The following is a 576,716-nucleotide window of genomic DNA, read 5'->3' as shown; positions in this document are numbered from 1 at the left end:
ATAAAAGAGGCCCCAGGGAGCTCTCTCATCCCTTCTGCCAAATGAGATTACAGTGAGAAGACTATGGTCTATGAGGAAGCAGCTTCTCACTAGACACTGAATTGGCCATCACCTTGATCTTGGACTTCCCAGCTTCCAGAACTGTGAGAAATAAATTTCTGTTGTTTATAAGTAAGCCACCCAGTCTATGACATTTTGTTATAGCAGCCTGAATAGACAAAAAAACCATTTTGCCTCCCTGGTTTTTTTTTTTTTTTTTTTTGGCCTCGGATTGAACCCAGGCCCTCAGCAGTCAAAGCACAGAGTCCTAACCACTGGATTACCAGGGAATTCCCACCTCGCTGGTTTTTAACAAAAAGCTCTGCCAGACCACAATGATATTGTGATTTAAAAAATATATATTTGGTCTTCCTCCACAGTTTTGGCACATAATTCCTAAAACTTTTGTAGTTTCCTAAGCAATAAGGGTTATAGGGATACCTTTCTTTCTCAGCTTCTGAAATAGCTCCAGAATGAAATGGGTATCCTTTCAACCACCTCTGAGTTTATGTTAATATGATAACTTTTGGAAAGCTCCTAAGGATAGGGACCTCTGGTGAGGGGAGAGGGACTGGAGGTTGAATCAGTGGCTAATGAAGCCTCCATAAAAACCCAAAACCAAATAAATAAATAAATAAATAAATAAAAATTTTAAAAAGGGCTTCCCTGGTGGCGCAGTGGTTGGGAGTCCGCCTGCCGATGCAGGGGACACAGGTTCGTGCCCCGGTCCAGAAAGATCCCACATGCCGCGGAGCGGCTGGGCCCGTGAGCCATGGCTGCTGAGCCTGCGCGTCCGGAGCCTGTGCTCCGCAACGGGAGAGGACACAACAATGAGAGGCCCGCGTACCACACACACACACAAAAAAGTAAAACCCAAAACCAACTGGTTTGAAGAGCTTCCATGTTGGTGAATACATGGAGGTGCTGAGAGGATAGCGAGCCTAGACAGGGCATGGAAGCTGAGCCCTTTCCCCATACTGAGCCCTATGCATCTCTTCCACCTGGCTGTTCGTGAGTTATATTCTTTTATAATAAACTGGCAATCCAGTAAGTAAACTGTTTTCTTGAGTTCTGTGAGCTGCTCTAGCAAATTAATCAAGCCCCAGGATGGGGTTATATAACCCCCAATTTACTGCTTATAGGTCAGAAGCACCGGTAACAACTTGAACTTGCAACTGGTGACTGATGTCGGGGTGTGGGGCTCAGTCCCACAAGATTTTAACCTGTTGGATCTGACACTATCTCCAGGTAGTGTCAGAACTCAGTTTAAATGTAGGTCACCCAGCTGGTGTGGCAGAATTGTTTGGTGTGGGAAAAAAAATCACACATTTGGTGATCCGAAGTGAGAGTAGCGCTGTAAGTCGACAGAAAACAAGAGTATTTTTTTCCTAAACAGGCTCTAAAGAGGTCTAAGTCTGAAATGCCTGAAGCAGTGGTTGTCAAACCTTAGAGTGTTTTAGAACCACTTGCAAGACTTAAAACCCCAATTGGTGGACTCCATCCACAGTTTGTGATTCAGTAGGTCTGGGATAGCATCTAAAGATTTGAATTTCTAACAAGTGCTCACTTGATGCTGCTTGTACTGGTTCCTGGAACATACTTTGAGAACTACTAGATCTGGCCTGCCATCCCATTTAAGGTGGTTTCAGCCTAAGGTAAGGATAGAGTTAAATAAGTATAATTAAGCATCACAGTAATAGATGATGATATGTCATGTAAATTTTCAAAGTACTGCAGATATAAAATAATGGTTATATGACTCTTACTCGAAAAATGTACCACATAATTAATGTTTCAAGGATAGAATTTACAGGTCAGTAATATCCAATTCCATTTTACTTTCTCAATAGATTGATGCAGTACTTTCCTGGGTCCCCTTTCTGCCTCCAGTTTTTCCCTTGAGTTTTCTCGAATACCATTGATGACATTCTTCTAAAAGACTAGCTCCATTGAGCCTGTAAAGTCTATTCTGAGTTCCTTGTTGTTAGGTTAAATCTCATATCCTCTGCCACTTGCCTAGCTCCTTGAAGGCTCAGGCCTGTCCCAGTTCTTGAGTCAATCTGCAAAGAGGCAGAGCATGTCTCCATTAACTGTTCTTCCTCGACTCCTGAATTCTTGCCTGTTTGCCAGGTTTTCCTCTATAGCTGCCTCCTCGGGGCCACACCCTCGCAGGTCCAGTCAGGAATGGGTTCTCTTGCCACATCTTGACTGGTCTCCTAGAACAGTCTCTGATACCAACAAACAAAACAGAAATGCAGAGTTAATTTTATTTTTAGTCACCCTGTTCAAGGGGATTCCTTCACAATCAAAACAATGAAAAAAGAAAAACTTGTTAATTCTTCATCCTTTCTCATTTCTCTTAAAGGTGCTACTCTACTTAGTTTCTTGAGCTGAAAATATTAAGTGTTATTGATTCTTCATCCTTTTCTCCTGCCATTCCATGTCCAATCAAGAACAGATGGTATTGAATTAATAGGATATCTTCATGGTGTCTCTCTCATTTGCCTCCTTTCCCATCTCCCTGTGACCATCTTCTGCCCTGTTCAAGACCTGTAAGAATTGTTTCATATTCATGATGTCTCAGAGTTGGAAAAGAGCACACGTGTTAACTAGTTCAACCACCTACTTTGTGCTTGAATTCTCACTACAACATTCTCATCAAGGGCAACACATTCATTAATGGGGAATTCAATATTTCTTAAATCATAACCCATTCAGTCTTCAGAGGATATCATTAGAAATTTCTTCATGTCAAACACATGTGTGTATATAATAGTTAAAAGAAAAAGTCATTGTAATATTTAAGATCAAAGCAGTTAAGTATCTATAGACAAAGGGCAGATGCATTAATGGAGCTCTTTTTTTTTTTTAATTTGTGAAAATGATAGATTCCCACCTTCAGTAATATCTTACACCTGGATTATGGGTCCTTTTTTGAAACTTGAGAATAGTAGTGCTAGTCAGATGGGTGAAAATTAATTCTCATGAATACGAGTGATTTTAATAACTTTAATGAAGACAGAACTGATGCCCTAAAACAATTAACTGCATTGGAGAATCACATATAAGTAGAACTCTGATGTATTTATTAGTTGTTTTTCCCTATTACTGAGCATAAATTAGATGTGACACATGGTACCATGTATACACATATAATTCTAGAAAATGAATTTTAAAATAGTACAAGATTGAACACATTCAAGACATAGAAATTAGCCTTGAAATACGTAACACCTCATAGGATTTATCAGCTTTCTATTTATAGTTCTGTCACTATTTTATACAAAACCCTGAAGTCTCTTGGAGAACTTCTCTAATAGTTTCAACTAATTTTCCAGATGCCTACAGAGTCAAAGGTCTGGAACTCCTGGTGTGTCAGTTAGACTTAGTTACCTTATGATGGACTTCAAAATAAAATCTTTAACAAATCTTTTAATGTTTTTCTCACCTCTTCCCCACTTGGTTGAACCCTGGAAATCCTTGTCCTTTCACCTACATGCTTATCCCAACACTCAGTCATTAGGCCCTATAAAAACTATTGAGAATCAGGGCCTGGTTAGTGTTAGATCATCATATTTAAAGCCTGATAGATATTAGAATGTCTTATCCTCTTGCCTTTTTGGCTACATCCCTAGGATCTGCCTGATCAAACCTTGACGTTCTACATGACAGAACATAAACTACCATGCTGATCCCAAATTAGACTTCCCAGGTTTTTAGTTCTACTTATAAAGAGAAGTATCAGAGGAGCATTTAGCTTGTAGACAGTCAACTAATGACTAGCAATACTATTATTTGGTTAATTCAAGTCTATCACAGAACCATTAGAGGGACTTCCCTGGTGGCACAGTGGTTAAGAATCTGCCTGCCAATGCAGGGGACGTGGGTTTGATCCCCAGTCTGGGAAGATCCCATATGCCATGGAGCAACTAAGCCCGTGCGCCACTACTGAGCCTGAGAGCCACAACTACTGAGACCGCCGCCACAACTACTGAAGCCTGCGTGCCTTAGGGCCTGCGCACCGCAACTACTGAGCCCATGTGATGCAACTACTGAAGCACGCGCACCTAGAGCCTGTGCTCCACAGCAAGAGAAGCCACCACAAGGAGAAGCCTGTGCACTGCAACAAAGAGTAGCCCCCGCTCGCTGCAACTAGAGAAAGCCTGTGCGCAGCAATGAATACCCAATGCAGCCAAAAATAAAAAGAACAATTAGAGCAGTAGAAAAATATTTATGGATACCCAGATGGCCTAGGAGAGCTATTTAATTTCTAGAGATAGGAAATTCGTGTTTATATTTTTTGTTCTTTTTTTTCTTCTACTTGCCACATGACAAGAAGAAAAAAATCACTCACCATTTATCTGTCCTGATAGCCATTAAAGTGGAACCTCTTTAAAAGTAATTCAAATTTGCCACAGACATTTCTCTTGAGAGATGCACATCTGTCTCTCCTCATTGAATCTGTGGCAGTCCTCTTGGAGGCACTCTTGTGGCATGCAAAGTGATCTAAAGGGTACACTGGCAAATTGTTAATCTTGGCACCCTTAACATGCTAGCTCCTTTTAGGAATAATTTAAACACACTCTGAATTGCCCTTATCACAAAGTATTGCCCTTATTATAATATCCAAAATAACAAAGAGGTGGATGGAGTGGATAGACAACATGTATATTTCCACCCACCCTTCCATTCACTACCACTTAGTGTAGTGTATATTTTAGCATATACTTTGTAGTGTAATGTATAGTATAGTGCAGTATATATCTAAGTGTATAGTACAGTGTATATGTAGGGCCAGCTTCATGGACATGTGACCTATATAGTCACATCGGGCTCTGCACATAGAAGGCCCCACATTTGCCTTAATGATCGCTGTCACTATCTTGAAATTCTTAATTTTTTTTATTGAGAGGCTCCCCATTTTCATTTTGCACTGGGACTTGCAAATTACATAGTCTGCCATGTATAATGCAATGTATACACTTCTAACTGTCTACCTACCATATGCTTTTTGGCATATGTTTCTTCACTCTTTAAAAATAAATGCCTAGGGCTTCCCTGGTGGCACAGTGGTTGAGAGTCCGCCTGCCGATGCAGGGGACACGGGTTCGTGTCCCAGTCCGGGAAGATCCCACATGCCGCGGAGCGGCTAGGCCCCTGAGCCATGGCCGCTGAGCCTACGTGTCTGGAGTCTGTGCTCCACAATGGGAGAGGCCACAGCAGTGAGAGGCCTGCGTACCAAAAAAAAAAAAAAAAGCCTATGTAATATCTCTACTTTAAATGTAAATAAGTAATGCAAATATACATAGGATCATATTATACATACTATTCTGCAACCTACTTTTTATTTAATATATTAGAGATATTGCTCCTTGTCAGTTATCTCATACTTTGTGATGGCTGAAGAATGTTTTCTTGTATGGATAAACCATTATTTATTTAATCTCCTACTGATGGACACATAATGTCTCCTGTTCTTTATTGTGAAAGAGTGAACATCCTTGAATATACATCTTTGTTCACTTACCCCGCTATTTCCTTAAGATAAATTTCTAGAAGTAAAATTGCTGAGTCAAAGGGTATGAACATATATAAAATGTGATACATACTACCTGATTGCTCCTTAAAAAAGATTATACCAGATTATACCAATCTAAATCCCACCAACAGACTACAAGCACCATCATTGCCCCACATGCTAGCTAAGCATAATAACTCAGCTTCATCTCTGCCAATCTGATAGTGCCTGCTATTTCTAATGACCTTAGCCTGAGTTATTAGCTCACTAGGGTATCACTGATTCAGCTAATATGGAATGGCAGTTTACTGACTCAAACGTCAGTGCACCTATCAAAGTGAATACTTCTGGGGAGTGACTTAGTTCTGGAATCCTAGGCAAGATATTTGAGGCATTCTAAGCCCCCAACTTTTCTATTAAAATAAGGTTTTTGTTTCCACATGCAACATTCAGGGATATTGTAAATGCTCAAAGTGTCCCTACCAACATTAATCTTACTATCTTTCTGCCCTTAACCCCCCAACTTTGAAAAATCCTTTTTATTTTGAAACAGTTTCAGACCTTCACTAAGTTGTAAGAGAACAGTACAAAAAATTCCCATATACCCTTCACCCAGAGTCCCCAAATGTTAACATTTTACCACATTTGCTTTCACATCCTCTCTTTTTTCTGAACTCTTCAAGACTAAGTTGCAGGCATGATGCCTCTTTCCCCAAATGTTTTGTGTTCATTCTTTTATACAATCACAGTGTGATTATCTAAATCAGGAAAATTGATACAGTATTGCTCTCTATAGACATTATTTAAACTTCATCAATTCCCAATAATTATAGAAAAAGAAGAAAACATTTTTTCTGGTCCAGGATTCAAACCAGGACCACACATTACATTTAGTTGTCATGAGTTCCTCCACACACACTTTTTTGGGGTCATATTTTTGTAGATAAATCCTAGGTTGATGTAGAAAAATGCTTTTTGGCACTTGAATTCCAAAAATCTGGTTGATTAGCCTTTTTTGTATTCATAAGTTTTAAAACAATATTGCTTAAAAGGGAAAACATACGATCCAACAGGTTAAAGAAATGGCACACTGTTACTATAGATCATACAAATTTTCAGCAGTAAATCATAAGCTATAAAAAATGAAAACTTCAGAAACCTTTAAAAAATGCTCTGGACTTTTAAGAAGATTTTTTCCAGGGCCATTCTAAAAAGACTGTTTGCCACTTTGCTCAAGTATCAGGTGTTGAGAAGTCCTATTTGATTATATACAAATAAAGTTACCTTCAAGTTTCTAGAGAGCCTAGGGAAGAAAAAAATGAAAAAAATGTAATAAGAAATGACTCAACACCAAAGTAAGGGCATTTGTGTCCTTAGTAGGATGACATTGAGCAGTTTTCCTTTCTCTTGAATCTTTTATTAATAACCAAAATGGTGTGAGGTATGTTGAGTGGGTAAATTAAAGCTTTAACTATGGCTAGCCCATGAATAGACTCCTTGAGGCACTGGGGATTTTGGATAGTTGTGATCGGATGACCTCAGAGCTTCTACAACTTAAAGATGAGTTCATAAAGAAGGAGCAAATGGCTATTTCACTTATTAACCAAACATTCAAAAAGTGATCCCTGGGTGTCAACGTGTTAACCACCTTGAACGAAAACTGATCATCCTATTACTTTTTTCATCTTATGAAAGGAGAAATGGAGGCATAGAAAGCTACAGCAATTTTTGTCCAAGGTCACACAGCTAGTAGGTGGCTAGGAAACTGAGGATCTCAAGGTAAGACCCAAAGGCCAGAGTGTTGTAATCCTATTAATTCTCAAAACTGACCCATTAGGGGCTTCCCTGGTGGCGCAGTGGTTAAGAATCCACCTGCCAATGCAGGGGACACAGGTTTGAGCCCTGGTCTGGGAAGATACCACATGCCGCAGGGCAACTAAGCCCGTGCACCACAACTACTGAGCCTCCACTCTAGAGCCCATGAGCCACAACTACTGAGCCTGCGTGCCACAACTACTGAAGCCCGCGTGCCTAGAGCCCATGCTCCGCAACAAGAGACGCCACCGTGATGAGAAGCCCGCGCACTGCAATGAAGAGTAGCCTCTGCTTGCCGCAACTAGAGAAAGCCCGCGCACAGCAACGAAGGCCAACGCAACCATAAATAAATAAACAAAAACAAAAAAAAAACTGACGCATTAGTTTTGCCTCAAGGCTGGGGCTTCACACTGAACAGAAATGATTGGAAGCATAATCAAAATCTAGCAGGGGCTTCCCTGGTGGCGCAGTGGTTGAGTGTCCGCCTGCCGATGCAGGGGACACGGGTTCGTGCCCCGGTCTGGGAAGATCCCACATGCCACGGAGCGGCTGGGCCCGTGAGCCATGGCCGCTGAGCCTGCACGTCTGGAGCCTGTGCTCCGCAACGGGAGAGGCCACAACAGTGAGAGGCCTGCGTACCGCAAAAAAAAAAAAAAAAAAATCTAGCAGGACAGGAACAGTCAAGAAAGAAAGAGAAAGTCTGCTAAATATAAGACATGACACCATAAAACTCCTAGTGGAGAACATAGGCAAAATATTCTCTGACATAAATTGTAGCAATATTTTCTTAGGTCAGTCTCCCAAGGCAAAAGAAATAAAAACAAAAATAAATGAATGGAACTGAATCAAACTTAAAAGCTTTTGCACAGCAAAGGAAACCATCAACAAAACAAAGACAACCTACTGAATGGGACAAAACATTTGCAAATGATGCAACCAACAAGGGGCTAATATCCAAAATATACAAACATCTCATACAACTCAATATCAAAAAAACAAACAACCCAATCAAAAAATGGGCAGAAGACCTAAATAGACATTCCTCCAAAGAAGACAAACAGATGGCCAACAGGCACATGAAAAGATGCTCCACATGGCTAACTATTAGAGAAATGCAAATCAAAACCACAATGAGGTGTCACTTCATAACGATCAGAATGGCCATCATCAAAAAGTCTACAAATAATAAATGCTGAAGAGTGTGTGGAGAAAAGGGAGCCCTCCTACACTGTTGGTGGGAAAGTAAATTGGTGCAGTCACTATGGAAAACAGTATGGAGTTTCCTTAAAAAACTGAAAATAGAGCTATCATATGATCCTGCAATTCCCCTCTTGGGTATACATCCAGAAAAAAATGAAAACTCTAATTTGAAAAGATACATGTATCCCAATGTTCATAGCAGCACTATTTACAGTAGCCAAGACATGGAAGCAACCCAAGTGCCCCTTAACGGATGATTGGCTTAAGAAGATGTAGTGTATATATACATACAATGGACTATCAGCCATAAAAAAGAATGAAATTTTGCCATTTGCAGCAATGTGGATGGACCTAGGGATTATTATACTTACTGAAGTAAGTCAGACAAAGACAAATACTCTATGATATCACTTATTTGTGGAATCTAGAAAATAATACAAATGAATCTATATGCAAAACAGAAACAGACCCACAGACATAGAAAACAAACATACGGTTACCAAAGGTGAAAGTGGGAGGAGGGATAAATTAGGAATTTGACATTAACAGATACAAACTACTATACATAAAATAGATAAGCAACAAGGATTTACTGTATAGCACAGGGAAATATATTCAATATCTTGTAATAAACTATAATGGAAAATAATCTGAAATATATATATATCTATAACTGAATCACTTTACTGTACATCTGAAACTAACACAGTATTATAAATCAACTGTACTTCAATTTAAAAAAAAAGGAAAGAAAGAAAAAAAAATCTAGACTAATGTGGGAAAGGGGAACAATCAGGAAACATCTGAAAGCAAGCTGCCCTATTTTGAACAAAGTTATAAAAGTTATCTGAACAAAGCTTTCTTCTTAAAATTCAGTAAAACTAAATTCATATAAAAATGAGCAACAAGAGAATATCAAGATCTGATGCTATACAAAGTTATTATAAGGAAAAAGAATAAGGAGTAAAATAACATTCATACAGACATTAAAAGCACGTCAGAAAGACATACTCAATAAGCAGATCTGAAGTACTATATTATTTCAAAATGAGGTAAAATACATTAAAAAATACATATATAAGAAATAAAAAAGCAAAATAAATTAGAATTCAAAATGGAAGTGATAAAACTCGAGAAAAAGTTAGAAATTAAAATAGCAGAAGTTAGGTTCCCACTCTGCAGCCTGGCTCCAGGGCTCGTGCATTGAGGACCACACCACAGACTTCCCGTGGCAGGTTTATTAATAAAGGTGTGGAATTTCTTTACAATTGACCCTTCAACAACATGCGTTTGAACTTCATGGGTCCATTTATACACGGATTTTTTTCAATAGTAAATAGTACAGTACTACCCCATCCATAGTTTGTTCAATTGGAGAATGCACAACTGTGGATACAGAGGAAGGACTTAAATGGAGGGCTGACTATACGCAGGTTTTCAACTTTGCAGAGAGTTGGCACTCTTTACCCCAGTGTGTTATTCAAGTGCCGACTTTTCAAAGTGGCTTTAAAATAATTTAAAATAATAAATGTTGAGTGATTTTAATAAAGATGATTACTTTAAATAAAATATGAAAATTTCACTTTATAATTTTGTGGCTGATTCAGTAGAGAATTATCATTTAAATCTCAGGCCCTATAGTTTCAATCCAAAGTCTGTGGTGCCTTACTACGTGGGATTTTCGTGAAAAGCGAATACAATTTTTTTGAAAGCCAAAACCATAAAAGTGAATTTAACAAGTGGCAGCAAATGTCACAATATATTATGGAGACATTATATTTATGTAGAAACTCACCCAAAATATATTAGAGCAATCTTTTGTAATGTCACATTGCATTATTATGAATTTGGAATTTTGCCATCATAAAGGTGTGAGGAATATACTTAAGGAAAGGGTGTGTTAGCAGAGGAATTGAATGGTAAACTAAGAATAATTATTCTCAAGATGGGAGAGCATGTGTAATTTAAAAAAGTGTATTGAATATGACTACTGTTTTCCTAATACAATCCAAGAAAATTAAGCTTGATAAAATCTGTTCAGTTGATGGATGAGTTGTTCTACTGTGAGAAGGCACTGGAATGCAATGGGATAAAATCTGAGATGTACTGACAGAGACCCTGGCTTTTGTGCTTGTGTGTGAATGTGTCCACTAGAGTTGGATAGGTACCGACTTGATATATTCAAATCACCGTGGTATATTTTCCGAACTATAGTACACAGGTCAAGCCTGTCCCACCCTCGCTGAAAACCACAAATATGAAATCTTAAGGTTAATTAGAGAGAAATTTGGACTATGTGCAAAGGCCGGGTATTTTAGTGTAGATCATCCTGGAAAACTTTCCTAACGCCTAAATTTTTTTTTTTTTTTTTTTTTTGCACAAAAACATCAGGCTAGATGAATGTTGAAAAGTCTTAAAGGAAAAAGGATGGCTTGGTCAGCAAAGTATTTTTCTCCATAACTGGTTCCATATTTTTGAACCAACATAGAGTTGAAGGAGAAAGAAAAAAAATTTTTTTTTAAACCTGATTTTGATGACCAGAGAAGCCCTAGGTTCTGATTTTGACTTCTCCAAAGCAACTGCGGACTTGAACTTCGGAGCCCTAAGTGGGCCTACCTCACCAAGAAAGGAAATGGAGGTGATCTAGGTCTCTTTGCCCACTATTCTTTAATAAGTTAACTTATTAGTACAACTGAGCCACAGATGAGCACAGATAACATTAGCTAATTTATCTGGGGCTCATTTCCAGGGTGAATTTGGACCCTGGACCCCAGGTGACTTCAACTTGCTTTGCTTCCTATCACCTTAACGTCAGTGCCTGACACAGCCAGCCAGTCCTTTCTTACCCAGTGACTGAATCCCGTCAATACTTGTCCAGATCCTCAGCCTTTTTTTTTTTTTTTAATGCATTTCCTGTGCTTACAGCATGTTGATTGGAGCTTGAGGTTAAGAAATAAAAGACAATCCAACTCAATTCATCTCAGCTCGTTTCATTTCCTATGAGCAGCTTCAACAAAAAGTTGTTGGGATTGGGATCAAAACATTTGCTAAAAAGAGCCTTGAATTTTGAAGAGTTCAGTTTATTTTTGGTATCATGATCCTGGGAATACAGAGAATTAACTTGTTCCAAGTGACTATGTAGAGGTTCAGCTTTGTTTTTTACATAATATAATAGAGAATTTTATAGTAAGAATATCAGTAAATTCTATGGAACTTTGGGGAAAGCAGAGATTGAACAACAACAACAACTATTACTTACGTAGTTTTTTAAAAGGTAGCTAACTTCAAAAAAATTGTGGCCTTGTGGTTATCGTAAGATAATATATGCATGTGGTAAAAATATGTAAAGAAAATCAAACGTTAGGAGTTTATCCAGTAATAAACCAAATCTTCCTCCCAGATCTGCTCCCCAATCTTCATTTCTCTCTGAAAAACACAACAGTTTCTGAAGCTAAAGTTGAAGAGCAGGTGTTGAATTAATCCTTTTGCAACTCAATCTTAGTCTTTAAGGACCAAAAAAAAACCATGTTGGGCTATAGCTTCAGCACTGTTGGAAAGAACCACATAGCACTGGTTTCCTAAGAGTCATCATTGGTGGTGTTTACATGTAAAGTGGCTACAATCCAAGGTTTATAAATGATTGCACAATAAAAATTAGAGTTCCCTGTTGTGGATCACTGAATAGGTACCAGGTAGGTTACAATTTAACCATGCTAAAGAAACCAAACTATGGAAACAAATGGTAATAAGTGAATCATTCATCAGAGATTTGAACCAATTCCTTTTAATTTATACTTTATGAAATATTCTCCCTCCCTCAATATCATATCGAATGACTGTTTAAAGTAATTATTATCTTTGATAGAAGTTTCCAAAGAGACAGATGTATTAAAAAATAAGTCCACTTTCTATTTTTATAAACCAGTTGTAAGTGTGTAACTTTGTATGCACTGCTGTCTGATTTTCTTTCACATAAAAAGTTGTCTCTTTGGGTTTCCCTGGTGGTACAGTGGTTGAGAGTCCGCCTGCCAATGCAGGGGACACGGGTTCGTGCCCCGGTCTGGGAAGATCCCACATGCCGCGGAGCGGCTGGGCCCGTGAGCCATGGCCGCTGAGCCTGCGCGTCCGGAGCCTGTGCTCCACAATGGGAGAGGCCACAACAGTGAGAGGCCCGCGTACTGAAAAAAAAAAAAAAAAAAGAAATTGTCTATGGTCAGTGCCTGATTGTTTTTGATATCCGAATACTACATTTCTAAAATCATGGTGAATGGAGTCTCTGTTTACAGTTCATTGCTTTAAGCTGCTGTCCTAGAGAAACACAGAATAGATATTTTCCATAAACCAGTTATTTATGTTGTAGATTTTTTTTTTTGGTCGTATTTTGATAGCTCAGAACCTCAGAACCTAGTATTTCATTAGTGCGATCTGAGCTATTTTCTTTCAATGCATTTATCTTAACACTTATCTATATTAAATTCACTTATCATATTTCTGCATTTTTTTTTTACATTCCACACAATAAACATTCATTTCTTTACCCAGCAAACATTCACTGAACATCCTCTATGGCTCAAAGTTGAATAAGACACAGTGCTGTTTCTAGCAGCCTCACAATGTTTGATTTGAGACGCCAACCAACATGGAAAAGCAAAACACACTTGAACAAATCAATTTTATGAAATGTTAACACAGAAAATACTTTCACAATATGGGTATCACTTGGCAGTGACACATTATAATAATGTTGGCAGAATAAACTTTATTCTCACTTAGAGAAACGGTCTCCTGCTATCCTCAGGTAGTTGGACGAGAGCTCAGAAATGTTCTCTTATATTCAGAAGAGAAATGTTTGGTCATTCATGATTTTACTTTGTGTTCTACAAACTCTGAAAGAGTTGTTTGGTCCTAGTTCCAAAGGTTTTACTTTCTGGGAGCTACTATATCAGCAAGGGTAAGATTGGTCAACTGGGGGGTGCTCAGTCTGCTTAGAACTGACTTGCTAGAGTTGATAGTGGGATATTGCCAACCTAAGATAATGTCATTAGCATTTCCATTCAGAAATAAGTTGTTCAAAATCCAAAGGTTGTTCTGTAACATCCTGGTCTGCTTCTGCAGCATATAAATATTCTACCTCCTAACTCTTAAGGCATATTTTATTTTGAAAAGGAAAAATCATGTGGCTCAGTTCTTACCTAATCATTACAATATTATTATTATTATTATTATTATTATTATTATTACCACCATTGGTGAAGGGAACATCTCACATCTTTTAACTGAAGCCTTTTCAACTTCTCCCCAAATCTATGCACACCTTGGCATTTCTTTTATCAGTAAATGGTAACGTTGTCCACCCAGCTGTTCATGCCTGAAACATGGTTGTCATGCTTGAAAACTCCATCTCCCTGTGAAGGGTACTTCACGTCCAATAAGTGATCTTTCTACCTTCAAAATATGTGTTGAATTTGTCCACATCTCTCCATTTGCATTGTCATTGCCCTGGTCCAAGCCACTGTTGTATCTCTCTGGACAACCGAAAAGCTTTCTCACTGGCCACTCTGTGTTCACACTTGCCCCTTCTCCAGTCCAATCCTCAACAGCTATGAGAGTGACAGTTTAAAGGGAGATCATGTTATGGCATTTGTCTTAGTCTGTTAGGGCTGCTATAACAAAATACCACAGACCGGTAGCTTATAAACAACAGAAATTTATTGCTCACAGTTCTAGGGGCTGGGAAGTCCAAGATCAAGGCACCAGCAGATTCAGTGTGGGTGGACTACTCCTTGTGGTGTCCCCACATTGTTGAAGGGCTAAAGATCTCTCTGGAGACTCTTTTATAAGAGCACTAATTCCATTCATGTTGGCTTAGCCCTCATGACCTAATCACCTCCTAAAAGTCTCTACCTCCTAATACCATGATCTTTGGGGGCTAGGATTCAACATATGAATTTGAGGAGGGACACAAACATTCAGACCATAGCAGTCATTTTTTTGGCTTGCAAAATCTTTCAGTGGCTTCTTGTTGCCCTTAAGATAAAATTTAAAAATGCTTACTGTCCAGGTGCTCCATGATGCTACTGTCATTTTGAGCTCTAGTCACCATGTCCCAGCCATACTGGCCTCCCTCGTCCTTTAGTACATCTCAACTCCTTCCCTCCCAGGGCCTTCATACATGTTTCCTCTGCTGCCCTGTTCTTTCTCCTCCTCTTGCAAGGGAAACCCATCCTTCAGGTCTTAGTTTGAATGTCACTTTTCCTTCAATCCTGATCCTACAAGCCAGATTGTATCTCCCTGTTATATTTTCTCAAAGCACTCTATTCTTGCCATTTATAGCAGTCAACAGTAACAGTTATATGGCTATTTGTGTAACTATTCATTCAATGCTCATCTTTCCCACTATTATAAGCCCCACGAGAGCAGAGACCTCACTTGTCTTTGTTCACATTGTATTCCAAGCATCTTGAGCACTTCCTAGCATAATAACTGCTCAATAAATATTTCTTGAACACAAATGAGGGCAAATACTCATAAAACACAATATAGTTTAGCTTTAGATTATGGGGTTTTTTTTGTTTTTGTTTTTGTTTTTTTTGTGGTACGCGGGCCTCCCACTGCTGTGGCCTCTCCCGTCGCGGAGCACAGGCTCCGGACGCGCAGGCCCAGCGGCCACGGCTCACGGGCCCAGCCGCTCCGCGGCATGTGGGATCCTCCCTTTCTGGGGCACGAACCCGCGCTCCCTGTATCGGCAGGCGGACCCTCAACCACTGCGCCACCAGGGAAGCCCAGATTATGGGATTTTTGATATTAAAGTGCATTTTTAATTAATTCAGTCTGTAAACAATTAATCACTTGGTTATCTTTTCTGAGCTTTGACAACCATATACTATGACCTACTTAGTTTTTGCCCATGACAAATACTCCTGAATTAAATGGAATACAAATTTTTTTTCTCTTTCTCTCTCTTTTAAAGCAATCAGAGTCTGTCACCCGTGCCCTTGATGGTGAAAGTGTGGAGTCCTAACCACTGGACTGCCAGGGAATTCCCTTCAATCTCTGAGAAAAGAATCTTCACCACACCCCCATTGCTGTCCTGCTGTGGCGTTGGCCAGCATGTTTTCCTCCGCCACTGCTGACCTCTTGGGGCAGCACTACCTGACACTCCTTAAGGCAGGCACCTTGTCTTGCTGATAGACTCCACTAGACTGTTTCCATTATTGCTTCTGTGTCACGGTTCTCAGATGTAAGTCCCCATGCTACTTGCCAATGATGCTGCTACCGTTGTTGCTTGTGATTTCCATTGACCAGTCTTTCCTTATTCCCAATGTCATGACATCTCACTCTCTAGAAAGTTATTTCCATTGGAAAACTGGCAAATTTTGTTATTTTTCCTCTCTTCCAGGTCATTTGAAAAATATTCACTAAAATGGTCCTAACAGATCCCTTGGGCACCCCTGTGACACCTCCCCCTAGTTTTTATCGTGAAGCCATGTTCTGTGGTATAGGACAGACTCTAAGGTGGCCCCATGATCTCTACCTCCTGCTATTCATGTCCTTGTGCAATCCCTTTCCTGTGAGTGTGGGTGGGACCTATGACTTACATCTAATCAATAGAACGCAGCAAAGGTGATGGGATGTACTTGGTTACATGGATGTGATTACTTACTAAGATTATAATATCCATCTTGCTGAGACTTTCTCTTGCTGGCTTTAAAGAAGCAAGATGCTGTGTTGTGAGTTTCCCTAAGGAGAGGACCACGTAGCAAGGAAATGAGGGCAGCCTCCAGCCAACAGCTAGCAAGCAATTGAGGATCTCAGTCTGACATCCGGAGTGGAACTGGATGCCGCCAACAACCATGTAAGTGTAGAAGCAGATCTTTTCCCAGTCAAGTCTCCGATGAAATCCAGCCCTCTAGAGAACTGTTCTTGTATCTGGTGAGGCTGGACATACTGAGGGACTATAGAGGTATTTTTATGAATTGGTATAAATTCAAAAGCTGCAAAGGGAGGGACTTCCTTGGTGGCCCAGTGGTTAAGACTCCATGCTCCCAATGCAGAGGGCCCAGGTTTGATCCCTGGTCAGGGAACTAGATCCCGCATGCCGCAACTAAAAAAGATCCCGCATCCCCCAACGAAGATCCAACACGCAGCAACTAAGACTGGGCACAGTTAAATAAATAAATAAATATTTTTAAAAAAGAATTTCTTTTTTTTTTTTGCAAAAACAGCCATCTTCCATTTTATTCCAAATGCAAATTAAATACAAAAATTATTTATCTGGGAATGTAAATTGGTACAGCCACTATGGGAAACAGCATGGAGGTTCCCCAAAAAACCAAAAGTAGAGCTACCATATGATCCAGTGATCACACCCCTGGGCACATATCTGAAGAAAACTCTAATTTGAAAAGATACATACAGCCCCATGTTCATAGCAGCACCATTCGCAACAGTCAAGACATAGAAGCAACCCAAATGTCCAACGAAAGATGAATGGACAAAAAAGATGTGGCACATACACACAATAGAATACAACTCAGCCACAGAAATGAACAAAATAATGCCATTTGCAGCAATGTGGATGGACATAGAGACTACCATACTAAGTGAAGCAAGTTAGACGAAGAAAGACAAACACCACATGATATCACCTATATGTGGAATCTAAAAATGGTACAAATGAACTTATTTATAAAACAGAAACAGACTCACAGACATAGAAAACAGCTTATGGTCACAGGAGGGGAAGGGGCGAGGGATATATTAGGAGTTTGGGATTATCAGACACAAACTACTATATACAAAATAGATAAACAACAAGGACCTACTGTATAGCACAGGGAACTATTTCAATATCTTGTAATAACCTATAATGGAAAAGAATCTGAAAAAGAATATATATATATTATACATATAAATGGAATATATATATATACATATATATATATAAACGGAATCACTTTGCTGTACACCTAAAACAAACACAACATTGTAAATCAACTATACTTCAATTAAAAAAATGTAAAAGTATTTCCTTTTTTGCTCTGGCCTCCAGGAAGCTCAGAGCTAGATTTTGGCAACCTCTAAGTTCATTGAAGTTTTTGCATTTTATATTTTTATTTTTTTAATTAATATTTATTTATTTATTTGTGGCTGCATTGGGCCTTTGTTGCTGTGCGCAGGCTTTCTCTGGTTGTGGCGAGCAGGGGCTACTCTCTGTTGCGGTGCATGGGCTCCTCACTGCAGTGGTTTCTCTTGTTGCGGAGCACAGGCTCTAGGCGCGTGGGCTTCAGTAGTTGTGGCTCGTGGGCTCAGTAGTTGTGGCACACGGACTTAGTTGCTCCGCGGCATGTGGGATCTTCCCGGACCAGGGCTAGAAACCGTGTCCCCTGCATTGGCAGGCGGATTCTTAACCACCGTGCCACCAGGGAAGCCCCTGCAGTTTTTATTTCTTTGCTCATCTATTGATTTTGATATTTTGAAATAGCCTAAATGAAGATTGTTCTTTGTAATTCTCAGCCTCAAGCCCTTCTCAGAAATCCTTGATTATACACATCTCCAGGTCCTTCTTACAGAGAAACAAGTAAATAACATGCAATTATTCAAATTCTTGTTGTTTATAGACAGGCAGGAATGAGCAAATGGCTGTTGTCCGGGTGAGATGAAGCCCCGGTGGACCGTGGAGGGTTATGGCCCAACGCACAGCACCGGCCCTGCCTTCGCTTTTATTCACCTCTAAATCAACATTAGAAGTCTCTGAACCACCAGGAGGAAAGAAAAGACTTAAAAAGACAAAGCAGGGCTTCCCTGGTGGCGCAGTGGTTGGGAGTCCGCCTGCCGATGCAGGGAACACGGGTTCGTGCCCCGGTCCGGGAGGATCCCACATGCCGCGGAGCGGCTAGGCCCGTGAGCCATGGCCGCCGAGCCTGCACGTCCGGAGACTGTGCTCCTCAACCGGAGAGGCCACAACGGTGAGAGGCCCGCGTATCGCAAAAAAAAAAAAAAAAAAAAAAGACAAAGTATTCCAGGAAAGCAATGATTTCTCAGGAATGTCTTGTTTTTTTTAAAAAAAAAGCTACAAAGGGATAAGTAAATCTCTTTTCCCTCTCATCTTTCAGCCACCTAATTCCCCTTCCCAGAGGCAACCGTTGTTATCAATTGATTTTACAGATTTTAAAAGATGATTATTCCAAATAATCCTTATTTGGAAAAATAATTTTTATACGTTATTCTTATGCCTTAATCGACAAAAGCTGCTATTAAAAAGCTAATATGTAAATAATAACCCTGGATTTAGTCAGAACTGGTAAACTGATTTTGTGAACTAGGAATTCTATTTATTTATTTTTAACTGTTACTTTTATTTTTGGGCTGAGCGGCTTGCGGTATCTTAGTTCCTCGACCAGGGATTGAACCCCTGCCCCCTGCAGTGGAAGTTCAGAGTCCTAACCACTGGACCGCCAGGGAAGTCCCAGGAATTCTATTTAAACACAGGTGAATGGATAGTCTTGAAGTTTCAGTAAACATGCTGTACCTGTCCACTGTGGTGGTTTTTGCTTCTCAGTGGCTTACAGTAGGGCTTCTGGAGAAAAATCACATAACTATGTAATTTGACACCTTCGAAACTGCTCCAAAATCATTTCTTTGTTTTCCAAATGGTTCTCTCCCTATTTTAAAACTTTTGAATTCCTCATATCTCTGATTCTGTCACTTTCTTCCTCACTTTTAGCAGATGACCTTGCCTCCCCTTCACAGGGAAAAAGAAAGCATCATCAAGGTTTTCTCACGTAACAAGCTTCTTTCTGCCAAGCAGATGCAGATGTGTGAGTTTTACAAGGAACATCTCGTGGTCCATTTTGTATGGAAGGAGATGTTCTGAGGTGTGGATGTATATTGACTCATGAGCTAAGTCAGGTCATGGAAAAAACAAGATTGAAAGTTGTGACAAGGAGATTTGAGGAAGGAAGTGCATGAATGGACACCTTTAGATTCTGCCCAGAGTATGAGAATAACTGTGTCCCATGTGGATTCTTGTCAAGGACTCCTACAGAGAAGGTTCTCAATAATTAGGTGGACAAAATGGCCTTTCTCCGGGCATCTGTTTGTTCAAAAGGCTCATTTTTAAAGGCTCTGTAGAGGCAGGGAAGGAGATTATGCATAGGTTCAACATCAGCTTCCTCCAATAGGGCTGACTGGGCTACTTCACCTTCTGAGTACCTAACGTACCTGCAGCAGCGATCAGTAACTGAGCCCTGAGCCAGCTCCAACACTGGGATATCAACCAGCCGTCTAGTGGCAGATTGATTACATAGGCTTTTTCCATCATGGAGAGGACAGCAATACTTCCTCGCTGTAAATATGTATTTACTATAGATATAGGTTTACTTTCCCTGAATGCCAAATTTTTATTTGCGTCATTATCTCTAGTCCTACTAAGTACCTAGTTCATTGTTGTGGTATCCCATTAGCCATTGCTTCTGACCAGGGAATTTGTTTATTGATGAATGAAGTAGAATATGGCTGAGATTCACTGATCTTATTATGTATCCCATCACTTAGAAGTGGATGGACTTTTAGAAAGGTAGATAGTCCTTTGGGAGATCTAGTTAAGGTATCAGCTGGGAAACAACATTTCGTGGAGGTATGAAGCTATCAGGATGCAGTAAATGCATTTCTTCCATGCCCACAATACACGGGTCCAGAAACCCATGTATGTGAAGTGGGAGTGACACCTCCCACCAATAAATCTAATGACCCACTCCCCAAATTTTTGCTTTCTGTCCCTGCTGCTCTGACAGTCTTCTTATCCAAGGGAGGAATGAGTCCATTAGGAGACACAAAAGTGGTTTCATTGAACTAGAGGTTGAGACTGGCACCTGGTCTTTTGGGATTCCTCATGCATCATGAACAAGGTGGGGAGATTACATGTATTGGCTGGGGTGCTTGATTTTGATTTTAAAGGAGGAGTATATCTAGGACCTAGAGCATCCTTGCCTCCTATTACTACCATGCCTAGTGGCAAAAGCCAATGGAAAACCTCAGGAATCTATATGTCAGAGTCATAAAAAGCTCAGACCTTTCAGGAAAGAAGGTTTGGGTCATCTCAACAGGTAAATGACTCCAACCACTTAAGCTTCTGGCTGAGAGCAAAGGGAGCATAGACTGAATAGTGGCGGAAGAAAGTTATAATTGCCCATTACAGCCTCGTGGCCTGTAGAAGCTATCCTTATTTTCTTCCTTGCTCTGTTCTTTTTACCCTTGACCTTTTAACTTTGTGGTTAGCTTCACAGTTTAGTCCGTAGATTTCGGGATATCAATACTGAGTTGTAACTTAACCAGAGGAGGAAAAACATTAACCAAAGATGAATGAAGTTATTGATGAGATTCTGTATCTTGAAGGGAGAGAATGAATGTAACTTCTTTTGTACAAGAAATCACTGCATTAGGAAAGGAAGGAGCATGTTTTTGCAATTTGTGGTTTGAAATTTTAAGTGTGGGGAGAACGATAAACTGTTTCTGAATAGCCAAAGGGATGGACAGTGAAAATATTACTGATTGAATCATTCCATACCTTTTCAATTCATTGTAGCATGCCTTCCTGGGCTTCAGCAGCTGAAAAGCTGAAGACTGTATTTCCAAGACTCTCATGAAGTGTAGCAAGGGTTACTCATGCTTCTGCCAGGCAGATGTACCCTTGACAGACTTGGCATGCAGAAGTGAGCATCACAAGGCAGAGGCCACACGGTTCTTCTGGCAAGCACAGATGTAGAGGCTTTTGTTTCTTCTGCTGCAGCTGTTGTAGAGGTTCTAGTGACCAGATCCTAGGTTCATGGGTAGCAGGCAGCAGGTGATGGCAGTGAGGACGTATCTGCTGGAAAGTTCCCATGATGTGGCCGGGCCTTTCCCCTGGCTGTGCTGTCAACGACTGTGCAAAAACCAAAGGTGGTTCCTTAGCCTTCCCAGACATCCTGTAAACTAACCAATACTCTTTAATAAATCCTTTTCTGCTTAAACTAGTGAGAGTGTACTCTGTCGTCTAAAATTAGTACTCTAATATGATGATACTAAACTAGTCAATGCAAGGGCAGTAGGATTCCCCAATTTCAGAGAAGGGGTGAGTGTTTGAGATTCAGACACAATAACCCCCTCACCTCCCATTCAGTCCTCAACCACTGAAATCTGGCATCTATCCTCCCTGCTACTGCATTTGTTAAGATCACCGAGACTTCGCTGATGTAACCTCTTGGAAGCATCTGACCCTGTTGCCCACCTAACAGTTCTAGAAAAATCTCCCTCCTTTTAGCTTCTGTGTATACAATCTGGTTTCCTTACTTTTTCTCCGTTTCTCCTCAATGTTTTCCGAGGGGCCTTCTTTCTCTGCTACTGATCATCTGGATGTGTATCCCTCAGTGTTCTACACCAAATCAGCTCCTCTTCTTACTCTACGTTTTATTCAGGGGTGATTTTAGATTTTCCCTACTCTCACAGCTTTAATTAATTCCTGTACAAGATGAACTGGTTTTCAGGGCAGAAATTGAGACACAGATGTAGAGAACAAACGTATGGACACCAAGGGGGGAATTCTGGGGGTGGTGGTGGTGGTGGTGGGATGAATTGGGAGAATGGGATTGACATGTATACACTGATGTGTATAAAGTTGGTGACTAATAAGAACCTGCTGTATAAAAAAAATAAATAAAATAAAATTAAATTTTTTTTAAATTTATAGAAATTTGTAAAAAAAATTCCTGTACAATGCTGACTTCTGACTTTATTTTTTTTAATAAATTTTATTTATTTATTTATTTATTTATTTATGGCTGTGTTGGGTCTTTTTTGCTGTCCGTGGCTTTCTCTAGTTGCAGCGAGTGGGGGCTACTCTTCGTTGCGGTGTGTGGACTTCTTGCAGTGGCTTCTCTTGTTGTGAAGCACGGGCTCTAGGTGCGTGGGTTTCAGTAGTTGTGGCACATGGGCTCAGTAGTTGTGGCTCACGGACTCTAGAGCACAGGCTCAGTAGTTGTGGCGCATGGGCTTAGCTGCTCCATGGCATGTGGGATCTTCCCAGACCAGGAATTGAACCTGTATCCCTGCATTGGCAGGCAAATTCTTAACCACTGCACCACCAGGGAATCCCCCCAAATTTATTTCTTCAGGACAGTTACCTCTCCTCAGCACCAGCTGCATTCTGAATATCTCTACCTCAGTGACTCAAAAGCACCTTAAACATAAGATAGACAAAACAGAACTCATTAGCTTCCTCTTCTCACCTCAACAAAATCCCTCAAAATAGCAAACTACTTCTTTATTATATTCCCTACCCTGGGCAATGGCACCACTGTCAACAGGAGCACTCAAGCCAGAAACTGAGTGTCAACCTTCACTCTTCACTCTTCTCTGCTTAGCCACCCATACTTCAAGTCCTACAACTTCTACTTCCGAAACTTCTCTCACCTCCACTGCCTTAGTTGTAGGCTCCATCACCTCCAGCCTAGTTTACTGCAACAGCCTCCTAACCAGTCTCTTCCTTCTTCTAGTTCATTCTTCACACTGAAGACAGACTGCTACATCCAGAACACATGCCATGTCATGTCTTCCCTGTCCATAGAATAAATAACATCTTAACCTCCTTCTCAGGGCTTGCAAGGTCTTCCATGGGTTGGCTTCTCCAGCATCATTTATTGCACCCCTTGCTTTCTTTCCAGCACACTTGGTGTTCACCCCTACTCAACTTCTCCCAGGTCCTAGGATATGCCATGTTCTCTTTGGCCTGGGGAATAGCATGCTACTCCTACTCTAAAGGCACTGAATTCAACTTAGATATTATTTTCTTCAGTAGATCTTTCCCTTCTGGGTTGTTGCCCCTGCTTTGTTCTCCAGTAGCAGGAGGTACCTTCTACATCCCCATAATACATTTGTGACAAGCAACTGTAATTCCTGATTTACTTTTCTGTTTTGCCCCAATACACCTCACCCTATGGAGGCAAGAACTATGTCTCTTTTGTTCATTGTTGGTGGCCTCATCACCTAGCAGAGTACTCAGCACTTAAGTATTTGTGAAATGAATGAACAGTTGACACAATTAATAAGGTAGTAAATGATAGGGGAGTAATAAATGATTAATTGTTCATTAATGACTGCCTAATGACCAAAATTGTCAAAGATTTAGCGAAAATGAAACAGAGTTGCATAAATCTAAATCATGACCAAGCCTCTTTTCCTATGTCGAGGATACCAGCAGTATGTTTTTCTATACCAACTTAAAAAAATGTTTTATTGAGGTACAACTTACAATAAAATGTACAAATCTTAAATCTAAAGCTTGATTGATTTTTATATATGTATATGCTAGTGAAACCACTACTCAGATCAATATGTAGGACATTTCCAGAAGACCAGAAGGCTCGCTCACTGCCTCTGCCAGTCAGCATCCTCTCAAAGGTAATTGCTTCCGACCTCTTATCACCACAGATTTGTTTCCAGATTTTGAACTCCACATAATGAAGTAGCTTCTTTTTCTCAACATCATCTTGGTGAGTTTTGTTCTTTTTCACTGCTATACTCATCCCATTGTATGACTGTATTGTACTTTATCCATTCTACTATTGAGGGCATTTTGGGTTTATTTCAAGTTTCAAGACTGTTATGAATAAAGCTATTATGAATAGTCTTGTATATGTCTGTTGGTGGACATAAGCACTAATTTTGTTGGGTGTATAGCCAGAAGATGATTTGCTGTGTCATAGGATATGCATAAGTTCCACTTAAGTGGTTATATTATCAAATACTTTGCCAAAGTCATACCAGTTTATACTCCCATCAATAAATGTATGGCAGTTCCAGTTGTTCCACATCCTTGATATTACTTTACATTATATTTTGCCAACTTATAAAAATTTATACTATCATCTGAGATGAAAACTGAACTCACTGTGATAGTATAAAGGCATTCAAAATAGGCTTCTTGAGGTTGGTTAGCTTTCAGGCATAAGATAATAAAAATGACTAATATTTATTGAGCATGCACTGCTTGCCAGGCATATTCCAGGCACCTTATGTAGGCTATCTCATTTAATCATCACTACAACTCGATGAAGTAAATACTGTTATCCCTTTTTAGGGATGAGGAATTTGTGGCATAGAGAGACATCATTAAATCATAAACTTTTAAAGAGCTGGATGGAAGTACCTGTATGGATTAGTTAATGCAACCCTCACTGTATTGACAAAAGGAAAAAAAAAAAGCCAGCTTAAAAAGCAGGCTGCATCTTATCAAAAGGAGGTCACCCAGTTTGTTAGAGGTAGAATCTGGATTGGAATCCAGATCTCCTAACTTCTCATCTAGCATTGATAATAAATCAGCAGTGCACAAACTAGGTAAAGTTAATAGTAATCAAAACAAACGCATTTTGAAAAATTACTTCATTTCCTTCAGAATTTAGTTATTATGACTTTGGTTTGTGGAATAGTTTCACCAAATTCTAAAATGATGTTTAAAGTTTCAAGCAAGGTCACATAAGAAAAGGATTCGTGGGCTTCCCTGGTGGCGCAGTGGTTGAGAGTCCGCCTGCCGATGCAGGGGACACGGGTTCGTGCCCCGATCCCGGAAGATCCCACATGCCGCGGAGGGCTGGGCCCGCGAGCCATGGCCGCGGAGCCTGTGTGTCCGGAGCCTGTGCTCCGCAACGGGAGAGGCCACAGCAGTGAGAGACCCGCGTACAGCAAAAAAAAAAAAAAAAAAAAAAAAAAAAGAAAAGGATTCGTGCTTCATGGGGCCAAAAACTTATATAATGGAGGTGGGGGTGGGGCTCATTAAAAGAAAGAATATAAAAATATCTTACTTTTGCAAATGTTACAAGAACATGTGAACACACTGCTGGGGGCCTAGTGGTAGCCAGCTTCCCATTATGAAGATTTCCCCCAGTCATTCCTATGTCCTGGTATCCATGCCCTTCTGTAATTCCTCTCCAATACCGTACTGAGATTGGTCTGTGAGACCAATATAATCTATAGAATATAGTAGAAGTGATGTCACTTTGGAGGCTAGGTTATAAAAGACATTATGACTTCTACCTCTCTCTTGGATCGTTCACTCTGGGGAACCCAGCTACCATGCTGTGAGAACCCTCAGGTAGTCCCATGGAGAAGCCCATGTGGTGAGAAACTAAGGCCTCCAGCCCACAGCCATGTGAGTGAGCCATCTTGGAAGGGGATCCTCCAGCCCTGGTCAAGCTTTTAAATAACTACAGACTTGGCTACAACTTCATGAGATATTCTGAGCCAGAATCACCCAGAAAACTGCTCCCTGATTCCAGACCCAGAATCTGTGTGGAATAATAAGGTTATTGTTTTAAGCTGATAAGTTTTGGAGTAATTTGTTATACAGAAATTGGTAACTAATGCAGGCCCCTCACAGGGCCTTGGAAGAGGCCTATGCAAGTGAGAAGCCTAGAAGTTTGAATCTCATAAGCTTTATGATAAATTGGTCTCTGCCAATGTTAATGGCTAAGTCTACTAGATTGTTGTGGCAAAGACAGCTAGTTTTCCACCAAAATTTGTTCTTTCTCCCAAAGAGGCTGTAACTATGGCACCACAATGTCCAGCCTCCCTTGCAGCCAAGTGTTTCATGTGGCTAAGCTCTTGTTAATGGAATGTAGCAGAAGTAGTATGTGCCTTTCTGGACTGTGCTTTCAAGAGAGTGGGTATTACGCTACTTTCCTCCTTCTCATGGGCCAATATGGTGACAAGTGGAGGGAACTTGGAAGCCACATGTTGAAGATGGCAGAACCACTGCCTCACTGAGTCCCTGAATGACTTCACAGAGCATTCTCTACCCCCTTTCACTTTTCTACCCCTCCAGGCTGCAACACTCCCCTGAACAACAATTTTGTTAGAGAGAAATAAACTTCTATTGTGTTTGAGTGATTATCTTTTTTTTGTGTGTGTGGCTGTGTTGGGTCTTTGTTGCTTTGTGCGGGCTTTCTCTAGTTGCGGCGAGTGGGGGCTACTCCTTGTTGCGGTGCTTGGGCTTCTCATTGTGGTGGCTTCTCTTGTTGCAGAGCATGGGCTCTAGGCATGTGGGCTTCAGTAGTTGTGGCACGTGGGCTCAGTAGTTGTGGCTCGCGGGCTCTAGAGCGCAGGTTCAGTAGTTGTGGTGCATGGGCTTAGTTGCTGAGTGATTATCTTTTAAAGTTTATGCATTAAAATAAGTGAACCGGACTTGCCTGGTGGTGTGGTGGTTAAGAATCCGCCCACCAATGCAGGGGACACGAATTCGAGCCCTAGTCCGGGAAGATCCCACATGCCGTGGAGCAACTAAGCCCATGCACCACAACTACTGAGCCTGCACTCTAGAGCCTGTGAGCCACAACTACTGAGCCCGTGCACCACAACTACTGAGACCACGCACATGGAGCCTGTGCTCCTAAACAAGAGAAGCCACCGCAGTGAGAAGCCGGTGCACCACAACGAAGAGTAGCCTTCGCTCGCCGCAACTAGAGAAAGCCTGTGCACAGCAACGAAGACCCAATGCAGCCAAAAATAAATAAATAAATAACTTTATAAATTAAGTGAACTTACCATAACGACTAATTAGCTATTTTCTTCAAAATTGAGATACCTATTTCCCCCCAGGGTCTAGTCTAATCAATTTATTTATTTAAATTATTTTCCCCCCAGGATCTAGTCTTGATGTTATTTATTTCTGTATCTTTGTTAATTTATTAACTTTTTACTTTGTAAAATTTCAAACATATGAAAGTAGAGGAAATGATATAATGAAGCCTTATGTACCCATCACTAAACTTCAATGTTTATGTTATAAGGCCATTACTATTTCTTATGTGTATGTGCCATTTCCTACATATTTATGGCCATTCCTATGTCATTGGTATCCTCTTTCCCCTCCGTCCCCTCCTGGATTATTTTAAAGTAAATGTCAGAATCTCAATCAACATATCATTTCATTGGAGACTTTTAAATGCCATGTAAGAAACCTCCACTGCCTTTCCTAGAACTCAGTGTGTTTTGTGAAGCTGTGCTGTGTAAAAAGCCAATTTCCCATTGCTTGAAAGCACATGATGAGGACATTGCGAGCTGCAAGGTTAAGCTCACCTGCCAGTGTAAGAGGCACAACCTATCCCCAAAGTGTACCAGAATCTACCTTCACCCCATTCAAGCTGGAAGTTTTGAGCCTATAAAGGGACCTGGCAGTGTCAGGCAGGCTGAGAGTATGGAGTGACCAGCATCAGGTCGAGAACTGAAGCCTGATGACTTGGGTTCTAAACCTGGATCAGCTACTTACTAGTTGTATGCTCTCCAACTATATACTTAATTATTTAGAGCCTCACATTTTCTCATTTATACAATGGAAATAATACCTGTTCTACCAGTGGGTTGATATAATAAAATCAGCTAAGATTTTTTAAATTATAAACTTTATATGATGATTCATTTATAACATGGAAGTAAATATAAGCTAAGTTTTAAATTCTTTTTTAATGTTTTCCTGTAGAGTAGAATTTATAGTCACTTAAGCTATAAGAATCAATTAAAATCAGTGTTATTGGTGGGAGTATTTTTTCTAAGTAGTTTATTGAATATGAATTAGCACCACCCTCCCATGAAAGGGAAAATGATGTTGCAGTTTGTCTATTTCTTTTTTTTTGAATTTTATTTCATTTATTTTTTATACAGCAGGTTCTTATTAGTTATCCATTTTATACATATTAGTGTATACATATCAATCCCAATCTCCCAATTCAGCCCACCATCATCACCCCGCCACTTTCCCCCCTTTGTGTCCATACATTTGTTCTCCACATCTGTGTCTCTATTTCTGCCCTGAAGCAGTTTATTTCTAAACATCTTGTGTCTGAGAAAACTGGACAGCACCATGGTGAGCTCCTGCAGGGCAAAGAGCAAACAGAATCGTAGCTGAATTTTTCCCTCAGTCGCTTAGCTTCTCCCCACCCTCACCAATATCCAGATTTTGACCCAGGCAGTTCTGGATAATCTGGGATATGGAGATTTCCAGATCTTAATGACTTCCCTCAGACACCAAAAAGTCTCTTTCTGCATTACTGAGCTCAATTCCAACAGGGTTAGAGTGTCGGGCAAGGTAGATGTTTCTGGGGAAGAGGCGAAGCAGGCTGTTTTGCTTAGCCCACCTGTGGGCTCCCCGAGCTTGCGGTGCCCGCTCAGCAGCCTCTGACCTCTCACTCTGGCTTCCTTAGCCTTCACCCCAATCTCTGACCTTGCCTCTTGCTCTCCTTTACTTCTCTGATTTCCCTCTTCATTTATAATATTCCAGTAACACCATCAGAGAACTATTTTAGAAAAGGAAGTGTATAATAATTCATGTGAAATACAAGCAATATCTTTTCTTCTCCTCACCTGCTGAACCTATATGCAATGTTTTTCCTTTCTGGTTTCTGTTTTTAAATTACATTATAAGAACCTGGTAAGTTAGAATGTTTTAGGGCTTTTTTTAACTTTAAATTTAGAATTGTTTTAGATTTACAAGAAAGTTGCCAAGATAGTACAGAGAGTTCCTGTCTGCCCCTCACCCAGTTTCTCCTATTGTTAACATCTTCATTAGCAAGCTACATTTGTCACAACTAAAAAACCAACACTGATACATTGCTATGAACTAAACTCCAGACTTTATTTGAATTTCACTAGTTTTTCCACTAATGGTCTTTTTCTGTTCTAGGATCCCATCCAGGACACCACATTACATTTAGTCATCATGTTTCCTTAGCCTCCTCTGATCTATGACAATTTTTTAGGCTTTCTCTATTTTTCATGACCTTGACAGTTTTGAGGATGAGGAGTACTGGCCAGGTACTTTGTACATCCCTCTCAATTTGATTTGTGTGTGTGTGTGTGTGTGTGTGTGTGTGTGTGGTTAGACTGGGGTCACAGGCTTTGGAGAGGATGATCACAGAAGTGAAGTACCATTCTCATCACATCATATCAGGGATATATGCTATCAATATGACTTATCACTGGTTATGTTAACCTTGCTCATTTAGTTTAGGTAGTGTTTGCCAGGTTTCTTCACCATAAAGAAACTTTCCCCCTTTCATCATACTCTATTCCTTGGAAGCAAATGACTAAACTCAGCCCACACTCAAGAGAGGAAGAGATAGTAAGCTCCACCTCCTTGAGAGGAAGTATCTACAACAATTGTTTGGAATTCTAATAGAAGGAAGACGTCTCTTTTCTCGTTCATTTTTTTCAGTCATTTATTTATACCAGTATGGACTCCTGAATATTTATTTATTTTGGGGGTTATAATTCAATGCTATGTTATTTTTGCTCTCAGATTCTTCCAGGTTTGCTTTTGGGAGCTCCTTCACATTGGCTCCCATATGTCCTTGACATGCCCCATCCTTTTGTTTTTTGAGCACAATAGAATGCTTCATCTTGTATGTTCCCTGTCCCAGCTTTAGAATCAGTCATTTCCCTAAGGAGCCTTGATTCTTTTTATTAAAGAATGTATTAGAATTCAAAATCTGGGCACACTGAAAATGCTTGTTGCTGTTGGTTACAAACTTTTAAAATGTATACATTTTTAAACTGTGTTTGTTTTAGTATGAGCCATTTGCCTGTGTTCTATAAACTTAATTGTGAAAAACTAATAGGTAAAAATCTAACCTTACAAAAAGTGAATGTGATAGTAGAATGTGAATATGAATATGAATTACAGAGAGGTTCTCATTCCATTAAAATAATCTTAAACAGAAAAATCCCCTTAAATTCATTTAAAATATAGTTCAATCTGACAAAATTTAATTTGAGCAGAACTTTTTGGCAACACACATTATCTTAGTCCAATTTTCCTAGAAAACAAAACCTGAAACAAACCTTACCTACTATGGGTTCACTGGTGGTGCAATCCCAGGGCAGCAAGAGCGAGGGAAAAAGAGAAATGAATAAGGCATGGAAAGAAAACCCCCTGAGACTCAGAACAGTCCATGGAGGGAGGAGAAGGAATTTATCTATTGGGCTCCTTGCTGAAGCCCAGCCCTCATCCTCAGGGGAAGCTGAGAAGTTGATGATGTTAGGAGATGGGGTGGTAGTAGTTGCAAGTAGCGGAAGTGGGGGGAGGGGCACAGGTGGAGGCCAAGTAAATTTGCTAAGGTGCATAACTGGGTCTGGTTACTCACATATGGAGCAAAGCAAGCTTTATGCCTAGATTTATTATGCATTAAAAATCTGGAAGCGGGCTTCCCTGGTGGCACAGTCCTTAAGAATCCGCCTGCCAGTGCAGGGGACATGGGTTCGAGCCCTGGTCTGGGAAGATCCCACATGCCGCGGAGCAACTAATCCCATGCACCACAACTACTGAGCCCACGTGCCACAACTACAGACGCCTGCATGCCTAGAGCCCGTGCTCTGCAACAAAAGAAGCCACCACAGTGAGAAGCCCACGCACTGCAACAAAGAGTAGCCTCTGCTAGCCACAACTAGAGAAAGCCTGTATGCAGCAACGAAGATTCAACACAGCCAAAAATTTAAAAAAAAAAAAAAAAAAAAAAAACCTGGGCTTCCCTGGTGGCACAGTGGTTGAGAGTCCGCCTGCCAATGCAGGAGACACGGGTTCGTGCCCTGGTCAGGGAAGATCCCACATGCCGTGGACTGGCTGGGCCCGTGAGCCATGGCCGCTGAGCCTGCGCGTCCGGAGCCTGTGCTCCGCAACAGGAGAGGCCGCAACAGTGAGAGGCCTGCGTATCGCAAAAAAAAAAAAAAAAAAAAAAAAAATCTGGAAGCAAAATATATTTGTTTTTTCAATAAATGCTGGAGAGGGTGTGGAGAAAGGGAACCCTCTTGCACTGTTGGTGGGAATGTAAATTGATAACAGCCACTATGGAGAACAGTATGGAGGTTCCTTAAAAAACTAAAAATAGAACTACCATATGACCCAGCAATCCCACTACTGGACATATACCCTGAGAAAAGCATAATTCAAAAAGAGTCACGTACCACAATGTTCATTGCAGCACTATTTACAATAGCCAGGACATGGAAGCAACCTAAGTGTCCACCGACAGATGAATGGATAAAGAAGATATGACACATATATACAGTGGAATATTACTCAGCCATAAAAAGAAACGAAATTGAGTTATTTGTAGTGAGGTGGATGGACCTAGAGTCTGTCATACAGAGTGAAGTAAGTCAGAAAGAGAAAAACAAATACCATATGCTAACACATATATATGGAATCTAAAAAAAAAAAATGGTCATGAAGAACCTAGGGGCAAGACGGGAATAAAGATGCAGACCTACTAGAGAATGGGCTTGAGGATACGGGGAGGGGGAAGGGTTAGCTGTGACAAAGTGAGAGAGTGGCATGGACATATATACACTACCAAATGTAAAATAGATAGCTAGTGGGAAGCAGCCGCATAGCACAGGGAGATCAGCTTGCTGCTTTGTGACCACCTAGGGGGTGGGATAGGGAGAGTGGGAGGGAGACGCAAGAGGGAGGAGATATGGGGATATATGTATACGTATAGCTGATTCACTTTGTTATACAGCAGAAACTAACACAACGTTGTAAAGCAATTATACTCCAATACAGATGTTAAATATATATATATATATGTTTTTTAATTTTTTTAATTAAAAAAATTTTTATTGAAGTACAGTCGATTTACAATGTTATGTTAACTTCTGCTGTACAGCAAAGTGATTCGTTTTACATAGATATATATTCTTTTTAAAAAATATTCTTTCCCATTGTGGTTTATCACAGGATATTGAATATAGTTCTCTGTGCTATACAGTAGGAGCTTGCTGTTCATCCATCCTATATATAAAAGCTTACATCTGCTAACCCCAACCTCCCACTCCAGCCCTCCCCCAATCTCCTCCCTCTTCGTAACCACCAGTCTGTTCTCCATGTCCATGATTCTGTTTCTGTTTCATAGATAGGTACATTTGTGTCATATTTTAGATTTCACATATAAGTGATATCATATGGTATTTGTCTTTCTCTTTCTGACTTACTGGAAGCAAAATATATTGACGTTATCTTCTAGGAGAACTTACATTTCCATATTAATGCCACCAAATGATAATGATACCTTACATTTGTATAATCATGTTCAGTTTCTTATGTGTATTACATTTGTATAATCATGTTCAGTTTCTTATGTGCTATGCTCTGCTCGACTGCTAGTCTCATCCTCAAATAATGAAACCATAATATAGGACAGCAGTTAAGGACATGGGCTTTAGAATCAGGTGTACTTTTTAAAAACTTTAATTTTGAAGTAATTTTTAGTTTTTTAAAGTTTGAAATTCACAGGAAGTTGGAAAGATAGTACAAAGAGGTCTCACCTTATTCCCACCATTGGTTACATTTTATGTAATTATAGTACAATGTCAATGTCAGGAAATTGACATTGGTATAATGTATGTGTATAAGTCTGTGTCATTTTATCACATGTGTAGATTCATGTAACCACCATCACAATCAAGGTACAGAATTATTCCATCATCACAAAGATCTCCCTTGTGCTACTCTTTCATAATCCATTATACCATCCTTAACACCTGGCAACCACTAATCTGCTCTCTACTCCTACAATTTTGTTATTTCAAGAATGTTATATAAATGAAATCATACAGCATACGACCTTCTGAAATTTTCCTTTTTCTTAGATGTACTTGGTTTTAAGTCCTGGCTCTGCCAGAGAGCTATGTGATTTGGACAGTTACTTAACTTCTGGCAGCTTCAGTTCTCCCATATGTAAAATGGAGTTTATAAAACTTTCTTCATAGCCTATTGTGAGAATATGTAAGATAATATTTGCAAAACATTGCCTGGCACATAGGAAAGACTCAATAAATAGTAGCAATTGTTATTATTAATACTTCCTGTGCAGCATTGTACCTTGGACAGAATAAGGTTTGGAGATTATAAAAACGTGGGTTCATTTCTACATGCAATGACCTTGGATAAATTAATTTATCCAGTCTGTCTCCATCTTAGACTCATCATCTACATGGTGAGAATTAGATAATACATATGGAAAAGCACAGAACACCCAGGTGCCTTAAATATCTTTAATTTTTTATTCCAAGCCCACTTAGGAGAGCTGTAAGCCAGACACACAGCAAGTTCAAATGAATGCTTTTGTATTCCTGGGACAAAGCATGGTATCACTGAATATGATGGCATCTTCATGACCAGATTAAACATGGCAGCATACCCCAGATGAGCAAAAGACCAGGATGGCAGGATGAGAAACCTGGAAAATGTTTCCAGTGATTTTTTTTTTTTTAAGTCATGAAGATCTATACCGCCCTGTAAGGGAACGTTCAAATAATTCTAAATTAAACTGCCTGGGAAATTATGGTAATTATCTCTTGTTTGGTGTGTTTAGCCTGTCCCTTCTATTGGGGAACTCCTACTTCACTTCCCATGGCCCTTGAGGGGTTGTCAGTTACAGGGCTCCATTTTACCCCACCTTCTTCTCCTCAGGAACAAAGGTGACCACATGACCAGAAATGTCCCTGTCACGTGGAAAGAGAACCTGTTGCAATAGGAGAGACTGAGAGCAGTGAAAGAGAGCACAATGAGATCGCTTGAGCTCCTGGATTCACCTGTGTCTGAAGCTAGACTACTTCCCAGTCTTCCAAGTCACATGAGCCAATCCAGTCCCTTTTATTGCTTATGCTTATTTGAGTTGGACTTTTGCAACTAAAAGTTCCTGGCTAATACAGGAACTTTTGCAAAATTCACAAGCTTGGGCTTCACAAGTGGAGTTTCTTTTTCTTTTTTTTTAATTAATTAATTTATTTTTGGCTGTGTTGGGTCCTCGTTTCTGCGCGAGGGCTCTCTCTAGTTGCGGCGAGTGGGGGCCACCCCTCACTGCGGTGCGCGGGCCCCTCACTGCCGTGGCCTCTCCTGTTGCGGAGCACAGGCTCCAGATGCGCAGGCTCAGTAGCTGTGGCACACGGGCCCAGTCGCTCTGTGGCATGTGGGATCTTCCCAGAACAGGGCTCGAACCCGTGTCCCCTGCATTGGCAGGCAGATTCTCAACCACCGCACCACCAGGGAAGCTACAAGTGGAGTTTCTGATGCAGTCGGTCAGAAATGCGGTTGAAGCATGTATGTTCTTTTTAAATTTCTCTGAACTCTACCTCCCTGCCCAGACTGAGAACCACTACTTTCTTTTCCTTTCTGAATTTCAAGTTCATAGGACAGATGTGATCATACTCAGCTCACGGCATGTTATCATTGTTGGTCTATGTAATGTCCCTCTCTTATTAATTCCATTTCATCATCATACTCCACCTCCATTTTCACTGCCCCCAAAGATCACCATTCTAACGTATTAAATGAGTATCTTCTTTCTGTATGTGTTTTTGTAAAATGTGTTTTGTTGTTTTCTGTGTATGTATTTCTCAATTATAAAAACAGCATTTGGGGGTTTCCCTGGTGGCGCAGTGGTTAAGAATCCACCTGCCAATGCAGGGCACACGGGTTTGAGCCCTGGTCCAGGAAGATCCCACACTCCACGGAGCAACTAAGCCCGTGCGCCACAACTACCGAGCCTGTGTGCCACAACTACTGAAGCTTGCGTGCCTAGAGCCTCTACTCCGCAACAGTCCACCGCAATGAGAAGCCCGCACACCGCGACGAAGGGTAGCCCCTGCTCACCGCAACTAGAGAAAGCCCACGCGCAGCAACGAAGACCCAACGCAGCCAAAAATAAATAAAATAAAATAAATAAATATATATTTTTTAAAAAAACAGCATTTTGTTACATAGCCCATTCTATTTTTTACCTTAAAAAATTAATATACTTTATTTTATTCTTTTTCTTTTAATAATATTTAATTTTCAGGTAGGAAAGTATTTGTAGTGAGTTAAAATTGAAATGGACAGTTTGTTGTATTTGGTTTTATCTTATCTCACAAATATTATAATAATGGAGCAGTAATAAAAATTGCTTTATGTAATTTACAATTAACAGATTTTATTTTTTAGAGCAGTTTTAGGTTTACAGAAAAATTGAGTGCAAAATACAGAAGGATCCTATATACTCCCCTCCTCTCTTCTGCCCAGTTTCCCTTATAATTAACATTCTGCATTAGTGATTAACTTTTGAACTTCAGCTGTATTAGAAATTAAGAATAGGACAGTACTGTGTGGTAAGGGAACCTTTTGACTCCCAATAAATAACAGTGCTTTTCTATGAACAGAAACAAAAGACAAGTCTTGGAATATGGAGGTAGATACCATGAGACCCCAAATTCTATTATACAAAAAGGGGCAGGATCGTTTAAAATTTTCTTTTCCTTCTTGACTCGCCTTCAAACAGAAAAAGAATAGAGGTCATTACAAATATCATAGCCAGCATTGTGATTTTATACTTGTGAGTAGTTTCAAAGTAAGTTCTCAGTTCAATTCTTTGAACTAAATTGAAAATGAAAATTGCATCCGAGAGGAAGGAGCAGCATCTGAAGAAAGATGATTAAGTTCTTATGGCGACTGTCATGGGAAGATGTCATAGGACACTAAGACATCCACAGGAAAAAGAAATTTCTGTCTCTGCCAGTGAGGCTGTAGGGAAACAGGCATCCCCTACATTTCTGGGGCACATTGGCAAACCCCTCTGAGATGCATTTTGGCAGCATCTGTCAAATTTTCATATGGGTCCAAGGAAATCCTCTTCAGTTTGGACTCAGTCTGGAAGTTATTCTTTCCCAAAAGGCACTGAACTGGTTATGAATCTCATTGTAAAGCTCGATATAGGCAGAGCACAGAGATGCTGGTCAGAGATAGATGCAAAGCTGTGAGTATGGAAAAGGGGCCACTTCCCAGTGGTACGACGCTGGTGGCAGGCTCATCACAATGCATTCAAGGAAAGATACACCCCCATAGCCATTGTCCGGGAAGGTATCTCAGTAAATCTGAACTTTGAGCAATTGCAGATGCAGATTTTGAGAATTCTTTTAAAGGACTTGTAAAGCAGCTGTCATTCCTGGGCAAACTGGTGTGTGGCAAGAACAGAGTGAGTCAGTTATTCAGAGGAGAATCAGTAAAGCCTGGATAATGTAAAATCTGAAATCCAGTTGAGAACAGAAACATTTCCTGAGAGTTGCCTAAGAATTTCCACCACTTCTTTAGTGGAGACATTGGAATATAACATCAGAATGCCACTGCGCAGTGTCTGTTCTGTAGCATTGTGTGGGTATAATTAGTGAACGGCATGCATTTTCTTTTATACTGTGGTTCACTCAGCTTCAATTAGCCTTTGTATTGTTTTTATCAAGTCCCAAGTGAAAGAATCCCTCTAGTATTTTTATAAGTAATGATCAGGGCTGAGTGGACCCAAACAGCAGTGCAGTCAGTTGCCTGAATGAGGTGACCAGGTGGACTGTTGCCCTGGCAGCATGGTGCCTGAGTGTTTAGTTTGGTGTGCTGCTTGTTGCAACGGCACTGGGCAAGAAGTCATTTTCATATGGCGACTCTGGTTCCGCAAGAAAGGACCACTTTATATTTTGTCTGTTCTATTCCAAAAGGCAAGTCGTTTTCAAGTTTTTATGCTCAAAAGCGGTGGTTCTCTAACGTTACCGTGCATCAGAATTACCTTCAGTATGATTAAAACACACAGTGCTGGGCCTTACCCTCAGAGATTCTGATTCAGTAGGTAGCGTGGAACCCAAGAATTTGCACGGTAAGCTTCCATTAGCTGGAACATCCAGATAAATTTCTCATTCCTCATGATGCTGAACTTAAAACTGAAGATGTTATTGCCAAGTGACAGGGAAAGCAAGAGGCTCATTAAAACTGGCCCTACTTCCTTTCTTGCACCAAAGCCTCTGGGATCACTCTGTTCTACTTCCTCCACCCTTTATTGACACCCACATCCAAATCCGAATCTAAAATGAGGAATTCACTCCCCTCTGTTATTAATTCCTCTCTTCTCTTTCCGCTAGCTCCTGATGCTACTACATGTACAAGAATAGTGAATAATGCACGGCAGTATGTAATTGAATAATTGTATTTGAGGAGTTCAAAGATAGGGGCAATCAAGAAAGACCCATGGTGGAACTGAAATGTAAGCTCCACCTTGACAGAAGGGTGGCATATGGCTAGGCAGACAGGAGACAGTGCACGCTTCAGACAAAGGCAGCCTCTTAGGCAAAGGCCCAGATGCAGGACAAGTGGAGAGGCAGGCCTTGAGAGGCATGTGTTCTGGAGAGAACTAAAAGCAAAGATTAAATAGGGTGGGGCTAGACATCCAGGTAGAATTCAGGGTAGAGTCTGTAAGACATGGATGGGAAGGCAGTGAAGGCTTTAGAGTGATTAAACTCTTACCTCAGGCAGATTAGTTGGGCGACAGAGTGTGCGGGATGGCTTGACAGCAGAGGCCATCCTGCAGGCTGCTCTGGAAATTCAGATCTGTGCAAGCCAGCAGTACGTTCCTTCTTATAACCTGACATGCATCCAATTCACGATGGAAGTCATCCCTAGGTACTACCTCAGTGTGTCTGGGCAAGCTGGGCCACATCATGTTCTGCTTCCTTTCTTATATTTAAACTTTCTAAAAATCACTTTCACTTACTTTCAATACTTTGCATGTAAATGTTCAAACTGATTTAAAATAAAGCCTTACGTTTTTCATTTAAAAAATGTTTTTAAGCCTTACCTTTTTAAGCTTAAAAATCTATTCTTCCCATTTCATAATATTGGTTATTGTTTCTAAACCAGCCTTTGATTTCTTAGTGCCACCTCACTTTCTCAACCCTCCAAGCTTTTTCTTTCCTACCTCAGTAAACTTTTCTCCTCATCTGATAACCTAAACCTAAATTATCTTTACATCCTTTTTCCACCTGGCTTAGTTTAGAGGCATTTCACCTCATGATCAAATTCACTAAAATATACAGTGGGAGATGGTCCTCTCCCTAATGTTGCCTCCACTTAATGATTCCATGTATATGATTCATAGATTACCTCAGAATAAAAAGAATATTTTCCTCATTTGGATAAGGGAATATGAGCACTGTTCCCTATGTTATATGTGTAACCATAGTTCCCTAGGTCATATTGATGAAACGTGAAACAGCAGCACGTGGTTCAGTTTTCATCAGCAAAATATAGAAATTCCAGGCCTCAGATCCTTCAAGAAGAGTAGGGTGTCTCTTTCAGCGGGTGTCTCCCTGGCTCCTGGCATCCTCATTTGCCCTCCGAGGGCAGCCCTGTGGTTCCCACTACCTTGACATCCGCCTCCCTCCCAGCACAGGCATATTCTTGGTTGCTCCTTAATTCCATTCTCTCTCTCTTTTTAAAAATATTTATACTTATTTATTTATTTGTTTGTTTATTTATTTATTTATTTGGCTGTGCCGGTCTTCGTTGTGGCCTTTGGGATCTTTAGTTGTGGCATGCGGGATCTAGTTCCCTGACCAGGGATCGAACCCGGCCCCCTGCATTGGGAGCATGGAGTCTTAACCACCGGACCACCAGGGAAGTCCCCTTAATTCCATTCTTAATGGTTGTTATGCCACCCGTCTCTCCCAGCTTACCCTCTTCCTGGGACCCAAAGCAGACGCACTTTGTGTTCTGTACTTTTCGGGGGCTCTGTTCTTTATTACTACACCTTCCCAGGAACAAAGCTCGAGCCCAGAGTCTGGGCTGAACTGCAATCCCAGAGATGCCCCACTGTGCTGCCTCATAGCCATCCTCCCTTTGATCTCCTCCAATGAGCCCAGATCAAGTGTGTGTGTGCCTCAACTCTCCTCTCAGAGAACAGACAGAATCATGAATTACGTGGCAAGATTTATATAGCTGATTTCGTAAACTTTGGGCAGTTTTATCATGGTTTCCATAGCTATAAAATTTTGCCTTTGGTAATTTGGAAATGATGGTGAGGTACATTTCCACACCCCTCCTGTTTCTTACCACTCTCCCTGGATGCTATATATGTAGTCTCAGTGTGTTCAGGAATGGGGTTTCTGAGGTTCTCATTCAAAATCAGTTGAAGGTCTCAGCACCCCAAGTACCTTCAAAATATCTAAATTTCCATTGTTCACAAATTAGGTCATTCAAGATGTATTTTTTGAGTCTCTACTCTGTGCCAGGCATTATTCTGAGCACTTGGTTGATAGCAGTGAACAAGGCAGACAAAATCTCTGCTCTCAGAAAATGTGTGTATAACAAACAATTTCAGACAGTGATACATGCTGTGAAGAAAATAATACATGGTAATATGATAGACAGTGACGGGGATGGAGAGGCCTCTCTGAAGAGGTGAAATTGATCTGAGAGCTCCATGACAAGGAAGAGGCAGCCATGAGCAGCCCTAGGCAAAGAATACTCTAAACAGGAGGAAGGTTAAGTGTAAAGTTGCGAGTGGGAGGGCCAGTGAGCCCAGAATGTAATGTAAATGTGAGACGGGGAGTGAGGGAGTGATGGGGTATGAGATAAGAGAGGCAGGTAGTGGGGCTTCCCTGGTGGTGCAGTGGTTGAGAGTCTGCCTGCCGATGCAGGGGACACGGGTTCGTGCCCTGGTCCGGGAAGATCCCACATGCCGCGGAGCGGCTGGGCCCGTGAGCCATGGCTGCTGAGCCTGCGCGTCCGGAGCCTGTGCTCCGCAACAGGAGAGGCCACAGCAGTGAGAGGCCCGCGTACCGCAAAAAAACAAAAAAAAAAAAAGAGAGAGGCAGGTAGGGATCACATCATATAGGACCCTGTAGGCCAAGGTGAGGAGACTGAATTTTATCTGAGTACTATAGGAAGCCATTGCAGAGTTTAACCAGTAGAAGGTCATGATCTACTACAACTTTTTTCTTTTCTCATTAGTGTTTTTGAAAATTGAGATATGATTTATATATAACATGTATTACCATTTTGAAGTGTACAGTTCATTGGTTTTTAGCAGTTTATAACGAGTGCAACCATTACCACTAATTCCAGAACATTGCCATCACCCCAAAAAGAAACCCTGTACCTGTTAGCAGTTACTCCCCTTGACCCTTTCCCCAGCCCTTGGAAAAATAGTCAGGTTTTGGTCTCTATGGATTTGCCTAATATAAATGGAATGATACAGCCTATTGTGTCTAGCTTCTTTTGCTTAGCATAATGTTTTCAAGGTCATCCACGTTGTAGCATGTAATAGTACTTCACTGCTTTTTATGGCAAAATGATGTTCCATTGTATGTATATACCACGTTTTGTGCATTCATCTATTCATGGACATTTGGATTGTTTCACTTTTTGTTTTCTATGAATAATGCTGCTATGAATATTTGTATACAAGTTTTTATATGACTATATGCTTTCATTTCTCTTGGGTATATACCTGTATGAATATGTGCTTTCTTTTCTCTTCTTTAGAATTGCTAGGTCATATGGGAACTTTGTTTAAATTTTGAGGAACTGCCAAATTATTTTCCAAAGTGGCTGCACCACTTTTTTTTTTTTTAAACTTTTATTTATTTATTTATTTTTAATTTTGGCTGCTTTGGGTCTTCGTTGCTGTGTGCGGGCTTTCTCTAGCTGTGGTGAACAGGGGCTACTCTTCGTTGCAGTGTGTGGGCTCTCATTGCGGTGGCTTCTCATGTTGTGGAGCATGGGCTCTAGGCATGCAGGCTTCAGTAGTTGTGGCACATGGGCTCAGTAGTTGTGGCTCATGGGCTCTAGAGCGCAGGCTCAGTAGTTATGGCACGTGGGCTTAGTTGTTCCAGAGCATGTGGGATCTTTACGGACCAGGGCTCGAACCCATGTCCCCTGCATTGGCAGGTGGATTCTTAACCACTTCGTTACCAGGGACGTCCTCTTAATGTGTTGTTTTTTTGTTTTTTGTTTTGCATTTCCCTAATAACTAATGATGTTGAGAGTCATTTCATGTGCTTATTGGCTATTTGTATATCTGCTTTGGAGAAATGTTTATCCATGTCCTTTGCCCATTTTAGAATTGGGTTATTGGTCTTTTTATTGTTGAGTTGTAAGAGTTCTTTATATATTCAGGATACATGGCCCTTATCAGACATATGATTTGCAAAAACTTTCTGCCTTTCTATGAGTTATCTGTTTTTTTGTTTTGTTTTGTTTTGTTTTAGCTGCACTGCATGGCTTGTGGGATCTTAGTTCCCCAAACAGGGATTGAACCTGGGCCCTCAGCAGTGAGAGCATGGAGTCCTAACCACTGGACCACCAGAGAACTCCCATCTATGAGTTATTTTTTCACTTTCTTGATTGTGTCCTTTGTTTGACCTTATATAAGTTTTTAAAAGATCATTCTGGCAGCTATGTGGAAGATGAACTATGGGGGGGGGGGCACTAGAATGGTGTAACTGCAGAACCAGCCCCAAACTGGCCCTATCCTGTTTCTAACAAGATACTGAGTTCTTTAGAGAAACAGAATAAAACTGTAAGTCATGTGGCCAAAGAAGGCGCAGAGGGGAAATTTTTTACCTCAAATAACACCGGGAACCAAAGTTTCTCCCTGCCACGGAAGAAAAGGACCAGGACATGAACAGAACCTGAATGCAGGAACACTTTCAGAAGTGAAGGGTCCATTGCTCAGGAAGATCTGGTGCTGAAGACTCTTTACCATCCTTACCATAAATGGCCAAGTTCCAAAGCCCTCCAATACAAACCATCCCCACCAGTGCTTCCACATTCCAACCCTCCTTCCCTAACTCATAATTATAAGTGTGACCAAACCCCATACTGGGGAGACAGACTTGAGAGCCCTGCCTCCTATCTCCTTGCTGGTCAACCTCACAATATAGCTTTTTCTTTTCTCAAAAGTCAGTGCTATAGTATGGGCTTCTATGCACGTTGGGCAGCAAGCCCTTGCTTGGTAACAATGGTGGCAGGGAAATGAATTAGGAACTATTGTAATGATCCAGTCAAGAGATGATATTGGCTTGGGTGTTAGACAAGGTTCTGGTTTTAAATTATTATTGCCATCTCTAGGTAGGCAGTGTTAGATCAGCTGTCTGAATTTTGTTCTGCTTTATAGTGGTTTGAGCTCAGAGAGAAAATTATGACACAACTAACATTCATGGAGCTTGTCCATAGACTCAAGAATCAGCCCTGCTATGTAGCCCCAAGTGTCTCTGGATTTGTTACACAAGTTCTATCATGGCTTTAGATTTTGGAGACCCAAACTGCAAATCTCACCCATAAAACAATGGTAAATTTTACTAATAAACCCATACATAGGAATGGATGCTCTTAAGGTAAAGAGAATATGCCACTTTCTTAGGTAGAAAAAAACCAAAAAGGCCTATGCCTGGAGTTTTCATTTCCAACAATGAAGTTTCTCAAGAAATCAAGGAGGGATTGGGTGAATTGAAAGTTATGCTTCGGGGTGGGATAGGGAGGGTGGGAGGGAGGGAGACACAAGAGGGAAGGGATATGGGAACAGATGTATATGTATGACTGATTCACTTTGTTATAAAGCAGAAACTAATTTAAAAAAATGCTAAGAAAGTTATGCTTCGTTCTGACTATAAGAACAAAGGGGGCTTCCCTGGTGGCGCAGTGGTTGAGAGTCCGCCTGCGATGCAGGAGACACGGGTTCCTGCCCCGGTCTGGGAAGATCCCACATGCTGCGGAGCGCCTGGGCCCGTGAGCCATGGCCGCTGAGCCTGCGCGTCCAGAGCCTGTGCTCCGCAACGGGAGAGGCCACAACAGTGAGAGGCCTGCGTATCGCAAAAAAAAAAAAAAAAAAAAAAAAAAAAAGAACAAAGGAAGTGAAAGAATGGAATCAAAATAATGGGAGACAAGATGATTAGCTAGAGAGAGAGTAAACTTTTCTTAGGAAACTCTCTTAGTCTGTTCAGGCTGCTATAACAAAATACCATAGACTGAGTGGCGTATAAACAATAGAAATTTATTTCTCATAGTTCTGGAAGCTGGGAGTCCAAGGTCAAGGCACTGGCACATTCAGTGTCTGTGAGAGTCTGCTTACTGGTTCATAGACATCCATCTTCTCACTGTAACCTCATGTGGTGAAAGGGGCAAGGGAGCTCTCTAGGGTCCCTTTTAGAAGGGCACTAATCCCACTCATGAGAGCTCCACCTTTTCTGACCTAATCACGTACTAAAGACCCTAACTCTAAATACCATCTCATTGGGTGTTAGTGTATAACATGAATTTGGGGAGGGCAAAAACATTCAGTCCATAGTAGAAACAGAATGAGGGCTTAGTGAAGAGACTAGACATATAGGAAGATCAGCATGAGCTCTTGGAGACAAGGATGGATATATACAAAAGGAAAAGGGAGTTTACTCAGTTCCAATTATTTATAAAGAGGGTATTAGAAAAGGTAAAGATGTTTTAATTATTACTAGTTCAGGAGTAGGGACTGGGCCTATTAAAAAACAAATGAAAAGAGGTAAGACCTCTGACTAAGTCAATGCCCCCTGCCTGCAAGAAGTCAGACCCAGGAGTAAACTGCATCTCCTCTAGAAGGAGCAGATGAAGAATCCACAGTAAGAGTAACTGAGGAAAAATCTTTTGAAGACTGGGGTTATTATACCAAGTGGTCACAAAGAATTTGAACCAATTTGAGAGGGGAAGACCAGGAAGATAAGCACAAAATATTCAAATTGTTATATGGGTTAGATTCAGGGACAGACAGTTATTACAGGTGGCAAACAGGTTTTGCATGTACCTAGAGGGCACATGTCAGAGAAATTTATGGAACTGGCATTCTAAGGGAAGGCACAGCAGAGATGAGAAATAAAAACGGAGAGCCAGTCAGAACAATAATCAGCTGAGTCTAGGCCCTTAGATATTTTCATCTCTATTTGTGTGATTTCTATGTTTACCTTTCAGTTGTTTCTTAAATGGGCCTGGGAACATAAGTGTTAATTGAACTCTCTTTAACTCTGTTAGGATTACTATAAATTATTGGAGGTAGAGCTGACAGGGCTTGCTGATCAATCAGGTGGGGGATATGAAGGAAAATGACAAGTCAAAGATGATTCCTTGGTTTCTGGCTTGAGTGACTAGGTAAACAGTAGTGTTATTTAATAATATAGAAGCCCAATTCTGAGATTAGAGGTCTCCATGTGGTGAGGTATACATGACTAGTACATGTTGAGGAAGGTTGTACATGTGGTGAGTAATTTAGTGGAGGGAGGGCACTTTACATATAGTGAGAATGACTTAGTTGGGGTAGGATGGCTTGGAGGCCAAGAAAGTAAGTAGGAGGCTATTGTACAGTGTGGGTGAGACATAAGGGCTTCGAGTACGGTACTGAGAATAGAGAAACGTACTGAGAATAGAGAAACGGGGGGGTTGATGTAGAAGACATTTATGAGGAGGAAGCAGTAGAACTTGGTGACCAGTTGGATATGGATAGAGGGATGAGAAGAGGGAGTCAAGAGCAACTCCAGGGCTTCCCTGGTGGCGCAGTGGTTGAGAGTCCGCCTGCCGATGCAGGAGACACGGGTTCGTGCCCCGGTCTGGGAAGATCCCACATGCCACGGAGCGCCTGGGCATGTGAGCCATGGCCGCTGAGCCTGCGCATCTGGAGCCTGTGCTCCTCAATGGGAGAGGCCACAACAGTGAGAGGCCCGAGTACCGCAAAAAAAAAAAAAAAAAAAAAAGAGCAACTCCAAGGTTTCACATTTATGAACTTGCCCATCTAAATTAAATTTTTGGTAGTGACAAAAATACGTTAATTTTATAGATTCTGCCATTTAAAAAATGACATTTCTTTTAGCCACAATGAAGGCATGCAGGGTATAGGGAAAGAAAAATGAAAGGATTAACTTCTCCAGAGCCTAAGTCTCCTATTCAAAAGAAAAAAGGAAAAAGCTACCCAAAACCCTTAAAAGCAGCAGCTAAGAGTAATCGTTTTGATTGAAGTGGTCCTCCTTTTAGGTGTGATACACTGTATCAGGGGTTGGCAAACCTTTTCTATAAAGAGCCAGATATTAAATATTTTAGGCTTTGTGGACCATAGGGTTGAAACCGAGCACAACCCTGAGGGACTCCCAGGTACAAATCCTTTCTGTGTCCCCCGCTTTCTTGTTTGTAGGAAATAGGCTTCATTCAGCCTCCCTGACCTTCCCTGAGTTCAAAAGGGCAGATTCAAACAGCTGTTAATCAGGGAAGGGAGAGGATGCAGAAACAAGGGAGGAGCAGTCAAGAAACAATAGTTGGGGGACCCGGAGGAAGATGGCGGAAGATTAAGACGCGGAGATCACCTTCCTCCCCACAGATACATCAGAAATTCATCTACACGTGGAACAACTCCTACAGAACACCTACTGAACTCTGACAGAAGACCTCAGACCCCCCAAAAGGCAAGTAACTCCCCACATACCTGGGTAGGGCAAAAGAAAAAAAGAATAAACAGAGACAATAGGATAGGGACGGGACCTGCACCAGTGGGAGGGAGCCGTGAAGGAGGGAAGGTTTCTACACACTACAAGCCCCTTCGCGGGCGGAGACTGCAGGTGGCGGAGGGGGAAAGCTTCGGAGTAGCGGAGGAGAGCACAGCAACAGGGGTGTGGAGGGCAAAGCGGAGAGATTCTGGCACAGAGGATCGGTGCCCTCAGGCACACACCAGCCCGAGAGGCTTGTCTGCTCGGCCGCCGGGGCGGGCAGGGCTGGGAGCTGAGGCTCGGGTATCGGCTTTCAGTCAGAGCGCAGGGAGAGGACTGGGGCTGGCGGCAGGAAGAGAGCCTGAAGGGGTTAGTGCACCACGGCTAGCCCGGAGGGAGTCCGGGGAAAGGGTCTGGAGCTGCCGAAGAGGCAAGAGACTTTTTTCCCTTTTGTTTCCTGGTGTGCGAGGAGAGGGCATTAAGAGGGCTGCTTGGGGAAGCGCCGGAGACAGGCGCGAGCCACGGGTAAGGCACGGACCTCGGAGATGGGCGTGGGACGCTGGGGCTACTGCCGCCGCCGCCGCCGCCGCCGCCGCGGGGCCTGTGTGCGAGCGCGGGTCACTGTCCGCCCCGCCTTCCGGGGGGCCTGTGCACCCCGCCACTGCCGGGGTCCCGGGACCCGGGGACGGCTTTCCCGGGAAAGCGCACGGAGCGCCACGGGCTGCTGCAACGTCACGCCGGCCTCTGCCGCAGGCCCGCCCCACACTGCGCGCCCCTCCCTCCCCTCTGCCTGAGTGAGCCAGAGCCCCCGAATCAGCGGCTCCTTTAAACCAGTCCTGTCTGAGTGAAGAACGGACGCCCTCCGGCGACCTACGCGCAGAGGCGGGGCCAGGTCCAAGGCTGAGACCCGGGAGCTGTGAGAGCAGAGAAGAGACAGGGAAATCTCTCTGGGCAGCCTTGGAGGCAGCGGATTAAATCTCCACGGCCCATTTGATGTGCCCTGCGTCTGTGGAGTGCATAAATGGACAGCGAATCATCCCAAATTGAGGAAGTGGACTTTGAGGACAAGATTTCAGACTTTCCCCCCTTTTCCTCTTTTTACAACGAATTATCCCAAATTAAGGAGGTGGACTTAGAGAGCAAGATTTCAGACTTCTCGCCCTTTTCCTCTTTTTACAACGAAGTATCCCAAATTGAGGAGGTGGACTTGGAGAGCAAGATTTTTGATTTTTCCCCCTGCTCTCTTTTTGTGAATGTGTATGCGTAATCTTCTGTGTAAGATTCTCTCTGTATAGCTTTGCTTCCACCATATGTCCCAGGGTTCTATCGGTCCGTTTTTTTTCAATAATTACTTTTTAATAACGCTACTATATTTCATACTTTATTCTATTTTACTTTACCTGCTCTTTCTTTTTTTCCTACCTTCCCTTCCTCCCTCCCTCCCTCCGCTCCTCCTTTCCTTCTTTTCTTTTTCTTTCCTCCCTCCCTCCCTCCTACCCTTCTTCTTTCCACTTTCTTTTTCTTTCCTTCCTCCCTCCCTCCCTCCTGTCTTTCTTTCTTTCCTTCCTCCCTCCCTCCCTCCCTTCCTCCATTCACTCATCCTTTTGCTTTCATTCCTCCCTCCCTCCCTCCTTTCTTTCCTTCTCTCTTTCCATCCTTCCTCCCTCCCTCCCTCCTTTCTTTCTTTCTTCTTTCCTTCCTTCCTTTCTTCCCTTCTTCCTTTCTTTCCCTCTCTCTTTCTTTCTTCTACTAATTCTTTCTTTCTGCTTTTTCTCCCTGTTATTCTGAGCCGGGTGGATGAAAGGCTCTTGGTGCTGCAGCCAGGAGTCAGTGCTGTGCCTCTGAAGTGGGAGAGCCAACTTCAGGACACGGGTCCACAAGAGACCTCCCAGCTCCACATAATATCAAGCAGCGAAAATCTCCCAGAGATCTCCATCTCAACACCAGCACCCAGCTTCAGTCAACGACCAGCAAGCTACAGTGCTGGTCACCCTATGCCAAGCAACTACCAAGGCAGGAACACAACCCCACCCATTAACAGAGAGGCTACCTAAAAACATAATAAGGCCATAGGCACCCCAAAACAAACCACCAGACGTGGAACTGTCCACCAGAAAGACAAGATCGAGCCTCAACCACCAGAACACAGGCATTAGTCCCCCCCACCAGGAAGCCTACACAACCTACTGAAACAACCTTAGCCACTGGGGACAGACACCAAAAACAACGGGAACTACGAATCTGCAGCCTGCAAAAAGGAGACCCCAAACACAGTAACATAAGCAAAATGAGAAGACAGAAAAACACACAGCAGGTGAAGGAGCAAGATAAAAACCTACCAGACCTAACAAATGAAGAGGTAATAGGCAGTCTACCTGAAAAAGAATTCAGAATAATGATAGTAAAGATGATCCAAGATTCTATTTCCAAGATCCATAATCTTGGAAATAGTATAGACAAAATGCAAGAAACAGTTAACAAGGACCTAGAAGAACTAAAGATGAATCAAGCATCGATTAAAAACACAATAAATGGGGCCTCCCTGGTGGCGCAGTGGTTGAGAGTCCGCCTGCCGATGCAGGGGATACGGGTTCGTGCCCCGGTCTGGGAGGATCCCATATACCGTGGAGCGGCTGGGCCCGTGAGCCATGGCCGCTGGGCCTGCGCGTCCGGAGCCTGTGCTCCGCAATGGGAGAGGCCACAACAGTGAGAGGCCCGCATACCGCAAAAAAAAAAAAAAAAAAAAAACACAATAAATGAAATGAAAAATACTCTAGATGGGATCAATAGCAGAATAACTGAGGCAGAAGAACGGATAAGTGAGGTGGAAGATAAAATAGTGGAAATAACTGCTGCAGAGCAAAATAAAGAAAAAAGAATGAAAAGAACAGAGGACAGTCTCAGAGACCTCTGGGACAACATTAAACGCACCAACATTCGAATTATAGGGGTTCCAGAAGAAGAAGAGAAAAAGAAAGGGACTGAGAAAATATTTGAAGAGATTATAGTTGAAAACTTCCCTAATATGGGAAAGGAAATAGTTAATCAAGTCCAGGAGGCACAGAGAGTCCCATACAGAATAAATCCAAGGAGAAATACGCCAAGACACATATTAATCAAACTGTCAAAAATTAAACACAAAGAAATCATATTAAAAGCAGCAAGGGAAAAACAACAAATAACACACAAGGGAATCCCCATCAGGATAACGGCTGATCTCTCAGCAGAAACTCTACAAGCCAGAAGGGAGTGGCAGGACATAATTAAAGTGATGAAGGAGAGAAACCTGCAACCAAGATTACTCTACCCAGCAAGGATCTCATTCAGATTTGATGGAGAAATTAAAACCTTTACAGACAAGCAAAAGCTGAGAGAGTTCAGCACCACCAAACCAGCTTTACAACAAATGCTAAAGGAACTTCTCTAGGCAAGAAACACAACAGAAGGAATATACCTACAATAATGAACCCAAAGCAATTAAGGAAATGGGAATAGGAACATACATATCAATAATTACCTTAAATGTAAATGGACTAAATGCTCCCACCAAAAGACACAGAGTGGCTGAATGGATACAAAAACAAGACCCATATATATGCTGTCTACAAGAGACCCACTTCAGACCTACAGACACATACAGACTGAAAGTAAGGGGATGGAAAAAGATATTCCATGCAAATGGAAATCAAAAGAAAGCTGGAGTAGCAATTCTCATATCAGACAAAATAGACTTTAAAATAAAGACTATTAGAAGAGACAAAGAAGGACACTACATAACAATAAAGGGATCGATCCAAGAAGAAGATATAACAATTATAAATATTTATGCACCCAACATAGGAGCACCTCAATACATAAGGCAAATACTAACAGCCATAAAAGGGGAAATCGATGGTAACACAATCATAGTAGAGGACTTTAACACCCCACTTTCACCAATGGACAGATCATCCAAAATGAAAATAAATAAGGAAACACAAGCTTTAAATGATACATTAAACAAGATGGACTTAGTTGATATTTATAGGACATTCCATCCAAAAACAACAGAATACACATTTTTCTCAAGTGCTCATGGAACATTCTCCAGGATAGATCATATCTTGGGTCACAAATCAAGCCTTGGTAAATTTAAGAAAATTGAAATTGTATCAAGTATCTTTTCCGACCACAATGCTATGAGACTAGACATCAATTACAGGAAAAGATCTGTAAAAAATACAAACACATGGAGGCTAAACAATACACTACTCAATAACGAAGTGATCACTGAAGAAATCAAAGAGGAAATTAAAAAATACCTAGAAACAAATGACAATGGAGACACGACGACCCAAAACCTATGGGACGCAGCAAAAGCAGTTCTATGGGGGAAGTTTATAGCAATACAATCCCACCTTAAGAAACAGGAAACATCTCGAGTAAACAACCTGACCCTGAACCTAAAGCAATTAGAGAAAGAAGAACAAAAACCCCCCAAAGTTAGCAGAAGGAAAGAAATCATAAAGATCAGATCAGAAATAAATGAAAAAGAAATGAAGGAAACGATAGCAAAGATCAACCAAACTAAAAGCTGGTTCTTTGAGAAGATAAACAAAATTGACAAACCATTAGCCAGACTCATCAAGAAAAGAAGGGAGAAGACTCAAATCAATAGAATTAGAAATGAAAAAGGAGAAGTAACAACTGACACTGCAGAAATACAAAAGATCATGAGAGATTACTATAAGCAACTCTATGCCAATAAAATGGACAACCTGGAAGAAATGGACAAATTCTTAGAAATGCACAACCGGCCAAGACTGACTCAGGAAGAAATAGAAAATATGAATAGACCAATCACAAGCACTGAAATTGAAACTGTGATTAAAAATCTTCCATCAGACAAAAGCCCAGGACCAGATGGCTTCACAGGCGAATTCTATCAAACATTTAGAGAAGAGCTAACACCCATCCTTCTCAAACTCTTCCAAACAATATCAGAGGAAGGAACACTCCCAAACTCATTCTACGAGGCCACCATCACCTTGATACCAAAACCGGTCAAGGATGTCACAAAGAAAGAAAACTACAGGCCAATATCACTGATGAACATAGATGCAAAAATCCTCAACAAAATACTAGCAAACAGAATCCAACAGCACATTAAAAGGATCATACACCATGATCAAGTGGGGTTTATTCCAGGAATGCAAGGATTCTTCAATATACGCAAATCAATCAATGTGATACACCATATTAACAAGTTGAAGGAGAAAAACCATATGATCATCTCAATAGATACAGAGAAAGCTTTCGACAAAATTCAACACCCATTTATGATAAAAACCCTGCAGAAAGTAGGCATAGAGGGAACTTTCCTCAACATAATAAAGGCCATATATGACAAACCCACAGCCAACATTGTCCTCAATGGTGAAAAACTGAAACCATTTCCACTAAGATCAGGAACAAGACAAGGCTGCCCACTCTCACCACTCTTATTAAACCTAGTTTTGGAAGTTTTAGCCACAGCAATCAGAGAAGAAAAGGAAATAAAAGGAATCCAAATTGGAAAAGAAGAAGTAAAGCTGTCACTGTTTGCAGATGACATGATACTATACATAGAGAATCCTAAAGATGCTACCGAAAAACTACTAGAGCTAATCAATGAATTTGGTAAAGTAGCAGGATACAAAATTAATGTACAGAAATCTCTGGCATTCCTGTACACTAATGATGAAAAATCTGAAAATGAAATCAAGAAAACACTCCCATTTACCATTGCAACAAAAAGAATAAAATATCTAGGAATAAACCTACCTAAGGAGACAAAAGACCTGTATGCAGAAAATTATAAGACACTGATGAAAGAAATTAAAGATGATACAAATAGATGGAGAGATATACCATGCTCCTGGATTGGAAGAATCAATATTGTGAAAATGACTCTACTACCCAAAGCAATCTACAGATTCAATGCAATCCCTATCAAACTACCACTGGCATTTTTCACAGAACTAGAACAAAAAATTTCAAAATTTGTTTGGAAAAACAAAAGACCCCGAATAGCCAAAGCAATCTTGAGAACGAAAAATGGAGCTGGAGGAATCAGGCTCCCTGACTTCAGACTATACTACAAAGCTACAGTAATTAAAACAGTGTGGTACTGGCATAGAAACAGAAAGATAGATCAGTGGATCAGGATAGAAAGCCCAGAGATAAACCCACGCACATATGGCCAACTTATCTTTGATAAAGGAGGCAGGAATGTACAGTGGAGAAAGGACAGCCTCTTCAATAAGTGGTGCTGGGAAAACTGGACAGGGACATGTAAAAGTTTGAGATTAGATCATTCCCTAACACCATACACAAAAATAAGCTCAAAATGGATTAAATACCTAAATGTAAGGCCAGAAACTATCAAATTCTTAGAGGAAAACATAGGTAGAACACTCTATGACATAAATCACAGCAAGATCCTTTTGGACCCACCTCCTAGAGAAAGGGAAATAAAAACAAAGATAAACAAATGGGACCTAATGAAACTTCAAAGCTTTTGCACAGCAAAGGAAACCATAAACAAGACCAAAAGACAACCCTCAGAATGGGAGAAAATATTTGCAAATGAAGCAACTGACAAAGGATTAATCTCCAAAATTTATAAACAGCTCATGCAGCTCAATAGCAAAAAAACAAACAACCCAATCCAAAAATGGGCAGAAGACTTAAATAGGCATTTCTCCAAAGAAGATATACAGACTGCCAACAAACACATGAAAGAATGCTCAACATCATTAATCATTAGAGAAATGCAAATCAAAACTACAAGGAGATATCATCTCACACCAGTCAGAATGGCCATCATCAATAAATCTAGAAACAATAAATGCTGGAGAGGGTGTGGAGAAAAGGGAACACTCTTGCACTGCTGGTGGGAATGTGAATTGGTACAGCCACTATGGAGAACAGTATGGAGGTTCCTTAAAAAACTAAAAATAGGGCCTCCCTGGTGGCGCAGTGGTTGAGAGTCCGCCTGCCGATGCAGGGGATACGGGTTCGTGCCCCAGTCTGGGAGGATCCCATATGCCGCGGAGCGGCTGGGCCCGTGAGCCATGGCCGCTGGGCCTGCGCATCCAGAGCCTGTGCTCCGCAACGGGGGAGGCCACAACAGTGAGAGGCCCGCATACCGCAAAAAAAAAAAAAAAAAAAAAAAAAAACTAAAAATAGAACTACCATCTGACCCAGCCATCCCACTACTGGGCATATACCCTGAGAAAACCATAATTCAAAAAGAGACATGTACCAAAATGTTCATTGCAGCTCTATTCACAATAGCCCGGAGCTGGAAACAACCTAAGTGTCCATCATCGGATGAATGGATAAAGAAGATGTGGCACATATATACAATGGAATATTACTCAGCCATAAAAAGAAACGAAACTGAGCTATTTGTAATGAGGTGGATAGATCTAGAGTCTGTCATACAGAGTGAAGTAAGTCAGAAAGAGAAAGACAAATACCGTATGCTAACACATATATATAGAATTTAAAAAAAAAATGTCATGAAGAACCTAGGGGTAAAACAGGAATAAAGACACAGACCTACTTGAGAATGGACTTGAGGATATGGGGAGGGGGAAGGGTAAGCTGTGACAAAGCGAAGGAGAGGCATGGACATATATACACTACCAAACGTAAGGTAGATAGATAGTGGGAAGCAGCCGCAGAGCACAGGGAGATCAGCTTGGTGCTTTGTGACCGCCTGGAGGGATGGGATGGGGAGGGTGGGAGGGAGGGAGATGCATGAGGGAAGGGATGTGGGAACAGATGTATATGTATGACTGATTCACTTTGTTATAAAGCAGAAACTAATAAAAAATATTAAAAAAAAAACAATAGTTGTGGGAAGGGATAGATTGGGAGTTTGGGACTGACATGTACACGCTACTATATTTAAAATAGATAACAAACAGGACCTACTGTATAGCACAGGGAACTCTGCCCAATATTCTGTAATGTTCTAAATGGGAAAAGAATTTGAAAAAGAATAGACACATGTATATGTATAACTGAATCACTTTGCTGAACCCCTGAAACTAACACAACATTGTTAATCAACTATGCTCCAATATAAAATAAAAAGTAAAAAAGAAAGAAACAATAGTTCAGCCATGGGGCAGGGTCCTGGTTCCTCCTCAAGGAATTTACATAACAATATCTTTGAGTTCTTCTGCGGAACTAAGGCCCCCGCCCAGGTGGAGGATGGTAACTTCAGGCTGAGCGCAAGATTCCTGGAGCACCACCCTGCTACCTCACCACCAACAAATCAGAAGAAAGTCACACACCATGCAGCCCTTACTCCAAATTTTGCTTGTAAAAACTTTTCGCCAAAAACTATCGAGGAATTCAGGGTTTTTGAGTATAACCCATCTGTTCTCCTTGCTTGGCCCTGCAATAAACCTTTCTCTGCTCCAAACTCTGACATTTCAGTTTATTTTGTCTCACTGTGCATCAGGCACATGAACTTGTGTTTGGTAACAAGGTCACTGTTGTAACTACTCAACTTTGCTGTTAGAGAGCAAAGGCAGTCATAGACAATAATGGGCATGGCTATCTCCAATAAAACTTTACTTATAAAACAGGCGGTAGGGTGCATTTGGCTCATAGACATAGCCACAGTTTGCTGACCTCTGCAACTTCATAAGACCTTACACGTATGGAGAGAGTGCCTTTCCTTCAACTCTTTTTTTTTTTTTTTGCAGTACGCGGGCCTCTCACTGTTGTGGCCTCTCCCATTGCGGAACACAGGCTCCGGACGTGCAGGCTCAGCGGCCATGGCTCACGGGCCCAGCCGCTCCGCGGCATGTGGGATCCTCCCGGACCGGGGCACGAACCCGTGTCCCCTGCATCGGCAGGCGGACTCTCAACCACTGCACCACCAGGGAAGCCCTCCTTCAACTCTTAGTAGAGGGCAATGGCTAGTAGCAAGGCTGGTTAATAAAAGAGGACCTGGCGGGCTTCCCTGGTGGCACAGTGGTTGAGAATCCGCCTGCCAATGCAGGGGACACAGGTTTGAGCCCTGGTCCGGGAAGATCCCACGTGCCACGGAGCAACTAAGCCCGTGTGCCACAACTTCTGAGCCTGTGCTCTAGAGCCCGTGAGCCACTACTATTGAAGCCTGTGCACCTAGAGCTTAGGCTCTGCAATAAGAGAAGCCACCGCAGTGAGAAGCCCGCGCACCACAAAGAAGAGTAGCCCCTGCTCACTGTAACTAGAGAAAGCCCGCAAGCAGCAACGAAGACTCAACACAGCCAAAAATAAATAAATAAATAATTTTTTAAAAAATAAATAAATAAATAAAAGAGGACCTTGCAATGTTACACAAGACTGGGAGGAAAGCAGTGCTCATTTGATTGATAAGGTCCTAAGTTAGAGTAGCAAGGAGAATATGACTCCCATATATGGACCTGTTGAGAGCTATTGGCAGGGGATTACCCATCTGATGCAAGATGTCTGCATTTTAAATAGGATGGCCAAAGCACAGAGAGGAAAGAAAAGAAATAGAAAACAAGTCTCTCCAGCCCATGTCCTTCTGACCCCATCTTCACCTCAGAATATAAACCTTCCCTCTTCTCCCGTCCAGCAGCAGGAACAGGTGGAAGAAAGAAACTGTGACTCATTATCCGAAGCAGGGACTCAGGGACTGAGAGAATTTCCAGGTCAAAGCAAGAGGCCAAAGACTTGTTAATGTTGGGGAAGGGCCACTCCTGGAGAGGGAAAGTGGGGAGAAAAGGGGGAGAAAAGAAATAAGTGAAAGCACAGTGAGGCTGGGGGAGAAGGGCATGGTGCCATGAGGAACAAGGGGTTCGATGAGGACACTTTCCAGTGCTAAGGACAACCATGGGGGTACACCCTCAAGGTCAGACCAGTGAGGTCTGTGCTCATGGACCATGCTAAGAGACAAATCAGATCAATAAGGAGGGCAATGGTGAACATCTTTCCTCTACTAGACTCACGCAGTTTGGAATCTGTCTGTGGAATACCTGAGTTAATTATTTGACCCTCCTCTGTGGTGTGTGTGTGTGTGTGTGTGTGTGTGTGTTCACTTGGCCAGAAAACAAGGACGGACTGTCCCCTAGCAATACCAGTCAAACAGAGACACTAAATGGTATAAATGAAAACAAGAGAAGGCAAGAGAATTCTTTCTTTTTTTTTTGGCCGCACCATGTGGCTTGCAGGATCTTACTTCTCCAACCAGGGATTGAACCTGGGCCCTTGGCAGTGAGAGTGTGGAGTCCTAACCACCGGACAACCAGGGAATTCCTGCCAAGAGAATTCTGCTGTGATATTAGTCTTAAACAAGCATAAAACCACAGAACTGGAAAAGACTATGAGAGAGTATCTGACCTAGCCTTCTGCCTATAGAAAGTTAGTCTTTTTTTTTTTAATTTTATTGAAGTATAGTTGATTTACAATATTCTGTTAATTTTTACTGTACAGCAAAGAGATTCAGTTATACATATATATACATTATTTTTCATATTCTTTTCCATTATGGTTTATCTTAGGATATTGAATATAATTCCCTGTGCTATACAGCAGGACCTTGTTGTTTATCCATTCTATATTTAATAGTTTGCATCTGCTAAGCCCAAACTCCCAGTCCATCCCTTCCCCCCCACCCCGCAACCCTTGGCAATCACAAATATGTTCTCTATGTCTGTGAGTCTGTTTCTGTTTCGTGGATAAGCTCATTTGTGTCATATTTTAGACTCCACATATAAGTGATATATTTGTCCTTCTCTTCCTGACTTACTTCACTTAGTATGATAATCTCTAGGTCCATCCATGTTGCTGTAAATGGCATTATTTCATTCTTTTTCATGGCTGAGTAGTATTCCATTGTATATATGTACCACATCTTCTTTATCCATTCACTAGTCAATGGACATTTAGGTTGCTTCCATGTCTTGGCTATTGTAAATAGTACTGCTATGAACATTGGGGTGCATGTATCTTTTTAAATTATAGTTTTCTCTGGAATATGCGCAGGAGTGGGATTGTAGGATCATATGGCAACTCTATTTTTAGATTTTTGAGGAACCACCCTACTGTTTTCCATAGTGGCTGCACCAATTTACATTCCCACCAACAGTGTAAGAGTGTTCCCTTTTCTCCATGCCCTCTATTATTTGTAGACTATTATTAAAAGTCTATTATTTGTAGACTTCGTAGTGATGGCCATTCTGACCGGTGTGAGATGGTATCTCATGGTAGTTTTGATTTGCATTTCTCTAATAATTAGCAATGTTGACCATCTTTTCATGTGCTGCTGGCCATCTGTATGTCTGCTTTGGAGAAATGTCTATTTAGGTCTTCTGCCCATTTTTCAAATGGGTTGTTATTTTTTTGTTATTGAGTTAGTTGTATGAGCTGTTTTTATATTTTAGAAATTAAGCCCTTGTCGGTCACATCATCTGCAAATATTTTCTCCCAGTCTGTAGGTTGTCTTTTCATTTTGTTTATGGTTTCCTTTGCTGTACAAAAGCTTGTAAGTTTGATTAGGTCCCATTTGTTTATTTTTCCTTTTATTAGAAAGTCAGTCTTTTTTTTTTGCTCAGTGGCCATGGCTCATGCGCCCAGCCGCTCCGCGGCATGTGGGATCTTCCCAGACCAGGGCATGAACCCATGTCCCCTGCATCGGCAGGTGGACTCTCAACCAATGCGCCACCAGGGAAGCCCAGAAAGTCAGTCTTTTTTAATCATGTGCCTGACAAAAGACCAGGCATTCTCCCTCAATACTCCATTCCAGTATCTTTTTATTCTGGTAATCTGGAAGTTCTTTATGTCCAAAAGAAATCTCTCTTACTTAAATCCTATTTTCTCTTATTTGATCTTTTGTACTATAGACAAAACAAAACAAAGCCAACTCTTTCAAAACCCCTTTAGTCTTTAAGAAGTAGTAAAGGATCATTTATTAGGGCCTTTGAACACTGGGAACATTCAAACAACAGAACTGTGATGATGACATCTTCTGCCAGTGTTGGCCCAGTGGCCCGGATCACTCAGTGCAGACAGGGTGGTGTTGATTATAATAGACAGATAGAAAACAATCTTGTCAGTGGCTATTTCACGTGAAAGGATAGCATACCTTTTATGAAATAAAGGTCATTTACTACTGAGCAGAAAAAACTACTGTTGTACAGGATGAAACAGACACTTGAAAAGGAAAAGGGCTGCAAAAGCAAGCAGACACTGATGAATCTGTTCCAATGAGTGTTGCGTTCGTGTCTAATTTTGCCAGAAGCAATTTCAATAAATCCTGTTAGCAATTTTCTCACACTTCTCTCCGCAGAACATCAAAAATTTCACAATAAGTAAATATGATTTGCTTTTTATTACTGCATATTGCTTTTGGGGGGGTTACTTTAATAAAATTAACATGCATCACAAATTCTATTTTTTTATAATATGAGAATTGAAATGCATAACCTATTTGTTGTTTTTAAGACCATTAAATATTTAGGGGGTTTTACAGTGTGTGACAGTTCTGTTGCTGTTGCTTTCAGGCAAACCCAGATATCTTTACTTGATGAAAAATGACAACAAATCCTTAATCCATGCTTTATTTGATTTACTTTATTAGATAAAATGTTCTATAATCATACAAGGCTTTTAAAATTATGTATTTATTTATTTTGATCATTAAACACATCCCATTTTTGATACCACTGTGTATTAATCAGGTTTGGTTAGGCTAGGCTAAGCCATAGTAGCAAATTAACTCTCAAATCTCCATGGCTTCACCTCACAGAGATTTCTTTCTTGCTCACATCAGCTGTGCTCTCTGGCCCAGTGGGGGAATGTCTTCCACACAGTCTCTCAGGTACCTGGGCTGATGGGAGATCTGATATCTTGTAGCTGCATCATCAGAACATGAGGCCCCATGGCTGTTGGCAGAAGAGAGAGCCACAGGGTCTCACGCCAGCTCTTAGATGCTCTGCCCGGAAATGACACTCATGACATTTACCTGCTAAAAAGGTCTTTTATTTGATCACAATGTTCTTTTGAAGTTCAGAATGATCTTGTCTTTAATTATGTCAACCCTCCTTCTTCTTTTCTTAGGGGAATTTTATTTTTGTTAGCCTCCTCTATCTGTTAGCATTCTTAGGTATAGACAAAGAATCAAGTCTAGGTCATTTAAATGAGAAGGGATTTATGAAGGGACATTAGAAATTCCAGGGAATCATGGGAAAAGCTGGAGGAACAGGTTCTAGGCCAAGCTACCACCAGTCCCCAAACCCACCAGTCTTTGTTGCAATGGGGAAGATACTGTTCCCACTGCTGACGCCAGAACCATGACATTGAAGCCAACTGTGCCAGCAGAATGGATGTCTGGGCCCTGTCTGCGCTACAGGTAGTTTCTGACAGGTACAACTGAGAGGCAGAAACTAAGTTATAGGACCTCATCTAAGACTCAGAGGCTAGGGAGATTATGAAATGTTAAATTTTAGAATTTACTTCAGGAGGATAGAATTCACATGGGGAACTGTAAGATGTGGGGTTTGAGCAGATTTGAGGCTGCCATGAATAACAAATGTTTACTATATTTTCTTTTATAGAACTCATTTTCTTTGCACTTGTCAATTCGTTTTCTGTTACAGAAGTAATATAACTAGAGATAAGAAAGAAGCACTCAGACTGCCATTACCCTAACATAGCCACTGTTATTATTTTGGTATGTTTCCTTTTTGCTCTTTTTCTATGCAGAATTCTTTTTTATAAAATTATTTGACAATGAATACTGATTTCTTAGTGAAATACTAGAACACAAACATTTTCCCCCATGTTGCCACATTATCTTCAAGATCATGAATTTTAGTGGCTGTGCAATATTGCAACAGTTGGAATGGCTTAACTATGTAAATTTACCAGGTAAATATAATATTGTGCAAGTCAATAGGTATAACTTCTCTGGTTACAACTGCATGCTATTCTTTCATTTATGCTGTGATTATGTCAACATCTTGATGGTTACCTTATTTTCCTATATTCATCAAGATGTGTGACCTCACAGAGACACCGTCCAAGACTCAATGCAGATAAGGAAAGAAATGTGATGAAATTTTCAGGCAATTGTTTCATTTAAGTACAAAAACACAATCTACATTCTTTAGAAAAAGGGACTTTTAGTATGCATCATCCATGCCGGTAGCCAGTCTTTATATAATGCCAGGTAATTTCTTAAAATTCCAGCAACTGTTTCATTATTCATTTGCTTATGTCATCATAAATTTAATGTAGTTTCCAACCATTACATACAGCAAAATCCAATTTTGTTGAACTATCCCTCCCTTTCAAAAAAGAAAATGTCACACACACTAATAGCCTTAAGAAAAATCCATTAATTTTTGTATTGAGCACTCACTATTCCCAAGAACTCTACTAAGCCCTGTGTGAACACAAAGATGTATAACACATACTGCCTGCCAAGGAGACACTTAAAATCTCTGATCAGGAACTTAAAAAAAAAAAGCAGCAGTGTATTGTATTGCCTTTTAAGTTTTATTTAAAGGCATTAAGAAAAAAGAAAAAAAATTTTTTTCTATTTCTTTAATTTTGTATCTATATGAGATGATGGATGTTTACTAAACTTATTGTGATAATCATTTCATTTTTAAAATATTTATTTATTTATTTGGTTGTGCCAGGTCTTAGTTGCAGCAGGTGAGCTCCTTAGTGTGGCTCGCCAGCTCCTTATTGCAGCACATGAGCTCCTCAGTTATGGCAAGTGGGCTCTTTAGTTGTAGCATGCAACTCTTATTTGCAGCATGCATGTGGAATCTAGTTCCCTGACCAGTTTTCGAACCCGGGCCCCCTGCATTGGGAGCTCAGATTCTTAACCACTGCACCACCAGGGAAGCCCCTAATCATTTCATGATGTATGTAAGTCAAATCATTATGTTGTACATCTTTAACTGACATAGTATGTATGCCAATTATAGCTCAATAAAACTGGGGAATAAAAAACAGCAAGTATTTATTTTGCCAACAGTTCTAGGTTTGGGGAATATAAAGAATAATAAAATACTTGCTGAAAAGATTATAGAAAGTAGAGTAATTTAGGAAGTAAAGAGACAAAAGAAAGAAAAAATCATTAAATATTATTTTATAATTAGGCACAGTGTGCTCCCTTTGGTATATAAAATTTAAACCAAACTGAGCTTTGTTTTAGACAAAGAAAGGTAGGAAAAAATTAGTTTCCAGGCTATGGGAGCTTAGAAAAGACATAAATGAGAGATTCAGTGTTACTCTTTAGGAAACAATATATATTTAGTGCTAATAGAGCAAAATAGGTATGTATCTATGTGTGTATATATATGTATGTATATGTGTATATATGATAGATGATATAATCAAGTTTTTAATCAAAATATGTATAATACAATATCATTTATCTTAAGAAGACATGGGAATTCCCTGGCGGTCCAGTGCTTAGGACTCCATGTTTTCACTGCCAAGGGCACGGGTTCAGTCCCTGGTCAGGGAACTAAGATCCCACAAGCCACGTGGTACAGCCAAAAAAAAAAAAAAAGGAAAAAAAAAGAAGATGTAAAGTATTTGTTTGAGGCTTTACAATAGTTTTTAAGAGCTAACTCTGGGAAACAGAACAGGGAGTGGAATAAGGTGTACTTTTATTTTACATACTCCTATTGATCTCGGGTGGCCTCGGCCTGCAGGGGCTTGAAGCAGGGTTTCAGTTCCTGCCAGTGACTGAGGTCGGGTCGCAGTGGTGAGAGCACCGAATCCTAGCCACTAGACCAGTGACAAGGCCCTGGCCCTACGGCTTTGCAGAAAAAGAATTCGCACAAAGGCAGAAAGTAGTGAAACAAGTAAAGTATTTATTAGGGAAAAAAGAAGTACAGTATGTGTGGATAGACACACAGGCGGGTTCAGTGAGAGAGTCACACCCTCGTGGCAGTTTGAATCACTTTTATGGGGCATTTCTTCCAGGTTTCTTTTGGCCAATCATTTGGATTTGCCTGGTTCAAAGTCCGTATTTGGCATAGCTCAGGATTTTCCCATGTGTGCGCACACATCTTAGTCAAGATGTAGTCTACTGAAGAGGTCTATGGGTAGTGAGCATCAGTTGACATCAGTTAGCATCCCTCCCCTTTTGACCTCCAAGGAGCCTTTCTGTGCATGTGTAGTCGGGAAGGTCTCCTGACTTCGAGAATGAGGAATATGTGGTTTCTTATCTTCTATCTGGGCAGGGCCCAGCCTCCTCTCTCAATTGTCCTGTTATTCCAGAGTATCTGTCCACAAGGAAGGAACTCAAACCATTTGCCCTGGGGGCCCATCTATCTCCTGCCTCAGTATAACTTTAAATTGTAAAAAAAAAAAAAAAGATGTAATAATTATAAATATGCATACTTTAATTGCAAAATATTGAGTAGATACGACAAATAGTTTAAGAAACAGTGAATGGTATGTTTATGGTTAATTTATTGTGGTAGACATGTAGACTGAATTCATTTGTCAAAAGTCATCAATTTATATACTTAAAATTTGTGAATGATATGTAAATCATACTTCAATAAGCATAAAAAATAAAGGCACTAAAAGAATTGGATTGATAATCAAGAGACGTGAGTTTTATTCATAATTCTAGCACTCTGCTATTTTTGACAAGTTATTCAAACTCTCTGGGCCTCAGTTTTCTCATCTGTAAAGAGTTAGACTGGGTGAGAGCTCAGATGTCTCATCCCCAACATCCTGAAAATACGGGAAATATCCCACAGGCTGTCAGTGGTTTTCTATCAAAAAAGAATAATAAACATACATATTTATTATATGTGTGTATATTTATATACACACACATACAGATACACATCCAAATGATATTTGCTTTGAGAAACTTATAAAATGGGTATCCTGTATAAAATTCATGAAGTACTAGTAGAACCTTAAAATCAATCATGAAACGAATAATTATCCCTTAAGAGTTTTCTACAGCACTTGTAGTTCTGGAAGTCTTGATATGCTTCCATTCTGTAAACGTGCTAATGAACTGAGATTTTCTCAAACAGGATCATTTAGGCTCACGTTTAAGTACGGGATTCAGTTAAAAGAGAATAGTTATTGTTTACAAGTGCCTAGTGGACAGCCAGGCTCTGAATAAGGTACTTTTCAAATGTAGTCTCATCTAAATCTTACAGCAGCCCTAAGAAGGAAATATTACTATTCATTTTACAGACAAGAAAACTGGGACTCAGGAGGTTAAGTGATTTGTCCAAAGCCAGTTTTCCAACTCAGGTCTGCCTGACTCCAAAGTCCATGCTCCTTCCTTCCCAACCTATTCGGTAGACCTTTCTCACTGACTTAATTAATATTGATATTCCTCTTATGATAATAATCCTAACTTATCTGAACTAATTTCTCATATCCCAATGTGGTCAAAACCAGCAAAATCACTTAGAGAATGAAGGTGATTTTCCAAAAAAGTTTAAAATACAGTCTTACTTAAAATTGTCTTATTTTTTTAAAATATTATATTTTATATAAAAATATATAAATATATATGCATATGCACTGGCATTAGTAGGAAGCATCATTATTTAGGGTATAAATAATTTCCTTTATATTCTGTTTTTCCCATGTATTTTTCTAAAAAGAGTTGAAAAAGAGCTTCCTCCCCTGAACACTAGCTGCTGAAGAACATTTGAGTCAAAGTTTCTTTCTGAGTCTCAGTCATTCTCAGAGGAACCCCAAAGTAGTTTCTTTTCTTTCTTAAGTTTCTTTTGAAGGATACTTCATTTGTAATCAGTATTACTTAGCATGCAACTAGTATATCAGGGTTGCAAAGCCTTTTACAATTATTGTCTAATACATTCTTCCAGCAGCTTCTGGGGAGACCAACATTTTACAGAAAAGCATAACGAGATGTAGATATGTTAATTTACTTGGCCAGAGTGACGCAGTGACTTTGCGCAGGTACAGCCAAGGGAGAGTCCTGGGTCACTAGGACAGAAACTCTGCTGTTCGAATAGTAACATTTCATAGTTACACTCATCCTATAATTGCAGAAAGCCCACTTTGCTTTACAAATGAATCAGTGATAGAGATGCCTTAAAAAAAAATCTAGAGTTCCCAATTTACTTCCCAGAACTGATTCACCTTTGTTCCAGTTACCTTTCAAGTGTTTGCCCTTGAATTAATTGATAAAAGGCTTTAGCTCTTCATTCTTATCTTTAACTTTTGCACTGATTTCAAAATGAGAGACACAATGCTATTTTATGTCCGACACACTTCTTTGCCACCGTTTTGGCTTGCTCTTATAAATTTTTGTATTAACATAAAGGTTGATGCTAAAAAGGTGTGAGAGAGAAGTGCAGCTCTCCCCATAAACAGAAGTCCTCCTGTATTTGACTTCTAGCCATATCCACCTGAACACTGGTCCCTGTTATTAAATCAATATTTTTTGATTCATTTTACTGTTCATTCTTGGCAAGAGGAGCTTCAGTCTTTTAACCTTTCTCATGACTAAGCTGAATGTTTCTTTGGTTTGGATGAAAAATTATACAATTAAGAGAAGGTAGTTAATCTTTGCTATATAGCTAATAAATAAGACCGTGGTTTTTTTTTTAAATAAATTTATTTATTTATTTTTGGCTGTGTTGGGTCTTCGTTTCTGTGCAACGGCTTTCTCCAGCTGCGGCGAGCGGGGGCCACTCTTCATTGTGGTGCGTGGGCCTCTCACTGTCGTGGCCTCTCTTGTTGCGGAGCACAGGCTCCAGAGGCACAGGCTCAGTAGTTGTGGCTCACGGGCCCAGTTGCTCCGTGGCATGTGGGATCTTCCCAGACCAGGGCTCGAACCCGTGTCCCCTGCATTGGCAGGCAGATCCTCAACCACTGCACCACCAGGGAAGCCCCTCATGGTATTTTATATTTGATTTCATGATGCTTTGAATTTGTAGTTAATAAGTAGACTCTCCAGCATCATATTATAAATGAAATGCCAACTTTATTTAAAATTTTATGTTAGGTCATATAATAACTTGACAATTATTTTGATAGCTACAAAGGAAATGAAACACCAGCAGAATTTATTTAAGAAGGTGTGTCATCGTGTACATTTAGAATCAGAAAAATAAAACTCCAGTTATGGAAGCACTAGTATGTTTTATTAGGTAAAATCTGAACAATAATCTTTAGATGGATTTATTAATAATTTTACAGATATTTATTAATTTCTCTGAAGTATTATTTAGAAATTTTGGAAGATAATTTCATTACTTGACAAATATTGGCAGCCCCTTTTGTAACTGATTTTTTTCTGAACCATCCTTTAAGAATGTTTTCTTAAAATTAATTATGATTATATTTTGTTTAACTAGCTTTATTTAATCTTTCAAATTAAATTACCTCTTTAAAGATATTTATGTAAGTTCAGGTTTCTTGAGAAATCCAGAATGAGTGGAAATAAATTTATGTAGCTGAGAAACTTAACGTATATATCTAAAATGTGCATAAACACAAATTCAAACATTTCTGTTGGACGAATCCAGTGTGATGTACTTTAGTCTTTAGAGAATTAATTGAGAAAAAATTGAATTAGTAAAATGATGTTTCTGCCATCAGATTAATTAACTGACTCATCTCTTGGCAGAGGAAGTGAGGCTGTCCACATGAAGTAGTCACTGGACTGGAGACCCAGAATGACTGGGTGCAAATCCTGGCTCTCTTGACGACGAGTCACTGATGTCTGTGTATTGGCTCCTCACCCATAAAATGTTATAATGATATTTTTAGACTTAGGTGAATGGTGAAGAATATTTCATCAAGTGCTTATAAAATGCTTTGAAGGTTAAAAGTCCTGAATGTCATTAGATCACAATATACAGAGTAGATATTAAAAAACTGCTCACTCATTACTGTTATGTTTGAATGGATTTCCTAGGATTGAGAAACTTACTTAGCTAAATATAGAGCCCAGTTGCTGGTGTTTGGAGGGAAATGCTACGTTAGACTCACTTAGCAATGACAGTATGTCAGTCTCTGACATAGTGTGGATATAGAATTACATACTCTAGTTGACTTATTCTAGTTTCTTTGAAACTATTCCTCTAGAGAATTCATAATTTTAGCTTAAAATTATTTATTTTAATATTGCCTTGGTCCCATCCAATCCTTAAGGGCATATTTGCTTGAACCCAATCATTCCACTACATATTGGTGTAGCTATGACTCTCTTATTACCAATGCTCTGATTATCGTGTCACTGATTGCTGGAAGCTCCAGGTTCTGAGCTGACCTGGATTTTACTGTCTTCTTAATAGGTGACAGTCCTGGGAATGACTTTTCCTCTCTAAGCTACTTGTTACAGAAATACCTTCATTAGAGGCTTCCCTGGTGGTGCAGTGGTTGAGAGTCCGCCTGCTGATGCAGGGGCCGTGGGTTCGTCCCCCGGTCCAGGAAGATCCTACATGCCGCAGAGCGGCTGGGCCCGTGAGCCATGGCCTCTGAGCCTGCGCGTCCGGAGCCTGTGCTCCGCAACGGGAGAGGCCACAGCAGTGAGAGGCCCGCGTACCACAAAAAAACCAAAACAAAACAAAACATAAAATCTTAAAATCCTGAACATTAGAAGGCTCATAAAACTACGTGATCATTAAAGTCTCTTCTAGGTCCAAAAGGCTGTAATTATAAACTTAGGAAAAAAAGAAGTCCTCCCACCCAGTGGGTGATACACAAGGTTGACCTGCTGCTGCTTTGCTGCTTCTTCACTGTTCATGAGGATGTGTGTGTGGAGGGGAGACCTGGGACACAGAGGAGCAAACAGCAGGGCTGCCCACAAAGGCAGACCACAGGAGGCGCTGGGGCAGGAAACAGTTTTACTTCCTGGTGGGAGAAAGCCACAGGGCCTAGGCTCGGGGGAGGCAGTGAGGCACCTGGGTGACAAGTTTAAGGAGACACCCGCTCTCTCAGGCAGCCTGAGAGTAAGGCTGAATTTGGTACCCCAGGAGTCCGGCCCTGGGAAAAGAGCTTAACAAGGTCTGTTCCAGGGAAAAAACAAGCAGCCACAAACCTGGGAATCTTGAAGCTGGCAGTGTGAGTTGGAGAAGCCAATCAAATCCATTGAAGAGCTAAACTGAGAAGTCCTTTGTTTTCTGTTGTGTACTGTCTCTGGCCTCAGGCACTAAATTCCGACAGTTTCACACCCTAATATCCTGCTCTCCCAGGAGCAGCCACAAAGAGGAAGGGACAGTTAATTCTGGGGAATTGATATGGGGACAGCAGGGAAGAAATAAGGTGTGAAAAAAAAAACAAAAATAAGAAAGGTCAGAATAAATTATGTACACAAAGTGTCCTGGGCTCCTCCTGGGTCCATGTTCCCTCTGCTGGGCTAGGTGTGGGGCCTTGAAGGAGGCCTCCCTGCCAGATGGCTTTAAAGCCCAGGCTGCACTTTGAGGGACCCTTTCACCCTCTTGGTAGTTACTGCTCCCTTTGCGCAGTCTGGAGTAGCCAGAGCTATGTTTTCATTTCACAAAACTGAACTTAAAAAGCTATCACTGGGGCTTCCCTGGTGGCGCAGAGGTTAAGAATCCGCCTGCCAATGCAGGGGACACGGGTCCCAGCCCTGGTCAGGGAAGATCCCACATGCTGCAGAGCAACTAGGCCTGTGCGCCACAACTACTGAGCTTGTGCTCTAGAGCCTGTGAGCCACAACTACTAAAGCCCGTGTGCCTAGAGCCCGTGCTCTGTGGCAAGAGAAGCCACCGCAATGAGAAGCCCGTGCACTGCAGTGAAGAGTAGCCCCTGTTCGCTGCAGCTAGAGAAAGCCTGCGTGCAAAGACCCAACGCAGCCAAAACTAAATTAATTAATTTTTTTAAAAAAACTAAAAAAAAAAACAACTCTCACTGAACTTAAGTTGTCATTTCAAGCTTCTTTTCTGCCTGATAGTGGAAATATAGTTCAGTAGATTGCAGATAAGCTTACATCTGAGTTTTTTTCATCATTTCTGGTAAATTCCATGAATTCAGAACTACCCTCCCCCACCCCACCCCATCTCCCCAGAGTGGCATCTAAGTTCTAGGGGACACAAGGTGAAGTGTCAGGTTCACCAGTGCCCCTTTCGGCTGACATTCACTGCTCATGTCCACATTCCCATGGTCCCCAGTCATCAGTCCTGCTATAGCAGCTCCTTATCTTGACTGCGGTGATCCTCCCTGAGCCATGTCTTCACCTCTCTTAGGGATTGGGAAACTTGGATGTCCTCCAGTGCCACTCTGGAGACTTGGGGGGCTGTCTTAGACACATCTGGTTGCTACTTCTACCTGCTCCTGTTTACCTTGGTCCCATCTGAGAAGTGAACACAGGTCCTTCTGCTCTCAGATCCCCAAACCTCTTGGAGGATTCTGTCAGTCATCGTGACTCCCCCCCCCCCCCGCCCCTGGGACCTCAGCCATATCTTGAGCCACTCTCCCTTGCTCTCTTATTTGACCCTTCTCTCTCTTCAGCTTGGAGATTATCTAACACTACAGTATCTACTAGTCATATGTGTTACTGAGCTCTTACAATGTAGCCAGTCCAAAATGAGATGTACCCAAAGTGAAAATGCACACCAATTTCAAAGACTTAGTTTGAAGGAAATATTGTAAAATATCTCATTAATATTTTTAGTATAGCTTACATACATGTTGAAATTATAATGTTTTGGATATGCTGAATTAAATATAAGATAGTGTTACAATTAATTTCACTTTTTCTTTTTACCTTAAAAAATGTAGCTACTAGAAAATTTAAATTGCATTGTATTTCTTTTGGACAAGGTAACTGTATTTGGAGATAAGACCTTTAAGGGGGTAATTAGTGTTTAATGAGGTCATAAGGGTGGGGCTCTAATCCAATAGGATTGGTGTCCATATAAGAAAGGAAGAAACATCAGGAAGGCACAGACAGAAGAAAGACCAGGTAAGGACATAGTGAGAAGGCATCAGTTTACAAGCCAGGAATAGAGGCCTCACCAGAAACTAACCCTGCTGGCACATTGATCTGGGACTTCCAGCCTCCAGAACTGTGGTAAAATCAGTTTCTGTCTATGGTATTCTGTTATATGGTACCTAGTCTATGGTATTCTGTTATGGCAGCCCTAGCAGACTAATACAGGAAGGACAACTCATTCTAATATCATGTCTTCTTTAAAAATCAAATGTTTATGGCATTGGTTTTATCTTTTGATCCTTAAAAACCCTTTCTCTTAATCTACTGTCTGTGCCAGGAATTTTTAAAATCTAGTTTGAAACTCAAGAGCTGAGTGAAAATGGACTTTTTAGTTCTCTGTTCTCTGTTGTGCCTTCCTTCCCCAAGGCCATAGAAGGAGCTACCCTCTGCAGACTGAAGTTGAGGAAGAGGTCACAGAACAAATGGGAAGTATGGAAAATGAAAAATATATGGTTTATACCATAATATCAATCTGCTATAGCAGTTATTCAGTACTTTTCCCCCTTTCCCCATTTTATCAAGTTTTGGAAGGATCTGATTTCGTTTATTTGGTCATTCATTAATTTGTTCCATATTTGTTGCCTACAAATTGATTATGTATATTTCAGTGTGAATAGCTTTCAGATAGCATTTGCATTAAAAATTTCAGATCTTTAATTTAATAATGAAATATATTACATACTGTTAAAGAAATTGAAAGTATCACAGAAAGGGCACGGTAATGGTGGAGAGAAATGGCTAAAGGTACTAAAACCCTGTTGTCCATGTCATTATAGCTCAGAAAGTTTTTTTAGTTATGGAGGAGACCTTGTTGTCCACCCTCAGCACAGATCCTACTTTGTTAGAATTCCTATAATTCCTGATGTAACGCACATGGCACACACAGGGTCAGTCTTGGCTTCCAACCATGGCAGTATACATAGTGGTCACTGGGGGACAGTGGAAGGTCAGAAAGTCAACTCTTGTACTTGGATGGACACAGGTGGCTTCTCCCATCCTTTGTATTTTTCTGATTCACCAGGCATAACTGGGTCTTACTGCTCATCTCACTGCATTATGAATATATGTTTACTTCTCTGTGAACCTCTGGAGAGCAGGACATTATAACTTTTATTTCTGAATATTCCTTTGCTCAATACCTTGTATATAATATAGTAGATGCACAATAGAAGTTTTTGGAATGAAACAAAATGAATGCATGACTCCAACAAGTTCTGCCCTCAAATCCTCACTTCAGACTTTCTCTTACCTCTTATCTCTGCTCTGCTGGCCTGGACACAGATCAAGCATCCCCCTCCAGCTCCTTTAATCTTAAACAACCTCTCCTCTTCTTCATAAAAACAAATTATTTAAAAAACTGTTGAATTACCTAAGTACTACATGAAAATATTATCAATATAACATGATAAAATAACACAAAGCGACTGTAAAAGCCCATTACCACTCCATGGTAATCTCCTCCATTGCATAGCAGTGTGGGAATAGCTTCCACACCCTTTCCCATGTATTTTTATATATGCATTATATATCTACTAAAAAATATATATATATATGTGTATACTAATATATATTAATGTACATATTTAAACTAAATAACTTTATGCTGTTGTGTACTGCTCGGCAACTTGCTTTTTTTTTTTTTCCACTGAATTGCTTGATATCCTTTTATGTCACTATGCATACATCTTCCTTGTTCTTCTAGCTGCTGCAAGCATTCTGTAGCATAGAGGAGCCGAACTACATTTAAAATATATTTAACTTCTCTATTGATGATCATATAGTCCATTTGCAATTTTTCACTGTTATAAACAATGAAACAATGAACATCCATTTATTTACACGCTTCTTTGGATACATGTGCAAGTGTTTTTTAATGATAGATCCTTAGAGATTGACTTGCTAGGTTAAAGGGTACATGTAGGTTCTGGGGAATATCCTGAGGAAGAGTCTTTCTTGGCCATTTGCCATACAATGTTTCCTTGCTTGTAAACCAAATAGACTTGCTAAAATGTACTAGGGCAGAATGACACAGCAAGACTCAGACTGTTCCTGTCCAAGGAGGTAATTTATGTAAGTTATATGACCATAGATAGAAACCATATGATGTCCTTCAACTTCCCTTTGACATCCTGTGGCTATCTTCTTCCACAGCATAGCAGTATGGAAAATATCCTTCTCAGCCCTTTCCCATGCATTTGCATTGTGTCTTGAAGATTTTTGCATCCCTGCTACTTTGTGATACCCCTGTCAATGAACAGGGGAAACTGCCTTCAGTACTTCCAATGAGAAAGGAAATGTTGTTATAAGTCATTACTGTCTATCATCTTGCTCAAGAAGGGGAAGGTGAGTCATATCAAGAGAATCAGTCATCGGGTCATAGCCAAGGTAATAGATCTCAAGACTTGTATCTGTTCCACGGACACAGTTCAACAGTTAATGTGGAAAACCTTACTATCTGAGTGGTGAGAAACAAGAGTGAGTACTATCTGAACACTTAGTATTATCTTGAGAAGGAAATAAAGTGATTTCTCTGAAAAACTTTTCTGATATCTGTCTCTTGGAGTTCAGAACTTTTTCACTCACTGACTTATATAAAGAAAATATTAATTACTGAGGATTTGTCAGGAGTGGGTATATCCTCTAACCATTAGTTCAAAATTCCCCAAAATAATATATTAAAAATTTTAATAGATATATTGCCAAACTACCCTCCAAAAGGCAGGTATCAATTTGTACTCCCCCAACAGTGATTCAGTCTAACATACTATCAATTGTCATCTGATGGGTGAAAAATGGTATCTTACTATTTTAGGATACTATTTTAAGGTCTCTGGTGACCTGTGACATCCAGCATAATTTTATGTAATATTTGACCATTTATATATCCTCTTATGAATTGTCTGTTCATGTCCTTTGCTCATTTTCTAATTCGTCTGTGTGTCTTTTTTATTGACTTGTATGAATTCATTATGTATTATGTATATGAAACTTTCATTATACATTGTTAATATTTTCTATAGCTCTTTTGGGCTTTTGATTTTGTTTAAGGTGTTTGCATACAAAAATGTTAAATGCTTATTCAGTTAAATATATTAACCAATATTAATTCTTTATAGGCTTTATAATTTTGGGAATTTTAGCTTAAGAAGGCCATATATCACCCATGTTATTAACATGTTCTTCAACATTTTCTTCTAATATTTTAATATATCTTAAATATGTCTTTAACTAAAATTCTAAAATATGAGTACATTCTCACTAAAAATTTAAAGAATTTCTAGAAATATGATGAACTAGGTCTTAAGTAAAATCCTTCCCAGTATAGCACATGTAAAAATGCCATATAAATTATCAAAACAAACAAAAACTTTTTATGTATGTTTGTCTGAGGCTGAGCTGGTGAGAAATTAAGGGAATTTTTCAGAGGTTGGGGAAAAAGAAAGCAAAATCTGTAGGGTTAGGCAAAGTCCTGAGTGTTTATGTGATATTTAGGGGTCAATGGCCCAAGTTTTAATGGGCTCAATGTACCAGGGCTGAAGAGAAAACTGGGGTCCAAAGCAAGGTGGGAGCTAGAATAGGGTACCGTCAAGGATGACCCTTTCAGTGGCTGAATTAGAAAAATCCCACCCAACAGAGTGTTAGTGGTGATATTTGCCAGTCTCATTTGGACTCTCGGCAGAGCTGAACAAGGAAGAAAAAGGCCTGAGAATTCTTAATCATAAGCCTACTTTCACATGTGTTTAGAACCGGAATTCATACTATCTGTATATTCCATAAAAGCCCCAAGCCAAAAATGTAGTTGGGAGTATCCCTAATATGTAGAGGAAGCAAATCCAAACCCTCCTCAAAAGAATACTTGTTAAATTCAAATCTACATATACATTTTCAAGGAATATGACTTTAGATGCATGAGGAAATAGCAGAAGCAACACACCGCAGAGTCAAGCATTAAAATCTTCAAATAATGGAATGGTCTGGTATAGAATAAAATATAAGTATTTTAATGTATTTAAAGAAAAAATTTTAAAGATTATTAGAAGAATGCCAAACTATAAGCTATCAGAATTGGCCAGATTTGAAAAAGAACCAAATAGAATTTCTACATATTAAAAATGTAATAATTGAAATTAGAAATTTAATGGAAAGCTTAAAGAGTAGATTAGGCACATTTGAAGAGACAATACATGACAGATTGGAGGAAATTACAACAAATTCAGAAGAAGACAAAGAATGAAACTACAAAAGAAATATTAAGAGACATAGAGGACACAGAGAGAGAAGTTCCAACACACTGCAGTTCCATGAGGAGATAACAAAGATGAAGGGAGAAATTATATTATTCAAAGAGATAATGGCTGAGAAATTCTGAATTTTGAGGAGAGAATTTCTTCTTTCCTAGTTATGAGAAATACCAATACACAGATTCAGAAAACAGAAAGAATTGCAAACAATAAATAAAACAAAATCCACACTTAGCCATATTATAGTGAAATTTTAAAATACCAAAAGCAAGGAGACTATATTAGAGGCATCTAGAGAAAAAGACAGTGTTGTCTATAAAGGAACTGTATTTAAACTGATAGATTTTCCCACTGCAACAAAGGAAGCCAGAAGACAGTGGAATGGTACATTTAATGTGCTGAGAGAAGATAAATGTCAAATTATACTATTATATACAGCAAATTATCTTTCAAACTGAGGTTAAAATAAAGTTAATTTCTGATGGAAAAAACTGAGAGCTTTTATTACAGCAAACCCTTATTCTAAGATCTTCTAGAGAACGTACTTCAGGATGAGGGATAATAAGCACAGGAGAAAGTCTGGGTGTAAGAAGAAATGGTGAACAAAGAATATGGTAAACATGTAGATAAATCTAAGCAAACATTTACTGAATAAACCAATGATAGTGTTTACTTTGATGGTTAAAAAAGTTAAGCTAGACACACCTAGACAACAATAGAATATATAATGAAAGAGTGGTAAAGGGAGTTAAAACATTCTAAGGTTCTTTTTTTTCCTAAATGTGGATAACCACATTGATTATTCTTCAGACATTATGTTAAATATAAATGTTAAAATTTCTAAGGTAACTATATTCATTCATATGAATTGCTATATAGCAAATTCCCACAAATTTAGCAGCTTAGAATAATATATATTTCTGTTTCTCAGCTTCTGTGGGTCAGGATATCAGGCATGGCATAGTGGAATTCTTTGCTCAGGGTCTCACAAGGCTGCAGTCAAAGTGTTGGCCAGGCTGGGATTCTCACCTGGAGCTCAGAGTCCTTTTCCAGCTCATTCAGGTTACTGACAGAATTCAGTTTCTTGTGGTTGTAGGCCAGAGGCCTCAGCTACCAGTGGCTGCCCACTAGACAAGTCACAATATGACTGCTTGTGTTCTTCCAGGCCAGCAAGGTAAATCTGCTGCTTCAAATTTCCCTTTTCTGGAAGGGCCCAGTCTCTCTTAAGGGTTCTCCTGATTAGGTCAAGCTCACCCAGAGTAAATTCCCTTTTGATCAAATCAAAATCAACTAAAGTGGAACCTTAACTATACTTTCAAAATTCCTTCACCTTTGCCATATGACTTAATCAAGACAGTAATATCCATTATATTCACAGTCCCATCCACACTCATGGAAAGGCAATTATAAATGACAGGATGGGAGTTTGGGGGACTATCTTAGAATTCTGCCTACCTCAGTAACCATTAAAAAGTACAATTAGATTCCATACCTTCCAAACCAATAAAGGTGAAAAAAGAATAAGGGAAAGAAAAAGTGTACTCAACTAAAACAAAGAAAAGAGTGAAAACATTGAAAAGTGGGGTAAACAGAAAATATAAAAATAAAATGATAAATAAATCACAATCAGTATCAAGAAACTACATTCTTCTAATGTAGTCAAAAAGTGTCAATTGAATTTTTAAAAGTTCAACTCTTTGCTATTAAGACGAGACACATCTCACCATAAGAACACAGAAAGGTTGAAAGGAAGGCAAGTAAACACTAACGAAAGGGAAATTGAGATGGCTATATTAGAAACAGACAAATTCAACTTCAAGAAAAAAAATATAACTAGAGATCAAATAGGTCACTACCTATTGAAAAAAAATTCATTCCAATCACGAGATATAAAAATTTTACTCCTGTCAGCACTAAAGATAGCTTCAACATATGGGATGCAAAAATCGTCAAAAGTTCAAGAAGAAATGATCATGTCACTGTTGAAGATTTTAACATTCTTCCTTCTTTGATCAATACTTCAAGCAGACAAGATCTGAATAAACAATTATAAGACTTGACCTAACAGATACAGAATATTGTACTCAATTATTAGAGAATACACATTCTTTCCAAATGTATGTGGAACTTTGACAAAAAATGACCATGTACTAGGACATAAAGTATCTCAATAATTGTCCGAGAACCAGTATTTTTGACGACAATAAAATTAAGTTAGAAATAAATAATAAAATAATAACTTTAAACTCTTATATATTTGTAAATTTAGAAAAATACTTCTAAATAACTGATGGATCAAAGAAAAAAATTATAATGGTAATTAGAAAAATGAGTAAAAAAATGTGTGGCATGCAATTAAAGTGATACTTTGGGGGAATTTACAGACTTAAATGCTTATATGGAAAAGAAAAAATGATAATAACTGAGACTGAGAATAAATGAGAATTCACCTTCATATATTATAAACAAACAAACAACAAAAACAACAGGAGACAAGGCAGAAAAAGCAGAATGTGGGAAATAATAAAGATAGAAGCAGAAATTGATAAAGTAAATAAAGTTAATGATGTATTACTTACTTTTTATATTCATAATATATTACTTAAGTCTTACTACTTAGTAAACAATATATTACTTAAGTAATAACATATTTATTACTTACAGTAATAAGTATTATTTTTATATATTACCTATATAATACTGTATTTTTTTTCCATAGAAAAAAACTTAAACCAAAAACAAGGAGTGAGTAACACTAGCCTCAGGTTAATGGTTATTTCTCTGGGGGAGGTGGAGGAAGCAATCATTTAGGGGTCCCCAGAGGTCTTCACTGGTATAGGTGATGTTCTATTTTCTCAGCTGGGTGGGAGAGACAATGATAACCATTTACACTTTTACTTCTCTTCTTTAAAATGTGCATATACAGTACATAATTTCTTTCATATTGTGAGGTTTCACATTTTTTAAAGTTAAAAAAATTTTAATAATAGATAAAGCAAAAATCTTCTTTTAACTAAGCCTCCCCCCAGAGGAGGATAAACTCTTATCAGTATCAGGTGTACTTTTCTAGATTTTTTTCTATGCATTAGCCTACATATATCTGAGAAATATATAGTTTGCTATTTTGTGGGGTGGGGTTGATATTATATCACGTAAGTGATGTTATACCAACTGTACTATTTTAGAATTTGTTTCTTTACCTTAATAATATCTCTTAGCAAACTTTCCCTGTAAGTACATGGATACCTGTCTCATTATTTTGTGTGCGTGCTTTCACAGTATATCAACAAGAATAAGCTAGGTTGCGCAAAAGTAACAAACTTAGAATCTTGGTAGCTTATAACAAGAACTGTTTATTTTTATGCTTACGCTACCTGTCCATTGTGAGTTGACTTACATTGTGTGTGTGTCTGTGTGCATATAAACTTGTTTCTGTACCTCCTTCTCTGTAGTTTTTTTAAAATTGCTTATTATTCATGATTATTTGTGGGGAGGGGTTGCCCATTTTCTCTTCCATGCCAAATTTCAATCAGCTTGCAAGTTTTATTAAAGAACTTACATTTTAACTATGGTTTTTCTTCTTAAAGCCCTTTTTTCCCTCTTCTCAGTAAATGCATCATTATCCTCCTAGTTTAGTCAGAAAACCTAGGAGTTATCTTGGGTGCTGTCTCTCACCCCTACCTAATCCATTAGTAAGTCCTGTGGCCACTGCCTTCAAAATATATCTTGAATCTGATCACACACACAAATATATTTACTGGTAATGGCAATATGTCCTTATTCTTAAAAAAAAAAAATCCCTATATATCCTACTCTCCTTTGTAGGTAGAAGTGGCCAGCAAAAGGCTGGGTGTCTGACGAAATTAGAGGCACCAACTCTAGACTGCTTCCCTCTAGATTCTTCATGTGTGAGCAAATAAAACCTCTAATTTGTTAACTCGCTAGGGTTTTTTTGGTGTCTATTGCTTGAAACCAAACACAATTATTAACAAATAAAGGTCTTTTAAATCAATAGTATTAAAAAGATTTACTGTATATTTGGAAACCAGATATACCGTTCATAAAGAAATTCCAGACATTAAAAATCTAAACCTAAAAAGCAGAATAATAAAAATATCAGACCAGGACTTCCGGGTAAGATGGCGGAAGAGTAAGACGCGGAGATCACCTTCCTCCCCATGGATACACCAGAAATACAGCTACACGTGGAACAACTCCTACAGAACACCTACTGAACGCTGGCAGAAGACCCCAGACCTCCCAAAAGGCAAGAAACTCCCCACATACCTGGGTAGGGCAAAGCGGAGAGATTCCCGCACAGAGGATCGGTGCCGAGCGGCACTCACCAGCACGAGAGGCTTGTCTGCTCGCCCGCCGGGGCGCGTAGCGCTGGAAGCTGAGGCTCGGGCTTCGGTCAGAGCGCAGAGAGAGGACTGGGGCTGGCGGCGAGAACTCAGCCTGAAGGGGACTAATGTGCCACAGCTAGCCGGGAGGGAGTCCGGGAAAACTCTAGAGCTGCCGAAGAGGCAAGAGACTTTTTCTTCCCTCTTGGTTTCCTGGTGCGCGAGGAGAGCGGATTAAGAGCGCTGCTTAAAGGGGCTCCACAGACGGGCGCGAGTCACGACTGAAAGCGCGGAGCCCAGTGACGGGTGTGGGACGCTGGGGCTGCTGCTGCTGCCGCCAAGAAGCCTGTGTGCGAGCGCAGGTCACTGCCCACACCGCCCTTCCGGGAGCCTGTGCAGCCCGCCACTGCCGGGGTCCCGGGATCCAGGGGCGGCTTCCCTGGGAGAACGCACGGCGCGCCTCGGGCTGGTGCAACGTCACGCCGACCTCTGCCGCTGCAGGCTCGCCCCGCACTCCGTGCCCCTCCCTCCCGCCCGGCCTGAGTCAGCCAGAGTCCCCGAAGAGGCTGCTCCTTTAACCCTGTCCTGTCTGAGCGAAGAACAGACGCCCTCCGGGGACCTACACGCAGAGGCGGGGCCAAATCCAAAGCTGAGACACAGGAGCTGTGAGAACAAAGAAGAGAAAGGGAAACCTCTCCCAGCAGCCTCAGAAGCAGCGGATTAAAGCTCCACAATCAACTTGATGTACCCTGCATCTGTGGAATACATGAATAGACAACACATCATCCCAAATTGAGGAGCCAGGAGTCAGTGCTGTGCCTCTGAGGTGGGAGAGCCAACTTCAGGACACTGGTCCACAAGAGACCTCCCAGCTCCACATAATATCAAACGGCAAAAATCTTCCAGAGATCTCCATCTCAACACCAGCACCCAGCTTCACTCAACGACCAGCAAGCTACAGTGCTGGACACCCTATGCCAAACAACTAGCAAGACAGGAACACAATGCCACCCATTAGCAGAGAGGTGGCTTAAAATCATAAAAAGTCCGCAGACACCCCAAAACACACCACCAGACGTGGACCTGCCCACCAGAAAGACAAGATCCAGCCTCATCCACCAGAACACAGGCACTAGTCCCCTCCACCAGGAAGCCTACACAGCCCACTAAACCAACCTTAGCCACTGGGGACAGACACCAAAAACAACGGGAACTACGAACCTGCAGCCTGCAAAAAGGAGACCCCAAACACAGTAACATAAGCAAAATGAGAAGGCAGAAAAACACACAGCAGGAGAAGGAGCAAGATAAAAACCCACCCGACCTAACAAATGAAGAGGTAATAGGCACTCTACCTGAAAAAGAATTCAGAATAATGATGGTAAAGATGATCCAAGATTCTATTTCCCAGATCCAAAATCTTGGAAATAGAATAGACAAAATGCAAGAAACAGTTAACAAGGACCTAGAAGAACTAAAGATGAATCAAGCATCGATTAAAAACACAATAAATGAAATGAAAAATACTCTAGATGGGATCAATAGCAGAATAACTGAGGCAGAAGAACGGATAAGTGAGGTGGAAGATAAAATAGTGGAAATAACTGCTGCAGAGCAAAATAAAGAAAAAAGAATGAAAAGAACAGAGGACAGTCTCAGAGACCTCTAGGACAACATTAAATGCACCAACATTCGAATTATAGGGGTTCCAGAAGAAGAAGAGAAAAAGAAAGGGACTGAGAAAATATTTGAAGAGATTATAGTTGAAAACTTCCCTAATATGGGAAAGGAAATAGTTAATCAAGTCCAGGAGGCACAGAGAGTCCCATACAGAATAAATCCAAGGAGAAATACGCCAAGGCACATATTAATCAAACTGTCAAAAATTAAACACAAAGAAATCATATTAAAAGCAGCAAGGCAAAAACAACAAATAACACACAAGGGAATCCCCATCAGGATAACAGCTGATCTCTCAGCAGAAACTCTACAAGCCAGAAGGGAGTGGCAGGACATAATTAAAGTGATGAAGGAGAAAAACCTGCAACCAAGATTACTCTACCCAGCAAGGATCTCATTCAGATTTGATGGAGAAATTAAAACGTTTACAGACAAGCAAAAGCTGAGAGAGTTCAGCACCACCAAACCAGCTTTACAACAAATGCTAAAGGAACTTCTCTAGGCAAGAAACACAACAGAAGGAATATACCTACAATAACGAACCCAAAGCAATTAAGGAAATGGGAATAGGAACATACATATCAATAATTACCTTAAATGTAAATGGACTAAATGCTCCCACCAAAAGACACAGAGTGGCTGAATGGATACAAAAACAAGACCCATATATATGCTGTCTACAAGAGACCCACTTCAGACCTAGAGACACATACAGATTGAAAGTAAGGGGATGGAAAAAGATATTCCATGCAAATGGAAATCAAAAGAAAGCTGGAGTAGCAATTCTCATATCAGACAAAATAGACTTTAAAATAAAGACTACTAGAAGAGACAAAGAAGGACACTATCTAATGATCAAGGGATCGATCCAAGAAGAAGATATAACAATTGTAAATATTTATGCACCCAACATAGGAGCACCTCAATACATAAGGCAAATACTAACAGCCATAAAAGGAGAAATCGACAGTAACACACTCATAGTAGGGGACTTTAACACCCCACTTTCACCAATGGACAGATCATCCAAAATGAAAATAAATAAGGAAACACAAGCTTTAAATGATACATTAAACAAGATGGACTTAATTGATATTTATAGGACATTCCATCCAGAAACAACAGAATACACATTTTTCTCAAGTGCTCATGGAACATTCTCCAGGATAGATCATATCTTGGGTCACAAATCAAGCCTTGGTAAATTTAAGAAAATTGAAATTGTATCAAGTATCTTTTCCGACCACAATGCTATGAGACTAGATATCAATTACAGGAAAAGAGCTGTAAAAAATACAAACACATGGAGGCTAAACAATACACTACTTAATAACGAAGTGATCACTGAAGAAATCAAAGAGGAAATTAAAAAATACCTAGAAACAAATGACAATGGAGACACGACGACCCAAAACCTATGGGATGCAGCAAAAGCAGTTCTAAGAGGGAAGTTTATAGCAATACAATCCCACCTTAAGAAACAGGAAACATCTCGAATAAACAACCTAACCTTGCACCTAAAGCAATTAGAGAAAGAAGAACAAAAACATCCCAAAGTTAGCAGAAGGAAAGAAATCATAAAAATCAGATCAGAAATAAATGAAAAAGAAATGAAGGAAACGATAGCAAAGATCAATAAAACTAAAACCTGGTTCTTTGAGAAGATAAACAAAATTGATAAACCATTATCCAGACTCATCAAGAAAAAAAGGGAGAAGACTCAAATCAATAGAATTAGAAATGAAAAAGGAGAAGTAACAACTGACACTGCAGAAATACAAAAGATCATGAGAGATTACTATAAGCAACTCTATGCCAATAAAATGGACAACCTGGAAGAAATGGACAAATTCTTAGAAATGCACAACCTGCTGAGACTGAACCAGGAAGAAATAGAAAATATGAACAGACCAATCACAAGCACTGAAATTGAAACTGTGATAAAAAATCTTCCAACAAACAAAAGCCCAGGACCAGATGGCTTCACAGGCGAATTCTATCAAGCATTTAGAGAAGAGCTAACACCTATCCTTCTCAAACTCTTCCAAAATATAGCAGAGGGAGGAATACTCCCAAACTCATTCTACGAGGCCACCATCACCTTGATACCAAAACCCGACAAGGATGTCACAAAGAAAGAAAACTACAGGCCAATATCACTGATGAACATAGATGCAAAAATCCTCAACAAAATACTAGCAAACAGAATCCAACAGCACATTAAAAGGATCATACACCATGATCAAGTGGGGTTTATTCCAGGAATGCAAGGATTCTTCAATATATGGAAATCAATCAACGTGATACACCATATTAACAAATTGAAGGAGAAAAACCATATGATCATCTCAATAGATGCAGAGTAAGCTTTCAACAAAATTCAACACCCATTTATGATAAAAACCCTGCAGAAAGTAGGCATAGAGGGAACTTTCCTCAACATAATAAAGGCCATATATGACAAACCCACAGCCAACATTGTCCTCAATGGTGAAAAACTGAAACCATTTCCACTAAGATCAGGAACAAGACAAGGTTGCCCACTCTCACCACTCTTATTCAACCTAGTTTTGGAAGTTTTAGCCACAGCAATCAGAGAAGAAAAGGAAATAAAAGGAATCCAAATTGGAAAAGAAGTAAAGCTGTCACTGTTTGCAGATGACATGATACTATACATAGAGAATCCTAAAGATGCTACCAGAAAACTACTAGAGCTAATCAATGAATTTGGTAAAGTTGCAGGATACAAAATTAATGCACAGAAATCTCTGGCATTCCTATATACTAATGATGAAAAATCTAAAAGTGAAATCAAGGAAACACTCCCATTTACCACTGCAACAAAAAGAATAAAATATCTAGGAATAAACCTACCTAAGGAGACAAAAGACCTGTATGCAGAAAATTATAAGACACTGATGAAAGAAATTAAAGATGATACAAATAGATGGAGAGATGTACCATGTTCTTGGATTGGAAGAATCAACATTGTGAAAATGACTCTACGACCCAAAGCAATCTACAGATTCAATGCAATCCCTATCAAACTACCACTGGCATTTTTCACAGAACTAGAACAAAAAATTTCACAATTTGTATGGAAACACAAAAGACCCTGAATAGCCAAAGGAATCTTGAGAACGAAAAATGGAGCTGGAGGAATCAGGCTCCCAGACTTCAGACTATACTACAAAGCTACAGTAATCAAGACAGTATGGTACTGACACAAAAACAGAAAGATAGATCAATGGAACAGGATAGAAAGCCCAGAGTTAAACCCACGCACATATGGTCACCTTATCTTTGATAAAGGAGGCAGGAAAGTACAGTGGAAAAAGGACAGTCTCTTCAATAAGTGGTGCTGGGAAAACTGGATAGGGACATGTAAAAGTATGAGATTAGATCACTCCCTAACACCATACACAAAAATAAGCTCAAAATGGATTAAAGACCTAAATGTAAGGCCAGAAACTATCAAACTCTTAGAGGAAAACATAGGCAGAACACTCTATGACATAAATCACAGCAAGATCCTTTTTGAACCACCTCCTAGAGAAATGGAAATAAAGACAAAAATAAACACATGGGACCTAATGAAACTTAGAAGCTTTTGCACAGCAAAGGAAACCATAAACAAGACCAAAAGACAACCCTCAGAATGGGAGAAAATATTTGCAAATGAAGCAACGGACAAAGGATTAATCTCCAAAATTTATAAGCAGCTCATGTAGCTCAATAACAAAAAAACAAACAACCCAATCCAAAAATGGGCAGAAGACCTAAATAGACATTTCTCCACAGAAGATATACAGACTGCCAACAAACACATGAAAGGATGCTCAACATCACTAATCATTAGAGAAATGCAGATCAAAACTACAATGAGATATTATCTCACACCAGTCAGAATGGCCATCATCAAAAAATCTAGAAACAATAAATGCTGGAGAGGGTGTGGAGAAAAGGGAACACTCTTGCACTGCTGGTGGGAATGTGAATTGGTACAGCCGCTATGGAGAACGGTATGGAGGTTCCTTAAAAAACTACAAATAGAACTACCATATGACCCAGCAGTCCCACTACTGGGCATATACCCTGAGAAAACCATAATTCAAAAAGAGACATGTACCAAAATGTTCATAGCAGCCCTATTTACAATAGCCCGGAGATGGAAACAACCTAAGTGTCCATCATCGGATGAATGGATAAAGAAGATGTGGCACATATATACAATGGAATATTACTCAGCCATAAAAAGAAATGAAATTGAGCTATTTGTAATGAGGTGGATAGATCTAGAGTCTGTCATACAGAGTGAAGTAAGTCAGAAAGAGAAAGACAAATACTGTATGCTAACACATATATATGGAATTTAAGAAAAAAAATGTCATGAAGAACATAGGGGTAAGACAGGAATAAAGACACAGACCTACTAGAGAATGGACTTGAGGATATGGGGAGGGGGAAGGGTAAGCTGTGACAAAGTGAAAGAGCGGCATGGACATATATACACTACCAAACGTAAGGTAGATAGCTAGTGGGAAGCAGCCGCATAGCACAGGGAGATCAGTTCGGTGCTTTGTGACCGCCTGGAGGGGTGGGATAGGGAGGGTGGGAGGGAGACGCAAAAGGGAGGCGATATGGAAACATATGTATATGTATAACTGATTAAATTTGTTATAAAGCAAAAATAAAAAAATAAAAAAAAAATATCAGACCATTGATAGGGTGAGGTAGTTATTCATACTATTTGCCAGATAGATCTGGTTTGCTCCCTTTCTGGGTGCACAGTGGGACAGCACTCCCTGCCTCCTTGTGGTCACATGGGGCCGTGAAACTCATTCTGGCCAATGAGTTGTGAGCAGAAGTTGTAGGTGCACCTCTGGCCCAGAACATTTAATTGACTATGTAAGATCCTTCAGAGCTCTTTCCCCTATACCACAGTGATCAGCAATGTTCATGGTAGTGGCTGCTCCATTAGCCTGAGTCCCAGAATGAGGAAAGAAACTCTGCCTCTTGTTTATTTGTTTATATATTTATCTCCCCCCTCCCACTTTGCATTGGAATGTAAACTTGAGGGCAGAGACTCTGTGGGTATCACTCATCACTGTACCTCCACTGCTTAAAATAGTAACTGACTCATAATTAAATGTTCTACAAATATTTGTTACTGATTTTGACTGGGGCTGAATTTAACTTACAGAGAGTGAACTGGCATTTTTACAATGTTATATCTCCCTCTTTATTTGGTATTTTTTTAAAAGACCAGCAGCAAAGATTTAATATTTTCTTCATACAGACCTTGTACATATATTAGAGTTTATTCCTAGATATTTTACAGTATTTATTGCTTCTGAGAATGGGATTTTTCTCAGTTATTGCTGGCTAAGAGGAATGTTACTTATTTTTGTATGTTGATCTTGCGTCTTGGCCAGTTTGTCATCCAGTTCTCTGAGTTTTCTAGGTACACAGTCATGTCGTCTACAGATTTCCTTGCCTTTCCCTCTGACTTGGGATTCTTGGATGACTGTCTTATATTTTTGGGCTCCCTGGATGTTATTTAAATTAATATTTTATGACATTTCTCTACTACAAATGTACTTATTTGGTATTCAGCTGAGAGGATAAGTCCCTCCTCTTTCCTTAGTGAAACTGATGTCTGTTATTTGTAGGCTATGTCAGACATTGGGTTATTGTGAGCCTGTAATGGTAGGATTCTAGAGACCACTTATATGTGGGTGGGAGGGAAAATCATCAGTAAACATTTGGGGAAAAGCAAGAAGCTAATAACCCAATCTGGGGATAAGCTTGGTCAGGTCATCAAACTGGCTGATGTTGGCCAGCTAGCTCCAAAATGTGATCCAAGGAATGGAGGCACACCTCCAACCTGAAATAGGAACTCTGGAGGGTAGCTGACATAGAGACGGTATCAAGATTCTGTTCAGGGCCCTCTTTGCCCAAATCCCCAGGGAAGCAGCACTCCATGGGAGGAATATTTTGATGGAAAAGAAAGCTGTGGCTTCCATGAAGGGAAGTCCCCCACGGTCTGAACTCTCCAAATCTTGGAGGATGATGGGTTACCTTTTGCCCCTAACCAGCATGACTCATTGGGCCTTAGACTCAGCACCACACAGCAGCCCTGGGAGTGCTCCCTTGACCTAAGACAGACACACAGATTCTTCCACTAGGCTTCTTAGTAGCCTCTGCGCCCACTCCCTCCCACTACCTGGCACACTGCTTGGCACATGGCAATTCAGAAATATTTGTCTAATTCCTGACATAAAAATATGTATTTTTTGAATGAATACATTTGATTTCTGTCAACCTGTGAAATTAAAAAAAAATCAAAAATGTCCATATTATTCAAAAGAAAGCCAAATATCCTATAATCTTTCTGTGAACTTTAGGTCTTACTTACTTCTGGGTATTTACATTTCATGCTGAGATTTCTATAAGTATTTTTATGCAAACGTATGTGTATATTTTTGACTTGACATGTACTTAGTAAAGGTTGGTAGAGCAAGATGTCCCAACACATAGTTAGATAGAAAATTGATGGAGAATACAGAAGTTTTCAATGGGTAAAAGGGGCTTAATCCTGAAAGTTAGATTTCAAGGGTTAGGGATGCTAATTTTGGAAAGAGTATGGCAAATGTGAGTCAGGATACCTGTTTTAGAAAGAGACTGGAGTGCAAGAAACTTAGTTACCAGACCTGGGTTTAACAGTCTGGACTGGGACTTATTTTGAAGGGCAAAAAATAAAAATAAAATGAGATAAAATTAAATTTAAAAAGACATTTGTCTAATTGAAATTAGGATCCCAGTTGAAATTATGACTAGGTTAGTGTTTAGGGTGACTCTGTGCTGGGTCTTAGAAAGGAAGATTGGAGCTATTTAAGTACTTGATGTCTCAGATCAGGATTGAGACTACAATTAGCTTCTAAAAGAGGATCAAGTGGCCTCAACCATGGTAGGGGGAGGGATTAAAGGCTTGGGAACCATGTTTTGTCTGATACCAGCAATTAAGAATGGCAAATATGGAAATATGCCCCTGCTATCCTCACAACAGACTGTAATTGTCAGGGTTTTCTAGAGAAATAGAACAGTTATAGATATAAATATATAGAAAGAGATTTATTATGAGGGGCTGACTCCTGCAATCACGGAGGCTGAGAAGTCCCATGATCTGCTGTCTGCAGGCAATTTCATTCCAAACCCAGAGGGCTGAGAACCAAGGGAGTCAATGGTGTAAGTCCTCGTCTGATGTCCGAGGTCAGGAGAAGATGGGCATCCCTGCTGAAGCAGAGGGCAAATGAACCCTTCTTCCGCCTTTCTGTTCTACCAGGCCCTCTACCAGACCCTCAATGATTGGACGATGCCCACCTGTATTGGCGAGGACAAACTTCTTTACTCAGTTTACTGATTGAAATGTTAATCTCTTCCAGGAAAACTCTCACAAACACACCCTGAAGTAATGTTTTGCCAGCTATCTGGGTGGGCATCCCTTAGCCCACTCAAGTTGACACATAAAATTAACCATCACACAGACATTGGTAACGGAGCATAGTACTCTTTCCCAAGGGGCCAAGATACAACTTTATATTCCCTCTCAAAAAAGTTGCTAACAATAAATCTCACTTGGCCAAGCAAATATAAACCTATTTGCTATCCCCATGACCAATAATAAAATAATAACTACTACACATTTGCTGAGAAAAGAAAGAAAAGAAGAAATGGGAAAGAAATAAATTGAAAGAGGAGAGGAAAAGCAGAGAAGCAAGGAAGTAGGAGGGTAGGAGGGTGAAAAGAGAGATGACCTTTACCCTAACCACCCCTCCCCATGGCTGCCCATTCTCCTGGGAGGCAGCACGAAGTCATAACAACTATATCAGGTAGATGTTATTATTCCATCCTGTCCTCTTACAACTTTGATTTCTTTTTTTTTTAATTGCAGTGAAATATAATGTGCACTGCCAAATTGTTCATGAAATAACTTTAATAATTTACATTTACCTCAAATAGCTTATGAGTGTGACATTAATATAATTTGATAAGCAAAATATTTTTGGAATTATGATATATTTTGATTTAGGAGAGAAAATTTCTTTTTCAAAATACTAGAAGAAGAAAGTTTGACAAAATTGGGTTTGGTTGGGGTAAGCAGAAGAAAGCAGTGATTTACAGTAGGTGTCATAAAGATCCCCCAGTGTAGGTATCTGTGAGTATTTATTTGTTTATCAATAAGAACCATGGGTTCTACAAGGGTAAGACCCATTTCTCTATACTTGCTTCCTGAGAAATCTCATCCATTAATCTGGCCTCAAATACACTTGGTTCAAATCTTTTTCCTTGGTTTCAGTGTCTTGGAATGACTTCCCATTGCTTATGCATTATATGGTAGAGTAAAAACCAAATTCTTAGCTCAGTATTCAAGAATCCTCCAACGAGGTGCTCTTCCCACATGACAAGACTCAATCTCCATCCCACACCCACATGTCATCTTTACTCAGCTGCACCAAACCTTGGCTATTCTCAGAACACACTGCACACTTTTTCTCCTCCGGTTTTGATCTCATTGTCCATCTGGGAATGTCTTTCCCTTTCTCCCTCTTTCATTATGCAAATGAAGTCTCAGTCGAACACCACTCATCCTGTAAAGGACCCCTGGTTAAAATGAACAGTCCTCCTTCTGCATTCCTGTGGCATTTCCAAGTGGACCTCCAGTGTGGTGCTTCTTTTATGACACCTCACATTCCATTTATCATTGCTATTTTTTCCCCATCTCAAAAGAAGCAGTCAAAATGTTTGAGCACCAAAATAGCAACCAAAATCACCAAAGGAGGCAACCAAAAGCATCTATAGAAAGATATTAACCAAGATGCATCTTCATATTTATAAGTATCTTAAGGTAAAATTCTACATCATTGATATAAGAGATTGCTGGTTATCTACTTACAGTTTGTTATCCCCAGACCCCTCATTCTATCCTCTGCTTGGTAATGCTGTGACTAGGGGCCCAAAATACAATATTTCCCAGACTTCTTTTGCTAACTGGCTTCCAGTTAGATTCTGCTAATAGGACACACCATTAGGAACTCAGATGGCAGGGAGATGGGAGAAGCCAGTGTTTGTTCTCTCTATACCTCTCTCCTTCCTTTGTAGAGAAGCATTCCTGGGGCTGTGTCCATTCCAAGTAAGGTTGCCAGATTTAGCAAATAAAAATAAAAGACACCCACCTAATTTGAATTTAAGATAAGCAGTGCGGAATTCCCTGGTGGTCCAGTGGTTAAGACTCTGCACTTTCACTGCCGAGTGCCCTGGTCAGGGAACTAAAATCCCACAAGTTGCGAGGCGCAACCAAAAATAATAATAATAATAATAATAATAAGAAGAAGAAGAAGAAGAAGAAGAAGAAGAAGAAGCAGAAGAAAGAAGAAGAAAAGCAATGAATGCTTTTTTATTATAGGTATATCCTGTACAATATTTGGAACATACTCATACTAAAAAGTTATTCATTGTTCACTTGAAATTCACACTTATCTAGGTGTCCTGTATTTTACCTGTCAACTCTAATGACAAGGTCTCAGGTTTTTAATTATCTTCCTTTACCCTAGTTTCTGGCTTGATACTGTCTACTTCTGAGTCTTTGAGGACTGATTCTGCTGCATGAAGTAGGTTTCCCATTTTGGTTTCCCTCATTGACAGCTTATGATTCAGCTTTCTCCAGTGTACAACTTTGATTTCTTAGTTTATTCTCTAGAAAAACTGGAAGGGAGAATGTCAGCCAGTGACAGTGGAAGTATCTGAGAAGTAGCTATGCGGACCTGGCACTCTGATCCTTCATCCTGAACCTGGCTCAAGTGTCCTCGCATGAAGCTGGGCAAGTCTCATGTGACCTATATTAGGGTGACCATATAGCCTAGTTATTCTAGGACTGTCCTGTTTACACGTGTTTTCTGGTATATTCATTACCGGCACCCCCTCCACTTTCAAAACGGTCCAGGATGATAAATGATGTGGGCACCCCAGGCATGAGCCATGCTTGCTGGACACTGACCTGCAGCCTCCCCTCCTCTTACTCCGCTGTCCTCACATTTCTCAACTCCACTTATGGAACTGCTTCCAGTTCCCTGGATACAATGTGCTATTTCACCATATCACCAGTGTCTTGCATTAAATCCAGATATAGTATGTCCTCAATACAAGCTTGATGAATAAAGCATATCAAAATTATATATGTACATAAACAAAGACAGAAAGAAAATAGACAAAAGTAAATTCCTAGTCACATTACATTTTTAAACGTTTCAGATGATTTAAAATTTTTTAATATTGTTTTTATAATAAAATACTTTTTTAAATAGTAAGATTGTAATGTAGAGTATTTTTTAAATTTATATTTTTTAAATGGTTCAACCTTCAGTTACTTCTTAAAGGGTGAATCTGTTATTCTGTTCACAGCAAATAGTGCTTGCCATTTCATGTGTACCCAATAAATATTGAATGAATAATCACAAGTTTATTGTGAGTTAGAAGAGAAATGAGAGGCTGTAAAGAATGGAGACCTTAAAATAATTTTTTTTAAATTTGCATACCTATGCAAACCTATGATTTGGATCACTGTCATGAAAAGGAGCCAGTTCGGTTCATGGTAGTCAGGTTGCATGGCCCAGTTCTTTGGGGTCCCCTTGCCACTGGCTGGGCAGACAGAGGATACTGAAAGCTTCACATGTAGCTGGGGCCAAAGATATCTGCGTCATCTGTCCTTATATAAATGCCTGACTTCACCAAGGCAAATGAGTGAATGCCTCTTCCAAGTTCCAGACATAGCCCTTAGATGGCCCCTCTGTTCATTTTAATTGTATTGTATTGTATCTGTGTTCATTTTAATCTTATTTGGGAGAAGGGGGATAACAACGTTGGGGTGCTGGAGAAGGGGTTCAGCACACAATGCTTTATTCTGCCAAGGGAATACAGTACTCTGATGGTAATCGCCAAATTGCTCCTTGTCTGGAAAAGGTTAAGAGTTGCAGGGGGTTTTTTTTTTCTTAACATCTTTATTGCAGTATAATTGCTTTACAATGGTGTGTTAGTTTCTGCTCTATAACAAAGTGAATCAGCTATACATATACATATATCCCCATATCTCCTCCCTCTTGCGTCTCCTTCCCTCCCACCCTCCCTATCCCACCCTTCTAGGTGGTCACAAAGCACCGAGCTGACCTCCCTGTGTTATGCGGCTGCTTCCCACTAGCTATCCGTTTTACATTTGGTAGTGTATATATGTCCAGGCCACTCTTCTCACTTCGTCCCAGCTTACACTTCCCCCTCCCCGTGTCCTCAAGTCCATTCTCCACGTCTGCGTCTTTATTCCTGTCCTGCCCCTAGGTTCTCCAGAACCAAGAGTTGCAGGTAATTTTTTTCTCCCAGTTTTATTGATACATAGCTGACATACAGTACTGTACAAGTTTAAGGTGTGCAGCATAATGGTTTGACTTACATATGTCATGAAATGATTATCATGATAAGTAAGAATTGCAGGTATTTTTAAATGTTAGCTAATATACAAAACTTGTGAGAGGAGAGGAAGAAAATTCACATCAATCATGTGCCAGGTTCTGTGATATGTGTTTTCACATTTATTATATGTAATATAATAAGCTATCAAAACATTCCTGGTTTTGTCACCACTCAGCACTTAGTAAGTGCCAGAGGCTAGATTTAAACTCAGATCCAGTGGTCTACCCATATGTTCCACATTTGGTGATGTGCATGAAAGTTCTGGTTCTGTCCTGGGAAAAAAACGGCACTTGGAAAAGCTTCGTGGATTGGAATATCATTTTTCACAGCACCAAAGAATCTCAACTAGGATAATGAGTACCTGTTGTTCTCATTACATGTTCGAGAACAGAATATATTTCTGACAACTGAGTGTAGAAATGCTTGAGGTCTAGAATTTTTACTTGCAACAAAAATGGAAAATTAAAAATTAAGCCTGGTTTCACTGGTATATACATGGATGTTTTCAATTTGTGACTCACTGAGCTGTACATTTATGATTTTTGCATTTTTCTCTATGTATGTTATACTTCCATTTTCCAAAAGTTCATTTTTAAAAAGACCAAACAAAAAGTTATTATAGGAAAAACAGGCATGTTCCAAGTCTGCATAAACTAAGCAAGTCACACAACAACCTCCCCATTCTTTCTTCTTTAGTTATAAAAAATAAAGTTAATTGAATAAGTTGCCACTTTCTTCTAAGAGATGAGTTTCTATATCTTTACTTCGTCAGTACATGGTTGAGTTTCTAAGTAAGGGCTTTTTGCCTCCCATCTCCAAGGTAAGAAGTTCAAAAAAAAAATGTTTCTTTCATTCTTGCATTTTAAAACAAATTTCCTATGATACCACAGAGCTTGCCAGTAACTCTCTCACAATCCTGCCTTTATTTGCATAATCTCGGAATGATTCACAGAAAACAAACACCTTGCCTTCCCTCAGGTTTGGCCAGGACAAATGAATACATAAATGTTGTAAGACAGTAGAAAAAGATGTTGAAACATTTGTAGAATTTTTCAGGAAAATTAACATTGAGAAAGAAATTACTCCCTTTTACAGAAGAGTCATATTTTCATTTGGATATAATATTCATCCAGAATTTAACCCCTCATCTGGTTGACTATCCTGAAAACAAGGTAAAATTGGTCAAATGGGAAACAGAGTGAAGGCATATATATGTATGATTATCCTCATTATAGACAAAACAAATTAAAGTATTACCCCAGTATGGACAGTGGATCTCATAAAGAGTTTAAAATGAAATAAGTGTTAAACATTTTCTTTTAAAATTCAATTTATTGAAAGTCCAGAGATGGATGGAGAAGAGCCCATGTGGTAGTGCACAGTCCCTAAATTCATCTTGGGAAATATGGTCTTACCACATGTGTAAGCTGAATTATTCTCTATATTACTGCAGACTGCAGCCTAGTTTGATTAGCTTATTTCAATTATAATCTTTTTTTCTATAGGTTATTTTGAACATTTTCAAACCTACAGGAGAGTTTAGTACAGTGAACACCCAAAACCCCTCACATAAACTACCAATCGCTGACCTTTGCTATATTTCTGATGTGTGTGTGTGTGTGTGTGTGTGTGTGCGCACTGAACCAACTGAAATTAACTTGCTGATATCACCCCTAAGTACTTTAACATATATCTCTTTAGAGCAAGGACATCCTCTTACATAACTACAAGATCATCATTGCACTCAAGAAATTTAGCACTGGACTTCCCTGGTGACACAGTGGTTAGGAATCCGCCTTCCAATGCAGGGGACATGGGTTCAATCCCTTGTCTGGGAAGATTCCACATGCCGTGGAGCAACTAAGCCTGTGTGCCACAACTACTGAGCCTGAGCGTCACAACTACTGAAGCCCGCGTGTTCTAGGGCTGGCATGCTGCAACTACTGAATCCATGTGCTGCAACTACTGAAGCCCGTGTGCCTAGAGCCTGTGCTCCACAACAAGAGAAGCCACTGCAATGAGAAGCCGACGTACAGCAAAGAAGAGTAGCCCCCACTCACCGCAGCTGGAGGAAGCCTGCAGGCAGCAACGAAGACCCAATGCAGCCAAAATAAATTTTTAAAAATTAAAAAAAAGAAATTTAGCATTGATAAATAACGTCATCTAATATATAGTTCATATATATAATAATATATGAATAATCATCATCAAATATCCCCAATTATAGTAATAATCAATTTTTTGAACAAAGGATCCAATCATGCATCTTAAGTATATCTTAATTTAGATCATTCTTCTTCTGTTCCTTTTTTTTCTTCTGCCTTTCATGGCATGGACATATTTTAGAGTTCAGGTCTGTTGTCTTGTAGCATGTCCTACAATCAAGATTTGTCTGATGGTTTTCTCATGATAGTTAAACGTGTTTATAGGAAAAAAAACCCACCACATGTGCATACTTGTATCCTGTTGTTTTTCCACATACATTCTATGTTTTCCCATTTCTGAGACTCTGCTCACACAAACCATCTCTTTAATAAATACCCTTCCCCTACCCTATCTCTAGAAGGCCTGGTTTGAGGTTGAACCTTCTCTAGGGTGATCTCCCTGATGCCCTCCATCTTGAAGTAATCTTTGAATTTCTAGAATATGTTAGCTTTTTCCTTCTTATAGCATTTACATTTTTTAAAACTTTGTATTATTATTTTTATTCACATATCTTTAAACTTCTCCACAATGAAAGCCATCTAAGGGAAGGTCTAATTTATCTTTGTGTCCTCCCTGGAATCTAGCACATGGTAGTTCACACAGTAGGCAATCAATAAATACATTTGCTGAATAAATGGATGGATGAATAAATGAATGAAAATGCTATCTCTGGTTTCTGAGATACAGGGAGTTGGTTAAGAATTTAATAGTTTTTTAAAGGTTTACATAATTTCTTCATAAGTGTACTTTCTATACCCAGAATAGTCTACTTAATTTAAAAAATAAAATTTTAGTTTTAATAAAAATAAAACATGTATATTTTATGCCTTAGTATATACAGCTCTTTTAAAAATCAACTTGCTGGGACTTCCCTGGTGGTCCAGTGGCTGAGAGTCTGTGCTCCCAATGCAGGGGGCCGGGGTTCAATCCCTGGTCAGGGAACTAGATCCCACATGCTGCAACTAAGAGTTTGCAAGCCACAACTAAAGATCCTGCATGCCCCAACGAGGATCCCGTGTGCCGCGGCTAAGACCCGGCACAGCCAAATAAATAAATAAATAAATAAATAAATAAATAAATAAATAAATAAATAAATATATATGTATTTTTTTTAATTAAAATCAACTTGCTAAGCATTGAGGGAAGCCTTTCAGTCTGGAGAGTTTATTCTTTAGCTTTGAAAAATAGTCTTATATTGTTTCTTTGATAATTTCCTTTTTGCATATTTTCTGTTCTTTCTGGAATAAAGTCCTATAAGTCAAACTTTGAAACTTCTGGATTTTCTTCTAACCTATTATTGATCTTTTTAAATTTTGGAAACCATGTTTTTAATTTTCAAGAGTTCTGTTTTTGTTTTTTGAGTGGCTTTTTAAATAGCATCCATTTCTCATTTTATGGATGCAATATCTTTGCAAATCTCTATGGAAATATTAATTAGAACTTATTGAACATTTTCTTCTGTTCCCTGTATTACCTCTGTTAAAGCTTTCTTAAAACCTTCTTATTTTTATCCTGGTCTTTCATTATGTTAGAGGCATGTTATGTATTAAGCATGAAAACCTCTGTGCACTGAAAGCTGACTGGGAACTCCATGTACATGAGTGAGGTTTGCCAACTGCCAAGTTGGCTATAGGTTAATTAAATGTTGAATTAGGCATTATGAGGTGGAAACTCCCAACTGTCAAAACATGAAGGTCTCTTCTCTGACATCATACAATTTCTTTAGAAAAGATTTTTTTTTTTTTGGACCAGGGTGTAACATCTCACTCTGAATTGTCACCCAGCAGAGGTGTGTGTGTGTGTGTGTGTGTGTGTGTGTGTGTTTTCTGTTCCTTATTCAGACTTTCAGTTAACCCTCTGTTTTTAGTTGCTCATTTTGCCCCTTCCCTCTGTATCCTGTGTATCAGTACTCCAAGCCTCAGCTTTATCTTGCTACATTAGTTACCATTCATCTTCTATCTATATTCCACGTTCCAGAATTTTATTGAAATCTCTCACCCTCTGATGGACTCTCCTGCTCTAGATATGAGTTTATATGTTCTTTTTATTCCTTTACCATCATTTTGGTGGAGTCTTGAGGAGAGGAGATAAATATATGTATTCATTTGCCACCTTTAATCAGACTGCTTAATTTTAAAAGTGTTTGTGTTACAAACTTCCCCCTCCTGTAAATGTGGTCTTGTAAATAGTGTAAATTTTCTATCTAGAAGACTAAAGAAGTGATTCTCTATATGATTATGGGAGTAAGGTTCAGATAACTTTGGATGGTTTAAAGTTTCTTACTGAGTAATCTGGAAAGTACTAAAGATACTGCTCAGGGCAGTGTGAGGTAAACTCTCTCTTCATGGCTTCAGAAGTCTGGTTACTTATTTACAACTGGGATAAGATAAATAGTCAAATAACTACAGAATTTCTACAAACCACTTGTAAAGTTAAGATTTTATCCTGCTACCAAACCATGTTCCCGTGCATATCTAAACCTTTGATTACCCTAGACTTCCAACATCTGGAAGAGAACAAGCTGCAGTATCACACAGGCAGGCCCCTCCTAAGTCCTACTCACTCACAAAGAATTTCCCCTTTGAGCTTCTATGACACTGGCTGGTTACTCACATCACAGATTCCTCAGGATTGGTTGGGACTGCAAATGAAACAGTTTGCCCATAATCAAGTTGATAAGCTACAACATAAATGCACGCAAGTTCCTATTCTTAGACTATAACATGAAGCATTTGCTCTCTTCTTTCCTCTTAACATTTTTATGCAAGACCTGGAGAGGAAACACTGGCTCCAGCCAAAAGAAAAGCTTAACATTTTCATGCAAGACCTGGAGAGGAAACACTGACTCCAGCCAAAAGAAAAGGTCTTCAAAGAAAAGGAAAAAAAAAGCCTAAAATGGGTCTATTGAATTCTAAAAACCCCAAAGCCAAGCAAGCCCAAATTCTTCTTCTGGGACTTGACGCTGCTGGGAAGTCTACTCTCCTTTACAAATTAAAGCTTGCTAAGGATATTGTGACCATCCCAACAGTAGGTTTCAATGTGGAGATGATTGAGTTGGAAAAGGGTGTTCCACTTACGGTCTGGGATGTTGGAGGACAGGAAAAAATGAGAACTGTGTGGGACCTCTACTGTGAGAACACCGATGGGCTGGTATATGTTGTGGACAGTACAGATACACAGCGACTGGAAGACTCCAGGCGAGAGTTTGAGCGGATTTTGAAGAATGAGCACATTAAAAATGTGCCTGTTATCCTGTTAGCCAACAAACAAGACGTGCCTGGTGCTCTGAGTGCCGAGGACATCACCAGAATGTTCAAAGTGAAGCAACTCTGCAGTGACCGGAACTGGTACGTGCAGCCCTGCTGTGCTGTCACCGGGGATGGGCTGATGGAGGGGTTCCGGAAGTTAACTGGATTTGTGAAAAGCCATATGAAATCAAGAGGACACATATTAGCATTCTTCAAGCAGAACTGAGGTCCAAGTGGGGAAAGAGATGCTGATGAAGTTGAAAGGGTAATTTTTTCTCCAGGCCAAGTGAGAAAAGCAAGTTGCCGAGTTGGTAAACGTTTCCTGAAATGTTATTTCACCTAAATTCCATTAAACAACTCAGAATAGTATCTAGAAAATATTATTTGGGGCCAGGTACTTTAGCAAACTATGTAGTAATGATAATTGAGAATGAAAATTTTACAATTTCGTGCATGTTGGATGATTCAGAATAATCATATTTGAGACCAAATAAATTCTTGCCTTATTATTTTTATATGACTACTGGAACAAAGTTTAAGTAACAGAGTCAGAATTCTTCTGCTAATAGAGTCAGAATTCTTTCAGACTGTTTCCAGCTGTTACAGGTATTGAATTTCCACCATGCTCCTGTGTAATAGCTGGGTGGTGTAAAAAAATGAACTTTAAATTATGAAGAGGAAAATGTTTGATGTTAATATTTTGTAAATCCCTATCACCTAAATAAAGGGTTTTTGTTTTTGTTTTTTTTCTGCATTCCTGCTAGCTTTTTGAAATCTATTGCTAGGAACTTCTTACAATGAGTCATAATGAACTCTAGGCTGTTAATTGCCCAGAGGCTGTGTTCTCCTATAGGGAGCAGAAGTTTGTATCTTAAAGCTCTGGGATCAGGGTAGCACCTTAGATTTTAGGGCAAGGTCTGGGCTTATCGCTCAGCTGGACGCTGCAATCCCAAGACCGGCTTCAGTAAAATTCAATGTAACAGTTATTACTTGGGAAAATATGTACAGCTCACTGTACTGATCAAACAGGAACCAGAGCCAGACTTTGCTCTCAGACACCTGGCAATTCACAGGGGAAACAACACAAAGCCAGTAGCTAGAACAGGGGAATAAGTACTAAGTGCTATAACAGGAGAAACTCTTTCTGACCTGGAGAAATAAGAAGTGCTTCGTGCAGGAGGTGGTGTTTAAGAGAGTCCCCAACTCCTGGGGACCCCACTGAAGATGCAGGTTAGTCAGTGGAAGTTCCCATCACCAGGAGACTCTCCAGAGACACTGTGGGGTGAGGCGAGGAGGGGAGAAGGAACTGGAGACTGAATTGCAATTCCCCTGAGAGGCTCAGAATGCCCAGGGAGGCCCTGGTACTAACAGAAGACACTCTTTCCTCCTAGCCCACCTCCAACAAGGCTCATCTGGGCTACAGCAGGCCCCAAAACCCCACTACACACCCTGGGACTCCAAATCTTAAGGTCACAGAGAAAAATAAAGGTATAGTAAAGCAAGGTTGCCAGCCCCTGGATTCCTCCGTGGTTTTCTTCTCTCACCTTAGCCATGATTTGTTGTTCAGCAACAAATCCTTCTGTGCTACATGGTAGAGATCCAAATAATAAAGTAGGCATATAGTTAATTATAGTTACCATTGGCTGAATAGTGTGTGTGCCAGGAATTCTGTTAAATGCTTTCATACATCTTTTCATTTATTGTTCACAACTGCCCTGAGAGACATAGGCATTATTATCTCAATTTTACAGATGAGAATACTGAGACTAAACAAAGTTAAACAACAGTAACAACCGCAGAAAACTATTTGGTATTTCAAGTGAGGAGTAGCAGAGCCAAGATTCAAACTCAGGTGTCTGACTTCAAGGCCTGTGCTGTTAATTGCCATGATATTGTTTTATAAATAAGGTATGGCCTCTGTCTTCAATGAGCTCAATTAAGAATAAATTCAAGCTAAATATTACTCAGCCGTAAAAAAGAATAAAATAATGCCATTTGCAGCAACATGGATGGACCTGGAGATGATCATACTAAGTGAAATAAGTCAGACAGAGTCAAATATCATATGATATCACTTATATGTGGAATCTAAAAGAAAAAAATGATACAAATGAACTTATATACAAAACAGAAATAGACCCACAGACATAGAAAACACACTTACGATTACCAAAAGGGAAAGGGGGCGGGGAGGGATAAATTAGGAGTTTGGGATTAACATACATACACTATTATATATAAAACAGATAACCAACAGGGACCTACTGTATAGCACAGGGAACTATACTCAATATTTTGTAATAACCTAAAAGGGAAAATAATCTTAAAAAAAAAGATATGGGGTGGTGGTGGTGGGATGAATTGGGAGATTGGGATTGACATATATACACTAATATGTATAAAACAGATAATTAATAAGAACCTGCTGTATTAAAAAAAAGTCAAAAAAACAAACAAAAAATATATATGTATGTATAACTGAATCACTTTTCTGTACACCTGAAACTAACACAACATTGTAAAACAGCTATACTTCAATAAAAATAAATTTTAAAAAATTAAAAAAAAATAAATCCAGGGCTTCCCTGGTGGCGCAGTGGTTGAGAGTCCACCTGCCGATGCAGGGGACACGGGTTCCTGCCCCAGTCCGGGAAGATTCCACATGCCGCGGAGCGGCTGGGCCCGTGAGCCATGGCCGCTGAGCCTGCACGTCCGGAGCCTGTGCTCCGCAACGGGAGAGGCCACAACAGTGAGAGGCCCGTGTATCTCAAATAAATAAATAAATAAATAAATAAATAAATAAATCCAAGCTAAATTAAAAATAGAACTACCATATGGTCCTGCAATCCCACTTCTGGGTATAGCTCCAAGGGAAATGAAATCACTACCTCAAAGAGTTATCTGCACTCCCATGTTCATTACAACATTATTCACAATAGCCAAGACATGGAAACAACATAAGTGTCCACTGATGAATGAATGGATAGAGAAAATGTGGTATATATATACAGTGGAATATTATTCAGCCATGAAAAGAAAGAAATCCTGACATTTGTGATAACATGGATGAAACTGGAGTTTGGTATTATGCTACATGAAACAAGTCAGACAGAGAAAGACAAGTACTGTATGATCTTACTTATATGTGGAATCTAAAAAAGCCAAACTCACAGAAACAGAAAGTAGATTGGTGGTTGCCAAGGGGGTGGTGGGGGGGTGGTGGTGTGATGGGGGAGGTTGATAAAAGGGTACAAACTTTCAGTTATAAGATGAATAAGTTCTGAGAATCTAATGTACATCATGGGGACTATAGTTAATAATACCATATTATATACTTGAAATTTGCCAAGAGAGTAAACCTTAAACATTCTATCACCACCAAAAAAAAAAAAAAGTAACTATGTGAGGTGATGGAGAATGTGTTAATTAACTTGATTGTGGGAATACTTTCACAGTGTATGTGATATCAAATCATCACGCTGTGTACTTTAATATATTATTATATACATAATAGAAAATATATTACAATTTTATTTGTCAATTATACTTCAGTAAAGCTGGGGGGAAAAAGAATAAATTTAGGCCAACATATACTGCTTTTATAGTAAGAAATTTCTTTGAAAAACAAGCTAGGCAGAATGAATTAAGTGCAGTAACAGTTATAAGAAACATGCTGAAAGACTGGCAAAAAGAGTTTCTGATTTCAGGAAGGTCTCAGGGGAGTGGCAATGTTAAATGCTTCATAGTAGAGTTTTTCCTAAATTTCACGAGATTATTAAAACTGCAAATATGCACCTTTTTAAAAAAATGCATCATTCCTTAACATTTTCCCTATTTGATTTTTTAAAAACCTTCCTAGGACCTTGAAGGCATTATGTTAAGTGAAGTAAATCAGACAGAGAAAGATAAATACTGTATGATCTCATATGTGAAACCTAGAAAAGCAAAAAACAAAAACTAAATGCATAAAAAAGAGACCAGACTTGTTTGTGGTTACCAAAGGCAGAGAATGAGGGGAGGGGGAATTGCAGAAAGGTAGTCAAGAGGTACAAACGTTAATCCTAAAAGTTTGCATCACAAGAATTTGTTTCTTTTTCCTTTTCTTCTTCCTTTTCTGACTATTGTATCTATATGAGATGATGTTAGCTGAGCCATTGTGGTAATCATTTCACACAATATATGTAAATCAAACTATCATGCTGTGTGCCTTAAATTTACACAGTGATGTATGCCAATTATTTCTCAGTAAAACTGGCAGGGGAGTAAAAAACAACCTTCTTAATAATCTCAAAATGAGGGGTCACTAACTTATGTCTATAGAAAATGTCAGAATAGAAAATGTATCCTGGTGTTCCTGACTATTTTGGTAGTCTGAATTAAGTCAAGCCCTTTGTGGCCCAGTCTTAGCATAATGTAAAATTCAGAGAAAACAGTCCCGAAAAATAATGAAAAGCAATTAAAATCTTTACTTCAGAAAACTGGGTGTGTGTGGTGGGTGTGGTGAGCAGATACATCCTTAATGTAGAGCAAAACTTATAAAGTAGCTTTTTCCTATCTGTCATTTCAACATCTCTCCCCCATAAGCAGCTGTTCCTTAAAATCTCTACTAATATTCTCCAAGAAACTTAAACACTCTCATGCTTTATCCCATTTCTTCCCTGGGATCCAATCTATCTTTCCTCAGTCATTTGCTTTCTTTTCAATGTAAATTTTACCAATCTTTCTTTCTTAGGCATTTCCTTTCTGCTCTCCCAACATGCTCGTCTACACGCTCCAACACACACACACACACACACACACACACACACACACACACACACACAGAGTACACTCTTCATTCTGCTCTACCTAATTAAGGCCAGACTTAAAGGAAGGGAAAAAGGTTAGATGGACAACACCAAAATATTCCTTAGCAGGTGAGAGGAAAGAGGTTGTGAATATGCATGCCTTGATATTTATTATTGTCATACATTTTATTCTCTGTTATCTATGTGTAGCATGGCAAAACATTTATCAGTATAGCATGCTGCCATGGATCTGTAGCAACCAAAATCACACTTCTGAAATGTTCCTTGGTTAAAGATTTAGAGACTGAAAGGTAAATATCAGTTAAATATTTCTATCTGATTTTCTAAGTATTCCCAGGTGAAAAAAAAATGCCTGCAGGGCCTAAGAATAAAGAATGGCAAATAAAGTGGCAGCAGTGACGGATACATGTTAAAATTAATTTGTCTTTTCTTTTTTTTTTTGCGGTACGCAGGCCTCTCACTCTTGTGGCCTCTCCCGTTGCGGAGCACAGGCTCCGGACGCGCAGGCTCAGCGGCCATGGCTCACGGGCCCAGCCGCTCCGCGGCATGTGGGATCTTCCCGGACCGGGGCACGAATCCGTGTCCCCTGCATCGGCAGGTGGACTCTCAACCACTGCGCCACCAGGGAAGCCCTAATTTGTCATTTTAAAAAGCTGAACATTGTTATGTTCTGATGATGAACAAATTGGGTTCTGCCAAACCAAGGAAGACTGGGAATTTCAGATGGAGTGTCCTGAAGTGCTTGTCCCTCGTAGGTGGCACCAAGGGACAATCTGCAGAGGCATCAGTGTGTTGAGTATGTGGAGGAACAACCCAGTAAACATCATCTGTGAGGCTTCTGTAAGCCCTACTTACAGGCTGGCCTGCTCTTGTTTGCAGGAGCTCTGTCTCCAGAGAGACAGACAGACAGACAGAGACTGAGAAGCAGAAAGACAGAAGCCAGAGAGACCTCTCCTTTGGCAGGACTAATAGTATTTTAACGTATTATGGGATATAGTGTCCACCAGATTTTTAGCGTAGTGTTAACTATCAGTAGATTAGATTAGCACATTTTACCTTGAAAATACCACACAAATATAAAAGTTGGTTATTGGATGATAACCATATGGGTAGTATTTTCACAAACATTATCTCATTTTGTTCTCATGAAATCTTATGGGGAAGCATAACAAATATTATCAACACTATTTTAAAGAAATGGGGAACTGATTAAGCACTAACTGAACCTAGTCCTCCAATTTCCAAGATCTTTTTTAAAAACCTCATGCATTGGGCTTCCCTGGTGGCGCAGTGGTTGAGAGTCCGCCTGCCAATGCAGGGGACACGGGTTCGTGTCCCGGTCCGGGAAGATCCCACATGCCGTGAAGCGGCTGGGCCCGTGAGACATAGCCACTGAGCCTGCACGTCCGGAGCCTGTGCTCTGGAACGGGAGAGGCCACAGCAGTGAGAGGCCCGTGTACCAAAAAAAAACAACAAAAAAACTCATGTATTATCATACAATGAATTAAACGATTTAAATTTAACAGTTTTTACCATTAAATTTCTCTGATCTATTGCATTTGGTCATCACTTTTAATTTAGTATATTTCCCCTGTCTTTTCCTATTTTTCCATGACCTGAAATTTTTGAAGAGTCCAGTCCAGATAGTTTAAAGACTGTCCCAGAGTCTGGATTTGTCTGATTGTTTCTTCATGATTAAATTCAAGTTAAACATTTTTGGCAAGAATATTCCTTAGGTGTTGTTACAGTTCCCACTAAATCCATTAGGAGGCACATAGGGTCACACTGTCCCATTTTTTATTTATTTATTTATTTATTTTCTCTTAATGGTTTTATCATACATTGATGATCCTTTTCTGACTCAGTTATTACACTGGGAACTGCAAAATGGTGATTTGCTAAACCTGTTTTTCCTTGTACATTTATGAGCTGGCATTCATTTGTAAAGAAGAGCTTACTTTTTTCTTAATCCCTCTTCTCCATAAGCAAGCAATCAATCTCTCCCTCCCCTTTCTCTCTTATTATAGACTCAGAGATACTTTTTAAACAGTAGATTGCATTTTAATCCACACAGATACTTTTTTCCTTATAAATTTATTTATTTTATTTATTTATTTGTGGCTGCATTGGGTCTTCATTACTGTGCGCGGGCTTTTCTCTAGTTGCCGCGAGCGGGCGCTACTCTTCGTTGTGGCGCGGTCTTATTGCGGTGGCTTCTCTTGTTGCGGAGCGCGGGCTCTAGGTGCGCGGGCTCTAGGCGCACGGGCTCTAGAGCGCAGGCTCAGTAGTTGTGGCGCACGGGCTTAGTTGCTCCACGGCATGTGGGATCTTCCCGGACCAGGGCTCAAACCCATGTCCCCTGCACTGGGAGGGAGATTCTTAACCACTGCGCCACCAGGGAAGCCCTAGACTCATAGATACTTTTTGAATTCAAACTTTTATAATCCAGTGCTACTCAAACCGAGGTCCATAGATCAGCAGCAGCAACATCACCTGCAAGCTGCTTAGAAATGTAAATTCTCAGAGATAAACCCACGCACATATGGTCACCTTATCTTTGATAAAGGAGGCAGGAATGTACAGTGGAGAAAGGACAACCTCTTCAATAAGTGGTGCTGGGAAAACTGGACAGCTACTTGTAAAAGTATGAGATTAGAACACTCCCTAACACCATACACAAAAATAAGCTCAAAATGGATTAAAGACCTAAATGTAAGGTCAGAAACTATCAAACTCTTAGAGGAAAACATAGGCAGAACACTCTATGACATAAATCACAGCAAGATCCTTTTTGACCCACCTCCTAGAGAAATGGAAATAAAAACAAAAATAAACACATGGGACCTAATGAAACTTCAAAGCTTCTGCAGAGCAAAGGAAACCATAAACAAGACCAAAAGACAACCCTCAAAATGGGAGAAAATATTTGCAAATGAAGCAACTGACAAAGGATTAATCTCCAAAATTTACAAGCAGCTCATGTAGCTCAATAACAAAAAAAACAAACAACCCAATCCAAAAATGGGCAGAAGACCTAAATAGACATTTCTCCACAGAAGATATACAGACTGCCAACAAACACATGAAAGAATGCTCAACATCATTAATCATTAGAGAAATACAAATCAAAACTACAATGAGATATCATCTCACACCAGTCAGAATGGCCATCATCAAAAAATCTAGAAACAATAAATGCTGGAGAGGGTGTGGAGAAAAGGGAACACTCTTGCACTGCTGGTGGGAATGTGAATTGGTACAGCCACTATGGGGAACAGTATGGAGGTTCCTTAAAAAACTACAAATAGAACTACCATATGACCCAGCAATCCCACTACTGGGCATATACCCTGAGAAAAGCATAATTCAAAAAGAGTCATGTACCAAAATGTTCATTGCAGCTCTATTTACAATAGCCAGGAGATGGAAACAACCTAAGTGTCCATCATCAGATGAACGGATAAAGTAGATGTGGCACATGTATACAATGGAATATTACTCAGCCATAAAAAGAAACGAAATTGAGTTATTTGTAGTGAGGTGGATGGACCTAGAGTTTGTCATACAGAGTGAAGTAAGTCAGAAAGAGAAAGACAAATACCGTATGCTAACACATATATATGGAATCTTAGAAAAAAAATGTCATGAAGAACCTAGGGGTAAGACAGGAATAAAGACACAGACCTACTAGAGAATGGACTTGAGGATATGGGGAGGGGGAAGGGTAAGCTGTGACAAAGTGAGAGAGTGGCATGGACATATATACACTACCAAACGTAAAATAGGTAGCTAGTGGGAAGCAGCCACATAGCACAGGGAGATCAGCTCGGTGCTTTGTGAGCACCTAGAGGGGTGGGATAAGGAGGGTGGGAGGGAGGGAGATGCAAGAGGGAAGAGATATGGGAACATATGTATATGTATAAATTATTCACTTTGTTATAAAGCAGAAACTAACACACCATTGTAAAGCAATTATACTCCAATAAAGATGTAAAAAAAAAAAAAAAAGAAATGTAAATTCTCAAACCCAACCCCAGACCTATTTGTCAGAATATTTGGGGTGGGTGGGGTGTTCCTGGAATTTGTGTTGTTACTGACACTGTTATGATCCATTTCTGTCCCAATTCTTTTTAATGCTCAAACTGTCCCAAATTTGCCCAGGAGAAGCTCTTTTAGGCCAGCTTCTGTATTCTGTTGACATGTCCCCATTTGTCTTTGAGTAATTCCTTGTTTGGGAGGACACTGAGTCATCTTGTGCTTTCCCTACACAGCTGCCTCAGACCTGGAATTAACCATTTCTCCCAGAAGTCCTGGTGCCTTTCACTGGGGAATGGTATTTAGAAACTGAATAATGGTGCTAGCTGTGCTCACTGTTACTGGGGTGTCACTGCTTATAGGCCCATTCAATAGAAAAAGCAAGGAAATATATATATATATATATATATATATATATACATACACACACAACATACTATATATATATATATCTTTAAAAGCAAGGAAATACCTATATATTTATATATATATATATTTAAAAATAATATTGATACCTCCAGATTGAATCAACACCATAGGATTTTTCCTTATCTTCCCCATTTTTATTTGTATCCCTCTTCTCCTACAAAGAACTCTGGTTCTAAAAAGCATCAGTACAGTTACTCATTTGTCTTATGCTACGACACAACAAAATACTTCCAGAATCACTATACCAAACTGCCATCCCTGATAATCCCACTCAGGAAAGTTCAAGACTTCTTTTTAGTTCTTTCTGTTTTTATTCAGCGCTGTGTTCAAAAATTACTTTAATTAATTTTTTCTGTGCCTGTGTTATAAATATGATATTGATTTTGGTTGATTTTTGCTATTTGTATTCAATTTTAAGGTTTTGACTCTTCTTTATCTTTTGAGTTAATATTAATTTTAATTTTCAAATTCATAGAATATTTACATGCCTCAGAAGTGAAGACTGTATGAAAAGGTATATTCAGAGAAGTCTGGCTCACATCCTAGCCTTTCCCACCTGTCCCTAACCTGTAACTATTTTCATTAGTTTCTGATTTATCCTTCTTTTGTTTTCTCATTGCGAAACTAATCAAATACATATAATTACATTCTTATTTTTTCCTATGTCTTATACAAATGCCACATTTTATATACAGAGAAGAAATAATTTTAAAATAGAGATTTGCTACCAACTCATTATTACATTAAAGAAGAGGAGGGACTTCCCTGGTAGTCCAGCGGTTAAGACTCCACAATTCCAATGCAGAGAATGCAGGTTTGATCCCTGGTCAGGGAACTAAGATCCCATATGCCGCGCAGGGCAGCTAAAAATAATAATAAATAAATAATAAATTTTTGAAAAGAGGAAGAGGAAAGCCTCCTTAGTACAACAAACTGATTCTCATAATTCCCTCCTCAAGTTATACCTAAGTGGCATTGTACTTCTAAATCAGGTTGGATTTTCTTTCACTTTAAAGCATTTTTTAAGGCATCTTTCCACTCTAGTTCAATGTACCTACTATTAATGGGAAACATGAGAGACTGGTGACAACAAGATGCAATCCTCTGTTTACCATGGGATAACCTCAATTATCTAAATAGTTACATTTCTGTTCTTGTCTTAAAGTAAAATATACATTTTACATTTATGCTAAAATTTATTCCTGTGTAAAAAAATACACTACCCTGAATTTGTAAAAATAAAGCATATATATATATATATACACACACACACATAAATATATATATATGTATATATATTTACATAGAAAATATAAAAACACACCAAAATGTTTGGGTGGTTACATTACAGATGGCTATAATTCCTTATAGTTCTTAGCACTTTCCAAATTTTATATAGTGAGCATGTGTTCCTTTTATATTCAGGGGATAAAACATTATTTTCAAAAGAGCTGTTTAATCTTCAGAGTCTATATAAAACATGAGTGGATAATGCATGGCCCTAGAACTGTCATTTCAAATGCATTGATCTAAAGTAATAAGAAATCCTTTTAATGACCAGAAATATTGCAATGTACAGACACATGGGGGCATTGTAACCAAGTTTTTATAATTTAAGAAAAAAACCCAGAAACCAAAAACCAAAAAGCTAACATTAGTGCACACTCACTGTCGGCCAGGTTCTGTTCTAAGCATTTATATGTATTATCTCATTTCATCCTTACATTAACTCTACTGGATAGTACCATTATTATCCTCACTTAAGAGATCTGAGACTCAAAGCCACACAGCCACCTAAAATTGTGAAAGCATTTACAGTGGTCTTTTGTATATAATCAAGCTCCTACTGCCAGTTGTTTGGAGAGAATTCTGTAGTGTACCTCTGTGTAATTCTCTTCTAAGGCCTACTTCACATTCTCAAATGATCTCTCCATTGCTGCACTCAGAGTCTAAGAACAGCTAGAGAGCAGACAATGAATATTTAAACATTTTTAGTTTTTCATCAGAAATAGAAAGTTCGGAAAATAGGAAAATACAACTCTGTTAGCATTTTGCTACATTTTCTTCCAGTCTATATTTTTCTTCAATGTGTGTATATATTCAATAGATCTTTTTTGATAATTTGGTAATTTGTTTTTTCATCATCACATCCATATATTATATAGCTTTACCATATTATTATATATCTTTCAGAACCACCATTTCAGTGTTACATCATTTTCAATGAAGTAGGTAAACCATAGCTTATTTAATAATTTCTCTACTATTGGTTTTTAGGTTCCAGCCAATTTTTCATGTAAATAATTCAGCAACAAACATCTTCATGTGTGTATTTCCCCTCCCTCATATTTATTCCCCTATTCTGCAACTATTGCCTGAATACTTAATAAATACCAGGCACTGTATTAGGTTCTGGGTTTAAGATTTTTTTCCCCTAGGATAGTATTTCAAGGTTGCAAAGTCTTATGCCTCAACACATACTGTCAAATTGCTTTCTAAAAGGTCAAAATCAGGTTATTCTAAATGGATTCTTTAAAAATAAGGAATAAAAGAGATGTAAAAACTTTTAGCTATTAGATGACTGATGACCACAGCCTTATGTGTTGAAGAATCAACATGAGTAGTTTGAGTAGTTAAATTTGTAAATTTCAAATCACTTATGACAGGAAAAAATTAATGCCAAAATTTGTAGTAGTTTTTGCTAACTATGACTCTAAATCCAGATATAATAAAAGAGAATATTGATAAATTCGACTACATAAAAATGAATGTTGTGGCAAACATCATAAACAAAGTCAAAGTACAATTATCAAACTGGGTGTTAATATTTGCAATATATATCATACATAAATATCTTATGTTCCTAAAAGAATACTTATCAAGAGAAAAAGAACCAAAACTCTGTACAAAAATGGACAAAAGACACACACAGTGTTAACAACAAATAATATTCAAATCATCCTTAAACAAATGAAAAAAAACTCCAGCTTCACTATTAGAGAAATGCAAATTAACAGTACATTTAGATACCACTTCTCACCTATCATGTTTGCAAAAATCTAAAAGTTTCATATCATATTCTGTAATTCTGTTGGTTGAAACTGTGGGAAAATGAATAATCTCTTCCAGTGCTGTTGGAAAAAGAAATATGACTTCTGTAGAGAATCCTGCATTATCCAACAAAGCTACATTTGCACTTACTTTCTTTTGAAACTTTTTATTAAACTTCTCCTTATGTTAAATCTTTCAAATTAGACATTTCCTTTTAAATATGGCAGACAATTGATCAAAACAGTTAATTCCATCCAGTTGGGTGCACTTACCGTTTACTCTAGCAATCTCACTTGTAGAAATCTTTCCCTGAAGACAATCACAGATCTAAAACAACATATATAGAAGGTTATTGATTGTGGTATTATTTGTAATAGCAAAATACTGGAAATAACCTGAACATTCTTCCATTGGAGACTGGTTAAAAAAGAAAAAGGTATACTCCCAGAGTGAAATACTACTCAGCCGAACAAAAGAATGCAAAAGGGGACATGCCAAAGGGAAACTAAAAGGGCTAAGAGGCAATGACACCCCAGTAGCAACTAGTGCACCTACAGCCCAGATCTTGGTTTCTAAATATGATACTTCACTGAAAGGAACCAGAGCTTCTCGGAGAAATGGCAGTTCAGATCTGGGGCATGTAAAGTACAAGTGAGCCTGAAATATCTTATGCCAGGAAGTAAGAAAGAACTCAAAGGCTGATGGAGATAGGTCAAAGGTGGTGGCTTAAAGGGACTCCCACTGGCCATATCTGAGACAATCTGGGCATCAAAAAAGAATACAGATGACAATGCATCGAATAAATAAAAATAAAAACTCTTAAGTCCATAGTGGTATATAATAAAAATATAAGAAGTTGAAAAGGAAAGAAAAGGTGTGGGGTCGGGGGGAGGCTCTCTTACAGAGAAAAATGTCAAGGACATGATAGAATTGGAAAGCCACACAACTGCAAAGTAATAACTAACCTTGAGTACAACGCTCAACTTATTTGTATAATAAGATCACAAGATGATTTCCTGAAATATCTTCTCGCTTTATCTGTGATCTAGGATTAAGAGACTTCGAAATGGAAAACCTTGATCAGATAAAGGTTTAGGAAAAGCTATGGGATCCCTACTTTAGCATGTTTTTTTCCTTTCCCCCCAAAGCTGAAAATCACCGTTTACAAGTACAATTCTCAGCTTCCTGACCTTGAATTCTTTTCATCTTTTGTCATGTGGCTACAAGGTGTATTGGAACTACCCATTAAAAGAGGCTTCATCAGTGACAAAATCGAAAGACAAATGTCAAATTGTGAGTTTGATATATACTTGCATATACATTTGATGTACATATATGCAATATACATCATAAAGTCTCATGTCCCTAATATAAATATTATGTTGTTTATATATTGTTATTTATGTATTGTTAAAACTGTAAAGGAAAAAGATTCTGTTTAGCCTGCTGAGCCAGATAAAGTGTCCCATCTCCAGTCTAAAGCATACATCTTCTGAGGAAAGTAAAACCTCCCAACATCTACTTGATTTTTAAGAGACCAGGTTGGAGGGCAGAAGTCTATAATTATGTTGCTGCAGTTCGGGGTAGGGCCTCTGCAGGTCACACAGCCATTTCATTCTGCCATATCTGGTCAGACCAGTGTACACCTGTTGACCTGTTTATGGTACTCCTTTTCATCTTAAAAGTGTCTAAGTTTGGCCCATATTTGGTTACCCTACTTTAAGGAGACTCCTGATGTTCCTTAGGGAAGAGTTCGTTTGGCTGATGTTGAAGGGTAAATGTCAAGTTAGAGAGAGAAGCAAGGAAAGACTCCGCAATGTGATAGGCAGAATAACGGCCCCCCCACAGATACCCTTGTGCTAGTCCTGGGAACTATGAATGTGTTACTTTACATGTCAAGAAGGAAAACATGATTAAATTAAGTATGCTGAGACGGGGAGATCATCCAGGATTATCCAGGTGAGCCTAATCTAATTACAAGGATCCTTACAATCAGAGGAAATTTCCCCGCTGAGTTCACAGTTAGAGGATGTGACTATGGAAAAATGTTCATAGATGCAACATTGCTGGGTTTGAAGATGAAATAAGGGGACTACAACGCAAGGAATGTGGGCAGCCTCTAGTGCCTAGAAGAAGCAAGGAAACAGATTCTCCTTTAGAGCGTCTGCAAAGGAATACAGACCTGCCTACAGAATTGTTAGGTCATAAATTTATGTTTTTTCAGCCATTAATTATGTGGTAATTTGTTACAGCAGAAATAGGAAACTAATACATGGAATTGACAGCATTACTAGTGAACCCTGAGGGATCCAACAAGCCATTCATTCATTTAACAAACGGGTAAGTCCTTATATATGCCTGACCCAACGCTGAATAAGATGGACTTCTCAAGGGGTTTACTGGAGGAAGACAATCACTGAAACATGTAATTAAGATTGTTAAGAGGGTTCTAAAAGGGTTAGTAGGGGGTGGCATGAGGTATTTAGTGAGCACAGGGGAGTAAACCAGGATATTCAAACATGGGCGGAGAGCATCCCAGTTTGAAGGTATGGCATGGGTGAAGGTTCAGGCAGGGGTTTGAAAGCATATGGATTAAGGTGGTAAACAGCCAGTAGTATAGTTTGGCTGGACCATAAAATAGATGGAAAAGTGTAATGGAAGTGCAATTTGGGGCCTAGTGGTAAAGGGCCTAGAATGCCAGGCTAAGAGTTTGGACTTTATCCTTCAAGCAATGGGAAGATATTTTTAAATGAAAGTTTTAAAGCAGGGAAGGGGGTCAGATTTATATTTTATAGAGATACCTCTGGTATAAGCTCCACTAGAACAGAGACCAAATTTGTTTTTGCTCACTCCCATAGGCACTTGTATCAGTCAGAACAGGCTAAGTTATGCTGTGGTGACCAATAGCGCCAAAAGTTTCAGTGCCTTAAAACAAAAGAAGTTTCTCTCTTTCCCATGCTACATGTTCCTCATGGGTCAACATGGGCCTCCGCTCATCTTAACCATTCAGGGATGCAGGCTGATGAAGTTACCACCATTTCAAACGTTGCCTGCTTCTGGGCAAGAGGGAAAAGAGTTCTGGAGCACCTCGAAACAGCAATTAAATGCTGTGTCTGAGAGTGACAGGGGTCAAATCCACTCACACCTCATGGATCAGGACCAGGAAGTATAATTCCACTATGAGCTGAGGAGGGGTAAAATAGGCAGTGTTTGGTGATGATTTTTTTTCATGATTAATATTTACTAATTGAACAAATGAATCAATTCGAGAGAGTAAGAGATCATCTGATGAAGTCTTATCTAGTAGAAATAGAGAGCAGGGAAGGAACAGGAGACGGGAGTCAGTTAGTAATCAGATGTGCAGGGTGTGAAAGAGCAGTATGACTAGAGACTTTCAGTCTGGATCAGTGTAGGAAGGGTAATGTCAATTAAAAAAGAGAGAGAGATGAGAAGGTGCACATTTGTATTTGTGCCTACGTGTATAATTGGTAGAGTGCAGCTGAGACGCCTACATTTTGACCTCACCCTTTGCTGGGTAAGATCGGCAATCTTGGCTTTAGGCCCTTCGCTCAGGATACTCTTGTCCTTTGTATCGAGGCGGTGGGGCGCCAGCTAGAAAGCAAAATCGGTCCCTGCTCTGGAGTGGATGGATAGACCCACCATAGGTAAAGAGCACGTAAGGAGCTTTACACGCATCCTCTCAAAACATTCCATGAGTAAGCTACGATTATGTTCCTTTTATAGTGAAGAGAATTATTAGACTATCTAGAATCCAAATCTGCTGTGTTATCCTGTGCAAGTTACTTCACCTCTCTGTGCCTTTGGTCCTTCCATTTTAAAATACTACTTACACCGAGAGTGGTGAGGACTCGAGGCTGGCGGAAGGACCAGAGCGTAGGAAGAAGGCCGAAGCAACCAAAAACACCGCGCGTACACAACGAACACAGCGCCCGGCCCGCCCCCCCTCACACCTGGAGGGAACCACGAATCAAACGTGGGGCGGGGGCTAAGCCCGGCCCTAAGGCCCGCGCAGTGAGATGGCGTCACGGCACTTTTCCGTCCCCCACCTGAAGCCGCCCGGGAGCCAAGGAAAAGTTAGACCCCGCCCCTGGCCCGCGCGACGCACTGACGTCACACTATTCTCCGCCTCCGCTGGCGGTTCCCCGCGGGGTTCTTGCCTCCGAAGATCTCCAAAGGCAGTTTGCAAGAGGAGCAGGCGGTGGTTTTCGTTTGGAGTCAGTGTGACAGCAGTTTGTAGTAATCGATGGCTTTGGCCTCCTGGAAGGGACATATCTGGACCAAGGGGCATCTTGTCTGACGATTGCACTGAGTCGGCACGCCGTAGTGATTGGGTAGTTCCTCAGAGCAACGCAGGTGCTGCCTCTCTGGAGAGGAGAACAAGACCTTCAATCCAAACTTCTTTAGGAGTTATATACAGGTGTTTCCTCTTCTCATTTCCCATTCACTCTTCAACTCATTTCATCTGTTAAAGACGTTATTTTTAAAAGGTGAAAGCCCACAAATATATTTGCATGCAAATATACAAATATAAAATGAAAACGTGTCAAAAGAGTTTAACTCCTTACTGGGGAACATGCAAGAGGTTACAAAGAATCCTAAGGAACATAAATAGTCTATATTCTGAAGTGAATGTGCAGCTCTCCTTCCTCTACTTCTTCTCCATCCAATGGATCAGCAAGTTCTTTTGACTCAATTTACAAAACTGCATTCACCTCTCCATTTTCACAAACACCATTTTACTCTGAGCCGAAATCATCTGTGGATTGCACTGCTGCCTTCCAGTGGGCCTCACCCCCTCTGCAATCCATTCTCCACACTTCTAAAGAGATCGTTTAAAAAAACAAACCAAAAAAACAATGACAAAAAGTATAATCTAGATTATATTGCTCCCCTTCTTACAATCTACCAATGGCTTCTCCTTTGCTTGGAGATTTAAATCCACACTCCGTATGCTTGCTTGCAAAGAACTGCATGATCTACACGTGCCTCTTCACCTACCTCATCTACCACTTTCTGTCTCCCTGCTGTGCTGCAGGGCCCTCTGGTTGGAATGCTCTTTCCCCTAAATTTTGCATTGTTGCCTTTTAAAAAATCTTCAGATCTCAGTTTGAGAACTGCCTGCACAGAGAAGCCTTCCCAGACCCTCCATTCTAAAGTGGCCACTCGGTCATCTGTTTAAGCACTTTGATACATGACATACTCATTTGTTTATTGTCCATCTCCCCACCCCCAATTAAAATGAAAGTATATAAATTCAGTGAGAAGAGCCCTTACCTATACTGTTTACTGCTGTATTCTCAGCTAGTAGAACACTTAATGAGTTGAGCATGTTATTCATCCCCTAGTTGGGGCTTTATCATTCAAGTAGTTAATTGTCATAACAAATCTCATTGTTTAAAACAAGTGTTTCATCAGATTGTTATAAAATATATCTGGTTATGTAGGGTGAAAAATACTTTGGATTAAAGAAAAATGGCATAAAAAATACTTTCTGTGCTTGATGTCCTAAGGATTATTACCAAAGATGTTTTTTTCAAGGATGCTAGCGGGTTTTTTTTTTTTAATGCCTAGATCAATTGCAATCTAGTAAAGGAACTCTGGTTTAATAATTCAACCTAAGATACTTGGAATGAAACTTTTAAAAAACTCACTTATTTATCAGACATTTTTTTGCACTTATCTTTGGGCAGGTTCTATGTAGGATGATGGAGGATTCCAAATAAAACCTGATAGAGGTGACATCTGAGTTTTGGCTTTCAATATGAGTGGACTGAGAATATGAATAGGTGAAAAGGAGAGAAACTGTCACTTTAGGCAGAGGTGTACATTTGTAACCGAGCAGGGCTCTATGGGGCCTCCCCAGGACAGACCCCTTCCCCATATCCTCTGCTTTGGCTCCTCTCTGAAGTACCTAGATAATAGTATCTCATGCACATTTCCTGAGCTGTTTTACAGATATGAAAATCCTCACCAAATGGAAGAAATTAACTACTTGATGATAATGAGCATGTGGCCCCCAGGCCTACCAGCGCCTAAGGATTGTTAACCCCTGTGACACCGCCCTGTTACCTCACTACCAATCAATCAGAGAATTGTGCACGAGCTGATCACATACACTGGGATGTCCCTCCCTCACCTGGCCTTTAAAAATGCTTTGCTGAGGGCTTCCCTGGTGGCGCAGTGGTTGAGAGTCAGCCTGCCGATGCAGGAGACACGAGTTCGTGCCCGGGTCCGGGAGGATCGCACGTACCGCGGAGCGGCTGGGCCTGTGAGCCATGGCCACTGAACCTGCGCGTCCGGAGCCTGTGCTCCGCAATGGGAGAGGCCACAACATTGAGAGGCCCGCATATTGCAAAAAAAAAAGAATGCTTTGCTGAAACCCATGGGGAGTTAGGACTTTTTGAGCACTAGCTGTCCTGGACTCCTTGTACAGCGCCCTACAATAAATGCTGCATTTTGCTTCATCACAACTGAGTGTCAGTAGATTGGCAGGTGGATCCAAGTTTGGTGTGGTAACAAATTCTGTTTGGAAACAGAATACAAATGAGATTAGCTGGAAGGATAGGCAGGAGTCATATCATCAAGGGACTTAAAGTTTGGATCTTGTCCCACGGGGGAAACCAACAGAGATTTTTAAATGGAGTTGTGAAGTGGTCCTGTGTTGTTAGCTTTGTTATAGATAAAAGTGTGATTAACTGGACAACATTAGCTATGTAAATAGACCAAAATAAACCTTACATACTTAATCAAAATCTACATATGCCAGCTACTGGTCGGAGATTATGAACTAAAGGAGTTTCCAGTAGACCTTAGAATTATACATTAGAGCCAAATGAGATATTAAAGAAGATATTTATTTTTCAGCAATTGTTTATAGGGTACCACTCACGATCAGGCATATGGTGGGGGAGGGGAAGGGAAGGGGGAACCTTGAAGCTATTTTCAGTATGTCAAAACACCTAACAGGAAACTGCATTTCCCCTCAACAAGTCTGAATAGGGTGATTAAAATTCCATGTTTATTTTCTTTGGGTTGGAATTTAAAAGAACTCATTATGAGAACACTGATCATCTCAGGCTGATCAGAAGCTCTGATTAGATGACAGAGGTATCCAGTTTTTTAAAAGAAAAAGAAAAAATGAACTGAAATTTATTGCAGTTTGCTAAGTAAAATTATTTAGAATGCGGAAAAGCTGTTGAATGGAAGGAAAATGTGCAAAACGGTGAAGTATGAAATTCAGATCCCACCTTTACAGTCTCTTTTACATAAAAGCCAAATCTGCTTCTCCCCAATTTTCCATTTCAGTGATGGCCTCGCCGTGTACTCAGCTACAAAACCCAGAAGGCTGGGCATCCCCTCCTGTCTCAATTTATTTCTCCTATTTAATCACACATCAAACTATTGACTCTACCTCTGAAACTTTTCTAGAATGTTACCTTCTTCTTTATTCACACTATTATGGCCTTGTTTGATGTTATGGGAAACACTCCTCCTTCACCACATTATGGCTTTTTCCTTTGTTTTGCTGAGTAGTAGAAATAACAAACTTGAGGAAACCAATGTGACCCTGTCCAAAAAGGTAAATTATGATAATACAATAGGGAAGAAAACATGTCATATTTGTCAAATTCCTGTGAGGTGTTCTTCTGCATCCAAGAGTTATGCTTGCTTAGCTATTTAGTTTTTATTAGAAAAGAGGGAGGAATATGTCCTTCAGTGTCTTGATTGAGCTAGAAAGTTGTGATTAGTTATCATAATGAAAACTGTCTCAAGTGGTATAAGCAAGGTGTGATGGGTTGTCACCACAGGCTCACCATTCCTGCCTCAGGAAAGGTGGTCAGAACACTCCCCTCCTGGGCAGTTGGGCCTGGTGATGCTCATGCAGAAATGCAAGTCATAACTATTTCTTAGTAGTGTGTTGGATGGGTTTCAGGATGTGCTACCTCCAAATACGACCTTGGCATAATGAATATTTTAAGCTGAAGAAGTTTGAGAAAACAGTAGAAGCAGGAAGGTCACTTTGGACCCTTCCCCCAACTTCTTCCTCGAAACAGGTCATCAGACCCTTCTGTGAGAGGTGCTCTCCCTCTACTGGGAAAGGAGCATCCTTCTCTGTAGACAAAAGGACAGAGAGAATCCAAACGAACAGGCCCTGCTAAGTTAAGTTTGCCCCAGTTTACTACACTTACCTCAGACTCTTTGACTTATTATATTTCTTTAGGACTGTCTACTCTTCACCAATTTAGCATAAAAATACTCCAGATAAACCCTTTCTTTGGGTCATCATTTCCTTATGAAGACTCCTGTGTCACGTAAAAATTTTATTAAATAAATTTTTATGCTTTTCTCTTGTTAATCTGTCTTTGTCAGTTTAATTTCCAGACCAGCCAGGGACCCTAAGAAGGTTGAGGAAAACTTTTTCTTCCCCTATAATAGGTAATAAAAGTAAAGTTTAAAAAAATTTTTGCAGCTTATTTTATGTCCTAATACTACCATCTTTTTTACAACTAGAAAAATCAAAGTAAAACCTAGCTTAGTGACGTAGAAGTAGTAGTTGTCTACCCAACAGCCATTTTTCCTCTTTTCCTTTTGATATTTCACACATACTTACACTAAAAAAATTAATCCTGTATTTTATTTGGCCACCCTAACACTGATATATCCAACAGTCATATTCCTCAGTAACATATACTTATATAAACACAGTCAGATTAGCAAAAAAAATGTTTTTACAGTGATAATTATTTTTTTGTGAAACATGAATTTCATAGATAATGAATTGCACACAATACAAAACTAGGACTCCTGTCCTCATAATTTCGAATAAGTAATAAAAACCATACCAGATTATTTTTTAACAAAAATAAACTATATACTATGGACAGAGAATTAAGTATCCTGACTTAACATTCAGTAAAATTTGTGCAAGAGTTTGAAATGGCAAAAAAAGATTACTAAGTGTTCTATCTCACGCATCCCTCTGGATTATCTCCTCCTTTGAGTTTCTTTGAGCTACTTATAACTCTGTAAATGGTAGATACTGAGAACAACGCAAATGACTCTTGTCCATAAATGTGCAATTGAATTCTGTCCAGTGGAGGGACAATTGATTTCTCTCCCCACCCTTGTGGGAAAAGCCAGTTTTGCATCTATTTGTCAATTCATGTCGGTATTCCTTATCTGTCTAGCTATCACTTTGAATTCTCCTTTGAACCAGTTATAATATCTCACTGGTTCCTTCATTAATTAATGAATTACATACTTAAGTAAAACCTTTGACACATATTCATTTTATATTTGTATGAGAATCATGATTTTTACATTTAGACAATATAGATCCTTTAGCGATACATTTTAAAAGATAAATCAGTTCACTGATATTTGGTCATTTAGGGCTAGGATATATTCTCAATCATATTAGGATGATTTTTCTTTTGTTTTAGCAATTCAAAAGCACACACACACACACACACACACACACACACATATATATATATATATATATATAATTTCTTGTTAAAGGGAAATAACTGTAATGACCAACAAGATAAAATTTGAGGCATTGTTTGTCATAGAGAAACTTAGCAAAGTAACTGGAAGAAAGGGTGAGGGACGAACAAGAGCAATAGAATGATAAAGACAATTTCTTCAGTAAAATAAATAAATAAATAACCCTCAGGCAAGTCTTTGGAGATAGATGCACAATGCCGCTAGCACAATGGAACTCATGAACAGATTTCATCGTAAGCAATTCTTACCCAGTAATGAAGACCAATCCTTAAGGAAGGAGGAAAGAAGGAAAGAAATGAGGAAGAAAAGCTTTCATCATCTTCACCTAGATACCAACACACCATTTCTATTCTGTTTTACCCCTTCCCAATATTTCCTCTTCAAAAATATGCCCCTCGGGCTTCCCTGGTGGCCCAGTGGTTGAAAGGCCGCCTGCCGATGCAGGGGACACGGGTTCGTGCCCCGGTCCGGGAAGATCCCACATGACGCGGAGCGGCTGGGCCCGTGAGCCATGGCCGCTGAGCCTGCGCGTCCGGAACCTGTGCTCCGCAGCGGGAGAGGCCACAACGGTGAGAGGCCCGCGGACCGCAAAAAAAAAAAAAAAAAAAAAAAAAAAGATTAGCCTGAAGCACATTCTTGAGCTGGTTTGCAGGATCCAACCCCCCTTGAACACTCAACCACCAGACTATCTGGAACCTAAGGAATGATGATGTCGACTTTACTGACTTCAGTCAACTAGAGCCTGGACTCTATCAACCTTTGCCCCAATGCTACGCTGAATTCTCCTCGGCTGAAGCCCCTTCATGAATATGCATATACTGCACAAGCCCCCTCCTTCATGAATATGCATACACCTCCCAGCCCCCTTCATGAATATACATGTATCCTTAGCTTAAAAGTTCCCCAATTTTGCTGGTAGACACTGCCTTGGGAAAGGTCCCAGTGTTCTCCTTACTTGCTGCAAAGTAATAAATCCTCCCTTCTCCCACTCTTTGCCTTGGTTGTATCTTTTGGCTCAACATGAACAAAGAGGTAAACCCAGTTTGTTGGGTGACACAACACCTAATGAGAGTTGTGGATGCCAGAAATGCCTCTCACCCTAAATGATTTTTTTAAATTTTGTATTAACTGTTGGGCACAGCATTGCCCTTCCACCACTCATGGCCGCTATTTCTTTTCCAGACAAAAATAACTGTAGTAACTTTTTCTTATTAATACTTTATTATATACTGTAAAGTATCTATATCTATAATCTCTAATTTTCCAAATAACTGCAGGATGGCTATTATTAAAAGCTGGGCTTCAACAGTATAAGCAGCTAATTAGGAGCTTAGCCAAAATTTGAGGGTGGCTGTGTCCTACAGAGCATAAGGAACCACAGTAGTGTGTGCTGCAAAGCCCTGGGTCTCCCAGTGTCCCCTGCCCCCTGTGTACCCTCTGAATGTGTCCTGTTCCAGGCTCCAGCAGAGGCTGCTACAGGAAGAGATACTGCCTTCACTCTCACATCTAAACATCCTTCCTGAGTCCTGGCCTGGGAGAAGGCAAAGTCCCAGACTTGTGCCAGGGAAATATTAAACCACAGCCCTGATGAATGTAGCCATAGCTGATGTGGTTTTAACCTGAGTCAGTCAGTCTTACATAGCCCAATCAAGGGGATCCTGAATACCAGAAGGCTTCTATGGCAGCTCATAAGTAGACTTACCTCTACTGACTGTCCTGAAATTCAGGCTCAGATCTGATTATAAGGGTGGCAGAGCTCCAAGAAGACTAGATGCACAGCTTCATCAGTCTCCTATGTCAAAGTCAGGGCCCTGTTAAGAAAGAAAGGGACCCTGAGACCTGGGATAGGGTGGATGAGTCTGAGACCCTTAAACCTCAGATTTCCCTGAGCCTTACCACCTGTCAGAAACAGCTCTGTCCCTGTCTTACTTGGAGGTGGGCAATGACCCTATGTGAAGCCCGTACCTTATAAGATGATGCTGGTTCTCCTCAAGACCTTCCCCTACGACCCCTTATTACCTCTAGGCTTATAAACAGAGTCAGGGACTTCCCTGGTGGCACAGTGGTTAAGAATCCGCCTGCCAATGCAGGGGACACAGGTTCGAACCCTGGTCCGGGAAGATCCCACATGCCGTAGAGCAACTAAGCCCGTCCACCACAACTACTGAAGCCTGCGCGCAGCAATGAAGACCAAATGCAGCCAAAAAATAAATAAATTAAAAATAAATAAATAGAGTCAGTGCTAAACCCAACCTTAGAAGTGAAACAGGAGCCCTATTCTAGGAACACATAAATTTCCTACCAAAGGAGTTGCAGAACTTTGCTAATACAATCAGAAAAGAATGAGGGAAAAGATATGTGAGTGGATCTGGAAGGTGTTATTACCATGGGAATAGGGAGAAAGGGAATTCATTGACATGGAGATACTTATGACTCAGGACTTAATATCCGACAGAGACACTGGAATTGGTTTAAGTGTTTTTGATGGCGCATTGAACCCTAGCCATAATGAAAGCTTACAGTAAATGAAGTGGAGTTTCCAGAACTTCCTTGGCATAGGAAATGTTAGAATAGATTTATTATGGAAGGCCTAAGAACTCTTAACCTCTGTTACCCAAGAGGGCCAGACATTCCCTTTACTAAGATAATAAGAAATGCTTTGGTGAGAAGCCCCTGACATTTACTCGAAAAGTTTGGTAATCACAGTTTTCTGCAAGTTGTGTAGTCACTGTCATGAAATGGAACTCGATATCAGTGGAGATGTGGGGATTCTATTAATAGAGTGGTAGAGGCTGGAAGATAGCACTTAAGTATCAGAGGCAAAATGGTGTAGCTACTGCAGCAAGGCCAGAGTGCTGCAGAGGGCCTTAGCCTACAGTATCTACGGCAATGGCTGAAAGATGACGGTGTTCCTACGTGTGAGATGGATGAGTGTCCAAGTGAGGTGTTGCTTAATTTTGTGACATTAGCTTTATCATTTTTGTTAAAATGATACTTATTAATTGTAAAAAAAATACTACTTGAGAGACCATTCCTCCAGATCTCTCTCTCTGCTTTTGTTTTTAATTCTTCATGCATAGGATCTGGCTGTATGTGCTGTTCTGTAACCAACATTTTTGGATCAATATTCTGTAGGCATCTTTCCTTATCAATGAACATAAACATGCATGAGAATTTTGATGATGTAAAGGCAGCATGACATGGTTTTAAACACCTAGATATTGGACCAGACTGCCTGAGTTCAAATGCAAGTTCCACAAATTTCTAGCTTTGTGAAGGTAAATTGAACTCTCTATACCTCGGTTTCCTCATCTCTAAAGTGGTATAATAACACTATCTAGTTCTTAAGATTATTGTGAAGATTAAATGAGCTAATATATACTTAGAGCAATGCTTGACAAGTTACCTATTATTAGCTATTGCTTTACAGTCTCCTACTAATGGACATTGACATTGTTTTTTCTTTAGCTTGTGTAATACTGCAGTAAACATCTTTCCCCCTATATTTTCTTATATCTGTGTGATTTTATTAAGAAAATTCCTAGAAATTGAATTTCTAGAGCAATTGTTATGACCCCTTTCCTGAATGATACTTTTTATATTTTCCAGAATTTACCTAAAGTTTCTAGCATGAGACTTGTGTCCTCCCTGGACTATACTTATAAATACAGATGTCTCCTATTAGCTCTTTTTAATTATTAAATAGGAATTTAAACTTGGGGGAGAGGAAATTAGAAAACATGGGCTCAGATAACCATTTGGTGCTTTGTGACTTAAATTGCTTCTAATTCCATCATCTGTATGTTTTAGCATGAATACAGCAACACTGGATCTCGACCAAGGGTCTCATTTTCAGAAAAACTGAGTTAGATCAGCGACCATGTACGAATGGCCATGATCCTTTGGAAAGAGGTTTTTGCAGCATGACCCAATAGTTTAATGGATGATATCTGAGTCTTAAGAAAAATATTTCATTGATCATCCCACCTTGGCGCCCAGATATGGCATTTAGATGCTTCCATTTTTCCCATTCATAGCTTAACTGATCCTCCTGGCAATAGTTGCTGGCCGGCTACCTATCCCATGGCTCCTTGTCTCTGAGTCTCTGAACTGTTGATTTCCCTCTAGAGCAAAGAAGCTTAATCCTTCCACTCTATTCCATCTCTGTTTTCTGCCCCTCTATGGAAATCTCTACCTTTACTTTCTGCCCTTTTAAAAGTTAACTTATTCTTTTCTTGAATCTTTTTTCCTAACCTAAGCTCTGAGTGCCTTTCCCTAAACCACGTTTCAATGTAATAGCCCTGTTTTAGGGAGAAGCTCATCATTCCTTCTCTTTGCATGTGTTCTAGCAGATGGGAGTATGGGGAGGTGATGAAGTCAAGCATTCAGATTTGTTCAAACTGGTCTCAATTCATGTTTTCATGAACTCATTCTTCATTTAGGTGTCCATTCATGTTTTCATGTGGGTATCATTCATTACTTAGTCATTATGCACTTATTCCTGCATGAAATATTAATATATTCTACATGTCTGTAATCAGTTCTCACACACTCATCCCAGCACTCATTCATTCATTCATTCATGCCTTTATTCATTCAATTTTGGAGTCAGTCATTCATTTACATAGAATTTATATATGCAAAAATTTATTTATTAATTTCTTTTATATCAGCCAGGGAAGCAGGAAACCAATGGCACATTCAAATCAGGATGATTTAAAGGGATTATTTGCCAAGGCGTGGGCAGAGCGTAGGAAAACCACAAGGATTAGTGCAGCCCTCTGGAGCTAACAACAGCTGGGCCCGGTTACCACTTCTGGGTCTGGAAGGCCAAGGGGGGAGAGAAACTGAGACTTTTTATTGTGGAATCCCCTCCTGGATGGGAGAGAATCTGGGCATAAATACCATGATCTAATTCTTCTTCCTTTGGCAGATCTCTTGCCAATGTCTCCTCTCTACCAATATTCTCTGAACGGAACTATAAGTGAGTGTGTGAGAGGGGGGATGGAGGCAGTCCACACTGGTCAGCCTTCTGGGGACAGAGCAGGATGGAGGTGGGTGGAGGATGTATCTGGAGAAGCAAAGGAAAGGTATTCCACATACTCTCTGAGGTTCTGAAGCTGGTCAGCATTGCATCTTCCCTCTTCTTTTTTAAAATTATTTATTTATTTAAATTTAAAAAATTCTTTTCCCATTTAGGTTATTACAGAATGTTGAGCAGAGTTCCCTGTGCTATATAGTAGGTCCTTGTTGGTTATCTATTTTAAATATAGCAGTTTGTACATGTCAATCCCAAACTCCCAATCTCTCTTCTCCTTTCTTATTACTGGGAAAGAACCAGTAGGAATGGGCAAAAAATTCCTGCCTAGGAAATTACTTTCATAACAGAAAGCTACATAGAATAGAGTCAGCCTGGTTATGCATGCTGGCTATCTTGGATTATGCTTCTTTGGGAAAGTCTTTTGGGTTCCTCCACTAACCCCACCCAAGAAGGGTGCCCTTTCCTGGGACAATATTTTAACAGTAAATTGTATCTGGATGACTGCATTCTGCATTCTACATACCTTGATTATCTTATTAGCCAGGGCCTGGCAAAGAGTAAGTGTCAAACGCAAGGGTGAACCAGCGCATGAGTGCTTGAATCAGAGGGTGCTGAAGCATTTAGGGAGGTAAAGATATCTTGAATTTCTTTCGCTCTCCCACAAGGTGGCGGCAATTACCACGGTCCCATTTTCTTATGCGTGGGACTCAGGCACACAACTTCATCCACTGACCTGTGAATAGAATAAATCTATTTTTAAAACCACTGTATCAAGGAGAGAATAATACACTGATGGTAAGGAAGAGAAAAAGTACAATTACATAACTACTTTCACTAATATTATTAGATATGGCACTGTAAATTTTGCTTTAAAAAGCATTTGGGGGCCTCCCTGGTGGCGCAGTGGTTGAGAGTCCGCCTGCCGATGCGGGGGATGCGGGTTCGTGCCCCGGTCTGGGAGGATCCCATATGCCGCGGAGCGGCTGGGCCCGTGAGCCATGGCCGCTGGGCCTGCGCGTCCGGAGCCTGTGCTCCGCAACGGGGGAGGCCACAACGGTGAGAGGCCCGCATACCGCAAAAACAAAACAAAACAAAACAAAACAAAACAAAACAAAACAAAAAAGCATTTGGAAAACATGTGTTTACTAAATTTCTGAAACAAATAAAATTTGCCCTCTATGCAAATGTTGGATAAACAAATGAATTTTTCCCTGCCCCATATGGTGCCTAGCTATGTAATTTGTTCACCCAAAGTCACTCCGCTGGGCTTTTCCAGTACACCTGGCCCTGTGTCTTGCCCTCAAAGTTAAAATGTCGCACAGGTTCTAGGTTCTCAGTGGCTTGCTTCTTTCCCCCCTTCTCTCCAGCCACAGTTATCTGTGCAGAAACTATACATTGTGCTTTTTATACTGGCCTGTGGATGCTGGAATTCATCACTGTTTCTGGTCATATTAACTGTTGAAGAAGGGCACCATTTTTAGAAAATTGTTACTAAGTGTTCAAGCTCAGGGATGAAGGTGTCCCAGTGAGGTTAAGGGTAACATACCTAGTTTTTTCGAAAGTACTTAGATTTCCTGAGTGTCTTAGAAACCAAGAGCACTGTCCCTGCATTTTTTCTTTTCTTTTTTGTTTAACTTACAGAAACCTTCCTTGGATTTCACTACTTTTGTGGCAAAGATTGCCAAGGCTTGTCTAAAATTTACCAACAATTCTAGATTTAGCATAAATTTTGCCCGTAGCTTTAAATAAACTATGTCCAAGAGATTAAGAAAAAGAACGCTAAATAAAAGCAGACTTTTTATAATCAAGGGGTCCCAACAGAAGACTAATAAGAAGCCATAGGGCTGGGTGGCTGGACCATGAGTTAATTCCTGAGGTGGGGAAATGGGGGCCAAGAGCAAGCGGGAGCTCAGAGCAGGAGGAAGGAGTAATATGTTGATAGATTTCAGCTTCTCAACAGAGAAGACTTAAGTTCAATCACAGTGGAATACAAATATTATAATGATTTGATATCCACTACCACGTCTTTACATATTCATGAACAGGTCCTTTTAAAATGGTTGGAAATTTGCACATTTCTTTTTTCGTCCTTGAACTCACATTTCCATTTTAATTCTCTCACAGAATTTAACCCTCAACTAATACATTTTTAAGCATGAAAGTCTTACCGTTTGTCCTACTTTTCTGCAAAAAAAAAATATACATATATATATATAATTTTAAATTGTCTCCTTGACAATAACTATAAGACTCTGAGTGTTAACAAATTTTTCTTTTGGCTTGAGTTATTATAACCATTATCATTATATAATCAAAACAATAGAAAGATAATAAATTTTGATAAATAATCAATAAATATAAAGTTTTGTTGGAAATCCAATTCTCAATGAAATAACTGGGTTTTTTCCTCCAGTTGGTTCATGAATCTATGAATGATTATTACTTATTGCTGGAATGAGACAGAGTTTGTATTAATTCTATTACTCTTTTCCATTTTTTCAGAAAAATGTCCTAAGAAATATTGTTCTTATAAATAATAGCAAAAATGGAAGAAGTTATAAGAATGCCACTCAATCCTTTGAGCTCCTTCTGAACTATGTGCCAAATAATAATAATAATAACTAATTATTTTACCTCATCTATTAACTGACAATTTAATTAGATCATCTTTCAAATTGGCAAAAGAAATGAATTGGAAACTACACAACTTACAAAATGATTGTTGCCCAGCCATCAGAGGCATTCGGTATCTCAACATTTTTGGGAATTATATTGAAAAGGATTTACCAAAACTTAACAAATGATTATTAATTATATTTATTACTCTTTTATTTTGAGATAACTGGAAAAATTGAAATATTGCTTATTTTCTATACCTTTGCCAATACAATATGTTTTATCTTATCACATCATTTAAACATACTTTCATCTAAATACTGGAGCTGAAAAATTTCTTTATTTGGATAGCAGAAGGGTTTAATTGGCAAACCAGTCATCTTTATTAGTCTCATCAGCCCCAATCAGATTGCTGTCAATCAGAAAAATTCTGATCTCATTTTTCAGTTTAATTTATATGTTATACATTTGAAAATATAGCATAAAAACCACTGGGAAAAGGTTATAGAACACATTTTATGAAATAGATTTCTAAGAGCAGTCAAGATTTAAATGATGTAGATCTAACATACTTAATTCATCAATGTTATAACAAGTTATAAAAGGTAGTAAATCAAAATGCTATTTCTCATTACTTAGTTTATAACGGTGCAGTGTAACTTGTAGCTTAAAATATTACTTATTTATGAGATAGAGAGTATGATAAAAAGTATGCTCAGATGCTCATGTTCAGCTTCTAGGATTAACTAAATAAGAATCATATATAAAATTAGAACTAACTCCACTAATTTTGTTAGACATCATGATCAAGCTTTCCTATATATTTAAAGAAAAAGAAATGTAAATAGTACTATTAAAAATAATCAGTCCGGGCTTCCATGGTGGCGCAGTGGTTGAGAGTCTGCCTGCCGATGCAGGGGACATGGGTTCGTGCCCCGGTCCGGGAAGATATCACATGCCGCGGAACGGCTGGGCCCATGAGCCATGGCCGCTGAGCCTGCGCGTCCGGAGCCTGTGCTCCGCAATGGGAGAGGCCACAACAGTGAGAGGCCCGCGTACAGAAAAAAAAAAAAAAAAAAATTCAGTCCATCAGCTAACTTTTATTTTTTTTCAAAAAGAAAATACTAAACATTTTAAGATAAAATGCAATTGAAGTAAATATTTCATTGGTTTGATAAAAATAGATTATAACTCCATATTGAAAATTTTCCAATTCTTTAAAAACTTTGTAAAGTTTTTTTTTAACATCTTTATTGGAATATAATTGCTTTACAATGGTGTGTTAGTTTCTGCTTTATAACAAAGTGAATCAGCTATACATATACATATATCCCCATATCCCCTCCCTCTTGCATCTCCCTCCCACCCTGCCTATCCCACCCCTCTAGGTGGTCACAAAACACCAAGCTCATCTCCCTGTGCTATGTGGCTGCTTCCCACTAGCTATCTATTTTACATTTGGTAGTGTATATATGTCCATGCCACTCTCTCACTTTGTCCCAGCTTACACTTCCCCCTCCCCGTGTCCTCAAGTCCATTCTCTAGTAGTAGGTCTGCATCTTTGTTCCCATCCTGCCCCTAGGTTCTTCTTGACCATTTTTTTCTGGATTCCATATATATGTGTTAGCATACGGTATTTATTTTTCTCTTTCTGACTCACTTCACTCTGTATGACAGACTCTAGGTCCATCCACCTCACTACAAATAACTCAATTTCATTTCTTTTTATGGCTGAGTAATATTCCATTGTATGTATGTGCCACATCTTCTTTATCCATTCATCTGTCGATGGACACTTAGGTTGCTTCCATATCCTGGCTATTGTAAATAGAGCTGCAATGAACATTGTGGTACATGACTCTTTTTGAATTATGCTTTTCTCAGGGTATATGCCCAGTAGTGGGATGGCTGGGTCATATGGTAGTTCTATTTGTAGTTTTTTAAGGAACCTCCATACTGTTCTCCATAGTGGCTGTATCAATTTACACTCCCACCAACAGTGCAAGAGGGTTCCCTTTTCTCTACACCCTCTCCAGCATTTATTGTTTGTAGATTTTTTGATGATAGCCATTCTGACTGGTGTGAGGTGATAACTTCATTGTAGAAAAACTTTGTAAAGTTTTATGTGTAATTTTTATCCACTGAGTCTTTAAAATCTTGGTTGTTCAAGAAAACATTTTAGTCACATGAAGAGTCAGTTACTAACTGTGGTAGATAGTGTCTAAGGTGACTCCCCAATGATCCTTGTCATCTGGAATTCATGTGTAATCCCTTCCCTTTGGTTCTAACCATAGAATATGGCAAAGGTGATGGGAAGTAGTTCTTTGACTATGTAAATTCATATATGAGTCTGTGTTGCTAGGAAACATTCTGAGACTTTCCTTGCTGGTTTGATGAAGGAATTGGTCATATTGAGGAAGATCATGTGGTGAGGAACTGTGGGTGGCTTCTAGCAGCTGACTGTGGCCTCAAGAAGTTGAGGACTGCTGCCAGCAGACAGCCAGCAAGAGGCTGAGGCCCTCAGTCCTACAACTGCAGGAGATGAATTCTGCCAAGAACCTGAGTGAAATTGGAAGTGGATCCTTCTCCAGTCAAATCTCCAGATGAGAATGCAGCCCAACTAACACGTTGATTGCAGCCCTGTGAGACCCCAGGCAGAAGACTCAGATGAACTTTTACCAGACCCCTGACCCACAGAAACTGTGAAATAATAAATGTGTATTATTTTAAGGTGCTAAATTTGTGGTAATTTGTTGTGTAGCAATAGATAACTAATACATTAATCTATTCAGCTTTGGATGTTTTAAGGTGCTCTTCTTTGTAAATAATTACAAATCCTAGAAGACAACATTAGGATATATGAAAAGAATGCTTTGTGTTTAAACATGGGAGCAGGGGAAACTTTCTCTTAAGCATTTACTATATCTCATTGTTTCTTTTTTTAATATTTTTTTGTATTTATTTATTTATTTGGCTGTGTCAGGTCTTAGTTGTGGCACATGGGATCATCACTGCAGCATGTGGGATCTTTTTGTTGCAGTGCACAGGCTCTTCGTTGAGGTGTGAGGGCTTCTCTAGTTGTGGCACACTTCTCTAGTTGTGGCACACTTCTCTAGTTGTGATGCATGGGCTTCTCTCTAGTTGTGGCGCATGGGCTCCAGAGGTCACGGGCTCAGTAGTTGCGGTGTGTGGGCTCTCTATTTGTGGCGTGCAGGCTCTAGAGCGCATGGGCTCAGTAGTTGCTGTATGTGAGCTTAGTTGCCCCGTGGTATGTGGGATCTTAGTTCCCCGACCAAGGATCGAACCTGTGTCCCTTGCATTGGAAGGCGGATTCTTAACCACTGGACCACCAGGGAAGTCCCTCATTGTTTCTTTCTTTGCTTTGTTTTCATGGACTGTTCCGAAATAATGCTTATTTATTTATTTGCAAGTAGACAGAAAATGGAAAAGGCAAAGTCCTTACGTGAGAATTTTTCATATTCCCACTACCCTACTACTACATAGCAGAACCTAAGGCCAAAACTCTGTTTGTAACACAATGCTTTACTCTTAACAAAAATATATATTTTGGGGGAAAGACAAGAAGCTCTAAGGTTTTATTATGTCCTGATTAAATGAGCCTACTCCTTTGTTTAGTCCCCTGGAGGTTTTTACTCCAAGAAATGCTCTACTGTAAGACTTGGGATGGGTGAGAGGTGTGCCTGTATTTAAAAAGTGCCTGAAGGACTGATGTGAAGAGAGGCACATTCTCTGGCACATCAGTTTTGGGAAAGAGTACCTCTGGAGGTTAAAGATCTGGAAATCAATATTCTTTACATTTTCCCTTCTTGCATATCCCTTGGAAAGGTTTAGGACCAGGCAATTAATCAAAGGCATCCCTAACAATTCAAAAATGCAGCCTCCTGATGCTGAGGCTTAGACCCAGGTTTCAGTTCTCATGGGAAGGATAAAACTGAAGGGAAAAATACCCACTCTCCACCCTCTTGAAGCTTACTTTCTGGTGGAGGGAGACATACATTAAACAAAATAAATTATATAGTATGTTAGGAGGTTAAGTGTTACAGAAGAAAATAAAATAAATGAGTGGGATAGAGATGATGCGAAGATTGCAATGTAAAGAGTTAGAGAATTCCTCACTGAGCAGGTTAAATTTAAACAAAAACTTGAAGGAGGAGAAGGCAGGTTCTATATTGATATCTGGGGGAGAGTTCCATGAAAGGTAAAGTGAATCGAATTGGTATTAGATTTCATATTGGGGAAGGAAGAGGCAACTTTAAGTATGCAAGAATTTAGATCTCCCTTAAGAAAAGTGTACTTGAGGAAGTTTCAGTCAAATTAGTGTGAGTCAGAGAAAATTATTCAAGAGGGGGAAAAAGGAAAGAAAGAACTGGGGTATACAAGAAATAGTGAGCAATAAAACCAGTAAGAACTGTAATTAAATTGAAGTAATTGAATTGTGGTTGTAGAGTTAATGTTGTAGTTAAAAGGATTTTTGAAATAGAAGAAGAATAATGTAAAAACTTAAAAATAAGAGTCTGTAATTTTAGATTTAGATTTTTAAAAAGAAAATCTGAGAAATGGCACATTGTAGAAGTGGAGAGAAGCGTAGTAGAAAAGGGGCAAGTAAAAGCATTATAAAATTTTTGTGTTCTTGGGAGAAAGACACAGAACTTTTAAGCTGGACTTTTTTTTTTCAACATTTAAAGGTTAATACAATCAGGATAAAAATGGAATATAAAGCTTTGTCTTTACAGTGAAGGGCAAAAATGAGTGGTACAGATAAGATTATGGCTTTATCTTGAAGCTATATTTCTCAATATCAGTAAGCAGTAGGAAGGAAAAAAAAAACTCTAAAAGGAAGAGAGGGAAAATGGAAGAGAATGTGAGTACATATTTAAAACAAGGGGCCAACAGTAATGATGAACTAGGTAATAAACTTTGGTATAACCTTGATATAAACTTCTTCCTGAGAACAGCTAGAAAATCTCAGTAGAATGTATATATATTCTCTCTCTCTCTCTCTTTCTTCCTCCCTGTTCTTTTGCAGAGGATAGATTAGATGCATAGAGAGAAATGTAAGCCCATTTGGGGCTGCTTTTTCCTGGTGACATCTATCAATTCTAGAAGGAGCAGTCAAAGGACAAGAAACTCAGTAGAGCTTCTGAGAGAGTCCTGAGGTTAGAAGCACAAAATTATAGTTCAAATCCCATCAAGCAAGGAAGACTTGGTAAACACCCCAGTCTTTGGGCTGTGACCTGGAAGGACTACACCCTATGAGTAAACCAGAAATAGAGTGATTCTCTAGGGACTGAAGCCTAGCTTTAAATCATCTCAATCAGAATTAAAGGAATCTGGAATGGCTAGTGTCTCCAGCTACCAACCAGAAATAAACATAAATTCTCCCTACAACTTTTCATATACACTATCTGGTGTTAGTAACAAGAACCTTTAGGATACAAGGTAACATGTTCAAAACCGAGAGAAAAAACACACAATACAAATGGATCCATGGAGGATCTAGATAATGGAGTTGTCACTTGTGGACTTTAGCTATGTTAGTATGTTCAAGAAAATAATAGAGGGCTTCCCTGGTGGCGCAGTGGTTGAGAGTCCGCCTGCTGATGCAGGGGACACGGGTTCGTGTCCCGGTCCGGGAAGATCCCACATACCGCGGAGTGGCTGGGCCTGTGAGCCAAGGCTGCTGAGCCTGCGCGTCCGTACCGCTAAAAAAAAAAAAGAAAAAAGAAAATAATAGAAGAATGAAAATTTAAGCAGAGGACTGTAAAGTGCACACATGCACACAAAGCAAATGGAAATTCTAGAATTAAAATATATGATAATTGAAATTAGGAACTCATTTTTTAAAAGCCAGGTCATATAATGCATAGATAATGGAATTGAAGTACATTGATCAGGTATTGTCTACTGGCCCAAGTAGACATTGTTGATGGGGAGGTAACAGAATATGTATCACTAGACGGGGTAGGGAGTCAGGGTCCTGGGTCAGCCAGGAGCCCAGGAGCAAAAGTGGGAATGTCCAAGGGAAAGGAAGAATGTTTCAATATTATAAAATCAATTATTACATGTCAACAAATTAAAGAAAAATATTAAATAATTATCACTATATGTGAAAAAATACATTTGATAAAATTAAATATTAAATTCTGACTCCTAAAATCAACTCTGGGAAATTCCCTGGCGGTCCAGTGGTTAGGACTCGGTACTTTCACTGCGGTGGCCTGAGCTCATTCCTCCGTCTCTGAGAACTAAGATCCCATAAGCAGCATGATACGGCCAAAAAAAAAAAAAAAAAAGACAATAAAAGAACCTTAAAATCAACTCTGTAAACTAGGAGAAAACAACTACATTAATAACATCAAAATTATGTTCCAGAAGTTAACAACACACATTGTACTTGAGTGAAATACTAGACTATATTTATTTCTATTAAGTTTAGAAATTAGACAAGGGTATCTATCATTTTTGTTATTTTTAACATTCTCCTGAATGTTCTAGTCAATGTTAGAAGAAAAATAAACAAAAAGCATGCTATCGGAAAGGAAAAGCAAAATTATTTTTTCCAGGGGATATAATCTGGGTATTTACCTAGGAATCAGGACAGTCAACTTAAAAACATATTAGACCTGAATTGCTAAAAGAACTTACAGTAAAAAAAAAAAAAAAAAAAGACCAATAGAAAGATCAGATATCTAGATATGAGATAAATATTTTTTAAAAACTCAGGATGTATAGCATGGCCATATGGACTAAACAAGCATTATAGGTAGGCGAACAGTGATATACATGTCTAGCACTAAAGGCTGCCGTAACATTAACAGAAAACTTGATAAAGTTTAGGGTAATACCACAAACACACATACACACACACACGCACGCATGCATGCACAAACCAATATTAGTTATGCAATAACATTTCATTAGCTATAATGCCTAAGAAACCATGGGAAAAAAAACTCTATTCCCAACAACAACCTATAAAATATGTAGGAATAAACATACCAAGGAATATCTAAGACACAAATATACTGAATTTAAAAGAAGACAAGGGAATTCCCTGGTGGTCCAGTGGTTAAGACTTTACCCTCTCACTTCTGAAGGCCGCGTAGCATGGCCAAAAAATAAAAAATAAGAAAAGATAAATAATTTGAGAAATATATCATATTCCCATATGAGGGGATTCAATATAATTATTCTCCCCAATAAATTCAGTGAAATCTTTGCCCAAACCTCAAAAAGAGTCTGGGGAGACATGGAGAAGAGGGATGAAATATGCATTCTAAAATTCCGATGGGAGAATAAATTAATTAATTTATTACACCATGAATATTTTGAAAATAAAGATTAATGATGAGGGACTTGCCCTACACAATATCAAAACCTATTGTTATATTTTAAATTACAGTTATTAAACAGTGTGGTACTAATCCAGGAATCAATAAAGTGAATCCAGAAATTATATTCTAAATATTGGTCATATATATATATAATATATACAAATAAATTAAGTATATGACAAAGATATTATATTTCCTATTTCTAGTCAATGGGAGAATACAGATTTTTCAATGTATAGTGCTGTGTAAATTGATTAGCCATTTGAAATATATATAATATCTATAGAAATATATATATTCCTATTTCATATCATATATTAAATAATTATGAAGTACAAGAAATTTTATATATAAAAGTAAAAACATTGAAGTAATAGGAGAAAATCTTAGAAAATACAATCTTTTTTTTTTCCCCCTCCCCATATCCTCAAGTCCATTCTCAAGTAAGTCTGTGTCTTTATTCCTGTTTTACCCCTAGGTTCTTCATGACATTTTTTCTTTTTTTTCTTAAATTCCATATATATGTGTTAGCATACGGTATTTGTCTTTCTCTTTCTGACTTACTTCACTCTGTATGACAGACACTAGGTCTATGACATTTTAGACAATCTGGTAAAACCTATGGACACTTTCTCAGAATAACATTTTTAAGAGCATAAAATTAAAATATATACTTTCAAAGAAAACTAATTATAATGAAATAATCTGTGGGCCCCAGATTAGGAATTTCTCTATGGAGTAGCTCTTGTTTAAGTCTTTCCTCCCTGCCTGAATGACCATATTTGGTCCCTTGTGTGTCAGGTGAATGTGCACATTGCTGGGGAAGGATACAGGGACCCTGGGAACTTTGTCAAGAGTGTGGATCTTCAAGGGCAGCACACCACCACTCTCACAGACATCCTGGGTGGCAGCAACTTGAGAAAATCAGCAAAAAAGTGGTCAGCTATTCACTGGTGACAGTGTCCTGTTTGGAAGCAGCCTGAATGAGCCCAGGGTTCTTGGACAAATGAGAAGAAGGAAAGGAAGCTTCAGTAAAGAGACACTGAGCTTCCTGCTTATAGGTGCATAGGGGGTGTGAGTGTTTATGGGAAAATGATAGAGATATTACTGTAGTTTGTACCGCAAACTGGTGAAGTGGGTCATATCTATGTCATTCACTTCTGTATTGTTTGATTAAAGAAAATTTTTTTTACAATAGTTGAGTGTAAATTTTGTGACAGAAAAAAGCAGCCTATGTAGAACTTTCATTTCATTAATGATATTGTGTCATTAATGCTGCCTGGATTCAAACATCTTAAGCCTTTAGGCAGATGTTGTAGAATCTGAGAAAGGATTAGCAGACCCTGAATCACCTAAACCTAGAGGACATCTCTGCCAAAAGAAAGGGGCAGAAGAGCTCCATAAATTCTTACCTTCTAGAATATTCCTATGACTCTGATAGTAGTAAATTGGTAATAAATGCTCAGGAGACTTTATTGTTATTGAGCCCTGAATTGAGGGATCAAGAAGAGAAATATATGCCCAGAGACTTTACACTTGTGATCTCAGAAGAGTGGGGAGTTGGTGGAGCCACCTTGGGAGCTGTAGGCAGTAGAGTGGTAGGTTTGGAGCAGGAATGGAGCTAGTTGCTTTATTTGGTTTTTACATGTTATCCTTTGAACAAAGGGATTGGGGCTAAAATAATTATGAAAACAACAGCACTGAAACCTATTATTTATTAGAGAATTAGATTCAAATTGGGAGAAGTAAAGTTCTGGGTGAATGGAAGAGATGTTACTGACACTCTAACAAGCACACACAGGTGAAATTTGTGGCTGCTCTAAGTCCAGTCAAGCAGAGGGCCAACAAGGAGCTTCCCAGGTGCCAGAGAACTCCCCAAGGTACTAGATTGTATATACATCTGTGAAAATGTAACACAATGATTTATGAAAACTTCTCTGGGGGAGAGAACTATAGGTAGTTGGAAAGCATTCATTCATTTATTCACTAAAATTCATTGCATGCTTTCTGTGTGCCTAGCATTGTCTTAGAGGCTGGGGATAAGAAGTGAACAAAAAGCCAGAGCCCCAGCTCTTGTGGAGACTACATTCTAGGTGGGGACATAGACAATATAAAATAGATACAGAAGAATTCAGGGAGTGACAAGAGCTATGAACAAGAGTGAAGCAGATTAAGGGGACAGAGTGAAGGGGAAGAGCATTTTACACAGGGTGGAGAGAGAAGAGTTTTCTGTTAGGGTGGCTTGGAGCAGAGTTCTCAAAAGAGCAATGGGGAAGAACATAATCAGAAAGGGGGAACAGAAACACAAAGGCTACAAGGCAGGAACATGCAGGATTGTTTGAGGAACAGAAAAGAGGCCAGTGCAGCTGAAGTGGAGGAAGATGGGGAAGGAGATGCATCAGAGCACTTTAAGAAAGTGATGGGTGTGGGATATGAGACCTCCAAGGAGGCTTGCTCAAGGAGCAACAAATCACTGCTAAATTTCTTCTACGATATGTAGGTCTGTATGGTTCATTTTGTGATGGGGCTTTTGTTTTGCTGAGTGAGTGGGGTGTGTGGATTTAGAGCCTGAGCTGAGCCTCTCGGAGCAGGGAACCTATGTCGAGCACTGCCACCAGGCACCACCCTTCTGGGACCTTCTTGCACACAAATTTCAGCCTCTCTAAATACATGGTGAGTCAATCCTAAAAGGACAGAAGATTGAAGGAGTTTGAAATTATTAGCTTGCCTTGTGGCTCTGACTCTTTTGTCCTCCTGTTCCCCATTTAAGGACTCTTGTGATTACACTGGGCTCACCTGGATAATCTAGGATAGCCTCCTTATTTTATTTTAAGGTCAGTTAATCTAATTAGTAAATCTCATTCCATCTGCAACCTTAATTTCCCACTGCCATGTAACATTACACATTCGCAGCCTCTAGGGATTAGGATGTGAACATCTTTGGGTGGCCATTATCCTACCTACTACCATCACACTCCAAAAATGCAATGCACTCTCCCGCTTATGGTCTTGATTTTCTATTTCAGTATTGGTGTTATTGTATTTATGCTCTTTAATATAAGTGACCTCAAGCCTGTTTTAAGAAAGAGACAATGAAAAATGGACTGTAATATTGGGTGGACCAAAATGTTCGTTCAGTTTTTTCCATAAGATGACTTTAGTAGCACTTAGTTGTCTTTAACTTCATTCGAAACAATTTCGTTAGATTGTGTGTGATAGCTGTCATATCAGCGTGCATTTAAAAAAGGACTTATCAAAACTGGTGAATTTTTGTGTAGCCATTTTAATATTGGATGGAAGATGGAAGAAAAAAAGCAACATTTTTGGCATATTATGCTTTATTATTTCAAGAAAGGTAAAAATGCAACTGAAACACACAAAAAGATTTGTGCAGTGTGTGGAGAAGGTGCTGTGACTGATCAAACGTGTCAAAAGTGGTTTACGAAGTTTCGTGCTGGAGATTTCTCGCTGGACAATGCTCCATGGTTGGGTAAACCAGTTGAAGTTGATAGCGATCAAATCGAGACATTGAGAACAATCAGTGTTACACCACGCGGGAGATAGCCGACATACTCAAAATATCTAAATCAAGCGTTGAAAATCATTTGCACCAGCCTGGTTCTGTTCATCACTTTAATGTTTGGGTTCCACATAAGTTAAGCAAAAAAAAAAAAACCTTCTTGACCATATTTCCACATGTGATTCTCTACTGAAATAATGAAAACTTTCTATTTTAAAACAAATTGTGACAAGTGATGAAAAGTGGATACTGTACTACAATATGGAATGGAAGAGATCGTGGGGCAAGCGAAATGAACCACCACCAATCACACCAAAGGCCGGTCTTCATCCAAAGAAGGTGATGTTATGTATATGGTGGGATTGGAAGGGAGTCCTCTATTATGAACTCCTTCCAGAAAAACAAACGATTAATTCCAACAAGTACTGCTCCCAATTAGACCAACTGAAAACAGCACTTGCCGAAAAGCGTCCAGAATTAGTCAACAGAAAACTCATAATCTTCCATCATGAGGATAACACAAGACCTCATGTTTCTTTGATGACCAGACAAAAACTGTTACAGATTGGCTGGGAAGTTCTGATTCATCCACCATATTCACCAGACATAGCACCTTCGGATTTCCATTAATTTCAGTCTTTACAAAATTCTCTTAATGGAAAAAATTTCCATTCCCTGGAAGACTGTAAAAGGCACCTGGACCAGTTCTTTGCTCAAAAGATAAAAAGTTTTGGGAAGATGGAATTATGAAGTTGCCTGGAAAAAGGCAAAAGGTAGTGGAACAAAAGTGTGAATATGTTGTTCAATAAAGTTCTTGGTGAAAATGAAGAATGTGTCTTTTATTTTTACCTAAAAAACTGAAGGCATTTTTTGGCCCACCTAATACACTTAACAGACACTGATTATGGATGGACTACATGGTTGTGAAGTCAGACAGTTATCTTATAGTTTCCCTCCACCCCTAACTCTCCATTAAAATGAAGGGAGTGGGGCTATTTCAAAAAGTAAGTTGGTAATCTTGAACCACTCTCCTTTTTTCAGAGTTGATAGACCATTTCCCAATATTCTCAATCCAGCCTTTGGGGTATGGTGAGGGAGGACTGGATTGAACACTGTATTAGTTATCTATTCCTGCTTAACAAGTTTCCTCAGAACTTAGAGGCTGAAAACACAAAACGTTCATTATCACACGTTTCTCTGGGTCAGATATCTGGGTGCAGTTTAGCAGGGTGGCTCTGGCTCAAGTTGCAGTCAGGGTGATATCTAAGGTCTTGATGGGGATAATCCACTTTCAAACTTTCTCATGTGGTCTGCAGCAGTATTCAGTTCCTCGTGTGTTGTTGGACAGAGGTGTTTCCCTTACTTGCTGGCTGTGAGCAGGAGCCCTCCCTCAGTTCTTGGCTAAGTAGTCCTCTCCACTAGGTACTCACAACATGACAGCTGGCTTTCCCAAGAGTCTTTTGTAACCCAATTTCAGAAGTGACATCCCATTACTTTTGCCATATCCTACTCATTAGAAGAGAGTCATTGGGTCCAGCCCACACTCAAAGGGAGGGACTGTACAAGTTCATGAATACCAGGAGGAAGGAATTATTAGGGGCTATTTTAGAGGCTATCACAGCCACTACCTCAGATTTTTTCCAGTTGAAACATCAATTTAAAATACCATTGAAAAAATTCACCTAAGGTTATTGCAGCAACAGTTTTAGACCAATCCAGCAGATGTGGACCCTGAGAAATACGTCACAATTTAAGCCCCATCAAAGACAGATAAGTGTAGAGGATGTGACACTAGAAAATGATGCATACCAGAAACAACAATTTGCAACATATTGTTATTAAACTTTTGATTAACAAATATAAAGTGAATTATATCAAAGAGAAGCCTTAATACAATTGTTATTACTACATACCATGATAATTGTAGACAGAATTTCTCTATACTAGACCATTTTTTCCCTACAGAGTTTGCAACTGACATTATAAACAATGAAACAGTAAAAAGGCAAGATGTGTATTGAAATAAGCGGGGCCTAAGAGCATGTTATTAGAAAAATGAAAGTATTAACTATTAAGCCAAAGTCAAATTCTCCATTACTAGAAAACATTCTGGGGTAGTAGGAAAACTACCATACTAATCAAAATAACAGAACTGATACATCAGAATATTCACAGAAACCAAGAGTATGTTTTTGATTATAGTTAGAGTAATTTAATGCAGAATAAATAAGGAGCCATGGCAAATATAATTTCTATAAGAGATTGTTGGTATTAAAAAACTCAAATAAGTGTTACATGAATAGCAGTATCTCTGAAAACATAGATATCACTTATATTTGGGTAGGTATACATACGTTTTTATGGTAGACATATACAAATTTTGAAAAATAATTATTTTTATTGCTCCCCCTTCCCTATTTCCCTTTTTCTTTAGTTCAATTTCCTTTTCCTTCCCTAACTAATTTTTTCTATTTCTCTTAGTTGTCATTTCTTAAATTATTGTTGGATAAACTTTGCTTTGAGTCTTAAGAATACAACTGGATTTTGCAATACTATATCTTGAATCAAAAGTATATGAAACAGATGTTTCAGTTACTGTATGGCTCCCAACTTATTTTCCTTAAGAGAAGATATTGAGAGATATTAACTTCCAAATCTGATACACCTTGCTTCCACAACAGGTTAATTCAGCATCCTCTTCTGTTTAATATCTTTGATGTTGAATTCACAAGACCCAGGGATTGTGGAATTAATTTTAAAACATGGATCAGGCATGACAGTTATGATATCATTACTAACAATAACTTGAATACTTTAATGACAACTCTATTGAGGTATAATTGACATACAATAAAATGAACATAAAAACTTGAGAGAGGGAAGACAGCAGAAGCAAGAAGAACAATTCTGCAGCCTCTGGAACAAAAACCACAATCACAGAAAGATAGAAAGGTGAAAAGGCAGAGGACTATGTACCACATGAAGGAACAAGATAAAACCTCAGAAAAACAACTAAATGAAACAGATATAGGCAATCTTCCAGAAAAAAAGAATTCAGAATAATGATAGTGAAGATGATCCAGGACCTCAGAAAAACAATGGAGGCAAAGATCGAGAAGATGCAAGAAATGTTTAACAAAGATCTAAAAGAATTAAAGAACAAACAAACAGAGATGAACAATACAATAACTGAAATGAAAACTACACTAGAAGGAATCAATAGCAGAATAACTGAGGCAGAAGAATGGATAAGTGACCTGTAAGACAGAATGGTGGAATTCACTGCTGCGGAACAGAATAAAGAAAAAAGAATGAAAAGAAATGAAGACAGCCTAAGATATCCCTGGGACAACATTAAATGCAACAACATTCATGTTATAGGGGTCTCAGAAGGAGAAGAGAGAGAGAAACTACCAGAGAAAATATTTGAAGAGATTAGAATCGTAAACTTTCCTAACATGGGAAAGGAAATAGCCACCCAAAAACAGGAAGCCCAGAGAGTCCCATACAGGATAAACCCAAGGAGAAACACGCTGAGACAAATAGTAATCAAACTGGCAAAAATTAAAGACAAAGAAAAATTACTGAAAGCAGCAAGGGAAAAACTAGAAATAACATACAAGGGAACTCTCATAAGGTTAACAGCTGATTTCTCACTAGAAATTCTACAAGCCAGAAGGGAGTGGCATGGTATACTTAAAGTGATGAAAGGGAAGAACCTACAACCAAGATTACTGTACCCAGCAAGGATCTCATTCAGATTTGATGGAGAAATCAAAAGCTTTACAGACAAGGAAAAGCTAAGAGAATTTAGCACCACCAAACCAGCTCTACAACAAATCCTAAAGGAACTTCTCTAAGTGGAAAACACAAGAGAAGAACAGGACCTACAAAAACAAACCCAAAACAATTAAGAAAATGGTCATAGGAACATACATATCGATAATTACCTTAAACGTGAATGGATTAAATGCTCCAACCAAAAGACATAGGCTTGCTGAATGGATACAAAAACAAGACCCATATACATGCTGTCTACAAGAGACCCACTTCAGACCTAGGGACACATACAGACTGAAAGTGAGGGGATGGAAAGAGATATTCCATGCAAATGGAAATCAAAAGAGAGCTGGAGTAGCAATACTCATATCAGACAAAATAGACTTTAAAATAAAGAATGTTGCAAGACACAAGGAAGGACACTACATAATGATCAAGGGATCCATCCAAGAAGAAGATATAACAATTATAAATATATATGCACCCAACAAGGAGCACCTCAATACACAGGACAACTGCTAACCGCTCTAAAAGAGGAAATCGACAGTAACACAATAACAATGAGGGACTTTAACACCTCACTTACACCAATGGACAGATTATCCAAACAGATAGTTAATAAGGAAAGAGAAGCTTTAAATGACACAATAGACCAGATAGATTTAATTGATATTTATAGGACATTACATCCCAAAACAGCAGATTACACTTTCTTCTCAAGTGCGCATGGAACATTCTCCAGGATAGATCACATCTTGGGTCACAAATCAAGCCTCAGTAAATTTAAGAAAATTGAAATCATATCAAGCATCTTTTCTGACCACAGTGCTATGAGATTAGAAATCAATTACAGGGAAAAAAATGTAAAAAACACAAACACATGGAGGCTAAACAATACATTACTAAATAACCAAGAGATCACTGAAGAAATCAAAGAGGAAATCAAAAAATACTTAGAGACAAATGACAATGAAAACACGACGATCCAAAACCTATGGAATGCAGTGAAAGTAATTCTAAGAGGGAAGTTTATAGCAATACAATCCTACCTCAAGAAACAACAAACATCTCAAATAAACAACCTAACCTTGCACCTAAAGGAACCAGAGAAAGAAGAACAAACGAAACCCAAAGTTAGTAGAAGGAAAGAAATCATAAAGGTCAGAACAGAAATAAATGAAATAGAAACAAAGAAAATAGCAAAGATCAATAAAACTAAAAGCTAGTTCTTTGAGAAGATAAACAAAATTGATAAACCATTGGCCAGACTCATCAAGAAAAAGAGGGAGAGGACTCAAATCAATAATATTAGAAATGAGAAAGGAGAAGTTACAACAGACACCACAGAAATACAAAGCATCCTAAGAGACTACTACAAGCAACTCTATGTCAATAAACTGGACAACCTGGAAGAAATGGACAAATTCTTAGAAAGGTATAAGCTTCCAAGACTGAACCAGGAAGAAATAGAAAATATGAGCAGAACAATCACAAGTAATGAAATTGAAACTGTGATTAAAAATCTTCCAACAAACCAAAGTCCAGGACCAGATGAGTTCACAGGTGAATTCCACCAAACAGTTAGAGAAGAGCCAACATCCATCCTTCTGAAACTCTTCCAAAAAATTGCAGAGGAAGGAACACTCTGAAACTCATTCTATGAGGTCACCATCACCCTGATACCAAAACTAGACAAAGATACTACAAAAAAAGAAAATTACAGACGAATATCACTCATGAATATAGATGCAAAAATCCTCACAAAATAGTAGCAAACAGAATCCAACAACACGTTAAAAGGATCATACACCATGATCAAGTGGGGTTTATTCCAGGAATGCAAGGATTCTTCAGTATACACAAATCAATCAATGTGATACACCATATTAACAAGTTGAAGAAGAAAAACCAAATGATCATCTCAATAGATGCAGAAAAAGCTTTTGACAAAATTCAACACCCATTTATGATAAAAACTCTTGAGACAGTGGGCATAGAGGGAACCTACCTCAACATAATAAAGGCCATATATGACAAACCCACAGCAAATATCATTCTCTATGGTGAAAAACTGAAAGCAGTTCCTCTAAGATCAGGAACAAGACAAGGATGTCCACTCTCGCCACTGTTATTCACCATAGTTTTAGAAGTCTTAGCCACAGCAATCAGAGAAGAAAAATTAATAAAAGGAATCCAAATTGGAAAAGAAGAAGTAAAACTGTCACTATTTGCAGATGACATGATACTATACATAGAGAATCCTAAACATGCCACCAGAAAACTACTAGAGCTAATCAATGAATTTGGTAAAGTAGCAGGATACAAAATTAATACACAGAAATCTCTTGCGTTCCAATACACTAATGATGAAAAATCTGAAAGAGAAATTAAGGAAACACTCCCATTTACCACTGCAACAAAAAGAATAAAATACCTAGGAATAAACCTACCTAGGGAGACTAAAGACCTGTATGCAGAAAATTATAAGACACTGCTGAAAGAAATTAAAGATGATACCAAGAGATGGAGAGATATACCATGTTCTTGGATTGGAAGAATCAATATTGTGAAAATGACTATACTACCCAAAGCAATCCCTGTCAAATTACCAATGGCATTTTTTACAGAACCAGAACAAAAAAATCTTAAAATTTGTGTGGAGACACAAAAGACCCCGAATACCCAAAGCAGTCTTGAGGGAAAAAACAGAGCTGGAGGAATCAGACTCCCTGACTTCAGACTATACTACAAAGCTACAGTAATCAAGACGATATGGTACTGGCACAAAAACAGAAATATAGATCAATGGAACAGGATAGAAAGCCCAGAGATAAACCCACCCACCTATGGTCAACTTATCTATGATACAGGAGGCAAGGATATACAATGGAGAAAAGACAGTCTCTTCTATAAGTGGTGCTGGGAAAACTGGACAGCTACATGTAAAAGAATGAAATTAGAACACTCCGTAACACCATACACAGAAATAAACTCAAAATGGATTGGAGACCTAAATGTAAGACCGAACACTATAAAACTCTTAGAGGAAAATATAGGAAGAACACTCTATGACATAAATCACAGCAAGATCTTTTTTGATCCACCTCCTAGAGTAATGGAAATAAAAACAAAAAGTAACAAATGGGACCTAATGAAACTTAAAGTCTTTTGCACAGCAAAGGAAACCATAAACAAGATGAAAAGCCAACCCTCAGAAATTGATAAAATATTTGCAGACGAATCATCAGACAAAGGATTAATCTCCAAAATACATAAACAGCTCATGCAGCTCAATATTAAAAAAACAAACAACCCAATCCAAAAATGGGTAGAAGACCTAAATAGACATTTCTCCAAAGTAGACATACAGATGTCCAAGGAGCACATGAAAAGCTGCTCAACATCACTAATTATTAGAGAAATGCAAATCAAAACTACAATGAGGTATCACCTCACACTGTTAGAATGGGCATCCTCAGAAAATCTACAAACAACAAATGCTGGAGAGGGTGTGGATATAAGGGAACCCTCTTGCACTTTTGGTGGGTATGTAAATTGATACAGCCACTATGGAGAATAGTATGGAGGTTCCTTAAAAAACTAAAAATATAATTACCATATGACCCAGCAATCCCACTACTGGGCATATACCCTGAGAAAACCATAATTCAAAAAGACACATGCACCCCAATGTTCATTGCAGCACTGTTTACAATAGCCAGGTCATGGAAGCAACCTAAATGCTCATCGACAGACAAATGGATAAAGAAGTTGTGGTACATATATACAGTGGAATATTACTCAGCCATAAAAAGGAATGAAATTGGGTCATTTGTAGAGACTTGGATGGATCTAGAGACTGTCATACAGAGTGAAGTAAGTCAGAAAGAGAAAAACAAAGATCGTATATTTACGCATATATGCGGAACCTAGAAAATGGTACAGATGAACCGGTTTGCAGAGCAGAAATTCAGACACAGAAGTAGAGAGGGCTTCCCTGGTGGCGCAGTGGTTGAGAGTTCGCCTGCCGATGCAGCGGACACAGGTTCGTGCCCCGGTCCGGGAAGATACCACATGCCGCGGAGCGGCTGGGCCCGTGAGCCATGGCCGCTGAGCCTGTGCGTCCGGAGCCTGTGCTCTGCAACGGGAGAGGCCACAACAGTGAGAGGCCTGCGTACCGCAACAACAACAACAACAAAAAAATTAGAGAACAAATGTATGGACAGCAAGGGGGGAAAGTGGTGGGGGGAGAGGGGTGGTGGTGTGATGAATTGGGCGATTGGGGTTGACATGTATACACTAATGTGTATAAAATGGATGACTAATAAGAACCTGCTGTATAAAGTAATAAATTAAATTAAATTAAAAAATTTGAATCTGAGTGTCACTTTCCTTTTCACTGTATGGTTGCACCTTGAACGTTCTGATAGAAAATTTTGCTCTAGGTAGAGCATAAACACGTTTGTAACACATATTCTGATGATATTCTTGGTGGATATGGCAAATACTTTTAGTTGCCAATGTGGACTTTTAAGAACCCTAATTTCTTCTCAGATTATCAGATGGCAACGTACACAGGGAAGGTGGGATTTCTCCTGAGCCCCAAGATATAAACTATAATTTGCTAAATCTTTTTTATTTCTGTTTTTGTGTAGGTTGGTGACCCAGTTCTGGTCAATGACATATGAGGCCAAGTTTGCAGGGCACTTCTGAGAGAAAGTTTTCCTCCTTATCAGCTATCTTGGGACTACGAGGGATGGAGCCAACCCACTGAGGCTGCGGAATGGAAAGATGAAGGGATCTAGGTCTTTAATTATCTTGTTGAGCTGTTAAATTAACCGACCTTGCATCAGGCCTCCCTCTGAAGTTTTTTTTATGTGATATTGTTACCAAAAGTCGCTCAAAAGCCACTGAAGAGGCAAGGTTGGTGGAATGGAAAGTTTGCTTTATTTTGGATGCTGGCAACTGGGTGGGGAGGGTGAACGCCTGTCCAAAGGCTGACTCGCCCCTGACAGTCAGGGGGCAAGAGCTTTTATAGACAGAGGGAGGTGGCTACATGCAGAAACAGCACAGTCAGCTCTGACAGATATCTTGAAATTGGTCATCGATGGTCTGACCAACATCATCTTGATTGTTTTAAGTACAGTTAATCTTCAGTTCCAGGGTCAGTTTGTTTGCATTTCTTTGAGGCCAGTTCTCGGAATTGTGGCAGCTTATGTCATGGCTATGGTCTGGTCACCATGTAGTTACCTTCTTCCACCTGGTGGAGGTTTCAGTATCTTTTAGATGACTCACAGGATATGGCTCAGAATATTATCTATAGCCCTTGAGGAGGAACTAAATGTCCTTGAATTTGCTTAATGATTAAACTATTATTATTTAGTCTTGTTGGACTGTTTTCCTTTGTTTCTGCATTTTCTCATTTCTCTGATTAAACTTATTCTTTGGCTAAAGTTTTTCCACAGACCAAAGGTAAGTGGAGGACCTGGCAGGGAGCATCAGAGGGTCCTGCTCTGTTTCAATATTATAAGTAGCTTTATCAGAGCTACTATGTTGCATAACTCCAGGGGGAACCATTCACATCGTATAACACCATGGACCTGGATCTTAGTGTTAGATAGATTAGTTTTAGATAGATTTTCTATGGTTGTAACCAAAACCATCCTACTTCATAAAGTGGGGAAGATAGGGTTCCAGTATTAAGAAACTGCCTCTGTGTACCATTTTATGCCTTGCAAAAGACTATTTCTATAAGTATTTTAAATGACAAGTAACAGAAGCCACAACTCACATCTAAACAAGAAAAAGAATTCATTGGCTCGTATAAATGAAAAGTCCAGAAGTAGGGCAGGCTTCAGGGGCTTTGATCCAGAAGTTCCTGATGTTATCAGTAACTTGGCTTTTTTTGCTCCCTGATGTTCTCAGCTCTGTCCTCCAATTAGTTGGTTTCTTCTTCAGGTTGGTTTTCTTCAAGGTAGGCAAACATTTGCAGTAGTTTCAGGCCTCACATTTCCACAGCCCACAAACTCTGGCTGAGGCATCTGATTGGCCAGAGGGTTGAAATGTTCTGATTGGCTTAGCCTAAGTCACATGCTCAATCTCAGGAGCTGAGGATGGAATCAGATTTCCTAGAAGCTCATGGGTCCCTAAGTGGAAACTGGAGATTGGAAAGGAGAAATGAAGTGCTGAGACCCAGCGATGAAGTGTCCATTCCATGGACTGAGAATTATAATGCAAAGGAACTTTAAAAATGTGATTGGAATTTATTTATACTCTACCAATAAAGCACAATAGTTGGTGAGCTCTTTGGGAATTAAGAATAGACCTGGTTGTCTGAGAAACTCTGCTAATTTCTGGTTTGAACATTGGTGAGATAGGACTTCTGTTTATTTCCAAAACTAGATGTCAAGGCAATCAAATGTGATTTAAAACAGCTGCCTCAGGAGAAATGTCAAATTCTTTGCTCTTTAAAAATGTTAATGAAAAAATTTTAAATCTATGAACTCTTTTCAACACCTTTACTTTTCTGAAATCCAAATTACTAGTGTAAAAAAAGAATGCAATGCAATTCAGTCAAATCCACAGACACTTACTAACACAGCTGTCATTTGCACCAGAAAATGAAGCACTATTAGCAGGATACACAACTAGCTATTTGCAGACACTTGAAATCCACAGCCTAAGTTTGCAAGAGTTCCTGGCACATGATGCTCAGTAGTAAGCCATGGTCATCTGAGAGCCTGGCTTAGGTGTTCATCACCCTGTAAACCTTAATTTATTTCACACCTGCTTTTGAAACATGGAAATGCCGCCAACTTGTTTTCTCAGATGGGTTTGGCAAAAATTCCAACCCACTGTACAAAATTATAGATCAGAGTAAATCTACTCAAATTCATTGGACATCTGGAATTAATTTAAAGAAAAAAGAAAGGGTGATACGTACCTCAGAAAGGAGCCCCATGGGCAGGACCTGATAAAAGGTTCTTATCACTTTGACCAGAGCTGCACAAACTAGAAATGGAGAAGCTGTGGTCCTGGGGTTGGTTTACCCCCGGTTCTCCCCTCAGAAACATTCTTAGTCAGGTGAGGTTATTCATGCCTAAAGCTATAACTTTAGCTTTAAGCTAAAGTGTGCTACTTTGCTACTTTTTCGTAGAAAGCGATTCTACAAGCTAATTACTTTTATTATGGAAATGTATTCCTGGACTGAACTGCAAGAATATTTTGAAAATTCAGTGTGGGGCAATGTGTATATAAATAAGCTGCTTATGATGGGGCGAAAAGAGGTAGCCAATGAGAATTCTTTACTAATACTTTGAGATTGTCTGTGGTTTGAGCAATTAACCTTGTATTTTTTTTCGAATTTCTAGAGAAGACAATTTGGGCACTTTAAAAAACCACTGCAGGGGCTTCCCTGGTGGCGCAGTGGTTGAGAGTCTGCTTGCCGATGCAGGGGACACGGGTTCGTGACCTGGTCCGGGAAGATCTCACATGCCGGGGAGCGGCTAGGCCCGTGAGCCATGGCCGCTGAGCCTGCGCGTCCGGAGCCTGTGCTCTGCAACGGGAGAGGCCACAGAGTGAGAGGCCCGCGTACCGCAAAAAAAAACAAAAACAAAAAACAAAACACTGCAGTACTGTATTCTCACTGTAAGTAGAAAGTGCAAGTAATGGAAAACATTGATACTTCCCCAAACATAAACTCCAACTTTCCTCTTTCATGTACCTAAAAGGCTGTATAAGGTAGTGGTTAAGAGCTTGGATTTAGACCGGACTGCTGAATCCTGGCTCTGCCTTTTGTTAACTGGATGATCGCAGATAGATTAAAATTTTTTTCTGTGCCTAGGCTTCTTTATCTGTAAAGTGGGGATAATAAGTACCTGTGTCTTGGCTGTTAGAGGATTTAATGAACTAACATATATAGAGCATTTGAAGCAGTAAACACTATTTAGCATTAGCTGTAATTATTTATGAATGTTCAGATACATTTACTGGAGGAAGTTTTATTGGAATCCCAAGATAACTAAATCAATATATACTCCCATACTATATAAATTTGTAGACAAAAGTATCTGCTTTGAAAAGTCATTTAACTACCTTATCAAAAGATAAAGAGTTTAGTATTCGGTAAAAGTAATTTAGAACGTTGTATTAGAAGTAGTCTTCATTCTGTACAGACATTCCAAACTGTATATTATGTGAAGGTTCTACCATTTATTTATTTTTAAAAATTTTATTTATTTATTTTTGGCTGCATTGGGTCTTCATTGCTGCGCAGGCTTTCTCCAGTTGCGGCGAGTGGGGGCTACTCTTCATTGTGGTGCACGGGCTTCTCATTGAGGTGGCTTCTCTTGTTGTGGAGCACAGGCTCTAAGCATGAGGGCTTCAGTAGTTGTGGCACGTGGGCTCAGTAGTTGTGGCTCGCGGGCTCTAGAGCACAGGCTCAGTAGTTGTGGCACACGGGCTTAGTTGCTCCACAGCAACTGTGGGATCTTCCCTGGCCAGGGCTCGAACCCATTTTCCCCTGCATTGGCAGGCGGATTCGTAACCACTGAGCCACCAGGGAAGTCCTGGTTCTACCATTTATTTAACAAATATTTACTGAGCACCAACCATGTGCAAGGCATTGTTCTAGCATTGGGTTGATGAGTGTGTGTGTGTGCACATGTGTGCACCCAGGTAAAATCCTTGCTTACATGGAGTTTATATCCTTTCAGGAGGACACAAACAGTAGATAAATAGATGATATGTCAGGTGGTGTTAAGTTCTATGAAGAAATATAAAGCAGAGTCAGGGTAGAGAGTGAGGGAGAGGAGGCTCCTCTCTATAAGGTCACCCTTGAGAAATGAGTTAAAGAAGTAAGGGAATGAGCCATGGAAGTATTTGAGAGAAGAGGTGTCCAGGAAGAGGGTACAACAAGTGTGAAAGCCCTGATGCGGGAGAGTGCTTGGTATATTTAAGGAATGGCGGTGTGCAATTTAAACCCAGGAAGTCTGTCTCCAGAGCCTGTATTCCATATTCCCACATTATCTTCTGCACTCTCCTCCATAAACTCTCTGCTTCAGACAGGAAGATTTTGTGAAAAAATGATTATTACATTTAAATTTAAGTTATATAGACTTATATTTGTTGACTCACACACAGATTCCATGGAATCAGTGTGGGCAGATTTGACTTTCCCTTTTCAAAAGCAGCTGAGACTAGGAAGCAAAAAATATTTGTTAAAAGCAGTAACTAGGATATTCTGAAATGCCCCTTAGCCTAGAAAGACCCTTAGCTTAGAGTTTTTGTGTAAAATTTTGCCTGTGTAAGTATTCCTGGGGCAAGTACTGGATCCCTGAAGGATCTCTAAACCCAGTAAAAGTTGAGAAACACCGCATCAGCGAATAGTGTTTTAGAACCTAGGAGTATTCTTTGTTTTGTTTTAAAATCTCAGTGAACAAAAATGTAACAGAGAAATAAATATGTTTTTGATTGTCTTATTTTAAAAGGGAAGTGTAGAGGAAACCAACTGCTTTTTCTTTTCTTTCAGGTTTTGTGACTATGGCACCATTTAGAGAATAACTATTAATCAGTTGAATTAAAGCTGGGGAGGTAAGCCTAGAAGGGCTTATTCTGAGGGCAAATTGTAAAGAGTAGCAGGTAACTTCATAGAAAACCAGCCACTTGGCTAGAGGAATATTCTGAAGAATTCACAACAGAGTATTATAAGCTTTCTTTTTCTGAGGCAATGTGAGAAACTCTGGGTAAAGAGAATCTAAATCAGTGGTGATAAGCTAGGAAAGTGTGTTATTTTGGGTCCTCTGTGAATCAGCCGCCAAAATGGGATTAGACGCGAAAGGATTTTATTAAGGGAAACATCTGTGTGAGAGAAAATGGGGAGGAAGGCAGATAAGCTGGGAGAGCTGTCAAACTGTGATGTAAGTCAGACTCTGAAGGATGCAGACTCTGAAAGATGCAGGGTAGGTGGAAATGTCCCAGATCACCTACGGTCTAAGGAAGGTTCAGCAAGGCTGTCAGGGAATCCTGGAGCTGAAGTCACCGGCTAGGGAAGTCCCATGTCTCCCAGGGCAGGGCCTGTCTTGGTACTTAGGGTCCCTGTAGCACTCAGTCATGGGCTGGGAACAGCTCGAGGGAAGCCTGGCCTCCACACAAGCTCAGCCGTGGACCTCAGCGAGGGGCCCTTGGTCAATTACTCTGTGGTTGGCAGTTGGAGAGGTGTGGTCCCCTGGCCACAGGGCGGATATCTGAATCACCTGGGGAGCCATCTCTCTGCATCTTCCACCACCTCCAGCCCCAGCCCCTCCACTCCAACTCAAGATGTCATTAGCAAATAGCTCAATTTCATTTCTTTTTATGGCTGAGTAATATTCATTGTATATATGTGCCACATCTTCTTTACCCATTCATCTGATGATGGACACTTAGGTTGTTTCCATCTCCAGGCTATTGTAAATAGGGCTGCTATGAACATTTTGGTACATGTCTCTTTTTGAATTATGGTTTTCTCTGTCATGAAGAACATAGGAGTAAGACAGGAATAAAGACACAGACCTACTAGAGAATGGACTTGAGGATATGGGGAGGGGGAAGGGTAAGCTGTGACAAAGTGAAAGAGTGGCATGGACATATATACACTACCAAACGTAAGGTAGATAGCTAGTGGGAAGCAGCCGCATAGCACAGGGAGATTAGCTCGGTGCTTTGTGACCGCTTGGAGGGGTGGGATAGGGAGGGTGGGAGGGAGACGCAAAAGGGAGGGGATATGGGAACATATGTATATGTATAACTGATTAAATTTGTTATAAAGCAAAAAATAAAAAAAAAAGATTTCAAAGAGAAAAAAAAAAAAAAAGATGTCATTAGCAGCCGTGGGGACCTGCTGCCCAGGGAAGAAGCGCTGCCCAGATGCTGGCAGGATGTGTCGTGGCCCTCACTTGTTCTGAGGTGGGGGAAGGAGCTGAGGACCTGGGAAATAGAAAAATATCTTCTGTTTTGATGTTTATTTTAGGAGTGCCTTGTTGGGAATGATCTTTTATTAATGGCTTGCTAAGGATTTCTGACAGAGTTATTCAGTAGATGATAAATTGCTATGTCTGTGTCTGTAATTTGTCCTGAAAATTCAGAGGACAGAGCTGTTTGGTAAACAGTTCCTATGGTCATATGGACAGACCCCAGTTCCTGTGGGCCCAAGACCATTTCGGCAAAAGACAAATTGAAATGCCTGCGGGCAAAGTGTAGCTCAATACACTCTGGCTAGCTACATCGCAGGGGGGCTCAGCAATACATTTCACCCACCGCTCAGTCACGGCCCCTCTGCTTTCCTCCTCATTGGACACTCTCCTCTCAGGCTGTTGCAGTGAGGCACTTCCCACCTACAACAGTGTGCAAGGATGTCTCTTTCCATTATGGGATCTGACCTAAAGTAGAGTGCTTGATTATATAAATAGGCATCTGCCTCTGAACACGAGTACTCCAGTCCTGAAAATCAGACGTTATACGCAGCAGACACTAACTGGGGTCCTATTTGCCATTATCTTAAATGGGAAAAACTGTAATGGCTATTGGTCAGTGCTTAAGCATTTCCTAAAATGAAACATTAACACACACCACTGGCTTTCCTCCTGCTTCTCCAGCTTGCAGATGGGAGACTGTGGGACTTCTCTGCCTCCATAACCATGTGAGCCAATTTTTTTTTTTTTGCGGTACGCGGGCCTCTCACTGTTGTGGCCTCTCCCGTTGCGGAGCACAGGCTCCGGACGCGCAGGCTCAGCGGCCATGGCTCACGGGCCCAGCCGCTCCGTGGCATGTGGGATCCTCCCGGACCGGGGCACGAACCCGCGGCCCCTGCATCGGCAGGCGGACTCTCAACCATTGCGCCACCAGGGAAGCCCATGAGCCAATTTTTGTAACAAATCTCCTGTATATTCTCATATATTGGTTTTCTTAGTTCTGTTTCTCTGGAGAACCCTGACTGAGACGGTAGCAGACGCTGTGATCACCTATATCTCTGGCCTTTCCGGCAGCTAGCTGATTTCCAGCAGCCAGCACCTGAGATTACTTGCCTGAGGGCTTTCACAGTCTGCTCTAGCTCACTAGGACTTTGTCTTCCAATTAATGCCCTCTGGGAGCAGACCTCACCCAATTACTGATGGGAGTGGGTGGATAAAGACCACTTAATAACCCCCGCTTAATACTCTTAATACAACCCCCACCCCCCCACCCCCACCCCCAGAGTTACTCTGAGGCATATGTTCTACACTGATTTCCTTACTGATATTTCGCAGATCTTTAGCCAAGTAAAGGATCTGCACTTGAATCCTTGTCTTAGGTTTCTGCTTTTGAGGAACTTTTTACCATAAACCTTACGCACCATGGGTGACTATGATGTTTTGCTCCAGCAACAGCTCAGCTGGACCTCCCATTCACTGACACTCAGCATGCTTTTCAGAATATCTATGTGTGATTCTGACATCTTACCAATTTTATTTAGAATATAAACCATTACTTTTCTCCTACATCATTTTGTTTAAAATATTGTATTAAGTTTTGATGATGGAAATATAAATTTTTCCTATATAAGCATTATTGAAAAACATTATTTCAAGAGATATGACATTGTATGGAGCTTGAGTGTTCAAATCAAGAAGTATCAAAAAGTGGATACAACCAAAATGTCCATCAGCATCGATGAATGGAGGTATATACAAACAATGGAATATTATTCAGCCATAAATAGGAATGAAGCACTGATGCATGTTGCAACATGGATGGACCTTGAAAATATGCTAAGTCAAAGAAGCCATTCATAAAAGGCCACGTATTGTATAACTCCATTTATACGGAATGTCCACAGCAGGCAAATAAAGAGAGAGAAAATAAATTAGTTGTTGACAGGGCCTGGAGGAAGAGCAAATGAGAGTGACTGCTAATGCCTGCAAGATTTCTCTTGTGGTGATAAAAATGTTCTGGAATTAAATAGTGGTGATGGTTGCACAACCTTGTGAGTATAGTAAAGACCGCTGAAATCAAGAGGCATCCTACCAGGAAAAAGCTGACTGGGAAGATGCTTTGTGGCGTATACCTATGCTGCCCTGCATTGATCTCTATTTTCTAGCTGAGTGTGGACTAGACTTAGTTCATGAACCTTCCTAGATGGCTTCTTGCTTAATGCAACTGGTGACCCCCTGGGAAGATCGTCTGGCACGAAGCACATTCTTATAGGCTGCAAAGAGATTTCACAAAAGGAACTCACCTGGAAAGTTGTGCTGTGGCCTTTCACCAGGTTGGCAGCGGGGTTCTCTGTAGAAGTTCCTCCAGTCCCCTCTGCTCACAGCACAACTCATGAGCACCACACCTCAGGCCTCACCCCGCACTCTTCTTATCTGCTCCCCTGGGGCCTCATTGTCACTACCGAGGCACAATGCACTGCAGGACCTGCTTAGCCCCCATGACATGTGCTGGTTTGACCATACAACCTGTGAGGCTGTAGGTGGGCAGGCAGAGAGTGTTCCTGGTTCTTGCTGGCTCTCTCTTACTCTATAACTCACTCAGAGGAAGCCCCCTCTGCTGACATAGGCTTTGGCATGTCCAGTAGCTGCCCAGAGGGCCAGGTAACAACTGAGAAGTAGGGGGGAGTTCGTGCCCCTTGGGGTGAACTTTGACCAATAAGAAAGAGTAGATGTGAAGAAGCAGGCAAACAAATACTTCTCCATCGCTCTCCTCTTCTGCCTGTGAACTGTTCTGAGATGCAGTGTTCCCATATAGTTTCTTGAGAGATGAGCACCCAGCTGTGTTTTGTGGTGTAGTTGTGGCCAGCTTGGTAATGTACCACGTTGTGTTCGCTTTCCCTCTTTTCTGGATTCATTTCCCTTTTCCCCCTGTTCTTGCTTCCTGGTATTGCACTTCCCAAATAAAGTGTTGGCAGATTAGTTTTGCCTCAGGCTCTGTTTTCTAGGGGACCTAGGATAAGACAGTATATCATTTTCTCTTACAAAGAAGCGTAACCTGCTGGTGGCAGAGTCTAGCACACACTGGGGGCAAAGTGGAGGAAATGTTGGTGCCTAGTGTAGTAGGGTATAAAGACATCTTAATGGATGTCATAAATGGATTTGGAAAAATAAGACTACCTAGTTCATGTCCTTGCCATTTATTTATTGATTGATTTGAGCTTTCTACTCAGCAAGGTTGATAATATATGGAATGTGGTCAGCCTTCTAGCCCCTTCCCTTTTCCTAGGATACATCCAGGAATATTTTATCCATTAGACCATAGAGTCAGAGTGTTAGGACCCACAAGCTTTTCAGGGGCCTATTTAAGTACTAAAGATGAAAAAAGATCACTCGTTTAAAAAAAAAAACTAGCCAAATATATCCAGAAAAGATGAAAACTTTAATTCAGAAAGATGCATGCACCTCAATGTTCATAGCAGCACTATGTACAATAGCCAAGACATAGAAGCAACCTAAATGCCCATCAACAGATAAATGGGTAAAGAAGATGTGGTGTGTATTTATACAATGGAATACTACTCAACCATAAAAAAGAATGAAATAATGCCATTTGCAGCAACATGGATGGACCTAGAGATTATCTACTAAGTCAGACAGAGAAAGACAAATATATGATATCACTTATATGTGGAATCTAAAAAACAAATGATACAAATGAATTTATTTTCAAAACAGAAATAGAGGGACTTCCCTGGTCCAATGGCTAAGACTCCATGCTCCCAATGCAGGGGGGCCGGGTTCGATCCCTGGTCAGGGAACTAGATCCCACATGCCAAAACTAAGAGTTCGCACACTGCAACTAAAGATCCTACATGCTGCAACGAAGATCCCGCATGCCAAAACTAAGACCCGGTACAGTCAAATAAATAAATAAACAAATAAATAAATAAATAATAAAAAAAGAAATAGACTCACAGACATAGAAAACAAACTTATGGTTACCAAAGGGGAAAGTGGGAGGAGGGATAAATTAGGAGTTTGGGATTAACAGATACACAGTACTCTGTATACAATAGATAAACAATAAGGATTTACTGTATAGCACAGGGAACAATATTTGATATCTTGTAATAACCTATAATGGAAAAGAATCTAGGGAGTTCCCTGGTGATCTAGTGGTTAGGATTTGGTGCTTTCACTGCCATGGCCTGGGTTCAAACTCTGGTCGGGAACTGAGATTCCACAAGCCTTAGCCAAAAAAAAAAAACTGACAAAGAATATATATAACTGAATCACTTTGCTGTACACCTGAAACTAACACAATATTATAAATCAACTATACTTCAGTAAAGATGTTAAATTTAAAAAAGCCAGCCAAATCAAAATGAATAAATGCTTACTTAAACTTTTGGAAAATGTTCTATTGTTGCATATTTATTAATAAGTAAATTTAACATTAAGAAACTGTCACATTTGAAAACAGTTCAAAAAAATTTTTTTACAATATGTATAATATTTCCCTCAGAAATTAAAGCCAGGCATAAATTAAATGAACTAGGCATACGAAAATAATCTCAGAAGCAAAATAATAAAAACTGAAAAAAAATTTTTGGCCAAAGAAATTTCATTACATTTTCTATGATGCAAGGTGGGGTCTCCAAAAGTAAGTGCTTGGGGATCATAACAATTGTAAAGCAGCCCTGTAGATTAGAGTCTCAAGGAATCCTGACTGAAAAGGAAGCCTCTCCTCGAAGCCATCCAGTCTTTGCCCATCTGAAGCAGGTCTCCCTGGCCTGGCTTTGTGTCCAGGTCAGCTCGCACTGGCTGCCCCAGAGGCAGCAGGAGATATCTCATGATGGCTTCCACTCCTTCTGTCTCAAGGTTGGGCCTCTGATCCTGACCTGGACTCCCAAGTTCATGAACCTGGTGCTCAGTTCTCAGGAGTTCACACAGGCCCCAAGGGTGCTATGGCCCAGCCCCTTGGTGTTCCTCCTCTCCAGAAGCTCTCCATCCCATTTCCAGTTCCAGGCTCAGTCTCTCTCACAGGCACAGACCTTCCACACCAACCTGGGTGGTCTGCTGGACAGCCTCCATACCTCTGACTAAGCTGTTAGCACCTTCCCCGGGTAAGGAAGCCCAGATATCTAGAGCCTGAGGTCTGGAGGTTCTTCCTCACAGAGAGGAACACAGAAACTGCTTCCCCCACTTTTTTTTTCCTCCCAAGGCAAAAAGAGGAAAACATAAAGAACAAAAAATTAAAAAAAAAAAAGATTTCTTTTCAACCCACCCTGTTACATTTGTATTTCTTTAAAAAATAAAAAGGAAGCTTTAAAAATAGGCTTTATCAAGCCACATCCCTCCTTCTCTCATCTACTTCTTTTTTTTTTTTTTTTTTTTGCTGTACATGGGCCTCTCACTGTTGTGGCCTCCCCCGTTGTGGAGCACAGGCTCCAGACACACAGGCTCATCGGCCATGGCTCACGGGCCCAGCCGCTCCGCGGCATGTGGGATCTTCCTGGACCGGGGCATGAACCCATGTGGCCTGTATCAGCAGACGAGCTCTCAACCACTGCGCCACCAGGGAAGCCCTCTCATCTACGTCTTATAAATGCTCTCTTCTCTCCTCCTCTCCGCTTACTCCCAATGAGAATCATCTGTGTGAATGATGAGGCTTAATTGTTCAGTAACTCTTAATCTTTGGGATGAATCCCAGATAAGAATGTGTTCCTCTCTTAAGTTCCCAAACCTCAGGATATTTCTATTGTCGGATTACAGATATTTCAAAATTAGATTCAAACATATAATCACAGCAATCAGACCTTCTCTTTGACTTCTGACTGGGTCTCATCTAGCAAGCATGGATTCTTATCAAAAGACATTTTCACTGAGCAGTAAGTGTTTACAATCACAGTGGAGTGATATTTTATACTGACATTATGTCTGCTCACACCTTTCTCTTTCCAAAAGGGTAATCATGATTTCAACATCGATCCTAAATGCAGTCACTTCATGTTTGGATGCCACACCTTTGAGGTCACTAATGTCTTTCTAGATACTCTGGTGCTAAAGTCTCATTGGTTTGAGCTTGACTTTCATAGAATTGTAACTGTGGAGGCACTAAGTCCAGATGTGATCGGCCTGTTTTAAAGGAAGACTTTGCATAAAAGATGGACCTGACACCATTCGTACATAAATAAATGTTGATGAGGCTGACTCTTCTTTCAGAAAGGATTCCAAATCAGTTTTCTAGTGGGAAATGCTGAAGTCACCAGGAGCGAGGACTAAGTCTTTTTAAAATTATTGTTGAAAAACACATAACAAAATTTACCACCTTAACTATTTTTAAGTGTACAGTTCAATAGGGTAAGTATGTTCACATTTTTGTGCAACAAATCTCCAGAACTTCTTCATCTTGCAAAACTGAAACTCTATACCCATTAAAAAGTAATTCCCCATTATCCACTCCCCGCGACCCCTGGCAACCACCTTTCTATTTTATGTTTCTATGAATTTGACTACTCTGGATACCTCAAATAAGTGGAATCATACAGTATTTGTCTTTCTGTGACTGGCTTATTTCACTAAGTAATGTCCTAAATTTTCATCCACCGTGCAGTATATAACAAGGATATCTTTCCTTTTTAAAGCTGAATAGTATTCCATTGTATTTATTTGTCCACTTATCCATCAATGGACATTTGGGTTGCTTCCACCTCTTGGCTATCCTGAATAGCGCTGCTATGAAAATGGGTGTGCAAATGCACAGTATAAGTTTTGAGGCATCATTCCCTAATATGATGATGAATTTGAGTGGATTTAATCATATTCTAGTAGCCATAATTCTGATCTTGTTCCTCTTTCAAAAATGGCCAGCTTCTCTGTGTAGCCAATGAAATAATATAAACTTATTATTCAAAGCTCTTCAAAATACAGTGCCAAGTGACCAATGCTGCTTTATCTCCTGTTAGTCTTCTAAGCTTTCTTTTCTTTGAGACTATGTGAATAAACAGAGTGAGTGACATTTTTTCTTTCTGGAACTCTGTCCTGCTTATCTTAACCCCCTTTTTCTGTATGTCCAAGTCCTTCTATCCCAAATCCTCACATTCCCTCCTTCATGAAGCCTTCCTGATTCCTACTGCCAGATATAATTTTGTTCTCCTAAAAATCCCCAAATGTCTTGTGTCAGATAGGGTCTTATCATCCCCTGCTCTCTATTTGTAAGAGTTGCCTATAAACTTATTTCATCCCCTTCAACTAAGAATAATTCACATCTGTTGGGTGCTTACTATTTGCCAGGCACTGTTCCAAGCATTTCATGTATATTAGCTCCTATAATCCTTAAACTGACCTATGGAATAGGTATGATAATTATATCTATTTTTTCTGATGAGGAAATTGAGGTGTAAAGGGATTAAATAACTTGCCCAGCCCCACAGTGTGTTTTGAGTGGTGGAGATGAGCACGTGATTTGGCGGTGGAAGTGACAAGAGATCAACACGGTGGAAGTAGTGAAAACCAGATCAGGGAGAACCAATCCAAGAATGGCAATCTCTTCCATTACAGAAGGGTTGCCAGCTCTGTTGTCTGACTTTACAATTGGCAAGTTCACCACAGGAAGTATATACTGCATTCTTATGCTTTTGTTAAGGAACATTTGTCAATCTGTAGTATATTTATGAATGATTGCATGTTAAAGAACTTCTCACAATAAGCTCCAGGAAGATAGGAATTGTGTCAGTTTTGCCTATTTCCTAGTACAGTGCTGAATAAGTGATAAAGTTATAAATAGATGAATGAGTAAATGAGTGGTTATACTCTATACTGTCTTGGGGGTGGTAGGAAAGATAGCTGGAGAAATTTACCCTTAGTGCATTGCAGATTCTGGTGTGCATGGAGGAATAAAAAGCTTACTTGCCCATTCTAAGCATGATTTAAATGACACAAATTATAAGGAAAAGATAAAATTGACTTTATAAAAATAAAATATAAGCTACAAAAACAAAAATCAAATAAAGTTGTTTATATTTCAAAGCATCATAAACAACTGAAAGGGGCTACCCTGGTGGCACAGTGTTTAAGAATCCGCCTGCCAATGCAGGGGACACAGGTTCAATCCCTGGTCTGGGAAGATCCCACATGCTGCGGAGCAACTAAGCCTGTGTGCCACAACTACTGAGCCTGCACACTCTAGAGCCTGCGAGCCACAACTACTGAGCCCACGTGCCACAGCTACAGAAGCCTGTGTGCCTAGAGCCCTTGCTCTGCAACAAGAGAAGCCACCGCAATGAGAAGCCAGCTTCATTCATGCACTGTAATGAAGAGTAGCCCCTGCTCGCAGCAACTAGAGAAAGCCCATGTGCAGCAGCGAAGGCCCAACACAGCCAAAAACAAACAAACAAATAAATAAATATTTTTTAAAATAAAATAAACAATGGAAAGACAAATGACAAGATGGGAAATGTATTTACAACTTGAATGACATAAAATATCAGCCTTATATATAAAAAAAGTTCACACTTCAGAAAAAAAAATACCCTAGTAGAAAAATGGACAAAGGACATTCATTTTGTAAAGATATTTGTTCTTGTGAAGACTTTCCCTGTGTCTATAATGAAAGTATGATCTTAAGATAAGCAAAAATGAAAAAAGAAGTAAAAAAATCTGAATGGGTTTTAATGTTTTCTATCTGTTACTAAAGTCAATTTTCAACTATCCATGGGTGAGTTATTTTTTTGACTTTTCTTTTTATTGCTGTCTAGGATTGAAAGGCACATTGATGAGTTTCACCTATTACCAGGGCTAGAATAATGATTTTAGAATAACTACCTTTGTTCATTCAGGAACAAATATTTATAGTATGCCTACTGTGTGCCAGGGATCCCATTAGGTGCTGGAGTTATGATGGAGAACAAAACACAACTCCTGCCCTTGTGGAGCATATAAATTACAATGAGAGTGGGGGGAAACAGACATAGATTTTTAAAACATTTATTTTATTGAAATATAGTTGATTTACAATGTTGTGTTAATTCGTGCTGTATGGAAAAGTGATTCAGTTATACATATATATATATTCCTTTTCATATTCTTTTCCAATATGGTTTATCACAGGATATTGAATATAGTCCCCTGTGCTATACAGTAGGACCCTGTTGTTTATCCATCCTGTAGTTTGCATCTGCTAATCCCAAATCCCCAGTGTATCCCTCCCCTACCCCTCCCACCTTGGCAACCACAAATCTGTTCTTTATGACAAAACAGATGTTAATTTTTAAAAATCACAAAAAATATATATTTACAACGTTGATGAACACTCTGAAGGTGCCGTGAGAGTGGGGAAGAGGGACCTCACCTAGACCACAGAGTCAGGAAGGGCTCTTGAGAGAGTGATAATGAGCTGAGATCTGAGAGATAATAGTTAACTAGGAGTGTGGGTGGCAGAGTGGGCTTGGGAAAAGCCAGCATTCCAGCTAAATGAAACTGCACGAATAAAGGACCCCAGTCAAGAGGGAACTCCATGCTTTATAGGAATTTTAAGAAGGCAAATGTGGTTGAAGTGGGTGGGCTGAGGGAGCAGTTGGCATGGGATAAGGCTGAGAAGGAGATAGTTAAGACTTTTTTGTCTTTATTCTAAGAGCAGCGAGAAGTCATTTAAGGGTTTTAAGCAGGATGATTCAACTATTCAAATATCTCGCATTTGAATTAGCTAGAGTGTTGATGTGTGCTAATTAGAATAAAAAATTTAGGTAATGCTTTAAATTAACATTATAATTTAGGAAGCTTCTTTGAAAATTATGATAGAGAAGCCTAGGGCAATTAGATGAAGGATTCTTAGGATAAATGTGGTTTTTGTAAACAGACTTGGTGCAATGGTACAAAACAAGTATTCAGGAAACAAGTATCCTTAATGTATCTCTGTAATTAATACAAAAAATTGGGTTGTAGAAAAGGATGTGTTTTTGGAGAACAGTGAAATAAAATGATATTACACATGATTGGTGTCTGTCACATTAGTTCCATTTGACAGAACACCTAAGATGAAAATTATAAGTCCAGATTGACATATTATTATATTTATTTAAATGATGGATTTATTTTCTTTGTTGTACTTCTAAAACAGATTCATTTTGTAAAGAGCATTTAAATTTTGCATCTAGAAAGGTTGTTTGAGAAGCGCTGAATATTTAAAATGGTTAATAGTCATGATCACTGTCAACCATTTTCCAAAGGGACCAATCTTGAAAATCACTTTTAAGATAGAATTTATAGTAATGGTCCCTCATATTATATTAAGGAGCTTTGATCACACTGTTGGTGGGAATGTGAATGGGAACAATGTATTTTCTTTCTTTCTTTTTTAAAAAAAATTTATTTATTTTATTTAGTTTATTTTTGGCTGCCTTGGGTCTTTGCTGCTGCACGAGGGGTTTCTCTAGTTGCGGCGAGTGGCGGCTACTCTTTCTTGCGGTGCGTGGGCTTCTCACTGTGGTGGCTTCTCTTGTTGCAGAGCACGGGCTCTAGGCGCGTGGGCTCTAGAGTGCAGGCTCAGTAGTTGTGGTGCATGGGCTTAGTTGCTCCACGGCATGTGGGATCTTCCCAGACCAGGGCTCAAACCCATGTCCCCTGCATTGGCAGGAGGATTCTTAACCACTGTGCCACCAGGGAAGCCCAGGAACAATGTATTTTCAAATACAGTTTGGCCCTAAATTGTAAAGTTGAACACTTTCATTCCCAACTATCCATTAATTTAATTCTTGGCTATATATCCTAGAGAAACTTTTGCATATATGCACCAAGAGATAGTACAAAAATAATTCATGAAATCATTGATCATAATAGCAAAAAACTGGAAACTCAAATGACCAGAGAAGATGAATACATAACTTATAGATCAGTCACAAGGTGGAGTATTATATAGCAGTGAAATGTTTGAATTATATGGAAGGATCTAGAAATATAACATTGAGTGAAAAAACAAGTACCAGAGGACTATATACAGTAGGATACCCTTTTATAAAGCTCAAAACCAAGCAAAACTAAAAAATATATTAATTATGGATGCAGACATATGTGATGATATTATTTTTAAAAAGGCAAAGGGATGATAAAATGCAAAACTCAGGCTAGTAGCTACCTGTGGAGGACAGGTAGGGAGGTGGCATAGGGAAAGAACTCCTAGGTTAGTGCAAAGATTGGTCACAGTCCAGTTTTAGGTCAGCTTTATGGGTGTAGTACTCATGGTTGTTGTGCTTCATAACAATACTTTCATGCACTCTTTTGTATGTCTAGTTTAAAAGGTTATACATATATGGATGTATGTTGATAGAATAATAGTAAGAGTCCTACTTAATACTCAGTACATATTTATATGCAGATGGCAGGAACAATTTAAGAATACAAATCAAACTGGTAATTGGGAAATTTTAAAATGTGCAGAGAATTTCTCTCTATATAAAAGATTCATTTAAAATTTATTTCAGGGAATTTTTATTACATTCATCATTCAGAGGCTCAGCTGACATATATGATTTTTATAACTTTGCAATAGGTGGCAAAAACAAAAAGAAATGAGGACATCATGGATCACCATCACACTAGAACATAGATTTGTTATCAAACTGTTATAAAGATTTCTTGAACCTAAGAGCTACAACTCTGAAATTTTTTCTGAAAATACACCATATTTTATGTTCTTTATATACTCGCAAGGTTGACATGAGTTAATTGCATAGTTGAAAATGGTAATTACCTGGTAACTATTTACCACTATTATTGTATCTCATGAAAGCCTAGGATTGCAATTAGCTCTCTGTTCATTACCATGTCACTTGTAATGGTAAAGTATTTGCATAATGTACATTCTATGGTAATCTTTTCTTCCCTCTGAAATTCAGATAGCATTTTACTTTAGCAACAAATCTTTTAGACTTCTACGTCAAGATGAAGGACAGTTTACTTGCACTTGTCTTCTGCCCCGCAAATATCCTTGATGGGTGAGGTAAATACTCATTATCCCAAAGGTTTAAGTCAGAATTGTGGAAAAAGAACCCATGTATTCTTTTTGAGATTTCTATAACAGAGATCTACTGAAATGTTACTAGAAAAGTATAAAAATTAGACTAATCATCTCGGTGTCATTGAGCAATCAATGGATGTTAGGGTACTGAATTTGTGGTCAGAAGAACTGAGTTTGAGATTCCAATTTTATATTTGCTGAATTATGATAATCATTTAACATCTTTGTGCCTCACTTTCCTTGAATTTATAAACAGAGATAATAGCTCCCCTGTCTTCTTACAATCCTTCCCAAGGAATATGCAAATGTTTGTTACTAGAGGAAGGTCTTTTTTATTTCTCATACATATTAAAATTCACAGGGGGAGGAATAAATTGGGAGATTGGGATTGACATATACATACTACTATATATAAAATAGGTAACTAATAAGGACCTACTGTATAGCACAGGGAACACTACTCAATACTCTGTAATGGCCTATATGGGAAAAGAATCTAAAAAAGAGTGGATATATGTACATGGATAAATGTATATGCATAACTGATTCACTTTGCTGTACACCTGAAACTAATACAACATTGTAAATCAACTATACTCCAATAAAAATGAAAAAAAAAAGACCTAAGGTTCAAATAATAATTATTTCCTAAAGGGTCTCAGTTCTGTCATACAATAAACAATGGATTTATAAAGATTAAAAAATTCACAGTAAACTATAACAAAAAGCTCATTTAGGGTGTTTAAGAAATCACTATGAAACTAGATTAATTTCTTAATAGAAATAAGAAAATGCCTATAGGGTCTGCTTGAAAAATAATTTTATTGATTTTCACACAATGAACTATTTAGATGTAAATGTCAAAGCAAATCTCCACAGAATCTGCAGGATATCTAGATTTATTAATCAAGTCAAGCCCTCCTTTTGTTATTTAACCTCCAGAGACCAGTGTGGTCCTTTCTCTTCTTTATTTAGGTATGGAAGAAACAGAAGTCATGCCTCTCATGAATATTCGCTGCTATCGTCAATGCAGTAATGTTGTGGACAGGCTGGATTGACCCCTAGGTTTGGAATTTTTCTACCCCAGGGCCTGGTTTGACTTGTAGTTTTGAAGTCTTGATCAGCTTATCTGCAAGTTGCCTTTGCCACAGAGAAACAGATTCATGTACAGAGAGACTGATAATGCACCCTAAATCCATTTGCTAATTTACAGTAAGAAATATCATAAACTTATCTTCATAACACTAATGCATTACTTTGCTTTATAGTTCCTAACCTTTGAATTCATTAGCTCATTTTGGAACCTCATCACTTAATGACTTTTGAACAGAATGATCTCATTTGTTTATTTTTTTGTTTTGTTTTTTGTTTTTAAACGAAGGGGCAATCTTTTTTTAAATTAATTAATTTATTTTTGACTGCATTGGGTCTTCGTTGCTGCGTGCTGGCTTTCTCTAGTTGCGGCGAGCAGGGGCTACTCTTCGTTGTGGTGCGCAGGCTTCTCATTGCGGTGGCTTCTCTTGTTGCAGAGCAAGGGCTCTAGACGCGTGGGCTTCAGTAGTTGCGGCTTGCGGGCTCAGTAGCTGTGGCTCACAGGCTCTAGAGTGCAGGCTCAGTAGTTGTGGCTTAGTTGGCTTAGTTGTGGCTTAGCACATGGGCTTAGTTGCTCCGCAGCATGTGGGATCTTCCCGGACCGGGGGCTCGAACCCGTGTCCCCTGCATTGGCAGGTGGATTCTTAACCACTGCACCACCTGGAAAGTCCCGATCTCATTTATTTCTAAACTGCTTATTTTCTCTATTTATCAGGTGGAAAATACCAAAAAGTGCAAAGTAGAACAGGAGACTATATCTTAGTTGTCAAAAATAACACGCTGTTAACATTTCTTCACATTACCTTCCTTTTCTATGCCTATGTATATAATTGAGATCATATTGTACATGCCATTTAAATGTCAAAGTTTTTTTTTCTGGTTAAGATGGCAATCTATGACTTTTGTAAAAACTTTGGAAAAGTTGTAGAAAACAGATAAAAGCTCAAATCAGAAAATGAAAAACACATAGTTTATTACTGTAGTTAACCATCGTTAACATCTTGGTGTATTTCCTTCCAGTGTTTTACTCCTTTTAATTTAATTTTTTTTTTTTAAAAACTTAGTCGGGATCACTCCAAAGCAGGAATGTTTGGGGAGACAGCCTCTGGCTGGGCTGGGAATCAGGCAGCCTCTATTCTCGAGTCTAGCGAACTGGAAGCTGCAGATCAGCACTCTTCTTCCCGGACAGGGGTAGCAAGAGTGAATATTTTCCTTTAAAGCTCACTTGTTTCCGTACTCTAAGCTGATTTGTACATTTTTCTCTTTTCCCCCCAGCATCTTCAAGGTCACCGACACCTGCCCCATGCTTCAACAAGTTATCCTTGATGGCTTCTGGAAGCCCATTCACTTCTGCTTAACGAAAGACTCCTGCCCCCATTTCACCTTCTCCTGAGGTGACTGAGGAGGTGGTAGGAGGCCGCTAGTTCGGAGCTTCAAAGGGACCTGCAAACCTGAACAGCGGAGTCGGAGCCCTAGCCCCGCCGCAGGGTCAGGAGCGCCCGGGGGCTCCACTAGGAGGCTCCGTGTCTCTCTATGGAAGGGTTGCGACCCGGGAAAGCCTTCGTGGTTAAGTCCTCGCTCTAGGGGCGTGTAGCTCGCAGAGAGGCCAGCCCAGCCTCATCGCTCCCGAGGTTATCATCAGAGCGCACCTCCACGTGGCTCTGTGTCCTCACATCCCTCTGCTCTCGGGAGGTCTTTTCTCGTCGCGAGGTGTTTAGGCCCGACGCTCGCTCTCAGCCTCTCGGGAGATTCCGGCAGGCCTCTGTCCCAGAAAACCAAGGGTCCGAGCCCTCTGCCTCGCTTTGCGAGCCAGGAGAAGTGCGTCCCTTCTCGCTTGCCTTATGCTGGGCGAGGCGGGGACCGCACTACCGTGCTGCCAGCCGGAGGGGGAGACGCTCACGTGCGGCCCTCTGTTTTCCAGCCGGTAGCAGTGGATCCCGCGAAACCACCGTTCAGCCTACCAGGGTCAGTATTATATTGTCCTGAGAGCTCGCACAAGAGGCAGACAAGACCATCCACTCCAGCTCGGCTGCAGACGCGCCCTTTCCCTCCCCCCTCGGTTCGTCCGGACCGCCCGCAGTTGCAAGCGCGCCAGCCGCCGCCGATTTGCCTCGGCCTTTGACAGCTCGGCCCGAGCACCTCCGGGCCTCGAGTCCCGGCTCAAGGGGCGGGGCGAGGCGGGGCGAGCGAGCGCTGGGCGGGGCGAGCGCGAGCGGTGGCGCTAGGAGGGAGCGCCCGATCCCAGCACAGCCAAGCAGAGCGGAGCGGAGCGGAGCTGGGAGGTGCTGCGGCGAGGCAGGCAGAGCCCGGCCGGCCGCCTGCGGCTCCGCGCCGATCGTGCTGCGTCCCCGGGCTCCGCGTATCCCCGCCTCTGCCCAGGCTCCCGCAAAACTTTTATTCTCTGGGGCCCCCTGGGTGTCTGAAGGACTCGGAGAGCTCGGCCCGCTCTACGCTCCCCTGCGGCGGCGACCAAGGGGACGTGCATCCCTCACCCGCGGGTCTCTAGCGCCTCGCGCCTCTTCACCTGCCGATCGCTCCCCGGAGCAGCGAGGGGGCACCCGCGGAGGCGCCGCGCGGGCGGCAGCGCCCCGGAACTCTCCCGCCCACCGCAGCAGACCCGCCCGGCGCAACTTTAACTTGATTTCTCTCGTCCAGCCCCGGCACCCGCGACTGCTGCTGCCACCGCCGGCGTCTCGGCAGCCGCTGCCTCACAAAGGGGCGTAGGGAGGGGAGGCGGCGCGGGCGGCGGGCTCAGACGTCTGTGTGCTGGGCGCGGGCCTCCGGGCCGCAGAGGCCGGGAGACAAAAGGGAAACTGCCTCTGTTCACCGTGCGGGCTCGGAGCTGCCTGCTCGTCCGTCTCCCGCCCGGCTCCGTGAGCCTCCTCCCCCTAACCCTCGGCTGCTGCTCCGCCTCCCTCCCCGCGGGCTGTCCCCGCAGTGCTCCGGGACCCGGCGAGCTTTCGGGGCGCGCGTCGCTGCTGGTGGTTGGGGCTCTAGTGATAATAAATGATAGAGGATACAATGACTTTGCTGTCTCTACTGGGTCGCATCATGCGCTACTTCTTGCTGAGACCTGAGACGCTCTTCCTGCTGTGCATCAGCTTGGCGCTGTGGAGTTACTTCTTCCACACGGACGAGGTGAAGACCATCGTCAAGTCCAGCCGGGACGCCGTGAAGATGGTGAAGGGCAAGGTGGCCGAGATAATGCAGAACGACCGACTGGGAGGGCTCGATGTGCTGGAGGCCGAGTTTTCCAAGACCTGGGAGTTCAAGAGCCACAATGTGGCCGTGTATTCCATCCAGGGCCGGAGAGACCACATGGAGGACCGCTTTGAAGTTCTTACGGACCTAGCCAATAAGACGCATCCGTCCATCTTCGGGATCTTCGACGGGCACGGGGGCGAGGTAGGAGTTCTCTGGGGCTTTGTTTGAGTGTGTGTGTGTGTGTTTGTGTATGTGTAAACAACAGGACGTGGTGTGCGTGTTGGGTAGCACCTGAGTGCGAGGGGCGTGGTGATGACCTGGTGTCGGGCTGGACAAAGCCACCACTAGTTCCAAACGTGGCCAAGTTGCCAGAAACACCGCGGGATCCAGGCCTCTTGTACTGAGGGTCCAGTGTGGGGGAGGAAGGGTCATCCATAACCTATTTCGTGCCTCATAATTTATGAGGTTTCCCAAGGCCAGAGCCCAGCAAATGACTGTGTTAGATTTGCTGGGAGAGTTAACGGTTTCTACAGTGAACTTTGGCCCAGGGCCTCAGCGCCCCTGTTCTGGGGTTTGAGGCCGAGCTAGGCGCAAAGAAGGAAGAAATCTTTGATTCTCGTTAGGAAAAAGATAAAATCTGCAGAGCCGAATCAGTGAGGACTTAGTAAGGGTGAAGGAAGCTCTGACTCCTTTCCAGCTCTTTCGCCCTGAGGAGGAACCCGAGGGGCAGGGCTGCACTTCTTCCCAATTCCATTAACTTTGCAAGTGCAATCCGGCCACTTGACAGCAGCGCTTCGCTGGCCGCCTGCTTTTAGCTGGATCGAGGCACGGGACCGAGATGCCTCTGGCCTTTGCAGAGGTGGCAATCCCCGCAGAGGTAGCGGTGCCCAGATCTCACCCCTGCGCCCTGGCCGGCGTGGGACGCAGACGTCTCTCTGCTTCTAAATTCCTTTATTTGGGGTTCATGTGGGAGCAAGAGATGAGGTTAGAGGCCGGTTCAAGTCCCTCTCCCGCATTTCTGCGGCACCCTGATTGCTTGTCGGGGCTCAGATTTCCTGGAGGTCGGGGCGAGAGTTGGCTTTGGTCCTTGGGCATCGGCCCAGGCGAAGTGAGTGGCAAATGTGGCTCCAGAGCGGTGCTCCAAAGAGTAGCAGGCCAGCCACCCCATCTCTCTAAATTTGGCAGTTTGGAAAAGAGTTTCATTGCTGCATACTTTTTTTTTAAAAGCATACTTTCTTACTCCCCGCACCCCCTCTTCACCACCCCTTCTTCATCATTTCCTCCTCCCCCCGCCCCCTCCTCCCATCCAACTTTCCCCCCTCTATTCTCTTGCCGCTTCTGGTCTCTGGGTGGGCTGTAGGGTATATCATTCTCTTTCAAGCTTGTTCTTTGGACTTTATTTTGGGTGAACATTGAGAACGCTCTCAACTGGGTATCTTAACTGCATTCTCTCTTTGATACAAGGTCACTTCACCCAACCCTCTGCTAATCTTTCCCACATACTGTATGTACCTACCTGGTAGAACCAACTTTGCCAGGAATGGCAAACTTGATTGGAACATTTATTTGGTAGAGCTGAAATCAGTTTTTGCTATCTTCCATCCACCCTAGCCCTTTCTATATTCTGTGTTTCAAAACGAAGGTTTCTCACTGATTGTAAATTTGTAGCCTCTTGTGTAGTATGGGGTTCTTTCCTTTCTCCTTGGGTAGGTGAAAGCTGTGAAGTTAATTGAGGGAAGGGACGCTGTGTATTTGGGTAAAAAACATATCTGAAAGATAAGGTTGCCAATATAATGGCTGATCTGTTTTCTGGCCTGAGTCAGAATGTCTGTATTTTCATTTTATGTGCCTCGACTGTTGTAAATCATTTAATAAAGCTTATATTTATTATATACTTTACATTAAAATTGTTGGCAGATGATGATCTGATTCTTGTGTTAGAAAGTACAGTTTTATTCTTAACTTAAAGGTCTGGATGTAGTATTAATGTTGTGAAACTCTGGGTTGTGCTCGTCAGGGTGTGCTGTATTGGCATGTTTTGAGCCTGCACATGTAAGTGAATGGGTATTTTAAAATTTTCTTCTAAGCTGATATTCTAAAACATGAATATTGAAGACTCCAACAGATTTCAGGTTGAAAAATTTCCAGTATTCTGGCAAATGTACCATTCAGAAAAGGGACATGCGAAGTGCTTTTATTTAACTAAAAATATTTTACATGTATAGGGCTTTTTGTTAAATTTTTAAATAATAAAGGAGATCATCATTGTTAGCTAAACTATGAAATGAGTTTCATTGTGCCTTATATTAAAAAGCTTGCTGTTTGCAAAATAATTAATATTATCAGTACCCTGAAAAACAGAACAATTGTTCTGTCTGTAACATCCTACAGTGCATAGCCAGTTCATTCATTCTGGCTTTGTTTTAGGGCAAAATAAGGAGTTATAAAAAAGGCTATTTAATTGCTATTGGGAATGTGATGACAAATAATCTTAGGTATTTCTCTCTTCCTTTTTCTTTCATTCAAAGAAAATCCAACCATCTAATTCTTGTCTTCTGTGTTGTTTAGCTTCTTTAATATTCACCAGAGGAGGGTGCCACTGTTTGATTTTGGTGTAGATGATAGTTATCACCTTTCAGAAAAGAGGAAGCTTTTTCTGAACTCTCTACATACACATATATGTAGAGAGTAGTAGTAGTGTGGTATGGAAGATGATGAGGAATTTAATTTTATTCCTGGGCTTCCCTGGTGGCGCAGTGGTTGAGAATCCGCCTGCCAATGCAGGGGACATGGGTTTGAGCCCTGGTCTGGGAAGATCCCACATGCCGCGGAGCAACTAGTCCCGTGAGCCACAACTACTGAGCCTGCGCGTCTGGAGCCTGTGCTCCGCAACAAGAGAGGCCGCGACAGTGAGAGGCCCGCGCACTGCGATGAAGAGTGGCCCCAGCTCAACACTAGAGAAAGCCCTCGCACAGAAACGAAGACCCGACACAGCCATAAATAAATAAATAAATAAAATTTTAATTTTATTCCTAATAATTCAAACTAATAAGATAGGCTATTAAAAATCAGGACCCATGTACAATGGTAGTGCTTTTAGATACAGAAGGAACCTAAGCTACCTTGTATATCTATTTCATTCTCTTTTTTAGATGAGATGTTTATTGATGGCAGGAGAAGTTGTGCCCTTCCTTGCATGGCTTATTCAAGGCCTTCAGTTTGATAAGCTTTATATTAAACCAGTGGACAAATTAGTTTGCATATTTACATAGGTAAATAGATAGCACACTAGGGATACAGAGGTGAATGAGACATGATTCCCATTCTCAGAAAGTTTCAGTGTGGTGAGAGAGATAGACCTGTGTACCAGAAATTATAGTCATTGTGTGCTTAGGGTGTTACTGGAATACTGAAGAGGGTCATTTAAATCAAATTGGAAGGTGCGAGGCCCTGGGAAAGACACCTTGAAGGCATCATTTACTGCAAGTGGTAGCGGTGTAAGGTTAAAAGTGTAGGCTTTGAATCTGTGCTCTGCCTTAAACTAGCTGTGACCTTGGGCAAGTTGCTTAAGCAGCTTTATCTGGGAGTTTTTAATCTGAAAAATACGGATAATAATGCATGTGAGGTTCACTGTCATCAGTTGTATTAATACCCTATCTAGAAAATACTTGATGGAGAGAAGGATGTGGAAGAAGAAAGCTTAGAGACCAAGAAGTCTGTAGTGTTGGGGCAACAGTATCCAAGGGAAGGAAGGAGACTCTACACATGAAAGCCACAACTTTGATCACTAGAAAGGTGTATGTTGGATATAGATAACTCATTAGATATCCACCGAACTCTCTATCACTGTTTGTTCTAACTTCCGGTGAACTGATTGTTAATTTAGGATTCCAGGTATCCTAGCATTGGGGAAGTAGCATCCTGGCTTCAGGTGCAAATTTTCTGATTAGTGAAAAGGAATATTCTTTATGATTAATTAATAAATTGGTATTCTGACTTGTACTTCAGCCTCTTCTGAGTTGTTAACATGAGTTAGTTCTCTTGAGTCTGTTCAACTGTGTATTTTTGACAAAGCTATGTTCAACTGTTTATTTTTGACTAAGCTATGTCTCCAGACTTGTTATGCTGAGAACCAGACTCTGGATGGCTGTGACTTCCAGATGGATGATAGCTTAATGAGCCATGTTTTTTTTAGAGGTGCTATGGGCCAGCTTCCTTACTTGATTCCCTTGGGCCCTTGATAACATTCCAACCACCATACTATGGGTGGATGGTTGAAAGTGTGTGTGTGTGTGTGTGTGTGTGTGTGTGTGTGTGTGTCTAAAGCTATGGCAGTGACTCTTTTGCTGTATAATGAAAATTAAAATAACAAAAAGGAAAAAAATAGCTTAGATTGTATCAACTAATGTGGAAAGGTTATTTTTAAAATTACAAAATACTGTCTATCTAAGAAAATTGTTTTTGGTGCTTATCTATAATTTTTATCCAAAGGCAAAATGTGTTTTTTGTTTTAAACTTTTTATATTAGCTAGAAGAAATATCACTGACCGTTTGAGGCACCTTTGTCAATGTTCATGGCTGAAACTTATATAGAAGAATGATTGTTATGTGTTCTATATGCTTATGGACATTACTGTATTAAAGGTCATATACCATTGTATCATAAAATTGACACACAACTTGGCCAGCAGTTTAAGCTTAGAGTTCCACACTTCGCATCAGAGAGAAGCTATACTTCTGGTGCTTGTCAGGGGCTATAGTCTTTAGGCTTAGCACTTCTCAGAAGCTCAGAAGACAAACTGCTTATGGAGGGTTGCCTGAAGGATATATACCGTCTAGTTCTTTAGATGAGTCGTTCTTAACTTTTCTTGAGTCATGATTCTCTTTGAGGATGTTATGAAACTACCGACATATCCCCCAGAAAAACGGACATGAGCACATAAAGTTTTGTTTATAATTTCAAAGAGAATTAGATGCCTGAAGCCTCTGGATTTTAGGTTAGTCTAGATAGAATAAAATCTGTCTCTGATAAATCTAGACCTGCAGGGAGCTGTGTACCTGGACTCCACCTTGCCCTGATTGCCTTCCTCTTCCTTCCTCTCTGTCATTTTGCATTTATTGACTTGTGTGCTGGCATTTGTTTGTGAGGATTGTTATGAGGGATGGTCTCCCAAAGCTCTCTGACAAATCAACTTTAGAGATGTCACTGAGGACTTTATTTGTTACAGTATATAATATCCTCTTTATGAGGACCAAGGAAGAGAGAGTTCTCTAAGAGCTTTTTGTTTTTATCTTAAGGATGCTGAATCATGTAACTGATTGGATCATCCTGTGTTTGTTGGCTGCCAGAAGTGTTAGAGCCAAACCTCTGACCTACCTCTAGCAAGTGTGCAGAATTTTATTAATTTGGTACATGAACCTCACTCCCAGGACAGCTTATATTTCCTACATTTAGTTTTCCTTTGTCCCATTTTTCTCTTTCTCGTCTTAGATATGTCATTTTATCTTGTGGTGTATGTATTTATGTAAGTTTCATTGGCTCCTCTCTGAAATAAGATATACTACTTCCAAATAAATAAATTATGAGTGTCATAATGAATGATCTGCCTTCCAGACGTTACAACTGACGTTAGTAAATGTTGGGCTCCCACATCACTGATGTACAAGAAGCCTGTAGATTTAGTGTGGACAAATGCCTTATGGTTTAAGAGAAAATTCAGGTTATTTTGGTTTAAAATGGCACATTAACATTTCTGCCCCAAAAGGGGGAGGCACTTTACATTTTTTAAAAAAATTAATTAATTTATTTTATTTTTATTTATTTTTGGCTGCGTTGGGTCTTTGTTGCTGTGCACGGGCTCCCTAGTTGAGATGAGTGGGGGCAACTCTTCACTGCAGTACACGGCCTTCTCATTGCGGTGGCTTCTCTTGTTTCGGAGTACAGGCTCTAGGCATGGGCTTCAGTAGTTGTGGTGCACAGGCTTATTTGCTCTGTGGCATGTGGGATCTTCCCGGACCAGGGCTTGAACTCTTGTCCCCTGCATTGGCAGGCGGATTCTTAACCACTGCACCACCTGGAAAGCCCCGCACTTTCTCTTTAATAACCCATTCCTGTCCTGTGCTTAGCAGCTGTTTGTAGGTGAATGTAGGATCCTGACTGCTCATCATGGTGCATCTTCTGAACAGATTGTTTAGAAATTCAGTTTAATTAAACCAACATTTTCTGTATAGTCTGTGGCATAACAGAGTTATGCTCTCTGTGTTGCCCAAAGATGAATCAGTATATTCTCTGTCCTCAGGGAGCATTCCGTCTACTTGAAGAGATGAGTTTTTAAAAAATAGCAGAACTACAAGATGCAGTTGGACCACCTACAAGAGAGTGGTGGCCTGACTGAGGGAGCTTGGGGAGTCTTGGATAATTTTGAAGAGGAACTGACATTTGACTATATCCTAGCATTTCAGTAGACAGATTGGGTGGAGGGAGGATGAAAAGATGACATCACGGGTGGAAGAAAAAGTATGAAAATGGATCAGAGGAAGTAAAATGCAGTCACAGCTGGAAGAAAGGCAGGTAGCTCTATTTGTTTAGAGCAGGCTTTCCCCATATGCTGTAATCTAGAAGCCCACTCATTTTTCTTCCATATTTAAGTACCTTCTGTTTTATGATATACTGCATATTGTTTTTTATAGATTTATTTTTATAAATTTATGTATTCACTTTTGGCTGCATTGGGTCTTCATTGCTGAATGCAGGCTTTCTCTAGTTGCGGAGAGCGGGGGCTACTCTTCGTTGCGGTGCGCGGGCTTCTCATTGTGGTGGCTTCTCGTTGCGGAGCACGGGCTCTAGGTGCGTGGGCTTCAGTAGTTGTGGCACGTGGGCTCAGCAGCTGTGGCTTGCGGGCTCTAGAGCGCAGGCTCAGCAGTTGTGGCGCACCGGTTTAGTTGCTCCATGACATGTGGGATCTTTCCGGACTAGGGCTCGAACCTGTGTCCCCTGCGTTGGCAGGCAGACTATCAACCACTGCGCCACCAGGGAAGTCCCATATTGCTTTTTAGATATCTATTTTTTTAAAGTTAAGTATATTTGTTTAAAAAAGAAACTTCATATCAGCACTGTGAGTAGAAAGTCCATAAAATGAAATTCTTGGCCTCCAACTTGCTAATAATCTATCTCCATCTTGATGGAGTAGAACGATTCTAACAAAGTTCTTCTTCTAGTCTCTGGTTGCCTCTAGAGTCCTTCTGTCCCCCTCCCCTGGCTCTTTGTGAACAGAAAGGTGGCTTTTAAAATTTAACTATTGACCAATTAAATTGAAGTGAGGCAGGTTGCTTGTTCCCTTCGCAGGTGGAAGGTGCCTCTGGTGATGCCACTCTTTGAGGAACCCTGGTTTGGAACAGCTTTCCACTGTGTGGACTCATGTGACAGATGAGATTTCATGTGTAACACACCTCCATGGGGAACCCAGAATGATAGGCAGTTCACAGTGTTCTAGCAGAAATTCCACCCCCATTTCTAACGCAGGTACATGAGAAGACATTATAGGCATAAACCTGAATCCTTTCTAGCTTAGTTTAAAAAGTAAATAATTCATAAGTTTTTGGTACTTGAGCCATTATTGGTTACAAACTGTGACTACTTACAATGACAGGATACACAGTGACATGTGTGCTGGGACCCACAGTTGAGGAGCCTTAGCCTGGAGTTTACGGTATACCCAGGTGAGGAGTTGGAGATGCTGCTGGAACGTTTGTCAGCACTGACACTGAAAGCCACACTGAGCAGCCTGGGCCATGTGCTGTAGATATTGGAGAACCATTGGATATTTCTGAGCAAGGGAATGGCTTTTAAATCCATGCTTTAGTAATTCTGTTCCTCTAATCTATATAGAGGATTGATGTGAATGAACAAGATAGAAAGGGTGTGTGTGTGGGGGGTGTCAGTTGGGAAAGCCTGGGCCAGAGCAGTGAAGAGGAAACCCAGGGCTGTGGGCCATTGCTGGAAAGGGGGAAGGGATGAATTGGAGACCCTCTGAAGTAGTAAGACTGCTGTGGGGGTCCCCAGTGTGACAGCATCAACATGATAGTGGGCGGTTGATAGAAGAGCAAATTTGACAGTAGTGAGAATAGTGAGTTTGGCTGTAAATTTGTGTCCCTTTTTCCCTGTATATTTAGATGTTTTTTGGGATTCATAAAATGTTTGTTGACTGTTTAGCTCCCCAATTTGTAAAACATTATTTTTGTCATACCTTATCTAAATGGATACATTTTAAAACGATGAAAATATACATAGTATGTAATATCTGATTTATTCAAATGGAAAGGCATTTATTACTATTTTACTTTGTTACCAGGAATAATTTAGGCTTTGTTATGAGGTATGGTTTTCCCAAGACTAAAAAACAACACTATGTCTTCATATCTCTTAAATGATTTCATTTCCTTGACACTGCTTTTAAAATAAAAAAATATGTATATCATTCAGTCTCAGATGAAAATGTTCCCTGGGCTCTGTTCAATTTAAATGTAAGCACATATGGGGCTTCCCTGGTGGCGCGGTGGTTGGGGGTGCGTCTGCCGATGCGGGGGACGTGGGTTCGTGCCCCGGTCCGGGAGGATCCCGCGTGCCGTGGAGCGGCTGGGCCCGTGAGCCATGGCCGCTGAGACTGCGCGTCCGGAGCCTGTGCTCTGCAGCGGGAGAGGCCACAGAAGTGAGAGGCCCGCGAACTGAAAAAAAAAAAAATAAATAAATAAATAAATAAAAAATAAATGTAAGCACATAATTCGTCAGGGACTCAGATTTTTAAAAAGGGATATTTTAATTCTGAATGTTAATACTTGAAGCATTTGTTTTATTCTAATTTCTACTTTAATCTTGAACTACTTCAGTAATATAGTTTTGTGGTTTAACTTTTATTACCATTTTAATAATCCTATTTAATAAATATGAAAGTAAATCTGCAGCAAATTAAACATATTTAAAAATAAATTAATTTTAAAATTATAAGAGTAGTATGACTCCATGATAGATAGTATAGAAAAGAAAAAAAATCACTCCAAATTTCATTATCCTGTCACATCCACTGTTATGATTTTGGTGTATTACTAGCTCATCTTTTTTTATATGCATTTAAAATATAATTTTACATTGTTATACATATAGTTTAAATCTTGGCTTTTTTTCACTTTGTACAATCCTGTAAACCCTTAGTTATTTTGCTCCCTAATTCTTTATTATATTTCTAATGTATTTTTTTGTGATGGAGTGATATTTTACTGAATGGATATTTGATAAATTACTCAATTGCTTCCTTATTGGTATACATTTAGGTTCCTCTAACTTTTCACTGTTATAAGTAACATTGTAATAAGTGTTTTTGTGCTTTTACTGTAGTTTGGATTATTTCTCCAGGGTGGGTTTCCAGAAGTGGGATTTCTGGATCAGAAGAGAAGTAAAGAAACCACTATTATTGGTAGTAATGATATTAATAATGGTTGACAATTATTGAATATGTATAATATGCCAGGTAGTGTTTAAAGTACTTTACGTATATTACCTAATTTTAATTATCATAACAATTTTTGAGGTAGGTACTGTGTTATCCACATTTTACATATGTAGAAATTAAGGCACTGAGAGGTTAAGTAATTTGCCCAAGGACTGTCCACAGTTCATAGATGGTGAAACTAGGATTTGAAACTGGGATTCAAAGTTAGAGCTATTTACCTCCAAAGCCTGTGCTATCAGTTTCTGGTTGGAGTTCTACAAATCTCATAATTTGGGCAATAAAGCGCAGAAAGCATTGTTAGGTGGACCCTGCCTGGTCTTCTTGTGTTAGTCAGTAAGACTTGGTGTTTCTTCTTTGACAGTTGTGTCCCCATGTCCCTGTGACATGTTGCTCTTGAAAACTCTATGCTGGAACCTTGGTAGGTAGATCTTATAACTACCTGAGAAAGTTCTGAAGTTAAAAAAATTAGAGGTCAGAAGTCAGAGCAGGTGGTGACACACTTAAACAGCCATTCTCAGCCACTCCCCTTCTTTGCCGGCAGAATCTCTAACCCACTACAGAGGATCCCTGACTTTTTTGCCTCTTGACTCATGAAAGGCTTGCATAGATGTTATGGTGGCATTAACATAGCCATTCTCAATAAACAATAACGATTTATATTTTATTTTAAAGTGCCAAGGGCTTGACTTAAAATAAGTATGTAGGAGTGTGTGTATATTTGCATAATTTCTCTTTATGCTGAAGCACTGTTCCCCCCCCCCTTTTTTTGAGGGCCAAAATAATTTCCTAATACATAAATGACTGTAAATTTAAAAGAGCAAAATACTATTGTTTCATTTGTTTATTTATTTATTTATTTATTATTTTTGGCTGTGTCGGGTCTTAGTTGTGGCACACAGGATCTTTCGTTGTGGTGCGCGGGCTTCTCCCTAGTTGTGGCGTGTGGGTTTTCTCTCTCTAGTTGAGGCACGCAGGCTCAGTAGTTGTGGCCCACGGCTTAGTTGCCCCGCGGCATGTGGGATCTTTGTTCCCCAACCAGGGATCGAACCCGAGTCCCCTGCACCGGAAGGTGGATTCTTTACCATTGGACCACCAGGGAAGTCCCTTTTCATTTGTTTATAATACTGAGTTGGTATGTTTAGTTTGAGTAGATGCTACGTCTTGTGTTTCCATTCCAGAAGACTACTTAATACTTTGTTCTCTTAGTCAAGCCTAGTCTTTAGTGATGGCTAGTTATAATCTGTTTTTAATATAAATCTGCAAGTTAGGCATCTCTGGGCCTGTAATCACTTGGAAAGGGTGCCTTTTTATAATTTCTACAAAAGTGTAAGTCACCATAGCAATAGGCTGTATTTCTGAGACTCACATTCTTTACTATACCGTCCATCGTTGTTGCCCTCCTTGTTCTGCTCCTGTGTGAGCAGCTGACAGATAATCTGTGTGTTTTAGTTGCTAAGCCGAAGACCAGTTATCCACTGCACATTTTGCAGCAAACCTCATGACTTCCCTAGAGAAGTGAATACTTATTTGCATTTCAACATTGTTGGTCATTATAAATGTGACTGGGGCTTTAATGCCCTGTAGTAATAAATCTTAAATATTTGAAACGGTATTTTTAACAGGACAGTGTATATTCAGCACTACTCTTGGGCAGTAAAGTTTTAAACCTAAAAACATTACAAAATTTTTATTCTCTTAGTTATAGAATTGCCATAGGTCAGAAACTGTTTTATTCTGATAAGTATATACCATTTCCTTTTTAATCTAGTAAGTGCTTTCATTTCTCTTTTTAATTAAATAAATTAACTCTTAGTTAAATTAGTCACTGGACATTTTCTGGCCAATAAGCCTCTTAACTGACACTGTCAGGATTTTATAGAAATTGAGACATAGATTTCGATCATACTGTTCACCTTTTTGATCCTTAGTATAACGAGATGAATTTGCTATAAGAACTGAGTTGCACAGGTAGGTGATAAATATAACTGTCCCAGAATTTGGGATTAAGAAGTTTTTACTTCTCTTTTATTTTAACACTTAGATGTTTTTCTAACTTTCTGTTTAGAAAGAAGATAAATTTTCTCTTTAGATAGGCCTGGCAGGGATCTTGAATTGTCATGTAATCCAAATATAGTGCCTAAGACTTCACAGCTACATGAATAATCTATTTTTAAAGACTTTCATCAAGGAGATTCCACATTGGTCCTGGAGAATTTTTTTCTCTATAATCGTCTCAGGAAAATCGTCTTTATATGTGAACTACATCCCTTTGGTTTAAGCCTATTTCTTTTAGTCTGGCCTCAACAGAGATAATTTAGGATTAAGTTGTTACCATTTGTAAATCAGTAAGATTATGGTAATCAAAAATCTCCTCCCCCCATATTAAATAGGTACATCAAATTTACGGGAGAAGTACTCATCTCAGAAAAAGGAGATACAGGATAATTTCAACCGAAGACAGAATAATGTTTCCAGATAATCAATAATGCCTCCTTTCTGTAAAGAGCTAGTTTGGCAATAAAGGAAATGTCCTCTTCCAGTTTTACAGATTGACTGGTTTTGTCTTTTATGTCCATTGTCAGAGACTTAAATGCTTCAGCTGGAGTAAATTTGAGCTGCATATCTAGGTGGTGCATTATTTGAAAGTTTTTGGTTGCAAGTGACAGAATACTCAAGTAGAAGCAGCTTAAACTCTGGGGACATTTATTATCTCACATAACAAATGGCCTGGAAGTACGTGTTTCCAAGGTCGGTTAATTCAGCAGCTCAGTGACTTCAAGTCTTTATATAACTACATCCAGAGACATGAAAAAGAAACTGTACCTGTCCTGCATTCTTAAAGCCTGAGGAAAACCTTCCTAGAAACTACCCCTCACATCTCCTAGGCCAGAATTGTGTCCATGTCTAAACCAATGGCTTGGCCATGGGAATACCATCACCATGCTGATGAACTCTGACCCAACATAATTCACCCCATGTCTGGGGAGGAGCCCAGCTGCCTCTGGAGGTCATGACAGCCTAGAAAGGTGAATGAAACTAGAGTTTTGTTATCTAGAAGAAAGGGAAGTGGGAATGTTTGTTGGTTGGGCCCCACAGGTGGGAAGGGGGCTCAGAGAAGTTAGCCTGGAACATTTCTTGTCTACACATTCTCAACCTCGTTGAAGAATGTTGCTGTAAAGTATATAACACTGACAAGGCCGGGGGGAAATTTAGAAGACTTTAGAAAAGGGTAAACCATCTTATTTTCGAATTGGCTTAGGGGTGACTTTGCCTGGAAGCTGAGATATAAATTTGGTATTTTAGGGTTCCAGGAAGTCTTGAAAAACTATGAGGAGGTAGTTTCCTAAATAATTCAGGTTTTCTCTCTGTTCTCTGTAAAGACACAACAAGGAGGGACCTGGGTGTTTGGAGAGTAACAGGTGTTTTTTTTTCTCTAATATATGACTGTGTGTTCAGTATAGTTAATGCTATTGATAAATGTGGAAGTATCACAGCTGGTCTTTTGTTGGCTATCCATTTCTATTTTACCATCTTCCTGTTTCAGAAAATGAATTTGGTCAAATTCAGTAGGATTTTTGTCCCTTAATTATTAAATGTCATTAAGTTTTATTATTTTGTTTAAAAATATTTGAATCAGGCCAAGGAGAGGAGATTCCTGGGAGGTTCAAAATTTTGTACACATTTTAGAGCAGGGCATTCTGGCACTGGTCTCGGCTACAGGGAGAAGGGAGGGCATTAAAATCTTCAGGTTTTTCTGTAGGACAAATGAATGCACTTGGAATAAATTGTGTGTGTGCCTATAGAGTACTCATCTTACCTCTCCTGCTATAAATCGATTACAACAAGGACATCTTTTTGTTGTTTTCCTGACTGATTATTGCCAGTCAGTAGAAGTACTTACTGAGTAAACTTCCCATTTAATTTTAGTAGCTTTTCTGGTGATTCATTCACTACATTTTTTCCCCCATAAAGATATGCAATCATATTGTCTACAAATAATGTACTTGTGTCTCCTACTTTCTAAATAGTTATACTTTTTGTTTTTGTTTCCTGCCTCAATGGACTAGTTAGAACAGAACAATGTTCTGTAATACTCATGATAGTGGGTGTTATCATGTTTTTGTATTTGAGATTATTTAAAAAGTTTGAGATGAGGGGAATGTGAAATGGCTTCAGTTTATGGACAATAGGGCTAAATTTTCTTTACTGATATAATGAAAGATGAAAACCAATGGTAAAGTAAGAGCCAAAGAAGAAAGGATATTCTAGGGATAGTAATATAGAGAATGAACAGTCACAAGAAAGGACTAGAACTGAGTGTAGATATGATGCTGAAAGCCAGAGTACATTGATTACATGAAACAAAGAACACTGTCTTTTCTTCTTTGGGGAAAAATTGTCATCTCTAGGTCCATCTCATGAAAATGTCCTAGGAAGCATTAGTAGTCTAAACAATAGGCATAGTGTGTGACCTACAGGATACTGATTCTGCAGGTTGTGGAAGACCTAGCAAGATGAGATGCATGTAGGAATCCCTCCTTCTGGTTCCAGAGGAGTGGAAGGTCTGGAGCCATCTTCCCCTGGCACCTCTGCCGGTTTTGGTAAAGTTTATCCTTTTTTTTCCCCTGGGACTTCAAGAAGATTCTTGCCCTAATTTCTACTACATGTCTTGTAAGAAAACGGCAGCTGATTGTGGAAGAGTCTCATACTGAGGGGGTTAGGTCCTAAGTTGGTGTAAAAAGACAAGATCATGTATAGCCAAAATCTCCCTGGAATGTTCCCTCAAATTGACTGTAAAGAACAGTATATGTGATGTTGTACCTCTTATTCTGTAGAGCAATATGTAGTTATAAATGTATAATATCCCAAGTAACATATAGTATAGAATAAAATGTAGTATGTGCAGGTAAAATATAGTTTTAAGGTGTTTTAAATGATATAAAAGAGTATCTTGAATTTGTGTAAATTTGTAAATAGTACCATTTCACTGTACCTTCTGTAAGATAATAGAATAAGAAATTGAAGAATATTTTTGAGATTTTCAGGTGACGACAGGAACTTACTTCTTTTAGAGAGAGCATGTTATATATTTCTGTGTGATCACTTTGAGAAAATTTAGTTTCTTAAAGTTTTAAAAGTACAAAGCAAAATAAACATGTGGCTTTTTTGAGTTAGGAGTAAGATTAATTTATCCTGATTATTTTGACAGTTAATTTTAGAGAGATAATTATAATGCCATATTGAATACTTTATTTTTAATCTAAGTGCCAGCCATATCTTTGACGCTAGATGGGAATACAGAGATGGGCACTCAGCCTGGTAATTTGTATTCATAAATACACAGAAGTAGTTTATACTTGCTATTTCTTTCTTGCCTATGGCTTGAGACCCTGGGGGATTTTATTCTCCAGCGATTTCAGAAGAGAGACCAATCAGGAATTCTGACCTTTCCCACTTTCCTGGTGTCTCTCCTGAGTGTCTGATATGGTACCTCAGGACTAAATTCTTTTGATAAATGTCTGTTCCTGGGTTTGTCTAAGAATGAGACTTTTTGAGCAGCAAGGAATTCTTGGAAAGGAAGCTTGTATTTTAAGTATCTATGAGATCCTAGTGGCTGCTGATGAAGAAATCACGCGAGTAAAGAACTGGGATCCTGACAGTGGCCAGAGAAGCTCTTTACATTTTCCTATTAGAGCCATAGACCCTGCTCTGGTCCACAGAGCCACATAGCGATGGAAATTTTTTATCCCCAAAGGATTATGTAATGCAAGCAGTTTTAGACATGAAAGAGTACGGGCAGGCATGTGTTTTGGAAATATCGCATAAGAGGGAATTCTTTGATGGAAAGGACAGCTAGTTTTTTTTTTTTTTTTCTCTCTCAAAAATAGGATAACAGTGGGAGTGCCCAAGTGGTGTTTCCACTTTACCAGAGAGGAGCCCTCATCTCCAGCCTTCATGGTGACTGTCTGTTAATGGAGATTAGGATATCCACTTTCTTCATTTAAAAAAATTTAACATTGGTACGATATTATCCGATACACAGTCCATATTCCAATTTTGCTGATTGTCCCAACTGTCCTTTTTAAAAACAGCTTTAGATATGACTGACATATAGTAAACTGCACATATTTAATATATACAATTTGATGAGTTTTATATATACCCGTGAAACCATCACCACCATCAAGATAATGAACATATCCATCACCCTCAAAATTTCTTCATGCCCCTTTGTAATACCTTTCTTCCAATGTCCTCCAATCCCTCCATCACTGGGCAACCATTCATATGCTTTCTGTCACTATAGAGGTAGTTTGCATTTTGTAAATGGAATTTATATAAATGGAAATATACAGTATGTACTTCCTTTCTTCCTGGCTTCCCTCCCGGCCCCCCGCACCAGCATAATCATTGAAATTCATCTATGTTGTTGCATCTGTCAATAGTTAATTCATTTTTATTGCTTAGCATTCTGTTGTATGGATATACCAACATTTGAACAACCATTCACATGATGTTGGACAGTTGAATTGATGCCAGTTTTTGCCTGTGAACATTCATGGACAAATATTTGTATTGACTTTTGCTTTCATTGCCCTTGGGTAAATACCTAGGAGTAGAATGGCTGGATCGTATGGTAGGTGTACATTAGCTTTCTTTTTTTTTTTTTTAAATTATTTATTTATTTATTTGGCTGTGCTGAGTCTTAGTTGTGGCACGTGGGATCTTCGTTGAGGCATGTGGGATCTTTTTTTTTTTCTTAGTTGCGGCATGCCGGATCTTTTAGATGCGGCATGCAGGATCTAGTTCCCTGACCAGGGATTGAACCCGGGTCCCCTGCATTGGGAGCATGGAGTCTTTGCCACTGGACCACCAGGGAAGTCCCGGTAGGTGTATATTAGCTTTAAAAAAACGGCTAAACTGCTAGTCCAAAGTGGTTGTACTATCTTACATTTTCATCCTCCGTGTATGAGAGTTCTAGTTGCTCCACATCCTTGCCAGTCTTTTAAATCTTAGTACTTCTAATAGTCATGAAGTGGTTGCTTAATGTGGTTTTAGTTTGCGTTTTCCTAATGACTAATGATGTGGAGTATCTTTTTAATGTACTTTTGGGAAGATGGTCTTCTTTTGAAAACACAGAAGAGGATGGTTATTAAATCTTGGTTTTCTTGTAAAATCTGACTTTTATCCTTGTCTCTATGTTGTGAGTGAAAAAAGAGAATAAGAAGTGAAAGGGGTAGGAGTGATTAGACATGACTCTCTCTTACTGAGAAAGGCTAGGAGTATAGCCAAAAAATAAGAGGCGTTGAGAGGTTGCACAGGGTAACCAAGAAATCAGATGAAACAAGGAGAGTGGATGAGAAGACCAGGGCCTGAGACCACTAAGGACAGTTTGTATTATCAGATTCTTTCATGTTCTTAAAACCACATGTTCTTGTATGCCAAAGGAAAAATCTGAAAGAGACTTCTCTTAGAAAAGTGCCTTTGAAAACAGAGACTGTAGATACTGCTTCTGCTTTCTTTCTACTTATTTATTTCCTATTATCATCTGACTCTTTTTCAAACCTGTTTTTTTGCAGGTTTTTTTCCAGAGGCCTCATAACTGTCACGTGTGATGGCTTGTTTCCAGCCCTCATCTTCATAGATTTTTCTGTAGGATCTGGCTTTCTTGACCACCTTTGTCTTCTTAAGACTCATCTCCCCAGCCTTGGTGACACACTTATGTTTTTCTTTTCCTCCTCTGACTTGTTAGGTTTTCACTTCCTTATGAACCTGGGTTTTGAGGACAGCTGTACTCAGTGTGCTGGTGCCATTTTGTTTCTTTGCACCAGAATCTTTGCAGCTTCCATGGATTCAGCCATCCTTTCTGAGCAGAGGGCTCTCCTTCCCATCTAGAGTCCACATGTTTGCATGGTGACTTATTGTTTTCTTTCTCGGTGTCACCTCCATAACAACCTGTCTGAAACCAAATTTGCCTCCTGTGTTCATAGATTAATTTCATCTCCAGACTTGTCTCTTTCTGTCATGGTGCTTTTTCTCAGTCTTCCACTCTTGAAACTACCATGTCACCTTTGCTTCTTCCCTCTTCAAGTCTGTGAGACTGTGTCATACCTCTCATCTCTGTCTCCATCTTTATAGTCATGCTGCCACCATCCTAATTCAGGCTTTTCATCACGTCCTGCTAGGATTGTGACAGTGGCTTTGTAACTGGTCGCTTAGTCTCTGGTCACTCTCCCTTCCAATCCACTCACTGATGTCTCTGATAGATCATTCTTCTAAACTCACTGGGTTGTACATTGTTTCTTTTAAAAAGTCTGTGATTTCTACCAACCATGATTTATTTCTCTGAAATTTGTAGAGTTCTCCTAATGGCATCCCTGACTACTTTACCTTTTCAACCTCATCTTCTGTTGCTCTCCTACACAAAGCTCTGCACTGCAGTAAAATTGGTCTCTTTATTATTCCCTGAATACCTGATGGGTACACATGCCCACTGCTGCTACTTGTTAAAAGCTGTATTCCATTCTCTGAGAGATTTCTCATTCCTTTTCCCCCATAGCTGTGTCTTGTCCTTATTCCAAGGCCTCCCTCAATTTCCTGCTCTTCTGTAGATTCTTGCTTGGTAAGTCAGCTTTAAGTAATCATCCCCTCCTTTGAACTTATGATCTGTGACAGACAATTGAACATTTTGTGTTATGACTCATTTTTAAGGTACTTTTCCTCTCCAGCCAGAGTTCAACTTCCTTGGGTTTCATGCCTCTGTGAAGTCTCTCCGGTGTGTCTGCACTGTTCCAGACGCTTGCATTCTGATAATAACAACGCCTTGCAATAATTCTAGAAATAATGATGCCTTGAAAATGAAGAGGAAACACCGAATTGTATGACTGCGTTTGTTATCATTCTATCAGCTGGAAACTACAGGGCCCTGCTCATTCTGACTGTCGAGTGGCTGCAACGTGCCAGGTGCTTTCACTGATGCTCTGTCACTGAATCCTCATCGTCCTTTGAGGCAGCTGTGGTTATCTTCATTTTACAGCTGGGGAAACTGAAGCTCAGACTACTGTGTGCCCATAAGTGGCAGAGCTGGGATGAAAATATTTCCCTTGTCTGCCCCGATTCCAAAGACCTCCTTTTCTCTGTGCCACACTGTCTTTATATAGGCAAGGACAAGGTTTGGCAGAGCATTCGCATGGGGGTTATTTCTGAGGTACTGTTAGCACTCAGTTTGTAACACTTTAGATTATTTGTAATAAATGTTTCAAGTACATGGGAATGGAATCAAGTTGAGGAGATAAAGTAATTTATTTACACCATTCACTTGTATTTACTCTTTGTTTTTCTCATCAACTCTGGTGGCTTGTGCAATGTATGGTCCATCCAGAAGCCCTTTAAATAATGACCAAAGCAAATGCAGATTAAATATATAGAATTCTGAAGATTAGCCTAGGCAAGTGGTTTTCATCAGTTTGACAGGTGACTATTTCTGGTTGTAAGGCAGGAATTTTCAGAATTGAAGCTGGCTCTTCAGAGGAAGCTAGGCAACATTCTCTGCTTTAACTCAGTCTGCCCTTCCAAAGGTGGTTCAATTATTTGGTTGGGTTGTTATGGATTTTAGGGCATTAGGCATGCCTCAGCTTTCAAAGGTAAGTACAAAAGAACATCCTAGAGCTCAAGTGAAAAAAAAGTTCCATCTATAGCTTCCCTCCCAAAGGCATCATGCAAAATAAAATTATACATAGTATTTAGTGAGTATCAAAGAGTAGGGAAATATAAATGAACAATTTCTGCTGCCTGGGTGTAGAAACGGTGATTCATAGACTTGAGATTTGGAACTCAAACATTCTTGGTTTGTACTCAAAGGAGAGACGTGTCAGATAAGTTGCATGACAGAACAGAAAATAGCTTACTGATAGTGTGGGAGTACCTTAGAAAGGAATAAATGTCATCAACTTTATCTTATTCTACCTAATGTCATCAAAATATATGTTTCCTCTACACTAATTATTGAGTAGAAGGAATGGCATTTTAGGAAACATCCAGCATGAGGAGTTTATAGACTTCTCATGTACAAAATGGACATTTTCTACTTTGGGGAGCTTTTTGAATCATGTTGAAAACCAAAGTAACTCAATTCTTAACAGGTAACTTTGTTAGCTACCACCTTCTCAGCTCCTCCAACCATGGGGAAACAGAAGTTGCTTTGTGGTTCTTTTCACCCATGCAGTTATCACTAATCACCATTCCAGAGAAAGATGAGGTCTTATAGGATGAAAACTTGTATTTCCTCAAGCAGTTGAGTAAACTTCCCTTTGGCAGTGTTGAATTTGAGTTGAAAAACATTTTTACCTTCCTGAAATTGGGTAGAAGTTATGGCTGTGAATGTTTGGGTTAGCATTATGCCTGTTTTTACCTTTTAGTTATTGTATGTCTCCCTTCAGATATACTGTACTACCTTGGTGCCTTATACAGAGTGGGTACCCCATAACTGTTTATCAGATTAATCTCATCAGGGAATCAGAGAAGATTAGTACTATGAAGGTTCTTTGGTTGCTTTTCTACTTCTTTTAGAATGAGAACTTAATCTAAATAATTTCTAAAATATTTTCTTTTCTTTAAAATATTTTAAAATTGTGATAAAATCATATAACATAAAATTTACCATCTGAAGAACCTTTTTTTTTTTTTTTGGGGGGGTACGCGGGCCTCTCACTGTTGTGGCCTCTCCCGTTGCGGATCACAGGCTCCGGACACGCAGGCTCCGGACGCGCAGGCTCAGAGGCCATGGCTCAGGGGCTTAGCTGCTCCGCGGCATGTGGGATCTTCCCGGACCGGGGCGCGAACCCGTGTCCCCTGCATTGGCAGGCGGACTCTCAACCACTGTGCCACCAGGGAAGCCCTGAAGAACCATTTTTAAGTGTACAGTTCAGTAGTCTTAAGTATATTCACATTGTTATGCAACAGATCTCCAGAACTTTTGCATCTTGAGAAACTGAAACTCTGTATCTGTTAAACAGTAATTCCCATTTTTGTCTACCTCAATCCTTTTATAACTACCATTCAACTTCCTGTTTCTATGAATGACTACTTTAGATAATGCAGATAAATAGAATCATTCAGTATTTGTCTTTTTGTGGCTGGCTTATTTTACTTAGCAAAATGTCCTCAAGATTCATCTATTTTGGACATATATACACTACCAAACGTAAGGTAGATAGCTAGTGGGAAGCAGCCGCATAGCACAGGGAGATCAGCTCAGTGCTTTGTGACCGCCTGGAGGGGTGGGATAGGGAGGATGGGAGGGAGGGAGATGCAAGAGGGAAGAGATATGGGAACATATGTATATGTATAACTGATTCACTTTGTTATAAAGCAGAAACTAACACACCATTGTAAAGCAATTATACTCCAATAAAGATGTAAAAAAAAAAAAGATTCATCTATGTTGTAGAACGTGGATATTTGGGTTGCTTCCACCTCTTGACTATTGTGATAATGCGCCTATGTACGTGGGTGTGTAAATATGTCTTTGAGATGCTGCTTCCAATTTTTTTGGATTATATACCTAGAAGTGCAAATGCTGGATCATATGGTAGTTCTGTTTTTAATTTTTTGAGGAACTGCCATACTATTTTTCATAGTGGTTGCACCATTTTACACTCCTGCCAACAGTACACAAGGGTTCCAAACTTCTCCACTTCCTCACCAACACTTCTTTTTTAAGTAGTAGCCATCCTAAGGGGTGTGAGGTGATAGCTCATATTTTGATTTGCATTTCTCTAATGATTAGTGATCTTGAGTATCTTTTCATATACTTGTTGGCCATTTGTAAATCATCTTTAGAGAAATGTCTGTTCAAGCCTTTTGTCCATTTTTAAATCAGGTTATATATTTTTGGTTATTGTTGAGTTTTAATAGTTCTTTATATTCTAGATATTAACCCCTTATCAGATAAATGATTTGCAAATATTTTCTCCCCTATTTCTAGTAATGTTTTTGTAACTTTTTATATTGATATAATTTCAAACTTACAGAAAAGTTGCAAGACTAGTACAAGGAACTCCTGCATACTCTTTTTTTAAAAAATTTATTTTTAAAATTTATTTATTTTTGGCTGCATTGGGTCTTCGTTGCTGCTCATGGGCTTTCTCCAGCTGCGGAGAGAAGGGGCTACTCATTGTTGCGGTGCGCGGGCTTCTCACTGCTGTGGCTTCTCTTGCTGCGGAGCACAGGCTCTAGGCACACGGGCTTCAGTAGTTGTGGCTCGTGGGCTCTAGAGTGCAGGCTCAGTAGTTGTGGTGCATGGGCCCAGCCGCTCGCTCCGTGGCATGCGGGATCTTTCCGGACCACGGTCCGAACCTGCGTCCCCCGCATTGGCAGGAGGATTCTCAACCACTGCACCACCAGGGAAGCCTCTGCATACTCTTTATTCAGAATCACTGAGCACCTCGGTTTCTTGACATTTTTGTTGAGCCTTCTAAACAGAATGAATTACTTGTGGCTGTGGGAGATATAAAAATATAAACATGGCCCCTGTCTGAATATGGAAAACAAATAAGAGTGTTTATAAAGCAGCAAGTACAGATGAGAATAATATAGATAAGAACACAAGTGAAAGGGGGCCAAAAGTAAGAATAACTTGAGTTATTAGAACTGGAGACCTGTCCCAGTGGTTTTCAACATGGGATGATTTTGTCCCCTGGGGGGCTTATGGCATGTTTAAAGACATGCTGGTTGTCATAACTGCAGGGGGCATGGGAGAAAGTTGTCCTACTGGTGTCTAGTGGGTAGAGGCCAGGGATGCTGCTAAACATCCTACAGTATTTAGGACAGCCCCACACTATAAAGAAGTATCCAGCCCAAAATGTTAATAACACCAAAAGGAGAGAAACCTTGCCCTATCCTCAGGAACCAGACTTTGCAGAAAACCTGTCTAGAGAACTTTAAAGGCTTTGGGCCCAGAGACTCTCTCAAACACATCCAGAGCACTTGGATAACACAATGAAGGCTATGCTTGGTTAAAGAATAGGTATGAAAAAGAGTATTTTCTTTTTTGTATATAATGCACAATAAGAGGACTTAGTTGGTCTGCTTACTATAAATTTTTTGCAGTAAACTGTCTAAAAATGCTTTTCCTGGTTTCATTTTTTATTGCAGTCACTTATAGCTCACGTGTTCCTGTTACTGTGCTCTCTTTTCTTTGCCACTTTGTGCTGTCGAAAAGCTGTGTAAACTCAGAAAAAAGCAAACATTACTATACAAAAGGTCTTGAAGCTTAGAGGAAGAAAGCAGTGGTGTTGGGGGAAGATGTCTTAGATGGCTTTCTTTCCATTCTCGTTCACTGCAGAGAAGTTGGGTGTCAGCTCTATTTTATCACTCACTCCAGTAGGCCGGGAGGAGAATGGAAATATTGGGTTGGCCAAAAAGTTCGTTCAGGTTTTTTCCCATAACATCTTACGGAAAAGCCTGAATAAACTTTTTGGCCAACTCGATAGCATGAACATTGATATCCTGTAGACCCGGATTTGATTCCAAGCCCATCCATTACTAGCTGTCTGACCTTGGGCAAATAAATTATATACTCTGAACTCAGTATTGTCTTCTCTGCCAGGGGGATAATATCTGCTTCTCTGAGTGATGAGGAGCAGTGGAGTGCAGTGGTTAAGGCTGTGAACTTGCACACTTAATTGCCTGCCTTCAGATCTTTCCTCTGCCGCTTCTCATTGTGTGTCCTTTGGTAAGTTTCTCAACCTTTCTACGCCTCAGTTTCCTCATTTGAAAAATGAGAAGAAATATAATAGTATTCACCTCATAGGGCTGTTATGACATTAAATGAATTAATACATGTAAAGCACTTAAAGTGGTGCCTGGCACATGGTAGGCACTCAGTAAATGTTAGCTGTTTGGGGGATTAATTTGAGATGAAGGATGTAAAGAACCCTGTAGTGTCTAACAAATAGAAGGTGCTTGATGACTAGTTTTTAAACATTTAAATTTTAGTAGCAGTGTATTATAATATAATGCCATTATAACAAAATTCATCAGCTCCTGAAGTTAAATGAGTGGGGATTTGATCTTAAGATGTTTCCAGGATGCAAAAAGGAAACTGGTCATTCTCTTGCTTCCTCCTTGTACCTGGCAAAGACTACTTTAGATTCTTGTTCAAAAATGTGCTTAAAGAATTGCAGGCCTAGCCAGACTTCTGCCAAATTATAAGAGGCCAGGATTCTGTGGAATTATAAGAGTGACTGAATGCATGGAGCAGTGAGGGAGGTTTGGATTGGAAACAGTTGTTTTTCTAGTCCAGCTTTCATGAAGTTACCCTCCGTGGAGAGGAAGCGGAGAAACAGCAGGAAGTTTAATTCTTTTCAAACTCTACGTGCATTGTTGGGGTGTGGACGTGTATCCGGGTGGGTGAAGGGATCCTGTCCTTCTAGACAGTATAGGGGATTTAGACTCACTCAAAGGTAATTTACTGTGAAACGAAATATCGGGTTGTACCAGTTCCTGCCAGGTATTGGGTTTTAGACAGACATATTTATAGGTCATACATGGTGCAGTCCTTTCTTAAAATACAAGAATATATTATTTCATTATAAGGGGAAGTGTAGGTAAAGCGTTTAGCATAGTGCCTGGCATTATAGTGCTTTATTATGTGTTAGCTGAAGTTGTCATCATCAACATCATCATCATCATCATCATCGTTACTCTTAAATTGTATGGTTTGGTTTAGTTTAGAAAGGAAGTTTTTACTATTCATTCAGCAACTCGATTTCCCTTTTATTTATTTTATTTTTTATTTTTAACTTTTATGGACATACACACATTAAAAAAAGTGCAACTCATGATTCTATAGCTTGATGAATTTTCACAAACTGAACCCACTCGTGCAGTCAACACTTAACAGACTATTACCAGTGCCCCACTCATGTTCCCTTCAGGCCATTATCCTTTAGTTTTTAGCAAAAAAAAAAAGTTTTTCCCTTATGGCTTTATGTAAACTCTTAATAGGTATGACGGACAGTTACAGCCTTAGGGATGGCCTTATTTATATGCTTTTATTTTCTTTTGCTTTCAAAAGCACATTTCCTGGAAAGGGATTTCAGTCCTGTGGGTTGTTATATTTGGACATGGATAGACTGAGTGATCTTGTAGCTCTTCCTCTGCAAATAGGTGATGTGTTCTTTGCTTTTATTTATCTATACTGTAAAAGTCCATTGAAACCAAAAAGGAGTCCATTGTACTAAAAGAAAAGGAAAATGGCTCAGCCACACGGATCTCTTAGATGTCCTCTCTAAAAGCATTCCACATTCAATAGAGTTCAGGGGACATGAAAGAAATCCTGTGGTGGAGGAAGGCTGCACAATGCTGGGTGCACTTGTAGGCCCTCATCTCTTGCCATCGACCGACGTGATTAGGCTGAAGGACTGGCCACTTCTGGAAGTAATGGACTGCAGTGTGTTTACCCTGCTTTTGTCTGGGCACATTCAGAAAACCAATGGTAATTTTTCAGAAGGCAGCTTCTCAGAAGAAGAAGAAAAATTCGGGGGTTGAGTTTGAGGCTCTTTATATATCTTCTTTTTGAAATCAAAGTATGGAACAGATTAACTTTGAAACCACCAGTGTGTTAGCCTTGCCTTGTGTGTCTTGCTTAACTTCCTGGGCCCAGCTAATGGCTCTGCTAAAATATTGTGCAGGCATGTCAGAACGTCTTTCCTCATTTTTGGCTGGTATTTTATTTCTTGAGATTTATTTATTTAGTTAGTTTTCTTTTAATTGAGATATAATTCACATACCATAAAATTCACCCCTTTAAAGTATACAGTTCAGTGGTTTTTAATATATTCATAAAAGTTGTGCAGCCATCACCCATCTAATTCTAGAGTATTTTCTTCACCCCAAGAAGAAACCCTGTGGCCATGAGAAGGCTCATTCTATTTAGTTTTATCAGGTAAATGCTGTGCTTATTATCTTTTTTTTTTTTTTCTGTATAAGTCTTTCTTCTACAGGGTGTCATGACAGTTGTGTGACCTTTCATGTAGAGGTTTGCCCCATCCTAACTTCTGTTCTAAAGTTGATTTGGGACTTCTCTGGTGGTGCAGTGGTTAAGAATCCACCTGCCAGTGCAGGGGACACGTGTTCGAGCCCTGGCCCGGGAAGATCCCACATGCTGTGGAACAACTAAGCCCGTGCGCCACAACTACTGAGCCTGTGCTCTAGAGCCCGCGAGCCACAGCTACTGAGCCTGTGTGCCACAGCTACTGAAGCCTGTGCGCCTAGAGCCCGTGCTTCACAACAAGAGAAGCCACTGCAAGGAGGACCCCACGCACCGCAAGGAAGAGTAGCCCCCGCTCGCCGCAACTAGAGAAAGCCCACCTGCAGCAACGAAGACCCAACGCGGCCAAAACAAAATAAATAAAATAAAGTTGATTTGGGGGTGCATTTTTCAGCACTACCACAAACAACGTGTTGACTGAAACTGTTATAGGACATCAAGTGACTGTATGTTAGTCACAATCACTTATGAAAATTTCAGTGCATATGAACAACAGTGTGGTTCCTACAAAACTAACTAGCATAGTGAAGACTTCTGATAATCTGCCAAAGCTGGGCCTGTGCTTTAAGAGTTTAATGGATTGAGAAATCAGTTCTTCTGGCCTCTGTGGAAAGGTTTAGATTTATTTGTTTCTTAGACTAACGTTTTTTTTTGGAAAAAGCGTACGACGTATTTGTATTAACTCTTAGTTGATTTCTGAAGCCCTAGAATAGATTGTTTCTAAATGAATGTGATTAACCTATTTTAAAAACCTCATTTAGATTAAAAGTTCTTTTTGAATCTGTATTTTTATGATTTCAAAAGTAATATGTTTTAGTTGAAAACATTTATTTTAAATGTGTAGAGCTTAGAAGAGTTGTTAAGTGAAAAAAGAGAGTTGTCATCCTCCCTCTCACTTTATAGAGTTTATGCTTCAAGTATTTTTATGTCTAATCATATAACCTGTTTAATTTTTACTTAATTTTTTTTGCTTTTCAATCATTAACATTTTTATTTTCAAAGATTTTTTCAGTATTTAAAAAAATTGAAATATTTGATGTACAATATTATGTTAGTTTCAGGTGTACTACATAGTGATTTGACATTTGCATATATTGTGAAATGATCACCACGATAAGTCTAGTAACCATCTGTCCCCATACAAGGTTATTACAATATTATTGATCATATTCCAATTTTTTCTTAATTTTTAAATATACTGCAGAAGTGAGGTTGTTTATTGAATTGTGTTCTATAATTTAACACTATTTTAAAGTTTCTGGAAGGTTTAAAACTTTTTTTTCTTTTAAAGTGGTGATTGCTAAAAAACAAAACAAAACTCTAAGTAATCTTTCTTAAAAATTACTATGACTTGTTCATGGTCCAGTGGGACTTCTGAGCAACTGTGGAAATGTACATACTTCCAAAGCTAGGTCTGTTTATCATCAAAGAAGGCTGCATGAGTCCAGAACTCATAAAGAGGCCTCCTCTCAGAACAGCTTTTGTCCAAAGGCTTCAGGACCAAATGACTTCCAAATTCTCACTGCATCTCTTCAGGCACAGATATTTCATCATGGTGAGGCAGTTGTACATGCACACGTTTTAGTAATTCTCAGGAAGAGAATGGTATTTATCATATACTATGTATAGAAATTAAATAGTGGAGGTGTCAAAATTCCACAGTTGACTGCATTCACTAGAAACCACCCCCTTCCCGATATGAAATGTCTCTCCTTTTTCACTCGTTAAAAAAAAAAATCTTTTACATATTTTATTGGATAAAACAGTACACATATTTTTATTGAAATGTTCACTTGAGCGTTTCTCTGTCATATTTCCTTTTTCACTCTTGAATCCTAGTGTTCTGCACTGTCTCCTAGAGTTTCCCAAAGACTGTTTATAATTGTGTAGGGATGCTTGACTTTAGAACTTCGTTCTTGGGAATCAGGTATTGGACACAAGAAATACCTTACAGGTAAAGAGATGGCTCTAGCAGTAAGCTTTTTTAAGTACCAAAAAAGGGATTTGGAAGAGAATCCTACACTTATTTTAGGTCAGAAGTATCTAGAAAGAATATATACTGTATGTGAACTACTACTTAAAATAAATAAGTTGGATTCAGCTGTTGCCTGAGAAACTACCTAATCAATGGATGAAGCATCTTTGAACTTGCAGTGTTTTCATTCTACCAGGGTAACTTGTAGCAAATTAATTTTAGGATACTTAATGTATATGTCTGTATCTTCACTGTATTTTTAAAATAGTTTAATACTGTTTCCTCTGCCATACTGTTTCATTCATATATAGTATCATTTGCTGGAGTTATGTGGCTATTGGAACTTGATACTGATAATGGACTGGAAAAAGTTGTAAAGGGCTAAGCAAACCATCTTCTACTATATGAATAGTTCATCAGGTATAAAGAGTATTTTGCAGAAAAATCTGGAGCCTTAATGAATATTAGATAGCACTCACTATTGAAAGAGAAAATGGGAAAAACAAACACACACAAAAACACCCTCACAGTATAAATGAGGTCAGGTTACACATACTTCTTCCCAATAAAACAGAGAAGCGTGTGAAGGCTCTGAAGCTTGCCTTGTGTGTTTAACAATTCAAAAGAAGTTGAACTTAATACTTATTAAATAGTATTTTAAAACATTGTTTTTGTGTCCTCGTCGTCATCCCCATCCGCCCCCCCCCCCACATGCTCTCTCACCCAAAGGCAAATTCACTGCCTTGTGTAATCTCCCTTTCAAACATTAACGTATCTTAACAAATCTTTATTTGTGCTCCTACTATATAGTAAGCACTGAATTTTGGATAGATCACTCGTCAGCGGGGTTAGTTGAAAGGAAAGTACTTCTTTTATTTGTCCCAGATAAACCTTACCTAAGGGAGGCTGAAGAAAAGATGTTGCTGATCTTCGATAAGCTAGAGTGGAAAGAAAAAAGTGGCAATTGCTTGGGAAAGAGTGTATCATCAAGAAACCACTCTGACCAGTATATCTGGCTCTGTGGTTGTTCTGAGGGTGACCGGAAATTCTCCAAGCCTTTGATGTAACCAGGAAGTTACTGCCTATATATATATATATATATATATATATATATATATATATATAAATATATATATATATATATATATATATATATATATTTTTTTTTTTTTGCGGTACGCGGGCCTCTCACTGTTGTGGCCTCTCCCGTTGCGGAGCACAGGCTCCGGACGTGCAGGCTCAGTGGCCATGGCTCATGGGCCTAGCCGCTCCGCGGCATGTGGGATCTTCCCGGACCGGGGCACGAACCCGTGTCCCCTGCATCGGCAGGCGGACTCCCAACAACTGCGCCACCAGGGAAGCCCACTGCTTATATTTGAAGACTAGTACTGGGGAGTATATTTTGTTTCATCTAGTTTACTTTTTCTTTATCACATCCAACAAGCATTTATAAAGTGTTTGCTTACTCTTTGTTAACCAGTGTGTTATGTATTCAAAACCAGTGGTTAAATCATTAGGATTATGCTTAAGGGTCTAAGGATCCACATTTTTAGAGGAAAGAATTTTATTTTATTTTATTTATTTATTTATTTATTTTTTGCAGTACGTGGGCCTCTCACTGTTGTGGCCTCTCCCGTTGCGGAGCACAGGCTCTGGATGCGCAGGCCCAGTGGCCATGGTTCACGGGCCCAGCTGCTCCGCAGCATGTGGGATCTTCCCGGACCGGGGCATGAACCCACGTCCCCTGCATTGGCAGGCGGACTCTCAACCACTGCACCACCAGGGAAGCCCGAGGAAAGAATTTTAGAAGTTCACTTTCTGGAACATTTTGAATGTTCTATATAATTTTAAGCTTTGTAAAGGAAATAGTAAATGATTATTTTATTTATTTAAAAAGAAAAAAAATTATCTACTGTACAGCAGAAAGTAACACAACATTGTAAATCAACTATACTCCAATAAAACATTTTTTAAAAATCAAGAAAAAAGAAAAATTTTATCTAAAAGCAACATTGGTGAGTGACTTGTAGTACTTTAAGTCTGAAAGTAAAATAAAAGTTATATTATTTTTTTAACTTAAAAATACCCAAGCTAAAACATTCAAACAGTGTAAAAATGTGTTTAATAAAAAATTAAATTTCTTTCTGATCTCTAAACTCCCTCCCCTTCTATCAATGATAGTTGATAGAAGCAACTATCATTATCAGTTTTTCTTGCATCTTTTGAGTAATATTTTAAGCATGTACAAACATATCTATGTGATTCCAGTCCCCTTTTCATACAAATGGGAGCACATTATATAAACTCTTCTGATCCTTGTGCTTTTCAGATCTACTGCATTTTTTTTTAACTGGCTGCTCAATATTCCACTGTATGGGTGAATTGTTATTCACTATTATTATTATTATTTTTTTTTTGCGGTACGCGGGCCTCTTACTGTTGTGGCCTCTCCCCTCGCAGAGCACAGGCTCCGGACGCGCAGGCTTAGCGGCCATGGTTCACGGGCCCAGCCGCTCCGCGGCACGTGGGATCCTCCCGGACCGGGGCATGAACCCGTGTCGCCTGCATCTGCAGGCGGACTTTCAACCACTGGGCCACCAGGGAAGCCCCTGTTATTCATTATTTAATCATTCCTTGCTGGTGGACATTTAAGTTTTCCCCAGGTTTCTGCTCTAATAGACTATGCTACACTGAATTTTTTTTTTTTTTAAGATATCTCTTTCCCATGTGTGTATCTTTAATACATTCCTAGAAGTGAATTGTGAATTCTAGGTCAAAGAGTATGTAGCTCAAAATATATATTTTTTAATATTTATTTATTTATGGCTGTGTTGGGTCTTCGTTGTTGTGCGCGGGCTTTCTCTAGTTGCGGTGCGCGGGGGCTACTCTTCGTTGCGGTGCACAGGCTTCTCATTGGGGTGGCTTCTCTTGCTGCGGAGCACGGGCTCTAGGCGTGCGGGCTCAGCAGTTGTGGCTCGCGGGCTCTAGAGCACAGGCTCAGCAGTTGTGGCGCACGGGCTTAGTTGCTCCGTGGCATGTGGGATCTTCCTGGACCAGGACTGGAACCCGTGTCCCCTGCATTGGCAGGCGGATTCTTAACCACTGCGCCACCAGGGAAGTCCCTGTAGCTCTAATTTTGATAGATATTGTCAAAAGGAGCTCCCTGGGGGCTGACCAGTGTATACTTCCATTAGTGCTAGGTGAGAGTTCCTGAATCCCCACGTTCTTACCAGAACAGTGTATTTTTAAACTTTTTGACCTTTGCCTGTTAGATAGGTGAAAATGGTATATCATTATAATTTTCAGTTCTTTAACTATGACTAAAGTTGAGCATTTTTTGGATAAAAGCTGTTTGTTAGTATTTATATTTTGTGCACTTCTGGTTCATGTCCTTTGCCTTTTTCCTACTGCATTATAGTCTTCTGACCAAGTTATGAGTTCTCTCTGTATAAGAAACATTGCCCTTTGTCATATGTGCTGCCATTATATTTTTGCAGTTTGTTGTTTGTGTTTTGACTTATGGCATTTTTTTCTTTATAGATTAAAACAAATTCTTATGCTGTCAAATTTAGCTATTTTCTTTTATAGTTTCGGAAATTTTGTGTTTCACTTAGAAAGCACATTTACGTTTAGAAGAGATAGAGATTATACACTGTTTTCTTTTTTTTTTTTTTGCGGTACGCGGGCCTCTCACTGTTGTGGCCTCTCCCGTTGCGGAGCACAGGCTCCGGACGCGCAGGCTCAGAGGCCATGGCTCAGGGTCCTAGCCGCTCCGCGGTATGTGGGATCTTCCCGGGCCGGGGCGCGAACCAGTGTCCCCTGCATCGGCAGGTGGACTCTCACCCACTGCGCCACCAGAGAAGCCCTATAGGTCTTCTTGTTATTTAATTATATTAGCTGTAAATACTGATAATTTTGCTTCTTCCTTTGCTGTTTATAGCTTTCATTCTTTTCCTCTGTTATAATTGCACTGACTTGGACTTCTAGAATAATGTTAAATAATAATGATGATAGTGTGCATCTCTGTTTTGTTCCTGAGTTTAGTAGGATTGTTTCTAGAATTTAATCATTAATCATGATATAAGCTTTGGACTATGTCTATATTTACATACATACATATATAATCATGTTAAGGGACTTATATATACTTTTTCGTTTTATTAAGAATTTTTGAAGTTAGGACTTAATGTTGAGTTTTATCAAACATGTTTTCAAATTTATAAACGTTATCATTTTTTTTTCCTCCTTTGACCTGCTAATGAGGTAAATGAACTACACTGGTAGATCCCTAATACTGAACTATCTTTGTCTTACTAGTATGAACCTCACATGAGCATGCATGTATTATTCTTTTAAAGTATTGATGGATTCTGTTGACTCGTTTTTCATCAGGATTTCTGTACTGATATTTTAATCTGAATAACAGTATGAATCATATATCCGTAAGTGAGATGGTGCTATGGTTTTTTAATCTTTTTTAAAACAGAGTCATTCTGGCATTTTACAAAGAATTTTAAATCTCTTTACCTTTTACTTGCAAACATTGGAATTATCCATTCCTTTGAAGATTTGGTAGAATTCATCTGTATAATTCTATGGGCCTGGTGCTTTGTGAGATAGAGCTTTTTTTTTTTTTTTTTTTGTGGTACGCGGGCCTCTCACTGTTGTGGCCTCTCCCGTTGCGGAGCACAGGCTCAGCAGCCATGGCTCATGGGCCCAGCCGCTCCGTGGCATGTGGGGTCTTCCCGGACCGGGGCACAAACCCGTGTCCCCTGCATCGGCAGGCAGACTCTCAACCACTGTGCCACCAGGGAAGCCCTGTGAGATAGAGCTTTGATAATATTTCTTAGTTACATGAACTGTTGTTAACCTATTTTGATGAAGTCTAACACTAATTAATGACATGATGTTTGTATATTTGACATTGGTTTGTTTTTGAGAGTTCAGATGATCATCTTTAGCATTTAAAGTTTTGCTAGTATTCTCATTCTTCTGTAGCACCTTAGAAATTAGGTATGCTTCTTTAACTATGTTTACACATTATAAGAATTATAAGAATTTTTCAGGATAAAAATGTAATGCAGTTCTTTGCAAATATGTTGTATGTAAATATATAATAAGATGAAGGTAAGCTGGGGAAGGCAAACTGGCCTGGCAGAGAAACAGTGAATCTAGAGAGCTGAGTATCTTTTTTGTGTAGGCTCTGCCTAGCGGAGAGGATCCCATTTGGGAGCACAGAAAGCAGAGGGACATGAGGGAGAGCCTGTGACATGGTGGAAATGCTCTGAGGACAAGATGTATTACTGTCATGAGATATTGCTGAGGGTTACATTACTTGAGAATGCCCTGTGCAGTTGGATCTTCTTTTGGGAGATGGAACAGAGTGACAGAGTCAAGCTGCAGGGAAATCACTGAGGGATGGCTGAGCCTGCCATGGGAAGACCAGCCATATCTGAGTCATTTAAGGGTTGGCATTTAGATTTACATATATAACAACTTTTATATTTTCTCATCCACGGTAGTCAAAGTGTGTCTGTTTGACTTGGGAAGGAAATGATTAAGGATTAGGTTAGTCAGGGTTAAGCTGATCTGGTAGAGTTATTTTCATATTGTACAGTGTTCGTAGAGCATTCTAGGCTCTAGGATGTCATCTTTCAGTTGAATTTGAGCTGAGTGTTTTGGCCAGAGCAATTCAGAAGGTCTTTGACTTGTGAACACCTCACCAGCTCACAGTATTTTCATTTACTGTGCCCAGCTGGATTAGTGCTACTCCGTCTTCTGGTCTCAGTCACTAGTTTTATCAGGCTTAAGGTCCCAGTCACTGCAATCAGCATTCTACTAGACTGCTAGTTGTCATGAGACCATTTTTAAAAGAGGGTCATAAAGTGAAGAATTGGGTTGGGTTTATACATTAAAGAATGGAAGGCTTCCCTGGTGGCACAGTGGTTGAGAATCCACCTGCCGATGCAGGGGACACGGGTTTGTGCCCCGGTCCGGGAAGATCCCACATGCTGCGGAGTGGCTAGGCCCGTGAGCCATGGCCGCTGAGCCTGTGCGTCCGGAGCCTGTGCTCCGCAACGGGAGAGCCCACAGCAGTGAGAGGCCCGTGTACTGCAAAAAAAAAAAAAAAAAAAAAAAAAAAAGGAAAGAGCACAGGCTTATCAGTCAGATGTGAAATCATGTCACTTTTGTCACGGAACTGCTTATTAGACTTTTCCTAGCCTTCATCTGTGAATAGTAAATAGGGATAATACTATGTACTTTGTAAGATTTTGTAAATATTTGATGAGATAAGGTATCTGAAGAACCTGAAGCATAGTTAGCATTTAATAAATTTATTTATTTAATAAAGTTCCTTTCTCTTGATAGCTTCTGATTTAGTTTTATTGCATGATTTTCTGTAAGTCTAGTTCCATTTCATTCATTTGTTTGTTCTGAAAACATTCATTGAGAGCCTACTCTGTATCAGGCACTATTCTAGGGGCTGCGATTAGAGATAGATCAAGGTAGGCAAGGTCCCCGTTCTAAAGAAACTTGCATTCTAGGTAGGGAGAAAGAGATTAAAAAAAACAAATAAACTAGAAAATATCAGGTGGTGATTAGCAACATGATAAACAGTATAAACAAGGAGAAATAGAAATAGAGTGTTAGAAGTGCTTCTTTAGATTGGATGGACAGGAAAGTCTTCTGGGATTAAGTGACATTTTACTGAGACCTGAATATCAAAAAGGAGCCAGCTATATTAAGATCTAGAGGAAGAGCATTCCAGGCAGAGGGACCAGATAGTACAAAGGTGGCAGTGAACTTGTTATGCTCCAGGAAGAGAAGGATGGAGATGTTCAGACAAGGGCCAGATCGTGAGGGACCTCACAGGCCAGCATCTGGAGTTCAGTGTGAGGGGACTTCGCAGTTTCTTCTAAGTCTGAGATTGATGGATATGTGTTAATTTCATGGCTGAACTGTTGTGGTCATAATCAAATCTTAGCATGTACCCGGATAATATACATAATGTTATCCTTTGGGGAGAATGATAATGAGAGCCTTATCTTAATATAGTGAAGCAAGTGGATTAAAAATCAAAGTGAGGCCTAATACACATAACTAATTTTTGTGTTAGCTAATGAGAGGTGATTAAAGTAATATGCTCATATAATTAACTTTTAATTATTTTTCTTAGTGCCATGTAGTTTATGGTAATTCTTGAGATACTGTGGCATGATATAAAAAGTATGACCACTTAGGTAACAAATTTGTACTGAACATCACTCATATTTGATGGTAGCTTAGAATTAATATAAAGGTATATTTTTATTTTTTTCTATTTTTTTTTTTTAATAGATTTATTTATTTATTTTTGGCTGCGTTGGCTCTTCGTTGCTGTGCGCGGGCTTTCTCTAGTTGCGGTGAGCGGGGACTACTCTTTGTTGTACTGCGCGGGCTTCTCATTGCGGTGGCTTCTCTTTGTTGCTGAGCACAGGGTCTGCTTGCATGGGCTTCAGTATCTGTGGTTCACGGGCTCTAGAGCGCAGGTTCAGTAGTTGTGGCGCACGGTCTTAGTTGCCCCGTGGCATGTGGGATCTTCCCGGACCAGGGCTCAAACCCGTGTCCCCTGCACTGGCAGGCGGATTCGTAACCACTGCACCACCAGGGAAGCCCCAAGGTATACTTTTAAAAGTAAACTTTAAAGAATAGTTTTAGATTTGCAGAAAAGTTGCAAAGATAGTACAGAGGGTTTCCATATACTCCACATCCAGTTTCTGCTATTATTAACAGTCCTCCACAAGACTCTTCTCATTTCAGACACAGTTGCAAGCTCTGGGGTTTCCAGACCATTTGTGTTTCTGACCAACTAGCTATAAATCCAGGGGTTTCCACTAGATCCTCAGGTTCAATAATTCTCTAGAATGACTCAGAACTTAGGAGAGTGCTATACTTGTGATTACAGTTTTATTATAAAGGATGCAAATCAGGAGTAGCCAATGAAGCGAAGCAGGTCTCTAGGGCAAGGTTTGGGAGTGTCCCAAATGGGGAGCTTCCATAGCCCCAGGATGCATCAGCCTCCAGGCACACTGATAGATGATTACCAGCCAGGAAAACTCATTGTGGAATGTCTCTCCATCTGGGTTTGTCAGATGTTTTTCTCATGATTGATTAAATTGGGGTTATGGTTTTTTTGGGAAGAAGACCACAGAGTTAAAGTGCTATTCTTATCCTACTGTTGACTAAAGGAAAAATGCACAATGTAAAAGTTGTGAGTTAAATTTTATTTTGGTAACTTACTGAGGACTGCAGCCTGGGAGACAGGCTCACAGATAGCTCTGAGGAACTGCTCCGAAGAGGTGAGGGAGGAGCCAGGGTGAAATTTTTTTTTTTTTTTTTTTTTTTTTTTGGCTGGAAAAAAACATATAGTCAAAGAACATCAAAAGATTACTGCTGGGCTTCCCTGGTGGCGCAGTGGTTGAGAGTCCGCCTGCCGATGCAGGGGACACGGGTTCGTGCCCCGGTCTGGGAAGATCCCACGTGCCGCGGAGCGGCTGGGCCCGTGAGCCATGGCCACTGAGCCTGCGCGTCCGGAGCCTGTGCTCCGCAATGGGGAGAGGCCACAACAGTGAGAGGCCCGCGTACCGCAAAAAAACAGAACAAAACAAAACAAAAAAAAACAAAAGATTACTGCTAATCACAAAGAACAGATGTCTCAAGTTAATGATCTTAGTGCTTTTCTATGTATGGGAAGATGCAACAATCTGGGATCATTCAAACTGGCTAATGGCTTGATCTGTGTAGAACTGGAATGGCAGGCAGTAGTTTTTTCTTTATGGTGCCCCTGTTGGTCATAAATTCTACCAACGTCTGGGAGGCATTTCATGACCAATTTGTCCCACACCACTAGGAATGCTTATTCCCAGTCAGGCGAGGATCTTCCTCGGTGCTTTGTCTGGATTAGGACCTCTTAATAACCTAAAATCCTCTGGATCATCTGTCTTACTAGTCTATTATGATCCAGGGGAAGTTTTTCCCTGTTGCTTCTTCCCATATCTAGAGTTGCACTATTACAATTAGTTTTATATAGAGTTATATATGTGATTGATTGCCTCAAGACGTTTAGTTATCATTAATTTTGTTGGAGGTCTGGTTACACATCAGGTAATACAAGAGAGAACAGTCTTATAAAATAGATAGGATATAAGTAATATAGCCAGTAACATTAATAAGGTCACAGTACAGCAGAGAGAGACACAAAGCATAAGTAGTTTGAAAACAACAAAGAGAGAACAAATTAAACAATTGTTAGTATAATTAGTTGCAGTCTGGATCTCAATAAGCCATCAAGTCTAGAGGGGAGCCAGCTGGAGAAGCCAAATTCTGGAGGGATCAGGTAGAGAGAAAAAGATAAATGTTTTATCTAAATTTACAAAGGTATACTTTATCAACTTGCTGTAGGTCATAGCGTTAAGAGAAAAGGTTTTCTGGAAAACAAAGATTAAAAGCCAGTAATATTTCAGACAAAATTTATAAAATTATAAATCATATTTATCAGTTTATTCAGTCCCGGGTAATTAATTCTTGTTGATCTGAATGAAGTGAGCAGGTTTTCCAGTAGAGTTTTATAATTTCTTACCCAGTTTAGTGGTATGATCTAAAAGTCATCAGAAACCTGTATTTGTCAAAAAGTTCTTTTTATAAATCTTCTTGAAGATCTTCATTTTGCAAAAGCATCAGAGAAAACAATGACTGGTCTATATGTGACAAAAGACTTAAAACGGCATGGTTAAAGATCTGCTTACAGTGCAGTTAACAAAGAAATTTGGTTATTTCGATGATATACAACATTTTAAGATAATAACTAGAACTATGACTGATAACGTTATACCAGAACATACAGGACACACCAGATTTTTAGGAATTCCATATAATTTCTAGAATACCTATATTAATGACATTTACCCATACAATATACCATGAGAAGGTTTATCACCACTTTTCTGACAATGTTTCCCATGTAATTTCACATACCAAATAAATCTAATTAGTTTAATATCTCTTTTTGGGATGTTTCAGGGGCCCTCTGAAGCATCCCAGAGTTAGCTTGAGGTCAAAAGAAATTCATTTACAATTTGACTTTGGGGAAGTTTTCAAAGATATCAAAAAGTTTTAAAACACTTGGTCAAATAGGATCATAGGTCACTGTGAAACAATATTTATTTACTTAACCAAGGTGACAGTAAAGATTTTAAAGGCAAATACAGAAAGTTACAACAGATCACTTAAAAGGTAGAGTAACTTTCTAAAAGGTGGAGAAATTTTTTTGTTGGTTATCAAAAGCAGATCAATAGTCTAAGAAAACACAGAGAGAAAACCAAACTCTTGTATCAGCTTACTTTTAATATTAAAATTTATTTACTCAATTAAGTTTTGTTCTAATCTTAGTGAGTCCTGACTGTGCACAAAACTCTTTTCTCAGAGTTCTTTTCCCACAAACCTTCTATAACTTCCTTTTTTTACCTTCAGATTTTGCCCTATGCTTTCCCTTACTTTTATTTTTCTCCAGGACAAAATTACTTTCCTCTGTCTTAACAAAATGCATTTCCTTTCCTTATAATTTTTTGTTTCTTACATACAAAAATGTTTTCCTTATTAATTTAGTAGTTTTAATTACATATATTAATTAGAATTCTTAACCTTTAAAAACCTTAATTTCTAATGAAAACTAAAAAGTAAGCAATTATGAACCATTTTTTACATTAGCATTTTGTAGATTGGTAAACTTATGAATACTATTTATGATTTCTAAAAACGTGTTTTTATTAGAACAATTTTCATTGTGGCACCAAACGTATTTATTAATGTTAAATATCCTTAGTTTCTTTGTAAAAGGAAGCCTCTGTTCCATAATTAATGTTTCAGTATCTTATTTTATTTGGAAATGAACTAGGTATTTAATAAACTTCCATCATTTAACTTAGCAAATTTCTAAAGTTTCAAGTTACTAAAACTCTGGAGAAACTATTTTTAAGTAGGCATACCATAAAACATAATTATTCTTAAAGAGTTCACCTAAAAGCTCTTAACTCCATTTATATTTACTTAATTTACTTGTTCCCAATGATTATGTTTAGATTACCCATGAAAATTTCATGAGACACTTGACCAAGTCATCATTCATCCCAAGCTATTTTTCTTGCTGATAAATTTGATAACAGAGATAATATGACCTTATTTGACTTTTAGTAAACCTAGGTGCAGTCAAAGACGTCTGTATTAATTAAACCAACAAATTTAAACTTTAATATTGAATATTTCCCAGATCACATGAGCTCAAAATTCATTTGGGTTAGTTTCTATTACATTTAGAAATATTTAATTTATAAGCACTTACTTTTTTTTCCCAAACAATTGTTGAATTATTCTTTATTTGAGAGATAGAAATTGAATTAGATCTTGAAGGAATAAACAATTTGAATATTTTAGAATATATGATTAGGCAAGGACCAGCTGTACTTATTTTGAATAGTGCAAATTGAATGCATATAATAATTTCAATACTTCAAGTATAAGCACTTACTTTTACGTCAATTAAATAGAGCTCTTTTACAAGTTAATTTTGAGAATACCATCTGGAGCTAGAGACATAATATTGATATATCTCTAATGGACACACAAACATATAAACAGACATAACCAGAGATTGCATAGCTTCATTTTAAAACTTAGTCATGAGTCAGGTATTTTAATACAAAACTTACTAGTTTTTAAATAACAGCTGGAATAAGTTAAACTTATTTGCTCAGATGACTGAGGCTTTTTACTCTTTGCAGAAGAGACTTAACAATCTGTATTTGTTCTTGATAAATCCTTAAGGAGGCTGTGAATTAGATTTTGGGTGAGGGAGCCTTTTCAGTACTTTGAGTTTAAAAAGGCCTTTTCCCCCCTTCTTTTTTTTTTTTTTTTTGTTTTCAGGTTCTACCTGATTTAACCAATTAAGCTCAGTCTCAGGTCATTGTGGACTGTATTTACATTTCTGACTTGTAGTTAGTTGCAAGTTAAAGACAGGTGCTTTAAATTCCCCAAAGAACTGGGTTATTGCCCAAATGATATTAAAAGATTGATTTGTCTAACTACATTTAAAAAATTTTGTTTCTCTCGATCAGTGAGAAGATTTCCAACCAAACTGGAAATCAAAAGATTTTTATGTTCTAGAACTTCAGGGTTCAATATATCATGCCTTCAAAAGTTTGTGCGAGGCATTCAACAAAGGCCCTCTTTTTGAGTGTACAAGTCAAACTCAGACCAATTTACCCTAGAGGTTAAAAAACCCCTCCATTATTGCTCTTATTAGCCCCTGAATACTAGACCCCAGGTTTTTTTTTTTTTTGCAGTACACGGGCCTCTCACTGCTGTGGCCTCTCCCGTTGAAGAGCACAGGCTCTGGATGTGCAGGCCCAGCGGCCATGGCTCACGGGCCCAGCCGCTCAGCGGCATGTGAGAGCTTCCCGGACCGGGGCATGAACCCGTGTCCCCTGCATCGGCAGGCGGACTCTCAACCACTGCACCACCAGGGAAGCCCCTAGACCACAATTTTAACTTCATATTGTGTGGGCTTAGGTAACCCTGTTGGTTTCCTTTAGTATGTCTAATACTGTCTGAGGGGCAGATTTATATGCCCTGTCTTATAACAGCAGGCAGGGGATGCATTCCCCAGTGAGATATAATGTCTGTCCCACAGTATAATCAGGCAAAAGAGACGTAACCATCCTACATAAAGTCCATTCAAATACACCAATTTTTAATAAACTTTTATCTCAAGTCTATCAACTCTTATACCTTTAACTTTAGCCTCCATTAGGATCCCATCAGCAAGTCTTGGTCTTACAAGGAGTCCCAGAAACTTTCCTTTTATTCCCTGCCATTTTATCTGTTTGTATAAAAGGCTTTGGGGTCGCCAGTGAAGGGTTGATCCAAGGTACCCAAGCCCTTTGGTCAATCTTTACCTTGATTAATGGTGCAAATCAATTGCGGGTCAGGTATCTCAGTGTAATTTTCTTTTAGCCTTAATAGCCCTACTTTTTTTTTTTTTTTTAAATAGAGTAAAAAGAGTGGGCTTGTTTGGGGCCCTTTAATGTTAGGAGGACCAGTAGGGGGTTCCTTTGGCCCACCCAACCTTCGGTAATATTGTATTAAAACCTTTGTTTTAATGCCATCAACATCTGTTTCATGTATCCTATTTCTTAATAAGCATGTAAAGATTTTCATCTTGCTGGGACTTCACCTTCTTGGGAAGAAGTCACTTGACTTTCCTCTCAGCTTCTTCCTGTTCCCTTGCTAACCTAATTAACGTTAATTAATCTAACGTTTCAACTGGGGCACTTTTCCTTGGTGTCTTTCAACTGGGTATATCCTCCTCAGTGTCTCTCAACTGAGGAGTCAGTTACCTTTTATCCACCACCAAATAAAACTTAGGATCATCAGCTAATAATGGGAGATCCAAGACCCAGGAGAGATTCACCCAATCATCTGGACTCACTGAGGAGGCGGACGGGCACAAGTGGCCCTTGCTGTTAGCAAGGCTCTGGATCCTTGTAGAGTTCAGGTTAAGGAGAGATGTCTGCTCTGGGTCTCTTCGTGGTTGCCAAAACTGCAGACTGAAAGAAAAATGAACAACATAAAAGTTGTGAGTTAAGGGGCTTCCCTGGTGGCGCAGTGGTTGAGAGTCCGCCTGCCGATGCAGGGGACACGGGTTCGTGCCCCGGTCCGGGAAGATCTCACATGCCGCTGAGCGGCTGGGCCCGTGAGCCATGGCCGCTGAGCCTGCGCGTCCGGAGCCTGTGTGTCCGGAGCCTGTGCTCTGCAACGGGAGAGGCCACAGCAGTGAGAGGCTCGCATACCGCAAAAAAAAAAAAAAAAAAAAAAAGTTGTGAGTTAAGTTTTATTCAGGGACCTTATTGAGGACTCGAGCCCAGGAGATAGCCTCTCAGATACCTCTGAGGAACTGCTCCAAAGGAGCCAGGGGATATATGTATATATTTTTTTTGGCTGAAAAAAAAAGTAGTTGGACATCAAAAGATTACTGCTAATCACAAAGAAGAGCCATCTGAATTTAATGACTTTAGTGCTTTGCTATGTATGGGAAGATGCAAGAATCTGGGGTCATTGACATTTTTCCTTAGATATGTATCTTAACTATCTAGGGGCTGGTATATCCAAAGCACAGAATGCGTCCTGTTTTTCTTCATCCTATACTCCCCTCAGGGGACACTGTTGGTGGGCAGCTGCAGTGGCTAATGGTCTGATCCTTGTAGAACTGGAATGGCAGGCAACATTTTTTCCTTTGCACCATCATATCAAGGGTACATAACCAATATGACTTATGACTATTGATCCTGACCTTAATCATCAGGTGAGATAGTGTTTTTATCAGTTTTCTCCACTGTAAAGTTATCCACCACTGCCCCCCCCTTCATATTGTACTGTTTGGAAAGCAGTTACTATGTGTAGCCCACACTTAAGGAGTGGAAAGTTATGCTCTATTACCTTGAGTATGGAGTAAGATAATGGCATTTTTGATAGAGAGAAAGAAAAGATTTGAAATTTGCAAGTCTTTAAGAATCTGTTACTTTTTCCAAATGTTAGAAAAATGGAATCCTGGGAGCTGAATGGGATCTTTCTTAAGATAAGCAAACTTGGAGGGGCCATAGAGTTGGAGGCTGATAGATGATAGAGTTCACTGTTGGAGAGAGGGATTTTGATGATTCAAGTGCTGCATTTACAGGTTTCTGCCTCAGGTTGTTATATGTGGGGTGTGAGGTAACCTATGGTAAGTGAGAGCTGCTTCTTTCCATGTGTAAAGTTGTGTGATGTTATTTAATTTCAGCTGAGTTATGTGGTGTGTGCGTTTATGTTTGGGAGGAGATTTTCTTCTGCCTTTCTAGGTTCTGGCTGATCTAAAACTTACATTGACATGAGACAGATTAATAGGAGAAGATTAAACAAAAGGTTAATAACATGTATAACATGGGAAAGACTCAGAAGAACTGAGTAACTCTCCAAAATGGCCAAAGCCCTGATGTAAATACCATCCTCAGCTAAAGAGGAAAGAGGATGTTGAGGGTGAGGAGAGTGAGTTCTGGGAGGTCACCAGGAAGAGCACGGTCAACACAGGTAAGGTTGTGATGCAGATTTAAGTTGTTGCTTTTTCCATTGGTAAATTTCTAGAGATTTGGTCATCCTCCTCTTGATGGTACATTGAGGAAGACACCCTTACAGATGGAGATTTGCCTTACAAAATGTAAATGCTTCTTAGAAAAGAAACGTTCATTTTCAGAGTTTTCCCCATGTCTGCTGTTTCTTAGAAAAGAACCAGCTTAAAATAATTAATGCACCAAAGAAACACATTTTGAGATGGCAAGTTCTGCTCCCCTATGTTTGTTTCCATGAAATTTAATTCTTCCTTGAAAGAACTCCATAGATGTTGAATTTGGAGATTTTTGTTTTTGTTGTTTTTTTCTGGGAAGATTCAACTTTTGGCTTATGGGAGGATTGTCTTAATGTTTTATATATGTTCAAGTTTTGTGGTCTGGCATGTCAAATTACTTGTAGAACTACTTAGAGAAAAGAGGAGCACTGTATTAAATCTGATAGTTGCAGAGTGGGGAAAAATGCATTCTGACTTGGCTGAGGAATTTGAGAACCCTACCGTGACTGGTGTCCTTCTGCAAACAACTCTCCTCATGACAAAACTCTAGCATTCAGCCATATGCAAATCATATGAAATTTTAAGTCAGAATATTCACTGAAAAGCATTTGGTCTGGGGGTGGGAAGAGATGTTATTCACCTTGTAGTTTGATTTGCATCTTTTTTTTTTTTTTTTTGCGGTACGCGGGCCTCTCACTGTTGTGGCCTCTCCCGTTGCGGAGCACAGGCTCCGGACGCGCAGGCTCAGCAGCCATGGCTCACGGGCCCAGCCGCTCCGCGGCATGTGGGATCTTCCTAGACCGGGGCACGAACCCGTGTCCCTTACATCGGCAGGCGGACTGTCAATCACTGCGCCACCAGGGAAGCCCAAACATGACGTTCTTAAGGGGCTGATTAATCCAAACAACACCCTCTGAAAGCAAGAATGGTATTTTCACTTTATGGAAAGAAGAAACCCAGGGGATGATTGGTAAAATGATCTGCTATGAGGCAGTCGCTGCACCTGGGAGATTAGCATTGGTTGTCTTGACTGGGTCCATATCTAACTGAAAAGAAAAGCTGCTTCTGCTATAGCTGCTGCACCTCACCAAACTTGCAGGGAATAACACTTCTAGGGAGAAATATCACTTATGGACTGGAAAATGGGAAAGTACCACCTGGATAGCAGACTGTGTAAAATTCTGATCCATCAATAAGTATTTTTTCCCCAGTAATTTTCCCAACTTGCCTTTTTTTCCCCCCTCAAACAACAGGTACTCCCCCTTTCTAGTTAACTTTAGACCAGGATTCCTCCACTTGCTGTTGGCATTTGGGGCTGGATAATCCTTTATTGTTGTGGGGACTGTCTTGTGCATTGTAGGATGTTTAGCAGCATCCCTGGCTTCTGCTCAACCCTCATACCCCAAGTTGTGACAAACAAAATTGTTTGTGTTCATTGCCAAATATTGTCTGGGGAGCAGAATTACCCTTAGGTGGGAACCACTGCTCTAAGTTTAGCAAAACAGTCTCAGACCCCACTTTTGACCATGATGTGCAACTTGGCAGCGCCATGCGTCATCACCAGTCTCCTTTTCTCCAGCTGCAAAATGAGAGATGTTACTTGTGCGCATTTGTGGTGTTTCTGGGTTTGGTTTAGAAGATAAAACACTAATGAATAGCTTTGTATAGCAAATTTATCGCGACACAATGTTGAACAGTTTTAAAGTAATCCAAATCGTATTTACAAGTACATTTCCCCAGGTGAATTTAAACTATCTTCAGTCACTGCTTAATTGTATTCTTGTTATCTTTTACTTTTAGGAAAACTGCAAACTTTCCCCCAGTTACCTCTTTGCAAAGCCTCACAGGGCTCCCCCAGCAGTTTTTGCCTGCAGCTGTTTGATCTCGCAGTGGCTTTGCTAACCAGTGCTAGTGATTTCAACTGTATGCAAAACATTCCCTAGAGAAATAACTAGTGAGGTCAATCTCAGGGAAATCCCTTTACTACTTTCCCCTAAATCTGAACTTACAGCAGAGAGTGGGAATATTTTCTTTTCAATCAGGGAACCAACCAGCAACCAAAGACTTTCCCCTCTCAGCCTCCTCCTAATTCAAAGCTGGGAGCTGAGGAAAATGCTGGTCTGGAAATACTAAAAGGAATAAATCTCTACTACTTTCATTGAACAGCTTATGTACGTTGTAGACAAAGGTATATGGTGTTTGCATGGGTGCCCTTATGTAAAAATGGAGTAAAGCAAAAGAAAATCTGCAAGCATCTCTTGCCTCCATCACCTTTTCCTTTTGGATTTCCATATTTATAACTCTCTTTCTGGGAGGTTGCATCTGCCAAAGGGCTGGAGGTAGAGGTGGGGCCTGGGAAAGGGGTGGAATGAGCTGCCTAGACTCCGTGACAGGTATTTTTGGGCTGCAACTCTGTTACTTCGATTCCTAATTCATCCTTCATCCTCAGTTTTTGAAGGTATCTTTTACGTCAGTTAGCATGTTATGTGCCTTATTTTGTGTGATCTGAAGAAATAAACGCCGACAAGAATGTACACATAGAAATATCACATGGGTATCAGCTGTGTAATTTTGCTTTTCCCTTTGTGGGACCTCAGTTAGTTTGAAGATTCTCCCTTTTACAGCTGATACCTTTGGCTGTCTAAAGGAAACAGAGAAGCATAATGATTAAGGACTTCAACTTTAGAGTTGGAAGGATCTGCATTTAAATTAGGTTCTGCCACTTACTAGCTGTCTCCTAACTTCTCTGTGCCTCATTTGTAACAACAGCTGTAATAGGAGTGGGTTAAATGAGATAATGTCCTTTATCAGTCACTTAGTAGGAGTTCAATGAAATGTAGTTCCTGTCTTTTCACTCTTACTTCCTGCTTTTCTTACCCTTTACCTTCTGAAGCCAGTTAATTCTAAATGCTTTGGATAATCCAGAATAAACAAAAGGACATCTCCCATCACCCCTCCCACACACACCATCACCCTGCCTACCCTTTCTCTCAACACCCCAAGTATGTTCATGCCCCAGGGCCTTTGCATCTGCTATTCCCTTTGCCTGGACTGTGCTTCTCAGATATCCACATGGCTTACTCCTTCACTTCTTTCAGATCTCTATTCATATGTTACCTATCAGAAAAGCCTTCTCTGACCATCATATATAAAATAGGACTTGCCCTCTATTTCCTGGTACTTCCCATCCCCTTTACCCTGTTTATTTTTCTCCATGCCACTCAGCATCTATTGGCACATTTTTGTTTCTGTATTATGTCTCCCCTCATTAAAATAAACCTCCTAAGGACAGGGATTCATTGTTAATTGCTCTATGCTCAGTGCCTAGGACAATACTTGGCCTGGATTTGGTTCTCAATGAACATTTATTTATTCAAATTATTTATTGCATGAATAATTGAATATTATTTTTATGCATGCTACATTTTCCTTCAGTTTTTCAAGAAAAAACATATGTGTACTGATTTTAAAAATAGTTAAAATATTTAAATTGTCTCATTGTTATCACCTCAAAATATTATTCAATTTAGAGGTAACCATTTTTAACCTTCACTGTTTTTATATTAAAATATGATTTCTTCTGAGGCTTTTCCCCTTCATACAGTTTTAATTTTAGAGAACTTTTAATTGTATCATTAACATTCCTGTCTGTAGGTCACTGTTGTGTGGTGGATTGGGAAAACAGGGAGAGACCTACGTTCTACTTATATCAATTTTTTGTGACCTTCAGCTGATTGTCAAAATCCCAGTACTTTTTTTTTTTCTGAAAATACATGATCTATTGAGGCAGATTTTCTTAATAACCTAAAGTAGTATCAAGAGATTTTTTGTGGCCAAAAACCAGTGGGCCATTGTGGGGAAAAAATTCTGCTGAATTAAAAAAAAATTTTTCTCTGTTTACTCCTAAAGAATAGCATGCAATATTTAAACAACCAGAGTTGTGGTCATTTTTATTTTAGCAATTCTGCTGATAGTTTCACTTGCCAGACGTGTGTTTTGCCATGTATTAAAACTCTCACCTAAGATGCTGTTTTATTTCCACCCTATTTGATGCTTCACCTCTGATTCTGCACCTAGGCTCCTTTGGGTTAACAAAGTACCCTAAGGACAGGAATATCTGGTATCCTTATCAGTCTATGGCTTTCACATATTTTCTGTATTTTTATTTTTGGTAGGGAAGAGTGATCAGCAGTTTAAACAATTTTTAAAATAAACTTTGATAAGATAGATTTTTTAAATGAGCTAGTTCACAAGTTCCGTTTTTAAAAAAAATAAGACTGCATACAGTTTTAATTTTCTGTTTATTCTGTGTATCAAGCCCATCCAGTGAGTGTTATACATTGCTATAAGTCAGTTTTCACAATTTATTTGAGAAAACATGGACCTACAAATAAGTCTTTTCAATGTGGGATTGATGACATTTACTGAATGTTTAGTAATATTCATAAGGCACTTTCTTTTTCCCTTTTAGTAATGATGAGAGAAAAGGCAAAAATATTTACCAGGTTACTTATCGTACCTCCCTAGATCATCTCAAACATCGGTGATTTTTATCTAGGAGGTTTATCCATTTTAGGGCCAAATAACCTTTTCTGAATATGAACGTAAAACCTTTGCTTTGAAGGGCATTTTGCACTTGGAGCAAAGCAAAATTTAAGTAAATAGATTTTATATCTTGCAGTGCTGGAGAAGTAATAATACTTAATTTCTGCAACCTGGGTGGAGAACACTGTCCATTGAAGACTGCCAGTTCCTGGCCATTCGCATGAGGAGTGCTTAAAGCAGAACCATAGACGTTTTCTAAGTTTCCTGTACATCAGCAAATGATCCCTGTGCCAAGGGGTTCTTGTGTTGATGTGATGAAACTCGGCACTGCTCTGTCCTCAGCAGCGCAGTGCCTGGCTGTTTGTGCTGAGGTAACTTGTATGCTTCTGAATTTACTCAGGTGACTTCTGAAGTATTGTTTTGGTTTTTGTTTTTCCTTTGCAAACGGTGTCCTCTGCCTCTAGCGCACTTCTCTTTTAGTGTTTTCCCTCTTGCACAGTGTCTCAGCCTGAGATAATTTAACTCTCTATAGTGTATAGGAACTTGGGGACTTCTGTGCAAATTAGAATATTATATAGATTCACATTGCTCACTTCTCATTGGCTCCGTGTCACACATAGTTTGAACTTACATAGGCATTTCCAGCTCTCCTTCTAGTTTCCTACTTTACTGTCTAATCTGGGCTGGTGCTATTTCTATCCATTGCCTTGGTCACTGGGGAAACAAACTGTAGCTCCCCTCCCATCCTTAGCTTCAGAAGTGCTTTCCTTGTCCCTTCACAGAAGGCACCTTGGTGTCTCATCGTGTTCTGCCAACATCCCCTCCATAGACGTCCTGTCCTAGGAATTAAGACAGTATCCTCTACTTAGATGGCACCCCCTAGGATGTCTTGTCCTCCTCCCTGAACTGATTCCTTACTTTGGAAAGGCTCATCTTTGTCTTTTTTAATTCTATAATGTTTTGGAAAGCTGTAGTTTTCTCACAACTCTGCCCTCATGGTTTTGCCCTACTTTCTCTTCCCCTGGGTCCCCAAACTCACCCCAGGTGTTACAAACCCAGGCCCTTGGACCCTTTAATCAATAGATATTGATAAGAGGCCAGGTGAGAAATCCAGGTAAGGCTTTATCAGGGCTCATGCTGCAGCACGAGGGAGCGAGAACAAGAAACAGGTGCCCCTGCTTGCTTCCTGAGAGGAGCTGCTTGGGTCCTTAAAAGGGGTAACAACAGAGGCTGGTCTATGGGTTGGGCAGGAGGCGTAGCTTAGGTGGTCTCCCCGCCCCCCCCGCTTTTTTTTTTTTTTTTTTTTTTTTTTGCGGTACGCGGGCCTCTCACTGTTGTGGCCTCTCCCGTTGCGGAGCACAGACTCCGGAAGCGCAGGCTCAGCGGCCATGGCTCATGGGCCCAGCCGCTCTGCGGCATGTGGGATCTTCCCGGACCGGGGCACGAACCCACGTCCCCTGCACCGGCAGGTGGACTCCCAACCACTGCGCCACCAGGTAAGCCCTCCCCGCCCCCTTTGTGGTGCTGTGTGCAGGGATCATAAGCAGTACCCTGCTTTTGCTACCAGCACCTCAGGTAATGGCAGTTAGTTTGTGGCCTTTTTGTATCTTATTGTTCATAATTGCCCCAGCTGCCACGTGTGCAGTTATTTTTAGTCCCTTAAAGTTTCTTTGTATTCTGCTGCTTAAGAAGACATTTGTCCAGGTGCAGTCACTCTGGTAGAGGATCCCAGGTATCAGCCTATCTCACAGGTGTTCTCTGGGGTCTGTGGTAGTGCCTGGTGGTGTGATTAGGAGAGAAGGATGTGGTGGTCATGTGGCTAGGCTGTGGTATGCCGTCCATCTAAGCAAGTGGCTAGAAATCTATGAACCAGAGTTCAGAAATGAGTTTTAAAGATGCTGATGTGATTCTGTGCAGGTAAGCAATCTTTCATTAGATTCTTTCATTTTAAAAGGTAGGTAACTAGGTCTTGGGAAGAGCATGAATGTCTATGGAGCCCTGTTCTCATTCAGCCCTCAGTATTCCTATGGAGGAGCAAGTAAGTGGCAGATGTATTTAGGAAAACATGCATATGGATACAAATATATGCACACATTATTTATATTGTAAATTCTAAATATGCCTAATAAAGTCACACTAGAAGACAGTGTGGTATGATAGAAAGACAGTAATGGTATAGTATGGGCTTTGGAAAGTCACAGAGACCTGAATTTAAATCTCACTTTTGTCTAGGCAAAAGCAATAGTCCTCCTGGGGCAAAGCAGTTTTAAAAAGTTATTTTTTTTAAAGAAACAAATATAGAGTTTTGGTTAAAAAAAAAAGCATAATTAAAAAAATCTCACTACGCAGACCACTGGGGTGATTGTACAGGCCCTTTGGAGGTAGAACACTGACTCTATTAAAGAGAATGGCAAAATCCCCTCATGGATTAACTGCAAGATTCCTAGAGTTTTCAGTAAGCCCAAACAGGTGAAAATGGAAGAAACAGTGCTGGCCAGCTGGTCTGGCTGCAGCATTAAAGTGATAACTGAACCCTTGAGTGTAAAATATGCAAAGGGGAAATTTCAGCTGCTCTTAAAATCTAATCCAGTAGAAAGAGGTATGTTTATTTGTATGTCCCCTTTCCGCCCCCAATAGGCAGTCATATACTCATACAATCCATTTTCCTTCTTCCCTACATGGTGTCATTAATCTAGGCCCCTCTCCTTGGAAGGACCATCCTTATTTCAGCATCTGATGATTTGTTTAATCAAAGTTACATCCTCTTTGAATAACAACTTCAGAAATTAAGGACCTGTCATATTTTAAAGAAACCACTGGTAAAACTTTGCACAAATATTAGTTTCTATATCAAGGAAAAAATTAAAATTGTATGTTGGATGTGTTTAGATAGGACTTAATGAAGTGTTCATGTTATTGATACATTCTAACATAATACATTCTAATGCATGCTTTATGGGTTCACTAAGGTGACTATTTTCTTGCTGAAAAAAGAAACTCTTCTAATGATTTTACTGCTATGCTTTCTTTATTTAGCTGTTTAATTGTGCATGACAATTGATGGATGGAGGACAATTTTTCAAATTAAGTTTTGAGTCTTCATAGTTAAAGGTATTTCCCTTTCTCTGCCTTTAGAGGTCTTTTATGAGTTTATGTAACATTTAATCTTTAAAAAATGCTTGAGAGACAGTGTAGAGATTGTTAAATGTAATTTAACTTTAAAGAGCCTCTTCCTTGTGAAAGAAAGGACCATTGTTTTTGCTGAATTATAAATGTTATTGTGTAATTTCCAAGCTTTCAGAGATTCTAATATCTCACGGTTCAGCAACCGCTCTTTGGAAGTCAGAATGCCTGAGAGAATCCCATTTCCATATCTAAAATTAGAAATGACATGCAGAGACTACAGGCATTTTACCAGACATGGTAATGATACGTTTTGTTTTCTCTTTTTGTTAAAACCTGAAGGAAAAAAATCAAACAGCATTTTACTAGATAAACTGTCTGTCTGTCTTTGGACAGTACTTCTGTCCATTTATTTGATTTGAGAATCACTTGTAGCCGTGTGTCTGTGATGTGTTCTTAGCACTGCCCAGTTTTTGATTTAGAATTTTTTTTCCTAAAAATCTATGAGGTCATACAAATGTTCTCACTTCCTAATTTTGTTTATAGACAACTATGTTTGTGAAATGTACCTTTGGGACATTTAAGCCAAGTGCCTTTTTATAGATGTTTTGAGAATCTTCTGTGAGCGCTCTGTTTGCTACGCATGGAGCTTTTGCCTTGCGACTTTAAATGGATACTAAGAGCGTGGAGAATTCCTGTTTGCATTTGGCCTTTACAGTATTTGACAACTGATCACCCTGTGTAAGGGATCTGCCTCTTCCCTTACATTTGCAAAATTGACTTTGGGGAGGAGGTCGAGGTGGTGCCCAAATGAAGGAAGCAAAGTCCTCTCTGGGGACTGGGTGACCTTCTCCTGGCATCTGGGTTTTCCACTCCCTCCTGTCAGGCTGTCCTGCTTGGACAGCTGGCTGTGTTCCCAGCCTACAGAGGATCCCTGCCCGGGACCTAGAGCCCTAGAACAGCGTGGCAGATCATCTGTGATTTTCAATTACCACCTCTGTACTCGAGCTGCATATGTAATTCAGATCTGACTATAATTTACACTACCTTGAATCCTAATAGGTGTGGTCTTAATATTTACCAGAGTTTTTCTGTCTACAGTGAAAAGTAAGAAGATCCTGTATTGAATCTGAAAAATGAAAAAGTAGGGGCCTCATTTCAGAACAGTGGCACCTTGACTAGCATTACTGTGGGGTGAAAGCTTTATGCGATTGGACTTATCAGATTGCTGTCTGCAACACTGCAGTTCAATTTCACGTTTAAAAAATGTATTTGAACCTAAATTGGATACTGCTGGCTTCACCCCTTTAAAATCCTTAAGTAATTTTCCATAATGTAGTGAAAAGGTGTGGCCCATACCTGCAGCTCTGTGAACAGTATCTGGCTTGCAGACTTGTTTATTTCTCCTGCTCCATGTTTTAAAACCTGCAGATTTCACTTAAGGACCAGATTTTTGGCATCCCTTGAAAATCTGGAAGATGTGTCAATATTGAGCCTTTATTCTCACATTGACTGGAGCTAAGAAGCAGCAGCCATTCCTCCCTGCACGCCCCCTTCCCCCCACCTCCCTGCTCTGCCTAGGGTTGGGCCCGGTGCTACACCAACTATTGCTTTACACTCAGACTACTTGGTCCATTCACATTACCAGTTGGGGGCCTCTTGGCACCTTGGAAAACCCCTCCAGCCTCATTTCCCTCTTGTATTCACATCCACCCTCTGCCTCACCTGTAAAGAACCAAATGCAGAGCTCCAAGGAGAGAGCCACACACTCCAGCTTCTGGGTATTTGCACATTCTGGTCACTCTTCCTGAGATGCCTTTCCAAACTTTCTTCTCCTGGCTGACCCAGCCTGATCGTGGTATCGGAGAAGCTGCCCCTGACACCAGTCCCTCTCTGCTGGGTTGTGTTAGATGCCCTGCTGCTGGGCTCCCTTCACTGCTCTCTGCTCCTTGGTCATAGCACTTAGCACACTGTGTGGTAACTGTTGAGTTACATGTCTTTTTCCCCCTTAAACTGGAGATTTTGAGGGCAAGGTCTGTCCTACACTTTTCCTTTTACTCAGTAACTCACAATTCTTGGCATACAGTAAGCTTGTAATACATTATTTTTAATTGATATGTTTAATATTGTCTAAGGCAGTGGTTCTCTGCCTTACCCACATATTAGAATCACCTGGAGAGCTCTAAAAAATGTCAGACCAATTACATCAGGATCTCTGAGGGTGGAGCTCAGGCATGAGTAGTTTTTAAAGCTCCTCAGGTGATTCCAGCCTGCAGCCAAGGTTGAGAGAAGCTGGTCTAATACATGTGACTAAGAAAAGCAATTTGCCATGATGTTTAGTTTTGGATCAGAATATCTTGTGATGATTTTAGGAAAGTCCACCTGCGATGAACATTTTTATTTAACTGTGGTAGCACATAGGTGTTTAAACAAATCGGGGCCTGTCTTCAAAAAATCAGTTTCTCCTGCAACAGTGAAATAATTCTGCAAGCTGTAATGGTGACAAACAGCTAAGTAGCAACGTTATTGCAATACATTAACAATTTTTTTAATTTTGGTAGTTTATGTTGTGTAGTCATGTGCCATTTTCCACCTTACTGCATTTTGATTTAAGATTCAAGTGGATTATTTTTCAGTCACTCTGTAAATTAGCTTAGGCGTTTGTTGAGTTTTCAACACCAACTGCTTCTCTTTTCTGCATATTCTTCCTTGTTTTATATTGGGACATCTAGTTGGAAAATAGACAAAAACAAAACATTAACTGGTGTTGCGTGGAAAACACACTTGAGATAAAAACCATTTTAACTTGGTGAAAACTATCACCAGCTGTATTGTCTAATAATTAAATGATCAGTCCTGAGCTCATAATTAGTTTGGGGAGGGTTCAGAGAAAAAAAAGAAAGAAAGAAAATAATGAAAGAATTGAGGAAACATTTATGAATTGGGATGTCTTTATTTTGGAGAAGAATAGACTGAGGTAAAAAAATTTCTGGATACTTTTTTGTGGATAGTATCTTTTGTTTCCACTGAGAATGAAGTAGTAGGCATTTGGTGTAAAGTTAAAGCAGTTTTAGAGATTTATGTCTAAAGAATCATTTCTTGTTTACAAAGGCTGTTAGATAATGATATTAACCGTGTGATTTCTAGGAGAGCTTTATGAAGAAGATTGACTACTGCCTGTCTGACCAGATAACTTGTTGAGATTTCTTTTATCTCTATGATCAAAAAAAAAATCTCTTCCAATTAATCTTTTGTATCTGAAGCAAATGATCTTTTTCAAACTGCCCATTTATCTCACTGAGAAAGCTGATTTATCTAGATTGAATCCAGCAATTGCACTTTATTGGTGTAGGATTTTAGATGTTCTAAAGATTTTCTGTTCAATTCTGTTTCCCTCTTTGGGCTGAGGGTAGTGGGGAGGGATCTGGTTGTTCCCCTCTCCCTTCGCTGGGATTCTCCTCCTTGTGGGAGGAGTGAGTGGGGTGCTTGGCTTATGGAGAGATGCAGGAATCTATTAACGGGATAGAGTCAGGTTGGTGGGGCTGCCTGAGGACCTTTGACCTCACCCTCCAGCCCCACCCTTGATCCCCGGCTGACTTATTCTCAGGCCTGTAGCAGTGGTGTCGCTTGACCTGGAGGGAGAGGCGGCCAGACCCGAAGCTCTGCCAGGCCTGGCTGTCACCTTCAGGTGCCTGAGGACACCTGGGATGTAATTACAAGTCTTGAGACAGTGGCTTTCGTCACAGAGCAGAGAAGGGGACTGATTAATCATCTAGTTAGCCCAGTGCACTCAGCTGGATCTCTCCTCAGTCATAGCCTAGTGAATCAGGGGTTGAATTTTGAAATCCTGCCCCTTCCTTCCGCCCTGTATTTGTAAAGTAGCTTCTTTCTGGAGAAAAGAGGAAGGTTATTATACCTTCGTGGACACCTTCCCTTCTGCTCACCACCCCTGCTCCCAGCTTCCTTGCCTTCCACCTCCCACAATTCAGGACTGGCTTTATACGTTTGATTGGATGACTTGGGTAGGAAGTGTGGCAGTAACCTGCAGAAGGGTGAGAGTGCTGGTGGCAAGGGCGGTGGGGGGAGGGGATGCTAGCTGCTGATGTTGGTGTGCCTGGCACCAGGGTTCTCTCGGAATCAGCTCCTGATGCCCGGCTCTGCCAGCACGGGGCTGGTGTTGGGAAATATAAAATTCTGATCTAATTCTGGCAAAATACTTTTTTTTTTTATTTTTTTAGTTTACTTAGATCATTATCCTGATTCCCTCCGTTCTCTTTCTTTTTTCTTTTTTTGGCTGCGCCGGGCAGCACGCGGGATCTTAGTTCCCCAACCAGGGATCTAACCTGTGCCCCCTGCAGTGGAAGCGCGGAGTCTTAACCACTGGACTGCCAGGGAAGTCCCCTTCTGTTCTTTTGATTGTAGAGACTTGGCCTTCTGCGAAGGTCAACGAAAGGAAAGTTGATTGGATTTGCCATGGCCCTGAGGTAAAAATTGCCAGTCCTATGTCATAACCCCTGCCCTCTCCCTCTTCGTTTCCATCTTGAGTTTCTCACCTGAAGGCTCAACGTTAGTTCCCGGACCAACCTGGAGCCAAGACAGACAGTACTTAAACAGCTTCAGCCTCTCGGTTGGTGGGGTCCATGTTACCTCCCATGGTGCTGAGTCCCAGCTCTCTGCACTTTGTACTTGGTTTCTAGCTTCATGTTGACAGTGCTGGGTGTTGGGAACTGACTTTGGGAAGATGGTTGGTGCCAAGTATGACGTTGTTTGCAGCTCTGGCCCCTGCATCCTGGCTTGCTTTTGCCATCTCTCCCATGGAATGGTAGAGTCCTGGCCTGAGCTTGGAGCCCTGCTGCTTTTACTAATACCACTTGCCTGTATAACTCCTGAATGTTCTATGTTCTCTATTCCATGCTCTGCTTTGTTATTTTTCCTGTGGGAGAACAAGCCTGATGAAATGAAAGGGCGAGTTTGATCCCAGACAGACCCAGTTTGAATCCCTGGCCTGGCCCTCTTACTTGTGTGATCTTGGCTGTGTTTCTTCCAGCCTCAGTTCTTCGTCTGTAAAATGGGGGTGCTATTTCCTATCTTACAAGTTAATGATGATTATACGATATACTGTATGTAAAATGCACACTTCCAAGCCCGTAGGTGCTGGGAGTCTTCATCATGACTGAGGTTGCCATGCGCTTTGTAGACAAGGAAGCACTTTCCTTGTTTCATTGCGCCTTGTAATTAATTGGCTTTTGCAGTTGGTCACTATTTTCCAGTCTTGTTTTAATCTGTGTTAGTAGGTCTTGGGCCAGGTCTTTTTCCTGACTGTCCTGGGTTTCATAAGAGGGAATTATGCAATTGGACAAAAGGGGCAAAATTCAAGAAGGGAGCTGCTTTTATTGCTCTCACTCCTGTCCTGGTTTGCTGGCTGTTCCTGTGATCAAAATTGGGCTGTATATATTTACCTGTAGGATAGACTGTGGTTCTCCATGCAGACTTATGAAATTAGGCCCTGGCCTTTGGAATCTGGAGTCTTCTGGTTACCAACATGTTTAGCTCAGCGGTGAAAATAACATTTGTTGCTATTGAGTTGGTCTCTGGTGGCCATCTTCTGTTTCCACTTTGTAGCTACCAAGCATCTGGGCATGAATCAGCAGAGTTGAACATATTTTAACCAGAGACACTTGGACCTGGCACTGAAGTTGTATTGCCCAAACCAAGGCAGAGGTCGGCCAGCCAACAACTGACAAGGCACATGGCTAATGTATGCTTAAGGATGGTCTGAGAGCAAATCCGTGATGCAAGTTTTAGTATCTAACGAGAATATTAAGGAGGTCATAAATTGTAGATTATTTTTGCCTGCATAGTGAAATCTGAATGTCATTTAAAATGCATCTTATTATGTGCTCTAGTGTTGATGAACTGGATCCAGTTTGCAACATCTGTTAGGTTGACTTGATGATTATTGCAAGTTGCAGGGAGTGTTCAAAAGCCTGTTTTACAAGTGTCATAAAGTGAATGGAAAATATTTTCTATGATTTCAAATAGCAGAACCCCAGAGAGGTCTTTGATCATACTGAAAGAGCCCATGGTCAACTCGAATCTCCCTAGGTTTCTGTTCATTATGTTATGGCCCTCTGAAATAGTCACTTTTAATTAGACTGCAGAAAGCATTGATTCTCAGTGACAGATTAATGCCTAAGTTGGAATATGCAAAAGCGTGGAAACAGAATGAGGAGATAAATGAAATGAATGCTGGATAGATTCTAAAACCATTCTAATGAAGGAGGGACCGCTATTCCTTACACTTAATAATGGAATGTATAAGAACTGACTAGATTGAGTACTGATCTTCTTCTAGCTTTCTCTTTTTCTCTCCATTCTGAAGTGAAAAGTGCCTAGGTAAATCAAGAGATTGAGTCAGTGCTACAGTTCTCATCCATCAGAATCACTGAGCTTTGCTTGGACCATGTCTTCTAACCCAGGGGTTGGTAAACTGGGCCTATAGCCAGTTTTTGCACAGCATTATGAGCTAAGAATTTTTTTTCTTTTAATGTTTTTAAAGGGTTGTAAGAGAAAACAAAAGTGAGTTTTTTCTATTTGCCAACTCCTGTTTTAATATATTATGAATAAGATATTTCTCTTTATGAGCTTCAGTTGAACGTCCTAACCTGTGTCCTCTGTGAGGTCAGCACAGTGGAAGAGTGGAAAAGGTGTGGGCTTCAGAGCCGGGCAGACCTGGTTCTGAATCCTGGCTGTGTGACTTTCTACCTGAGAACCTCAGGAGAGTTACTTTACTCCTCTAAGCCTCAGCTTCCCCAGGGTGTTGTAACGCCACCCTTGCACTTAGTAGTATCATAGCAAACAATAATTCTCGACCATCTGTAAAGCCCGTGAAGACCTGTAAAAAGAATGCAGCAGGCTTGTCTACAAATGGGCAAATTGGACGTTCCAGGCACTTGGCGTGGCACTGGGTGGGCATCACCTTATCCCTTCAATCCCAAAGCAGCTTCCCCTGGACTGTGGTATTGCTGTTGCTCCTCCTAAGCTGGTCCCTGCTTCAGACCTTGTGGAGGACACTTTTCTCTCAGTTCATTACTTTGCTGCCTTCCATGCCCTTCAGCTGCCCAAAGATGTTTGTCTTTGAGTCTAAGCATTGGGCACTTATCCAAATACGTGTGAACATTTGAGCCTTTGATGGTGATTTGTGGCCAAGAACTGTTCTTTCTTCCTTCTTCTCTCCTCCTGCTTTTCCTTAAGGACAGTGTGTCCATTAATTGGGTCAAAAAGAATATGATCCTTCACTGTCCCTTTCCTAAGTTGTCACTGTGATTTCCAAGTGATTTCAGGCAGGGGACTCAAACTGTTGTTCCTTTTTCTTTCTTCATAAAATGAAATAGATGACATCTCTGTTTTATACTAGGAAGACTCAGAAGCATTGCATTCTGGGAAGAGAGTGCCTGGGTACCTTTCAGTGGAGGCTGAAGTTATGGGTGTGGTTTTAGAAAAAGGCTTCTTTATGCTTGCTGTTTTGAAATAATAGGGGCCGAGAGGTTCTCTGATTGTGTAGTTATACATTGCTTGATTTTCCAAGGACAAGTTTGATAGAATTATTCCTTTGGAGAACTGCACTCAATCTATGAGATTCTGAGCAGTGTAACCAAGAGGGTGTGCAAAGATCAGGCTGTTCTCCTTTTCCTGGAAGGGTGGGGCTACTTGGCAAGTGTGGCCTTAGAGGTGTGCTTAGTGTGTGACGTCAGCGATGGGGCTGCTGGCCAGGATTTCTAACACTCTGGTTACAGGTAGCAAATGCTAAATTAAGGTTCTGCACCTGTAGCACACAGCTGTGTTTGGCAGGAAGTGAAGAAACGCGAATGTGAGAAAGTCCCTGCCAACCTTAGGAGAAAGTAGATCATGTTTATAACGCCTTTTATTTATGTAGCATTTTTCCTTCAAGGACAGAATGGTTTTATTAAGATGTTACTTAAATATTCTGTAAGGATATCCCTTTTATCCCCTTATGTAGTGTTAATAAATAGCGTTTTGCTGTTGTTTAAGGGCCAAATGGCTTTTTTTTTTTTTCCTGAAATGGCTTGAGAAACCCAAGTTTTCTGGACATCAAAATCTATTTTATGTATTTAACGCCACTAAACTGTACACTTAAAAATGGTTAAGAGAGTAAATTTCTTGTTATGTGTATTGTACCATAATTTTAAAAGTCTGTTTTAAATTACCAGAATTCAGTTTTAAAGAAATTACTAAATAGAAGTTACCTCTTGGTAGTTTTAATTTTCTTCTTTGGCTTTTTTACATTTCTAAGTTGTTGCTTGTTTTTTTTTGAATGATAAATAGGCATTGCGTTTATAATCAGATAAAAACAATTTTTTTTTGGCACAGTTCTACAAACACTAACATTACTCCCTACCCCCTCACACTTCTGTAGCAGCCCATTGGTTTAGCTTCATGCCTGCATTTAAGCCACATATTTTTATTTTTAAATTCCAAAATATTATTCTCTAATGACCTTTGCCTTAGAGAGTCAGAAATGAAGGGAGTGAGTCTGAGTCCATGGAGCAATCTGCACACACTATACATCTACTTTATTCTAGAAAACAGTACTTTTTGACAGCTTGCCATACAGCTCTCTACATCTGAAACAAATAAAACGGGGCAATAGTATAGTTTACACATTTGAGAACTTTTGTTTAGAGATACAAAGGAAAGTAAAGGTTTTTTATTCTCAAGGATTTTATATTTTAAAAACTAACTGGCAAGATATATTAACTTGCTTAGACCAAAAGAGAGTTAAAATAAGGAAATCTTTGGAAGGACGTTGGGGAGGGATGAGAAGTAAACTCACAACCTTCCACCTTCACATTTCATTGCCTTCCCCTCCTCCTCAGAGCTGGGTCTTCATGGCTGTCTGGGCATCTGGGGCCTGGTGGGCTCTGAGCAATAGACACTCCCTCAGCCTGGGGCGCGGGACAGGGCGGACTAGCTTCAGCCCAAGCGAAGTGGGTAGATGACCCAAACGGAGTGACCAGAGGGGCACTGCTCAGAGCTTCCCCGTACTTGGCATCCTATTCCCATTTCTGCGCAGTCACATGTTACCCATCCTTCAGGACCTGGCTCAAATGGTCCTCCATGAGGCTATTTCTAAATCTTCTACTCCAGTGTAGATGCCCTCTGCCTTCCCTGAATTCTCCAAGCACAACTTTTCCCAGACCATTTTGCAGAGCTGCAAATAGGTGTTCAATAAAAGTAGTGCTGGTCAGTAAGTCTGGGAGCCCCTACATGCCAGAACGGCCTCTTAAAGAGTCCCAGGTGTTCATTAGCATATTAAAGGTTCTGAGAAACCTGCTTAATCCAATGTTAAAAAAAAAAAAAAAAAACCTTTTTGATTACAGAACTTTTCTCTCCCAGGAACAATGATTGACATTTTGAGGAAGGTCCAAGTTGTCCATAATGGGTGCTTAATAAACATTTGTTCAATGAATAACTTGTCTTATAACCTCATAATATAATATCTGCCATCTTGCCATTAGAAATTATTCCCAGGACCTGTGCAGAAAGCACCAGATTTCTGGGAGATATAGTTATAATCAAAGAGAAAGGGAAGGATGAAGAATGCAGAAAAAAGACTTTTGCTAAAACAAACCAAACATTTTACATTTTGCCCAGGGCAGGGCATACACTGAAACCTGTGGACAGATACTGGAGCCGTGAAAGGTTATAATTATTTTGGGCCCTTTTTCCCTAGCAAGTAGAGTGTGTTTAAGTTAAATGCCAAGAACTGAAAGGAAGAGAAATCCTAAATGTAAACACTCCTTTTCTGTTCCCTGGACATCATCTTTTACTCCTGCTCTACTCTTTGCATTCTCACAGAAATATGCTGTTGGAATACAAATGACCCTCCCTTTTGCACAGAGCCCCCAGTTTTTCCTTCAGTGAAGGGAGAGACAGGGGAAGGGAGAAGTTTTAAAATACCTAGGTGTCAATAAACTGATTTCTCCATCTTTAGAGTAAAAAGTATCAGGGACAAGGAGAAAGAATTGTGTGTATATGTGAGTATATCTGCAGTGAACAGCAATTTCATTTTTAGGTGAACCCACAGACTTTTGATTGGGACTTTAAATATTTGTGAGTACAGTGAGAATTGTTGTATTTCTCTTCTGTGAAAAATGGAGCATTTTATAAAGAGGGAAAGAAAATTCACTTTCCTTTGAAGATGTAAATATGGCCTAAGAAAATGCAGTTAAAATTTGAGATTTAAGAAAGGCAGAGAAGGTTTTTTCTTAACCCAACCCCAACTAATTACAGGCTCTGTAAGGACAAGGTATCCTTGGTTTGATGGGAGAGAGGAAGATAGTGTATACATTTCCCAGGATTCCTTAGTTTTATATTGAGTTCTTTTCCATATGATATATGTCTATACCAGAGGAAAGCCCAGGGCTCTGTCTAGCTTCTGATGAGAGAGAGGGGAAAATCTAGAAAACTATGAGAAGCATTATGTTCATGCTACCCTGTATTCCTGAATAAAAGGGCAGCAAGCCATACCATTCATCCTCAAAGAGGCCTCCATTGTCAGATCTGAGAGCTTTATGGCCTCACTCCTGACTTTGTTTTAGAATTTCAGTGAGAACCTGGGGGACACAATTATTCCAGAGCTAAGATTTCCTTCCTTCCACTTTCCATTCTGTTCTGAGTCTTTCTTACTAACTATTGATTAGAACAATTATTATTATTATTATTTTTTTGCGGTACGCGGGCCTCTCACTGTTGTGGCCTCTCCCGTTGCAGAGCCTGTGCCGCTCCGCGGCATGTGGGATCTTCCCGGACCGGGGCACGAACCTGTGTCCTCTGCATCTGCAGGCGGACTCTCAACCACTGCGCCACCAGGGAAGCCCCAGATTAGAACAATTATTGATAATCTTTTTAGTTCTTAGCATTCCTAGGGATTAGAAATTCTAATTGGAGCCATCAGCATAGAGAGGAGGTGAAAAAGAAATTAAGTACGAGAAAGTAGTAGAAAGGAAAAGTTATGAAGAGGAAAATAAGAGAGAAAGAAAATGAAAAGGAAGTTGTAGATGGGAGTTGAATCTACCAGTTATTTCTTGATCTCATACCTGCATGAGAACTGTGAACTGTGAGGATATATCTGAAGTGAAAGAGCTCCCCGGCCCCACCACCAGGAGGGGGATGTACAGTTATATGCCAGACTGTGGAGCTTGAGGAGTCGTTGATGGTCTTCGGGTAAATGAATGGCATAATAAATATTAGACACTGATTGATGTCAGAGGTTGTTGGGCAAAATGGATTGGAAGAGGGGCAAGACTTATTGAGATGGGAGGTCATGAAAGCCTGAACTAGAGCAGTGGTGTTGGTTAGTAAAGAGGAAGAGATGGCTGTGAAGACAAGAATTGCTAAAATAGGGGTGACAGTCATTGGATGTGTATGATAACCATACATTGGGATTTTTACATAGCATGTACTTCAGATATTCTGTTCCTCAAACTGTAGTAATTTGGGGGAAATCCCAATATTTTAATATTCAAACTGTTTTTCTTTAATTGCTTTACTTCTGTGGTGGCACTTTTCTTTTTTCTTATTTTTGTAGATCATGTTCTAATTTTGGTTCTGTAAGTAAAGACTTCAGTACCTTAATGGACTGAAGTACACATAGAGGCAGAGGTGTCTCTAAATATCTGTGTCTTAGTAACTGAGAGAGTTGTGGTGCCATTGAGGAAGACAGGGAAGTTGAGAAAGGGAGTTGGTTTGAGTGAGGGAGGGGCATGGTTTGGAAGAGGGAGTTCAGGTTTAGACATAAATATTTAGGTTGAGGAGACAGTTGGCCAGATGAGTGTCTCTTATTGGCTGTAGCCTGGAATGGGTGGTAGAAACAGGGACTGGAACCTGAGATTTGAGAACCCACTGTGTGGAGTTGTTGGTTAAAATCATGGAATGCAGTCTGTTCATCAAGGAATAGTCAGCAGATGGAAGGAAAAGGAATATTGAAAGAGAGATGGAATCATAGTATGAGAAAACCAGAATGTATAAGTCAGGGAAGTTCAAGGAGGAAAGAGTTTGAAGAAAACGTTTAATGTTGCCAGATGCTGCAAAGATGGCAAAGTGAACTGGATTTGGCAAAGAGTTAGGAAATCTTCAAGAGTAATATGCAACACAAAGGAAAGGTTATGGAACAAAGACAAAACAGCAGCTTAAGAACAGTTGGTGGTGAAGTTGAAACTATTAAGCTTAAGAAGAAGAATGATCCAGGATATGTTTTGTATAAAATTAGTGCTTCACGCAGACCGCTGGGACAGTATATTTATTTGAAAGTCTTTGTCTACCTACGTAAGCCTTTGCAACATAGCTCTAGTAAACTGAAGTGCCTTTGATCTAATGTTCAACTGAGTTGTTGAGCTCACTGCCCTACAATTCTCTCAACTCCTTATCCCATTTAGTAGCGTTTCTTGTACATCAAAATATTGACTAAAATAATCAATTGGTAGTTTTTTAAACTCTGAAAATTATAGCCCACAGAGAAATGCAACAGTTTTACTATTAAAAGTCTAATTCTCTTTGCCTTTCAGCTCCACTGGTCTTGTCAGACTGCTTTTCTTCTGCTCTCATTTGATGGTATCTTCCGGTGTGTTTCGGGAGAAGAAAAAACAAGCCTTCCTTTGTCTTACTTGTGCACAGTTCTAACTTCTGTTGCCCTGTCTTTTTTGGTGAGCTGCCAGAAGTCTTGCCTTGATATTTAGAGTTTGGTCAAAAGTGATAGATATATTGGCGTTTAACAACCTTGGTGGCAAGGTTGAACAGCAGCTGAAAAGAAATGTACCATAGTATAAACTGAGTACCATAATTACAGTAGATGGTAGCACTGAGTCTAAAATTATATCCTCTGAGTCCAAGATTCTAAACCAGTCTTTAATAGGTCTGATTTCAGACAAATTGCTCAATTTCCATTGGTCTAAATTTATTCTTTTAAATTATAAGAATTTTTTAAAAATGGAACTTTCTAATGTACACTGAGATGTGTGGTTTAGTGACATTACATAGAGTCATTTAATATAGCATAAGAACCACTTGGTGGAGGTAGACTATAGACGTAAGTTTTCATTTGGATTCCAGCATTGTTGAAGAATTTTGGGAGGGTACAAAATGAATTATGTATTCAATGTGCCTTTTTTTTTTTTTTTTGCGGTACGCGGGCCTCTCACTGTTGTCTCTCCCGTTGCGGAGCACAGGCTCCGGACACGCAGGCTCAGCAGCCATGGCTCATGGGCCTAGCCACTCTGCGGCATGTGGGATCTTCCTGGACCGTGCACGAGCCCGTGTCCCCTGCATCGGCAGGCGGACTCTCAACCACTGCGCCACCAGGGAAGCCCAACGCCATTATCTTTAGATTCTTTAAAAGTCACTGTCTTTTAAAAAAAATTGCCTATTGATTCTCCATAATTAAACTTTCTTCCAAACTTTATTGAGCATCATGATAGTAATTATTCATGAGCAGTATAGATTGGAAAACCTATTTCAATTTGAAATATTGTATAATTGACTTAGAAAATTGCGTTAGTTTCAGGTGCCTAACATAGTGATTTGATATTTTTGTGCATTACAAAATGATCACTATGAAAAGTCTAGTTACTGTCTGTCACCATGCAAAATTATCACAGTATTAGTGACTGTATTCCCTCTGCTGTACCTTACATACCCATGACATTTATTTTATAACTGGAAGCTTGTATCTTTTAATCTCCCTCACCTATTTCACTTATTCCCCCCCCACCCCACTCTCCTTTGGTAACCACCAGTTTGTTCACTGTGTCTATGAGTCTTTTTCTGTTTTATTTTTGTTTTTGAGATTCCACATATAAGTGAAATCATACAGTATTTGTCATTCTCTGACTTATTTTACTTGGCATAATACCCTCTAGGTCTATCCATGTTGTCACAAATGGCAAGATTTTATTCTTTTTTTTTTTTTGGCTAATAGTCCATTGTGTGTGTGTGTGTGTGTATGTATATATACCATGTCCTGTTTATCCATTCATCTGTGGATGAACACTTAGGTTGCTTCCATATCTTGGCTGTTGTAAATAATGCTGCATTGAACATAGGGGTACATATATCTTTTTGAATTAGTGTTTTTATTTTTTTGGAAAAATACCCAGAAGTGGAATTGCTGGATCGTATGGTAGTTCTATTTTTAAGTTTTGAGGAACCTCCATACTGTTTTCTGTAGTGGCTACACCAATTTACATTCCCACCAACGGTGCACAAAGCTTCCCTTTTCTTCACATCCTTGACAACACTTGTTATTTGTTGTTGTTTTGATGATAGTCATTCTGATAGGTATGAGGTGGTATCTCATTGTGGCTTTGGTTTGTATTTTCTGATGATTAATGATGTTGAGCATCTTTTCACGTGCCTGTTGGCCACCTGTGTGTCTTCTTTGGAAAAATGTCTACTCAGGTCCTCTGTCCATTTTTCAGTTGAGTTGGTTGTTTCTTTGCTGTTGAGTTATATGAGTTCTTTGTATATTTTGGATATTAAGATATTTGCAGATATCTTCTCCCATTCAGTAGGTGGACTTTTTGTTTTGTTGATAGTTGCCTTTGCTGTGCAAAAGCTTTAGTTTGATGTAGTCCCATTTGTTTATTTTTGCTTTTCTTTCCCTTGCCTGAGGAGGTGTATCCAAAAATATGTGGCTAAGACTGATGTCAAGGAGCACACTGCCTGGGTTTTCTTCTAGGAGTTTCATGGTTTCAGGTCTTACATTTAAGTCTTTAAAGCATTTTGAGTTTATTTTTGTATATGGTATGAAAGTAGTCCAGTTTGATTCTTTTGCTTGTAGCTGTCCCCCAAATGGCATTTTTAATGATTTGACCTAAAATGCTGGTAACAATAGCAGCTCACTTGTGCTGATTACTTGTACTATATGCCTGGACTGCCCTAAGTGCTTTCATGCATTACTGCATCCTCCAACCCAGTGAAACAAGTATTATTTTCCCCCATTTCCAAGACAGAGGAACAGGTTAGAGAAGTTAAGTAACCTTTTCAAAGTCACTTAGAGCAGCACTCTTAGTTAATGTTTAACTCCCTCATTATTTTGGCTGGCAGTGCTGACTGGGTCAACAGAATTTGACAGGATGAGACGGAAGATGAGAATATCTGACTGTTAAAACAGCTTCGAGGGCTTCCCTGGTGGCTCAGTGGTTGAGAGTCCGCCTGTTGATGCAGGGGACACGCGTTCGTGCCCCTGTCCGGGAAGATCCCACATGCCGCAGAGCGGCTGGGCCCGTGAGCCTTGGCCGCTGAGCCTGCGCGTCCGGAGCCTGTGCTCCGCAACGGGAGAGGCCACAACAGTAAGAGGCCCGCGTACCGCAAAAACAAACAAACAAACAAAAAACAGCTTCGACACTTCTGAGCCAGTATCGTTTTTGACACTTTTTGAGCCATTGGTGTTGTACAATAATTTTATCATTCGTTGGAAGAGAAATGCACAAAGGCTTCTAGCTTCTTTTTAGCTCTGGTTGATATTTGTGAACCCTTAACTCATACCCAGTAACTGCTATAAAACAGGGCAGGATGCATCCAGCTTCTGCCGTATGAGTAGGGTTTATTATCACTTCTCATTCTGGTTGCTTTTGCCAACCTTTGAATATTCTAGGTGAGAGCTTGCCTTTCTTCTTAGACTTTTTTTTTTAAGATTAATTTTATTTATTTTTGGCTGCGTTGGGTGTTCGTTGCTACACGCGGGCTTTCTCTAGTTGCGGTGAGCGGGGGGCTACTCTTCGTTGCAGTGCGTGAGCTTCTCCTTGCAGTGGCTTCTCTTGTTGCGGAGCACGGGCTCTAGGCGTGCGGGCTTCAGTAGTTGTGGCATGTGGGCTCTAGAGCACAGGCTAAGTAGTTGTGGTGCACGGGCTTAATTGCTCTGCGGCATGTGGGATCTTCCCGGACCAGGCATCGAACCCGTGTCTGCTGCGTTGGCAGGCAGACTCTCAATCACTGTGCCACCAGGGAAGTTCCTCTGCTTAGACTTCTGAAACCCAGCTGCTCCTAACTGCCTAGCTGATCTGCATGGATCTGATCACTTTCTGCCTAGTCTTGTGGGATCTGCTAGACCCTATTCTGCAAGAGGATGCTTAGTCTTGGCCCTCCTGGTTAGCTTGGCTACCCATGCCTTGACTTGACTGTCAGGATTCGTTGTTTTCAGACATGGTCTCACCGTAGGTAAAAGTGTTAGTCTTGCTTCTGAGATGAGTCTTATGATGGACATAGGAGTGCACTGCCATTTAGGTGTTTTAACCTTAATTGTTGAAAGAGTTATGATGAACTGCAGCTTGGGCTTTAACGTAGGTTTCGATCCATGGCTCAGAACATGGTTTGGGGCCTTTGTTAGACCGTGGCTTAGTGATGCTATATGTTTTAATTTTTTCTTTATGACACTTTTTAATATCATTAGCGGCCATGAGGCCAATTGGTAAGTCAAGTATAGTAAATGAAATAAAATGTTTTGTGTAACTAATGACTATGGAAATGTGTTAAAAGGAACAACAAAAAAAGTCACACTAGAGAACCTTTGGCAGTTTTACATATTAATTGCTAAAAATATATCGGCACATTTTCTGTGATTATACTTACCAGGTATAGATGAATTCCCTCCCTGAGAGAATCATTTTTCAAAGTCTATTTAGATTTATTCTGTCTTTTTGTCTCTCAAAGTTAATTTTTTAAGATAATGTGATCTTGGAGTGAAGGAAATTGTGGAAATGTCATCTCCTGATACTACTCAGCCTAGTTTTTCTTATTGGAAAGTACCATCTTTAAAAGAAAACGTATATTTATAACACTCATTGAAACAAATTTTTGGATAGTGGCAACAATCCTTGGGTCAAAAACAGCAATGCCAAATTTGACTTAATTTTATCACTCTCAGGAATTTTCGTTAGATTCATTGTACAGAATTATCAGCTATAAATAGAGATCAGCTAATTTGATGAAGAGACTCTAGGTCCACAGATAATTGAACAAATATATCATGGTTTAAAAAAACTCACATGAGATGACAGTAATAGTGAATAGGGCAGAGGAGAGAAAAGAAGGGGGAAAGAAAAGGAAAAGAAAATACAAAGGAACAATGATGGATTTGTGTGCAACAAAATGCGGTTCCAATACTGACCTACTTAACACGCTTTCTCACCAGGAGGCCATTGTTCTTTCTCAGACTCTTTTTGCTTGGCTGCTTTCCTTCCCCATTTAGAAAGGCGGACAGCCCTCCTCCCTCCCCCTCTGGTCCTTTGACCAGAGACTAATGTGGCTAGGTTGTTGAGGAGGTAATGGAATTGTGCATCTGCAAATGTATGTGGTCAGCCTCTGCAAGGGCTGGCTTCTAGCAGAATCCTCTTTTCCACTGAGATTCTTTTTCACAGGCTAATACTTTTTTTCTTTTGAAAATCTTAATGTTTAAAGAGGCTTCGTTAGTTGTAACAGGAATATTTCTTCTTGTTACACTCTTCCTTTCCCCCTTTGTAGGAGTATGCATGCCTTCATGTACAGAATGCCTACTGGGGAAGAGTTTTGGTATAAGGTGTGTGTGTGTGTTAAATTCCAATGGTAGGAGTGGCAGAATTGGGGAAAATATCTGCATACTGTAGTACCCAGAAAGACTTCTACTTTTTTTTTTTTTTTTTTTTTTTTTTGTGGTACGTGGGCCTCTCACTGTTGTGGCCTCTCCCATTGCGGAGCACAGGCTCCGGACACGCAGGCTCGATGGCCATGGCTCACAGGCCCAGCCACTCTGCGGCATGTGGGATCCTCCCAGACCGGGGCACGAACCCGTGTCCCCTGCATCAGCAGGCGGACTCTCAACCACTGCACCACCAGGGAAGCCCCAAGACTTCTACTTTTAAAGAAGACACTGGAGAGGTAGCACAGAAAGTATAAATGTGGCCAAATCACAGTGGCTGACAAAGGGCTGGCTTTTAGACTGTGTTTTCAAACAGGCTTCTGCACCTTATCCAATTGACTAATGACTTAATGTGATTAATTAAGTGTAGATTAATGTGTGTAGAAACCATATGGGTTAGTAGGTTAGTACTTCTTGATGCTATGTAAGGATGATACTTAAGTATCTACAAATAGCAGGTAATAAGATACTTTGAACTATGAATAGCAGATATTAAACTACTTTACCTATACATGTACTTATTCCGTGTCTTGCTTGACCATAATTGCCAAACTGTAAATCCTGACACATGATATAGGTAGGGATACGTTTACAGGGACAGTGTGACAAAGTATTTAGAATTGGGACTATCCCACAGAATTCATAAATTCAGTGGGTACTTACTGAATGCCTCCTGTATGCCAGGCACTATTATGGGTGAGAAGGATGCAGTGGTGATAAAATAAAACAAAATCTGTTATCTTCTAAAGGGCGAAATAGACAATAAATAGATAAATAAGTTAGAAAAAAAAAGGTAGGATAAGTTGGATAGTGATGGGTACTAGGGAGAAAACTAAGCATATAGAAAGGGGCCAGCAAATGTTGCTGGGGGTGTGTAGGAATTGTAATTTTTGGTAGGGAGTGAGCCATATTCATACCTGGGACACGTGGTACCATCTCTGTGCTCTGCCCACCCATAGCTCTTGAGTCTCCTGCACTATTTCCATAGATTCCATAACCTGCTCTGACCTCAAGAAAAGAAAACCTTTCATAATACAGAGTTAGGTAGAACCACTAAAAACTAAACCAAAGCACAACCCCAAACACCTTTTATTTATAGCCAAGTTGGCTAAAACAACTAAGTAATAAGTATCTAGATACACTGAGAGAGTTGTGTAATTAAAAAAAATTTTAAAAAGCTCTTAATTCAAGCGTTTGAGTCTGAATCTTTGTACCTTCAATAGCATTGCCATTCTTACCTTAATAAAGGAAACCAGTGATTAGAAGTAAGCGCTAATTCTAGGGCAGGGATATCACACAGTGAGAACATGGTACATGTTGTCATTTACTGGCCCAAGGAAGAGGGAGTAGTAGAAGACTCTGGTCTCCTCAGTCTTCCAGAACATGCTCTGCACTTGCTGCCTACCTCTGCATATCTTTTTTTCCCTACCAGTTAAGTGTAGCTGTTGTTTTTAAACTTGGAATGCTCTCCTTTCTTGTTTTTGTTTATCAAAGCACCCATCTCTTGGAGGATAGGGACCTAGCTCTATTTATTTATGTATTTATTGGCCGTACCCTGCAGCCTGTGGGATCTTAGTTCCCTGACCAGGGATTGAACCTGCTCCCCCTGCATTAGGAGAGTGGAGTCTTACCCACTGGACCACAAGGGAAGTCCCGGGACCCAGCTCTTTACCTCTGTGTCCTTGACAGCTTCTGTGGTATCTGACATCAGTAAGTGGTCAATAAATGTGTATTACATGAATGAGTGAATGGGATGAGAGAGGGGAGGACACCTGGCATTTACCCACCTCACTTTCCAGTCCACAAATAGCTGGTAGAAGTGGCATTTCCAGGTTTTGTCCCACCTTTTTTTTTTTTGCGGTACGCGGGCCTCTCATTGTTGTGGCCTCTCCCATTGCGGAGCACAGGCTCCGGACATGCAGGCTTAGTGGCCATGGCTCACGGGCCCAGCCGCTCTGTGGCATGTGGGATCCTCCCGGACCGGGGCACGAATCCGTGTCCGCTGCATTGGCAGGTGGACTCTCAACCACTGCGCCACCAGGGAAGCCCTTTTTTTTTTTTTTTTTTGCATGTCCCACCTTTGACTTGTCTTAGACTCTCCTTCCTTTCACATTCCTCTAATTAAAACAAGGCAAAATCAATCAATCAATCAATCAATAAAAAACAACCACCAAAAAAACCCCAACCAAACAAAACAAACAAAATAAAACAAGACAAAGCTATGGTTAAGGAGGCTGCCAGACAACTAACTCAACTACCAGAAAGGGAGTCTCCTTTGCTTTCATGTTTCTGAAGTGGACGTCAAACACAGTTTACTCTTTTCCATCTACCTTTAAAAAATGTCTTATTTTTCCCTTATTGGGGGCCTCCTGTTCCCTTCTTGCCTCACTACCTCCCTTCGCATCCTGCAGGTAGACAGAGTGGAACAGGATTGCATGTGTAGCCTGTCAGCTCTACTCAGCTGGCAGAGAGATGGTTGAGCTTTAAGAGGGGTTTGGGAGGCAGAGTTATTACAGGAGCAGTAGCTTTGGTTTATCAGGGGGTGGGAGGTACAGAATGAATATACAGATATTTTCCAGTTCATTAATGAGAGCAGAAATCTCAAGCTTTGGGTCCATCATCTGCACACTTTTTCTGGCGTGTTCCTTAAACACATTAGGGTGTCCTTTACACATGTTGCACCTCAGCCTGCAAAGGTGCAGCCTGACAGCTGCTTCTCAGCCCTGGGAACTCAAGTGGATTGACCTGTCACATAAACAGGACTGAAATCCTTTGGGCAGTTGAGAAAACAGGAAGGAATTTCAAAAGCCTGGTGTGATGAATCTTGGCTTTGTGCACTTAGCTTCCTCTCTGTTAGGCGTTTCTCTGGGTACAGTGGTTTTTAGTTTAATTTAAAATGAAACTGAAAGATTTTCTTCTGTTACCATCATTCTCATCCTTTTTATCCTTTTGGTCATTGTCATAAAAGCTGCTATTTATTGAATGTCAACTCTGAGACAGCTGTGGTCCTTATGATGTACATGGATTAGGTCATTTAATCCTTCTATAACCTTCCCAAGGAAGGATTGACTCTGAGCTTTAAATCACAATCTGGTACTAGATCAGAAAGAAAAACCATATAGGAACTTCTCTGGTGGCGCAGTGGTTAAGAATCCACCTGCCAATGCAGGGGACACGGGTTTGATCTCTGGTCTGGGAAGATCCCACATGCCCGTGGAGCAACTAAGTCCGTGTGCCACAACTACTCAGCCTGCGCTCTAGAGCCCGAGAGCCACACCTACTGAGCCTGCGCTCTAGAGCCTGTGTGCTGCAACTACTGAAGCCCGCGCGCCTAGAGCCTGTGCTCCGCAACAAGAGAAGCCACCGCAACGAGAAGCCCGTGCATCGCAACGAAGAGTAGCCCCCGCTCGCCACAACTAGAGAAAGCCTGCCCGCAGCAACAAAGACCCAATGCAGCCAAAAAAAAAAAAAAGGAAAACCATATAAATTTTCCTGTGGAGGCATGAGTTTGAGGTGGAGTAAAGCCACGAAGGGAGGTAATTTATAAACTTTTTCCTGGGAGTGAGAGGATTTTATAGTAATCCCATGCCACCCTGAAAGTTTAGTTTTTCGTTTTCTAAATGGATTAGAGGAGTTTGGACTCATATAGAAGAGAAATAAGTCAAATCATACTTATACTTTGTTGCTCTGGAAATTAGACTCTAAGGTCTTTGCATTTATCGATGAGTTTTTTGACCTCAAGATCCATGTGAGGTTGATAGGTCAGATTCTATCCTCAGTGTACAGTTACACATTCTACAGTGGGGAAAATTAAGACTTAAAAACTATACTCCAGATTTTTTTCTGATGAGTCTTGATGTTATATTTTCTCACACAATTTCAAAACTAGTTTAAGTAGTTTAAAAATAGCCTTAAGTTTGCTACTTGTAAGCATGCCTAAGGTTACAGCAGTAGCAGACCTAAGAGTATTTAAGAACTATTTAAAGAAGCTTTCTAATTGCCCACTTTAGCACAGATTACAGACCAGTAAAACATTTTGCAAATTCCTGTTCCATGCCAGGAACTGTGTTAGGTGTTGGGGATGGAATTTAGTTGAACAGTATCAGCTATAGCCTGCACCTACCTTGGACAGCACCCAAGAGGGTTTAATATTAGATGCATAGGAATGCACTTGTTTAAACAGGGTTCATGTGTTGCCAGGGAGAATCTGGGTTTTTCATTAGTGGCCACATTATTAAAAATCAACGTGTGTATGGTCTGAATTAACTTTTTAATAAAAATCAGTGGTGAGTTGGGGGCAAGGGAGTATTAGGTGTGGTTCAAATGTGAGTTGATGGCAGTAGAGGCTTTGTTTATATATATTTTCTTTTTGCCAGCAGTCCTTTGTGATACCCCAGTATCGTGATCTAATTTGAGTGGAATTAAGCTTAAAGAGCTCAAAATTATGTAATAAGATGTTTTGTTTAAAATACTATTTCAAGTTAATCTAAGCAAGCTAGGTTGACCCCTGCTACCCAAAGCTGGGTACGGAAAGGTTGAGGGCCAGGTGGCTAAGGCCCTCTGCATTGCTAGTTCATGGGAACTGTTTTGTTTTTTTCCACCAATAATCTGTTAGGCCACCTTCTAGGATCAGACAGGCTGTTTGTGAGAGGCTTAGAATCTGTGAAGCAGTGAGCAGAGGTATAAGAAATCTAGATTTGAGTCCCAGCTCCCTCTTATTTGCCACCTATGTTATCTTAACAAAGCTTAAGCTCTCTGAGGTTTGGTTTTCTTATCAGTAAAATGGATATTGTAGTAGTACTTAAATCCATAGGTTGTTGTGAAGGTTAAATCTGGAGCACCTAGCGCAGTGCCTGACATGTTCCAAGCCAGTGTTTGTAGTCTCACCTTAAATCCTAGTGATCCCTGGCTGGGAAATGATGACCAGGGCTGGGAAGTCTAAGATCAAGGTGTCTGATTGCCAGCAGATTTTGTGTCTGATGAGGGCTTTCTTCCTGATTTTCAGTTGGCCACCTTCTTGCTGTGTCCTCATTTGGTAGTGAGAGAGAGAAAGCTCCAGTCTCCTCCTCTTCCTCTTATAATGGCACTAATCCCATCATAGGGGCTCCACCTCATGACTTCATCTCTAAAACTATCTCCTAAAGGCTTCACCTCCAATATCATCACATTGGAGGTTAGGGCTTCAGCACTGTAATTTTGGGGGGACACACACATTCCCTCCATAGCACTTAAGGTCACATGATTCACCCATGACAGGGCCAGCACTGGAAGTTTAGTGTCATTGTTGCATATAGGTGTCCCTGTAGCATCTGCCTTGTACATGACTAGTAGACTAGCTCAGTGGAGGTTGGACACCTTCTGTGCTTTCTGAATGGACTCCTCTAGTCAGCCCAGCTTTAGTCAATGAAGCACTCTTGGTTATTACCATGTACATTCCAAGCATTTCTAAGGTCCTTAGACTGGTTGGTTTCTTTTTGACCTCTCTGTGGATTTTTACCAGTTTCATTTGATAAGGATTATGGAAACCCCAAATAATGTTCTCTAAATGCAAATTGGTATTCCACTGCTCTTCTTAAGGAGATATCAGCTTCACTGGAGGAAAAAGACACAAATGCTCATTTTATCTTAAGAAACAGAGTTCTCTTGCCCTATAATCTAAGGCAGTATTTTCTACATTTAATTATTTGAGCCCCATCTTGACATTTTTTACTTTCTGAGCTCCACTCCTACTGTTATTTTCTTAATATTTTTCATTAAATTGACTTTATTTTACTTAAATACACTAAAAATTTTCATAACTATTCACAGATTGATTTCATTATATTGTTCATTATATTTGTTCAAATTGTTCATTACATATTTGTTTCATTATATTGTTTCCAATTCACTTTAAAGTAATTAACTACATATAAAAATAGGACCCTTATGTCATCTAAAAACATCTCTTGTGTATGTGCTGTGCTTTGGAAAACCTTATGTAAGACCATCTGGGTCTGTTGGTTGAATGGCAAAAGAAGGGAGGAATAAAAAAAGGTAAATAAAAATGATATTGTTATAAGTGTATAGATTATATAGGTGATAAATAAGAATGGAAACATGAGTTTATAAAAGACAAACAAATGAGTTTCCTTGACTTCAAGTCCCTGTTATTGTCAAGGTAAAATTGTGCATGTAAGGAAGGAAGTCTAACAAAATGACATTTCATTTGGGCCTTAAATGCTTGCCCTCTTTTTTTTTTTTTTTTTTTTAAATGACTCTTGCTTCATTGAATAGCACTGGGGTTACAGACCATGTGGATGTAAATGCTATGCTGTACATCTTGTCAACAAGGCCAGTCTTTTTGCCAGGGAAAGGAATTCTTGTCTTTCTTGCAGCAAACAGAGTCAGAAGCAAATGAGGTCAGATTCAGATTGCCAAGCCAAGGGCAGGATCCTTGGAGGCCAGAAACAGATTGTAGAGCTTGGTTAGAAGGGAGGAAGAGAGTAGGGCTGGCTTCATGAGCATGTGACCTGTGTGGTTGCTCAGGTTCCCACATTTAGAAGAGCCCTGTACTTGGTTTAATGCTCAGCTGTCACTGTCTTGAAATTTTTAACAATTTGTGAAAAAGGGCCCTGAATTTTCCTTTTGCACTGGGGTCTGCAAATATAGCTAGGTCTTGGGGTAGAGTAAGGAGATACTTACAGAAAGCTTCATAATTTAGGTTCATGGGGTAGAAATGGAAGAGTGAAAACTAGAAATAAGTTGCAAAAAGGAGGTTTCGGGTACTATGTGGTAGGTCCCTTCTGATTGACCTTAGCTCACAGGTTAAAGGATCTAACACTGGATTCCAGGATTCGTTTTGCCTTAAACTCCTAGGCAGATTGGTTGCCTTTCTGCCTTCCTGCCTTCCTTTTTCCTTTCATGGTTATAGAGTAACAGAGGGAATGGCAAATTATATAAGGAAAACTTGAGCAATGCAATGAACTCACCCTTAAGAACTTGAAAATATTGTGCATCAAGATTGGGCTCTGTGAATTAAATTGTGAAATCAACCCATACTGGATCAAGCAGGGGCTGGCAAGTGTAGATATCTACCAAGAGTGACTGTAAGGCAACAGGGAGTGGTGGTCAGTCAGGGTGAGCACCAGAGGAAGCATGACCCATGTAAAGGAAAAGCTGTGTTCTGCTTCAGCTTGTTGTATTTAGCTACATCCTTGTCCGATTTGGCTAAACTCTCCAGGTTTTTTAGGAGGAGAGTTGAAGTCAGAAGCCAGAAGTCTTGATTTTTTTTGACTGTGACATTTTCCAATTAAAGAAAAATACCAGGTGGACTAAACATGTCAAATCCATTTCAATCCTTAAATAGACATTAAAACAACCCTTGGAATTCCCCGGTGGCTCAGTGGTTAAGAATCCGCCTGCCAATGCAGGGGGCACGGGTTCGAGCCCTGGTCCGGGAAGATCCCACATGCCGCGGAGCAACTAAGCCCGTGAGCCACAACTGCTGAGCCTGTGTGCCACAACTTCCGAAGCCTGTGCACCTAGAGCCTGTGCTCCACAACAAGAGAAGCCACCTCAATAAGATGTCCACACACCACAATGAAGAGTAGCACCCACTTGCTGCAACTAGAGAAAGCCCGCGCAGCCAAAACAAACAAACAAACCCCAAAACCTTGTTTTCTAAAGGTAAACATGGGCATTGACCAAATTACTGTGTTAGGGGAGGCAGCCATAGTAATGGACCTAACTTTAATATCTTTGATGAGACCATCCCTAGTAAGGAGATGGAGTTAGGGCAAGAGTTGCCAATGGGTGTTGAGGATTATGATACAGAAGGAGTTCCAGATTTTCTATATTGGAGGGGCTTCGGGGTTAAAAGGGGGCTTGGTTTTAGGAGACCTATTCTGGAGCTGTGTTTGCATAGTAAACTCACTGTTTTTACTCAAATTATATGACATAGATCATAAAAATTAATTCAGCTTTCTAATGTTTTTCACTACGCTTTAGAGAAGATTGAAAAGGCAGCAACCGCCCATCTGCAGGAATGGACAGAAGAGTTTTAGGGCTGCTAGAGATTAAGGAGTAAAAGCTTCTTACCCCCAGACCAATCTTTTCCTCATTGCTGTTATGGTTTATTGTTAAAACAAGACATTATGAGATGGACACATCAGGCTCGCTTTCTTAGTCTGGCCATTAAAAATGCAGTTCATCTAACCACTTTTTTCCCCTGTTAGTGTGCTCACCATTTTTTTATGACTTGGCTTCCCAAGTGGATCTAGCAGAGGGAGGGGATGGGTGGGTTCTGCAGGTTAGAATGTAGGTGTTTCTGTGAGCACTTATTGTTAATTGTAATTTAATAAATTAACATTCTGGTTTTGTACTTAGCCTGTGGTTACTGTGGATCTGCCAGTGAATTCTGGAATCTCTGGTGTGCTGATGCATTCAGTTTTGAATTTGCACGTACTCTATACTATGGCAAATTTGCCAAAGTAATGAATGTCACTTTGGGAGGTGCCTTGGTACGCCTTTCCCTAAGTGACACCAAAAATATAACTTGGGACTTGAGGACATGGGGAGGGGGAAGGGGAAGGTGGACGAAGTGAGAGAGTGGCATGGACACATATACACTACCAAATGTAAAATAGATAGCTAGTGGGAAGCAGCCGCAGAGCACAGGGAGATCAGCTCAGTGCTTTGTGACCACCTAGAGGGGTGGGATAGGGAGGGTGGGAGGGAGACGTAAGAGGGAGGGGATATGGGAATATGTGTATACGTATGGCTGATTCACTTTGTTATACAGCAGAAGCTAACACACCATTGTAGAGCAATTATACTCCAATAAAGATGTTAAAAAAATATATATAACTTGAATGTATGCATCTTTCCTATTTGAATTTCTTTAGTAGTAGAGATGAGACATAGAGTGCATAAAACCCATGGGGTGAAGAGGGATAGCCCCAGAGAAATATTAGTAGGATTTCAGATAAGCTGGGGAAATGCTGGCTTAAGTGAAGGTAACTTGTTTTCTTTTAAGAGGATTTTTCCCAGAGCATTTCATCTTCTTTGTTTAAAAAATTATTTATTTATTTATTATTGAAGTTTAGTTGGTTTACAATGTTTTGTTAGTTTCAGCTGCACAGCAGAGTAATTCAGAGAGATACATCTATTTATTTATTCTTTTTCAGATTCTTCTCCCTTATAGGTTATTACAAAATATGGAGTAGAGTTCCCTGTTCTATACAGTAGGTCCTTGTTGGTTACCTATTTTATATACAGTAGTGTGTATATGCTAATCCCACACTCCTAATTTACCCGCTCCCCCCCACCCCCCGCCTTTGGTAACTATGTTTGCTTTCTATGTCTGTGGGTCTCTTTCTATTTTGTAAATAAATTCATTTGTATCATTTTTTAAAGATTCCACATACCATCTTCCTACGAGTGGTCTCCAGTAGGAACATCAGCTTCATTTGCTAATGGTACCTTTAAAATGTTTCCTTTGGCAGCGCCTTTGGAAAACACCATGAAATATTTGCAAAACATGGTCTTAAGAATGCATTGATATTGAGGTATTTCTGGAATCCTCTTGGGGGGAAAATGTGTGTCTACTCATCTTGGGGACTTTTTGTTGAATCCCAGTTTGCATCGGGTTCCATAAGGTCTACCTGAGTGTTCTGGAATCCACAGGAAGGCCTAGTGTGACCATTTGCTTACTAGGTCTTTGAACCTAGAATTATCCCAGTGTGGACCCCGGGCAGAAATGGAATTTGGGAATCTGGTCTTGGGAATTTGGATCTACATTTGTGGGTCAGCGTGGAATTCCCAGAGTCCAAGACTTCCTTTATCTGTATATTTCTTCTCCTGATAGCATACTTCTTAAAAGGGAGCTTGGGAGGTTGCTTATTAAGGCCTATCCCAGAACTCAGCCGTATTCTCACAGGGAGGACTCAGTGAACATGGTGGTTTAACTACTGAGGTTATTTTCAGAAGATCAGAGGTCATATTATAGAGTACTGTGGTTTTATAGACACTCATTTCATATTCTTTGATTCTAGAATAAGGAAAATGAATGCAGAACTCTATTTCCATATATGAAATGGTGACTGCAGGTACAACTCAATTGTGTATTCTCAGTGTGTAATAACAACATTGGGAGGAAAATTGATTAGTATTTTTAAAACAGCAGGAAAATTATTTCCTGCCCAAACATTGATTAATCTTTGAATAGGCTTTCTTATTATCCTTTTCTTCCATAGACTGCAGGGTGCAGCACAGTCATATTTTATGTAGAGTCAAGCAGAGAAACCTATTTGCTGCGATTAAACTTATTGCTGCTTTTTTCAGCAGGTGCAAATAGCTTTGTCTTCAGTAGTTACCCTTTCCTGGCTTGATAACAGACTAGGACTTTTTTAATTTTAATTTGATTAAAGAAACTATTGTCTTATATTATGAAATGTGGAAACAATGAAATATTGAAATTTTCTGATGATATATATTCCCCTCTTTGGCTTTCAAATAGCAGTTTGCTTAGCATCCTTGCGTGAATGCTTTAAAATCCTGTTAGCTGGAGCTCATGTAACATTAATTTGTTCCTGGTTAGAGGTAATATAAAATATAGTGATAAAGAAGACTAAAGTTCTTTCCCGCAGGGAACTTAAGATCTATTTGAGGAATTAAGACATAGAAATAAGATAAAGAAATATTAGTATGAGAGAGTTTATGATGAGTCCCAAACGAGTGGTTGAGAATATTACATAACTGGCATAGGATTTCAGAGGGAGAGAGACTTTTTATGCATCCTGGGGTGGCTGGGGATGACTCATGCAGGAGCTGGACCTTGTGCTGGTCCCTGAAGATGGGAAGGATTCAGCCAGGTGGAGAAGTGTAGGAGGGATGCTGGTGGCATTACCAAAGGCGGCTGGGCTGGAATGTGCCTGCCTTTTCAACAGTGAGTAGACCTGTGTGGCTCCAATGGGGACTCATGAAGGAGAATAATGGGAAATAAACCTGCAAAGGTAGGTTGAATTCAAGTCAGAAAGGGTTTGGATGCCAGACAAAGGAATTTGGACTTCATTCGGTAGAAAATGTATAAATAGTGAAGGTCGTTGGACAAGAATAAGTAGAAAATGCAAGAAATGGCTTTGTAGTTAGAGCAGCGACAACACACAGCTAGGAACTGAGGTGCCTTATGATGAGACAGTGGTGAAAATGTGAGCAAGCTCTGGCTTCGCTGCTGATGGGGATGTAGGTTGGGTTGGCTGCTTAATTGTCATTCTTCTCTCTATTTTTCCTGTTCTCATTTAAGGCTTGTATAAAACCCTTTTTGCAGGCTTAAAATACATTAATTCAAATTTGACCTTCCTTACTGTATGATAGTTTGAATGCCCAGAGCTATTTTCAGTTGTTCCAGATTGTCATGAGTTTGATGTCCAGGTGCCAACTGGAAGGGCCAGACCTGGCCTGTGGAGGATTGGTTTTAAAATCCGATTCTAAATTAAGCACTTTGGGACATAAAAATGAGATGTGGCCTAGTTATAACTCGCCATTTAACTAAAAGTATATGTTTTTTTCCTTCTCTGCTTAAATATTTGTCTGGCTCTTTCAGACTCAAAAGGCATATAACTCAGAGCCAAGAATATTTAGATTCCTCTGCACTCCATTTTTTCCCCTAGAGTAGTCTTTGACTTCCTCTATACTTAAAAAGTTATACTTATAAAAAGAATTTCTCCAAATATTAGGTAACAATTCTTTAAAAAAATTTTATCCCTGGCCCTCCTATTTCATATCTCACAAATTATAGAAATGGAATTTTTTTTGAAGTGTGAGGCATTGTTAGAAGTTAGACTTTTAAACATCTAAAATTAAGTTCTAAAGGACAGTGTCAATATTAGCAGCAGGAGTTGTGGTGTGGGTATAAGTAGATCATAGTGCAAGCTTTGGAGCCAGAAAAATCTGGTTTCTAATCCTCCCTCTGCCACTCACTGCCTGGGTGACCTGAGCGTATTACTACTACGACACATCGTTTTTTGAGTTCCATGGGTAGAACTTAAAGCAGGTTCTTTTCTCTATATATAAGTGGAATTTATTCCGAGAATCACAGTGGCAGAGTATGGATAAAAACACAAACAGACTTTTAAGGGCGTCTCAGCCTAGAATCCTTCTGAGACCTATTGGGATACAGACTAGAGGAGGTAGAGAGAGTCTCTGGGTAAAAAGGGGGGTAAGGGTTATGTCTCTTCAGATTCCAAGCCTTTGTTGTCTCTGAGCCTCAGCTTCTTCATCTTTAAAATGGAGAATAATACTTACCTTATAGGGTTATTATGGAGATAAAAATAGATAATTTTGTACAATGCTACGTCTATTCAGGGCTCTCTGTAAAATAGGAGCTGTTATTATAGTGGTTGGTGGGATTTGGGTGGGTTTAATTTAATTAATTTTTGATTTTTTTAGCTGTGCCACTCTTTTTCCTGTATTTGATTTCCTTTCCTACTACCCTATAGGATGTGGATGTGTTCAGAGCCTAGGATCTTGAGCTAGAAGACAGAAAAAACAAACAAAAAGCCTTAGGGATCAGAGTTGTCTTTTAAGGGAGGTGCCAGGAAACTACCACATAATGCACTTCCATTCCATTGGCCAGAACTTCGTCCCATGGTCATGCCTGGCTGCAGCGGAGGCTGGGAAATGTAGTCTCCTCCCTGCGTAGCCATTACTGTGGAAGAGGGAAGATCAGGTTTTGATGGCTAGCCCACAGCCTCTGCCAGGGCATTCAATATGCTCCTGTGTCTTAGGCCAGTGTTCCCATGGAAACAGAACCAATTGTGATATTTTTCTCATGGACGTATAATCATCTTAAATATTCTATAAATGTGTTTTCATTTCACTGATATGCTTATGTAGAATATCTTACCCTTAGTTTTTAATCTATAAAGCATTTTGACTTTGCAATTAAAGACATTAAGATTTTGTTTGTAATCATTCAATCTAATATTACCATTATTTCTTTTTACAGTAGTGAAGTCTTAGAATTTGGGGTATGATTTCAACAGCGCCTCACCTCACAGCCTCAGCTGACGTACACTTAGTGCTAGTTTCTGCTTTGCCATCACAAATACCTGCACTGGTCATCACCTCTAGAATTCTGAGGGTCAGACTCAGTAAAATATATGCCACATCACAGTAACAACAAATATATAAAAATGATCACACATCTGAAAATATTCTTTCGTGTACTAAAATGTGCTATTGCAAAAACTCTTGGATTTTTTCTGTTTTTCACCATCCATTTGTGTTTTTCAGCTGAATTTTTAAAAGATTTTTATTTCGAGATAATTGTAGATTCACAAGCGGTTGTACGAAACAATACAGAGATATGCCCTATACTCTTCACCCATTTTCTCCCAAAAGTAACATCTTGAATAACTATAGTATAGTATCACAAAATGCGGAAATTGACTTTAATACAATCTACAGTGCTTATTCAGATTTCACTGGCTTTACATGTACCTATTTGTAAGTGAGTGAGTGTGTGTGTATGCATGTGTAATTCTATGCAGTTTTATTACATGTATATGTGATCACACCACTGTTAGGATACAGGACAGTTCCGTCAACAGAAGACTTCTTTGTGTTACCCTTTTTAGCCACAGTTACTTCTTTCCTTTCCTCTTCCCTAACTCCTGGCAACCACTTATCTGATCTCCATATTTGCCATTTCAAGAATATTATATAAATTGAACCATGCAGTATGTTATCTTTTTTTTTTTTTTTTTGGTAAACACTCTGGGCCTAGGAACCTCTGTTTAAGTCTTAGTCATTCACCACAGAGAGAAGGACAAAGAACAGCTAATCCTCCAGGCTCTAGATAGCTTCCTTACCTCACAGAGATGTTTATGAAAATACATAAATCTGGGACTTCCCTGGCGGTCCAGTGGTTAAGACCTCGCCTTCCAATACAGGGGGCAGTACGGGTTCGATCCCTGGTTGGGGAGCTAAGATCCCACATGCCTCGCAGCCAAAAAACCAAAATATAGGACAGAAGCAATACTGTAACAAATTCAATAATGGCTTTAAAAATGGTCCACATCAAAAAAATCTTTGAAAAAAAAAGAAAATACATAAATCTGATATGCATGAATTTTTAAATAATTTTTATTGTGATAATTGTATCATTATACATGTTAGTGTATATATGTCAATCCCAATCTCCCAATTCATCACACCCACCCCCCTGCCACTTTCCCCCCTTGGTGTCCATACGTTTGTTCTCTGCATCTGTATCTCTATTTCTGCCCTGCACACTGGTTCATCTGTACCATTTTTTCTAGGTTCCACATATATGCATTAATATACGATATTTGTTTTTCTCTTTCTGACTTACTTCACTCTGTATGACAGTCTTTAGGTCCATCCACGTCTCTACAAATGACCCAGTTTTGTTCCTTTTTATGCCTTTGCCCATTTTTGAATTGAGTTATCTTTTTATTGTTGAGTTGTAAGAGTTCCTTATGTATTCTGGGTATAATTCTCTTATCAGATATATGATTTGCAAATATTTTCTACCATTCTTTGGGTTGTCTTTCTTTTCACTTTTTGATGGTATCACTTAAGTGTAGCATGAAGTTTTTTAATTTCAATCAAGTCTATTGGGAAAATATATATTTATATATTTGTCTCTTGTGTACTTTTGTTGTTATGTCTAAGAATGCATTGCTTGAGCCAAGTCACAAATTTACGCCAATGTTCTCTCTTTTTTTAAAGAATAAATTTATTTATTTGTTTTTTAATTTTTGGCTGCATTGGGTCTTTGTTGCTGCGTGCGGGCTTTCTCTAGTTGCGGTGAGCAGGGCTACTCTTCGTTGTGGTGTGTGGTCTTCTCATTGCAGTGGCTTCTCTTGTTGCAGAGCACGGGCTGTAGGTGCATGGGCTTCAGTAGTTGTGGCATGCAGGCTCAGTAGTTATGGCACACAGGCTCAGTAGTTGTGGCTCATGGACTCTAGAGCGCACACTCAGTAGTTGTGGCACACGGACTTAGTTGCTCTGCGGCATTTGGGATCTTCCCGGACCAGGGCTGAAACCCGTGTCCTCTGCATTGGCAGGCAGATTCTTAACCACTACGCCACCAGGGAAGTCCCTGTGTTCTCTCTCTCTCTCTTTTTTTTTTTTTTTGCAGTACGCGGGCCTCTCACTGCCGTGGTCTCTCCCGCTGTGGAGCACAGGCTCCAGATGCGCAGGCTCAGCGGCCATGGCCCACGGGCCCAGCTGCTCCGCGGCATGTGGGATCCTCTCGGACCGGGGCACGAACCCACGTCCCCTGCATCGGCAGGTGGACTCTCAACCACTGCGCCACCAGGGAAGCCCCCTGTGTTCTCTTTTAAAAGTCATATTTTTAACTCTTACATTTAGATTTAGGTCTGTGGTCCATTTTCAATTAGATTTGGGCATGGTATAAATATTTCTAACACTTTAAAATTTTTTCCAGCTTTATTGAGATATAATTGACATATAACATTGTATAAGTTGAAAGTATACGACATGATGATTTGATATACATATATATTGTGAAATGATTACTGCAGTAAGGTTGGTTAACACCTGTATCACCTCAGATAATTATCATTTTCCTTTGTAGTGACATTTAAGATATACTCTCTTAGCAACTTTCAAGTAATACAATATTGGTAACTGTGGTCACCATGCTGTGCATTAGATGCTCAGAACTTACTCATTGTATTTCTTATGCTTTTTATAAAAGTTTTATAACTTTACATTTTACATTTAAGTCTGTGATCCATTTGAGTTAATTTTTGTAGGTGTGTCCAGTTGTGTCAGGACCATTTGTTGAACTCAAATACAATCTTTAGGTTAAAATTTAACTGTCTCATCTGATAAGATTATCTCCCAGTAAAGAAAATGGAAAGGAAGTGTCTCCTTGAGGATGAAACACATATATTATTTTAAAAGTTCTAAAGTCTTCAAGCTAAAATAATGAACCACAATAAAAAAGACTTGGCTTTTCATATTTCAAGTCTTTTTGTCTAGAACTTTGTTCATCCATGGCTTTAATTAGGTGGTTTGTGAACAGCTGGTGGACATATGGTGAAGTTACACCTCATTAATAGAATATAAATTTTACATGTGGTTTTGTTGCCTCTTTCTTTGCAGTTATTTTGCTTTAAGACAAACTTCTGTTATATAAAGTCTGGCCTTTTTGTCTTGGGAGATCTCTGCAGATACTTTATATTTGTTTTATATTATTCATTGTCTCTTAAGTTTTACAGTCATGCATTAGATACTTTATACCTCATCAGGTTCCTTTAAAAGTTTGTATCGTTCAGTTGCTCAATTTGAAAGATATATTTCAAAAAATGATTATGACATATAAGATAAACTTTTAAAAGTACAACAACCTCCTGTTACCTAGGATAGCTGAATAACTGAGAATTACCATATAACTGTATGTGGGTTATCAGTGAAATCAGTTGGTTAGTTATAAAGTATATTTGACATTAACAATGTGCATAGTGCTTTTGCTGTGCTCTTTTTAAAATATTTTCTTTATCGGCATATAATTTTATAATTCACATACCATAAAATTTACCCTTTTAAAATGGATCATTTAGTGGTTTTTAGTGTATCCACAAAGTTGTGCAACCATCACTATTATCTAATTCTAGAACATCATGATGTTGATTATTTGCCAATCTCATATGACTTATTTTTTTGCTAATTTTATATGCCTAGTTTACTTCAAAATAGACTGAGGTGATTTACAATAACAGACTTATTATAACAGGGTCAGTATGATATGAGATCAAAAACATTAGTGAGAAGGGAGGAATAAATAAACCAAAAACTCAGACTGAAGCTAATGTAATGTTGCTGTTAAGCAAAGTATGTAAATTTAAAACTCCTAACCTGATAGTGTTTCATATTCTATCATGGATCCAGAATTATATTCGTGAAAAGTCACATCACAATGCTTTCCTCTTTAAAACTCCCTCTTGATTCCCACGGTCAAAAGTCATGTTTGAAGTTAATATATGACACTCATTCAGGGTCATGTATTATTGAAACTGGTGGGTGGGTAGGGGTATGTATGTGAGGGGCGTAAATATGGTGCATCTGCTGTGGCATCAGTTTTACCTAAAAATTTTAGAGGAAAACCAATATTTTATATTAATTTAAAAACATTGCTTAATATAGAAAACGAATATGGGGTAGAATGCAGAATTTGCATAAAATACAACGTAAGACTTCAAATAAGCATTGTTCTTGATCTCAGTTATAGGGGGATCTGATCCTAGGAACCCATCTACCCTTCCTAGTACATGTTCTCTCTTTGCCACTGGTGTTTCTGCTTTGGAAATAATGGTGAAGTTCTGGCATACCAAACCAAACAAACACATACAGAAACAAAACAACCCAACAAACCCCAAAATCCTACCCCGAAATTCTTGGGTTGGTATAAAATCCCTTCATGATATGCTAAATATCTCACAGATCTGGGCCAATATTCAGTCCTTTCCAGATTCTTTGCCTGGAATGCCCCTACTGTCGACCCCACATGACCCTTCCTATTTCCCCCCATCCCCACCCCTTCCTCCATTCCAAGTACATGTGTAACTTCTGTCTTGGTGTCCCCTGTTGCTATGTTCTCCAGGTACTTTCTTCCTGCTCTGTTGCTGTAATTAGCACTATGTATTGTCATGGAGTCTAGGCAGTGTGGTTAAGTTGAAAGAGGTGATAATGGATGTGTGTCTCTGTAACTGTAGCCTCCTCAAAGGCGGGGCTCATCTTTTATTCATCTGTATATCCTGGTGCATCATATGGGTTCTGACACATAGTAGATATTTACTAAATGTTTTCTTGAATTAATGAATGAATTCTGGGTGACAATGATTTATGGAGTACAGATAATTCTGTTTTGGGGGGCTTGGTAGATTTTTTTTTTTTTTTAACTTTCAGGATAAATGGAGCTTTTGTACATTTATTCCCTCTTCAGTGCGCTGTCGTTAGGCTTCTAGCACACAACAGAGTACTGAAGTTGCTCTTGCCAGGTCAACAATGACCCAGTTTCCAAATCTGGTGTACCTTCCCTCACCCCATTTTATTTTTCTAGAGCTGTCTGCTGCATTTGAGACTATTATAACTTCTCCACTTTTGAAGCTCTTAACTCTTCTTTCTGGAACAGTGTGTTCTCCCACGTGTTCTGGTGTCAACCATCACATCCCCACAGGCTCCTCTTCCTCTGACTGCATCTTAACTTTCTGTTGGTGTCCTCAGGTTATGTCTTGGGCTCCCGCTCTTTTGTATACACAGAGGGGCATCTCAACCACTCTCTTTGTTTCTGTTCTCTGACCATAATCCCCAGATTGGGGTCTTGAGTGAGCATGCTTCTAATCTTACCACCTGTCTCCTTGGTATTGCCACCAGGATAGCCCAAAGCTTCACAGATTCTACATGTGTAAAATGAAATTCTCATTCTTTCCTGCTGAATTAATTTTTCTTCTATATCCCCCCCCCTCATTTGTCAAAACCACCATCTACTCAGTTACTGAAGCTAGAAACCTAGCTGTTCTCCAAGATCCTTCGTCCTCAATTATCCCCTTCAAGTTACCCATGAAGACCTCTCAATTTTATTCACAGACATTTTACAAATTAATTTCATTATTCCAAAACTACTGCCTTCTCTCTCCAGTACTTCTGCAGAGTGGAGAGTACATCTGGAGAGTGGAGAAATTGACACCCTACAGCCCAGTGACTTCATTTTTTATGTCAGGTTAGTAATAAAGGACTTATCAGTTATGTGGGCAGTTATTAAACATAAATATTTGTGCCATTTTCTGGCCCTGACATTTCTGGGATCACTCTATTTTTTTTCCTCACCTCTCCATGTACTATTGCTTAATTTCCTGGCTGGCCTGGACTGCCCTAGAATTCTCTGGGCTGCCCTAGACCTAGAAAGTCTTGAGTCTTTTCCAGAGCCGCATGGCATGTCCAGTAGGGAATATTCTCCAGACCTTCTCTCACATTTGGCATTACCCTATATTTGAGTGGCAGGCAGAGGCCTCTGGTCCAGGAGACCTGCAATTTCTTTTTTTTTTTTTTTAAGATTTAATCTTATTTATTTTCGGCTGCGTTGGGTCTTTGTTGCTGTGCGCGGGCTTTCTCTAGTTGCAGCGAGTGGGGGCTACTCTTCTTTGCGGTGCACGGGCTTCTCTTGTGGAGCGCGGGCTCTAGGCACGCGGACTTCAGTAGTTGTGGCATGCAGGCTCAGTAGCTGTGGCTCGTCGGCTCTAGAGTGCAGGCTCAGTAGTTGTGGCCATGAGTTTAGTTGCTCTGTGGCATGTGGAATCTTCCTGGACCAGGGCTTGAACCCGTGTCCCCTGCACTGGCAGGCGGATTCTTATCCACTGCACCAACAGGGAAGTCCCAACCTGCAATTTCTAGGTTGTCCCAGAGCCTGGGCTGGAATTGGAGACAGTTTCAATTTTTTCTGGGCTGTGCAGGGAACAGGGCTGCTTAGCCGGCCCTCAGTCTGTAGCTCCATTTCAAGGCTTCACTGCTGAATCCACCAGAGGAAGGAGCTTACTGCACTTTAAGGAAGGTTGCTTTTTTGTCATCATCCTTTCTCTGTCCTTCCCCATACTTGTCAGAGAGTAATTTCTTTCCTAATCATTCCTGCAAGTGTTTCTGTATCCCTTCAGTCCCCATTCCTGAGGAGACATCCTTGTAAATATGTTATTTTGCACATTAGTTTTACTCTCCTCCTTCTGTCACAAAGGATTTGAAATATTACACAGCTGTAAGTCCTGAGAGATGTTAAATTTCACTTATCTTGTAGGCAGGATTCTTTTTTTTTTTAAATAGGAGAATGGGATAATGGAATCTTGTGTAGAAAATCAGACGTGTAGCCCCTTCCATCAGAGATGATTAAAAATTAAAGACAGCCAGCCCAGCAATCCCACTACTGAGCATATACCCTGAGAAGACCATAATTCAAAAAGTCAGGTACCACAATGTTCATTGCAGCTCTGTTTACAATAGCCAGGACATGGAAGCAACCTAAGTGTCCATTGACAGATGAATGGATAAAGAAGATGTGGCACATATATACAATGGAATATTACTCAGCCATAAAAAGAAATGAAATTGAGTTATTTGTAGTGAGGTGGATGGACCTAGAGTCTGTCATACAGAGTGAAGTAAGTCAGAAAGAGAAAAACAAATAAATACTGTATGCTAACACATATGTATGGAATCTAAAAAAAAAAAAAATAAGGTTCTGAAGAACCTAAGAGCAGGACAGGAATAAAGACACAGACATGGAGAGTGGATTTGAGGACATGGGGAGGGTGAGGGGTGGGCTGGGACGAGGTGAGAGAGTGGCGCTGACATATATACACTACGAAATGTAAAATAGATAGCTAGTGGGAAGCAGCCGCATAGCACAGGGAGATCAGCTCGGTGCTTTGTGACCACCTAGAGGGGTGGGATAGGGAGGGTGGGAGGGAGACGTAAGAGGGAGGGGATATGGGGATATGTGTATATGTATGGCTGATTCACTTTGTTATACAGCAGAAGCTAACACACCATTGTAGAGCAATTATACTCCAATAAAGATGTTGAAAAAAAAATTAAAGACAGTACCTGCTTCTGATGAATCTTTATTTACCTAAGTAGATGTGTTTTTGATTGTCTATCACCTAGGGTTAAAAAAAGGCTTCAAAGCAGTGACTCTATTCTTTTCTTCAAAAAGCTTAGGGCTATGTCCAAAGATGAGCCCAAACTATGTGAAAATCGGCAATTCAAATGCCGTTTTTTTTTAAAAAAAATAGAAATAAATTACCTCTGCCAGTGGATTCCATGGCTGGTTGGCAGGGTTAACTTGCTTCAGTCCAGTGCTTTCCAAATTGAGGTTAATTATTCCTTTTAGAAAGTTAGATATTCCTGGAAGAGGTACATTATCTTTGAGAAAAATAGCTTATTAAAATATTGAAAGCATTTGTTGAACATCTAATATAAAGCTTTTTAAAAACCTTTTTTTATTGAAGTATGGTTGATTTACACTACTGTGTTGGTTTCAGGTGTGCAGCCTACTGATTCAGTTATTTTTTTCTGATTATATTCCATTATAGGTATTATAAGATATTGAGTATAATTCCCTGTGCTATACAGTAAATCCTTGTTGCTTATCTATTTTAGGTATAGTAGTTTGTATCTGTTAATCCCATTCTGCTAATTTGTCCCTCTTCCACTGTCCTTTAGTAACCATAAGTTTGTTTCCTATGTCTGTGAATCAGTTTCTGTTTTGTATATAAATTCATTTGTAGTATATTTTAGATTCCACATGTAAGTGATATCATACGTACTTGTCTTTCTCTGTCTGATTTACTTCACTAAGCATAATATTCTCTAGGTCCATAACATGAAGCTTTGGTGGGGGAGGAAAAGAGATAAATTTTAGAGAACAGGACGTTTTATAAAGCAGATATCTTGGGTAAAGTGTTTAGTAGGACATTAGTTAGCTAGAGGGAAAGATCAGATATTCGGGGAATGGAGAGAGAGGAAGCCAGAAAAGGGGCAGGAGGGTGGGAAGGACATTCTACCATTATTCCTTAGAGTGAGGCTTGCTGGAGCCTGTATTCTCTGAGCCAAGACCTTCTGTGTGTATAAGCCCTGGTTTTGCTCTTCATAGAAAGCAGTGAGTTCATTGTTGTTTTTGACATCATGTCGATTCCCCGCCCCCCTCCCCCCACCAAGGGATGGATAATTAGAACTCTGACGAAGAAAAGGTCCTATAATCTGTTTTATAGATAATCATTTTCTGAACCATCAAGTGAAATTCAGCTTTAATCTTCAGGGCAAATAGATAATCATTTTCTGAACCATCAAGTGAAATTCAGCTTTAATCTTCAGGGCAAATGAAGATTAGTTAGACTGTATTAAACTCTGTGAGTTTAATGTTCATGACAAGTGTTTCATAAAGGAAGATGCTGTCTATTATCGCTCCTCAGAAGGAAATTGTTGATAAGAAACCATTTTGAGAAGTAAGATTTATGGCAACATCAGAAGCTAGAGAAGCTGGGGCATCTGAGCATCCAGGACAATCAAGGGCAAATGGGACAACTAAATTTTTCTTGTGCAGTCTTCTGTCTTACCAAAAAAAAAAAAAAAAAATCACGTATTTGTATAGTCTCCTTCCGCAAAGCAATTAAGGAAAGTATTTACTCTTTAAAAGCCTACTCTATTTTAATGAAGCATGTTCATTCCTGAAGGAGATAGATCAGTGACAAGGGATAGCAGTGGGAGAGCTTCCCCCAATTGTTGTCTTATTATTTTTCCCTTCAAATAAAATCTTTACATTTGAGTAATCTATTGATTCAGGATTCAGTGGGTTGGTAATTTTATCTTGACCTTATTCATCCAATGAAACATATGACCCAAATGCACAAAGTCAGACCCTTATGCTGCAAAAATCAGCTCATTTCCTTTGAACTAACTAGTTGGAAGGGTCCCAGCTTTTCACTGACTGTCAGTCAGCAACTATGCTGACTGTACTTAATATTGTACTTTTCCAATTGTATTATATGGATACTTAGGTAGGCACTTCAGGTGGTTTATCATAGAATATATGTTTATAATACAATAGTATCTATATTTTGTTTTCTTTGGGGCTCTCCAAAACCAGTGTTATTCCCCCAGTAAACTAAAAACATATTCTTTAGGGTATTATATTAATTTCCTGTGGCTGCTGTTACCAAATTACCATAAAGTTGGTGGCTTAAAACAATAGGAATTCATTCTCTCACAGTTCTGGAGGCCAGATGTCTGAAATCAAGGTGTTGGCAAGGCGGTACTCCCTGTGAAGGCTCCAGAAGTGCATCCTTTCCTTGCCTTTTCAGCAAGCTCCTGACATTCCTTGGATTGTGGCCTCATCGGTCCAATCTCTGCCTCCATGATCATATTGCCTCCTCTGAAAATCCCCTCTGATAGCTTTTAGGGCTCACCCTGATAATCCAAGGTAAACTCCTCTTCTCAAAATCCTTAATCACACCGTTGTCTGCATATACGGTAAAAGTCACATGTTCCCAGGTTTAAGACGTGGACGTATCTTTTGGGGGGCCATCATTCAGACAAAGAAAGTACTTTGTTCTTTCTTATTTATTGGTCTGTAAGACTTGGAATGTTCAATCTACCTATTCTACCTACATTAGGAATATACCATCATAATCTTTCTAAATTTTCAGTAGATTTGAATAGAGATGAAAATATGAACTTTTTACCTTTCCCAGTAATCAACCTAGATTTAATTTTTCATGCTATAGATCACACTAGTGAAATTAAAAATAGAAAATATGAAAAGGAAGATAATCCTAGTATCATTTATATTTGATCTTGGTCAACTATACAAGTATAAAAATACTAAAATCATTAAAATATTAAAAATCATTTTTACCATAATTTATACACCTGGAAAGTATTGAGTGATAATGGGTACATTTGGGTTATGCTGACTAGGTGCTGAAAATAATTTATTTGGGATTGAAATTTTGTCAATGAAGTAATTCACAAGGTGCATACATTATGAGCAAGCTAGCAGGAGTATTTTTTTTTTTTTTTTTGCGTTAACGCGGGCCTCTCACTGTTGTGGCCTCACCCGTTGCAGAGCACAGGCTCCAGACGCGCAGGCTCAGCGGCCATGGCTCACGGGCCCAGCCGCTCCGCGGCATGCGGGATCTTCCCAGACCAGGGCACGAACCCGTGTCGCCTGCATCGGCAGGTGGACTCTCAACCACTGCGCCACCAGGGAAGCCCTAGCAGGGGTATTTTGATACAAAGTATTTGTGAAAGTAAAGGTAGTTTGCACTGGATTTGTTTACAGTTTAATTCATTTTTGACAGATGTCAACAAAACGTTTCTCCTTTTCATAGTGCTAAGAAAGAAGAGAGCATGTAATGTCAAACCTTTATTAACCTCTCTCTGCCTATACCTGGACTTTCCCTACACACACAGGTATTTATAATTATGAATCCACATACATCAGTTGCTGACAGCAGTGTGAAGTTAGCATGTGCCCAGCTAGTAAGGTTTACTGAATTTTCAGGTGGTCTTGGCATGCTAGGCAGGCAGTACCAAGTTGTTTAGAGAGATCTCTCTTTCAGACTGTAGAAATGTCTGAGACATGTAAACCAGATAGATAGCTTGACCCCCATTATGTGGTTCAGTTAATTTAAAAATGAAGACTGAGTTCTGGGGAAGAACTGTCCTGTTGCCCGTGTTTACCTGAAATGCAGGAACTCATTTGAAGGAGCCAGAGCCAGTTGGTGAATCTCTGGGGTCTGATCTTAGACTCTTGTCTGGGTGATGTTTTCCCAGTCCTTCTGTATGGGGTATATGTACAAGGTAAGGTGTTTTTAGGGTATAGTACCTGTCTGGGTGCCACAGGAGGCATTTGGGAACAGTGAAAGATAAGGGTGGAACCAGTCTTTGAATCCTAATCATGGAAAGCCTTGAATACCCAGCTTAGAAGTGTGGATTTTCTTCTTTTTCTGCTCCTCTAGCTCTTCACGTAATCTATTTCTCCCTATTTATTTCCTCTTAGATAATAGTGGATTTACTTAGATTATTTTTGTAGTTGGTTTTTCACTAGTATTTTCCTTTCTATAGTTTTAAACAAATTTCTGAAACTCCTTTCCAAAAGTGTATTTTGATATTTGATTCTAAATTTCCAACCTTTTTCTTTTGGCCAAAAGTAACAAAGAAACCCTGAACTTTGAAAGTTTCTACCACTTGAAAAGAAAGAAAGCAAGAAAGAAAGAGGTCAGTATTCTTGATGTTATACTTCTTTTTAAAAAATGCCTTTTGTTTCCAGACAAAATATGGACATTTTGCTTCCAAAAGGTCATGGTTTCTTATTTCTAATTACATTCTTTAAAATTCTGACCGTGTGGGCCCTGAAAATTGTACTATCATAACTCTTAAATGTACTTTTCATAAAATTCAACACATTTGATCTTTCGCCTTAACAGTCCTTAGGTTTTAAACCATCATTCAGAAAAATCACAAGTTTCGAATTAAAACAAAACAGAACTCCAACTTTGATATATAGCTAAAATTGTTTTGGTTGTGTTTCTGGTTGGATCATCAAGGGTAGACTCTGTGAGTGAGTCATGTAATTAAAGTGGCTGCCTTAAAAATGTAATGAGAACACCCAGTGATCTCTTGTCTTTTGTTTTACAACTGAGACCATATTGTTTTCTGGACTTCATATGTATAACAGTCCTTTTTTGTGTGGACTCCATTCATTTATATTCTGTTTATTCATTCATTCTTTCATATTGAGTATCTTTTCTGTGCCAGTCCTGTGAATACAGAAATGCAAGGCATGATCCTTGATCTTAAAGAGGTTACAGGCTTGTGGGAGAGGCAAGCATATAAACAAATAATTACAGCCTAAAATAATAAATGCTGTTATAGTGGTAAGACAGAGTCCTCCTTGTGGCTTAAACTCTCTAGCCCCCATTCCCCAACTGATTATTTTCTTCTGTGGATCTTTTCTCCTGTCCCTCAACCCTTTTTTCGGATACACACATATAGATATCGCTTGCTTATTCTTTTCTGCTCCAGGTTTCCTCATTTTAGGTGTGAAAGCCTTTTCCTGTGTCTTCTCCCTTTCCTGACTCTTTAGGTAGCTCTCTCTAATATCCCAGCTTTGCCTTTAAGTGTTAACAGAGAGAGAAATAATGTGTCTCGTTATTTTTGAAGCATTTAGATATATCTGTACGTTCACACAGACACACGTATATGCAGTTAAGTAAAACAGTGCCTCCATTTTAGGACAAGTAGCTTTCAAAGCAGCTTTAAGTGTAATGATTCATAGTAGAGTCTTAGCTCTTTATTTCTATGTTTGCTTTTTAAAATGAAAGGGAATAAATTACCCTTAAAGGGAAGTCTCTCCCTTTATTTATATTAGTTATATTTTGAGTAAAAATACAGGCTTAAGAGAGTGTTTGTTAAACAGTACAGAACAGGTAAATAAAATCCAAGATTGTCAGTGTAGGTGGTATTAATTTATCTCTTTAAATTCTGAATGAATTACTGAGTGAAGGATAGTCCTAACCCTCTGACTTTGGGCACTTCAGTTTCTCCATCTTTAATAAGGGGTCGGTGTGGTAAACATTTGTTTTTTCTGCTCAGCTTCCATTCCTCACTATACTTAGGGAGTTGCTGCTTTCCCAGATTTGGTCCTCATTGTTCAGATGGTTCCAACCCAGTCCAGTCCCTTTTATCCAGAGATGTGCATGTGATCCAGCCCAGCCAATTAATTGCTACCTCCTCTTCCACTCACTGTGGATGGGTAGAATCAACAGGCAACCCAGGCTGGATGAATCAGAAGTCAACTTCCGGGCTTTGTCTGGAACTGTTGAGAAGAAATTACTTTTCAATAAGGTTCCTAAGTTAAGTAGAATGGAAAGCTGGAGTTGTGGAGAAACCTCCACATGAGGAGCACTAGAGATGGAACCTCTGTGGAGGAAAGCAGATCCAGTAGATACCTGGATCTACTACTGCCTTTTCAGATATTTGACCAATAAAGTCTTTTTTTTTTTTGCAGTACACGGGTCTCTCACTGTTGTGGCCTCTCCCGTTGCGGAGCACAGGCTCCGGACGCGCAGGCTCAGTGGCCATGGCTCACAGGCCCAGCCGCTCCACGGCACGTGGGATCCTCCCGGACCGGGGCACGAACCCGCGCCCCCTGCATCGGCAGGTGGACTCCCAACCACTGCGTCACCAGGGAAGCCCCTGTTGTTTTTTTAAAGTCAGTTTGAGTTGTCCTTTCTTCTGTCACATGCAAATGGCAAGGTCCAGGCTAATTCAGTTGGGTTAGTTAACCACCATAGCCTTTCTATGTCCACATTCTGTGATTCTCTGCCTTCCTGTATCACATGCAAGTTAGATTACTTTGATCGATTGAGATTAGACAAGTAACAACTGTCTAACAGGAGAAGTAATTTCTTCATCTGAGAAATATCAGTGGAAGGTCAAGAGTAGTTCTACATTTTGATCTCATTTATCTTTATTTTATAGCATACTTCACCTTCTGTGACTCTTACCCACCCTTGGTCCAGTTGTACTCTCTAGGGCCTATGAAATAAAACAAACAAAAAAGAAAAGCAAAACTCTGCTTGATGTGAGAAGTTATCCCTTTCTGAATCACATACACAAATGATCCCTTTCTGAGTCACCCCACCCCTAGCTTAATATGAGCATTTTGGGAAGATGACTTTTTTTTTTTTTTTTTTTGCGGTACGCGGGCCTCTCACTGTTGTGGCCTCTCCCGTTGTGGAGCACAGGCTCCGGACGCGCAGGCTCAGCGGCCATGGCTCACGGGCCCAGCCGCTCCACGGCATGTGGGATCTTCCCGGACCGGGGCACGAACCCGTGTTCCCTGCATTAGCAGGTGGACTCTCAACCACTGCGCCACCAGGGAAGCCCGTGGGAGATGACTTTTTAAGAATACTGCATGAGAATGGAGAAAAAGAGAACACCTGAAGGATGCATGAAAAATTATAAGCATTTGTGAGAGGGTTCATGAGGTAGTGAAGTGGAAGAGGGAGAACATGGATGCAGAAGCCCAGGTAACCTTGATCAAGTCTTGTAAACTTCCCTCATCTTTCAGATGTTTGGGTTGTTGTGAGGATGGTCTGGTATAATGTGTGTGGAAGCACACATTTGCATATAAAACCTGATGTTTGCATATAAAACCTGATGATGGCTGAAATCATTTAGGAATGAATGTGCCTAGTTTTTTCAGTGAGTTTCACTGATGAATTGTGCCAGAAGCAACAGATTGGGAAATATAAGGAACCTTATTGAAAAGTAAGCTTCTTCTCAACAGTTCCAGACAAAGCCCAGAAGTTGACTTCTGATTCATCCAGCCTGGGTTGCCTGTCAACTCTAACCAACCACAGTGGCCAGAAGAGGTAGTGTGCTGGGTCATATGCACATCTCTGGATAAAAGGCACTGGACTGGGTTGAAACCATCAGAACAGTGAGGACCAAATCTGGGAAATATCTAATAAGATTAGATATAAAGGTACTTTCAGATTTTGAAATCCAGCCTGAGGAGTTTAAACTTGTTTAAAGAAGTGAGTGTCAGTTACCACTTCCAGGTATCTTCCCCCAGATCATTTCTTGAACTTTGTTCTTTTCTCTTCATTCCCACAACCAGTACAAACTCCTGACCTGCCTTGTGGATGCCAGTCTATTCCATATCCAAATTCCTGTTGCCATATTTATCTTCCTGAAAATAACATACCCTAATTGCATGAAGAAGGCAGCTGAATGTGGTGACTGATAGAATACAGGAAATGAAAGACAGGTAAAAATATAGAGTAAAAATATATCTGAGAGACTTGGGACAGTGGTGGTATTATTAACAGGAGGCAGATTGATAAGGGACCCATGATGGGTGATAAGACACCCAGCTGGAATCATTGCATCAGAAGTTGCAGATTTAGGCATGGCACTTAGTGGAAGGAATGGAGTCCCTGTGTAGATCTAGAAGTTATGAAGTCATTGAACTTTTTATCTCACAGCATCTTGTCTTATTCAGTTTGGGCTGCTGTAACAAAATAACCACAGACTTGGATGGCTCAAGCAGTAAACATTTATTTCTCACAGTTCTAGAGGATGGGAAGTCCTGGTAGATTTGATGTTTGATGAGGGCCCTCTTCCTGCAGATAGCTGCCTTCTTGCTGTGGCTTCCCATGGCAGAAAGAGAGAGAAGAAGCAGGCTGTCTCATGACCCTTTTGAAGGCTCTCATCCCATTCACGAGACTCCATGCTCATGACCTAATTATCTCGCAAAGGCCCTACCTCCAGATAACGTCACAATGGGTGTTAGGGCTTCAACATATGAATTTGGGTGTGGGAGCAGTGGACACAAATATTCAGTCAATAGCAGGTCCTTAAGATATCATTTGGCTTTGATTTTTTTCAGATAAGAGGTTGAATCAAAGTGGAAGGTTACATAGTATATCGTTAGTAGCACAGCTAGGAGTAGAATGTTTATTTGTTGACTCCAAGGCCAGTGTTCTTTCTTCTCCATTACAGCCTTCTTGTGCCATCAACCCAAAGATAACAATGGAAGCTTTAATGATAGAGTAAGGATCTTAACGAGGACCAACTATGTACTAGGCAGAATATAGTGTAATTCCATACTATTGGATGGATACAACTCTGAAAACACTGGTAGCTTTGACACGGAAAAGCCAAGATGTTGGACCATTTAGATAGGGTAGGTAGTCACCTACCTAAGCTGGCTCATCAAGTGCTTAGTGGCTGATATAAAGAAATGCTAAATCATTATTTTCTTCACGCCAGCTGGTCTTATAGGCATTATAGTGTAATTATATATTTAGAAGGCGAATTTTGATGCCAAACAGTTCTGTATTCGATTCCTGGCTGTGTTACTTGCTGTCTGAGGTGCCTTTGAGCTTCAGTTTCCTCATCTGTAAAGTGGGGATAATAACACCTACCTTATAGGGTTGGTGTACCTCTTGATTACATTAGTTTCCTGCTAGTGCAGGAAATTACCAAAATTGTAGTGACTTAAGATCATATAAGTTTATTATTGTAGTTCTGGGGGTCACACTTCTGAAAATGGATCTTATGGGGCTAATAGGTGTTAGCAAGACTGTATTCCTTTAGAGGCTTTAAGGGGAAATTTGCTTCTTGCCTTTTTCCAGCTTCTAAAGACTGCCCACATTCCTCCGCTCATGGCCCCCTTCCAGCAGTGGCGTCGCTTCAGTTTTTACTTCTGTCATCAAATTTCCTCTGACTCTGACATTCCTGCTTCCTTCTTAGAAGGACCTTGTGATTATCTTGGGCCCAGTCAGAAGATCCAGGATAATCTTCCCATCTCAAGATCCTTAACATCATCACATCTGCAGAGTCCCATTTGCCATGTGAAGTAACATGCCCAGGTGTCAGGGATTAGGATTTAGACATCTTTGGGGACCATTATTCTGCCTACCCCACTGATAATGATGATACTAATGAAGCTGATGAGGAATAATAGTTACTACTATTAATATTTCAACTGCTCTCCAAATTACTTTTAGTATTTCATCAAAGAAAATAAGCTCTTCTATCCCAAAACATGTAAGAAGAGCACGGATGGCCTGATAAGGGGGTTGAACTTCTGATTTGATAAAAGTGTCTTTACCCTGCAGTCAAAAATGTCTTCCTTGACAGGGTTGCCTGGAAACCCATGGAATGTTTACATTAGTCATCCTTTTGATTCAGGCACTGAAAGGCCAGCAAAGTACAATTATGTTTTCTGGAAAGAAACCAACTATCAGTCAAGCACAAGTGACTATTAGGAAAGTCAAGTGAGGCACTGAGGAGATGTGAAACAGGACAGGTGGGTTTTGATTCAGAATGAGATAGGATGTTCATAGCAAAGGGTGAATAATTATATTTGAAATATTGAAATGAGGGGACAGTCTTACACAGAAGATGCACAGAAAGTTTTAGTCTCTATCCTTGTTTCTACACACACACACACACGCATACACACACACACACACACACAGAATTCTGAAACTGTAATACTGTCAAATTTCCACATGAGTCTTAGTTTTCAGGGAAAACTATGGATAAAAATGAAGAGGTTATATTCGGGAAAGTAGTTAAAAAAACAAGCTCAAGTGAAGTGGCAATAGAATAAAATGATAATTAGCTTTTTAAAAACACTAGTATAAAGACTACCTCTTGCTTTAATTTTCCTTCTATTTTATTTTAAGTTATAGTTCTGCTAAGGAGAAAAATAAAGAACAGACTGTCATTTCCTTTAAAAACACAAATCAGACAAATTGTTATACAGCAGGAGGATACTCCACTAATTTTGACAGTCATTCAACGTGTTCATTTACTAGCCTTTCTCAGATACAGTACCTGCATGGCTTTTATTTTGCCAGACGCTTCCACTAATACATTTTCACATATTGGGTATTTTTGTCAATTTATGACAAGTATAAATTAAAATTTTTTAAACTTCAAATAAAAGACCACATATTAAAATAGTGATTTTAAGGTGAAGTCTGTAGCATTTTACAAATACAGACTTGGAGAGGAGACCACGTTCAGAGCACTCTATAGCAAACCAGAGGTCCTCCGGTATCTGGTTCTACCTTAGCCTTCCAGCCTTCTTTCTCAGCTCCTGGGAGATCCAGTGCTGTCTGCCAGTCAGCTAATTCACTCTTTTCTGCTTGGCACTTGTATATTCCCCTTCCCCTCACTAACTGCCTTTTATTATTAAATTATAGTTTCCTACAGAAATTTAACATCATCCATCATTATTGCCATCTGGAGAAAGCTTTGCTTTCATCAGGCAGTGGTGAAACAGGTTAACATTTCTTCTTAAAGCTCCAGCCCCTGGTCCTAGACCTGACTGAGGTCATGTGCTATTGTGAAAAGTGTCCAAGTACCTGCATCAAGTGTGACTCTGAAGTTATTAGATTGGGAGGGGCACCGTATAGGTTGGAGAGCTATCAAGTATGTTGCTGCAGTTTGAACCTTAACAGTTTATAATCAATAGTTGGCTTCTTGATCACACAAGCCCGATTCTTCAAGTAAACGGTTCTTCCTTTTGCCTGAAACCTTATGTCCCCCGGTTCCCCTTGAAAACTCGTCTCTTCCAGGTGTCAAGGGTGCAGTTCTAGGGATTTCATAGTTCCCTGAGAGCTCCTGTGGAGAATTCAGGGTGAGAATGTTCATTCTGTGAGGAAGTTAACTAATCTAATTGAAATATTTGAGTTGGAAAAAGCAGCTGGATGGATGTGAGGAGATGAAGGAAGCCTGAGAAGGCGAGGAAGCTGATTGCAGCAGTGCCTGAAAGTTACCTGACAGACCATCTCAGAGTCTCTGCCTCCCTCTCTCAGAATTCTATTAGATTTGCTACCACCCTATATAGAACTATAGCAGTCCAACTGACTCTTTTTTAAAAAAATCATGTTCCAAGGAGATCTTAGATCCTCATTTCCCCCTGTCTTTCTTGACCTCCATTTGCTACTGCCCCAGAAGGTAGGTGTCAAAGGATATACACATAAAAATCAGAATTCCAGAATAATCTACTTATTTACACTTCATCATAGTTGATTTCAAATCTTGATCAATTCTTTTAGCAACTGCTGTTGAGCAACTACTATTTGCTGGTGCTGGGCATAAGTGGATCAATAAGACATGAGTCTTATCCTCATGGAAACCATCACCACAGACATGGTGCCATTTCCAGAAAAGACCCTTCTTATCTCCAGGGAAAGGCCTAAGGAAGGCTGAGTCTTCATCAGGGAAACTAGAGCAATTTATTCTCAACAGGAAATTAAAGGTAGCAGATTGCAGAAATTTCTAGATAAAGTATTAACCAAGATTGTGTAGGAAGTTTATATCTTATAAGTGGGTAGAAAAATTGGTAATGAATTCAGAGTTGCAAGTTTAAAGAAATGCATATACTGAAAAATCCAAAAAGATGGCCTTTAACCTGTCAAGTGTCTAAGCTTCAGGTAAAAGTCTAGCACTTTAATCTACCGTGTGTTGTCTGTAGATGGAGATGACCCATGGTAGATTTATACAGGCTAGTGAAAACCAGCCAAAGAAGGGGTTTTGAAAAAAAGAGGAAAAAATTTAAAATTCTAGTATTTTTGTCTTAGCCATAATTTGTTTCTAATGTATCCAGTTCTGAGGCCAAATATCGTAAAGCATAGAGCTGAGGTGTTCTGGAAAAGTCAATAATTGAAGCTTTAAAGTAGCTTCAGTATAATGACTAACCAGGAAGCTGACTTTCCAGAAAGATGAAGTCCCAGATGATCCAGGTTTACAAAATCATGAAGTACATGAATAGGGCAAATAACAAACTTGTTCCTCAAATCATGAAAACATTTTAAAGCTTTGAAAAACTAATTTTAGGGTCGATGAAAAGTCATGGGGATTGTATTTTTATTGTTGGCTTTGAAGTCTAAGCTGTAAGATTGCCTAAGATGAAACCATTTTAGGATAAATATCTTTTGCTATTGTAGTAATTAGCCCCCCTTGGATTAGTTTCAAAATTGTTCTGCCTTTTTCTGAATTTAATTATAAGGTAAATGGGTCTTTTAGCAGATTTTAAGATACAACTAGGAAATTCTTTATTCCAGTGAGTGATACGGACTTATTAAATGAATATGCATCAAGTAGTGGATGGTAGATTCATAGTGGATTATTAAAGAAATAGACAATGTTACATGTGTGTCTCTTAGCATCAGAAGTTGTCATGGAAAGCCAATGTATTTTTTCTTAAAATGCGTTTTTTGTTTGTTTGTTTGTTTTTTTGTGGTACACGGGCCTCTCACTGTTGTGGCCTCTTCCGTTGCGGAGCACAGGCTTCGGACGCGCAGGCTCAGCGGTCATGGCTCATGGGGCCCAGCCGCTCTGCGGCATGTGGGATCTTCCCGCACCGGGGCACGAACCCGTGTCCCCGAACCCGTGTCCCCTGCATCGGCAGGCGGACTCTCAACCACTGCGCCACCAGGGAAGCCCTGTTTGTTTGTTTTAACATCTTTATTGGAGTATAATTGCTTTACAATAGTGTGTTAGTTTCTGCTTTATAACAAAGTGAATCAGTTATACATATACATATGTTCCCATATCTCTTGCATCTCCCTCCCTCCCACCCTCCCTATCCCACCCCTCTAGGTGGTCACAAAGCACCGAGCTGATCTCCCTGTGCTGTGCGCCTGCTTCCCACTAGCTATCTATTTTACGTTGCCGACCAGCACTTTAAAATGCGTTTTGATATTTCTGTCAGAGACGAAATACCTAGTTGACATTAGTCTCATTCAGTAAGGCATCTCTTATGTTATCCTGAACTATTACAGTTGATGTGGCTTTTTTCCTCCCCCCATCAGACATAGTCAGGGAATTCTCCTCTCCATGCCCAGAAAGGTACTTAGCTAAAGCTCTTATGAATATCAAGAGAGTAAAAAGCCTTCTATTTACAAAATACCTGCTTTGTATTTAGTGCTATGCAGAATGGTCATGCAGACACACTCTTTGGGATTTTAATATTAATGGGATGATTTAACTTTATTAGTTTTATAAATTATAGAGGCCGGTGGAGTTGTTTGCTAGATTTTATCATAGTCTCAAGCTACTGAAGCCTTAGTTCATATTGTAGATGATGATGTGCTCCTGATGAGAATATTAATACTGAAATAATGATATATATCACCACATAATATAAGCATTGAGTGTCTTTAAGATTTTCAGCTTAAAACCACTTAATAGACCTGTCTTAAAAGTTGGAGGTGATATTCATGGTAAACCATCTGTCCCCAAAGAATTCATTCCCCCTTGTATTTTAGGTGCCTTATTTTTATTCATCAGGTATTTTGAGCAACTAATAAGACATCTGATTACCTCTCTTTTTCTCATTCATAATCTCTCAGACTAATTTTTAGACTCAAACAAAAGCTTTTTCTCATTGTCTTTTTAGACTCTTAGAATCCATTTATTTTGCAGCTTTAAAAAGAACTGGAGAAAAGATGATCAGCAAATAATATATTGTTACTGGAAATTACTTGACTGTTGTTGAATTTTTCATGAACTTTTAAAAGTACCTGTTGCCTTAATTGATTTAGTAGGAATCTGAAAATAAGATTCCTATTTACATTTTGGCCTAAAATCAGTTCCATATTCTATTTTTTACAGGAGGGCAAACAGGCTTGTTAAGCTGTTTGCATTTCTATCCTTTTATATCAGATTTTGAGGACATGTATCTAAGCATTACCCTAGGTTCTCTGTCTTCACCCCTCCCTCCCCCAACACACACTTTGCACCGTTATGATGTAATTAGAATTATATTAGTTTCCTTGATACCTCGTATTTCCTGGCCTTCTTCCCTTCACTCCCTTTTCCTTAGATGTTTAAGTCTAGAAGAAACCTTTGTCCTGCATAAAATATTTTTTAGTCAGTATTGCGAACAGACAATTGTAAACTTCATCTTTGTAGATGAAGTACTTGAAAATAGGATTCATTTTCTCCTTTGTTATGCTGGTTAAAAAATAATGATACTGTTTTGGGACTTCCCTGGTGGTGCAGTGGTTAAGAATCTGCCTGCCAATGCAGGGGACATGAGTTTGATCCCTGGTCCGGGAAGATCCCACATGCCGTGGAGCAACTAAGCCCGTGCGCCACAGCTACTGAGCCTGTGCTCTAGAGCCCACGAGCCACAACTACTGAGCCCACGTGCCTAGAGCCTATGCTCCACAACAAGAGAAGCCACCGCAATGAGAAGTCCGCACACTGGAACAAAGAATACCCCCTTTCACTGCAACTAGAGAAAGCGCGCGCCCAGCAAAGAAGACACAATGCAGCCAAAAATAAATAAATTTATTAAAAAAAATAATGATACTGTTTTGATGAATGGATGGTGAAATGTGGCTGATGCACTGCAGTTGGTGGCATGCCATCAGTCTAAAGGTTAAGCAGCTGGGCTGAAAAGAGTCATTTTGGTTTAGTCATGTTAACTGGCCACTTTTTTGGAGGCTGAGTTCCAGGACAGAATGTCTATAACACTTTAACATATTTAACATATTCTCAAAACTGATCAGAATTCAGGCTAAATACCCTAAACTATTTGATTTCCTACTGGATTACATTTTGGTTGTCCAGAAAAAAATAAAGTTGGTTTTTAAAGGACCATGCTGGTCTACAAAAAGGCTATGGAGAAATACCAATCTTTAATGGAAGTTGAGAAGTATTATATAAGCCTTAGGCTGATATTGTAGAATGGCTTCTAAGACTGAGGGAGTGGAGGCATTCTGTTTTAATCCTCTGTAATCCAGTCACATGCATCAAACTGAGCACCCTTAATACCTGATATTTTTTAAAAGGGTAGGAGGCCTATTTTTCTGTGTATAGTGGACAGATTCGCAAGTGACACCTCTTGCCTGTCGCCACTCTGTTCTCCTAACTCTGGACTCAGAAGGAAGGTTCTGTCATTTTTCACCTGGCAAGAGAGGTGTCTGGCAGCAGATGCCATATTGGTGACTTCCTGGACCGTGGCTTGTCTTCAAGGCACCCTCCTAAGACTGAAGTGCAGGGGCAGTTGGAGCATTAGGGTCAAGTTTCAGGCCTCACCTGTGCCACATGGCCACAACAGTCACTGGAGGAGTCCTGGCCTGTTTCAGCCCATTCATTAATACTCCTTCCCTCCTGGACACCAGAGCAGGACCTAATTGTCACTGCCCCTCTTCCTTGAATGTGTTTCAATAAAAGTGTGTTTTTTCCCCCCCATTGGCTTATTTCCATCTAAAACTAAATCTGAGGAATAGGGATCTAGTAACTGCAACTGCTTTATCTTACTGATGTGGACAAAGTTTAGTGACACTTAAGAATTGTTTTTTTTCAAGTCATGGTTTCACTCTTAGTACAAAGTTATCTATATTTTACATCAAACACACAATCTTTGAATCTAAATATAGTTAGTATGACAATTTCTCCTTTTCTAAAGTGAGAAAATTGCAAACAGGACTTTAAGAAATCTCCTATGTAGCTGGATACAAACATTTCAGATTCATGAAACTTGATGCCTTTGCCCTTAAGTTAGTGCTTTGGCTTTAAAACTCTGAGGTCCAGCCCCTTGTTCTCAGGGGGGGAATCTTTTTTTGGAATAGGATTTCTAGAGTTGTGCTGTGAGTAGAAGCTGTATCAGAGCTCTGAACTTGGAATCCGGGCTTTACCACACTTGCTGGAGAATTTGCTTTAATCATTCAACTTCTCTAATGCTAGATTTCCTCATCTGTACAATGATATCTAACTCCCCAGGGTGTTGTGAGGTTTTCATGAACTCCTGTTCAGGAAGTGTAGTAGTACAGTGCCTGGGACAGAGAAGGTGCTTTCTTTTTTCCCTTTTCTCCAGCTCACATGAATAACTGGATTTTTAGGAGCATTAGGGTGGAGGTAGGGCTTTAAGATGATCGTAATAGTAACAACACAGCTATATATTTAAACATAAAATTTTCTGCCTCTTCTTTTGTGAATTTCCTGTTCATATCCTTTGCCCAGTTCCCTGTTGTTTGCTGGTCTTTGGTTTGATTTGTAAAAGCTCCTATGTATTAAAGATATAAACCTTATGTTAGGCATGTTGTAAATATTTTTTGTTTTGCTTTTAACGGTATATATGGTGTTTTCTTCCATGTAGAAACTTAAACTTGTGTTTTCATTTCATGAGGTCTGTTGTTTTTCTTCAGATATGAGAATCATGATTATATGACATATATTGCTTTTAGAGATGTGAAAATGTGAAAAAACTAAGTCATGTTCAATAAAATAAAATATGAATCTTTTCTTTCATACTTCCTGCCTTTGGTGCTGGGTGTGTGTGTTTGTGTATACAAATGTTTGTATGGATGTAAATTGGGCTTATTTTCAGTACTCAGAAGAAGGATATTGCAGACATCATTGGGTATGTGAATGTTCTCTCTAGTCAAGAAAATTCTAGAAAGAATGTAGTTGCATAGAGCTCAGAAGCCCTGCATGTACTTCAGGTCTTGCTGTGGGATGCTTTAGTCGTGCCTTGTCCATTGTTGCCAGAATCACATGCTGTTCTTGTCCAGCTGTCACTGTAACTCGGTCCCTCCTGATAGCTATCTTTGTAGTAGCAACAATTGAGAATCTTCCCCTGAGGATTGGATTAGTATTTCTTGCCAGCACCTGCCGTGAAGTATAGGAGAAAGAGGGGGAGGAGGATGACGAACCCTGTAAAGCAGGCCACAAAGTAGAAGGCTCAAATACCAGGTAAAGTCTCTCAGGGCAGAGTGCTGTTAACTACCCCTTCATCATGGTAAGAAGTTGTCCTGCCCTCCTCGCCAAAACTGAGTCGAGGTTGGTCAAAGGCCAACAAGCAACCGTCCTTTTAAAGTAACCCAAAAATATAAGAATATAATACAAGATTGTTTTTTTGGGAGTCAAGATAGCACAAGTGTCTAAATAGTTTAAATTCATCATACATTTAAAAAATCATGCCACTGTAATAATTAAGAGCCACAGGCTCTGGTGCAGGGCATAGTAATCACCAGCAAATCATTAGCTGATGACATCACAGTGGCCTAAGGCCCACAGTACAGACCAGGTGGTGGACACGCACAGAACACTGGTGTGTCTCCATGGTAACTCATGAACTGTGACAGTTCTTCGTCTTTTCTGTATTTGGGCAGGTAATGGTGGCTTTACAGCCATTGATTCTTAAGGCTTAAGATTGTACTTTGTTGTCTGAAGCTGGTAATTAGACTTCCTGAGGTCCTCCCACATAAGATAGGCATTTACATATAGTTTACGAAAACAGATTAATAGAGAATTATTTAAATTTATATTTGTAATATTTCATTTAAAAAGTATTGTAGCATGGTTTTAGCTCTTGGCAAATCCTGTAATAATAATAATAATAACGATAATAATAAAAGTGAAGGCAGCTGTGTGAAAGAGTAGTTATTTTTAAATCTCGGTAGATGAGTGGGACCCGCCCACTCATGTATTGAGCACACCTTTGTAATTTCTCAGACATTAAATAGCATGAACCTTTGATTGAAACCAGAGCTGGAAATTTAAATAGATAACTTCAGAGTAATTGGTTTGAAATCCAAGGATCTATTCTGGGATGCTTTAGAAATTTTATTCCTGTCTTACCCCAGCTTTAAAATATATATTTAAAAATATATTTATATATAAATGTCAAGGCTTCAGTTTCAAAGTCTGCTGCTACACTTCTCTAAACTATATTCTTATAATTGGACTGTTCTAATCCTTTTTTGGATTTGAACTTGAGTGGGAAGAGAAGATGGTTTGGAAGAATCAAGAAGTATTTAGCAGTGGGATCTAAAAACCAAAACAAAAAGAGGTTGAAGGGACAGATATGATTTATTCCAGAGGAGGGAGAGTCGAAAGGTGATATGTTATCGTAAGAGTCTTCATACACATGAAGTGTCTTGATTTTAGCCTTTGGGGATTAGCTGTTCTTCATCTCTGCTAAGGGCAAAATAAAAGGAAATGATTTTAAGACTGAAACATGAAGAGATTAAGCTTAGACAAGGAAATCATTTAGAAATACTTATTTATTAAATGAAGTACCTCAACCATCTAAAGAAGACTAAGAATACCAATAATTCTACCCTATTAATCTGACTAGGTTGTAGAATATTGAATCTCCCTGGATAGTTTTTAAACTGACATGGGATGGTCAGGTATGTCTCAAGGTTATCTCTAATCCTAAGATTTAGTGATTTATTTTATTTCAGCAGGCTCTGTAGCTAAATTATGTGCTTATTTCCTTCCCTTCATTCCTCCCCAACCCCTTTCTTATTCTGTATAATACTGAACAGTATTTTACCTTCAGGTGTCATTTAAAAAATTCATGTTAAAGTGTCCCTTTTTACTGTGGTTCATGTGGTATGTTTAGATATCATAATTGGAATATTTTTATTGAGCAGGAAATATCCACTTATGTGTGCTAATTAAAGCATCCTCTTAATCTATTATTTATTTTTTTAAGCAGTCCCTGAACACTAAAGTTGTGTTATATGTAACACAGATCTTTTCTCCATCTTACACAGAACAATTTCCAGAGAAATAAGTCGTTACCCAAAGTGAGAATTCCTGTAGTATTGAAAGGCTATATGGGCTTTTAGTATGCACTGAAGCTAACAGCTGGCAATCCGCAGGGGTTTAAGAAGTATATGTTGGTCATTTTCTGTCCTTTTGGGGGGCAAAGAGATGAGGCATCTGAATTTTGGAGGAGAATGGTTTAGGGGGTTGTTTATTGCATCCACCTGTCCAGAAGAAATGAATGAACAATCCTTACAGATATTGTTGGCCTGAATATCTTTTAAAAAATAATCCATTATTATTATTTCTTCTTTTTTTCTGTTTTCCTCTCTCTCTTCCATCTCTTTAAAGCTGCAACAACAACAACTCGGTATTTATTGAGTCCCGCCATACGTTGCATATTAGGAACTGGGCACATAGCAGTGAACAGGACAGACAGGTCAGGTCCTTGCCCTCACAGAGGTGATGTTTTCTCCGTTATTTTGTGCTCACTTATAGGACAAGGAATAACTAGAATTAGTGCCTGAGACATAGAACACAGTAAATATTTCGACTGTGTTTTTTTTTTTTTTTTGCAGTACACGGACCTCTCACTGTTGTGGTCTCTCCCGTGTGGAGCACAGGCTCCGGACGCGCAGGCTCAGCGGCCATGGCTCACGGGCCTAGCCGCTCTGCGGCATGTGGGATCTTCCCAGACCGGGGCACGAACCCGTTTCCCCTGCATCGGCAGGCGGACTCTCAACCACTGCACCACCAGGGAAGCCCTCGACTGTGCTTTAATTTATTTTTAATGTAAGAAAACACTAAATATACTACTAGTTTTACATATTCAATAAAGATATTAGCTATAAGTTGTCACTCCAGGTTCCAGGACCCCCACGGATACCAAAATCTGTGGATGCTGAAGTTCCTTATATAAAATGACATGGTACAGTTGGCCCTCTGTATCCACAGGTTCCGCAACCGCGGATTCAGAAATTCAGTCCACAGTTGACTGAGACCACGGATGCGGACCCACCAACACAGAGGGTTGACGGTACTGTTTAGGGTTTGGAGAGAATCCATTATTTATCAACATTTGCATTCAAAAGTTATGAAGGCTTTCGATAGCTCCTTTATCTTAATGTTTCGGTGGTGTTTAACATGATTTTTAAAAAAATCAATGTGCAAAATTTCCTTCCAAAGGAACAGTCACCTTGGCATGGAGAATCTTTTTGTCCTACCATAACAGGGTACCTCCTTTCCTGCTGTTAGTAAAGACGAGGCAAGGAGAGTCTTTCTGTTGCCAAGACTAAGGCAAGGGTGTTCAAGCATGTGGGCATCCCTCCCATGTACAAACCATGTTCTAAATACTGCTTACATTTTGTAGACAATATTACTGGCTCTAGTCAGCTGCAGACATTTTTAGACTAATTAGATGCTTATATACCAACCTGGAAATTTAATCATTGTTTGGAAAATTTTGCTTTAAATTCAGAACAGCTGACCTATAGGTAGACTTTGAAATATTACCCACTCTTGCACTGGGTATGTACAAGCCTATCCTCTATGAAGAGAATAAGCACATTTCTATGTGTAGGATATCCATAGCGTTAGAATTCAACCTTGCTCCAGTAGAATTATGATTTTAGTTAACTTAATACAGTTCACTGTGAGGAATTTTCTTATCCTCGTGGATTGCATTGTGGATTGAGGATTTGGCCTTTATTCCAGGTTGAAACCTGGTTATTAACCAGGCTCCCTTCTTACTCTTTACTGCCAGAAAATGGCATGATCTGTCAGTTCAACGTGGTTTTTTTTTTCTTTTCTTTTGGCTGCGCTGCATAGCTAGTGGGATCTTAGCTCCCCGACCAGGAATTGAACCCGGGCTCTTGGCAGTGAAAGTGTGGAGTCCTAACCACTGGTCCACCAGGGAATTCCCTCAATTCAAAGCTGTAGAGGACTGTTAATTTTCTGTGTGTATCAGACATCTGTTGGGATTTTGGCTACCGAACCTCTCTTGTTATTTGGGATGAATTCTTTACTGTACGGGCCCTTGTGGGAGGCGGGATTCCTCCTCCAGAACCAGATCCTCCTTGTACCTGTTGCTGGGTCTCAGGCATGTGACTTAGGCTAAGCCAATCAGAATTACTCAGAATTTTGAGTCTTGAGGGTGTGATTCAAAGAATCATAGACAATTTATTCTTGTTAGTGGTTGTGGTGTTGAGAGCTCACCAACATCACTGTTCAGTCAAGACTGGTGGTAAGAAAGGTGTCTTAGCTGAATAATTCTGTGGCTCAGACTCCTGTTTCCCAGCTTCCCTTCAGCCTTGCTTGATTCTGACTCATTTCCAGGCCAGTCTTCCAGCTTTTCCTTTAAGTCTTAGAATTCTCAATACCCTTCAGATCAACTCTTCTTTTCTTAAATTTAAGTCTGCTAAACTTGGTTTCTGTTGCTTGTAACCAACTACCCTGACTGATTCATTGTGTGGAAGCTAACTGTGGCTGATTACATTTTCCAAAAATGGCCCCACTAATATATATCCTATCCTGTATGCTCTTCTTACAGGAAAGAGCTTACAGAAACACTGTCGTTTCACAGTCCTCCAGTGAGAGGTGGGAGATCTTTGTTCCCACTCCTTAAACCTGGATGGATCAATAGAAGGTGGTGGAATTACTGATGGGTGACTTCCAAGGTGAGGCCATAAGAGACAATACAGTTTTCTCCTGGTTCTCCTCCTTTCTTGTGACCTGTGCCTTATGAGTCCTGAGTCCAGGGTCCCTGATTCTGCCCTGTAGGGGAGATCACATGGAAGACTACACAGAGTTAGAGGGGGAAATGCCAGAGGAGCCCCAGCTGTTCCAGCTCCTAGCTGATTGAGTTTTCCCAGTTTAGATGATGTACAGGCATATAAGTGAGTAAGCTTTTCAGAGGATTTCAGCCCCCAGTCTTTGAGCTGGCCCAGCAGATGCTGAGTGGAGCAGAAATAAACTGTCTCTGTTAAGCCCTGTACAGATTGCAGATTCATGAACAAAATAAACATTGCTATTGTCTGAAGCCACTTTGGGTTTATTATACAGCATTATATATCCGGAACTATGGCTATTATAAATATTCAAACTAGAACACCTGAGTTGCAACTCTTAGCATAGAATCATGCTTTCAGTTTCTTAAAAGACAGACTTATTGATATGGAATGAATTTTTTGATCTAGTTTCCCCCTTTTGCATTTTACAGATTAAGGGAGTGGTACTTGGTTGGTCTTTTGTAGAATTACTTGGCTGGAATAACATTATAGAGCTTTATAAAATATCAAGGTTATCTTCAATATTGAGATGTTAAAAATATTAGTTTTCTGGATATTTGTAGCAGCTTTACATCTGATTCCATTGTGGTCATGATAAAATGTTGCTTGGCAGTGCCCTGCGTGTATGTCTCTAAATGTCAATTCATTCCCCCTATTAAGATTCTAACACACCTTTCAAGAAGTAAGATGAAAACTCTTCTTTTGGGTTGGATGCCCACTTAACAGAAGAGGATTTGGAGGGAGTTTTAGAAATTAAATAAAAAGAGGCAAAAGTTATTGAGGATTTACTGTGTGCCAGGCACTATGCTCACTGCTTCCAGGTCTTCTCACTTAATCATTACAACAACCTTATGAGGTAGATTTTATTCCTCTCACTCCATTTTATAAGTGAGAAAGCACATTTAGGATAAGGAAAACTTGCCCAGGTCATGGAACTAGTAGCTGGAATTTGAACCCAGGGCTGTGTGTATCTCCAGGATCAGTGTATTTGTAACCACCATGCTGTACAGCCAGAATGGCTATGAGTGATGCTTCAGTATCTTAGCTCATTTCTTCCTCTTCCTTGTCCTGGATTACCTTTAAGACCCCTATATTCAATGACTACACACACAAACTTTAGCCCTTTTTGTGCATTTCCCTTTCAGAATCAAAGATACACTTTTTACACCTCCCATTTGCTCTAAGCCCTGGTCTTGATGTGCTTTAAGGGGCTTCCCGTTTTTAGGAAAAGTGTGAGAACATAAGTTTTATGGGGATCTTGACGGCCTCTGTGGCACCTGTGTCCAGCAATTCTTTGAATCAAGTCTGCTTTTTGTAGGAAGTGTACAAGTTGTATACAAATCATGCAAAATAATTTACCCTTCATGATGACACTAATTGTTAAGTATTTCCAGTAGAAGATTTCTACCTCTGATACTTCAAATTTGAGTGACTTGTGACAGTAATTCAAGGGTTTGAGGGCTTCTGAGGGAAGGACATGGAGACTATTGTTTTGTATGTTTTGCGTGTGTGTGCACTCTCCCTGCCACACTTGTTACCTGAAATGATGTCAGCAAACTATGCTGCCATAGAGTCGAAGGAGAACACGGAAAATTATATTGATATTGAATGAGATCCTGATTACTTTAGTGTTTTTTTTAATATGTACATCCTGCCTAGCTTCCTCAGCATAGATGATTTATGGGAGAGAATTGGCAAACAAGATGTTAGCAGAAATTCATCTCTGTGCTCCTCACCAAAGCCCAAATCTCCTCTCTGAAATGCTACTGTATATTACTGCAGACACTATGCTATTACGTTTGTCAGCACCACTGAATTTTATACTTAGAGGAATTGATTTACTAGCAAACAACAAGCCCCTGGAAGCTCAGTACCTCTAAATACTCAGAATCGAGTTACCAGAAGTCCTTTTAATACAGAGGTTTTGTGAGGGCGTAACTACAGTGGTCGAAGTTGCCTTATTGGGAGATGGGCGTGTCCCATTTTCCCTAATGACAGAGAAGGGAATGAAAAAAGTCTTCATGTTGTTTTTGTCTTGCACACAGCAGTCTGGACCTAGCATGTGACAAAAAGCTCTTGCTCTTTTTATATTCTTTGAGAATGACTTCTGCACCTAGGCAATGAATCATAAGCTGAAGACCCCTAACTAGAAAGGAAAAGGAAAGTCTACTAAGTAGCCAAAGAGAAAGGGACATTGCTACATTCTAGAGCATCTAGGTTTGCAAGAATCCAGCCAAGGACAAAGCTTTGCATTACTTTTTTTTTTTTTTTTTTTTTTTTTGCGGTACGCGGGCCTCTCACTGTTGTGGCCTCTCCCGTTGCGGAGCACAGGCTCCAGACGCGCAGGCTCAGCGGCCATGGCTCACAGGCCCAGCCGCTCCACGGCATGTGGGATCTTCCCGGACCAGGGCACGAACCCGTGTCCCCTGCATTGGCAGGCGGATTCTCAACCACTGCGCCACCAGGGAAGCTCTGCATTACTTTTTAAGTCTAATATTTGCTCTGGTGTTTCACTGCAGAGACCTAGATTTGACAAGAATACTCCTTTAAGGGGGCTATTTATTATGAGCCACGTGTGTCACGGGTATAAATCGGTCTTCAAATTCAGGTCAGTTAGAAATATTCACCCTTTAAAAACTCTTTTTGGTTAACTTAATTGTCAGCAGAGTACCTTCCCCATTTCCACCAAGGTGGAGAGAAATTTGACCTTTGTCAGTTTTAGAGTTCTTCCCAACTCCAAGTTCCTGGCAAGCTGAGGATGGCAGTCATTTCTGCTGAGACACCTCTTGCCTCAGTGTACACTTCCTCTTCAGTCTGGCAGCTCTCTGTTGCTTCTGATTATGCCTGGCTTGTGGAAATTATTTTGTTTTTTGAGTCTAGGCACCCAGTGCCTACCATCTCCTCTCAGAGGTCACTGCTCACATTGGTCCAGCTGGACTGCATGCAGATGAGTCGGCTCACACATGCACTGGCATATGCAAACAAAAGGTTTTCCTATCTTTACTAAGGATTTGGGACCAGAGGTCTAGCAAGGAGCCATGAAAGGGAAGTTCACGGTTGGGGTCTATATTAGTCTGGTCAGGATGCTGTAACAGAATACAATGCACTGGGTAGCTTAAACCACAAATATTTATTTCTCACAGTTCTGGGCAGTCCACGATCAAGGTGCTAGCAGATTTGGTTCCTGGTGAAAGCCCTCTTCCAGGTATATAGACAGCTGCCTTCTTGCTTTGTCCTCGCATGGTGGAGGGAGAGAGAGCTTATGTGTGAGTAAACTCTCTGATGTCTTATGGGCACTAATCCCATCATGAGGGCCCCACCCTCATGACCTCATCTAAACCTAATTACATCCCAAAGTCCCCACCTCCAAATACCATGGGGGTTAGAGTTTCAACATGTAAGTTTTCAGGGCACACATTTTCAGTCCAAAAGAAGATACCTACAGATGTATTAATTGGAGAAATGGAAGAACCTAGGAGAAGCCTTACTTTTAAGTGTGCAGACACTTCTTAAACATATCAGGTCCATGCTATATAGCACAGGGAACTATATTCAACATCTTGTAATAGCCTATAATGGAAAAGAATCTGAAAAAGAATACATATATATATATATATATATATATATATATATATATATGTAACTGAACCTCTTTCCTGTACACTTGAAACTATCATTATAAATCAACTATACTTCAGTTACAAAAAAAAGAGTACAAATCCCCACCCCCACCCCCCAAGAAAAAAAAATCAGGTCCAGGACAGGGGAGGCACAGGTGATCCTTTCTATCATAATGTGGAACATCTCTGCACATTCAGTTTAATAGGATACATGCTCAAATCTAACAAACACATCTGAACAAATTTCATTTATTCATGTTAGGTGGCGGAATTCCCCAGTGGTTAAAGCCTCCCCAGGAACCACCACTAAGCTCCCAACATCTATTAAACTCAGAACCTGAATCAGTAGCCACTGAGCCACGAGTTCCACTTTGCTTAAGGTTCGTAAGGGTAGCCTGTGTGTGAGGGGAGCTATTCGCCTTTTATGCTTTGGACCTAGCAAAGAAAGAGCAGGCAAACAGAACAGCATTTTCATATTAAAAGTGTTTGGAAGGTTATATCTAGCCGCAGGGGTGACTAATGAACATTCTCATGTGTATGACCCCTACTGTGTGCTTCTGAAAAAGAAGTGCCACCTCTTCTTTCTTCCCTCGGTATTCAGGGTTGCCAAGCCTTTGGGGGAAATATTTTGTGCAACTTTTAATTTGTTTTTCAGTTGGATTACCCAAATTCTGAAGCTGAACAGTTCTATCCGGAGAGTGAATGAATCCTCTCTAGCCTGTATATTGGAGAACTGGGTCCTTTTATTCCTGGATCATAGTTAAGAGAAATAGATCTATCTCAGGTAGATGGGAGTATCATATTCAAAAAGAGAGCTCTCCCCAAGGACCTCTCCCCAGTTCCTGTCATTACGAATGTTCATTATGTTTCCTTTTGCTTACTGGCTCTATGTAAGGTACTGATGGGCGAGGGAAAGCAAAGGGGACAAGGGAAGAGAGAATTTTTGCCTCAAGGATCGTATAAATTAGTTGGAGAATGTATACACATGAAAATGTTTAGTAACAATTCTAGTCACTTGTGATTAAAAGCCAGAATAAATTGGAAGATAGTATGTTTCTGTAGGACATGGTTAATCAAGTCAGAATCGCATGGAATGCTTGTTGAAACAGACTCCTGTGTCCTACCCCCAGAGTTCTGATTCTGTAGGTCTAGGGTGGGGCCCCATAACTTGGATTTCCAATAAGTTCCCAGCTGGTGCTGATGTTGCTGCTCTGGAGACCGTGATTGCTAACTGCTGCTCTAGGAGATCAGGGAACAGAGAGGTGATGACAAAGGTATGATTGATGTGTATTGAGACGGCACTTCCTCCCTCAAGTGCTGCAGTACCCACGCTTCTCTTTTCTGGCCCCATTTTAAGAGGACAGCTTGTAGCACTCTAAAATATCCACTTTTGATATCATGAGCAGAGAGCCTGCTTTCTCCTATAATTAGGTAATTCTCCACAAGGAGAGGAAATTTATACCGTCTTCTTGGCAACAGTAGAAGGAGAGAAACAGTATTCTTGGTTTTGTTTAGCCATTATTATTTTCTCTTTTACCATTCTCTTACTTCCAGCATTCACCCCTACATTCCCTAAAGTATATTAAGAATTTTTTTCTGCAGCCAAGTGCAAATAGGAAACACCGTGTTTTTGGATTCACACCCAATTAAGTTAAAATTAGGAAAATGGAGAGGAGAAAAATTCAGAAGTTATGTAGGGTGAAGAGTTCAGACAACAAGCTTCCTTGCAAGGGCTTATTTGGCGCTTTTGAGAAGAACACTTGCCGATTGTGTATATACATTCCTGGAGAAGACATGCAATAATAGTTTCCCATCCTCTAGAAGGGGGTTTGCCATAATGTTTTACTGCAGCGAAGTGGTGGGAGGTTTCATTGCTATTAAGTTAGTAGCAATTCAAATGATTCTATTCCCAAATATGTATTCCTACTACTTTGTATTACTTGGGAAACAGCATTCTGCAGTTTCTTTCTTCTTCTTCTTTTTTTTAAAGCAAGGAATCTTTACTTAAATGCATTTGATGCCTAACTTAAATGCATCTGAAGTTTCTATCAAATACCACTACAAGCAGAACAAAAAGTTTTCCTACAGTATCTCTGTCCTCTGCTAAAACCAGCTCTTAATCTGCCAATAACTTAAGGTTGATCTAATGAAGTTGATTCTGGGCATTTTGAGCAGGAACACGTTACCACTAGTCCTTGTAGGGTCAGGCCACTCAAGATGGCTGTTCTCTGGTTCTCTACGTATGTCCCCTGCACGACCAGTGTCTGCTTCATGGTTACCTTACGCACAAGACTGACTTTGCTATGGACTTGCCCCAGGCCCCAGCTAGTGATCATTCTTATCAAAGGGGCGGTGAGGGGCGTGCCCCTCTACTGGTTTCCCTGGTAACCAATGAGCCCACCTGACGTCAGTTCCCCTATAACTAGTAATTTCTCCTTACCCCTGGGAGTGGGAGCGAAGACTGCTACCATGTCCTGCCCGCCATTAGCCTCACATGGTGGTGTTGCTCCAGGACCTTGCTTCAGATGTGTAAGCTCCCCCATCTGTTAAACCATTGATGTCTCTGTTGCTGACTCTGGGCTCTTTCTTCAGTTTTGAAGCTGGGCAAGCATAGGCCTTGTAGGCCTGTGGGGTGCAGTCCAACAGTCCTACTCCCCTCCAACCCAGATTTTGCAGCTTTATCCCTTTCCTCCATTCTCTTCCAGTGATGCACATTCAACTCCCCAAATATAGTCATATTAGGATTTGGGGATATAGTGAAACTTGGTGTGTATTTCATAGAACAGTAGTTCTTTGTTTTCCTTTATGGTAGTTTTTCAAATGCCTGCTTGCATGTGATTCTTAATATAGAGAGCAGCTTGTTATTTTTTTCCTACTTTTTCAGCAACATTTAAAAAATACCACTCTCTCTCTAAGGTAATGTTCTTCTATCTTGAAGCATACCAACGTGTACAACTAATCAAGCACTAAGGAGGACTGTACTATTTTTTTGCAAAGGTTTTAACTACAGGACAGTAATCTTTTGGATGTGAAGATGCATGTTACATGATGTCCATTACTTTTGCTGTATTTTCACTTCTAAGAAGATTGAGGACCTGGTTCCAAGAAAGGGCACCATTTCTTTTAAATGTTTTCTTCCAATGTTTTTTTCATGATGAGGAAACGACTGAATTATACTGTCAATTTCTGGAAACAGTTACCAATTTTTCTTAATTTGACAAGAGCATAGGAACCAGAGGGTAGGGGAGGACAGTTGAGCCTGATTTGTACATAATTCTGTTCTTGACCTGTATCTTTTCAGAATAATTTTAAGATGTTCCTCCCCTTCTTTCTTAAGATAGTAGAATCCTCCAACGTCATATGACTCATTCATCTCCAGTTTTCATTCTCTTAACACTAGAGTTTTAGTGATTTCAGAGTCTGCTTCCATTTTCAACTACTCTCGAGTGGTTTTTTGTTTTGTTTTGTTTTTAATATTTATTCTTCCTTTTTCAGAGTTCTTGATAGAGTTTCCATGTTGGGGTACATATCCAATGACCTCACTCTCTTGTAATTTTTGTCTTATCTCCCAAGATGCTTCTTGAACCAGTCAAGTAAATAATATATATTTGATGTTATTAATCTTTGAACAGAGGGAAAGAGAAATAGAATCCGTCTCATATACATGGTTGAATAGCACTTGAAAATTTTATCTTAATCTTAATTCCCCAAGATACATGAATAATGCTTTTACTACTAGTTGATATATTTCCTCTATGATTATTTTTAAGAGTAGACATCATCCTAAAGGACAGGAAGTATCTGATTTCTGAATTCTCTAGAACCTTTCCCAGGTTACCACATCTGGCCTAAAGTAAGCACTTAGTTGAAGTTTGAGTGAATGAATGAACAAACAACGGAACATCAAAAGCTTTGAGGAAAAGTATGCATATGTTAGTCATGGGTTCAAGATGGTTACTAAACTATAATATCACAAAGGGTAGAACTTTTGGATTCTTAATGATTAAAAAATTTTTTATTAGACTTTATTTTTTAGAGCAGTTTTACATTTACAGCAGAATTGAGTGGAAGGTACAGAGATTTTCCATATACTCCCTGCTTCTGCACATGCATGGCCTCACCCATTATCAACACCCCCCCGCCCCCGCTCCGGCTAGAATGGTACATTTGTTACAACTAATGAACCTACCCTGACACATCATCACTCAGAGTCCATAGTTTGCATTAGGGTTTACTCCTCAATTTTGTGTATTCTGTGGGTTTGGACAAATGTATAATGACATGCATCCACCATAGTAGTATCATACAAAGCAGTTTCACTGCCCTAAAGCCCCTCTGTGCTCTGCCTATTCATCCCTCCCTCCACCCTAGCCCCTGACAACCACTGATCTTTTTGCTGTCTTCAAAGTTTTACCTTTTCCAGAATGTCATGTGGTGGAATCATACAGTATATAACTTTTCCAGAATGGCTTCTTTTACTTAATAATATACATTTAAGGTTCCTCCGTGGCTTTTCCTGGCTTGATAGCTCATCTCTTTTTAGTGCTGAATAATATTCCACTGCCTGGATGTACCACAGTTTATTTATTTATTTACCTACTGCTGAAGGACGTCCTGGTTGCTTCCAAGTTTTGGTGATTATGAATAAAGCAACTATAGATATCCACATGCAGATTTTTGTCTGGACACAATTTTCAACTCCTTTGGGTAAATACAAAGTAGCACGATTGTTGGATTGTGTGGTAAGAGTACATTTAGTTTTGTAAGAAATTGCCTGTCTTCCAAAGTGACTGTATGATTTTGCATTCTCACCAGCAATGAAAGAGTTCCTGTTGCTTCACATCCTCACCATCATTTATCTGGTGTTGTCAGTGTCCCAGATTATGGCCATTCTAATAGGTGTATAGTGATATCTCGTTGTTGTTGTTTTTTCTGTTTCCAAGTTTTTTTGTTTTTGTTTTTTAATAGATCTTTATTGGAGTATAATTGCTTCATAAAACTGTGTTAGTTCCTGTTGTACAACAAAGTAAATCAGCTATATGCATGCATATGTCCCCATATCCCCCTCCCTCTTGAGCCTCCCTCCCTATTTGCATTTCTCTGAGGACGTATGATGTGGGGCATGTTCTTATATACTTATTTGCCATCTATATATCTTCTTTGGTGAGGTATCTATTAAGGTCTTTAGCCCATTTTTAGTAGGATTGTCTGTTTTCTTATTGTTCAGTTTTAAGAGTTCTTTGTATATTTTAGTTAAGTCCTTTATCAGGTATATCTTTTGCTATTCTGGCAGTCTGTGGCTTGTGTTTTCATTCCCTTGAGCTTCCTTTATCTTAATTTGACTAATTTTTGAATACATGGTATTGTCACTTTGTGTAAAATTTAAAAGGTATTGTATTAGTTTCTTAGGGTTGCCATACAGAGTACCACAAACTGTGGGTGGCTTTAAACAACAGAAATTTATTCTCTCACAGTTATGGAGGCTACCAGTCTGAAATCAAGGTGTTGGCAGGGCCTGGTCTCTCTGAAAGCTCTAGGAAAGAATTCTTCCTTGCCCCTTCTAGCTTCTGCTGGTTAGGTGATATCTTTGGTGTTCCTTGGCTTACAACTGTATCACCTCAGTCTCTGCCTTTGTCATCACATGGGGTTCTCCCTGTGTACCCCTCTGTGTCTGTATCCAATTTTCTCTCTTCTTATAAAGACATTAGTCATTGGATTAGGGCCCACCTGAATCCACTGTGACCTCACGTTCACAGATATCGGGGATATTAATACTTGAACATCTCTCTTTTTGGGGGACACAGTTCTATCCATACAGATGTAAAAGTGTGTAAATGAAAAGTTTCCCTCTCTTGCTGTCCCCAGGTCACCCAGTTGCCCTCCTCAGAGGTTACCAATGTTATTTTAGTTTACTTTAAATAAATGCATCTAGTCTAAAAATGATAACGGGGGAAAAGTCTCATTTGTCCTTGAAGAGTCAGTCTTTTTCTCATCTGTTTCATTCATCAAAACTTCCTGATTTTAGTCATCACATTTGTCCCATGTCCTCGGCTGGGTTCAGCAATGGGGAAGAAAAGATGAAATGTTCAAGTATAAACTAAATACTGTGAGCCTATATTAATCATTGAGTGAAACATTCTATATCCATGTGACGCCCTCATTAAATGTCAGACATTGTGTGGGTAGCACTTAATCACTCACTTGCTGGCACAAAGTAGGTTGTTGCTAGTTTTAAATACTAGTAACATTAAATCCTACAGTATTTGGTTGTGAGATTTCTTATTTAAATATGTTATTAAATGGTTTTGAAATGAATTTGTTGCTATGTATTGTATGTATGTATTATATTGTGAAAATGATGCTGTTAAAGTAAGTCACAGCTATATTGAATTAGATGAAATTTATGAAGGATAGTTTTGTTCATTGATATAAAACAAAATATGTGTTAATATCCTGTACCTTCTAAAAATATAAAATATATATACAAAAGCTGTGTATACTGCTGCATAGTAGCGTATTAAGTGATCCGCAGAGTCCTGCAGTAAGCAACCAACGTGTCTATCTTTGTTTAGCCTACGGTTTCCCATAAAGCTATTTTAAAAAAAAAAAACAATTATACCTCTCATTACTATTATTTTCCAGAATATGCTTGGAGAAATAAAGGTTTAAAAGCAGAAGGTAGAGTTAAAACATTGAGTCAGAAGCCAGGCAATGAATTAGGGCAGAAAGATAGAACTTTTATGCTGCCTGTGTCCAATAGGAGGGGACTTATGTTTTTTTTGTTGCCATAGGAACCACTGCCTTGCTGTTTAAGAGGTGGTAAGGCGATGGAGGATAGGAGAAAGAGCCTGGGTTTTAGGATTAGACAGATCTGGTGTGAATCCCAACACTGCCATGTACTAGTTATGTGTGACCTTAGACAAATGGCTACATTTTTCTTTACCTATATAGGGGAAAGACATAGTTCCTATCTCTGAAGAATTTACCATCTAATTTGAGGATGAGATTAGAAGAACTATGGTCATGTAACAAGACTATGATTATTGCTTTAAGAGATATACACAGCGGTTGGGGTTATATTTTAAAGGAGGTAGAAGCCAGCCAATTGTGGACAATCTGGAAAGGCTTCATGGAGGAGCTAGCATTTAGATAGGCAGGTCTACATGAGTTAATAAGACTGACATTTGGAGACCTAATAGTAGCATATTCCAAGCAGAGCAAAAAGCAAGATCAAAGGTATGGAGATGGGAAAGAAAAGACATTTAAGGAATAGCAAGTGGCCTTAGTTCTCCAGAGTAGCAATTAAGCAGCCATTTTGCTTTGTGGCCTGTGTGTTGTAAGGGACCCAGTGGCACAGATAGTTTTAGCAATGCTGTCGGTGGCTTTTGAGTAGACTAATGCGTTTAGTAATCACTATGGCACCATTACCAAGTAAATAACCTTGTACTTGAATAAAATTTAGTTTTTGCTGGATGTTCTTATAAATGTGGTGACTCTACTAAAGTGCCCATACACATAATAGAATCTGGCACAGAGCCCCCATACAATGGAATTGGGCCATTTTCATACATATTTCAGGGTTTCTAAATTATCTTCCCAAATTAGTGTTGAGGGAAAGCTTAATAGATGAATACAGTTTTAACACCACTAAATAAGGTAAAACAGAATTCTTTACTCTTAACCTTGGAAAGTTTACTGCGCCAATGTGCAGAGTCCCGTGGAGGGAGATTTAATGTGTAGCATTCCCTGAGCTTATAGGACCTCAGAACCCTTTGTTCCTGAGTTTATATTAACATCTCCCCAAGATGTTCTCTTCCAGTCATCAGGGTCAGTATTCTTATTACCTGTGGAGCAAAGCAGATGCTCTACTTATCCTTTCCCTTACCAGTATCCCCTTCCAGCATATCAGACTTTTGGCAGGGCAGGGGTGACACAGGCACTCAGAAGGTTAGGAGCATGTGGGCTCTGGCAGTCCTGCTATCTCCTGTCCACGCCTCCAGCCCCCCACTGCCTGTCTCCACCCCTCCTCTGACCTGACCTAAGGTATCATAAATCATTCTGTCAGTTGCATGAACAGTTAAGGCTCACTCTCCTAATCCCTAATTGCTAAACTTTTATAAGAAAAACCTTAGTAAAAAGTTGTGGAGGGACTTCCCTGGTGGTGCAGTGGTTAAGAATCCACCTGCCAATGCAGGGGACACGGGTTCGAGCCCTGGTCCAGGAAGATCCCACATGCCGTGGAGCAACTAAGCCCATGTGCCACAGCTACTGAGCCCAAGAGCCACAACTACTGAACCCCAGCGCCACAACTGCTGAACCTCGCATGCCTAGAGCCCATGCTCCGCAACAAGAGAAGCCACTGCAATGAGAAGCCTGCACGCTGCAACGAAGAGTAGCCCCTGCTCGCCGCAACTAGAGAAAGCCCGCGCAGAGCAACGAAGACCGAACACAACCATAAATAAATAAATAGATTATTTATTTATTTATTTATTTTATTATTTTTTTTTTTGTGGTACGTGGGCCTCTCACTGTTGTGGCCTCTCCCGTTGCGGAGCACAGGCTCCGGACACGCAGGCTCAGCGGCCATGGCTCACGGGCCCAGCCGCTCCGTGGCATGTGGGATCTTCCTGGACCAGGGCATGAACCCGCGTCCCCTGCATCGGCAGGCGGACTCTCAACCACTGCGCCACCAGGGAAGCCCGATAGATTTATTTTTTAAAAAAATTTGTGGGGAATTCCCTGGTCATCCAGTGGTTAGGACTTAGCACTTTCACTGCCAGGGCCTGGGTTCAATCCCTGGTCGGGGAACTAAGATCCCACAAGCCGCATGTCATGCCCACCCACCTGCCAAAGAAACGTTGTGAAGAAAAATATAGATATAAACATGTAAGTAAAGGCCAGGTAGGTTATTAACCACCTCTAGAATAGCAGCACATCATTGGAATAGAGTAAAACATGCCTGGACTATTATCATGTGAAGGAAATATATTTTAGAATTTACAAGTTTATTTCTAAGCCTAATTAACTTCCCTATGAATATTTTAGACTCACATTAATGTATCTTCAAACCAAACAATGCAAAGTGTAGAAAACTTTCTGCTACAGATTGAGGTTTGATATTCTGAAATGAATGTCAGTAAAATGAATTTATAATTTGGCTTAGAATTATCAAGGATCTGCTCAACAACTGATATTACTTCTCTTTGAATGTTTCTTTTGTTTCTTAAGTTCTTAGCACTTTTTAAAAAAATAGGTTTTATTTATTTATTTATTTATTTATTTATTTATTTATGGCTGTGTTGGGTCTTTGTTGCTGCGCGTGGGCTTTCTCTAGTTGCGGCAAGCGGGGGCTACTCTTCGTTGCAGTGTGTGGATTTCTCATTGTGGTGGCTTCTCTTGTTGTGGAGCACAGGCTCTAGGCGTGCTGGCTTCACTATTTGCAGCACGTGGGCTCAGTAGTTGTGGTGCACGAGCTTAGTTGCTCCGCAGCATGTGGGATCTTCCCAGACCAGGGAGCGAACCTGTGTCCCCTGTATTGGCAGATGGATTCTCAACAACTGTACCACCAGGGAAGCCCCAAGTTCTTAGCACTTTTTAAAGAGATCAGAAAGAAGATAGAATTCAAGTTTTTACCACATGTCATCATTTCTGGAAGCAGGGGAAATTACAATTAATCATTAGATTCCTGGAATTTATTGATAATAGGATAATAGGTATCAGTCATTTCAGTAAAATCACTATTCTTTTGGCTGTATAACTGTATTTCTTTTTTTAATCTAAGTGTGTGGTATTTTGAAAAAGATCCCCACGGTAATTTGTCTTAATAGTTTTCAGGTAAAATTGTATAATATACATATAATTTATACATATATAATGTGTAAAACTATAAAAATGTATACATATACATTATGTATATATATAATCAATGCATGTTTAATGTAGTATCACAGAGCAGACCAAAGAAGGCTGTCTTCAGTAATTCTCAGAAGTGTGATATCTTCACTTCCTGACCTAGTACCTCGAAATATACTGAACTTGCTTTCTTATTATCATCAAAATGCATATATTGATACTTTTGTTGGAAATTATAACATCTCTCCTTTTTGTTATGGATAAAAATTTTCTCTATGTAGAAGGCAGGGAACCAACATAGGGAAATGCCTAAAGGAATGTGTATAAGTTCCCAAAATGTATACTTCCTGGGATGTTTCTAAAAGCATCATAAATAGCATATAGTGAATGCCTTCCCTCTAGCTGAGCTATTGAAATAGCTCACTCAGCATTTTTGTTAAATAGGATCCCTGGGACATGAACCAAATAGCATTTCCTGTTCAGTCTCGTCTGTCATTTTCCTGATTCCACAAACTGGTCTCCAGATGTCAAAATATGAAGGTGAAAGTGAATGAAATTGTTTTTATTTGCATAGTTTCCTAAATCAAACCAATAGACCAAGATTATCCCCTGCCCTCCATGCCCCAATAGATTGGTCAGTGATCCCAAAGTAAAGGCTTGACCCTATGAGTTTGTAAGTTATCTTTTTTTTTTTGCGGTACGTGGGCCTCACACTGCTGTGGCCTCTCCTGCTGCGGAGCGCAGGCTCCGGACGTGCAGGCTCAGCGGCCATGGCTCAGGGGCCCAGCCGCTCCGTGGCATGTGGGATCCTCCCGGACCGGGGCATGAACCGGTGTCCCCTGCATCGGCAGGCGGACTCTCAACCACTGCGCCACCAGGGAAGCCCTAAGTCATCTTTAACCTTCATTGTTGTTTAAGACAATATACCATACTTGGAGGACATTTTAGCTGAGTTATGTAATTTGTTTCGTAAATTTTGCCGAAGTAAAATTATTATGGGCCTTGGATAATCATTGTAGCAAATACTTCTAGCACTTGTACAAACATTACACTGAAACTCTATTGCCATTTTAATATCTCCAGCATTGCAAAGTGCTTTCTGTTTCTGTTCCAAGTACTTATAATATGAGTGTGTCTTCAAGGTGTGGAAGATAAGTGAAAATGCACTTTGAAACAGCAAACTTCTATGTAAGTATTGGGTGTTATATTGGTTTCATGGAGCTTGACTTACCTGTTCTGTGTGCATTTTAGGTTTCACATGTACAAGTTTTATAATATTCTATTAAGGGAAAATGGCTCATGTAGTCTTTTGAATTCCTTGACATATGTCCAAACGTTTGGTAATTAATAGACTCAATTAGAGAAGAAGGACCCATAAATATTATCCAGTTGAATCACTTCATTTTTCAGATCAGAAACAAAGACCTAGAGAGGTGAGGTACCTTGCCCAAGATTACAAAGCCAGTTAGTTAGTGGTGGAGCTGAGATAAGAACCATCTAGGGCTTCCCTGGTGGCACAGTGGTTGAGAGTCCGCCTGCCGATGTAGGGGACAGGGGTTCATGCCCTGGTCCGGGAGGATCCCACATGCCGCGGAGCGGCTGGGCCCGTGAGCCATGGCCGCTGAGCCTGCGCGTCCGGAGCCTGTGCTCCGCAACGGGAGAGGCCACAACAGTGAGAGGCCCGCGTACCGCAAAAAAAAAAAAAAAAAAAAAAAAAAAAAAAAAAAAAAAAAAAAATTTATAAAGAACCATCTAATCCCCAGATCCCTGGCTTATTATTCATTCTTCAGTCCAGTAGATGTGGAATCTTATTTAGCAACAAGGCGAACAACCACAAAGCATGTTGGCTTTGCCCATTTTGTTAGTATACCTTTCTTTTTCCTTTTCTTTCTTTCTTCTTTCTTTTTTTTTTGCATAAAATATATACTCGACAAATAACAAATCTGCCTTCAGGAGATTTGCTTTTCCCATAATCAAGCATCATGATCAATTTAGAAGTGTGGACCTAATGATTTTGAAAGTCTAGATTAGTATGGTATTGTAATTCACTTCATAAAACCTTGTTAAATTATTATTTTCTTTTTTTATTCTTTTTGCTAAACTACATGTCTTCTATTTTTTTCTCCTATGTCTTTTATTATACTGTGCCTTGGGGAAGAAAAGTCAATTTTCATAGCTTCTATCTGATGTTACATTCACATTATTGCTTAAGAACAGGGGTTAGATGTATCCTGGGACCTTACTGTGTACAGCTTCACTCTGAACTTTGTCCTCACTTTGGTGAGCCTGGTGGGAAAAGCTCTTTATTCGTCATTTGTGAAGACCTGTCCGAGTTCCCGCAGTGCTACTCTTCACCTGTAGTTTTCATTTGGGTCCTCACTATGCCTTCTGAATCTGTTTTGTGAAAGACCAATGGGAATAATAGTTATCCATTCTGTATCTTAGAATGTGACACTCATAGCTTTTCTGAGAAATTTATAAAAGAGTGCCTTGTTTTGTTTGGGGCTCTTCATCCTTTGGGTATGTTGTCTTAGTAGGGACATCAAGAGTGTCACCCAAACCCCCAATATCTGTTAAGGAAGAAGAAGAAGAGAGAGAAAATGCTTTATATAAATTGACAGTATAAAGTGGTCTAATATTGTTAGTATGACACCCCTACCCCCCAACCAAAGTTTTTTAATTGCTATGTTAGGACCAAGGCATTGCTTCATTCTGCTCTTTGCTGTCCTGTCTTATCTTTCAACAACTTGCCCTTCCCTGAAGTTCCCTCTCTAATGCTGCTGTTTCTTTAAGCTTCTCTGATTCACCTCTCCCCTCCCATATTAGGTTGAGTATCATAGTTATTATTATTTTTATTTTTAAAATTTAGTCCAGAACTAGACTGAAAATTCTTTCAGGGACTGATTTCATGAAACATTTAGGAGAAAGTTGCTCAGTAATATTTGTTAGATTGAGTTTGGGGGAAAATGCATTTTTTATCAATGTTTCTGAATTCCTTCCATATAATGTTACTTTGAATTATTTACCTAGAGTTAAGCAGTAGTGTGGGGAAAAATATCTTTAACTTCCAATGCCTTTCAGTATATTAACTGGAAGTTCAGAGGTTGAAAAAAAAAGTGGTAATTTAGAGGATTATAGTTTATTTATAAATCAATTCAGCTGTACTTTTTAAATTAAAAGCTTAAATTTTTAATCTTATTTTTCATTCATGTTTTTCTTTTTTCACTAGTGACCATATTTAAGTTTTCAGAGACATATTTGAATCGTGGGCAAATAATTCCTCAAAAATTATATTTATTTTTTAAAAGGAACTTTACTTTCATTTACTCATAGGAAATCAATTCTTAGGATAAAAATGTGTTATCTTGAAGATTGATGACATGTTCAAGATGGTAACCTTCCTACCCCCTTTAAAAAGTAAGTATAGGAGCCGTTGTGAGCAATGATGCTTCACATTTCATTTTCCACTACCAGCGTGTTTTAAAATGACAAAAATCATTCTTTACAATATTATGGTCAAAAAGAAAAGATATTTATTGGATGAGAGCCTTGTGTTTCTGATAACTTTGTCTGGAGTTATGAAGGAAATTTTGACAGAATCATAACTCAAGTCGACATTAATGGGAATCACTTCATTATGATCTTGTCAGCCTTATTAGAAGGTCATTTCGAAATTTTAGATAATCAGATGGCTCCATGACCGAGTAGAAATAGTGCTTTATTTTTTGTGTTTTAACCGTTGGGTGCTCACAATGAGTGTAGCTTTATGCGCACCCTTTCTTTGACTGTTAACACCTCTTATACCTGTGATGATTACTAGTCTAGTCACAGTGAATGGCTGACGTTTCTATTTTTATTGACTTTTGTAGAGATTCATTATCAGATGATGCCTCTGCAGTCTCTGACTAGATAGTCCCTTTTTGCTTTTCTTAGTTTTCTGCAGTGACCCCACCATGCACCTCTGGAGTGGAGGTAGTCTTTACCTTCATCCTAATATAAAGAAACGTGGAATGGAGCCAAGAGACCAAGAGAGCTCAATGCTGACATTGGCTCTGACAGCTAATGAGCTTTAAAGCTTTGAGCAAATGACTTCTCCTCTCCAGACTTCATTTTCCTGATTTGGAATATGTGGGTTATATTAGGTGATCTCAAAGATCCCTCTGACTCTAAGACTCTATAATTCATCAAAATTCATCTGCTAGAATGGCACTGTGATAATTAGATAGACTGACAGCTGGGTAAAGGGAAATGGCAGAGCTAAAAGCTCCAGTCTGCACTATCCCTGGTGAACATTCATCTTTGCATATTTTAATAACAATATTCTCAGCATCCCACCTCCACCCAATCACTCACTTAGCAAAAACCTTTCTCCCCCTTAACATTTTACAACTGTGTAATTTAATGAAATCCATTAGTACCAACAAAAGGGAGTAACTGATATTTTAATACCTTTAATATTTTTAGGATTGGGGAGTGAAAGATTTTTTGGTTTGATTTTTTTTTTTTTTGCGGTACACGGGCCTCTCACTGTTGTGGCCTCTCCCGTTGCGGAGCACAGGCTCCGGATGTGCAGGCTCAGCAGCCATGGCTCACGGGCCCAGCCGCTCTGCGGCATGTGGGATCCTCCCGGACCGGGGCACGAACCCGTGTCCCCTGCATCGGCAGGCAGACTCTCAACCACTGCGCCACCAGGGAAGCCCAGCTTTGACTTTTAAGGAAGAAAAAAAATCACCTGTCTTTACTTAATGGAGGAAAAAAGATCTCCAATAAAGAAAATGCCTTAGAATTGTCATTCCCTTCACACTTGCTCTTCTTTTGGCATGCAGGACCTCATGTGTAAGAATAATAGGAAGGTGACACATTAAATGAAGGGTCATTCTAAAAAACAAAGTGTAGACAAAATTGCTTTACTCTCAGGGATAGTGGTGAAGTAAAAACCAAAATAATAGCTTATTCATAGCTAATATTTGGAGATATTTCTTAAGTCCAGAAAGGTCAGAGGGAAATCCAGCAAAATGTCAACACTGTTTGTCAGGTGGGAAGACTCAGTGTCTCCTGAGGAATTTAATTTATATTAATGAGGAATGAGACCTGCCTAGGGGTCTCACAGAGATTGCTCTGGTGCCAATTTTAATAATCTAACTTCATGAAAAGGATTCCTAACAAATTATTCAGCAAGATAACCTCATCTGAGATTGTTTTTTAATCCTGAGGCCTTAGTTACCCTGACCCCTGTTGAACCACCGTCACATACTGGGGCAGAGTTTTGAGGACTTGCCTCACTAAATTGATAGCTTGCTCTCATTTCTCGTCCTTGTTGGGTTATCAGGGGACCAGGCTAACCCAAGTGAGATTCTGACAGTACAGTTCTAATTCAATTCAGCAGACATTGATGAAGACCTATAAATTGAGGCAATATGGGAGTGATGACAAGAGCTACTATTTATGTGCACTTAGTATATGCCAGACTCCCTACTAAGTGTCTTGTATTTCCAGTTTCTAATCTTTACAAAAACTGTACAGAATTAGAGATGTGCAGAAGGAGACTCAGAGATGTTAAGTAACTAACTGGCCAAACCAGATTTGATAGGTATGTTCAGCTCCACTAGCCATGGTTTTCCGCTATTTATCTATCCCTTAGGTTTTTCCTTTATTCATCTAACTTCTCAGTGTTCCCCATAGCTTCCCTTTATCTAGAACTGGCTATGTTTCAGATATTGTGCTTGGCGTTTTATTCTGTAAACCTGCTAAATAGATGATACTAGTTCCACTTACAAATGAGAAAGGAGGCCTAGAGGGTTAAGCATGTTGCCCCAAGTCATACAGCTAGAAAATAACAGGGCTAGGATTCTAACCTAGGTCTACCTGACCTTCTAAACCTATGCTCTTACCACTAGAGACAGTGACTCCAACTGTGCTGTGCCCTGAGCTGGTAGAAGTATGATAAGAGCATGGTCCCTATACTGTGGTAGCAGGAAGTCTACTGGGTTGAGGTGGACATGAACTCAAGTGTCTGTAAAGCCATGCAGAATGATGTAAATGTGAAATTAAGTGATTTTTTAAAAGGTGCTTGAGAAGTACAGAGTTAGGAAAATTAATGTCCAATAGAAGGTCTAAAACTGTTTTGCTGATAAGCTGGAGACTTTTAATGAATTGGATTTCAAACTACAAAGAATGAAAGGAGACACATTTCAGACCAAGGAATTAGCTTCCCCTTGAGTATAGCTTTGGCTGCTTTGCTTAGATTTGAGAGTATAATGTTTTTATTATTAATTTCAAATAGTTTGAATTAAATTTTTCTCAGTGGCTCATGACTTACTTTCTAGTGTCAGAATCTCTAATTGGTTAGAATTTTTGTTTTCTGTTTAGCAGTTTTGATTTGTATGTCTTTGGGTCAGAGAACATCACTGAACCATTCTTAGTTTAGGAATTAAAGTTTTCTATGTGGCTTATTAAATGATCAATTTTTGGAAATATTCCATGGATATTTGAAAAGAATATTCAAATGTAGATGAATTATCTGAAGAGTCAAAAGTACAAACTTGTTTATTAATCAGGTTTATTAATTGGATTATTCTGATTCTCACATATTTTTTCTTTGAGGAGCTAACATTCTGAGACAAGAATCTCTCACTGGTATCTTGGATTCATGAGATTCTCTCATATTTCTCAGTTTTTACTTAATATAATTTGATGCTCTGTATTTTGGTATATAAAAGTTTGTGATTATTATATCTTCTTAGATTATACCTGTTATCAAAGTAAAATATCTATCTTTGCTCCACTTAATTTTATTTTGCTTTAAATTTACAGTATTATGAATATTGTCATAGTTAATCTGTTTGTATACCAGATACATTGTGGCCACCCTTTTGTGTTATTTGGTTTTAGGGTTGTCTTTTACATTAACAGCTCTCTACTCAATCAGATGGTCTTTTAAAAAATTTAACCAGTTAACATTTGCTTTGATTACTGATATGATAGGTCTAATGCCTGCCATTTTATTTGTGTTTTCTGATACTTTTTTGGTGCGCTTTATTTTAGCTTCCTTTTCTCTTTGACTTCATTAATTTCTTTTAAAATGCTTGAAAATTATATATTCTTTTACTTTTCTACTAGTGGTGGGCTTTTAATCAATACATATATACTTTATATATATCAAAATTAAAAAAATCTGTAACCTCTAAATGAACATATATTTAGCATGCTTTAATTTATCTTTTCTTCTTGCCCCCTTTCTGCAAAACTTCAAATATTTTATAGAAATAATCTAAAATTTTATTCCCACATCACTATACATACAGGTGTATTTAACCTGTATGTCTGTTTTTTCTTCTTTAAAAATATTTTCTTATTTTAAATTATATAAATGTTTACAGCTACAGTATAATAATTACATATATTTAACTTTGAGCTTTATTGGATTCATTGCTCACAACTATTTCATACCTGTTATAACATCCATTTCTTGAGTTTTATTTTATTTTTAAAAATTAATTGATTAATTTTTGGCTGCATTGGGTCTTCGTTGCTGTGCGTGGGCTTTCTCTAGATGCGGTGAGCAGGGGCTACTCTTCGTTGCGGTGTGCAGGCTTCTCATTGCAGTGGCTTCTCTTGTTGCGGAGCACGGGCTCTAAGTGCAAGGGCTTCAGTAGTTGTGGCCCACGGGCTCAGTAGTTGAGGCTTGCAGGCTCTAGAGCGCAGAATCAATAGTTGTGGCACACGGGCTTAGTTGCTCCACGGCATATGGGATCTTCCCGGACCAGGGTTCAAACCCGTGTCCCCTGCATCGGCAGGCAGACTCTCAACCACTGCGCCACCAGGGAAGCCCTGGCAGGTGGATTCTTAACCACTGTGCCACCAAGGAAGGCCTCTTGAGTTTTAAATTTGGATTAATTTGTCATTTGGCTGCAGCATTCCCTCAAGTAATTTTTCCAGAAGGGATAAACGAGTAGACAGTATCATTGGTATCACCAGTGACTTTGATATCACTATACCTTGCAATTAATTCTTTTTGTACAGCTTACTTAAGCTCTCTGTAGCACCTGACAAATGATAGCTTTCTCTTATTTCATTTGGCTTCTAAGATGCATGCCCCTTTCTTTTGATTCTCCTTTGAGCTTATTGGATATTACTTCTTTGCTAGTTTTTCTTCATCTCCCCAGTCTCTTTATACTGAGATGTCCCAGGGCTCATTCCTCAACTCTCTTTTTTTCTGTTTACTCTCATTCCATAGGTGATCTCATCCAGGTTCATGGCTTTCAATGTCATCCATATAAACCCAAAGTTTACCTATTTAGCTCAGCCTCTCCTGTGAACGCCCATCTCCCACTGTATACTTGATATCTCAAACATAACGTGCCCCCAGACTGAAAACCTGAACTTTCCTATGTATTACTCATTTTATTAAGTGGCAAATCTAACACTCCAGTGCTCGAGCCAAAAAATATTGGAGTTATCCAGTTCATCAGGCAAAATAAAACCTGAGGTTTTACATTTAGGTCTTTAATCCATTTTGAGTTTATTTTTGTGTATGGTGTTAGAGAGTGTTCTAATTTCATTCTTTTACATGTAGCTGTACAGTTTTCCCAGCACCACTTATTGAAGAGACTGTCTTTTCTCCATTGTATATTCTTGCCTCCTTTATCAAAAATAAGGTGACCATATCTGCGGGGGTTTATCTCTGGGCTTTCTATCCTGTTCCATTGATCTGTATTTCTGTTTTTGTACCAGTACCATACTGTCTTGATTACTGTAGCTTTTAGTATAGTCTGAAGTCTGGGAGCCTGATTCCTCCAGCTCCGTTTTTCTTTCTCAAGATTGCTTTGGCTATTCAGGGTCTTTTGTGTTTCCATACAAATTGTGTAATTTTTTTGTTCTAGTTCTGTGAAAAATGCCATTGGTAATTTGATAGGGATTGCATTGAATCTGTAGATTGCTTTGGGTAGTATAGTCATTTTCACAATGTTGATTCTTCCAATCCAAGAACATGGTATAAGGCCAGACACTGTAAAACTCTTAGAGGAAAACATAGGCAGAACACTCTGTGACATAAATCACAGCAAGATCCTTTTTGACTCAACTACTAGAGAAATGGAAATAAAAACAAAAATAAACAAATGGGACCTAATGAAACTTAAAAGCTTTTGCACAGCAAAGGAAAACATAAACAAAACAAAAAGACAACCCTCAGAATGGGAGGAAATATTTGCAAATGAAGCAATGGACAAAGGATTAATCTCCAAAATTTACAAGCAGCTCATGCAGCTCAATATCGAAAAACCAAACAACCCAATCCAAAAATGGGCAGAAGACCTAAATAGACATTTCTTCAAAGAAGATATACAGATTGCCAACAAACACATGAAAGGATGCTCAACATCACTAATCATTAGAGAAATGCAAATCAAAACTACAATGAGGTATCACCTCACACCAGTCAGAATGGCCATCATCAGAAAATCTACAAACAATAAATGCTGGAGAGGGTGTGGAGAAAAGGGAACCCTCTTGCACTGTTGGTGGGAATGTAAATTGATAAAGCCACTATGGAGAACAGTATGGAGGTTCCTTAGAAAACTAAAAATAGAACTACCATACAACCCAGCAATTACACTACTGGGCATATACCCTGATAAACCATAATTCAAAAAGAGTCATGTACCACAGTGTTCATCGCAGCTCTATTTACAATAGCCAGGACATGGAAGCCACCTAACTGTCCATCGACAGATGAATGGATAAAGAAGATGTGGCACATATATACAATGGAATATTACCGAGGCATAAAAAGAAACGAAATTGAGTTATTTGTAGTGAGGTGGATGGACCTAGAGTCTGTCATACAGAGTGAAGTAAGTTAGAAAGAGAAAAACAAATACCGTATGCTAACACATACATATGGAATCTAAAACAAAAACAATGGTTCTGAAGAGCCTAGGGGCAGGACAGAAATAAAGACGCAGATGTAGAGAATGGACTTGATGACATGGGTGGGGGGAAGGGGAAGCTGGATGAAGTGAGAGAGTGGCATGGACATATATACACTACGAAATGTAAAATAGATAGCTAGTGGGAAGCAGCCGCATAGCACAGGGAGATCAGCTTGGTGCTTTGTGACCACCTAGGGGGTTGGGATAGGGAGGGTCTGAGGGAGACGTAAGAGGGAGGGGATATGGGGATATATGTTTATGTATAGCTGATTCACTTTGTTATAAAGCAGAAACTAACACACCATTGTAAAGCAATTATCTCCAATAAAGATGTTAAAAACCCCAAAACCTTGAGGTTATCAAATTCATTGGAAAGTCTTATAGGCTCTACCTTCCAGAATATATCTGTAGTTAGACACCTCCTTGATTACACCACCTAGTCTAAGCCACTGCCATCTATTGCTATTTTTGCATAGGCTCCTAGCTGTTTCTCTTCTTTGACCTTTGGCCCTCTACAGCCCATTCTCCAGAGCAGCCAGTCAGCATCCATTTCCACTAAAAGTCCACATCCTTGTGATGGGCTACAAGATCTGTACCTACCCTACCCTAAACTCATTTTCCTCTAAAACTCTCCTCCTCATGCAATCATCTCTAGTCACATTGATCTCCTTGTTCTTCTTTCACAGCAAGCACATATCGATATTTATTCCCAGGCCTTTGCACTTGCTCTTCCTTCCGCCTGAGTGCTTTCCCCCAGATTTCACTTACTTCTGGTCTCTGCTCATAGGTCACCTTATTTCCAGTGCTTGGACCGTGTCTCATGAGTTGTAGTTCCTTAATACATATTGCGGATGTCTGTGCATCATTGAAAAGTGATTTTTATCATGACATTTTTATCATTTTTATGTCCTTTTTTTTCCTTAGAACTCTGATCAGACCAATTTTGTGTGTGTGTGTGTGTGTGTGTGTGTGTGTGTGTGTGTGCGCGGTACGCGGGCCTCTCACCGCTGCGGCCTCTCCCGCTGCAGAGCACAGGCTCCGGATGCGCAGGCTCAGTGGCCATGGCTCACGGGCCCAGCCGCTCCGTGGCATGTGGGATCCTCCCGGACCGGGACACGAACCCGCGTCCCCTGCGTCGAGAGGCGGACTCCCAACCACTGCGCCACCAGGGAAGCCCTGATCAGACCAATTTTTAAGAACCTTTTGTGGAAAACTGTTCATCTTATTTCATAGGGTGTGAGGAAACTCTTCTGTGCTTGTTTTGGATAAGTTTGATCTCATTTACTCATATTTTCCAAAAATTTCCTCAGAATTGATTTTTCAATGCTATATTTATTCTTATAATTATTATTTGTCTTATTTTCATAGGATTTCTTAGAAGGATGGGAGGTAAATGTATAGCTCAATTCTGAATCTTTAAAACAGAAATACATAAAATGTGTTTGGATTTAACCAATTCCAAACATATCTATCCATTTGAAAAATTAAATATTTCTCAGAGTGTGTACGTTTGTTTTAATTTGTTAAGTCTAATGACAATGCTTGGTGGTGTGCATGGATTTTCAGAGCCTTTTGCAGTCATTCCACAACCCTGGAATTTGAAACCGTTGCTATGAATATATAGCAGACACACAGTTGTTAGGAATGGTGGAAACATAGTTCCTAGGTGGTATCTCTTAGGAGTAGAGTATTTTAATCTTCTTGTTTCACTCCAAAACCATCTTAGATATTTCCCTGATAATATCTTAGAAAATTCAGGGTAAGAAACACAGGTACAGGAAAAAAGAAGGATAGGCAGCTCTTCAGAAATGTTATAAAGATAACATTTTCCTTCATTTTCTGGAGACTATAGAAAAAAATGGTTGATAAGAGAGCTTGAAAGGCACTGTTAGAACAGTTCACGTAGTTCCCATAGTATATGACCTGTACCTATTTATGACACCTATTTTACTTTTCCATCTTTGTTGTTATTGTGTTTGTGTGTGGGTATATGTGTATGTGTGTATATATATATATGTATATGTATGTATGTGTTTGTGTGCATATATATATATATATATATATATATATATATATATATAGCCAGTGTTCTGCATTGGCTAGATTTCTGGAGACAGTTCACACTCAAACCATTTTGTGATGCCGAGAATTTAAATAGTAATTTTTTGCATGCTTTGTGATTTTTCTGAAGATGAAATTAGCATGTCCTAAAAATGAAGTTTGGAAGGAGACAGCTCTCTTTTTTTTAAAAAGAATTTTATTTATTTACTTTTTTACACATTTAGTTTCTTTTCCAACATTTTTAGATTCAATCATCAGATGCAGAAGACATTTTGTATTTGTGTGGATAACCTTGAGTTGCATTTCTCCTGTGTTACTTGTTGATGCTCCTTCCTCTTCTGCCCTTCATGTATATACCATTTAAGGCTTTTACGTCGCTAGGCTAACACTGAATACCAGAGTCTGCAAAGTTAAAGAACTGAGGGGCTTTAAATAACATGTCACTTGCTCTGAAAAGAGAGAAAGCATGAAAGAAAGGGCATGGATTCTGGAATCAGACAACTGGAGTTTGGACTCATCCCTGCTATCTGTGAACTCACTTGTTGGACATTGGACAAGTTAATTAACCTTTCTATTAACTTTCTAAGTCTTACACATCTGTAAAAAGGTGAATAATATACCCACCTTGTTAGACTGTTGTGAATACTGGAGACAATGTATATGGAATTCATTGCCTAAGGTAAGGTACGAAATAGTAGGCGTGTTGGGTTCTCTAGAGAAACAGAATCAATAGGAGTGTGTGTGTGTGTGTGTGTATGTGTGTGTGTGTGTATTGAGACTAATTTTAAGGAATTGACTCGTGATTATGGGGGCTGGAAAGTCCAAAATCTGTAGAACAGGCCAGCAACCTGGAAACTTAAGCAGGATTTCTATGTTGTCTTGGGAAAGAATTCCTTCTTCTCTGGGGTAATTGTTTATGCTCTTTAGGCCTTCAGCTGATTAGATGAGTCCCACCACATTATTGAGAGTAATTTTCTTTACTTAAAGTCAACTGATTGTGATGTTAATTACATCTACAAAATATTTTCACAGTAGCATCTAGACTAACGTTTGACCAGACAACTGAGCACCATAACCTAGTCAAGTTGGCATATAAAATTTAACCATCTTAGTAGATATTTAATAAATGGTAGCTATTTTTTTTTTAAAGAAATAAATTTATTTATTTATTTTTGGCTGCATTGGGTCTTTGTTGCTGTACGCGGGCTTTTCTCTAGTTGCAGTGAGCGGTGGCTACTCTTTGTTGCGGTGCACGGGCTTCTCATTGCAGTGGCTTCTCTTGTTGCAGAGCACAGGCTCTAGGCATGCGGGCTTCAGTGGTGCATGGGCTTAGTTGCTCTGCGGCATGTGGGATCTTCCCGGACCAGGGCTAGATCCTGTGTCCCTGGCACTGGCAGGTGGATTCTCAACCACTGTGCCACCAGGGAAGCCCCGTAGCCATTGTTTTTAAGGGTGATATTTTCTATTACTTTGATTATCATTTTTTAATTCACTAAACATTTATTAAGCGTTTACCATATATCAGGCACATGTTAGATATATGTGGTGGGGGAGGATAAATAAGGATAGGATATGCCACTTGTTCTGTAGGAGTTTATATTTTAATGGGAGAGACAGCAAGTCAAAGAGAAATTATAATATACTAGGAATTACGGATAGATGTATAACACTATAAAATATATATGTATGCTATTGGTATATATTTATATTTATACCTATACTTATGTTTCTCTTTATCAAATTCTATATATCCATCCACTCATTTATTCATCCATTTAATTAGCCAGACCTTGTTTCCATCTTTGCCCTGTTTTGGAAGGAAGAAAAAAATTGTCTTGGATGAACCTACTGTGGATAAGCAATGGTCGATGTCAGTGCAAAAATGAACTCCAACCATTATTATAGTGTGTCAGGCAGCTATGTGGTTTTCAAAGGTATTGCAAAGACCCTCTTCAAAAGCAATGCATGAATAAAACACTTTTCCTGTGTGTACCAAGGCTAAAGCTCTACTTCTCTATGGGTTTTATTGTGTACTGTTAAATTATGGCTCATCCATATGATAAAATATTACGAAGTTATTAAGTCATTCTAAAAGAATATTTAAAATTCTTACAATTTGTTAGGTAGGCAAAAATTAATATAAAATGTTATTTATATGCATTGAAAATGACTGGAAGAGAATATATCAAAAAGTTCACAGTAGCTATTTTCAGGTGGAGGGATTATAGTTGGTTTTGACTGACTGTTTTATATGTTTTTGTGTTTCTTAAATTTTTTAATATGAATATCTATTATGTTTTTCCCTTTTTAAAAAAATTGTAGTAAAATCCCTTGTATGTGATAACTTGCTTCTCTCTTGCTTCTTTCAAGATTCTCCTCTTGTCTTTGTCTTACTAAAGTTTGATTAAAATGTGTTTCAGTGTGTGTCCCTTTGAGTTCATCTTACTTGGAGTTTCTTGGGTTCCTTGGCTGATTATATTCATGTCTTTCATCAAATTTGGGAAAATTTGAGCTATTATTTCTTCAAATATTCTCTCTGCCCCTTTCTCTCTCTCTCTCTTTTACTTCTGAAACTCCCATGATGCATATGTTGTTCCACTTGATGGTATCCTACAGGTCCCTTAGGCTCTGTTCACTTTTCTGTATTCTTTTTTCTTTCTGTTCCTCAGTCTAAATAATTTTCATTGTCCTGTCATCAGGATCAGTAATTCTTTTCTCTGCCTGCTCAAACCTGCCTTTTGCATCCCTCTAGTGAATTTTTCATTTCGATTGTCGTACTTTTTAGCTACTGAATTTCTTTTTGGTTTCTTTTTAGGTTTTCTGTGTCTTTATCGATATTTCCATTTTATTCACACATCCTTTTCTTGACTTTCTTCTTATCTTCCTTTAGTTCATTAAGCATCTTTAAGACAGTTGTTTTCATGTCTTTATCTAGTATATCTTCCGTTAGGTCTCTTTCAGGTTCAGTTTCTATTGATTTGTTATTATTTGTTCCTTTAAATGGGCCATATTTTCCTATTTCTTTGAATGCCTTGTGATTTTTGTTGTTTGTTGTTGTTGTTGAACACTGGACATTTGAACCTAATGATGTGGTAACTCAAATCAGATTCTCCCCTTTCCCAAGAGTTTGCTGGTTTTTGTTGTTGCTTTGTTTGATAGTTGTAGGCTGTCTCTTTGCCAAGGAGATATAAATGTAATGTCTTCTTAGGTCTTTTCTGAGCCTCTCCCTGGGCATGTGCAGTCACTTTCTAATTTTCCCTGTGTTTTTTAATGCCTAGTTCTTAATGTCTGGCTTCCAAAAGAGGAAAAAGTTAAAAATGAAGGGGGGAAAATGTTGCTGGCCCTTTAAATCCCCCCAAAAGTCACTTCTGCTGGAGGGGGAGTGGCTTACAAGAATGGGAAGAGATGCAACAACAATGGCTGCCCAACTTTTTGTCTGCACCTCTATGATCTCAAACAGCAAATCAGTCCACAGATCCCCAGTATTTGGAAGACAAGCTTCTTTTTTCTCACCCTAACTCCCACAAGCTGTGTGTAAGCTGTTTCAGGAACAGGTGTACAGCTGCCTGCCATGTGACTGGGGGTGAGAGATGGGCAAGTGTTACTATGTTAAGAGCTGAAATTGATTCTGCAAGTCTTCCTCTAGAAATTACAATCCTTCAACAGAGTCTAGAGTTCCAAAATAGTTATTATATCAGACAGATTCTGCTGGTGCAATTATTGTCTAGGTGAAGAGACCGATTCCTGGTGCTCCCTACTCTGCCATTTTATCAGAATTCTCTCCTATTACTTGTATATCAGAAAAAGAATATGTGGAATTGAAGGGGAGCAGTTAAGTTTCTTTGATATAATACATGGTTAAGCAAAATACACAAGTTTGTATAAAATAATGTGAAAACTACCCATATATGTGAAAACTACCCATATTTACAAATTGTCTTGGTATTTAAGTATTGCAGCATTTGGCATTACTAAATTCAGAAAAGGAAAGATAAGCACCATGTATAAATTTTCGTGAGATTTTTGAATTGGCAGTAATGGATAAAAGAGGGGCTGCTTACCAAAAGCTAATGAGCTTTATTAAGAAACTTGTTGCTTAGAGTTTATAGGAAAGATGGATAATGAAAAGCTCTATCTTTCACTTTATAATGAAAGGATCTCTCGGATATTATAAGATTGTTTTGTAGTGAATGAATGAAAGCCAGAGAGAAAGATAACTGGGTATTATGTGAATGGATTAGAATTGTTTGGCTGTTGGTTATCTACCCCAACCCTCCTGGGTAGGGCGACAGTGGGGATAGTGGATGTGGCATACCATCCCGAATTCTAAAACAGTGTTTTCAAAGTGTGGTCCCCTGACTAGCTACATCAGCATCATCTGGAAATTGTTAGGAGACAAATTAAACTTGGGGAGGGAGTCTTCTTTGTTCAAGAAGTCCTCCAGGTGATTCTGATGCATGCTAAAATTTGAGAACCACTATTCTGTAGGAAGTGGTCCTTAACTTGAAATTTAATATCTGTAGTATTCCTCTCTGTTCTTTGCTGTTTGAAAGTCTTTACTATATATGTATTATAGGAAGGGGATATTTTGTATCTTTTTACTCTGTCTGATTGATCAGAGGTTCAAAGGAATGTGAGGCATAAAACTTAAATAAATGTTTAAAGGCTATGAAGGTAGTGTCAGAAGTAGAATCAGGTCTTCTAGATTCAGAACTCTATCTGCAGGAATAATACATGCTCAGATTTTCCTGTCAACAAACTGACAAATTGTAAAAATTACTCATGGAAGACTTTTATTGATGTTTTTGTTCTGTTTTCCTTTTAATTATCCAAAGGTAATTAATATTAATTAGTTAAAACTGTTAATTAGTTAAAAATTGTCTTGTGGTTATTTTGCTCTTTTTTTTTGTCACACCCCATTGCTATTTATTCTTAGTTCTAGGTACCTTGTACTGGCAAATAAAACCTTTTTGGGGGGCCATAGAATCAGACTAGGGAACCAAGGTCCTCTAGCAGTTACTTTTTACTGAGCCCTGTCTTACCTTCAAAGGTAAGACAAATCAAGATAAGTGTTTAAGACATTTATTTGATTTCATCTTTATTTTCCTTTGAAGTCATATTTATTTTCCAATAGCTGTGGCGAAGTGAAAGTCAACAACAGCAACAAAAATCAAGAACATGGCGTTTGAGGACAAAAATCCATTGAGATTTAGGGCAGCACAAGCTGTGGATAAAATATACTGAAATACAGCGCTACTTAGAGTGAACAGTAAGAACAGTGGAAACTCAGAGTGTTCCAGAAATTGATATGAATGGAAAACTCATCAGCTAAAGCAATTTATCAGCCAAATGAATCCATTTTCTTATACAAACTGGATATATAGTACATACCATGTAAGAGCAGGGTTTTCTTAGGTTAATATCTATTAGGAGAACAGACTTTAAAAAAAACTATTCATTTCAATGTCACTAAGTTACATTTTTTGAATTTGAAGTAGTTCTGTGTTTTGGGATTAAATTTCTCTTTGATGGACAGAAGCTAACTAAAATAAACATGCTAATTATGGTTTTTAAAAATCATAATACCTTTTAAATAATTTGTTTTTAATTAACTCTCTTGGATGGCCTGTAAATTCTTGTCCTCAACCTTTTTATTAGCAGAATTTTAATTCTAAGTATTTCACCTCTTTTTTCCTCTCCCTTTTAAAATATACCTTTTAAACTTAATAAAAGAAAAATTGATAAGAGGGGTATGTGTGATTGTTATAGCAGAATAAAATCCCAGATAACCTTCTTTGACTTTTTCTCATACATGCAAATAATCTCAGTTTTAAACAGGTTTTCTACTTCCATTTAAGCACAGACCACTATCCATATTTTGGAAGCCTATCCTAGACTATGAAGCCAGAATAGACATGATACCTTGGACAGGATTTGATTTGGAGAGCTTTCTGGATTGGCACAAGGAGCTAATGAAGCAAGGGTGTTGGTTTGATATCCTAGGAATCATTTGCTTCCCATTCTCCTGTTCTTTAGTTAAGGCCTGGGGCATCATTTTAACCAGACATTTAATACATTTTTATTCCAGTAACAACATCATCATCAATAATAACATTTAGTTAGAGTGTACAAGACACTGTAGTAGGTGATTTATATATATTATCTGGTTTGTCTTCATAGCAATCCTATTGCAAAAGGGATATTATTGTCCCCATTTTAGAAGGGGAAACAGAAGCTCAGAGAGGTTAGCAACCGTGCCCACTGTCACAGTTAGAAAGTGACAGTACTGGGATTTGAACCCAGATTTATTGGACTTCAGAGCCCAAGCTCTTAAGCATTAGGCTGTAACACTTCACAAGAGACTCATTATGTACTAGGAAAAAAAAAAAGATTTCAAAACGTGATATATGGGAAAGAAAGACATAATCCAGAGCTGAAAATTACCTTAGAGAGATTATTGTCTAGGATAATATACTTATGTTCTAAAAAGAGAAAGCTGAGACCAAGAAAAGTCTTGGGACATGTTCCTGTTCACACAACTAGTGTAGGGTAGAACCAATCTAGAGCCCAGGTCACTTGACTTTTAGAGCAGTGTTGTTTCCATCCCCTTGATGTGTCTATCCTCTGTTGTAGGGTACTTAGTATAATCCTAGTGTAGAAGAGGGAAAGATGATAAGGGGAAGACTATGGTCTGTTGCATTGGGAAGGTGAGCTCGAGTCATTGGGCCAAATTCTTACTGACCTTATCTTTTAAAAATATCAGTGCTACATTGCTATCAGCTGCCATTATAACTAGATCTTTTCCACTGTGTTCAACTGCAGTAGCTTATTGTCATGTGCATATAATATTATGGGAGTGGAGAGAGAGAGGGAGAAAGGGAGAGAAGGAAACGGAGGGAGGGAGAGGAGAGAGAGAGAGATTGAGATAGAGACAGGAGAGAGACAGACAGACAGACATCATCTTTCATGATACAAGAGATTCCCCTGTGCTATTCCTGGAGTGCACCTGTGATGTGAGATGTGACCCTGCTGTTCCTCAGTCATCTTGCTTTCCTAATGCCTCTTAAGTTATGAGCCTCTTGCCGTGATGGGTGTGATTTTGGTGTTGAAAGATATGTGATTTTGTGCAACATGCTCCAACTTCTTCATCTCATTCACAGCAGAAAAATAAAGGTCTGTTCCAGTGCTGGAGGAAAGACTGGCTGAGTTAGACTCTCAGAGATGTTACTGTCTGTATTTCCATGACCCTTTCTAAGGATCTTAAGGGTAATTTTGACTGTGTGATTTGCTAATCTAACTTCATATAAGGTTACTCTACTGAATTTCTTTTTGCATTTTCCTTCTAGTTCTAATATACAACAATGTCTTTCTGAATTAGTGTTCTCATTGTGGCCCTACCACTCCAACTATAAAGAGCATGACCTGTCCATCGGTCATTCTCAATCTCATTACACTCCAAAATGAATCCTGTTCACCTTGGACCATTATGTTCTTACAGGCCGACACTGATTCATTGATAAATGTGGAATATTGACCTTCCAATCACTTGAGTGCCCATTTAATAGTTCCAAGAGCTCTATTTTATTTTCCTAGTTTTTTTGTGACTCCTCCCCCTTCCCCCATCATTGAAATTAAGCTTACAAATCAGTAACTTCTAGGATTACCTTCTTTTAACAGTCATACTCAAAACCACAGTCATATTTATAATTTATATACATTACAGATACTTTGTTTTAAACAATTATGACAGGTGGTCATCAAGAGACTTATGCACCTTCTTTTAGTATCCTAAGAGCAAGTCATGAAATCTACAGATTGGAATCTATGTAGCTTTTTGTATTATCTTTCATTCTTTCTCTTTCTTAGACCTGGTTCCCTTTAAGAACAGCTTTCTGTTCTTAATATTCTAGTATTGGTTAACCCTATTCCCACTGCTTTTTGATGGGAAAAACAGAACTAGAGAAAACATATTTTTAAATCTTCTTAAACTATCACATTATTTGTAAGGCATTTTCTCTTTATTTGAGTGCTTTACATTTTAATTTCTCATTTAAACCTTTTAAAATCTTAGTTTTCCTTTATCAATCAGTTTTAGCCTCTCATTTCTCAGTGGGTTCCTATTGGGCTTCTATTCATTGAATAATCCCTAATTTTAGCTAGATTTCTTTCTGTTTCCTGCTGCTTCTTAATACTAATTTTAAGGAAAGACCATATATTCTGATGTTTTAAAGTTTTATATCCTTCCCTTGGCACTATTAGTTTCTGCAGATTGTATGTCTATAGGGCTATCAATTAAAAAACAAAAAGGAACTGACTTACATATCTGGTGATATATGTGTATTAGTATTGTGTTATTGTTGCATAACAAATTATCCTAGAAGTTTACAGCTTAACCATTTATAACCATTTATTTTCTCACAGTTTTGCTGGCTTAGGAATCCAGGCACCACTTACCTGGGTGCTTCTGATTCAAGATCTCTCGTGTGGTTACAGTCAGAGTGTTGGCTGATGTTGAAGCCTCACCTGAAAGCTTGTCAGGGGGAGGATCCACTTCCAAGCTCACTTATGTGGTTGTTGGCAGAATTTAATTCCTGTGGACTGTTGGACTGAAGGCCTCAGTTACTCACTGCCTGTTGCCTAGAGGCTTCCCACAATTCCTTGCTGTATGGGCCTTCATAGAGCAGATTACAACATGGCACTGGCTTCTTTCAGAGAAAGCAAGCAAGAGAGCAAGACAGAGTACCCAAGATGGACTTCATAGTGTTTTTATAACTCCAGAAGCATCACTTTTGCCATATTCTATTCATTTGAAACAAGTCACTTGGTCCAGCCCACATTCAAGGGGGGGGATTATACAAGGGCATAAATACCAGGAGGCAGAGATTACTGGGGGCACTCTTTGGAGCCACATACGAGTCTATGTATGTTGGGAAAATAACATAATACAGAGTTGGATGCAACAAAAGCATAGCTTCCATAGAACAGAGATGGAAGACAGGTTTGAGATAATATCTTGGGTTACAACACTAGAACAGTAGCAGGGATTTGTAAAAATATAAATAATGAGAAATAAGTAATTTAGGATGAAAATTAAACTTTCTTATCAACATTAATTCCAGTCTACTTAGAAAAAAATCACATCAAAACTAAGAATAATTAAGCAATAATATTTAGGAGCTTATCATATCATATATCATATATGTGATATATGAAGTTCTTATAACAGTGTTCTTATAACATAGTAGGTACTAAATATGAATGCTTTTATCTTATCTGTCCTGTAAGAATTAATATCAATCTAGAAAAGCTTATTTGACATTTAGTTTCATTTGATTAATTACAAAAGAATAGACTGAAGTAGTGATTTAGCCAGCACAGCAGTGATCTGTAATATAGAACTAAGCTAGTTGGAACTTAACTTTTCTTTGGCAAGTTTTAATGTTTTCTGTTAACTTTATTAAGTGATAGAATTTAAGAAAATATCTCTTAATGTTACTTAGCAAAAACTTTGAAGATACCGGTTTTAATATTTTTCCCCAAATCTTTTAAATTAATATAGTTGAGCTACAGGGAAGATGAATACTTTGAGAACATAATTCAAAACTTGAAGTTCAGCCAAAATAAACAGCTAAAGAAGCTTCGAGAAAAGGTGGACAAGGATGAGTATGTATATTCCAGTTTTCTAATATGTTCATTCAGAAGAGGGCCTTTGTTGGATTATCATAAAAAGGTTTTTTATGATATGAGGTTATCATAAAAATTTAAAAAGTATCTGCATGCTTTCTTCTTTTTCTTTCAAGTTTATAGTTTCATTTGTTCTGTGCTTCATTTTTCTGAATTGGCAGTGTAGTGTTTTTGCTCTTAGGTATGTGTGTATTATATTTTGTTTTATTGTATTTATTGCTAAGATGCAATTATCTTGTTCATCATAAACTGTCTTGCCAAATTCCTTTCCAAGTATTGTCACTATGTTTAATGGAAGAATCATTTACAGAAGTGTGATAGAGTTAAGAGAAATCAAAAAGGGATGGTGAAGGACTTCTGGGCTAGCAACAGTGGGAAACTCTTAATACCCCTAAACCTTAAGGGGAAGAGGTATCGTGTTACTGGAAACCAGCAAGAGCTGAAGATATGAGAGGGGGACTGTTCAACAGGAACAGGAACAGAGCCACTGCCAGTCTGTGGTCTGGCACGGGGGGTGTCCAAGGAGATAAATGTCTCAACCTACCTGTCCTCTCACCCTCTGATCTCCTACTTCCCATTAGTCAAACTCAGTGAGAGGCCAGGAGGCAGGGAGTCCAGTTGACAGTGGCTGTACAGATCAGCATCTCAGGGCAGAGCACTGTAGAGGGTGGAGGGTGATTCTGGAGGGGCAAAAGGAGAATATTCAGCAAAGAAGGAAAATCTTTTTATTTCTTTATATTGTCCTCATTTGAAATATGAACCTATTTGAATGTATCCACTGTTTACCTTAAAAAGTTTTGACTTTTTGCTAGTCTTTATACTTAAATGACCCTTAATGGTTACAGTAAACTCAAGAAACTTGGCCTTAGCTTTTCTTTTCTAAGTATTAGATCATGTTTATATTAGGGTCTATTTATAATGAAAGTCATGACCTAAGAATTGCTTTTACTGTGGACGTTTGACCTTAAAATGACTTACAAAGAAGAAGTATGGATCCTTGTTACTCTTGCTCTTATTGGAGCAATAAGAAATGGATGTCATGTTTATACAAAGAAATAATTTTTGTTGGATAGTTGTTTATCAGTTTCTTTGAGCGCTATTTTGTAAACACCCGTAAACTTGAGGAAGAAAGTCTGCTTGACAGAAGTTGAGACTAAATGTAATCCACTTACCACTACTTTCCTTTTTAAAAAGCATACCTTATATTTAGAAACTGTAATCATAACAGAGAAGCAAAGAGGATTGATGAAATTTACTCACCAAATATTTATGGAGGCCTGCCTACGTAATGTGAATGCACGGAGATAAATAGTGTAGGAATATGGTGATTACCAAGACAGAGTCCTTGCTCTCAAACAGTTCACCACCAAGTAGGGCAGTTAAATGCATGAACAATTAACTGTAGTGATGGGCAGAGTCCCATAAGTACTCTGTTAGAGGTATAGGCTCTCTGCTCTCCTTTACAAGAGTTCCGAGAGTGATCACAAAGGTGTTGGTATTTGAGCTGGGGCTTGAACAGTGAATATGATGTTACAGTGAGGAGAGGGAATTCATTGTGGGCTCAGGGGATGGCATGAAAGAGGCACAAATGAATAAAAATATAAATGTGAAGGTGGGTGAACCCTTATATGTACAAACAATGACAAGAGTAAAGGGTGCTCAGAAACATTTCATAACAGATTAGTCTAGCAAGAGCGAATAAGGCTGGATTGTTAAGGTCCTTGAGTGCTTTGCTAAGAACTTTAAATTTTCTAAATAGCCTCTAAGGACTTTTTTTTTTTTTTTTTGAAAAGGGAGATAAATAGTGGTAAAGTAAGGGATCAACTGGAGATGTAAGAGAATGGTGCAGAGAGGCTGTTGGCAATAGTGTAAGAAGGAAGGAGGAGGAGAGATTTGCACGTAGGCTATGGCATGGGAACCACAGATATGACACATCATAGGTGCCGATAATAGATGTGGGGAGGGCTTCTTAATTTTCATTTGAGATGATTGCTGTCACCTAACAGGCAATAGAGGACAAAGACCTGGCCTTGGAAGGAAGTTAAGTTCAATTTTAGACTTCTTGAGTTTGAGGTGTTGGAACATTGGTCTCATATATATATTCATTAGACCGATTGGAGTTAGGAGCTCAGGAGTTGCCTGGGCTCAGGATAGAAATCTGGGAACATCAGCTTGAAGGTGATTTTTTAAACCATGAGAATAAATGAGTTCTCTCCCATGGAGAGAGTTCAGGGTGAAGAAATGGCTAAAGAGAGAACTGTTTAAAGAGAGGTTGGACCAAAGGCCATAAAGAAGACAGAGAAGGAGAAATTAAAGAGTTTAGAGGAAAATCTGAGAGCTGCAGTTGTCATAGAAGCCAAGGGGAGGGAGTGCTAGAAGTCAACAATGCAACGTTAAGAGCTTTGTTTGTAGCAATTTGCAAATCAGCTCTTTTTTCCCTGGAGCTCTAAATTCTGCCCATAGAGGTAGGTGGGGGGCTCTTCAGCATCTGCAGGAGTAACTGGTTCTCTGAAAACCATGAGATCCCTGTAGCTGAGGTGGTGCTCTGGCCTAGTTAATACCCCTTAGTCCTGGGAAGAAAGAAGGGCGTGTGGCTGAAGAATCCATTTCTTGTCATGATATGTCCCATCATGTCGTGTCAAATCTTGTCATGGAAATTAGCTATTTTCCCCTTCAAGCCACAGTAAAAGAAGAATCCAGCTGTTTTGTTAAAACCTTGAACATGCAGGAAGAACAATAAGGTTCTCTATTATGGATTCCCAATCTCAAAATATAATCAAAACTTGAAACTTTCCAAGCTTCTTTCAGTTTAATTCCATGGCTTTTCTATCTTTATTTTTTTTAAACTCAGTTGTTTCCTAAATCTAATTTAATTTTTTTATGTGTGTGTGTTTAAAAGTTTTCATAACAACTGCGTGTGCTAAGTGAGCTCTTATGATGTGTTTCTTTTGGTTTTCGTGCTTCTGTTTTTGTTTTTTCAGAGAAATTGAAATAACATTATTTAATGTTGCATCTTGGTTGCAGGCTGCAGCAGGTAACCAAGATTATATACACTATGGTGAGCCATTTCTTATGGTACTCAAAAGGCATTTTTTGAACTCAGGTATTCAGGAGCTGAAATTTGAACTTACTCTATAAAGTGCTTCAACATTATGGTATTTTTATAGAGTTTGAAGGTTAAAGAGATTGACCAAACAGGATAGATTAGCATCCAATCATTTATAATGAGGGAAAAAAAATAGCTGTCATGTGTGATGGTTGAGTATCAGGGTTGTACATCTGTAGCTTCATGGACGACTAGGGTTTTTATTGGCATTTTCCTACCATGACTGTACTGTTCTAATACAAATAACCTCACCCTTTCCCTCTCTGTTAGGTTTGGCAGAATGCAAGTAAGGGATCTGAATAAAGATTAATGTCATTGAGTGTGTTATTAGTAGGAGTATACCTCACTATTAGGGTGATGACATTTAGAGTAAGGTTGTATTGTATGTTTCCAATGGAGAGAGTTGGAGGGGTGGCCAGGCAGGACCCCAGCTCTCAACCCCAGCCATCTAGTACTGCCGTCGGTTCTGCAGGGAGTTCTGCAGTGCTGCCCTTCCTAGCAAATGCACATTGTTCATTATTGGTGGGCTTTGATCCCAAAGCCCTCTGTGGAAGGCCTACCTCTGATGGGTTGGCCTCTACCACTTGTGAGTACTCATTTTATCCGTCTCATCTATGACTTTGACTAAAAGAAGGCTCCCTGGGCTCCACTCCTTTCACTAGGTCCAATCCTCTACTTTTTATCATAGGTTCTTGCCCTGTGGTATGGGAAAACAAACCCCAGGGAAGAGAAAGAAGAGTGCACTAGCATTACTTTCTAATCTAAGCCTTCACAGGGCAGGGGTCCTACCAAGCAAGAGGCAGCCTTATTACACATGGGAGGAGGCATTTCAAAGGCGGATCGGCAACCTCTATAGACTCTAACAGAAGAATCCAAAAGGGGCATGCAGATTGGACCAAGAACTATGGTCTGTCCCACTTCCTACCATGCGGACCATTTGGCTTTAATCCCATCCCAATACTGATTCTGCTGCTTGTGATGATGGAGGGGGTGTCTTGAACCCCTGAGGGTTGTTTGTATCTCTACATTCAGGAAGGAAAGCAGAGAAGCTGGTAGAAAAGACTTCTCAGTTTATGAGATTAATCTGTGTTAAATCAGGGGAGTAGTGAGAAGGGATAGTTGTGATTTAACAAGCTTGGGAAGACCTGGATAATGATGTGTGCAAAGCCATAAGATGTGTGGTTTTATTAAGGCTAGAATCACACACCCTGAAAATTGAGTGAAATTTAGAGATCACCTGGGGTATTTAGTCTTCAAGTCCCCTCCTGGGCCAAGGACAAACCTCACTTAAGCTTTTCCTAAAGTAGTGCTTCAGTCAGGCAAATTCTTATGCAAGGTAGGATCTATTTGCCATTTCTGAGCAAATCCATGCCTCCTCACCTCTTACTTGTTAGGCAATTATAATCCTTTATAATTGTTGGTGTTGCATTTTCAAAGAGCTTTCTCTTATCTTAACTTTTAACCCTACCCATTAATTACAGAGGGAGAAATTGAGGCACTTAGAGCAAAGCCTTGTTCAGGATTGGTGCTCTTTATACCACCATGGAGCTGCCTTCCGTTAACAGGAGTCTGCACTAGGAGAGCAAACTCTTAAAAGTAGGGGAAAAGATACCAAGAGGCACTTGTCTGAGGGATTGTGAAGGCGTTCTCTTTCCTCCACTAAGACCTGAAATTTCACTGATTCTACCAATTTACTTCTCTGAGTCTCCTGTGACCTTCTATAACAATGTGACTATCCATGCTGGAGAGTTATTTGCTCAGATTGAAGTGTGTCAGATAGAAATTGTTGAATAAGTGTTAATTATAGCAGATTGTTTGATAGCTTGATGTACTAATTGATGCAACAAACAGTTACTAAGAATTTGTGAACTTCGGGGCACTGCTCTAGGTACCGTGAGGGATAAAGTGTGAAATAATAAATGATTCCTTCCCAAAAGATTTTATAATGTAGTACAGGACCCTCCGGTAGAGAGAGAGGGTGATTGGGAAACAGAATGGCTGTGGGAAATGAAGAATAGTGAAATAAATAACTCTGAGTTTCCTTTTGTAAAAGTTGGATTTGATAACCATTTTGAGATGTGTATTTGGCAGCATTATATGCTGTGATGGGGTAACTTGAATATGAGACAGGTTTTCAGGGGACAGATGAGATGTTTAGTGGGATGTCCTGTAGCTAAAATGTTCTGTGGATAACACATGAATATTCCATACAAACAACTTATGAATTTTTCAAAATAGATGAGATATACCCGGGCTATGTTTAAGAGGAAGAAGATCAGAGGTTCAAATAAGAGTACACAGAGTTCTTGGCCTCTCAACAGCTAGTAGAGTTGTATTAATGAGTTTTGAAGGAGATAATGTACAAAAAGTGAAATTATGAGGTTGCAAAATAGATAAATTCTATATTCCAGTTAAGTGTAGGGACCTAGGCTATCTAGAAGTAGACAGGGAACCGTATTGTGAGAGGTTGAAGAAAATATGATTTCAGTAATATTTTTTAGTTTTGTTAGCATGAAACATTTTAAAATCAACTTTACTGAGGTGCAATTTACCTACAATAAAACAAACCCATTTTAAGTATATTTCAGTGATTTTTGATAAATTTATATAGCTGTGTAATCACCACGACAATCAAGATATAGAACATTTCATCACTCCAAAAAGTTCCGTTGTGCCCCTTCTCAGTTATTTCCTACCTTGATTCTTGGCCCCAGGCAACTGCTGATACTTTCTGTCACTGTAGATTAGATTTGTCTTTTCTAGAATTTCATCTGAATGGAGTTGTACAGTGTGTACTCTTTTATGCCTGGCTTGTTTTTGCTCAGCATGTTTCTGAGATTCAGCCATGTTGTTCTGTATATTAGCAATTCATTCCTTTTCATTGCTGAGTAGTATGTATCCATTCAGCTGTTCATGGATATTTGGGTTGTTTCCAATGTTTGACTACCATTAATAAAGTTACTATGGACATTCATGTACAAATTTTTTTTATTGAAGTATAGTTGATTTACAGTATTGTGTTAGTTTCAGGTGTACAGCAAAGTGATTCGGTATATCTATATTCTTTTTTTTCCCAATTCTTTTCCATTGTTGTTTATTATAAGATACTGAATATAACTCCCTGTGCTATACAGTAAATCCTGTTGTTTATCTGTATTATATATGGTAGTATGTCTCTGTTAATCCCATACTCCCAATTTATCCCTCTCTCTCCATCCTCTGGTAACCATAAGTTTGTTTTCTATGTCTGTGAGTCTGTTTCTATTTTGTAAATAAGTTCATTTGTCTATTTTTTAGTTTCCACATATAAGTGATATCATATTTGTCTTTCTCTGTCTGAACTACTTCACTTGTATGATAATCTCTAGGTCCATACATGTTGCTGCAAATGGCGTTATTTCATTCTTTTTTATGGCTGAGTAATACTCCATTATATATATATATATATATATATATATATATATATATATATACATACATACCTATACATATATCACATCTTCTTTATCCATTCATCTGTTGATGGACACTTAGGTTGCTTACATGTACAAATGTTTGATCAGAAATATGTTTTCATTTTTCTTGGGTGAATACCTAGGAGTGGAATTGCTAGGTTGTATATTTAGTATATGTCTACTTTTATAGGAAACTGACAAACTGTTTTCCAAGATGGTTGTACCATTTTTCATTCTAGCAGTGAATGAGAATTCAAGTTCCTCCACATCTTTGCCAGCACTTGGCATGGTGATTCTTTTAAAACTTTACCCAGTCTAATAGGTGTGTAGTGGTATATCATTGTGGTTTTAATTTGTATTTCCCTGATGACTAATGATGTGCTTGTTGGCTATTTATATATATCTTTTGTGAAGTGCCCAAGTCTTCGGTCAGTTTTTTTTTTTTTTTTATTGTGTTATTTGCCGCCTTCTTATTGAATTGTAATCGTTCTTTATATATTCTGGATATAAATTCTTTATTAGATACCATGAATACTGAAACTAATTTTTGGCTACTAGAAATTACTGAAAATCTTGCCACAGTAGTGGTTTCAGTGCATAATCAAAATAAAAATATTGGGCTAGATGCTAAAGTGTAGCACATTTGCTGTGTTGTAGCTCATTTAAGTATAATAGAAAAATATAGATTAAAAATACTTTTTGTCATCCTCAACTTTCATGATCTCAGATTTCAAACAAGATGCCTGCCTACGTGTCTCTTTTCAGTACATTCTGAAATCCACCTTTTTTTAAAAAGTATATTTTTTTAGACAGCTGCCAGTTGAGTTCTAATTTCACATTCCAGTTTTTTTTTTCTGGCAACACCTTTGAGAAACATATGCTTCCAACTTCAGCTACTGCTTTTTGCTCCATATGCTTCTTGTTCCATTTCTAGGTATCAGAAAGGCATTTGGGCTGGTTATGTGCATGATTAAGTTCATGGAGCTTATTGGAGGAATCAGGCCCTCCAAACAGGAGGGAAAAGAGAACTTGCCCACTACCAGTTTTTAAAAAGTGACTTAGAAACATAATGCGCCATACCTCTTTCTGTCTGTGACTTTAATTTTTAAGCTATAGGGACACTTGCTCATCAGCTGTTTCTTGTGCCATATCTGTGCATGGGTCTAAGCTTAACTTAATGGTGGAGAACACAGACATAATTCCCAAGAGTACTTAGAGAACAGGTGCTGAGGACAAGAGAAGGAATTCGGATTCTTGAATGCTTCTAATGCCATTCGTTTCTGTTCCTTCTGCAATTTATCATCATCTGTTCTCGTTGACTTAGAGGCTTACATGACAGTATTTGGTTCAGTGACATTGAGTAGGCATTCTGCACATGCATTAGTGGGACACATTTGGTCTCACAGTCCCACAGTTGCTGAAAGGTATTAAAGAAACCTCCCAGTGTACTGACATTATAAATAGTCTGTTCTAGCTGGATTCATCTAAACTTACATTGTTATGCAAACTATAAAGTGACAGATCAGTGAAAGTGTTTCTTCTTTTAGAGATTGTTGACCTTTCTAGAACTTGCATTTCTGGCCTTGATTACTTTGAATATAAGTAATCAATGGACAGCAAGCAAAGTGATCCCTGGATGACTAAAATAGATATCATTAAAGTCCTTTCCAGCTTCACTCAGAGCTTATGTTTTCTATTAAACATGATTTTCCTAAGTCTGGTTCTCTGGTTTCCATGTCCACAGGTATTAAAAGCAAAAAGGAAGGTGGGGTGGTGAGAGACACCTACATGCAGAAACAGTGAAAGCAGATCAGAGGAAGAGACCACCATATGAAAAAAGGACGTGATTTCAAAGCCAATTTGGGACCATACAGTATAGGTGTAGCAAGTCCCAATGAACCCCAAAGACATCCCTGTGATATAAGGCATACCAACAATGTGATGGCCCTGAGTTATAAAGAATATATTAAATTATCATCCTTTTGTTCTTTGTAATAAAATTCTAGGTAGATTTCAAACCAAAATCATGAAGTAAAAGTTGTTATACATCAAGATTTAAGTCCTTTGACCATCAGGTAAACTTTCCCCAGCTCCCTGTCCTAATGCTTCTGTGCCCTCCCTCCGATCCCCTGCACACACACACGCATGCACACTAACTCCTTCTTACCCTCACCTGCTAAGGGCATTTTCCCTAGGAAAAATTGGTTTGCTGCCCCTCCTTTGAGTACCCTTTTCTTGTATGTATCCTTATGACATTCACAACACCATATGGTAATTGCCTGCTTACTTGCTCATCTTTCCCACCAGACCAAAAGCTATTCACTGATGTATATGCCCAGCACTTAGCACAGTAGTACCGGCACAGAATAGATGCTTAACAAATAGTTTCTGAATAAATGAATGGCTGAACAGATGTGAATGAGTCCAGAATAACTTCTGGGTAGCCAAGATCTGTCTGTATAGTACCTTGGAAAAGCAGCATGCCCAAACCTTTTGAAAATGTGTGTTCTAATCTGTTTGCAAAGCATCACAGCAGATAAGAATTCAGATTAGGGGATTTCCCTGGTGGTCCAGTGGTAGAGAATCTGCCTTACAATGCAGGGGATGCAGGTTCGATCCCTGGTCCAAGAACTAAGATCGCACATGCCGTGGAGCAACTAAGCCTGTACGCCACAACTACTGAGCTCTCGTGCCTCAACTAAGGAGCCTGCGTGCTGCAAACTACAGAGCCCACGTGCTCTGGAACCCATGCCACAACCAGAGAAGAAAAAGCCCACACGCCACAGCTAGAGAGAAGCAATCTAAAAAAAAAAGAAAAAGAAAAGAATTCAGAGTAGGATCAGGGATGTCTTTCAGATGTGAAAAACAAAACTGAATATAAAAAGCGGTACCATGCGTAAATATTCTAACATAATAGAAAAATTATAGATTAAATGTATCTTTCCTTAACAGTTTTTGTTTGATATTAAAAATGTCCACATCAAAACACACAATTGGATAGATTATATTTCTATAATTAAAAAATATTTTGGAAAATGATACTTTAGGGACCATGAATAGTTCACCATTGACTTGGCTGAAAGAGAATAATAAGAAGTATGTTATTTCATAGATCTAGTAACTAATAAACTACTGTTGTTTGGAATAATTTGAATCCAGAAAAGAGACAAAACTCATTCCTAACAAGTTTGCTAATGATCAGAAATTAGATGGCCATAGATAACATTAGGCAATAAGCATTAAATTTCAAAATGCCATGTTCAAGTTGTTAGACCTGGAAGCACAATGATACATACCAGTGAAGAGGAGACAGGTTTAAAGTAAAGTGCCAGGAATAAAACAGAGATTATGGAGAAGGGTTATTAAACCCTGGATGGTTAATGAAAAAGATTGTGAAATCTTCTCAGACTAGGATAATGGCTTTGAAATTCCCTTTTTTTGTATGCGTGAGAATCATAACCACTATTCTGTTTAGTTTTAGAATAAAATTGGTGAAACCCACTAAATACAGGAAGAGTCGGATTAGATGGGTTACTTTTAGGGCCAGCTCTGTACACCCTTTGATTCAGCAGGAGGACTGACTGAGAAGCCTTTTCCAAGGGCTTCTTTTCCTCCTTTCTTTTCCCCTCCATCTGGCCTGTGACCACTGTGTTCTTCTGCATTTTCATTTATCTGAGGTTATAATTGAGGCCACTTAAGAACTGGGCTTTCTTCCAAAATAGGATATTTGGTTGTGACCATTTTGACAGTGTTGTCTTAAAGATAAAAAAAAAAAAAACCAATAGATATAATAGGTATATCCCAGCTATATTCTCATGCCGCCTACAGTATGTACCCTCATAGGCTCAGGCATAGAGAAGGCTCTTAGAAAGGGAGAGGGTGTCTTATACATATTGTTTTACTTGTTATACAAAAGCTAAAAGTTTAATCGTTTGTTTTCAGACTGAAGAAAAATTTTTCTCCTGTCAGAAATAGCTGCAATCCAAATGCCATATGTCTGCTTTTTCCTGTTTTGTGTTAGAACGTTAATAAGTGAGTAACTGGTGTGAATTGCTCTATGAAACTTCGGCTCAAGAAAACATTACTTGTCTTTTTTATCATTCAAATTAAATTGATTTTTGAGCCCTTCTTGTTAGGGTTGTTGAAGAATCTGATGTCAGTTGTTATTGGCGTTCTCCTCCACTGCTGCGTACGTGCACACCCACGCATGCGCACACACTATATGGTCCAGGGTTTAAATGGTCCTGGGAGCACAAGGAGAGTTCTGGTCCTGAGCTGTCGTCATGGTCACCAGGGCTTCTTCTGTCTACTTTGCCAAGGCGGAAGTGGCGCTCCACTGCTTGGGTCTCTTACTGTGAGGGTCTCTCTGAAGTGCCTGCCCACAATCCTTGTCCCTGCAGGCAGGCACCATGGTGCCAGCCAAGGGCAGCATGTTCCAGAGCCAGAATACTCATTATGGTCACCCTGCTAAGAGGTCTGAAGGCTTTATGGAAATAAGGGCCAGACCCCCCCCAGGCTCGACTTGAGGGACCCACTGCACCCCCAACCTGCCCCTTCCCCTTCCCAGGCTCCTGGTACCTCCAATCTGGAAGGACTTTCCTTCGTCTTTTCTTTCACAATGAGGTTTATGACCCATCTGGAAGCTCTAAATGGATAAAACTCTAGGACCACAAAAGCCCATTTACTTTCCTGTACATAAGAAGGTCTTAGTTTTTAGGAATGCAGTATGTGGTCTCCCATCCCCCAAGGATGAACTGCATATTTTGTTGAGACAGCTGAAACCCAGCAGTTGCATTTATGCATTTAGTTTTCATATCCTGCCACATTAAATCCTCAGTCACCCACATCCCACCCACCCCCACCCCACCCAAGTTTCTGCAAGACTAATCATGCATGCTCTACAGCTTAAGAATTTAGGGTCTTATATGCCTTGCAAGTGTGTGGCTGTTACATAATCTTAAAAAAAAGACTGGTGTGCCATTCTCTCTCTCTGCCTCTCTCTCTCTCTCTCTCTCTCTCTCTCTCTCACTCACACACACACACACATACACACACACACAGTTTTTAAAGACTGAGAATATTAGTTTTGGACAATCTCTTTTAGCAATCAAAGGATGGTGGTGAGGGAATCTTTGTCTTGGAATGCTAATCTTATAAAGTTATTTTACTCATCCCCCAGATTTTCTTCATACATTAGAAACTGACTATAACACGATCCAAATGCCTCCATCATCCACCAGGTTCAAGGCTTGCATCTTTTTGGTTCCTGTTATGTAAGTGGCTCTTCCATCTTAAGTTTAACGAACTAGATGGGATCTTATATTCTTTCCTATTCTTAGGACCATACAACTCTGACTATACTTAAATGATATAGATTGAATTTGGATATCTCAGTATCTACCTTGAAGTCACCTCTCATGTAGTCATTCCCACAACAGTAAAAACTGAAAGAATTTATGCATTTTGAGTGTTTACAGATAAGCAAACTTAGATGGTTCTTAAAGAATAAAAGTTATATAGTTTGCTTATATGTCAGGCTCTGTGCTAGGCAAAAGGAATACAATCATAGTTAAGACAGTTGTGGATTCTCTCCTCATAAAGCATGTGATAAAGTGAGGTTGACCATATCCTAGTAGTGAAATTTGGGTAATATAAGGACAGGTATTTGTATATTGGGCCTGATTTGCCAGTAAATAAACTGATTGCCAATAAATCGCCAATGAATAAACTACTAAAGTTACGAATTTACCCCTTCTCTGGAGTGAAATTAATGCCTGTCCAATTGGAGTTGCTATAAAATTAACTTTTATATTTATTTATTTATTTTTACTAGCAAAGTAACTACAATTTGTGTCTGGTTATATCAAGAGTAACCTCATGGAACAAAGGAGAAAGTTCACTTCTAAAAGCAATCGATGTATTCCCTATTCACTGATGAGCTTTATTTGAAAATGAAGTCACTCTGCCTTTTAAGATCTCACTTTAGATGTCACAATAAAGCTTGATCATAAGAAGTTTGGGCAGCTCGCCTTGAAGGCAGTCAGGAAATTGAAATGAGTCACACATTACAGAACCCAGTTAGGCTGATTCCTGCCTTATTTCCACTTGAAGATATTTTTTTGAATGAATATTTTATCGTTCTGGAAGAGCTTCATGAGAACCATATTGTATTTCCTGATTCTTAAGAAAGGGCTTTAGAAGTTAGTCAGTCAAGATGACTTAGAAAACATGGCCTTATTTTAGCAAGTTTTAGGTCATTGCATAGTATATGCAACTGGTTTATTAAGTGGGTTTAACTCATGACAACACTTGGGAAGTAGCTTTGTTGTCTCACCACTGCTCTCAAATCATGTGACATCAAAGAATATTGACCTGGGTGCTAGAATATTAAATAGAAAACTAGTTAGCTGTACTTCAAGAAAAAAAGAAAAGTAGTTAGCCATAAGGAAATATCAGTTTCCTCTTCAGTCATCCTCACTTTTAATTGAATATTGAGGCTGAGTTAGAAATTCAGGCAGTGTAGGGGTTTTACCCTTGTTTGATATGACCTAAGAATGATTCTCTGCTGGGCAAAATAGTCTTTTTCAACAAAGCTTGTAGGGGTGCATTTGAACCTTTGAGCATGATAAAGTCTCAGGACAATCTTCGTGGATTCTGGGACTCCTGACACCTTCAGAAGATGATTTTTTTTTTTTCTTCTCAGGAGAAGTGGGTGGAATTATCAAACTCTGTTATTCTTAGGCAAGTTAAACCGCGATCTGTGTGCCCCTTTCCCAGAGGATGAGTTACTTTAGCAAAGAAGGTATACATTTTTCTGCAAATGCCTTGTTAAAAGTCTCTCTTTAGAAATTAGATTCACTGTTTCTGTTTATTTTAGAAAAGAAATTAGTTAAGGTTTAACCTCTCTCCTAAATGACAAAAGAGGATGTGATTGGGTGTTGCCATCAAGCCATGATTTCTGCCCTAGGGAAAATCATGATCCTCTTTGGAACAGTCAATTGATGACTCCCACAGTGCTTGGCTATGAGCTATGAGAAAAACCCAGCCACATCAGCTTGAAGCCTAGAAATTTTGGATACATTGAAGAATCCAATCTTCTGCAGAGGGTTAAAGCAGTGTGGGAAATAGTTAAATATCGTATTTGAGAGGAACATTAAAAACTTTTGGCTGTTCCTCATCTCTTTATATTCTAAAACTTCTAGAATTAAAGGAAGGTCTAGCCCAGAGAGGAAATCATCCCTAGTTTTGACAAGTTCTGTCCTAGGGAGAGGGAGAATCAAGTCTAACCAGCCAAATCTACCCTTATAATGAATGGGGCAACTTCTAGATGTGGAAGTCAGTACCTACCTATACATTGTTCTCAAGGACAGAATAAAACAGTTTAATAAGCCATGGGGCTTAAGTGTTAGAAAAATACAGCATCCTCAGCATAGTTGGTGCCTGGAAAACATTTGCTATTTCAAGGCTTGATAGAGGTACTGGCATATGCCCACCACAATCTAACTGTAATATATAGCACCTTGTGGCATACCATAAAGCACAGAGCAGTCATATAATAGTTAGGCTGACTTCTCCATATGGGACCAAGATAGGTCAGTTATAACATTTTTGCAAAGTGACAAGCTAAATTCTGACTTATGTCTGATGCTATGAAATAATTCACATTTAGATTTTCTTTCAGGTCTGCTATTTATTTAATATTATAAATATTTATTATTTATTCAGGTCAGCTGTTTACTGACATAAAACTTCATTGTAGAAGTGCTGGAAGTTCATTTTGACCTGGCTCAGCAAAAGTAGGAAAAAAGACTCTCTCCTCTTGTTTGTTTTATATTTCCTTTAAGCATAAACTGCATCTGTCCAAACAAACTCAACTTGTAAAATTCAGGAAATCAGGAAGCTACTTCTAATCATTGAAATCAGCTTAGAATTCTCAATGTAGAAACCACACGTTGTTATCAAACAAGGAGCATCATGGCCATTTGCAACAGCTGCTGTTCTGCAGATCTGATTTACCAGTTCACTAAAACCCCTATTTGTAAGTGTCACATTTGCATGCATAAAATTGAATTTCTCATTCCAATTCATGCTGCCAGTGAGTTTTGGAAATAGGAATCATGACATTTTTGAGAGGTTTTTAATTTATTTAGTATGTGTATATTATAGAGCACACAGATGGAAATGCAACACAGTTTTACTTTAAGCTACCCATTTGGTGATCAAAGCAACAATTCAGATGAGTTGGGCATATTATTCGAATTTAGTCATTGTTAACAAAATTTGTGGTCTTCAACTTTTATAGCAACTGTAAAGTGTTTTAGTAAGTGAGTCCTTGTGTTCTCAGGAGACTGTTTTGCTGTAAACTAGTCCGCTGTTACTAGAAGTAAGAATACCAAACTCTTTTACTAATTCATCATCTCAATAAGTCCTCACATCTGTACCATTAATAATAAGGATAAAAATAACTCCCTTAAGTTTTTAGAGAACCTTAAGGTTTAGTCATGTCTATCATGTCATGTAGGTTCCTCAAATGAAAGTGGAGATATAAGTAAAGCAGATATTCTGAAGGAGGAAATTGAAGTCTAGAGAGGTTAAGTGACTGGTGGTCCAGGGTTGAAGAGTTAGGTAAGCATAGGGCCAGAGAGGACAGAAATTCCACCTTCTAGTTTGGCTCATCCTACTCTTACAGGGAGCTGGCATTCTTTACAGGATTCTCTTGCCAGGGTTGATGGTGGTGGAAGATTAAGCCTACTCAAGCTGTAAGGCAAGCTAACCTCACAGCCATAAACCTCTGGATTCAGAAACCTAACAGCCAGGAATACTATTGATAGCAAAGTGGAGACAGAGGTGAGGGAAGCAGGATGAGAGAGAGATAGGCTTTGAGACAAGGGTCCTAAGAGTCTCCTTCAGGGACCTAATGCAGATGGAGCCAGAAAGGCTGTCTCTGTAACTAGTGCCCCTTTGCCCTGTTCGTCTGGTTTCTTTTTCTCTGCTAATAAATATCATAACTCTGATGAATCCCTCTCTTTCTAGAGGGCTGCAGTGGCACCTCCCTTTATGACTTCTGAACCGTGATAGGTTGTACCATGCAATTTGATGCTTGATTAGAGTTCTAGAATTTGGGAACTGAAGTTTACAGACCATCTGGCCAGGCCCTTTGTTCAAAGGTGAGTGGAGTGAGGAAACTGACATGTTTGAGATGAGACAACTGATAAATAGTAGGCCTGGAACCAGAGCTATTTTATATCTCTTTCCACCACATGATTGCTCTCTGTAGTTTCATTTCAATAAGGCCAACTCCACACCAAGAATTTAAGCTCTTTGAGGACAAGGACTTCTTAGATCTCCCCAAGATACCTACACAAGTGCTGAAAAATTCCAGTCATGGAAGTGCATACTGAGTTGACTTTGGAGCAGAAGAATTCTGCTAGCTGTACTGGCTGTGGCTTCCTTCAGCCAAGTAGGGGGCTATTTGTTTCCTTTTGAGAACGCTCTTTTCTGGCTCTGCTATGAATTTGCTGTGGCAATGGTGGCTGTAGGTGATGGGTTAAAAATTCAAATACTAATGTCACAGGCCTGCACTCTGACCCAAATAGATGGGCTTCGTGATGACATTCTCCTGAGCCCTCCTGACTTGTTTTGAATATTGCATGGGTAGAGCATGAACTGATAGAGGCACTTCTTTAAGAGGCAAGTCACTTGTGCTTGTTTTATTTCAAGTATATTCCAAGGAGCTTGTTATAGCCCTATAAATAATCATTGATCCTCCCAGGATGCCTCACAGCACGTATTTCTGTTTTGCAGGTGAATCAAGAAAGCCAGAGTTGTTAGGTTTCCTACCTGAGGCAAATAGGTTGATGTTGTACAAATAGATGCTCTGAAGGATGATGGACCAGGAGGCATTTTTCTGCATCTTTGCCTTTGCCAGATGTGTGTATAAGGAACGTCCCATGCCTAAAAGTAAAGCTAAAAAAACCCTAACCTGTGTCACTTTAATATACCAACCTCAGTAAAGGCCCAGAATCAAAGCCAGACTGTGTTATCTCTTCTAACCAGAAGCTCTCCTGAAAGTACAGTTGGAAAAGCAGAATAACTTCCAGTTGTGTCTTTGAAGTTGTCTGGTGTGATATCATAGGTATTTAATACATACTGTGGATATTTTTAAAATAGGGAGAATTATACAGTGATTCATAGAGGAACTGTTTGAACAACCACATTTAAGGCCTAAAAAATAACCTACATAAAATTTTGTTTTCAGCCTTTACTTTGTAGTTGTGTCTGTATTCTGATGCTGATGAATTTTCTTTTTAAGTGGGAGACTTACACATGCTGGTGGCAAAACTGTTACACTTTATGTGATTTTTATAGGCTGGTAACAAAGTACCACATACTAGGTGGCTTAAACAGCAGAAACTTGTTTTCTCACAATTGGAGAGACTACAAAGTCAAAATCAAGGTGTTGACAGGACTAGTTTCTTCTGAGGCCTCTCCCCTTGGCTTGCAGATGGCTGGCTGTCTTCTCCCTGTGTCTTCACAGGGTCTTTCTTCTGTGTGAATCTGTGTCCTAATCTCTTCTTATAAGGACCCCAGTCATATTGGATTAGTGCCCACCTTAATGACCTAATTTTAACTTCATTACCCTGTAAAGGCCTTATCTCTGAATACAGTCACATTTCTGATGCACTGAGGGTTAGGATTTCAACATATGAGTTTTAGGGGAATACAACTGAGTCTGTGACAGATATTTTTTGGGTTTCGGATATGACTTGCTACTGAAAAAGTTTCAGTTAATCTAGTAACCACAAACAAGGTTCATGGGATCTAATCAGAAAGCATCTTGGTTTTTGTTTCTCACTGTCCAATTAGAATGTATTCGGGAGAGGGAGCTCTTCCCCTACCCCAGGATGAAAGCTCGGGCAGTCCTATGACTTTCTGACAACTTGTAAGTTATATACTTGATTACGGGGACTTTTAAGTTGCAAATACAGGCTCAGATCAGAGGGTAAAATGGCCAGTTTGATGAGGTAATTACAACTGCAAACTTGATTTGAAAGTAAATCTTCTTCCTGCTTCCCTCCCCCAGGTAAGACTTTTGCAGTTGGGAACCCTACCTTAAGTTTCTGATCTTGCCAAGGTCTAAGCTGGAAAAGGGAGGAAAAGAAAGAGAGGGGCAGGGAAGTCCTCTTGTCTGATGGTGACACAAAATGGCTTCATGCTTTCAGTGCTTCCTCTTTCTCTCCTGGCCACTTTTGTGAAGTTTTCAGCCACTCCCCGTCCCCTGCATTTTACTTAGTCATGCTGTAAGCCGTGCTTTTTCCTTACCTCCTGGTTCTCAGCAATCCATTCCATACAGACTCTGTCTGGAGTCCTTTCACCCCTCCAGGCCATCCTCCAGGGACATATCCAGTGGCTTCTCTGTCACACTAGCTCTCTCCCCGTGTGGCCCACATCTGTCCACAGGAAGTACTCAAGGGGGATCCTGGGGCGCACAAGTGCTGGGGCACAGGCTAGTCCAGCATGGTCACCTTGTCGTCCCATCTCTCCTTCAGCTCTTGTGCTCTTAGCTCTCCCAGGTGGAAGCCAGACATTCATCCCCTGAACTCCAAACTGAGGGACACATGCTAGGCCTTCCGAATGGTCCTTTTGAAGCCCCTCTTTCCTGACATGAAGTGAAGGGAGATGAATCCACCACCTGCACCCTGCCTTCTGTGTTACGTGTGGGAAGGGACACACAAAACAGCACTCTCCCAAGAAATCTTCCCCGGAAACCCTTAATTGTCATTCTCTTGACCCTTTCATTTTGAATGTGGGTTAGGTCTATTTAGAATGGAAAGCAGGTTGTTAAATGTTTCTTTTACAAATTTGCCTGTGGGCCCGGAACTTCAAGTGGGAATTTCACAACCATGGTATCTCAGTTGAAACTTTCAATTTAGCAGACCTTAAAAAAAAGTACTTTGTAAACCATGAAGTGCTATACAAGTGTAGGGAATTGACTCCCTTTGCTCTGAAGAGGTACAGGGACTGAATGAGCCAGAACAGAGAATAGACTGTCCTTGAAGAAGCAAACATTTCCAACAGATTTATATAGGTTGTTCCGGGGGACTTTGTTTTGTGTCTAGTTAATGCATGCTTTATTATTTAGTTAAGGTGGAATTATTAATAATACATAGCTTCCAATTTGTGTTGCTCTCCTAACTAAATGTATAAATGGCAGTAATCAAGACCGTGGGGGACAAACATTTAAAATGAAAAATGAGAGTCACCCAGGGAGACAGCATTTCTCTCCCTTTTAATTTCAGCAGCCTGCAGTCTTTACAAATACACACCATGTCCACACCCTCGGCGTAGGCTTTTGTGGTTGTGGTACTTTGCCAAGGTGCACAGTCTGATTGACCAACCTATATACCTCACTCAAAGAAGAACCTTCTTCATTCAAGGGTTGGAAAAATTGTTATAGAAAAGTAGAGATCCAGTGGGAAGCTGCACCTGCCCCTTGGAATTCACGAGTCCTCCTTCATCTATTAAGTTTATTCAGCAATTATTTACTGAACACCTGCTGTTTTCCCCAGGCACTTACATCAGCCACTAGGTCTATAGGGGTGAGCTTAACAGACAGAGCTTACAATCTAGTAGTGGAAACAAACATCAAACACTTAAGTGTACAATTCCAAATAGGATAAGAAAAATGATAGGATGGGGTTGGGGGAGGCAGGATCACCTACCTTAGTTCGGGATTGGGGAGGCATTCTTGGCAGAGGGAATATAAAGCGTAGGTATCACTATTTGTCCAAGTTTGCAGTGCACATGTATCCCTAATTAAATAGCAGTAGTCACTAATGCTAAATGAAATATTACATTTGGTTAGGACTTAGTGTTTTACAGGAGCATGACTTAAGCCTGTTCTTCCAGAATGTTGTCATCTTCTTCAGATGGTGCTTGACTGTTTTCCCAAGTAGAGCTTAGAATTTGTTTAACAAGACTACTTTGGGAATCATCCATGTTTACTAGAATAGAAGTTTGTGTATAATATTTTCTCTAAGTGGTCAGTTCTGCTCTCTCAGAGCTTCTGGTTATCAGAAACCTAAAGAGCACTCACAGAGGAGTCTTTCGTTTTCTGCTTTCTCATCCCCAGCAGTTAATCCCTCTATTTATTTATTCTACTTCAAAGCAGGGATCCCAGAGAAATGGAGAGGGTCAGTAGGATGAGGGAGGAAAGCCTTTTTGGCTATGAATAGTTTACTAATAACAATGTTTTCTCCAAGACAAATTACCTGAGGTTTTCTTCAAGAAAGCAAGAAAGTGAATATGGTAATGAGCATACTGTGACATAGAACAATTTGGCTAGGCAGAAATGGGCTGAATTGAGAAACTCCACTGTATTTCCACTGCAATGCAATATCTGCTTAAAGTGTGGACTACTGAGAATGCTTGACACCTGTTCAGGCTATCGGTTGTCGGTTTCATTTTGATAAAAACCATTTCCTGAATGCTGGATGACATAGGAGAAGTAGCCCTGGACACCACATTAAGAAACTTGGTTTCTGGCTTCTGTTTTGCCCCTGACTAATGGTCATTCTTGGATAGTCACTTGGTGCCCTATTCCTCAGTGTCCCTAGCTACAAGAAGAGGGTAGCGCTACTACCTGCCTCACTGCCTCTCAGGTGTGTTGTGGGCATAGGTACAGAAACCTTCAAATGTTCTTTGATAATAAAAACCTTCACATTTGATAAATTATTATCATTGCCATTTGTCTGTTTTTGAGTTTTGTGCTTATGACTGATCTTAGCCTAAATTTTCTTCCCAAGTTCATTTATCCTGAGGCCAAAATTCATGACATCTTACCCGTGTACCTAATTGGGTAAATGTTTTCTGACATGGCTGCTCCTAATGCAGGTATTCCTGAGGGTCATGCATATTAGAAAAGTCGGTCTTTCCAAGCAGAAAAGAACTGGGTGTGAATTTCAGCCCCAGATGTCACTGCTAAATGACCCTAGGAGAATTTACTCTTTCTGTGCTTCAGTTTCATTTGTGAAATGGCTTTGAGCATTAAGTGATAAAAATGATGAAAGCACCTAACCCACTGCTGGTTATGATAGGCTTTTAATAAGTGCTAGTGTTCTTCCCCTTGAAGACAAAACAAAACAAAACAAAACAGTATGGATCCCAGTATTTGCAAAACAGATTTTTTTTCTATAAAAGCATTCATGAGGGGTTATGATAACACAAATTCAGTGTCGTTTAAAATTTTGCTGCAGCTGAGAAAGTGAGGCACATCTGCACTTGTTTTCTTTTTCTTTTTTTAATTAATTAATTTATTTTTTGCTGAGCTGGGTCTTTGTTGCAGTGTGTGGGCTTTCTCTAGTTGCAGTGAGCTGGGGCTACTCTTCCTTGCTGTGCACGGGCTTCTCATTGCAGTGGCTTGTCTTGTTGCAGAGCACGGGCTCTAGGCGCGCAGGCTTCAGTAGTTGTGGCTCGCGGGCTCTATAGCGCAGGCTAAGTAGTCGTGGCGCATGGGCTTAGTTGCTCCGTGGCATGTGGGATCTTCCCAGACCAGGGCTCAAACCCGTGTCCCCTGCATTGGCAGGCGGATTCTTAACCACTGAAATACCAGGGAAGCCCCTGCAGTTGTTTTCTAATAGCATCATATTTTATTTGATTTTTCTTGTTATTTTTTATTGAAGTACAGTTGATTTACAGTCTGTGTTAATTTCTGGTATACAGCAAAGTGATTCAGTTATACATATATATACATATTCTTTTTCATATTCTTTTCCATTATGGTTTATTACATGATATTGAATATAGTTCCCTGTGCTATGTATATACCACATCTTCTTTATCCATTCATTTGTTGATGGACATTTAGGTTGCTTCCATGCCTTGGCTATTGTAAATAGTGCTGTGAACATCGGGGGTGTGTGGATCTTCTGTTGTTAAATTTTTTAATAGAAGTATAGTTGATTTACAATATCGTGTAAGTTTCAAGTGTACAACACAGCAATTCAGTTATATAGAGAGAATATATTCAGTTATATATAGAGAATCTGAAAAAGAATATATATAAGTTAGTACATAATATTAAGCATAGTTATTACAGGTTATTATATAATATTAAGCATAGTTCCCTGTGCTATACAGTAAGTCCTTGTTGGCTATCTATTTTATATATTTATTTTTTATAAATTTATTTTATTTTTGGCTGCGTTGGGTCTTCGTTGCTGTGCGTGGGCTTTTTTGTGGAGAGTTGGGGCTAGCCTTCATTGCAGTGCACGGGCTTCTCATTGCAGTGGCTTCTCTCATTGCAGAGCACCGGCTCTAGGTGCACAGGCCTCGGTAGTTGTGGCACACGGGCTCAGCAGTTGTGGCTCGTGGGCTCTAGAGCACAGGCTCAGTAGTTGTGGCGCACGGGCTCAGTTGCTCCACGGCATGTGGGATCTTTCTGGACCAGGGCTCGAACCCATGTCCCCTGCATTGGCAGGCAGATTCCTAACCACTGCGCCACCAGGGAAGTCCTATCTATTTTATATATAGTAGTGTGTATATGTTAATCCCAGCCTCCTAATTTATCCCTCCCCCAACCCCCCTTTCCCCTTTGGTAACCATAAGTTTGTTTTCTGTGTCTGTGAGTCTCTTTCTGTTTTGGAAATAAGTTCACTTGTATCTTTTTTTCTTTCAGATTCCACATATAAGCGATATCATAATGATATGATATTTGTCTTTCTCTGTCTGGCTTACTTAGTATGATAATCTCTAGGTCCATCCATGTTGCTTCATATGGCATTATTTCATTCTTTTTTATGGCCAAGTAATATTCCATTGTGTGTGTGTGTGTGTGTGTACACACACACACACACACACACACACACACACCCCACATCTTCTTTATCCATTCATCTGTCGATGGACTTTAGGTTGCGTCCATGTCTTGGCTATTGTAAATAGTGCTGCTGTGAACATTGGGGTGCATGTATCTTTTCAAATTATGGTTTGTCCCGATATATGCCCAGGAGTGGGATTACTGGATCAGATGGTAATTCTGTTTTTAGTTTTTTGAGGAACCTCCATATTGTTTTCCATAGTGGCTGCACCAACTTACATTCCCACCAACAGTGTAGGAGGGTTCCCTTTTCTTCACACCCTCTCCAGCATTTGTTATTTGTAGACTTTTTAATGATGACCATTCTTACCCATGTGAGGTGGTACCTCATTATAGTTTTGATTTGCATTTCTCTGATAATTTGTGGTGTTGAGCATCTTTTCATGTGCCTATTAGCCATCTGCATGTCTTCTTTGAGAAATGTCTATTTGGGTCTTTTGTCCATTTTTTGCTTGGGTTGTTTGGTTTTTTTGTTATTGAGTTGTATGAGCTGTTTGTATATTTTGGAAATTAAGCCCTTGTCAGTGGCATCGTTTGCAAATATTTTCTCCCAGTCCATAAGTTGTCTTTTTGTTTTGTTTATGTTTTCCTTTTCTGTGCAAAAGCTTATAAGTTTGATTAGGTCCCAGTTGTTTGTTTGTGTTTTTATTTCTATTGCCTTGGGAGACTCATCTTAGAAAATATTGGTACAATTTATGTCAGAGAATGTTTTGCCTGTGCTCTCTTCTAGGAGTTTTATGGTGTCATGTCTTATGCTTAAGTCTTTAAGCTATTTGAGTTTATTTTTGTGTATGGTGTGAGGGTGTGTCTAATTTCATTGATTTATATGTGGCTGTCCAGCTTTCCCAACACCATCTGTTGAAGAGACTGCCTTTTCTCCATATTTTTCTGTGTATTCTTGCCTTCTTAGGTGAAGATTAATTGACCGTAGGTGTGTGGGTTTATTTCTGGGCTCACTATTTTTTGGGGGGGGGCTCTCTATTCTGTTCCATTGATCCATATGTCTGTTTTTGTGCCAGTACCATGCTGGGGTTTTTTTTGTGTGTGTGTGGTACGCGGGCCTCTCACCATTGTGCCCTCTCCTGTTACGGAGCACAGGCTCCGGATGCACAGTCTTAGCAGCTATGGCTCATGGGCCCAGCCGCTCCGCGGCATGTGGGATCTTCCTGGACCGGGGCAGGAACCTGTGTCCCCTGCATCGGCAGGCGGACTCTCAACCACTGCACCAACAGGGAAGCCCTACCATGCTGTTTTGATTACTGTAGCTTTGTAGTATCGTCTGAAGTCTGGGAGGGTTATGCCTCCAGCTTTGTTCTTTTTCTTCAGGATTGCTTTGGCAATTCTGGGTCTTTTGTGATTCCATGTAAATTTTAGGATTATTTGTTTAGTTCTGTGAAAAATGTCATAGGTAATTTGATAGGGATCACATTAAATCTGTAGATTGCTTTGGGTAATTTGGCCATTTTAACAATATTAATTTTTCCAATCCAAGGGCATGGCATATCTTTCCATTTCTTTGAATCATTTTCAGTTTCCTTTATCAGCGTTTTATAGTTCTCAATATATGTCTTTCACCTCCTTGGTCAGGCTTATTCCTAAGTATTTTATTTTATTTTTTGATAGAATTGTAAAAGGGATTCTAATAACATCATATTTTAAAACATTGTAGTCTTTGTATTATATACTGATTATGAACTGAGTAGAGCTGTTGGATAGAAATATTATAGGAAGCAATTTATTTTTATCTTATTACCATTTGAAATGTTATAATCTGAATAAATGATTTTTATTGTTTATGTGGGGTTTATATCTTACCTATTTTAAGAAAAGTTTTAAAATGGTTTACGAAATTAAGCCCAATAGTAAACAAAGCAATTAAAAATGAAGTTGGAACAAAAATAAGAGAAGCAGATAGGTAAATAAATAAATGAAATAAATTTTGAAAAAAGAATAAATTAATTTTAACTATTAGAAAACCAAAAGAAAAGGAGTTAGGTATTTTCAGAAACCTGATGATACGTGGTGCAAAGTACCTCTGAAAGAGGAGAGCAAGGGCTCTACTGTGTTTCATTTCTTGTCATTCGACCATCAGTTTTCCTTGTCCCTCTTTGAGTGTCCTCCCCTCCCTCCCTGCACAGGCCACTCATCATTTGCAGGAATGGGAGACGTGGGAGCCTGGGAGGTGGTGGGAAATGACCCACAGCTGACGGAGAATTCATAGCACCCAGATAGAAAGTGTACATTCTTTTTGTTGCCTTGACAATTTTTTCTGAATTGAGAGCTTCAGATATTGCATCTGCAAGTCTCCTGCCTGGGCTGTAACCTAACTTTCTCTCTTTATCTGAAATGTTTCTGGCCCAGGAATGGTGGAACAAATGACTTCTGACAATCTGATCACAGAAAAAAGGATTTTGACGCAAAGCCTTCTGTTTATGAATTTAAAATGGCTGAATTTCTCTTTAATAAAAAGTGCCTCTTGAGAAATGTGTTTAATGGAGGTTTATGTTGTTATGGATATTTCAACCTAATGGTGTAATTACCATATGTCATTAATCCTGTTCCTACAGGGAATTTCTTTTTTTTTTCTTCTGAAGCTAGTGGGTAAGAAGAGTAAATGTTTTCAACTTTAGCACATTATTCATTTTAAATGTAAGTTGGCAAGTTGAGGATATGAAAAATAAGAAATCTAGATGATCAGTTTTTTAAAAAGCAGAAACCATTAAGCTATGTTCAAAATGCATGCCTCATGGCATCCCCCTCTGTGCTGGTATTATACAGTGTACAAGGACTTCTTGCTGCCTCTTCTATTTTTAGACCTTGATTTTCTGTTGGTTACATCTGTGCCTGCTGTGCTTTTCCCCACCCCAAATGCTTTTTTGGTAGGTTTCCTGCTGCAACCAGAGTCAAATGATTGGAAAGGAGGGAAGGTTAACATTTAAGGGGTAAATTTAAGAGGTTGCACATTTAGTGTTCCCTTGCTCACTCTTCTCTGGGAGAAAGAGATGGTACCACCTATCCACCTATTGTTTTTTCTTCCTTCTTCCCTTCTTTTCACTCAAGATTTTTTGTTACAAAAGTAATATGTATTCATTGTAGAAATCCTTAAAAATACAAAAAACTTAAGGAAGAAAAAAAATTCACATGTAATTCCTCCACCAGAGAGAACCACTGTTGATAGTAGTTCTGTGTAGTGACGTACATCCTTATTTTATGTGTGTGTGAGTTCACACCAGAGCGACAGTTTGGTAAACTTTTTTTTTTCAGTGAACAATACTGTAAATTTCTCACATTATTAAAACTTCTTTTACATCATTATTTTTGTTGGTTGTATGGTGTTCTCTCTATCATATAAATGTATCTAGATGGGGACAAAATATTTATTTGAAGACAAAAGCTTCACACCCCAAACCCTGAAGGTAAATCACAATCCGTGTAAGGATCCACACACAATCCATGCACCTGTGAGGACCTGGGTGTAGCTCACTGAAGGCCAGGCTGCTGTGACGTGCAGGGAACTGAACTGGTAGGACTTTGAGGAAAGTCTGGACTATTCCACCTCCGCTTTTTCATGCCTGGTGCCTTGCTTCCTTGGTGGCTAAAAAAAAAAAAAAAAAAGCCTTGGGAGAGGGTTTCTCATCTATTATTGCTCGAAGTGTACAATACAATTTTTTTTCTTTAAAGTCATGAGAACGTGTAGTCTGCAGGACTGTTCAACTCCTTTTAATTATAAATAATGACTCCTATGATCTTTATATTGACAATCACTTAATTCTCTCATCCTGCAGGATGTAGTTTAGATTCTAATCTGTTAATCTCATCTCTCCTCAAGCTACGTCTTTGAATAATGGTGTCATTTGCAACAGCTGGGGTAACCTTTCTGGTAGGGAGGAGGCTAGGGAGTGACTGGCTGCAGACATCTGTATGTGTATATAAATGCCTCTTTCTTGTGTTTGGTGTTTCGTGTGGTCGAAAGAATAGGGATCCGTCAGTTACAGTTTGCCGGGCCAGGAATGCTGCACTGCAGCAGAGACATTGGAAAATATGGAGATAGTGTATGCTTAGGCAGAGCTGAAGTAGCGTTGCATAAATAGTAGAAGCTGCTACTCCCGTTTGCTTTTCCCAGCTACTTGTCCTGAGCTCTGCACCTCAGGAACCCCAGAGAAGAATGAGCCTCAGTGAAGGAGTCTTAATTGCACCAAATCAAAGTTCATTGAATCAGCCAGGTCATTAACCCCTTGATATTTAATTACTAGCTGCACCACTGCTGGAAAATGTCATCAGGCCCTTGTGCTAAATCAGCCCTTAAAGAATGCATTTTCCCTTTGAATGGTTCATGTTTTATTGCCTGGTAGAAAGATCAGAGAAACATTTTAGTAAATGTTTAGTAAAGCTGGAGGTGCCAGCTGCTGTGCCCTAGGCCACTGTTGCTCTCCAAGTGCTCTCACCATTGCCAACAAGGCCTGTAGAAGAAACATTCAAAGGTTCAGCAATAACCTAAGACTCATCTGGGTCAAATTTGAGGTGGATCCTTGACCTAAGTGTTTTGTTTATCTGTTTCTTTCTCTCCTCTATTACAACTGTCATGTGTGGGGAATTGAGGGAGAATTTTTCATTGAATTTTTTGACATTGTTTTAGTGGCTCAAGATTCATTTAACCCTAAGTATCATTCTAACAACACGTGAAGAACTTACGCAGTGTCTTCTCTAAACAGCTGTAAGGGAATAGAATTTCTCAGATGTTTAGTATTCCCAATGGTGTGTTTTGTCTTTTTTTTTGAAATATGGTGGCAGCATTAACAGAATTGTTTCTTTTTTCTTTTTTTTTAAATAGATTTTATTTATTTATTTATTGGCTGCGTTGAGTCTTCCGTTGCTGTGCGTGGGCTTTCTCTAGTTGCGGCGAGCGGGGGCTACTCTTCGTTGTGGTGCAAGGGCTTCTCATTGTGGTGGCTTCTGTTGTTGTGGGCCACAAGCTCTAGGCACACAGGCTTCAGGCGTGCAAGGGCTTCTTATTGTGGTGGCTTCTTTTGTTGGGGACCACAAGCTCTAGGTGCGCAGGCTTCAGTAGTTGTGGCTCGCGGGCTCTAGAGCGCAGGCTCAGTAGTTGTGGCGCATGGGCTTAGTTGCTCTGCGGCATGTGGGATCTTCCCGGATCAGGGGCTCGAACCCGTGTCCCCTGCATTGGCAGGCGGATTCTTAACCACTGCACCACCAGGGAAGCCCCAACAGAATTGTTTCTTAACATACAGGGTACTTTGAGCTAATGGCAGGTCCATTATAATGCAAAACAACCTAAAATATGAAATATTAGAAATAGTTTGAGATTTTTGTTTCCCAAATGGACTTAATAAATCCTGCCTAATATTTATTTTATTTCCCTTTTAGGAGAGTTTAATTTATTGGTCACCATAATTATTTTATTGATCATCACCTTTTAAATTACTTATTTTTTTATTATTTCACATAGGTGAAATAATATTACTCCCTTATGGAGTAATAATTATGCAGTGTTTGATAGAATAACTCTGAAGTGGAATGATTTCACTCAAGAAAGCCAATCTAGTGTAATTTGGGGGCTGGTCAAGTGGATTTTATTTCTTCCCAATTTTTATGTACTTTCATTGTGGGAATACATGTATGGTTCTTAGCTCAGTGCCTGGCCCATAGTAAACGCTCAATAAATGTTAGCGCTTGTGAACATTTTCGTTCTGTTTGCCAGAATACTTCAGTTCATTTTTTTAATCTCTAATAGCAGCTCATATGTTTTTGTTTGAAATAATTAAATCTCCAAGTATTTACAGTCTCACAGAATTAAAAGAAAAGTAAACGCTGAATAAATTTTAATAAAATGTGTTTCCCAGGAGCTAGTAAAATAATTTAAATTCATTTCATAGTCATCTCTGAATTAAAACTCTTCTCATTTATCATCCATTTCACTTAATGATAAAAGAATGCAAAACCACATGAGGGAAATATTTGACACAACAGGAATAAAATGCTTATTGCCTGTTTAAAGCACTTCAACACTTTGTATAATTTTTAAAATTCTAGATTCATCCAAATGTTTTATGCTCCAGAGGGCAATGAATTAGCATAAACAGTCATTGAACTGTAGAAACTGTTATGCCACAAGTTCAGGATACCTTCTAAGTGTGTGTATTTCAATATTTAAATTATTGTTGAATATTATTTTTACAGGTATAGATATACATAAAATGAAGAGTGTGTGGTTTAAGTCTGATGATATGTGAATCTGTTTTTTTTTTTTTAAACTGGCATCAAGGGTGCTTGCCCTAAAGTGTTGTGTTTTTAAAATTTGTAACAAGTGTTTTCCTACTTGATTCTTAACTCATGACCGCTTATTAACACCATACTCTTGTAGTGCTGAAAATCAGTCACACTAGGTCTCGTTTTTCGTTAAGAGTCAACAAGAGAATTGCTGTTATTTAATAAATGGATTTGTTCATTGTTGCTAATGTGACAGCAGGAACTTGAAGCCATCTGATTTCTGAGCTGGTTCTGTTAATTCAGTAATGGCTTCACACTGCCAACTGATGGCTGTAAGTCACTGAAGTTAACATAGAGGTTTTAGAGAAACTTCTGTTCCAATGATACATAAAAATATAACCATATTTTTAACCATCTGGATAATCAGTATGCCTTCTGTTCATTAGGCTTATGCAATTTAACTTTGAGAGATTACTACTTAACATGATACCTGCAAAACAGAAAGTTTGCAAAACAGATATAAACAACTTGTGAACTATTATTTTTTTCTCTGTGATTAGTCTGTCAAATTATAGTTAATTCTCAGGCCCTACACTTACATAGGTTTTATAGACTTTTTTTTGTATCCTGCCTTAAATTACTCATTAGCACCTCCAAAGTAGGATGGTGTGACAGAGGGAAATATTAAATACATACAAACATACAGACAGTTTAAAAATTCGTGGAATAGGGCTTCCCTGGCGGCGCAGTGATTGGGAGTCTGCCTGCCGATGCAGGGGACGCGGGTTCGTGCCCCGGTCCAGGAAGATCCCACATGCCATGGAGCGGCTGGGCCCCCCCAAAAAATTTGTGGAATAAAATTTAAGACAGAAAGGGATTTTTGAAGATCCTCCAACCCAGTATTTTTCCTTCAGCCCACTCCCCTGTCTTACAGATGAGGAGACTGAGGTCAGGAGGTTAAGGAGTGTGTGCAGGAGCATATAGCCAACAGAGGCGGCAAATTGCAGTGTGACCTGGAACGCATATTTCCTAGTCCTGTTGGGGATTCCTTCCAGAAGAAGCTAGAACAATGGAAAACTTTACTGTCCCACAGTTTACTATGGCATAGAATGACTTGCCCAAGGAAAGCATGCCTAGCCATTTCCATAGGTTTTGAAAGTAGGTGGGTGGTAGGAGAAACTGTTATTGGAGCCGGTCCACAGTGGGAACCTAAGAACAGACCAATGACAATGCTGCAACACATTGTTTAGAATGCTGGGAATTAGCTGGGAGATTTATTTTTTAAAGTAACATCTATAAATTGGTTCAACTGTTCTTTTAAAGTCATAGAGAAAATAACTCCATTTCTTCATACATTCTCAAACTTAGATCCATCTATCACATTTGCTTCAAAAATCCATGAGATAGCTCAGCAAGAACGTTATATTTCTTCCTTCTTCCACCAAGTGTATTAGAAAAGTAAATTATCATATAGGTCATTTTAAGTCATCCCTTCCCTGATTATTGCCTACTTAAAGAACAATTAAATTATATAGTTGAAATTTGCTAAGAGAGTAGAACTTAAATGTTCCCACCCCCACAAAAGAGGAAGGAGGAGGAGGATAATGAGAAGGAGGAGGAAAACATGAGGTTATGGATGTGTTAATTAACTGGATGGGGGGAATCCTTTCACATTGTAAAGGTATGTCAAATCACCATGATGTACACTTTAAATATCTTACAAATTTATATGTCTATTATACCTCAATTAAGCTGAAAAAAGAACAACTGAAACTTGACTCAATCATACCTTGGAATTTCTCTAAGAAATATTTAGTTTATAAGGCCCCAAATTGGCATAGTTAACCTTGCAGCCTAGAAATTGTATATTAAAAAAAATTTTTTAATCTCAACATGATAAAGTCAGCTTAAGGCCTTATTAGGCAATTGTGTTTGAAAATAATTTATCTGTTTCCATCTGATTTAATATGATGAACTTAGTACGTATATCTACCTCAGATCTCCTTCCTGCTGGACTTTTCCTGTATCATTGCATTGTCCACACTGCTGCCCCATTTGCTATGGTTTTTTTTTGTTTGTTGTTTTTTTTTTTGCGGTACACGGGCCTTTCACTGTTGTGGCCTCTCCCATTGTGGAGCACAGCCTCCAGACGCGCAGGCTCAGCGGCCATGGCTCACGGGCCCAGCCGCTCCTCGGCACATGGGATCTTCCCGGACTGGGGCACGAACCCGTGTCCCTTCCATCGGCAGGCTGACTCTCAACCACTGCGCCACCAGGGAAGCCCCCCATTTGCTGTTTTAAATCATAAACCTGGTGGTCCATTCTTTTGTTTAAAACACTTTAGGGATTTGTGTGTATCGTAGACTCTACAAGAAGTTTCTTTTCAAGCTATGGATTTAATAATTTGGTCAGAGAATCAAATAGTGACTTGGGGTTGAAATTCCAGCTCTACCATTTACTAAGCTAAGCAAGTTAAGTAATATTTTTGGCCTTATCTGAAAAATGTGTATAAACGTAGTACATATTTTTGAGTGTCATAATGAGAAGTAAATAAGACCAGTACATTTGAGTGTTTAGCCTAGTGTTCAGCATATAGAAAAATTTCAATAAGTATTAGCTATCACTATTTTTCAGTATCATAGAAGTAAAATTCTAAGTGTACATACATGGTTCCAGCCTGCTGTTAGTTCTGCATCTTCTATTTCCTCCATTTTTTTCCTCCCCCCTTGAAATACGCATACACACTCTTCATTCTAGCCTTACAACCCAATTTTAGCCTGAAACATACCAGGCTTTTTCATGCCTCTGTCTTTGTATGGGCTATGCTGGCTGCCTGGATTGCCACCCAGCCCATTGTTCTTCTCATTCCTTACATCTCTCAAGATTCAGCTCATGTATCTCTTGTGACGTGGTGTTTCCAAGGCTTCTCACTTATAGAATTTATTGTACTCATTTGTAGTTATCTCTTTACCACTCATCTGCTTCCTTAAGTCATAAGCTCTTTTAGGGCAAGGACTTTATTTTTGCTCTCTATATTCAGCACAATGCTAGGAACATTGTTAACACTCAGTAATTATGTTGAAGGAATGAATACTTGAATGAATTATTAAGGTTGCTTTGCAGCCCTGTACAGGCAGCTATCCGCTTTTCGTAACTGAATTTTAGCAATTGCTCCTCTAGTCTACCCGAGGACAACCATCCCTCCTCACTACATTTTTAGTTTCCCTCTAGAGTATCATGAAAGTTATTTCACTTGATTCATGGTTGCCATCTGGTGGAAGAAAAGGGTAACTACAGGCTCATGCTTAACTAAAACCATACAGAAGTTAAGATGATTCCTTAATGTGAAATTTCCAGTTTCATGTTGGTTTCCAGAAACAGAGAGTCAAGAAAAACTCCCTGGTATTGTTCTTTCGTCCTTGTACATTTGTTTTCTTAATATTTTAAGAAGTTGGTCAATCACAAATAATGTTTTCAAACGTTAATTGGGCAAATAAGATGTGTGGAACTAAATATTGTTTATATGTTCCAGTATGTAATAGAATAAAACTGGAAAGTTTTATAATGCTTGTTTATAAAAATATTTAAACTATGACTTTAGGAACTTTCCAGACTCTAACTGCTTTTCTAACTGCTTTAGCTCATATAGAGAATAGTGAAAACTAGTAGCACAGATACTAGAGCAAATGGTCCATCCACTGTATACAGCTCTAACTTCTGAGATTGCATACGATTTTTTTCTTATAAAATGGAGAAAAATACAGTTAGTAATTTAAGTGATTTAAAGTAAACTGATTATCTAAAATTTGGATATTGAATTTTTTAAATGTTTCTGTGACACTGAAGTCTTTTGATTCATTTATTCACCAAGCATTTGAGTGCTTACCTAATGCCTGATATTGTACAAAATGCTAAAGAACCAGAGATGAAAGATGTGTTTTCAATTTTGGCTCAATTAATGAATATTTGGGTAAGAATGTAAAGCTATATAACTTTTCATAAGACAAATCATACCAACACCATTTAGATTTTCATAAGAGTCCCATATGTTGGTTGACCCATCCATGTGCATTATAAACATCACAGATATAAAGATACCAGTTTTGGGGACTTCACTGGTGGTGCAGTGGTTAAGAATCCACCTGCCAATGCAGGGGACATGGGTTCGATCCCTGGTCCGGGAAGATCCCACATGCCGCGGAACAACTAAGCCCGTGTGCCACAACTACTGAGCCTGTGCTCTAGAGCCTGTGAGCCACAACTACTGAGCCCATGAGCCACACCTACTGAGCCTGTGAGCCACAACTACTGAAGCCCATGCACCTAGAGCCCGTGCTTCGCAACAAGAGAATCTACTACAATGAGAAGCCTGTGCACTGCAACAAAGAGTAGCCCCCGCTCGCCGCAAATAGAGAATGCCCCCGCACAGCAGCAAAGACCCAACGCAGCCTAAATAAATAAATAAATAGATAAAATAAATTTATTAAAAAAAAAGATACCAGTTTTATTCATGCCTTTTTTTTTTTTTTTTTTTTTTTTGGTACGCGGGCCTCTCACTGTTGTGGCCCCTCCCGTTGTGGAGCACAGACAGGCTCCGGAGGCGCAGGCTCAGCAGCCATGGCTCACGGGCCCAGCCGCTCCGTGGCATGTGGGATCTTCCCGGACTGGGGCACGAACCCGTGTCCCCTGCATTGGCAGGCGGACTCTCAACCACTGCGCCACCAGGGAAGCCCATTCATGCCGTTTTGATGGGTTTTCTTGGAGTATATGAATCTAAAGGGAAGTTCTTTATGATTTCTAATAAAAAGTATAGATATGCGTTCATTATTCACATTGCTGACTTTTTATATTCCACTTATCTGATGGATAGACCTTATTTTTCTATTTCAGCTATCTGGAGCACTATAATGGACCAGGAGGTTAACAAAAAAGGACTAAGGGGAAACATCACAAAGCCCATGCACCTCTCTCCAATAAGAAAGTTAAACATTTTCCAAGTCCTTAGGGTAGATAATTGTGCCTGAAGTAGCCACTTAGAAGCAGCATTATCTGCCTATGGAAGGAGAACCCAGAGCTTCTTACAGTAACCAGGGTGATTTGGTGTAGGAACCAACTTCATATGCAGGAGACATGCACGTTACAGCCCTCCCTTCATGTTCCAAAAATGGCCTTAAATCAACCCCCCAAATGCTGAATTTTCTTCCATGCATTCTCTTTGAAAAACTGCAGAAGTATGTATTTCAATTTAGAAACATTTCCGTCAAAAGAGGTTAAAATAATTTTTCATCATTTAGAGTAGTAAAGTTGAGTTAAATGGGACATTCACTTATGTGGAACTCTTCATTCCCTGATGGCACTTGTTAAATGAGGTATTATGGAATTGAGCTATCATTTATAGAACTTTCACTTGAAAAATTACATAGGACACACACATATATATCCAAATTTAATTTTCTCTTTAACTGAAGAACCAAAAAAGGGCCCTGAGAATTTATCTAGTTCTTTGGAAGGGTACGATTAAAATATTAAGTTAAAATGTGTGATATATAAAATTTTGTTTCATATATCTCTCGAAAGAATGATTTCAGAGCTGGCAACTCAATTTATAAATAGCTATCCAAAGCAAAAATGGCCAGCCACCTGTCTTCTAACATTCTATTAACCTTCACTATTTAATTGCCTGAATGTGGACATATGATTTGTGTTAGAAAAGAAAGCTTGGTTTGTTGAGTGGGTGTCATAAGTCATGTTGACTTATTTAATGACTTCTTTATCCTAGGGCATTCAGATCAATATGTTTTGAAAAAGAATCACAGATACTACCTTAGGGAATAAAAGGAAATTAATAATTGAGTATTGTGAATGGCAAAGTTTATACTTTTTCTTGTCTAACAATTTCCATACTGATTTATGACATTTGGAAATTGCTTGTTGCAACAGTAAATCTCGAGGTGGGTCTCCCTTGGATATGGACTGTTTGGATATAGGACCTAAAGACAGGACACTGTTCCATAGCAGATGGCTTTTGCTTGCCATTTCAGAGACAGCAGCCCTCACTAGGCAATTCATTATTTTCTAAGGTTGAAGCAGCTGGGGGTTACTATAATTATGAATTTATTATGTCCCTGCCAATCTACTGTGAATCCTAATTCAAACTTTACATGTCTCTTTGGAACCTTATTCATTTTCTCTTGATTATGTGGTTCCTGACAAAGGACAGTTTGGAGAATTCAAAGTTGCTAAAGTTAGTTTTTTATGGGGCATCACCAGTTGCCCATTGTTTTTAGAATGCCTAATGACCTTTTCATTTTTAATGTTACATCAAGTTCAAGCAGCCACTCTTTATATTGTCTGGCTACATTTTTATCCACTCATTTCTTCTGAGGATTGCCAAAGGACTGCAATGTCCAAGACTCTCCCTAACTTTTTAGGTTGTGTGGTCAAGTGGAAAGCAATAGAATGCTTAAGAAATCTCTCTGGGGTGTTAGAGTTTTCAATCACTTTGTTGGGTTTACATAGCGAATTGTATGTACTTATGTTTTAGAACTAATCAAATTGTTTTGTGATTATCTGTTTAGTCATTTCTGTAGCTAGATTGTGAGCTCTTTCAAGGTGACAACTCTGTACAACTGATTTTAGTACACCTGAAACCCAACATAGTGCTAAATATGTGAGGGCAAATAATAAATGCAAGCTAAACAACGTCAATTGTATACACACACATACACACACACGTCTGCTAATTTTGCTTTAGTTTGGCAATTCATCTATACCAGGGTTTGGTAAACTTTTTCTGTAAGGAGCCATACAGTAAATATTTTAGGCTTTGTGTACCATACAGACTCTATCTCACTGCTCAATGCTTCCGTTGAAGTTCAGAAGCAGCCATAGACAATATGTGAACAGTTGGGTGGGGTCATGTTCAAATAAAACTTTATTCACAAAAACAGGTGTTTTTACTGTAGTTGGCCACCCTGGATTTAGACCAAGGCTCATGAACAGGTTTCATCTCCTACGCTAACTTTGGTTGATTGGTTGCTGCCTGGAATACTGTATTGAGAAGGATTCTCAGGGTGGGTCTGGGCTTAATGGCCCATGAGGGCAGAGACATGTTGACTTGTGCCCACCATTTATTCATAGCGGCTAGCACAGTGCCTGACACACAGTAGACACTCAAGTATTAATCGAAAGGGTTAGTTCTAGCCCATGACTACACGCCTGCTCGTACTGCTGTCGTCTTTTGGAGGTGAAGCAGGACTTGGGAAAGGGTACATTTTTCTCTTAACTATTTGCCCATTCAGATTTTAAAATGTGTCATTTTATATTTACACAAGCAGGTGCATTCACTGCTGAAATTATAGCTTTTCCACACAATTAGATATCCCATTTTTCTCTTGCTAAAATAAGATACCCTTTCAAACTCTGTATGCAAAGTTATGCAACACTGCTGGGAATGCTGATTTGCTTTCCTCTCTGCTGCATTTTGCTTTTCTTATCCAGGCTTCACAATTCCATTGGCTGTCCCCAGCAGAGGTCAGCTTAGTGCTCTGATCATGCCCAGGCTTGGTCAAGAGGACCAAGGTGTTTTCAAGGTGCTTTGCCACAGGTCATCCTGTGGCCTATTTCACACAGCTTGCTGATATTTGCTTGATTGTCCACAAGCTGTTGGAAAAGGGTTCCAGGTCCTCCTGGTATCAGAAGTACTCAAGGTCAGTTAGGTTGCTTTAAGGAGGGCTCACCCTTTCAAAGGCTGAGCAGATTGGCAATTTGATGCCGTAAAAAAAGCCCGTGGCTCTGAAGGTAGACAGGCCGTGTGGGAATGTCGCAGCACACAGTCAAGGTTGTTACAAGAATTAAAAATGTTTACTTGCCAAACTGAGTTCCGGGCGATGCAGAGGGCTGTTATTGTGGAGAGTCTGGTACAACTCTGGATGTACATCAGAATTTGTTGTCTAGCTTTGTAAGAATACATGTGCCTAGATGTTATAAAATCAGAACTCCAAGGGGTAGAAACTGTGGGTTTCACCCTTCAGTGAGCTTGTTGAAATGTAGCACAAGTTTAAAAAGCATATTCTAGGGTCCTACCTGAAAAATTGTGATTTACTAACTATGGAGCAGGACCCATCTTCTGCATTTTTAAGACACCCCTCCCCCCTCCCAGGTGCTTTGGAAATAGTTGGTTGGAGTACCACCCTTGAGAAATACTGATCAAGTCTAACCACATCATTTTGTAGGAAAAACTACAGCCCTGTACCTAGTGCCCTTTTCATGCTTGGATCTAATAAGACTTCAAGGTGATCCAGTTCATGAACTTCATACCTGGGTTCCTAAAATGGGACACTAGATACTTTGTGTGTGTTTCTGGGAAGAGGATCCATTGCTCTCGTCAGATTTTCATTTAGGTTCGAAATTATCCATAAATTACAAGAAACACTTTCTTGGTTTGAGATAAACTCTGGCTCTGCCTAAACCAGCCGTCCTGTTTCTGTGGTATTAAACAAGATTTGGTGCCCAAGAAATATAAAATAGTATGACATCTATATGCCTTACGGCAAATGTCAGAGTGATAGAAAGAATCAGAGGGGGGCCTGGTCCTTTTCTCTTTTATGTTTGTGGCTATATAGAGTGATCACTCACAGGGTTTTAAGCCTAGTTTTAAAGCACCCCCTCCCCATCATTTTCTTCCAGCATGCCTGCACTGGGCTAGATGTTAGGGAAACCGTTGTATGTGAAAAAACTTTTGTCCTACCTGCTAGTTGCTCATAAATTAGTGATGAGACAAATAGATGACTAGATGGAGACACTATGAATGAAGTGGTAGAGAGCTGTAGTAGAGGTCTGATGAAGGGCAGTGCTGTGGCAGCTCTAGTGAGGCAGCAATAGCTTTTGTTCTGGAAGATATGTTTGCAACGTAAGCGATGACTCCTATCCGTACAGGAGTAGTTTTAAAACAGTGTGCCACTGAGATTGGTCATGTTGTTTGACTTCACTCATTCATTTATGTAAAAAACATATATTGTGCACCTTTAACATAAAAGGCACTGTGAAGGCTCCTTAAGATGTAATGTTTAGAATATATTAAAGTTACTCCATCTTTAGTTTCAATGTTATAAATTAATTAACATAGAAAGTACAGTGTTGTGATCAGTTGCCTCATATCCTATTTGGAAAGGGGTGAAATATAAATTTAGCATGTGAAAAAAATAACAATATGCGGTAGATGGCTACCGAATGCATTCTTTATTGACCTACGTGTGAGATGCAACGAATTACATTTTCCTTCTCAGGTTAACCTCAAAATAGTTTTGATGGTTGGTCTTGTGGGTAGAGCCAGTGGTGGTGAAGACTAAATAAAACTTTCAGGCAGTACAGATTTTTGTGTTTTCCTCTGTACAGGGTTAAATTTCTGAGTAGACAACATTTGCCTTTCCTGACCTTTACTTGCCAACTTTACACCTTATTCCCAGGGATTTCTCTGGGTGCTCTCCTGCTTCTCATTCCCCCTCCCTGTGTGTAAAAATCTGATCAACATGTCCACACGAAGACTGACCATTTCTTGGTGTATTACTCTTCCTTAAAATATTTGCCTTTTGGGAAGGGGAAGAACTGGCATAAACCAGAGGTTGCAAGCTGTAATGTTAGAATTTCAGGGCTCAAAGCCAAAAGGGAAAATGATTTGGGGGCAGGGATCCTTCTCGTGTTCCTCAAATCACACTACGTTAGACCAGATTCCTGGACAGAAAGATGGACCCTTTTCCAGCCCCCCACTGCACATACAAGGAGCCTAAATCTCATACTGGTTTTGAAGGCACTTTTTAAAAAATAATTAATTAATTAATTAATTTATGGCTCTGTTGGGTCTTCTTTTTTTAAAAATTAATTAATTTATTTATTTATGGCTCTGTTGGGTCTTCGTTGCTGCACATGGGCTTTCTCTAGTTGCCGCAAGTGGGGGCTGTTCTTCATTGCGGTGTGTGGGCTTCTCGTTGCGGTGGCTTCTCTTGTTGCGGAGCATGGGCTCTAGGTGCGCGGGCTTCAGTACTTGTGGCTCACGGGCTCAGTAGTTGTGGTGCATGGGCTCAGTAGTTGTTGCACACGGGCTTAGTTGCTCCGTGGCATGTGGGATCTTCCTGGACCAGGGCTCGAACCCGTGTCCCCTGCATTGACAGGCGGATTCTTAACCACTGAGCTACCAGGGAAGTCCCTTGAAGGCAGTTCTTAAAGCCATGTCAAATTGGGGACATCAACCCAACTGGCATTGGCCTTGTGGTTCCCTACCATTGTGGCTACACCTGCTCTCTGGACGTGCTCCCTAAAGAGCCTGATAGGAAGCTATGGGCAGGAGTCAAGTGAGGCCCAGGAGGGGTTCTCTGGCCCTGTTGCCAGCAAGGAGCTTTTGGCTGACTCCCTGAGGGACTGCTCTATTGTCATAGCTACAGAGTCCTTTTTGATTAATAATTCATGCGTGTTTTATAATTTGTTATAACAGTTGGTCCCATTGGCTTCCTGAATCCCCAAGGACATTTTTAGTTAGCATGGAACTTTCTAGAATACATTTGTATAGCGCTCATGGAAGTTAAATTTTTGTCAAGCTTTATAGCCCAACATTCAGAAATGGAAGGGAATTTTATCAGTAATTAATTTCCTTTCAAATAGGAAATATTTTTCTTTCTATAAACAAACGTTTTTCTTCTAATGATCTCAAGTGTATAGAATGTTAAACAATATCTTACTTCTTTTTATAACTGCTGAAGACAAAGGAACTCACCTATCACACAAATTTAACAAGACCACTCTGGCTGAGTGCTGCTTGTTTTCTCGACAGGTTTATGAAGAACTCTGCTGGTTGGAAGTTTTTATGTTGCCATCTCTCAGGAGAACTTAGGTGTGTGTATGTGCTTTAAAATTAAAAAAAAAAAAAAGAAGGACCGTGGAACTAATATAGTATGGCCTGTTCCCCCTGACTCTCTGGAATATGTGTGGTAACTGAGGGCCAAAGAATTTATTAATCATCACTTTAGTAGTAGTAGTAGCGAAATAACCTCAACTTTTCTTTAGACTGTAAAAAGATAAATTTTTAATCCCTTAGAGTTTGAATGTAGATTTCACCAAGAAAATAAGATTAGGAAGATGGACCACATGGCTAAACAGTATTTGATACCGCCGTACTGCGAGATATATATATAGATAGATAGATCTATCTATCTATCTCTATCTCTATATATATAGATAGATATAGATAGATAGATAGATAGATATATAAAGCCTCCATCTGCTGTCAGGGAAGCCATCATTCAAGAAATGGAGTTTTAATTATATTTTCATGCTATAGCATGCTTGGTGCTACCATGTGAATATGCCTCAGATTACATATGGATCAGATGACTGATAGAGTTATTAAAGGTTTGTCCCTTGAGGAATCCTGGAGGAATTGTCCTGAACCTATAACTTAGCAGTCATCATCTTAGTGTTTAAACTAAATGAAAACCTCACTCTCCATATTAAGTAGGTTAGGTTATATGGCTCCGAGTCCCTAGCATGCTGAGTGTTATGCCCTCTGTGGTGGTCATTTTGCCACACAACTGACTAGCATTTGCACATCCACAGCTTTGGTTCTCCAGAGCAATCTCAAATCTCCATAATAAGCATAGGATAGCATTGACACACTTCAGTTTTAAGTCTGAGACTTTTTCCTGATGCCGTGTGTCTTGAAGGAATCAAATTTGCCTTCTTGAGGCAGAATTATGAATTCAGGAGTGCAAGATGGTCCTCTCAAAGAGGTTTTTCTTATTTAAATAACCCCTCCAGGTTAGAGGTGGCAACGACTAAAAATGGAAAGAAATGACACTCTTGGCAGGCGAGAGAAAAGAACAACTCCCTTGCCTCTGTCCTCTTGCTGGTGGGCAAGGGCGCTCACTCTGACTTTGTTTTGAAGTGCCTGGAGCCAAAGAGCAGTTGTCAAAAGTTAATGGTAGGGGCTTCCCTGGTGGCGCAGTGGTTGAGAGTCCGCCTGCCGATGCAGGGACACGGGTTCGTGCCCCGGTCTGGGAGGATACCACATGCCGCGGAGCGGCTGGGCCCGTGAGCCATGGCCGCTGAGCCTGCGCGTCTGGAGCCTGTGCTCCACAACGGGAGAGGCCATGGTATGTTACCCTAAGAAAGATGGATGCCAAGGTGGACCTAGGTAAATTCACATGCTGTCCATGCTGGCTGCTGTCAACTCAGCACATGTGCATTCACCTCCCTTCAAGGGCAGGGCAACCTTGTCTGCGATAAAAATATTACCTCCTTCTCTCTTCTGTCTTCCTGTGGCACGAATTTTGAATGATCTGCTTTATGATCTCTCTTTTATCTCCTGAATACCTAGCAATCATCCCTGAGGTACTGTTTCCTAAAATTCAGCTCTTTTCTACTCAGTATTTGCAGAATTGATTTCCCACCTAACCTCCCTTGTGTGTCTTCCTCATTGTCAAAATCTGCTTCTCCTCAGAGGGTCACTGATCAGATGCCCTCGGAGCCAGATATAGAACCTTATTGTGTGTGGCATCAATGTTAAATTTAGCCTTAGCATGGGTCCCAGGATCAGCCCCTTTGCTTTAGTCTCCTTTTGATCCAGTCTTAGAAGCCTGTGTCCATTCATAATCGACACTCATATCAGAAGCAGCAGCACTGTGTGTTCCAAGCCAGGCATATATATTGTGTAAATATAAACTGAAAGGCGCCGCCATCAATTATTCATCCCATTCATTTCAGTGGAGCTTGAGGATGTTTCTCTGCCAAATTACTGTGTGTGTGTGTGTGTGTGTGTGTGTGCACATTAAATAAAATGAAGGGGGAAGGGTAATTTATAAAATCAGATAATTGGAAAGATATTAAAATCCTGAAACTTCTTATCTTGGCAAAGCACAGCCTGGACCATCCTTGAGGCAAAAGTGGGTATTTCTTCTTAAGATGCATTTTCAAGGTTTTGTAATCTTAGAATCTCATCTGTTGGTTTTTCAAATTTGCTTTGAAATTGGGTCTTTACATCAGGATCAACATTTATAGCAACTCATTACAAACTTAATGATAAAATCCATTCCCTGATTTTAAAAATATCTTCTAAGTAAGAATTTATTGAGTATAGGGAAAGCTTTCTTTCCTTTGAATACCATACCTAATTTTTTAAAATATAAAATTGTATACTGTATACTAGGTCTTAGACTTGGTAATAAAATAGAACATTTGATTGAAAAGAAGGGGGCAAAAAACCTCCTACAACTATGAAATATGCAGTACTAAATAAAAATTGTAAGGCATGTTTTCATAGTTATGGACATCAGAAGCCTATTTTTATTTTAAGTCTGTTAAAGTTAAAATGAATAGTAACTTACCCTTTGCAAAGTCCTAGAGGAAAATACTAAAAGTGATTTGAACATAGTTCTAATTTACTCCTGATCTTTCTCTAATGGAGGCTCTATTAGAATTTAATTTAATATCATTTAATATCTTTACTTGGAAATAGCTTTTGCCTCCCTGGAACTTGTAACCAAAATCATTAGTATGATATTTTTCTTTGGAGTTCTATAAAATAATACTTTTTCCTCCTAGAGGTTTTTCTTTTTTTAAGGGGTGGTGGATATTCCATAAAATACAGAGAGGTGGATGGTTTTCAGGCTTACAGTTAAGTGTTCAAAGTAAATTTAATATGTTTCACTGTACTCTGTTTTCCCATTGTTTTCAATAGCATCTCTATCATCTTTAGCTTCCAGTTTTGCAACACCGAAGCCATTTTATGGGTTTTTCTTTTCCATTTGTCACCAAGCTTTGCTCATGTGCTCTTTTATTCTCTTCTCAATGGCTTTATCCTAGTCTGGGGCTGCTTTACTCTACAAAAGAAGGGACCACAGTAGGCATTGCCTTCTTTTTAAAATACAAAAATTTTTTTCTTTTCTGGTTCAAAAGAATTTGGTGATTCCTGCTCCAATCCACGACTCACTGCGTAACCAAGGATAAATTACTTAACCTCTCTGAGTCTGTTTCCTCATCTGTGAAAACCAGTAAGTGTTGTCATGAGGGTGAAATAAGCAAACACATGTGAAGCATTCAGCACAGTGCTTGGCACATAGAAAGTGGTCAATCATTTTTCTATTTTTTTTATTTTAGAAAATTTGGAAAATGAAGAAAACGGCATAGAGAAAAAATATCACCAAACTCTTACTAGTCTGAGATAACTAATGATGCATATTAACGTAATTCAACCATTTTCCCCTCATATGTGTCGTAAACAGACTGCTTTGTAATCTGCTCTTCATTATGAACGTTTTCCTACATTATTAGTATTCTTTCATAACATGATTTTTTTTTTTTTTTTTTTTTTTTTTTGCATTACGCGGACCTCTCACTGTGTGGCCTCCCCCATTGCAGAGCACAGGCTCCGGACGCGCGGGCTCATTGGCCATGGCTCACAGGCCCAGCTGCTCCGCGGCATGTGGGATCTTCCCGGACCGGGGCACGAACCCGTATCCCCTGCATCGGCAGGCAGATTGTCAACCACTGTGCCACCAGGGAAGCCCTATAACATGATTTTTAATAGCTGCATTGTGTTCCATTTCTTGGCTATCCCATGACGTAATTAACCAATTTGTAGACCAACTTTCATTATCTTGAATAATACTTTGATAAACATGTTTGCTACACAAGACTTTATGCTCATCTTTAACTTTTTCTTAAAATAAATTCCTGGAAAGACAATTACTAGGTTAAAAGTGTAAATTACTTTAAGTTTTTGTTACTTTTTTTCATTTGCTGTCCCCAAAGTGTCCTATTTATATTCCAATCACAGTGTAGAAGGCCATTTCCCTTTCCTTCAGACTTTTTACTTGTCTCCCTGCTTTAATCTTTCTCTCTTTCAGTGCATTTTAAACTCAACTCCAAGCACATTCTTACTCAGACAAGATTTGATAATTGACTCACTCTTTTTGATGTTTCGGTTGTTTCCTGTTACTAACTGCTACAAATCAAAGCTCCCGGTTTTAACAGGGAGTTAAAACTTCTCCACCTGCCAGCTCTCTCAGACTCCTAGTTTCATCACCTTCTTTTATGATTTCTCCCCATGAACTCACATTCATTCACTACTTTCTAGATTGCTTTTCTTTCCTCCAGCAAGAACTTCTTACCTCGAAACTGATCCTTAAACTCCACCGGAATGATTTCCTGATTCTTTTCCTTGTGCCCTCTTTAATTTCTCTCCCTAGAGGCCGCTCAGCACTCACAGTAGCTCATGTGTTAAACAAAATTCATCTCAAGATTCATGTCTGTTTTTGTGTTGGTTTGTAAAATATGTTTTTCCAGTGTTTCACCTGTGTGTGCTGTTTGCATGTTAAAACTGCAGGTTGATGGCAGAGGTCTGTTCTCCCAACAGTGTCAAATCTAATGTGCTTCACTCAGCAGACGCTCAATAAATTAGAATTGGCTGGCTGACAGGTTTTCTTTTTAAGATGAACTGTGAAGCATTTAGCAGCTTTTGAAATGCACTTTTATTTTTGCACTCTCCCTCCCTGTCCCCCACCAAACTCTTTCATATACACTGGTTATTTCTTAAAGAACATTCAACTGTTATAGTAAATAGCGTTTTAGCATAATGACCTACTAGGTCAGCATTCTATCCACTAGGTTCCCAGAATTTAGATCCTCAATCATTCTGCTTCTTTTATCTTTTTCATCCATTGAGTCCTTTTACAGGGTTGATACTCTAACCCTTTTCTGTCTTACAGACTGAAGTTGGCATGGGTAATATGAATGTATGCACATTCTGTAAGAAGGTGCTCTGGGCACCTTTTGTGCCCTACCTCACAAGCTTTTAGCTCATCTTTTTATTGTAGCTGTTAACCATCTTCCCAGGTGTAACCGGAAGAACTGATGAACCTGTGTCTTCCCCTTTCTGTCCTGAGGCTTCTCTGCCACCACATGGGGTATGTTTGGGAACCTATTCAGCAGTTCAGACAAGCAAAACCGGAATGCCCAGGAGGAGTTAACACCCCTCAAGGCAACCCTTCACTCAGACACAATTCTGAGGCATTCTACATGACTGCTTAGAGAATCCCTAGCAGAATTGAGTTCATTGCCAAATGAAGAAATAAAGGCAAGAATGGAAAAGATCAAACAATTATGGAGAGGAAGTCGTTAAATAAAGCTTCATATACAGCTTTGTATATGAAGTACATAATTTACCAAGTTGGCATGTGAATGATGATTTGGGTTTCAGCCATTTACTTCCTAAAATAATGGCTCCAATAATGATTGAAGACCAGGTGTACTTCCATTTGCCAGTAGAAAACCAGACTTGTATACTGTTTCTAGAATCATGAAAGGAAGTTCTGATTGCAGGCAAAGAATTATGAACTGTCCAAAAGTTTTCTCTAAAAGCTATCTCAAAGTCCCTGATTCTTGGATACAGTGAAGATATTAAGCTTCTGTGATAGAAAGTGCTGAACTGGGTGCTGGGAGAACACAAGATGTGTAAGATACAGTCTTTACATCAGCCAAACTGGGGAGCTAAAATACCTGTACCTCTACAAATACTTGAAAGACTGTTGGTTGCTATTAGGTGGGTTTACTAACAGAGTTTATAGCATTTGAGCCTACTTTGAAGGATGTGAAGGATTGGCCAAATCCATAATTTGCCTACTTTCACTCAAAGTTATTTTGAAGATACAGAATGATAACAGAATGATAAATTGCTCAGAAAAGTATAAAGTACTGCACAAATGCAAGACACTGAAAATGGTAACAAAGTACTGTTTCTGATAGTTAGGTTATAAGAATATGCAATTTAGGACTTAAACTTCTAGTAGCACTTATCATTGATTAAAGAATAGATAAGTAATCCTATATTTTAATTTTGTTTTTCACTTCATTTTTAGAATTCTAGTGAAGTTTTAAAATTTAAATTGCTATTTGTATTATCTATCACTTGTGCAATAATTCCAATCTCAGTTAATAATATGACAGTCTTTTTTTTATTGAGATATGATTGACATATTAGTTTCAAGTGTACAGCATAATGATTCAATATTTGTATATGTTGCAAAATGATCACCACTATAAGGTCTAGTTAACCACACAGTTATGCATTTTTTTCCTGTGATGAAAACGTTTAAAATCTGTTCTTTTATCAACTTTCAACTAAGCAATACAGCCTTATTAACTATAGTCACCATGCTGTACATTATAACCCCAGGACTTATTATTTTTTCACCCATTTTGCTCACCTCTGGCACCCACCAGTTTATTCTCTGTATCTATGAGTTTGGCTTTTGTGTTTTGGTTTTGTTTTGTTTTTATTTTCCACATATAAGTGAGATCATAAGGTATTTGTATGACATCCTGTTTTTTGGCATAGGTTTATGCTTGAACATAAGGTTTTGACTGACATTTGAATACATGTAGAGAATCACCTCAGTATAAAGGTGATTTCTTGAAATATCTTGATAGAAGCTCGTATTTTGCTAGAGTTGTTTCTTTCTATTCCTCTCAAAAATCTTTCCCAGAGGAAAGAACTCTATACAGTAGTCCCTCAGTATCCACAGAGGATTGGTTCCAGGACCCTCTTGGATACCAAAATATGAGTCACTCAAGTTGCATATTAAATGGTGTAATATTTACATATAACCTATGCATATACTTTAAATCATCTCTAGATCACTTATAATACCTAATACAATGTAAATGCTATGTAAATAGTTGTTAAATACAATGTAAATGCTATGTAAATAGTTGCTGGCATGACAAATTCACTCTTTGCTTTTGGGAACTCTCTGGTATTTTTTTGGAATTTAAAAAAATTGAAGTATAGTTGACATACAGTATTATGTTAGTTTCAGGTGTACAACATAGTTATTTGACAATCAAGTACGTTACAAAATGATCACTACAGTAAGTCAAGTAACCATCTGTCACCATACAAAATTATTACAATATTATCGACTACAGTCATACCTCCGAGATATCGTGGGTTTGGTTCCAGACTGCCGCAATAAAGCAAATATTGCAATAAAGTGAGTCACGAATTTTTTGGTTTCCGATTGCGTGTAAAAGTTATTTTTACATTATAGTCTATTAAGTGTGCAATAGCATTATGTCTTAAGAAACCAATGTAATGTAACTCAATTTAAAAATACTTTATTTTTTTTCATCCGCTGAGTCCACTGAGTAAGATAGTTAGGGAGTTTGTGATTGACATGTACACACTGCTATATTTAAAATGGCTAACCAACAAGGACCTACTGTATAGCACAGGGAACTCTGCTCAATATTACATAACAACCTAAATGAGAAAACAATTTGAAAAAGAATAGATACATGTATATGTATAACTGAATCACTTTGCTGTACACCTGAAACTAACACAACATTGTTAATCAAATATACTCCAATATAAAATAAAAAGTTAAAAAAAAAACGATTTGCAGGGCTTCCCTGGTGGCTCAGTGGTTGGGGGTCCGCCTGCTGACGCAGAGGACACGGGTTCGTGACCCGGTCCGGGAAGATCCCACATGCCACGGAGCAGCTGGGCCCGTGAGCCATGGCCACTGAGCCTGCGCGTTCGGAGCCTGTGCTCCGCAGCGGGAGAGGCCACAACAGTGAGAGGCCTGCGTACCGCAAAAAAAAAAAAAAAACAAAAAACAAAAAACGATTGGCAGAAACAATTTCATGGATTAAAATGAAGACTTTCTGAAAAAAAATACCTTATTGCTAAAAAATGCTAACCATTATCTTACAATGTGGGGTTGCCACAAACCTTCAATTCTTAAAAACAAACAAACAAAAACAAAAAATTGAAGCACAATAAAACAAGGGATGCCTATATATTCCTTATGCTGTGTATTACATCTCCATGATTTAATTATTTTATAACTTGAAGTTCGCACCTCTTAATCCCCTTCACCTATTTCACCCAACCTCCCACTCCCTCTCCTTTGGCAACCACCAGTTTGTTCTCTATATCCATAAGTCTGTTTCTGTGTTCTTTGGTTTGTTTGTTTGTTTTTTAGATTCCACATATAAATGAGATCACATAGTGTTTGTCTTTCTCTGCCTAATTTATTTCACTTAGCATAATACCATTTTGTTGCAAATGGCAAGATTTCCTTCTTTTTTATAGATGAGTTATATTCCTTTGTACATATATATACCATATCTTCTTTTATCCATTCATCTATTACTGGACTTTTAGGTTGCTTCCATATCTTGGCTATAGTAAATAGTGCTACAGTGAACATAGGGGTGTATATATATTTTTGAATTAGTGGGTTTTTTTCCCTTGGGTAAGTACTCAGAAGTGGAATTGCTAGATCGTTTTGGTGGTTCTATTTTTAACTTTTTGAGGAACCTTCATACTGTTTTCCATAGTGGCAGCACCAATTTACATTCCCACCAACAGTGCACAAGAATTCCCTTTTCTCCACATCCTTACCAACACTTGTTATTTGTGGTCTTTTTGATGACAGCCATTCTGACAGGTGTGAGGTGATATCTCATCGTGATTTTGATTTGCATTTCCCTGATGATTAATGACGTTGAGCATCTTTTCATGTGTCCGTTGGCCATGTGTATGTCTTCTTTGGAGAAATGTCTATTCAGGTTCTCCACCCATTTTTTAAATGGATTTTAAAAATTTAATTGTATGACTTCTTTATATACTTTGGATAATAACCCCTTATCAGATACACCATTTGCAAATAGCTTCTCCTGTTCATTAGGTTGCCTTTTTGTTTTGTTGATGGTTTCCTTTGCTGTGCAAAAGCTTTTTAGTTTGATGTAGTTCCATTTGTTTATTTTTGCTTTTGTTTCCTTTGCCTGAGGGGACAGAGCCAAAAAAATATTGCTAAGATCAGTGTCACAGAGCGTACTGACTGTGTGTTCTTCTAGAAGTTTTATGGTTTCAGGCCTTAACGTCTTGAATCCATTTTGAGTTTATTTTTGTATGTGGTGTAAGAAAATGGTCCTCTTACTGAGGCCACACTGGTGTGCAGGGCTGGCCCCCAGTACAGCTGGCTGTAAGGACTGGCTACAACTGTTGCAGGTGTTCTGGTGTGCCGGGCTGACCCCTGGGGCGGGAGCCGCTTTGGGGGGATGCCAGTGCCTGCCAAGGGTGCCCGATGGGATGAGCAAGGCTGAGGGCCACGTTGGAGGAGCTCTGGTGCTCTCTGAGGTCACCTACCTGGGCTTATGGGGCAGGGTTTCTTTCCAAATATTTTCTATCTGCAGCTGGTTGAATCCACAGATGTGGAACCCGCAGATACAGAGGGCTGACTATACATGAAGTCATACTGTTTTAGAAATGAAATGCCAAAATTTAACTCCACTATAGTAAAAAATATAGGCCCGTTTCCAAGACCTCCACCATGACCATGATTTGAATTAAAAGAGTAAATCAGTGGACACAATAGGAAGGAAATGTGTGGTATGCTTTCAGTTATACTGAATACACCAGTATTTGTTCAATGTGCATTATGGAATTATTTCCTGTACCTCATAGATATTTCCAAGGAAAAAAATTAAAGACACGTGTTACACTGAATAGCAAGGTAGTGTGAATTTTAAAAGAGTTATTCTGCAGTATGTCTCTTCATTTTCCATTGTCAGGAGAAAATTGTTATGAAATTCTAGAATTAAATATGTTGTGCTAATGTGCTGAGTCCATTTACATTCTATGGAATAATTTTATTTGTTCTGCACTAGCTGGCTGGCAGAGAAAATGAACAGTGTTTGGTGATATTTTAAGTTGTAATTTCATCAGCAACCGACTTAGGGGATCCAAATATAAATCTGGAAATGAAGTGTTGTGTGCTATATTTGGCTACTCTGAAGACTGAAATATAATTTTTCCACCACTTTCCAGTGAGTTTTTCCTGAGAAGTCAGTTGTCATTGTTCTGACAAGTTTCTTTTCATCCTAAACTGTGCTAACATTTAGAAGGAAAACTACGAAGGTTCTTTACCAAAAGAACATATTTTAAAGATAATTTTTTTTAATTACAGGAATTTTTAAAAAATATTAAACTATGTAGATGTGTCTTCACCTTATTCTGGGCCCATACCCCAGAGACAATCCTGTTTAACAGTTTCTTTTATTTTAGTTTTCTAGTGATTGTGAGTATAATTTTAAACAATATATGTATGCCTTCATTTATTTATCAACCTTAGACCCTATACATATGATGGAGGACTGCACTGTAAGAAGATGCCAAAACTCTTGGCATTCTCAAGAGATATGTTTTAAGAATTTCAATTCTCCTGAGTCATACATGCTGCCGTATTACTTAATTTCTCCCTTAAAGTTCTATTTAACTTTAACTGTGATTCTTAACTGGAAGGGAGAAGAGGGTGCTATGGCCCCAGTCCACCAGAAGAATGTATCAGAATCTTTGGGAAGGTCTTTTTCAAAGTACAGATGTCTTCCTTCCTACCTCCAAGGGAAGCTTGCTTACCTGGTTGAAAGTCACTGTGTGTAATTTCAGATGTTACTAGTTGGGAGTACACTGTGCAGATAATGTAGAAGCAGCGGGAAAAAAGTTAAGAATAATATATATAAAGGCCAAGATATTTAAGTGGTGAACAGTTCTTTTCAGGTTGAGGCATCTTTGTTTTAGTTCTTTTTGTTTTCTGTTTCTCCTATTATTCCATTATCAGCCCTAGCAGAGGGCTTTCCTTTTTGTTTACTTCACAAGAGTTCCTGCATAAGCATTAATGAGCAGAGAACAACAAAGCAAAGCAGAGGTTTGGATGCCACAGCATAGGATGGCTTACTGCTGAGATGAGTTACTAGCTTATGCATTCTAGATTAGGGCGAGTCAGATTTATATCCAGTAAAATTACTATCACAGGACCTTTTGGGTTCAGTGGAATAGCTGAAACTCTGAGTTCAACTCCATGAATGCCAACCCATCATCTTTTGTACCTTTAAACCTGATAGGAAACTCTTAGAGGTCTTTAATTCTGTGTATTTGAAGATCAACCTTACTTGGTACAGTGGAGTCTAAAAATGACTACAGTGACAAGGATGTGATTGTCTAAAGGGTTGGTTCCACAGTACTTTGAGTTCTCACTACAGCACCTGAGGGGAAGTGAAAAGCCTAAGATGAGAAATACTAATGGGGTTCTCTACTTGTTTTATCTGCAGACGGCAGCTGAATATGTAAAATCTCGACTCCCAGAGGCCCTTAAACAGCATCTTCAAGACTACGAGAAAGACAAAGAAAATAGTGTATTGTCTTACCAGACCATCCTCGAACAGCAGATTCTATCAATTGACCGAGAAATGCTAGAAAAATTGACTGTATCCTATGATGAAGCAGGTATGTTGGTCTTTAATAGACACACACACACACACACACACACACACACACACACACACACACACACACAATGTTTTTTCCGTGAAAAAATTTCCTTTTAGATTTTGGTTAAATTAGGTCCTTTTCTTTGGTAGAAGATGAAGGGCAGACTAGATTCAAAGTTACATAACATGGATTAACAGTAAGTTTCTTCTCTGCAGTTTTAGTATCAAAGATTTCATCAGGAGATTTCTAAAAATGGCTCTTAAATATCAAATCCCTTTAAAATTTTGGCTCTTTTTTAAATGGAATTGTTCTGGCCTTTTATCAACCATGTGCTCCTGTTGACTTAATCTTTTAAAGTGTCACTTCAATTTTGGATACCAGCTGAAAACTTTTACATCCAATAATCCAAGAACTGTTAGTTGCTTCAAGTGTTATTTTTTAATTTCAGAGATCTTCTTTTCTAAAGCAGTACCATTTTTTTCCTGAAGTTTCAAGCTGAACTTCACTTTCTTTTCCTTAAGCTCCTCAGATGAATCCTAGCCCCTAACACCACACTGGACACTTTGGTTCACTGCCTTCCATAAGTTCATATTATCCGAAGGAGCTTATTAATGAAGGCCTGGATAGACTTCCTTACAACACCATTTTATCTATTACATGGTTTGTTGGCTAAAACCTAATTTTAATGAAACCAGTGCAGTATTACTTGGAATTATTAAAATCTTTAATAAAATTAAACTTATTCAGGAAAAATATCTTGATTAAAATTGTCATAGCACCCCTGCCCGCCGCCCCCCCCGCCAAGAAATGGAGAAAAAAGTATGGGAAAATAGGTTTCTAATGGTCAAACATTGGTAGTATTAATTTCCTTTTTAATACCAGGAGCTTCTGTTTTTATTTCTACAAGGAAGTTGTTATTTTACATCTTATTTTCTTTCACATGATCTTAAACAGTCTCAATGCTGACATTCTTAACATTTGATTTCAAGCTTGAATAGCAAACAGAAGAGCAGATTTTTAAAAAAATGCTGCACATGCCTAACCACTGATGCAGTTTTTCTAGTTATTAAGCTGTCCACATTTTCATTCAACCTTTTAACCTCTTTACATCCACATGATAGATACCCATTTCTAGCCTCACCCAGGACAACATCTCTACTCTCTCTGATTCTCCTTTGCTTTATTATGTTTTCCAGACACAATGGCTCTCTTCTGCCTATTGGGTATTTATTTATTTGGTCTCTGTATTTGTCTTGCGTTTAACATTCTTCTCTTTGGAATTCTCATTCATCTCCTCTCTCATCCCCAGTGGAGTAAAGTAAGGCTATGATCAGCCCAATCAAAATAATATTTAAATTTTCATAGCATCTCAGAGATCATAGAAGTCAAATAGTCCATCTACTTCCTGTCCCCATAATCACTTTTTAAATTTTATTGAAGTATAGTTGATTTACAATGTTGTGTTAATTTCTGCTGTACAGTAAAGTGATTCAGTTATATATATATATATATATATATATATATTCTTTTTCATATTCTTTTCCATTATGGTTTATCACAGGATATTGAATATAGTTCCCAGTGCTATACAGTAGGACCTTGTTGTTTATCCATCCTATGTATAATAGTTTGCATTTGCTATTCCCAAACTCCCAATCCTTCCCTCCCCCACCCCACTTCCCCCTTGGCAACCACAAGTCTATTCCCTATGCCTATGAGTCTGTGTCTGTTTCATAGATATGTCCATTTATGTTGTCGTTTAGATTCCACATATAAGTGATATCATATGGTATTTGTCTTTCTCTTTCTGACTTACTTCACTTAGTATGATAATCTCTAGGTCCATCCATATTGCTGCAAATGCCATTACTTCGTTCTTTTTATGGCTGAGTAGTATTCCACTGTATATATGTACCACATCTTCTTTATCCATTCATCTGTCAGTGGACATTTAGGTTGCTTCCATGTCTTGGCTATTGTAAATAGTGCTGCTATGAATGTAGGGGTGCTTGTATCTTTTCAAATTATAGTCTTGTCTGGGAATATGCCCAGGAGTGGGATTGCTGGATCATATGACAACTCTATTTTTAGTTTTCTGAGGAACTTCCATACTGTTTTCCACAGTGGCTGTATCAATTTACATTCCTACCAACACTGTAGGAGGGTTCCTTTTTCTTCACACCCTCTCCAGCATTTATTATTTGTAGATTTTTAAATGATAGCCATTCTTACTGGTGTGAGGTGGTGATACCTCACTGTAGTTTTGATTTACATTTCTCTAATAATTAGTGATGATGAGCATCTTTTCATGTGCCTGTTAGCCATCTGTATGTCTTCTTTGGAGAAACCTCTATTTAGGTCTTCTGCCCATTTTTCGATTGGGTTGTTTTTGTTGTTATTGAATTGTGTGAGCTGTTTGTATAGTTTGGAAATTAGACCCTTATTGGTTGCATCATTTGCAAATATTTTCTCCCAGTCCGTAGGTTGTCTTTTCATTTTGTTTATGGTTTCCTTTACTGTGCAAAAGCTTATAAGTTTGATTAGGTTCCATTTGTTTATTTTTGCTTTTACTTCTATTGCCTTGGGAGACTGACTTAAGGAAACGTTGGTATGATTTATGTCAGAGAATATTTTGCCTATGCTCTCTCCTAGGAGTTTTATGGTGTCATGTCTTATGTTTAAGTTTTTAAGCCATTTTGAGTTTATTTTTTGTGTAGGGTGTGAGGGAGTGTTCTAACTTCATTGATTTACATGTGGCTGTCCAACTTCCCCAATACCACTTGCTGAAGAGACCGTCTTTTCCCCATTGTATATTCTTGCCTCCTTTGTCAAAGATTAATTGACCATAGGTGTGTGGGTTTACTTCTGGGCTCTCTATTCTGTTCCATTGATCCATATGTCTGTTTTTGTGCCAATACAACAGTGTTTTGATTATTGTAGCTTTGTAGTATTGTCTGAAATCTGGGAGGGTTATGCCTCCTCCTATGTTTTTCTTTCCCTCAGGATTGCTTTGGCAATTCTGGATCTTTTATGGTTCCATATAAATATTAGGATTACCCATAACCATTTTATAATGAGAAAACTGAGACCCACAGATTTGCCTCAAGTAACACAGTTACTTAGTTGTACAGCTGGGACTCCAACCTCCTCATTGCTAATCAAGCTGGGCTTTCACCATATTAATGCAGGTTCTCATTCACTCAGTAGTCATTTGTTGAATGCATAGCAATATGCTAGGCAGTTGGAAGAAAGGGGTATGCGTATAGAAAAAGGAAACAGAGACCTTCCTTAATAAAGTCTAGCTGGGCACTGAAACATAGATATATGACTTCTGAAGAAAAATTCCTGAGGATTTTGAAATAAGTATGCTCTGTAATATGCACAAGCTGTTTAAGTTAATCTGAGGGGATGTGGTGTAAAGGAATAATGAAAGTGGCTCAAGTTTTCAATGGAATTCTTTAGGGGAGGGATTTGCCTAAACCCTGAGGGACAAACAATGAACATGGGTTTGTGAGAAGAAGAGAGGTGCAGTCCATGTGATGAAGGACCCAAGGGGATGCCAAGATGGGAATCAACATCAGCCGCAACCTCCCACCACTCAACTTTTCCTTCCTCAGGAATAATTTTCCACTCACCTGCACTGTTGTTGAGCAATGATTAATCTAATCTGCAGAGGTACATTTGTACGTGACCCTTAGGAACAAATACTTTGGCATGGAATTAATCTATCAATAAACTCTACAGCATGAAATAGTGGAAATAACTACAGGATTGAGAGTTAGAGGATCTAAATTCCCAGCCTTTCCTCTAGCTTAATACTGGTATGATTAATGCCTAGAGCCTCTGTTTCTTCATGTATAAAGTTGGGCTAATAAAATCTCACAGGGTTATTATGATAGTAAAATATATTGTATTTGGGGAAGTCCTTAGTCCTTCATATTGCAAATGCCACTAGTGCTGAATGAGAACAGATTTGGATCTTGTCTACCACTGAGACCAGTTTAAAGTGCTAGTTGAGTTTTTTCTTGACATGCAGTGTTTGGGAAGACAGAGGCAAATTCTTAAAAATATCTTCAGAAGCTCTGAGAAGTCAGGCAACAACTACCTTTAAATCACCCGCTCCAGGCTCCATTTGCCCTTGGTCATTCCTGCATGAGGTGACACATGAATGTCACTGTGAGTTGTGAAATCAAAACACTGCCTTCTCCTCCACTACCCATATATGAACATATGAATGATTTTATTCCAAAAAAGAGGAGAAAATATCAATAGTTATTACTATCTAACAGAAAAAAATTTCATCATGATACAAAGGAATCAGGACAGAAAATTGGTAATAATATCTAACACCTTCAGATACAAACATCTTACCCTAAGCCACTCATTTGCTTTAAACTGCTTAGCTTCTTTCCATGCTTTCCCAGTTTTACTTCCTTGCATTCTTAATTCAGCTCTCCCAGTTTTAGGAAGTAGTTAATTGTTAATTAGACAATATCATGGTCTCTTGAGAGGTTAATTTGTCTTTAATGCTCATCCACTGATAAATCAGCCTGAGTGACTTAATGACAGTTACCACCATCTGTGGCTTCTAAACTTCTAAAAGCAGTTAATGAAAAAAAATCCCTAGATGCTTGTCTAAAAGCACTGGCTCAGGACCTTTTCTCCCTCCTTTCTCTTTCTCTCTCAGTATCCTCTTGCCCCCTTTAAATACATATATATATTAATGCTTTACTCATTCACAATTCAACTCTCAAGCAACCTGACGTACTTGAAATCCAGCAAAAAATGGGAAGAAAGCTAAAGCCACGTGCAACCACACCATGTCACAGAGGCTATAGTTTCTCACCTGGGATTTATATATTATTATTTTATATAGTTCTGACCAGTTAGGTTATATTTTCCAATGTGACATTTTCTTTTTAAAAATTCTTTTTCTGAATTTGAGTGTTACAATTTTATTGCAGAAATAAATAGAAATAAGTAGAAGGGTTTAATAAGAAACTAGTAATTATCTGTAATCCTACCATTGTAAACATTTTGGGTATATTTCGCTCACTCTAAGCATTTTTGAGATTTGAGATTTTGAGCATTTTTGATGTCTTGCAGTTTTTTTTTTTTTTTTTCGGTACGCGGGCCTCTCGCTGTTGTGGCCTCTCGCATTGCGGAGCACAGGCTCCGGACGCACAGACTCAGCAGCCATGGCTCACGGGCCCAGCCGCTCCGCGGCATGTGGGATCCTCCCGGACCGGGGCACGAACCCCTGTCCCCTGCATCGGCAGGCGGACTCTCAACCACTGCTCCACCAGGGAAGCCCTGTCTTGCAGTTTTATATCCTGCTTTTTTCACTTAACATTATTAGCTAAGCACTTCATTTTATTAAAACCTCTTCATGTGAAGGTAATTTTAGTGGCTGCATAATATCTGTTCTTTGAAAGTACTACTCACTAAACATTTCTTATGTTGGACAATGATGGTTTTTGGTTTTGTGTTTGCTACTATGAGTAACGCTGCAATGAATATATACATTTGTCTGCATTTCATGTGACTCTAGGGAATAGACTTTAGAAAATGTGGGTGTAGAATTAGAATTAGAAGGTGAGGGAAGGGGATGATACTTATACTTAGAGCAGACAGAGCAGCAAGGTATAAGAGCAAAGAGTAAATCCATAGAAATCCATAAAAAGAAGTCATCATATCCCCAGCATTGCACTATACTCTAAGTCAAACCAGCCTTCACAGACCCTGTATTACAGAGTTGACATCATTGATCTCCATAACGGTGGCCTTCGTTCACAGAGAAACGATTCAATAATGTTAATTATATTCTGTATATAAAAATAGGGATTGTGGGCTTCCCTGGTGGCGCAGTGGTTGAGAGTCTGCCTGCCGATGCAGGGGACGTGGGTTCGTGCCCCGGTCTGGGAAGATCCCACGTGCCGCAGAGCGGCTGGGCCCGTGAGCCATGGCCGCTGAGCCTGTGCGTCCGGAGCCTGTGCTCCGCAACGGGAGAGGCCACAACAGTGAGAGGCCTGCGTACCACAAAATAAATGAATGAATGAATGAATGAATAAATAAATAAATAAATAAATATTGTATAAACCAGTTTATAAAGATTTTCATCCAAATGGTTTATTTTTAAGTTTGACTGTTAATAGGAATAAAGATGTTTTGTAGTATAATTGAAAGAGGTCTTGGAGCCAAAACATCCAGATTCTATTCCTAGCTCTGCTGCCAACCAAATATATGACCTTGAATGAGTCACCAAACCTCCCTAAAGCCTATTTCCCTATAAATTGAACGTATGAACAGGATCTCATTGATGTCTTCCATTTCTAAAACTATGATTCTGGTATCTTGACAGTGGAAAACTCAGGTAGCCATAGTTTCTGCAAGGTTGCACTTAGCTTCTTCTTGAATCTTCTGCTTTCTCTGTTGCTTTTCTCCTCTCTCCCAAGACAGCCCATGTAATTTGTTTATAATATCTGACTAAAAGAAGACCACCGCTTAACTATCCTGGCATCTGCACATGAATTTGCCCAGGCGTGCTCTTGTTGGTGGGAAGGGCAGTGAGACTGTGTGAATGAAGCAAAACTAGATTTTGGAAGGAAAGGTTCTGAGCCATCGTTCATGGATTCTTGTTAAGATTGCTTAGATATTTTTATTAGCACTTACTAATGCTAAGCAAAATCTAGCATGAGAAGATATGGTTTGCATTTGATCCATTCATGTTTTTATTTGAATGGGAGCACAAGTTCATACACATTTCAGTAGATTGGGTTTAGCAGAGAGAAATTTCCAAGGAAAATAGTTGCATGACTTGAAGGGATCAAAATAGCATTTCACACTGTCTCAGAGAGCATCATGAACCTCAATATTTATTATTTGTCATAGTGGGCAAAAGTTGAAGGGTTGAAATAGCCCGAGAGGGAATCTTTTCTCGCATTATTTATTTTTATGCTTGTACATTATTCATATTTCTCTAAGCAATCTCAAATCGTTTATAATTTTTTCTTAAGTTTGGGCATAAATAATCTACACATTCCCTTGTTAAAGTAGTGTGATTTGTAATGCCTTGTGTTTGAGGGAATTGTGAGGAGAGTAGGCCCATTTATTTGAGAATGATACTCTCTGTTGTACAATCAAGAACCCTAAGGCATGGGAAACAGAAGTAGAAAGCGCCTCCTTCTCCCTTTGGGAAGAGCTGGCTATGCCTGTAAGAGGGTGGACAGTCCAGCGGTGGTATCTTGCTTCTAGCCTCGGGACAGTTGCCTAAGTTGCTGCTTTGATCTCCTTCTCAGAGTTAAACCTAAGACCAGCAAAGGTTTTATTTTTTCTTACAGTTCACTAGAAACCCAGACAGCTTTCCAATGAGCACATGTTTCTACCATGTAGAAAGAACACTTCCGAGTAGAAAGCGGACCAGACGGTGCAGATGAGGGAGAAAACTCAGCCAGCTGTTTATTGTGTTCATTTGGGCATCAGTTAAAGCTGGGGGCCTGCAGATCCATTGACAGGTGTCAGGCAATCATGTAGGATTTTCCCAGAGGAGGTGAGGAAGGAGGAGAAGCATTAATTTGTTAGCCTTTGCTTGGTGATTGCCTGATGCAGTCTGACATTAGAAATGCGTGAGAGCTGAGCCCAAGCAAAGCTACCTGCCATGAAGAGACACAAGTACTGTAATGTACTTTTTGGAGAAATAGCTTTTTAAAAGGGTGGTGAATGTGCTGTAAGCAATTTAGGGAGTAGCAGGAGGGTTCCCTCCTACTGAGCTTATTTTATTCTTCCTAATATAGACGGTACCTAAAAGTTACATCTCTGATTTAATTGAGCCATTAACGTCAGAGTAATCAGTGATCTCAAAAGGAAAACCATTTACTGTCATGGAGAAAAAAATTGAACACACGTTGAGAAACCAAACCCAGGAAAGAGACTGTAAATTATTTAGGGCCCTTTCAGGTTTTCTAAGAACATAAAAAATTCAGTAAAAAACCTTTGCAGAAAGTTCTTCACTCTAACAAATATAGTGAATTTCTCAGTCTGTTTCTCAAACAGGTCCTAAGGGAAGAGGTGGCTTTAGGTTTCCTTAATTTATATCTTCAATCAGGACCTTATTTCTGGGCTCAAAAGATGTTCTCACTGAGGCTTTCTGTCAGGATTCGGAAGGAAGAGAAAAACAGGGAAACTTAAGAAAAACGTCATAAAGGGAAATTTAATATTGGTTGTGTAACCTCTGACACCAACTTCTGAATTTCTGTAAAAAGTTAAATCTGTTTTATTTTTCCATTATGAGAGTAATATAAATACATTTTAGAACATTTTAAAATATGGAAAAATAGAAAAGGAAAAGATAATCTCTAATTCCACCACCAAAACATAACCACCATCTTTTAGTATATTTACCTCTAGTCGTTTTTCTCTGCTGGGTTTTAATAATTTGTGCCCAATTTTATACCTTTTTTTTCATTTAACACTGAAATATAATCATATTTCTCAATGCTCTTACAAGCTACTCAAAAGTAATTCGTAATGACTGCATAGTATTTTACTGAATGGATATGCCACAGTTATTGTTCCCATAACCTTTTAACATTTTCAGCATGGCCCCTCTCATTTATTCGTGTTTCATTTCTTGTCACCATGTAGAATCCCTGAATTTGGAGGTCTATTTCTTATCTGTGAAAAGATGAGAATGGTGGTATGATTAACAAAAACATAATGAAGACTTCTGTAATGCAGCCAATTATTAGTCATATAACAGTGGGAGCAGAGGACTAAAAGAGGTAGTTAAAATCCACTTACAAACTGATAACTTCTTTCTGGCCAGTAATACCAATCTTTTTAACCAAACTGATTTGAGTTTCAGTTATAATTCTTATACTTCCCCCTTTATATCATAGATTTAAAAAGTCAAAAGATAAAGTGGGGGGGAGTAGCAACTAAACAGAGTGACTTTGCCATCTACAAACTAGAAAACTATCTACCGTGGCTGTTTGAAAGTACCCAAATATGTGATTCACCAGCCCTGGGGTTGGTTTCTATGTCTGTGGTGAGACATTGCGCCTCTCTTTGCTTGGTTTCATCGACTTTAAAAAAGGACATTGGATTAGATATTTTCTGAAGTCTTTCCCAGCTTTAACAATGTGTGTGATTTTGTGCTCAGTTCATTTAACGCTCATTGGTTCATTCAGTTATTTACTCTGTAAACATTGACCGAGTGCCTAGGAGCCAGGCACAGTGACTTCCACTGGGAATGCCCAGATGACCACGTGGCCTTTCACTCCAGGTGTGTGTACGCACATGCATACGTGCGTGTGCAGGTCTGTGTGGGAGTGGGAGGACAGAGTGACAGTGGTAGAAACAGATAACTAGAGTGCAGTGGAATTAGTGCTACAGAGTGTGTGTTCAGAGGACAGTGAATGGGTAGAGGAGGAAAGAATTAGGTTTGGGATTGAGAAAGAGTTCTTAAGTAAATCAGAAAATCATAAGAGAACCCATAAATCTTTTGAACTGTTTGTCTTGAATGTCAGTTGCATGTTTAAAGGCAGGTTTATTGTGAGTGATGCTTTTTTTCTTCCTTGCTCAGTAACTGTGGTGATGTGCCAGTGCCTTATACAGACCTATTCTTTTTTTAAAAATTTTTTAAATTGAAGCATAGTTGATTTACAATATTGTATTAATTTCTGCTGTATAGCAAAATGATTGTTTTTTATATATATGTATATATATTCTTTTTCATATTCCTTTCCACTATGGTTTATTATAAGATATTGAATATACTTCCCTGTGCTATACAGTAGGACCTTATTGTTTATCTATTTTATATATAGTACTTTGTATTTGCTAATTGCAAACTCCTAACTTATCCCTCTCCCGTCCTTCCCCTTTGGTAACCATAAGTTTGTTTTCTAAGTCTGTGAGTCTGCTTCTGTTTTGTAAATGAGTTCATTTGTATCATATTTTAGATTCCACATATAAGTGGTATCATATGGTATTTGCCTTTGTCTGATTTACTTCACTTAGTATGATCATCTCTAGGTCCATCCAAGTTGCTGCAAATGGCATTATTTCATTCTTTTTTATGGCTGAGTAGTATTCCGTTGTATATATATACACCACGTCTTCTTTATCCATTCATCTGTCAATGGACGTTTAGGTTGCTTCCGTGTCTTGGCTATTATAAATAGTGCTGCTATGAACGTTGGGGTGTGTGTACCTTTTCAAATTAGTTTTCTCTGGATATATGTGCAGGAGTGGGATTGCTGGATCATATGGCAACTCTATTTTTATTTTTTTGAGGAACCTCCATACTGTTTTCCATAGTGACTGCACCAATTTACATTCCCAGCAACAGTGTAGGAGGGTCCTCTTTTCTCCCTACCCTCTCCAGCATTTATTATTTGTAAACTTTCAGTGATGGCCATTCTGACTGATGTGAGGTGGTACCTCACTGTAGTTTTGATTTGCATTTCTCTGATAATTAGTGGTGTTGAGCATCTTTTCATGTGCCTGTTGGCCATCTATACAAACCTATTCTTAACCTCTGCTGTAACATCACCTTCCATATTCTAAGTGTCGCTGTCCAACTAATTTTAGTTTGCATAAATTAGCTTATATTAATATGCTTATCAGCATCACCTGTTTTCTTATGAGATCTCTCCCGCCACAGAGAAAAGAAATGATAATTCAGACTGAATTTTGTAAAAGTGATATGATGGGGAGTTATTTTTTTAAAAATCACATTTTCCAACTTCAAGGTATCTTTTTAATAGAAAGCCTCATATGCACTCTGAGAATAAATTGATCCAAGTTTTGCAGTGTGCAAATAAAAATTTAAATTGTAAAGAACTTTGCTGATAATACTGGAAACTGCTGGCTAATACTGAGGTTTAGAATAAGGACGTGCTGCCTCTGGTCATTAAAACATTTGGGACGTGCTGCCTCTGGTGATTAAAACATTTGACTAGAGCTGTGTTTTATCTTTCTAATCAAGTTGTCATTGTTTGCCACAAGGGAAGTAATGTTACTACCTGCTCTAAAGTAGTATTTGATTACAAGTCCTGGAGAAAATGTGTACACTTCAAAGAAAATAATTGTACCAGGTGGTCATAATTTAGACTGCATCGGCCAGCCAGAGACAGGATGCCGCTGCCATCTGTATCTCTTCCTTTCTGTACTATGGGAATTTTGTAACCAAGTTTCCGTAGATCTTGTTGGAATGCTTGTAATAAATCTTAATGAGATCCAAGTTAATGGTAAGACCTTCAGTCTGTAGGGAAAAATCGGATAGTTTTTGAAGTGCCAGAATTTCTAATGTACTGTTACTGTCCATTTGTAGTGGTGAGATGTAAGCAAAATGCATCCTCTGGCTGACTTTCAGACTCGGAAGATCTGTAATCACAGGCAGCTGGACTGCTGTTTAATGTCATTTTGCAATAATGTCATTTTGCAAGAAATTAAATCTTCGCAAGCTACTAGATATTCTAGTCTCATCTGGTAAATTGCCTCCTGAAAGGCATTGTTTTTAAGCCACCTTCTGTTGCCCAGAGGAATTCTCTTTGTGTTTCTTTCTTTACTTAATGTCCTTGTCCCAAGGCTGTGTGGCTTAGGCTATTTCTGGTGCTGGATTGATGGGGTTTCTGCAGTATATACTCTAAAGAGGCACCTGAATGTGCTCTTGTAGTTCTGTAATCAGTCCAAGGGAACTGTAAATCAGCTATGTAGAAATCACTAGGGCAAACACTGTTCATTCAACACAAACATTTACTGTGTGCCTGGTTCTGGCTAGGTGCCGAGAGTCTAAGAAATGGGGAAGGACAGTCAAGTCAGAGGTCTTTTCCCTTTGAATTTATTGCTAACCTGGACTACTGTCCCTATAAATCTGTTCTCTAAGAGGTGCTTCAAAATGACACCTTAGCTGGCTTCTTCCTTACCTGAGCCAGGGCCTTCCATTCCTCTGATCTCAGTCATTCTCATTCAAGGAGGTAACACAAATTACACGTTTGTTATTTATATCCTACTTGCTTCCTGAAAGTCCGATTTGCTATACATACAATAATAATGTTAAAATAAAAACAGAAAATCAAAGCCAAAACGGAGGAAGGAAACAAATGCACTAACCATAAAGAACAGACAAAATGAAACAGTTTTTCATTGGAGACAACTTCTAATACTAAAATTGATGGAGACTTTTTCACAGGGTACCTTGTACTTTGGACATTGAGCAACATATCTCAGCTTGAGTTTCCCAAAAGCAGAGGCTGAAACAAAAGGCTTGAGTGCAGACAGTTAATCTAGGAATGCAGCTGAAGGAACAGGAGTGAGGGGCCTTGGGAGTGAACCAGGAAGGAGGGAAAAGAGAAACAAGGGGAAGCTGCCATGAGGACACAGAATGGAGCTGGCCTCCCCTGAGGGTGACTGCTGCTTAACCCGACTAAGGGAGCTTGTGAGTAGCATCCCAGAACCATCGTCAGGAGGTGAAGGGGGAAGCATTTAGCAGCAAGTCTCATCCCCTCATTTGTCAACGGTAGCTCCACTTCTGGTTTACATATGCCTGAGTGCTGAGTGGGTTCTGGGGACATCCCACACCTTGGCATCAGGGAAGCTCCAGGGAAGGGAGCAAGTGATAAAGGGTTCAGGCCAAGGTGTTCCCGGTGAATTTGAGGTTTTTGATGTCTTGTTGCGGAAAGAATTCATTGAGAGACAAAGTGATAGGTAAGAAGTGGATTTATTTAGAGAGAAACGCACGGCACAGACAGAGTGTGGGCCATCTCAAGGTGAGAGAGCTCCGAAATATGACGTGGTTAGTTTTTTATGAGCTGGGTAATTTCATAGGCTAATGAGTGGGAGGATTATTCCAAGTATTTCAGAAGAGGGGTAGAGATTTCCAGAAAATGGGCCACCACCCGCTTTTTGGCCTTTTATGGCTAGCCTCAGAATTGTCATGGCACTGGTGGTGTGTCATTTAGCTAATGTATTACATGAGTATATAATGAGGCTCAAGGTCTACTGCAAGTTGAATCTTCTGCCATCTTGGACGTAGTTGGTTCTAACCAATTTTTGTCATGTCCTATGGCTATGTCATTCTTTTAAAGGTTGTGCCCTGCCCCTTTTCCTCCTGTTTCAAAGGCTGCTTCTGGCTGAGCTGGTCCCCGTACCAGTGGCTGGGACTGAGAGAGTATGAAATGCTATGCAGGAGATTTGTCACACGAGCACAACAAATGAAATCTTAAAACAACTTTATAGGAAATACATGTGAGTTCATCTTATAGTCATTTCGTGCGTGACAACCATCTATAAAAACATGATTATTCATGGTTTTCAAAGCTCCTGTATAGCATGTGGCAATGCAGAGTGTTCAAAAGCATTTAGAGAAAAATCTTACATGTAGTAGAAGACGTATGTAAGAAAAGGAGAGGGTGCTTTGTTTGATGTGACAGTTGGCAGCTTTCCAGCTCAAACCGAAATAATTAACTAATCCTCATTTTTATAACTACTGAATTCAAGTACCTAGGCCCTTCAACCTGAGTGGCACAGTAAAATCCAGCTTTTCATATGTGTAAAAAATAATTATCTTCCATAGATAACATACAGCAGTCGTTAGTCTGGAGAGGAGAAGCTGGGAAAGGAGACTTACTTTTTCACTGAACCTTCATATTGTATTGTTTGAATTTTTAACTTTGTCCATATATTTTCTAATTTTAAAAATTTATGAAAAATAAATAAAAATAAACAAAACCTTCCTAGTACATTTCCTCTTATCTTCAGTACTAGGAATGGAATATAATAATGCAGAAAGCCAGTCTTCTTGTTTTCAGTAAAGCTTTTTACCTCTAAGTTATGTATATCCAAGGAATAAGTCAAGAAAGGAACTCAGCGACAAGGCCAGCCATCATGGAACTGCAATGCCAAGGTCAGAGAAGGTCAGCTGTGAGACCAGCTCAGTACTGTGCCAGTGAGCACCTGGGTTCTTTGGTAGTCTTCATGCCCTGAGCCAGAACTGATCCCAGAGTCCAGGGAGGGGGCTGACCTTATTGCAGGGAAAAAAAGAAGTTCATCTGAAAGAGAACAGGATTCATGGGCAGCAAGCTGTTGGGAATTCAGCAGATTCTGATCTCACTTCCTGTTAGTTGCCTCTGCTTCACCCTGAGCTTGGTCTTCCTGTGGCTGACAAGTTATCTGACTTGCTGCTTTAATTGACCTTTTACTCAGATTCTCTTTTTCCTTAATTACAGCCAAACCTCTACTGATTTTTTTTTTTTTTTTTTGGCAAGGAAGTGTAGTACAGTGGAAAGAGCCCAATCTTTGAAGCCAAACTGGCTCCATGGTAATTCCTTATGCTATACTTTATGGGGCTTTTTATGAGGATTAAAGATAACGTACAGAAAAAGATGGACATTTGGTGGACACTCTAACAACAATAGCCTCTCTCTTATTTGTTGTTACTTGGCATATACTCAGCTTGGTATATAGGTGTATTTTTCCAATTGCTTTCATGGTAGAGAGGATTAACTATCATGCACTTTGCATAAATTACCTTCTTTTTTACCCAGGACATAACAGAAACCAGCAAAATTCTGGCCCCATCAACCTCCTTTACATTTCTTACCCTGCCCTGGATAGAAAAGCAGTTCCTTGAGTTTAGTGTATTTGTAGCATGTTTTTATGTTTATTTGTTTTTACTTTCTCTAATGCTGTATGTTAGTTATCTCTTGCTACATAACAAATTAGTTAGTAGCTTAAAACAATAAATGTTTATTATCTCATACAGCTTCTGAGTGTCCAGAATGCTGATTGGTATTCTTGTGAGGTTGTAGTCAAGTTGTCAGCTAGTCTTTAAAGATGGGCTGGAAGTGTGACGTCCAAGCTTACTCATGTGGCTCTTGGCCAGAGGCTTCAGTTCCTTTCCACATGGGCTTCTCCACAGCCTGTTTGCTACCTGGCTTTCCTTGGTGTAAGTGACCTAAGAGAGAGAGCCCAGGAGAACCCAAGATGGAAGCTGCAGTCTTTTGTAAACTGATACCGAAAGTGAGATACCATAATTTCTGCCATATACTACTTTTTTTTTTTTTTTTGGCTGCGTTGGGTCTTGGTTGCTGCTCGCAGGCTTTCTCTAGTTGTGGCGAGCAGGGGCTACTCTCTGTTGCGGTGCACGGGCTTCTCACTGCGGTGGCTTCTCTTGTTGTGGAGCATGGGCTCTAGGCGCATGGGCTTCAGTAGTTGCAGCATGCGGGCTCAATAGTTGCAGCATGCGGGCCCTAGAGCGTGTGGGCTTCAGTAGTTGGGGCACGTGGGCTCAGTAGTTGGGGCACGTGGGCTCAGTAGTTGAGGCACATGGGCTCTAGGGTGCAGTTGTGGCGCATGGGCCTAGTTGCTCCGCAGCATGTGGGGTCCTCCCGGACCAGGGATCGACCCGTGTCCCCTACATTGGCAGGCGGATTCTTAACCACTGCGCCACCAGGGAAGTCCCTCTGCCATATACTATTGGTTACACAGACCAACACTAATTCATTGTGGGAGGGGTCTACACAAAAGTGTGAATGCCAGGAGGTGGTGATCTTGGGGCAATCTTGGAGGCTGGCTACCACAGTCTGCATTGTAAACATACTTACTTTGACTCTGCCAGCTCCTCTATCTCCTCTCTCTAGTATCATCATCTTTTTGTCTGATTTCCTAATCACTACCTACGTCCTGCTTCCCTAAATCCAAAGCTAGAATGTTGAGCCCTGCACTCAGTACCAAGTAGCCTTAGGGTATTTACGCCCAGCATCCCTTCCCACACCTGCAGCTTCATTGCATTTGACCAGAGACAGTGCCCTCAATGTATCAGTTATTAAATGTTTTGAATATCATTTCTGACTTCTCTAACTCATGAGAATATTTCCTTCTAGAGCATCTTAACACAGTGTCCAGTGTTGTAGTCTGTTCAGGCTGCTATAACATAATATAGACAGTCCCCAACTTACAATGGTTCGGCTTATGATTTTTTGACTTTATGATCGTGCAAAAGTGATACATATTCAGAAGAAACTGTACTTTGAATTTTGAGTTTTGCTCGTTTCCTAGGCTAGAGATACGCAATAGGATTCTCTCGCATGATGCTGGGCAGGGGCAGCGAGCCTCAACTCCCAGTCAACCACACGATCATGAGGGTGAACAACCGATTCTGACAACCATTATGTTTTTCACTTTCAGTACAGTATTCAGTCAATTACATAAGATATTCAACACTTTATTATAAAATAGGCTTTGTGTTAGATGATTTTGCCAACTGTAGGCTAATGCAAGTGTTGTGGGCACATTTAGGGTAAGCTAGGCTAAGCTATGATGTTCAGTAGATGTATTCAATGCATTGTCGATTTTTCAATTTACGAGGGTGATTTATCAGGATGTAACCCCATCATAAGTCAGGGAATATGTGTACCATAAACTAGGTGGTTTATAAACAACAGAAATTTATTTCACATGGTTTTTAAAGGCTGATAGTCCAAGATCAGGATGCCCTCATGGTCGGGTGAGGGCCCTCTTCTGACTTCCTGTGTGCTCACATGGTGGAAGGGCTCTGGAGCTTTCTCAGGTCTCTTTTATAAGAGTACTAATCCATTTATGAGGGCTCTGCCCTCATGACCTTATCACCTCCCCAGAGCCCCATCTCTTAAAACCATCATATGGGGCATTAGGATTTCAGCATGAGAATTTGTGGGGGGCACCGACATTCAGACCGTAGCACTCAGTACCTCAACAGTTGTGAAACTGCAGTTTAGTTTTCACAGCAGTACCCTGAATACTTCAAAATTCAGGTATTTCCCTCTAGATGGTAATAGTTTCTCTCTCCATCTCTGTCTCCTTCTCTCCCTCATCCTTCTACAATCCCTCATTCCCACCCCTCATCTTATTTTTCTTTGTTTCTTTCATTTAACTGGCTATGTTCTAAAATTTATTACATTTTTAATTTTTATATTTATTAAAAATTTTGATGACTTGTTCTGTTAGTTTTTAAAATGGATGGGTAGAATAACTGGATAAATTGTTTTTATATTTAACTCAGCTGTTATCTTCAGTAAAAAAATGTTTCCTGTTCTTTCTTTATTGCTTCTTGGTTGTCTCTTCTATTGTGTAGGAAAAAAGTAAAGAAGTGAAAATGAGGAAGTCACTGAAGATCTTGTCTGTCTCTTCCACTTTTTACAATGCCATAATTTCCGTTATTTGTGGTCTTCTACTTTTCTACCAAATCCCCATCTCAAATTCTTTGTTCTTAAAGAAAACAGCAGTGCACAAGTGAGTCTCTCATTGTGTCAGCATTTGTGGAAGAAAAAAGTGGATAGAACTAACAAGTAACTATCCCCTCATTTCCTAGGGACTGTTTCTTTGTAGCTAGATTTGTTTAAAATGTTTTGAGAAAAACATTGTTTTTGAGAAAACTCATATGTTTTTAACCTACCAGTCTTCAAATTGCTTTCTGATCTACAGGAAAATCACTCTGAGATTAAGGTACTAGGAAAAATGAAAATGCCGTCCGTCACGGAATTAGAGATGCATTTGATTTTTGCCCTCAAGATTCAGCTTTTGAAAAGTATTGGCCCATATAAATAGAAAGAAATAAACAGCCAAATTTGCCTACTTTTTTTTTTTTTGCATGTGTTTTAAAATCATACCTGAAAGTGTTATGGGCCTGGTGTAATTGCATTTGCAAATAAAATGTAGGAAGCTCTAGTGCTCAGAGTACAATTAGGTGGGTTAATTTTCCCTTTCTGTTGTAATATCAGTAACTTCAAGCCTCTTTGGTTGACTGTTCTTCCTTGTAAACCTTCCCCTGTAGGGGAAATCAGTATTTCAGAGCCACCAAAGAAAATGAGCTTGTCTAAAAATAGTTGCCTGCTGACAAGACTTTAGCAGATTTTTTTTTTTTTCTGGTAATACGAAAGCTTTACAAAATGGAATGAGGTCAAATACGACAGATGTAGTCAAATCCACTTCTAATTTGTAAATCCCTGCAGTTGTGCTAATTTTTAAATGAATATTTTGAAGTTTTACTGAATTTATGCCATTCTCAGCATTTCCCCATATCTCTAAGCGTTTGGGGGTACTCGGTTGCATTCTGTGCTTTGTCGATCAGTGCCCTGTTCGCTGGTACCCACTGGGTCCTGCTTACTAAAGCCTCAAATGAGGTTCTTTTTTTTGATATTTTCTTTTTTATTTATTTTAATTTATTTTTTGTTTATTTTTTATACAGCAGGTTCTTATTAGTTACCCATTTTATACATATTAGTGTATACATGTCAATCCCAATCTCCCAATTCATCACATCACCACCACCCCCCTCGCCGCTTTTCCCCCTTGGTGAGGTTCTCTTTTGCTCTGCTTTTATTTGTCAGGAATTGTTTTCTACCAGCCCCAAATAGTCAAATCAGTTTGCTATAATACTCTTTACAGCTGTGGTTCTTAACTGGGGGCGATTTCCAACCTGCCTCTATCTCTTCCCCCCAACATTTGGCAATGTCTAGAGGCCTTTTTTTGTTGTCCCAACTGAGGAAGGGGAGTGGGAGTGAGGCCTAGTGTTATCTAGTGGGTAGAAGTCAAGGATGCTGCTAAACCTGCTCACAGGACAGCCCCTTGCAGTGAAGAATTATCTGGCCCAAAATGTTGATAGTGCTGAGGTAGAGAAACTTAGAGCAATAGTTCTCAATTTTTGTAGCATATAGAATCACCTTGGGGGGCTTCTGTCCAGACTCACCCAGACCAATTAAATCAGAGTATCTGAGCAGTAGGGCCCAAGCCTCAGTGTCTTTTAAATCTTCCCGGGTGATCCAAGTACACAGCCAAGGTTGAGAACTGCTGCTTTAGAGCAAACATTTTTAGAGGGTGAGACTAGCTTAGGCATCATCCCAGATGCTTTCCTTACTAAAGTACCTGAAAGGGCATCATTAAAATGTGGTTTGACGTATTGGGCAATGTCCCATTATAGTATGATAGTGAGGTTCAAATGAATTTTTAACAACGTTTTATATTCTCTAAACCCAGTACTTATAACTTGAGGGACTGCTATTCTCATTATCATATTGGAAGTTTGTTTCCCTTGGCTCTTTCTATCCTTCTAGTAAGTGGAGATTGCAAGTACATACTGGTAGCTTTAATGGATAAAGTTCTCTCATAATATTTGGGGCATGTTTGGAACATTGTTGATTTGTTTCCCTTGAAGTTTTCGCATGTATCTTTTTTTACTGGATGAACAAGTTTCATCATTTGTATCTACCCAAATGGATGTGCTGTGCAAAGTATAGGATATGAAGTATCCTCTCTAAGAATATTTTATACGAATTTTTGCCCTTGCATTCCATTCTTCACCATTTTCTCTCACCAAAAACTGAATCTTAAAATGCATGGACAGCCACCCAAAATAAATAAATTTTCTCCAAGTATTATTAACGTATAGCTTTTTATTTTATTTCAGATGCCTGTGTTGATGATGCAGGTTCTCAGGAAACCCCCAAAACCATAAATGTCTTTCAAGGCTTTTGACCATCAGGATAAATTGAACAATTCTCAGTGATGTATTATATAGTAAAAACCATTCCATTTATAAAAACCAGCACACACCTGCCTAGTAAACAATAAAACTGTCCTCTTCTACATTTGCCTCAAAGCCTTAGTGGAAATCAGGTTGTGGAACTCTGGAAAACACCTAGCTTCTTTGAAGAAATAGAGTGTGGTGTTACTCATGGAGAGCCTTCTGATATTTCGGTCATTAACCTGCTCTGCTGCCTGTGCTCCCCACGTCTGTCGGTGGATGCTGGGGAGTAATCAGAAGGAATGGAAGAGAGGAAGGGGGTGGTGGTGACTGCAGAGCCCAGAGGCTGCTCGTGTTCTAGAGGTCAGTCAGGTACCTCAGACAGGACGGGGACAAGCCCAGGTTTTCTGGGGGCTGAGGTTTACACAATTTGCGGAATCGTCTTTAGGAAAAAAGAATAAACATTAGGCGTAAAATGAAGATTTATTTAGCATGAGAAAAGAAACCACAACAAATTATAAATTTAAAGAGCTAACAAATACCCAAATATCAGAGAACCTAGGAAAATAACAAAATATAAAATGGGGCCAATAAACAGTGGTACCTACAGTATAGGATTGCTATTAAGATTAAATGACATAATACGTGTAAAGCAGTGTGCAGGGGTTACATGCATGGGATTTTAAAAAATTTATTATTATTTTACTTTTGGCTAAGGGACAGAGAAGTGGATCTTTTTTTTTTTAAATGGCTTCCTAATATATGGGATGGATGAGCACCTGAGGACAAAGGAGAGGTGGTGATACTGTCATGCCAGGGATGCTGTCTCAGTTACCACCTAGCATGTACCAGAATTTAAGACAAGTTTCTCAGTATCACAAAGCATGGAGTAATAGCGAGTCTTCGCTAGGGAAGGAAAGAACTTATAAGGCCAATATTAGCAAGAGACGGTCTAGGTTCCCCATACTCCAGCACTCCACAGAGAGGTATGTCCGTGGCCAGGGCTCTCTACTGGACACATCATGGTGTCTATATAATGTAGAGAAACCATATCTTCACACCCTACATTACTTTCCTTTTTCTGTAAGCAAGTGTGAGAGCATTCTTCTCAGTGATGGAACACATTAACTTCTCAAACTATATAGATTTAGATGCCAGCTTTTTACAGCTGTTAGCTGGGAATACCCGCTTCCCAGACCCTGAAGACCTTGGGCCACAGGAAGTTGTAGCCCCTCAGTCTAGAGGAGGAAACTCCAGATTCCATGGAAAGCTGAGTTTGGGGCAACCCTCCCGCTGGGAGATTCCTTAGTTCTTAATTAGCTCATCATCCAGGCAGTTGAAGTCAGCCCTCAGTGTCACTTTTGGACAGTGCTGCTCCTCCAGTCACAGATATCGTCTGTTCTCTGCTTAACTCCTAGTCTAGATCTGAGCCCCAGTGGGAACAGGGATTTGGGTAAGAAATTTAAAGGAATTTAAAGTCCCCATTGTGGGAGACTCTGGGCATACTTAGTGCTACTGTAGGACCGAGGGGTCAAGGTGCTGTAGAGGACCAATTTCACACCACTGCTTGGGAATGCCCTGACACCCATTAGGTTCCTCGAGAATGGGCGGCTTTGGTTACATTGGGAGATGGCACCTTTGTTGTGGACAATTTGTGATGGACATACCCTTACAGCATGTTGGATTATAAGGAAGAAATCTGTTTAAATTATCTCAAGAAAAAAGGTTTATTAGAAGAACAGAATCTTTTGGAATTTAAGGAAGAGCTGAATAGTCATATAACCAAGGCAGCTCTAGAAACCCTCATAGGATTGTATGGATCTTCATTCTGGGGCACTGTCATTCATGTGATTAATTGTTTCAGTTACTACTGCTTTGTAATGTACCACCCCAAACTCTCTGGCAAAAAAAGAACAAGCATTTTCTTATGCTCATGGATTCTAGGGGTCAAGGTATAAGGGGAATGGCCTATTTTTGCCCCCTGATGTGTGGGCCTCAGCTGGGAGACTCAAATGGCTGGGGCTGGGGAAGCCACTTCCAACATAGCTTCTTCACACATACTTTTGGCACCTTGGTAACAACTGCTAAAAGGTTGGGCTTCCCTTGGGACTGTCGGCCCGAGTGCCTACACATGGGCTCATTAATACGGGGGCCAAAAGATAGACTTTTTATTAGGCAGTGCAGCGTTTTGAGAGGGAGTGTCCTAGGAGGGAAGGTCCAAGAAATAATCATTCCAAAAGATCCGGGTAGAAGTTACATGCCTTTTTTGTTTGTTTGTTTTAAGGGGAAATCATTTTATTTGAATGAACAAGATAAGTCAAAATGCATATTGAGTATTGTGTACATATTTAATAATGTGTACCAAATAGATAATTCTTAATAAATTATAGCAATTTATGCTTATGCAAAATTGAAATATATATTTCTAATTTCTTAATGAAGGACATTGTGATAAGTAATATTTCCTCCTCTATGTCTCAACCATCTTGTTTTTTTTTTTTTTTTTCCAACATCCTTACTGGAGTATGATTGCTTTACGGTGGTGCGTGCCTTTTTTTACCTAGCCTGGGAGTCACGTCTGCCAAATTCTCTTGGTCAAAGCAGTCAAAGGCCCGCCCGGGCTCCCGTGGAAGGAACAGAGACTCATCTCTTTGGGGAAGGAATATCAAAGCATTTGTGGCCATTTAAAATAATTGTTACACTGGACCACCATCTTGACTTTGTTTCTTGGTTTAGATTCTTGACCTAGGGAAACTGATTGGCTCAGCTCATTATGTAGATCAATTCCTCTGGTCCTGTCAGCTGTGGCAAATGGTGAAGGCTTTCATATTTAGTAGAACTTCTCTTCCCTGGCTCTGGAATAGGCAGGTTATCTAAAAAGAGCTTGTTGTTGAGGAAGAAATAATGGGATCTCTAACGTAGACACTGCCAAGAATGGCAACCATATTACCACCTTCCATAAGCATTCTGGTGAATAGAGGGAACCTGGGCAAGAGAGAAGAAATAGGGAAAACACCGTAGGGTGAATGAAGCCCATGGAACACACAAGTTCTATCAAGAGCATGGCATTTGAGTTATTTATGTTTATATGACATCCACAAGAAAGTGAGGTCTGGAAGCATTCAGGTTAAGCGGTAAGTGAATGATATGAGAAAATCAACCTTGTTCTTGAAATGAGAACAGATTCTACCTTGAGCAAAATCAAAACCAATAGAACCACTTCACAGCTGCTGTAGATTTCTGACTTTTAGAAGCAGATGTTAAATATCAGATTTTCTTGGCTTTTAGTCTGGCAGTTCTAGTCAATAATTAGCAACACGGAATGAAATATCTTTCCTCTGAGATTCTCAAGCTGCTTAAACTGATCAGTTAAGTTTAGCTGAGCATCCTGGGGTAGTAAGCAAAGGGAAACATGCTTCTTATTTTGGTGTGTATGCTATAAAAGCAGGCACTAAAAAAGAAAAAAATGTTTTCTAATCTTCCTTTCTGCATGGGAGAACAAACTTGGGAGGTTAAGTAACTTTTTCAGGATCTCAGAACAATTGAGTAGAGTAGAATAGCCAGTTTTTAACTACCAAAACTTTACTGGGAGCCAACATTTAAGCACTACTAACCTGCTTCATATAGAATTTATAGTGGTGGTGGTTAGCCAAAGATGTCTGTACGATTCTTTATGCTTGAGAAGAGGCTAGGAAATGTCTGTGACTTTGTAAACTAGTTCTGTGGATCTCATGAGCAGCAGATTTTAAGGGTAATCAGACCTTTACTAGAAAAAGATATTTGCTATGGAAAGGGAGAAGGCATGATTCTTTTGTAGAATGTATTGATTGAAGTGAATGTTGTACTCACTGTTTTTTTTTTTTTGATGGTTAACTGATTTACTTTCTGAAGTTTGAAAAAGTATATCTTATTTTTTTAATACAGCAGGTTTTTATTAGTTATCTATTTTGTCCATATTAGTGTACATATGTCAATCCCAATCTGTACTCACTTCTTATGTCAAGGGGAAGAAAGGAGAAAATAGACTGAAACAAAATGAACAATTCCTTAGGAAAATCTGACATCTGAAGAGTATAAGGACTTCAGCGTCTCATGTTGAAGTCAGCTTTTCCTAACAATATTTCTTAATCTGTTTACTTACCTGTCTGGTTTTCCTTTTTTTTCTTTAATTTTTATAGCACCAAGTCCTGTAAAATCAACATGATGATTACCCTGTAATAAGTTCCTCTGCAGTGGGAAGTCTTAGAGAGAAACAATTTGAGTATTTCTTTCCACTCTGTTAATACTCTAAAACAGTAATTCTCACCCTTACAAACCAGCACTTTCTTTTTATAACAAATACTTTTTAGCACTCTATTTACCATCCTGAAAAGAAATCCGTAGATAATATAATCTACCTACATGCATAATGCTTTAAAAGTTCAGTAAAATGCCCTAATACAAAGGGAAAAACAAAGGAAAAGTAATGTATAGTAAAATTGCATGTATTTCATGTATTTCAATATATAAATATTCAGGCCTCAATACATTAAAAGTCATAATGGAGTTGTCAGATGCCTGCGCTTAATGCTGGCGATACCTCCATAAGTACAGCAGCTACAGATGCAGGCTGACAGTTGAATTATTTTGACAACTCAAATACAGTGAGTGGTGCTGTTGTTGGTGAAGTGATTTTTCCAATAAAGTTCGAAACAAAACAGAGTGCAAGTTCCTCTTAATTTGCACAGTAGTTGCATTCCTGGAAGATTCAGTGTATAATAAAGCCATTCCAAAGATACTTTTTGTTTATACATATAAACAGGTTTTTCACCTCTGTTATTGGAAAGGTGCGTGGGATGTGGGAAAGTGTTTTGCAGGACTGTGTATCATGTTGCAGAAGCTCTAGTGTCCCTGACCCTTGCATCTGTGTGTGTGTGTGTGTAACCCACAGTCATTGTGACAACCAAAAATGCTCCCCTAAATATTCAAAATGCCCCCATTCAGAGCCAGTGCTCTAGATAATCTGGAACAAAGGTGAAGAATTAAGTTTAGGTGAGAGATGAGTCTTCCTGAGTACATTTTGAATGTTTTTGATTCATTTTCTTTGGTTTTGAGATGTTGAGAGCCACTGTTCCATTTTCTAATATTGGAACCTTCAGACCATAAGATCTTCTCAGGAAAAAAGAAAGGTGGTGTGATGGTTTAGATACAGTGCATTAAATTTATAGCTTTCACAAAATCATTTGAGTTTCATTAGAATCCCTAGGATTTGGTTAGGCAAAGAAGATGCCCAATTGCAGATACTGGTTGAAGCCTAATCACCATTTTAAGGAACCCAGAAAATGGGGTTGTGTAACTATTGGGCAATTGTGTAACTATTTTATGAAATTAAGTATATATATAATATATATACATTATATATATATATATACATTTTATACATTATATATATTTTATATATAATATATACATTTTACATACCTTTTATATTACATTATATATATATATAAGTCTTTCTAGGAGTTATCGAGATTCACTGTGTGTCTATTAGAATCTCCTGAAGGTCACACTGTCTCATTTTCTGTGGAATTCTTGGAACCTGGGCATTAACTGAAGTCCCAAGAGCTATGGCCTATGGGAAAGACCCACAAGAGGAATCTGAAACCATTTGTGTACTAATGAGAACCCAAAGTGCTTAACTAGAAAGTGACCAGTCTAATTTCTAAAATGTATACCATTCATCTCATTATGTTGCAGTCAGTATAAACATTTATACGTATGTATATGTACATGCATTTATAGTAAATTTATGAAGAGAGTGCCATCTCTAGGTTCCCTGGGTAATATAATAACCAATAATGACAACAATTATTGACAAGTTCTATGTACTAGATGCTGTTCCAAGCGTTTCACATGTTCAATTCTCTCAACAGCCCTAAGAGATAAGTATTATTATTTTACATGGGGAATTGTTACCTAGGGAAACTGAGGCAAAAAGTGGTTAAGTAACTTGCCTAAGGTTCTGTAACTAGTAAGTAGAAAAGCCAGAATTTGAATCCAGGCAGTCTGTGTTTCTGGAACCCAAGCTCTTAACCATTATACTATACATGTTTAAGAAATAACAAGACTGAAGATATTGGGTTGGCAATTCATAATACACAAAGAGGCATCTCTTTTTTATTATTTATTTGTTATTTTTAAATTTTTGGCTGTACCATGTGGCATGAGAGATCTTAGTTCCTCAACCAGGGATTGAACCTGTGCCCCCTGCATTGGGAACAGAGTCTTAACCACTGGACTGCCGGGGAAATCCCAAAGAGGCACCTCTTAACTACATCCTGCTCCCAAGTCTGATCAAGCTAAGTGTTTGGAGGTGATAATGGTTGAGAAAACTCTTACAGCTTTATTCCTTAAGTGTCTACAGGGAATTCCCAGTGTTAATTTCAGTGTAACCAGAAGCACATGAACAGCACTGTCTGTAAAACTAGGAAAATGGCAAGTGTCACCTTCATTCAATTCATCAAAAATGGGGCCCAGGACTCTCCAACCTACAGAAATTCCATTCTGACTCATTTAAGCAAAGAAAAAAAAATGGAATGTGAAATTTATTGGTTCCATAAGTGGAAAAGTCCAGGGGATACACTTGATTTATAAATGGTTTGATTGAAGTCTCAAATGATATCAAAGCTCTTCTCTCTCTCTCTCTGAGCTCCGCTTCTCTTTGCATGTTAACCTTATTCTTGTCCCTTGCAAATAGTTTCCTCCTTGGAGCCACAAAGAATATTCACAGCTTGTGATTCCAGAGTTAGAAGGAGCCTCTCTTTTCTGTTATCCATGGGGGAGACTTTGGCCAGTGTGGCTCACATGCTCATCTTTGAAACCAAGAGCTGTGCCAAGGAGAAAGAACTCTGATTGGCCAGCCTGAACCATATGCGCATCTACCTCAGCCCTCTGTGGGAGGGTAGGCAGACACCGTGGACCTCATGGCTTAGAAGACAGGTGGCGCCCCAGGGGAAAGCAGTGCTGCACAGGTTAAAACAACTGCTTCCAGGACATAAACTAAGCCAGAACCTGACTGCTACTACTTCTGTATTTCCAGGCCTTTTCGTCTCCAACTTGTAACTGAATTGTTGACCCAGGTACAGTGTTTACTTTTGTCATGATGAGGTTTTTTTTTTCCTTTGTTTTGTTTTATACATGAGGATATAGAATTATAAACAGTGCCCGGCATAGGGTAGTTGTTAGCTGATATTATTCTATGCTTAAAAGTAAAAATGGTATTTCTGATATTGCCTCAATAATGAATGTCGAGCAAAAAACTTATTATAGAGTATTCTGGTCTCAGGTGATGCCTAGCAACAATATCCCAAGGCTTGTCAGCAATTAGATGAATTATGGAGCAGGATTTCCTAATCTCAGTTACTCTAGAGTTGGATAAATTATCTGATTCACTACAGCAGAGTTGGGTAGGGGAAAAGGAAGTCAGATAAGAAAATATGGGAGCTGAACTACAACCTTGCATACTAAAGAGGGTTAGAATAGTGGAGAAAAAGTTGCCTCTTGCCTGCCCCAGGTCTGCCAGTTGGAAAATATTGTTCTGGTAATGATTCTAAAGCATCATTGGCAGTCTGCCCACCTTGGGTGGTTGGGAGAGCTTTGTAAAACTATAGCTCATGGACCTCAACCCTGGAGACCTATTTGGTAAATGGGGAGGGGCCCAGATTCCCAGGATAAGTGATGTGCAGCTAGACATGAGAACTACAATCATCAACCTCTGTGATTTATGGAGGAGCAGATGCCATAGTAAGAACACAGAGCAGCAGTTCAGGCACACCCAAGCCATAAAAACAACATTCAAATGGTATCTCCAGACATAGACGGGATCGCACCTGTCCCTCATTTCGAAGACAGAGCCATTCCGGACTCTTTTATTAGCTCATTTTTCTCCCATCAGGGACTGACACGCAAAGACTGCTTTTTCCTTCCCCATACCAATCCCCCCTCCATTTCCCCCTTTTTCTTTTGCAGTTCAGTTAATTTCACTTTGAACATTTTCTTATGCATATGAGCAAATTCATTTGTGTCATTTTATTTATGTCATATTTTATTTTTTTATTTTATTATTGATAATTTATTACTTATAATTTGATTACTTTATAATTTTTATTTTATATTGGAGTATAGTTGATTTACAATACTGTGTTAGTTTCAGGTGTACAGCAAAGTGATTCAGTTATACATATATGTATATCCATTCTTTTTCATATTCTTTTCCTGTATAGGTTATTACAGAATATTGAATAGAGTTCCCTGTGCTATAGAGTAGGTCCTTGTTGATTATGTATTTTATATATAGTAGTGTGTGTATGTTAATCCCAAACTCCTAATTTATCCCTGCCTCACCTTTCCCCTTTGGTAACCGTAAGTTTGTCTTCGAAGTCTGTGACTCTGTTTCTTTTTTGTAAATAAGCTCATTTGTATCATTTTTTTAGATTCCATGTATAAAGTGATAAGATATGTTTGTCTTTCTTTGTCTGACTTACTTCGCTTAGTATGATAATCTCTAGGTCCATCCATGTTGCTGCAAATGTCATTATTTTGTTCTTTTTTATGTCTGAGTAGTATTCCATTGTATATATGTTCCATATCTTCTTTATCCATTCATCTGTCAGGTTGTTTCCATGTCTTGGCTATTGTAAACAACACTGCGATGAACATTGGGGTGCATGTATCTTTTTGAATTATAGTTTTCTCTGGATATATGCCCAGGAGTGGGATTGCTGGGTCATGTGGTAGTTCTATTTTTAGTTTTTTGAGGAACCTCCATACTGTTTTCCATAGTGGCTACACCAACTTACATTGCCACCAACAGTGTAATAGGGTTCCCTTTTCTCTACACCCTCTCCAGCATTTGTTATTTGTAGACTTTCTAATGATGGCCCTTCTGACTTGTGTGAAGTGGTACCTCATTGCGGTTTTGATTTGCATTTCTCTAATGATTAGTGATGTTGGGCATCTTCTCATGTGCCTACTGGCTGTCTGTATGACTTCTTTGGAGAAATGTCTATTTAGGTCTTCTGCCCATTTTTCGATTGGGTTGTGTGTGTGTGTGTGTTTTTTTAAAATATTTATTTATTTTTGGCTGTGTTGGGTCTTCATTTCTGTGCGAGGGCTTTCTCTGTTGCGGCAAGCGGGGGCCACTCTTCATCACGGTGCGCGAGCCTCTCACTATCGCGGCCTCTCTTGTTGCGGAGCACAGGCTCCAGACGCGCAGGCTCAGTAGTTGTGGCTCACAGGCCTAGTTGCTCTGTGGCATGTGGGATCTTCCCAGATCAGGGCTCGAACCCATGTTCCCTGCATTGGCAGGCAGATTCTCAACCACTGTGCCACCAGGGAAGCCCCAGTTGTGTGTTTTTTTGTTGTTGAGTTGTATGAGCTGTTTGTGTATCTTGGAAATTAAGCCCTTGTTTGTCGCATTGTTTGCAAATATTTTCTCCCATTCCATAGATTGCCTTTTCGTTTTGTTTATGGTTTCCTTTACTGTGCAAAAGCTTATAAGTTTGATTAGGTTCCATTTGTTTGTTTTTATTTCTATTCCTTTGGGAGACTGACCTAAGAAAACATTGGTATGATTTATGTAAGAGAATGTTTTGCTTATGTTCTCTTCTAGGAGTTTTATAATGTCATGTCTTATATTTAAGTCTTTAAGCCATTTTGAGTTTATTTTTGTGTATGGTATGAGAGTATGTTCTAACTTCATTGATTTACATGCAGCTGTCCAACTTTCCCAACACCGCTTGCTGAAGAGACTGTCTTTTCTCCATTGTACATTCATGCCTCCTTTGTCGAAGATTAATTGACTGTAGGTGTGTGGGTCTATTTCTGGGCTTGCTGTTCTGTTCCATTGATCCATATGTCTGGTTTTGTGCCAATACCACACTGTTTTGATTACAGTAGCTTTGTAGTATTGTCTGAAGTCTGGGAGGGTTATGCCTCCTGCTTTGTTCTTTTTCCTCAGGGTTGCTTTGGCAATACTGGGTCTTTTATGGGTCCATATAAATTTTAGGATCATTCTAGTTCTGTAAAAAATGTCTTGGGTAATTTGATAGGGATCACATTAAATCTGTAGATTGCTTTGGGTAGTATGGCCATTTTAACAATATTGATTCTTCCAATCCAAGAGCATGGGATATCTTTTCATTTCTTTGAATCATCTTCAACTTCCTTTACAGTTCTCAGTATATAAGTCTTTCACCTCCTTGGTCAGGTTTATTCCTAAGTGTTTTTTTTTTTTGATGCAATTTTTAAAGGGATTTTTTTAGAACTTTCCCTTTCTGATATTTCATTGTTGGTGTAAAGAAATGCAACATATTTCTGTATGGTAATTTTGTATCCTGCTACCATACTGAGTTTATCAGTTCTAGTAGTTTTTGTATGGAGTCTTTAGGGTTTTCTATATATGGTATCATGTCATCTACATATAATGACAATTTTACCTCTTCCTTCCCAATTTGAATACCTTTTGTGTCTTTCTCTTGTCTGATGGATGTGGGTAGGACTTCCAATACTATGTTTAATAGAAGTGGTGAGAGTGGGCATCCTTGTCTTCTTCCAGATTTTAGCAAGAAGGCTTTTAGCTTTTCACCATTGAGTATTATGTTGGCTGTGGGTTTGTCATAGATTGCTTTTATTATGTTGAGATATGTTCCCTCTGTACCCACTTTGATAAGAGTTTTTATCATGAATCGATGTTGAATTTTGTCAAATGCTTTTTCTGCATCTATTGAGATGATTATATGATTTTTGTCTTTTCTTTTGTTCATGTGGTGCATTGCACTGATTGATGTGCATATGTTAAACCATCCTTGTGAACTTGGGATGAATCCCACTTAGTCATGGTGTATGATCTTTTTTATGTGTTATTGGATTTGGTTTTGCTAATATTTTGTTGAGAATTTTTGCATCTATAGTCATCAAAGATACTGGCCTGTAATTTTCTTTTCTGGTGGTATCTTTATCTGGTTTTGGTATCTGGTTTTGGTGGCTTCATAGAATGTCTTTGGGAGTGTTCCGTCCTCTTCAGTCTTTTGGAAGAGTTTGAGAAATATCGGTAAAAGTTCTTCTTGGTATGTTTGGTAGAATTCACCTGTGAATCCATCTGGTCCTGGACTTTTGTTTGTGGGGAGTTTTTTTTCTTTTTTTTTTTTTTAACAGATTCTATTTCACTTCTAGTGATTGGTCTGTTCAAATTATTTATTTCTTCTTGATTCACTTTTGGTGGGCTGTATGTTGCTAGAAACTTGTCCATTTCTTCTAGGTTGTTGAATTTGTTGGCATATAATTGTTCATAGTATTCCCTTATGATTTTTTGTATTTCTGTGGTATTGGTTGATATTTCTCCTTTTTCATTTCTTATTTTGTTTATTAGGGTTCTCTCTCCTCTTGGTGAGCCTGGCCAGAGGTTCGTCAATTTTGTTTACCCTTTCAGAGAACCAGCTCTTGGTTTTATTGATTTTTTTCTATTGTTTTTTTAATCTCTATTTATTTTCTCTCTGATCTTTATTATTTCCTTCCTTCTGAGGACTTTAGATTTTGTTTGTTCTTCTTTTTCTAATTCTTTTAGGTGGTAGGTTAGGTTGTTTGAGATTTTTCTAAGGCCTGCATTGCTATGAACTTCCCTCTAAGAACTGCATCCTACAGATTTTGTATGGCTGTGTTTTCATTGTCATTTGTCTCAAAGTATCTTCTAATTTCCTTTTTGATTTCCTCATTGACCCATTGTTTTTTTGGTAGCATGTTGTTTAGTCTCCATGTAATCATTTCTCATTTTTTTTTCCTGTGGTTGATTTCTACTTTCATGCCGTGAATGATGATCTTTTAGGGGAACTTGAGTGTAACCTCCTTTTAGGGATTGTTTTCTGGGCTAGGGATCTCTGGCTGCCCACCCTCCTATCTTAGAACCTCTGATTTTTATTTGGGCACAATGCTGTCTAGAATAGAAACTATATTCGCCAGCCTTCCTTGCAGCCACATGGGGCCTTGTGCGACTTTGTATGACTGCTTGGGATTCAGAGTCTAGGGCAGGTTTGCCTGGTTGCCTGGCTTGGACCATGTGCTGGTTGCAGCTGTCAAGGAAGGCTGAGAAAGGGAGTATCTGGGCTGCATGCAATAGCATCAAGTCAAACAATCTATATGCCCAACAGTAGGGAAGAATTGTAGTAAGCTGAAGGTTCAAAATAACCTGTAATAACCTAAAAACCCTCCCACTGATGATTAGTCAGAACAACTTCAGTGCTTCAAATTAAGGGATTAGAAGGAAAAAATTAAAAAAATCTGTCTAAAAATCAGAATGAGCTAAATGTACTTCAGCCTTATACATAAAAATCGAAAATTGAACAAATAAGGGCAAGAAAACGTAATTGCCTTAAAATGAATTAGAACATTTAGAATAGAAAACATACCACAAATCCTCTATAAGCTCAGATTTGGCAGAGGGGGTGTGGTTTATTTTTTAATGTTTATCTTATGTATATAAAAGCAATGGAGGTTTGTTCTAGTGAAATCAGAAAGTACAGACAACCAAAAGTAGATTTAAAAATCCATAATTCTATTTAGAGACAAATACTGCTTCTACCATCATATATATTTTTTGCCAGAATCCTTTTTGTATACATATGTAATCATATATTATTATTTTCTGTAGAATTGGAATTATTCTGTACATGCTGTTTTATAACTTTACTATCATTTATTTAAGCCATCCACTAATTTGGGGTATTTCGGTTATTCCAACAAGTCCCTGTAATGGGCCTTTAATTTGTTATGACTAATCATTCATTTACTATTAGACATTTAGGTTGTTCTTACTTTTTGCTGTTGACAACAGTAGGTATAATTGGTGAAACGAAATAGGAATTATATGAGAGATCAGAAATAAATAAGCCAATATTTTAAAAATTAAGTTTGTTTAGGAGGTTCTTCTAACCAACCTGCACTTAATTTACTTGTGAGGTTAACTAAGTGTTCCTGGCCCCCATGTAAAACATGCCGATGGACATCCATGGGAAGATGGACCCCCACGAAGACAGCTGCTCTCTGGAACATCCTTTGCTGGAATGCCAGTTCCACTGGGGCTAGGAGTTGTTTTGTTTTGGGGTTTTTTTTTACATTATTTTTTAAAATATTCTTTTCCATTATGGATTATTGCAGCATACTGAATATAGTTCCCTGTGCTATACATTAGGACCTTGTGTTTGTCCATTCTAAATGTAATAGTTTGCACCTACCAACCCCAAATTCCCTGTCCATCCTTCTCCCTCCCCCCTCCCCCTTGACAACCACAAGTCTGTTCTCTATGAGTCTGTTTCTGTTTTGTAGATAGGTTCATTTGTGCCATATTTTAGATTCCACATATAAGCAATATCATTTGATATTTGTCTTTGTCTGACTTACTTCACTCAGTATGATAATCTCTAGGTCCATCCATGTTGCTGCAAATGGCATTATTCATTCTTTTTGTGGCTAAGTAATATTCCATTGTGTATACGTACCACATCTTGATCCATTCATCTGCTGATGGACATTTAGGTTGTTTCCATGTCTCGGCTATTGTGAACAGTGCTGCTATGAACATAGGAGTGCATGTATCTTTTTGAATTATGGTTTTGTCCAGATATATTCCCAGCAGTGAGATTGCTGGATCATATGGTAATTCTATTATTTGTAGTTTTCTAAGGAACCTCCACACTGTTCTCCATAGTGGTTGTACCAACTTACTTACATTCCCACCAACAGTGCAGGAGGGTTCCCTTTTCTCCACACCTTCTGCTAGGAGTTTTCTCTGTCTAATTTAACTTAAATACTAAGTGCTTTAGAACACGTGTGGCATTTATTGAGTGACTGACTGAATGAATAAATAGGGAGAAATATATAAAAAAATCAAGAAGTATTCTGCTCGCAGATTGTTTTCTGCACTTGTCTTTAAATGGATGACATTTTACTCTGCTTAGAGAACCTGAAACTGTATAGCCAAGACCAGTGGTGCTCAAACTGCAGCATGCATCAGGATCATCTGGAGAACTAGGCGCCACCATGGGGTTTGATTCAGTAAGTCTGGAGTGGGCCCTGAAAATTTGTATTTCTGTTAAGTTCCCAGTGTTACTGACTCTGCTAGTCCAGGGAACATATTTTGAAAAGAACTGTTCCAGATAATACCTGATGGATGTGGTTTATATGAAAAGACAATCTGGAACTTGGATATCAGGCAACCACCAGTCTCAAATGTTCTGGCTAATGGAGTTTTTATTGTCCATAGAGACCCGGGAAAACTGAGTCACAATGGCTGAAGCCTTCACCTTAGATACCATCTTCAGCTAAAGACAAAAGAGGATGTTGGGGTAGTGGTTTGGGACCTCAAAGTGGAGGAAGGCAATTCACATGGGGATGGAAAAGCAAATGTTTGGTAAACAAATGTTTGTTGGGTCATACAGAGACAAGGGGACACAAAATGGATTCGATTTCTCGGCCTTGCTGTTTCCCCCACCATACCTGGCCCATGTGCTTTGCAGATATCTCTGGTGATGGCTGTATTCCAGGAACAGGCCCTCTATCTAAATTCTTTCAGGCAGTTAGGGAGAAGGTCGAAGTTTCTTCCTGAGTCTTTTGGGTCTTGATTGTTTTCAGCTCCAAATAATTTGCATGTCAAAGAGATATTTTGGATTGGCAAATTTTGTTCCCTGACATTTTGTTCCCTGTCAAGGGAGGCTGTGAAACTGAGTATCTGGGCTTTTCAGTGTCTGTAGCAGGAGGTAGACTCTGCCTCTGACCCATTATTAAAGTGATGAAGATATCTCTGTATCTGTTAAGTATCCGCTGGAGATGACTTCTGAGTTTTTGACCTTGAGTGAAAGGGAGAATGATAATGCTGTTGGCAGAAGTTAGGATGCTCTCAGGGGAAACCAGATTGGGAAACTATTTGTTGTATTCTTTTACATGTGTCATTTATGGCTATTTAAGTATGGCATAGGAAATCTGGACAGTTCCAAGCAGTCACATTTTCAGATGCCAAGTGGTCTGGTTTAATGACTAACTTGTCATCTTAAGGACAGCCTTAGATCAGTCTGGAACAAGACTGAGTAATTCCAGGTGTTGGTAGCTGGTTTTATTCTGGCTCTAAAATTCTCTTGATGGGATTAAAGAAAAAAAAATCAGTTGGACAAGTAGGAAGCAAACAAGCAGATATATTTTACAGTTTTGCTTTTCTAGTATTATAAATTACTTCTTCTAGATTAAGTAATAAAAACCTATTACTAGCAATCTCAAAATAAAATTATTCATGTCCTGAAGAACCTACCAGGACTTAGAATGGCTCAGGACCACAGGAAGCAGGATCCTAGTCTCATACACAAGGAAACAGGTTTGATGAAAAAATTCAGAAGAGAATATCATAGAGCCTATTTGGAAAATATAATAGAAGGCTATAATAGAATATAATAGAAAATATAATAGAAGGAAAGTAATATGTAACTAAAGGCTCTTATTTTACAAATTACTTTGAATATGTAAGTAGCTTTTGCATTCAAGACAAATAACATTACTGAAAAAATTTCTATGTGTTGGAAGACATTTCTACAATCCAATTTCCACATTAAAAACAACATAATGAAATTGTCTCACATTGTACTTGAAATGACCACAAATGCCATACTTACGTACAACAGGATTGATTTTCACCTGGGACTCACTGTTCTAGTTGTTTACAGCCAGCATCTGTTCTAATTGTTTAGCATCTGTGCCTTGCTGGTTGTTAATGTTTTTATTATCATCCCTGCTAGAGCATGTATTTATTTGCCAAATAGCAAAAAGTATGTACAAATTAATATAACAGTAACAAAACGCATAAAATATTATTTAATCTGATGTAGTTCTTATTGTTATTCTTGTACTTCACTCTCTCTTCCCTCCCCTTTTTTTTTTCTTTCACAGCAAATCATAAAGGTGACTTTGTTGTCACCTTCATTAGAGTCACAGAATTCAAAAGGACTTTTTTGAGGGAGATTTTTGACAGGCATCTTTGAAGAGATGTCTGGGGAGACTTGGAGCGCCTAGGTGACACTTTAGGAAATTGAGCAAGAATGAATAAAGTCATTGGCAGTGTTAGCAAGACTACTAGAAACCTTTTCTTTAGTGTACATTTTTATGAAGAATAAATATTGACCATTAAGTTATATCACTGTAATACAGGGATAATTTGTAAAGCACTGTGGGTATAAAGTGATATGATCCCAGTAAGCCCAGAACTGAGGGGGTTGACCTGAAAGTTATTTCATACTTGCTCTTATTAATAATGAGTTACAAAGGTACATGGCTTTTTAATAAAGACCTTGCCCTCTAAGAGAATTGATTTTAGATTTTATGACTCTATTGAAATTTTAAAAAGCTGCTTGTGAATGGAGCCATGCTTTCTCAGTAAATGCCACTCAAAATATGACATGATTGCTACCTCTTGGAAAAACAAACACAATTATGGTGCAATGAGCGGTACAATGCAAATATACTAATAATAGTTTAGATTTTTTAGTACATTCTATGTGCCTGTACGCTTTTATGCATTCTAGATGTAGCAATTCATTTAATCTTCACAAACACCCTATGAGGAAGGAATAATTAATATGTTCATTTTTATAGATGAAAAGACTGCAACACAGAAAGGTAGGGTAACTTGCTCTAGACCACACACATTTATGTGGCCACACTGGCCTTCTACTGCTAATAGTCTGGTTCCAGACCCTATAGTCTAGTAAAGCTCTGTGTCATATTGTATTACACTTAGTAAGCCATATTTCACTGCCCTAATCTGCTTATGACTCATAGTATTCATTTTGAATCCAGATTATTGTACCAACAAGACAGAGGGAAATAAGAATCTCTCAAAACCCAGCTATTGCTTCCTAGGGTATCACTTCACATGTGCTCAGAGTTTTCTTTCCAGCCTTCTCACCTTGCCGCTATGATTTCTGTATAGGGAGCAAAATTTGCTACCCCAAAATATGTCTCTTTGGCATAAAGATTAAGTTGATTATTTTTGAAAAAACAAAAGACTCAGGAAGTTCTTGTTACCTGTCCCTTAACTGCCTAAAAGAATTTAGATGAGGGGCTGTTCTTGTTATAGAGCCATCACCAGAGATATCTGCAAAGAACATAGGTCAGGCGTAGTGGGGGAAACTCATCAGGGTCCATTTTGTGTCCCATTGTCTCTGCAGGCCAGCAAACGTGTTTGCTTTTCCATCTCCATGTGAATTGCCTTCCTGCCCTTTGAAGTCCCCAGCCACTACCCCAATATCTTCTTTTGTTTTTAGCTTGAAGATGGCATTTAAGGTAGGGGTTTCAGCCATTGTTACTCAGTTTTCCTAGCTCTCTTCCATGCATACATGTTATTAAACTTCTGTTTGATTTTCTCTTGTTGATCTGTCACATGTCAATTTAATTCTTTGACCAGCCAGAAGAACTTAGAAGGTAGAGGAAAATTTCTTCCTCCCTCACATCTGCTATACTCTTAGGAGATTGCTGCTATGCCAGGCACAATTATTTATTGGATGCAACCATCTTAATCCCCCAACTTGGACCTCAGGAATGACATAGTTTCCTGTAATTCCTCAGAGTTCACCTAGTAACTTTCAAAGTTCTGTTCACCTGCCCACTTTATGATGCCAGTGTCTTGACCTGAAGCTTCTATAATTTGGGTCATTTTGCTTGTTCAGGACTTCAACAAAAATAAAGCTTAGGTTCTTACATTTGTCTTACCAAAAATCTCCTTCCCAGAATCGAGAGGATGTACAGCCAAACTCTAATTGTAACCCTTAAAATGGCAGTTTTATGGATTCAACATCTTTTGTGTATTTGTATTCTAAGTACTAATTTAGGTATTTTTCCTTCCCAAGACTGAGGTACTCCAGGGCGGGATCTGTTGTGTTCACCTTGGCAACCACATAATCTAGCACATAGTAGACATTTAGTAAATGTTTGTTATATGAACAGATGATTAAATAAACAGGTCATGGAAAGGAACAGCTCCTTGATACAGCAAGTTGATAATGAAAGAAAACACATGTTCTTTAAGTAATTAGAGGTTAGAGGTCAGAAATTAGATAAGAGGTCAGAGCTACACATACAGACACTCACATTTCTAATAAAGAGTTTGAAGTTGAAGCAGTAATTCAAAATATGTCTTAAAGAAAAATGCAGTGAAGGATGGGGAAGCAAAGAGTGAACCTTGAAGGAAACACACAAAGTATAGGAGAAGGTGGTGTAGCAAAGGAGCTAGTGAAGCAGCATTCAGAGAGGTTAGAAGCAGTTCAAGAACATGCATCTGTCAGAAGCTAAGAAAGAAATGAGTTTCAAAAAGTGAGCAATACAGTCTCCCAAGGCAACAGAAGTAAGAACAAAAATAAACAAATGGGACCTAATCAAACTTACAAGCTTTTGCATAGCAAAGGAAACCATAAACAACATGAAAAGACAACCTACAGGATGGGAGAAAATATTTGTAAATGATATGACTGACAAGGGCTTAGTTTCCAAAATATACAAACAGCACATACAACTCAACATCGAAAAAACAAACAACCCTATCCATAAATGGACAGAAGACCTAAGTAGACATTTCTCCAAAGAAGACATACAGATGGCCAATAGGCACATGAAAAGATGCTCAACATCGCTAATTATTAGAGAAATGTAAATCAAAACTACAGTGAGGCACTACCTCACGCGAATCAGAAGGGCCATCATTAAAAAATCTACAAATAACAAATGCTGGAGAGAGTGTGAAGAAAACAGACCCTCCTACACTGTTGGTGGGAATGTAAGTTGGTGCAGCCATTGTGGAAAACAGTATGGAGGTTCCTCAGAAAACTAAAAATAGAACTACCATATGATCCAGCAATCCCATTCCTGGGCATATATCCAGAGAAAACTGTAATTCGAAAAGATACATGCACTCCTATGTTCATAGCAGCACTGTTCACAATAGCCAAGAAATGGAAACAACCTAAATGTCCATTGACAGATGAATGGATAAAGAAGATGTGGTACATATATAATATAATACTACTCAGCCATAAGAAAGAATGAAACTATGCCATTTTCAGCAACATGGATGGACCTAAAGATTATCATACTAAGTGAAGTCAGAAAGAGAAAGACAAATACCATATAATATCACTTATATGTGCAATCTAAAATATGACAGAAATGAACCTATCTATGAAACAGAAACAGAATCACGGACATAGGGAACAGACTTCTGGTTGCCAAGGGGGAGGGGGTTGGGGGAGGGATGGAATAGGAGAGTGGGGTTAGCAGATGTAAGCTTTTATATATAGAATGGATAAACAACAAGGTCCTACTGTATAGCACAGAGAACTATATTCAATATCCTATGATAAACCGTAATGGAAAAGAATAGTTTTTAAAAAGAATATATATCTATGTATAATGGAAGTACTTTGCTGTACAACAGAAATTAACACATTGTAAATCAACTATACTTCAATTAAAAAAATTATTTAAAAAATCACACAGAAAAAAAGTGACCAGGAAAAACCCACAAACACATGACCAGTAAGTAGGGTCAGATATATAAGGCAAATCAAGAAAAATGAGGGCAAGAAGGCCAGTGAACTTGGCAACATCAACAACAAAATGTTATTAGAAGCCTTTAAAAGTACATTTCCAGTGGAGTAGTTTGTTTTTCACATTTCTGATTTATTTACATTGATTGCATTGATTTCTAACAAAAACTATTTCCCAGTATGTAGCCTTTTGCCATTTTTATAAGACTTGCTAGAGAAATTTACCAGTTAGAAATAATCATTTAGATTGATTCCAGGTTCACTGGAATCATTTTAGGAATTTCTCCTCAGTAGCACTGTGTGGAATACATTCTTAAACAAATCATTTGATTTCTTTTTCTTTCTGTCAACACTTTACACAGCTCAAAGATACATCTGACTTTAATCCATCAATGACCATGTTAAAGGCTATGCTGGGTGCTTTCTTTCAGGGAATGATAAGAATACCACATCATTTCTCACTTATATGAGGAATCAAAAAACCCCCAAAAACCAAAAACAAGCTCACAGAAACAGAAAACAGATTGGTGGCTGTAGAGGTAGGGGTATGTACAGCATGACAACTATAGTTAATAATATTGTATTGCATACCTGAAAGTTGCTAAGAGAGAAAATCTTAAAAATCCTCACAAGAAAAAAAAATCTGTAACTGTGTGGCAATGGGCTTATTGTGGTGATCATTTTGCAATATATTCAAATATTGAATCATTATGTTCTACACCTGAAACTAATACAGTGCTGTATGTCAATTATACCTCAATTGAAAAAAAATTCCAGATCATTGAAGAATTTTACTTCCTAAAAACCAGGTGTATTATAAACTCTTCCTAGGAATTTAATTTCAGTCACATGGCTTGAGTCTACTTCAAACTATTAAGATTTATGATCGTCTATAAATAATTGTAATTTCTGATTGTCTAATAACAGTAATTGTTTCTTCCTTTCACTTGTTATTCTTCTAAGAATCACAGGCTAATTATTGTTTGGCCAATTCTCTGAGTATGCTATAGACTAGATTGCAGAAAACACCCTAGGAACTAAAACCCTGTAGTTTTAAAGCAAACAAAACCAGCTTTTCCCAATGATAGGAAAAAAATGTAAAACTCTGTACTATATATTTGTATATCAGGCCCAGCTATAAAACTATCTATCTCTCTAGCTAGCTAGCTAGCTAGCTATTTATATTTTTAAAAATTTAAGATGCCTCCAGGCCTTCTTTTTTCCTCCTATCAAAACATCACTAGATATCAGTGCCCTCAAGCTCCCTTTCTTCTGTCTCCTATTTAGTATTGGAAAGGATCTTTTATCAACCATTCATAACTTAATGTGAATTTAATATGAATCTTCCTAAGGTATTTACATTTTAAGCATTTTTCTAATTTATGTATTTATTCACCCAATAAATACATATTGAGCCTTCTGCATAATACTAGTTTCTGTGAGAAATATCAGGTGAACTAGATATGAAAGCTACTACTTTTTAAAGAAGCATTAAACATATGCAACTAACTATGAGCTAAGATTTTAAAAAGTGAGGGATACAGGTTTTCTAGAGTTTAGGGAAAGGAGAGGTCCATCTCAAGCTCAGTGTGGGAAAGTGTTATGGAAAGAGTGGTAGTTGAGAGGGTAGCACAGCATAATGATTAAAAATCTGATCTTCAACCAGCCTTACCTGGGTTTAAATCCTAACTGTCACTTACTGAATGACTTTGAGCAAGTTACTCAGTAAGCTGTCTGTGACTCAGTTTCCTTATCTATGAAATGAAAATAGTAGTGTTTATCTTATGGATCTCTTCTGAGTATTAAATGTGTTATGGCATGTAAAGTACTTAGAACATAATATAAGTCCTCCACAAAGGATTAATTATTATTCTTTAGACTGGGCCTTGAAAGATAGGATAGATAGGATTTAGACAAGCAAAAATGAGACAGGCTGAAATAAATTTCAGAAGGAACAAAGATTATAAAGTATAAAAAACCTTAGAAGAAATCTGAATAAGTTTTATAATCTCAGGGTAGGAAAGGCCTTCCTAGGTATGACCTCAGATCCAGAAGCTGTAAATGAAAGGGTTGATGAATTTACCATTAAAAAAAAAAACTGCATTAAAAATACCATAAGTAGGCGTACTCCTGGAGGGCTCATGCCAGGGAGTGCTTCCCAGAACTTCTGCTGCCAGTGTCCTTGTCCCCACGGTAAGCCATAGCCACCCTCCCGCCGCTGCAGGAGACCCTCCAACACTAGCAGATGAAGTAAAAGAGTACATTGAACAGCTCATAAAGTCAATATCAAAAAAAAAAAAAACACAATCATAAATGGGCAGAAGACTTGAATAGATATTTCTCCAAAGACAACATGCAGCTTGCCAACAGGCACATGAAAAGATGCTCAACATCTCTAATTATTAGAGAAATCCAAATCAAAACCACAATGAGATATCATCTCACACCTGTCAGAGTGGCTATCATCAAAAAGTCTACAAGTAACAAATGTTGGTCACAGGGAAACATTCTGACCCTGCCCACCTGTAAATGGCTGCAAGAAAGAAGAAATTAGCACACCCCCTCCCCGAGGCTGGCCAAATCAGGAGATGTTTTGCACGACTTATGGCCTTTTTACTTTACTTCCTCACCTCCTCCCCCTCTCTGTTCTATAAAAGAAACTAGCATCCAGAGCCCAATAAGATGGTACTCTAGGACATTAGTCCCCCATCTTCTTTCCAAATAAAGTCACTATTCCTTGCCTCAAAAAAACAAAAACAAAAAACAAAAAACCATAAGTAACACTAAAAATTTGCAGAATTTAATAAAGATCAAAAAAAAGATGAACTTAATAATTAACTGTCTGCTTATGTGATTATTTTTAAAAAGTAAACTTTGAGCATAAAACAAAAAAACTCCTAGAAGAAAACATAGGGGAAAAGCTTCATGACATTGTGTTTTGTAGTTGTATTTTGTAAACAATTGTATTTTGGCAATAATTTGGATATGACACCAAAAGCACAGGCAGCAAACACAAAAATAGACAAATAGGACTACATTAAACTTTAAAACTTCTGCACATCAAAGGAAACAATCAACAGAATGGAAAGGCAACCTATACAATGGGAGAAAACAATTGCAAATCATACATCTATTAAGGGATTAATACCCACAATATACAAAGGACTTTTTCAACTCAACAACAACAACAAAACCTGATTGAAAAATGTGCAAAAGACCTTAATAGACATTTCTCCGAAGAAGATTATATAAATGATCAACATGTATATGAAATATGCAACATTACTACTCATTAGAGAAGTACAGATCAAAACCATAGTGAGATATCACCTCATACCCATTAGGATGGCCACTATCAAAAAATAAAACAAAGAAAGAAAACAGGAAATAACAAGTGTTGGTGACGATATGGAAAAATTGGGATCCTGTACACTGCTGGTGGGAATGTAAAATTGTGTAGCCACTGTGGAAAATGATATGCAGGTTCCACAAAAAACTAAAAATAGAATTACCATATGATCCAGCAATCTCTCTTCTGGTAATATATCCAAAATGATTCAAAGCAGGATCTTGAATAGGTATTGGCACAACCATGTTTATTGCAGCTTTATTCACAATAGCCAGGAAGTAGAAATAGCTCAGATGTTCATCAACAGACTAATGGATAAAGAAGATGTGGTATGTACATACAGTGGAATATTATTCAACCTTTAAAAAGAAGGAAATCTTATCACATGCTACAATATAGATCAACCTGAGGACATTATGCTGAGTGAAATAAGCTAAATAGTGGATGATGACACTTATGAGATATCCAGAGTAGTTAAATCTATGGATACACAAAGTAGAATGGTGCTTGCTAGGGGTGGGGAAAATGGGGACTTGTTCGATTGGTATAGAGTTTCCATTTTACAAGATGAAAAAGTTCTACTTATACAACAATGTGAATATAGTTAATACAACTGAAAAGTATACCTAAAAGTAGTTAAGGGCAGGGTGGGGGATGGCTGATCAAGATGGTGAAGTAAGAGGACATGGAGCTCACCTTCCTCCACAAAGATATCAAAAATACATCTATATGTGGAGCAATTCTCACAGAAAATCAACTGGTAACTGGCAGAAGATCTCTTATACAACTAAACCTGCGAGAAAGATCCTCACGTAATTGGGTGGGATGGGACAAAAAGACATCATGGGAGGGACCTGTGAAGGAGGGAGTGTCTGCACAGGCACACCCTTACTCTGGGAAGCCCCTCACATCCTGAGAGGTCCACTGGCACAGAAAGAGGGGCTGGAGGAGCCTGGATTCTGATGCCAAGGAGTGCACACATGCTGGCTTGCTAGCAATCAGTGCCAAAAGAGACCAGTGCGCTGCCACCTGCCACCTCACTGCACTTCCCAGCTCAACATGTGTGCCAAGCAGAGCTGCCAGTACTCACAGCAGCTAGGTGCTGAAACTTGGGCAGACAGGCCCTGAGAGAGGACTCATTCTAGCTGCCCAGAGAAACCCAGAGGGCCTGGGGTGTGATCCAAGCTGAACCTTGGAGCCCGTTGTCTGCTCGCACATGGCAAGGAATAGGGTTGGGGGTGGGTCTGACAATGGCAGACTTCGTTGGTACATACACCAGGTAGCATCACAGAATTGTGTGTCTTCAGCAGACAGCCTCTGGGGAGGAATACTCAGCAGTTCCTTTCCTGGCGGGAGCTGTCCACTTCCACCCACCTCACACCACAACTTGGAGCTGGATCTGCTGGGGGGCAGGGAGGTTAGGTCCTAGAATAACCCTCTCAGAGGCAGCCCAGGTCCCAGGCAGCAGCACAATCACCTCAATTCCTGCAGCCACAACGCCCCAGCCCCCAGCACCAGCCTAACACTAGGTGTGGGACAAACACAACATAGAAAGGGATGCGACCTTGGGCTCCTTCTGGGTAGAACTGCAGACACCTACATAAACAGCACATAGATTCGCTGTGTCCGCAGGGGCCTCACATGCTTCAACACTCCTTTGAGACAAAGTATTGCTCCTTTGGGCAATGGAGGCTTATAAAATCTGACCCCAGGGTCTCTACTGCAACAACTGGGGAGCAGACCCCACCCTGACGGGGCTGTGGCAGCCACAGAGCAAAGAGGAGGTCCTGCCCAAAATCCAGTTCAGGCTCTGGATACCACAATACCAATCACACCCATTATTAAGGGGATAATGGCCAGCACACTCTGAGGAAAGACATGGCTGACATCCATACCAAAAACAGCCCTCACACCAAAAATATTGGACTCACACAGTCTATACAGGGATGGTCCCACTTAAAAATACCCCTTTGAGACCACAGTAGATAACTGTTTCTCCTAGATTCATAGAGACAGAGAAAGTTAAGTTAAATAAAAAAGCAGAAGAACTACTCCCAATTAAAAATACAAGAGAAATCCCCTGAAAGAATAAATAATGAAACAGACCTCACTAGTCTACTACACCCCAAGTCAAAAAGGAGGTAATAAAAATCCTAAAGGAACTAAGAAAGATTATTGTTAGAAAGGCATATCACCGTAACAAGGAATTAGAAACTGTAAAGAGGAACCAATCAAAATTAAACAACTCAATTGCTGAGATAAAAACCAATCTAGAAGCAATGAATAGCAGAATAAATAATGAAAAAGAACAAATAAGTGATCTGGCAGATAGAATAATGGAATTTATCCTATCAGAACAGCAGACAGAAAGACAAATAAAAAAATAAAATGAAAGCAATACACAAGATCTGTAAAATAATATAAAGCATGCCAACCTATGCATAATAGGAGTTCCAGAAGGAGAAGAGAGGGGAGTGGGATTGAAAATGTATTTGAAGAAATTATGGCTGAAAACTTCCCAGACCTAAAGAAGAAAATAGATGTCCAGGCATAGGAAGTACAGAGGGTCCCAAACAAGATGAACCCAAACAGACCCACACCAGGACATTTCATAGTTACACTGACAAAAGTTGAAGATAAAGAGGATTCTAAAGGCAGCAAGAGAAAAACAAAGAGTCAGTTACAAGGGAATCCCGATAAGGCTGTCAGCTGAGTTCCCTGCAGAAACTTTGCAGACCAAAAGGGAGTAGCATAATATATTCAAAGTTCTAAAAAGAAAGAACTTTCAACGTAGGATACTCTACCCAGCAAGATTATCATTTAAAATAGAAGGAGAAATAAAGAACTTCTCAGACAAAAACAAACAACAACAAAGAAAAACTAAAAGAATACAACAACACTAAACCTAACCTAAAAGAAATATTGAAAGGTCTTCTCTGAATAGAAGAGAAGCAAGAATCTATAGGAAAGGGAAAAATCACAGTAGGAAAGGCAAATATATGAAAGGATTAAAGATCACTTAAGTAAGTACATAGGTTAAAAACAAAAAAAAATTGTAATAGTGATTATAACTACAAAGAACAACAAAGGGATAAATATGAGGAAGTAAATAGGATATCAAAAATCACAAAATGTGGGGAAAGGGAATAAAAAATGTAGATCTTTTGGATGTGTTTGAACTTATGACTATCAGTCTAAAGTAAGTAGATATAGTTATGGGTCAACGTACTTGAAAACTAGGGTAACCACAAATTGAAAACATACAGTAAATTCAGAAAAAACAAAAAGAAAGGAACTCAAGCATAATACAAAAGAAAACCACCAAACCACAAAAGGAAAACAAAAAAGAGAGAGAGAGAAATGAAGAACAACTACAAAATCAACTGGGAAACAAGGTTTAAAATGTCAGTAAGTACATACCTATCAATAATTACTTTAAATGTCAATGGCCTGAATGTGCTGATCAAACAGTGGCAGATTGGATAAAAAACAAGAACCTACAATATGCTGCTTAAAGAAACTCACTTTCGGGCAAAAGACATATGGATTGAAAGTGAGAGGATGTAAAAAGATATTTCATTCAAATGGAAATGACAAGAAAGCAGGGAAAGCAATACTTCTATTGGACAAAATAGACTTTAAAACAAAGATCATAAAGAAAGACAAAGAAGGACACTATATAATGGTAAAGGAATCAATACCAGAAGAGGATATTACACTCATTAACATATATCACCCAGTATAGGAGCACCTAAATGTATAAAACAAATACTAACAGACATAAAGGGAGAAATTTACAGAAATGCAATAATAGAAGACTTTAACACCCCACTGATGTCAAAGGACAGATCTTCCAGGCAGAAAATCAACAAGACAACAGAGGTCCTAAATGACACAGTAGACCAGGTGGACTTAATTGATATCTACAGGCCACTACCTCGGAAACAAAGCAAAACAAAAAACAAACAGAATACACATTCAAGTGTGCATGGAACATTCTCTAGGATGGACCACGTACTAGGTCACAAAATAAGCCTGAACAAATTTGAGAGGATAGAAATAATTTCAAAGCATTTTTTTCTGACCACAATGGTATGAAACTAGAAATCAACCACAGGGGAAAAAAAAAGATCACATGGAGACTAAACCAAATGCTATTGAAAAGCCAATGCATCAAGGATGAAATCAAAGGGGAAATCAAAAAATAGTTCAAGACAAATGAAAATGAAAACACATCCTTACAAAATCAGTGGGATGCAGCAAAAGCAGTTCTAAGAGGGAGGTTCATAGTGATACAGGCCTTCTTCAAGAAACAAGAAAAATTAACAACCTAACCTACCACCTAAAAAAATTTAGAAAAACAATAAACAAAACCCAAAGTCAGCAGAAGGAAGGAAGGAAATAATAAAGATCAGAGGAAATATATAGAGATCAATTAAACAATAGAAAAGATCAATAAAACCAAGAGCTGCTTTTTGAAAGGATAAACAGTATCGACAAACCTCTAGCCAGGCTCACCTAGAAGAAAAGAGAGAGGACCCAAGTAAACAAAATAAGAAATGAAAGAGGAAAAATAACAATCAATACTGCAGAAATACAAAAAAATCATAGGAGAATACTATGAATAGTTATATGCCAACAATTTGTACAACCTAGAAGACATGAACAAGTTTCTAGAAACATACAGCCTGCCAAAAGTGAGTCAAGAAAAAACAGATAATTTGAACAGACCAATCACTGGAAGTGAAATAGAATCAGTAAAAAAAAAAAAAAAAAAGTAATAATAATAATAATAATCTCCCTGCAAGCAAAAGTCCAGGACTGGGCAGCTTCACTAGGGAATTCTGCCAAACACACAAGGAAGAACTTACACCTATCCTTCTCAAACTATTCCCAAAGACTGAAGAGGAGTGAACACTCCCAAATTCATTCTATGAAACCACCATCACCCTGGTACCAAAACCAGACAAGGACACTACAAAAAGGGAAAATTACAGGCCAGTGTCTTTGATGAATATAGATGCAAAATTCTTCAAAGTATTAGCAAACCAAATCCAAGAATACATAAAAAGGATCACACACCATAATCAAGTTGGATTCATTCCAGGGTCCCGAGGATGGTTCAGCATATGCAAATCAATCAGTGTGATTATACCACATTAACAAAAGACAAGACAAAAAACACATGATTGTCTCAATAGACACAAAAAAGCACTTCACAAAATTCAACATCCATTCATGATAAAAACTCTAACCAAAGTGGGCATAGAGGGAACATATTTCAACATAATAAAAGACATTTATGACAAACCCACTGCCAACATAATACTCAATGGTGAAAAGCTGAAAGCCTTCCCTCTGAATTTTGGAACAAGATAAGGATGCCCACTCTCACCACTTCCATTCAACATAGTATTAGAAGTCCTAGACACAGCAATCAGAAGAAAAAGAAATAAAATGTATCCAAGTTGGAAAGGAAGAGGTAAAATTGTAACTATTTGCAGATGACATGATACTCTATTTAGAGAACCCTAAAGACTCTGTACAAAAACTATTAGAATAAACGAGTTCAGCAAGGTAGCAGGATACAAGATTAATATACAGAAATCTGTTGCATTTCTTTATACTAACAATGAAATAGCAGAAAGAGAAAGTAAAAAAAAAATCTCATTTAAGATCGTGTCAAAAAAATAAAATACCTAGGCATAAACTTAACCAAGGAGGTGAAAGACCTACACGCTGAAAAGTATAAGATATGGATAAAGGAAACTGAAAATGATTCAAAGAAATGGAAAGATATCCCATGCTCTTGGATTGGAAGAATTAATATTGTTAAAATGGCCAGACTACCCAAAGCAATCTACAGATTTAATGCCATCCCAATCAAAATACCCATGACATTTTTCACAGAACTAGAACAAATAATCTTAAAATTTTTGTAGAACCACAAAAGACCCAGAATTGTCAAAGCAATCCTGAGGAAAAAGAACAAAGCTGGAGGCATAACCCTTCCACTCTTCAGTCAATACTACAAAGCTACAATAACCAAAACAGCATGGTATTATATTGGCACAAAATCAGACATATAGATCAATGGAACAGAATAGAAAGCCCAGAAACAAACCCATTAACCTATGGTCAATTAATCTAAGACAAGGGAGGCAAGAATATACGATGGAGAAAAGAGTCTCTTTAGCAAATGATGTTGGGAAAGCTAGACAGCCAAATGTAGAAGATTGTGATTAGAACACTCCCTCACACCATATACAAAAATAAACTCAAAATGGTTAGGGACCTAAATGTAAGACATGACATCATAAAACTCCTAGAAAGGAACATAGAGAAAACTCTTGGACATAAATTGCATCAATATTTTCTTAAGTCAGTCTCCCATGGCAAAAGAAATAAAAACAAAAATAAACAAATGGGACCTAATCAAACTTACAAGCTTTTGCACAGCAAAGGAGACCATCAACAGAACAAAAAGCTAACCTATGGAATGAGAGAAAAGATTAACAAACAATGTGACAAAGAATGGGTTAACATCCAAAATATACAAACAGCTCATGAACTCAATATCAAAAAAACAAACAAACAAACCCAGGCAAAAAATGGGCAGAAGAACTAAAAAGACATCTCTCCTAAATAGATGGCCAACAGGCACATGAAAAAATGCTCAACATTGCTAATTATTAGAGAAGTGCAAATCAAAACCACAGTTAGGTATCACCTCAAACCTGTTAGGATGGCTGTCATCAAAAAGTCTACAAATAATAAATGCTGGAGAGGGTGTGGAGAAAAGGGAACTCTCCTACTCTTGGTGGGAATATAAGTTGGCGCAACCGCTATGGAAAACAGTATGGGGGTTCCTTAAAAAACTAAAAATAGAGCTACCATATGATCTAGCAATCCCTCTCCTGGGTATATATTCGAAAAACTGTAGTTTGAAAATATACATGCACCTCAGTGTTCATAGCAGCACTATTTACAAGCTGGGGGCAGAGCATTCATGGGCCATTATATGGACCTTGCTTTCACTGTGATCAGATGGGAGCCATTGGAGAATGCTGAGCAAGGTGGTCTCTCTGGCAGCAGATAATAGACTGTAGGAGGGAGAAGAGGGAAGCAGGGAGCCAAGTCAGGAGGGAAATGAAGGTGGCTGAGACCAAATGGTAGCAAGGAGGTGAGAGATCTGGGTACCTTGTGAAGGTGGAGCCAGTGGGGATTCTAATGAATTGGATGTGAGGTGAGAGAGAAGAGTGTAGGATGACTCCAAGTGTTTTGGCCCAAGCTGCTATCGGGATGGAGTTACTGTACTGAGGCAGGAAATACTGCAAGAGGAACACACTTGCTGGGATTATATCAGGATATTAGTTTTGGACGTGTTAAGTCTGAGATGCTAAGTTAGGTCAAGCAGGTGATTGAATGTATGAGTCTGAAGCTCAGTGGAAAGATCAGGGCTGGAAATAAAAGTTTGGAAATCATCTGCAGATATTTGATATTTAAAACCATTAGACTGGATGAGACCAGCCAGGGAGTAAGTGTAACTGAGGAAGAGTTCTGTGGACTTGAGCCCTAGGGTGCCCACATCAACATGGGGAAATAAGAAACTGCAGGGCCTGAGGAGCAGCCAGTGAAGGGGGAGAAATGTCTCAAAAAATATCCCTTTGCAAGTGACTCTTTGATTAGTCAATGCTAATAGGAATTTCTGCAGTGTTTTATCAGTTGCCAGGTACCTGGGTGGTGTTGATGAATTGTAAAACGAAGTGTGCTGGTTAGTTTGCCCACAGTATTGTCCCCATAGGCGGTTTCAGTTTTTCCCCTCTTTTGAGAATGAAACATTTATTATTATGTAAACTTATATATGGAAAGTTAAGATAAATTTACTCAGAAATTAAAAAAACGTGTGACCACATAGTACCCATAACAGTTAGAGATGCAGTGTTTGTTTTTTTTAAATCAGATGCAAATCGACCTTCTACATCATCTCAATGCAAATGTTTTGACATCTCAGTCTGACCAGATTTGTTACCTAACCCCTCTTCTCATTCATCTCTCACCCTCTGAAGTCAATACCCCCTTTCTGCAGCCTCTTAAAAAGTAGTGTAAGAACCTATTGATTTCACTCATTCCACCTTCCTCCCTTGCCTCTGACCACAAATTAGTCTGAGTCAGAAAAGGTGGTGAGATAAAAAGACTGTATATAGACTGTCCTTTTCTATTCTTTCCCAAAGCTTTTCTTTTTTTAAACTAGAAAGTCACAAAAGCAAAGCTCAAAACCAGCTGCAAGCTATATGTCCTACTGAATCCTTTGTACTTCAAAAGCAAACATTTTGGCTTGCTACACCCTTTTAGTTATGCGCAGGAAGCAATGCTTGCCAGGATTTATCTTTCCCTAAAATGCTATTACACAAGATATTCACATTCACTGTGTCACTTAACAGAATTGTTTCTCACATCAACCCCCAAATGTTAAATATCCATGTTGTTTTTATGCTCCAGATTCTCAAATTTAGGGAATTGATGCCATTGGCTCACAAAGCCAAACAATAACACTTCCTTTTTCCAAGTCAAGATTTTTAATAGTAGTAGAAAGTAGAATAGTAGGATAAGCACTAACTTTTCAGATTATCTCTGTCTTTGCCTTCATCTTCTGGCTGGGGATGTCTGGGGAGGTGTAATATACCACCTCCAAGCAATTGAATTCAACCAGGCTTGGAGCAAAGTAAGTATGCCTGAGTTTCCCCAGTGCTGTGTGCTGGCAACGCCACTTCCATATATAAGGAGCTGTTATAGGAGAGAGTTGCTCCCTGGGGAGAGGTCACAGTTGTAAATTAAGGAGCAATAAGTCTAGGTGTGTGTGGTGTGTGGAAGGTAGTTGGTAGAGAGAAGAGCAAAGGGGGAGTGAATGGGGAAAATCGTTAGTGGATTCTCTACCCCCCCATACACATACACACCAAAAGCATTATAATATAATCTTGCACTATACTGGGTCTACTTTCCAGGTTTTAGCAGTTTGAGCCTAGAATCCCACTGCAGACCCGGTCTCATTTTTGAGATAATGCTGGTGATCCTTCTTTCACTTCAGTGCTTCCAGACTCACTGGAAAACTAAGTAGGTATTTACAGGGTACCTCAGTGAAGTCAGCAGTGGACTGAAATACGGTTGTTGCACTGATATGTGCAAGTTCTTCATAAAACTTCTGTGCCAGGGCCTGGAGATAATGCAGTTATAGTAAAAGCAATTTGTTGAATGTGATCTGAAACCCTAAAGGAGATTTTCCAGCAGATGTGTTCTATTAATGCTGGCGCTGACTGATCAGAAGACGCCAGCCACATTTCTAAACTGGTCATTATTTATATCCTTCAGCTGCATTCACTAATTAAATCCTCTGAGTTAGCTCCAACACCTACCACCTGGGACCTGTCTTCAGAAGAAGGCTTTCTTGTGACATGCAGCTGAGCCCGGTCTGGGCCCTTCTGTTTCATGTCAGAGTAAATATTTTAGCTCTAATTCTTTTTGTCCAACTGGATTCAATGATCCTCTTATTGGTTTGCTGTATTTCTTCAGCAAGAATCAGTTTACCAAGCTAGCTGTTATTTGGACTGGCTAATTAAAACCTGCTCAATTTTGCCTTTAGAAAGAAAGGAAGGCGGGACTTCACTGCCTATCCAGTGGTTAAGACTCTGCGCTTCCACTGCAGGGGGCATGGGTTTGATCCCTGGTTGGGGAACTAAGATCCCACGTGCTGCACCACAAGGCCAAAAAAAAAAAAAAAGAAAAGAAGGCAAAGCAACAAATAATCAGTTAATTAACAAAGTATTTAGAAGATGGTGATCTCTGCCTAGATATCACTTCTCTCTACCACTCAGGTATGGAGTGATGCCCCTGTGCGTAAAAAGTTCCCTTTACAACATATATCTTAGCACTTAACACACTGCATTTTAATTAGCTGCCCTCCCCACTACACACATACCTCAATATGAAATCTGTGACAAGCTATGTTAACCTATCTTATTAAAATCATAGACTGTGGCAAAGTATATGATTTATCTTAAGTAATAAACATTTGCTGAATGAAAAAAGAAAAAAACTCTGCTCAGTGTGTGTGCAGGCAGCCTCCAAGCCAAATACTGCCCTTCACAGAACTTGAGTACCCTTTTTATTCATTAGAACAGGTGGGTATTGTGAGTTACCCCCAGCCAATCTGAATGCAGTGTATGCCTTTTATTGCATGCCCTTGTGAAAGTATATCCCCACTTGGAAAAAGGAGGGCCCAGAATTTCCAGTCTTGGAATCTTATGGAAAGGATTTTCCTGGCTTTAAATTCATGGTTGGCCAGGTCAACAAGAAATATGGCTATATCACCTATGACATCTGGCTTCCTGAGATGCTTTGGAATTAGCCATTTATACTCATTTATCAAAGTTTCATGCAAAGTGGATACCCAGTTATGGAAGCTTTCCCAACTCTGTAATTCCTTTGGGAGCATTCTAGCAGCTAATTAAATATATATATATATATATATATATATATATATATATATATATATATATATATATATATATGCAGTTAATTGCGTTTGACTATGATCTCTATCAACATCAAACATGTATTCACTTAGGCAGTATTGTGTGGTGCTGTATTCTGGGAGAGACTCATCATATTCCCCTAAAGAACTAACGGTCTTTTCATCTTTTCTGGAAAACTCTAATTTGAAAAGATACATGCACCCCAGTGTTCATAGCAGCACTATTTACAGTAGCCAAGACATGGAAGCAACCTAAGTGTCCACGGACAGATGAATGGATAAAGAAGAAGTGTTATATATATATATACGATGACAGCAACGGGGATGGACCTAGAGATTATCATATTAAGTGAAGTAAGTCAGACAGAAAAAGACAAATATTACATGATATCACTTATATGTGGAATCTAACAAATAGTAGAAATGAACTTATTTACAAAAACAGAAACAGACTCACAGACATAGAAAACAAACTTATGGTTACCAGAGGGGAAGGGGGGGATAGGGATAAATTGGGAGTATGGGATTAACAGATGCATACTACTATATATAAAATAAACAACAAGGGTTTACTGTATAGCATAGGGAACTATATTCAATATATTATAATAAACTATAATGGAAAAGAATTGAAAAAAAGAATATATATATATATATATATATATATATATATATAAAAAAGCAAATCACTTTGCTGTGCACCTGAAACTAACACAATATTGTAAATCAACTATACTTCAATGAAAAGAATGATAAATATGTATATTTTACCACAGTAAAAAAAAACTAACAGTCTTATGGATGAAACAACTATGCAAACAAATAATTCTACTACAATGTGATAAATTGTCTCTCGGATTTCTAAATGAGGCAAATGAGTGAATGATGATGCCCTAACCAAGATATAGAACGCTGAAGTAGCAACAGGTTGCAGGAGGGGGAGAGAGGGAGAAAGATGTTAATTCAGGTTTCAGGTGCTCACAGGGCATCCAGGTTGTACTATCTAGTGGGTAATTCTAAATAGGGCTTAGAAAACACATGAGGAACTGCTTTTTTGCAGGAAACTATTATTTCATCATGTCCCTGTCAGAGAAGTAAGGCATAATACAAATAGGTTTTGGTAGGAGAGAAAAAAGGTTGAGCATGAAGGACACAGTGATAGGACACCAGATTAGGGAACGGGAAGCTTGTCGAGAGCAGCTTTACTAATTCTCAATTTTCTTTAGATTGGGCCCTGATTAGAATGATATGTCCATGATACGGAAACTTTCTGAAGGGTTAACCAGTGAATGAATCTTTAAGAGTACAGCACATGCCCATGGATTAAGTATTCATTTGGAGGAGAAGAGTCTGTCTCCCAGTTTCTTAGATGATGTTTGGAATGTTGTCTGAACCAAACACAATTCACTTTCTTCTTTTTATCTGGCCAGATCATGAAAGAACTAGTTTAAAATATTTCAGCTGGTATTTCTATCTGGAAATGAATAGATTTATGGGATACGTCATTGTTTTTAAAGTAGAACTATGAAGAGAGGTGATTCATAGCTTTTGTTTTTGCATGTGACGCCTTAGAAAGAGGGAGTTGAGAGTGTGTCTCCAGCTAGCTCAGGGAACATGGTAAAACTCTCCCCCAAATGAGTTCAAGTTAAAGAACGTTTGAATCAATGCCATGGTGAAAATTAAAGAGAAAAGGGAATGTCACAGAAGACAGTAAACAGCAAATTGTTGGAACTCTAAGGGGTTTGAGGGAGATTAGGTATAGAGCAGCGTTACAATTTTCTTTTCAGCCCAATTATGGAGTCTGAGCATCTTTACTCAACTTATTATACTGATTGGCTCTTCAGCAGCATTTTCATTTCTTTACCAATTTTCCTATTCTCCAAAGACCCTCAAGGTTCTAGCACATAGCTTAATGAACTGCCTACATTTGAGGGTTTTATTGAAAGTCCACTGGGTTCCATCTTCATAAGTATATGCCAACCTCAGATGTAAAGTGCCCATTATGCCTACTGTGTTATAATTTTACTAAGCTCAGAATTGTCATGGGAAGTTGAAAACATTTCAGTGGTCAAAGAGAGAGGGTAATTAACTCGTTTAAATCCTCTGCCGTGTCCCATTTTGTCCTTGGTGCAAAGGTGCCAGCCTGTCTTTATAAGAATGAATGGGGCCTATATCCTGGCATTATTTAATTCAGGTATCAATCTTAAAAGAAACTGAGCAGATTATAAACCAAATTAAATTTGCATGTAGACTGTGTGTGAATGTGTTTGCTTCCTCATAGATTAAATGCTGGCAAGCCTGTTCTCTGCAGCAGGAAGGACCATCTTTATAGAAGAATGCTCCATGGCAAATCACAAATACAGGATTTGCCTTTACACGTAAAAGACCATGACGAGTCAATTTTAAAAAACACTCTTTTCATTTTACAAGTAAATTGGCTCTAAACAGGAATTTTTCAAGTAGAAATCTTCAAATGTATTTTGTTTCTTCAACAGTAATAATATCAAGTGGTTTTCATAGCTTCTGTCATTTTTCTATTAACATGAAAGGTGGCATAGATATTTTTATAAATGAAATTCCAATGTTATTGCTTTGGGGTTTTTTTTATTATTTGGATTTAAGATACCATATTATGTAAAATGTCAAACTACACTTGATGACAAAGAATAATTAGTTTAGGATCAGATTTAATTAGCATTTTAATGAACTTGAATCATACCTTTTTAAAAAGGAAATGTGTAGAATTTCAGGAATATGACTATTTTTCTTGTAGTGTAAATATTTATTACACACTGCCTATTACTATAAAACTGATATAAAATTTAAATCCAAGAATAATATTTCTTAAGAAATACAACTTAATGGTCAGAAAAAAATTTAACAAAGAATCTTATTATTATAGGAAGCTGATGACAAGAGAATCAAAGCAGAGCTGCACATTTTCAATGTATGTACCTTGGGACCCAGGTATTCTAGAAAAACATGTTGCATAACCATGTTTCTACTTGGGGTCCACCATTTGACAGTATATTAAAGGCTCTATAAAGACTGAGAGTTTAACTGTTTTAACTTGATAACCTGGTTTTCCCAAACTTACTAAAGCCTGAACCCTTTTAGTGAATAACCTCTATTTATGTAAAGCTGAATTGGTACTGCATGGAAACCACTTTGGAAACACTGGAGTGTAGGATAAGGCTATTTGCTGAATTTAGTTGATTATCAACTTTAGATAATACTATATATGATGCTCAAAATCTCAATCCAAATTCAGACATTTTTGGTAATTCTGAGGTTTTTTTTTTTAAACTAGGAGGATAAGTTCTGGATACTTTTTGGTGAGGTCAATAGCTGACTTTAAAATATTACAAACCTGGAAATTCATTCAGAAGGAAAACAGAATCAAAGCACTATTTATTAGAAAGAGTTTTGTATATAGAATGAATTCACAAATAAATTTGAGTAGTTTGTTTTATTTGCCATACTGTATCATCAGTCAATCTGCTCATATTTGCTGAGCATCTATTGCATGATGTATGTCCACTAGGATCACAATAACACATTAATGAGATAATATGTCATAAGGCAAGTTGGTCTTAACTTCTAAAATCTTAAGCCAAGCTAACTGTAAAATGTTGTGGTCAACCTAGAAAAGACAACATACTGCATAACTCAAGTTTATACTCTGAAGTATTCTAGCACTTCAAATTATTTGAACATGTACTTAAGTCCTGAAATCTTATGTAGTCAAATTTGTTCATTATTTTTTTTTGTTCAAACAGATAGTCAAAAAATTATAATCATCCTCATCAGTTCACTCAGTCCCATGTAACTAATTTATTTTTCATCTTGATCTTTTGTTAGCACTTTTATTCATCCGTTTTCCATTAGAGTTCTGAAAATGCTTATTTATTCAGTTCAGCAGTAGTCAGTTACCAGAAACCTGTACTTGTCAGTCTTTTCCATGAATTCCTTGAAGATGAAACCCTTTTATAGGAACATTTTTGCAAAAGCATCAGAGTACACCCAGAACTGTCTGTAAATGACAAAAGACTTAAAAATGACCACGATTAAAGCTTTGATGAAAGTTCATAATAATGCAATTGACAAGGAAATTTAGTTATTTCTGAGATATACATTTTAAAATAATAACTAGAATTATGACTTATAACATACCAGAACAAATAAGATTTTTAGGAATTTCATATAATGTCTGAACATTTATATTAACATATTTCCATACAAATAACACAAAGAAAGTTTAGTATTAGTTTTTTTTTAATTTTTTAATTTAATTTTATTTATTTTTTTATACAACAGGTTCTTATTAGTCATTCATTTTATACACATCGGTGTATACATGTCAATCCCAATTGCCCAATTCAGCACACCACCATCCCCACCCCACCACCGTTTTCACCCCTTGGTGTCCATACGTTTGTTCTCTACATCTGTGTCTCAACTTCTGCCCTGCAAACCGGTTCATCTGTACCATTTTTCTAGGTTCCACATGCATTTGTTAATATACGATATTTGTTTTTCTCTTTCTGACTTACTTCACTCTGTATGACAGTCTCTAGATCCATCCACGTCTCTACAAATGACCCAATTTCGTTCCTTTTTATGGCTGAGTAATATTCCATTGTATATATGTACCACAACTTCTTTATCCATTCCTCTGTTGATGGACATTTAGGTTGTTTCCATGTCCTGGCTATTGTAAATAGTGCTGCAATGAACATTGGGGTGCATGTGTCTTTTTGAATTATGGTTTTCTCAGGGTATATGCCCAGTAGTGGGATTGCTGGGTCATATGGTAGATCTATTTGTAGTTTTTTAAGGAACCTCCATACTGTTCTCCATAGTGGCTCTAGCAATTCACATTCCCACCAGCAGTGCAAGAGGGTTCCCTTTTCTCCACACCCTCTCCAGAATTTGTTGTTTGTAGATTTTCTGATGATGCCCATTCTAACTGGTGTGAGGGTGATACCTCATTTTAGTTTTGATTTGCATTTCTCTAATAATTAGTGATGTTGAGCAGCTTTTCTTGTGCTTCTTGGCCATCTGTATGTCTTCTTTGAAGAAATGTATATTTAGGTCTTCTGCCCAATTTTGGATTGGGTTATTTGTTTCTTTAATATTGAGGTGCATGAGCTGTTTATATATTTTGGAGATTAATCCTTTGTCTGTTGACTCATTTGCAAATATTTTCTCCAATTCTGAGGGTTGTCTTTTCGTCCTGTTTATGGTTTCCTTTGCTGTGGAAAAGCTTTGAAGTTTCATTAGGTCCCATTTGTTTATTTTTGTTTTTATTTCCATTACTCTAGGAGGTGGATCAAAAAAGATCTTGCTGTGATTTATGTCAAAGAGTTTTCTTCCTATGTTATCCTCTAAGAGTTTTATACTGTCTACTCTTATATTTAGATCTCGAATGCATTTTGAGTTTATTTTTGTTTATGGTGTTAGGGAGTGTTCTAATTTCATTCTTTTACATGTAGCTGTCCAGTTTTCCCAGAACCACTTTTTTTTTTTTTTTTTTGCGGTACGCGGGCCTCTCACTGTTGTCTCTCCCGTTGCGGACCACAGGCTCCGGATGCGCAGGCTCAGCAGCCATGGCTCACGGGCCCAGCTGCTCCGCAGCATGTGGGATCTTCCTGGACTGGGGCATGAACCCATGTCCCCTGCATCGGCAGGCAGACTCTCAACCACTGCGCCACCAGGGAAGCCCCAGAACCACTTATTGAAGATACTGTCTTTTCTCCATTGTATATCCTTGCCTCCTTTGTCATAGATTAGTTGACCATAGGTGCATGGGTTTATCTCTGGGCTTTCTATCTTGTTCCATGGATCTATGTTTCTGTTTTTGTGCCAGTACCATATTGTCTTGATTACTGTAGCTTTGTAGTATAGTCTGAAGTCAGGGAGTCTGATTCCTTCAGCTCTGCTTTTTTCCCTCAAGACTGCTTTTGCTATTCGGGGTCTTTTGTGTCTCCATACAAATTTTAAGACTTTTTGTTCTAGTTCCAAGAAAATGCCATTGGTAATTTGATAGGGATTGCATTGAATCTGTAGATTGCTTTGGGTAGTATAGTCATTCTCACAATATTGATTCTTCCAATCCAAGAACATGGTATATCTCTCCATCTGTTTGTATCATCTTTAATTTCTTTCATCAGTGTCTTATAGTTTTCTGCATACAAGTCTTTTGTCTCCCTAGGTAGGTTTATTCCTAGGTATTTTATTCTTTTTGTTGCAATGGTAAATGGGAGTGTTTCCTTAATTTCTCTTTCAGATTTTTCATCATTAGTGTATAGGAATGCCAGAGATTTCTGTGCATTAATTTTGTATCCTGCAACTTTACCAAATTCATTGATTAGTTCTAGTAGTTTTCTGGTGGCATCTTTAGCATTCTCTATGTATAGTATCATGCCATCTGCAAAGAGTGACAGTTTTACTTCTTCTTTTCCAATTTGTATTCCTTTTATTTCTTTTTCTTCTCTGATGGCCGTGGCTAGGACTTCCAAATCTATGTTGAATAATAGTGGTGAGAGTGGACATCCTTGTGTTGTTCCTGATCTTATTGGAAATGCTTTCAGTTTTTCACCATTTAGAATGATGTTTGCTGTGGGTTTGTCATATATGGCCTTTATTATGTTGAGGTAAGTTCCCTCTATGCCCACTCTCTGGAGAGTTTTTATCATAAATGGGTGTTGAATTTTGTCAAAAGCTTTTTCTGCATCTATTGAGATGATCATATGGTCTTTCTTCTTCTATTTGTTAATATGGTGTATCACATGGACTGATTTGTGTATATTTAAGAATCCTTGCATCCCTGGGATAAATCCCACTTGATCAGGGTGTATGATCCTTTTAATGTGTTGTTGGATTCTGTTTGCTAGTATTTTGTTGAGGATTTTTGCATCTATATTCATCAGTGATATTGACCTGTAATTTTCTTTTTTTGTAGTATCTTTGTCTAGTTTTGGTATCAGGGTGATGGTGGCCTCATAGAATGAGTTTGGGAGTGTTCCTTCCTCTGCAATTTTTTGGAAGAGTTTGAGAAGGATGGGTGTTGGCTCTTCTCTAAATGTTTGATAGAATTCACCTGTGAAGCCATCTGGTCCTGGACTTTTGTTTGTTGGAAGATTTTTAATCATAGTTTCAATTTCATTACTTGTGATTGGTCTGTTCATATTTTCTATTTCTTCCTGGTTCACTCTTGGAAGGTTATACCTTTCTAAGAATTTGTCCATTTCTTCCAGGTTGTCCATTTTATTGGCATAGAGTTGCTTGTAGTAGTCTCTTAGGATGCTTTGTATTTCTGCGGTGTCTGTTGTAACTTCTCCTTTTTCATTTCTAATTTTATTGATTTGAGTCCTCTCCCTCTTTTTCTTGATGAGTCTGGCTAATGGTTTATCAATTTTGTTTATCTTCTCAAAGAACCAGCTTTTAGTTTTATTGATCTTTGCTTTTGTTTTCTTTGTTTCTATTTCATTTATTTCTGCTCTGATCTTTATGATTTCTTTCTTTCCGCTAACTTTGGGTTTTGTTTGTTCTTCTTTCTCTAGTTCCTTTAGGTGTAAGGTTAGATTGTTTATTTGAGATTTTTCTTGTTTCTTGAGGGAGGCTTGTATTGCTATAAAATTCCCTCTTAGAACTGCTTTTGCTGCATCCCATAGGTTTTGGATCATCGTGTTTTCATTGTCATTTGTCTGTAGGTATTTTTTTATTTCCTCTTTGATTTCTTCAGTGATCTCTTGGTTATTTAGTAACGTATTTTTTAGCCTCAATGTATTTGTGTTTTTTACATTTTTTTCCCTGTAATTCATTTCTAATCTCATAGCGTTGTGGTCAGAAAAGATGCTTGATATGATTTCAATTTTCTTAAATTTACCAAGGCTTGATTTGTGACCCAAGATGTGATTTATCCTGGAGAATGTTCCGTGTACACTTGAGAAGAAAGTGTAATCTGGTGTTTTTGGATGGAATGTCCTATAAATATCAATTAAATCTATCTTGTTTATTGTGTCATTTAAAGCTTCTGTCTCCTTATTTATTTTCATTTTGGATGATCTGTCCATTGGTGTAAGTGAGGTGTTAAAGTCCCCCAGTATTATTGTGTTACTGTTGATTTCGTCTTTTATAGCTGTTAGCAGTTGCCTTACGTATTGAGGTGCTCCTATGTTGGGTGCATATATATTTATAATTATTATACCTTCTTCTTGGATTGATCCCTTGATTACTACATCATTATGTAGTGTCCTTCCTTGTCTCTTGTAACATTCTTTATTTTAAAGTCTATTTTATCTCATATGAGTATTGCTACTCCAGCTTTCTTTTGATTTCCATTTGCATGGAATATCTTTTTCTGTCCCCTCACTTTCAGTCTGTATGTGTCCCTAGGTCTGAAGTGGGTCTCTTGTAGACAGCATATATATGGGTCTTGTTTTTGTATCCATTCAGCAAGCCTGTGTCTTTTAGTTGGGTCATTTAATCCATTCACATTTAAGGTAATTATCGATATGTATGTTCTTATGACCATTTTCTTAATTGTTTTGGGTTTGTTTTTGTAGGTCCTTTTCTTCTCTTGTGTTTCCCACTTAGAGAAGTTCCTTTAGCGTTTGTTATGGAGCTGGTTTGGTGGTGCTGAATTCTCTTAGCTTTTGCTTGTCTGTAAAGCTTTTCATTTCTCCATTGAATCTGAATGGGATCCTTGCTGGGTAGAGTAATCTTTGTTGTATATTCTTTCCTTTCTTCACTTTATGTTCCACTCCCTTCTGGCTTGTAGAGTTTCTGCCGAGAAATCAGCTGTTAACCTTATGGGAGTTCCCTTTTATGTTATTTGTCATTTTTCCCTTGCTGCTTTCAAGAATTTTTCTTTGTCTTTAATTTTTTCCAATTTGATTACTATGTGTCTTGGCGTTTTGCTCCTTGGGTTTATCCTGTATGGGACTTGCTGCACTTCCTGGACTTGGGTGGCTATTTCCTTTCCCATGTTAGGGAAGTTCTCGACTATAATCTCTTCAAATATTTTCTCTGGTCCTTTCTCTCTCTCTTCTCCTTCTGAGACCCCTATAATGTGAATGTTGTTGCATTTAGTGTTGTCCCAGAGGTCTCTTAGGCTGTCTTCATTTCTTTTCATTCTTTTTTCTTTAATCTCTTCCGCAGTAGTGAATTCCACCATTCTGTCTTCCAGGTCAATTATCTGTTCTTCTGCCTCAGTTATTTTGCTATTGATTCCTTCTAGTGTAGTTTTCATTTCAGTTATTGTATTGTTCATCTCTGTTTGTTTGTTCTTTAATTCTTCTAGGTGTTTGTTAAGCATTTCTTGCATCTTCTCCATCTTTGCCTCCATTCTTTTTCCGAGGTCCTGGATTATCTTCAGTATCATTATTCTGAATTCTTTTTTTGGAAGGTTGCCTATCTCCACTTCATTTAGTTGTTTTTCTGGGGTTTTTTCCTGTTCCTTCATGTGGTACATAGCCTTCTGCCTTTCATCTTGTCTATCTTTCTGTGAATGTGGTGTTTGTTCCACAAGCTGCAGGATTGTAGTTCTTCTTGCTTCTGCTGTCTGCCCTCTGGTGGATGAGGCTATCTAAGAGGCTTGTGCAAGTTTCCTGATGGGAGGCACTGGTGGTGGGTAGAGCTGACTGTTGCTCTGGTGGGCAGAGCTCAGTAAAACTTTAATCCACTTGACTGCTGATGGATGGGGCTGGGTTCCCTCCCTGTTGGTTGTTTGGCCTGAGGCAACCCTACACTGGAGCCTACCTGGGAAGGTAGTACAAGGAAGTACAAGGAAGTGCTCCTTGGCATGAGCCCTCCCAGAGTCTGTCATTAGCCCCACCAGGGGCTAATGACAGACCCTGGGAGGGCTCATGCCAAGGAGTACTTCTGAGAACTTCTGTTGCCAGTGTCCTTGTCCCCACAGTTAGCCCCAGCCACCCCCCGCCTCTGCAGGATACCCTCCATCACTAGCAGGTAGGTCTGGTTCAATCTCCCCTGGGGTCACTGCTCCTTCCCCTGGGTCCCGATGCGCACACTACTTTGTGTGTGCCCTCTAAGAGTAGAGTCTCTGTTTCCCCCAGTCCTGTTGAAGTCCTGCAATCAAATCCCAGTAGGCTTCAAAGTCTGATTCTCTAGGAATTCCTCTTCCCATTGCCATACCCCCAGGTTGGGAAGCCTGACGTGAGGCTGAGAACCTTCACTCCAGTGGGTGGACTTCTGTGGTAGAAGTGTTCTCCAGTCTGTGAGTCACCCAGCCAGCAGTTATGAGATTTGATTTTACTGTGATTGCGCCCCTCCTACCATCTCATTGTGGCTTCTTCTTTGTCTTTGGATGTGGCGAATCTTTTTTGGTGAGTTCCAGTATCTTCCTGTCGATGATTGTCCAGCAGCTAATTGTGATTCTCGTGTTCTCACAAGAGGGAGTGAGAGCATGTCCTTCTACTCCGCCATCTTGGTTCCTAGTCCTGTTCATTATTTAATTTCTTCAATAGGACACAATACTTTTTTCCTTCTTAACTTTATAAGCAATGAGAAATAAAGCAAAGGAGACAATCAAGTAGCAATCGAAATAACAGCTTCATTTTGATAAAGCTGATTGAGGAACATGATTTTAACACGACCAGGCATTTCAGGGAAGAGGAACTAGAAATATCTCTTTAAAAGCTGCTCAACCTCATTACTGATCAAGCAAATGCAAATTTAAATCACCATGAGACACCATTTTATCCATATCAGATTAGCAAAAATTAAAAAGCTGGCAATATAAAGTGTTGCTAAAGATGTGGAGCAACAAGAGTTCTGCAGTTAAGCATGTTATTTGGTAGAAGCACTTTGAAAAATAACTTGGCACTATTCAGCAAACTTGAAAATATGCACATGCCATGACCCAACAGACCCATCTTCTGGGTTTTTTCTTAGAGAAATGTGCATATTTGTATCAGAAGACATGTGAAAGAATATTTGTAGTCACTTGCTTACAATTAGAAAAGAAAAATTGGAAACAAAAATACTTATCACCAGGAAAATGGATAAATAAATATGGTATGTACAGTTAAGGGAATACAATAAATCAGTGAAAATGAATGGATTACAGCTACATATGTCAACATGGGTAAATCTCAGGAATAAATATAATATTAGATGAAAAAAACAAGTTGAAGAAGAATATATAAAGAAGTGTTCTATTTTTGAAAAGTTAAATAAAACATGACTAAACTGGGCTTCCCTGGTGGCGCAGTGGTTGAGAGTCCGCCTGCCGATGCAGGGGACACAGGTTCGTGCCCCGGTCAGGGAAAATCCCACATGCGGCGGAGCGGCTGGGCCCGTGAGCCATGGCCGCTGAGCCTGAGCGTCCGGAGCCTGTGCTCTGCAGCGGGAGAGGCCACAGCGGTGAGAGGCCCACGTACTGCCAAAAAAAAAAAAAAAAGAAAGAAAAAAAGACATGACTAAACTAAACAATATATTCCTTAGAGAGCCATCCCTATGTGATTAAACTGTAATGAAAAGCAAGGGAATTGGAAAGACCAACTTCAGGGTGGGAGAGAGCAGGAGGAGGTCAGGGAAGGGCATACTGAAGTCTTTCCAGTCACTCTGGCGGTGCAGCCTTAGCGAACTGCATTGGTTTTGTAGGATATTTAGATTGCCTTTGGCTGTTGTGGTGCTTAATTGATGTTTTTGTTAGGTCTGAGTATCCTTGATAAGAAAAAGAAAAGGATCTTCTTTTGTTGGTGTGGAGAGAGGAGTTTCAAGCTCCACAACCTCCAGGCAACTGCCCAGACTCCCATCACTCTGGGATCTCATTTACCTATAATTCTTCCATAAATAAGTTTGTGGATTCCTGGCCCACAGTAAGGGAAGTATCCTTTAATGACTAACAATAGAAATCTGAAACACAAGGGAAAGTCTATACCTTTTTCTATTAAGTGATGAATGAGTTGGCCCTCCTTTGGCACTTGTCAGAACCTCCTGTGGTAGTCAGAACTCTAGGATGGTCCCAATATTCCAGCACCCTGGTGTACATACCCTGTATAATTCCCTCTTCTTCAGTGTGGGAGGGACGTGCAAATATGCTGGGCTAGTGGCTCCCTTTTTGGGCTATTTTATATGAGCAAGGTGATGGGGCAGTCATCGCCTACTACTCCTGCTGGCTTTGAAGCTACCGTGTTGTAGGAGGCCCATGTGACCAGGAACTAAGGGTGACCTCTAGGAGTTGACAGGGAGCCCACCCCCACCCCTCCAACAGCCAACAATAAAATGAGAACCTCAGTCCTGTAACTTCAAGGAACTGAATTGTGCCATCAACTTGAATGAGCTTGGAGAGGACACCGAGATCCAGATGAGAACCACAGTTCTGTTGATACCTTGGCTGCACCCTTGGGAGACTCTTGAGCAGAGGACCCAGTAGAGTTATGCCCAGACTCCTGGGACCCAAATAAATTGTGCAGTAATAAATGTGTGTTGTTTTAAGCTGCTGAATTTGCAATAAATTGTTACACAGCAAGGGAAAATGACTATACCCCCTATTATTGTATCTAACTGCTGCAAAGCCTAGGCTGCCGACCTATTTTGGCTCTCCTTTCTTTCCTTTCCTCACATTTCCATAAAGTTATCAGTTTCTCGGTCCAAGCCAGAATTGATATCCTCTTTGGTCATGAGAAAGAAAAAAGAATGCCACAGTTTAAAGCCTGTACTCCAGACATCCTCCCTCCCTCTCTCCCCAAGAAACACCCTCATCATGTGCCAGAGACAGGCTGCCAACAGTAACACTGCTCACTAGGCAAGACAAGGCAAATTTCCTTCCTTTTTTCCTACCTTTCCCTTTCTTCCCTTCCTTCAGGAACATTTTTTGAGCAGAAGCTGTGCTATGCCCCGTGCTTGCAGAGATAAAGAAAATGCAGTCTTTTTAAGGAGCTCACTATTTAATGGTGGAGACAAATTACCACATGGTAATTTCTCTGCTCTTGGACTAGCAGCTCAAGAGTGGGAGAGAGAAGAAGGTAATCATGCTGGAATCTCTTCCTTTCCCAGTGGTCACACACCCACTCTCTCCATTTTCTCATACACACTCATTAGCATCCTATAAAAATAAAATCTTTGTGTTCAGTAGAGTTTGATTCTCTATTTGAATCACTAAATTGCTGTTCAGAAATGACGAGGTTCTTTTAAACTGATTTATGAATCATTACATAGAAGGAGAGCAGGTTGTGGAGGGAGCAGATTTGGTTTTTAGGCCTGCATTTCCCTGTAAGTTTGAGCCAGGCCATTGATGATATCTTTTGTGCTTTCAAAGGGTGGAGTTTGTTTATCCTAAGTCAGTTGAATGTGATTTCGGAAACACCATCCTGAAACATTAGAAGTAGCAGGAGTACAAAACAATCATTTGTCACTAATGCCTGCAGCTGCTACTGTGGCTGATGCTTCTAGTTTTATAATTAGAGCTTTTTACACTCGCAGGGCGTCTTAAATCCAGAAATGCCGCGTTCAACAGGACGTCGCTCATCAGCTCTTCTAACAATTATGTACTCTAGATTGCAGCAGCATATCTGGGCAATTTCAACCAAAGACAAAGTTAGATGAATGTGATGAAAATAAGTTGCTGCCATCCGAAGGAATTTGTTTACAAGTACTTAGAATTTCAAGTTAAAATGGAGTCCTTTCAAAGTCCCTGGATCACAGTTGAGGAAAAGCAAGCACAGAACTAAGCAAACCCAAACATTTCTTCTACTCTTTTAAACCTCAAACCTATGTCCAGTTGCTTAGAGGTGGCATTTCTAAAAAAAGAAAAAAAAACAAAAAACAAAAAAACCCAAAATAAAAACACAATATAAAAACAGTGATAGAAAAGAGCTTAATATTGGCCTTTGGCTCAAGGACTGGTTTTATTGCTGTCCTCTTACCAATGTTCTGAAATAAATTGCTTGATGCCTCTGTGGAGTGAACATTCAGAAGGTGAAGAGGCCCCCAAAGGCATTCTGTTGTTTAGGATTGAGCTTTCCTGACTGTGCTCCATAAGATATCACATAAAAGTCCACTTAGGCCGATCGTTTCATTTCGCTTCACAGTGATCATTTTGCTATCCAAGTTTCAGTTACAGACACCGTTACTGATGTTGCAATCCTCTGCATCTCCATCTGCATTTGACTTCAGTTGGATAAATGTGGCCATGTGCTACCATACATGCAGAAACTAGAATGAAAGGGGAAGAGAGAGGCAGCCTCTGCACAACACATACAGTCCAGATTGAGGGGGACCATGTAAACAGCTGCAGAAAGGGCAAGACAATGAAAGGAAACACCAGAGACTCCCAGCTGGGGTGCTTAGCTTCTAGCTGACAGTTACATTACTTCTACCAGATTTAGTTTTCTAGAGGAACAAATTTGGTGTCTGACACCACATTTTGCTTCTTAGCAAAGATTATTCAGGATCTCAGGAGAAGCCAGAGTAATTTGAAGTATACGTGCTTGTTTTCTTTTTATTTATCTATAAAACAGCTTCATTGATACATAATTCAAAGACCATAAAATATATGCTTTTGAAGTGTCCCAAGTCAGTGGTTCGTGGTATATTCACAGACCACTCTTCAATTTTAGAATGTTTGCATCACCCTCAAAAGAAACCCTGTACCCTTTAGTAGCCATTCCCTGTTCCTCCACCTCCGTACCCTCCAGCCCTAGGCAACCACTAAACTACTTTCTATCTTGGTAAGTTTGCCTATTCTGGACATTTCATATACATGGAATCAAGTTGAGATCTCTTGTGGCTGGTTTCTCTCATTTAGCACAATGATGTTTTCAAAGTTCATCTGTGTTATAGCATCTAACAGTCCTCCATTCCTTCTTATAGCTTAATAATATTTCATTGTATGGATATCCACATCTTGTTTATCCATTCATCAACTGATGGACAATTAGGTTGTTTCCACTTTTGAGATATTATGAATACCCAGTATGTAAACTATGTACCAGTTTTTGTGTGGACATATTTTCGTTTCTCTTAGGTATATACCTAGGAGTGCAATTGCTGGGTCTCATGATAACTCCATGTTTAACTTTTTCAGAAACTAGTAAACTGTTTTCCAAAGTGGTTGCATCATTTCACATTCCTACCAGAAATGTATGAGGGTTCCAGTTTCTCCACATCCTTGCCAACAGATATTATTGTCTATTTAATTTTACCTGTCATAGTAGGTATGAAGAAGTATCTTACTGTGGATTTCCATTTCCCTAATGTTGAGCATCTTTCTATGTGTCTATTGGCCATTTGTACATCTTCTCTGGAGAGAAGTTTGCCCACTTTAAAATTGGATTGTCTTTTATTGTTGAGTTGTAAAGGTTTTTTTATGTATTCTGGATACAAATTCCTTGTCAGATATGTGCTTTGCAAGTATTTTCTCCCATTCTGTGGGTTGTCTTTCCCTTATTTGTTGATGTCCTTTGAAGTCAAACGTTTTTAATTTTGAAATCCAATTTATCTATCACTTGTGTTTCGTTGTTATATCTAAGAAACCATTGCCTAATACAAGGTTACAAAGGTTTACCCCTATGTTTTCTTCTGAGAGTGTCATAGTTTTAATTCTTATATTTAGATCTATGACCCATTTTAAGTTAATTTTTGTATATAGTGTGAGGTAAGGATCCACATGGATCCATCTTATTTGTAGCACATGTGGTTATCCAGTTGTCCCACCACTTGAAGAAACTACTGTTTCCCCATTGAATTATCTTGGCGCTCTTGTCAAAAATCAATTGACCATAAGAATAAGGGTTTATTTTTGACACTCAATTCTATTCCATTGATTCATATGTCCATCTTTATGTCAAAATCACACTTTTGATTACTGTAGCTTTGTAGTAAGTTGTGAAGTTGAGAAGTCTGAGTCCTCCAACTTGTTCATTTTTTAACATGGCTATTGTGGGTCCTTTGTACTACCATATCAATTTTAGAAGCAGCTTGCCAATTTCTGGCCCTCCAAAAACAGCTGTGATTTTGACAGGGATTGAGTTGAACCTGTAGAGCAATGTTGAGAATGTTGTAATATTAACAGTGTTAAGTCTTCTAATCCATGAATGTGGATGTCTTTCCATTTATTTAGATATTTTAAAATTTCTTTCAATGGTGTTTTGTAGCTTTTAGCATACAAGTCTTACACTTCTTTTGTTAAATATATTGTTATGTAGTTTACCTTTTTAATCTACTACATATGAAATTATTAATTTTATTTTCAGGTGTTCATTTCTAGCATTTACAAATAGTATTTTTACTACTGGATTCTACAACCTGCCCAACTCATTTAGCGGTTTTAGTTTTTGTGTGTGTGTGTGTGTGTGTGTGGATTCCTTTGAACTTTCTACATGCAAGGTCATGTCATCTATGTTGCCTTTCCACTTTGGATGCCCTTTTATTTCATTTTCTTGCCTAATTGCCCTGGCTAGAACCTCCAGTACAATGTTGAATAGAAATGGCAAGAGCTGACATCCTAGTCTCGTTCCTCAATTAGAGAGGAAGCATTTGGTCTTTTACCATTAAGTAGGATGCTTGCTCTACATTGTTTGTAGATGTTCTTTGCCTGGAGCAAATTCTCTTCTATTCCAAATTTGTTGAGTATCTTTATATGAAAGGGTACTGGATTTTGTCAAGTGCTTTTTCTGAACATATTGATCATGTGGTTTTTAAATTTTATTCTCTTAATACAGTGTATTACATTGATTTTCATATGTTGAACCAATCTTGCATTCTCAGGATACATTACTTTTGAGCATGGCATATACTACTTTTTATATGTTGCTAGATTTTGTTTGCTACTATTTCGTTGAGCGTTTTTGCACTATTTTTACAGGAGATTCTGGCCTGTCCTTTTATTTGTATGTGATGCCTTTGTCTGGTTTTGTTATCAGGGTAACACTAGCTTCATGGAATGAATTGTAAGTGTTCCTTTCTCTTCTGTTTTTTTTGAAATTTGTGAAGAATTGGTATTGAGTATTTTTTGCACGTTTGGTAGAAGTTGCTAGTGAATCTATCTGGACGTGGACTTTTTATGAGAAGTTTTTTGGTTACTAATTCAATCACTTTACCTATTATAGATCTATTCAGATTTTCTATTTCTTCTTGGGTAAGTTTAGGTAGTTTGAGTCTTTATAGCAGTTTGTTAATTTAATCTAGTTATCTAATTTATTGGCACAAAATTGTTCATAGTATTCCCTTACAATTCATTTTATTTCTGTAAGATTGTTGTTGACGTCCCTTCTTTCATTCCTGATCATAATAATGAGTCTTTTCTCTTTACCAATCTAGCTAAGTTTTGTCAATTTTGGTGATCTTTTCAAAGAACCAACTTCAGTTTTTGCTGATTTTCTCTATTGGTTTTCTATTCTCTATTTTTGCTCTAATCTTAATTATTTCCTTCCTTCATTGGGGGTTAGTTTGCTTTTTATCCAGTTTCTTAGGGTGGGAACTTAGGTTTTGATTTCAAAACTTTCTTATAGGCGTTATAGCTTTAAAATGATGCCTTGGCTGCAACACATAAGTTTTGGTGTGTTGTGTTTCACTTTAATTCATCTCAAAGTATTTTCTAATTCCTCTTGTGATTTCTTCTTTGCTCTATTGGTTAGGCTTCTGTTTAGTCCTTTTTACATATTGAATTTTCCAAATACTTCTGTTTATTTCTAATTTTATTCCTTTGTTGTCAGAGAACATTCTTTGTATGATTCCCACCCTTTTAAATTTATTGAGGTTTGTTTTATCATCTAACATGTTGTCTATCCTGGAAAATGTTTCATGTATTAATAAGAATGTGCATTCTGATATTGTTATATGGAATGTTCCATAGAGGTCTATTAGGTCTAGTGGTTTATAATGTTGTTCAAGTCTTCTATTTTCTGGTTAAGCTTCTGCCTGGTTGTTTTATTTGTTATTGAAACTGGGGTTTTGAAGTCTCCATCTATTATTGTTGAGTTGTCTATTTCTTCCTCTAGTGTCAGGTTTTGCTCCAGTTTTTTTAGAGCTCTGTTGTTACATGTATATAATAGTTGTAATTTCCTGATTGATTCACCCTTTTATCATTTTAAAATATCCTTTTTTGCCTCTAGTAATTTTTGTCTAAAGTCTATTTTGTCTAATATTGGTACAGCCACTCTAGTTGTCTTTCGGCTCTTATTGTATGGTATACTTCCCTCCACCCTTTTTACTTTCAACCTATTTGTGTCTTTAAATATAAAGTATTTTCTCGACAGGATACAGTTGGATCATTTTCAAAAGCCATTCTACTACTCTGCCTTTTGATTAGACTGTTTAATTCATTTATGTTTAGTGTAATTACTAATAAAGTAGGATTTATGTCTATTATTCGCTATTTATTTTCTGTATGTCTTTTGTGTTTGTTCCGGTGTTTTTCTTTATTGCATACTTTTGCATTAACTAGGTACTTTCTCTTTAATTACACTGTTGTTTCTTTTACATTATTTTTTTAAAAGTATTGGAGTATAATTTTTTTTATTGGAGTATAATTGCTTTACAATGGTGTGTTACTTTCTGCTTTATAACAAAGTGAATCAGCTATTCATATACATATATCACCATATCTCGTCCCTCTTGCGTCTCCTTCCCACCCTCCTTATCCCACCCCTCTAGGTGGTTGTAAAGCACCAAGCTGATCTCCCTGTGCTATGTGACTGCTTCCCACTAGCTCTCTATTTTATATTTGGTAGTGTATATATGTCCATGCCACTCTCTCACTTCATCCCAGTTTACCCTTCCCCTCCCCGTGTCCTCAAGTCCATTCTCTACATCTATGTCTTTATTCCTGTCTTGCCCCTAGGTTCTTCATAACCTTTTTTTTTTTTTTAAATACCATATATATCTGTTAGCATATGGTATTTTTCTCTTTCTGACTTACTGCACTCTGTAAGACAGTCTCTAGGTCCATCCACCCCACTACAAGTAACTCAATTTTGTTTCTTTTTATGGCTGGAGTAATATTCCATTGTATATAAGTGCCACATCTTTATCCATTCATCTGTCGATGGACACTTAGGTTGCTTCCATTTCCTGGCTATTGTAAATAGAGCTGCAATGAATATTGTGGTACATGACTCTTTGAATTATGGTTTCTCAGGGTATATGCCCAGTAGTGGGATTGCTGGGTCGTATGGTAGTTCTATTTTTAGTTTTTTAAGGAACCTCCATACTGTTCTCCATAGTGGCTGTATCAATTTACATTCCCACCAACAGTGCAAGAGGGTTCGCTTTTCTCCACACCCTCTCCAGCATTTATTGTTTCTAGATTTTTTGATGATGGCCATTCTGACCGGTGTGAGGTGATACCTCATTGTAGTTTTGATTAGCATTTCTCTAATGATTAGTGATGTTGAGCATCCTTTCAGGTGTTTGTTGGCAATCTGTATATCTTCTTTGGAGAAATGTCTATTTAGGTTTTCTGCCCATTTTTGGATTTGGTCATTTGGTTTTTTGATATTGAGCTGCATGAGCTGCTTATAAATTTTGGAGATTAATCCTTTGTCCATTGCTTCATTTGGAAATATTTTCTCCCATTCTGAGGGTTGTCTTTTGGTCTTGTTTATGTTTTCCTTTGCTGTGGAAAAGCTTTGAAGTTTAATTAGGTCCCATTTGTTTATTTTTGTTTTTATTTCCATTTCTCTAGGAGGTGGGTCAAAAAGGATCTTGCTGTGATTTATGTCATAGAGTCTTCTGCCTATGTTTCCCTCTAACAGTTTTATAGTGTCTGGCCTTACATTTAGGTCTTTAATCCATTTTGAGTTTATTTTTGTGTATGGTGTTAGGGAGTGTTCTAATTTCATTCCTTTACATGTAGCTGTCCAGTTTTCCCAGCACCACTTATTGAACAGGCTGTCTTTTCTCCATTTTATATTCTTGCCTCCTTTATCAAAAATGAGGTGACCATACGTGCGTGAGTTTACCTCTGGGCTTTCTATCCTGTTCCATTGATCTATATTTCTGTTTTTGTGCCAGTACCATACTGTCTTGATTACTGTAGCTTTGTAGCATAGTCTGAAGTCTGGGAGCCTGATTCCTCCAGCTCCGTTTTTCATTCTCAAGATTGCTTTGGCTGTTTGGGGTCTTTTGTGTTTCCATACAAATTGTGAAGTTTTTTGTCCTAGTTCTGTGAAAAATGCCAGTGATAGTTTGATAGGGATTGCATTGAATCTGTAGATTGCTTGGGGTAGTATAGTCATTTTCACAATGTTGATTCTTCCAATCCAAGAACATGATATATCTCTCCATCTGTTTGTATCATCTTTAATTTCTTTCATCAGTGTCTTATAGTTTTCTGCATACAGGTCTTTTGTCTCCTTAGGTAGGTTTACTCCTAGGCATTTTATTCTTTTTGTTGCAGTGGTAAATGGGAGTATTTCCTTAATATGTCTTTCAGATTTTTCATCATTTGTGTATAGGAATGCAAGAGACTTCTGTGCATTAATTTTGTATCCTGCTACTTTACCAAATTCATTGATTAGCTCTAGTAGTTTTCTGGTAGCATCTTTAGGATGCTCTATGTATAGTATCATGTCATCTGCAAACAGTGACAGCTTTACTTCTTCTTTTCTGATTTGGATTCCTTTTATTTCTTTTCTTCTCTGATTGCTGTGGCTAAAAATTCCAAAACTATTCCGATTGCTGTGGCTAAAAATTCCAAAACTATACTGAATAATAGTGGTGAGAGTGGGCACCTTGTCTTGTTCCTGATCTTAGTGGAAATGGTTTCAGTTTTTCACCATTGAGAACAATGTTGGCTGTGGGTTTGTTATATATGGTGTTTATTATGTTGAGGTAAGTTTACTCTATGCCTACTTTCTGGAGGCTTTTTATGATAAATGGGTGTTGAATTTTGTCAAAAGATTTCTCTGCATCGGGCCTCCCTGGTGGCGCAGTGGTTGAGAGTCCGCCTGCCGATGCAGGGGATACGGGTTCGTGCCCCGGTCTGGGAGGATCCCATATGCCGCGGAGCGGCTGGGCCCGTGAGCCATGGCCGCTGGGCCTGCGCATCCGGAGCCTGTGCTCCGCAACGGGAGAGGCCACAACAGTGAGAGGCCCGCATACCGCAAAAAGAAAAAAAAAAAAAAAAAAAGATTTCTCTGCATCTATTGAGATGATATGTCATATGGTTTTTCTCCTTCAATTTTTTTTTTTTTTTTTTCTTTTTGCGGTATGCGGGCCTCTCACTGTTGTGGCCTCTCCCGTTGCGGAGCACAGGCTCCGGATGCGCAGGCCCAGCGGCCATGGCTCACGGGCCCAGCCGCCCCGCGGCATATGGGATCCTCCCAGACCGGGGCACGAACCCGTATCCCCTGCATCGGCAGGCGGACTCTCAACCACTGCGCCACCAGGGAGGCCCTCCTTCAATTTTTTAATATGGTTTATCACATTGATTGATTTGCACATATTGAAGAATCCTTGCATTCCTGGGATAAAGCTCACTTGATCAGGGTGTATGATCCTTTTAATGTGCTGTTGGATTTTGTTTGCTAGGATTTTGTTGAGGATTTTTGCATCTTTGTTCATCAGTGATATTGGCATGTAGTTTTCTTTCTTTGTGACATCTTTGTCTGGTTTTGGTATCAGGGTGGCTCATAGAATGAGTTTGGGAGTGTTCCTCCCTCTGGTATATTTTGGAAGAGTTTGAGAAGGATCGGTTGTAGCTCTTCTCTAAATGTTTGATAGAATTCACCTGTGAAGCCATCTGGTCCTGGGCTTTTGGTTGTTGGAAGATTTTTAATCACAGTTTCAATTTCAGTGCTTGTGATTGGTCTGTTTATATTTTCTATTTCTTCCTGGTTCAGTCTCGAAAAGTTGTGCTTTTGTAATAATTTGTCCATTTCTTCCAGGTTGTCCATTTTATTGGCATATAGTTGCTTGTAGTAATCTCTCATGATCCTTTGTATTTCTGCAGTGTCAGTTTTTACTTCTCCTATTTCATTTCTAATTGTATTGATCTGAGTCTTCTCCCTGTTTTTCTTGATGAGTCTAGCTAATGGTTTATCAATTTTGTTTATCTTTTCAAAGAACCAGCTTTTAGTTTTATTGATCTTTGCTGTTTTCCTTCATTTCTTTTTCATTTGTTTCTGATCTGATGTTTATAATTTCTTTCCTTCTGCTAACTTTGAGGTGTTTTTGTTCTTTCTCTAATTGCTTTAGGTGTAAGATTAGTTTGTTTATTTGAGATGTTTCTTGTTCCTTGAGGTAGTATTACATTGCTATAAACTTCCCTCTTAGACCTGCTTTTGCTGTATCCCATAGGTTTGGGGTCATGGTGTCTCCATTGTCATTTGTTTCTAGGTATTTTTTGATTTACTCTTTGATTTCTTCAGTGATCTCTTGGTTATTTAGTAGTGCATTGTTTAGCCTCCCTGTGTTTGTACTTTTTACAGATTTTTCCCTGTAATTGATATCTAGTCTCATAGTGTTGTGGTCAGAAAAGATACTTGATACGATTTCCATTTTCTTAAATTTACCAAGGCTTGATTTGTCACCCAAGATATGATCTATCCTGGAGAATGTTCTATGAGCAGTTGAGAAGAAAGTGTATTCTGTTGTTTTGGGATGGAATGTCCTATAAATATCAATTAAGTCCATCTTGTTTAATATACCATTTAAAGCTTGTGTTTCCTTATTTATTTTCGTCTTGGATGATGTGTCCATTGGTGAAAGTGGGGTGTTAAAGTCCCCTACCATGATTGTGTTACTATTGATTTCCCCTTTTATTGCTGTTAGCATTTGCCTTATGTATTGAGGTGCTCCTTCATTGGGTGCATAAATATTTACAATTGTTATATCTTCTTCTTGGATTGATCCCTTTATCATTCTGTAGTGTCCTTCTTTGTCTCTTCTAATAGTCTTTATTTTAAAGTCTATTTTGTCTGATATGAGAATTGCTACTCCAGCTTTCTTTTGGTTTCCCATTTGCATGGAATATCTTTTTCCATCCCCTCCCTTTCAGTCTGTATGTGTCCCTAGGTCTGAAGTGGGTCTCTTGTAGACAGCATGTATATGGGTCTTGTTTTTATATCCATTCAGCCAGTCTATGTCTTTTGGTTGGAGCATTTAATCCGTGTACATTTAAGGTAGTACATTTATTGATATGTATGTTCCTATTACCATTTTCTTAATTGTTTTGGGATTCTTATTGTAGGTCTTTTCCTTTTCTTGTGTTTCCTGCCTAGAGAAGTTCCTTTAGCATTTGTTGTAAAGCTGGTTTGGTGGTGCTGAATTCTCTTAGCTTTTGCTTGTCTGTAAAGGTTTTAATTTCTCCATCGAATCTGAACGAGATCCTTGCTGGGTAATCTTGGTTGTAGGTTTTTCCCTTTCATCACTTTAAATATGTCCTGCCACTCCTTTCTGGATTGCAGAGTTTCTGCTGAAAGCTGTTAACCTTATGGGGATTCCCTTGTATGTTATTTCTTGTTTTTTCCCTTGCTGCTTTTAAAATTTTTTCTTTGTATTTAATTATTGATAGTTTGATTAATATGTGTCTTGGCGTGTTTCTCCTTGGATTTATCCTGTTTGGGACTCATTGCACTTACTGGACCTTATTGACTATTTCCTTTCCCACATTAGGGAAGTTTTCCACTATGATCTCTTCAAATATTTTCTCAGTCCCTTTCTTTTTCTTTTCTTCCGGGACCCGTATAATTCGAATGTTGGTGTGTTTAATGTTGTCCCAGAGGTCTCTGAAGCTGTCCTCAATTCTTCTCATTCTTTTTTCTTTATTCTGCACTGTGGTAGTTATTTCCACTATTTTATCTTCCAGGTCCCTTATCTGTTCTTCTGCCTCAGTTATTCTGCTGTTGATTCCTTCTAGAGAATTTTTAATTTCATTTATTGTGTTGTTCATCATTGTTTGTTTGCTCTTTCGTTCCTCTAGATCCTTGTTAAACGTTTCTTGTATTTTCTCCATTCTATTTCCAAGATTTTGAGCATCTTTACTATCATTACTGTAAATTCTTTTTCAGGTAAACTGCCTATCTTCTCTTCATTTGTTTGGTCTGGTGGGTTTTTTACCTTGCTTCTTCATCTGCTGTGTGTTCCTCTGTCTTTTCATTTTGCTTAACTTACTGTGTTTGGGGTCTCCTTTTCACAGGCTGCAGGTTCATACTTCCCATTGTTTCTGGTGTCTGCCCCCTGTGGGTAATGTTGGTTCAGTGGGTTTTATAGGCTTCCTGGTGGAGAGGACTGGTGCCTGTGTTCTGGTGGATGAGGCTAAATCTTGTCTTTCTGGTGGGCAGGACCACATCTGGTGGTGTGTTTGGGGGTGTCTGTGACCTTATTATGATTTTAGGCAGCCTCTCTGCTAATTGGTGGGGTTGTGTTCCTGTCTTGCTAGTTGTTTGGCAAAGGGTGTCCAGCACTGTAGCTTGCTGGTTGTTGAGTGGTGCTGGGTCTTAGTGTTGAGATGGAGATCTCTGGGAGAGCTTTTGCTGTTTGATATTACATGGAGCTGGGAGGTCTCTGGTGGACCAATGTCCTGAACTTGGCTCTCCCACCTCAGAGGCTCAGGCCTGACACCCAGCTGGAGCAGCAAGACTGTGTCAGCCTCATGGCTCAGAAGAAAATTGAGGAAAAAAAGAAAGAAAGAAAAAATAGAATAATAAAAATAAAAAATAAAAAAGTATTTTAAAAAAAGAAAGACTAGAACAACCAAACCAAAAAACAAATCCACCAATGATAATAAGTGTTGAAAAGTATACCAAAAAAAAAAACAAAAAAACACACAAAATGGTTAGACAGAACCCTAGGACTAATGGTAAAAGGAAAGCTGTACAGACAAAATTACACAAAGAAGCATACGCATAACATACTCAAGAAAGAGAGAAAGGGAAAAAAATATATATATATATTAAAAAAAAGAGAGAGCAACCAAATCAATAAACAAAACTACCAGTGATAATATGCTGTAAATACTATACTAAGATGATAAACATAAAACCAGAAACAAATTAGATGCAGAAAGCAAACCCCAAGTCTACAGTTGCTCCCAAAGTCCACCACCTCAATTTTGGGATGATTCAGTGTCTATATTCAGGTATTCCACAGATACAGGGTACATCAAGTTGATTGTGGAGATTTAATCCAGTGCTCCTGAGGTTGCTGGGCGAAATTTCCCTTTCTCTTCTTTGTTTGCACAGCTCCTGGGGTTCAGCTTTGGATTTGGCCCTGCCTCTGCACATAGGTAACCTGAGGGCCTCTGTTCTTCGCCCAGAGAGGGTGGGGTTAAAGGAGCCAATGATTCAGTCGCTCTGGCTCACTCAGGCGCGGGGTAGGGAGGGGTACGGAATGGGGGATGAGCCTGTGGTGACAGAGGCCGGCTTGACGTTGCAACAGCCTGAGGTGCGCTGTGTGTTCTCCCGGGGAAGTTGTCCCTGGATCACGGGACCCTGGCAGTGGCTGGCTGCACAGACTCCCGGGAGAGGAAGTGTGGATAGTGACCTGTGCTTGCACACAGGCTTCTTGGTGGCTGCAGCAGCAGGCTTAGCGATTCATGCCCGTCTCTGGGGTCCGCGCTGATAGCCGCGGCTAGTGCCCGTCTCTGGAGCTCGTTTAGGCAGTTCTCTGAATCCCCTTTCCTCACGCACCCCGAAACGATGGTCTCTTGCCTCTTAGGCAGGTCCAGACTCTTTACCAGACTCCCTCCTGGCTAGCTGTGGCACACTAGCCCCCTTCAGGCTGTGTTCACACAGCCAACCCCAGTCATCTCCCTGGGATGTGACCTCCAAAGCCCGAGCCTCAGCTCCCAGCCCCCACCCGCCCTGGGGGGTGAGCAGACAAGCCTCTCAGGCTGGTGAGTGCTGGTCAGCACCGATCCTCTGAGCAGGAATCTCTCCACTTTGCTCTCTGCACCCCTGTTGCTGCTGTCTCCTCCGTGGCTCTGAAGCTTCACCCCTGCCCACCCCGTCTCTGCCAGTGAAGGGGCATTCTAGTGTATGGAAACTTTTCCTCCTTCACAGCTCCCTCCCAGCGGTGCATGTCCCATCTCTATTCTTTTGTCTCTGTTTTTTCTTTTTTCTTTTGCCCTACCCAGGTACGTGGGGAGTTTCTTGCCTTTTGGGGAATCTGAGGTGTTCTACCAGCGTTCAGTAGGTGTTCTGTAGGAGTTGTTCCTCATGTAGATGTATTTTTGATGTATTTGTCAGAGGAAGGTTATATCCACGTCTTACTCCTCCACCATCTTGAAGCTATCTAGCAAGAGCTGGTTTTTTGAAAAGATAAAATCAACAAACTTCTAGTCAGGCTCACCTAGAAGAAAAGAAAGAGGACCAAAATAAACAAGTTAAGAAATTGAAGAGGAGAAATAACAATTGATACTGCAGAAATACAAAAAAATCATAAGAGAATACTATGAACAGTTATATGCCAACAAATTGGACAGCCAAGAAGAAATGGACAAGTTTCTACAAACATACAGCCTGCCAAAACTGAGTCAAGGAGAAACATAATTTTAACAGACCAATTATGAAAAGTGAAATAGAATCTGTAAACAAATAAACCAATAAAAAAAAAAAACACAACTCCCTGCAGACAAAAGTCCAGGACCAGAGGGCCTCACTGAGGGATTGTACCAAACATACAAAGAAGAACTTACACCTATTCTTCTCAAACTATTCCAAAAGATTGAGGAGGTGGGAACACTCCCAAATTCATTCTGTGAAGCTACTATCACCCTGGTACCAAAACCAGACAGAGACTACAAAAGGGAAAATTACAGGCCAATGTCTTTGTTGAAGATTTTTGCATATATATTCATCAAAGTATTAGGAATCCAAATTCAACCGTACACAAAAAGGATCATATACCATGCTCAAACTGGATTCATCCCAGGGGCAAAAGAATAATCGAATATATGTAAAATCAATCATTGTGATACACCACATTAACAAAAAGACAAAAACCACATGATCATGTCAGTAGACACAAAGAAAGTATTTGACAAAATGCAACATCCATTCATGATTAAAAAAAACTCTCACCAAAGTGGGTATAGAAGAAATATATCAACATAATAAAAGCCATATACGACAAACCCACTGCCAACATAATAGTCAGTGGTAAAAAGCTGAAAGCCTTCCCACTAAATTTAGGAACAAGACAAGGATGTCCCCTCTCACGATGTCTATTCAACATAGTATTGACAGTCTTAGCCACCTCAGTCAGAGAGCAGAAAGACACAGAAGTTATCCAAATTGGAAGGGAAGAGGTAAAACTGTCACTATTTGCAGATAACATGATAATCTATATATAGAACCCTAGAGACTCCCTAGAATAAATGAATTCAGCAAGGTAGCAGGATACAAGATTAACATTCAGAGACCCATTGCATTTCTTTAACAATGAAATATCAGAAAGAGAAAAAAAAAAAAAATCCTGTTTAAAATCACACCAAAAAAATAAAATAAAATAACTAGGAGTAAACCTAACCAAGGAGGTGAAAACTACACTACACTGAAAACTATAAGACATTGATCAAGGAAACTGAAGATGATTCAAAGAAATGGAAAGATATCCCATGCTCTTCGATTGGAAGAATTAATATTGTTAAAATGGCCAGACTACCCAAAGCAATCTACAGATTTAATGCCATCCCTATCAAAATACCCATGACATTTTTCACAGAAGTAGAATAATCATAAATTTTACGTAGAACCACAAAAGACCCAGAATTGTCAAAGCAATCCTGAGGAAAAAGAACAAAGCTGGAGGCATAACCCTCCCAGACTTTAGACAATACTACAAATCTACATTAATCGAAACAGCATGGTATTGGCACAGAAACAGACACATAGATCAGTGGAACAGAACAGAGAGCCCAGATATAAACCCACATACCTATAGTCAATTAATCTGCAACAAAGAAGGCAATAATATACAATGGGGAGAAAGTCTCTTCAGCAAGTCGTGTTGGGAAAGCTTGACAGCTGTATGTAAATCAGTGAAATTATTATGCTCCCTCACACCATACACAAAGATAAACTCAAAATGTCTTGAAGACCTAAATATAAGGCATGACACCATAGAACTCCTAGAAGAGAACATAGGCAAAACATTCTCAGACATAAATTGTAGCAATATTTTCTTAGGTCAGTCTCCCTAGGCAAAAGAAATAAAAGCAAAAATTAACAAGTAGGACCTAATCGATCTTAAAAGTGTTTGCACAGCAAAGGAAACCATCAACAAAAAGACAACCTACTGAATGAGAGAAATTATTTGCATATGGTGACTGACAAGGGCTTAATATCCAAAATACAACTCATACAACTCAATATCAAAAAAAAAAAAATCAAAAAATGGGCAGGGCTTCCCTGGTGGCGCAGTGGTTGAGGGTCCGCCTGCCAATGCAGGGGACATGGGTTTGTGCCCCGGTCTGGGAAGATCCCACATGCCGCAGAGCGGCTGGGCACATGAGCCATGGCCACTGAGCCTGTGCGTCCGGAGCCTGTGCTCCGCAATGGGAGAGGCCACAACAGTGAGAGCCCTGTGTACCGCCAAAAAAAAAAAAAAAAAAAGCAGAAGACCTAAGCAGACACCTCTCCAAACAAGACAAACATATGACCAACAGGCACATGAAAAGATGCTCAACGTTGCTAATTATTAGAAAAATGCAAATCAAAACTATAATGAGTTATCACCTCACACCGGTCAGAATGGCCATCATTAAAAAGTCTACAGGGCTTCCCTGGTGGCGCAGTGGTTGAGAGTCCGCCTGCCGATTCAGGCCACACGGGTTTGTACCCCGGTCTGGGAAGATCCCACATGCCGCGGAGCGGCTGGGCACATGAGCCATGGCCGCTGAGCCTGTGCGTCCGGAGCCTGTGCTCCGCAATGGGAGAGGCCACAATAGTGAGAGGCCCGCATACTGCAAAAAAAAAAAAAAAAAAAAAAAAAGAAGTCTACAAATAATAAATGCTGGGAAATGTGTGGAGAAAAGGGAACCCTCCTACACTGTTGGTGAGAATGTAAATTGGTGTAGCCACTATGGAAAACAGTATGGAGTTTCCTTAAAAATCTAAAATAGAGCTACCATATGATCCAGCAATCCCACTCCTGGGCATATATCCAGAAAAAAGGCAAATTAATTTGAAAAGGTACATACACCCCAGTGTTCATAGCAGCACTGTTTACAATAGCCAGGACATGGAAACAACCCAAGTCCCAGCAACAGACAATTGGTTAAGAAGATGTGGTGTACACACACACACACACACACAAAATGGAATATTAGCCATAAAAAAGGAAATATTGTCATTTGGAGCAACATGGATAGACCTAGAGAATATCATATTAAGTGAAGTAAGTCAGAGAAAGACAAATATAATATCACTTGTATGTGCAATCTAAAAAATAATACAAATGAATCTATATACAAAACAGGAACAGACTCACAGACATAGAAAACCAACTTATGATTACCGAAAGGGATGGGGGAGGGACAATTTAGGTGTGTGGGACTAACAAACTACTATACATAAAATAGATAAGCAACAAGTATTTACTGTATAGCACAGAGAAGTATATTCAGTATCTTGTAATAAATCTATAATGGAAATCAATCTGAAAAATATATAACTGAATCACTTTGCTATATACCTAAAACTAACACAATATTGTTAATCTATATTTCAATTTTAAAAAAACAAACAAATGCTGCATAGTAGGTATATGGATATTTGTTACATTTTATGCTTTATCCTTGAGGGAAATACTCAACAATAAACATAAATAAAATCTTTTTTAAAGAAATGTCATCAAGACTGGTTTTCACACAAGCCTGAAGGAGCCCAAAGAAGGAACCCACTGAGGAATTAGGAGAAGAGAGCCTGGAAGTGCCACTGGATGTAATTTACATTCACTCACTAACAGATGATATTTAACTGCCTTCTAGGTGCACTGACAAGAGTCTGCCCTGCCCTGAACTTCACTCTTTGGTGAAGGGTCCAACAAGTAAGCAGGTGTGTGTGGAATAGCTTCAAGAGAGCTAAGTGCTAGGGGAACTTTCACAAAAGAAGGGCTTTTAATCCACAGTTGGTGAGGAAGAGCTGGGAGGACTTCTCAAAGAAGGTACTATCTTAGCTGAGCTTTATAAAGAATGAATAGGAGTTGGTAGGGAGGTGTTTCATGTGGGGTAAAGTGTACTTGACAAACCAGTTTGTAACCAGTCTAGAGGTCAGGGAACAACGTAGTGAGTGGTGCAAAAGGACACCTGGGGGGTCACATAGGCCATGCAAAGGGACGGATTTAAATCCCATAGACTTGTTTTTTGGAGGATCTTAAGATGAGGAAATGACAGGGCAGAAAGGCAGTGATTATAACGTTTAAGATTCTGGCCTCTGGAGCCAAAGGCTGGAGTCTGGTATCAAATTCTGTCTCTGAAGGCTTCCCTGGTGGCGCAGTGGTTGAGAGTCCGCCTGCCGATGCAGGGGACACGGGTTCATGCCCCAGTCCAGGAAAATCCCACATGCCACAGAGTGGCTGGGCCTGTGAGCCATGGCCGCTGAGCCTGTGCTTCCGGAGCCTGTGCTCCGCAACGGGAGAGGCCACAACAGTGAGAGGCCCGCGTACCGCAAAAAAAAAAAAAAAAAAAAAATTCTGTCTCTGAAACTTACTACCTGTGTCACCTTAGACAGGTTCCTTAAGTTCTCTGTGCTTCGGTTTCCTCATCTGGAGAATGGAGATACGTATCTCACAAGCTGTTCTCAGTTTTAAATAAGTTCATTCATGTCAAGCACTTACTTAGAAGTATGTCTGACCACAGAAAAAGTGCTTAGCAATTGCTAGGAAGTTCAAGCAATTTTTATGTAAAGATTAGATAACGTTTTAAAAAGATGGCTATGTATGGGGTGGAGGTGGGCCTGGGAGTGGGAAGGTTGCAGTCCAAGAGGCCTTTCTTTAGTCAAGGTGTGGGCCTAGGAGCAGCGGTGTCAGCATCACCTGGGAACTTGTTAGGAATGCAGATTTTCTGGAATAGGGCCTAGCAATGTAGGGTTCAGCGAGCCCTCCAGGTGAATCTTATGTGCACCCAAGTCAAAGCACTGGTGTAACTGAGATGAGAAAATGATTAAAACATAACTATGTGGAGGGCTCCTCGTGGCCTACATACCAAGCACTTACTCGTTTAAGCAACGAATCAGATGTTATCCATATTTTACAGATGAAGAAACCAAGGCTCAGAAAGGCTAAGGTCCTTACTCATAACCACACAGCTATTAAGTAGAAACCCTAGGAATCGGACCCCAAACTGATGCTTTTAGCCACTATGTTCTTCTAATCAGAGAGTGCCAAGAGAAAAGGGGGAATTTCAGAGATAGTAAAGTGATAGAATTAACAAGACTTGCTGGGTAATTAGCTCTGGGCACAGAGGGAGGTGTCAATGTTGACTCCTAGGTCTCTGAATTTGGATTAATGTTGATGCCATTTTCTGATCCAGGCTAAATCAATAGGGAGCAAGGGTAAAGCAAAGACATTTTAAAATTAATTTTTAAATGTTTAAAATAAATTTCTGAGGCCTCTGTAGGAAAACAGAGTGCAGAGTACTGATAGGTTGGATGTGCGAGCTGGAAATACAGATTTGGCAGACAAAAGGATACCGGTGGGTGTGGCTGCAGGTGGGGATGTGGCTGGGACCATCCTAGGCAAGTACAGAAGAAGACAAGAAAGGGGACCAAGGACAGGATGCTGGGAAACCAGTGGAGGAAGAAACTTCTGCAAAGTGACTGTAAAAGGACGCTGAGCAGAGATAAAGTAGGAAAGGGAAAGAGGAGGGGCCCAGAAATCCAGGAGAAAATCAGCTCCAGGTTGGCACAAACAGGGGCTAGATTAGCATCAGCTGTTACTAAGAATCCCAGCCATCCTGCAAAGCAGAATCTGATAACCATCCCTTTTCCTACCGTCCTTCCCCTGTGAGTAAACTAGCGTACATGACACCAAAGACAGAAAGGCTCTCCCAGATGGCAGAATGTTAGGAGAGAGTGCCCTAAGCCTGAGACGGTCATTAATAAAAAATTATCAGCGTGCTGACAGAATGTCAGTGCGCATGCCCTACAAAATTTTAACTGGTGAGGTTGTACTCCTTAACATGCAATCCATGTAATAGCAGTAATCTTGATGGACTCTGGTCAGTGTGGATTCAGGGAGGTCATCCATACTAACAGAGGTCTAATTCATCACATTCAATGGACTTGTGGTTTTATATTACACTCACAGTACCGTTAAGCATTTATAGTGATCATTTGCTTATTGTTTACTCATCTCAATTCTAGCGTCAGAGCCAGCACACAGAAAACAAAAAACCTAACTATACAGTCTAACGGCAGCTCACATGCGAAAGGGCAGATATGGATTTGAAGTCTCACACAAAGGGAAATAGCACTTATTGAGTGTTCCTTATGGCAACGTTTTACAGAGGTTATCTCATTGTGTCCTCTGAAGCATCCTCTCAGGCAGTTATGCGAAAGAGCCAGATTTAGTGAGCAAATGAGGAAGTTGAGTTTCACAGGGCTAACAGCTTGCCAAGGCCAGGGGCATACAACTAGTAAATAAGGAGCTAAGATTTGAAACTCCTGCCCATCTCACGCCAAAGCTTAATTATTTCCACTAATGATGCCAAAATGGAATCATATGAAATCAGCCTGCACGCCTTAGAATGATGTCGTAACATTCAAATAAATAAGGTAAGTGAAAGCACTTAGACAAGAAAGCTATATGCAAGCAGGATAGTATTAACATCAAAAGTAGTATCTGAAAGCATAAAAGACACTTCACAATAATCTCTAAAAGTACATTCTTGATGCCCCCCCAAGAAAAGAATTTTAATATATTACCATTTTCTCTTGACTTTGCTGTTTATCACTACCCCCAGAGCTCATTTTTATACATACCATTTTGTGGAAACCATCTCCCCACTCTACTATCACACACACACCCCATAGCATTTCTCCCTTCCTGGCTATTCTGCTAGGATATAGGGCAATACTGGAGAAGAGAAACCAGAAGAGAGCGAGCCTTTAGCCTCTCTGCCTCAGCAACTATTTAATAAAAGGATGTGCCTTGATTATATTCCTGGTATCAGTACCCCACGCCACCTCCCACCCTGCGGCCTCCCTGGGGTCCTGGGAAACCATGGAGAAAAGACAGGGCCCAAGATGGCCCATGGAAGCTTGGGAAACTTTCTTGAGCTCCTGCCCGCTGATTACCACGAGAGCACACCATGAGCTGTTTCATGCCTATCTCAGACGAAACCTTCCAAACTCTCTCCTGTTTTCCATTTTACGATAACCTCTCCATCATTTCCCAATCAGCAACCTCCTCCTGTCACCATTACAATTATATCTTTTAGCAGGATATACAGAAGTAGGAATTTAGGTATTTAGAGAACCACCATTTAGAGTCAGACTTGTAGATGGGCCCAAGCTTCCAACAATTTTGCTTCCAAATGTGTTTTTCAAAGCTATATATGTCCTGCCCCATAAACAGAATCCATATATCAAAATCCTAAGTTACATGAAATGAAAGAAAGGTGGTCCCTAATGTACTTACTGTATTGTAATCACAACACAGGTTATAGAAACAGCCCCCCCTTGAACCAGAAAGGAAGGTTTCCAGAGGTCATTCGTTTGGTGTAATCCATCAGACCTCAGAAAAGGAATAGGATGTCAAACAAGACTTCCAAGTAAAAGAACAGGAGAAAGAAATCTTAGGCAAGTAGACTTGTCCGTAAAGACTATATCCCAGTCTCCCTCCTGAAATGGGGACCCAAAATGATTCACCCCCATTCTGTTTCTTTTCCTGCATAAGTTGCAACCGCTGAGGTCCCTTCCAGCAGAAATTCAGGCAGGTGAGAGGCTTGTGTTTCTGAGAAGTACTAAGGAAGAGTCAGATGCCCTTAATCTGTCTAATTAGGCAAGAGGTCAGGTGTAGTTAAGGCAGAAAGTTCAGGAAGATACCACAGGTGCAAGCTGGCAGTAAAGGTGACCTTGTAGTGATGTGGAAAGGAAACCACAGGGGGCAAACAACCACTGAGCAACGACTATGTGCCAGATAATTTCTCAGGCCTTGCTATGTGTTACTGAAACCAAGAGAGCTTGGTTCACTCACCCGAGGGCATTTAGCTAGACTGTGAGGCCAGGCTGTCCAATACAAAGCTCGTGTTCTTTCCGTGACACTCTTCCCTGTTTTTGATGATGACAGCCATGTGTTCTGCATCCTGAAGCAGCAACAGCAACGCTCTGTGATAAGGGTTCAGCCTATTTAGCTCACCTGCTGATGGTGCCGTCACATCCGAAACAGCTTTTCTGTCAAGGGGCCATGGATTGTGAAATAGGGCAACAAGGGTGCTTCAGTAGCATCTTTCTCTGCCTAGGGGAAAAAGGGGAAGAGACAACAAAGTCTAACAGAGCTGGCCTTTTCTCCTTCTGTCTCTCTCCCACCTCTAATTTCCCTCCAGCCCATTTTATTTTAGGGCTTGAACCTAAGAAGCCAGTTTTTAAAGTACTTTCTTGTAGTCGTGTCAGTAGATTTAACCAAGTGGGTAAAGTGGAGCCCATCCCTTTGCCCGTAAGTGGAAGCAATGAAATTGCCTCCATTCCATCCTGTTGGGTTGGGTATCCCAGTATTTTAAAGAGAGTTCCTACTCTCGCTTTGGTTCGTTGTCCATCACTCAACAGGTCACCCCTGAGCAATTTGTGAACACCCAAAGTGACTCACAATTTTATTACAAGGACTGTCCTTAGACATAAATGGAGTTAGTCATCACCTACCTGATATACTTTGAAAAACACAAGAAAGGGGCTTCCCTGGTGGCTCAGTTGTTGAGAGTCCGCCTGCCGATGCAGGGGACACGGGTTCGTGCCCCGGTCCGGGAAGATCCCACATGCCGTGGAGAGGCTGGGCCCGTGAGCCATGGCCACTGAGCCTTCGTGTCCGGAGCCTGTGCTCCGCAACGGGAGAGGCCACAACAGTGAGAGGCCTGCGTACCGAAAAAAACAAACAAAAAAACAAAAAAACACACAAGAAAGATTCCCTTACTCAAATACATAGATCCTACTGGTATGTGACAATCCCCGAAATCCTACCATTGCAGATTCCTGACCTTGTGTTGGTAGATCAAGTTTCTATTATTCAGTGTTCACCTAACACCTAGGATCTTCAAACCAAGGTAATAGAAATCCTAAGGTGGACAGGGGGTGGGCGGTGGGATGGATGGTGGAAAGGGAAGGGGTAGAAAAGTGGGAGATTTTGGAGGCTTGGAGCATTGCTGCATTGCTTGTGCAAATAGACCCGAGTAGAGTGGCTCAGTAGACGGAAAAGCCTTAAAGTGTTGGGTGCTGGGGAATGAGATTAAGATCCCACACCCAACCCCACTGTCACCCCCAAGGAGGAGAGAGAGTATGAGATCCTTTGAGACAAAATCAGGCCATCTCACAGTTTTGTTTGAGCATGCTTCTCCTTATTGAATAGGTAAGGAACCTAAACTGAAAGAAGTGGCAGGCCATGCAGGAAGCTCTCAAACTTGATGTAACACATGTGGAGTTTTCATGGTTTACGTGGTACAGGCCCCCTTGGCCAAAAGGGGAAAGAGGTAATTCTGAGAGAAGTAACTATTGCTTTCAAGTCTCTAGAAAGTTGTTTTGACTGTCTTCACAAGTGCACAGGGCTTGTTGTGTCTCATCATTTAAAGGCAAGATACTTACAGCTTCTCTTTGTTGTTGATAGAGAAATACTCGCTGAAAGAATGAATCAAAAAAATAGGAGGGCTTCCCTGGTGGCACAGTGGTTGAGAGTCCGCCTGCTTATGCAGGGGGTGCGGGTTCGTGCCCCGGTCCGGGAGGATCCCACGGACCCATGGAGCGGCTGGGCCCGTGAGCCATGGCCGCTGAGCCTGCACGTCTGGAGCCTGTGCTCTGCAATGGGAGAGGCCACAGCAGTGAGGGGCCCGCGTGCCGCAAAAAAAAGAAAAAAAAGAAAAAGAATAGGAGATGCAGGATTCTCATGACATGAATGGGAGAAGTACAAGGCTAAAACTTACCTCATCTCAGAATGATTGGTGTATTTCTCAACTGAATAAGATCATGTCTTGGATGGATATAAATGGCGATCCTTGCTAGGAATACCAGAGTTAAAGTGACTACACAGATCGTTCCATTTTCCCAGTTCCAGGACATCCTAATGGATGATTTTGCCGTCTTCAGGACATCCTTCAGGTTTGAACATGTTAGTCTCTTTTGCAGTGCTTTTTTTTTTTAATAAGGGGGAGACTTTTCTTTGTTTGTTTGTTTTTTTTTTTAGATGTTGGGGGTAGGAGTTTATTAATTTATTTATTTTTGCTGTGTTGGGTCTTTGTTTCTGTGCGAGGGCTTCCCCTAGTTGTGGCAAGTGGGGACCACTCTTCACTGCGGTGCGCGGGCCTCTCACTATCGCGGCCTCTCCTGTTGCGGAGCACAAGCTCCAGACGCGCAGGCTCAGCAGTTGTGGCTCACGGGCCTAGTTGCTCCGCAGCATGTGGGATCCTCCCAGACCAGGGCTCGAACCCGTGTCCCCTGCATCGGCAGGCAGACTCTCAACCACTGCGCCACCAGGGAAGCCCTGCAGTGCTTTTTGATTTATAGTCTCTCACACTCTGAAACGGTTGTGGCAGTCCAGCCAACTGATTTCAACATTTCTTGGTTGTCTCCAGTTAATAGGCTGTACATGTGATGTTCTCTTTTATTTTCATCACCAGAAACCACAGAAATAAAAGGGAAATGGTATTCCAGCAAGTCTGAATCAAGCTGAGTCAGACTTCCTAAGGAAGAGAAGATCAGAATCTACTTTGACCTGTTCTATCTTAAATACAGAACTACTTTTGGGACAACATTAATTATTTAAGTCAGTGAGGGGGTATAGAGATCTTCCCTGATCATCCCCTTTATGCGATATACTTACTGACTTGACTTATCTTTATTGATAAGTTGTTCACCTCTGGGGATGGCTGGTTATGAGTGCATATATGGAGTAGTAATATAGGGAGAAACTGGAACTTAAAGGTTTGGATTTAAGTACAGAAGACCAGACCCTGTAAAAGTTAATATCGTGGACCTCCGATCCAGGGTACCTGAGTGCAAGTCCCATCTTCTCTCTTTAATACCTATGTAACTATGGGCAAATTCCTTAACCTCTTTGGGTCAGTTCCTCCATCTGTAATGTGGGGATAATGAGAGTATTAGTAGTTGAGTTGCTGTGAGGACTATGGGAATTAATATGTTTAAAGTACTTAAAACAATGTTTGGTACAGAGTAGATGCTCAATAAACGTGAGCTGTTATTATTATCTTTCAGTAAATGGTGAATTTTACCGAGATAGTCATACAGTTTGGTTAAGTCCAGCCAGGTGCTGGTTAAGACATTGCAGAGCTTGGGGGAATTTTTGATGCAGAGTATGGATTCCTTCTTGTTTATCTTTTTTTTTTTTTTCTTCTCCTTTTTCGTGTTTCCTTCAGTCCCTTTGCCTATTTATTATCAACCTGTGGTCACCAGTCAGGGCATTCTACATGCATTTAATACTGGAAATTCAAAGGGATTTCAGAGCAGAGATCCATGGTTTTAAGGGATTTCTGTTAAAGCTAAGAAGATACTTGACAAGTCCATTTTTCCTGCCAAGAATATAAGTGACCAACACTTATATTCTTGTGTCCATTTCTTCAGCAAGAGGCTAAGTCACATCACCTCACATAAATTTATAGCAGAGGGCTAGTTTTAGGTTGCATATAACAGTAAGTATAGTTGAGAGTTTTATTTTTCTTTTAAAAAGCAAAGTTGATTACATCCTAACACCTTTTCATTCTTTACTGTAAGCACATCTCCTTGGTGTGTATTATAATCCAGTTTCTCCTCTTCAGTAATTAGTCTGAAAATCATGTGAAAAGTCTTCCATTTTCTTCAGTGGTTCTGCCTCTTATCAATTAAGAGACAGCCTTGAGGACTTTCCTGGGAAAATGATCCAGGTTCTTGGTGCTCTGCCCTCTTAGAAAGCAGAGTGACTGAGTGGGGAAGCTGTAAGGAGGAGGCATGGATTTTTTTCACTTGAAGCTATTTTAGCATTGGAACTTCCAAGGTTCAATTTCTCTTGGAATTTTATGAGGCTTATACCTCATTGTATTTTAAATTTCTACCATTTGGTAAATTTACGTAGAAAGCATTGAACAAAACTGCTTCCCATCTGCTGAGCAAAATGGAGCCTGAATTAAATAAATTTCTCCAATATAAATGCTAAAATCTTATTTCTGCAAGCCTTTGGATCTTTAAACGTTGACTTCCAGAAAGTTGGTCCTGGATCTCAAGCAACATATACTCCCTTTGGAAACTGGGTATAAACCTACCAGGTTTGGGTCTAAGATGGGTTATTCCACTTGTGTATCCTCTCTAAGGTGACAAGGATGTGCCAGAGTTCATGATCATACTTTGAAAACTGTTAGCTGGCCAGTGGCTTGGTGCTTAGTGAAATACATTCTTTTATCTCTGGGTAACCCTTTACTTTCTTCTTTACATTAAGATATTTCTTTCAAGGAGTGACAGTTCAGCAGTTTTTAATCAAAATTTTGAAGTACAATACATAGTTTTAAAATTGTTTCTAAATCATAGCCTTAGAGATTTAATTAGTAAGTGGTGCTTAAACACTCCTCCTCCTTTTTCAAAGTCCTCAGCTGGATGTCTTCCAACCATCATAACAAAGGACTGATATAGCATGTGCTCTTAATTTAAGTTTTTCAAGGCTGGGAATTTCCCATTACACATTACATTTGCAAGCATGTAAGAGCACGTGTTCCCTAACTCTCTATAGATTAAACATATGAACTGAAAATAGACCAAAATTAAGTACAGTAATTGACTAACTACAGTTCTGAAATGGGGCAGTATAGCATATGGTGGAAATCTTTATTAATTAAGTAATCACAGAAAATTCTATATGGATGATTTGTGAACATTCTGAAGTCAGGTTGGGAATGCTTCTTTATCATGTTTTCTTTCTAAATATAATTTTCTTAAATAGCATGTGGGTCTATATAATCATATTTGCAGCTCGACAATGTTTGAGAGCTTTGACATTTCGTAATGTCACTAATTTCCATATTGAGATTTGACATATTTGGACTTATGTTAAATCAGATGTCCTAGTCATCATCATAATAAAAGAATATTTTAAAAATCCTTCTCAAGTATAGAAGAGAAAAAAATCCCGTTTCATTCATTTATTTATTCAACTCCCCCCACCCCATACACACACATGCATAGACTCATAGAGCATCCATACATACACGTAATTCAAGCCTTCCTCCCAACCAGCTTTGCCTGGCTAACTCCTATTCATCAGTCAAAACTCAGCTCAAATATCTGCTCCTCATATGATTGCAGGTGGGTTTCTGTGCTTGCCTCTCTCAACTTCGACCATCATAGAATTGTTTTTCTATTCCCTCCCCACTGACACCCCCATTAAACCGTGACTTCTTCATGTAGAGACTACATCTTTTGCTTCTGAGTCCCCAGCTCGTGTCAGAATGTCTGGCATAGCAGAAAGTGCTTCTTAAAAGCCTGCTAAATGAATGAATAACTTCAGCCTCTAGGCTAGCTAGCAGAGGAGTTCAGAGGCTAAATAAGCACCATTTATAAATAAACTCAGCCAGAACCTTGTTGCAGCCAGAGTGGCAGAAACCCAGCAAGTCGACAACAATGCCACCCTGAGGTTTAGAGCTCCTTCAGTGGCTGTATGAGGCCAAACCAACACGGAAACCACGTGCTGAGATGCCCTCCCACCTCAGGTCCCTGCTGCCTAGCAGTTTTGTACTGTAGGCCACAACCAACTCTCTGTGTGCGGCTCCTACAAACTGTTTGCTTATTCGGGAACTCCAAAAAGTAAAATAGGTAGAGGAAACAGTCCCTTGGAGGAGCCCCAAACAAAATCACTTCCATGAATCATACCTAATGTTTAAAAACCTTGTTTTCTATTCAAGTCAGAGGTTGACTTCATTACATTTGCCTGGAAAATAGACTGGAGACCAGTGAAAAAAATGCCTTCAGAAGCCAGTTCAACTTAGGGTGGGTCCAAAAGGGCAGTGGGGCTGTGAGAAGCTCCATTTCTCAGATATCAACCAGAGGGAGGACTTTCCAGGGATCCTGAGAATAGTGTTTAGATAAATGGAGGTTATGCCCCTTGATAGGTTCTTATTTTTCAGTTCAAAAGATGTCTCCTGCAGTTCACATATTCAACAGTCAGGGGTCAAGAGGGGATTTAAACCTACTTAGAGCCCAATGTTTCCTAATTAATTATAGAATCTCCTTGTTTTTAACTGACCCAGCCAGCTCCTTTATCAGTTATGTTCATGTAGTTGATGCCTTGAGTGTCTATTTAAACCCTTGGGCTTATACCTGCTAAGGCTTTCTTTTCACACTTGGAAAATATGAGCCTTTAGGTTTTATTAAATGGAGGCTCAAGCCAGCAGCCTGGAATATGCCCCAGTTGTGGGGAGGTGCCCCGAGTACTAGACTGAGCAGCTGAAATGCAGCCTAAGTTCTGGTTAGGCTGCGTTTGAAAATTAATATCATGCAGGGTCATTAGAAGACGTATTTGGTATTCCTTTGCAAACTCTGCAGACTATCTAGCCCTCCCTCAGATGCACTGTAAACATTACATCCTAAATGCCCCAGAGCCCCTTCCAAAGTGACTTACCCGCAGAGATCTGGGAGAAGGTGTGTGTCTGATGGTGTTTCCAAACTGAGAAGCTCTTTCTCCCTTACTTACTCCTTGGGCTTTTCACCTTCATATTGTTTCTAGCCTCCCTAGAAAATCACATACTTGAAAGTAAGGGGATGGAAAAATATATTCCATGCAAATGGAAACCAAAAGAAAGCTGGAGTAGCAATTCTCATATCGGACAAAATAGACTTTAAAATAAAGACGATTAGAAGAGATAAAGAAGGACACTACAGAATGATAAAGGGATCGATCCAAGAAGAAGATATAACAATTGAAAATATTTATGCACCCAACATAGGAGCACCTCAATACATAAGGCAAATACTAACAGCCATAAAAGGGGAAATCGACAGTAACACATTCATAGTAGGGGACTTTAACACCCCACTTTCACCAATCGACAGATCATCCAAAATGAAAATAAATAAGGAAACACAAGCTTTAAATGATATATTAAACAAGATGAACTTAATTGATATTTATAGGACATTCCATCCAAAAACAACAGAATACACATTTTTCTCAAGTGCTCATGGAACATTCTCCAGGATAGATCATATTGTGGGTCACAAATCAAGCCTTGGTAAATTTAAGAAAATTGAAATTGTATCAAGTATCTTTTCTGACCACAATGCTATGAGACTAGATATCAATTACAGGAAAAGATCTGTAAAAAATACAAACACATGGAGGTTAAACAGTACACTACTTAATAGTGAAGTGATCACTGAAGAAATCAAAGAGGAAATCAAAAAATACCTAGAAACAAATGACAATGGAGACACGATGACCCAAAACCTATGGGATGCAGCAAAAGCAGTTCTAAGAGGAAAGTTTACAGCAATACAATCCTACCTTAAGAAACAGGAAACATCTCGAATAAACAACCTAACGTTGCAACTAAAGCAATTAGAGAAAGAAGAACAAAAAACCCCAAAGTTAGCAGAAGGAAAGAAATCATAAAAATCAGATCAGAAATAAATGAAAAAGAAATGAAGGAAACGATAGCAAAGATCAATAAAACTAAAAGCTGGTTCTTTGAGAAGATAAACAAAATTGATAAACCATTAGCCAGACTCATCAAGAAAAAAAGGAAGAAGACTCAAATCAATAGAATTAGAAATGAAAAAGAAGTAACAACTGACACTGCAGAAATACAAAAGATCATGAGAGATTACTACTAGCAACTCTATGCCAATAAAATGGACAACCTGGAAGAAATGGACAAATTCTTAGAAATGCAAACCTGCCAAGACTGAATCAGGAAGAAATAGAAAATATGGACAGACCATTCACAAGCACTGAAATTGAAACTGTGATTAACAATCTTCCAACAAACAAAAGCCCAGGACCAGCTGGCTTCACAGGCGAATTCTATCAAACATTTAGAGAAGAGCTAACACCCATCCTTCTCAAACTCTTTCAAAATATAGCAGAGGGAGGAACACTCCCAGACTCATTCTACGAGGCCACTGTCACCCTGATACCAAAACCAGGCAAGGATGTCACAAAGAAAGAAAACTACAGGTCAATATCACTGAGGAACATAGATGCAAAAATCCTCAACAAAATACTAGCAAACAGAATCCAACAACACATTAAAAGGATCATACACCATGATCAAGTGGGGTTTATTCCAGGAATGCAAGGATTCTTCAATATATGGAAATCAATCAATGTGATTGATTGATTTTACAAATTGAAGGAGAAAAACCATATGATCATCTCAATAGATGCAGAGAAAGCTTTCGACAAAATTCAACACTCATTTATGATAAAAACCCTGCAGAAAGTAGGCATAGAGGGAACTTTCCTCAACATAATAAAGGCCATATATGACAAACCCACAGCCAACATCATCCTCAATGGTGAAAAACTGAAACCATTTCCACTAAGATCAGGAACAAGACAAGGTTGCCCACTCTCACCACTCTTATTCAACATAGTTTTGGAAGTTTTAGCCACAGCAATCAGAGAAGAAAAGGAAATAAAAGGAATCCAAATTGGAAAAGAAGAAGTAAAGCTGTCACTGTTTGCAGATGACATGATACTATAGATACAGAATCCTAAAGATGCTACCAGAAAACTACTAGAGCTAATCAATGAATTTGGTAAAGTAGCAGGATACAAAATTAATGCACAGAAATCTCTGGCATTCCAATACACTAATGATGAAAAATCTGAAAGTGAAATCAAGAAAACACTCCCATTTACCATTGCAATAGAAAGAATAAAATATCTAGGAATAAACCTACCTAAGGAGACAAAAGACCTGTATGCAGAAAATTATAAGACACTGATGAAAGAAATTAAAGATGATATCAACAGATGGAGAGATATACCATGTTCTTGGATTGGAAGAATCAATATTGTGAAAATGACTCTACTACCCAAAGCAATCTACAGATTCAATGCAATCCCTATCAAACTACCACTGGCATTTTTCACAGAACTAGAACAAAAAGTTTCACAATTTGTATGGAAACACAAAAGACCCCGAATAGCCAAAGCAATCTTGAGAACAAAAAACGGAGCTGGTGGAATCAGGCTCCCTGACTTCAGACTATACTACAAAGCTACAGTAATCAAGACAGTATGGTACTGGCACAAAAACAGAAATAGAGATCAATGGAACAGGATAGAAAGCCCAGAGATAAACCCATGCACATATGGTCACCTTATCTTTGATAAAGGAGGCAGGAATGTACAGTGGAGAAAGGATAGCCTCTTCAATAAGTGGTGCTGGGAAAACTGGACAGGTACATGTAAAAGTATGAGATTAGATTGCTCCCTAACACCATACACAAAAATAAGGTCAAAATGGATTAAAGACCTAAATGTAAGGCCAGACACTGTCAAACTCTTAGAGGAAAACATAGGCAGAACACTCTATGACATAAATCACAGCAAGATCCTTTTGACCCATCTCCTAGAGAAATGGAAATAAAAACAAAAATAAACAAATGGGACCTAATGAAACGTCAGAGCTTTTGCTCAGCAAAGGAAACCATAAACAAGACCAAAAGACAACCCTCAGAATGGGAGAAAATATTTGCAAATGAAGCAACTGACAAAGGATTAATCTCCAAACTTTATAAGCAGTGCATGCAGCTCAATAACAAAAAACAAACAACCCAATCCAAAAATGGGCAGAAGACCTAAATAGACATTTCTCCAAAGAAGATATACAGACTGCCAACAAACACATGAAAGAATGCTCAACATCATTAATCATTAGAGAAATGCAAATCAAAACTACAATGAGATATTATCTCTCACCAGTTAGAATGGCCATCATCAAAAAAATCTAGAAACAATAAATGCTGGAGAGGGTGTGGAGAAAAGGGAACCCTCTTGCACTGCTGGTGGGAATGTGAATTGGTACAGCTACTATGGAGAACAATATGGAGGTTCCTTAAAAAACCACAAATAGAACTACCATATGACCCAGCAATCCCACTACTGGGCATACACCCTGAGAAAACCATAATTCAAAAAGAGTCATGTACCAAAATATTCATTGCAGCTCTATTTACAATAGCCAGGAGATGGAAACAACCTAAGTGTCAATCATCAGATGAATGGATAAAGAAGATGTGGCACATATATCCAATGGAATATTACTCAGCCATAAAAAGAAATGAAATTGAGCTATTTGTAATGAGGTGGATGGACCTGGAGTCTGTCAAACAGAGTGAAGTAAGTCAGAAAGAGAAAGACAAATACCGTATGCTAACACATATATATGGAATTTAAGAAAAAAAATGTCATGAAGAACCTAGGGGTAAAACAGGAATAAAGACACAGACCTACTAGAGAATGGGCCTGAGGATATGGGGAGGGGGAATGGTAAGCTGTGACAAAGCAAGAGAGTGGCATGGATATATATACACTACCAAACATAAAATAGATAGCTAGTGGGAAGCAGCTGCATAGCACAGGGAGATCAGCTTGGTGCTTTGTGACCACCTAGAGGTGTTGGATAGGGAGGGTGGGAGGCAGGGAGATGCAAGAGGGAAGAGATATGGGAACATATGTATATGTATAACTGATTCACTTTGTTATAAAGCAGAAACTAACACACAATTATAAAGCAATTATAGTCCAATAAAGATGTAAAAAAAAATCACATACTCATCTTCCAACTCAGCCATGAATTAACAAACAATTTTAAAAAATATTTTATACATCATTTGCATACTGTACCAGAAAGGTTTCTTTGAATACCTAGTTTGTATATCGCCCTGTATTGTTCTTCAGTGGAAGCAAATATAAACTTTAAAGAACCCTTAGATAAAGCTGTTTGCTGGCAAAACTGACTGCTTCCTTGTCACACTCCTGATAAAGTTTTCTTAGAGAAAAATTTTAAAGCCTGATTGAGGGTGTCAGCCCTGGGTTCATATTCCAGCTCTTCCACTCAAAATCTGTGTGACCTCGGTGAGCCTCTTGTCCTTATCTGTAGAATGGAGGGATAGGGGTGATGATGATGATGATGATAATGATGATAATGTACACCCTGCAGGATTTTTGTGAAAAAAAAGGCATGTGTGAACAACAAGCAGAGTGCCTGGCCCACTGTAGCTTGTCTAGTTAATGACATCTCCCTTTGTGACTTGAGATTCTGGCATCCTGAGACTCCTCCTCCTTTGTCTCCTGTACCCCACCCCCCCAATAGGACTCACTTCCAGTAATGTGACACCCACTCGGCAATGGTCATAGGAAGAATAGACTCACCATCTACTGCCTTGAGGAACTGGGTCTCCCCTGTCAAGGCTTCCTGTGCAGGAAATGTGTCAGAATCAGCCTGGTCCTGCTGCCCTCCGCCCTCTAGGGTCATCCCTTGTCCCTTTCTGGGCAGTAGCATCTAATCATGTAGCATGGTGGTGTCACACAAGGGTGGTGTCACAAACCTGGAGCTTTCTGAGCCATACCCATGATGAGTCTGGGGCCTGGCATTCCCCCTGATACTGTTCCTTCTTTTCCTGGAACTACATTAGCCAAAATGGAAACAGGGGAGGCATAGCCTCAGGCTTGTTACTAAAATGCCAAGTCGGTTCAGTGACTAAAATCAAACAGCTCAACCAAAAATCCAGTCAAGTCATTGTAGACCATGATAGAAGACCCTCAGAAGGATAAAAATGCCTAACATCAAGGAACGTGAAAGTAAAAAGCCCTGAATTTGGTAAAAGTGAAATAATTTCTATAAATGCGTCACATTAAATGTAGAAGATTTCAGAAATTTTTTTCAAAAAATTTTTAAATGAACTTTAATAACCAATCTTTTCTTTTTGTTTCCTTCTAACATTTTTCTGCATACATTTATACACATATGTATTTATTGAAGTAAGTGAAATTGGAATAATATTTTATGTACAGTTTTTTCCAAGTAAAATGCTAATGTGTTATATTTTAAAGAAATGTTATGTACAGTTTTTATTTTTCACTTATGAGCACTGAAGAATGTATGTTCTTCAGAAACACTATATTTAGTCTTCATAGAGCACTTTATTATTTGGATATTTCATGATGCATTATACATCTACTCATTTTGGTTATTTCTATTGTCTTGTTGTTTAAATTAATTCTGTGAGGTTAATTCTTATACGTGAAGTTCTGTTCATATCTCTAATTATTTCCTTAGGGTAAAATTCAAGAATTGACATTATCGAGTCACAGTTTAAACAAGTGTTTATTTTAGTCTTTATTTTGAAATGAAATATAAAGAAGTACCCTGTAGAGACCTACTCTCTTTATTCATTTTTATCCTACAGATTCTTTCTTTACCTCCTCCTTTGTACAAAGAACCAAATTAGGCTACGTGAATTCCTTATCCTATTGCATCTTTAAGAGAGTTAAGGTCTCACTTCTTCCCAGTAATCCTCCCTGCACTTCTCCCCACCACCCACCATCTCCCTAGACTGAGGCATCACCCCCATCCACATGCCCAGCCTCTCATAGCACTGTCACAGCATTTACCATGCTGGATTCTAAGTGTCTGGTTCCATCTCGCCATTAGGCAGTAAGTGCTTGGGGTTAAGGACTATATCTTGTTCATCTTTATTGTTCCAGCACCAAGCCTCGTAATTTACACATAGTCAGCACTGAATAAGGGAACAAAGGCCATAAAACTATTTAGTCAAAATACACACACCCTTCCAATCTTATACTGTTATTAGGTACAGGACATAGAGGTGTGAGAGAGAAAGAGGAGAAAGATGGTCATTTTCAAGAAGCAACATGGTTGTATATTCTTGGCTGTAGATATAGAGGTGGGATATCACTTTTTTGGCATGTGTCCAGATGGAATTAAAGTCAGGATTTTATCAGATCTTTGAGGAAGCAGTCTTCCTGGAGACACAGCTTTGGAGTCAATTTTGTAGCCCACTAAGCCGAAAGCAAGTTGGAGAATTAATTATTGGATCAGATCGGCCCCAAATCATATTTGGTTTTATTTATTTATCCTAAATAAACATAATTTTACAACTTTTATTTTGTCCCTTTAAACGGGACTTTGTTCTGTTTGGATGGAAAAGATCATCTGAAAATAATTTATGTGTAACTGCAAAACCTGCCAATGGTGTACTTCATTCACAAGGGCAAATTTGACTTTGGAAACAATTTCTCCTTCCATCTGGAATTCTTCAGTGTTAGGTATGTGTTAACAAACTCAGTGCCCAGGGAAGTCTTGTTTGGTTATCAAATATTGTTGGTACTAGCTGTAGCATTTTAAAATTTAAATTTCGTAATGTCTATGCCAATGCCAGGGTAAAATTTAAGATCTGCAACGTGCGATAGGCAGATAGGTGCACACACACACACGCACACACATTACACGGCTACAAAATAAACATGTGTTGAAGTTTAATTTAATTTGTCTCCATAGGACTGAATGTAACAGATTTTGAGTCCATATTGGATCTGTTACTAAATCTTGCTATATTCATTTCCAGGAAGATACCGTAATTTCCCAACTTTTCCTCAGGTTCTTACGTGTAAATACCAAGTTGAGCTTATGTGTTCACCCCCCCCCCCTTTTCCCCAGGGGTGATCTAAATGTCAGGATGTTGGGATGGCACCTGCTGGGGTGACCCGGGGTCTCCAGGACCTGTGGTTGGAAGGCTCCGAAGCTCCTGAGAGGTGCCGTTTCTCCCTCAGGAGAAGCCCAGCAGTTCTCAGCTGTCGTTTCTACTCCACGTTAGGCTGTCCAAGTGAGCTCATTCAGCCATTGCCTCTCTATACTGGGGCAAAGGTTTCTGATTTCTTGGGTTGTGCCTTGGAAAGCAAGGTCTAGGTCTCCTGTGCTTTGAGCTTCATGTAATTCTTGGAGATCCACACATCAAAGACTCTTTGTTGGGCTTCCCTGGTGGCGCAGTGGTTGGGAGTCCGCCTGCCAATGCAGGGGACACGGGTTCGTGCGCCAGTCCCGGAAGATCCCACATGCCGTGGAGCAGCTGGGCCCGTGAGCCATGGCCGCTGAGCCTGCGCATCTGGAGCCTGTGCTCCGCAATGGGAGAGGCCACAACAGTGAGAGGCCCGCGCACCGCCAAAAAAAAAAAAAAAAAAAGACTCTTTGTCTTCCCTCCACCTCCCCCCATCACCACCCTCCTTCCTGCCCAGGCTTACATGTCAGGGGAGCAAGAAGAGAGGACCCGTGGGCAGGAAAACTCACTCCATCTTCATATGCCTGAGGTTTAGTCCAGAACTGAGGTTGATGGATGCTCAAAAAAATCTTTCTCTGAGAATATTGTCTCTTTGTGAGTTTCCAATCTCCTTGAAATTCAAAAGCTAAACCTGACCCCTTCTTTCTCTTTGCACTTCAGCCATAGCAATCCTAATCTTCCCTGGGACAATGAGTGCCTCACACTGAATGAAAGACAGTCATGTACACACATGGGGCAGGAACTTCCATTAATATCTCCAGATGTCATCCTTCCAACACGTATATATATAAATAGATGGCTAGCTATATGGTAATTTAAATAAAGATAATCACCTCAAAGACCAGGTTTGTTTTTAATGGAAAGAATAGGGAAGAGTTGACTCTGCGCTGAGATAAAAAAGGTCAAAGAAAGTGCAATTCTCTGCTAAGCACCAGATGAATCAGCCTGCACCTCTCATTCCCAGCCTTCTCCCCTTTTCTCCCTGTGCCCTTTCTCTCCTTTTATTGAAAAGCAAGTACCCCTTTTAATAAAGCTCATTTTCAGAAGTTCCTATTGTACCTCACTCCCATAGCATTCATAAAGCAGAAACAGTACTTGTAATTTGCTGGGAACCCTAAAGAGAAATGAAATATCTCACTGAAGAATTCTTAAATAACATGAAGACATGAAAAAATATAGCCAGTGCATCTCTGGCTTATGTAGGAAGAATCAAAGAACCATGAAATTAATTTTATTTACCATTAAAAGATACTGAACTTAGCATCCAGGTTGTGATTATGTAATTAGAAATTAATTTCAGTAGCATGTTATCATCTGAACTAAATGTCAGCAAGTTATGAGAAGTATGTTAATGAGCTTCAAAGAAGCTTGTGTGCTTACTTGTACCTCAAAGTAGTCATGCCAGAGAGGAGAGATGAAGGCTCCTGCAGCAAAAGGACATGCTGTGGTTCTTCTAAGACTCCCCAGTACATGTGATCAGTTTAATAGGAAGTGACTCTCTTTAACATGTTTATACTGAACTAAAAAGGAACCATTAGAAGGGTGTCCACAGGCCACACTCAAGTATGAAGTAAACATTATTACTGCAGCTGAAGTGTGAAGTTAAAAAACACTTCAATTTAAAAATGGTGTCCAAGAACATCAGATGATGCATCTATATTTTAACTTTGGTGAAGTATGAAAATTTAATGAATTCTCCATCAGATTCTAAAAGCTTGAATTATGACCTCTTCCCCCCATCTCCCGTCACCTCATAAAATGGATTGTTTGTCTTATTTAGGGTGGCACACCTCATTTGTGGAAAAGACCTTTCTGGCACTTGTACACTGTTTCTTATTTCTTCTAGTCATTTTATTAATTACTGTATGTTTGCTGAGGAAGAGCCCAAGTATACCTAAATCTGGAATTAGACTCCTAGCACTAGGGTTTAAAATAATAGAGTTTGTCATCAAGTTGATTGCCTCACATTCAGCCAGTGTCCAGCTCAATGACTGATTTTTTTTTTTTTTTTTTTTTTTTTTTGCGGTACGCGGGCCTCTCACTGTTGTGGCCTCTCCCGTTGCAGAGCACAGGCTCCGGACGCGCAGGCTCAGCGGCCATGGCTCACGGGCCCAGCCGCTCCGCGGTATGTGGGATTTTCCCAGACCAGGGCCCGAACCTGTGTCCCCTGCATCGGCAGGCGGACTCTTAACCCCTGCGCCACCAGGGAAACCCAACGGCTGATTTTTTTGCTTATGCAAAAATCTCAGAGGAGAAGAAAATTATAATTTGTAATAGACCTTTTCTCACAAAATGTTACTCCTGCCACTCTACGCTCCAGCATGTGACGAAGGGAAGCTGAGGCAGCTTCGGTTGCAAAGGAAGACCTAAAGGGGTCCCATTTATGGTGGGGGGGCTTCTTTCTGGGCCCGCTCTGGGGGCCTCACATGAGCCTCCCTCCCTATATGGTATGTCCTATCACTGCTTCCTCTTTTTGGAAACCCACAAAGATAGTTTGCCATCCTACTAGGTCTTGGTGGAAGAAGGCCTTAATGTGTTCTCAGGAACACTCAGATGTGTTGCTATCAGTATTTCACTCTTGCACTATTTACAATAGCCAGGACATGGAAGCAACCTAAATGTCCATCGACAGATGAATGGATAAAGAAGATGTGGCACATATATAGAATGGAATATTACTCAGCCATAAAAAGAAACGAAATTGAGTTATTTGTAGTGAGGTGATGGACCTAGAGTCTGTCATACAGAGTGAAGTAAGTCAGAAAGAGAAAAATACCGTATGCTAACACATATATATGGAATCTAAAAAAAAAAAAGGTACTGATGAACCTAGTGGCAGGGCAGGAATAAAGACGTAGAAATAGAGAGTGGACTTGAGGACATGGAGGGGAGGGGGATGCTGGGGCGAAGTGAGAGTAGCATCGACGTATATACACTACCGAATGTAAAATAGATAGCTAGTGGGAAGCAGCCACATAGCACAGGGAGATCAGCTCAGTGCTTTGTGTCCACCTAGAGGGGTGGGATAGGGAGGGTGGGAGGGAGATGCAAGAGGGAGGGGATATGGGGATATATGTATATATATATAGCTGATTCACTTTGCTGTACAACAGAAACACAGCATTGTGAAGCAATTATACTCCAATAAAGATGTATTTAAAAAAAAAGTATTTCACTCTTCCAGTTTGGGCTCTAGGGCTGCTGCCAGTCTCTGTGTGAAGTAGAAAACCTCTTATGTGCTGTCCTGCAGAAATTCCTCATTGAGTGACCCTCTCCTCTGGTCTCTTCCCTCCGAGGCCGGGAGTGGGGTGGCAGGGGCAGGGTATAGCCCGGGAGCAGGGCTGCCCACATCACTGTGCATGTTTGACTACACGGCTCTAGGACGTGCCATTCACACTGTCGTCAACTTGAACATGCATTATGGCCCTTTTATGGAGATGCTAGTAAAGTGTCTTGAGGAAGAGATGCCTTTTTCTGGCTTGCCCAGAAACAGTAACTATGGACTAGCCACAGCCTGCTTCAAGGTTGAAAGTAACACTCTGACAACACACTGGGTAAGTTCTGTCCCTCACTAGCCACATGACCTTGGGCTGATCCCTTAATCTCAGTTTTGTCATCTGTAAAATGGGAATAATAGTACCTCATAGGCTGTTAGGGTTAAAGAAATTGCCTGTGCCAAGGACTGAGCACGGAGCCTGGCATGGGGTGAATGGACAGTGTATGGCAGCTCCCACAATTTGGCCCGCACATGTCTCCCTGCACACATAGATTTCTTTCCAGTCACTTTCCATTCAAGGCTCTCATAGCATAAAATAACTTTCAAACTCTCACTATAAGACTCATCACAGTGGAGCTACTGACTTATAGTATGAATTGTTAATTGGTATTATTTCAGTAGCCTCCTTCCTTCACGGAGTTAGACAATTGTGTCCGGTGACTCTCTGGCCCCAGCCATGCACATTAATGTAATTCTAAAGAGGGCCCGCCTCCAAGAGAATTTAGAGCTGGGAAGTGTAAGGATTCAGGCAATAGATGAGAGAAAAGGCATAAAGAAGGAAAGATTAGAGCTTACTCTTTAGTTTTCCAGAGATTGGATCATCCCAGCCAGGTCTGTCTCTGACGTGGCATTAATTATTACAAGACTGGTGAACGGACTCTGAGAAGGTCAAACTTTGGCAGACTAAGAGATCGTGCAGACAGGGGATGGGGCCAGGGAGTCAGTCTTATCTGGGAGCTGCCTGGTACTTCATCTGTGTTTCAGGGCTCATCACAGCTTTGGCTGTGGGAGATCAGTGTCGGCTGGAAGCCCTGCCGGCACTGATCTTATCATTCCCCATGATGCTTTCATTAATGACTGGCTTTGCCTGCTCTTTTTCCAATATGTTTCACACCAGTATAATTTCTGTCAGTTTCCAGGCCTCGATGTCACCTAGGCCCTAGAATTGTGTTATTGAACTAACATTCATCGTCAAATCTTATCAGGATAAACCTATTTTTCCTTGTCATATAAATGTGTTGAATCTCCTTTGCTGGGTATAATGAATGGCTTTTAGGCGGTTGTAACACCTTCACTGAAATATTCATTCATTCATTCTCTGTCTGTCTCTCTTTCTCTCTGTTTCTGTGTGTGTCCCCTTCCCTTCCTTTCCCCGTGTCACCTCTTCTCCACCCACCCCCAATTTCTTTCTTTCTTTCCTGAAGAAAAAAATGGCCATTTCCTTTATTCTCTTACAAAAGAGTTTCTGTCACTGAGGAGAATCACTATTGGCATGAGTGAGTGGCATTCATTGTTTGGGAGAGAGTCCATGAAGCAGGGCTCCTAAGGCATGTTAACTGCACTCGGCTTTCTCTGCTCTGCCCAGCCTCCCATCCCCACCCCAGAAAAAGTGAAGCTGCGGCGTCAGTCACATAAGAAAATGTTGCAGTAAGCTGAACTTTCATAAAATAAGGATTCTCATGACTCCAACTTTTAAATCATAGCTGTGTGCATACAGGAAGAGGGGGAGGGGAGTGCAAGGGGTTGAGGGTAATGGGCTTTGACTGGCCCTCAGGGCAGGTTGTTCTTTGTAGATGGCACTGCTCAGAGGTCAGGTAAGGCTGTGCAGGGGAAGCCTGAAGGCAGCTGAGGCTCACATGTCTGCCACGGAGTCACTGATGGATAGTCACTGGTGGGCGAATGTGAATCTGAACTTGATCTGTCAACAGTGGTGCTGTCATCATTGTCACTGCCTTATTCCTCTGGGCCTTTTTTTTTACCTGTACCATTCTACTACCGTGATTGTCAATTCTGCTTTTTCTGTTTTATGTCTTGAATACTTTGCTTTTTGCAGTGGATATGCTCCTGAACCGTTGTGAATAAATTGTGGTTTTAAGTAATGTTAAATTCATCTCAATACAGAAAAGCATAAAGAAGAAAACAAAGTGGTCTAAAATCCCATCACCTAGATGACCCTGTTAATATTTTTCAAAAAATAAGTGTATATATTTATGTAGTGCGAAGGTGTGAGTTGTACAAATACTACAATTAGTACAAGTTGTACAAAAGCACCTCCACTTTCCTCACCATCACCTCAGTCCTTAGCGCCCCTCCCAGCATTAAGGGTCTGTGCAGGGTACAAAGCACTACGATAAGAATACAGCAATGAATAAGGCATCCCCCTGGTCCTAAAAGAAGCTTCTAGTCTAATGGGTCAAAAATCATTTGACCTACAGCTGCCTTTTGTTTGGCTTGCATTGTTTTTTTAAGTAGAAGTTGTCAACATTGAAAAGTCAGGAGAGTACACATAAAAATGGCTTCCCTTGAAAAATCTGAATAACTGGTTACAGTGGGCCTGCATTCCCACATGGCAACCATCTTCATTGCTGAGGACATGCTGCCCCCTTAGCAAGTGTTCTCTAGTTTGCCACAAGCCACACCACTCCCTGTTGTGGACCCAACACTGAAACCTGATGTCAGTTGTCCCTTATCATCATGCTTGCCTATTCTTAGAGTAGAAAAACATCTTCAGAACCCATGTTTCTGTCAAAAGTACAGGGGTAAAGCTACTCCAAGAGGGTAATAAGCTTTTTCTTATACCTGGCCTACTTACCCGAAGGCGTCAGAGTTTGCAGTTCCTGTTCAAAACCAGCAAAATATTCAAGGTGAAAAGGACCTGACGCTAATCCAAGTCACTTGTTTTTTTACTTGTGGAGGTTCATGTGCTTTCTGATTGATTATTATTGAGAATTTGAAATGTACCAGCTTTGTTTAAATTAATCCAGAATCACAATTATATTAAAGGAAATTCACATCACACTGATCAAATTTTATCCTGGTTTACCAACTTTTCTGTGACATGCGCCAGTTAATACTACAAAAGGGGGAGAGTTGATGGGGATTATTCAAAACACAGAAATGTAGAAACTGGTCACAGAAATCATTCCTTCTGGGGGTAGGAAGAAAACAGTTTAAAGCAAGAAGGAGTATCGATTATCAAAAGTTTGGCCCAGTGGAATCAGTCAGTCCGTGTATGTGACCTGGGCAGGTTGCTATACTGTCTGAGACCTAGTTTCCCCATCTGTAAAGTGGTGATAACTATGCCTTCTCACAGGTAGTGCAGATTAAGTTACGTAATGTAAATAAAATGTTTAGCGTTATAGTAAAATGCTTAAGCAGTAGGTCTATCATTATTATTATTACTAAAGTAATAATTCTGGATTCCCAGGGGTTTTAGTCATTTGGTCATTCAGTACATATGCATTGAGCAGTGTAATCATGAGTATGACACTTGAATTCTCTGAGTACCATTTTTCTCATCTGTTTAAAGGGAAGAATAATACCTGCCTCTCCCCCACCCTAAGGTGTCAGGAAATCAACTGCAAGTGTGTTTGTTAGCCACTTCGTGGCGTTTGTAGCATTGAACAAATTGTTATTACTACTTTGTTATTAATTGAACTGGGAAAGTTTTTAGCTAGGGTTTTAAAAGATGGCTGAGATATCCCAAACTACTTAATCCTCATTAGGATTTACATTTTTCTCAAGCTCAACTCATCCAATGAATTCATTGCCTGATATTATCCAATGAAAATACTTAGATAAGTCCAGAATAGATTTTCTTGTGTACCTTTACTTTGTCTGCATCCTAGAAATTAAATCAAGAGAGAGAAGGCTGGTTTAGAGGAATAGACTGATGAATAATTGGCATTCGTGTGTTTTCCCTAAGGAAACAAGAATTAATAGAACAACACAGAAACATGCCTGCTTTGCTGAAGTACAAATTGAGGTCAGACGTAGACAGAGATTATTCATGTAATGACCACCATGATGCACTTTTATTGCTTCCTAAGGTGCCATGGCTTTAGAAGCTGGTGAGGATGGATGCCCTACTCATGTTTCATTAACATTGTTCCAGGAGCCTGGACTGGAGGAAAGAGCTAGGGACGGGCCTGGGCTGGAACTTCTCTCCACTTACTAACAGTGTGCCTGTGAGCATGGTTATACATGTACAGGAGGGCCCTTATGTTTTGATCAATGTGTAAAATGTATTTTGCTACAGTTGGCTATCTCCCTGCTGTGGCAGTATCTAGAAGATGTGGTACAGTGTGGTATTGAACTGGGTTGACATACTCAGAGCAAGACAGCGGGAACTTAGCATAATGTCAGATCAGGACCAAGGAGAGAGTGTGTGATTGTTTATCACTCCTCTATTAATTTGTTTATTCAGCAAATATGAGGTCTGCGATGTTCTAGACCTCAGCATTATAGGAAGAAAAACAAGCAGATGATATTCTTACCCTTGTGAAGTTGACATTGTACAGTGGAAGACTGGCATTAAATAGTTTAAAGAAATACACAAGATGTTTACATAATTGTGTGTTGTGAGGGCAATAAAGGACATAAAGAGGAAATTAGAGGAGGCCTCTGAAGATGTCACACTTGAACTGAGACATCACCATGTGCATGTCAGCCAGTGCCAAGGACTAGGAGCTATGCTAGGCATGACACTGGACACGTTGCAGCAGGGGCAGATCATGCAGGACCTGGAGAGCTGAAACAGCATGCTGGCTGAGATGGTGGTGGCTTGGACTACAGTCAGCCCGATGAGAACAAGAGAAGGGAAGGGGTTTAAGATGGGTTTGAGAGGTACGAGTGACAGAACTTAATGGTAGATTGAATGTCAGGAATGAGGAAGAGAGAAAAACTAAGGATGTCTCCTAGCTTGAGCAACTAAGTGGATGGTGGTACCATTTGCTGAGGCTTAAAAGTTAAATAATTTGCCAGACTTCACTCAGCTAGGATTTTGAAGTCTAGTCTGTGTGAATTTACTTTTTCAGTTTTTTTTTTTTTATCTAAGTCAGACTATTAGGTTAAAGCTCCAAAATATTGTCCAGATTTGCAATTAAGGTATCACCTAGATTAAATGATTAATATAGACAATCCTGAGGTTCAGAGTTAAGTGATATTGTCAGACCCTGGTATTTCTGATAAATAGTACTATGATGGCTAAGTTTATCTCAAAACTAATAACCAGAGTCTTGGCAGTGTTTTTTCTCATACATACAAAAGAAAAAGTGATTTTCTCCTTTCCTCTTGGGCATAATGTTTTTCTGGAGTTTTCCTCAGCCACAAGATAGTTTCTGCTGTAATGTAAGATTAGATTATAAATTGTCTATTGTAATCCTGAGCTAAGACTGCAAAGCTCAAACAATAAGTTGTTTACAATGTTTTCCATCATGCTTGGGCCTCCACCCAGGACACAGGCAGGTTTCTATGGAGAGGGAATAGTGACATTTCAGTGACCCTAAACACAGCCTGCAGCTCTCCTTCTGACACCTGGGGCTCACCCATTTTGGCCCGGTCTAAGAGTCTATTGTTGACACAGGCAACTTCCACTTTCTCAAAGCAGTACATTCCTGAAATCCACATCAGGAGGTAGATTTTATAGACCCATAGAAGCAATGGGATCATGTTCTTGACAGAGGAATCAGCAGGCCATGAATCTTCACATGTGAGTGAAGCAAAGCAGTCACCCTCTAAATCTCTCATCCAGAAGCTGCTTTTTTTTTTTTTTTTTTTTTTTTCACGGTACGCGGGCCTCTCACTGCTGTGGTCTCTCCCGTTGCGGAGCACAGGCTCCGGACGCGCAGGCTCAGCGGCCATGGCTCACGGGCCCAGCTGTTCCGCGGCATGTGGGATCTTCCTGGTCTGGGGCACGAACCCGTGTCCCCTGCATCGGCAGGCGGACCCCCAACCACTGCGCCACCAGGGAAGACCCAGAACACCCTTATTGAGCTGTAAGCCCCTGAACCAGTTATGATATCACAAGGAACAACAACAACAAAAAATCCAACGTAAAAAGCCTTAAGTAGTAAAGTCATTTAGTGTCTTGCAGAACAAGAACAGGACGGGTCCAGGCTGGTTCAGCAGTTCTGTGATGTCTCAGGGACTCAGGTTCCTCACCTCTCTGCTCCCCCTTCTGGACACAGAACCTTGACTCTGAGCCATATCCCCTCATGGTGCAAGATGGCTGCCACAGCCCTGGGAAACACAGGAGCCATAGGAGGACAAAAATTGGGTTATGTTCTGCATCATGTATCTTTCAGTGAGAAAGCCTTTCCCAAAAGCCCAAGCCGACATCTCCTTAAGTGCTTGTCCATGGAGTACCCAGTGCCCCACTTCTAGACACCAGGACATTATCCTAGACCTCCCCCTCTCCTTTATTTCCTTATTCTCTATGACCTATCTGTTCTGGTCTTAAGTAATCTGTCCCTGACCCTCAATCCCTGTGTTTACTACATTAATTCAGATCCTCATGCTCTCTCCCTATCCCCCCCCCCCCCCCCCCCCGGTTCCAGTTTATCTTCCACAAAGCCACTGACATGATCTTCTAAAACACAGATCTCATCATGTCACTCTCCTGCTTAAAACCCTTCAGTGGTTCTTAATCACATATACAATTAAAATTCAAAGGTTTTTTTTTAGCTATAGAAATTACCTCTCCCCTCTTAAAAAAAAAAAAAACACACAAAAAGAACATGCAGCAGCTCAATAAAGCTAACAATGAATGTAGAGCTGCTGTGGCTGAAATGGGGGTGGGGAAACGGCTTATAGCTCATCCAGGTGGATCCCTTCACCTCCCTCACATGGAGACCCCAAAGCCTCTTCTGGGTCCCATGTTGTATAGGCAAATGGAAATGCCGAGCAGGCAGTTGATATGGACCTCAAGAGTGTCAACCAGGCTAGCATTGTAGGTGAGATGGTGGTGGAAGCAAAGGTCAGGGCCATGATCTCTCGAAGTGCACAGAGTGAGAAGGGAAGAGGGCCTCTGAGAGACACAACTCGAAGAGTTGAACTGATATAATGCCCCCAAGCCATGTAACATCCAATAACGCAGTGTCTCCATTTCACCTTTCAAACTCCAAGAGTGTGCCTTATAGGAGAATCGGTGCTCTCATCGTGATAGACAGGTTAACACAATCAGATGCTTGAGGACAAAGTGAGGATGGTTGAAGACCAAAATGCAACTAATATAAAAAACTGAGAATAATGATTTCTAATCATATGAATTGTCCATCTTGTGCTTACATTTTCATTCTTACAGCTTTTTTTAAGGTGAAAGATTTGCTATTTGCTTTGATAATCCTGAGATTAGTCTTTTCTCCTTTCACAAGGCTTTTCACATCAGACATCGTGAGTTAACCAACATTTCATGTGTTTCCATTTCTGATCAAGGCACTTTTGAGTTAAACAGGCTTTAGAATGGAATTTCCAATAAGAACTATAATAGCTGAAAATGCTAATTATTCTCCCCGCTCTTGATATCAATCTGTGTTTATTCTTTATGTCTATTTAAGAATACAGTCTTTTTTGTCATTCTGTGCAGATAAAAAGCAGTTTGCATTCTGTTATTGAATATGACCTTCTTAATGAGGAGGTTAAATATTAATGAAGACTAATTGATGAATAATTTTAACTAGGAAAGGCATTATCGGTTTGAAGCCAGAGCTTAATGGGTTGTGCGTTTCAGCAGGTATTTGCATACTCAGTGACACTGTCAGAAGGTGGGGGAGGAGAAAGGAGAGGGGCTGGACAGAGGGCACCGGGCAGGTAATAAGGGCGGCCTCCAACTAGACCAAACTGTGCAGCTCTACTTGCTTTTATCCATTCTCATTCCATGAGGAGTTTGAGGAGAGAGAGCTTGTCCTTTTGTGTCTTGTGTGGGCTCCAGGCAAACAGCTCTTCCCTCTTGCTTCCCTTCTGACTCTGACCACCCCAATCCCCCACTGCCTGTCGACATAGACCTCATTTCTGTCCTCATATTGGGTTTTCCTGCCTCTGCCTTTACAGTCCGCCCCCATTACCCCCTGGCGCCAACCTGTTTCTGGCCCCGGTCTTTGCTGTCAGACTCCATATAGGCTAGTTTGTATAGGCTGCTCCCCACCGCTCCCCATGGCTCCATAGGACCTGGTTGTTGGCATCTGTCATTTACTGGTCCTTCCAGGCCCTCCTGCTTGAAGAGCCCACCCGACCCCCATCCTTCCCACTTTGAACTGGGATTTCACAGAAACTCAGCACCAAAAAGAAGCAGAAAATAAATATCAATTCTCTGAAGCTTCAAGCTGACTCTGATTCTCTCCAAATCCTTTTAAGTGTGATATGCATTTAAATCAAGAGTAGCAGAGACAACAATGATTTGGGAAAATGATCATGTTATCCTAGCCTATTTCAGTGAGACTCCAACATGGTTAAGAAAATTGACTGTCAGATCTGATCAGTGTTGTTGAAGTGAACAGCTGTCATTCTCAGAGTGGCTGGAGTCAAATTCTCACCCAGCAGGAGTAGTTTTAATGACTGAAGAACCAGTAACCATGAGAAGCAGCCTAACCTCAAAGCACCACTGACCTCCTGTATTGCCTCTCTCTCCTGTTTTGCAGGCACAACGTGTTTGATTGCTCTGTTGTCAGATAAAGACCTCACCGTGGCCAATGTGGGTGATTCGCGTGGGGTCCTGTGTGACAAGGACGGGAATGCCATTCCTTTGTCTCATGATCACAAGCCGTACCAGCTGAAGGAAAGGAAGAGGATAAAGAGAGCCGGTGAGTTTGTGAATGCCTCCGAGGACTTTGTGCTGTCTTGTTCAAGTGGACAAGGTGGCTTGCTGGGAGAGCCCCTGGGGGAGAAGATGTTCCTTTACCCAGTCATGAGTAGATCAGTACAGAGGCTGCTGCTGAGGCAGCTGGGACTGGACTTTGTAACATTTCCTATCAAATGAGTGGCCTGAATTTGCCCTTCTTCGTGGCCACAGATTCCAAAAGAGCCAAAAAAAAAAGCCCTTAGTTTAAAGGCTAATGAGATCTTTGGGCCCCTGCTTGCCATACCCCGCTTCTCTCCAGCCGTGCCAAACTACTAACCACCAAACGAACCATGGAGCTGTTACCTCTGTGCCTTTGCAAGTGTTGTCCACACCGTCTAGTGGGTAACAACGACATTGTCCTTTAAGACTTGGTTTAAGGGTGTCCTTTTGGCAGCCTTCCCTGTCAGTGGAGGTCTTTCTCACAACTCCTCGATGGAATAGGTACTGTTATTGTCCCAATTTTGGAACCAAGGAAACCAAGGATCAGAAAGAGTTTCTCATCCAAAGTCACACAAAGCTAAAAGTAACAGAGCCGGGAATCAAATCCAAGCAGTCTTCCCCGAGAGCCTGAGCCTTTAACAACTGTGCTAAAATACACCATTCTTTAATCCTGATTCTATCTAGGGAGGTGTTTTGAGATATAGGCACACCCAAGGGCAGCCTCAAGCTAATGATGGATCCCAGTGGTTTTCTCTGGTACCATCCACCTGCCTTTCAGTGCTGTTCTGCTGCTGTCCCTGGATCCCCACCCTAGGGCTCCCTGCTGTCAGTCACTGAGCTGCCAAGGTGTCCTTAAGTTAAAACTGATGCCCTCACCCATCCATACCTCCTACTCTCAATATTCTTATTAATTTGGTCTTGAAGGCTTTTAAGATACCAAGGATGACGGCCTGAGGATCTACCCATAGAACGTCAAATCTCAAGCCATGCAGAGGAACACTGTTCCCTCCTGGTAGTGCCAAGGTGGGGTGAGGGGAGCACATAGGCCACATGCAGTAGGTCAGCCCTTTGCAGATGCACGCGGACCACACCCGGGGTGTGAGAGAGCAACTGGTCAAGCTAATGGGCTCGTTCTATCTTTCCAGGTGGTTTCATCAGTTTCAATGGCTCCTGGAGGGTCCAGGGAATCCTGGCCATGTCTCGATCCCTGGGGGATTATCCGCTGAAAAATCTCAACGTGGTCATCCCAGACCCAGATATCCTGACCTTTGACCTGGACAAGCTCCAGCCCGAGTTCATGATCTTGGCATCAGATGGCCTCTGGGATGCTTTCAGCAACGAAGAAGCTGTTCGATTCATCAAGGACCGCTTGGATGAACCTCACTTTGGGGCCAAGAGCATAGTTTTACAGTCATTTTACAGAGGCTGCCCTGACAACATAACAGTCATGGTGGTGAAGTTCAGGAATAGCAGCAAAACAGAAGAGCAGTGAACCCTCTGGGGTTTCAGCTGCCTTAGACTAAAGGACTTTCAACACACTGGTCTCTTTTAATGTAGTGAAAGGTGTGGGAGTTACAGTTAGGATCATCCATCCCAGACATGGGGTTCCCCATCCCCGGCCGTCTTAAGTCTATGTGCCGTGATGAACAGAGGGTGGTGCTCTTGGCCAATGTAGTTGAGAGGCTGGAAAATGGTTTCTTCGTGTTTTCCCAACTCTTTCATCCAATGTTCAAAATATATAAATATATAGCTGTAGAGTCACATGTATGAAGTGAATGGCATATGTGCCATATATTCTCCTTTTACGATTGTTTTCAAGATCCCTTACAGGGCCCTCCAGGCATCAGACTTTGTATCCTCTCATTGGAGCAGTGAGTCAGGGCCAATGTGGCCACACCCTATGCTGAGGGGCAGAGCTGTCCTGAGAATGCTTTGTCCTCCTGAGCCCAGGTTTTCTGCTCTGCAGCAGCCCTGCAGAAACAGATTTGGAAATGGTTTATTATTCCGTGGCTGCTCTTGGAGGCTGAGGGATGTGGGGAGGATGAGAGCCGCCTGCACGGCAGAAGTAAACTTCTTCCCTCGCTTTCTTTATTAGTTAAATAGACTTTGTGTACCACCTGACCAGTCTTTGTGTGTTTATCCTAATCATGCATGACCTTAATCTTTGGCCTACACCTTACCTAATGTAATAGGCAGCTGTTAAACTTTACCACAAGACACCACGAATTTTTTACATTACCAAGTGAAAAAAGCAAATCACAGTACCATAATTCCTTCCACCTTTAAGGGTAGATAGAGGACACCATGGCCGAATAAGTCACAGCGCCCCTTGGGAAGTCTGCTATCTGCATTCAGAGAGAACGCTGGTGAGGTTGCCACCTCGAATCAAGCTCCAGCTGCCCGGTTTTGTGCATTTTTTCCTCTCCTGTTCTAGTAGCTTTCAAGTGTCTATGGAGCAGTGTTCTGAGAAGCAGCGGTGTAGAACTGCATGTGTGCTCCCTGAAGCCGAGTACAGAGTTCGCAGCCAAGTTTTGGAATTCGGTGGTAAAGTACTGGGATGTGCTTCTGCTAGACAGTGGAAAGGCAGCAGTCTTTAACATTTGGTTGCAAACCACTGAGTTATTTTTGCGGCCAGACTTGCTGCTTTTCATTTCTTATCACCAAAGTCACATTTCCAATCTCAGTATTTTATAATTACAGAAAATGCTGGGTCATCCTGTTTCCCTGGCTGAGGGGCTCAAACAGCCAAACAAGATTTTCATTGCATCCCCACCCCTCTGTGTCTGAAATGCCAGGGCGTCCACCTGGTTTTGTCCTTCCAGAGTGAGCATTTGCCTTTATAGCTTCTCAAAGGCCCCATTCACTGGCCACCTCCTGCCCATGATGCCGCTTCCCTGCCTTCTTCAGCTGTGGAGCTTTCCTGAAGCAGGTTCTAGGAGTGAACTCAGGAGGATGAAAAGATTCCCTTGTGGCTGCCAAGGACTGTAATCTGTCTGGATTCCTCTAAGAACTTAACCTTTCTTTGACTGAAAGAATTAGTAGTGGTTTCCCAAGAGATGTGCTTACTTTGGTAAACTCTAACATTAGAATTTACAATATGAGAATTAGAACCTCGGTTTTTTTTCCTTTTTTTTAAGCCATAGAATGTTCTAGTACAAAATACCTGCCACCATGTTAGATTGGAGTATCTGCCTATTGAGAGACACTGAACATCTGGATGTGTGTATTTGAGGCGGGGGTTGGGAAGGGAATGTGGGAAATATGTAGGTTGTGATCAGTGATGGGACAGTCAGTCCATGTGGCCTGAGTTTGCTTGGTGATTTTAGGACGTTCTGATTCTGGAGAGTTACCAAAGCCCACCCTCTAACCGGAGTCCAGGAATAAGCAGTGTCAGCGTATTACAGTATGCAGTTAATTTTCCTTTTTTATTTTTAACTTAACCCAAAATTCATAATAACGATGGAAAGATATTTTTAAATACTATGATCACTGTGATTGTCTAAAATGAAAACAGTACTGTTTTGGTGAAGATGAAGGAGAAAAGCGACTAAGTTAGTAAATTAGTGTTTATTTGCCCTGCAAAATGTCTTGCTAGATGGTGCTGAGTGCAGGAGTGCATGGCTTTCCCTCTGAGTTCACAAGGCGTCTTCTAAACTTTGCTTTGTGGAATTAATTCATTTCTGACTTTAATCAAGTAGTGCGTGTATTTTTTACTCCCTTTCTGCCTCTTTCTCTCCCACTTTGGCTTGTAGATTTTTGAAAAACAGAAGTTCTAGGCAAAATAGTAGCAGTATGATTAATAGTTGTCTCAAATCAGGCTACTTTGTTCCCTTCCCCATCCTCCTGGAGCTCTCTCTCCCTGAGCCGCCTCCAGCTGTCGGGGGTCTGCAGACATCACCCGGCATGCCCTGTGGCTCACCGGCCAGCCACTCCCATTTTCCAGGGACAGGGAAGGTTGAGTCTAGTTAAGGAAATTGATTTGAGAAGTTTGCATGTGAAGCTTCCCTAAACAGCACTGCCAAAGCTTTGGAATTGTCACCCAGACCCCCTAGCCTGAGTTTGCATTGCCAATAGCCCCCATGGTGCCAAATTTTGGAATGGTTTTATAGTCTTTTAGAAATGAAGCTGGGAACCAATGATCACGTGCTTATGAGCCCCCAGCAAGATGTCAAGCCCGGGTCTTCATTAATGCACTGCTCTCCCGCTGCTCCACTGGCAATTTGTACTCTTAAAATGGGTTGGGATTGGCGGGGGTGGGGGGAGAGACAGGGAAACTTTTTTTTTTAATTCACTGTATTTGCAATTCTCTAATAAAAGGAATAAATAATACTTATATGGAAAACTCCAAAGCTAGTTCCCAAGACCGGCATTTATTTCACATGACCAACTTGCCCAAGGCACTTAACTCTGAGGTCGTTGTTCTAATGCAACATGACTGTGCATCTTACTGGTAACCAGTGGCTACATTCTATTCCTTGCCTTGGACTGAAGGCATTGGGCTCTAGAATCTTGTCTATGTGGTAAGAGTATTACAGAGTGTTTATATTATAGAGTGATGGAGCATATGTGATCTGGATAATTTAAAACAGGTCTTATGGGCTTCCCTGGTGGCGCAGTGGTTGAGAGTCCGCCTGCCGATGCAGGGGACACGGCTTCATGCCCCAGTCAGGGAAGATCCCACATGCCGCGGAGCGGCTGGGCCCGTGAGCCATGGCCGCTGAGCCTGCACGTCCGGAGCCTGTGCTCCGCAACGAGAGAGGCCACAAAACTGAGAGGCCCGCGTACCGCAAAAAAAAAAAAAAAAAAAACAGGTCTTATTTCATACAGCTGTGATGATTTCAGTCCATGAACATTTTGTGCAAACAGGATTGCATGAGTGATGGCATCATCAACACTATTTGAGGTGATTCTAGGAAGTTGATTACACGATTGAATTGGATCGCTAGGATATCTGGCCTTACATGAGGGATTCACAAAGGGAGTGATCGCTTTTTCCTTTGCCAGGTATATTTGATTTTCCTGACATTTTCCCCCCGAGTTGTTGCTAGATCTAACACTCTTGCAACTGGGAACACAAAAACTTTAGAAAGGGCAACATTTCATTGTACACTTGTAAGTATAGGAATTCATACTCTGGATAAGGTTTTATTTTCCAATGACCTCAGAAAATTGTTTCCTCCTTTGACCCATTATTAGACTGATCTTCTCTTAATTTTCCCCCCAAATTGCCTTAGCTCATCACACCAGCATTCCTGACCCAGCTCTGCAGAAATGACATGACTAATAGATACCGTGCTGGGTCCTATTTAATTGGCTCTGGATTAAATCCTTCACATTTAGACTTCTAAGCTAATTAGTTGAACACTGCAGGAGTAATGAGATACAGTGTTCCCCAAAGTGTGCTCCACAGGACACAAGTTCCAAAGATACTGTTCCAAACACGGGGCTCCAGGGTCAAATGAGTTTGGGAAACATACTATCCTAGAAAGTTAGTACATATAAGCACATCAAAGGTTCTAATTTAAATATCGTCCAGGGGAAATAAACACCACAAATGTAATTCCAGTGTTTTCCAGATTAATCTGACCACGCAAACTTTTTTGAGTAACACCTAGTAACACTCCAAGGAGCTCATGTTCCACAGCACCCACTTTGGGAAATTCTGCTATATGGAAATATTATTGTTTTCTCATTCACTATGACTCTTAGCAGTTGCAGTATAGTTTGCAATTTAGCAGCACTAATTCTTTCACGGAAAAGAATGATTTGTTAGTGAAAGCAGTATTAAGAAATAGTATGATTTAATCTAATTTTATCGATAGCAGAAGCCCAACAATCCTGCTTGAAACTCTAAACTTGGGCTCCCTTCTTATTATGTGAATGATAAGCAAGAGTCTTGCCATAGCTAGGGATTTCTCAAATTTGTTCCAAGGGCTTTCAGTTGCTTTTTTGAAGTTATCTTTGCTTTCCAGATGGAATCAAAATAAATATGTTTACATTTTGTCACTGTGTGAGAGTCAAAAAAATATTTAAAATAATAGAAAAGGGGGAATGGCATATTTGGTATTAATTCATTTTTAAAATTCTAACTAGATTTTTTAAAATTATGTATCCATTGTATAATAATGGAAATGTAAACTATTTACACTTCCTCTCTTTTCTTATTCTTTCTGAAATCCCTGTCCCATGTTGTCCCACCTTTCACATTTTATATATATATAATTAAGTTTGGCAAGTTATTTGGAGAGAGAATCCCCAAATCACAGAGGAAGCAAATCTAGTCAAAAATATGGTACAAAGTGAATTTAGGATAAAGTCATTATCTTAAAATTATATCCAATATTTAGGAATACACCCTCCCTCTGGTTGTTATCCAGAATAGTATAAAACAGAAAGTAAAATCACTTAGACTAGGTGGCAGATTGCAAAGGGCAAGTGAGAGTTGACACTGTAAGGCTTCCGTTAGATATGTGACTCTAAACTTGTTTTCTAGTATGTAAATTTATTTGCTAATTCTTAATAATGTTGATGCTTTGTCCATTACTTTTTATTTTTACTACTGTTAAACTGCAAACTGTTTAACCAAGGGTTGACTATGATGTTTATGTGTTTAGTACATTTGTACAATCATTTCAGTAAATACAAGTTAAGGACTTAGAAGAAAACGTGTAGCAACTGTTCATTTTAGCAGATCATTATAAGCATTTGCACAATTCAAAACTCCACCAAAAAGCAAGCAAGTAGCAAAAGTGTAGATTACATTTAGAGATGTGGTTCCATTTACTCTAGAAATCCTATAATCTGGCATTATAATCCCCTCTGACATTTGCCAAATCCAAATTAATCTCAGAACCTCCAAGGACCAGAGTTCCTAGCTTTCAGCACAAGCAGATTACTGTGAGGGCTCCAATGGCAGATTGTGGTTGGGGGGAGGGTTAGGGGGCAGGGCAGTCTGCCTGGGTCTCTGCCTCCATAGGAAAGGGCCCACACTCTCCCAACACCTTCTGTCATGTAGAAATTCAAAGGTTAAGTGTGATGTCATGCAGTATCTCAACATATTCCTGTATTAATTAGAGAATGCATAATTTAAAATGTGTTTGTGCAGAAACAAAGGTAGAAGTAATAGTCAAGGAATTGGGGGAGGCGGGGGGTGGAGAAAACCTTTAGGATACTCAGACATTAAAAACATAAAAAGTAGGTTATCAAAAATTTAGATTATTAGACTTTTACCTGCATAGGTTACATTTAATAGCAATTGCTGACACCTGCACATACATCTGTAGAAGGCAGTTTTCCCCACTTTTCACCTATTGAGATGCAAGCCTTCCCATTTAGAGTGCTTTGCTTACATGTTAACAAATACAATTCTAAAGCTCCTTTTCTTAGGACTGATGGCACAGGTAGAATAACATTTAAGCAAAATAATTTGGAACATTTTTTAATTTTAAAAAGTGCAAAATAAGGGCTTCCCTGGTGGCACAGTGGTTGAGAGTCCACCTGCCGATGCAGGGGACACAGGTTTGTGACCCGGTCCGGGAAGATCCCACATGCCACCGAGCGGCTTGGCCCGTGAGCCATGGCCGCTGAGCCTGCGTGTCCGGAGCCTGTGCTCCGCAATGGGAGAGGCCACAACAGTGGGAGGCCCACGTACCGCAAAAAAAAAAAAAAAAAAAAAAGCAAAATTAATTTCCAGTGAGATCAAAGTCAGAATGTAAAGAAAAGCATTCTCAAGAAACTATACAAGACAGGGACTTCCCTTGTGGTCCAGTGGCTAAGACTCCACGCTCCCAGTGCAGGGGGCCCGGGTTGGATCCCTGGTCAGGGAACTAGACCCCATATGCCGCAACTAAGAGTTTGTATGCCGCAACAAAAGATCCTGCACACGGCAACAAAGATCCCATGTGCCACAACCAAGACCCAGTGCAGCCAAATAAATAAATAAAAATTAATTAATTAATTAAAAAAATGAAGTATACAAGATAAAAATCAAAGGAGAATAATATAAAATATTTTAAATTAAGAAGACATTACACCGTGAATCATGCTTTCTGATACTTGTGCTCTTTCTGAAGTTGAGATAACAGTGAAGTAAGAATGAATTCTGAGTTATTTGTAAAGTTAGTAAAATTACAGTCCCTATTCCATTCTTTCCCAGTGAAAATAGATACATGTGGTCTTACTTACTGTTCTCCTAAACCACTCTTACTGTCCTAGGTACTGTTTACTTTCCAAATGCTAGACATCGTTTTACCCTGAATCCTTAGAATTTGTGCATTTTCAAGGAAAGAATATCCCTTTTTAGTAAGAGAGACTAAATGATAGACCTTCCATTTTAGAATGCTCCAATAAAGCTAAAGTCAGATAAACACAGTCACAGCTACATCTGGGGGCGAGTTTTAAAACTGGTAATTTTCCAAATGCCAACATGAATACCAGTGAGTATTCAATTTAAAACAGATGATTTCACAAAGACAAAGTGCAGGGTTATTTAATGTTCCTGCTTCCTAGAGAGTTTTCCATATAATGAAAAGGGTCATGTTTGCTCATATAATTTTTTTTAATCCTGTAGAAATGATGTATTAGACATCTCTAACTGAAGAGAATGATGTCTCTTGTGCACATTTTATGTCCCCATCTGTCTCAGTATATGCAGAGACAAACAGTGATGCTTAGTGTAATAATGAAAAGATACAAATCCTGCTACATGGGAAAAAACTATAACCATGGGATATTAAGCAAGAATACTCCCCCTATTTAGGCTCCAAGACTACAACCAGTCTATGTATTTTTCATCTTGATTTCCCTTTATCTCAGGCATATATTCAGAAAAATGGAGTAATAAATACAGAATTGGAGAAGATCCAATAACTTTTGCTCCTATTTTAGAAAGCAGTGTTTGCCTTTTTAAAATTTTGTCAGAAATACATGTTCACATTGAAACATTGACATCTACAGCATTGTTTTTGGTTTACTCTGTCAGTTACTAAAGCCAGTGGTTTTGATTTATAGCACTCACATAATTTCAGTTCATATTATAAAGGGTTGAAATCTACTTTGCAATGCCTCCTTGGTCAGCCAGGAAAAAGAAAACAAAAGCAAAAAACAATGACATTTTAGAGTTCAGAAGAATGATGATTCTAACAAGCCTGAAAAATAGTAATGAAACATTTCATTCCAAAACACCCCAGTGTTCACATACATAATTCCTATATACCAAATATACAAGTTAAAAAAAAGCATCATTGGATTCATAAAACATTGATCTACATTATGAACAGATTTAATTGAGAAAGCCACTATTTTTGCTATAAGTAAATCTGCTTGTATATTCTTTCCATTATTATTATTGTTATTATTACTTTTGAGCACCGACCATATGCCAAGTGCAGGTCACCTAAGGGAGTGTGTCTAGAGGTGGGCACTCAGGCACCATCCCTGCCTTGGCACTTACAGCCCAGTGGAGGCTTCATAAATACCGTAATGCTCAGTATTGGCTGAATGTGATAAAAATGGGCATCTTTCATGATTTTCTCCAATGGGTTTAGATGTGTAAAGACAGGGCAGAATTAGAGTTATTCTTTCCTACACTTAAAAGACAGTGAATGGTAACAGATTTGGAATATCTTGCCCACACCCAAGCAAACTGCATCAGATAATTATTCCACGTTAGGTCATCTAGTTTCCCAAGGATGGAGTGGGGAGGTGAGACAGGGAGCCTCTGGGTACCAGGGCAGGGGTAGGGCTGTCCCAATGAGGAGCCACCACTGGAAAAGCAGCCATGCAAGGGCTCAGCAGTGGTATGATTCAAGCCAGGGTATCTCTCTCTACAAGGTCCTCTGGAGGAAGGAGATAATTACAGCAAAGGCAAACAGGGAACACTGAGAACATCTCTCCATGGCTTGTTTTTATTTTTGTTCCCAAGAGGCTATGTACCAACTTCATGTCCCAAATGAGAACCCAGAACTGAGAGTTTTTATCATCAGTGTTCCTTGATTATGTAAATTAGCAAATTTATTATATAGAAAATTAACATATTTCAGGAATACAATTATTTCTTGATCTTAATTTTGAAGACTAAATGCCAGGTTTTTTTAAAAGCATAAATTTGGTATCCATAGTTACTTTAGACTTTCCAGGTTCTAGGCATGGAATTTAAGCTTTATATTTTGAACAAGAATAGCAACATCTATTTTCTGCATAGCAAAGCAAAACTAAATGCCAGACTTTTATTTTTAACCACAGAAGCCATCACTTCTTTCTAAAATCTTTGGCTGGTCATCTTCCCTAGACATCTCTTTCTGTATATGCCAATTGCTTCTTTATCCAAATAATATTAGCTTTGGACAAATTATATTAGAATTCTATTGAATTAGAATAACAGAAAGTGAATAAGAGATTGGGAATATCTCATTGTGGTCAGCAGTGGAATTTTTATTGTTTTGTTTTTAATCATGAGAACATACAACAAGAAATGCAAATTAAGTCAAGCCAGTTTCTGATTTGTTAAGATTAAAACCATAGGAGGAGTCCAGTTATTAAGGAAGGAAAGGAGGGTTGGAGGGAGTAAGAGAAAACAACCCACATAACTGAGAAGTATTTTTCATGAATGGTGTATCTCAAAAGCTCTGCTCTTGTTCCCTGCTGAATTTTGAAACAGTGACTTTGTATACGCATTTACTATACCTATTTTAACATCATGAAAAATTTTCCATCAGCATTTTCTTGCTATTTTAAAAATCATAAGATGTTATTTGTTTATAAAAAGATAGCAGAATCCATAAAATATTAGACAATGCTTTCTTTTAGGAATCTCCCAATTGTATTTAATAATTAAATCATGGGTCAAAAAGACTGCTCAAATCAATCAGACTGTGTGGTAAGTTAGTCCCTGAAAACTATCCATAAAATACAACAAAACCTTGGCAAAACCTCATTACTCTTGGTACTATTCAGAGGTTTTAATACCTACTAGTCTATATTTGTCTCTAAGAGACATTTGAAAAAAAGTTAAAATGTCAATTTGATGTTGAGCTCAGAGTCCATGGCAGTGCATGGTCACTCAAGATGCATGGCATGTGTTTCAGGTCCCTTGGATGTGTGCTAGGGGTAGATTTAGCATTGTAGAGACTAATGTGTTCATGTTATCACTGATTCTGTGTTGTATACAAAATGAACAGCTAAAAATTCACCCTTGATGACAAGATTAAAACAAAAATAAACACATTAAAGCTATTGGACTTTTTTTTTTTTTTTAAAGCTGTTGGACTTTATACATAGAGCTGCTGCTATTCTTTTTCTTTTGGTTAAACTCATTTTACATTCTAATGTCTGTGCTGGAATTTTCTAATTTTTCAATGCTTTTGCGTTGGAGTGGCTGTTAAGTTGGGATTCCACACAGAAAGCAGAAAAACAGTTCATGGCCTGAGGATAAGACAAAAGCGTAACAGAAACAAGAGATACAGGAGATATCGAGACTTCAGGTGCTCTCATTTGGAACAGGAATAAGCCTGGCTCCGATTCAAAGCAAGATAAATTTGTTTATTTTGGGGACTTCCCTGGTGGTGCAGTGGTTAAGAAGCCACCTGCCAATGCAGGGGACATGGGTTTGAGCCCTGGTCCGGAAAGATCCCACATGCCGCGGAGCAACTAAGCCAGTGCACCACAACTACTGGGCCTGCGCTCTAGAGCCCGCGCTCTGCAACAAGGAAAGCCACCACAGTGAGAGGCCTGCGCACCGCAACGTTGCCCCCGCCCCCCGCCCCCCGCCCCCCGCAACTAGGGAAAGCCCGCGCACAGAAACGAAGACCCAACGCAGCCAAAAATAAATAAATTTATTTTTTAAAAGAAGTATACAAATGTATGAAATAAAAATTGTTTAGTGTTAATGCAACCTTTACCCAGCTTTATACCACAGCAACAAAGTTTATATAATGTAACCAGTATTAGGTGATAACTGTTAGATTAGGTATACACACATGTAAACTCCAGCAACATGACATGACGCACCTCTGAGAAAAGTGTTCAGAAGAGAATATCCATCTGCAAAGGTTTTCGGTTTTCACAAGATGCAGGAAGGAAGAGTGTAGACTTTAGAGACAGAGAGAAATAGATATACACACACACACATGCACACATGTAATACTATTTTTAAGTATTCTAAAGATGAAATGCTTAGATGTGAACAGCTCTTGGAACTTAGAAGAAGAACAATAAAAGTTAATCACCAGATTGCTGAATTTGGAATTGGGTGTAACAAAGCAGAAAAATGTGGCCTTGGATTATTTTTCTCCTTTTCATTAAGAATAATATTTGATAGCCAGAGTAGAACATGCAGTCTGCAAATTCTGGTCTTCCACTCCTTTCTCTGGATAGAAAATTTCTAACATAAAATGAAGGATGTGATTAGAGATTTCAGGATGAATATTTGTTACCTGGATTAGAGTAAGAATTAATGACGTTTCCAAAACCAACCACAGATCCAGAGAAATAGGAATCAAGAGCCACAAACACCCTACCTTCACTTCAGTGATGGGTTATATTCTCTCTCTTCCCCTCCTTCTGTTTTAGTTTAGAAATACACTAGTGACAATCTATTTGGTTTTTTTTACGGTAACAACAAGAGAAAGGGGACTTTAATATAAGGATTTTAGTGGTGCCTCATGAAATCCAAAGGCAATAAGTATTTAAGTGGGGCCTCGGGAACAATTCACACCTAAAGACTCAAAAACTCTCAAGGAGTCTACAGGGGCTTCCTCTTCCAGCTTTCCCAGATTAACTGGTATTGCACTAGGCCATCCACCATAAACAACTATAAAACTGGATAAACTGTGCTAAGCAACTGTTTTCAGGCATTGGACAACAGGCACTGCAAGACAGCATCTTTGAGAGAAGGGATCACAAGCTGCCCCGTGATCACCTCAGCTCTCTGTGAGGCGACACTTTTCTGGTTGTGGCACAGCAAGCTGGAGTCCAAGCAGAGCTAGATTGAAGCGGAGATACAGAATGTGGCTGGAGTCTGTGGAGAGCTGTAACAGAGGGGGAGCCTCGGAAGTCTACGTGTGGGCCCCTCATGAGTCCTTAGCCGAGGGCTCACTGCACGTACGCAGGGTCCAGCACTGAAGCTCAACTGAACGTGGCTGCTATGGGATTGAGAGTGGAATAAAAACACTAGAGACTGAGTATTGCTGGGGAATATCAAGTTCTGGCCCAAGCAGAGTAGAGAGACATCCAGTGGAGACACTTAGGTTGTGTATTAAGAATAAGGACCACTCTCTAAATGAAGGCCCACTTCAGATCTAGCCTAACTGAGCCTAAAACCAAGTGCTGACAAGATCTGTAAGAGAGACAGAGTAGGGAAGTTGAGTTGCAACAAATTGAAGGGGCTTGGGAACACCTTAAGCTTTTACAGATTTGCTGAGACAAACCGTAACACATTGCCCGTGACTCTCCCTGCAAAAAAAAAAAAAAAAAAACAAAGAAAAGAAAAAAAAATCAAGATAGTTAGCTAATAACTGAACTACTTTACTTATGAGAACAAAAATCAAATATCAAAACTCTTCAGAGAAAGATAATAGAATACAGAATATTTACAGGTTTTTAACATATCACTCACATTGTCTAGTACAATATAAAATTGAGAAATTACCAGACATGTAAAGAAACAGGAAAAGTTGACCAATAGTCAAGAAAAAACAGCGGTCAATAGTAGTCAACTCCAAGAGGCCTAGATATTAATCTTAGCAGATTTACAGCAGCTATAATAAATATGTTCAAGGAATTTAAGGCAACTATGGTCTTAGTGAGACAATAGATAAGGAATCTCAACAGTGAAATGGAAAATTAAAAAATAAAAATTCTAGAAGAGAAAAATAAAAAAAACTGGAATGAAAATTCACTGGATCGGCTTAAAAGAACTTGGAGATGACAAAAGAAGAAGTGAGTAAACTTGATCAATACAAATTACCTAGTCTGAAGAAAAGACAAGAATAAAGATGGAAGGAAAATTAATTGAACATGTTCTACAAAGACATGTAGGACACTATAAAGCAGTGTAAGTTATATGTTACTCAAATACCAGAAAGAGACAAGAGTGAGAATGGGGCAGAAAAATAATTGAAGAAATAGATAGATAAATCATAAATTTCTCAAATTTTATGAAAAACATCAATGTATAAAACCAGGATGATCAGCAGACCACAATGAAGCAAAATACAAAGAAAGCATACCCCACAAAGAATTATCTGACTCAAAATGTCAATAGTACAAAGGTTGGGAAGGCTTGATCTAAAGCAATCAATTAAAAAAAATAATTTCAGGGACTTCCCTGGGGGTCCAGTGGTAAAGAATCTGCCTTCTAATGCAGGGGTTGCGGGTTCAATCCCTGGTTGGGGGACTATGATTCCACATTCTGCAGGGCAACTAAGCCTGCGTGCCTCAACTACTGAGCTCACACACCTCAACGAGACAGCCCACGTGCTACAAACTACAGGGCCCATGTGCCCTGGAGCCCGCGCACCACAACTAGAGAGAGATAAATCCATACACCACAACTAGAGAGAAGCCCACCCGCCACAACGAAGAGCATGTGTGCTGCAACAAAAGATCCTACATGCCTCAGAGAAGATCCCATGTGCCGCAACTAAGACGCAACACAGCCAAAATATATATATATGTAATAATAATAATTTCAAAAACAAGAGCAATAGTGAAGAAGGCAATTGAGGAAATTAAATGGAATGCTAGTGACTACTCAGTTAACTCACAAGAAGGCAAGGAAGGGGCCACGGAGGTGCAAAATGAAAAGTAAGTAATAGGATGGTACACTTAAACCCAATTATATAAAAATTACATTAAATATAAATGGACTAAACACTCCCTCATGAGGAAAGTCTTTTTTTTTAATGCTTCTGAGACAACTAGATATTTACATGAAAGAGAATGAATTTCAAATGCTTTCTCACTCTGAATAAAAATTTAAATTGGAGATGGATCATAGACTTTAATGTAAAACCTAAAACCATAAAGCTTCTAGAAGAAAATATAGGAGAAAATCTCCCCCACCTTGATATAGGTAAAGATTCCTTGGGTGGGGCACAAAAAGTATAAACCATAAAAGAAAAACTGGGTAGGAATGTACAATGGTACAAACACTTTGGAGAACTGTTTGGCATTTCATAGTAAACACACACCTACCCTATGGCCCAGCAGTTCCATTCCTAGGTGTTTACAGAGAGAAATGAAAACATAAATACACACAAAAACACTCATACAAGGATCTCTATAGCAATCTTATTCATGATAGCCCCAAACTAGGAACAACCCAAATGGATAAACAACTTGCTGTTTACTCATATAATGGAATAATACTCAGCAATAAAAAGAAAGTTCTGACACACAAAACAACATGGATTAATGTAAAGTACATTATGTTCAATCAGAGATGCAAGACTCAAAATGATACATACTGCATGAATACATTTACATGAAATCCCAAACCGACAAGACTAAATCTACAGTGATAGAGACCAGGAAGTGGTTGCTCGGTAATGGGGGTGGGGTAGGAGTAGGGATTGATTGGAAGATGGCATTAAGAACCTTCGTGGGATGATGGAAGTGTTCTCTATCTTGTTTTAGGTGATGTTTGTACAGATATATAAAACTGCCCCAAATCATTGAACTGAGCACTTAAGTTTGTGCATTTTACTGTATGTTAATTATACCTTATTAAAAAAAAATCTCATTGACAATAGCATGAAAAAATACAAAATACTTAGGAATAAATCTAATGAAATATATGCAAGATTGTTACCTTTTCATAAACTTCAGAGTATTGCTGAGAGAAATTAAAGAAAATCTAAATAAATGGAGAGGTAGACCATTCATAAATCAGTAGACTCGATATTGTTAAAACAGCCTTTCCCCCCAGTTTCTATATTTAATGCAATTCTAATCAAAAGCCTAGAAGACTCTTTTATAGAAATTGTAAAGCTGATTCCAAACTTTTCTTGAAAATTCAAAGGTCATGTAATAGTCAAAACAACATTGCAAAAGAATAAAGTTGGAAGACCTATATCATCAGATTTTAAGACTTAGTATAAGGCCAGAGTAATCAAGATAGTATGGCAGTGATGGAAAGGCAGACTTACAGGGCAATGGAACAGAATTAGAGAGTTCAGGGGAAAAAAAAAAATCAATACACTTATTGCCCCTTCATTTTTTCCCTTGTTCCTCTTCTTAGAATATACTACTTGCTTCCAGTCTGTCTTCCTGCTGGCGGCCTTTCCAGACTCTGGCCCTGGGGGCAGCAGCAACATCCTCCCCATTGTGACCTCCACTGTCTACAACCATCCTTTAGAACCAAGTGGTGATTTAATGAAATTTCCCAGGTACTGAGCACCTACTTCCTGTGGGGTCCTCCCATCTCCGATTTCAACGAATTCTTGCAAAATCACTACAAGCCAGACACTCTTATTACCTTCCTGCCATGTGTAAGGCAAATGAGGTTCAGAGAGAAGAGTAATCCAGCTAGTAAGAGGTGGCACTAAGACTTGAACTCAGATCCGTGTGACTCCAAAGCTAATGCTAGTACTTCTCTCAGAGCTAGACTTTTCAAGCCCAGGCCCTGTTAATTCTCTACTCCCAGCATTTTTACCAAAGGATTCTCCAGCTTCTTTTACCTCCTTTAAGGTTGGGAATTTGTTATTTCCTGAAGCATCCTGCTCTATCTCTGGATTTCTTTGATCCTATACTAAAATCTCTCTCCCTCTCACTCCTCTCACTATCTTGGTCCTGCCTTCCAGAGTCACTCTGGTCAAGACCATTTTCTCTGCCACAAGGCTTCCTCTTCTCCAGGCTGATGGCCCCAGCATCTTTAAATCATCATCTGACTCTGAAGAGAATGAGAATTACTAACTCTCTTCATCGATGAGGAAATGGAGATCCAGAAAAAGCAAAGTACACTCCAGGTAAAGAGCTGAGATGAAGGCAGGTAGGCCAGCATGGGCCTGGGGTGCCTGAGAAACAAAGGGCAGAGTGGAGAAAGCTGGTATGCAAGGCATGGGGCAGAGGTTGAGGGGCACTGGGCTTCATTTGCAGTGTGAAACCATACTCCTGAAGCTACTGGATCCCCCAAATGTCAATCTTACTCCTTTATTCTCCAGGCCCACCTGGTACAGAGGTCAGCCTAGGGTTGGCATCCATAGGAATCCTTGCGGCTTCCTGTGAGGTCTGGTAGAAGGGAAGCCTGCAGAGCCTCAGGCCCACCAGCCTGGCCCTAGGCCGCCAAGAAGAAGGAGAACTGGCCCTGGCGAAGGGCTTATCTGAATGTGGGCCTTTTCTGTTTCTGTAAAGTACTTCCCTTCCATGAGCCCAAGACTCCAGCTCTGAAGCTTTCCTCAGGGATTACAGTCTTAGCCTTACTGACAATCCACCAAAAGTCCAATGTAAACTGTGGGCTTTCGGTGGTAATGATGTGTCACTGTGGTGACAGCCAGTGTAATAAATGTCCTGTCCTGATGGGGAATGTTGATGGTGGGGGAGGGACTGTGTACATGGGGGCAGAGAGTATATGGGAAATCTCTGTACCTTCCTTTCAATTTTGCTGTGAACTTAAAACTGCTCTAAAAAATGAAATGTATTTTTTAAGAAACATCTATTATCAAAATTTCCCAGATTTATATCTCCTAGTTGAGGACAACGCTCAGACTTAGATTGCTTAGCCTTAATTCTAAATTCTTTGAGAGGAACTGCAATTGCCCAGTAGTGTCAAGTGGACCACAGGACTGTCGCCAGGGAGCTGGGATCTTAAGACAGGGAGAATCCTCATGGCTTGGGTCACAATGTACTAACCATGCAGATAGAGTTAGTGGATAAGACATTTCTCAGAAGTAGAAGTTTCTCAAGAAGGAGGTTGTTCAGCAGGCAAAGTAATAACTGCCTGTCTACTTGCTTTCAAAATGAAGGCTGAGAAATATAAAATTTAATTTCTTCTTATACAATACTTTTTATAATTTTACTGTTTTTATGTTAAGGTTCACTAAAGGAGAGAGAAGCAATGTGCAACATTTTTTAAAGATTCATATAAAAAGAGATTCAGTAACAAAGGTGAGGTTGTTACTTTCCTCCTCTTCATATTCATTGAGCTAAGAGACAGGCTTGATTATCACTTGACCCTTGAACACCAAATTAGTCATTTATGGCTTTTCAACAGTTTTTGTCCTGAAACCTTGAGACACTTCATTGTTAGTAAAGTAATTATAGCAGCCTCGGGGCACGGAAGAACAGCAAGACCTGGGTGCTCTCCAGTCATTTCATTGTGAATTTACCAAAATCCAGAGATTTTCCATCTTCTCATTTACAAAGAGGGCAGAGTGAATGCGTTACCAACAGACTCTGAAACTACTTTTTGCCAAGTTCATAACACAGACCTTCTCGGATGATAGGCAGGCAGTAAACCATGAAAGGCAAAGAGATGTGGCCCTGACCTCTCTTCTCCCAAATGAGAAGACGCGGCTCCACAGGTGAGACAGGTACAGACTCCTCAGGGCTCCCTCCCACAGCCTCCTTCTCCCCGCTCTGCCCCCCGCAGGTGCAACTGCAGCCCCGCTGCCCGACACGGATGGCGGGCACCGACCAGAGAGGAGTGTCCACCGCGTCCCCGAGGGCTGCTCACAGGCGGGGCACCATCCCACAGCAGGATCCAAGCCAGAGCCTCAGAGCTCCCGGGTCACGAACCAGCTGTTTTCTCTTTGCCCTGGAGGAGAGTTTGATTCATCTCCTCACATCTCCCCACTCAGCAATGGGCACAACGGCTCCGGTCACGGAAACTGTTCTTACGTCCCTGGAGTTAGGTTCCCCCAGCTGTAAGGAACTGACCACTGGACCCACGATATCCAAATGTGTGTGGTTACTTAACACCCAAAGGGTCTAGAAGAATGTGGGCCCAGGCTCACCGTCTCAGCCCACTGTCTTGGCCTTTAGGCTCATGGGATCACCACAGTAGTTGCAGATTCCAGCAGTGTAGGCAGAATATCTTATCAAGGAAAAGGAGGCGGGCCTCCCTGGTGGCTCAGTGGTTGAGAATCTGCCTGCTAATTAAGGGGACACAGGTTCAAGCCCTGGTCTGGGAGGATCCCACATGCCGTGGAGCAACTAGGCCTGTGAGCCACAACTACTGAGCCTCCGCATCTGGAGCCTGTGCTCCGCAACAAGAGAGGCTGCAATAGTGAGAGGCCTGCACACTGCGATGAAGAGTGGCCCCTGCTTGCCACAACTAGAGAAAGCCCTCGCACAGAAACGAAGACGCAACACAGCAAATATAAATCAATTAATTAATAAACTCCTACCCCCAACATCTTTAAAAAAAAAAGGAAAAGGAGGCTTTCTCCTTTTTTTCTTAACGAGGGAGGAACACAGGAGGCCACAGGCAGACATCCCCCGTTAAACAGGAAGGAAGGGACCAGGGCACAACCTTTAAAAGAATGACAAGAGCCTTTGAAGATATGACATAAACTGGCTAAAACTGACTAGGTCCGAGATGGCAGAAGATTTGACTCCCAGCAGACCTTGAGCCTCATTATGCACTCATTGTAACACACCAGCACATGCTAAATGACACACCATGACATCTGAGGCTGATCATCAAAGGCCAAAAAGTGGGTGGTGGCCCCAATCCTGGAAATCTCCTCCCCTTCCCCCAAATAGTTGGAATAATCCTCCCACTGTAGTCAGCCTATGAAATTACACAGCCCGCAAAAACTAACCTCGGGGCGCTCTTACCTTTTGAGACAGTCCGCATTCCGTCTATGGAGTGTATTTCTCCCATGGCTGCTCTCACTTTCTGAGTCGACCCCATGCCCTGAGGTTGCTCTCAAGCCTTTTGAGATGGACCACATTCTGCCTATGGAATGTGTTCTCTCTGTAAATAAATCCACCTCTTGCTTATCACTTCGTCTCTGAATTCTTTCTGCAATGAGACACAAAGAACCTGAGCTTCAGCAAGTCCTGACAAGAAGTGAGCCATTTTAACTAACAGTGGTTCAAGTCCCAATCAGAGTTGTGTGGTTTCACTTGGGGTCCCACTGGCAGGGACTGGTTAACAAGAGTCTGCTGTGGGAAAAAACGGGAGGGCGCAGAAGGGGCTGGTAGCTCAGCAGTGAGCCAGCCTTTGACCCCGTCCCCACCCCCAGCCTTTTCCCACGACATCTTCTGACCGTTTTTTACCTTTACCTAAATGTGTTCATATATTTTTAAAACATTTATGTTATAAAAGTAATTCATCCTTGTTGTTGAGAATGAAGTAATAAAAGGTACTTCAAAGGGAGCAAAGTCATTGATAGGCAACTCCTGTTAACATGTTGGTATTTTTTCTCCTCCTGCTTGTTTCTGTACGGTTTCTACAGGGAGAAGGGGGAAGAGTGTTATTTAAAACCTTCGCTGCAGCTGCTGCAGCCTTTCAAGAGAATGATGTTAACTCACCACGAGGGGCCTAGATTTTTCATCTGGGAAATGTCTCAAAGGGGGTTCTTTAAGGGGGAAATGTAAGTAGCGCTAACCTCCACCCTCCCTCCCACGTGGTCTAAAGGGTGAGAGTAAAACATAAAAAGGGCTAAGTTGGCAGACATTTTAGACATTATTCATTGAAATCTAAAGGAAGGGTAAGGCTTGCAAATGCGAAGAAAGGGTCACATGTGAGGAGAGACTATCTAAGCGCAAGTTTTGTGCTTCCATCACTTACCTTAAATACAGAGCAATGGTATCCATCCTTGTTGGGCCCTCCTTTGACTTTACAAGACCCATGAGTCAGCTCTTCCCTTGGGCACAAATTCTGCCAAGGGACTGCCCACTCAAACTGCCTCTTGGCTTTCGGGGCCCATTTCCCATGCTTGCTTCCATCTCCTACCCACACACCCATCAACACACGTCACCTGTTTTGACTCCTTAAAGGTTTGGTCCTATATTAACTATACGTGGGATAATCAAGCAGCGGATGGAGACTGTGAGAGGGTTCTAATAGCTCACACAAAATCCAGAGGGGCTGGCTTAATGTAAAGATTAATCCCCAGTGGATTAAAAGAACCCCAAAGACGTCAGATGGGCCTGCCACATTTCTCATACTCACCCTTCCCCTCTCTCCCTCCATCCTGCACTAAATGCCTACCAGACACCAAGAGAAAAGAGCTTTATCCCCAACCTCACACTCAGAAATACTGTAATAAACAGCTCAGCTCTGGCTGTTCTTCATCTGGTGAGTTGATGGGGACATGATAATACCAAGGCCATTTAGCGTAGAGCTAGGGAAAGATTAAGGAGGGTGAAAGGGCAGCCCTCTCAGGCAAGGGCTCAAAGCACCAGCTCCAAGTAAACCAGAAAACCTCTGATGCACTGGGGCCGGCCTCAGAGTCCAGGTCCCTGAGCCCCTTCTCCCTTTCACACACTAGGTGTGGCAGATTACTGTACCCAACTATTCCTTGCCCACCCTGTAAAAGAACAAAATATTCCTGGCTGCCAAAAAATGACTTGCACTACTTCCTGTGAGACCAAATCCCTGCCCCACCCTGCCACGGACACTGGGCTTTGCATGGGCTTTGCTTTGGTCAGTAGATATAGATGCTAGTGTTTCCACCAGCTCTTTTTCCTCTCCCTCTACAAGAATGGCATGTTCCAAACAGGCGGTGCCCTTCAGCTGGGACCCTGAGGTGAGAAGATACACACAGTAGTAGCCAAAGCTGGTAACCAGTGGCGTGCGGTGTGGATGAAAAGAACACATGGCTGTTGTCAACCTGAGATCTGCGAGCTGTTCTTGCAGCATAATCTGGTAAAGGCTAACATGCAGGGGTCACAGACTCAATGCTTACAGGCAAGCAAAGTAAATGAGTGAGGCAGAGAGCAGGTAAGACCACGGGGATGTGGCAGGGCTGTGGATGGCAGAAAAGAAGCAGCCTAAGGTTAGGCTCTGTATTAAACTCTGTTACCAGCTAAAATAAAAGGTGCTATTGATGTGGTTAAACATCAGAGGCCAAGATTTTAATAACACAGCTGACTAATACTACTTGAAAGCAAACATGAAGTTAAACACAAAAAATATAACGACCCAACCTCAATGTTTTTCATAATCATTTAACTCTTTAGAGGTCTCTTAAGTGCCAATCTGTAGTTAAAAAGGGACAATCTTCTAAAACTGGCAATTATTCACATTTTACTGTTTTTTGTCTCATCTTAAAGTGAAGTTATCTTTTATTTTAAAAGTTCTCCCTCTGTAAATTATTTCTTAGCTTCCCAAACACCAATATAAAGTTACAAAAATTTGATCAAATCTAATCCTACCACAAAAATACCCACCATCTGTGTCTTTTTTTTTTTTTTTTTTTGTGGTACGCGGGCCTCTCACTGTTGTGGCCTCTCCCATTGCGGAGCACAGGCTCTGGACGCACAGGCTGAGCAGCCATGGCTTACGGGCCTAGCCGCTCCGCGGCATGTGGGATCTTCCCAGACCGGGACACAAACCCATGTCTCCTGCATCGGCAGGTGGACTCTCAACCACTGCACCACCAGGGAAGCCCCCATCTGTGTCTTAAAGAAAGTGACTCCCGGGGGGTGGGTGGTGGTGGTGGGATGAATTGGGAGACTGGGATTGACATGTATACATTAATATGTATAAAACAGATAACTAATAAGAACCTGCTGTATAAAAATAAATAAAATTCAAAAAAAAAAAAAAAAAAAAAAGAAAGTGACTCCCGTATGGATGGGAATTAGCAAGGGCATAGATGGATTCCACAGAGTATTTCATTTAATTGATTTTATTGTAACTGGATCAGGTCTGAGAGGAGGGAAAAGGGAATAGCCTTGTTATAAAGAATCAAACATTATAATGTTTCTAATTGAAATTAAGCTTTTCTTATAGGAGAATTATAAATATATGAGTATTACAAGAGCTGACTATATATTTTCAAGTTCATATTATCTGCCAACAGATTTGATCTTTCACCATCATGTAGTCCAGAAAAAAGGAACCACTTGTCCCGTATCAGGCATAATGGGAAATTGCACAATCCCAAGAATACAGGGGCAAGGAGTGCTTCTCTTGGACCAACTAGCAGGTCAAAGCTGACCTACATCACCACTCCTATGAAAAAACGTGCTTCTTCATGACATGAAAATCAGACTTGATTTTAGACCACATAGTAGGGCTTTCCTCTTGATGTGAAACTAATAACAATAGCAGCAGTGTTTTTTTTTTTTCCTTTTTATTCTCAAACTGATTGTTAATGAGAAAAAACACGGAGCAGTTAACAATGCAACTTGAATCTTTAGTCTTCTCTTTCCAGCTCAAGCACTGAAATATGACACTCTTTTCATAATATTCTGGCCATCACGTTCTCTCTTTTCTTTTTGGCTTCAGAGTCCTTTCCAAAAGGAAACATGCTGCCTGGCACTCTACATTACTCCTAATTTCCAGGTGGAACAATGAGACAGATGAAGTGACATCTAAAAACACCAGGGATTATATTTTTAAAAACAAGACAATAATTCAGATCTTCTTGCTTTAATTCTTCTCTATATTACCACGAAGAAATATTTATCAAAGTTCAAGAGATTACTGATATGGAATAATGACCAATATCTACACATTAATGGAGCTATTCATAATAAACTCATCAGTGAACTGGAAAAGAAGTTTAAATATAAAGAGTGATTTTTCACTATTCTGTTTATACAGTATTGAAACAACCATAACAATCAAACACCCATAAAAGTGCAAAACTTTAAGTAACATTAAATAATAATCGATAACTGAAATACTGCAACATCCTGAAGTATCTTCCAAATGACCAAGAAGAGATGAAATTTTGTTCAGTATAACTTCAGCTGTTTTACACACAATTATATATTTTAAAAAACTGTAATCCATGTAAGATATACACAAAACCCTGAACTGACTAGATTGTTCAATGAATAATACTCCACACTGCTTTGTTGTTAAGGACAAATGAGCTTATAATTCAATGAAACCCATTTAAGAAGTTTTAATCTATAGAATGACATTCAAATTGTTTGGTCCTATGAGTTTTATTAACAAAAACCTCCCATTCCTTTATAAGATATTTAATTCCTCTGAATATCATCTTTAAAAGGCCTGACTTGATTGTTGTCAAAATAAACCACAGGTCAAGTACAACCCTCCAGTCTCCAGCCTATATAGCCTCTTCATGAGTTTCAGTTCCGTGTAAGCCACACAGTGACCTTCCCATGAGTTTTCCATTGGAGATTTCATAGTCTAACTTTAACGTTTTCCACAAAGTATCCCTCCCTTCTCTAGGCTTTGGGTAGAATGTCAAATTAATAATGGCATGTGGTGTTCCTTAGCATAACCTGCCAAAATGTGATAATTTCCTTGGAAGAAAAGCCATGGGCTGCAATCACGCGTCTGAGTTGACAGACATCCAAATGGATCCTATATAAAAAGAAAAGGTTGGTGTCTTCTGGAATATGAATGTCCACTTTTAATAAACTCAAACAGATCCCAACATAAACATCTTCAAACTTGATGGGTTTTATGTGACTCATCATTTCATAGATTCTTGGCACCAAATCTCTGGACATTATGTAACCCAACCCACTGCAGTAGGGAGGAAACACCTTGAAGGGATACTCCTGGTATGAAATATGGGTTTTTTGGTAAAATCCTCTATAAGAATAATTATCAATTAGAGGATAACCTGTGAAAAACTTCTCTGAGTGGTTTAAATTTAAAAGATACTTCACTAAATTGCCAGTATTGATGAAAACATCAGTGTCTGTCTTCATGATGTACCTGGCATTGGGGCAAAACTCAGTTACCCACCTAAATGCCATAATCGTTTTCAAGGTCAGGTTATTGTACGTGTCTAAAAAATCCTGTCGTATTATGTCACCATAAAGGAGGTGTTCATCCTCTAAGGATAATGCTAACACTTTGTCTTCCCTTTCAGCCTGTTGGCCTAATAAGAAAAATGTAAGAACCTCATATCCCCACCAAGACTTCTTTTCACCCCAAGTAACTCTAATGGCCTGCCTGGCTTTCACATCTGAGGGGCGTGAGGTCACCAGGATGACCAGAAATGGGTTTTGATGAGAGCAGTTCGAATGCTCTCGGAGTGTGAAGCGGAAGTCTTGTCTGTAAATGGGCTCATACTCATAGAAGTACATCCAGTTCACGCGTTCTATCACATTGTAGTGGGGAAGACTGAGGTACCACATCACCAGGAAGCTCAGGAGCGACAGCAGCAGGAGGCTCCATTTCAGGGATCTCAGTGACATCCTACCCGGAAGAGTGGTCAGGAGTCCTGGGGCCATTCACAGCAACTCAGGAGCACAGGAGCCTCGGGTTCTGGAAGATTTATCAAAGACCTGCTTAGTATGCCACCACCCAAAACACATTTTCAAATGATACCTGATCATCTACTTAAGGAAAAAGAGGTGGGAGAACAAAAGCTCCAAAGCAAAACCAAAAATCCTGAATTAATCTACTTAACTTCATTTAACTAGAAGCAAACGGATACCAACAACCAAAAGTATATTTCAGCTTTTTACATCAAGACCAATGTTAAAAACATATCCTCAATTACTTGAGGAAAATTAATACTTCTTGTTTGACATAACTGTTGAAATAATTCTTTACTTCTTTTTCATAATGGTAAAGAAGAGAAGCAGTTTGCTTTATTTTTTACTGTAGATTTATTTTGTAACTCCCCCATTACTCATCTTTTTCTGTCCCTCTGGATATCCAGAATAAAATCATTAATGCAAAGAGATATTATCAGCAACATGTCCAAATAAACCAAGGGTCTTTCTCAGCTGTGTGATCTGATGTGAATTCTAGCAAATCCGGAGTAAGAAAAACCCAATAGCTACAATTATTCACGGTGACCTGCTTGATATGGGATGAGATAAACGTGGAGATGCTTCCCCTGAAAGGTGAGGCCTCTAAACACAAGAAGGATAACCATCTCTGGAGTTTTCAAATGCACAAGACTATGAAACAGCTTTTACCTGCCCAAAATACCACCCCAGCCCCCTTTCTACCTCATTAGCTGAACTCAATGCTCAGTTTGGACAGCAAGTGCTTAAATTAAAGGCCTGCCCATAGTATGAGTTTTTGTGTGTTTCCCATTCTAATCCCACTCCCATCTAATCTAATCTAACTTCCCTGTTCAGAAATCCTGCACCAGATCAGAATCATGGGATGGAACCTCCTAAAACACTTGCTTTTACAGGGAACTTCTAGCTGAGACAAGAAAACTGAGCTAGGAGACACGGCACATTCACGGTCGCAGCCTCAGCTCTGCTTTGGATCCCAAGGATAAGGTTGGTTTACAATTCGGGATCCCACAGGGCTTTCCTGGTGCCATGATCATGGGCCTCAGTCCAAAGACATTCATGTACTAAGTGTTTACTAGAACTTCAACATCCACAGACTGCACCAGGCACTAAGGAGGCCAAAGGAAGAAGGAAATGGGAGGAGTGCAAATCCCAAGGCAACACGTAAACATGTCACAGCAATATAGTACAGACTGTTTATGTCAAATGCTAAGGAACTTCAGAATGAGGGACAGATCAACAACATAAGGGGCAGGCTGAGGAAGCTTCTGACCATGGCCTTTCACCCACAATCAACTGGGGGAGAGATCCTGGGAACCCAGAATTTGCTATGGAGGGCATATATTAATGTCATTATATGGAAAGGCTGGTCTACCAAGGGTTCTACCTTGGGGCAATTTTAGGTCTTTGGACACACAGTTCTTCTGCCTCTTAATACATACAAAAATGACAGGATCTAGAGACTCTTTGTCCTTTCCCTCTGGCCATATCTTACCTGCCCTGATTACTTCTTGCTACAATATCCTTTCCTACCTCTAATGTTTTTTATATTTTAAGTCACACAGTACAATGGAATGTTTCGGCAAACTCTCTAGTCCAGTTTCATGTATATGTGTCTTGCCTTTCCACTTACATTCTATGACCTTGTCAGAAAGAACATTTTTCTTTTGACAAGAGTACAAGACAGAGACCTACAGCAAGAGTGCAATGAACACTGACCTGTCTGATATGCTATTTCTATTTGTATAAACATAAAATGTAGGTCTACCCATCCCACCCCCGTCCTCCTTTCTCCCCCTTACTAGCCTTACACAGCTAGCTCCCAGAAAAACCTGAAACAGAATAGACCTAGAACGAGAATTATGGAAGGAATTAATATCTTCTTACACCTTCTCTTCACCTGGCTACTAGACACAGCACAACCCTAGGGAGTTCCATCTAATCTCAGCCATCGATGACCTGTACATTTATTACAACTGTTATCAAATGGCAGTTTTACGTCTCATTCTAACAAATTGGCACACTATAACAAATTTCGGACAAATGGAAGGAAAGCATCCTGAGTAAGAGGCTTCATGTATAACTGCACACAGGCAATGAAGGCCCGGCTACTCTTCAATAATGGGAAGAACTCAAAAACAGCAAATCTTACTATAAAAGTTATCCTATATGCATTCTACAAGCCACAGTTCATAAATATGAAATTGTGTCTGTAGTTATGAGGTCTACTGCTTATGGGCCTACGAAGAAAATAAAGTAGCAGCAAAAAGAAGAGGAACTATCTATTCCAAAAGTGGGGGAAGGTCTTTCAAGGATTGGCTGGAACAGACATCAGGTTACCCACAACACAGGTGGCTCCAAAGGCAGAGACCAGAGCCCACACCGAGCTCTGTCCTTTGCCAACCAGGGAGAGCTATGGGTATGTTATTTACCTCTGGAAGCCTCAGTTTCCTCATTTCTACAGAATGAAGATGTTAATACAGTGTGAATTAACAGATGGCCCGTGTCAGGTATGCAACAAACAGAGGTTGTCATAGTGAGCCGTGTTCTACCCTTTGCAGCTATTCCATCCTGTTTATGTTCACTAAATTGATTTTTATTGTCAAAAGGGATTATCCTAAAGAAATAACCTTGATGAATTCTTACTTGATGAATGTTTCAAAGCATCAAAAGATTTTATTTCTTACCTTCTTGATTTATTTCTTCTGAGTGAAAGACCTTCAATTTCATCAACTGAACATTCAGTAGCAAGTAGTAGTCAAAAATAGTGCTTGAAACTTCTGTAAGATATGTAAGAAACTTAACAGCAACTACTTATGGGTCAGGGAATTAGACGTCAAAGAGGGGAAGGGAACCCCCTTCCCCATTCCAATTTCTTTCTGAACATATGCTGAAATAAAACGTTAAAAAAGCCCACGAATCCACAGAGTTCAGAGAGCTCATGGGTTCATCATGGAAGAAGAGCACTTGGTATTCAAGACGTAAAACCTCTAAGTCCTCACGTCAGATGGTGTCTTATGACATGCTACCACAGTTCCACGTCCCTGGATAAAGAACTCAGGCTCACTAAAAGAAGTGAAACACGAAACTTCTAAGAGACACTCTGCTGGTATCCTCTCTTTAATTCTCTGTTCCAAACACATACACAGAAGGTAACCCTGACATGAGACTGTCAACTACCACTTCCCAATCCACTCCCTCCCCTTTGAACCTCTATCTCTACTTACAAATACCCAAGACACATTAGTAAACTGAAAACTATGAAGCACATCTCAATTCCTGCCACACTTTAGGATGCTCATATATTGATTTTCATCAGTCAAATTTAAAAACCAGGATAGGAGGTGACAAACAGGAAGGCACTGATATGTATCACTCCTTATACCAAAATCATTCCAAATGGATTAAAGATTCAAATGGGAGAAAAATAAACTGCTAGGAGCACAGACACACAAAAAATACAAATGAACATTTAACAATTTTGAAGTGGGAAAGAACTTTTAGTTATCCCATCTAAGGAAACAACCCAGAACTCATAAAGGAAATTTTGATCAAATAAAAATTTCAGAAAGTTCTTGAACATGGTTGAAAAGCAAAAAAAGGTAATAAAAAGCACAAACAAGGTTAAAAGATTAAAACAAAAAAACAGGGAAAAAATATCTAAGATATTTATAATAATTTATAAGCCAAATAAGAGTTCACACAGCTTAATAAGAAATAGATGAATGCAAAAAGAGAATAAACAGCCAAAGGGGAAGTTCTCAAAAGAATTACAAATGATCGATAAAACAAGAAAAGATATTCAAACTCACAAGTAAGCAGAGATATTGACAAAAATCTCAAACTAGAAAATTAAGGGGGAAAAATGACAATTACTTTGTGTGACGAAAAGAAGCATTCTTGTGCACTTTTTGGAGAGATTTATTAAACATGTATCAAAAACTTGAATGTGCACACTCTTTGACCAATATCACTGCTAGCAATTTATCTTAAAGAAATAATCAGGCAACTGTGCATAATTTATAATATAAAAAATTATTTTAAAGTCTCCCAATAGGAAATTGGTTAAACAAAATTATGATACATCCATACAACAGTATACATTTATTCATTATATGCAATGATGCTTAGCTATATTCTCTTGATATATATTACTTAGTGAAAAATGCAGTAGCAAAATTGCATATGTAGTATGATTCCTTTTGAAAGATGAAAAGACAAGTTTCCATAAATCCACATAGCCATACATGCAGAGCAAGATGTCTGGAAGGATGTGTCCCAATATGTCAATGGTTTCAATTCTGTGGACTTCCTGGAAGATTTCTTTCTTTCTTTTTTTTATCATTTGGATTTTCCACACTGTTTGTGTATTGTCTTTGTAAATAGATAAAAACAAAGTAAAAAAAATTGGACTTCATGCTTGCATATCTCAAAGTTCCACTGAATGGTAGTAACCCTAAGCTAGCAGTTAGGATCCCAAGTTTCACCTTATCTCAGCTCTTCTCCCAAGGTGTGAGCATGTACAATTCATGATATTTCTAGTAGGTATTATCCTCTTTTGTCTCAGTAAATATTAACTAAATACAGTAAGCAATGATTTTTAAAATCCATTCAAAACACTGTAATTCTAATATAACTCTAATAGGATGTATTATTAGCTAATAATAATAGCATTACGTACACAGACAAAACCGTTTATAAAGTATTTCAACAAATATTATTAGTTCCCCCCAATAACCCTATATTGTGGGCCAACTGGTTTTACTGTACATATTTTACAGGTGAATTTTAGAGTTCAAGTAAAATGAAGGTGAAATAAAAACACTCTGAAATGGACTAGGACTTATAAAGTGCACAAATTCTAGTTAAAAGAAGTACCAAGGGAATGTACTTTAGTATGAAGAAAAATGAACTCAGGAGGAAGGAACGGAATTCAAGAAACAAAGGTAAGTAAAGAGATTATTGAAAGATAATGAAAACTAATAAATATACATAGTAAAAAAGAGAGAGAGAGTGAAGAACAAGCACAGAAACAGTATTTTTTGGTGTGGTTAAAAAAGTGAAACCAAAATACTATATAAAAATGATGTGGTTGCTTTAAAAAGAGTTTCATTTAATAATGTGTATTAACCTTTAGAGTGACGACCCTGAAAGAACAGATACTGAACATATACATTCCACACAGATTAAGAAATAAAAGAAACAAAGCAAGCTATCAACTCAACAGAGGGCAGGCAAAAAGGAAAAAAGCAAAGAAAATGCATGGCAAATGGAAAACCACAGAAGGAGGTGGTAAAAGTAAATTTAAATGCATCTGATATCAGAGTAAATATAAACGTAAACTCACCTACTGAAAAACAGACTCTCAGACTGGCTTAAAACTCTGCCATATACTACTTATAAGATACATGCCTGAAACAAAACAACACAAAAAGTTTAAAAATTAGGAAATTTTTTAAAAATCAGGAAAATGCCAATCTGAAATCTGCTGTAGTTATTTATTAACATCATGTATTTAAATGAACAGCATTTAAAAGGGACAAGGAGACTTTGTTACTAATAAAAGGAACCAACATATACATTCCACACAGATCAAGATAACTTAACAATCATGAAGCTATATAAACATAGAAACATAGTCTCAAAATACATGAAGCCAACTCTGAAAAGTATGAGTACAAATGGGAAAATCTATAATCCTAATAGGAGATTTTTAACAAATCTCTCTAAATAACTAAATACATAAAACAGAAAAAAATAAGGATGTGAGTGTTTCAAATAAAATTATTAATATTAATAGTCTTGATTTAGTACCTTTCATTCAATTAAAAAGAACAGGAATATACTTTTCAAGACCACACGAAACATTTACTAAAAAACTGATCGTGGGCTTCCCTGGTGGTCCAGTGGTTAAGAACCCACCTGCCAATGCAGGGGACACGGGTTTGATCCTTGATCCGGGAAGATCCCACATGCCGCGGGGTAACTAAGCCCATGCACCACAACTGCTGAGCCTGCATGCCACAACTACCAAAGCCCGCATGCTCTGGGGCCTGCATGCCACAACTACTGAGCCCGCGTGCTGCAACTACCCGCACGCCTAGAGCCCATGCTCCTCAACAAGAGAAGCCACCGCTCGCCGCAACTAGAGAAAGCCCGTGTGCAGCAACGAAGACCCAGAGCAGCCAAAAATAAATAAATAAATAAATAAATAAAAATAAAATACTTATACTAAAAAAAAAACTGATCACACTAGGTTACATAAGTTGTCTCCAAAATTCAAACCTTAATTTAACACAGGCCCCATCATCTGACCACAGTATTATTTCAGCTTAACTACCAAAACATACCTTGAAAAGCACATAAACAAACACACAAAAAATCCTGTCAGGAAACTCAAAACCCTTACACACCCAACTTTTGTTTAATCCATAAACTTAAAGAGAACACCACAGTGGTAATCATAAAATACATGCAACTGAATACCAGCAATGTATAACATTTCAGTGAAGAAGATATTATACAAATCCCTTACTTGAAAATTACTGGGGGAGAAGACAACTCAATTTTTTTCTCTTGTTGTTTTGTTTTAAAGAGTGATTTGTAGTTCAGGGAAGACAAATAGCTCCAAGTGAAGAGGAGAAGCTCTTCTTTATAGAAAACTGCCAACTATGAATGTAGATAGAATGACAGAATAAGAAAACTATCATGTTGCAACCTTTCATGAAATTACTGATTGAGGCAATGATTATCAATCAATGTTTTAATCATCAAATGAAAGATTGATGGGGAATTAGACATTGTATGGTACCAAAGTAACACCACAAAGATTACTTGTTACTTGTAAGGACTGAAAAAAATATAAAATTCACAGTGAAGGAATGCTACCACTCATCCAATCATCAATCTCAGCATTATAAATAATGGAACAAACACATATTATGTGTCTCCAAATGAGATACAATGTGAAGTGTACATCCTAGCCAAAATGTTAACTGGAATCTAATCACGTTTTATATGAAATACAGAGAATAGAAGAACAAGCTAAGAACTCCACAGGGAAACACTCCAACAAACCCAGGAGGTGGGGTGTTCTATGGGACAACTAGCATGGTGTCTACAGCTAGTCAATCCCATAAAACAAGGGATGGCTCAAGATTAAAAGAGATTAAGAGACATACACAATTGCAGTGTATGATCCCAGACTGGATCCTGGAGAAACTGAAGACAATGTTGATATTAGGTGATGTGAAAAGGATTATTTATTTTGTTAGGTGTGATGATGTTAACTGAAAATGTTCCTGGGTAAATAAATGTGCTATATCCATACAATGGAATACTATTCAGCTATAAAAAGAAACAAAGTACTGATACTTTGTTTGGCTATAACATTTTATTTAAGAATTCAGAACATGGGGATGGTTTCACTGAGGAATTTACCAAACATACAAAGAAGAACTTATACCAATCGTTCTCAAACTCTTCCAAAAGACTGAAGAGGAGGGGACACTCCCCAAGTCATTCTATGAAGCCACTATCACCCTGATACCAAAATCAGACAAAGATACCACCAAGAAAGAAAATTGAAGGCCAATATCTTTAATGAATATAGATGCAAAAATTCTCAACAAAATACTAGCAAACCAAATTCAAGAACACAAAAAAAAAGATCATACAACATGATCAAGATGGATTCATTCATCCCAGGGTCACAAGGATGGTTCAACGTAGGCAAATCAATCAATGTGATACACCACATCAACGAAAGAAAAGACAAAACCACATGATCATTTCAACAGATGCAGAAAAAGCAGCTGATAAAATTCAACATACATTCATGTTAAAAACTCTTATCAAAGTGAGTATAGAGGGAACATATCTCAACATAATAAAAGCTATTTTTGACAAACCCACAGCCAACATAATACTTGGTAAAAAGCTAAAAACCTTCTCACTAAAATCTGGAAGAAGACAAGGATGCCCACTCTCACCACTTCTATTCAACGTAGTATTGGAAGTCCTAGCCACGGCAATCAGAGAAGAAAAAGAAATAAAAGGTATGCAAATTGGAAAGGAAGATGTAAAAATTGTCATTATATGTAGATGACATGATACCATATATAGAAAACTCCACACAAAAACTACTAGAACTGATAAACTCAGTACGTTAGCAGGATACAAAATCACCGTACAGAAATCTGTTGCATTTCTTTACACTAACAACAAAATGTAGAAAGGAAGAGTTTTTTAAAAATCCCTTTTAAAATTGCATCAAAAAAGAAAAATACTTAGGAATAAACCTCACCAAGGAGGAGAAAGACTTATATATTGAGAACTATAAGACATTGATAAAGGAAACAGAAGCTGATTCAAAGAAGTAGAAAGATATACCATGCTATTGGATTAGAAGAATTAATATTGTTAAAATGGCCATACTACCCAAAACAATCTACAGATTTAATGCAATCCCTATCAAATTACACATGACATTTTTCACAGAACCAGAACAAATAATCCTAAAATTTATATGGAATCACAAAAGACCCAGAATTACCAAAGCAATCCTAGAAAAAAGATCAAAGCTGGAGGCATAACCCTCCCAGACTTCAGACAATACTACAAAGCTACAATAATCAAAACAGCATGGTACTGGCACAAAAACAGATATATGGATCAATGGAACAGAACAGAAAGCCCAAAAATAAACCTATACACCTATAGTCAATTAATCTTTGAAAGGAGACAAGAATATACAACAGAGAAAAGACAGTCTCTTCAGCAAGTGGTGTTGGGAAAGCTGGACAGCCACATGTAAACCAATGAAGTTAGAATACTCCCTCACACCTTACACAAAAATAAACTCAAAATGGCTTAAAGACTTTATATACAAGACTTGACACCATAAAACTCCTAAAAGAGAACATAGGCAAAACATTCTCTGACATAAATTGTAGCAATGTTTTCTTAGGTCAGTCTCCAAAGGCAATAGAAATAAAAGCAAAAATAAACAAACGGGATATAATTAAACTTACAGGCTTTTGCAAAGCAAAAGAAACTATAAACAAAACGAAAAGACAAATTACAGACTGGGAAAAATATTTGAAAATGATGTAACTGACAAGGGCTTAATTTCCAAAATATACAAAAAGCTCATACAACTCAGTTATAAAAAAACAAACAACCCAATAAAAAAATGGGCAGAAGACCTAAACAGACATTTCTCCAAAGAAAACATATAGATGGCCAATAGGCACATGAAAAGATGCTCAACTTCACTAATTATTAGAGAACTGCAAATCAAAACTACAATGAGGTATCACCTCACACTGGTCAGAATGGTCATCATCAAAAAGTCTACAGATAATAAATGCTGGAGAGGGAGTGGAGAAAAGGGAACCCTTCTGCACTGTTGGTGAGAATGCAAACTGTTGCAGCCACTATGGAAAGCAGCATGGAAGTTCCTTAAAAAACTAAAACTAGAGTTACCATATGATCCAGCGAACCTGCTCCTATATATAGGAGCATATATCCAGAAAAAAACTCTAATTTGAAAAGATACATGCACCCCAATGTTCACAGCAGCACTATTTACAATAGCCAAGACATGGAAGCAACCGTAAATTTCCATTGACAAATGAATGGATAAAAAAAATGTGGAATACAATGGAATGCTACTCAGCCACAGAAAAGAGTGAAATAATGCCATTTGCAGCAACATGGATGGACCTAGAGATTATCACATTAAATGAAGTCAGACAGAGAAAGACAAGTATCATATAGCATCATCTATATGTGGAATCTAAAATATGATACGAATGAACTTATTTACAAAACAGAAATACACTCACCAACGTAGAAAACAAACTTATGGTTACCAAAGGTGAAGGGGGATATGGGATAAATTAGGAGTCTGGGATAAGCAGATACAAACTACTATATATAAAGTAAATAAACAAGTTCCTACTGTATAGCACAGGAACTCTATCCAATATCCTGTAATAAACCATAATGAAAAAGAATATTTATGTGTGTGTGTATATATATATGTGTGTGTGTGTGTATACACACACACACACACACATATATATATAAAACTGAATCACTTTGCTGTACACCACAACATTGTAAATTAACTGCACTTCAATAAAAAAAAAGAATCTAACACAACACTGTAAATTAACTGCACTTCAAGAAAAAAAAAAAAGAATTCAGAAAATGGGTAAACCTAAAAAACATTATGCTAAGTAAAAGAAACCCAACACAAAAGACCATATATTATATGAAATGCCCAGGACAGACAAATCTATAGGCAGTAGGTTAGTGGTTACCTGGGGGTGGGTCAGTGACTGACTGCAAATGGACATAAAGGATCTTTTTAGGGTAATGGAAATATTTTAAAATTTGATTGTGGGGCTTCCCTGGTGGCGCAGTGGTTGAGAGTCCGCCTGCCGATGCAGGGGACACGGGTTCGTGCCCCAGTCCGGGAAGATCCCACATGTCACGGAGTGGCTGGGCCCATGAGCCATGGCCGCTGAGCCTGCGTGTCCGGAGCCTGTGCTCCACAATGGGAGAGGCCACAACAGTGAGAGGCCCGTGTACCGCAAAAAAAAAAAAAAAAAAAAAAAAAAAAAAAAAAAATTTGATTGTGGTAATGGTTGCAGAACCCTGTTAATTTAGTAAAAATCATTCAATTGTATAATTAAAATGAAATAATTGTATGGTATGTAAGTCATACCTCAATAAAGCTGTTAAAATTTTTTTTAAATAAAAAATATTTTCCTATTTTTAAGAGTCATACACTGATATATTTAGGAGTAGAATGTCACAATATCTATATCTAATTTAAAATATTTCAGTAATAAAAACTAAAGAGAGTTAAGAAAAGAAAAAAATTCCCTCTCACGTATTTCTGGTGGAGTAAAAAGTGGTAACACCTCTATGGAGGGCAGTTTGGAAATACATACTTATACAAATTACAAATACATTTATTATTTTATCAGTAATTTTGTTCCTGAAGTTTATTTCAGATACAGGTGCATATGTCCAAAATGATGCATGTATATAAGGTTATTGGCTGCAAAATTGTTTGTAACAGTAAATAATTAAAAATAAGCCAAGGGATCACTATGAGAGATTTCTTCTATAAACCATGATACATCCACCCAACAGAAAACTTTACAGCAGTTAAAGAAAAAAAGAATAAGGATGTTCTCTAAATACTGACACGGAAAGATTTCTAGAATACATCAAGTGAAGAAGTAAGATATAGAACAATGTTTATAATATGTTAACTTTTGTGTTAGAAAGGAATACGAAATAAAACCAATATTTGTATGTACATATGAAAAACAATGGAAAGACACACATAGTGGACAGAGAGGAATGCAGTGGATAAGAAAGAAAGGTGAGAGCACTTCTTTTTAAATTACTTTGTTATACTACTTGGCATCACTTTGTTATATTACATTGTTACCTATATATATTTTAAATATTATTTTGACTCTTATACTTGAATACATTAAAATTCAAAACAATGAAAACAAAAATTTTCCCTCCTCATTTAAAAAAGTGCTACAGGGCTTCCCTGGTGGCGCAGTGGTTGAGAGTCCGCCTGCCGATGCAGGGGACATGGGTTCGTGCCCCGGTCCGGGAGGATCCCACATGCCTCAGAGTGGCTGGGCCCGTGAGCCATGGCTGCTGAGCCTGCACGTCCGGAGCCTGTGCTCCACAATGGGAGAGGCCACAACAGTGAGAGGCCCGCGTACCGAAAAAAATAAATAAATAAATAAAATAAAATTAAATTAAAAAGTGCTACATATGAAAATGCATTGAGTATTACTAAAACAATCCTTACAGAAAATTAACTTTTAAAAATAATGTACTTTTTTAGGACTTCCCGGGTGGCACAGTGGTTAACAATCTGCCTGCCAATGCAGGAGACATGGGTTCGATCCCTGGTCCAGGAAGATCCCACATGCTGCAGAACAACTAAGCCCGTGCACCACAACTACTGAGCCTGTGCTCTAGAGCCCGCAAGCCACAACTACTGAGCCTGCGCGCCACAACTACTGAAGCTCACATGCCTAGAGCCCGTGCTCCGCAACAAGAGAAGCCACCGCAATGAGAAGCATGCACATCACAACAAAGAGTAGCCCCCACTTGCTGCAACTAGAGAAAGCCCGTGCACAGAAACGAAGACCCAATGCAGCCAAAAATAAATAAATTTATAAAAAAAGGAAAACATAAAAATAATGTACCTTTTTAAAAAAGTAGAATAACTTTATATATTTTTTGTATCCATGTAATATATTTTTTTGTGTCCATGTGATATATTTTTTTACTGGCTTATAATTTACATACAGTAAAATTCATCCTTTTTGTTGTACTGTTCTGTAAGTTTTGACGCTTATGTAACCACCAGCACAATCAAGATATGAAACAGTTTCATCACAACAAACATTCTATTGGTGTCCCTTTGTAATCAATCCTTTCCCCAACACCCAGGCAACCACTCATGTTTTTCATCCCTATATTTTTGCCTTTACCAGAACGTCACATAAACGAAATGATATGTTATGCAGATTTTTTAGTCTGTCTTCTTTCATCAGATTAACAGATAACATATTTTAAAAAACAGATTGAAAATAAATGATCTGAGTATAAGAAATTTTTTAAATTCCTATGTTATTACTAAGAAAATAAAAGGAATAATAAAGATAAAACAGAAAATAATAAAAAACCAATACAGATGATTATTAAAAAAAACAAACATTAGGAATAGAAAGGAAGTTCCTTAACCTGTTTAAGAAACCATAGCAAACTTAATGATGAAACTTCAGAAGTATTACCATTAAAGTCAGGAAAAAGACAAGGATGCCTACTATCACCTCTACTATTCAGTGTTTTTCTAGTGAGCCTTACTATCCCCTAAACAAGAAGAGGAAATAAGATATAAAAATTGTCAAGGAAGGGCTTCCCTGGTGGCACAGTGGTTGAGAGTCTGCCTGCCAATGCAGGGGACACGGGTTCGTGCCCCAGTCCGGGAAGATCCCACATGTCGCGGAGTGGCTGGGCCCGTGAGCCATGGCCGCTGAGCCTGCACGTCCGAAGCCTGCACTCCGCAATGGGAGAGGCCACAACAGTGAGAGGCCCACATACCACACACACACAAAAAAAAGCTGGAAGATAATGTTAACTTTTTGGGTTTTTTTTTTTGGCTGCACCATGCAGCATGCGGGATCTTAGTTCTCAGACCAGGGATCAAATCCGTGCCCCAATTTTTTTCTTTTTTATGGCTGAGTAATATTCCATTGTATATATGTACCACATCTTCTTTATCCATTCCTCTGCTGATGGACATTTAGGTTGTTTCCATGTCCTGGCTATTGTAAATAGTGCTGCAATGAACATTGGGGTGCGTGTGTCTTTTTGAATTATGGTTTTCTCTGGGTATATGCCCAGTAGTGGGATTGCTGGGTCACATGGCAGTTCCATTTTTAGTTTCTTAAGGAACCTCCATACTGTTCTCCAAAGCAGCTGTTATCAATTTACATTCCCACCAACAGTGTAAGAGGGTTCCCTTTTCTCCACACCCTAATGACTGTCATACAGAGTGAAGTCAGAAAGAGAAAAACAAATATCGTACATTAACACATATACGTGGAATCTGAAAAAACTGGTATAGATGATCTTATTTACAAAGCAGAAATAGAGCCACAGACGTAGAGAACAAATGCATGGATACCAAGGGGGAACGGAGTGGGTGGGATGAATTGGGAGATTGGGATTGACATATATACACTATTGATGCTGTGTATAAAACAGATAACTAATGAGAACCTACTGAATAGCACAGGGAACTCTACTCAGTGCTCTGTGGTAACCTAAATGGGAAGGAAATCCAAAAAAGAGGGGATATATGAAATCCAAAAAAGAGGAGATATATGTATATGTATAGCTGATTCACTTTGCTGTACAGTATAAACTAACACAACATTGTAAAGCAACTATACTCCAATAAAAATTTTAAAAAAACCGTAAGGAACTCTTACAACTCAACAGCAAAAAAAAAAAAAAAAAAAAAAGATCCAATTAAAACATGGGCAAAAGACTTGAATAGACATTTTTCCAAAGAAGATTTACAAATTTACAAAAGGCCAACATGTATATGAAAAGATGTTCAGTATCACTAATCATCAGGGAAATACAAATCAAAACCACAATGAGATATCATCTCACACCTGTTAGAATGGCTACCATGAAAAACACACAAGAGATAACAAGTGTAGGTGAGGATATGGAGAAAAGGGAACCCTTGGGCACTGTTGCTAAGAATGTAAATTGGTTCAGCTGCTATGGAAAACAGTATGGAGTTTCCTCAAAAACTTAAAAATGGAACTACCATATGATCCAACAATCCCACTTCTGAGTATATATCCAAAGAAGATGAAATTATCAAACCTCAGAGAGATATCTGCACCACGATGTTCACTGCAGCATTATTCACAATAGCCAAGATATGGAAGCAACCTAAATGCATATTGATGGATGAATGGATAAAGAAAATATGGCATACACACACACACACACACACACACACACACACACACACACAGGAATATTATTCAACCATAAAAAAGAAAACATCCTGCCATTTGTAACACCATGGATGGACCTTGAGATCATTAGGCTAAGGGAAATAAGTCAGAGAAAGACAAATACTGCATGGTCTCACTTATATGTGGAATCTAGACACATTTAATTCATAGAAACAGTAGAATGGTGGTTGCCAGGAACTAGGGGATGGGAGAAATGGGGAGATGTTGGTCAAAGGGTACAAACTTCCAGTTATAAGAATGTGTTCTGGGAAATCTAATGTACAATGTGTGGACCGTTTAACAATAGTGTATTGTTAGTACTTGAAAGTTGCTAAGAGAGTAAATCTTAACTGTTCTCACCACAAAAAAACAAAAACAAAAAACAACCCACGACCCCTGCAGTAGAAGCACAGAGTCCTAACCACTGGACTGCCAGGGAAGTCCCGCAATGTTAACATTTTTGATGAAGATCTATCAAGCCTGCCTCTCCTCAGGAAAACATAAGCCCCCATCCCACCAGCTGCCACTGCCCTCATCCTATCCCTGTTTCAGCCACAAGGGCTTCCTTTCTGATCCCTGACTGTGTCAAACTCTTTCCCTCCCTCAGGGAGTCTGTCCTTGTTCTCCCTCTAACTCAAAAGTTAGAGGTTCTTGGAAAGTCTGGCTCCTTCTCATGCTTTAGGTCTGAGCAAAATGTCATTTAGGATAGTCCTTTCCTGGCCCCTTATCTCAAGTAGTTCCCCCAGCCCCTATCTTCTATCACATTCCTCATTATTCTCCTCTAAGCCCTTAACCCTACCTGGAATTCTTCACCAGTCTGTTTGTTGTCTGTTCCCTTCACAAGAATGTAAGTTCATGAAGAAAAGGCCTTGCCCATCTTGTTCAATGCCATATGCCCAGAGCCTAGCACACAGTAGGTGCTTGATGGATATCTGAATATTGTACAATTGGTCTGGTAATGTGCTTTTATCCACTTAACATATTATGAAAATATTCCCAAGAATAAACTGAATCCAAAAGTAAATTCCTGAGTTTCTGTTAGATTATGCTTACTCTTCTTCAGCTATTTTCTAATACAAAGCCTTATTCTAATAGGCTGCACTGATTCTGATAATGTTCATTTAAAAATAAAAGGTCCAGACAGGGAAAAACAAACACACAAACAAACAAACAAAAAACACATTTCAATGAAATTCTGGGCCCAAGCATGCTAGATTCAGAGTCATCCAAGGAGAAAACATGAGCTAACTATTAAAGATAATTACTGGAAACTCCCTGGCGGTCCAGTGGTTAGTACTCCACACTTCCACTGCAGGGTCTGATCCCTGGTTGGGGAACGAAGATCCTGCCCACAAGCAGCCAAAAAAAAAAAAAAAAAAAAAGATAATTACTAAACTGCTGCCAGTTGTGCAACATTCTGACTTCTTCTGCATAAAACATGATACTACAAAGGAGTATAAATCCTAATTGCCTAAAAAAGGTCCTATGCATATAGGGTTTAATACAAAATGATAGGACTTCCCTGGTGGCACAGTGGTTAAGAATCCGCCTGCCAATGCAGGGGACACGGGTTCAATCCCTGGTCCAGGAAGATCCCACATGCCGCGGAGCAACTAAGCCTGTGCGCCACAACTACTGAGCCTGTGCTCTAGAGCCCGCGAGCCACAACTACTGAAGCCCGTGCCCCTAGAGCCTGTTCTCCGCGACAAGAGAAGCCACCGCAATGAGAAGCCCGCGTACCACAACAAGGACCCAATGCAGCCAAAAATAAAATAAAATAAATAAATTTATTTAAAAAAATACATATCCTTGAAGAAAATTTCCCTAGTAGTACCCTCTCAAACTGAACACATTAATTCATAAACAAATATAAAATTCTGTCATTCTTACCTTCTCCAATTATATTAGAAACAGACAGAACCAGTGATGTCTGACCACCACTCTCTCTTTTCTTTCTTAAGCCAGTGGTTCTCAAACTTTATTGCATATTATTATCTCTTGGAGAACTGTTATTATTATTACATCCACTGTATGCTCTAAGTTACTCTTTTTTTAAAAAATTTGGAAACCATTTATTTATTTGCTTGTTTGTTTGTTTTTGGCTGCACCACACGGCATGTGGGATCTTAATTCCCTGACCAGGGATCGAACCCAAGCCCCCTGCTGTGGAAGCACAGAGTCTTAACCACTGGACCGCCAGGGAACTCCCCTTACTTTTACTTTCTTAATTTGTTCCACTTACAAACCCTGCTGTTAGCTCCTGATGTCTCTTACATGACACTCTATGCTTTATAACACATTTAAACATGCAAATAAATCCTAGTTGATCCATCTTCCCCCTGCAAATCAGTAGGCCTTCTTTTAGAGCCCATGGATTATGTTTCCTATAGCATCTTAAAGTTCCTAATGTTCTGCTACCACGCACATAGAAGCCACGGAACTACTAATAGGTCCACGATGCCAAATATGGACTTTTTTGTTCCTCCTCCATACACATGCTCCCCTCTCCTATGATCCTCCCCCCGGCCCCACAGTCTTCCTACAACTGGGGATGGTGTGCACTGTCCAAAGTCCTACAATAGGTACTTCTAGCAACTGGAGAACTACAAAATACATGAACCTTTTCAAACTGAGGTATGAGATATTTAAGAGGCATCAAGCTACTTTAAGGATTAAGCATATTTGATAAGACTTACATTTCTTCTTACTTTGAAGCACACAGTTGGAAGTATAATAGGGAATCAAATTTTATTTACTGAATGAATGAACTGCAAACACTACATGTGCATAATTTAATAATGCTTAAAAATGAAATATTCTTTACTCTGTCGGGGCGAACAAAGTTAATGTCAAAAATAACTTGCTTTCTATCTTACCTAACTTCTTCATACTCCCCTCTCTCCGTAACTGTAGCAACAGCACCTGCCTGGTCCTGGCACTATAGTAAGTGCTTTGGAGACCTGCTCCTTAGTCAGGGGCTCACAGGCAGCAGAGCAGGGCTGGAAATTCAGGTGTCCTCACCCCATAAGGGAGGTCTGGAACCTCTGCAGTACAAGGCATCCTTCCTGACTTGTTTTATCTCTCTAGTCTGATGTCTTCATACTTTCCTCCATGTAGTGAAGCACCTCTGTTCTTCCCCAGGGATAAAGAGTTGACAAAGCTAAACCACAAACTTAAAAAAAGGGAAATCCTAAATGCAAACACAGTTCAATCTCCAAGCAAATCATGCTCAGCTCTTTGTAATTCTCACCCAAACAATTTTTAACAAGTCTCTTCCAAGTACACTTTTCAGAAAGGGCGGAATTGCCGAGGGGGAATAGTGTTAGTGAGTTTATATTCCAAATAACTCTGAATGAGCTCCCACACTTCTGTAAACATAAGTGAACACTTTGACACAGAAGCAGTGGCCATCAGGAGCCAGCAGAGTCACTAAGAAAATTTCGCCTAACCTCATCCCCATATTCAAAAGGGTTCCTTGACCAGAAGATCAAGGGAAGCCTTAGATAACACACAAGAATTAAGCTTCTCTGAAGATGGCAGTGCACTGAAAGGTCCCTCTGAACAAAATGGAAAAAGCTGAGTCCAATGGCAGTGCCTAGATGGTTCAAAATCAGCTGATCCACCTTGGCCAGTGGATTTTTCACAGCCAGTCTTTTGTTCAACACACGCCTCTTGGGCTCAAGCTAGACCGTGAGAATACAGTATTGACTAAAACAGCCAAAGACCTGTCCTCCCACTTATGTTCTAAGGCTGTTAGAGCATCTTTGTCAACCTGGGAGAAAATCTCTAGGGTTTAATCACAGGCCTAGCTTTAGCCTTTTCCTGTTTAATACTTCTTATGAAAGACAAATGAATATGGGTTTATTCAATTTTGAAGGCAAGACAAAGCAGGAAAAAATAGCAAATTCATTAGAAGATATAATTGCAATCTAAAAAGCTTTCAACAGGTTAGAATAGAGCCAAAGCAAGATGAAATCTGATGGGGAAAAATTTACTGTCCTATATCACAGTTCAAAAAACCAACTGCGTAAGAGAGGATGGGAGACCATTTTAACACCCGTCTAAGTTAGGAAGACCTAAAGGTTTTAGTTGAGTATGAATTCAGTATGAAGAAAGGTGATGGTGTAAAGGAATAACTGGAGAGTCAGGAAACAAGGATTCTAGTTCCAATGGCTGGGGGAGGGGGCAAGTTATTGAATTTAGGGAGTTGCTACTCTCATCAGAGCCTTTAAGGGATTGGGCCAGGATACCTCTCAGATCCCATCTAGCTCCACCAGAACAAAGATAATGCTCACTTCTGTACACTGCTGTGTCCCCAGCACCTAGCACAGAAAGCATTCCCCAGGTGCTTGTAAATGAATGGCAGTGCTAACAGAAATCCTACAGTTTAGTACCATAATGTGCCTCCCTCCCCCAGCACACACACTAAAGCCCCTAACACACTCTTGGGTTCAAGAAAGAGAAAGGAGTCTGGGCAAAAGGGGTCATAAACCCATAGCCACATATATGTTCCATTTTAAAAGGATCATTGACAAGTTAGATTTATAGTTGAGAGGAAGGTTAAGGGTTTGGTTTCTCAACTCCCATAATAAGAATTGGATGCAGTAGTGGCTGAAGGAACTGAGGAATGTTCTGTTCTGGGGAAAACAAAAGCTTAGAAGGGCCATGGTAGATGCTTTCAGATATTTTGAACAATATGTCAGTGTAACTCCAGAAGGCAAATGGAAGCCCAAAGATAAAAATCAGTGGGGGACTTCCCTGGTGGCACAGTGGTTAAGAATCCTCCTGCCAATGCAGGGGACACAGGTTTGAGCCCTGGTCCCGGAAGATCCCACATGCCGCAGTACAACTGAGCCCGTGCGCCACAACTACTGAGCCAGTGCTCTAGAGCCCGCGAACCACGACTACTGAGCCCGCGTGCCTAGAGCCCGTGCTCCGCAACAAGAAAAGCCACTGCAATGAGAAGCCTGTGCGCTGCAACGAAGAGTAGACCTAGACCCCGCTCACCGCGACTAGAGAAAGCATGCACAGCAATGAAGACCCAACGCAGCCAAAAAAAAAAAAAAAAAATCAGTGGGAAGGTTCAGTATAGATTACTAGAATGGGCTGCTCCTCACCAATAGAAATCTTCAAGCAGCTGGCAGGAATGTTACAAAGGTTAATTCCTCACTGAGTTTTAAGTTATTTTAGATAACTTCTAAGGTCCCTTCCAACTCCAAGATTCCATGACTTTGTTATTCATGTTTAAAATGTAGCATACAGAAAGGTTTGGGACTTCCCTGGTGGTCCAGTGGTTAAGAATCCACCTTCCAATGCAGGGAACGGCGGTTGGATCCCTGGTCGGGGAGCTAAGACCCCACATGCCGTGGGGCAACTAAGCCTGTGCGCTCTAGAGCCCACGCACCACAACTAGATGGAAGCCTGAGTGCTGCAACAAAGATCCTGCAACTAAGACCCAATGCAGCCAAATAAATAAATAAATATATTTTTTAAAACCTTTAAAAAGAAAAGGTTTCATTTTGCATAAAATTTAAAAATTGTTCCATTTTTAAGAATGAATCTGAAGTACTCAATAAGTTTAATAAAACCCCCCATATGAAGCATAACTCTCTGTGGTTGTTATACAGTTTTAGGTAGACAGTGAGTATAATTACCTAATGCTCCATTATTATTTCCCCATTCTGCCCTTGCATCCCCTGCTGGTTGCAGTGATACCGCCTTCAGATATTCTGAGATGTATGGGAGAATGCCCTTCATTCTAGCCTCATTAAAATGGAAACCTCCGTGCTCCCCTGGTGGCGCAGTGGTTGAGAGTCCGCCTGCTGATGCAGGGGACACGGGTTCGTGCCCCGGTCTGGGAAGATCCCACATGCCGCCGAGCGGCCGGGCCCGTGAGCCATGGCCGCTGAGCCTGCACGTCTGGAGTCTGTGCTCCACAACGGGAGAGGCCACAACAGTGAGAGGCCCACGTACCACAAAAAAAAAAAAAGGAAACCTCCAGCCTCTTGCATGTTGAGGTAGAAGACACCTGGGTTTTTAAAAACCTATTTTAAAAACACATATCATATACCATTTGTAAACAAAGTATTTTATTGTAGGAATAACAATATATGGGAACACAGTGCTCTGCAACCATGGGCTCCACTAACTTTGGATCAAAAATATTCAAAAAAAAAATTCCAGAATGTTCCAAAATGCAAAACTTCAATTTGCCATGTGTGCTGGCAACTATTTACATATCACTTACATTGTATTTACAACTAACATAACTAAACGTTATGTTTTACATAATATTTACATTACATTAGGTATTACAAGTAACCTAGAGATGATTTAAAGTATATGAAGGATGTGCATGGATTATATGCAAATGCCATGCCATTTTAGGGACTTGAGATGGATTTTGGTATCTGAGGGAGTCCTAGAACCAATCCCCTGCAGATACTGAGGACAACTGTGTTTTATAGATTTCTGGGCTTGTGGCATGTAGGATCTTTAGACTGAGAAAGATGAGGAGCGGCCAAAAGTAGTAGAACCTGACAAGGAAAATTCATTTGAGATTTTTCTCTTTGCTCCTGCCTTATCTGCACTTGTATCCAACACACTCAAAAAATGTACTCTTTGTAATTTGCAATAAGTTAGACTTTTAAGCAGGGTTTTTTTTTTTTTTAAGGTTAACTGGACTCTTGGGCTTAAGTCTGTATCACTTCTACAACAATTTACAAAGCACATTTCACAACATGGTAAAATGGGTATCACTATCTCATTTTTCAGAGACTGGTGCAGCCCAGATACACGCAGACCTGGAACCCAAACTTAGGTTCAACTCCAAATGCTGTGCTCCTTCTCCAGAGCACAGTGCCTGTAGAAGAGCCCAACCTCACGCCCAATCCCATAGCCTCTTGAGATTCCTGGGTCGGGAGCAAAGAGTACAACAAAAGTGGACTCACTCTGCCCTGAGTGGTAGGCAGTGGGAGGGAGCCATGTGACAGAGTGGCCTGTGGGAAGAGGCAACAGGATAACCAGGTTGAGAGAAGCTAGGAAAACTGGAGCAGAGCAAAGATGACACAAGTCAGGCGGAGTAGCACCAAGGCTGCCTTGAGAGCTGGGCTGCCTGTCTGTTTTGCTACAAACAGCTTTACTCACTGGAGGAAGAGGACAGTGCAAGCTGCTCTAGTTAACACTTCTTCCCATTGTTGCCCTAGGTGAGGAGTATTACAGATCTTTGTCATTCTTGTCTGTCAAGCTAAGTTACTGCTTCCCTTGTCCTTAGCTATTTGAATGTATTTCATTCATTCATTCGATATGCCGGACATGTGTTACAGGCTAGGCTGCCTGGCCCTCAAGTTGCTGACACCATGCAGAGCATGGAGGAAGGTTCATGACTCCAAGTTTTAGACTGAACATTATGAGCAAAGCCCACGTGAAGAAGATGGAGGGACACCCCCGCCCCCCAGCTCAAATGTCTCCAAACCTGAGGCCACCGTTCATGACAAGGTGCTGAGTTTGCACTCTCAGAATGTGTAGATGCCCGCCAAAAGTGCAAATTATACAAATTATATCAGTTTAGAGAATGAAACTATTTAATACTGAGATAAGAGTTGATTATAATTTTTTCTCTCAGCAAGTGGGTAACTCCATTCTTGAAAACAAATTCTGTTACCGAAATAATAGCCAAATATAGCTCCAGATAAGAGACATGGTTGGAGCCCTCAATGTCATGCTGGTAGTAGGTGGCTGCAGACTTGTGAAATGTTTAACAGGAGCAGTACTTCCTTAATTCAATCTTAAAAGAGCCTACTTAAAGTGCACTGCTTTGGAGGTTAGCAGAAATCTATGTTCTAGTCTAGGAGTGGGCAAACTTTTTAAAAATAAAAGGCCAGGGCTTCCCTGGTAGCGCAGTGGTTGAGAGTCCGCCTGCTGCTGCAGGGGACGCGGGTTCGTGCCCCCGTCCGGGAAGATCCCACATGCTGTGGAGCGGCTGGGCCCGTGAGCCATGGCCGCTGAGCCTGCGCGTCCAGAGCCTGTGCTCCGCAACGGGAGGGGCCACAACAGTGAGAGGCCCGTGTACTGCAAAAAAAAAAAAAGTAAAAAAATAAAAAGCCAAATGGCAAATATTTTCTGTGGGCCACGTGGTCTCTATCCCAGCTACCTGATCCTGCCTTTGTAGCAAAAATGGAGCCGTAGACATTATTAAACATATACATGTGACTGTGCTCCAATAAAACTATTTTCAAAATAGGCTGCTGGTCTGAAAGTGTTTGTCTAGCCCCATGAAATGGCATCTCAGAACAGCAACAAAACCTCCTAAGATCTCTCTTCTCTATGTTTCCTCATTACCCCAGAAGGCTATGTTACTGAAAAGGGGATCCTAGTGCTCGTAACATGTTCCCTTCATGAAATGGTTCCTGGAGGGTAGCAGGGCTGAGAAGTATTAAACTAGGCTGTGGATGCTATAAGGGGACAACAACCTTGACTTCCTGACTAACTACCTGTGTCAGGGTCAGAGCCACACAGAATGGGAAACAATCTACTCTAGCTCTGTTTTTTATTCCTTAATTTCTCAGTTTCAAGGAGTGCAAGTTACACCCCTAGCCAAATCTTCTATCCTGTAGCCTCTCAGGGTCCCACACTACAGACTGTTCTGAGGCTTCATCTCCCCCTCATCTAGACACGCCCCCTACAAGTTGCTTCTAACTTATACCATCGCCTTCCCTCTTCTAATTCACAATGTATCAAAAGCTCCGACTGCAAAAGCAAATCGATATTTATAATATGCAACTTTTTACTAAAACAAAATCATTGCTCATAGTCCAAAACAAGATATCTGCCAAAGAACCTGCTGTTAAATGAACTGCAACTTTTGAATTTATCTGTTGTGCCAGGTCATTTAAGAGCATCCTGTTTGACCCTCCAGTTTTGACCTCATTCATGAAGCTGTAGTCTGTTTATCTACTACACAGTGAGCAGGGATGAGCAATGATAGCTGTTTTCTGATGCAACAGAAAAGCATATTTGGCCTGGACATTTTATGGTTGCAGAAGGAATAAAGGCATTCCTAAAATTGGATTCTACCTGTATCATCCAATGGTGGACAGAACAGAGCTGGAGACTGGGCACAGAGACAAGGCAAATCATTTGAAAGGGAAGGAAAAGAGAGAAGAGTAACCACTGGAGTATTTTCTTAGGGATAAAGAGAGTTGAGTCTGATCTTGAGTTGAATATGACCACTAAAATAAGTTTATATAGTTAAGTTTTCCTGAGATACCATGGTATTTTAATAATGATTCAGTTTTAAAATATATATATATATAACCTAAAATGGTTTAATTGAGCTTAACTCTTCCAACTCCTCAAATCCTTTAGGGAAGAAATATACTAGAATATATAACAAAACTTGTAGCTGCATAAATGATCCTTAAAATCTTATAAAGGAGACTATTATGGTCAATTTTAACCGGTAAGGATAATTTCTCTATTAAAATAAGAGGAACTTACCTGTAGAATTTCAGACGAGACTAAAGCACTAGCTGAAGTTTTTTGTTTTTCGTATTCCATGCTTTAATTAAAAGATTTGCCGTGCACTGCTGAACAGAAGAACAGAAAAAGAATATATCTCAGTCATAACTTAACAACATTGAGCATGAGACATCTAAAATTAATGTTCTATACCTAGCAAGCTGCTATAGGAGCAAACCATTATATATCAACATTCTTTTCATTTTTGGAAAAGCTTTGATCCTCTCTTCTTCCTCCTTGCTCTCAAATCACTTCATGCATCTCATCTGGAATTATACTTGGCCACTGTCTTGATAACAGGCTTTATTTTCAGGACTGGAATTACCCAACAACCATTCATTTGAATGAACTTTCTAGTCAGGACAAAAAAAAAAAAAGTCTTACACTCTCTAAATAGTAAATAGTTCCCTTCTCTACACTAATACAGGTTCAATGTATGCTTTTATCAGGCATCAACACATCCTGAGAGTACAAAATCAGCTCCCTACCTCTGTCTAAGCCGCCTGGGGAAAGCTAAAACACAAAGCTGTTCCCAGTTGAAGACTGCAAACTCAAATCTTCCTCACCTCTGAAAACAGAAAAAAAGACATGGTTTGGTAATTTGTTCCTCATTGATAGCTCTACCTGACAAAGCAGCCACCTCCTAAACGCTGGTACTAAGTGCAAAACACATGAAGGAAAGAAAACCGTCTCTGCTTTGCACATTCTCTTTCCTAGAACAGTGGAAGAGAGAGAAGAAACACGGAATGCCACTCGTGCTTGCTGCTGGCATCATTCCCTATTGTTTGAAAAGTGAGGCTCCATTGCACCTTAAAGATTTCCTTTAAAATGCCTTATATGCTTGCTAAGACCCCTTTTAAAAATCATGTAGCCCTAGCCTCTTCGGGTTTCCTCCTCTCTCTGGCCAATTCGCCCATATTCCTCCCAACCCCTCCCCAGGAGGGACAAGCCTCCCACAATTCGGCTGCTGGGCCCTTCCCTAACTCTTCGTCACGGCTTTACCCCAGGCCTGCTTAGAGAATCCGACACCGAATCACCGTCCCCGTCCGCTCCTCCGCCGACCCGGCCAACTTGCTTCGTGCTGCTCCCCGAGGCGACGGGAAGGGGGTGGGTTGCGCGCTGGGGCAGAGCAGGGCGGACAGCGTGCTCCTCGCAGCCTCGGCCTGGCCCTACCACGCACCTTGGCGCTCCTTGGTGTCGCCCGCAGCCCCACCTCCCGCGCTCACCCGGTGGGGGAGCGGATAGTCGCGGAGGCCCAAGCCTCTGGGCGCGGCCGCTCGCGGCTCAACCCCTGCCGCGCTCCAGGAGAGGGCCGGAGGAGTGCGCGGCGGCGCCGCCCTGCCCGCCTCCCGGCCCAGCCGCCCGGGCCTCGGTGTCCCGGAGGAGGGCGCGTCACGGGCGGAGCAGGTCCCAGCGCCACGCCCGCCACCCAGCCCGGGGGCCTCCGAGGCCTCCGCGCCGCCCCAGCACCCACCCCGGACCACACTCACCCCAACGCGCGGCGCGCACCTTGCTCCGACGTGGGTGGATGGCCGAAGCTCCAGCCCCGCGCGCACACGCAACCTTCCCGCAGCCGCACGCGCGGCCGGGCGCGCGCAGACCACGCGCCGGGCCCGAAGCCCCTCGTCCTCTCGCTCGCACGCACGCACGCGCGGGCCCTGACCACCCCCACCACCACCACCACCAAGGACGGCGGCGTCGCGCGGCCCCCAGGCCTCCGGGCTTATCCCGGCGCGACCTCGGGATTCTCGGCATCACCTTGCATTCCATGCACCGGGGTGCTAGGTAGTCATTTTACATTTGAGCTTGGCGGCGGTTAGTCAATGGGCTGACCTCGGGAAGGATTTCTGTTGAAAACTCGCTTCTCTTTCCCCCGGCTTGCCCTGTTTTCAAGTTGCGTAAGTGCCCGGCCTCGCGGCAGTCCGGGAGGTATTTACTTATTAAAATCCGCACAGAGCTATGAAGGGAAGAAGACATCTTGGGAAGTTCTTTGCTCTCGCAGAAGAAATGCGCGTTCTCCTTGTAGAATCAATAGAAAAAGAAGGCTGGGGATACGTCGGGGTTACAGTGGTCTGGGGTGTGAACAGGAGTCCCGGGAGTCGCATGCTTTCGAGAAATGCCTCTCGAAACCCTCCTTTGGTCTGGAGAATTCAAAGAAGGTCTGTCCACCCTGAGTTGTCACTAACTGTTGCTTCTTGGGAGGAATGGAGAAGCTTTAAGGCGCGGGAGCTGAGTGTGCTGTATGGGCTCTGGTTGTACCGGCCTCTGGGTGGAGGTTGTTGAATTAATTCAGAAATAGTATTTACTCTCCGCTCTCGGCACACCTGAAACAGTGCCATCTGAAAACTGTTCCCCATTCTGGCCGCTTGTCTGTGGCACAGTGAACAGGTCGGCTGAGGCATCACGGTGTGAAAAGTTGAAAGAATAGTTCAGTGAACAACCATGTACATTCCTCCGAGAATAACTCAACATTTTGCGGTAACTGCTTTCTTTCTCTCTCGCCTAAGTAAAGACAAAGACATTCTCCTATGCAACCACATAAGAAACTAAATTACATCTAAGAAACTTAATAATTTGACATCACCTAATACCCAGCCCATATGCAAATTTCTCCAGTTATTAAAAAAAGTCATATATTGGTTTTGTAGAAAGGTAGTCCCATGGCGTCCAGTTCTTATTTAAGGGATGCAATATCTTCTCTTACCGAATGGATAATAAGACAAATCTCAGGACTTTCTCTTTTAAGTTTCCTCTGTTTCCTGAATTGTCTGTTTAATCTTTTTTTTTATTGTTTTAAGCTCTTTCAAGTTAAAGACTTTTTTTCAAATTTGTGTGGATCTCTGCCTAACATTTACATTAAATACTGCTGCTAGTCAAAAGAAAAAAAAAGAGTCCTGTGAAGATTCGTGCATTGTATTTGTTGTTATGGTTGTCTCTTTTAATGCAGGGCAATCCTCCAGCTGTTTTGTTTTTGTGGTATTAACTTTTTAAAGAGTCTAGGCCAGTTATTTGGCAGAGGGTTCTACTTTCGCAATCTGTCTGACCTTGTTTTCCTCCTGATGTCATTTAATTTTTTCTCTAGATCCCATATTTCCTGTAAGCTCGAAGGAAGGTTGAGAGGTTTGATTAGATGGCAAGAATCCTTCTAAGCTGGCACACTTTATGAGGTGCTGTTATTGTTTTCCATCAGTAAGAACATAATAATAAATATTAAACCCCTGTTATTTTTATATGCATAATATTAGGTTGTCCCAGTATCAGTGGTCACTGAAATCTGAAGTGTTCTCCAGATTTCTCTATTAAACTCCATTTTCTCTTTTGTGGTTAATAGGTAATCTGTGGGGTGGAGACTTTGGATCTGTTTGGAGGAGAAAGTCTTAGATCCCTGCAAGGAGGGCATGGGTTACATATCCATTCACCTAGGTGGATAGAGTAATCATTGGATCATTCTGGTACCTAGTGTTAGGCACTTCATTGAATTAGGTACTAGCTTCATTCAAAGAACAGTAAAACTCTGGACTCTGTGGAGTTTGGGCCACTGTAGGGTTCCTGTGGATAATTCTGGTAAGAACAGTGATACTTTCTACAAGGTCTTGTGATGTATGTTTTAAGAAGGCTTGATAAAATCCAGGAGGAGTCTCCTATATGTAACTGGGCATACCTGAACTAAACCCCCAGTTCCATTCTAACAACAGAAACAAATCAAGAATATGTAATACTGTGTGTAAACTCTTTCTGTGACACCTGGTCTCTGGCTCATATCAAACATCTGGGGGTGTGAGCTCATCCCTTTAAGCTTATAAGCCCCACTGGGTGAGATCTATGTCAAGTTTACTCTGTATAACAATGACCACTTCAGCTCCCACAAGAGAAGTCTCAAAGGGCATCTTCTATTCCACAGACAAATGTAGGGTTCTAAACAGAGAGCCTGTATTCCACTTTTATAATTTTTAGTGAGTCAGTCAGTGGATCATATCAATGGGTTTTGTTTGCATCAGCAAATTAGTGTCTGCTCATGCCTCTGTCAGTTGATCTGAATTTCATCAGAGTCAGCTTTCTAAAAGTCCAAGGCAGAAGCTGCAAGGCAGAAGCTAGACTTGAAAGGTATGTTGCATCATTTTTGTGACATTTTATTGGTCAATAGCAAGCATAGGACTGTTCAAGATTCAAGGGGAGGGGATCAGACAAGGCATGAACACCAGGAGATGAGGCTCACTGTGGAGTGGGGAGGGAACATATTTGGAAAGGAGCTACCACACTGCTCTAGGCCAAATGCAAACTTAGATGTGTAGTATTGATCATAGTGGTGCTTTGCTCAAAATCAGGTGGGTCTGGATCATCTATTTAACTTCAAGCCTCGTCATAACCACCCATCCCCAAATGTGATCTACACATTTACATCAAGACTATAAATATGGGCCCCCATTTTTTAAAAATTAATTTATTATTTAAGTTTGGCTGCGTTGGGTCTTCGTTGCCACGCATGGGCTTTCTCTAGTTGCGTCAAGCGGGGGCTACTCTTCGTTGCGGTATGTGGGCTTCTCATTGCGGTGGCTTCTCTTGTTGCGGAACACGGGCTCTAGGTGCGGGGGCTCAGTAGTTGTGGCTCGTAGGCTCTAGAGCACAAGCTCAGTTGTGGCGCACGGGCTTAGTTGCTCCGCAGCATGTGGGATCTTCCTGGACCAGGGATTGAACCCGTGTCCCCTGCATTGGTAGGCAGATTCTTAACCACTGCGCCACCAGGGAAGTACCCCCCATTTCTTTTTGTTTACAGATTTCTTGGTTCAACTGCTTCTCCCTTACAAAAGCGTTGTTTTTTTGTTTTTTGGGTTTTTTTCCTATGAGAAGGAGAAAGAATAGGGGCGTGAAATGTACATTTAAAAATTATTTATGGTATTTTGGAGGTTCTCTGAAAATAATAGAGGTGGAAATAGGAGTTAAAATGGGTGTACAACAAAATTATTTTTGGATAGTAGCAGTGTAAGTCTAGGCACTGGACTTCTTTGACATTGTGTAAATATTCAGATCTGAATCTCTGGTTGTGATTCTTTTTCTGGCTCCAGCCCTGGCAGGTAGCTGTGCCCTTTGCAAAGGGTAAAGTGATTGCTACCTGCTGATGCCTTTATCACAACCATTCTTCACCTCACCTTGGCTGACAGTTCACCTCACTAAGTAAAGGAAATCCATTGGTAACAAAACTAGGAAGGCTCCATTGCAAATAGAGTAATATATGGAAAAAAATAGACCTCTGTATTTGGAAGGATGCTTTAGGACACTGATATTATGTCTTACAAATTCTGTATTTTTATTTTTGAAAAGTTATATTCCAATACCTGTTTATAAAATGTTTCGAATGTCCCATGAATAATGAGTGGATATATGTGCTCATAGATGGCAAAACCTCCCTAGGAGGGAAAACAGAGCCATGGACAGCAGACTAGGGGGTCGAAATCCTCTCAAGTGAAATGATTGGGAAGAAAAAGTCCAAAACCTTCAAGAGCTTATCTCCTTCGAGGCAGTTTCCTTGTTCCTTGTGTAGCATTTATTCAGCTTGTGATTCAGTTATCTATTGCATCTCATATATTAAAAACATCCATTTAATATTTCTCACGATTCTGAGGGTTGGTTGGCTGACTCCTGTGGTGTTGTCTGGGTTTACTCACACAGTTATATTCAGCTATAACAGGGGCTGGCAAAAGTTTCTGTAAGGGGTGGTAGGTCGTGCATATTTTAGGTTTTGTGTCTGTTACATATTCTTCTTTGTTATTTATTGATTATTATTATTTTTTTTACAAACCTTTAAAAAGCAAAAGCTATTCTTAGCTCAAGGGCCCTACAAAAAAACAGGCTGAGGGCCAGATTTGGTCCGCAGGCTGTGGTTTGCCAACCCCTGAACTGGAAAGTCAGCTAAGCTGAAGGTCAAAGGTGACCTCACTTACATGTCTGGCACTTGGTGATGCCGTCCACTGAAAGCCATGATCCTCCTTCTGGAGAATCTTCAGGGCTCCTCGTCCTCCAGGGGCTCCATTGTCAGTCTGTGGGCAGCATCCAAGACAGAGGAGGTGAAAGCTGTCAGACTTGTTAAGGCATAGCTGGGGAATCACACAGGGTCACATATGCCACATTCTGTGGATTAGAGGAGACCACGAGGCCAACCCAGATTGAAGGGATGGGCAGCCAGACTCCCTGTCAGTGGGAGGAGCTGCCGATATCCTGGCCACAGCCAGCTTAACTAAGTGGAGGATTTCTGCTGTCCGCATCACCCAGGGAGATGGAGGGCTGATGCCGACCTTGACATTAGATTGGCTCTCAGAGCCTTATTCAGATAACTTCAAATTGAGTCATAAAACTATGGATTTATGATCTCTGATGGCAGCTAGTGTTCTTACTCTCCCTTTTGACCATATCACCCCAGACTGTTTCGAATTCTGTGAGCACTCACTCATTTCCCTCAGTACTAGTTTATAGGTGTCTCTGCTAAGAGATATCAGCTCCTTGAAGGAAGGACCATGCCCTACCACTCTGCCTTGCTGTGATATATCTTCAATAGATAGGTACGGAATTTAATTAAATAGCCTAACTGAGGTTTAACATCAGGTTATTTGCTTACTTCACAAAAGCAAAACTAATTTAAGAATCTTGCACATTACCTCCAAATTCTGGAAGAACAGCATGCATCAAAGAGTTACGTTTCACACCCAAATACTGTCTAATCAATCAGATAGTTAAACTTCCTAGCAGTTTTCCTAACATATAATCAAACGTTAGGAAGCAGTATGCTTAATGACAAGTTTGAACTAGCAATCAGCTTTAAGGACATATTACATTTTTTTTTTTTTTTTTTTTTTTTTGCGGTACGCGGGCCTCTCCCATTGCGGAGCACAGGCTCCGGATGCGCAGGCTCAGTGGCCATGGCTCACGGGCCCAGCTGCTCCGCGGCATGTGGTATCTTCCCGGACCGAGGCATGAACCCGTGTCCCCTGCATCGGCAGGCAGACTCTCAACCACTGCGCCACCAGGGAAGCCCGGACATATTACATTTTAACTCTGTGTCTGCAGATGAAAATCAAAATGTAGCAGCATAGGGAGCTCAGCTTGGTGCTCTGTGATGGCCTAGTTGGGTGGGATGTGGGTGCAGGCGGTGGGGGGGGGGTCCAAGAGGGAGGGGATGTGTATGCGTATGACCGATTCACTTCACTGTGTGGCAGAAACTAACACAACATTGTAAAGCAATTATACTCCAATAAAAAAAATTAATGAGTGGAGGAGGGGAGAATGTTAAAAATCCGAACCCATTAAGTGTGAGGTTAAGGGGAAAAAACAAATCCAATAAATATATGCTATCAAGTAAAAAAAAAAAGTAATAGCAGTTTGGAATATATGCTGTGTATGTTCCAAGGCAGAAGTAATTCTGGAGAGGGTTTCTAATCTACAGTAAATGCTGCTACTAATTGCTTAGTTGAATTTTTTAATATGTGTTTTCTCCCAGATCTCATTGTAACTCCATCTTCTTCCACTTGATGGAAAACTTTGACAATTTATTATGTTTTAGAAGCAGCTGGGGTGTATTTCTAATTGATGATTTGTTATCCTATATTTCTTACTTGACTATCCACATTTTTCATTCTCTTCAGCATTTTCCTCCAGCATCTCCTGTCTCACTGAACTAGATGGATGGTGCTCCTTTCGTGCAAACGCAGGCAGTATTTAAGTCCCTCCCCTGCTTCTTCCTTCCATCAGACCTCAGATACATACAGGACTGATGCTAGATAACATGTATATGGCACTTAAACATTAACAAAGTGTATTCACATATCTGTATCAGTTGATTATTTTTTTAACATCTTTATTGGAGTATAATTGCTTTACAATGGTGTGTTAGTTTCTGCTTTATAACAAAGTGAATCAGTTATACATATACATATGTTCCTATATCTCTTCCCTCTTGTGTCTCCCTCCCGCCCTCCCTCCCACCCTCTCTATCCCACCCTTCTAGTTGGTCATCAGTTGATTATTAATACATCAGTCCTGTGGGACAGATGCTACCACTACCTTCATTTAGCAGGTAGGGAGACTGGTGAACAACTGTCCCAGAATACCTCAAGAATGTGTCCAAGCCAACTTCAGTACCTTCCCATAAAATCTGTTTATTCTTCTGGATTCTGGATTTGGTTAAAGCAGCCCCATTTATCAGTCACCCAAGCCTGACCCTCAATTCTTCCCTCTCCATTATTCCACATGTCCAGACAGTCACCAAGACCCTGTGGATTTTCTCTCTCCGAGACCTTGACCTTCTGATCGTCTGCTCCCCCAAAAGCCTCACTTCTCACTTGGGTTTGTGTCAGAGCTTTCTGTCTGCTCCCCTGACTTCTGAGTTGCCTATCTAGTCCTTCACATTACCACGAGGGCTGTCTTCCTCAAACCCAGATCTTTCCATGCACTTCTGGTTTTAAATGGGTCAGTGGTTCCCCACAGGGCACAGTCTAAAGGGTTCAAAGCTCATGAGACTGAGGAACCGAATTTTTAATTTTACTTAATTTAAATTAATGTAGCCGCTATATTGAACAATAAGGCTAAGTGCCCTCCATATTGAACAATGCAGATCTATATGAATCCCTTTTTGTCTGTCAAAACTCAGTTCAAACATGGCTCAGCCTAAGGACCAGCTACACAATTTGTGGAGCCCAGTGCAAAATGAAAATGCAGGGCCCCTTGTAAGAAATCATTAAGAATTTCAAAACAGCACCAGCAGAGCATTAAACAAAGCACAAGGCCCTTCTAAGTGCAGGGCCCTGTGTGACTACACAGTTCCCATGCTCATGCAAATGGGCAGTAGAAAAATTCATAAAGGGCATGAAGAAGCAAGTTACAGAAGAGGAAATCTGCATGGCCAGTAAATATCTGAAAAGATGCACATTTTCATAGGAATCAAGGAAATGCAAATTAAAGCCACAATGAGATACAGTTTTATACCTACTCATTGCCAGAAATTTTAAAGTGCAATAATATTAAGTTGTCAGGTAGTAATCACTGCTGATGATTGTATAAATCACTTATCTAATAAAATTGAAGATGTGCATATCCTGTAAACCAGCGGTTCCACTCTTAGATGTATTCCCTGGAGAAACATGCACATGTGCACAAGAAGGTGTGTACAACAATGTTTATGACAGCTTTCTTTTAACTGAGAGGCATCTGAAACAAACTAATATGCACAAATGGGAGGATTGATAAATAAATGCAGCATGTTTTAGGAAGAATTTCGTGTAATAATTAAAATGGATCGATTAGAGCTATACCTCTCAGCTTGGATAAATTTCAAAAATATAATGTTGATCAAAGAAAGCAAGTTCCAGAAAGGTGTTATTTTTGAATATGTTTTACAAATGTGAAAAACATAATTATATTATTGTTTGTAAATACATATATGTATTGTAAGTATATATGTATTATAAATTTATATATGCTTTATAAGAATATATCTTATATAGTAAACATATATAACCAAAGCACAGGAGTGATTACCTCTAGTGAGGGGTAAGGGGAGAGACTAGGGTGGCACAGGGCACTTCACTGAAGCTACAGTGATTTATTTCTTAAAAAATAATCACTTAACTGAAATACACACAGACACACAAAGAAAATAATGCAAGTAGTAGAAGAAAGTGTGAATGAATTGCTATATAACATAAGAAAGGGAAAACCCCACAAAATATGACTCAAAATGAAGAAGCAATAAAAGATTCATAAATGCATTTATACATAAGCTTTTTTTTTTTTTTTTTTGCGGTACGCGGGCCTCTCACCGCTGTGGCCTCTCCCGTTGCGGAGCACAGGCTCCGGACGCACAGGCTCAGCAGCCATGGCTCACAGGCCCAGCTGCTCCGCAGCATGTGGGATCTTCCCGGACCGGGGCACGAACCCATGTCCCCTGCATCAGCAGGCGGACTCTCAACCACTGCGCCACCAGGGAAGCCCTATACATAAGCTTTTAAAAGAACACTTTTCATGAGGAAAAACTAAGCAAGTAAAAAATCCTGACAACTTGGAGAAAATATTTCTAATGTCTATCATTAGAAGGCTAATATTTCCCCCAATATTTCATTATGAACATTTTCAAACATGTAGCAAATTTGAAAAAATTTTGTAGAGAACGTGCACCCTCGAGATCCTACCATCAACATTTTACTGTATTGATACTTGCTTTATCATGTATGTAATTTATCTCTATCCATCCATCAATCTATATTATTTTTTGTTGCGTTTCAAAATAAATTGCAAACTGGTATATTGACGCATGTATATTATTAACCAGAAATCAGTATTTGTTTAAGGTGTTTCTTGTGATATAAAATTTAAATAGAATGAAATACACAAATCTTACTTGTACATTCTCTGATTTTTGACAAATATGTATACCTCTGTGACTTAAACCTCGACCCAGAAGTCTAATATTAGTAATATATAAAGAGCTCCTAAAAATTGAGACAAAAATGCCAACAGTGCAATAGAAAAATGAGTAAAAAATATGAACAGACAATTCCACAGAAAAAGAAATACAAATGGCCTTTAAACACACGAAAAGGTGCTCAGCCTGCCCATTGTAAGAGAAATATTTTACAGTGAACAATCTGAAAAGGAAATTAAGAAAACAATTCCATTTATAATAGCATCAAAAAGAATAAAAATACTTGAGGGCGTCCCTGGTGGCACAGTGGTTGAGAGTCCGCCTGCTGATGCAGGGGACACGGGTTCGTGCCCCAGTCCGGGAAGATCCCACATGCCACGGAGCGGCTAGGCCTGTGAGCTATGGCCATTGAGCCTGCACATCTGGAGCCTGTGTTCCGCAATGGGAGAGGCCACAACAGTGAGAGACCCGTGTACCGCAAAAAAAAAAAAAAAAAAAAAAAAATTTGGGAATTAACTTAACCAAGTAAGTGAAAGACTTGTATACTGTAAACTATAAAACATCGCACAGAGAAATGAAAGAAGACACAAATAAATGCAAAAAACATCTTGTGTTCATGGAATGAAAGATTTAATATTGTTAAGATTTCAGTACCACCCAGAGTGATCTACAGATTGAATGCAATCCCTATCAGAATCCTAACATTTTTTGCAGAAAATTACATCTTAAAATACATGTGGACTCTCATGGGACCCCAAATAACAAAAACAATCTTGAAAAAGAAGAAAAATGTTGTAGTTCCCACACTTCCTGATTTCAAAACTTACTACAGAGTTACAGTAATTAAAACACTGTGGAACTGGCATAAAGACAAACATATAGACCAATGCAATAGAATAGAGAGCCTAGAAATAACCCCTCATATGTCTGGTCAGACGATTTTCAACAAGGGTGCCAATACCATTCATGGTGAAAGGACTTTTTCAACAAATGGTGCTGGGAAAGCTGGATATCCATTTCCAAAATAATGAAGTTGGACCCTCATCCAACATCATATATAAAAATTAACTCAAAACTGGGAATTCAGTGGTGGTCCAGTGTTCAGGATTCTGTGCTTTCACTTCAAGGGCCCGAGTTCAGTCCCTGGTCGGGGAACTAAGATTCCACAAGCTGTGTGTTGTGGTCAAAAACAAACAAACAAACAAATAAATAAAAACTCGAAATGGATTGAAGACCTATACATAAAAGCTAAAACTATAAAAACTCAGATGAAAACAGAGGACAATCTTCGTGACATCAGATTTGGCAATAATTTCTTTGATATGGTACCAACAGCATAAGTAACAAAAGAAAAAAAAAGACAAATTGGACTTCATCAAAATTAAAAACATATATGCTAAAGGACACTATCAATGGAGTAAAAAGGCAGTTCACAGAATGAGAAAAAATATTTTCAAATCATATATCTGATAAGGATTAATATCCAGAATATATAAAGAACTCCTAAAAGTCAACAACACACACACACACACACACACACAACTCTAGTTCAAAAATGGGCAAAGAACTTGAAAAGACAATTCTCCAAAGAAGATATACAGATGACCAACAAGCACATGAAAAGATGTTCAACGTCACTAATAATGAGGGAAATGCAGATCAAAACCACAATGAAATACCACTTCAGACCCATTAGAATTGTTATTATCAAAAAACCCAGAAAACAAGTGTTGACAAAAATGTGGAGAAATTGGATCCCTTGGGTGTTGCTGGTGGCAATGTAAAGTCATGCAGCTGCTGTGAAAAAAAATACGACAGTTCCTCACAAAATTAAACATAGAATTACCATATGATCCAACAATTCCACTTCTGGGTATATATACAAAAGAATTGAAAGCAGGGATTTGAACAGATGCTTGTAAACTAATATTCATAGCAGCATTATTCACAATAGCCAAAAGATGGAAACAACCCCACTGTCTATCAATGGATGAATAAATAAACAAGATGGAGCATATACATACTATGGAATATTATTTAGCCTTAAAAAGGAGTGAAATTCTGATACATGCTGCAGCATGGATGAACCTTGAGGATATACTGTTAAGTGAAATAAGCCAGACACAAATATACATATATTGTAAGATTCCACTTAACATGAGGTACCTAGAATACTTAGATACATAGAGACAGAAGGTAGAACACAGGTTACCAGGGGATGAGGGGAAGGAGGGGTGGGGAGTTATTGCTTAATAGGTATAGAGTTTCAGCTTAGGATGATGAAAGTTCTCTAGATGGACAGTGGCGATAGTTTATGAACATACTTAATGCCACTGAACTGTCCACTTAAAAGTGGTTAAAAAGTTAAAACTTATGTATATTTTACTACAATGAAAAACACTTTAAAAAGTAAAAAATAAGTTAAAACAAAGAAATGCTAATTAACACTGCACTGAGATGCCATTTCACACCTATCAGATTGACAAAAATCCAAAACTGACTATGTGAGGCTATGAGGAAACAAGCCTTCTCATTGCTACTGGCAAGGCAAAAAAATGTAGTATAACCGCTATGGTGAGGAGTTTAGCAATGTCTAGAAAAATTACATGAGCATTTACCGTTTGACCCAACATCCACTCATTCCAGGAAAGTCTCCTGGAGACATACTTGCAAAAATATGAAATTGTTATGACATATAGCAATTTATGTCATAACATAAATTGTTATTACATAAAAAATGATTATAATAGGCATAAAGCTACTTATGGTGGCATTGTTTGCTATAGTAAAAAAACAAAACAAAACAAAACAAAACAAAAATAAAACTGGAAACAACCCAAATGTTCAGTGATAGGGAAATGGTCTAGTAAACTATGGGGCATCCAAGCAATGGAGAACTACGCAACTATAAAAAGGAATGAGGAAGGCCCTATATATTGGTATGGAACTATCACTAGGCGATTGTTAAATGAGATAAAGCAAGATGCAGGACGGTGTTTATGTTGTGCTACGTTTTGTGTGAGAAACAGTGGGTAAATAAATCGTAAACATATTTGTGATATTTTTCAAAAGGTAACAATGAAATGATACATCAAAAACTAGGGCTTCCCTGGTGGCGCAGTGGTTGAGAGTCCGCCTGCCGATGCAGGGGACACGGGTTCGTGCCCCGGTCCCGGAGGATCCCACATGCCGCGGAGCGGCTGGGCCCGCGAGCCGTGGCCGCGGAGCCTGTGTGTCCGGAGCCTGTGCTCCGCAACGGGAGAGGCCACAGCAGTGAGAGGCCCGCGTACAGCAAAAAAAAAAAAAACTAATGAGGGGCTTCCCTGGTGGCACAGTGGTTGAGAGTCCGCCTGCCAATGCAGGGGACACGGGTTCATGCCCCGGTCCGGAAAGATCCCACATGCCGCGGAACAGCTGGGCCCGTGAGCCATGGCCACTGAGCCTGCGCGTCCAGAGCCTGTGCTCCGCAACGGGAGGGGCCACAACAGTAAGAGGCCCACATACCACAAAAAAAACCTAATGAGAACGGTTTCCTAGATTGGAAGAGAGGGTGCAAGATGAAGGGGCAAGGACAGAAGAAAAAGTTCTGTGGGTGCATTTTTGGCTTTGGAAACATATAAATGTTTATATAATTCAAAAATGGGAAAAAACAAATCCCTAAAATTGAACACAAATGGAAACAAATGAACTTAACCGTATATCAATTTGATGCCATAGAGGCATAGAGAAAATAATTCCTTATTTAAAAATATAGGATACCCTTAGTGGCATATAGTCTAAAGAAAAAAAGAAGCACAGAGAAATTTTATATTGCATTCGTTTTGTAACACTAATAGTGACATGATGTAGGAAAAAAAAACAAGTAAATCGTTGTGTTAATGCTATTAGAAACTTAGATTTTCACAGCAAGAGAAAAGAGATACAAGTGTAAAATTTTAAAAGTTAAGTAAAAACAGGATAATGACTGCAACGGATTGAAACATCAAATATATATAAATCTGAATTCATGATGATGCTTTGAAAACACACTGGTTACCATTGGAGGTTGCTAGATTACTAAGTCACTACTCTAAACATTGATGAATAAAGGGAAAAACATCAAGGATCCTCCCTTTCCCATATAAATGAAATAATTAATGAGGAAAAGTCCTTTTTTATAGATGAATTTCAGCTAATGAATAAAGAAGCAGTGATAGAATAGCCCTCCACCATTTTGCAACCTCTAATGAAATAAAGGCTATCTAGCTACCAAAAATATTAGGTAAAATGTTGATAGGGAACGTTAAAGTGGAGAAAATTGGCCAACACCACCAGAACCTGAAGACCTTTAGCAACAATAAAACTAGAACAGCTGGTAATGTGTGCCTCGTGGTAAAATGTAATTTGAAGCACACAACACCATTGGTGAAGTGTTCTTGGATAAAAATCTAATCAGGCTTCTAGATCTAGGTCTACTTTATAGGAAATATAGGGGTTAGAGGAAGAATTAACAGTTAAAGCAGTGATAGGAGGAAAATCAATAGCCTAAAATAATATTATCAGTAAAAATGGAAGATCGAAAAATAAATGAACTAAAATTTCAATTCCAAACCTAGAAAGAGAAGAGTAAAATAAACCAGAAGAAAACGGAGAAGAAAATAATAAAGATTAGAAAGCAGAAATTAATTATTACAATAGGAAAAATAAATAAATAAATCTTTGGGAAAAATAATCTAAATTGTTCTTTGAAAAAATGATTAAATAGACAAACCACCAGCTAACCTAATCATGAAAAGAAAAACAGGGAGAAAATATACAAAACAGGAAATGACAAAGGATATGTAAGCATTGAAAGAGAAGAAAATGTTAAACATTTAAGACACCAGTCTGCACAGCTTCATGCAAATACATTTGAAAACCTAGTTGAAATAAATAATTCCCTGGGAAAATAAAAATTTCCAAAATTGTCACTAAAGTTTAAACAAATCAATTTTCAGAGAAGAAATAGAGAACTACCTAAAATGCCCATCTATATAAGATTAATTGAATAAATGATGGTACATCCAAACAGTGGAATACTATGCAGCAAAGGTCTCTATGTACTGATAAGGAGTGTCTTCAAGGACTATTTTGTTAAATGAAAAAAAGCAAGGTATAAAAGAGTATATTTTTTAAAAAAAGTATATTTAATGTAAACATGAAAAGGAGACAAATAAGACTACACATATATTTGCTTATAATTTTAAAAAATATAGGAAGGATAAAGCAGCAACTAACAAAAATGTTGAAAATGAAATGCAACTTCTTTGAACTTAGTGCTTTATATAGTTTTCACTTTTGAACCATGTAAATGTTTTGAAGATTAAATCAACAAAAATTTAAAAGGCAAGTCCTAATGTTGAACACAAACAGCCACAAATTAACCTAATTAATGATACTATCAAATTGATACCATGGCCATTCAGAAAAAAGAATTAATTCAACTGACTTTTGAGCAGTGTACTCCCTAAATAAAATGTATTTTAAGTACAAAAAGAATTACAGAGAAATACTGATCTTTTCTTAGGTTTGTTTTTTATAATGATATCAGTGAAGAAATTTTGAAAATATTTTGTATCTATTATAGGTTAGAGAAAATTGTTGGAAACCAGTTTTTTTCTCACTATAGCAGAAGGGAGATACCAGTTGCAGTAGAAGGTTAGGAAGAATCTTTTTTTTAATTTGATTTGATTTTCATTGGAGTTATCAATATTAACTCATGGTTTAATATTTTCTAGCTCTGAAATTTTTATTTTCTTGGCTCCTGAAAAGCCTAGAAGCAATAATATTTCAATAACATTGGGCATACCTAGGATGCGGATGCTGATTTCTAAATATTGTTCTCCAGTGAAAGGAACTCAGGTTCTTTGGAGAAATGGCTGATTCCAAGTCTGGGATACAGAAAGTACACAGTAAGTTGGAGACATCTGGTGCACAAACGTGAGGAAGTGCTCACAATTAATGGGGACATGTCAGAGGATATAGGAGCTAGCTTAAAGATGTTCCCGCTGGCCAAGTTTGTGATAAGTTGACCATCAAAAAGAATAATGATGGTAATGGTTATATTATCTTGAGTTAGAAAAGAACCCATGATTCCAAAGTGACTCAGAAAACTAAAAATAGAACTACCATATAACCCAGCAATTCTATTTCTGAGTATATACCCGAAAAAAACTAAAACACTAATTCAAAAAGATACATGCACGCCAATGTTCATAGCAGCATTATTTACAATTGTCAATATGTGGAAACAACCACAGTGTCCATCAACAGATGAATGTATAAAGAAGATGTGGTACATATATATAATGGAATACTACTTAGCCATAAAAAAGAATGAAATAATGCCATTTGCAGGATTACTGAGCAATAGGATATTCACATGTTATCATGTATCACCCACAGTTACTTATTAATTACAATATAATACACACACACACACACAAACACACGCCCGGAATGTGTTGAGACTAGTACGCTGATCTTTATAAACCTTCAGTAGCCTGGAAATGGGAGGAGCTCTTTTATGAGTTCTTCAACAGTAATCTTCATTGGAAGAAGAGACTTCCGTTTGTCTTTGGGTATGTTGTTTTGGAATGCTTCTACCTCCAGAGACACAAAAATATTGTTACTGAGGGAGACTGAGGCTATCAGAGTAGAGATGTTGAGAAGCTAAACCAAGTGCTTTATTTTGTAATGTAAATCCGGTGTGTCTTGCCCCAAAGAGGTATTTTAGCAAAGCCAAGACCTTGCAGAATTGTGTCTTCCACAGGAGAAAGAAATTGTGTCTTCCATATGTGGATTTAGACTGTGCTCTGTTTGGTTATTATCACTGGAGATGTGTATATGTTCTTCTTTGTGGAGTAATGCACAGAGAATCAGGAGCAGAACCTCTAAAGCTGCAGGAGAGATATGCACACCTGATCTTCCTCTGGGACTTTGAAGTGAGCTGGACTAGGTCCAGTTTAGCACAGAGTGGATTGTGGATACACCCACTGAGATTCCATAATCCAGATTGTGCTGATACTAGGTTTTATGTTGTAATTGTCCTGAGGGGTGAGAGGGGGTGGAGCTCAGGATAACCAGAGCCCTGAGCGTTAGGATGGGAATTCTTTCGAAGGGAAACATAATTCCACTGGCAGTCATCCACCTAAATAATGGAGTGTGTACCCATTATTCATTGGCTGTCTGCCCTTCTTATAATAGGTCCACAATTATAAATTACTGGGGTGTAAAACTTCAGCATGGAAGAGGGGCAGGAACTAGAGAGGAAGGAGAACTTTTCCCCTGGTTTCGGTCCTTGTTGAGAGTTTGGTGTGGACCTTGAGGCATCAAGATATTTGGGAGCCCAACTGGGAGGCAGTCAAGGCAGGGCCCACTGGGGGTGGCACCTCTGAGAGAAGCCACTTCTAAGAGCATCGGGAAGGACGTGACTGCCTGTGCTAAACTTCCCTGAGAGCCTGTCTCAGCTGTGCTGAGGTGATTAAGGGAAGGACCTGCCCCAGCTAGGCAAACAGTGGTAAAGGGCAAAACACTACCTCTCCCCTGGAGCCAAAGGGGAGATAGCAGAGATGTTGCCAGTTAGCAAAGATACAAACATATTTTCCAAAGGGTAGAGGTCGTCAGGCATAAATTCTGTGTGTCTGTTAATTAATGGAGTATGTACCCATTACTCAGTGGTTGTCTCTCCCTTATAATAGGTCCACAATCTCCTATCAGTAATTCTGAAATCCCAATGATTTTGAAAAAACATTTTTTTCATAAGTTTGCAACTGTCTCATCTGGTGGCAAAACTTGACTGGAATTTATGTGAGATTATTTATACTCTTTATTTATCTCACTTGATTTCTGAATATTTATATGCTTTGCTACAGAAAAATGCATGTGTTTGTTAATAGGGTACTGCCTTGGAGTTCTCTGGGCATGCTCCATGGCCTGGACCCCATAAATCTGAAAAATTAAAAATCTGAAAACTGCTGAATTCCAAAGCCTGTCTGGCCACAAGGGATGAGGATTTAGACCTAGATATGGGATTTGTAGCTGTATTAACCTTCCTTTAAGCTGGGGATCTGCTTCAGGACCCTTAGGGAAGCAGGGCCTGTTTCTTTTGATCCTTGGATATAAACTCCACCCCACCCCGGCTCCTGCTCTAAGATAGGATCTGTGCCTAGTCCGCACAGGTTTAAAATATTTGAATGTGTTGCCAACAGTAAAAACTCAGGAGGTTACACATAAACGTCTAGATTTCTAGTGTCTATTGGGAAGTTGGAAAGCTAGCAGTATTGACTTTGCATTCTGACAGATCAGAAATTTGCTGGGACTGAAAAGCAGCTGCCCTGTTTGCTGGGAAAATTGTCTATTTGCCACAGTTTCCACCACTCTCAACTATGATATGAGACTCAAATTAGTCACAACCTAGAAATCCATCTTTCTTTAAGTTGGTAGTTATTATTATTAATATATATTTTTTGAGAGGGATGGACAGGGGTGGTAGGGCAAAGGCTTCTAGTCACCCTGCTCACATCATTTATTTTTATTATGCCTCCAGCTACTGAAGGCATTTCAGTTTTCAATCCCTACTGTACCCCAGAGTCAAAGCTTTTTCCTCAAAGTCCCTGGACTCCACTTGGGTTACCATCCTAGCTGTAGCTCTGACCCACCAATGACCTTAAGTTGACAGAGCCAACGGCGTTTTCCATAAGGGGCTTGCTCCCCCGCACTCACTCCTTGTCTGTTCCTTTCTCCAGGCCTGGGATATCTTCCCAAGTACTGGCTGTCTTCACTGAAGCCCTTTCCAGTAAATGCATTTCTTTCCACCTGCCCTGTAGATGCCCTGTAGCTTTTCAGCCTGTGCCAGCTGGTGCCGTTCTCACTCTTTTACACTGTGGTCCTGGCCCTGGTGGCAAGGCGTGCTGCAGAATGAGTGACCCTCTCCTGCGTTTCTGGCTTTGATGAGGTGCTCTCGTTCTGATCCTAAATGATTTCCTGTTCTTTGTGTTTCCAACCCCCTCCTGGTCACCTGTATTATTTCCCCTCGAGCTGGCACTTTTGTTAACCCCACTGCATATCTCAGCCAGAAGGACCCAAGGCCTTCATCCTGACACGTGATGGAAAAAGAGCCCTCAGCCAGGAGCCAGGAGCCAGGAAATCTGGCCTCTACTCCCAACTACACCCTTGTTGGTAGAAAGTTCATGAACAAATCACTTTCCTCTCTGGCCCTTGGATTTCTCAATTGTAAAATGAGGCAATTTTGCTGTAGATGTACTCAATATCCTTTTAATCCTGCGTACTGGTCATCCCCCTCCCAGTGGATAAAACATGTTTGATTTATTGGTGTGCAGCCCCCTTTTTTCCTGTTGGTCTTGGTTGGAGGAAGAAAACATTGGTCTTGATAGAAGAAAACACTCATTTCCTTATTTAGTGCCTGAGGAATCTCTCACATAATAGTATACCGTATGTCCTCCAGAACTGGCCTCTCTTCCTGGGTGCTGACATAGGGCCTGAGTAAAAGCAGATCCACCGTCTGGGAGGGGCTGGGCCCCAGACCTTAAGATCAAGTCCTGGGCAGGCAAGTGCTCTGGAGCAGTGGTCCCCAACCTTTTTGGCACCAGGGACCAGTTTTGTGGAAGACAGTTTTTCCACGGATGGGGGCGGGTGGGGGGGGATGGTTTTGGGATGATTCAAGCACATTACATTTATTGTGCACTTTATTTCTATTATTATTACATTGTAATATGTGTTAAAATAATTATACAACTACCATAATGCAGAATCAGTGGGATCCCTGAGCTTGTTTTCACTCACTGATGGGCTTTTGATATGAGTCTGCAAGCAATTGATTTATTATGGTCTCTGTGCAGTCAAACCTCTCTGCTAATGATAATCTGTATTTGCAGCCGCTCCCCAGCACTAACATCACCGCCTCAGCTCCACCTCAGATCATCAGGCATTAGATTCTCATAAGGAGTGCGCAACCTAGATCCCTCGCACATGCAGTTCACAGTAGGGTTCACCCTCCTATGAGAATCTAATGCCGCTGCTGATCTGACAGGAGGTGGAGCTCAGGCAGTAATGCGAGCGATGGGGAGCGGCTGTAAATACAGGTGAAGCTTCGCTCGCTCACCCGCCGCTCACTCCTGCTGTGCGGCCTGGTTCCTAACAGGCCACAGACTGGTACCAGTCTGTGGCCTGGGGGTTGGGGATCCCTGCTCTGGAGAACAACAGGTGGAAAGAGGTGTAATTTAATTTCATCATCACTTTACATTTCCTGCCAGGTAGTCTGCTCCTGTTCTTGAGGTCAGAGATAGGCCTCATTTCTCATGGAGAAGGGCAAGAGCAAGGATCTCTGTTTGGATCACGGCTTAACCACTTACTGCTGTGTGACCTTGAGCCGTTTACTTCACCTCTCCTAGTCTGAAAAAGAAGGCAATTACAATGCCTTCTGCATAGGAATGTTAGGATTAAATGGAATAATGTATGTAAGGCTCTTAGCACAGAACCTGGCACATATTAAGTATACAAAAGGTGTTATATAGCTTAATCATTGTTAGCACACTTTATTTCCCAACAGCCTCTAGGTCTATCAGGGAAAAATTGTATTCCATCTCAGGAGTATGCAAAAAAAAAAAAATCATTCTCAAAAATTAGCTTATGAAGAAGTTTCTCCCATTTAACTCTTGCCCTTTGCCCTAGTGGTTCCCACTGACAACCTGAGTAGATACTTTTAGCTGTATTTAATCAGTGAACAATTAAAAGCCACTTCCAGAGCTCCATTCAACCTAGAAAAATCAATTCCAAACTAAAAATCCACTGTTTTATTGTACCTTTGCATGTAGCTCATAATGTAAGCTACAGATATTCTTAAAGCTCTTTCAATATAAGAACATTTAGTGATCATGACATTTCATTCCTTTAAAAAATTTCTTTTCCTTGAACAATGAACAGGAATATTTTATTGAATTCAGTGAGGATTTTTCTGGATTTGTATTTATTTTCAATTACACACGTAACACTTTAATACATTCTGGTAAAACAATTCAAACAACGCAAATGAGAAGAAAGTGTGAAAGTCCTTCTTAACACCATCCCCATTAGAAGTAGCTTCCCTACCCCAGTGGTAGCATTTTTTTCACCCCTATCTGAGGGGATTAACCCTGACTTGTCTGAGGAAACTGTAATGGCCTCCCCTGAGGCACTTGCCAAACAAGGCAATGCTGGTTCTCCTCATAACCCACCCCTACTACCCCTCTCTGCTTCTAGACCTATAACTAGACTCAAGTCCCAGCGGCCCTAAAAGTGAGATACAAAGTGTAAGCCATGAGGAGGTGTGCTATACTCCAAAAGAACTAATTTGAGTTTTATAATTTGTACAGAAAGAAATCTGGAGAATATGTTTGGGAATGGATATTAAGGTGTGGGATAGTGGTGGAAGGAACATAAAGTTGGATCGGGCCAAATGTGTTGATACGGTCTTTCTAAGCAGAAATTCTGCATTTAATATTGCAGCTTGAAGTGTTAGGAAGAGCTCTAGCAGTTTGCTTGCTTTGTTGGCTGAAACATGGATCAAAAAGTGGCCCATGATGAGCAAATTAGAAATTAGAAATGGTAGACATGCCTTGGTTTAATGTAGAGGGAGGGATTCAAAGGCTTAGGGAGTTTGGAATATTAGACTGGATTTGTCATTTAAGACCTACTTACCCACACTGGAGGGTCCAGAAGATATACCAGTCATCGCTACTGTGAGAAATGAATTTGAGAGAGGAGCCCCAGCATTCTTAAAGAGTTCTGTGACTGGTCTTCTCTGTACACCAGACCTTACAGTGGGGACTGTAGTCACTGAATTGGGAAACCTAAGGGCAGTAGGATCTGTGGATGGCAAGGGCCAAATTGCTACATTCAACCCTCCCTGTGGACAGAACTTTGAGCATTGCACTAAGTTGTACACTTTGCTTGGAAGGAGATATGGCCTGACATGTGATTATATACTCGTTCATGGCTGTGGCCAGTGGTTTTCCTGGATAGTCAGGGACTTGGAAGGAACATGATTAGAAATTTGGTGACAAGGAAATCTAGGGAAGAGGGATATAGATAGATGTCTCTGAATAGACAAAAACATGAAGATATTTGAGTCCCATATGAATGCTCATCAAAGGGTGACCTAAGCAGAGGAGGATATTAATGATTAAGTAGATAGGATGACCCTTTCTATGGAAACTAGTCAGCCTCTTTCCCAGCCACCCCTGTCATCTCAACGGGCTTATGAGCAAAGTGGCCATGGTGGCAGGGATGAATGTTATACATGGGCTCAGCAACATGAACTTCAACTCAACAAGGCTGACCTGGCTATGGCCACTGCTGAGTGCCCAATCTGCCAGCAACAGAGACCAACAATGAGTCCTAGATATGGCACTGTTCCCCAAGGTGCTCAGCCAGCTACCTGGTCGCAGGTTGATTACACTGGACCAGTTCCATCATGGAAGGGGCAGCATCTTGTTCTTCCTGGAACAGATCCGTTCTCTGGATACAGATTTGCTTTCTTGGCACACAATGCTTCTGTCAGAACTGCCATCTTACTTACAGAATACTGTATTTACCATCATGGTAGTCTACACAGCATTGTTTCTGATCAAGGAACTCACCTCACAGCAAAAGAAGTGTGGCAATGTCCCCGTGCTCATGGAATTCACCGGCCTTACCTGTTCCCCACTATCCTGAAGCAGCTGGCTTGATGGAATGGTGGGATGGCCTTTTGAAGACTCGGTTACAGCATCCACTAGATGGCAATACATTGCAGGACTGGGCCGAATTTCTCCAGAAGGCTGTGAATGCTCTGCATCAGTGTCCAACATATGTCGCTATGTCTCCTAAAGCTAAGATTCATGAGTCAAGGGGTGGGAATGGGAGCAGCTCTACTCACTTATTATCCCTAGTGACCCGCTAGCAAAATTTTTACTTCTTGTTCCCATGACCTAATGCTCTATTGGCTTAGAGATCTTAGGCCAAAGAGAAAAATGCTTCCACCAGGAGACACAATAATGATTCCATTGAACTGAAAGTTAAAATTGCTGTCTGGCCACTTTGGACTCCTCATGCCTCTGACTCAGCAGGCAAAGTAGTGAGTTAATGTGCTGGCTGGGACAATTGATCCTGACTACCAAGAGGAAACTGTACTTCTATACCACGACAGAGATATGGAAGAGTATGTCTGGAATACAGGAGATCCCTTAAGAAGGCTCTTAGTATTGCCATTCCTTCCGATTAAGGTCAGTAGAAAACAACAACAACCCAATCCAGGCAGGACTACTAATGGCCCAGATCCTTTGGGAATGAAGGTTTGTATCACTTCGGTGTGTAAAGAACCACAACCAGCTGAGGTGTTTACTGAAGGCAAAGGGAATATAGTATGGGTAGTGGAGGAAGGTAGTTATAAATACCAGCTATGACCATGTGACCAGTTACAGATATGGGGACCGTAACTGTCATGAATATTCCTCCTTATTTTGTTATGAATATGTGTGTGTGTGTGTATTTTAAAACAAATATCTTTGTTTTCTTCCCTCTCTTATTCCCTAATTGTGTAACATAAGATATGTTGACTTTATATCATAGTATTTAAGTTATAGGATATCAAGGAGAAGAGTAAACATCACTCAAGGACATTATATTACCTCTTCTGGGGAAGGGATTAGTACGTTTCTGGTTATACACAGAACAGTTGTATCATGGTAGGTGGAATTATGATCTTGTTAATGTGTTTTTTGGAGATTAAGTATAGTTTGAGAAGGTGCATGTGAGTGCCAGGTTGACAAGGAGTGGACTTGTGATGATTAATTTTGTGTGTCAACAATACATAGGGGGACTTCCCTGGTGGCTCAGTGGTTAAGAATCCACCTGCCAGTGCAGGGGGCACAAGTTTGAGCCCTGGTCCGGGACGATCCCACATGCTGCGGAGCAACGAAGCCCATGCACCACAACTACTGAGCCTGCGCTCTAGAGCCCGCGAGCCACAACTACTAAGCCCATGTGCCACAGCTACTGAGCCTGCACTCTAGAGCCCACGAGCTACAACTACTAAGCCCACGTGCCACAACTACTGAAGCCCATGCGCCTAGAGCCCATGCCCTGCAACCAGAGAATCCACTGCAATGAGAAGCCCGTGCATTGCAATGAAGAGCAGCCCCTGCTCGCCGCAACTAGAGAAAGCCTGTGCGCAGCAACGAAGACCCAACGTAGCCAAAAATAAATAAATAAATAAGTAAATTAATTAATTTAAAAACACACAAAACAATACATAGGGTGCCCAGATATTTGGTTAAACATTATTTCTGGATGAAATTAACATCTGAAACAGAAAACTGAGTAAGGCAGATTGCTCTTCCCAATGTGGGTGAGCTTCATCCAATCCACTGAAAGCCTGTATAGAATAAAAAGCTGAGTACAAAAGAATTCTTTCTCTCTGCCTATTTTCAAGCTGGAATATCAGTCTTCTTCTGCCTTTGAACTCTTGGACTTTGAACTTATGCCATCAGCTCTCTGGGGTTTCAGGCCTTTGGATTTGGACTGGAACTTACACTGTAGGCTTTCTCGAGTCTACAGCTTGCCAACTGCAGATGTTGGACTTCTCACCCTCCATGATTGCGTGAGCCAGTTCCTTAAAATAAATCTCTCTCTCACCATGTGTTGATATAGATGTAGGTATAGATACAGATACAGATATAGATGTATAGAGGTATGTATCTATTTATGTATTTAGAGAATATATATTTATTGATTGTGTTTCTCTGGAGAACCCAGACTATATACTAGATAACCAATGCACTCCTTCTTTCATAAAATACTTGGTCAGGGAGAGCTTTCCTGTCATACATTTACAACAGCCTCATTCTTTGTAACTGCTGCATGATATCCCTAGTTCTATGGTATTTTTAACCATTTCCTTTTTAATGGGTACTTAAGTTCTTTCGGTGCTCTATTCTCAGAATAACTGCTCATAGCATCATGGCAGAGTGGGTTGCTACCATGATAGACTGAGTTTTGCTGAGTTAGCCCTGGCCACAAGGTGGAACACACATGAGAGGAAAATGGAAGTATCTTCCACAGTGAGTTTTTGTTCATCCTGTACCTTAGGAAAATAGCTCCCATCCTTGTGGCTTTGTGACCTTGTTTTGCCTATGTCAAAGGACATTATTAAAAAAGCAAAATAAAACAAAAAGCTTTCTACCTGTTACCATCATAAGTTTTTTAAAAAAGCTATTCTAGCATAAAAGCACAAAGACAACCTTAGAATAATGGATGGTCAAATTGGATAAATTCAATCGTATTCAAAATTCACAGCACTGTCATTTTTCTCTCTTTGTGTCAGCAGGTGAAAACTCTCACTCGCCTGTTTCACTTTCCATCTGCATTAGAAGGAACTGCCTTAATATTTTTCTGACTTCTAAATTAACAAAGAATTGGGAAGAAAGCTAAAGTGAGAACTTCTTGCTCTTTTTTTTTAACTTTTTATTTTATATTGGAGTATAGCCAATTAACAATGTTGTGTTAATTTCAGGTGCACAGCAAAGGGACTCAGCCATACATATACATGTATCCATTCTCCCCCAAACTCCCCTCCCATCCAGGCTGCCACATAACATTGAGCAGAGGTCCCTGTGCTATACAGTAGGTCCTTGTTAGTTATTCATTTTAAATATAGCAGTGTGTACACGTTGATCCCAAACTCCCTAACTATCCCTTCCCCCCATCCTTCCCCACCCTGCCCCCCAGTAACCATAAGTTCAGAGAACATCTTGCTTTCTAAGAGGGAGATCACAGTCTAGTAAAAGAGGGTTAAAGATGTTTCCTTGGACTCAGGCCTAGGAAGTGATTCTAGGATGAGTTGGAAAGAATTCAAACCTTGGTTCTTGAGACCTTAACTGAAAGGAGGCCTGGGATGAAAAGATGAGCATGATGTGGGTGTGGTGTTGTGTGAAGAGATTGCAAACCCATTGGCGATGAATGGTGGTGTGGTCCACAATGGAAATCAAAGAGCTGTTGTAAAACAATTAAAGGTACTAGAATGACCTATTTAGAGAATAACATCTGAATCTATTAAATCATCTCTATTCTGCTTTCTTTAACACATTTCCCTTCTCTGGCATGGAAAATGTGTGAGGAGAGACTTTCCTGGTGGTCCAGTGGTTAAGACTCCACACTCCCAATGCAGGGGGCCCAGGTTCGATCCCTGGTCAGGGAACTAGAGTCCACATGCTGCAACTAAAAGATCCTGCATCCTGCAACTAAGACTCAGTGCAGCCAAATAAATAAATAAATAAATAAATAAATAAATAAAGTGTATTTTTTTAAAAACTGAGGAAAAAAAATTATATATTTTTATAGCTATGTGAAGTGAAAAAATTGGTGGTTGTTTTTTGAAATAAAATAGCCTGTTTTATTGGTTGTAGCAACTGTTCTGTTTTAAACATAAGGAGAGGAAGGGGAAGAAATGCTAGCCCTGCAGATGGACAGGTGTTTTCTGTGGTTAGAAAAGTCCCTGGAGCATTTAAAGCCTGGAGCATCAGTTTAGCCAGAGCTGTGGTTTTCCCCACTCTAATCACACCCGAGGTATCGGGATGCAGGGTGAGACCCCAGCTGAACATCTGTGATTTTCAGTCAATTCTGCCACCCTCAGAACCAGCTGTTTTGTCTCACTGATCCTTCTTTCACTCCTCTAAAAACATAGGGTAATAAGATTGCCTTATGTGACAAGAGAATACAGTAAAATCCCTCTGAAAGTTATGAAGTGTTACACAAACACATTATAATATTTACAAAACCCAGAAAGCAAGGGGTGGGATGAGGAGTGGGCCAAAGCTAGGTCATATGATGACTTTGTGCAAATTAGAAAAGATACCCCTTTGGTGGACACAGCCCAGTGCCAGGACACACAGCTGGCTTAGTGGAACTTGGGCTGGATTTCAGCCCTAACTTATACCCTCAGTGGCATGCCAATGTGCAATGAACTGTTTGCAGAACTTCATGTGGCAGACCCAGAGGTCAGGGCCATTTGTTCTGGGCCTCAAGTTCAAGGGAGTCTCAAATTGTGACTTCCATTCAGTAGAAGTATGTGCAAGGGATTAAAATAAAGCTGCACCACAAATGATGATTTGATTTGATTTTTATTTTTGGCTGTGTTGGGTCTTTGCTGCTGTGTGTGGGCTTTCTCTAGTTGTGGCGAGTGGGGGTTACTCTTCATTGTGGTGTGTGGGCTTCTCATTGCTGTGGCTTCTCTTGTTGTGGAGCATGGGCTCTAGGTGCACGGGCTTCGGTAGTTGTGGCGCCCGGGCTTAGTTGCTCCGCCCAGGGATCGAACCCATGTCCCCTGCATTGGCAGGTGGATTCTTAACCACTGCACTACCAGGGAAGTCCCCAAATGATGATTTTAAATGATATCCATCTAACTAAATACAAGGGGTGAATGGTCACACATTTTAAAGCTGCTTGGGCCTCCCCGAGATTTTGTAAAGCCTAATTATTTAGTAAACTTAAAAAAATAAGGTGATATTCAGCTTCAGTAATGCTCATTGGTTAAGTAGCTGCCTCAGCAATTTTTAGACATAGGACGAATAGAATAATTGCATATAGACACACATCTAATATGTGGTGTTCACCCTTGGACAGCGTCTCATTTTGCCATATTTGAAGCCAGCCTCAATACGGGACTCAGCACTTTGTTTCATCTGGCCCCTACCCTCCTCACTTCTGGCTCATTTTGCCCCAGTCATGCTGCCCTTGTTTCCTTCTGTTAAACATCCTACCTCTGGACATTTGCATTTGCTGTTCCCTCTGCCTAGAATGCTTTTCTCCCAGATTTCTGCATGGCTCAGTTCTTTCTAACATTCACCTTTCTCTTGAAAAATGACTTCAGAGAGACACATGAAATAATTATGCTGCTTCTAAGCTGCACTTTTATTTTATTTTTTAAAAACATTTTAACCTCTCTGAATCTGAGATGCATTTAACAACTGCTAGCGTCTTATGATTGTGATTAACGAAGCAGCAGGCATGACTGCTGCAGTTGTCATTGCTTGTGTGCAAAATCAGATGTTATTCCTGGTGGACCTACTGGCCACCTGCCTCACCCTGACAGTTCAGTCAACAGATCTGGGACACCAGATACTGGAACTTGCATATCCAGGAAAGAACACTCAAGTGATAGTTTTAAGATCCAGATCTACTTCAGGATGATTCTTTTTTTTTTTTTTTAAGACTTTATTTTTTAGAGCAGTTTTAAGTTCACAGCAAAACTGAGAGTCAGGTACAGAGATTTCCAGTATACTCCCTGCCTCCACCCATGTACAGCCTCCCCTTTTATCAACATCTCCCACCAGAGTAGTACATTTGCAGGAAGATTCTTTGTCTTTAAAAATGGTGAAGCAGATGCCAACTTTCCTCACCATGAATGAAAAAACCCACTCATTCTCTGGAAGGATTCTTCTATGATAGAAAGCCCACCTCAGAGATAACTATGTAACTTTTTATACAGTGTAAATTCATACATGTATTTTAAACTTCAAATCTGTTTTTAAAAATTATGTACCATAGGGACTTCCCTGGTGGTTAAGTGGTTAAGTGGTTAAGAATAGTGGTTAAGAATCCGCCTGCCAATGCAGAAGACACGGGTTCGATCCCTGGGCCGGGAAGATCCCACATGCTGCAGAGCAACTAAGCCCGTGCACCACAACTACTGTGCCTGTGATCTGGAGCCCGCGAGTCACAACTACTGAGCCCACATGCCACAACTACTGAAGCCCATGTGTCTAGAGCCTGTGCTCTGCAACCAGAGAAGCCACCGCAATGAGAAGCCCATGCACCGCAACGAAGAGTAGCCCCTCCTGGCCACAACTAGAGAAAGCCTATGCGCAGCAATGAAGACCCAACCCAGCCAAAAACAAATAAAGAAATTTATTTTTTAAAAATTTATGTACCATAGATATTTACACATATGAATGATATATATCTTCCTCAAGAAGACTTTATCAAGGATATGACAGCAGAATTGATATTTTTGTCTTCAAATTATATGCTTTCCAAAGTCTAAAAGGATTTATTGTTCTGTTCATCTGAAACTGAAAAAAAAGGTAAAACAAATAAATAATAAATCTAAGTGACAGCTGACAGTAAATTGATTCTAGGATCTGAAACTTGTATTCCTCTGAAAATGCATCTTTTGAGGATTCAAACTTTCTCACTGTTTCTGCCAGTTACACTGTCACTGATCACAGTTATTTCAAATAGCTAACCTTTCTCAAATGGAGCCAGTAGCTTAGCTTGTAAAGTATATGCTTCCAAAATATGAATTTTACTCTATTTTGCTTATATTAAGCTCAGTAGCTAACCTCTCTGTGTTCATTTAAACAAAATATTTCAGAAGCTCATATGACTTTTACATCTTCATTTTACTGGAGGGTCTAAATTTGTTTCTGAAAAGTTAGCAAAATAGTGCTCAGCAAACCTATCGTCCTTAAAACTCAACATTCAGTTTGGATATTCTGTTTTATGTTTTTGTTGCTTCTAACCTCCCAGGCAGCAATTTTACATCTCACAGTCTTGATGTTATTTAAAAAATAATGTTGGAGATGGAGTAGAAAAGATCTCCTCGTTCTTACTCATTCTCCTAGTTTTTGAACCAGTTTTTTTTTTTAACCCCTGACTCTTTATAGGCATATATCATGTGTACAATACACATGTCTAATATTAATGAAAATAGAGGATTTCATTCTCATTTTGTCTGTTTGGCTCCCTCTTTGCCTTCTTTCCACTTGCCCTGCCCCTCCGCCATCACATCATTATGCTCCATCCGTGCCATCATTTCCTAACAGTGGGAGCACTCCTCTCCTAACAACTTGGCCCCACTCTCTTGGCCACAGAGATACACTCAGGACCAATCAGAATCCCTATGCAGGCATTTAGAATCTATCTACCTATCTATTTATTTATTTATTTGGCCATACCACGTGGCTTGCGGGATTATTTCCCCAACCAGGGATCAAACCCAGGCCCCCTGCAGTGGAAGCATGGAGTCCTAACCACTGGACTGCCAAGGAATTCCCAGCATTTAGAATTTAGACTAAGAAATTCTGGGTTTATTCTGCTGATTTTTGGAACAAAGGAGATGGAAACTCAGAAGATGTAAGTGGATATTTCCACCTTGTGAACCAGGATGTAGGCCAAGCCAGTGTGTAGTAAGAGAGGAGGAAAAAGTAGAGGCAGAGATTAAAGCTGAATTGAAAGCTGGGGTAGGAAGACTTCTTGGCCTGGTTGCATCCTACCCTCAGGCGATCAGCTCTTCTTCCTTAGGATAAATTAAATTCTTTTGTTTCAGCTAATTTGAGGTGGTTTCTATTACTTTTAAGAAAAATGTTAAACAATATGGTGTTTTCTGCATGAAATTTTGGTGAATTTCTCTTACTTTTTAAGCTATTTATTATTTTTTAAGTAAATAAATATTTATTTATTTGTTTATTTGGTTGTGCTGGGTCTTAGTTGCGGCAGGCAGGCTCCTTAGTTGTGGCATGCAAACTCTTAGTTGCGGCATGCATCTTACTTTTTAAGTTATTTTTGTTAGTTTTGTAATAGCCAGGAAAGGACTTTCCTCAGAGAACTTTTCTTCCTGTTTTTTTCTACCTCAGACGTACATTTTTAGTATCTTGATTTCCCTTTATTTTTTTTCTTGCTAAAGTCAATATTACATGTCTTTCTGTGAGGGGAGTAGCAGAATCTGAAAAGGCTGGTCAGGGCCACATACCTCTTCTAAGTTAAATTCCCTTCCAGGACAAAACTCCACAAAGAGGAGAAACATCTGGGAATAAAGTCTAAATTTAGCAGGACACAGATAGAAAAGACCAAAGAAAAAGAACATCCAGATTAATAGTGGGGTGGAGACAGGAGAGAACTGTCAGGAGATTTCAAAATGTAACCTGACATGTTCTTGAATACTTATAAAAACATCAATGCAAGAGAACTCAGAAGTATAAAAGTTGGCTATAAAGTTATCAAAGTTTAGATAGAAAGTTAAGCTTAAAAAGTTATCCAGAACAACATCTTCTTTCTAAAAGCTTAGGAGCTTTCTAAATTACTTTGACATAAAAATTAAGCAACAGAAAAGATGGAAATCAAATTCCATCAAAATTAAGGAAAAAGAGAATAATATTCCTACAGATGATGAAATCATGTCCAAAAGACATTACCATAAAGCAGAGTAAAAATTATAATCTAATATTTCAAAACAAGCTAGTAGACATAACAAATGAAAGAACAAATCAGAATTTATCTGAGGTGACAGAACTCAGAAAATAATTAAAACAAAATTTTTAATAAATGGGAACTAAAACAAAAGCAAAACTAGAATGAATACAAGATAATGCCTCAATGGAAGATAAAAAGAAGGGAAATTTTAAAAACTACAATGGAAGAACAGAGAGATGAAAAGGATTCAAGAAACAGTAAGACAGGCAGAGAAGATCATATATATGTATATATCATATATGTATATGTATATATATATATATGGAATATCTGCAGAAAACCCTGACAAAAAAACCCCTGAAATCTGTAATATAAGAAACTGCAATAAAATGTGAATTTAAATGAAATATTGAGAGGGCACTTGGTTTATCTGATAATATTGACCTAGAATGACCATCACTGAGATATAGTCTAGTGAAATTACTGGACTTTAAAGGAAAGGAAATAAAAATCCTTTAGGCACTGAGAGAAAAAGCCCAAGTCACTAAGGGAAGAAAGTAATATTGTCTTTAAACTTTTGAACATCAACACTCTATGCTTGAAGAAAATTTAGTAATATATTTACAATATTCAAAGAAAGAAAATACAAGGCAAGGATTTTATATCTAAACAAGCTGTCATCAACATGTAAGAACTCAGGGAATAGTATTCGTTATGAATCTACTGGAGAAGGGGATTGAGACAAGGAAAATACTTAAGAGACAGGACAAAATGACTGAAGATGAGCATATAATTTCTATGTATAACTAAGACTAAATGAGAGATATAAGAAAGAGTCTGTAGTATGTAGTAGCTGAGTGCTCTGACAATGTAGGTCCAGCACAACTGCAAAAAACTGGGGTGAGAATGGGGAGAGCATACGCAAAAGAATTTGTAACTCTTTCCAATAATCACATTGGTGGTATTGTTATTGGCTCCTACTGACTAAAGATGGAAGAATTTGAGTATGGGGACTTCCCTGGTGGCACAGTGGTTAAGAATCTGCCTGCCAATGCAGGGCACACGGGTTCAAGCCCTGGTCGGGGAAGATCCCACATGTGGTGGAGCAACTAAGCCCATGCGCCACAACTACTGAGCCTGTGTGCTGCAACTACTGAAGCCCATGCACCTAGAACCTGTGCTCCGCAACGAAGAGTAGCCCCCTCTCGCCACAACTAGAGAAAGGCCGCGTGCAGCAATGAAGACCCAACGCAGCCAAAAATAAATAAATAAAAATTAAAGAGGAGGAGCTTCAAGATGGCGGAGCGGAGGAGTAAGACGTGGAGATCACCTTCCTCCCCACAAATACATCAGAAATACAACTACATGTGGAACGACTCCTACAGAACACCTACTGAACGCGGGCAGAAGACCTCAGACCTCCCAAAAGGCAAGAAACTCCCCACGTACCTGGGTTGGGCAAAAGAAAAAAGAATAAACAGAGACAAAAGAATAGGGACAGGACCTGCACCAGTGGGAGGGAGCCGTGAAGGAGGAAAGGTTTCCACACACTAGGAAGCCCCTTCGTGGGCGGAGACTGCGGGTGGCGGAATGGGGAAGCTTCGGAGCCACGGAGGAGAGCGCAGCCACAGGAGTGGGGAGGGCAAAGCGGAGAGATTCCCGCACAGAGGATCGGGGCCGACCAGCACTCACCAGCCCAAGAGGCTTGTCTGCTCACAGAGTATAAGAGAATGGTCAATAAAAGACACTCAAGAATAGAAATATAATACATTAGGGTGAAATTTTGTGAAGGAAGTAGAATGCAAATATGAGTTTAAGGAGAAAAAAACGATGTAAAACTTTTGACTGTTAAAAAAGAGCTTGTTCTTCTAATTTTAAATGAATGCTGGTCATTTTATTGCTATATTGTTAAGTTTCTATTGAATTTATTTGAAAGAATGGTGTATTTTATTTTAAAATGTCAATATTTATAATGTACTCCACATTATAACCACTTAAACTTATGCTGAAAAACTTTAGGTAACTTAAAATCGTGCAACAAAGTTTTAAAAAAAATTCTTCTGAGGAATTACTGGCAAAGAAATTTGCAGACTACTGCTATAAACAACAACAGGGAAAAAGGAAGAGTAAAGAGGTGAAAGATTTTTGTTCAAATTATGCTATATCTTAAAAAGAATAGGGAGAAGGGGTGATGATTCAAGCTTCTTGCAATACACTCACATACCAGGCAGAAATCTGAAGTCTGAAGAAGGGAACATGAAAGCTACTACCTTCCCTTTAGAGGCACAACCTAGAAGTTGAATCCATCACTTTATTTAACTTCTATAAACCTTAGTTCATAGTCACAGACAGCTGCAAGGGAAGCTGGAAAATATAAATCTTATTCTGATGGCCATGTACCCAATTAAGAAAATACAGTAGAGGTTTTGTTCTCATTTTTACAACTGGTCATGCAGCTTTAGTTTAGCATTAATGATTGCCCTTCTCCTTTATTCATTCCATTTTTCTGCTTTTAAGGCCAAAGTCCATGATAAGAGCAGGTGGAGCATTATACCACTGCTTCACATTTTTTTTTGCCATTAAAAAAATTCCTGTTTGGAGGCAACATTGCCTAGGAAAGCATGGTGGTGTATAGGATAGTCAATAAATATATAGATGTTAGTGCTGGCAGAAGAATGATGGGTAGGGGAAGCCAAGTAAATGAATTAAGCATCTATTCTTATGGTCTACATGACGAAAGGGGTCAAATAAAATCAGCCTGGCAACAGGTAGCTAGTTGTCAGGAGACCCTAGAGGTATTTTGGTGCTAGGGTTTGCTACCATACTGGAAAATTAAGTACTCAACAGTGGCAGTGTGGGCCTTTGGGAGGGAAAATCCCTTAACAGTGGCAGGGTGGGCCTTTGGGAGGGAAAATCCCTTGTTGAGTCCGCGTGTATGCCGTCTCTGCAAGTGACTATTGGTACTTTGTTCATTAGATAATTAGAGACACAGCCAGCAGGTTGAGGAAGAAGGATGACTAACATCTATGGAAACAGTTCTCCTGTGTGTTTGGTTATTTAAAGCCTCCTCCCTCCCTCCATCGTAGGCTTGTGTGATGAGTTAAATGGGATAGTATTAGTCAGAGAATCTGTATTCTTTGTAGTAAGATCCAAATTAACAGTGGCTTAAAGTAAGATAGAAGCACATGTAACTCTCCCATAATAGTTTAAACATAAGCAGTCTGGGGTTGATACGGTATTGAGGATCCAGGTTCATTCTATCTTGTTGCTCTGTCATCTTTAGAATATTGCTTACATGCATATGGTGGGAAAGACTCATCGCTATGTTCACACAGGCAGAAATCTGAAGTCTGACCTTCGCTTTAGAGCCAAGACCCAGAAGTTGAGCCCATCACTTCCTTCTACTTCCTGTGCACTAAATCTTAGTTCATAGCTGTAGATAGCTGGAAGACGGGCTGGAAAATTCAGTTCCTCCATTATTTCAAGGGCTTACTCATCACATGCGGCTCACAGCTGCTCTATTGGACAGCACAGACAGAAAATCTTCATCCCTTGTAGGAAGTGACATTGAGCAGAGCTGCTTTGGATCAAACTACCCGTTTATAGGAAGTATGAAAACTAGAAGGACAAATTCAATGATGCCATGAGGAAACAACCAGCCAAGTCATTCTATGGGACAAATGACTTACTTTTTTCAAAAACTAAATGATATTTTAAAAAGGTTTTAGGATACATAACAATCAAATGTGATGAGTAATTTTGAATCCCAATTTGAACAAACTAAGTATAAAGAGACAATTTTTAGATAGGAAAATATGAATGTAGACTGTATATTAGATGTTATTAAGGAATTATTGCTAATTTTAGAGATATAAGAATGTCATAGTGGTTATGTAAAAAGTAAAATCTTTTTCAGTTACAAAGCCATACTAAAATGTCTGGAATTTGCTTTAAAATATTTAAGCAGGGCTTCCCTGGTGGCGCAGTGGTTGAGAGTCCGCCTGCCGATGCAGGGGAAACGGGTTCGTGCCCCGGTCTGGGAGGATCCCACATGCCGGCTGGGCCCGTGAGCCATGGCCGCTGAGTCTGAGCATCCGGAGCCTGTGCTCTGCAACGGGAGAGGCCACAACAGTGAGAGGCCCACATACCGCAAAAAAAAAAAAAAAAAAATATTTAAGCAAATGGGACCTCCCTGGCGGTCCAGTGGTTAAGACTCAGTGCTTCCACTGCAGGGGGCATGGGTTTGATCCTTGGTCGGGGAACTAAGATCCCACATGCCGTGTGGCCAAAAAAAAAAAGCAAAAAGCAAACAAAAGAATGGAGAAGGATAGGTAAAATGAGATAGGCAAAACTATAATAATTGCTGAGGTTATGTGAAAGGTACAAGAGGATTCATTATAATATTCATAATGAAAATTAGAAAAAGAAATAAAGGTGGCAGCTGCCAATAAGCCCAAGCTGATTGCTACACAGGAACAAAGCGTCAAGTTACCAAATCTATACATTTTTCAAAAGAAGAAAAAATTTCAGATTTAGAAAAAGTGAAACCTCTTAATTTCATAAAACAAAAATGATGTGGTCAAATAAAACACATCTGTGGACTGGAATTTGTCCTTGGGCCATCTGTTTCTGGTCTAGGAAAAGCCTGTTTTGTTAATGAGGTATTTTCCCCCAAACTTAGAATATGCTCAAGCTTTCAGATAACTTTTGGAAACCAATGGTAATGGCTCAGTGCCTGGGGACACAGAGATGAGTGAGACATTGCTACCACCCAGAAGGAGCTCTGAGTCTCATAAGGGGATGGGCATGTGGGCAAAGGCATAGAGCACAGCATAATGGCGTGTGCGGGGAGGATCAGGCAGGGATGTGGTGTTAGCCCAGCCATGGGCTGAATTGTGTCCCCATGCCCACAATTCATATGTCAAAGTCCTAACCCCAGTACCTCAGAATGTGACTGTACTTGGAGACAGGGACTTTAAAGAGGTAATTAGGTTGGAATGAGGTCATTAGGGTGGGCTCTAATCCAGTATGACTGGTGTCCTTATCGGAAGAGGAGATTAGGACACAGACATGCACAGAGAGATGCCCATGTAAAGACACAGTGAGAATATGGCCATCTGCAATCAAGAAGAGAGGCTTTCAGAAGAAACCAAACCTGCCAACACCTTGATCTTGTGCTTTTAGTGTCCAGAATTGTGAAAAAATAAATTTTTGTTTCTTAAGCCACCCAGTCTGTGGTATTTTGTTATGGCATCCCTTCCAAACTAATACACATGGGAAGCCTTAATTTTGCCTAGGGAAGTCTGTGAAGAAGTCTTTGAAGTCTTTGAAGTCTTTCATAAAGAAAGTGCTACCCATGTATTTGCAGTAAAAGTCCTAATTTCCATGTGTCATTTGAGGAAATTCTTAGGTTCAAGTGTCTGCATCTCTCTAAGAAAGGTCACCTCTTCCATAACTTTAATTGCTTTCTTTTTGTTTATGACTTTAAAATTTGTCTCTTAATCCTCTTTTTTTCTCTACACGTGACCATTCTACTGGTCACTAGACATTTTCACCTAGATCCCCCAAAAATTCTAAATGGGGAATTCCCTCCTCTTCTACCCACTCTCCAAACACTCCTTCTCTTGTCTTCTCACTTACTAGTCATCATTTGTATAATAGAGAAATCTGGGACTCAGCCTAGACTTTTCTGTCTCCTTTACCTCCACGTCTAATCCGTCACTAGTTCTAGCTCCCTTCACCTCCTAATGATCCTGAAAGAGGAGGGAAGGGGGCAGGGCACAACCTTTGAAAGAATGACATAGCCCGAGGACATGACATAAACTGATTAGAACTAAATGGGTTCAAGATGGCGGACAAGTCGACTTCCACTAGACCTTGAGCCTCAGTATATGCTCACATCAGCAAGCTAAATGACACACCCACAGGTGCCATGACAGTTCCAAGGCCGACCATTAGTATTAAAAAGTGGGCAGTGGCCTAATTCCTGGAAATCCCTGACCCTTCCCGAAATAGCTGGAATACTCCTCCCACTCATTAGCCTATGAAATTAACCACCCCTATAAAAACTGACAACCCCAAACCCTGGTGCCTTTCTCACCTTCTGAGATGGCCCACACTCTGTGGAGTGTGTTTCTCTCTAAATAAATCCACTTCTGACCTATCACTTTGTCTCTCACTGAATTCTTTCTGTGATGAGTGAGACATCAAGAACCCCAGCTTCATTAAGTCTTGAAACCAGATGTGTGATCTCAGTTGGAAGACCATGAGTTTTGGCCAGGTTCAAGTCCCGGCCAAGTGGGTTTGAGTCCCAATCTGAGTTTTGGCTGGGTTCCAGTCCCAGCACATGGGTTCAAGTCCCAATCTGAGGTGTACAATTTCAGTCCCGTCTTCCCTTCCTATCTCAGCCCTGTCTCGGTTCAGGGCCTCACCAATTCCTCTCTAGATTATTCCCTGGCCATTTTGGTCTCTTTCTTCTCCAGTCCTTCTCCATTTTGCCTTGGGGTATTCTTCAGAAAATGCTAATCTGACAATGTCATCTCTCTGTTTAAAATCCTCTGATGCTATCTCATCACCCATTGCATAAAATGAAAAATCCTAAGCTTGTCAGGCAAGGACCTTCACCAAGAGGACCCTGCCTACTTTTCTCCATCTCATCTTCTCACTTCTCCATGTGTACACAATATCACTATGCCCAACTACTAGGACTTCCTCAGATAAGCCATTATTTCATATCTCTTTTGCATGTCCATTCTCTCTTTTTCCTTCCCTGTAAACCAGTGGAGCTCCTGAACATTGTTGAAGACACTACACAGATATCACCCCCTTTATGGAGCCTTCCTCACCCGCACCTTCCCAGGCACGCTCTGTTCTTGAAGACGGTTGATGGAGACTAGCCAGCACAGGCAACAGACAAATGCCTGTAAACAGCGTTGCTTAACTTTGCTCTGAAGCCACACAAAGGCACCCCTGGAAAAGGATGCTGGTTACATGCTGCCACCAGATGAACTGGCAGCCAATGCAACATCAATAGGCCAGCCATTCTGCCATTTAAAACTTTCACATGGTCTGTGAATGCTTTTGATGGCTCTCCATTCGATATGACACTCTCAGGCACATAATTAATCTAGGTCACTGGGTCACCATCACAGCACTGTCTAGGCTCTGATGCCATGCTATTGATGGTGAGCATCATCACTAGAATAGGCCTCCCTGCCCTGCCCTTCCCATCCCCACTCCATTGGAGCAGCCACTGAGATTGCAAAAGAAAATCATCTGCTCCTCAGATATCAGAGCTACCTGCTGTCTGACCACAGCAGCTCCATTAGGTGCTCTGGCTCTGGAAGGTGCTGCTTCACAGTCTTCCTGTCACTGCCATTTATTTATATCTACTATGCACAGACACACCAGCTAGGATTCTAGAGCAGGGCAACTCTAGGACAACATCTTTGAAACAGAGTAATCACTGGAGAAGTTTAATAGCTAACACCAGAACAAGGCTGGTATTTGGTTCTCTATGAAGGATCTGCTATCTATCTCTTTTGGGTCAGCAGAAGAGAAGAAAAAGTCTTTGGAAGCAAGATCTCATTATTTGATGCCTTTTTGGTTTTCTGCACGATCGTTTCCTTTTTGTTCTTTTATCATAGTTTGCAAAACGTTTTTAAACATGCTGATTTACCACAGCAATGCTAAGTTGAACAAAATGTAGAAATTGAAATTAATCACAAGTCTTTATGTTTCAAAACACATAAACCTAAACTGGGTTAAACAATAAAGAGAAGTTAATGGTTTCTGAATGGTAACTGAAAGATCTGGAGGTAGGACTAGCTTCAGGTGAGGCTTGATCTAACTGCTTGGCTATGTTAATAAGAGCTGAGTCCACTGCCCGCATGGAACTGAGAACAGATCACAGCAAGAGCAGCTGTGGACTTTGGTGGCTGACAGCAGCAGGATGCACTGTGGTGCCTCTCTGAGAGTCAGTCTAGGAAGAAGCAGAGACCAGCCACTCTGTCTTAGACCATGGAGAATATAGAGGAATACACTATGTATTTTCCAGGACCTTGTTTCCACCTCTGGCCGTAACCTTGCATAGCCACACACCTCACTGGTAGACCCACAGCGCACCCTGGAGAGAATCTGGGAAAAGATGTGAAGCTCTGAAAAACAGTATTTACTTGGGTTGTTCAGGCAGAGACTGAATTACATAAAAGAGATAGTTTATTTAGTTGGATTGGACTATATTTACCAGATTGGAATAAAATTTAGCTTTTCCTTCTTATCCATTGTGTTGGGGATTATTAAAAAGATCAGATCTGTTATGGAGAAATTTTTAAAGGTTGTATTTTCACTGAACATCTGATCATAAAATGTGTAAATTTGTGACCATGATGTTAAGCTTATTTTACCATTAACAAATAATGTGTGTTCATTAAGGAGAATTTGCAAAGTTTGAAAATATAAGAAAAATATGACTCAGTGGCATGCAAACAATCACTATAAATATTTTTATTATATATATTTCCTTCCAGTGTTTTTTCTATGCGTAGATTTTCATTACGTAGTCAAAATCATATTATGTGTGTAGCTTTTTATTTTATTTTATTTTATTTTATTTTTTTTCTTTTTGCGGTATGCGGGCCTCTCACTGTTGTGGCCTCTCCCGTTGCGGAGCACAGGCTCCGGACGCGCAGGCCCAGCGGCCATGGCTCACGGGCCCAGCCGCTCCGCGGCATATGGGATCCTCCCAGACCGGGGCACGAACCCGTATCCCCTGCATCGGCAGGCGGACTCTCAACCACTGCGCCACCAGGGAGGCCCCTTTATTTCTTTTTTATTTGTTATTATATCAAAGAACTTTGTCTCTCTATATATAATTCAAATGAGTATATATTATTCCATTAATATTACATTGCATAATATCTCAGAGTTTACCTAATTGATCTTTTTTTTTTTTTTTTTTTTTTTTTTTTGCGGTAGGTGGGCCTCTCACTGTTGTGGCCTCTCCCGCTGCGGAGCACAGGCTCCAGACGCGCAGGCTCAGCGGCCATGGCTCACGGGCCCAGCTGCTCCGCGGCATGTGGGATCTTCCCGGACCGGGGCACGAACCCGCGTCCCCTGCATCGGCGGGCGGACTCTCAAACCACTGCGCCACCAGGGAAGCCCATAATTGATCTTTTAATACTGTATTATATTCCTTAAAGAAGAAAAAGCGAAAAATACATCTATCATGAAATGTACATAAAAAGAACAAAATAATTTTAGTTACTTCTTAACCTATCCAGATCCTTTCACTGAACTACATCTTGGTTTATAATGAATCAAGTTGAAATATTGGTCCAAAGACCTAATAAGCTCTAAAAGTGAAGTGTCACATGCTTCAGCAATGTAGAACTTGTCATATGACTGGTTTGACAAGGTCAGATCAAATGGGCAGGGGAGAGTTAGCTGATAAATGTGGGCAGTGTCTATTCCCAGCTCACACCACCCTGGACTGTTCCGCTAGTTCTTCGACTCAACAACTTAGTGGACTGGATACCAGCTCTGCTTTGCTTGTATAAAACTGGCCAGGTCTGCACTATAAACTTTCAGACTAACAGGCTCACAGAAAGGGTTTGGAAAGACAGAAGAATGCTGGAGCACTGTCATTTTATTTTTTCTTTTTCATTTTAAAGCACATAAAATCTAACCAAATTGCTTTCCGTAAATGAATTCCATAAGGAGATTAAATATGTATAGTTTAATGTGAGTAGCATTGCTTAATGTCTTGCTCAACAGCATCTCCTTCAGTCTGCACCAGCATTGAATTTCCTGGTGAACTCCTTTTTACTGCCAGAGGTGAAACCAAGTGGAGAAAACAGTTAACATTTTCCATTTCTTTGGCCCTAGTGACCTGGATCTTGCATTTCACTCTGCTTTGCATAACTAGCTACACACGTGTGCATATAAAAAATAAAATTGAATGAGGAATGGAAAGGAACATATAAAACACTCTCTTTTATTTGATGAAGAAATCAAGCTACTCTCTATTTCTCACTGTGGTATAAAGCATACATTATGGTACAGGTATTGTGTTACATTTCTGGTCACATATGTATGCTTAACTGCACACATGGAAAAGGTAATAGTTATGAGGTACAACATGTAAAATCTGTTCTTAAAATTTGTTTGTAGCAACATAGCCTCTATGTTGTATGCAAGCTAAATTTCATGTTTAAAGTATTTCTTGCTTTAGAGTTGACTAGTATATAATTTATTTATTCCAATTCAGGAAGGGGTTTCAGAATAGAAATGTCTAAATAATGGTCAAATTTTCCTATAGGTCAATTCTGATGCAGGATGCAGGGTTTAATTATTATGGGAACTGTCCTTTGGCCCTCATGTTAAGGTCAGCAAAGATGGAATTCTATATATCTTAATCAAATCTCCTGTGACTAAATCAGTCCATAGGATTGTGCTTGTAAGTATTTTATATGTAGCTTCCAGTAATAGTGCTCATTCTATCAATCAACATCACATTAACCCCAAGATTACTGAAAATCTAGAATAAAATATAAAATATTGAATCATTCATTTTTAATAGCATAGGTAATAAATGTGTATTCTCTGGAGAGATGACTCATGATTTTTTAATGTAAAATTTATGAGACAGTTTGGGAGAGTGGAGAAAGTCCTACCCTCTCTCCTCCATGTTGGAGTATTGGCTCAGTGGGAACAACCAGCAAACATCATGCATGGCACATTGGTCCACTTGTGTCTTGTATTCCTGAGGCTGTCCAATCCCAATTCAACATAAGGAAATACTATTCAATGTAATGTTGTTCAACACTTCAATTTTTTAAAAAAATTATTTATTTTTATTTTTGACTGCGTTGGGTCTTCGTTGCTGTGCGCAGGCTTTCTCTAGTTACGGCGAGCAGGGGCTACTCTTCATTGCAGTGTGCGGGCTTTGCATTGTGGTGGCTTCTCTTGTTGTGGAGCACGGGCTCTAGGTTTGTGGGCTTCAGTAGTTGTGACACGTGGGATCAGTAGTTGTGGTACACGGGCTTAGTTGCTCTGCATTATGTGGGATCTTCCCGGACCAGGACTCGAACTCATGTGCCCTGCATTGGCAGGCGGATTCTTAACCACTGGGCCACCAGGGAAGTCCCAGTACTTCAATTTAATAGACGTTTAAGGAGCAAAGCACAATGCTAGGTTGTATTAATAAGGGATCCCTTAGTCATAAGGAAAGACAGTTCTAACTCAGATTTGTTTGTATGAAGGGTAAGGGTGCAGAGTAGCCTATGCTAGGAAGACAGTCAGGCCTCACTGGAACTGGAAAGCTGCCAGACATCTTTTGCCTTCCCTTCCCCTTATGCACACACCCTCTTTGGTTCTGTCTTCTGTAAAAAATTAATACAAAGAAACCTCAATTAAATAGAGTTGGGAGGGAATTCCCTGGTGGTCCAGTGGTTAGGACTCTGTGCTTTCACAGCCAAGGGCGTGGGTGACCAGAGTGGGGAGCTCTCATGCCCTGCAAGATAGCAGAGCCCTGAACAGGAAGAATAAAGACTCTGCTTCTTTCCTGGGAAGGATTCAGCCGATGAAAAGCCATGGACTCTTTGTACTCTAGCCCTCCCCACCTCCTTTCCTCTCTATAAAAGCATTCTCCTTCCCTTGCCTGCGGGAACTTGCACAAGGCTTACCATGATTGCAGACCCTGAACTACAATTCTCTGCTGGTCCTGAATAAGCCCATTTTTTTGCTGGAGAAATATCTGGCAGTCTATTTGTTTTTGGTCAACACTTCTGTTTCCTTTTTCTCCTTTACTGCATGGCATCCTACCCTTGCAATATTTCTGCTTCATTCTGCTTTCTGTAAGCCTCCTCTCTGCTCTCTGACCTGCTTGTAGATGACCCATCAGGACTACCCCAAATTAGAGCTTCAGACCCTAAACCTACATGACCTTCCTAGATTTTGTGTGTGTAAGTGAGTTTGTGTTCCAAAGTCAGAAGGATCCAAACTCTAGTTCCAAATTCAGAAGGCTCTGACTGGCCTAGCCTATGTCAAATATCCATTCTGCTTCATCCAGTCAGCTTTTGCCACAGGAAGGAGGGTTCCAAGATCATGTATAATTAGTGATGTTGCTTTAACACTGTGGACCGCACAGGTAAATTACCCCAGAAGAAATGGGAGTGAAGAGGATGAGTGAAACACCAGTTCTTGTCCCTAGGTCTCAGTCTTATAGGAGAGGCCAATACATATATCATTTCAGCACAAGGCATATTGTGAAAGAGGTTCAAAAAGCTCTTGGAGTATGGAGGAGGGGAAGATGGAGACAACAAGGGTCTAGGAAAACTTCTATGGTTAGGGGACACTCAGTATATCACGAATACCTTGAACAACAGATGGAGACAAGGTGTGTGGAATGAAGCCCAAGGAGATGTGGTGCTGCAGAAGTAGGCATGACTGAGAAGCAGCTGGTGTTTGCTTTTCTGCAACAGGAAATCATCAAGGGTTTTTTGATCAGGAGAGTCGCACAATCAGGTCTGTGTGTTTCACGAAGATGTCTTAGGACATGGTAATTAGATAAACTGGATGTGACGTAGGGCCTGGAGGGCCTGTCCTCCTCCAGAAGCTAGGCAGATCAGTGAATCTGCATGAGGTGTATTAATGGTCTGAATTAGGAGAAAAGGCATGGAAGAGAGTGCTCATGAATAATCATATTGAACAAAGATGATGTAACTGCCGTGGAATGTATGAATCATAACTAGAGTTTGGAATACTGGCAAGGTATTAAATATTCCTAGTAAAACCTGGCATGATTTTTAAATAGTAATTCTTAAGTGCAGGAAAGAAGAAGAATATGAAAAAGGAAAACTGTTAAGCTGGTTGTTTTTAGTTTAAAAAAAAAAAAAAGCTTTCTATCGTCCCTGGAGGACTGCTGGCCCAAAGGCCAGTGGTTAGGATGGATTCCCCTGCTTAGTCCACACCTGGCGTGATGGGGTGCCACGGCTGGTGTCTCAGTGGGGACAGGGAGCATCACAGCTAGTGACAGAGTTGGTGTGAGGAATAGTGTGCAGCCACCAGCGTGGGAGAGACGAATCTTAAATCCTAGATTAAAATGCTGACAAGGAAAGAGGTCCCAAGGGCTATAGGTTGGAGAGTTCTATAAAGCAGTAGGTTCCCAATTCTCTGGAAGATGGTGAAGATGGAGAAATTGGACTCAAAGGATGCTGAGAGAGGATTATGAGATAGGCAAAGCCAGGCTTATAAATATGAAATCTTATAAATCTTGTACAGATATCTCCTGGGACAAATAGGCTGTGGCCATCAGCCCTATTCTCAGTCATGCAGTATGTTCTTAGTGAACACTTAGCAAATGCAAAGCACCGTACAGGCACCAAGGGGCCTACAAAGCCAGTGGGACAGAAGGGGCTAACATTTTTTGCAGACCTACATTACTGGAGGCTTTGCAGATTGTATTTAATTTCATTTTTTTTTAACTTCTAGACCTTTAAAATCGTTATTGCAGTTAGTAGGTCTTTTTCTCTGTCCACTCTCCTTGCTTTCTTTGTGCCATACTCTAGAAACAATTACTTTTCTCCCAAATACACAAGGTTGCAGGGAACTACTTCCCTCCAGAAGTCAGTGTTTGAGATGAGGAACTTGCCTTGTCCCCAGGTCATCTGGATTTCACCCAGCTCAGGCTTCTTCTCATCCTTCACGCCCTCAATACCTTGTCATCCTGTCAGCTCTGGGCTCCGGCCCTTCCCCAGGGCACTCAGGCTCATCCAGAGCTGCTGCTGTTTCTTCTCCTCAGGCAGCTGCTTTCTTCTAACCAGAGCCCATAATCTGTTTGGGGAGCTTTACCTTCTGAAACCTTTCTTCTAATGCCTGGGAAGCACTCTTCATCAAAAAGACCATAATTTTTAAAAATACAAAAAAACCCTGAATCACCTACACTCAAATACAGAGCTTTGGAAAACCAAAAAAAAGCTCACTGAGAAAATAATACCTTGCACTATTTATTCTCTCAGATCTCACTGCTTTGTATGTCATCTCTTTATTTGTTTATGCAAATGAGAAAAACGTTTGCATTAATTCTTCTCTGTAATAATTGGTTTCCAGTTTACAAAGTAGAAAGTCATTTGATATTAGAGGTAAGCAAAATATGTATATAGAAGGATAAAGACTAGAAAGACAGGAATGTTTTAAAATTAAAAATAGTCATAGAGTAATTGAAGGTAAGTTTTTTTTGTTTTCAAGCTTTGATTTACAAATAATTTTTTTAGAGTAATTTGAATATAAAGCACAAATCTGGAGGTTTTTTTTTTTCAGTTACACTGATGCAGGATTCTCTCCAGCTCTTAGCTTATTGTAAACATTGTATCTTGAACATAGTGAATTATGTTGTATAAGAAATCTATTTTAACAGTTTGGGTCATTTTAGCAATGCATTTTTTTAATGAAAACTATACACAATTACATACAATTATATTAGAAATACTTTCCACCTATTTAGATATTTTAAATCAGTCAGACTATTTTCTCTATCTGGAATGTCCTCCCTTCACTTACTGTATACATGGATTCTTCCTAATTTAAACACACACACACACACACACACACAGGAATATATATAGAATATATCTTTTCTCCCTTAATGTAAAAAAATTCTGATTATGTTTGGGGTAACAGTGTGACAACTGAAAAGCTAGGTTTCCCAGGCTTCCTTGCAGCCACATGTGGCCACGTGACATAGTTTTGGCTAATGAGATATAACTTTAAGTCTATTGGGAAAGACTTCTGGGAAAGCTGTTTTTTTCCCTGAGAAAAAGAGGTAAACTCATCTGGCACACATCTTTTTTCTATCTTTCCATCTTCCTCCTGACTGGAATTTGTAGACAATCCCTAGAGCTGGAGCAACAATCCCTTAACTGTGAGTGTGGAAGACACACCCAAAAGATGGTGGGACCAAAGCTAGAAAGAGCCTAGAACTTTGAGGGTCCCCCCACCCCTACCCAAGACAGCCTACCTCTGGACTTATGTGAGCAAAAATAACCCCCTTTCTTGTTTATATCAGTGTTCTAGGCAGTTGCTTATGACATACTTCCAATACCCAATTCCAGCCCGAACCCCAGAGATAAACAATCTTAATATTTAGTATGTATCTTTTGGGACCCACCTATATTCATACCACATTAAATTTTTATCCAAAGTTTTTTTCCAAAAATGGGATACTACTATATTTATTATTCTGAAACTCCTTGACTTAATAATATGGTCTAGACATATGTCCATGTCAGTACAAGAAAAGTTACCCTCTAAAAAATATTATTTTAAAGAAGAGATTTTTTTCTCTAAAAAGTGACAATTGCTTATTCAAGCAATAGAGAAAGATTTAAAGTAAAAAGCAGCACACGTCCCTGAATCCTACTATCTTAAAATAACCAGTATTATTGTTGGTGAGCATTATTTGTATTAACTCTCTTTGAAAATACCGGGAGTCTTTCTCTCCCACTACCACCTGCATGTTTGTGTGTACATACACATGGCACACACACAAAAGTACATAAAAATACATCCAGATACACACACAAACACACAGCATACAATCACACACACACACACATACAAATACACACAACTACTCACATGGGAAAGGGAGAGAGAAGTAACCTCACAAAATCAGAACCTATTAAAAAGTGCTTAATTTTCCTTGAATTAAACCAAGAACTAGTAGAATGTCTTTGAAAGTTATGACTAAAATAGTCATAAAAAGCCAGAGAGAGATCCAAAGTTCAAACCAGATATCATTTTAGTACCCATTAAGACTTATAGAGTTAATAACAGAGACAGTGAAGAGGCCCAAATATGCCTTATTAATATTTTCTTTTGCTAAAGAATCTGTGTATATGTAGCATGATAGACTTGTAATGTTAACAATAATTTGTCTTATTAGGTTAACAAGGTAGTTTTAATTTAAAATGTAGAATTGAGTAATTGATTTAAACTTATGACTTTAGGTAGAAATTTTACTATTTATATATAGTATTAGAATATTTAATATGGGCTTCCCTGGTGGCGCAGTGGTTGAGAGTCCGCCTGCCGATGCAGGGGACACGTGTTCGTGCCCCAGTCCGGGAAGATCCCACATGCCGCGGAGCGGCTGGGCCCGTGAGCCATGGCCGCTGAGCCTGTGAGTCCAGAGCCTGTGCTCCGCAACGGGAGAGGCCACAACAGTGAGAGGCCCGCGTAATGCAAAATATATATATATATATATATTTAATAGATTTTAAAGCTCACCATATTTTTGAGTTTAACTAATTTAATTCCTAAGAATGGCTTAATTACTTGGGAAGGTTTGTCATTCAGACAGTTGAAGGACTTAACGACAATATATTAAATTTATAAGCCCAGTTTAAAACATTTAAAAGAGTTTATTAACTAAATTTGAAAATGTAACCAAATATTAATTGAAGGCCATTAAAAGTGACAGTTCAAATTTGCTAGGCCTACAATGGAATAATGAGATTGGTAAACTGAATTTAAATGCTTAAGGAAAAAAAAGTAGAGTCTGTGAGTTAATAAGTTGATTATTAATTTTAAAAACCAAAGTAACCTCTTAATTGTCTTTTTTGTGATCATAAAGAAACCCACATTCATGCAAGAAGAAAAAAAAAGTGAAGTGAAACTTAAAGAATTATGACTTTGGATAAGTTTCTTCACCATTCACCATTATGTCTTATATTCCCTAAGGTTAAGACAAAAGGTTATGAAAACCATTAAGGATTTGTAGTCATGATGTTGTTGTTGTTTTTTAAAGTTTTGCTTTCAGTTTAGCACTGAATGCTTTCCTGCTATGAAAGATAACAGGATTAACACTGGGAAAATAGGGTGACCAACCATCCCAGTTTGCCTGGGACTAAGGGGTATCTTGGAACTCTGGATGGGCAGTGCTAAGTCCAGGATTGTTGGCCACCTTAGTGAGAGGCATTTTGGCATAAAAGCTAAGACTGTTGTTTAAACCTATATTTGAGACTTGACTCTTCAACTTACTACCTATTTATTGGGGCAAATAACTTATTTTTTGCCTCTATTTTCTCTGCAAAATGAGTTACTATATGGAAAGCACTCACAACAGTATCTAGAGTTGAGTAAGTACTAAGAACATACTATTGGGTTGGCAAAAAAGTTTGGTTTTTTCTGTAAGATGGCTCTAACAGTGCTTAGTTGTCTTTAACTACATTTGAAACAATTTTGTTAAACTGTATTGTGACAGCTGTCATATCAGCATGCATTTTTTTAAAAAGTTATCAAAATTGGTGAATTTTTGTGTAACCATTTTAATATTGAAGATGGAAGAAAAAAGCAACATTTTTGGCATATTATGCTTCATTATTTCAAGAAAAGTAAAATGCAACTGAAATGCAAAAAAAAAAAAAAAAAGACTTGTGCTGTGTATGGAGAAGGGTGCTGCAACTGATTGAATGTGTCAAAAGTGGTTTGCGAAGTTTTGTGCTGGAGATTTCTTGCTGGACAATGCTCCACGGTTGGGTAGGCCAGTTGAAGTTGATAGCGATCAAATCCAGACGTTAATTGAGAACAATAACATTATACCACATAGGAGATAGCTGACATACTAAAAATATCCAAATCAAGCGTTGAAAATCATTTGCACCAGCTTGGTTATGTTCATCACTTTGATGTTTGGGTTCCACATAAGTTCAGAGAAAAAAACCTTCTTGACAGTATTTCCGCATGTGATTCTCTACTGAAATATAATGAAAACGTTCTGTTTTTAAAACAAATTGTGATGGGCAATGAAAAGTGAATATTGTACAATAATGTGGAACAGAAGAGATTGTGGGGCAAGTGAAATGAACCAACACCAACCACACCAAAACTGGTCTTCATCCCAAGAAGGTGATGTTGTATATATAGTGGGATCAGGACTCCTCTTATGAGCTCCTTCCAAAAAACCAAATGATTAATTCCAACAAGTACTGCTCCCAATTAGACCAACTGAAAGCAGCACTCAATGAAAAGCATCCAGAATTAATCAACAGAAAACACATAATCTCCCATCAGGATAACGCAAGACCACATGTTTCTTTGATGACCAGTCAAAAACTGCTACAGCTTGGCTGGGAAGTTGTGATTCATCTACTGTATTCACCAGACATTGCATGAAAAGCGTCCAGAATTAATCAACAGAAAACACATAATCTTCCATCAGGATAACTCAAGACCACATGTTTCTTTGATGACCAGGCAAAAACTGCTACAGCTTAGCTGGGAAGTTCTGATTCATCTACTGTATTCACCAGACATTGCACCTTCAGATTCCCATTTATTTTGGTCTTTACAAAATTCTCTTAATGGAAAGAATGTCAATTCCCTGGGAGACTGTAAAAGGCACCTGGACCAGTTCTTTGCTCAAAAAGATTAAAAGTTTTGGGAAGATGGAATTATGAAGCTGCCTGAAAAATGGCAG

At 39.6% G+C, this 576,716-nt stretch overlaps 3 protein-coding genes across 15 annotated transcripts; 2 read left to right on the top strand and 1 right to left on the bottom strand.

Annotated features, from left to right (window-relative positions):
* Positions 1 to 95,590: 95,590 nt before the first annotated feature.
* On the top strand, positions 95,591 to 96,563 carry ARL14 (ARF like GTPase 14). The gene has a single exon (XM_082624684.1). It carries the CDS (start codon positions 95,755 to 95,757, stop codon positions 96,331 to 96,333), a length of 579 nt encoding a protein of 192 aa, XP_082480810.1. The 5' UTR covers positions 95,591 to 95,754; the 3' UTR covers positions 96,334 to 96,563.
* Positions 96,564 to 166,518: 69,955 nt separating this feature from the next.
* PPM1L (protein phosphatase, Mg2+/Mn2+ dependent 1L) lies at positions 166,519 to 483,777 on the top strand. The gene is made up of 4 exons (XM_082625596.1): positions 166,519 to 167,735; positions 364,003 to 364,177; positions 476,973 to 477,134; positions 478,258 to 483,777. Exons 1-4 carry the CDS (start codon positions 167,337 to 167,339, stop codon positions 478,602 to 478,604), a joined length of 1,083 nt encoding a protein of 360 aa, XP_082481722.1. The 5' UTR covers positions 166,519 to 167,336; the 3' UTR covers positions 478,605 to 483,777.
* A 16,151-nt stretch (positions 483,778 to 499,928) lies between these two features.
* Positions 499,929 to 528,808, bottom strand: B3GALNT1 (beta-1,3-N-acetylgalactosaminyltransferase 1 (Globoside blood group)). 13 transcript variants are annotated; one of them, XM_082625875.1, is made up of 8 exons: positions 527,590 to 527,996; positions 527,076 to 527,155; positions 526,567 to 526,655; positions 518,334 to 518,413; positions 507,819 to 507,883; positions 506,719 to 506,845; positions 505,159 to 505,251; positions 499,929 to 502,481 (listed from the first exon to the last, which is right to left on the bottom strand). In XM_082625875.1, the coding sequence occupies exon 8, from the start codon at positions 502,445 to 502,447 to the stop codon at positions 501,452 to 501,454; it is 996 nt and encodes a 331-aa protein (XP_082482001.1). In that variant the 5' UTR covers positions 502,448 to 502,481; positions 505,159 to 505,251; positions 506,719 to 506,845; positions 507,819 to 507,883; positions 518,334 to 518,413; positions 526,567 to 526,655; positions 527,076 to 527,155; positions 527,590 to 527,996; the 3' UTR covers positions 499,929 to 501,451. The 13 variants fall into 13 exon arrangements, 12 of the variants coding, with proteins under 12 accessions (XP_082482001.1, XP_082482000.1, XP_082481998.1 ...); XM_082625874.1 differs by lacking the exons at positions 506,719 to 506,845; positions 518,334 to 518,413 and adding an exon at positions 509,007 to 509,140; XM_082625872.1 differs by lacking the exon at positions 518,334 to 518,413.
* Between the last annotated feature and the right edge of the window lie 47,908 nt (positions 528,809 to 576,716).

This window comes from Mesoplodon mirus (assembly GCF_964341445.2).
Source record: "Mesoplodon mirus genome assembly, chromosome: 6".
Taxonomy (NCBI): domain Eukaryota; kingdom Metazoa; phylum Chordata; class Mammalia; order Artiodactyla; family Ziphiidae; genus Mesoplodon; species Mesoplodon mirus.
Note: the sequence above shows the minus strand (reverse complement) of the source record. Positions and strands in the feature narration are given on the sequence as shown.

Excerpts from the sequence above, each read along its gene's own strand:
- PPM1L (XM_082625596.1), top strand. The coding sequence starts at position 167,337 with ATGATAGAGGATACAATGACTTTGCTGTCTCTACTGGGTCGCATCATG. Across the intron at positions 167,736-364,002 it reads TCGACGGGCACGGGGGCGAG|ACGGCAGCTGAATATGTAAA; the intron begins GTAGGAGTTCTC and ends TTTTATCTGCAG. Across the intron at positions 477,135-478,257 it reads GAAGAGGATAAAGAGAGCCG|GTGGTTTCATCAGTTTCAAT; the intron begins GTGAGTTTGTGA and ends CTATCTTTCCAG.
- B3GALNT1 (XM_082625871.1), bottom strand. The coding sequence starts at position 502,447 with ATGGCCCCAGGACTCCTGACCACTCTTCCGGGTAGGATGTCACTGAGA.
- ARL14 (XM_082624684.1), top strand. The coding sequence starts at position 95,755 with ATGGGTCTATTGAATTCTAAAAACCCCAAAGCCAAGCAAGCCCAAATT.